This window comes from Eretmochelys imbricata, chromosome 3 (assembly GCF_965152235.1).
Source record: "Eretmochelys imbricata isolate rEreImb1 chromosome 3, rEreImb1.hap1, whole genome shotgun sequence".
NCBI classification, from domain to species: domain Eukaryota; kingdom Metazoa; phylum Chordata; order Testudines; family Cheloniidae; genus Eretmochelys; species Eretmochelys imbricata.
The window spans coordinates 13,743,343-14,254,298 of record NC_135574.1 but is presented as its reverse complement, the minus strand read 5'-3'; the positions used below and the strand labels follow the sequence as shown (position 1 = coordinate 14,254,298).

Below are 510,956 nucleotides of genomic sequence, written 5' to 3'. Positions count from 1 at the left end.
GATAAAACCCAGTTATATAAATGTAACTGTATGTGCAACTCTGTGCAGTCACATTGGATGGAAGCTTGATAATTAAATTTTCCAAGGGGGTCAGGTAGAGTGGCTACTATCACCACTACGCTTCTGTCCCCAGAAGCCTTTATAGCTATTCTGAGGGAAAATGGGCCCTTTTCCCACAGAAATGGTCTATAGGGGACTGCTGCAGGCAGCAGGCAGAGAGAGAATCTGAGCAAAATTATTTGACTATTGGGTAATGTAATCAAAATCACTAAAGGATGGAAGAGGTTTCTTTTGGAACTTAACTTGGCTGCCCCTAGTTGTGTCTAGTTGTACAAGATGGAAGTGTAATCGGGGTACAGTTGTGTAAAAAAGAGTAATCACAGTGCAAGGGATGTTAGGCAAAACAGAATTTTGTGTGTGTGTGCACAGGTAAAAGAAAAGGAAAAGGGGAGGAATGATGGGAACACTGAGCCTTGGGATGGCTCTGGGGGATTAGATTGTTGCTTTGGTGGGTGTGCATGAAAACTCTGTAGGCATGGGGGAGGCAGTTATACCTTGTGTAAAATTAATTTGGCTAATATGATGTTATGGAGGTTAAACTATATGGAAGGAATTTGCATTTTCCCAGGACATGTGCAGTGTATATTGAAAAAGGAGTAAAAGAAATGCAAATAAAACATGGTACTTCATTAAAATCCTAATAGGGCTCCAAAAGGAGCCACAATAGGTTGTGCTTTCTTTTTCAGATCGCTGTGTTTTGGAGCAGGAGATGAAAGTGGAAAGTAATCAGAACTCTGGTGGAAGTAAAATGCTTCCCTTTTAAGACAGTGTCTGAGCTGCTAACAGCTTTGGATCCAGAAGCAAGCTAGTAAGCCTCTGTGTGCAAATGCAAATTACCTAGCTGATGGGCACAAAGGAGCTGCAAATAACTGAATACATCTGGTCAGCAAACAAGCTACTAGAAGACTCAGATTATGGCCCTTCAGGAAAGGGAGGTGAAAAAAAAAAAAAACAAGTCAAGCCTGAAAATAAGGGGGACAGGTTAACCTTAAGGGGTGTGGGTGTGGGTGGGGGTGGGCATGTGGGTGTGTGAGATGGGAACAGGGAATGGGGGTAAGAAAATTGGAATCATGTTTTGCTAAAGGGGGAAATGGGAACAGGGAATGGGAGTAAGGAAGTTGGAATCATGTTTAGCTAAGGGTAGGAATGGGAACAGGGACACAGGTGTAAGGCTCTGTGGTGTCAGAGCTGGGAAGGAGGATACTAAGGAAGGAAACTGGAATCATGCTTGCTGGAAGTTCACCCCAATAAACATCGAATTGTTTGCACCTTTGGACTTCGGGTATTGTTGCTCTCTGTTCATGCGAGAAGGACCAGGGAAGTAAGTGGGTGAAGGAATAAGCCCTCTAACACCTGTGTATTAAGAACTGTAGTGGCTAAGTCATTATGCAAGGTAGCCTATTTCCTCTTGTTTTTTCCTACCCCCCCCCCCCAGATGTTCTGGTTTAACTTGGATTTAAACTTGGAGAGTGGTCAATTTGGATGAGCTATTACCAGCAGGAGAGTGAGTTTGTGTGTGTATGGAGGTGGGTTTTTGGAGGGGGGTGAGGGAGTGAGAGAACCTGGATTTGTGCAGGAAATGGCCCAACTTGATTATTATGCACATTGTGTAAAGAGTTGTCACTTTGGATGGGCTATCACCAGCAGGAGAGTGAATTTGTGTAGGGGGGTGGAGGGTGAGAAAACCTGGATTTGTGCTGGAAATGGCCTAACCTGATGATCACTTTAGATAAGCTATTATCAGCAGGACAGTGGGGTGGGAGGAGGTATTGTTTCATATTCTCTGTGTATATATAAAGTCTGCTGCAGTTTCCACAGTATGCATCCGATGAAGTGAGCCGTAGCTCACGAAAGCTCATGCTCAAATAAATTGGTTAGTCGCTAAGGTGCCACAAGTACTCCTTTTCTTTTTGTAACATCTAGTGGCATGAGAAAACTGCTTGACCCAAATTCTGCCTAGTCTAATAAGGTTTAAGATTTAGACTGTGCGCTTACCTTTTATTTTCTATGATAACTATCTCTGACCTTTTGTGCCTATCACTTAAAATCAAACTTTTTAATCAGTTAATAAATCTGTTTTATATTTTACCTAAAACAGTGTATTTTGGTTGAAGGGCTTGGGAAACCTCAGCTCAGTTTACAAAGGCTAGTGTGTGTCCTCTCCACATTGAGGGGTATGTGTGTGTGGGCTGGGTAATGAATTTACACTGGTTAGGCTTCTGACCAGGGCAAGACGGTATATCCCAAGACCTTGCTCTCCTCTCCCTCCCCGCACACTTCTCTCTGCCCCCTCCTGCATCGCTCGTTCTTACAGCTGGAAAAAGAGATGAGGCCATGGCTTCCCGCCCCTCCCCTGTGTTCCGGCATCCCTGCCATGGGTTTTAAAACACAGTAAGTGGCTGGTAGGACTGTGTGCTCTGCCTTTGTTTCTCCTGCAATGAGTTAGCAAGTGAGGGTCATCACCCAAGTCAGAAGCTGCATTTGCTATCTTTTCTGGTCTTTTCTTTCCCCTTGTGTGTGTTTTTGACTTGGTTTGACGTCTAGGAAATAGGATTGGACTTTAACAATAGCAGCAACAAGAAGAGCTCCAGCCCATCTCAACTAACTTTTTCTCTTTTCCCAAAACTATTATTATCCCTTATTCTGTGATTCCACTGAAATAATTCCTGCATATTTCCATTCAGATCACTTCTTTCTGAAGTAGAAAAATGTATCTTCCAACAGTTACAAACATGCCAAAGCCCATAATAAAACAGAAGCTCCACCATTGTTAGAAACAACAGGTTATTCTGAATCCATGTTGTTGGGCATCAGATCATTTTAATTACATGTGCGTTCACAGCAAGAATCATTCTCAGTGCTTCCAGATTCCTTCCACTCAGAAATTGCTCCTTAAATAAGTGTCTCATGGTCTGTACAGATTTCTTCATTTATACCATCAGACTGATCATGCAGCAAAGAAGCCTCTGGAGTTTCAGGTGCTGCCATGCCTGCATGTTCTTCAGCATCATTTGTTTTTAAAAAAACCATCATCACTCAGTAAGCAGCTAGTGACAGGGAGAATTATTTCATCTGAATGGGAAGGGCAAACACAGACAAGTTCCAGGTGATAGTTTGTGCAAACAAGATGAATGGAGAGTTGCTATAATTGTAAAATCATATGTATTTGTTTTCAGCTATATTTAGGCTCTGATCCAAAAGCCCTCTGAAGTCAATGGAAAGACCCATTAATGACAGTAAATTTGAATCAGTCCCTCTGAGAAGTAAAGTGGATCGCCAAAGCTCACGCAGGAAGTCTATGGCAGAGCCAAGCAGATTAGTTATGGTTGTGGTATAAATGAGTGCACAGATTATATAAGCGCCTTACAGACTAACAGATGTATTGGAACATAAGCTTTCGTGGGTGAATGCATCTGACAAAATGGGTATTTACCCACGAAAGCTTATACTCCAATACGTCTGTTAGTCTATAAGGTGCCACAGGACTCTTTGCTGCTTTTACAGATCCAGACTAACATGGCTACCCCTCCAATACTTGACAGATTATATAAGAACAGAGTTCTCCCAGGGAAAGTAAGAGACAGAAGCCAGTGGGTCTGACTCCCTTATTACTTACACTGTTTTTACCATAATATAACTCAGTTGGGAACTGTGACACTCTCTACACCCTGGAGTCCCCATATTCACCACAGTCTTATAATTATAATATGTTTTGTGTAAAATATACCTTTAAAGTCTTGATCTGTGGAACACTGATATCTATTGGATTGTATGTGCTACCAGTGTATGTACAGTTATGAAGTATTGCTGTATGTGTCATTGATATATGTTGTGAGGTTCAGAACACCCATAACCAGCCTTTCAGTTACAACAGAGAAGTAGCCATCAATAGCCAGACAGCACTCTCCTGCCAACAAAGCTAATGCCGCTCGCGGAGCTGGAAGTATTTTGTCGGCAAAAGTGCTGACAAAATACCAACAGAGAGCGTTTACACACGCTGACTTTTAACGACAAGACTGTGTCGACACAGCCTTGTCGCTAAAAGCTGCGTAGTGGAGACAAGCCCTAAAAGTTTAGGATTTAGAGAGCATGTTTCTATTTTTATTTCTTAAGGTAACTATCTCTGATCTTTAGCCTACCGTTTATAATCACTAAAAAATCTATCTTTCTGTAGTTAGTAAACTTATTTTAACGTTTTATCCTTATCAGAGAGATTTGTCTAAAGTGCTTAGGAAATCTGCTCAGGTTACAAAGGCTGTCCACTTTCCTGTGAAGAAGTGGTGAACTAGGTAACCAGCTTACACTGTCCAAGCTTCTGACCAGTGCAAGATGGTACAGTTCTGGGGTGCAAGACTAGGGAGCTGGGGGAAATTTGCTGGAGCCTCCCTATTAATGGCTCATGAGTGGTGGGGAGACCATTCATGTAACTCTGTTGGTTGCGTCCCTGACTCTGGATGTCTGTGTAAGTGCAGTGCCTGTCAGAGGCTTGTCGCTGGACATCAGCATCACAGCGTGAGAGACAACCCATGCTGGTGGGTTTAGGGGGCTCAGTGGTCCCACAGTCCAGGTTGTACCCGGGAACCCCATTACAGGAGGTAAAGGTTTTTACCATTATTGGTAAAGCAAAAACCCAACCCCAAATCAAACCCATCCCAAATAGCAAACCAAACCAATCCCATCCCAAATAGCAAACCAAACTCAACAGCTTAATTTTATTCCATTCTACTCCACACTAATTCAGCCTCAACTGGAGTATTATGTCCAGTTCTGGGCACCACATTTCAAATGTGGACAAATTGGAGAAAGTCCAGAGAAGAGCAACAAATATGATTAAAAGTCTAGAAAACATGACCTGTGAGGGAAGATTGAAAAAATTGGGTTTGTTTAGTCTGGAGAAGGGAAGGGGACATGATAATAGTTTTAAGTACTTAAACGGTTGTTACAAGGAGGAGGGAGCAAAATTATTCTTCTTAACCTCTGTGGATAGGACAAGAAGCAATGGGCTTAAATTGCAGCAAGGGAGGTTTAGGTTGGACATTAGGAAAAACTTCCTGATTGTCAAGGTGGTTAAGCTCTGGAATAAATTGCCTAGGGAGGCTGTGGAATCTCCATAATCAGAGATTTTTAAGAGTAGGTTAGACAAACACTTGTCAGGGATGGTCTAGATAATACTTAGTCCTGCCATGACTGCAGGGGACTAGACTAGATGACCTCTTGAGGTCCCTTCCAGTCCTGTGATTCTATGATTTTAGTGGAAAACTCAAGTTTAATTTTGGCCACAAAGCCATTTAATTAAATGCTGAAATGAAATCAGAACAGAATTTTTCTTCCCCATTTTGCAACAGAACTGTAACATTGCAACTAGACATAACGTTAATTCAGTGCCCACTTAGGACCTGATCCTGCAGCCCAATCTGTGTGGATTATCCTACGTAGAGTCCTGCTAAAGTCAATGGAAAGATTCCGATTAGCATTAATAGGTGTTGGCCTGGGCTGATAAAAAGAAGCACAGGGATGACCAGCACAGGTTGCTCCCTCTAAGCTGCACAGTTGGCTGCTAGTCAGGTACAGTGATGCTGGGAAGGGAGTCCCGGTGGCTGGTTTTAGTGGGATGCTAGCTTGGCTCTGCCTGTGCAGATTATATTGCAGGCTTGAGGTCTTTATCTTTAAAATGCCTGGCGTACTTTGTATATATTGTTGTACACATACATTTATCCTGCACAATGGATGAAACACACACATTTAAAATGTGAAAGGCTTGTTTTATTGACCATGCCAACCTCATTCCCACTGATCTTCCAACAGCAGCAGTGTGTATCTCTCTGGCCTTTAAATCCTGGCTCCTCCTTCCTGCCAGAATCAGAGTCTTAAAGTACTAGAACGGTTTTCATAACAAGTCGTACATGCCAGGGTGATGGTGGTGATGGAGTTGCCTTTACTATCCTATTACTCAAAAATTGCCCTGTTATAAAAATTATAACTTGCTCTTGAGTAATGAATATCAGACTAACCATGAATGTGCCTACATCATGGGATAGTGGAATTGGAAGAAGTATGAACAGCAGGATTTCTGAAGGACCCTCTTGACTTCTTATAGCTCTACCTTCAAACCAAATAACCTATAATTCATATACGGGAGAAAACGCAATTTTTGGACTCTTCTAGCAACTGAAGTAGGAATAGTCACTGCATATGGTTGTGTGCGTTGGGCGAGTGTGTGGGTGAGCGTTCCCTTGATTTCCCAGGCAGCCATGATGATACAAGCAATGAAGTGTATGAGAGATTTCATTTTTGAAAAATGTGCTTTGACAAAAAACCACCCAACAACCCACAGCTTTACATATGGAAGAGACTATATAAGACCCTATCTGCAAGAAGGGGGGAAAAAATCCCCGAACTCTAATTCACAGTGAAGTGTTGTCTGCTCTCATTAATAGCTCAACATTTATCTTATACATAGGGAAGCTAATACGGTTTGAAAAAACAATACAGAAGGGGCTCTACAGTGTGAGAAATCTAGTTTTTGCCAAAGAAAAGAGGCTATTCAGATTGCAGATTCATGGCATCTCTAGGACAGAAATCATGTCTTCCTATGTGTTTGTACAACACCTAGCACAATGGGCCCAATCCTAACTGGAGCCTCGTTGTTGTTGCAATATAAATATAAAATAACACAGGGGGAATACTGCCCCTCATGCTCTTCAAGCTGCATCACTATGAACAGCAGTGTGCACTGCCATTCCACACACCACAGGTAGATCAAGGACTTCTCTTTAGCAAATGTTGACAGCATAGCTCCAGCCCATCATCTTGAGTCTTCTATAGGAAAGATAATGTACCATTCCCTAGCAAGGCATGGAAATATGGTCTACAGGAAATTACTATAAGGCAGGGTGGACAACTGATTGAAAGGTGGTAATCAGAGGAGTAATTATTAATGGTTGGCTGTGCAACTGAGTAGCCGTATCTAATGGGGTCCCACAGAGGCCAGTCCTGGGTCCAGTACTGTTCAATATTGTAATTAATGATGCAACAGTAGAGTGGAAAGTATGCTTATAAAATCTGACAATGACATCAAACTGGGAGAGGTTGGAGTTTGGAGGACAGGATTAAAATTCAAAACAAACTGGAGAATTAGTCTGACATCAAGAAGATGAAATTCAATAAAGATAAGTAAAGTACTTTGCCCTTTGGAAGGAAAAATCAAATGCATAGCTACAAAGTGGGCAATAACTGGGTAGGTGGTAGTACGACTGAAAAGGATCTGGAGTATATAGTGGCTCTCTAATTGAATATGAGTCCACAATATGCAGTTACAAAAAAGGCTAATATCATTCTGGAGTGTATCAACAGGAGTGTCGTTTGTAAGATATGGGAGGTATTATCCTGTCACTTTATTCGGCACTGGTAAGACCTCAGCTGGAGTACTATGTCCAATTCTGAGCACCGTACTTTAAGAACGATGTGCACAAATTGAAGAAAGAAAAGGAGTACTTGTGGCACCTTATGAAATGAGATGTAGCTCACGAAAGCTTATGCTCAAATAAATTTGTTAGTCTCTAAGGTGCCACAAGTACTCCTTTTCTTTTTGTGGATACAGACTAACACGGCTGCTACTCTGAAACAAATTGAAGAGAGTCCAGAAAAGTGCTGCAAAACATGATAAAAGGTTTCTAAAACCTGTACTACGAGGAAAGGTTAAATAAAACTAGACATGTTTAGTCTTGAAAAAAGAAGATGGGATGGCGGTATGTGGAATCTGATAAGTCTTCAAAATACATTAAGGGCTGTTATAAAGAAGACAGTGATCAGTTGTTCTCCATGTCCACTGCAGGTAGGAGGAGGAGGAATGGCTTAATCTGCAGCAAGGGAGATTTAGGTTAGATATTAGGGAAAACTTTCTACCTACAAGGGTAGTAAAGTACTAAAATAGACTTCCAGGGGAGGCTGTGGAATCCCAGTTTAGGAGGTTTTTAAGAACAGGTTGGACAGACACCTGTGAGGAATGGTCTAGGTATACTTGGTCCTGCCTCAGCACAGGGCACTGGACTTGGTGACTTCATTAGGTCCTTCCAGGCCTACATTTCCATGACCTAAAAGCCTAATCAAATTTTGCAAAAGTCACCAACTTTAGACAACTTGGGCTCCATTTTCAGACAGTGCTGAACTCCCACAGCTCCCATCAACTTCCACTCGAGTTTTGGATGCTCAGTGCTTTCTGAAAAATTAGACCCAAAGCACCTTACGTTGGGCAAAAACTGAGGCACCCGAACTGGTGACTTTTTTTTTTTAAAGAAGATTGGCCTAAAGAACAGAAATTTGAGCCAATGTTAGGTTATGCTGAGTTAGAGAGGTGTTATTTTGATCAGTATGAACAACAAGAGAGAATATGATCTCAGAAGTCCCTAGTGCTAATTCAAACTGTCAGTAACTTGAATAATATAAAAATAATTTGTATGAGCTGTTAATTAAATCATGACTTGCTCTAAAATGGAAAATTGAAGAGAGGGGAGAAAAAGTCTTCCTAAACCTAATATTCAGGAGCACATCACTGGGCTTTTTGCGTGACAAAGACTGAAACCCTTTAAGAAATCCTCTGATAGTAGTAGTCAGCTGGACTTAACACTAAAAACACTGCGCTTGTGGATTAAGCTACTGTTTCACGTTTTAAATCTTGTTGGTATGGTGTTCTCTTTTCACGCTGCCCCTGATCTTTTCTTCTTCTCCCAAACCTCACTAGAGCCCCAGTCCACAGGGAAGCCAAGATGCACACAAGATGCCTTATGACACCAAAACCCACTGATGTGGATTTGTGTTGTTTGCAGGAAGATGCTCAGTGTTATAGCAAGCAGCAGCTATGGATAGCAGCAACAGCTTCTTGTGTCTTCTTTTTTTTCATTACTTACTGACCCAATTTGATCTTCCTGTCATTATATAACAAGTTGGAGCTCAATTTAATGTGACTAAGAAGGAAAGTTGGTCATGTGGTTAAGACACAGAACTGAGAGTTAGGAGATTTGGCTTCTGTTTCTGATTTTTTAGTGAACTTCCTGTCTGAGCATGGGTAAGTCATTTTACTGTTCACAAATCACTATAAGCAGGCCCGCCAATGGGGTGGGGGTAAAGGGGGCAATCACTCAGGGGCCTAGGCGATTTAAAAGGGTCCGGGGGCCCGCGGCTGGCTGCCACCACTGGCAGCGCAGCAGAGTTAAGGCAGGCATCCTGCCTCCCCTCACTCTGCGCCGCTCCCAGAAGCAGCCAGAATAGGCCTATGGCCCCTGTGGGAGCAGGGGCGGTCTCCATGCACTGCCCCCACGCTGAGCGCTGACTCCACAGCTACCATTGGCCAGGACCGGCGGCCAATGGGAGCTGCAGGGGTGGTGCCTGTGGACAGTGGTGCACAGAGACCTCCTGGGCCCCCCTGCCTAGGAGCCGCTGCCAGGAGGGTGTGCCAGTCTCTTTCAGGAACCACCTGAAGTAAGCGCTGACCCTCTGCCCCTCTCCTGCACCCCAACCCCCTGCCTCAGCCTAAAGCCGGCACCCCACACCCAAACTCCCTCTCAGAGCTTGCACCCCACACCTCCTCCCACATCCAAACTCCCTCCCTAAGCCTGCATCCCACATTCCCTCCTGCACCCCACAGCCCTGCTCCAGCCTGGTGAAAGTGAGTGAGGGTGGGGGAGAGCGAACGACTGAGGGAGGGGGGAATGGAGTGAGCGGGGTGGGGCCTCGGAGAAGGGGTGGGACAGGGGCAGGGCCTCAGGGAAGAGGCGGGGCAGGGTCTTTGAATTTGCACAGTTAGACAGTTGGCAACCCTACTGGGCAGGCATGTGGAAGCCCTGGCCCTGCTGGAAGAGCGCTCCCAGCAGCGCAGCTGGCAGCTCGCTGGGCACCAGCCAGCAGCCCTGCTGGAAGAGCGCTCCCAGCAGCGCAGCTGGCAGCTCGCTGGGCACCAGCCAGCACAGGTGCAGCACCGCCCAAATGTCAGGCTGACCACGTCTGCCCCGGTGCAGCTTGTGCATGCGTGGGGGCCCATTGACTGTTCTGCCCTGGGGCCCGGAATTGCTGTTGGCCGGCCTGACTATGAGAGCTTTGCATGGAAGTTGCTATGGAAGGGCAAAGTATTACCATAACAATGAATATTGTGATTATTAATCAGCAACATGGGTTGCTTCAGTTTCATACACAGCAATGAACTTTTTATGCAAAATTCATAGTCAAAATCAGCAGCCTAGGGAACACTTTTACTGACTCCTGAGAAAGTGTGGGAATTATGGGGCCTTTATATGGTAACATGAGCAGGATCCATTCTTCTGAATTTGTACTTAATCTTCGTCTTCCGGCAGTTCTTCTGTGCATATTCTGCATGGTACTGTGTCCTTCTGACATCTACCAGGCAGTCTCTCTCTCTGCTGGCTAGGAGGCCAACTCGAGGAATGTTTAGTTAAACAAGGAATTTCAAGATCTAGGGATTCCCTTTTATAAAAGTACAAACAACTTTGCCTAATTTTACATCACAGGCAGATAAAGGTGAAGAGAAAACAGGGATATAGTAAAACACAGTATTGTAAATTGCCCTTCACAAACACTAATGAAATAAGCCTCATAACACCACTGTTAGCTAGGTAACTAGTATTAATACAGTAATAAAAGGAGAAAAATAGTATATGATCATATTTATCTGTATCATAACATATATGAGAGGGGTAGCCGTGTTAGTCAGTATCCACAAAAACAATGAGGAGTCTGGTGGCACCTTAAAGACTAAACAGATTTTTCTGGGCATAAGCTTTCGTGAGTAAAAACCCCACTTCTTCAGATACATGATGCAGACCCACTTCTTCCATGCATCTGAAGAAGTGGGTTTTTTACCCACGAAAGCTTATGCCCAAATAAATCTGTTAGTCTTGAAGGTGCCACTGGACTCCTCGTTGTTTTTATAACACATATGCACATGGTGGCCAAATTAAGGTTACACGGGCAATCTTAATTTTGGTATTTCCTAACTTTTCAGTGCATAACTTTGCTATCTTTTTGTTCTTTCAGTGTAGTTATTTTTAATGTAATTTCTTAAGTTTTTTTAAACAATTAAAAATTGAAAAAACAAAAATGTAGTCATGTGGGACATCTCCATACCCAAGAGTCATCAACAAGGTTGGTTTTGAGATTCACAACAGTCCTCTACCACCTGCACTAATGGAATAACTGGAATAACTGCTAGCAGTAGAAGGCTATTCTTTTCTGTGCGCACCTGAATAAGGAATGGAGAAAATTTGCCAGTGGGTTTCCCAGCTATTTTACTAAATGGCAAAGAAATGTTGAGACTCAGGAAAAAAAAGAGATCAGTTCCAGGTTCTGTAAGGGAATGTGCTCTTGTGTTTATAGGTCCTCCCTCCAGCCTCTCCCTGTCCTATTTTGCTCCCATCTGCCCTTCAAACCCCTGCCTACTCCCACCCTGTTCCTGCTCCTGTCCCCCACCCCTCCTCAGCTCCTGTCCCATTCCCCTTCCCTCTGGTCCTGCTCCTGTCCCCAGCTTCTGCTAATTTCCTCCACCGCACCACTGCCATCCTCCCCAATCCCTAGTTCCTAGCCCTCCCACATCAGCTGCTCCTGCCTCTACACCCTGCCCCACCTCCCCGCTGGTTTCTGCTCTTCATAGCCTTACCTCCCCCTCTCCTCTGAACTCCCAACCCTCCACCTTGCATCTTTTCCCTCACATCTCTGCATAAGAGTTCGGCTGCTCCCTCCTTCCCCACACGGCTGGCATGTCTGCAGGGGGCATGCCGAGAGCACAGGAGAGAGAGTCTGCTGGCTCTCAGTCACTATGTCCAGCTACTGTCCCCCAGCAACTTGGAGGAGCAATTGCTAGAAAAGTCCTACTCAGGCCCTGCAGTCCCAGGCTGGAGGATGTTGTCTCTCTGAGGGGATGGCCTATGTGCAGTCCAGCGGCAGATAGGAGCTGTGAGGGGGGGGAACATGCTCAGTGAGAGACTTTAGCTGCCAAAGTCCAACAAGTCTAAGCTTCTACTAAGCATGTGCAGATTTGTCAGTGGCTTGTAACTTAGCCAAATGTGGGCAGTTTTACGTGGGAACATCAAAGGCATAGCGCTGGCACCAAGATGGGCCCCCTGGCAAGTTTTAGGTCCCTCTTCTGAAGCATGGAGGTACTAGAGCTTCTCAGCAGAAGAGTTAAAAGGATTTTCTATGCAGGCAAAACACTTTCCTGTAACCTCATTTTTGGAAGGGACTGAGCCATTGTAGCTGAAACTTAAGTTGTTGGTTGTTGTTTTTTCAAAGCCTGAAACAGGTACCCAGCTTGGGAAATTCAGTGGGAACAGCTTAAATCCGGCAGTTATAAGCAACTGAAAACAGGATCTTACAATGGAAAATGTAATAGACACCACAGGTTATTATAGGCAGCGCTACCTGTCTGGGTTTTTTTTAATTTTCAGAACTAACAGTTTAATGGAGAGTCATTAGCAAATCACTTGCACAGGCACGGACTTTTGTTTTTGCTGGTGGGTGGTCCTCCCCCGCCCCGGTGCAAGTGGCAGGCGGAGCCTAGGAGGGAAGAGGCCAAGCATGGGCAGGGCCTCAGGGCAGAGCAGCGGGTAGGGCCTCGGGGCAGAATGGTGGGCAGGGCCATGGTCTGGGCACCCGAAAAGGCCACAAAAGCTTAATCCAGCCCTGTGGGTGCTGACCACCCCCGATTTCTTTCGGTGGCTGCACAAGCCCCGGAGCACCCACGGAGTCGGTGCTTATGATCAGGTGTCACAAACATATTGTAGAAAGAGGTCAGCAGCAGATGTTAGGAAAAACAGCTGCCTGTGGATTGACAAGGTTAATGATTTTAAAAAGTCACCGCTGCCAAATTGTCAGTTGCTGGGCAACCCAAGATTGAAAAGAATGTTTGTTAAAATGTAAATGTCAATTACTCACCTTGTGTGTGAAGCTTACTTCAGGCTAATGAATATGTTAAAGATGCACTTTTTTTTTTTTAAAGCCACCATGGATAGAGAAGATGAAGCAAGGAGCTGTGGGCCAAATTCATCCTTGGTGCTTAACTCTAGTGAGGTACCATCAAGGACAAATTTGACCTTATGTCTTCCACCCCAACTCCCAATTATTTGTGTCTGTTAGAGTCTAAGCTTTAGTCCTGCATCCTGTCAGTCTGCTTTTTTTTTTCAGTAATAGGCATTTTAGAAACATCTCAGCCCTTGACTATAGCTTATTTTTAATAAAATACACACGGAAATTCAGTACCAAAATGGTATATTAAAGCAGTCTTCATACTGAAAGTTTAAAAGCACAAAAGTCAGGTGTCTGCACAGGCATTGCACATACAGTCAACTTCAGTGCTGACAATTCAACTCCATTTAGGGTAAATGAAGCTATGCCAGGCCTGCATCTGGTCACCTGTATATGAGTGCGTGGATGTGTGAAGGATTAAACTCCATTGCTGATGTAATAACCTGGTCTATGGATTTGTGTACAGGCCCAAAGTCCAGAGTTCGGTCAAGAGGTCAGAGGCCTAGCAATAGCTAAGAGAAAGCAGAATAACCAAAGGTAACCTTGCTTTTGCTAAGATATGCCTGGTCAGCACAAGGCCAGATGTTGGGGGCAATAATTGTGTCTTATTCAAAGTTGCAAATAAAACAAAAAAGCCCTGTTTCTGTTGTGTTCGTTTCTTCTGTAGGGAGATGTTCTTCCCACACATCCAACCTTGAGTTTATGAAAGGTTCAAGCATTTCAGTATAAGATATGGCCTCCTCCCACCTCCCTTTCCCAGGGATCAATGCCTGCCTTAAAATACAAATGAACAACTTGAAAGACAATCTCTATTGCCATATACTTTCATTGTTTCTTTGCTTTTACCCCTAGATATGTATCTGTTGGACAATCAAAGGAGCTACTTCATTCCTATGGATCCCAAATCAGAATTCAACATATATATTTTATACTAATACATTTATTAAAGTACTAATTAAATGTTAAATGTTAATTTGTCAACTTGAGACCATGGGTGGAGACATTATGTAACCTTTGACCATTGGCTACTGTGCTATCATGTCTTGCTGCTAGACCTATCTGGGGAAGTGGGACTGCCTACCCCGTCACTTTCCCCTGCCCATGGAAAATCCATACATTCCATTGTAATCAATTGATTGAGTGTGTCTCTGAGCCTAATAAGCAAGGTGACGCTCCGGCAGTGCTGTACGTAATAAACTCCTGTGCTTGACCTCTACACGTTATGGATTTATGTCCTTCAATGTGAAACCTGGGTGACTTATCGACAGCACCTCAAGAGTCTGGAGAGATGCCTCCAATGATGCCGCCCCCGATGATGCCTCCGGAAGATCCTTCGCATCGTGTGGGAAGACCGCCACACTGACGCCAGCATCCTCACTGAAACCAATGTGACCAGCATTGAAGGAATGACCCTCATGCATCCACTCCACTGGGCTGGACATTGTGTGCAGATGCCAGACTCTTGCCTCCCAAAACAAGTCCTCTACTCTCAGATCACCCATGGTCAGAGATCCCGTTGTGGTCAGAGGAAATGCTACAAAGACACACAAAGCATATCTCAAGAAAACTGATGGGGACATTACAAGCTGGGAGGAGCAAGTCACCAACTGACCCCAATAGCAACATATCCTCCGTCAGGCAGTGGCCTGCTTCGAGGAGAAGCGCTTTGCCCTTGAAGCTGAAAAGAGGGAGAGAAGGAAGGAAAAAGAAAGAACTTACTCCCAGCAGGCAGCTGACCCTCCGGGAAATGTCTATACATACTGCGGGCAGATCTGTGGTTCCAGGATTGGACTGCTGAATCATCTCAGGACCCATATGTACATCCATGGTTGAGATCATCCTCGAATCAAGGGATCACTGATGATGATAAGTGCAAGAATGTAACGGCATATACCAGCCCTTTAAATGATCCAACCAGATGCCTGATCTATGTACACTTGTATTTACACTACACAAAATATGAGGGGAATAGAGGTGAGAGGAGGATGGTTGAAACTTACTGGAAGTCCCAGACATAGTATTTTAGAGGGGTAAAGCCAATTCCTAGAGACAGAATTGAGGGTTAACGTCCCATAGGTATGATAGGAGAGAAGGCACAATTTTGGGGGCCAATCCTGCCTCCCTCCTTTGTGGCAAGAAAGCACTATGCAAAGAATGGACATGATTTAGGGAGATATGCCTCTCCTCCACACCACATAGACCAGTACCATGATGGAAGCCTCCCGCCATCCACTAGCCATTCACCCCAGTATAGCAAGCAACACAAATGCTTCTTCAGCTTTGAGATTGGAGTAGCAGCCACAGAGCAGTTATACTGCTGTGGAGATATGTGGGGGAGGAGGAGATTTCTTCTGCCCCAACTCCAGAGGCACTCCTTGGCAGTGTATAGTCTAGCTGCTCAGCGTGTGCACTGAGGCCTTAGGCAGTTCAGACCTCTGTTGTTTTAGGCTGTTTCCAGACTCAGGAAGACAAAACTGACCTTTGGTTCAGAGATGAATGGGCTTCTTCATAAAAAAAAAAGGTTTACTAAAACGGAAAGGTTATATTAAGCAGAAATTGACAGAGAAGCCCCTTACTGAGAGTGAAAAATTTGAGAGACAAGGTGGGTGAGGTAATGTCTTTGATCGGACCGTCAGTTGGTGAGAGAGACAAGCTTTCGAGCTTACACAGAGAAGCTCAAAAGCTTGTCTCTCTCACCAACAGATGTTGGTCCAATAAAAGATATTACCTCACCCACCTTGTCTCTCTAACATCCTGGGACCAACATGGCTGTCAACACTGCATACAACAAACAACAATGGAAAGTTTCATATTCGCACATGGATTTGGCTATCCCCAACATATAGAGAAATAAAACATGTTTACACTGAAGCCCCTTCCACAGCTCTGGTAGTGTAAAGAGGCCTTTTTATGTCCCCTTTAAGGTCCTTTTACACTGTTAAGTGCTGTAAAGCGGCTTAAATGTAAATGAGAAATCAGGCCCAGTCTATGCAAGCCAGTTGAGTCATGATCAGGCCTTTTCAGCAAAATGTTGCATTAAGTAGCTCGTTATGCTGAATGCTTTTAAGCATTACACACAGGCCTGTATGTTTACTGGGCCCAGTAGTCAAGAGAAAGAAGATGGACTGTCAGCTGGGGAAAGCAAAGAAACTTTTTGTTTCCTTGCTTAAAGCTAATTTTAAAAAAATGTCACAGGCTTATTTTCTTCTCAGAAATAAATAAGGCAGAAATTGTTTACTAATTTCTGTAACATGGTTAATGCAGCATAATGATGGACTCCAATTTACACACATTCTGCCTTAATGAGACATGGTGATGTGTAGCCTGGTATTGGACTGCATGGCTAATGCATAAAGCTGCTTATTTCTGTGTAGGGAAACACAAGAAGTGGCTTTTACTCCATTTATTTACAGTAAGCTGACTGTATAAGGCATTTTAGGATTGATATCTGATGAGAGGGAAGTTAATAGGGCTAATAAATAAAGAGCAGCCACATGAAAACCTGCTGTACTGACTCTATATTTAATTTATTTTTATTATAACAAGCATTTCTATATCGCCCTTTGTCGAGCTTGTTAGCTGCACAGCGACCCCTCTCTCATCTCCCTCAGGTGTTGGGCCTTAGGGTTAGGGTTACTTTTCCTGGGATGGAATCATGATTCTCTTTCTCTCAGACTGGGCCTTGGGCTGCAGTACCCTGTCTGTCACAGGTCCAACTAGGTGCGGTACATGCAGTTCTTACCTTCCCTACTGGCCACAGTCTCCTGGATAAGGTGATCGAAGTATTGTTTAACCTTAATAGGCACAAAGCCTAACACCACAGAAAAAGGATTTTAAAACAGTCGACATGGATTTTGTTCCCTATGAGACCCAACTGGATGATATTTGTAAAGCCTTATAAAGACTGAAAAAGTGCTACGTGTTGGCAAATTGGCTCAACAAATGCAGTGTAAATTTGAGTGCCAGCCTTTCTTTGTGATCTGTCTAGCCTGCACACGGCAGATGTGTCTCTGCAGTGACTCCAGGCACATAGACATGAAGCGTTCAACGTGCTCACACAAGATATATAATATAGTCCTTGCCTATGTTCCAAATTGCTGTTCAGCAGCATATACAGACTAGCTTGGGGCTTGTCCTCAAAATATCCTTGATTCATCAATGGCTACCAAGAGAACAGCAATTGACATTTACATAAACTCCACAAACTCAACAGTGAATATAAACAGGATTGATGTCATCCCCCGCTGAAATGCAGCCACCTCTGGGTAAGCAGTACATAGCAACTCCATGCAGCAATTCCAGCAAAAAGAAAATGAAAAGTATGTTATCTAAACAGAGCTACAATGGGAATTTCAGGTAGGTAGAAAGTACATTGAGCAACTGGAATGTATTCCAGGATTAATACCCTACTCTTAGAGTGCTGTGAAATTTTTAATCAGCAGAAGAGATCAGGAAATCAGTTTTGTTACACCAAAGGCAGCACTTAGAATCATAGAATAACAGAGTTGGAAGGGACCTCTGGAGGCCATCTAGTCCAATCCCTTGCCCAGAGCAGGACCAATCCCAACTAAATCATCCCAGCCAGGGCTTTGTCAAGCCTGACCCTAAAAACTTCCAAGGAAGGGGATTCCACTACTTCCCTAGGTAACACATTCCAGTGTTTCCACCACCCTCCTAGTGAAAAAGTTTTTCCTAATATCCAACCTAAATCTCCCCCACTGCAACTTGAGATCATTACTCCTTGTCCTGTCATCTGCTATCACTGAGAATAGTCTAGATCCATCCTCTTTGGATTCACCTTTTAGGTAGTTAAAAGCAGCTATCAAATCCGCCCTCATTCTTCTCTTCCGCAGACTAAACAATCCCAGTTCCCTCAGCCTCTCCTCATAAGTCATGTGTTCCAGACCCCTAATCATTTTTGTTGCCCTTCGCTGGACTCTCTCCAATTTCTCCACATCCTTCTTGTAGTGTGGGGCCCAAAACTGGACACAGTACTCCAGATGAGGCCTCACCAATGTCGAATAGACGGGAACGATCACGTCCCTCGATCTGCTGGCAATGCCCCTACTTATACACCCCAAAATGCCATTGGCCTTCTTGGCAACAAGGGCACACTGTTGACTCATATCCAGCTTCTCGTCCACTGTCAACCCTAGGTCCTTCTCTGCAGAACTGCTGCCTAGCCATTCGGTCCCTAGTCTGTAGCGGTGCATTGGATTCTTCCGTCCTAAGTGCAGGACTCTGCACTTGTCCTTGTTGAACCTCATCAGATTTCTTTTGGCCTAATCCTCCAATTTGTCTAGGTCCCTCTGTATCCTATCCGTACCCTCCAGCGTATCTACCACTCCTCCCAGTTTAGTGTCATCCGCAAACTTGCTGAGGGTGCAATCCACACCATCCTCCAGATCATTAATGAAGATATTGAACAAAACCGGTCCCAGGACCGACCCTTGGGGCACTCCGCTAGATACCGGCTGCCAACTAGACATGGAGCCATTGATCACTACCCGTTGAGCCCGACAATCTAGCCAACTTTCTACCCACCTTGTAGTGCATCCATCCAGCCCATACTTCTTTAACTTGCTGACAAGAATACTGTGGGAGACTGTGTCAAAAGCTTTGCTAAAGTCGAGGAATAACACGTCCACTGCTTTCCCTTCATCCACAGAACCAGTTATCTCATCATAGAAGGCAATTAGATTAGTCAGGCATGTCTTGCCCTTGGTGAATCCATGCTGACTGTTCCTGATCACTTTCCTCTTCTCTAAGTGCTTCAGAATTGATTCCTTGAGGGCCTGCTCCATGATTTTTCCAGGGACTGAGGGGAGGCTGACCGGCCTGTAGTTCCCAGGATCCTCCTTCTTCCCTTTTTTAAAGATTGGCACTACATTAGCCTTTTTCCAGGCTTCCGGGACTTCCCCAGATCACCATGAGTTTTCAAAGATAATGGCCAATGGCTCTGCAATCACATCCGCCAATTCATTTAGCACTCTCGGATGCAACGCATCCGGCCCCATGGACTTGTGCACGTCCAGTTTTTCTAAATAGTCCCGAACCACTTCTTTCTTCACAGAGGGCTGGCCACCTCCTCCCCATGCGGTGCTGCCCAGTGCAGTAGTCTGGGAGCTGACCTTGTTCGTGAAGACAGAGGCAAAAAAAGCATTGAGTACATTAGCTTTTTCCACATCCTCTGTCACTAGGTTGCCTCCCTCATTCAGTAAGGGGCCCACACTTTCCTTGGCATTCTTCTTATTGTCAACACACCTGAAGAAACCCTTCTTGTTACTCTTAACATCCCTCGCTAACTGCAACTCCAGGTGTGATTTAGCCTTCCTGATTTCATTCCTACATGCCCGAGCAATATTTATATACTCATCCCTGGTCATTTGTCCAATCTTCCACTTCTTGTAAGCCTCTTTTTTGTGTTTAAGATTAGCAAGGATTTCACTGTTAAGCCAAGCTGGTCGCCTGCCATATTTACTATTCTTTCTACACATCGGGATGGTTTGTCCTCGTAACCTCAATAAGGATTCTTTAAAACACAGCCAGCTTCCTGAACTTCAGCACCCAACGCCACGCAGGGGCTGTAACGACGGAATCAGAAGTGTCCCAATGGCTGGAGCACTGGACTGGGACTCAGAGTTTATTTCTAGATATGCCATTGGTCTGCTGGGTGACTTTGGGCAAGTCACTTTAACCTCTTGCTGCCTCAGTTTCCCCATCCGCAAAATGGGACAAATTATACTTCTGTCCTTTGTAAAGTGTTTTGAGATATATAGCATTTTTCATCAGTATAAGAGTTATGTATTAGTATGGTCTCACCTGGAATGGCTGAAGGCTACACACTAACTGAAACCAGAGAGAAATCCATCAGTCTGAACCTTGCAGTTTCTAAAATATGTGCTAAAAATGTGTGCAAAACAAGTTACTCTACAGAGTTCCCCTGAGCTCTGTTTACATCTCCTGGAGGAAAAGCAAAAGTGTCTCATCAGAGCGTGAGACAGGCAGTCCTCCTGGGAAGAAACACCAGGTAATGGCTTGAGACAGTTCAGACAAAGGCCACAGAGGCTACGTAAATGTCCTACTAGCTCCTGTCCTTAGCAAGCTCCTTCAGCTCAGCAATATTGAGAAAGACATAAAAAACAAAAAAGCAATGTGTGCTTGCGTGGCTGATTTTCTGCAGAGCCACCATTAGGCTATGCTTTGTTGCTAAGTAGCCTTTGAAAATGTAATTTCTTCTGATCGAACAAGTCACCTCATTAATAGTCCTATATAATATGAAGTCCTTCCTAGTCAGTGAAAGCTTCAATCACTTCTATTGTTCTACCCAGCAGTCATTTTCACAAGGCAAAAATGATGGATGAAAACATGTTTTGCACTTATATTAATGAAATCTGTTTAAAGCATTCTATTTTTTTGTGTGCTTCCTGTTAATCTCAGAAAAAAACCCTGTAATGTCTAATCGAATGTCCCTTGTGTATTTTTCCTGTATTTTTTTTTAAAGTACTAAATTAGGATGGAATCATCTAAATTTGAAGGAAAATGTGTAAACAAACAAGGATCGGGGAGATCTTGGCTTTATTTGGTGTAAATGGTTCCCTGCTTGCAGAGCTTTAGCTTTACCCTTTTCCATTATTTCTACTTTCTTCGGCAGTGATTTTTTTGCAATGATTATGGCGCAGCCGTGGTCAGGCTGTAGTTAAGAGTTGAAGCCTCGCTTCTTCTGATTATGAGCCTGGCTTCAACCTTGTTGCCCTTCCAAGTTTCTGAAAAAGAAACCAGTCCCACTAAAAGAGAGACCAGGGAAATTATGAAGATACAGAATAAATAGATTAATAGAATATCAGGGTTGGAAGGGACCTCAGGAGGTCATCTAGTCCAACCTCCTGCTCAAAGCAGGACCAATCCCCAATTTTTGCCCCAGATCCCTAAATGGCCCCCTCAAGGATTGAGTTTACAACCCTGGGTTTAGTAGGCCAATGCTCAAACCACTGAGCTATCCCTCCCCCCTAAATGCGAATGGGGAGTAGAGGGGAGAGGAGATTGGATAAATAGTCCCAGTATTGGCCTGTTTGTTTCTGTTATCTTTTCCAATAATCCCAGGCCAAATCACTATTTATAGCATCTTCCTTTGGCCACATCACATCTGAATCCTGTTTCACAGAGAGGAAAAGATACACCCAGCCTTAGTATTTCATTTGTTCAGGAAGATAGACTGAAGGTAGGGTGCCTAACAGCCCTGTGTTCCTAGCGACATGGATTCAGGCTGGTAACAAGAGGCTGGTCAATATCCAGCTGCAGGAGAGCTGGGCATTGAAGATCTCAGAACTAATGTCACAATTTACACTTTGAGCTCTACTGAAGTTACTTATTTAGCCCCCATTACCAAAGTATTTAGGTGCCTACAGATGCAAATAGTGACTAGTGGGACTTTAAAAAGTGTCTAAGTAGTTTAGGAGTCTAATTTTCATTGAAATCAATGGGAATTAGGCACCTAACCTGCCCTCACACTTCTGAAAATCCCACTCGAGGCCTATCTGCCTCTTTAGGTGCCTAAATATGTTCTGAAGAACCTGATCCCAAGCAACTTGCCCAGGGTCATCCAGGAAGTCTGTGGCAGAGCAGCAAATTGAACCCTGGTCTCCTGAATCCAAAGATAACCCCTTAATGACAAGAACTCTCTCAAATAATATGGCAATGGGTGTGATGGACATGCATCAGCTCTGAATAATTTATGAATACTGTATGTTGCCCTGGTTATTGGGAATTTTACTGTATGACCATGTTGGTTTAGTTAATGCATGCTGTTGGAAGCCACCCTCGTACTAACACTTAAGAGGGATTTACTTTTGTTCTACTTCCCAGCCCCTGCTGAGCTCAATGGATGAGGGCCTTGTCCACACTACACCATGAATTGGCCTATGTTAGGTGGATGTACAGCCATCGCAGTAATTACTGTGGTTTTTTTCATGTCCACACTCTCTTCCTTCTGTTGGTGGTGCACATCCTCACCAGGAGCGCTTGCACCAATTTAAGTTGGGCAGTGTGCAGAGCTGACAGCTCAGGCTCCTGGCGCTGGACTGACAGCCTGGGCCCCCCATGCAGTGCTGACAGGTGATGTAAATAATGCAGTGTCTACACAGACATTGTGTTGCTCTACCTACATCAACCTAAATGCTACACCTCTCGTCCAGGTTGAGTTATTAGGTCAGAGTAGTGGGGGATTTACACTGGCAGAAGCCACGCTATAGTGTAGACACTTACAGAGTTGATTGATTTAAGCTGCCTGATGATGTCGTAACTCTGTCGTGTAGAGCTGGCTTAGTTTGTCTCCTACTGAACACAGGGGAGCAAAGAGACCCTAGACTAGACACTCCCTTGAGCAGGGAGAGAGAAAGCTAAGGAAAACAGACTGACACCCAGAGGTTAGAGGTGACTGGGAAAAGGAGGCTTGCCTAGGGTCTTTGCCAAAAGATGGCAGGATTCGAGGTAAGACATTCACATAGACTATTTGCAGTGTTTAGCTGTGTTTGTCCTGGGCTATGAGAGAGACAAGGTGGATAAAGTAATATCTTTTATTGGACCCACTTCTGTTGGTGGAAGGGACAAGCTTTCAAGCTACAGAGCTCTTCTTCAGGTCTGGGGAAGGAAGTAGTGTCTGAGCTAAATACAAGTTGGGACAGATTGTTAAGCAAAAAGGGGTAATGCATGTTGGAGGCGGTGACTTGAAATGTAGTGAGCAATTGGGAGTTAGATTGTTCTGCATAAAGAGTTTGAAAGTTGGTAATTAAGGGTAGCAGGCAGTGTGGTGTGTTATAAGTTGGTATAATGAGCCATAAACCCAGTGTTTCTATTAAGTCCATGAGTTTTGGTGTATAGCAGAGTTATGAACTTATGGTGCAAGGCTTGTACAGGTTTCCTTGAAGGACAAATATTGAAAGACCAGTTATTAAGTGGTCACTTTATGAAAGTGACCTGTGTGATATGATTTTTTTAATCTTTTATTTTTCTGTGTAGGTTTGAGTGCAGTGATTATGTGGGTGGAAGTTATGGGCAGTTGATGCACTGGAGGAGGTATACCACATGGTGTGGTAAACACATGTAGGACCTAGGAATCTTGAAAGGTATTGATCACCATAGCAGCAGGACTGCAAGTTTTGCATCTGGTGGGCTGCAGGGTCTGGTACTGCCTTGAGTTGGTGGGTCCTGGTCTGGAGGGCACTTGAAGCAACTCTGAACCAAGTTTAAAGTACAAAGGTCTGATTCCCCACTGCATGGTCAGCTTGTGAGGTCAGTGAATGCAGAATGAAGTGCTTCCATTCTGACCAGATAGCACTTACAGTTCTCAGGTTGGCCACAGTGAGAAAAGAAAAATTTATGCTTGCTAGTTATTCTTCATGCATTATAGTATCTCTTCTATCATCTCCCCCAGATGCTCCTGGGACAATCTGCCAAAGGAGATTGTAAGTGTCTCATTGAAACAGGCAGCTCAAGCCACCATAAAAGGTGATGTAGCTTCAAGGACAGGAGAAGATTCTGGAGGCCAGAAAGAAGAGGATTTAAGGATTACCACCATTTTTGCTGTATTGGGCGTGATTTTGAATAATTTAACCTTTTATTGACAAAAAAATAATTCTTTCTGCCTTTCAGTTGCCCAGATACGGGAAGAGATGCCTGCTATTAACAAAGGAATGTGCTTCTGCACTGCTCATGCAACCCTGCAAAGAACTCTCATACACATAACAAAAAGGTGTGAACTCATTCTTCCCACCCTTTTGCTCAGTGTAACGTGATCCTCAAAGCCCGATTTGAACCATTTAGGGAATGTAACATTGCCACTGGGAGGAGGGATTCCCAGTCTAGGTAGACAGACTTTTGCTAGCTTAGCTGGAGTTAGCATGCTAAGAACAGCAGCACGTGGATGCTGCAGCACTGGCTGGCAGCTCAGACTAGCCACCAGAGTCCAAGCCTGCCTGACCCCCTGAATTTAAGCTTGGCTAGCATGAACCAATTCCAGTGCTGCAATGTCCACACTATCATTCGTAGCGGGCTAGCTCAACCTACTGAGCTCCCGGGGGCCATTAGTAATGTACTAGCACCAGTCTGTTTACTCCTGCACGTAACCACACTGCACTGTAGCTATACTCTTAAATGCTTATTAAATCACAGCATTCTTCTTTAAAATTGTCTATTAGAATTCTTTGAGGGTGTCAGCAAGCATATGGACAAAGGCGAACCAGTGGATGTAGTGAACTTGGATTTTCCGAAAGCCTCTGAAAAGGTCCCTTCCCCAAAGGCTCTGAAGCAAAGCAAGCAATCATGGGATAAGAGGGAAGGTCCTCTAGTGACTCAGGGCTTGTCTACATTTATCTGGGGATCAACGTGAGGCGATGGATGCATCGATGGTCGATTTAGCGGGTCTAGTGAAGACCTGATAAATCAACCACCAATCGCTCTCCCGTCAACTCCTGTACTCCACTGGATCAAGAAGAGTAGGGGGAGTTGATGGGAGAGCGCTTCCTGTTGACATAGCATAATGTGGACCCCGCGGTAAGTAGATCTAAGCTACGTCGATCTGAGTTATGCTATTCACGCAACTCAAATTGCGTAGCTTAGATCGAATTTCTCCTGTAGTGTAGACAAGGCCTCAGTAACTGGTTAAATAATAGGAAACAAAGGGTAGAAACAACTGGTCAGCTTTCCACAGTGCTAACGCAAAATGACAGATGTAATTCAGTGTTGATAAATGCAAAGTAATGCACATTAGAAAAGAAAAACTTAACTACACATACGAAATGCGGTCTAAAATAGTGTTACTACTCAAGAAAGATCTTGGCATAATTGTGGATGGTTCTCTGAAAACATTTGCTCAATGTGTAGTGGCAGTTAAAGGGCTACAGCATGTTAGGAATAATTAGAAAAGGGATAGATAAGAGAAAATATCATAATGCCACTATATAAATCCATGGTACCACCCACACCTTGAGTACTGGGTGCAGTTCTGGTCACCCCATCTCAAAAAAGATGTTAGAATCAGAAAAAATACAGAGAAAGGCATAAAAAAAAATTAGGGATTCATATGAGGAGCGAGTAAAAAGACTGGGACTGTTCATCTTAGGCTAGATGACTTGGACAGGGGAATATGATAGAGGTCTATACAATCATGACGGTGTGGAGAAAGTGCAGAGAGAGTGTTATTTGCCCCTTCACATAACACAAGAAGCAGGTGTCGCCCAATGAAATTAATAGGCAGCAGGTTTAAACACAAACCAAACAAAGTACTTCTTTACACAATGCAGAGAATCTGTAGAACTCGTTGCCAGGAGTTTTGTGAAAGCCAAAGCTATAAACGCGGTTCAAAAAAGAACTAGTTATGTTCATGGAGGATAGATCCATCAGTGGCTATTAGCCACAATGGTCAGGGATGAAACCCTTCAACCTCTGACTGCCAGAAGCTGGGACTGGATGGTAGGGGACGGATCACTTGGTAATTGCTCTGTTCATTCCCTTTGAAGTTTATGGCACCGCCCACTATCAGAAGACAGGATACTGGGCTGGCTGGACCATTGGTCTGACCTAGTATGGTGGTTCCTGTTTTTAAGGAAATTAATTGCTTAACCTGTGAAAATGTAGCATTAAGGTTGCATGGTTAAGGGAGATTAAGTTCTAAACAGCACTGTGAATTCATGGCTGTTGCACATTCTGGACAGTTGAAGCTATTACTTTTAACATAAAGAGGACCGGTTCAGTGGTTATAGCACTAACCTAAGACTTGGGAGAGCTGGATTCAGGTCCCTGTTCTGCCGCATACCATCTATATGACCTAGGGCAAGTCACCTGACATCTGTGCTAAAGCTCCTCATCTGCAAAATGGTGCCCTCCTTCACTGCTGGTGTGAGAATACCCACATTAAAAATTGACTTGGATACTATGGTAATAGGGCTACATAAGATAAGATAGATAAGTATATTCAGCTATACTTTTAAAGAGGAATTCATAAAATCATGAGTCTCTCCACACAAAAAAAGAAAAAAGTCTCATGGCATTAGCTTTAAATCACGAGATTTGAAAATCTGATACATTTGGGGTTCTTTGCCTTCTGGATCTTGATCTTTTAAGGTTCAGACATTCAAGCTTTTCTCCATAATGAGAATTAGAATTTCTCTCTCCACCCCCATCACTCCCCAAAACTCTCCCCCACCCCCCAACACATACATACCAAAGCTGAAATTCTGCTGTAATCACAGAACTCTAGGAACTGGGGCTGTAAGAAACCCCCACAAATATAGTGTGATTTGGCAACACATAGAATAGAAAATACTCCATGGGCCTGATTTTCAGAGTATCCACAGCTCCAGCTGAAGTCAGAGAGACTTATGGGTGCTCAGCCTATCTGAACAGAGCCTCCCCATGTGAAAGGAGGCTAAATTCACATTGTTTTAGCGATCCAGTTTGTATTATGATGGAGCCTGGAGCCCCCCCAACTAAGATCAGGGCCCTGTTGTGCTTGAGAGAATCCCTGCCCCAAAGAATTTACCATCTAAGTAGATAAGGACAGATGTAGGGTGGATGAAAGTTATCATCCCCTCTGAAACATGGGAAATTGCCCAAGGTAACAAAATAAGTCTGTGCCAGAGCAGGAAATTCAGGATTCAGTCTTTTAAGCAAGATATGATCCTTCTCTTTAGGCTAAATTCTGCTGTTACTTCACTGTAATAAGTGGATAATATACAAGCAGTTGTGTGGGACGGGCCTGAGGGGAAGAAGGGGTGGGTGTGGGGTGTTGTTTTTTGAACAATCTCCTGAGGACTAGTCTGAAACATTTAAAACCCTAGGGAAGGTTTAAGTGGTTAGAGGGCATTATTTGACTCTTTTCCTTTATTAAGCTAAAAGCACACCCACTTAGTATGTGATAGCCTAAAGTTGCACTTGGCATTTCTAAAGCCAGATGATTCTTTTCATATTTCTCATTAAGTCCTTTTCTATGGAAAAACAGAGACATAAATCTATACTAGCAAACAATATCTGAGCACTGTCTGAACACAGAAAGGAAGGATTAGAAGCTATTGTGTGCATGGGAAATGTATTAAATATTGAAATTAACCTACCAGTCCCACCAACCAAGAACAAAAGAATGGTGGAACATATTAGTTGGTTGCAAGTTAATTCTGCTGATGACAGAGGGGCTGATCCTCCTGTTCTCACACCTGTGCAAAGTGAGCATAAAATGCTACCATATCTGAAAGCTACAATTTACGTCCATGGTGCACAGGTGGAAATGGTGCTAGCCCAAGGTGCTAGGCAGTTATATTCAGACGGAGCGTATCTTTCAAAATAGAGGTATGGGAATAGATATATAAAGTAACTGAGCACTCACAGCTCCCATTAACTTCAGGAGAACTACTCAAATTGGTAAGGGTGACAAAACTGGTGGTCTAAATAGCTACCCTTTTAAAAGGCTGAGAGCTAGCCTCCCTTTTTCTTGTGTGTCCAATACACTGACAGAGACAGGAGATGCTCGTTCCCTTTGGGATCAGTGTTTCTGCAGAATTTCCTACTCCTGCTGTGCCTGGGGATCAAGAATTGGCTCTCTCTCTTAGGGGACACAGGTACACCTCCAGCTCTGCAGCATTCTTAACCCTTGCTGTGCCTGGCATCCAAACTTGTCTTTTTGGGGCATGCATGTACCTCCATCGTGCTCTTTAATGAAGTTTTCTGTCAGAGGAAACCACTTGCTGCATGAAACATTTCAGCTCTGATGACGATCCGTGTCCCCTGTACCACTCCTGCTTTTCAACGGGCCATACTTTGCGGGAGGGAGATTTTGTTTGCTGGACACATTGCTCAGTAACATGTAGGTCTCTAATACTTACATGGAGCCAGTTTCAGCATAAGTGGGGTAGGAGAAGAATTTTGCCCCATAGTAGGTGATTTGTAACCACTAAGTAGTTCCATGATTTTTGTTTGTGTGTTTACTGGCTTTTAGTTATCTTGTAAAAGAGCTAGCACCTCAGCTATGCCAGGGCATTACTCAGTGCAGCTACAGGTACGAGGGCAATTTTACATCACCTTTAATACCCAATACCTATCCAATACTAGGTTTGACACCAGTTTGACGCAACATAATTTAGAGCTGAGGGGGGACAGGGAGGAAGAAAGACAGGGATAGCTAGAGTGTATCAGCATACCAAAACATACCTCCTCTACAGGTGACTGAGAGGGGGTTGGTCTTTCTAGAGAAATCCCCATGTAGCCAAATAAGCTACTGGATTTAACAAGGGAACAAGATCTGGAACTATATTTCTTGAAACAAATTCAGTCTCAGAATCACAGCAGACTTATTCTTCCCTTCCTAGATGGAACTAAACTAAGGAACTAACTAAGATTTGTAAATAAATGAACAGAACTCACATACTAAAACAATTACATTTGTTCCTTGCTTTATCCCTCCATTTCCTCCCAGGTCAAAAATCGAACCTGGTTATTTTGTCTATTTTACAGCCAACAGGAAATGCTTTGTAATTCCCCTCATTTTCCTGCTTCTCAATCAGGTGGGGAAAAGGCTGCTTGTTATATTTTTGGGCTAATGAAGACAACAAAATGGGCTGAAAGGACAAAGGATCCAGTGGAAAGTTATAGACTAACATTTTCAGGAGCCTGATTCTTCTTGGATCCTTCTCTAATTTGCCCAGATGGAATGTCCCGAGCCTGAGAGGTTATGCCTGAATGGGTGAAAAAAGCAGAACACAAGACGATGAACACATTTTTGTAAACCTGATGGTCACTGGAGGGATGAAGGGTCTCAAAGCAGCGAGTGGGCGATGCTGTTGTTAGAACCTCTAGAGCCCTTCAGGCCCATTTAGCTTTTAACACATTCTCATTGGGAGTGGGAGGAAGGGAAGCGGTTTCCTTGAAACTTAAAACTAAATGGAAATTTAGGGCAAGAATTAAAAATAAGGAGTCATTACACAAACTTTTGGGTGGCAGTTTTGTAGAAAAATACATTTGTTTTTCTGCTAGGTTAGAGGTGTAAGGGCTTTACTTTGTAAAAATAAAAAATGGAAGTGGAACTGTCAATAAAAACAGCTCTAGTATTACAACTATTGGATAGTCACAGACTTATAAAACGGACATCCAAACAAGGCCTAGGAAGAGTTCTATTTCAGGAGTTGGAAGATTATGCCATAGCATATGATTTCAAACATACTACAATCAAGTCCAGGTTGCCCGCAATCTAATGGGCTAGTTGAAAATGGTGTTCAAAGAGTAAAGAAATGAATAGCGATGTATATTTGCCATTAAGTTATAGAACATCACCATTACAACAAGGTTTATCACCTGCAGTTAAGCAGAAAGCTTAGAAACAGATTGCTTATTGGTTTCCTTATCCTTGTTGAAAAGGATAGATATACCTATTAGTCAAATTGACATCAAAAGAATTATGATGGTAGTTTACCTAAACTAACTTATTTGAAACCAAATTATGGCATACATATCTATAACGGTGGGAACTGAGTTCAGAAAGCCACTGTAATAAAAGAGTTAGCATAAGAATGGCCATACTGGGTCAGACCAAAGGTCCATCTAGCCCAATATCCTGTCTTCTGACAGTGGCCAGTGCCAGGTGCCTCAGAGGGAATGAACAGAACAGGTAATTATCAAGTGATCCATCCCCTGTTGCTCATTTCCAGCTTCTGGCAAACAGAGGTTAGGGACACCATTCCTGCCCATCCTGGCTAATAGCCACTGATGCACCTGTCCTCCATGAATTTATCTAGTTCTTTTTTGAACCCTGTTATGGTCTTGGCCTTCACAACATCCTCTGCCAAGGAGTTCCACAGGCTGACTGTGTGTTGTGTGAAGAAATACTTCCTTTTATTTGTTTTAAATCTGCTGCCTATTAATTTCATTTGGTGACCCCTCGTTCTTGTGTTATGAGAAGTAGTAAACAACTTCCTTATCTACTTTTTCTACACCAGTCATGATTTTATAGACCTCTATCATATCCCCCCTCAGTCACCTCTTTTCCAGACTGAAAGGTCCCAGTCTTATTAATCTCTCCTCATACGGAAGCCGTTCCATACCCCTAATCATTTTTTGTTGCCCTTTTCTGAAGCTTTTTCAATATATCTTTTTGAGATGGAGCGACCACATCTGCACACAGTATTCAAGATGTGGGCGTACCATGGATTTATATAGAGGTAACATGATAGATAATAGGACAGAAACTATCCCTTTCTTAATGATTCCCAGCATTCTGTTCACTTTTTTGACTGCTGCTGCACATTGAGTGGATGTTTTTAGAGAACTATCCACAATGACTCAAAAATCTCTTTGAGTGGTAACTATGTACCAGTTCATCCCCCATCTTGTAGTATTAGCATCTGTCTTCATGCCCTTGAAATAAGTAGCTATAATATGCTTTGTACTTGCATAGTGAATTAACCTTTTCATATCGCATTTCCATCTTTTCCACCCTGCTTCATGTGTACTGCTTTGGGTTGTTAACATATTTCAATTAATATTAGTGCCTTTCACATCGTATCTGAAATGTGCAAATCTCATTTGCATGTATTATGTATTGAGGAGGTTATTTTCCATTTAGACTAGACCAAATTTAGACCTGACAGTGGTGTTGCATTGGCTTATACCAGGTTTGAATTTGGCCTGATTGCTCACTGCTTTGCACCTTGTACTGCCATTTACTCCAGTGCAACGGGAGTGTAAAGTGGTTGTAAAAAGTTAGTCACATCATGTCACCACTCATCCTCAATTTTCCCATTTATAAAAGGAGGATTTTGCTCCATTAACATTTTTAAACCCCTTCAAAATTATTGGATAGAAGATCTATAGAACATTACAGTCAATTGTCGTAAGTCTTTACTATTTAACTGATGGTGATGTAGGCGTGGACAATTAATAGAAAGAATAACTAAGTCAAAGTTGCTGTGGAGGAGAGTGAAAGAATAGCCCTGACATCCTCTGACTGTACAGCACATACTTGATCAGCATGGTTGTTAGCAGAACAGGTTCTTAATTTGCATATGGGATTCATGCAGTGAATATGTTTACAGGTACCATAACTTCTGACCTACTGAAAGTGACTTTGGTTGAGCTTTTGAGCAGTATCAGTTCAAATGCATTTGTCTTGGGTCTAATGATGAGAGAGAGGGTCTTGGAATATTCCTTTGATTTAGCTTTCCCTTGATAAATTCTTTACACACACAAATCCAGTCACTATCTTCTCCCACACAGATCAAGCTATTTCTCTTATAGGAGGAGAAGGAAGAAAGGTATTTAAAAATTGACAAAAAAAACCTGACAGGTGCTCAAAATACAGTTATGTGGATCAAAGTTTTCCAGTCTTATATGGAAGGTTATCCTAACTCACACAGAGTTAACCTAAGTGACTTAGGAGCCTGTATTACACAAGAGGTCAGACTAGATGAGCATAGCCTTGGAATCTATTAGAATTTTACCTGTGCTTTGTATAAATTTGTAAATAGATTTCTTCAGATATCAGAGGGATCTTAACAGAAGCTTGGTTACAGATTGGTATCAGAAATAAACCCAAAGCTGTACCTAGCCAAAACAGTTTTAAACTTTGAGATAATCTGTCTCTGGCTCACTGGACTGGCACAAATTGTAAGCAAGACAGTTGAGTACTGAGCAATTAGGAAGCTTATCTTTATGTTGAACTTCATTATTTATTTTTAAGACACAAATTTCTCCTCATTAGTCCTGATTACACCCTTGTGTTACTCTAACCAAATTCCCCTCTTTCTTTGGTGTTTGGACATATAAAGTCAGGGGGATAATAGTGGGGGGAATCTGCTTGATGTCTTAGATATCTTTACACAAATGCAAGGAATATGGGGAACAAAACAAAGGACGGGAAGTATTAGTTCACAAGCTAAGGTTATAACTAATTGGCATCACTGAGACTTGGTGAGAAATCTCATGACTGGAACATTTATAGCTTGTTCAGGAAGGGAAAAGAGAGGAGGTATTGCATTATACAATAAGGCTAAGATTTTGTCACGATTATTTTTAGTAAGTCACGGACAGGTCACAGGCAACAAACAAAAAATTCACAGAGCCTGTGACTTACTAAAACAACCATACAGGCTCTAGCCATAGCGTCAGCTGCTGACAGCTGAAGATGTTATGGAGGTCCAGTAAAGTCACAGAATCCGTGATCTCTGTGACTAAATCTTAGCCTTAATCGTCAAGATTATGTACACTTTCTGAGGGCCAGAAGTAGGAGATAAGTAGACAAGTTGAAAGTCTCTGGCTAAAGGTAGAAGAGGAAAAACAAACTGGTGCAATATCATGGTATGTGACTATTTTAGACCACCAAATGAGGAAGTGGAGTCATTTCTAGACCAGAAATATTAAAAACAACCAAGACCTGGTAGTAAATTCCCAAGTATCTGCTGGAAAAGTAATATTAAACATCTTGTTTTGCTATAAGTTCTCGGAATATGTTGGGAACAGCTTCTTGTTTCAGAAGGTGGAAGTACTAAACCAGGGGGACAGCCATTTTAAACTTGATTTGACAAAGTGGGAGGAATTAGTTGCGAATCTGCAGGTTGAAGATAATTTAGGTGAAAGTGATTGTGAAATCATGGCAGGTTTCAGAGTAGCAGCCGTGTTAGTCTGTATCTGCAAAAAGAACAGGAGTACTTGTGGCACCTTAGAGACTAACACATTTATTAGAGCATAAGCTTTCGTGGGCTACAGCACACTTCATCGGATCATAGAATGGGACACACACGGTAGAAGTTGCCATACAACTGTAAGAAGCTAAATTAGTTAAGATGAGCTATTATCAGCAGGAGGAAAAAAACTTTTGTAGTGATCCTCAAGATGGCCCATTTAGACAGTTGATAAGGTGTGAGGATACTTAATTTAGGGAAATACATTCAATATGTGTAATGACCCAGCCGCTCCCAGTCTCTATTCAAACCCAAGTTAATGGTATCTAGTTTGCATATTAATTGAAGCTCAGCAGTTTCTTGTTGGAGTCCATTTCTGAACCTTTTCTGTTGCAAAATTGCCATCTTTAAGTTTGTTACTGAGTGGCCAGAGAGGTTGAAGTGTTCTCCTACCAGTTTATGAATGTTATGATTCCTGATGTCAGAGTTGTGTCCATTTATTCTTTTGCTTAGAGACTATCCGGTTTGGCCAATGTACATGGCAGAGGGGCATTGCTGGCACATGATGGCATATATCACATTGGTAGATGTGCAGGTGAGTGAGCCCGTGATGGTGATTAGGTCCTATGATGGTGTCACTTGACTAAATGTGGACAGAGTTGGCATCAGGCTTTGTTGCAAGGATAGGTTCCTGGGTTAGTGTTTTTGTTGTGTGGTTGCTGGAGAGTATTTGCTTCAGCTTGGGGGGCTGTCTGTAAGCAAGGACTGGCCTGTCTCCCAAGATCTGTGAGAGTGAGAGATCATTTTTCAGGATAGGTTGTAGATCTTTGATGATGCATTGGAGAGGTTTTAGTTGGGGGCTGAAGGTGATGTCTAGTGGCGTTCTGTTATTTTCTTTGTTGGGCCTGTCCTGTAGTAGGTGACTTCTGGGTACTCTTCTGGCTCTGTCAATCTGTTTTTTCACTTCAGCAGGTGTGTACTGTAGTTTTAAGAATGCCTGAGAGAGCGCTTGTAGGTATTTATCTCGGTCTGAGGGATTGGAGCAAATGTGGTTGTATCTTAGACCTTGGCTGTAGACAATGGATTGTGTGGTGTGTCCTGGATGGAAGCTGGAGGCATGTAGGTAAGTATTGTGGTCAGTAGGTTCCTGGTATAGGGTGCTGTTTATGTGACCATCGCTTATTAGCACAGTAGTGTCCAGGAAATGGACTGCTTGTGTGGCCTAGTCTAGGCTGAGGTTGATGGTGGGATGGAAATTGTTGAAATCATGGTGGAATTCCTCACGGGCTTCTTTTCCATGGGTCCAGATGATGAAGATGTCATCAGTGTAGCGCAAGTAGAGTAGGGGCGTTAGAACAACGCTTCCTTAGCTCTCATCCCCTAAGTCAGCCATAAAAAATGTTGGCATACTGTGGGGCCATGCGGGTACCCATAGCAGTGCTGCTGACTTGAAGGTATATATTGTCCCCAAATATGAAATAGTTGTGGGTGAGGACAAGTGTTGCTTCTGGTATGCGGTCATTTATTTAGCTTCTCATCTGGTAATATAAATTGCCTCTGCTTGTCTTTCTGAGGTGCTGGGGCCATGGGTCTGCTGTGTTTTTTCTTATCAAAAGTTCACATTCTTGAGCCAAATGCCATTAATCCTCTGACAGTAGCTTTTACCTCTCTTCAAACCTGGTATTTTTCAGAAGCGGATGGCATATGTCATGTCTGGGATAACTTTGGCATCTCTGTTCCCAGTACAGGAAAGGATGAGTGCTAACCTGTGGCTTAGGAGACTCAAGTTCAATTCCCCCCTGTGCTACAGGCAGGGCCAGCTCTAGGTTTTTTGCCACCCCAAGCAGAAAACAAAAAACCCCAAAAAACAAAAAACCCTACACCCGGAATGCTGTGCCTAGAATTGTGCCTCCCCAAGCACGTGCTTGGTTTGCTGGTGCCTAGAGCCGGTCCTGGCTTCAGGTCAGGTGGCTCTCCTGGCTGACATTGACCAAATCATTTAACCTGTCTGCTCCCTCAGTAGCACTTCCCTGCCTCACAGCTGTGAGGATAAATACACTATTGCAAGGTGCTCAGATACTTTAGGGGGAGTGCATATAAGTACCTGAGGTAGGTTATTTGTATTACAATAGTATCTAGAGGCATCCTGTTTGCAAGGGCACTGAATACACACATACAAATAGATAGTCCCTCCTGTGAAGAATTTACAGGGTCAACAAACAGGTGAAAGAAAGGATACAAAACACAAGAAGATGGGTAACTGAAGCACAGGTACATTAAGTGACTTGATCAAGGTTGCAGAGGAAGACTGTGGTAGAGCCAGGAATCAAACCCAAATCACCTAAGTTGCAGGTTAGTGCCTTAACTACAAGGCCATCCAGCCTCTCCCATTTCTGACATCTATGCAGGTTGAGCTTAAGTCAAGTCTCTGGTAGAATTATTGCCCTGAGCATATGGTCTGCTGTGTTGAATTTCTGGCGGAAAGTCTCTCTCGGATGATGTTAAATACATTATCACAATAAATAAAATGCCCAGAAGACCAAAGGCAGGGAATGGATAGGTTTACAAACTTCTCATGTTTGTCCTTTGACCTCTAGTGGAGGTCATTGTACTCACAACCTAAAATTAGACAAGATAAAACAGACTGGAAATGACTACAAGGGAAGTGTAATGGAGGAAAGGCTCAGGGTAAAGAAGATGAACACATGCTAGCTTCGATGAGCTTTGTGTGCAGTTTAAAGGCACTTTATATCCATTTCTTAATGGGGAAAGGGGAGGGGTGCTACTAGATATGCTAATCACTATCTTACAGGCTCCACCCATGCTAACTTATAGCACAGTTAGACACCTTATGGTGGTAGCAGCTACTGTGTCAGAGAGAGGATACCAGACTAAATGAACCACTGATCCTCCGATACAGTAGTTTCTAGGGTTTGTCCCCCATCATGGGGTTGCAGAGCTGGACTCCAGCCCAAGCCCCAACATCTACACTGCAATTTTTTGCCCCCTCAGCCTGAGCCCCCATCAGCTAACCCAGGCCAGCCGCAGGCATTTTATTACAGTGTCGACATAGACTAAGTACAGTTGCAAGGAGAAATCTGTTACTGCTAAGATCCTTCCCGTATGCGGTTAACATTTGGAGACAGAAGACCACAAGAAGAACGTGCAAATATTCATTTAGAGCACAAAACAGAGTTTGGTGGTAGCTGCCACCCTTTGAAATTCATTTTCCGCAGATATCAATCTGTGTACTGGAACGTTCAGGGAGAAATGAAAGTCTTCTGACTACTCATGTGACTACGTGTGTGTGCAGGCTATTTTGAAAACAACTTCAATTCTGGTGACTTCTTTAAGCGGTCTTCTGTTTATAAAAGCTTTGGGTCCCTCACTGAAATGCTCCACCATGACTTTGGCAGCCAAATCAATTGAGTGAAGATCAAATTATGAAGATCCAATATTGAAAGGCACCAACACTAAGCATCTTATCCTGCCACCAATCACCAGAGAACTTTCCATGTAAAATAATTTGCAATAGCAAGTTCCCTAGTAAACTTCACACAGTTTCTGGCACTTTTCCCTTTATGGGATCAAAACCATGCTTGGGTAGGGTTTATTTCTGCAGGTTGGAGGGAATAAAAGAGTGTTCAAATGGTGTACATCTCTAACAGGAAGGTTTTGCAATGTTTCCTGAAGATGGGCAGACTCTGGATTTGCCTGTTCTCCTCTGGAAGATTGTTCCTGTCACAGTGCAGCCCCACCTGGAGCACCCTCCAGCATCAGGCCATAGCAGAATGGAAATCTCCCTCAGCTTCCCTTCTTCAGAGGGAGCACCATGCAAGCTTTCTTGACTCACTAATATCCTCCTGGGAGCCAGTTTATTACCATAAATAGTACAAAGAATCCATAACGAAAGTCCCAAACATAGTCCATTTCTCACATCCCATGGATATAATCCTTAAAATCTCACATCCTGTTGTCCATCAACATAGCTCATACCATGCTCCAGCATCTTTCAGCACCACCCAGGCTCTTCTTTGGCCTTCTCCTGTCCTTTTTTTTAGGACCGTCAGCGCTTACAGGTGGAGGGCAACCCCACTCTTCCCAGTTGAAACCCCATAGCCTCTCAGCTGGGGATTCATCCTTACCAGGGGAGCATCCACCATTCCCCCAGGCCCTCAGCCCACTCCAGCCTGGAGGCATCAGTGCCTAAGCCCCTCAGCTGCTCCCTTGCTATCACATTTCAGGGGAACTGCACTTGTATTTCCCCCTTGAGGCCACCCACTCTAGGATCCTGGCTCTCCAGCCATCTACTCTCTTTGGCAGAGACCTGTGTCTCCATCCTGACTGGGGTTTTTCCAGGCTGCACAGTTCCCTGCCTACACTGCGAGTTCCCCAGCAAGTCAGATGGCCCAAGCAGGCCTGCTTTCCCCACTCCTCAGACGCTATAAACAGCATAATTGCCCACAGTTATAAGTGCCCACACTTATTCTTCAGGTAAAAGCATAACAGAAAACATCAGAATAATAAAAGAACCTACATGTTTGCAAAAAGTTTACCTGAGATCACCCTGACCTCAGGCTCTGGCAGATGTCAGTCCTTCCCAACCTTCCCTAAGGATTCCCCCCCACCCATGGGCAGACAGTCCTGCCCATTTGCTGGATCAAAAAGAAAGCCCCTGAGTCAATTTAAACTCAAGCTATTTATTCAGAAGTTCTATCTTTGTCTGTTGGTCTCTGGAAAATTCTATTGGACTCAGCATAGTGAGCCTCTCCCCGTGGTAGTACCTCTCTGGAGAGGTTACACAACTCGGGTGACTTTGCCTAATCACCCCCCACTGTTCATAGTTCCTAGAAGGCTGTGGTCACCCTCCTCCACATAATTACACACAATCCCTGGCCCACAAGGATACATACACTTAATGCAGTAAAGTTTCCCCATGTAGTAAGGAATTGCCACATCTGCTTCAGCCCTCTCTGGCCCACAGCTTCAACTTTCCAGCTTTGAAGTCAGCAGGCAACTCCTGCTGCATTGGGGATATTAGCTAGCAAACCACTCTTGCTGCTCTTCAGCGTTCCCCAGGAACCAACTACAGCTTCCTTCGGGGACTTCCTGGGGACTTCCAGTCTCTGGCAGCTTTCACCTGCCACTTTCTTGTTCTCAGGCAGCTCTCACCTACCCCTTTTCCTAACCGAACCCTGGACTGGCTCAGTCTTTCTCCATTTATATGACCCAGGTGATTGGAGGTCAGCTGATAGTCACAGGTGCACTGAGCTCTTTCTTCTTAAAGGGACAGTGTCACCCTGTGAGAGTTCTGTAGCCAGATCCCCTGGACAGAGAACACTTTGTCCCCAGTTCTCACACGCCTCATCCTGGGCTTGGTGGCCTGCTGTGGGCCAGAGGAGCACAGCTGTCATGGGGGTTCAAGACTGAAATTAAGTCTTTGATGAAGCTGAGGCTTGAGCCGTTAGTTGTTTTGAAAATTAGCACCAAGGCCTTGAACTGATATCAGAAGCTGGCTGTGCTCCTGGCGGGGAGAGCAGGGACCAGATGCTACATTCAGCCGCAAACAGCTACATTCAGTTGCGGCTTGTGCATTGTCTTCACGGTCCGCTTCAGATACGATCAACTACAGGAACCCAGCCTGGGGGTGACAAATGCATGTTGCCAGCTCCTCATCTGGGAGGAAGGGACAAAGTTTCCTAGCAAGCCAGAGATGAAAGAAGGCATTTCTAGAAACTGATGCTACCTGATCAAACGGGCTTAGCAGGGAGTCAAACAGGAACCTGAGGCTTTGCACCACTTTGTTGTGGCAATATACCTTCATGGAAGTTAGAGACAAGCCTTGGTAAGCTCTTCAAAGCGCTTCCCTTTTCCTACCAGCATTACTTCCATCTTGCCTGGGTTTAGCTTGAGCGAGCTGCTCTTCATCTAAGAGCTAATTTCCTGTAGGCATTCTGCTCCCGTTTTCAGGACCCCCCTGCTGGAGCTCCGTGGGTCACTTTGCCTTTCAAGAGAAGGGAGGCACAGTTTCATGAGATTCTGTACAGGAGAGCATCTTTGGTCTGATCCTTGAGTAGCTTTAGGGTTTCTTGATGACAGCTCTGCTTTAAAAGGACAACTTTGTTTAAAAAGGGTGTGAGGCTTGCATCAGTTGAGAATTAAATATATAGGTGAGTGTCACCAGAATACTGTAGGCAGCTGAGAACCCGGCATCTCACTCTCTCTCCAGTGGTGTCATGGGGATATTAAAGAGAAGAGGGGATAGTACAGATCCCTGTGGGACCCTGCAGATATGAGCCTTTGGAGAGGAGGAGCAGATACCTGTCACTCCACCTGCTTGCTCTTCATGCATGGATACCTGGATTCACATCTGGTAGAGTCCCTTGAGGGCAGTGCCAGAGGCTAGGCCAGTGGTCCCCAAACTTTTGAAGGTTGCCCTCCCCTGCCCTGCCCTGGAGGTGTGGCCAGGAGCAGAGATGTAGCTCGGGAGGAATGCGGACAGGGTAAGGGGGCCAAGGCTGGTGTCACAGCTGGGTGTCGGTCTGGGGCCAGGAGCAGGGCTGAGGATGGGGGCTGGTATGGGGCTGCCCTTCCCTGAGTCTCTGCCCCTTCAAGGCCCCCCCCCTCACTCCATCCCCCCTCCCTCCATCGCTCGCTTTCCCCCACCCTCACTCACTTTCACTGAGCTTGGGCAGGGGGTTGGGGTGAGGGAGGGGGGTGAAGGCTCCGGCTGGGGGTGCGGGATCTGGGTGGGGACTGCGGATAAGGGGTTTGGGGTACAGGAGAGGGGTCCAGGCTGGGGCCAAGGGGCTCAGAGTGCAGGAGGGGATGTGGGCTCTGGCTGGGGGTATGGGCTCCGGGGTGGGGCTGGGGATGAGGGGTTTGGGTAGTGTGTGTGTGTGTGTGGGCTCCAGGAGGGAGTTTGGGAGTGGGAGGGGACTCCGGGCTGTGCCGCCGATCAAATTTTTACTGGCCCGGTTGGTGGTGCCAACCAGAGCTGCCAGGGTTCCTTTTTGACTGGGCAGTCTGGTTGAAAACCAGATGCCTGGCAGCCCTACTGGGAGCGGAGCTGTGCCGAGCCTAGGGACAGGACCAGATGCAGGGCTGGCAGCTGGGGATGCAGCTGGGGGTGGGACCAGAGCAGAACTGGGGGTGGGGAAGGGCTGGGTGGTGCTCCCCCCCCCACATTGGGGTTGGCCCAGGCCCTGCTGCGCCCCCCCCGAAGGTTCCGCCATGCCCCCCTAAGGTCATGCCCGACACTTTGGGGACCTCTGAGCTAGGCTAACCTCCCCTGTCCATGGCAGAGGCCAAATCTGCAAGTAGAAGGGATCTTTAGACCACCTTCTAATTATCAAAAGTGCCTCAATTCATTCTCCAATTTTACACCCACAAATACCTGGGCTCTTTTATAGCACTTATTATTTGATGTCCATCTACCTGGCTACCCTCACACATCTGGTAGTCAGACACCTGATAAGTGCTATAAAATGTACCTGCAAGATTGATATTTAAAATGCATGTACAAAATCAGAGGGTTCTTCTGAAAAATCAGGACCTTCATATATAAGTGACTAGGCAGGAATCCACTCTACAAGTTTCGGATCTGGAGCCAAACTTCTGCCATATTTATTCTGGTCTGGGAATCTGGAGTTGAGGTGCGGACTATTATAAAGAGGAGCCAGCTGCAAAATGTGGACGTGATGCTAAACCCCTCGTGATTTGGGGTTTTAGATCTGGGATTTCGGTTTGGGCCCATTCCCAGTAATTACACACCTATCCAGAGTGACTCAGAACAGTTAGTTCTGTCCTGGGTCTTTGCTGCTTCATGCACTGCACAATCCTTGAATTGTGCTCAGACGTTCTATAACCAGCCTCCAGAAGCCCTGCCTGCTGGAGTGGGACTGCGACCCCCATGCACTGCAGCCGTACCCTGCCTCTTGTAACAGGGCAGAGCAAAGAGAAACCTCCTCAGCCCTCTCATCTCCATGCCTCAGACATAAAGCAATAAAAAGCCCCCTGCTCCAGAGCGTCTAGTTCCCTAGAGTTGCTGTTGGATGAGCTGCAATTGCTTTTTGCCCACTGCAGTGCACAGAGAGGGGATTTGCACGGAGAGGTTGCTTGACAAGCCAGAGAGCAGAGCGGGTGTGGGTGGAGGGAGGCTCTGGTAGCCAGTCAGGCTGTGAGTGTGCCGAGCTCTGACACTCCCTAGGGAGGAGAGCTTTCCCCATCTCCACTCTCCTCATCTGCTGCCAGGGAGCACAAGGGAAATGGAGAGATGAGAATGCACAGGGGGGACCCTTCACATTGACTGCACCCCACCTCTCTGCCTGCACCTGTGGACAAATGCCACACACACCATGAGGAAGAGCCTCTTCACCGTCCCTACTAGCATTGCTTTGCCTTTGATTTAAATCTTTACCTACTGTACTTCCACAAGGGGCCATGGAGCAGCAATATCTCTCCAAACTCCACCCCACAGTGGATTACGGAGCAGGAGTGTTTCTTCTGATCATAGGTGAGTTCTCCCTCCTCAGTCACCGATGCTTGTTTAGGGAACAGGAACTGCCAGATTGAATCAGACCCATGGTCCATCTAGTTCAGTGTCCTGTCTCTGACAGTGGCCAGCACCACAAGCTTCAGAGGAAGGTGCAAGAATAGGCAGACGGGATAATCTGCCCTTTATCCCACCCCTGGTCTCATCCTGGTCTCTAATAGTTAGAGATTGGCTTGAGCCCTGATGCGCAATGTTTACTATCCCTTCCAGAATTTGTTGCCCATAATTTTGATAAATTAACTTTTGCCAGCAGAAGGTCTCCTCTGCAGAACCAAGATTGTAAACCACCTGCCTCCATTTCAGCATCCCGGTGCTGGAGTTCTATGGGTCACTTTGATGATCAAAAACAGAGGCAGTTTTGTGGGGGTCTGTACAGAACAGCATCTTTTGTCTGATCCTAGAGTTGCTTAGGGGTATCATTTCTTTTTAAGAACAGCTCTGCTTTAATAGGACAAGCTTGTATAAAAGGGCGAGAGGGTTTTCAAATAGCATGTGAGTTTTATATAGCTGGCTATTTGTGTTTTTGAAGGTAGATTTACAATGAAGTACATGGGTACACCATACATATATACCACACAGAGTGTGGCTTCAGCTCACGATCCTTATTACTTGTGGGTTTCTTGCATGCTTCCGAATAGCATCTTAGTGATCTGTTCATTAAGGCTGGGATTTTCCAAAGAGCCTACGGGTGTTAGGCACCCAACTGTCACTGAATTTCAATAGGATTTGACTGCTTAGCTCCATTAGGCTCGTTGGAAAATCCCAGTCTAAATTCCTAGCCTCAAAATAGGAGAGAGAGGGAAATAGCAAATCAAGGTGTATTTCGGAAATGATAATGTGAAGTGTTACAGAGGAGGGGGAAATATGTTCCCCAGCTGGGGATCTATGGAAAACAAGGAACACTGTGTATTTTTCAGAGGTTGGAAATTTCCCTGACTTCTTCCCCTATAAATACATCACTGCATCTTTTTCATGAACACACTGCTACAGTCTTGCTTTTACAGCTAAAGGGAAGGCATTGTAAATAATGAGAATCTGTTGTTTCCTCTTTTCATTGCTGACTTTAGAGAGCATGTTCACAGTAAAACTTTAGATTAAACTCGTTGCTACAGAACCGTACTTGCTTGAAAAGAAAACAGACCCAATTGTTTGCTCTGGGTATTTTGGGCAGGCTTTAGTGATATTTTGGCAAGAAAAATGACACTAGAGTGTAGCAGTTTGCTAGGTGAAAACATCCTCCAGGAAAGAGGGGACGGCATTGTTACTTTTATCATCCCCTGTGCTCCTCTTAGGCTTTTATAGGAATTTGCAACTTGTAACTATTTTCATCATTAAAATAGCCTGTCCCTTAACAATAGATTCTTAGTTCAGCCTAGGATTTAACTGAGTGAGGTGCTCAGATACTACCCTGATGTGGGTGGAATAAGGACTGATACTGGATTGAATAGAATGTTAGTTAGCTCAGTCTGACACCTTGTGAAACTCCAGTCCAAACAAGGTTAGTTATACTTTTGCACGTGCTAAGCTGGTCCAGTTAAAGCCTGTGCTTCCCTAACAGTTTAGCACATACTAAAAGTACAATTACTTTGCGTGGCTAGAATTTTCAGTGTCATCTAGCTAACTAACACCCCACCCTTAGCTCCTAGTCTAGCCATAGCCATAGTGCAAAGGAACAAACTCTGATGTTAAATCATTATTATGGGCTTGGGAGAAATATGAAGCATGCCATGTGGACATAATGGACACCATGCTACATGGTGTTGAGTAGCATCCAATCTCAAGGGGTGTTGAATGCACTCTGAATAACCCAGGTGGCACTTAGCATAATGACCAATCAGGCCAGCTAGAGTTACCATATTTCAGGTTCCCAAAAAGAGGACACTGCTGGAGTGGGAGGAGCTGGAGGGGGTACCTGCGGTGGGGGTACTCACTGGGGGTGACGGGCAGTGTCACTCCCTTTCATGGTGGCAGGGTGGCTGTTGCAAGCCAAAGATGCTGTCATAAAAATAAAGGGAAGGGTAAACCCCTTTAAATCCCTCCTGGCCAGAGGAAAAACCCTTTCACCTGTAAAGGCTTAAGAAGCTAGGATAACCTCGCTGGCACCTGACCAAAATGACCAATGAGGAGACAAGATACTTTCAAAGCTGGAGGGGGGGAAGAAACAAAGGGTCTCTCTGTCTGTGTGATGCTTTTGCTGGGAACAGAAAAGGAATGGAGTCTTAGAACTTAGTAAGTAATCTAGCTAGATATGCGTTAGATTCTGTTTTGTTTAAATGGCTGATAAAATAAGCTGTGCTGAATGGAATGTAGATTCCTGTTTTTGTGTCTTTTTGTAACTTAAGGTTTTGCTGAGAGGGATTCTCCATGTTTTGAATCTGATTACCCTGTAAGGTATTTACCATCCTGATTTTATAGAGGTGATTCTTTTACTTTTTTTCTTCAATTAAAATTCTTCTTTTAAGAACCTGATTGCTTTTTCATTGTTCTTAAGATCTAAGGGTTTGGGCCTCTGTTCACCTATGCAAATTGGTGAGGATTTTTATCAAGCCTTCCCCAGGAAAGGGGGTGTAGGGTTTGGGGAGGATTTTGGGGGGGAAAGATGTTTCCAAGCGGGCTCTTTCCCAGTTATATATTTGTTAGATGCTTGGTGGTGGCAGCGATAAAGTCCAAGGGCAAAAGATAAAATAGTTTGTACCTTGGGGAAGTTTTAACCTAAGATGGTAAAAGTAAGCTTAGGGGGTTTTCATGCAGGTCCCCACATCTGTACCCTAGAGTTCAGAGTGGGGAAGGAACCTTGACATAGTGGCAGAGTGGTGGGATTGACTTGAAATCATTTTGAGATCAATTTGAGATTTTTTTGAACCAGAAGCACAGATTTTAAAAGTAAATATTTTTTTTCCCTTTGGGCTGCTCGAAAGCAGGTTTTAAGCTGAAAGCAGTTAGTTTTTTTTTTTTCTCTGCTTGGGGGCTAGAGCAGAGACAAAAGGGGATTGTCTTTTGTAAGCTGGAGTTTTCTCTACCTAAAGACAGGGTAGTTAACCTCCTACAGGGAAATTCACAAGTCTTCACAGACCTGAAGTTGTTTTTTACCTAAAAGCAACTAGAGGGGTTTTCTGTCTATTTACCTGGAGACAAAGGTGTTAGGTTTTTTTTTAAGGATTTTTCTGTAGGCTGACAATCACTATCAGAGAATATAGGTATCATATTACAGCACAGCAAAATTTTACAAGCCAAGTTTTTTGTTTGTTTTATTTCTAACTCTCGGGTGTAAAGTTAGTTAAAAACAGAGAGGCAAACATGACAGTGCCAATGGCAGAAACAGCCAAAGAGGCTGCCCACAGGAGAGAAGTGGAGGAAGCGAGAGAGACAGAAAAAAACCAAGAGGCTGCCCAAAGGAGAGCTATGGGGGCAAGGGACAAAGAACTGGAGGTGAAAGAAAAAGAGAAGAAGCATGCACTGGAGATGGAGAAGGCAAAGGCTCAGCAGAATATACCAACAAACCCTAGCAATCCTTCTCCACGTACCACTTCCCATCCCAGAAAGTTCCCCATCTACAAGGCAGGCGATGATACCAAGGCCTTCTTAGAAAATTTTGAAAGAGCCTGCCTTGGGTACAGCATCTCTACAAACCAATACATGGTAGAGCTGAGGCCGCAGCTCAGTGGACCCTTAGGCATTTCAGCCGCCACCTCAGCTAAGGAACACATGAACCAGTACGAACTGTTTAAAACCAAGGCAAGAGTCAGAATGGGGCTAACACCCAAGCATTCCTGTTGGTGGTTCAGAGCCCTAAGGTGGAAACCAGACGTGTCATTTACCCGACATGCCTACCACATTGTGAAACATTGGTATGCCTGGATATCGGGAGCAAGTGTTAAATCTCCAGAAGATTTGCCCTTCCTAATGCAAATGGAGCAGTTCTTAGAGGGTGTTCCTGAGGAAATAGAAAGATACATCCTAGGTGGGAAGCCCAAAACTGTAATTGAGGCAGGAGAGATTGGAGCCAGATTGGTGGAGGTGGCAGAAAAGAAAAAAACTGGTCGCAGTTGGAGCAGATACCAGAAGGGACAACCTCAGACCACACCCTACTACCGGGGGCAGCCCAAGGCCCCAACTACCCCCCAAGGAACCCTCCAGACACCTTATCATCCCGCCACACCGTTCTCCAGCAACCCACCTCGCCCCAGTGACCCCTCAGCTGGACGATGTTTTAAATGTAACGAGCCGGGGCATGTAAAGGCCAACTGCCCAAAGAACCCCAACAGATTACAGTTCATTGCACTGGAATCATACCAGAGGTCCTCAGGCCCAGATACCTCCCAGATACCCTCGGAGTGGAGGGAAACTGTGAGTGTGGGCGGGAAGAAGGTCACCGCGTGGAGGGACACTGGAGCACAAGTGTCTGCTATCCATGTTTCCTTAGTGGACCCCAATTTAATCAACCCAGAGATCCAAGTGACCATTCAACCCTTCAAGTCAATTTGCCTACAGCCAAGTTGCCTGTCCAGTAAAAGGGCTGGTCAGGAACGTGGACTTTTGCAGTCTATGATGATTATCCCATCCCCATGCTGTTGGGGGAAGACTTGGCCAATCATGTGAAGCTAGCCAAGAGGGTGGGAATGGACACCTACAGCCAGGCTAAACAAGCCGTCACGCCTAGCTCTGTTCTGGAAATTTCTACCAGGACCCGGTCAGAGGTGATTGGCCTGGGGTCTGGGTCCATGTCTGCAACAGCAGTAGTGGATCCAGTCCCAGAGACCCAGACAGAGCCAGTCCCAGAACCAGAACTGGCGGAACAACCAGCACCAGACCCATTGCCAGCACTGAATCCAGTACTTGCAACTCCAACACCAGAAGGCCCCAGCAAACCTGAACCGGCAGCAGCCGATAACCCTACACCAGAGGCTCAGCCGGAGCCTGAACCCCAACATAGTGCACCAGCAGAGAGCGGTTCAAAGTCAACGGAAACAGCACCATCCCCTACATCGCTTCCAGAGGGACCAAGCCTAGGTCCACAATCCAATGAGGAACTGATGTCTCCAGCATCAAGGGAACAGTTCCAGACCGAACAGGAAGCAGATGAAAGCCTCCAGAGAGCTTGGACGATGGCCCGGAGCAACCCACTGCCTCTCAGCTCTTCTAATCGATCCAGGTTTGTTGTAGAAAGAGAACTTTTATATAAGGAAACTCTTTCTGGTGGACAGCAGGAAGACTGGCATCCTCAGAGACAGTTGGTGGTTCCAACTAAGTACCGGGTAAAGCTCTTGAGCTTAGCCCACGATCATCCTAGTGGCCATGCTGGGGGTGAACAGGACCAAAGACCGTTTGGGGAGGTCATTCCACTGGGAGGGAATGGGCAAGGATGTCTCTACCTATGTCTGGTCTTGTGAGGTATGCCAAAGAGTGGGAAAACCCCAAGACCAGGTCAAAGCCCCTCTCCAGCCACTCCCCATCCTTGAGGTTCCATTTCAGGGAGTAGCTGTGGATATTCTGGGTCCTTTTCTGAAAAAGACACCCAGAGGGAAGCAGTACATACTGACTTTCATGGATTTTGCCACCCGATGGCCGGAAGCAGTAGCTCTAAGCAACACCAGGGCTAAAAGTGTGTGCCAGGCACTAGCAGACATTTTTGCCAGGGTAGGATGGCCCTCCAACATCCTCACAGATGCAGGAACTAATTTCCTGGCAGGAACTATGGAAAGCCTTTGGGAAACTCATGGGGTAAATCACTTGGTTGCCACTCCTTACCACCATCAAACAAATGGCATGGTGGAGAAGTTTAATGGAACTTTGGGGGCCATGATACATAAATTCGTAAATGAGCACTCCAATGATTGGGACCTAGTGTTGCAGCAGTTGCTCTTTGCCTACAGAGCTGTACCACACCCCAGTTTAGGGTTTTCGCCATTTGAACTTGTATATGGCCGCAAGGTTAAGGGGCCATTACAGTTGGTGAAGCAGCAATGGGAGGGGTTTACACCTTCTCCAGGAACTAACATTCTGGACTTTGTAACCAACCTACAAAATACCCTCCGAACCTCTCTAGCCCTTGCTAAAGAAAACCTACAGGATGCTCAAAAAGAGCAAAAAGCCTGGTATGATAAACATGCCAGAGAGCGTTCCTTTAAAGTAGGGGACCAGGTCATGGTCTTAAAGACGCTCCAGGCCCATAAAATGGAAGTGTCGTGGGAAGGGCCATTCATGGTCCAGGAGCACCTGGGAGCTGTTAATTATCTCATAGCATTCCCCACCTCCAACCGAAAGCCTAAGGTGTACCATATTAATTCTCTAAAGCCCTTTTATTCCAGAGAATTAAAGGTTTGTCAGTTTACAGCCCAGGGAGGAGATGAGGCTGAGGGGCCTGAAGGTGTTTACTATGAAGGGAAAAGTGCTGGTGGCGTGGAAGAGGTGAACCTCTCCATGACCCTTGGGCGTATGCAGCGATAGCAGATCCAGGAGCTGTGCACTAGCTACGCGCTGACGTTCTCAGCCACCCCAGGACTGACTGAATGGGCATACCACTCCATTGACACAGGTAATGCTCACCCAATTAAAGTCCAACCTTACCGGGTGTCTCCTCAAGCTAAAACTGCTATAGAACTGGAGATCCAGGATATGTTACAGATGGGTGTAATCCGCCCCTCTGGCAGTGCATGGGCATCTCCAGGGGTTCTAGTTCCCAAAACAGATGGGGAGATACGTTTTTGCGTGGACTACCGTAAGCTAAATGCTGTAACTCGCCCAGACAACTATCCAATGCCCCGCACAGATGAACTATTAGAGAAACTGGGACGGCCCAGTTCATCTCTACCTTGGACTTAACCAAGGGGTACTGGCAGGTACCGCTAGATGAAACCACCAAGAAAAGGTCAGCCTTCACCACACATGTCAGGCTGTATGAATTTAATGTACTCCCTTTCGGGCTGCGGAAATCACCCGCCACCTTCCAAAGACTTGTAGATGGTCTCCTAGCGGGATTAGGAGAATATGCAGTCGCCTACCTTGACGATGTGGCCACATTTTTGGATTCCTGGACAGAACACCTGGAACATCTACAAAAAGTCTTCGAGCGCATAAGGGAGGCAGGACTAATTGTTAAGGCTTAGAAGTGTCAAATAGGCCTAAACGGGGTGACTTACCTTGGACAACAGGTGGGTCAAGGAACTATCAACCCCCTACAGGCCAAAGTGGATGCTATCCAAAAGTGGTCTGTCCCAAAATCAAAGAAACAGGTCCAATCCTTCTTAGGCTTGGCCGGATATTACAGGTGATTTGTACCACAATACAGCCAAATCGCCGCCCCACTGACAGACCTAACCAAAAAGAAACAGCCAAATGCCGTTTAGCGGACCGAAGAGTGTCAGAAGACCTTTAACCAGCTTAAAGTGACACTCATGTCTGACCCTGTGCTAAGGGCCCCAGACTTTGACAAACCATTCCTAGTAACCACAGATGCGTCCAAGCGTGGTGTGGGAACAGTTTTAATGCAGGAAGGACCTGATCAAGAATTCCACCCTGCAGTGTTTCTCAGCAAGAAGATGTCTGAGAGGGAAAGCAACTGGTCAGTCAGTTTTCAGAGTAACAGCCGTGTTAGTCTGTATTTGCAAAAAGAAAAGGAGTACTTGTGGCACCTTAGAGACTAACCAATTTATTTGAGCATAAGCTGTAGCTCACGAAAGCTTATGCTCAAATAAATTGGTTAGTCTCTAAGGTGCCACAAGTACTCCTTTGGTCAGTCAGTGAAAAAGAATGTTATGCCATTGGCTACGCTCTGGAAAAGCTACACCCATATGTTTGGGGACGGTGTTTCCATCTGCAAACAGACTATGCTGCGCTACAGTGGCTTCATACCGCCACGGGAAATAACAAAAAACTTATTCAGTGGAGTTTAGCTCTCCAAGACTTTGATTTAGACATCCAACACATCTCAAGAGCTTCTAACAAAGTGGCTGATGCACTCTCCCGTGAAAGTTTCCCAGAATCAACTGGTTAAAATCGTCTTTGAGATGTGGAAAATATTGTTAGTCTTTATATACTTGGTAGTATATTCAGAGGTGCATGTGTCTTATTAACTCTGTTTTCCCCTAGAGCTCCAGGAAGAAATCACAGTCAGCGTTTCACCCTATCTGTGATTTGGGAGGCGTGTCATAAAAATAAAGGGAAGGGTAAACCCCTTTAAATCCCTCCTGGCCAGAGGAAAAACCCTTTCACCTGTAAAGGCTTAAGAAGCTAGGATAACCTCGCTGGCACCTGACCAAAATGACCAATGAGGAGACAAGATACTTTCAAAGCTGGGGGAGGGGAGAAACAAAGGGTCTCTCTGTCTGTGTGATGCTTTTGCCGGGAACAGAACAGGAATGGAGTCTTAGAACTTAGTAAGTAATCTAGCTAGATATGCATTAGATTCTGTTTTGTTTAAATGGCTGATAAAATAAGCTGTGCTGAATGGAATGTAGATTCCTGTTTTTGTGTCTTTTTGTAACTTAAGGTTTTGCTGAGAGGGATTCTCCATGTTTTGAATCTGATTACCCTGTAAGGTATTTACCATCCTGATTTTACAGAGGTGATTCTTTTACTTTTTTCCTTCAATTAAAATTCTTCTTTTAAGAACCTGATTGCTTTTTCGTTGTTCTTAAGATCTAAGGGTTTGGGTCTCTGTTCACCTATGCAAATTGGTGAGGATCTTTATCAAGCCTTCCCCAGGAAAGGGGGTGTAGGGTTTGGGGAGGATTTTGGGGGGAAAGACGTTTCCAAGCGGGCTCTTTCCCAGTTATATATTTGTTAGACGCTTGGTGGTAGCAGCGATAAAGTCCAAGGGCAAAAGGTAAAATAGTTTGTACCTTGGGGAAGTTTTAACCAAGCTGGTAAAAGTAAGCTTAGGGGGTTTTCATGCAGGTCCCCACATCTGTACCCTAGAGTTCAGAGTGGGGAAGGAACCTTGACAGATGCAATGACAGACGTTAGTCAGCACCTCCCTGCGGGACCCCCTCCTGAGGGCTGAGAGCTGGGTGGGTGGGATCCAGCAGCTGTGGCTTACAGGAGAAAGGACCAATCAGCTGCAGATGCAGGGGAGGGACCAATTGGGAAGTGGACCAATCAGGGCTCTTTTGGAACGGCAGATTGTCTGCTCTGCAAAAACTGGGGACATTTCCTGTTATTTTAAAAATACCGCTGGACAGAGAAAGGAGGCTCAAAAAAGAGACGTATGGTAACCCTGACTCAGAGCCCAGTCCTGCAACTCTGCATGTAGAGGCCTGGGAATGTTGGGTCCTGAGTTCAGAAAAGAGAACTTTCTGATGATGTCAGCAGAGCTATTAAAGCTTCAGAAAGGAAGTTTATTCAGCGGAGATTTTCACTAAAAGAAGCATTGCAAAAACTGAAGAGTCTTATTAGGTGAAGGGTCAAATTCTGCTCTTTCTTCAGTAAGGTCACAGAATAAAGCAAACGTCTGGCCCCAAAATCACTGTGTTTTGAACATCACAGGCCCGATTCATTGGTATGTCTTGGCAGCTTTGGGTGGCTCCAGCAAGGACCAATGAAGCCAGGTTTGTGGCTGCTTTGCACTGCAAGAGCTGTGCAAATAAGCCAGACCATATCAGGGAATCTGGCCCTGTATATTTTAAGCCAGGTGCATTTCTGTGCACTAGTTGTTTAGTTTTTTAAGATATCACACAAATCATATACAGATGGATCAGCACAGATCCTCTAGGCAAAAACAGTGCTTCTAGGTACCACAGGAAGGTCTGGGTTTGACTCTTAGTTCATTCTCGCTGCTTTTACACCGACTCTAACAGACTGACACCACCCGAGAGAAGAGACGCAGCTGCAGGCAGGTCCCAGTAAGGACTGGGGGCAAAACAAAATGCCAGGTGCCTGGCTGCAGCAAAACAATGAGTGCCATGATCAATTCTGCAGCATCCTTCACTAACAATGTCTGTTCAAGTCAGCTGCAGGGACTGACCCTGGGTCCGCCTGCACAATTATGAGGATAAATGCATTCAAGACTGTGAAGGGCTTTGAGATCTACTGATGAAAAGCTCTACATAAGAGCTAAGTATTATTATTACTACCACATGAACTTGATGACCAGGCCTGGCAGCTTACAGTAGCAGATGCAACCCTCTATGTTGTCTAGCCACTAGAGGGAGCAAAGAGCCACATCGTTAGCCAAACGCCTCCAAGTCTCCCAGCGACCTTAGTTCTGTGTCTGCAGGGACGTCCTTTCAGAAAAGTTCTTGTGGGGAAAGCACAGTCATGTCAGCATCTAGAATATTATATGTGATTATTTTCATATCCTGCAAAGTCTGTGGAGGAGGGAGGGGTGAAAAGCGGAAAGACATAATGGAGAATATAGACCTATGAAAAGTCAATGGAGCAAACCAAGGTTTTGGGGGAGGGCAACTGCCCTCTTACAAATGACTGGCACTAGTTGTGTCTTTCACAGCATCAAGCATATTACTGGCATGTCAACAAATACATCGATAATTATTACTATCTACACTGTTTTATCCCCTCTCAGGGATCCTGACGATTCTGGGGAATTCAGCAGTCCTTGTTACCGCAGTGAAACGCTCTTCCCATCTCAAGTCCCCCGAGCTGCTTATAATAAATTTAGCCGTAACGGATCTTGGAATGGCCATCAGCATGTACCCGCTGGCCATTGCCTCAGCATGGAACCATGCTTGGCTGGGAGGAGATGCGTCCTGTATATATTACGCCCTGATGGGTTTCCTCTTCGGCGTCTCCAGCATGATGACCTTGTGTATGATGGCTGTGATCCGGTTCCTTGTAACCAACTCATCCACATCTAATAGTAAGTAATAAAATACAACACTGAAGAGTGTCAAGGCTGGGTCATAGGCAGCCAGACTAGGGTGACCAGATGTCCCGATTTTATAGGGACAGTCCCAATTATAGGGGCTTTTTCTTATATAGGCACCTATTACCCCCCATCCCCTGTCCCGATTTTTTACACTTGCTATCTGGTCACCCTAAGCCAGACCTAGTGGTCAGAGCTGGAGTCCACAGTCAAGATTTGAGAGTCAGCTGGGTCAGGATACTGGGAGATCAAAGGCAGGAGACAAACTTGGGATCAGAACCATGAGTTGGTAACCAGAGTCAGGCTGGGTCAGGAGACCTGGGGGGCAGAGACAGGAGTCAAACCGGAGATCAGATGTGAGGAGCCAAGCCAGGTTGGGATGCCAGGAAGTCAGGCTGTGGGAGACGCAGGAGGAGGAGGCAGCACAAGGTGCACAGTCCAGGACAGGGTGAAACCGGTTGTTCAGACAGCTTCCTATTCCTGTTGCTGGCTTAAATAGGGTAGGCAGGCCAATTGGCTGCTTTGGGACTCTGCCAATAGGACCTCAGGGTCAGAGCTTCCAACTGTGGCAGGACTTCATAGGTCCTGGGGTCAGCAGTTGTCAGCAAGCTGCCAAGTGGAGGGCTGACGCATGGCTGCTCCTGTGGACCTGGGTCATGACGAGTCATCTGGGGACCACAATAGTAGAACATTGGACTGTTATGTTGAGAGAGCCAGTTTCAGGTCAGAGGTGGCTCCCAGTTCATCTTGCTGGCTTCTGAGGATCCTTTCCTTAGGCGCCTAATGCAGGACTGTGGATTACATTAGGCTGCTTGGTACATAGGAGCTAGGAACTGCATCACCCCAGTACCTTTGTGGATATGGCCCTAAGTCTCTGTTCCTCAGTTCTCCATATGTAAATGCAGGTGGTTCCTTCCTCCCATCCTTTATCTGTCTCGTCCATTTAGGCTGTAATTTCTCTCGCTAAGTACATGTACAGCACCTTGGACAAGGGGGCCTCTAGGTGCTGCTGTAATACACATAATGCCATAGTGATGGATTTCAGACCAGAATTTGGTGCTTATCTGTCCTGAAATTCAGACTCTTTTAAGGTTTGTCTATCCCTGTTCCTTGGTGACCTGTTAGGATCCCCACTCGTTGTGTGGGTGGAAGCTGGGCATTTCATTAAAGTGATATCTTTGAGGTCCCTGAAGGAAGAGTGTAGCAGAAGCCACTCAGAACTATAAGCAATATGATAGCCCCTCTACAGCAGGCTACTGACAGCTGTTTCCAAGTAGGCTGCACTTCATTATCTTAAAAGTTGTGTTGTCAGCTGCTTTTAGGGGGAAATGAGTAAAGAAACCATATGGTAGAGGCGGCGACTTGGCTTCAGAACAGAAGAGACAGACAATAGCCTCTGGGGTGCGGGGAAGCAGAGTGAGTCCACCACGACATGTGCCCTATTAACTAGAATGAGTTGGTTCAACCGAGCATCACTTAACAAGTAACATTAGGAAAGCACCAATGAGAGACAAAGGCCTAGTTCCTGGCATTGCTACGGCTACTTTGCATTGGCCTGGATTTCCTGGCTACAGGGGAACTGGGCTGGTCGGAACCTGCTTCCTGACTCATGCACCCCTTACCTGCAAAGATCTGGCTGGGAGAAAGGGGTAAAACCAGAATGCTGCACTCTGGCGATCCTGGGCTGCTGGAATGGCCCCTTGTAGGCTGGTATGATTCCAGAGCAGCAGCCCTGCAGCTGCTCTTAGTTATTCCAGGGACTAGCCTGGCACTCAGGGTACATCTACACTGTGATAAAAGACCTTAGGCATCACTGCAGCTGGCCCGGGTAAGCTGATTTGGGATCACAGGGCTCTAAAATTGCAGTGTAGATGTTTGGGCTCAGGCTGGAGCCTGGGCTCTGAGACCCTCCCCACTACATTGCAATGTTCAGCTCTGTGGCCTGAGCCCGAGTCAGCTGACCCGGGCTCAGAGACTTGGTGCTGCGGATATTTTATCAGAGCATCGATGTACCCGCAGTGAGCCAACGATCAGGGAGCTTCAGCGATAGCTCAGCCACCTTCGCAGCACCATTCCCCGGCTGCACTGGATGGGAAAAGGCCAGTTTGAGGCTCTGGCACAGAGGGCTGTGAAAGCCAGGACACCTCCATTGACTTCCGCTGTGGTTGGCACGGTGCAGCAACACTGATACATCAGAGGGCAAACAGAGGGCACTGCCCAATGGGTCCCACGGAGCAAATCTTTCATTCCTTTAAACTAGCCCTGAAATCATGGGGTTGACGTGAGATTCAGATGGACTTGCTGTTCCTTTTCTTCCAGGCAATACAATCAACAAGAACGCCGTTTGCATTTTGATTGCGTTCATCTGGCTGGGCTCGCTGCTCTGGGCCATTCTGCCTTTGCTGGGTTGGGGTTATTATGGCCCCGAACCGTTCGGCATCTCCTGCACGATAGCGTGGAGCGAATTCCACAACTCCGCCAACGGCTTCTCTTTCATCCTGAGCATGTTCATTCTGTGCACACTCCTGCCTGCGCTGACCATCCTCAGCTGTTACTTGGGCATAGCGTGGAAGGTTCGCAAAGCATATCAGGAGATACAGAACTCTGACAGGATCCCTAATGCGGCAAAGCTGGAAAGGAGGCTGACACTGGTGAGTTACCTGAAGAGCCAGAACAGGTCAAAGCAAGCAGGGGCCCTGTGTGATGTGACCCTTGCAGGAACCCATCTAGCCCCCTTCACACTCAGCGAGTGGGACTCTCTTGCCCACCTTATTTTGCACCTATCTGAGGATCTGTGGCATTTCTCCAATCTGATCCAGCCAGGCTGTTTTTCATGGGTGGCGCATGAACCCCCCTATTCGGGGAGGCTAGCCCCTGGCCCTGCCCCTTCTGCCTGAGACCCCTTCCATTCCACCCCCTTTTCCTGCCGGAACCCCGAGCTTCCCACAGCGGCCAGAGGAGCTCCGTCCCAGCCGCCCTGAGCCCCAGCCCGCCGGCCGGCCCAAGTCCCAGCCCTCCAACCCCAGCCCCCTCAGCTAGCCCAGTCTAGGCCCTGCTGGCTTTGAGGGAGAGACTGAGGGAGGGTGGGAAGACCAGCAGCATGGGCGGGACCACAGGGGAAGAACGGGCTGCGGAAGGGGGGCCTCAGGGCGGACCCATAACTTGGCTGTTAGGGAAGGCTTAGCCTCCCCTGGCCTACTATACCTGTCACCCACGCTGTTTTTATAAGAGACTCAGAGTATCTGAGAGCTTCTGATGACTCCTTTCTGTGGCCTAAGAAGCCATAAAGAATTGAGTACAACTTTCCAAGCCCCTAAGGACTCCTCCCGCATCAGCTCCAGACAAGCTGACAGGTGCACAGCTCGTACCTTTTAACCAGTGCGAAAGACCCGGAGCGCCGCCGGGTGAGTAAAAGCACCGGAGCGGGTGGCGCCTTTTCTTTGGATCGCTCCCCCTGTTCCTTCAACAGGGGGAAATTTAAAAGGCGCCAAGACATTGACAAGGCGCCACTTGTGCAGCGGCTGCTGCCCTGCTCCCCCGCAGCTATGCTACTGCCAGCTTTAATTCCCACCTCTGTCTGACGCGGAGAAAGGGTTTGTGCTTGCGTCTCCCACATGTCAGGAGAGTGCTGTAGCCACTGGGCTGTGGGTTAATGTACACTGTCAAAAAGCTGCTCTCCTCCAGAGGAAAGGTGGGCAAAGTGATAGTTTTGCCTGCTACACAAGCATACGGTGTGGTTTAACTGTTGTAGCCATGCCATGTCTCCAATGGAAAATAGGGGTTTGATACAGAATTTGGGTGAAGTTCTTTAGCCTGTGCTCTGCAGCAGGTCAGACTAGGTGATCACAGTGGCCCCTTCTGGCCTTGAAATCCATGAATTCATGTTGGAAAGTGCTTTGAAAACCGCGGATGAACCCTAGCATGGAAGGGCTGAATGTTATTTTGTAAGATTAGGGAACAAAACATTAAGTTTTCCAACGTAAAGGACTCTCCAATTCAAAGAACTTTTATTTCCTCAACTTTCACCTGCTGGTGCATAGTGTAATTTGTCATTATTTTATTCACTTGTATGCTACAGTAAACAGAAGTGCCTAGCCCAGTTTCTGAGTACCCTTTGAGAAACTACATATAATAAAATAAGGAGGCTCTAGCAATTACCCCAGGATAACACTACCCCAGAAGCAACAATAGCCAAGATTAATTTAAGGCCCAGATCCTCAAAGGCACCTAATTTCCACTGATTGGGAGTTAGGTGCCTAAATACCTTTGAGGATCTGGGCCTAAGAGAGGTACAAGGTTAGACATGTCAGTGTTGTCAATTCTTGCAATTTTATTGCAAGTCTCACAGTATTTGGTGTTTTTCTTAAAGTTCCAGCTCCTGGAGTTATGGAGTGATTACCTGAGAATCTCAGCTTTTATTTAAAAGAAAAGTTTCTAGCCTCATGGTTGCAGAGAAAAAGCTGGAAAAGGTGACCCATAAAGGCTCAAGAATTAGAAGGCAAATAGAGAACCCTGAATGTGTTGTTTAGTTTTTTTTAAAATTTTCAAGCTTGTAAAGCTGTTCTACTGATTTTAGGGACCTGACTCATGAACTTTTAATACTCGAGGCTGGCAGTTATAGGAGCCTAGAGTTAATGAGCACAGATGAGAGCTCATCACTTTTGAAAAATCAAGCCACTTATTAGGAGCCTTAAAAAACAGCTAATCAGGTTCCTATTTATTTAAAATCTTGGCCAAATTTAATAAACATCACTACCCAAATCACCTCCAGAACTGCCCCCCCTTCTAACCATCCTTCAGCCTCACCCATCTCCTAAGTCCCTAGAGACCAGGGAGACAGCTGGGTCTAGCAGCACACCTGGACCACTAGCGAACCTGACCTGGACATGGAGCAATAGGAAAAGCAAATTCTAAAGGTTCAGGCCCTAATAGGGCATACCCTTCTAGTTGCCCTGACCCTCTGCTACCCTCTGCTGACTGCAGCTGTGGCAGCCTCTCATGAGGAGAGATGTAGTCTTCTAGATAGTAATTGCTGTATTAGAAAGAAGTGATAAAAGCACTGATGCCTAATTACTCTTTGGAGAAAGTCATTACTGTGTGATTCCACCCCATAGTTCTACAAATTTACATAATTTGTTCTCCCCATCCCCAACCTTGGTCAGCAAGGGTTGTTGAGTCTCCAGCTGCATTCATTTCTTGGCCTCAGCTGAGATGGCGACCAAGGCAAATCAATTCGTGCCATTCCAAAGTGCTGGGTTTTGTGATGGGGATGCTTGTCAGCATTCATCAATTCAGAAAGGAGACCTTGTAGTTAGGTCCATAGGGGTTTGATTTATGCTCTGATAAATGATGACACTCTGATCATGCCCTACCACTGGTAAGACCCAGCTGGCCTCCCATCCCAGGGGTAGGTGGTGCATGATAGACACACTCATGCATTGTGCGTGACTCACCGATCAGTGCACGCTCCCACCCGAGCAGGGCAGGCTCTGTTCCTCCGGTGCCTGCTGCTGACAGCCAATCTGGCATTGCGGGAGTTTGTTTCTTCTTGTGGCTTGGCCCTCCAGCCAGGTCAAGTTCAGTCCCCTTCTGGGGGAACAGAGTCCCACAAACAATGGTTGATGATGACCTCAGGCCAGGTTTTCAGCCCCCCATGAGCTCAGTGGACCCTCCATCCCTTATCTCTGGGCTTTTAATAGTTCTTACACTCACTGGGGGCTTTCACAACACTCTCCTTGGTGGCCAGCAGAGGAACCCAGGCCCACCCTGTCCTCTGGGTTCCATGTCGGGGACCCTGTAGCAAGCAGCTAAGGTTTGCTCCCTCAAGCTCCTTGCTGCTTCCCTGTACCCATTCGCTGCCTTGTCCTGTCCCTCAGCCTTTTTCCCCAGCTCTCTTCAGAGTCTGTTCAGACGCTTATATCAAGCAACTCCTCCCAGGCCTTTCTCCCTGCAGGGCCGCTTCCTGTCTTTCTATCAAGGCTCACCACAGGGCCTTGCTCTATCCCTCTCAGTATCTCGCCTGGCCTTTTACCAGAATTCCCCCAAACCTTCTCCCCTCAGGCCTGCTGGCCTCTCTTTTACTCCCCTGAAGTCCTTCCTCTCTATTAGCCACCCCAGCTCCTTCCCAGCTGGGTCAAATCCTAAATTAGGCCTGGCCCACACTCCAGGTGCAACTAACACACTCTTTGCTGGAGTGGTGTACACACCCCATCACAGGAGTGCAATGATTACCAGAAGGTGTCCTGCCTCAGGATCAGAGCCATGATTCATTAATTTGTTCTATTCATGTAACTAACACTGTGGACAGACATCCAGAGAGCACTTGGGTCCACATTGGTTTCAACAGCATGACTACACTGCCATGAATTATATACCTCATGTACTATGCTGCCCGTTAGACCTACATTATACAGCAATGCCCCTGATTTATGCTTGTATAAAAGTCTCTCCAGTCATGCTGAAATGGGTTTAAACCATGTTAAGGTATCATTTTGAGTAGGGTTCTGCCTTGTAGCCCTACAGTATTTTTCATGGACATAGAGACCGGATGGTGCTGAGTAAGGCTGGTCAAAAATTTTCCATCAAAGCTTTTTTATGACAAAATTGAGGTTTTGACTAAACAAAGTTGTTCATTAAAAAGTGTTTTCTCTGTATGGAATACTGAAATATTTTGAGTCAGCAGTTCCTCACGAGAGTTGTAGTTCAGGGCCCTTATACTTCCATTTGCCGCCATGGTCCACACTCTCTGGCCATACTATACCTCCTGTGACGTACCACAGCCAGGGAAGGGGAAAAGCGGTGTTAGCTGAGGACTGAACACACTGTGCCTTTTTCAGATGGCTGTGTTTGTCAGCGTCGGATTCCTCGGTGCCTGGACACCCTACACAGCAGTCAGCTTCTGGTCAATCTTTAACTCCAGCAAATCTCTACATCCTGTCATTACGCTACTGCCGTGTCTGTTTGCCAAGTCTTCAACAGCTTATAACCCTTTCATTTACTACGTCTTCAGCAAAACTTTCCGGCGTGAAATTAAGCAAATGAAGTGTTGCTGTGGCTGGCGAGCTCACTTCTTTAACACAGAGAACTCAATCGAAAACCCCATGTCGATGATGTGGATGGGTAGAGAAAACGCATGTGTTTGTCCAACTGCAAAGGCGAACAACGGGGAGGCCTCAACCCAATGAGCAGCAGAGCTGGCTTTACAAACACAGCAGAAAAGCCTGCTTCATCCTGTATTATAGGGAATCAGTACAGGAGGGCCGTCATGATGTCTGTTATGATAAATTGCTGTCGTAAATTGAGTGACATGTTGTGAAGAACTATGATTTATTTTTAAAGTTAAGCAGCAAGGAAAGAGGTGTTTTGAAGGACTTTCACTTCATGAAAATTAAAATATCAGTGGATTCCTCTCTGCCCTAAACCAAACGAAACCAGCTTTAGCTTAACTACTGTGGAAGAATAAGTACTGTGCTTGAAAGAGGATTTACTGGTTTTTATTTTTTTCCTTATGCTTTTGACTTTATGCTGGAATCTCTGTGCAGCTCATGATGGTGCCTCAAGAGAAAACAACTGATAATACTGGAAGTTGACACCCCGCTGCCCCAAATTAGATGCTTTTAAACAAAGAAGAAGGAGAATATGCCACTTCCCCAGCAATAAGAAAGGACGAACATAGCGGAACCGAGAACACTCATCAGCTGGAAGAGAGAGCTACAGGATGCAGCAACTGCTTGCAAAATGGCCATTTTAGGGCTACAGTGGCTTGCCTCTGCCAAATTTAAAGGGCCAGTCTCCAGAAAGGCACGTCAGGGCAAGGATTCTTTAAGAGGGCGGGTCTAGACTGAGGCAGCTCAGTAGGAATGAGGCAGTCTTAGAGAAAGGGTCTGCTGCTGCAGAACACAAAAAGATGTGAACAGTGAAATCATCTTTTAGGATAAGGAAGCACACAGGATACTATTTGTCAAAGAATGACCATTCCTTTGACACCGGTGCCTGTGGTGTTCCTCCCAGAGTGGAACCGAGTGGTGAGCAGAAGCAACGCAGCTCTGACAGTGAAATGACTCAATTTTGAGTGGAAGTCCTGTGATACCCAGCAGGGGGTGCAAGGTCACTGTCTTGTAAGGGAAGGGAGAGTAGCGATAGCAGGCCGGATTCTCTGCTTATTCTAGTGTAAATAGGGAGGTACTTCATTGAAGTCAATTAGAGGAGAAGTCTCAGGCCCCTGTACATTGACAGGAGAAAGGACAAAGGCGAGGTGTAGTCCTGTGAAGGGGAAACAAATCCCAAGGCTCTTCGGTCTGCAAAGTTGAGGGTTGGCAAAGAATGGGTGTGTCTGAGGAGACATGGGTTTAAACACGCTCCTCCTCATGTTAATGAGTTGCTTAGCTACACTCATTCGCTCTTTGCTTCACTCGTGCTACTAAACAGAAGTTACATGGGCTCAGATGCTTTCTAGGAAATGATCAGTAGAAGTTAGGAGCCTAAATACCTTTAAATACCTAGGTGTGCATGGGTCATATTCAAATTAGTGCAGAACACCACTCCCTGGTGCTCCCTCCTGTCTTGCCCATCACTTTGTCACAGTCTTTTACACACGAAACTCAGTGGAGTTTGTCGTGAATTTACCGAAGAAACACTGTTTGTTGGAAAATGCTGATTTGTCGAAACTGAGCCCATTCGTGGGAAATCTGACAAATTTCCTGGCTCAAAAAAAAATTTAAACCTCCTCCCCCCCAAGTTTTGAAATTGTTGAAACCTCCCACTTCCACGTTTTCTAAATGAAAAGTTCCAATTTTTGGTTTGAAATGACTTTTCATTCCAAAATGTCAGTTAATTTATAGTAAAAAAAAAAAATAGTGAAAAGTGAAACAGAGTTATCAAAATAAAGTGTTTTGATTGAGGGCATCCATTTTTTTAAACGATTTTCAGATCCTAGAGCTTGGGCTCTAGCCCGACAACAGAAGTCTACACAGTAATTTAACAGGGAAAAGAGGGGTCGGGGGGGGGGGGGGGGCAGATGCATGTAGGGGATAGGCTGAGGACTGGGGAGTGAGAGGAGCAGACTTGTTGGGGTAGGGAGGGAGAGAAGGAAGGCAGGATAGTTACTGTGACATCCTGTAATTTCCAATAATATCCTTTAAAGCCTTTATTGTATTAGTTTATATATTATTGCAGGCTGACACTGTAAGTAACCTCCTGAGTGGTGGTGATGTGACAGATGTAAGACTGAGGAGTTCAAAAGACTATATTGAAAATGTGCCTGACCAGTATGGACTTTTGGGTCAAAGGGTATTAAGTAGATTTCCTGGGGAATCCCTAAGGCAAGGTTAATGCTAGTTCCCATCCCTGGTTATGCAAAACCCCAGCCTTTCAAAGCTATGCCCTGAGGAGGAGTTCATTGCCTGCTGATTACCCATAACTGAAGACCAAGCTCAAAGGTCTGAGCTGTATAAGGAAATGGCTGATCTGCCCAGTCAGCGTTCTTGTTCTGGAGCTAATATGGATGATCTCGAAACCATGTGGAAAACCCAGTTGTGGATTTGAAGGACTAAAACCTTCCAGAGCCCTAAGCTGGAATAGGAAAAAGAAAAGTACTTGTGGCACCTTAGAGACTAACAAATTTATTTGAGCATAAGCTTTCATGAGCTACAGCTCACTTCATCGGATGCATGCAGTGGAAAATACAGTGGGGAGATTTATATACACAGAGAACATGAAACAATGGGTGTTACCATACACACTGTAACAAGAGTGATCAGGTAAGGTGAGCTATTACCAGCAGGATAGCCAGGGGGCAAAAGACCTTTCGTAGTGATAATCAAGACAGGCCATTTCCAGCAGCTGACAAGACCATGTGAGGACCAGTGTGTGTGTGTGTGTGGGGGAAATAGTTTTACTTTGTGTAATGACGCATCCACTCCCAGTCTTTATTCAAGCCTAAGTTAATTGAATCCAGTTTGCAAATTAATTCCAATTCAGCAGTCTCTCCGTGGAGTCTGTTTTTGCAGTTTTTTTGTTGAAGAATTGCCACTTTTAGGTCTGTAATCGAGTGACCAAAGAGATTGAAGTGTTCTCCGACTGGTTTTTGAATGTTATAATTCTTGATGTCTGATTTGTGTCCATTTATTCTTTTACGTAGAGACTGTCCAGTTTGACCAATGTACATGGCAGAGGGGCATTGCTGGCACATGATGGCATATATCACACTGGTAGATGTGCAGGTGAATGAGCCTCTGATAGCGTGGCTGATGTGATTAAGCCCTATGATGGTGTCCCCTGAATAGATATGTGGACACAGTTGGCAACGGGCTTTGTTGCAAGGATAGGATCCTGGGTTAGTGTTTTTGTTGGGTGGTGTGTGGTTGCTGGTGAGTATTTGCTTCAGCTTGGGGGGGCTGTCTGTAAGCAAGGACTGGCCTGTCTCCCAAGATCTGTAAGAGTGATGGGTCATCCTTCAGGATAGGTTGTAGATCCCTGATGATGCGTTGGAGAGGTTTTAGTTGGGGGCTGAAGGTAATGGCTAGTGGCATTGTTATTTTCTTTGTTGGGCCTGTCCTGTAGTAGGTAACTTCTGGGAACTCTTCTGGCTCTGTCAATCTGTTTCTTCACTTCAGCAGGTGGGTATTGTAGTTGTAAGAACGCTTGATAGAGATCTTGTAGGCGTTTGTCTCTGTCTGAGGGGTTGGAGCAAATGTGGTTGTATCGTAGAGCTTGGCTTAAGGTCTTCCCTCACCCCCCCTTCACTATCCTGCTGGTAATAGCTCACCTTACCTGATCACTCTTGTCACAGTGTGTATGGTGACACCCATTGTTTCATGTTCTCTGTGTATATAAATCTCCCCGCTGTATTTTCCACAGCATGCATCCGATGAAGTGAGCTGTAACTCATGAAAGCTTATGCTCAAATAAATTTAAGTCTCTAAGGTGCCACAAGTACTCCTTTTCTTTTTGTGGATACAGAGACTAACACGGCTGCTACTCTGAAACCTTTCGTTTATGCAAGGCACTCAATTTAGCCATATGGAGTGGAAATCTATCAACTTCATGAAAAAACTGGTACAGATACAGACAGACATCATCTTCCTTTTCAAATGCAAACAGATGGACATCGTACCAAAAGGACTGAAGGTAAAAAATCCATTACAATCTACATACTACACAGATTATGCTGACAGCTTGTGCCACACACTCTCAAAGAAACTGCGGAACCACCTGATCAACATCCTCTACAGCAAACAGGGAAAGATTAAGAATGAGCTCTCAAGACTGGATACTCTCATGAAAAACCAACCTTCCATACAAACTTTCTCGTGGCTGGACTTTACAAAAACTAGACAAGCCATTTACAACACACACTTTGCTTCTCTACAAAAGAAAAAGGACACTAAACTATCTAAATTACTACATGGTTCCCTTAACGCAGCCAGCAATATTGTTAATCTATCCAACTATACTCTTAGCCCAGCAGAAGAGTCTGTCCTATCTCGGGGCCTCTCCTTCTGCCCCTCCAGGCCCACGAACATTATACAGTTCTGTGGTGACCCAGAATCCTATTTTCGACATCTCCGACTCAAGGAATATTTCCAACACACCTCTGAACAACATACTAACCCACAGAGACCTTCCTACCAAGACTACAAAAAGGAGGATTCTGGGTGGACTCCTCCTGAAGGTTGAACCAACAGACTGGACTTCTACACAGACTGCTTCCGACGTGCACGGGCTGAAATTGTGGAAAAGCAGCATCACTTGCCCCATAACCTCAGCCGTGCAAATACATTTGTTAGTCTCTAAAGTGCCACAAGTACTCCTTTTCTTTCTGCGGATACAGACTAACATGGCTGCTATTTTGAAAGCTGGAATAGGTGAGACTTCTGGTAAGCTTTCTAGCATGCATGTGGGTTCTTTTATTGTTTTAATACGTTTTCTCTGTAATGCTTTTATCTTAAGAATAAATGTGCTTGCTTAGAAAGAGCTATGTGCTAATTTATAACTGCAGGTGATACACTGGTCATAGCCTTCACAGGTGCTGGCCTGTTTAGGCAGTCTGACTTGCTGGGGATATCATAATGTAAAGCAGGGAGTTGTGCAGCCTTAAAATCGCTGTTCAGGAGGGAATGACACTCAGGTCTCCGCCCAACATAGGTGATGGCTGGGAACTAGAAGCCTAAAGTGGGTGCCGTTATTGGACCATGAAGGGGAAATACAGGTGTAGTATTACCCTGAAACTGGCACACATCATTATCTCTGAAGCTGGACCAAGAAAGCAATGAGCTAGGTTTTAGAATGAAATTCACCCCTTCCTGCTCAAAGCCCACGTAAGCAGGCATGGAGCAGGGAACTGAAGAGTAGTGTGTATGGTGGAAGCAGCAGCCAGTTACAAAGTAGACACTTGAGAACCATAACTGCTGTTTTCTGCCAGATTTAAAGGGCCAGCCCCCAGAAATGAACGCTGGGGGAAAAAATCCCATAAACTGGCTAACATGCAGTGGGGAGCGCAGACAGTCCCCAAATAGTGCTCTGGCTGAGTTGTAGCCCTAGGACTACTCGTGGTGTGTCAAGGTAAGTGCATGCATAAGGATTGAGGCCTAAGTGACTCAGGAGGACTTGGACTCCTAAATCACACAGGTGCTTTTGAAAATCCCATCCTATATTTTTAAGGAGCTAAGGGCATAGGTGCTGACTCCGTGGGTGCTCCGGGGCTGGAGCACCCATGGAGAAAAATTAGCAGGTGCTCAGCCCCCCACCAGCAATCAAGCTCCCCCTACCCCCACCTCGCCTCCTTCTCATCCTCTCCCAAGTGCACTGTGTCCCCGCTTCTCCCCCTCCCTCCCTCCCAGCGCTTCCCACCCCCCTCTGCTGCCTAACAGCTATTTGGCAGTGCTTAGGTCTTTCCCAGAGGGAGTGGGAGGAGCGGGACCACAGCATGCTCAGGAGAGGAGGCGGAGAAGGGGCAGGGACTTGGGGGAAGGGGTTGGAATGGGGGCAGAGCGAGGGTGGTACAGGGTCAGCGACAGGGGCGGGTCGAGCACCCACCGGGCCGAAGGGAAGTCGGTGTCTATGGCTAGGGGAACCCTTTGCCCTAACATGAAAGTGAAGAGCACTCAGCCACAAATATGAGTGAATAAGTCATGGTTACCCTAAATTCTGAATTACTTCAATGGGAGCAGGATACAGCCCAGAGGATGTAAAAGGTTTTGAAGAGAGATTCTATTAAAGGTCAGATGAAACAAGAGATGTGCATTAGTTAGCTGGATAAACTCAGAGAAAAGCCAGCTGGATCATATACATAATTGAGAAGGGGGAGGGAAGTATATGCAGGGAGAAAGAAATAAAAGCAATGCAATAACTGAACACAGACGTCACAAATGCACATGGCTAGGCTTGTGCTCCTGGCCAGGAGGCTACGTCCCATCCTAAGGCAGAAAGTGGTGGTTTTTACTTCGGTCACTCGTTGGGTGTCCAGGAGCAGACACTGCCACAGGTCAATATGCCTTTCTTGAATCAAACTGACAGAGCACATAGTCTAGTTTTTGATTGGGATCAATATTGTTAACTTTATTTAAGAAGATAAAGAAAAGAATGCAGCAGTGTTTCTGAGCAGTGGTGAGATTACATGTGCACACGCCCCATCAGACAGCCTATTTTAATTAAAGATCTCATCAATTTCAATCCTCCTAGCAAGTAGGAGAGGATATTGATGGGACTGGTAAATTCAGCAGGTAGTTCATCCAGCTGCGGGACACTTCACTTTACATAAAGGACGGACTTGTCAAGCCTCCCACAGAATAATAATAATAAAGAGAAGGTACTTGTAATGTCAGGGTAAGATGTGACGCAGTGTGTACAAATGTCAAACAACAGAATGAAATGGGGTGAGGTTGGACATGGGTTGGAACAGCAGGATCTCTGCGACAAATGTGGGAATTGTCTGATTTTTTAGGAAGTCTCTTTAGGATGCTGTACTCATCACCTTGGCCTGGTTACCCTGTGGGTGCAGAAGGGTTAAAATGCCGCTCCTGGGGTAGAGCAGGAGACCAAAGGGTTTGTGTCATGCAACTGTCTGGGATTATATGAATGAGTTCTTAAGGACTGGCTGAAACTAACCCATATCAATGGAGAATCCAGAAGACAAAGGGACCCTCAATGACTGCATAATTAACACAGTGGGACCCTCACAACAAGGGAACTCAGGAGGAGGAGGAAAACGGACCAAAAGGTTACAGAAGGCTGTGAGCCCAGTTCTTATCACTAAGGCCAAGTCTACAGGGGTGGGTGGAAGGGGAAGTAGAAATGCTGGAGGGTAGGGATAGGGTCCAGAGTGACCTAGAGAAATTGGAGTACTGGGCTAAAAGAAATTGGATGAGGTTCAACAAGGACAAAGTGCAGAGTCCTGCATTTAGGATAGAATAATCCCATGCACAGCTACCGACTGGCTAAGCAGCAGTTCTGCAGAAAAGGATGTGAGGATTACAGTGGAAGAGAAGAGGAAGTTACTCACCTTGTGCTGTAATGATGCTTCTTCGAGATGTGTGTCCCCATGGGTGGTGCTCCACTTTAGGTGGCTGTGTGCCCCTGCACCTCTAATTGGAGATTAGAGCACAGGCGAACCCCTTCTCTACCACGGAGCCCTATAGAGAACTCCGAAGTAGAGGGGAGGAAGGCAGGTTGTGGAGTACCCATAGGGACACACATCTTGAAGAACCATCATTATTGCACAAGGTGAGTAACTTCCTCCTCTTCTTCGAAAGTGTCCCTATGGATGCTCCACTTTAGGTGACTCTGGAGCAGCACTCACCCCTGGAGTCTTTTACTACAGAGAGTGCTGTGGAGTCAAAGATGGTGTCAGCAGCCAAATCTTCAGTGATCGCATAATGTTCTGCGGAAGTATGGACAGAGGCCCCAATCATTGCTCTATAGACTGGGGAGATAGGGGTATCCCTATGGAATGTGATTGAGGTAGGAACTGATCTCATGGAGTGCGTATGGACGGAAGCAAGCTGCGCCCTTACTAAGTGATTAATGCAACTAGAGACCCATTTGGATAGTCTTTGAGGAGATATCACAGAGCTTTTGGATCTTTCTGTGGACGAAAGGAAGAGTTTAAGGGATTTCCTGAAGTCCTTAGTCCTGGCCAAGTAGAATGCTAATGACACAGATAAGGAAGAGACAACTGCTCGTTCAGTCAGAGGCTAAAGGTGGTAGAGAAGGAAGTGAGGGGGGTTCGCCTGTGCAGAGCTAAATAGCCTCGAGGCAGACCACGAGGGAGGGAGAGCACATGCACGGGCTCAACGGGACACCCCTACTAAAAATCTCAGATTAGGTATCTGTGTGCCCCTGCACCTCTAACGTGGAGCACCCATAGGGACACTACTTGAAGAAGCAGCTGGATATGAGTCATCGGTGTGCTCTTGTTGCCAAGAAGGCTAATGGCATACTGGACTGCATTAGTAGGAGCATTGCCAGCAGATCGAGGGAAGTGGTTATTCCCCTCTGCTTGGCACTGGTGAGGCCACATCTGGAGTATTGTGTCCAGTTTTGGGCCCCCCACTACAGAAAGGATGTGGACAAATGGGAGAGAATCCAGTGGAGGGCAACGAAAATGATTAGGGGGATGGGGCACATGACTTACCCGAAGAGGCTGAGGGAACTGGGCTTATTTAGTCTGCGGAAAAGAAGAGTTGGGTCGTGGGGGAGATTTGATAGCAGCCTTCAACTACCTGACCGGGGGGGTTCCAAAGAGTATGGAGCTAGGCTGTTCTCAGTGGTGGCAGATGACAAAACAAGGAGGAATGGTCTCTAGTCGCAGTGGGGGGAGGTCTAGGTTGGATATTAAAAAAACTGTTTCATTAGGAGGGTGGTGAAGCACTGGACTGGGTTACCTAGGGAGGTGGTAGAATCTCCATTCTTAGAGGTTTTTAAGGCCTGGCTTGACAAAGCCCTGGCTAGGATGATTTAATTGGGGTTGGTCCTGCTTTGAGCAGGGGATTGGACTAGATGACCTCCTGAGGTCTCTTCCAACTCTAATCTTCTATGATTCTACAGTAGAATCTCAGAGTTATGAACTGACCAGTCAACCACACACCTCATTTGGAACTGGATGTACCCGATCAAGCAGCAGCAGAGACAAAAAAACAAAACAAATATAGTTCAGTACTGTGTTAGATGTAAATGACTAAAAAAATGAAGGGAAAGTGTTTAAAAAAAGATTTGACAAGGTTCGGAAACTGTTTCTGTGCTTGTTTCATTTAAATTCAGATGGTTAAAAGCAGCATTTTTCTTCTGCATAGTGAAGGTTCAATGCTGTATTAAATCAGTGTTCATTTGTAAACTTTTAAAATATCTCAGATTAACTCCTTTCTTGCAGAGGAGACAGAAGTGAGGTTTGAGGAGGGATTTGCCTGAGGAGAACAGGGTGGCTTCACAGGATAGTATGGGGAAGGCAGGGCAACACCAGAAAGAGGTACCCACACATGTATGGGAGAACTGAAAGGACCCGGAGGCTGGCATCGTTTGTGGAGCAGAGGTTGGAACTGGAGGCCGGAGCAGAGACGTGCAACCCCATCTTCGTTCTGGCCTCCCTAAGCACGGTGGGACTACACTGGTTCTCTGCTGCATTTAGGTGTTTCCATGTCCCTAGAGGAGGCAGTGCAGGACCTGCTCCTTATGACATAGCCACACAATACAGTGTCTGTGTTTGTGGTTTATTTTCGTATACTTTTCCAACTAAAGGAAAATCAGACAAAGATTTGCTCCTTAGACTTTACTGCATTAACATCCAAATGCCACTAACTCTACTGGATTTGACCACCTCTATGCTGAACACAGGTGGTTTTACCTGAAGGTCTCTGGGCCTAAAGCATCTGCCAAATATATGACAAAAACAAACAAAAAAATGTACATGTAAAACAGACCAATTAGGGTAGTGGAGTAAAAATCAAACAACCCCGACACAAAATATTAGAATGGATATTTTATTTAGCTAAATTCTTGAAGCAATCTGAATACCTTTACTGAACTCCTTTGTACTTTTAGAGACAATTTTTAAATACAGTCATACGAAATATTCCTCACAGATAGAACATGACTGAGAAATTACAGCTTTCTTAGAAAGCACACAAGGCACCAGGCATTGTAACCAAAGCTACATGGCTAGCTCTTCCTAGCTGATGATTGATCATGTACTGTAAATGGTTATTATAAGGCTGATTTTGTGGCGTGATGTTTCAGTGTTACATTGATTGCTGCCTCTTATCCAGGCACTTCTCAATATCGTCAAGCACCTGTACAGCTGCCTTTGGAATCCGAGTCCCAGGACCAAACACACTGGAGACACCAGAGTCATAGAGGAAATCATAATCCTGTTGAGAAGGAGATTTAAATAGTTAAATACTGGAACATGAACTATATCCTTACAGGTTTCAGAATGCATCCGATGAAGTGAGCTGTAGCTCATGAAAGCTTATGCTCAAATAAATTTGTTAGTCTCTAAGGTGCCACAAGTCCTCCTGTTCTTTATACCCTTACAGCATCTATGAGTAATTCTCCAAAGAGCACTAAGATTGAAGGCTTGCAACTGCTCCCAGAAACAGGCAGCATTCACTGGGAACAGCAGAATAAAAGCTCAAACATACAACATAAATTCTGAACAATTTCACTGTAAGGGTTCTGTCAGTTTAATGTCAGATTCCCTGACGTTTTCAAAGGGACACGGAAAGCGGCTCCAATATTCTCTCACTTCTCCATCTAAACTGATGTGTGGTGTAGCTGTGTAAGGTTAACAGAAGCTATGTTTCACCCAAGAGCTGACTGCATTTAATAATTATCAAAATATGCAAATTATCATTAATCTTCTGTGGTAGCACCCAATCTATGTTACGAGTTTCCCAAATGCTTAAGCACAGTCCTTACTCCAACGAGTTCACAACCTAAGGACAAAGGAGTGAGAGAAATCAGGGGAAAGAGAACAATATGTAATTTATATACTGGTCAACTTGATTCATTTCAGGCAGCATAGAAGAGGTTCCTAAAGGGACTTAAATGTGAACAGGAAAGGGGCTTAGAGGAACTCCGGTGGGTTAAACCAGGCATTAGAGGGCTTCGTGGCAGAAGGCATAGAAGTGATTGTGTGGGAATCTGAAAAATGGTGAACAACCTCGGGAGCACCGGTGGAGTGGAGGGATGGCCAACACCATCCCTGCCAAGGGAGGACAAGTACAGAGAACCAGTAAGACTATGGGCTGTGTATCTGTGTTAGTATAGTGCCTCACGCAGTGGGGTCCTGGTCTCTGACCGGGGTTCCTAGGCGCTACACACAATACAAATAATAAAGTATTCTAAGACAAGATCTGGCCTTTAATTAGCAAAATGCTTTACATTCCTTCGGGAAGAAAGGCACTATAAACAAAATAATATTATTCTGAAGATTCCCCTCTACTCTTGAAGTAACAGGCTGAATAGATCATTCCTGCTTCTACTTGTAGTGCACGCAGTTTTGGAAAGCGACTCTTGCTCCTCCACCATAGCTTCTGGCTTATATATGAGTGAAGTACTGCTGCTTAGGAGGACTACAGAATAGGCCCATCTAGTGGAAACATTTGCACTTGGCAGTACAGCAGCATCTGCCCCTACATGAGTCAGTCACGGAAAAAGGAAACTACTCTACACGGTTCATTTAACACCTGTGTCTGGTACGTGTAACTGTGGTGAACCTTTATTTTTTCTGAGCAGAACAAAATTCCAAATCCTTTGGGGGAGAACTGAGTTGGGAGCATACATCAAATATATAGTAAGCCCAGTTGCCTGATTTACAAAGTGCAACAGCTTTCAGTGCTGAACTGAATAATTCTAATTTTTAAAAATCGGGAAACAGTTGAAAAGTCCATATGAAAACAACCCCATGCGGCTAGTTTTTTTCTGAACAAAAGCAGCTTAATGCTTTATTCTGCCAGAGCGTTACAAGTTAAGCCAGAACAGTTACATGTGACAACCCAGGGCTTAACTTGCATGAAAATTGACATCAGCAACCTTTTTCTGTGACTAGCATGAAACTTGAAACTGACCCTAACTGACTCTTGTGTAGGAAAGCCTTCAGCATTGTAATTCCCCTATGATGTTAAGAGTGCATAGCAAATAGCTAACAAAACAGAGCAGGCTGAAACAGTGTTCTTACGCTGTAAGGTATATTTGTTCCTGAAACAGATGCAGAGCAATACCTGAGGGGGGATGACACCTCCACACATGACAAGAATGTCAGGCCGGCCAAGTGCCCTCAGCTCTTTGATGAGTTCAGGAACAAGAGTTTTATGACCTGCAGCTAATGTGCTCACACCCACACAGTGCACATCAGCATCTACAGCCTGCTGGGCCACTTCACGGGGTGTCTAAAGAGAGAAATTAAACAACAAACAGCAATTCGTGCTAAAGTGACTGCTGAACAAGAACTGCAGGGAAAAAAGCTGCATTCAAAATACACTTTAAGGGACAGATTTGATTAAATAATACCTGAAAGAGTGGGCCTATGTCCACGTCAAAGCCAATGTCTGCAAATCCTGTAGCGATAACCTTAGCTCCTCTATCATGGCCATCTTGACCCATCTTGGCAACAAGAAGACGAGGTCTGCGCCCTTCACGCTCCATGAACTTGTTTACTCTATTTAAAAAATAGATTTTATTCTTCTACATCACTGTCATTCATTAAAAGAGTCTAAAAAAAAAAAGACAGGCTACTCGTGGCAACTCCTGCACCTTACACTACACTAGCAACCAACTTGGTTGGTTCATGCAGCATGCTCACCATTTTAGTATTTCACTTTGAATGGACAATGACAGGTTCCCTTTATAAAAAGGCTTTGAGTAATAAAATGTTGCTTAGTTTGCAGATTTGTTTTTTCATTCCCACCCCTGCTTTGCTGCTCTTAATGAAGCAAAAAATCTTGTACTATTTGGGGCGCTGATGTATAAAGCACGTCCAACTTTAAGCACGAGCAGTTTCATTGACTTCAAAGGTGCCTGAGTACCACACACACAATATAGACCTCTGTCCTAGAGATTACAAGTGAAGTGGCCTATAAATATGACTTTGTCCATCTATTACCACTGCAGTCTCTAAAGCATAAGGATGCTAATCCTTTTACTCTGCTCTGTTAAATAGGAGTCATCATATTAATTCCACTAATAATGAAGTGACAGATTTAGAGCAGCTCTGTAAAAATTTATGAATACTGCTGTTTTTTAAGCTGTTTGCTGCATGAATATATTGGTTTAGTTTAAGTGTGGGCTCCTTGGGAAAAAAACAAGCAGGAAGGGAAAGAATGGTTCAAGATAAGACATCCATCATCAATCACTTGACTGTTGTTAAGAGACAATGACAGAACAGGAAAAGGCCAGGAACACAGGAGAACAAAAATACTCCATCAGGTTTCAAAAGGAACACTCTCTCTCTCTCTCAAGACAAGGGGGTATTTGCTCAAGGGAACAAGGCTGAGAGACAGGCACCTGCTGGGGTTTCTGAAGAAGTTAAGCCCCGCCTCAGTTACCACCATGGGATTCGTAACAGTTTAGGTAAAATAGACATGCATGTAGATTGCTTGTTGTTTTAAAATCCTGCTCTCTCTAATGCTCTGTTCCTCCTGCAGAACAATGACTTTAGTTTTAAGAAGGCTGCTTTGTTCCTGGGCACCAACTATCCAAGGGAAGAACTGCAGGTGCTTGAACTCAGACCTGCAGGATAAGCACAGTGGATACACAGGGTACTGTAGTCCAGGGTTTGCTCTCAGAGTGGGAGAATTGTAAAATTACACCCTGGGACAGGTAAAGGCATGAGATCTGACACCTGAGGAGGAGCACTCAGAGTCCATAAATGGGACAGAGGTGCCTCTATGCCTGTAACTGTGACAGATGTATAATACTCATGATGTTCGTGTACAGAAAAGATGAGCAGTAGGCAAGATACATAAGGAGGTATGGAAAAAGTGTAGCTGCATCCACTGAAAAACACAACACTACACGTAAATTCGTGCTTTTTTTTTTTTTTTTTGGCCTTTAAAAAGAGATGCTTCCATCCAGCAGCAATACCACCTTCAAGTCATGCTGTGGAGATCACCAGCATGACCCAATCAGGAGTTTCCTTTTTAGGAATCTTGCAACTCTTAAGGTAAAGTGCAGGGTCTACAGCAGTTCTGAGTGGAGATCATCAATTCATATTACAGAAACACCTAATAGAGCACCTCAATCACCTCACCTAAGATGCTAGCAACAACGCCAGAAACTGGAAAAAGACACAAATGGTATCTGTTTCTCAAAGACGTGTAAAATTCTGCTCTTGGTGATATGAATGTGCAACTCCCACTGAGTTTAACTAAAGCTGCCTGAAAGTATCCAAAGGCAGAATTTGGTCCTATAACATTATAGACATTATTGAGAGTGAATGTGGGTGCAACAACAACCTGTAAAACCTGTTTTTTATGTTTAGTCATACATATAAATTCCTGCATTGTTCTGCAAATATGCTCAGAGTCCACTATTATGGAGCCTTCACGATATGCTGTCTCATTACATAGACTGCACCATCTAGGGATTCTAGAGGATCACACATGCAACACAAATGTCTAACATTAACTATGAGGTCATTTCCTTCTTCCTGACCCAGCAGCGAACTCTCACCTATTGATAGCATGAAGAATTTCATCGCTCTCCCCAAACTCCTGGCGGTAAGCTCCGCTGACCATTCGGTCACTGGCTCTGTGCTCCCCAAACACCTTCTTCATTGCCTCGGTTATTTCTCCAACGGTACACCTAAAATACACAGAGTTAAAATGTTAGTATCCTTAGGAGACTGAAATCAAAACAATGCAGAAATCCCCAGCAACAGCCTGATGATTAATCAGAAGAGCAAATTCAAACAAACTGCTGGAATAAAAAACCTTCACTGCTGTCAGGGCCGTCCTTAGGATTTATGGGGCCCTACGTAGTATTATTAAAATGGTGCCCCTATGCCGACGGCAGCCTGGGCTCTCAGCCCAGGCGGGAGGAAGGACGAGGCAGCAAAGGATAGCGAGATGCTTGGCCCGCTTCACGGTGGCGGAGAGTCACAGCTCCCCACAGACACTCCCGTACCCTCTCCCTCATGCAGAATGGACATGCAAAAGGTACCTAATTAAAACCACTAAACTTGGGAATAAGAAATGTCAGTCACAGGTTTTTCGATATGCCCTGAAGTTTGTCAGACATTTATTTGCAAAAACTTTGTAGTAAGGGTGAGTCAGCTGTCTTGCTGAATACAACATTAAATATTATGGACTACACGATGCAGCTCTTCTCTGTTTTACATTTTCTTAATCAGTATTTCTAAGCTGATTTTATATTTTAAATGTACTCTTAAGCCTTCATAAAGTAATCATTTCAGATTACTACATATTTAACTCACTGAAATTAATCAGTCACAATCATAACAATGTTCATTGCTTTTAGAGAAAGGGAACACTAATTTACTTTTATATGATCTCCATAGCAATAGACATGTTTATGAAATTTCACCAACTTTAAAAAATAGGTTTCTAAAGATTTTAGGCATAACAAAGGATTTTATATCTTACTAAGGTACCGATTTTGCTGGAGGGTTCTCTTAAAACTAGTTCAGCAGATAGTCAGAAGTAAAGAAAGGGAAACTCTTTGTCCAGCTATCTGGAAGGAAAGGGGTGTTGTCCCTTTAAGGGCTGTCTGGGGGGGGGAGGGGGGAGAGGGAAGGGGGGATGAAGGGAGAAAGGGATGGACAGAAAGGACAGGACGACTTTGGAAGCAAGTTTTTTTCCCCTATAGTAATTAAAATGTGTATTTTAGATAAAGGGGGTCTTTTGAAGGATTTATTTAAAAAACTATGTCTGAAGATCTAAGCATTTAAGCTAAATATGATAGTGCATCTAAAAATCTATGCAAGGATTTTTAGAGATGTGATTTTCACCAACTAATGAAATATTTTTAAAGCAAATTTTAAACTAAGGTCTTGTAGACGAACATGTTCTGAGTAAATATTACAGTAATGCACAACTGCTTTTGTCAGTAAATTCAGAGACTGACAGTATATACCTGGGCATTGGCAAATGCCTGTTAAACGGCTTCATTACTACTTGACTTTAACAGTTTCAGTGTTGTGCTAATAGATCTGGCAGGCTGGAGGCTTTTTCACTTTTAAGTTACTAGATCCCCTCCGGAGTAAGAGTCACCAGGCTGCAGCAGCCAGCTGGGAGCCTGCAGGAAGGGTCAGAACAGGGATAGGAAGAGGCGGTGCCCCAAATTTTCAGGTGCCCTTCGCAGCCACATATTCTGCATATGCCTAAGGACAGCCCTGACTGCAGTCAGTCATTAGTAGCCATCTGAAGAAAGAACATTCTGAGGTCTGAGTAAAATATGTTACACTTAATGTGCTCCGATGTTTTTCCCTGTACTATATCTTACTTGGCTACTAAGACTTTCACAAGCTGTATATATGTAAGCGGGGGAATAGTCCCGCTATTGTGGGAAACTTTCCTGGTGCACTACCCCGGTGAAGTGGGCTAGCGAAAGGATCTGAGTCCTCGCTCCCACTTCCTTTACCGAGTGACCTCCCTGCCCTTGAGGACTCCCCTTCCACTCTCCTGTCTGGCAGAGTCCCCGTAACCCCAACAAGGGTGGGCCCAGGATTCCTGGGGGTCTTGACCCCCAACCCTGTTGTGGTCACCTAGGACAGGGGCTAGGGTGTCCCCACTCCGGGGTACTCTCTCTGCACTGGGCACTTCTCTGACCCACTGACCATTACATACAAGTTAAAGCAAATGCAAGTTATTTAATCAACAATTAATTTTAAAAAGAATAAGGAAAAATGGGAAAGGTTAAAGGAAACACATCAACCCGCTCTTTGGCAGGGAACACCACAAACAGTGTCTCTGGAATATCAGGGCAGTTCACAGTCTGTTCCTTGTAAGTCCCAGGCCTCCTGCTCAGGCCCTGGCTGTGCTGCAGGGATGCTGTGGTTTGGACACTAACTCTGGTGGTGGCCACATGCTCTCAGGCTCTAAGTGGTAGGACTCTTCTACCCAGTGTCACCCCCGCCTATCGGGGTTACGATCCAAGCCTGGCCTGCAGAGCCTCTTGGCTGAGGCATCTCCCTGTGCTGCGCCTGCTGCCCAGGGTCCCCCTCGCTCTCCCCAGATGCTCACCACATCCAGCTCCAGACCCAGCTCCACCACTCTGTCTCTGCATTGTTGCTGCTGCTCTGCCTCCAGCTCCCTGGGCTGCTTCTTTGGCCCCTCTGTCTCTGGTTGCTACAGCTCTGCTCCCAGGACAGGTCTGCTCTGCAGGCTGCTTCTGTGACTCTGCTCCCAGCACTGACCTGCTTCCTGGGCTGCTTTTCTGGCCCCTCTGGCTCTGGTTGCTGCAGCTTTCTTTCCAGGGCAAGTCTGCTCTCTCTGGGCTGTGCCTCTGGCTTTGGGGCTGCAGCTCTGCTCCCAGGACAGGGTCTGCTCTCTCTGGGCTGCTTTTCTGGTCCCTCTGGATCTGGCACAGCTCTGCTCCCCAGCTCAGCTTGGGCCCCTGCTTTCTCCTTAGCTCAGCCCCACTCCGTCTGACCCAGGCAAATCCAGCTCACATGGAGGACAGGACCTCGCTGGCCTCCTGACTCTCTGATTAGCCTGCTCGCCCTGTCATTCAGGCTGACCTGGAGCATTGGCCTCTCCCCATTGTTCCTGGGGACTATCAGTCTCAGGGTCCTGATTTCCCATAGACCTTTCCCTTTTTAGTACTGGGAGTTGGCCAACCAAAACACCCCCACTGAATGTTAGTAAGGGCGCAACAGTCCCCTTACATATATTTTACTGTCCTACACACTTCCTTCTACATATTGCTCAATTAATTGAAATGTAAGCCACAGCTTCCACAGCACTGTTTTTCCTTCAGTCTCCAAGATTGTGCATCTTTTCCATCATACTCAACTTCTTATTTTTCCAAATCTTCTGATTTCTCAATCAACAGCTGCTTTGCTTTGTATGAGGACAACTCAGAAAAACAGTGCTGGTACAGAACAATGCTATTCTTAGTTTTTCTATATTATTAACAGCAACATTTGTATTTGCTGCAGCAGCAAAAAAGCTGGGGCCCACTCTGCCAGGTGCAGTATAAACATAATAAAGGACAGTTCTAGCCCCAGTGGCTTACAGTCTAGTGCAGAGGTGAGCAAACTGTGACCCGTGGGCCGGCCCCTCCTGCCCAGCCCTTGAGCTCCTGCCCGGGGAGGCTACCCCCCATGGCCCCTACCCTCCTGTCCCCCCTCCCCCAACAGCCTCAGCTCACCGTGCTGCCAGTGCTCTGGGCGGTGGGGCTACGAGGTCCTGCTGGGCAGCGCGGCTGTGAGAGCCGCAGGCCTGCCCTGGTGCTCTAGACTGTGCGGCGGCGTGGCTGCCAGTCCTGGTGCTCTGAGCGGCATGGTAAGGGGGCAGGGGAGGTTGGATAAGGGGCAGGGGATCCCAGGGGGGCAGTCAGGGGACAGAGAGCGGTTGGACGGGGCAGAGGTTCTGGGAAGGCAGTCAGGGGATGGGGAACAGGTCGGGCTGGATAGGTGTGGGAGTCCCGGGGGGCCTGTCAGGGGTGTGGATAGGAGTTGGGGCAGTCAGGGGACAGGGAGCAGGGGGGGTTTAATGGGGATGGGGTTTGGGGGGGGGTTGGATAGGGAGTGGGCTGTGGACAGGGGTTGGGGCGTTCTGAGGGGGGCAGGAAGCGGGAAGGGGCAGACAGGGGGCGGGGGCCAGGCTGTTTGAGGAAGCACAGTCTTCCCTACCAGGCCCTCCACACAGTTTCAGAACCCTGATGTGGCCCTCAGGCCAAAATGTTTGCCCACCCCTGATCTAATGAATTCCATCTTTCTGTGAAAAATTAGTTTCCCCCGCCCAAATTTATAGTACATAACCTGTGGTGATGGGACAATACTGTGCCCAAATTACAGTGGCACAGAAACCAATGGCAAGGGATTGACAGAAAAAAGCAAGCTAATTAAGAAGAGAAAGAAGCTCCTCTTCAGAAGTTAAACAGCTCAGCTATAACCACCACCTCAGCAGTGCTCTCTAACCCTGCTAGGAAAAAGGACTGAAACACAGGTTTGCATAATGGTGTGAAGTAGGTGAGTGAGCAAGCTAACAATTATGTATTTCACTAATATATGCCACTGAATATATTTTTATGTATTGAGATGAAAAAAGAGAGAGGGAAATATGACACACACACACAAAGAAATGCATATGACTTGTTGCAAACTTAGTCAAAGTAGAAAACAGACATCAAGCATGTTTCCAAAGCACAGTAATTATAAATGCACAAATAAAGACAATATCCCATTCAATTACACTGTCTTTCTACCATCTGTGCTGTAATCTTTTCTCAATTCATCAATACATATATACCATTTGGCTGTAGTTAATCACATTTAATCCTTTGGAACATGCAATTTTTGTACTATTACATTTAGCTATGAGGAATGCTCTTACTCAAAATTGTTTTTGTGACCTAGTTAAAGAGTAAATACCTCTAAGTCTTAAAACAAAAAAATGTCAGAGGACAATCTGGATATCACTGCTTAATATCAGTTTAGACAAGCTGTAACTTCTCCTCCATATGCTTTTAATAGGAGATAGTCAGAGTTGGTCAGAGATGGCCAAAGTTCTAATGGGTATTATCTGTAATCCCAGCCGTCACCTTCAGCCCCCAACTAAAACCTCTCCAGCGCATCATCAAAGATCTACAACCTATCCTGAAGGACGATCTCTCACTCTCACAGATCTTGGGAGACAGGCCAGTCCTTGCTTACAGACAGCCCCCAACCTGAAGCAAATACTCACCAGCAACCACACACACCACACAACAAAAACACTAACCCAGGAACCTATCCTTGCAACAAAGCCCGTTGCCAACTCTGTCCACTTTTCTATTCACGGGACACCATCATAGGACCTAATCACATCAGCCATATTATCAGAGACTCGTTCACCTGCACATCTATCAATGTGATATATGCCATCATGTGCCAGCAATGCCCCTCTGCCATGTACATTGGCCAAACCGGACAGTCTCTACATAAAAGAATAAATGGACACAAATCAGACGTCAAGAATTACAATATTCAAAAACTAGTCAGAGAACACTTCAATCTCCCTGGTCACTCGATTACAGACCTAAACGTTGCAATACTACAACAAAAAAACTTCAACAACAGACTCCAACGAGAAACTGCTGAATTGGAACTAATTTGCAAACTGGACACCATTAAATTAGGCTTGAATAAAGACTGGGAGTGGATGGGTCATTACACAAAGAAACTATTTCCCCATGCTTATTTTTTCTCCCTACTGTTACTCACACCTTCTTGTCAATTGTTGAAAATGGGCCATCCTGATTATGACTACAAAAGTTTTTTTTCCCTCCTGATGAAAATAGCTTACCTTAACTGATTACTCTTGTTATAGTCGGTATGGCAACGCCCATTTGTTCATGATCTATTTATATCTTCCTACTGTATTTTCCACTACGTGCATCCGATGAAGTGGGTTTTAGTCCACAAAAGTTTATGATCAAATACATTTGTTAGTCTCTAAGGTGTCACAAGTACTCCTCGTTCTTTTTGCTGATACAGACTAACACAGCTACCACTCTGAAACCAACCCTATGCTTGGCATCCAATATGTCCTGAAGATGACTTTCTAATGTATTCACAGGAATCCAAAATTCAATCTCATGTAGATCTCTTGCCTCCAGCAAATCCTCAGCTATCTTTTGCTCTGTCCTTCCCACACACTACTTTTAACACATCTGTTGTATATTTGGCAGACTTAGCTATGTGGTTATAAAAGGTAACTACTGAACACCACAGGCCTAAATTCCACTCTACTGTAAACGGTCACAAGTCCTACTTTGTGGACATAAGTAGGACTTGTGTAGGACCTGAGCTGAATATCACCCTTTATTGGCCTGTCTTCACTAGACAATTACACCAAGTTAGAACAAAACCTTACCTACCATGACACTGGCCACAACTTTGCTATTATTATAAAGTGTGACAAATCATATTCAACACTGTATCAGCTGGTCATGGGTAAAGCCTGGCTAACTAATCCCAGTTAAGCATATATTTTCATGTTAGTCAAGGTGCACATCTTTTATCTTATGGATACTGCAGGTAAACCTTTCAAAAAGGCCTAAGTGACTCAGGACTCTTATGTATTTTGGACAATTTTTACAAGTGCTTAACTGGAACTTCTGAAAGCATGTTTACCCTGAAAATAAGGCTATTCTTATTTTTGTGAATTACGTATTTTATTTATAATTCATCCTAAAACTTTAAAATACACTGCAAGAAAAGCAATAGTCTAAACTGTTTCTCTTTGTGCTGTTGTAAACCAGAGGTCCGCTTAACCAGGAGATCTTCAATGATCTAAAATTCAAAAAAGAATCCTACAAAAAGTGGAAACTAGGTCAAATTACAAAGGATGAATATAAACAAATAACAGAAGTATGTAGGGACAAAATTAGAAATGCCAAGGCACAAAACGGGATCAAACTAGCTAGAGCACGGGTGGGCAAACTATGGCCTCGTTCACCCCATCAGACGTGTTTATCTGGCCCTCGAGCTCCCGCCACGGAGTTGGGTCGGGGGCTTGCCCCACTCTGCTCACCCAGCGCTCCCCAGCCCCCGACTCACAATTCCCTTGATAAGCACCATCTTCCGGCACACATAGCCACACTGCGCAGACACGACTTCATCTTGCTGTTTCCAGGATCAAAACCCCGCCCCTATGTGGCAGTTCCCCGCCACGTGGCAGTGCACCCAATTCCTTCCTGGTCTCCAAGCTGGGTCAGGTTGCAAAAGTGCTTTGGAGGACAGGATTAAAATTCAAAATGATCTGGACAAACTGGAGAAATGGTCTGAATAAACAGGATGAAATTCAATAAGGACAAATGCAAAGTACTCCACTTAGGAAAGAACAAATCAGTTGCACAAATACAAAATGGGGAATGACTGCCTAGGAAGGAGTACTGTGGAAAGGGATCTTGGGGTCATAGTGGACCAAGGTAAATGAGAGCCAAGAGTGTAACACTGTTGCAAAAAAAGTGAACATCATTCTGGGCTGTATTAGCAGGAGTGTTGTAAGCAAGACACAAGTAGTAATTCTTCTGCTCTACTCCATGCTGATTAGGCCCCAACTGGAGTATTGTGTCCAGTTCTGGGTGCCACATTTCAGGAAAGATGTGGACAAACTGGAGAAAGTCCAGAGAAGAACAACAAAATGATTAAAGGGCTAGAAAACATGACCTATGAGGGAAGATTGAAAAAAGTTGGGTTTGTTTAGTCTGGAAAAGAGAAGACAGAGGGGACATGATAACAGTTTTCAAGTACATAAAAGGTGGTTACAAGGAGGAGAGAGAAAAATTGTTCTTAACCTCTGAGGATAGGACAAGAAGCAATGGACTTAAATTGAAGCAAGGGAGGTTTAGGTTGGATATTAAGAAAACTTCCTAACTGTCAGGGTGGTTAAGGACTGGAATAAATTGCCTAGGGAAGTTGTGGAATCTCCATCATTGGAGATTTTTAAGAGCAGGTTAGACAAAACACTTGTCAGGGATGGTCTAGATAACACTTAGTCTTGCCATGAGAGCCGGGGACTGGACTAGATGACCTCTCAAGGTCCCTTCCATTCCTATGCTTCTAAAATCAGAAGAACAAGAAACATAATTCAAGCACACATCTACATGGAAGATGCACCTTGCTTTAAAATGGAGCCAGCAATCTGAAGTTAAATGTTACTAGAGTGATCTTCATCAAACCTCACAGCTTTCTTCAGAAGGAAAGAAAGGTGTTATGCCACTATCAGCCATCGGCCAAGAGAGTGTTTTAAAACAGAAGTGAAAAAATTGATAATTTGTATCCTAAAATCCATTTAGGTCAGGCTGCAATCTACCGAGACAATGTCTGGCGCTATAGATCTGGGTTCTGTTTTTTGGATTGGTTGCTGACTCATCACATGACTTTGGCAAGTCACTTAATTTTTCAAAAATGCAGTTTACCTTTCAGCAACATTACATCTATTTTACAATGTCATCAGAGAAATAAAATTGACAGCTTGATTTTCATAGGGCCTGAGCACCAACAGTTCTTACTGAAGTTAATGAGAGAAGTCAGCATGCGCCTCTTTTATAGATCAGGCTGTTAATGCTTGTATAGCATTTTGCAATCCTAAAAGGTGCTATAAAACTGAAAAATATTATTAAATTAGTGAACAGATCCTTGTGTCTGAACAGGAGCAGTTATTTTCTCTGAGGCATTAGTGGCAACATAAAACACAACGGAACCACCAAGTCAATTTCACATATGTGCTGATGGATACTATAGATTAAGTATTTGTGGCTGTTTGGTAGCCCATTGGCCTCATAAATTTAGGTGTGCATTTCTGATCAAACTCTATGAGGCCAATGGATAGAAACAGATTTTTTAAAAAAAAATCTGAATTTTCAAAATAAGTAAGTGTAGGGGGTAACTTTTAATATGAAATAAAGAGCTACGATGCCAGCTAATCGGGATTTCTTTCTGAATGCACTAACAATTTACCACTAGATTGTCATTCTTAAATAGCTGCATAATTGGCATTAAAGCAGAACTGAGTAACAGATTGAAACCTGGGCTTCATGGTTTCTGAATAAGATGCATGGAAAACTAAAGTAGATTGGTGAAATCACAAAGGAACAAAATTACTGTAAACTAGATTTGTTAAATCTGGAGAATGTATGATTAATGACATGTGACAGACTACATCTAGCAGGTCTGATATGAGTTCATTTAAATAATTGGTCTTGCATATTTAAATTGGTATGTTTTTATATACTGAGTCATGCCACATGTAAAGCATCTTTCTCCCTTTGTGTGATAATGAAGTACTGCACAGGGAGTTTACATCTGCTAGCTCCAGAAAGGAAAATATTAACCCGCAATGCGTAAGAAGTTGGTGTTCTCAAGAGTCTGACTGGAAGAAAGTACAAGCATTGACAATGAACCTTTTCAAAGACGAGAAGGAAGATGGGGAATAATTAATTCCATACTAAAGAGGTACATGAAGAGACCATGGCCTCACATTTGTGCATTTCAGAGTTGGAAGAGAAATGTAATCACTTGACAGCGGTTTTTCAAGTGTTCTCATCAGACCCTCAAATATAAAGCTGGTCTTTGGGAGAATAAAAGTATACTCTCTGTAAACTGAATGAGGATTGACCAACATATTGTTCTGGGACATGTTTCACACCTCTTTAGGATACTGACCTAAGACAACCTTTGAACTTTGGGTCAGACAAATTAAGTTTTTTGCTGAACCATAGATAATATTTTCAATACTCTAACATATGGGTATCACTTCTGAAGCAATATATTTGGCTATAGTTTAAAGCAGCTTTTGTCACTACCTTTGTATTATGCTTTCCTCTGTTACTGCAGTTTACCAGTAACAGCTGATTATACTTAAGAAATCTTTACTTGGCTTTGGACTTCTACTAATTGTGTCATTTACTAATACATACTTCTGAGAGAAGCTATATCTGACCTCAGGAGACAGATGGAAGTAACCAATGTCCTCCCTATAAAGTCTGAGGAGGTTGTGATCAACCTCCAATTGTGAGGGTCCAGTTCGTAACGTGGGGAGAATCAAATGACCTGAACAACACCAGACAGACACTGTTATAATGAACATGGGCTCCAATCCCAGTCAAGTGGGTAGAACCTTGCACTCAGTCTTACACTGTTGAGTTAAAAACTACTGTTAGGTTTTGTTGCTCAAACCATATTCCTAGTTTGAAAATAACTAACTAGACCTACTATTTCACACTAACAGATCTCAGTTTTTACAAAACTTTCCATTACTTTGTAACTAAATCCATTTAGTTTTGATTACTCAGATTCAAATGCAATATTATATATTCATTTTATTTTCTTCTACCTCCACAATTTTAAATTCCGCTAAGAGTCAAATCATCCCACATCCCTGTTAAATTTAATCTGAATGTTGAAAGGTAATTTAGATAAATATGTAGGCTCACCTAAAGCCCATCCAAGAACTGAAATCCCAGAGATAATTTTCCATCAGCTGTCACTGACTATTTAAATCATTTTGTTCATTTCACAGAATCAATGTGTCATGTTCATAAAGGTCAACAAGAAAATGTCAATACTCATTCATCCACATTTATTGCAATGCACCCATATCAAATAACTACTGGAAAATTAGCAAAATGGAGGAAGAGGGAAACAAAGTCATTTCAGACTCTGTTTTAGAAATTCAGGTTTCTTTGACAAGGATTGTGACTCATATTTGCATCGTACTGGCCTATATTTATAAAACCAGTCATTTCAATGGGTTCCAAACTGTTTAGAATCTAATCTGCTGCTTCTGCCAGGGTCAGAGGCTGGCATCTTCTTCCCTCCCCCTCTGCTCATCTCTGCAGGGGTGATCCTTTCCCTGCTGTTCCTGGGAGTGTAGGTAGCTGGGTTCTCTCTTATTCTGCATTCCAACCATCTATTGCTCTGTTAGTTTAAACATTAAACTGGCCCTTATGTCCAGAGGCCTCACTGACTAATAGGAGCAGGATGTGACTCTACTGGACACTGATTGCTGTTTATTGGAAGGGTCTTGCAGTGCACCTACTGCCTATAGATAATCCTTAATTGCTAAAGGGTTTTCTCCATAACCTCTCAAAAGGCAGGGGACCCACACACATGGGGTTTGTTAATCAAAAGTAAGGTTCTATAGTGATGTGTTTACTAGTGGTACATTCATCTATTAGATGAAACATTCCAAAATATTCTTCTGCACAGGCATTAAGTAGTGCCATTGATTATTAATCTCTTATTAGTCTATCTACTTTCCAGTAAACATTTGTCCACATTGCCATACTAGTCAGTGCAGTTCTGTTCAACAGCACAGTGCTTAAGGACAAGTATACTGCAGGACAATAACAGAGCTACAGAGAACTAACTGGGGAATTATGATGATGACATTAACTCCTGTGAGGTCCAATATTACCTTCCAGTGATGTTGTCAACTCCAAGAGTTGTGATGACATGCTTCAGAGGGAGTTGTGACAAGCTCTCCTCTTTTGAAAGGAGATCTGTTTGCACATATGGTTGTTGCGGATGAAGTAGTGGTAGAATCAGAGTGAAGATGGAAGGCTAAAGATCTGCTCTAAGGATGTGGATAGGCAATTAAGTTTGATTTGCTCATTTTTGGCCCATCCACATTATTAAGGGGCACTTTCGGCACTGTGACTGCATTAGAAACCTCCAGGAGCACATGCAGAGGACAAACGGGAGACAGTCCAAAGACCAAAACTCAGCTTGAAATGGCAACTAAGGGTATGTCTATACTGCAATAAAAGACTTGCAGTATGGCCGCAACTGGTCTGGGCTCATGGGACTTGAGCTGCTGGGCTTTAATATTGCAGTGTAGACATTTTGGCTAGGGCTGAAGCCTCGGCTCTGAGACCTCCATGAGGGGGAGTGTTTTAGAGTCTGGGCTCCAGCCCGAATGTATGCACTGCTATTTTCAGCCCCAGAGCCCAAGCCCCAGGTGCCTGAGTCAGCCGACACAAGCTCCGAGACTCAGCGTGGTGGGTTATTTTTAATCTCAGTGTAGACATAGCCTAAACCATTGTTAATGTGGCTGAGATGAGAATGGTGAATGACTACAGAAGATGCTTTACTACTTGAGACAAAGACAGCAAGTGCTTTTGAATAAAGTAGATACGAGTTTTCTATATTAGTCAGAAATGTTTTCACACCAATTTGTGGTGCAAGGAAGGAGGAAAAAACAGAGTGTGATAAGATTTTTTTTCTCCATCCCTTTTCACATCTCAGCCACTTTTCATGCTCTCTGACCCGTAAAACAGCAAAGCAGTACATCAAGGAAACCCGTTCATAGTCTGAAACTGATAAGAGCTTGAGCTGTAAACAGAATTTGTGTCAACAGCAACGTTTTAGGGGAAATTTTATTCCCAATATTGCCCTTGAAAATAAATTAATCATAGTTTTAAGAGACTGAAAAAGTAGTTGTATTTGGCTAACACCACCAAACCACAGCAAAGGGTATGCACATCTGGACCTCTGAAACACACACCTTCACGGTCAAGGATATTATCCTGCATTAAAAAAAATGTATCCCATTTAAAAGCCAAAAGGGTGTATCTATCTGTGATGTATTAAATAAGGCAACTTACATATCCAAGAATTATTGGAAAAGTTGAAAGAAATAAAGGGAGTGGATGTGTCATTACACGAAGTAAAACTATTTCCCCATGTTTATTTTTTCCCCCTCTCCTGTTCCTCGCACGTTCTTGTCAACCGCTGGAAATGCCCATCTTGATTATCACTACAAAAGGTTTTTTTTCCCCTCTCTTGCTGGTAATAGCTCACCTTAACTGATCACTCTCGTTATAGTGTGTATGGTAACGCCCATTGTTTCATGTTCTCTGTGTATATAAAATCGTCCTACTGTATTTTCCACTGCATGCATCCGATGAAGTGGGCTGTAGCCCATGAAAGCTTATGCTCAAATAAATTTGTTAGTCTCTAAGGTGCCACAAGTTCTCCTTTTCTTTTTAAAGGGAAACAGTCAACTTTTAACACTGGTTATGTTTTCCAACTTTTCTTACTCTACCTCATGCGTGCTGCTTCCACTGCCAGTGCCAATAGGTTGCCTTGACCTGTGGCAGCACATTCTGTTAGTGCAGTGAGACACTGCTGGGCTGCTGCTTCATCTCTGCTTGCTTTTACCTTAGATGAAGGAGAGAAAAATACTCAGTTTAAGTACGCAACTATAAGGCAATCAGGAATTCCAATATGAGCCTGGTAAGGTTCCCTGGTCGAAGATGCCTGTATTGGAATCAAATAAGAATACAGCTATCATCAGTATGTTGAAGGTCGCTACTCTATTGTTGAACCTCCTCGGTGCAGATACTACAAATTATACCAAACTGAATTTTTTCTTTTGTCATCTTGACAAATATCCAGCAGAGGTCATGATCAGACCAAACTCATCTCTCTGTGTGTGAGGGAGGATTTGAACCCAAGCGTCCAATGGTAAAAGGCTCGAGAATCCACTACATCATTTCCTTCTTGCTGGAAAGAGCCATGGTTTAATTTAAATTCAGTTTAATTTTTGTTTAATCTAACTAAATAAGGAGAGTAACAATAAGCAAAATGCAAAGAATCTAGATTTCAGGAATCAGCCTCAGAGGAGAAACTGAAGTGCTACAGACAGTGTCCGTCTCTAAATTGCTGAGTTTAAGAACAGTTTGGCGCTCTTAAAAATGTTTTTTTTTTTTTTTTGGCAAATAGAAAATTCACTGAAGAAAATTTCACACAGAGCTACTTAAAATACAACAAGAATTTGCTTTTTCAAAAAAGTACCACCTACCTTTTCAAGCTTCTCAATCTGCTTGGTTCGGACTGAACTGTTATCAATAGCCAAAACTTCAACTGTCTCTTCTTTTTCTAACTGGTACTTGTTTACTCCAACAATTACTTCAGAACCTGTTGATTTCCCACACAAAGATCAAGAATTTAGGCTATATTCAAAACTGCTGAGCTTTTTGGAAAGGTTACAATATTTTATATAGCTAGGTAAGTGATTGTTTGATGTTTTAAATGAAATACTATGTATTTTAGGCAGTCCTACCTTCCAAAGCATTTAAAACTTCTCTCAAGAAAGGATTTAAGTTTACACTTGTCACATTTTATTATGAAGATGATCAAATGTAAGAATATTTGACTTTGTGTTTTTTATGCTGAAAAGTGACATGTAAAAATGGTATGTTCTTTCTCCTTAAATCTACCTGCAGTCAGAATCACATCTACTTACTTTACTAAATATTTTTAATGACAGGAGCATCGTATGTAAGACATGGGAGATAACTGTTCCACTCTACTTAGCACTGGTGAGGTCCTAGCTGGAGTACAAGGTCTACTTTTGGGCACCACACTTTAAAAAATGTGTGAACAAATTGGAGAGAGAGTCCAACAACAAAATGGAGAGCAAAAAATGAGGAGGAAAGGTTGAAAGAACTGGGCATGTTTAGTCTAAAAAAAGAGAAGATGGAAGGGGGACCTAGTCACAGTCTTAATAGGTAAATAGATACACAGACTATGCTCAGAGATTGTGCCACACTCAGAGAAACTGTGAAACCACCTGATCAACATCCTCTACAGCAAACAGGGAAAGATTAAGAATGAGCTCTCAAAACTGGATACTCTCATAAAAAAAAACCAACCTTCCACACAAACTTCCTCATGGATAGATTTTACAAAAACTAGACAAGTCATTTCCAACACAAACTTTGCTTCTCTACAAAGGAAAAAGACACTAAGCTATCTAAACAGCTACATGCCACAAGGAGCCACAACAGTAGTTCCCTTAACCCACCCAGCAATATCGTTAATCTTTCCAGCTATACTCTTAGCCCAGCAGAAGAGTCTGTCCTATCTCGGGGCCTCTCCTTTTGTCCCTCCACCCCCACGAACATGATACAGTTCTGTGGTGACCTAGAATCCTACTTTCGACATCTCCGACTCAAAGAATATTTCCAGCACACCTCTGAACAACATACTAACCCACAGAATCCTTCCTACCAACGCTACAAAAAGAAGGATTCTGTGTGGACTCCTCCAGAAGGTTGAAACAACAGACTGGACTTCTACATAGATTGCTTCCGTCGATGTGTATGGGCTGAAATTGTGGAAAAGCAGCATCACTTGCCCCATAACCTCAGCCGTGCTGAACACGCTGCCATCAACAGCCTCAGGAACAACTCTGACATCATAATCAAAAAGGCTGACAAAGGAGGTGCTGTCATCATCATGAATAAGCTGGAATATGAACGAGAGACTACTAGGCAGCTCTCTAACTCCACATTCTACAGGCTATTATCCTCTGATCCCACTGAGGATTACCAAAAGAAACTACACCATCTGCTCAAGAAACTCCCTGAAAAAGCACAGGAACAGATCTGTGCAGACACATGCCTAGAACCCTGACCGGCGTATTCTATTTGCTACCCAAGATCCATAAACCTGGAAATCCTGGACACCCCATCATCTCAGACATTGGCACCCTAACTGCAGGATTGTCTGGCTATATGGACTCTCTGCTCAGGCCCTATGCTACCAGCACTCCCAGCTATCTTTGAGACACCACCGACTTCCTGAGGAAACTGCAATCCATCGGTGATCTTCCAAAAAACACCATCGTGGTCACTATGGGTGTAGGTAGGTGGAATATGGAAGGGGGAGCAGAGGAGAGGGGCTCTGTGAGCTGCACTTTAATGGTAAAAGTTGGCTACCCCTGTTCTATACACATCTTAAATTACTACTGAGCAGAAGTTCTCAGACTGTGGCCTACAGTGCATGTGAACACTTTCTGGGGGTCCATAAGATTCCCCTGTTTTGCCTGCAAAAGTTGTGCACTTATGAAGACTTTGACCAATTTTAGTATAGATACACACATGATTTTTTAAAAATTGGAAAAAGGATGGGGGGGAGGGAAGGGACTGGACTGCTAAGTATGATGGATGTGGAAACTTTCATCTCTAAATCAAAGTCCTAGTCTTTGACAAATAATGTGAAGATGCTTTAAATCTCAGTTTCCTCAGAAACTACAGTGTATGACCAAACAATTTAACATTCTGTAAGAATGTTTAATTTAACATTCTATTTTTAGCTGACTGGGGTTTTATAACAGGTTGTGTTTCCAAAGTCGACTAACATTAACTGCCTCGTATTAACTAAAAGACTATAACCACCATTTAAAAATAAATTCATCTTGGGAGAAAAAAAAAAAAAAAAAAAAAAAAGACACAGAACCTCTGTTTGTTGTTCCTTACTACTCTGAATTAAAGATCTCCTTTAAATGTATTTTCCAAATAAAAGAGATCATATAATAAAGCTCCTTTATTTAGTGGTTTCTGTACCTTTTCTATTTTTTTTAATATTTGAAATGAGATTAAGAAAATGGAAAGTCAATGGGAGTTCGGCCATTGTTATAAGAGAACAAAAGTTGCTTAGAGCTCAGATAGAAATTTTGCCAGCCACATTCATTAATGACATCTGCTGGCGGTTATATTTTTACTTCAATAGCCATGATTTGAAGATACACTATTACAAAATTCAGGCAAGTTCATTGCTACTCATTGTAGGATATTCCCTCACCATGTGGTCTAAAGCTTTGTCTAACCTAGTTTTAAATGTGTCAAGCAATCTGGCTTTCATCACTTCCTGTGGGAGACTATTTCACAGACTAATAGACCCTTCTCAGGAAGTTTTCACTGATATTCAACCTAAAATTTCTCATTTTATTAATTAAATTCCATTATCCCTAGTCTAAGAAGTGAAAATTAATTAAAACACTGTTTAAAGCTCAGATCTCCAAACAAAAAAAGCATAACATTTTAAAACAGTACCTCCGGAATTAAGTTCTCTCTCTCCCCCACTCTCTGCCCTTACCAGAATCGATCCTGGCTTGTCGTCGGGCAGCACATTCTTCAATCCGGAGTTTGGGAATTCCCTCAGCTACAGCTTTGGCCATTCCACCCATTTCTTCAATCTCATTAATAAGCTAAGAAAGGTAACAAGAATAAATTAAGAGAATGGTTAGTAGCAAGATTCATGAAACCCACTTTTTACAGTCAGTATTATCTAAATCCTTATTAGTACAATTACGTAAAAGTCTCATGCTTTAAATTAATAATCTACTTATATTTGTATAATTTAGCTTTCTTACTTTAAACACAAAAAGAAAAAAAACAGTATATTAATGCATGTTATTTTACAAAGCAAATAAGAAACAGATTTCCTGCTCCTTCACCTCTGCTCTTGAACGGTATCCAATTTGAGTCCCACATCCTGCAACTAACTCTTCTTGGGCAGAACGTCTGCACCCATGCAGAGCCACACTGACTTTAATGGGGCTCTGTACGGAGTCCCATGATCCCCTCATATGGAGACAGTTGCAGAATAAGGTCTAAAGCCTCAAACTTGCAAATGGTTATACTTATAACTTTACTCATGTGAGTAGTCCCATTGACATCAGTAGAACTACTTATGCAAGTAAAGGTTTCAGAGTAAAGACGTGTTAGTCTGTACTCATGTCCACGCTAGAACAACGGTTATTTGTACCACGTTATCTTCAAGTCTTGCTCTGCTATTGCTGCAGGCTGTGCCTTGCTGCTCTTCTCCCCACAGCCTTAGCTCCCACTCCGTAAACCCCCAACCTGTTACACACAGGGTGTTTAAGATGCTCTTCCACAATACACCCCCTGAGGTCTTCTGGCAGGAAGTGTGTGGGGAGGGGAAGATATGCTGTACCAAAAACAGTTCTAATCCTTATATAGTCTCAGGTAGATTGCTGCAATCTATAGACTGCAGCACCTTAGTTGAGATTGTAGACGCTTAGGTGCGCACATGGGTGGAACATCTCACCTTCATTTCCCATTGAGTTTCCCTGGGAGATGCAAGCACCCAATCAGGATCCTATTAGAGGGCACCAAAAATCAGAAGTCTCCAGACTTAACAAGTCTGGCTCATTTGTCCAATGTGGAAATATTTCCCTTTAGAATGTGTTTAATTCCAAATATGTACTGTATTCTCCTAGGCCTTAACCTAGCAAACTCCTGTATTAGCAGGAGTGTTGTAAGCAAGAAACGAAAAGTAATGTTTCTGCTCTACCCTGTGCTGATTAGGCCCCAACTGGGTATTGTGTCCAGTTCTGGGAGCCACGTTTCAGGAAAAATGTGGACAAATTAGAGAAAGTCCAGATAAGAGCAACAAAAATAATTAAAGGTCTAGAAAACATGACCCATGAGGGAAGATTGGAAAAATTGGGTTTGTTTAGTCTGGAAAAGAGAAGACTGAGAGGGGATGTGATAGTGGTTTTCAAGTACATAAAAGGTTGTTACAAGGAGGAGGGAGAAGAATTGTTCTTCTTAACCTCTGAGGATAGGACAAGAAGCAATGGGCTTAAACTGCAGCAAGGGAGGTTTAGGTTGGACACAAGGAAAAAAAAAACTTCCTGTCAGGGTGGTTAAGCACTGGAATAAATTGCCTAGGGAGGTTATGGAATCGCCATGATTGGGGATTTTTAAGAGCAGGTTAGACAAACACCCGTCAGGAATGGTCTAGATAATACTTCGCCCTGCCATGAGTGCAAGGGACTAGACCAGATGACCTCTCAAGGTCCCTTCCAGTCCTATGATTCTATAAAACCACTTAAATACATCTGTAACGCTAGGCAGTGAGTAGTCCTACTCACTTCAGTGGGACTATGCATGTTTAAAGCTATACTCATGCTTAACATGCTTTGCTGGATTTGGACTTTAATGGTAGGGAACTTAAAAATAAATGCAATACACTGTTCCTTTTTAAGAATCTACTCTCACACCAAATAGCTGCTTAAAAGGCATTTCTTAAAACAGTCAGTGCCCTGTAATTAAAAAACTCCGCAGCACAACTGACCTTTAAAGCGGCCTCACAGACATCATTGGTAAGGGATTCCATCAAGTAGGAACCCCCCCATGGATCTGCCACTTTAGGAATGCCAGACTCCTCCTGTATAATAATCTGGGTATTCCGAGCAATGCGAGCACTTTTCACTGTAGGCAAACCCAAGGCTTCATCAAATGAATTTGTATGCAAAGACTGAGTACCTCCAAACACGGCTGCCATTGCTTCAACTGCAGTACGGATAACATTGTTGTAGGGATCCTAAAAGCAAAAGGAAATCTCTGAAGCATGAAGTGGCTGCCATGCAACTGAGATGGTTATTTTATCCTCAAACAAATGGATTGAAAAAAGTGTTAGGTTTTTGGTATAACTGGATTATAAAAATGTATATTATACAAAAACCAGCCAAATTAGAAAAAGAAAAGAGCAGTCATACGAATGTCACCAAATTGATACATATAAGGAACCTTCTATTGAAAGGTGAAGATCCACAAACAAACATCCAAATTATAAAGGTATTGGCCAAGTAAATAAAACAATACCCTTCTAATCCCTCGTGGCATCTCATAGGTTTATCATACAAATGATCAGACAGTTTTTGATTTCACATTTCTAGGTGGATTCACTGCTTGTACTTATTCAGCACCTTTTATCAGAGGGCCTAAAAAAGCCACTGCTTTAAGTCAGTTAATAAAGCCGCTCTTTTATTATACTTATTTTACAGAAAAATAAATGATTTGTGAAAGGTCATACACCAAGAGCTGGAAAAAGAATCTAAGCAATTCCAACTCTCCCTCCAAGTTCTTTGCTCTACACGCTATCCCTTACTGGTTTTTTTTTTTTTGACTTCTTTAGAACCTGTTGAAAGTTTTTAATCTAAATATCACTTTTTCATTTTGTTTAGAGTAATAATTTAGACGGAGAATACATTTATGCATATCACAAAAAAAGGCTATGTTACTTTTTCATTTGGAAAAGTGACAGCAACAGGATTTTGAAAAGATTGTGTTGAATTAGCTGCCACAGAATGCTCATATTAGTACGATGAATGCAAGGAACTCATTAACTTGTGCAAATAAAATTATACAAATACTACAGAATTAATAAAAACGACATTTCTCAGTTCAGTTTATCAAGCTCCACATACATAACTCATTTAAAAACCAGGCACAGCTCTACTTCTCCACAGATAATACACATACTGAGGTGATCTGAGGGGACAGTAGAATGATTAGATTTAGACAAAACTACAAAAAATGAATTCCGATTTTGTACAGAAGGATTTTCCTCTCTTTAGCACATGGGACTGGAAAGACTAAAGAAACAATTAAGAGAGGATGCCAAGATGGAAAGCAAACAGGAAAGCCCAGAAAAAAAAAGTACACTTTAGGCATGAAATTAGGATTAATTTATTTGCTCATTAGGGCACTTCTTTTCACACAATATCTGCCCCAGGAGGAAGTCTGTACATTTCTTGTACATAACAAATGTGAAACATACATGGACATATTCAGGGCAGCTGAACCTCTCTTCAGGCTCATTCACACAATAAAGTTTAAGTAGTTTTAAAAAAAATGATATAGTTAAACCAGTGCAAAAAGGTTGTGTATGAATGACTTATTTTGGTTTACCTCAAATCAACTGGGAACAGGTGTATCTAATATATGCTGGATCATGTCTTGTTTAGACAAAGCCCTTACATTCTGCCCATTCACAAACATGGACATTACTGAGCAGAACAGGCTGTGGGAAGGGTTTGTAAATCTGCACTCTAATAACACTTGGCCAATATTCAAACAATAGTTTCTATTCTATCTAACCAGTAGGATACATCAGTCACCATAGTATGCAGTTGTCACTAGTTTAACCTGTGACTGGAGTTGATTTAAGTTCTGAATTCATTTGTGGTGTCTCATTTTTTTGCGGGGCTGCATCATATTAGCTGAGTCAGCATATTTTGTTGATGCTGCCCCTTAAATTTCTGATTTGGATATGGACATGATGTCAGATACAAAACATTTCCAGATGAAAGAAATATAGATTTTTAAATGAGAAATGTTTTAGTCTGATCTCTTTTAACTTAGTCACAAAGTCATCCTGGGCAGCATGTAAATGAGGACATCACAGAGCCCCAAAGCTATTAGATCTGCTACACTGCTTGTCTCAATAAAGCATCAGACGGGCAGGCATACAGCAAAAGCTGTGTTATCCAGACCTGTACCAACCGGAAAGCTCTATAAACTGACATTTCTAATCTTCATAGAAAGTTCAGTTTATAGTCCAGTTGGTTCGGGGCCGGCAGGCACCCTACCTGGCTCCGCGTGGCTCCCCAGAAGCATCATGTCCCTGCTTCTCCTAGACGGAGGGATGGCCACGAGGGGTTTGGAGTGCGGGCGTGGGGAGGGGCATGGACTCTGGAAGGGAGCTTGGGTGTGGGAGGAGGTTCAGGGGAAGGGGTTGGGCGCAGGAGAGGGTGCGGGATGCCGGACCCAAGGGGTGCTCACCTCAGCTGGCTCCACCAAGTGACGGCCTGTTTCTGCTGTTCCTAGGCAGAGGCATGGGTAGGCAGCCCCAAGCACCGGCTCTGCAGCTCCCATTGCCCGAGAACTGCAGCCAATGGAAGCTGTGGGAGCGGCACCTGTGGGTGAAGGCAGTGTGCACAGCTGCCTGCCGCGCCTCTGACTAGGAACGCCATTTCTGGGGTCGCTATTTCTGGGGAGCCGCCCGAGGTGAGCTTCCCCCAGATCCGGCATCCCACACCTCCTCCTGCACCCAAACTCCCTCCCTCTTAGTTAACTGACATTTTTCACTTACTGGCACCCTCTATTTCCCCAACATGCTAAATAAAAGAAGCTTTTACTGTATTAGTATGTATGAATCAGTAGAACAGATTTACTCCTAAGAAGATCACATTTGTAGAAAAGCATTTAAAATTCAAAATCCAACCTGCTCGGTAAGGGACCATCCTGAGGTCTGACAATGAGCTCTTAGAAGAAGAGATTTGGGTTCCTTGGGCTGAAACATTTTCTCTATTAATTGAGCCCAAAGCCGTCGCCCAGCTCTTAGCTTAGCTATTTCCATGTAGAAGTTCATGCCAATTCCCCAGAAGAAAGACAGTCTGCAATAAGAGCACATGTCCAGGACTTTAATTGTATAGGATAATGAGCAATATATTTCCCAGAATTCTCCATTTTTATCGAGGAAGAACAGCAGTCTCTAGGATCACCATCTGGCCCTAAAAAGAAAAGGAGTACTTGTGGCACCTTAGAGACTAACCAATTTATTTGAGCATAAGCTTTCGTGAGCTACAGCTCACTTCATCGGATGCATACTGTGGAAAGTGTAGAAGATCTTTTTATATACACACAAAGCATGAAAAAATACCTCCTCCCACCCCACTCTCCTGCTGGTAATAGCTTACCTAAAGTGGTCACTCTCCTTAGTTTTCTTTTTGAGAATACAGACTAACACGGCTGCTACTCTGAAGCCTGTCAAAATAAATAGTAATTACCTACTTCATAGGGTGGCACAGAGACTTAATGCTTGTAAGGATTGGCTGGGATGATTTAATTGGGGATTGGTCCTGCTTTGAGCAGGGGGTTGGACTAGATGACCTCCTGAGGTCCCTTCCAACCCTGATATTCTATGATTTTGAGAGAAAAGAAATACAATGCATTGTCATGAAAGTTTCAGAAGTGTCAAGGATGCAACTGGCACACAGAGTTACCCTCTCGACCCTAAAAGTGCTCTCTTCGAATCAGGTTTCAGGCATTCTGACAGGGCAATGAAGGGAAGTTTACACAGTTGCTGTGTCTGTCAGTGGATGAAGGTCTTAATTTTCAAGAGAGACTAATATGGCAACTGAAACACAATTAAATAAAACCTGTCTAAATATACAAATGTGGGGACTGGAGAACTTACTTCACACAAAAGAAACAACATTACAGCTCACTGTAAGTCCTGATCTTTGAGTTCATTCAGCATGCAGAGTCTACTATCCAAAGGTTTAAGAATCTATTTCCCAATTCAGTGAGAGTCTAACTCCAGTTAGAATTAATGGAAGTCACAAACACACATTGAATATGCTTCTTCTGGGCCTTCTGATTAACCTCAAGTGTTACATTAATTTAATATTGGATACCTGTCAGGACATAGACTGGTTCGTCTACATAGCGCCATCTCTATTTGTAACTTTTCATAATCTGCAGTTATGATCAGGACTTGTGATTCTGGTGTCAGTCTGACAGCATCTAGAGTTGAACAAAATCCTTGGAGCCAATTCAAATTATTACTACTAAAGAAAATTGATACCTAGGCATGCCTTCAGTTATGTGAATTCTCTTGTGATATTAACAGAATTTTAAAGAACATTTCAAACAGTGTTTTGTTGGTTGAATATAAAGAGGCATAAATAAAACTACAATATGAAAAAAGACACCAGAGGGCTGCAATACCTGTTGATTAAACCTCACTGTCTGGAGTACCAGATCTCACTCCTTGCCACTGCAATCTTATGCTAGTTAAAAAGTCAGCCTGTGACATGGAAATTATCTTTGTTACTAGCACAGTTTGGAATGTCAGAGTCCAAACATGAAATTAAAACCTAGAGTTTCTATTCATTTTCCAAAAATCAGCTAAGTACTTGTGAATTTGTTTTACCTACCTTGGTGCAAATTCATCAATGGTAAGACCAGCTTGGAGTCCAGTTCTGCAGTACTCCAATCCATCAGCTATAGTATAAGCTAATTCCAATATGGCATCAGCTCCTGCCTCCTGCATATGGTACCCACTGATTGAAATGGAATTAAATTTTGGCATGTTCTGCGGCAACAAAAAAGCAATATTGCAGGGAGGGCAGAATCAGATAATTGTCCTATTAGGGCTAGATTCGCAAAGAAACTTAGGCACGATGATGGACAGTGCTCTAACCACCAGGCTACAGAGTCATTCCCATCCTTGCTCTCTCTTTGGTGCAACCATTCTTGCACAGTGGAACAGCTTCAACATTTGGCTACGCACTTACCAGAAAGGTGGTAGATCCTGTTCAAATTCCTTTTCCCACTCAGGTGGACCGGGGACTTGAACCAGGGGTCTGCCACATCCCAAGTGAGTACCCTAATGACGGAGCTAAAAATTATGAGGGAGGTCCTACTCCTCCTCACCCGTCACCATTTTATGTAAATTTGTCTGTAGGGCCCTGACCCGGTAAGTGAGTTCTGAGCATGCTTACTGGATCAGGCCCAAAGGCAAAATAGGTTGAGGAATACCTTTGATCTGCTACTTCATTGCTGTGGGGATTACAAATTCAGCTGACTGGCATGGAACAGCACTGGCAAAAGCAGAAACAGGCACCTAGGGAACATTTACTGCAAAACTAAGGTGCTGCACAAGTTTAAGGGCCTACAGGGCTCAGGGATAGCTGAGCAGGGCCTTTGTGAATCCCGGTGGGGACTGATTCTGGGATTTAGGTGGCTGAAGTGGCAAGTTGGTGCCTAAGTTCTTTTATAAATCTAGCCCATAATGCTTAAAGACAACCTCATTCATTGTAAATTGCAAATCAAAAGTAAACTTGTTTCTGGCCAAAGTCTTCTACTTAGACATTTATACTCTACTCATCACCTTGATATTCTGCTTTTCCTCCTTAATATAGCCAGTTTGTTTCTACTTTTCTGCCCCAACAGCTAATTAGTTGTTTGAGCTTTAATTATCTCCCACCACGATTACTAAAACCTCATCCTCTGGTCTCCTTGATGGTTACACTGTCCCCCTCAAACCTATCTAAAATGGTACAGCCAAAATAGTCTTCCGCAGCCAACATTAAAACCACTCTTTTTTAATCCCTCCACTGGCTCCCCCTTGTCCTGCATTTCAAAAATATCGAACTTCTGCTTGTATTCAAGACTCTGCAGCACTCTGGCCCAGCCTTCCCTTGTCTCCTACCTTTGTCTTCTTCCATGCTGACCTCTACGCACAAAACAACCTGCCAATCCCCATTTGTCAAGCTTTCTCCAGTGCACTATGCACATCCTTCCTAAATCTCATTTCTTCCTTGCTGTCTACCGATAGTGATTAATATCTAATTTTCCCCAAATGATCAAGATGTACCTACCCCACTGCCATATGATCTTATTATTATAAACCTTGTACTTCCCATCCTGCATTGTTTGTTAATAGCTACCATGGTATCTTTCTCTTTGTTCTGTAAAGTGTCTTGTGCACATTTGGGCACTGCATAAATAATATAACAGAAGCGAATTAAAATAAAGAATACCTTTGATGTGTACTGGAAGATGTCAGCAATGATCCTCATCGATGGTTCTGGAGGGAAAATGTATGTATTTCGAACCATGAACTCCTTGAGTATATCATTCTGGATTGTCCCAGTAAGCTTGTCTTGAGGCACCCCTTGTTCTTCCCCAGTTACGATGAACGTGGCCAAGACAGGAATTACTGCACCATTCATTGTCATGGAAACTGACATTTTCTCTAAAGGAATTCCATCAAAAAGGATCTTGGTGTCTTCCACCGTATCAATGGCAACTCCAGCCATTCCAACATCACCACGGACTCGTGGATTGTCGGAATCATAGCCACGATGGGTTGCCAGATCAAAGGCAACTGACAATCCTTGCTGTCCAGCTAGGTTCATGAAAACAAACAGTAAAACAGGTTTGCTTTAGGAATTGTAATTAACTTTATTTTATGTAGTCAAGGTCTCAACTGATCCAATTTGTGGTGTCACAGGCTATCTTCAAACTTCTCTGGAGGTCTATTAGTTTCTGTGGAATTTAAACTTTCATTCAAAAAAAGTTTCTAACTCTTACTGTGGTAAAGATAATCCTGTTTTCAATGTGCATCAATGCAGCTCTGAATCTGTGGTCAGAGAATGAAAAAATAGCTTTTAGGGCCAATTGCTGGCACCAAGTAGGGAATAAAAGGCCCAAAACATAGTGGAGCTGCCACTGGGCAGCAGAAACAAGCTCTGTAGTGGGGCGCCATGTCATGTGTGTTATGTAGGAGGTCAGACTAGATCAGAGGGGGGCAAACTATGGCCCGCGGGCCACATCTGGCCTGTGGGACCCTCCTGCCCAGTCCCTGAGCTCCTGGCCCAGAAGGCTAGCCCCCAGCCCCTCCGCCACAGCCTCAGCTCACTGCGCTGCTGGCGCAATGCTCTGGGCAGCCTGGAAGCGCAGTTGCAGAGCCACGGCCTGACCCGGTGCTCTGGGCGGTGCACCTGTAGCATTGCCAGCCACTGATGCTCCAGGCAGCATGGTAAGGGGGCAGGGGGTATTGGCTAGAGGGCAGGGGAGTTCAGGGTGGTGGGCAGGGTGCGGGTGTGTGGATAGGGGTCGGGACAGTCAGAGGGCAGGGATCAGAGGGGTTGGATGGGAGAGTGGTCCCGGGTGGGCAGTCAGGAACGGAGGGGGGGGCTTGGATGGGGCATCAGGGGGCAGTCAGGGGTGGGTGGTCCGGGGCTGGTCAGGGGACAGAGAGCAGGGGGCAGTGAATGGGGCAGGAGTCCCGGGGGGGGGGGGAGGGCATCAGGGGACAGGGAGGTTAGATGGGGCAGGAGTCCCGGGGGAGCTGTCAGGGGGCAAGAAGCGGGGGGGGGGAGGGGGGTCTGATAGGAGGCAGGGGCCGGGCCACACCTGGCTGTTTAGGGAGACACAGCCTCCCCTATCCAGCCCTCCATACAATTCTGGAAACCCAATGTGGCCCTCAGGCCAAAAAGTTTGCCAACCCCTGGACTAGATGATGGCAGTGGTCTCTTCTGGCCACAGAATTTATGAATGGGGAATTTAATGGTGTTACAGAGGCAGTATCATGGAGCGGCCAGTATATAAACTGCTATTTGTATCCAAAATCTTACACTCTCCACTTACCAGCTGCTGCTAAAACCCATGAACTGTACTAGCGGCAGTGACGTGGGTATATAACCTCTCCATGTCAAAGCACTAAGTTTAGAGGAGGATTCCTTTTCCTCCTGTACTTGCACTTTGTGTAGGAGATTCAACATTAAGTTTTCATAGAGATATGAACTGCCCCCAATTCATCTAAGGGGGATGTTATCTCTGAAGCCTAATGATAGAAATGTGACACACTGTTGATCATGTTTGCAGAAACATCCAGCAATTCTGGGATTGTGGATAGATAGAAAGTATCATCACTCCACCTCCATGCAGTGCAATTATACAGAACTTTTCACTGAGTATTTCCAAATAATTACGCAAGATTAAACATTCCTGTTAGATGGTTAAGTATTAATATACCCACTTACTGAAGAAAATGTGTGACACGACAACGGCAGAAACAGGAATACCAAAAACCCTGACTACAAATTCATTTGCCAACCACTAGGTCAGACTCCCACTTAAACACTTGTATAAAAATATATTTGTAACATTCTTGCTCCGTGATAAAACTATGGTTTGAGGACAACATTTACACAAAAAAGCCTTTCTGAAGAGCAAGTTGTGAAACAAATACTCTGTATTTGGAACTTTTTAGTTAATGGGACTTTCACTATTGTTTTGACTGCTAAAATTATACTGCCCCTCTCCTCAAAAAAATTTTGGGCTGTATTGCGGGCAAGAAAACAGATGTAGTAGAATGAGCACAGGTGGCTCATTTCAACAGTGGCTGAATTACTTCTGACATCCAGACTGTTATAACAGAATATTATTTCATTGTATAGAAGAGATTGGTTAGGAAATTTAACACTTTGAAGAAATATTGGGAAATCTGCTCTCAAAAACCTGAAAATGTCATCTCTGGGAAACTGGGTTGCCTACTATGCTCTGAGCTAAGCCGCCGGATATTCCTAAAGTGTAAGTTAGGGATGTAAAATATTAACCGATAAGCATTAGTCTTACCGGTTAACCGCCTTAACCGTTAGCCCCAGCCATATCGGCTAACCGTTTAAACAAAAAATTTTTAATTGTTTAAATGGTTAACTTTTAAAACAGTATTTAAATCCCTTATGTAAATATATTTAAAATGCACTGTATAATAGTTAAATCTAGAGTGCCAGGATGAATATTAAAGTTTAACTAAAACTGACAAAAAAAATTAGCAGGTTTTCCACAGCAAATTTGTCCCCTATAGGGCTATGACACAAGACTAAGTTGTTCCAGGATCTCTGCACTATCCTTGCTAGGCTTAACCTGGAACGCAGCCCAGCTGCCGCCTTTATGCAGGCAGAGATAGAAAGGTTAATATTAGCTTTACCCTTGATGTTGTCCTTGTAGAACTTGTTGCTCTCCTCCACTGTGCTGAAACCAGCATATTGGCGGATAGTCCATGGCCTGTAAGTATACATAGTGGGATAAGGTCCCCGAGTGAAAGGCTTCACTCCTGGCAGCTCCTCAGGAACGTTTTCTGTGTCCCTTCTGGAGTATAAAGGCTTGATGGCAATTCCTTCTGGGGTGTGCCATATCAATTCCTCTGGATTTTTGCCCTTCAGCTGCTTTTTAGCCATAGCAGCCCACTCTGGATGCAGAGGTTGCCGGTGTAGGGAGCGCCACATGATCCTGGAGTGGTGTGGCCAGAGGCGCAGAAGCCCATCCTTGGCCCTCAACATGTCTCGCTGTGTGGGCCACCAACGTGAGAAAAGCTGAGGAAACTGAAAGTATATAAATAAATACTGTGCATTGCCATATTGTCTTTCATGGGAAGAGCTCAGGTGGGGGGAAGCTGAGTCACACAGCGGTTCAGTGGCTTGCCTAAATTCCCACAGCGAGTCACGGCCAGAAACAAAGGATGGAAACCCCTCCCCGGCTTTAACCACTGGCAAAGGAACACTCGACCTCAGAACAACTATACAGGGAGTAAAACGAACGCCCCCCAGCCCCGAAACCAGCTGGAGGGAATTCAGTAGAGACAAGCGCAGAGCCCGGCCCTTGGGAAGGAAAATCCGGCGCGCAGCTGCAGGTCCCGCAGCAGCCGGCAGCAGTGCGGAAAAGGCGCGGGGGGTGTGTGACAGGCCTGACGGCGGATCCCAAAGCGAACAGGAGCCGGCCGGGCGCGGCCGTGGCAGACAGGGCTGGGGTGCGTTAGCGGGCCTGGGGCAGGCGCAGCTGGGGAGGGGACTCCCGGAATTAAAGCGAAGGGCCTCGCGAGCAGCCCGGGGGGGCTGACAACAGCCGTGGGGAGGTCGCGGGGTGTTATGCAGCGGCCGGGGGCCCACAAGAGGCTGCCAAGCCGCCGGGGCGGAAGGAAAGGGGGGTGGGGGAGGGGATTTAACGGCCGGGGCCCGCTCCCCGGTGGCGTCACGGTCGGGACATGCCCTTACCCCCAACCCCCGGCCTGCTCCTGCTGCCCGTCAGCCCCAAACCACCCCGAGTGCGCAGGCTTGGCCTCGGTGTGCGCATGCGCGCTACAGCGCGGGAACGCTGTCTCTAACGGCTCGGCGGCGTTCCGACGGGCACCTGGTCTGGCTCTGGGGTCGTTGAGGAGGAGTGGTGAGTCTCGGAGGGGCCGTGACGGGCCGCGCGATGGGACTTTTTTTTCGGGGGGGCAGTTGGTCAACGCGACAGCATCAGGTAGCCGTGAGGTGAGAAGGGGCGTTAAGGTGGCCGAGACTACATCTCCCGGCATGCAGTGTGCCCACTGGAGTAAACGTTCTATGGCCAGGGGTGGCGGTGCATGCTGGGGGATGTAGTCTTTTATAGCGTCAGGGATCCCCCTTCCAGTCATAAACCGTATGTTTATGGCCATATCTCAGCCCACCCAAAGGGGGCCCCAATTACTCAGATTAGTCCTACCTACTGTCACGACAGTCCCTTATGTCATGACAGTCACTGCCAGGAGACCCAGCCCGGTGCCTTCTCCCAGGCCATGACTGTCACCGCTGCAAGAACATAATCTCTATGTCATGACAGTAGCTGCTGCGAAAAAGGGCAGTGACATGGTCTCTGTGAAGTCATGAGAGTCCCCCCTGCAAGGATCTCATTGTCCATCATGTCACGACAGTCACTGCCACAAGACTCAGCATCATGACATTGACTCCCGTGTCACGACGGTTGCGGCCAGAAGCCGTGGCAAAGTGGCATCAGCCCCGGGTCACAGTAGGAGCCGCCTAGGAGAAGCGGTAGGAGGAGGATGTAATGTAAATAGTCTTTGTAACATGCATGACATTAGTGTTTATGATCACATAACAAACAAATGTTGGCTAATGGGTCTGGGGAGTTATGGGGGCAAGGGTGGCTGTGGGCACATGTAGAATATCCAATGGCTTCTACATTAGGCAGCAACTGGAGACATTTACCAAGGGAGCGATGCACTCAAATACACAAAAGGTTATGCTGTATTCAACATAGACTTCCTGTTCAATAGATGTGTGTTTTGCACTTCTTTATAGATTATAAATCTCTGTCTCTGTTGACCTCTACTTCTCTCCCCACTGCTTTAAAGGTCATGAAACATCACTGTGCTCATCCCCCTAAGGCAGGGAAGTCTGTCAGAGAAGGAGCGGCACAAAAGAGGAGCAAGTCACAGCAGCACCCAGAACCTTCCAGCAAAAAAGCAGATGGAGGAAAAAAACGGGGACAAGAGAAAGAGGTCATTACATTTCAGACTAATCAGCCCAAAGAAATTAAATTATTCAAGTGGGAAGAGAGACTATGCCATCCGTCTACTAATGTGTGTGTGTGTGTGGAGGAGAGCTTTTCTTTGAATATTTGCTTAACTTGAGCAAATATCCACTCTGTTCAAGATAAGCATGCACCTCTTCTCTCTGCAACACACAGACTGACTGGAAAAGACATGAAAAAATCCTCAGGGCCTGGAGGAAGTAGCTATCTGAATTTTATGTGATTGGCCAGGAGGGGGCAGTGTAGTCCCATAGCTTAACAAAACAGAACTGGCCATTCATCTATTAAAGGGATGTATTCTAGAACTCATTAGTGACTACATCGGGGTGGCCAACCTGTGGCTCCAAAGCCGCCTGCAGCTCTTCAGAGGTTAATATGCGACTCCTTACCTAGGCACTGATTCCGGAGCTGGAACTAGAGATGCTAACTTTCCAATGTGTTGGGGGGCGCTCACTGCTCAACCTTCTGCTCTACCCCAAGCCCTGCCCCCACTCCACCCCTTCCCCCAAGGCTCCTGCCCCGTACCCTGAGCCTGCCATGCCTTCACTCCTCCCCCCCCCCCCCCCGTTAGCCTCCTGTGCACGTGAAACAGCTGATTGCGGTGGGCGAGTAGGTGCTGATTGTTGGGGGCTGCCAGCAGGCACTGAGGAGTAGATGGGGGGCTGCTGATGTATTATTGTGGCTCTTTGGCAATGTACATTGGTAAATTCTGGCTCCTTCTCAGGCTCAGGTTGGCCATCCCTGGAGTAGGTGATTAGAGCAATAAAATCTTAGCTCAGTAATTTCTTGGAGAAAGTGGATCACTTCTGGCTCATGGTCTTCAGGGCACAAGATTGACACAGACAGCTTTCTATCTGAAAGATGTTCCTTGTCACAATCAGCCTTATGAGCATCACGGTCCCAAAAAGCTGTTGAAAAGAGATTAGGAGAAATAAGTCCCTACATTTTCTCATCTGCAGACTTGCTTCTGTAATGTGAGAGTTAAAGAGGTCTGGTTATAAGTTGCTTCCTCCTGTTTAAGACTGAAAGAAGCCTGCAGAACTTGTGAGAGATGTGCTCTTATTTGAGAATGTGTGCTCTATGACTATGGCTGCACAAACCAGAAAACAAGCCTTTACTACAGGAGAGGCGACCAATGGCAAAAGGCCATTGTCATGTAAGCAAATGCCTCCATAGCTCTTACTACCAAGTGGGTCCTTGGTAGCAAGTGGATGGTCCCATACACCAGAAAACATTTACAGGCAGTCCTCGGACTTACGACACAATTGGTTCCTGAAAATTGTGTCGTCAGTCGAAGCGTCATAACTCGGAACTGCAATCCACTCCATTGCGGAACCGAGCATCGAAAAGTCAAAACCACTTGTCATAAGTCAATCAGGGTGTCACTTCAGAAGCATCGTAAGTGCCGTTAATCGTAAGTCAAACGTCGTAAAGTCAAAGATGGCCTTGACACATTTCTTTCTCTGGTGTAAATTTTCCTTTTTACCAGGTCACACAGCCAGCCAAGAAGAGAGAGAAGCGACAGAGGGAGCAGTCCCCAGAAGGTACAAATTTCCTTATTTTCTGTACATGTCTGTATCCCATCAATATTTTAGTGCTTTGCCCATAAATCCATACTCTGAAGCAACACTGAGAACAGGAAATAACTCATAAGTTTTATCAAAATAGGATTACAAATAGGCCTCCTTTTTTTTTTCTGTGCCTGACAAAAAATAAATTAGCCTCTGTATAATCTTAGCCAAGATGCATTTCTATTTCTTATTAAAATATATTATTTTACTTCCAAATAGTATGTTTCTTTTCTGTTGCGTGCTTGTGGTGGGGCCTGTGTGTGTCTATCAGGACCACAAGGGTCCTCATTTTAACTTGCTCCTGATCCCTTGATGGCTACTGGATTATTGTGTACATGGTACTTAATATACAAAGAAGTAGACAAGGTCCCTGCCCTCATGAGTAGGGCTCCATGTCTGTCACACAGGTTGTGGAAGTCACGGATTCTGTGACTTTCTGCAACCTCTATCACTTCTGCAGTTGCCAGTGTGACTGGCCCCAGGGCTACCTGCTCAGGTGGCCCTGGGACAGCCACACCACCCACTGCTTGAGCGGCCCCGGGGACAGCTACATCAGCCACTGCTCCAGCGGCCGTGGCCCCCGGGCAGGTGGCCAGCTGGAGCAACTGCAGTCTGCAGCCCTAGGCAGCGGTCCCTGGCCACCGGAGCATCCACGTTCCGTGGCCCCTGGCACTTGGAGCCACTGGCCCCAGGTACCCCCTTCCCCCCCAAGTAGCACTCTTCCCCTGCTCTCCCCTCCCCCCAATATCTAGTCACTGGTATTTTTAGTATATGTCATGGACAAGTCACGGGCAGTGAATTTTTGTTTATTGCCCGTGACTTGTCCATTACTTTTACTAAAAATACCTGTGAATAAATTGTAGCCTTACTCATGAGTTTACCATCTAAATCTATTCCTTTTAGAACCTTTAAAACTGCTCCTTAATCAGTCTGGAGAAGTCACTGCTAAGTGACAGAAAACATTCCCTTCTCCTTCTCAAATAGAACATGCCATCTCTGCAGCACTTCCAACCTCTGCTGCATCCATCAGTTTAGAAATCAGGGCTGGAAATGAAACCTGAGTCAGTCATATATTAGTGCCTAATGTCACTAGCTCAAGTGTCACTGGGGAGGAGGATGTGTTACGGACCAGTAGCTAAAATAGCTTCTTAGGGGCTTACTTCTCAATCCTTTCACCAGTTTTATCAATTATGTTGGGAGGAAATCATAATAGAATGAAAGCTTCTTAGGGCAGGGACCACATATCTTCTGTGTGTTTTACATCACCAAACATACTGTCAGTGCTTTAGAAATAACTACTACTGACAGTGTGGACAGGGGTCTGAGATGCTGTTTCTTTGGGGCAGAAAATCTGCTCTTGAGTTGATAGCTCAGTCATTTGGGGGTCAGAGAAGTAACTGATTTACCATAAAGTTTTCTATCCAAGTCCGATAGGTCACATCTTGACTGTTTCTCCTTCTCTCTGTCTTTCTGATACCAACAGAAACAGGTTCTCGGGGCACAAAAAAGGTGAAGTTGGCCCCTGGCAAAATAGCAGCATGGCAGCCACTCCCAGCCAGTAGCATCGACCACCTGGGAGGCATGATGGATTCAGTAATATTGCAAGTATCAAGCACCACCGCATCTCATCCCTCAGCCAAGGCTTCAACCACATAAGACCAGGAATCTCATTGTTTCCTCAAGTAATTAGGAGGTTTAATGTAATAGCTAGTAAAAAAATCATTCTGAAAGTGTCCGAGCAACTAATCAGTTCTTGAGAATTCAAAACACTGTAGCACATGACACCAGGTCCATCTGGTACTGGAACTCTTCATTTAGAAAGCATGAGATGAGATTTGGAAGGTGTTCTCAGCCTGGGGTAGAAAGAGGCTTTGAGACATTTAATAGATAGTGGGGAAAAATAGACATACCCAGGTAAACTGACAACATAACTGGCTATATTTGCAGTTCAGCAATATTATTTCATGGAAGCTCTGCTAGATAGTCATGTCTTGTGTGACATTGCTGATCATATAATCCCATTCCAGGAAGTTCCATATATATATATAGGTTCTGTGGGAGAAATTAACGTTTTGCTTTTTCCTTCTAGATCCATTCTAAGTAAATCAATACAAGAAAAAGATGACATTCAAAAGCACCTCAACCTCCTGAAGGAAAGGTAATGAGTGGTATGGAAGAGACCTAAGGGCTCTCAGTGACTTTGTAATGTATACCTAGAAATGTTCCTTCACTCCCGGGAGCTGTCACCTTCAGGAAATCTATCAGAGGGAAGCTGCTGTATGATCAAGAAAGGGAAATCTCAAGAGCATATTTGCTGAAGTGGATGAACAAGATTTGTTCAAAGTGGCAGAGCCTCCCTTTAACCACCTTATATAGGCAACAGGCACTCAGACAGCATTCCTGAGAGCTGCTGGAATGAACTATATGCTCTAGAACTGTATTAGAAAGTGAGATATTGAATTTGGCAATTCAGAGCCACGATCATTTTGTGACATCAGCGGTTTAAAAAAAAACAAACCCCTCGCTCAGGTTATTAAGAGCTGTGACCACTAATAGCATGCGTGGAGAAGGGTAATCTCGTGTTGGGCATAAAGTGAAGCCTTCTTGTACTTCATTGCTCAGATAGCCAGTTATACTGTGAAAGATTTGTCTTCCTTTGAAGTGGCGATTACTGGCTACTGCCAGAGGCCAATACCAGACTTGATGGACCAACTTGAGACACCATCACCTGATTTCTGGAGATGCTGAGTGTTCGCAGCTCTGATTAACTTCAGGGAGAGTTGTGGGAGCTCAGCATCAGACCAAGCTATTTCACACTGGGCATCCAAAAATCAAGGCACCTCCAAAATTAATGGCCACTTCTGAAAACAGGTATAAAGCTCTTGCTCTGACATGTCTATGTAGTATCTTTAACAAAGGCACAGAACACTGTATAAAGTTACTCAAATGAATGGGTCCAAATTGGGAAACAGGAAGTGCTGCACATAAGCATTTAGTTAGTTTTATTTTAAATGGTGAAACCATCAGAACAGCACAGATAGTACTTAGAAGTAAGTTTCATATCCAGGAGCATAGCCACAACATAACCCTAGCTCCTAGTACCTTTATATTATATCAAGAACAATTAAATAGGATATTGATTCTGACCTCCAGTAACTGAAAGGGGTTATAATGTTTGTCTTAAATCCAAGGCTATTTAGTTCTTTGCGTCTCAGTAAATACAACATTAACTTGCAATGTACATATTTTATGATGGGAATAATTTATTGACATAGGTCAGTGCTTGTAAGCATATGGGCTGTAGCACTGGGTATGAGTTCCATCCTGAACTTTTATAATTAGACATTACTGCAGTAAAGACTTACGATAATCCAGCCTTAAAAAGATAAGGACATTTATGAGCAATTCCAGCTCCTTCTCCTCTCTCTTTCCCCTTCTCCCCCCTCAAAAAAAGAGTCTTGGCTTTAGTAGATGGTAAAAAGATGACTGAGCAAAGGTACAAAGAATTAGCAAAACTAAAGGATGAACCATTACGAATACTTGTTTTAAGCATCAGAATCCTCAGTGAAAAATCAATTCACATGTCAAAACTGATCTTCATTGGTTTAAATAATTAGAGCCCTTCACAGATGCAAAAATTTCCATCCACACCCGATCAGCATCCGCAATAATTAGCTTGTATCCTATCCGCACTCCACCTTTTATATGTATCCGCATCAGCGCCCTATCTCACTGAGAGCCCTGCAGCGGATACAAACATTTGGATCCGCATCCAGTCTGCAAAGATGGTAAACACCACAACTGCATCCATGGATATAAAGCAGATATCCACAAATTTGCAGGGTTCTATAAATAATAACACTAAGCACTTCCACAGCACTTCACAAAAATTTAATTAATCTTAAAGACCTGAGAATAGTACTAACCTACTTAACCTTACGGATGCCAAACTGAGCCAGAGGGATTAAGTGAGACCACAGCAGACAACACCGTCATAGCCAAGATAAGACTTCTAGAGTTGCTGGCTCCTAGTTCTGTGCTCAGGCATCTAAACCCACACCACTCTTGAAAGAGAATTTCAGCCCACTCTCCCTTTTTTCTTTCTTAAACACTTTGGGCCCTTTACTTGAGTGAGAGAAGCTCTGGGATTGGTATGTGATGAACATGTCGTCTCCCTATACAGGTCTTTAGTGGGTTACCTTATTTTTAAGGAACAAACACATGATGCTTTTTTATATATATATATAATCAAGGCTTCTGAGACGTTACAGGACCCTGAAGGTGCCTGTTGGGAAGCTAAGCAACCTGAAAAATGTGCCGAGTCTTAAGGTGGCAGAGAAAGAGAATCTCTCATTCAATGAAGAGGCTGCGGCACTACTGCAGGTAAGGGAGACATGGGGGCAAAGGGGGTATGGGATAGGAATAAAAAAAGTATAAATCCTTGTTCTGCTCCCCAATAGATTCTAGCCTTTCAATGGAAGGACCATTTACTCTAGGGGTGGGAGGGGAACTTCAGGTGTGCATGTTCTCTCATTCCTGAGCTTCACTTCACACTGCTGCATTGAAGGATCCCAACTGTGCACTGGAGAGATTACAGTCTCCTGGGATGAGGAGGAAATTCAGTCCAGGTTCACTCAATCCTGGTCTTATTCACCTCTTTTATCAGGCACTTTGTTTAAAAAAAAATTTCTGATGTGCATCACAGTACAAAGGGGAACAAAGACGACACAGGGAATTCTAGACCAGTCAGCCTAACTTCCATACCTGGAAAGATACGGAAACAAATTATTAAACAGTCAGTTTGTAAGCATCTATATGATACTATGGTTATAAAGAATAGCCAGCATGGATTTGTAAAGAACAAATCATGCTAAATCAACCTAATTTCCTTTTTTGAGAGGGTTACTAGTAGATGGGACCTGGAGTAGTGGGTAGGGTTAGGTCCCCCCATCAGCCACTCGGGAAGTGGCCTTAGCCCCCAAGAAGGGGATAAGACTCAGAACTAAAAGTCTTCACCTCATCTCTGGGCCTGTTGAAATTATAGCTTGGAGGACATGGCTTTCAGTGCTCCTTTTCCTGTGGTGGGGTATGGTTAGGATCCTAAGGCTTCCAGCAGGGAGCCTCAAAGGGCCTGATATACCCTATCACAGAATGTTGTTTGTAAGACATGGGAGGTAGTTGTCCTGCTCTACTCGGCACTAGTGAGGGCTCAGTTGGAGTACTGTGTCCAGTTGTGGGTGCCACACTTCAGGAAAGATGTGGACAAACTGGGGACAGTTCAGAGCAAAAATGATAAAAGGTTTAGAAAACCTGACCTATCAGGAAAGGTTAAAATAACTGGATGTGATTAGTTTTGAGAAAAGAAGGCTGACAGGAGGACATAAGTCTTCAAATATGTTAATGGCTGTTTTGAAGAGGATAGTGATCAGTTGTTCTCCATGTCCACTGAAGATAGAACAAGAACTAATTGGTTTAATCTGCAGCAAGGGAGATTTAAGTTAGCTATTAAGAAAGACTTTCTAACTAAGTGTAGTTAAGCACTAGAATAGACTTCCAACAGAAGGTCTGGAATCCCCATCATTGGAGGTTTTTAAGAACAAGTTGGACACACACCTGTCAGGGATGGTCTAGGCATAGTTGGTCTTGCCTCAGCACAGGGGATGGACTGAATGACCTCCTTTCCAGCCCTACATTTCTGTGGTTAGGTAGTAATATTTGAGCAGATCTCTGATGTACAGTTCCCCTTGTTATGGTAGTCTGGGATAACGCAAACTTACAAGTAACCACATTGCCTGTTTCTTGCTGGGGTGGGGGTGTAAATTTGGCACATAATTGGATTCTGTAGTGGTGATCACTAATCTAACTGATTAGTAACCCAGATCCCTCATCCTTTCAAGGTCTTCACACAAGCATTCTATTAGACAGTGAGATTTCGTGCTGTGGTTACTCTGGAGGCTGAGATGCAGTGGACGGTGTAATGAGGAGGCGACAGAATTTATAGTGTGTTGTATAGTGTCGCCCCTCTCCCCGTGAAACTCCATAGTGGTGGTGAGTAAGATAGCACAAATGACCACTATGACTCAAACTGGTGACCTTAAAATCTGTTCCTGCTTCCTCTTTGTTTCTTAGACTAAGTCGAAAAATGGCTGTGGATTATCATTCCATATTCTAATGCTACAGGGAACAATCTATATCCAATTTGACACTTCCACAGACAAGCAAATCACTGTCTTTAGCTCATCTGCCACAGAGCAGGAAGGAGGCAGGGCTCTGTGCTTGATGGAAAGTTAATCAGGAAGTGCCACCTACCATGAAGAATCATTGTGTTCAGTTTTAAAACAAAATCCCACCAAACTTGCTGGCAGACGAGGAAGTACTGAAGATGCTGAAACAATATTTTGTTATCCACGTCTTGTTTCTATTGGATTTCTGCCTCCGCTGTTCTTGCCTGTGGGTAGCAGGGAACAAGAGGCATCCTTTCTTATGTTATGGAAGAAATCCAATATGGCATGTTCTGGGAAGGACAAGAAAAATTACAGCAAAAAGAAAAGGAGTACTTGTGGCACCTTAGAGACTAACCAATTTATTTGAGCATGAGCTTTCGTGAGCTACAGCTCACTTCATCGGATGCATACTGTGGAAACTGCAGAAGACATTATATACACACAGACCATGAAACAATACCTCCTCCCACCCCACTCTCCTGCTGGTAATAGCTTATCTAAAGTGATCACTCTCCTTACAATGTGTATGATAATCAAGTTGGGCCATTTCCAGCACAAATCCAGGTTTTCTCACCCTCCGCCGTCCCCCACAAACTCACTCCTGCTGGTGAGTGAGTTTATGTGTGTGTGTTTTTTGGAAAAAGGGGGGGGGGGTGAGAAAATCAAGGTGGGCCATTTCCAGCACAAATCCAGGTTTTCTCACCCTCCGCCCCCCCACACACAAACTCACTCTCCTGCTGGTAATAGCCCATCCAAAGTGACCACTCTCTTTACAATGTGTATGATAATCAAGGTGGGCCATTTCCAGCACAAATCCAGGTTATCATACACATTGTAAAGAGAGTGGTCACTTTGGATGGGCTATTACCAGCAGGAGAGTGAGTTTGTGTGGGGGGGGGCGGAGGGTGAGAACCTGGATTTGTGCTGGAAATGGCCCAACTTGATTATCATACACGTTGTAAGGAGAGTGATCACTTTAGATAAGCTATTACCAGCAGGAGAGTGGGGTGGGAGGAGGTATTGTTTCATGGTCTGTGTGTATATAATGTCTTCTGCAGTTTCCACAGTATGCATCCGATGAAGTGAGCTGTAGCTCACGAAAGCTTATGCTCAAATAAATTGGTTAGTCTCTAAGGTGCCATAAGTACTCCTTTTCTTTTTGCGAATACAGACTAACACGGCTGTTACTCTGAAACCTACCAAAAACTACAGCGTAAGCAGGTGACAGTCCATGCCTGTGCCTCTCACACTTCATCTGCTTCAAACTTCCCCTTTCCAGTGTTTTGTTCTTATGGTTTACTTAAGTGGCAACATCAAACATAACCCTGAGCTGGCTGTTCAGAGGGATTTTCCTCTTTGAGTGTCTTTTGGAGGCAGAAATAACCTTCTGAATTGGAGAGAATAGGAGCCACCTGGTCTGTCATTGAGTCAGTAAAAGAACTCAACATCTCTGCATAGAACCTGACATTCTATTACATAAATATTGTTTACAATATCATTTTCAACTTCTCAGAGCATTTGTCTTCCTCTCTGATTCCCCTGCAAGAGTTCATGTAGATGCATAAGGTGGCTGTCATCATGGTATTTTAACAGGAGCTTATCTGGCTTATTTGGCTCATCTAGTCAAACTGTGTCTAACAGAAGCGCAGCTGTGGGGTTGGGAGAAGGTGGGACTGGATTCTTAATTCCATGCTGGAACTGAATCCAAGCTTCTTGTTCACAGACAAAGATCAACGACCAAGTCGTAATAGAGCTCTTTCGTTGCTTCATACAAATGCTGTCAGGTGATAGAAAAGACTTCAATCCTTTAATTCTGTTGATTTCGTGTTCTTTCTTGAGCATCCGTGTTTGTCAGGGAAGTTAAAGATAGGACCGTTTGGGTGGGACTCTAGCACAATGTTTTGCATATAAACCGTTTTTAAATGTATTTGTTCTATTCTTTCCATTTTAACCCAGGAAGAAATAACAACAGCTGTGCAGACTGCTGAGAACACAGATGAGAATATTCAGAGCCTGCAGGACAAAATCCAGAGTCTCAGGAACCAGTTGGAGGAAGCTGAGGACAAGGCTAAGAAGGTATCTTATAACAAGATTTGCTGCATTGATCCCAGGAGGGCATATTTCTGGAACCAACCAGTATATGATCCGTCAGCAGAGGGCCTTGTGTAGGAGAGACACACCTGGGATTAGGAGTGTGCATTTTCAAGGATTTCTAAACATCAGGGATTTCTGTCTTTCAGGATTAAGAAAGTAGGAGGATGGTGGCACATAAAGAATCTGTTTGCATCTGTGATCACATTTTTCTTGCTTCTCTAGGTGTTCCAGAAAAATGGTACAGGAGTCCTCAGCCTTCCAGAACTCCCAAAGCACAGTCTGACAGCACCCACTCTGCAGGTGAGCAGGGACAGGGCACCACGTTTTCAGAGACCTCCCAGCCAATGAGGAGGAGACAACAGAAGCCATACTGCCCTTTCTAGCGGGAATTGTTAGCATTTCCCCTCTCCTGGGCAGAGCAATGTGTTTGCGTTTGAATAGTCTGTAAAATACTCTGAATAAGAACTGTCTGCCTATCCCTGATCCCAGAGAGAAGTTTATTAAATGGTCCCTTGTGAGATATTTCCATCCAAGTGTTAAGGATCACTACCCTCATGTCACCTTGTAGACAGTTGGGACTGCACTGGAAATAAAGTCTTATTGGATGGAATTTCTCCTGGACTCTTAATGGCTTGTCTACACATAGCAGCAATGCGCAACGGGTGGGAAGAGAGGGAGGTGTGTGATTTCTAAAACACACTCTCATAGTGCGCAGTGTTGCTCCCTGTAGACGTGCCCTAAGTGAAATGGTTAGGTCTTGTATTTCTCTCACGCATTCTCCATTTTCCTTCCTTTCTTCCTTCTCAGGAGGAGATTCTGAAAATCCAAGACCAGAAAGGTATTCTGAAGGACCTAAGCACCATCCAGCACTCAGCTGAGATGAAGAACATGTTGACCCTCCTTGAACAGGCCTATGAGAAGGTGGACTCCCTTTGAGGAATGCATACACAAAGTTATGCTGAGGCAGGCTTTATTTCATGGTCCAGCAGGTGTTGATCCTGTGACAATTTTTTTGCTTCTAAAGACTTGCCTTCTGCAATCACCAAGTGTCTATTAGTCAATCTTTTATCAGCTAGGTGTTGGCACAATATACTGATTGTTGCCTAGTGGGACATTAGTGACATGCTGCTTTTTCACTTGCGTAAAGAGCAGACATGTAGAACCTAGCTCATCCACAGAAGGACCACTTTTAAATAGTGTATATATTGTCTATTAATAAACTGGGTTATGGCTGATATTTTCCATTTTCAAACATTTTTTTTTGTGGTTCAGAGAACTGACTGACTAGAGGGAGATTCCACTAGCTTTAATATTGCATTGAAAGGGCTGGGTTTCTTTTCTTGTCTTTTGGAAGACTAGGATTGTTTCATTATTAGGTCTGTCATATCAGAGATATGAATTTAGTCCTTCTATGGACTCAACATTCACTCTAAAGAGAAAATAAAATCCTATTTGAAGTTGAATGATGTAATAGATATTTTATTTAAAGAATAGTTACTAAGCCACAATAAATACTCCTTTTTTCAAGCAAAATTAGGTCTGTCTTTAAATGTAAATCAAAACACCTATGTGGGAACCTGAAGTTAAAGAATCAACATTTCATTTGATCAGCTGGACAGTATTCCTTACACTCTTAGTCCACTGCATAACAAAGGCACTTGCATCTGGTTAGGTAGGGCCTAGGTTTATCCTGGGAAATGGGCAGGGATAAGAAAAGTTTATGGTGCAAGTCTCAGAGTTCTGTACTCACCTCTTATTTCATTAATTCCCAGGAAACCTTTAGTTTTGGAAAAGGAAAACAAACTAACAAATGCATACAAGAGAGGTCAGAACCTGGAAGGAAATGCACATTTTAATGTCTTAACTTTTCCTGTGCTACTTACATATCTGGGGTTCCAAATGAGGAGTTTCTAGGTATGATGCTGATGATTTCCCATACGTGGCTTAAAACTTGTTGCTGCCTTCCCCTCTCTCTAGCCCGAGGGGTAAAGAATTCCACCCCCAGCAGTTTTTCCAATTTGAAAGGGTACAGCCTCCCTATTGGTTCCCCTGGTCAGGTGCCAACTCAGGTTAAGCTTCTCTTAACCCTTTACAGTTAAGGCAATTAGGGTACATCTGCTAAGGAGGATTCTATAGCTACTAACTGGCTAGGTGTCCATAAAAGGGAGCTACCCCCCTCATTTATCACAATGACAAAGTGCCTCTCCTTTTCTCTTCAGCTGGCTTAAAGATGTCCTCTCCACCCTGAAAGAAACTGGAACAAAGGACAGTAACTACAGGGGTGTAAGTGATTGCTGGACCCAGACTAGGAAGGAGCCCACTCTGTGAAAGAAGCTTATGGAACATCTCTGTAATCAGTTTCTTAAATGTATTCGGCTTAGATTAGCATGTTTTGCTGTGGTTACTTGCTTTGTTCTGTCTGTCATTACTTGGAACCACTTAAATCCTAGTTGTTATACTTTTGTTTGTTAATCCAGAGTAAGTAATACCTGGGGAGCAAACAGCTGTGCATATCTCTCTGTGATATAGAAGGTAGACAATTTGAGTTTACCCTCTATAAGCTTTATAGAGTAAAATGGATTTATTTGTGGTTTGGATCCCATTGGGACCTGGATGTCTGGGTTCTAGAGACAGGAGCAAGTCTTGAGCTGTTTTCAGTTAAGTCTACAGGTTTGGGGCACATGGTTCAGACCTTGGGCCTGTGTTGGAGCAGACTGGCTGTCTGGCTCAAGGCGGGGTTCTGGAGGCCCAAACTGGCAGAAAAAACTGGCTCAGAGGTAGTCTCAGTACATCAGGTGACCATCCCTGTGACCCAACCTGTCAGTGGTGTAGTCAAGCAGGATCTGTGCACAGCTGATTGCTTTGAGACATTGGTAGTGATTTTAAGTGAGGTGGCTAGAGAACAGACCAAGTGGTTACTAGTTTTTCTGTTTTGATTCGGGTAAAGGACATTAGCACAAGAAAGCAGGAAAATGACTACCAGTGAGGCAGCTACAAAACAAGAGCTGGCCAGACTGACAGCAGAAGGCAAAGGACTGTGAGTTTCAAATGAAGCTCAAAGAAGCAGAGGCAGCCAGGGAGAAAGCTGCTCACAATAGAGCCGTGGAAACCCAGAGGTTAGCCCTGGAGTTCAGACACTGGGCTTCAGTCTCAGAGGCTAGCACAGCAAGATGCTCAGCAGGAGAAAGAAAGAGGCAGCTAGCTCTGGAGTTAAGAGAGAAATTGAGGCCCAGAAGCATGAACTGACTGTTATGGAGTGGAAGAGACCAAGCTCTTCAGTAGCTGGCTCCACTTCACAAAAATCCATGAATGGGAATGATGTCCACAGTATTATGAATCCAGGGATATTGCCAAATATTTCATCACCTTTGAGACTGTGTACCCTCCATGCAATTCCTGAAGGTCAAAAAATGACTATATTGGTAGCAAAATTGACTAGGAGAGCTCTAGACATAATCAATAAGATGCCAGTTGATGATACTTCAAACTATGGTAAATTTAAAGAACTGGTTTTAAAACCATATCAGATTACACCTCAAACCTAAAGGCTTAAATTCAGGAGTCTTAAGCCACATTACTCAATCCAGATCCCCTCTTATGTAAATAAAATGAGAGATTTGTTAGATTAGTGTGTGTGAGGGGGGGAAGGCATTACAAACTTTGAAGGAATGTGTGATTTGGTTACTCAGGAACAATTCCTGAATATGTGCAGTGATGTAAACAGTATTTGTGGGACAACAAGGTGATGGCAGTGGGTGGATTGGCTGAGTTTGTAGACTCTTACGAGCAGTCACAAGCTGCAATTAAACATAAACCATTGGCAGAGGGGGGTACAGGGTTGGTGGAAAGCAGAATCACCATTTTTACCCAGGGGGGAAAGGAGGCTGGGCATTCACCTCCCCATTCCCCTGTTACTCATCCCAGATCTCCTGTACAAGCAGAGGAGCCCGAAAGGTGCTATCATTGTACGTCCACTGAGCAATAAATGTCCTTGGCTGAGTGGAAACAAGCAACAGGTAACACGTGAAGCTGCTGCTTTTCAGAGCACAGGGGTATCCCATGCTACTTCCTCTTTCCACACAGGATTTGTAAAGCTTGCTTTTACACAACCAAGCAGTGAACATATGTATGCTGTTAAACTTAATGGCGAAGTGCTCCAAGGATGGAGAGATACAGGTGCAGAAATTCCTGTGGTCAGGAGGGACCTGATCCATGAGAAGGGTTTGTTACCAGAGAAAATGGCAGAATTAGAATAGGTGGGAGGTTACCAAGTCCTTGCACCTTTAGCTAAGGTACACATGGAAACTGGTGATTTGCAGGCTGAACTGACTGTTGCAGCAGTAGCACACAATTTTGCACCATTTCTACTGGGGAATGATTTTTTTTTTTGATGTGGCAGAATCTCTCAGGGTTTGTTAGCAGCAAGAAGGAATCTCGTGCTGAAAGCCCTAGAGAGGAGGGTAAAAGTGTCTCTTTAATTGCTCAGTGGTAGCAGCAGGGATGGTTGTAACCAGTTCCTGTAAGCCCAGTCCTTACAAGGCAAGTCCCTGCGGGAGCGGCTGGATAGAGCTAGCTCCTGTCCCATGATCATCTCCCTGGGGGAGGAGAACTTTTCACCTTGTAACAGGGAGGCCTTCCCAGCTGCTGACTGCCAGGAAGTTGCAGGTCAGCAGGGGACAGGTCCTGCCCCAGCGTGCACAGACATGCACCCCAGAGATGGAAGTTGGGGTCCTGGTGACTGCTGTAGTGGGAACAGATCCCAAGGACTCTGTAGCTGGAAGCAAGCCCAACCCAAGTGAAAGGGGTTGTGGATTTTGCTGGACCGTGAAGGGTCTGTCATAACTCATAGCCTACAGCTGGATCAGGGTCACCTTCCCTCTCTGGGCTCCCCTCTGAGGCAGCCACTGTGTCCCCCAGAAGGGAAGTCCAGACAGAAGGTGTGTGTGTGTGTGGGGGGGGGTCAGGAGGGCCTGCCCACCTTTTGTAGGGAGGCTTTCCACCAGGAGGAGTGTGCAGAATCTGCATCTGAAATGCCAGACCTCTCACCTGTGGATCCAGTTTTAAGGAAAGACTGGGGGTCAGATCTCCTGGAGGAGAGTGTCCACCCAGCTGACCTGTTGGGATCAGAGTGGGGTAACCAGGGGGATTTTACCAAACCGAAGCACTCCATTAAAGAATGTTATTCCTACTACCCTTGTAAAAGATAACACTGTCTCTTCAAGGCTGGGGGAAGAAAAACTTTGCATTTGGGAAGCTTCACAAAGGCATGGAGTCCAACCAAAAGAAATTTACAGAGGGAGGGGCTGAGGGCAGGCATGGCTGCAGTGCACCCTTTCTTTGCCAAAGCCTCAAAGACGTGCCTGAATTGAGAGCCTCCTCCAAAAAGACACTGTCTAAACCCCTACCATGGTACACAAAGGAATTGGGGCAATGCAATAGACACTGAACAAGCTAAATTGTGTGAACAGCGCCTGTCCACCGTAGATTTGCTGTTAAATCTTGTCTTTTGCTACTTCATCTATGGGTCAAGACAAAGGTTAATACTAACGGTAAACCCTTTAAAGATGTATAACATACCTGATTTGTGGGGAAAACTTTTGTACATGCTAGGGATGGTGACAGAACAGTCCCACAAGCGTGTTGCTTTTCAGCTTATACCTGTAAACAGGCTGGAACCTTGTACAGCAGCAAAAGCATAACAGGCCTGCGCTGCTGTGTGGAAGGAGAAACTAAAGCACACTGCCTCATATCATTGGTGGCTAAATGCCAAAACATCTACACTTTAACAAATATTGCTAGCTGCATACTGTTAGCAAACGGGCAAAGAAAATGGGCTCAGAGGTAGTCTCAGCACATCAGGTGACAGTCCCAAGGGGGTCTCTGTTACCCAACCAGTCAGTGTCACATTAGCTAGCCTGCAGGCATCTGGTAAAGAAGCTGATTTAAATGATACATACCACAGTTAGTAGTTCTGCAGTTTTGGATTTGAGTTCCTTCAGAACTCTTGGGTGAATACTGTCTGTTGCTGGGGACTTATTACTGTTTAATTTACCAATTTGTTCCAAAACCTTCTCTAATGACACCTCAATCTGGGACAGTTCATTAGCTTCTGCTGCACCGTTCCTTGTGCAATGCAAGACAGTATAATTGTGGGTTTACACTCCAGAGGGGTGCATGCCTGAGTAGCTGGGAAGTATCCTGACTGGAGCCTTCCTATGCAGTAGCTGGTTAAGAGTGTCTGCATGTGTCCCTACCTGTATGTGTGCTGGTGAAAGTGCAGGCTGGAGCCTGGAGAGAGCCTGGCAGCCTGGAGAGGGCTTGGCAGCCTGTCACGGCAGTACAGTGTAAAGGGAGCCCAGGCTGGTGGGTCAGGGGGACTCAGCAGTACCCCAGTTCCAGGTGTCACCCTGAGAGGAACCATCACAGCCATGGTCACACTTTTTTGGTCATCTTACTATGCTTTTAATTTGGAGTATATATTTAATTTGAGTCTTTATTATGGTGCTTTTAAAGTTTCCATGCAGCTTGCAGGCATTTCACTTTTGTGACTGTACCTTTTAATTTCCATTTAACTAGTTTCCTCATTTTTGTGTAGTTCCCTTTCTGAAGTTAAATGCTACTGGGGTGGGCTTTTCGTTGTTTTTTTCCCCCCTCACAAGGAGAGTAATATAATTAAATATATGGCAACAATTACCCACTTAGAGGCAATTCTTGATTTAGTCCTCCCTTTGTGGGTTCCAGGACTAGTTGCTCCAAAAAAGTCATATGGTGTCTAGAAACACTATGGCTGTATCCTGTCCTGAGGTGACATGTACTCAGTCAATATGAGGATAGCTGAAATCCCCTTTTTATTAAGTGTTTTTTTGTTTTTTTTTTAATAGCCTCTCATCTCCCAGAGCATTTTACCATCACCATCCTGGTCAGGTGGTTGGCAGTACATTCCTACTGCTATGCTCTGATTATTCAAGCATGGAATTTCGACCATTGAGATTTTTGTGGTACAGTTTGTTTCGTTTTAAGATTTTTACCATATTTGACTCTCTATGCTTTCTTTCACGTATAGTGCCACTCCCCCCACCAGCATGACCATAGGGCTGACTCCAGGGGTGCTCCAGGGCTGGACCACCCATGGGGGAGGGGAGCGGGGGAAGGTGGGTGCTGAGCACCCACTGGCAACCCTGCTATCAGCTTCCTTTTCCCCCAGCACCTCCCACCTGTTGCAATCAGCTGTCCTGCAGCATGCAGGAGGCACTGGGAGGAGGAGTAGGTGCGTGGCGTGCTCAGGCAGTGGCAATGTGGCCCATGCCCAGGGACCCCAGCCAACTGGTAAATCCAGTACCCCAGCATTTTTTTAACAATATTTGGAAATACTTAGTTTTCCCTCATTAAGTGGTCCGTCAAGACCCTCTGTGATTTTTTCAAGTGGTCTGTGGGGAAAAATAAGTTGGACTACATGAACAATCAAGGTACCTCACTTTCTTTTTTTTCTTCATCCTCCAAGTAATAGCAAGTAAATGAAAATAATGTTCTTGGCTGGGTCACAAGGAGGGCCCCCGAAAATGAAGCTGAGCACAGGGCTGGGGGGGGGCCCCCACCAACTCTAAATCCACCCCTGGCTGTCACGTCACCTGGGCTGGGGATACTGTGTCAGCTGATCCACACAGTCGCCAACCTACCTGGGCAGTACAGCAGACATGGCCCTGCCCACTGCTTCCTCTCCCTAACCCACCCACCACTTGCACTCTCTCTCTCTCTTTCTCTTCTCTTCTCTTCTCTTCCCTCCCTGCCCCCCCATTTAGGCTTAGCCCTCTCACTTTTAAAAATAATTGCTTGCCGCTCCCCGTCTCAGGCCTTTCTGGCAGCCCTGTAGAACTCCAGTAGAAAACGGAACCCGAGTGTCCAGTTAGCAGTGCAGACCGGAAACTAAAAGTCCAGTTATAGGAATAACCGCATTAGCCTCCGCTCCTCCCACTCCCAACACCCACCCCAGAGGGCTGGAAGAGAGGAGGGGCAGCTCAGTGCAGAGAGAGACAAGAGAATGGGCTAGAACCAGGTAGGTACCCGCTCTATGTGGGCGTGGGGGGGTGGAGATCCTGTTTCTCCCTTCCCCCCAGCCCTGCTGTGCTTGCAGTTTGCCCCTCCCTTGACCCAGGGACTAACCCTAGCTCCTGCCCCACTGTGCTTTTGCCTCCACCCCCTTTTTACAATCCTTCCCTGGGGGGGCCACAAATATGTTTGGCGCCAGGCCCACAAGAAGTTAATCCAGCCCTGCCAATGGAGGGGGGGGAACCTTGGAACAAATTTGCTGCCTAAAGCCCTGGCTGGCAGGTGGGGTAGGGGAAGCCCCTGCAACCTGACCCCAGTAGCAACACCAGGCAGGGAGGGGGGAACTGCCGCCAGGTACTGATGCCAGATTCTCTTTGAGCATGTAAAAGCCACGCTTCATCAATGGTGACTTATGGAGCGGATTAGGGGGCTGGGCTCCCTTACTACTTCTATGGGCTCCCCCTTCTGACTTATTCAAAGGCACTGCATTCTTACGGGGGATGCAGTGAGGGGACTGTCTGGACTCCACGGAGAGGGGTGGGCTGCTGGAGCAGTCAAGGGCCCTGGGGCCAACCCTCCAAGGGGAGGGAACTGACCACAGCTGGTCCTGCTGCCAGGGCTTGCGCTTCAGTGGTGGATTCCAGGTTCCTGTGCCCCACTCCGGAGAAGCACCTTGGTCCTGGCAGGAAGTGAGAGATGCTGCCTGGTGTCCTGGCCAGCAGCAGGCAGGGGGGGTGGTGGGGGGGAATGAGGAGAAGCAAGGTCGGGGACTGGACCACAACAGGATGTCAGGCCCCTGGGGAGCTATGGGAGGGAAGATGGCGGAGGATGGGAACTGTCATCACAGGGGATGTTATGAGGGGGGCAAAGACACAGCTCTGCCAGTCTAGAAGCTCCACATTCAGGAGAGGGGTCTGGGTGGGTGGGGGGGTGAGAGTGGAATGGGGACAGGCAGCAGCAGGGCTGGAGGCAGTGAAGGGGATATTGGAAGAGAAGTGGAGTAAGGGAGTTAAGAGGTGATGGGGGCAGGACTAGGGGAGCTAGGAGTCATGGGGGTGGGAGCTGGGCTAGGGGAGGCAGGAGGGGAGCTAGGGGGTGTCAGGGGAGGCAGGTTTGAGGTGGAGACAGAAGTCTGATTGGGTGTAAGGGGAGTGGCGGGAAGAAAGAATGTGCACACTCCAGGAGAGGGCCCTGAAGGAGAAATTATGAGTCAGGGAGGCAGCAGAAGGCATGTTTTGGGAGGGTAACTGGGGATATAGGGATAGGGCAGGAGGGGCGATTACATGTCCAGGAGGCAAGGGCAAAAGGAGGGAATTAACAGGCAAGGGAGATGTTGGGGGGGGGGGGGGAAGGGAGGGGAGGGCAAAGGGTAAGTGCAGGGGGAAGAAGACCGTCCTTCTGCAGCTCAGCTCAGCAGCATAGAGGATGCCAGCTTAGGAGCTGGCCAATGGATACTCTGGCACTTTGCTCAACATTGCCTCCAGGAGCCAGGACTGTCCCCATTTGTGAAGGGCCCCCCTGCTTTTGCCCCCATAATTCAAGCACTGCATCTCATATGAGAATGTGTAGAGGAATCACTCCCTGCTCTGCAGTAATCAAGAAGTTGATGTCTAAGACAGAAATACCATATCCATGATTGAAGACTGTCCAAAAATCTTTTAGATGTTTTTCATTAGGATTAGGCTTTATGGCAGTTGAACCATAAAAGATGTGAGGAAGTTCTGTGACCACCACAACCATCTAAATCAAATTGTGATCTAGCTAGCAGTGAGCAGATATTCAATGAGCTATAACTTAGTTTTCCCAGTTATCAAGAAAAACATTTTTCTTCTTTAAACCTGTGGTTCCCAAACTTTTTAGTAATGTGGCTCTTACAGATATTTTCAAATTTAATGGCTCCCCACAACTGACCGTTTTGTTTTTTTAACCAACTGAGGACAGAAGATTCTAGAGTTCAGGACACTAGATTCAAGAGGGACACTATAGCTTGGATTTTTGCAACCTTATTCAATTCCAGTTTAATTATATAATGTGATCTGATCTGGGTTTTTAAAACTCATTTGAAATTATGAATTTTTTAGCATGTCCGGACACAGTCTAAGATTTTAGTGAGAAAAATGGGCTTGTCTCAAATTGCATAGTTGCACGATGTTTGGCTAAATTTCTGATAGCTGCAGATGTAAGTCATTTTCCAAGTTTAAACATTTCTGTACTTAATTTTCCCAGAAATCATTGCTGAAAACCCAAACGTAGATATAACTTGAAGTGAATGGAAGCAGCGCTTTCATAGCTTCATCACTGAGTTCTCCATACTCTTCTTTAACAGAAATCTAGAATTCCTGGTATCTTAGATACGAAACTTGGTCTTTAGCATAGTGATCACTTGACAATTCTATGAGATTTTGTTGAGCTATACTTAACACCATTCCAGCCTTAACTGTTATCAAGAATCCAACAGGTATCAGGAGATCACGTTAAACACCAGGAAAATAGCCATAATGGGAATACAATCCAGACAAATGAGTAATTATTTGGTCTTGAGCATTTTGATCCCTTTCACTCTGTTCTTTTAAAAAGTCTAACAGCAGAAACATCTCAGCAACTCCCTTTTCAGTGGGATATGTCCAAAGACAAAGTTTCTTTATGACTTCCTGGATTTTCTTTCATATCTAGTATTTGTTTTCCTATCTTGAGGGGTTTGAGTTTAGTGCATTCAATTTGCCATAGATACCCACCAGACCCTTGAAAACAAATGACCCATTGATCTCCCATCCCCCACCTCCGAGCCTCAGCAGAAGCCTCAGGGCTGAAGTCTCAAGCCTGGGCATTCCCCTCATATAAGGATACATATGGATAAGACCTATATATGTCTAGCTGTTCCCACTCAGGCCATTGCTACATGCTTTGGGAAGATGCTGGTGCTGAACTGTTCCATGAAACTGCAGATGCTGGAGAAAATGTTAATGCAGAACTTCCCCAAATCACACAAAGTAATAGATCTGATCTTCTCTTTTCTGAGCTATCTCCTTTGGGGAATCAGAATGTTGGGCAAGATGGAAGCAGAGCCGGGGGGGGGGGGGCGGGAGGAAGAGAAGTTTCTTTGCTACTACAACTGACTATCAAGGAAGCCTGTACCTGAGAGCAGTGGATTCACCAATGTGACGGTGTAACCCACTGCTCAGTGTGTGTCTAATGGACTTCCCTCTGTGTCTGATCAACAGAGGACACAGATCTGTTGGAGAGCCTGATTCTTTAGCTCTAGCTCTTGGAATTTGTGCTTTTAGCTCTGGGAGTCCTTGGTTCAGTCTCATGTGTGTCAACCAAGATGGCAGGCCTCAAAATGGTCTCTCTGGTTCTTAATGTTAACCCTGCAACGTTAACTATGATGAGGATGGTATAGGCCAGCTATACCTTGCAGCTAAGTAGCAGGATCTTAGATACTGGATAAGGGTCCATCACCCAGGGCTTAGAAGGGAAAGATAGTATACCTCCCTATCCCATAATGCAAATGGATAAAGAAGAGAAAAGAATAAAGTAAACAGATGACAGCTTTTATTTAAAACAGAAACAGTGAGATGTGGTTTGATAGTTTGGGTTTAAAACCCAGGCCCAACCAAATAGATACCCTGGCAATAAACAAATAAACCTAAAACAAAATCCCAGATACTGCACCATTTCTAGGTGGTGGTAGGCAGTAGATGCTAAGACGCCATTGTCATGGCCAACTGATGGACCCTGAATCTCAACTGCTTCTTAGTAGGAGATCAACAGGATCTGTTGATGCTAAAGAAATGCCTGGCTCTGCAATCATCGCAGGATGAGCGATCAACAGGACCTCTGTACCTTTCTCTGAAAAGAATGTGGGGTTCAGAGATTGGTAGCACAGTCTCAGTTCTTAATGCTGTTGTCTTCAGATGCTGCTCTTCTGATCTTCTAGTCCACGTAGTTGTGCAAATACAATGGTACTGTGGCTGCCTCTAGGATGGACAGCAACGAGGCAGCGGGTGCTCAGAGTTCATATAGGCACAAGTGCACCAAAGTTCTGAGGTAAAACTGGCAGCTCCCCTGGTGGAACCTGTTTGAACCAATTCTGACTGTTAGCTGCCTTTCCCACCATAGTTCCAAAGGGCCTGAAAACTTTAGCAAGAAGCTAAACAAAGGGCTGTTTGTCAGGCATGCCGTTTTGAATTTCAGACTCCATATCCAATACGTGGTCAAATACCTTAACCAAATGAAAAGGCATAAAGTACAACTTATTCTAAAGCACAAAACAATTTATAATCTCTACTTCATGTTCCATTATCTGGCAGGTTTATGGAGCAGTGCTGAATATCAACAAAGGAAATCCCTTCGGGAAGGAAGTGGTGGTGGATTCATGGCCAGATTTCAAAGTTGTCATCACCAGGCAGCAGATAGAGGTAGATCAAAACATTTTTTTAATCTGAGCTCCAGAAGAGCAAATGCACTGTGGAGCCTGTTGTGATTGAATCCTTTCCTTTAGCTTCTTAGGTGGTGTCAACTTGGAGAGGGAAGGGAGTAGCAAGGCTTGCACTCTCCAACACCCTGCAGAGTAGGTGACTTGGCTGATTCCTGGGAATATAGTAGATTAGATTCTTCACCACTTGAAATCCTTAAATCAAGACTGGATGTCTTTTTGAAAGACGTGCTCTCTCTAACAGAAGTTACAGGCTTGATGTAGAAATTACTTGGTGAGGTTCTCAGGCCTGCATTGTGCAGGAGGTCAGAGTAGATCATAATGGCTCCTTCTGGCTTTAACATCTATGAAATTGTGGAGAATGTATTGAATGGGGAAGAAAAAAGTGCAGTAACACAGAGGGTTTTGAAGATTTCAGATGTGCAAACAGCTTCATAGTGAATCCAAGCTTTGTTTTTTGATTTTTTTATTTCCATGTGCATTGTTTTTTTAAATGAGTCACTATTTATCTTTGCCTACACAGGGCTCCAGGGTGGATTATATGAAGCATCCAACACTGACTTGTTTAGACCTACCAACAATGTGAAACTATCCTCTTTCCAGATGTTTATCCTCCCAGACCCTGACATGCTGCCAGACGTCAGAACTCAGTATGTCCAATCACATCCTTCCTATTTTCAATAAATATGATAATACTTAGCTCATATCTAGCACTTTTCATTAGATGTTAAAACAGGGGTCTCAAACTCAATTTACCGTAGGGCTAGTACCAGTCCTCAAATCCTCCCAGCAGGCCAATAATGTCACTGAAGATGGTGTTCAGAAAAGAAAACGTTTATATTATATTTTTATTTTGAATTTATTAGCAATAAAACGGTCATACAACTTTATACAATTCTTCGCCTGCCAGAGGTTTTAGTGTTTGCTAGACACCTGGCAACGCTTCAGTTCTGTCAGTTTGACGTTTGGCCTCAGTGACTGAGCAGTTGAAACCTTCAGGATTGCAGCAAGGTGGGCATCAGATAGTTGTGTGTTCGATTTTTTTGACTTGTTTATATTCATGGCGGGGGATGGAGGGGGCGCGCGGGAGGAGAAGTGGTGCTGACTCTGCCCGGTGCCTAGTGATGTCCCTCTCCCCCAGCCAGTGGGAGCTGCGGGGGCAGTACCTGTAGCAGACATTGCCAGCAATGTGCCGGCGTGCATCTCCTCCGCAGGCCACAGTGGGGAGGTTCTCTGACTGCAGATGACTTTGAGACCCCATCTTAAAGAGCTTTACAGATGTGGAAATTGAGGCACAGAGAAGTGGAGTGACTTGACCACGGTTCCCCAGCAGGCCAATGACAGAGCTGGGAATAGAACCCAGGTCTCCTCAGTCCTAATCAAATTCTCTATCTACTAGGCCACAATAGGCAGAATGGTAGGTCATTGGGACACAAACTGGCTGAATGAGGAAGAGCCTGGGAGTGAGGAGGCAACTCCAGGAAGTGAGAGGCACTGTGTGTGTGTGTGTGTGTGTATTAAGGGCCTTAATTTTTAAGGAAAGGCAGACCTTGAGGTGTGTTGGTAACCATGATTGATTTTTTTTTTTTCACTCTCCAAATCAGGTCCTCAACTCCCTCTAAAGGATCATGGGTGGTGCAGTCCAACAAGCATTTCTTGTACTAAGAACTGCTAGAGTTAAAACCGTTTAAAACATCATGTGCACATATTACAGGGGTGAGCAAACTATTTTGGCCTGAGGGTCACAGCAGGGCTCTGTAACTGTGTGGAGGGCCAGGTAGGGAAGGCTGTGCCTCCCCGAACAGCCTGGCCCCACCGCCTATCCAACCCCTCCCACTTCCTGCTCCCTGACTGTCCCCAGTCAGAACCCCTGACCCATCCAACCCCCTCTTCTCCTTGTTCCCTGATCACATGCTGGTCCTCACCCCCATCCAAACCCCCCTGTCCCCTGACTGCCCTCCAGGACCCTTTGCCCCTTTTCCAACTCCCCCACCCCCTTGGAGCACCAGGACTGCCAGCCGCTGTGCCACTGCGGCCAGACCGAGCCACTGGAGCACTGGCAGCATGGCGAGCTGAGGCTGTGGGGGAGGGGGGACAGCAGGGGAGCGGCCAGGGGCTCAAGGGCCAGGCAGGACGGTCCTGTGGGCCGGATATGGCCCGCAGGCCGCAGTTTGCCCACCTCTGTATTACAAGCTTAGTCCCAGGACTCAGACATAACACCTCCCTGGGCACCTGGCAGATAAGGACTGGACCTCTCATCTAGACTTCTCATACAGCAATGGCACTAATCCTCCAATCTCTAGCCTGGCCTACCGCTCTTTAGTTTCCTTTTCTGAAGTAGAACAGGAAAGCCATTGAACTGGGAAAGATGGCTCTAATTCTGCTTCAGTGGCTTAAGGATGAAGTATTCTGCCTAATGCATTTCCTATTCCTTCTCCCAGGATGGACCCTGCACCAAGACTGGCTTACCTTGATGTCTCTCATACCAGCCTGCTGAATGAAACCTGGTCACGGGGAGGCAGCGAGCAATGCCAGGGTACATTGCCAACCTCATTCACTGCTTCCCCAGCATCTGCGTGCTAGATGACAATAGACACCCTGTCTCCTGGAGTCTGACAGATCAGTTTGCCACCATGATTCACAGTTATACCCTTCCTGAGCACCGCAGGAAAGGTTATAACCGTCTTGTTGCCACCATGTTAGCTAATAAGTTACATAGCCAGGGCTTTCCAGTTCAGGGTAACGTCCTGGAGGAGAACATACCAGCTATATCATTGTCCAAAAGCATGAACTCTCAATGTCTGCCCTGCCAATTTTTCAGACTCATCCACATGCCTTTCTGGTTTTTAGCCAGCCCTGACCTATAGTCTAAGCACCGGTATAAGTTATTGGTTTCCTGAGTATTCATTTACCTCCTCCACTGTACCTAGGTGAAATATTACAGCCTTATATGGGAAATCAGACTAGATCATAACAATCCCTCTTCTAGCTTTAAAAATCTCTCAATCTAATATACGCTAATAACTGTTCACGGCATCTCAGTTCAGCAAATCAAAGAAAGGTAGGAATGGATTTAAGTCTAGCATTTTGTTATTGTAGTTCATCTCCCCTGCATTCCCTCTTATTAAAAAAAAAACAATTCCTTTAGTTAAGCGAACTGTCTTATAAGATCGCCTATCTTGTCCTGGAGTATACATCTTTTATTAGACCAACCCACAGTTACTGGACAAACCAGACCTCTGACCCCTCCTGGCCTCTTCAAGTGCACCCCATCTAGATCTCAGGCCCTGGGCTGTCACTTGTCTCGGGGGGTGGGGCAAAATAACATGATTCTCCCACTCTCAGACCAGGCCCTGGCTTGCAGTCCCCTGTGTATCAACCTCAGCAGACATGTCCAGACCCTATAGTTCTGTTCCCTCTGGGGGCAATGACAGTGGTGACCAAACAGCCTCCTTCAAGCAAAGTATTATTTAGAACAAAAGCATTTCAGAGAAAAGTGGTCTTTAATAATAAGGCACACTATATGCCTCTCTAGCTCACCAGGTGGTTGTCTTACTACAGACTCTATGTGGAAGATAAACTTCCTATAGACGCTTCTGCAAAACCACTCTGTCTCTCAGCCTCTCTCCTCCCTGTCAGAGCTCCATGATATTCTCTGGACAGCCCTGGAGACTTGCTCCCCTTCCCAGGGCAAGGCACTATGGATATGCCTACACTGCACTTAAGAGGTGTGACTGCAGTTCCCGTAGACATGCCTGAGCTAGCTTCAGTCTAGCTAGATCAAAGGTAGCTTGACTAACAGTAGCAGGATAATCACAGCAGCCAGGAGGTGGGATAGGGGGGTGAGCGTGCCGAGTCCGGGTACATACAGGAACAGCTAGTGTGGCTGTCTGCCCCTGCTGCTATTGTTACTCAAGCTAGCCTTCGTCTAGCAAGATCTAGGAGAGCTCTGGTATGGCTACATGTGCTGCAATCACACCTCCTAACTGTAGTGTAGAGATGCCCTTTAATCTGGTAAATCTATCTCTGGCAGAACAATGTTTACAACTCAGAGGCAGAGGAGCCATGATCCTTGAAGCTTACACTTGAAAGGCAATGGGCCAAGTGTATGTCTAGGTGTTCTTATCTGAGAAGCTCCTGTATTGCTTTGCTTGGCTGTTTGTTCTTCCCACAGCCACTATTGTATAGTAAACATTTCACTACCACAACATAAATTATACAGTCTCTCAATAACTACGTTCTATCACTCCATAGATTAGCACACAGCAGCTCCATGACTGTCATGCTCATCGTTTCACACTAGCAATGATTAAGCAATGAATGGCACTGGTTCCTGCGTTAACAGAGCCCATGGGGATGTTCACAGTACCTAGGAATGTGAACTCCTGCGTTGGGCCTACAACAGTTTAGCAACAATGCAGTGGGAAAATTGAATGGTATATTTAATACAATGCTTATGTTAGCAGCCTCCCTTTGTGTATTTGGGACACATCTGATTTAACTACATCCCCCCAAGAGACATCAAAGATAAAAATATGCTGAATGTTAATCAAAAGAGCAGTTCTCAGGTGCTGCAAAGATCTCTCTCCTGTGATGCAAAAGAAATGGCTTTTGGTTCTTTCAGATGTTACATTCAAATGAATTCTCATCAGCAACAAGCTAATATGGGTCCATCCTTTAAAAGACATTTTATCTGCGAACAATGCCAGCATGAATACAAAGATAATTTTGAGATGTCACTTCCATCTGGTCACCCAGCGTATTACGTGCTGGAAGTCTGTGATGTATTGTCCAATTTAGGGCCAAATCTCACGAGTACTTTCTATTGAAGGTAATGAGTGGTTCTACATGTAGCCATTTTAAAAAAAAAATCTCATTGCATTTTTTGCATGAGAATGGGAAAATACACCAGGACAAATCCTAAATTTCCCCTCTTTCTGCAATGGTGTTGTCTTCTACATATTAGCTACTACCCTGCACCCCAAAGATGTTGTGTTTCAGTTTGTAAAATGCTTTGGGAATGTTGTAATAATTGGGCCTATAGGTTTACCTTACTTGTGAGCCTGACTGTGGGGAAAAGTCAATACAAGTTCATGGTGACACAATAACCCCCAGAGTCCACTCACTGCTGGGATGCTATCTCCTGGCCTCTCTGGAGATTAGCTCTTTCCAGGGCTGATGCTCCCTTCTGCTGCTTGCTTCACATCCTACTACCTCTCTCTCCCCCGTCCATGTGACTGCACATGCTTCTTTGTGACTTGGCCCTCCGCCCTGGTCACTATGCATCTTTCCCTATTCTGGGGTATCAAAACCTTTCCTAACAAATGGCCTCAGGCAGCCTTCTCATTCGCTGCCTAGCTGGTGCCACTTCCCCACCTCAGGCTAGCAGAAGAACCCATGCCCACCTACTACTTCAGATTCCCACTCAGGGACCCTCTAATCAACAGCCAAGGCCTGCACCCTCCTGAACCTTGATGCCTTACCTTACCATCTAGCTCTCCCCACTTCTCGGGGCTCACCAGCCTCACAACTCCCTCCTCCCAGGGAGTATCTGTCACCTATTTTAATTCTATAGCCACCAAACATACCTCCCAGTCCCTACCCCCCAGGGTGTGACTTCAGCCTATTTCCCTGTCACTCCTTCTACGAGGGGCTTCCGACATTTATAAACCCAGCCTAGCTACTCCCTCCTCAGCTGAGCTCCCTCAGTCAGTCAGGGGATTCCTTAAACCACCTGGTTCCCCTCAGGTGTGGCTTGTCTGGTTAATTGGCCCTCTTCTTAGCCTGCATTAATCCCTTCAGGAAAAGTGTGATGAATACCCATTACAACCTATACCAAAAATTGTTGATGGGAAAAGGAGCAATAGGGAGACCGACTGAATTAGTCCAAACAAAGAGGCCTAGGGATCCAAGCATGGGACCACAAATCAATGAACCAAAATTGATGTGCTGGCAATTAGGCCTAACTGGTGGATAATAATGGGGATGGGCTATTCCACACACCACTCACTGCCATTTGGAGTTCTTGAAAAAAAGTAAAGACACTGAGGAAAAAATATGGACAGAGGAGTACGCTACTTGAGTGAAAGACAAGAGAAAAAAAAGGAATGAGCTTCACCATCATAGCTGCCACCTCAACCCTCTCCTGGGACTCTAGTATCTAGCCTGACACCCTTGTGCCTTCTTTGTCCTAATCTGGGGAGCTGTCCTGACCAGACCAAGCCAGAAAGCAGGGTCCAGATACCACCTCTGGCTAAATTCCAAACATCACCTGAGATATGAGACTTTGTTTCCCTGGGGCCACTGTGTCCTACACCTTCCCTATGTATATTTCCTTTCCCTCCTCACACTTTTCCTTCTGTCTAATAACAATCTGACTTAGTCAGCCAAGACTGCATATTTTACAACACTGCTGTAAGCCTATGACCAGAAAGAGACAGCTAAAAGCAATGCCCTAAACAGCCCAATACTTATACAAGTTTGCCAGGTCTCTCACTGGCTGATAAGACCATTTGCTGAGTTTGTATTTCTCCAGCAGCGAGGTTGCAAGTGAGAGTCAACACCAGAGACACAAGCTGCATTTTCTCTCCTTGCTGTTCTTTTCTCCCCCTTTTCATGTGTATGTCTTGTTTTGTCTTCTCAGAAATGGAGTTGGACTTTAATAACAGCAACAACAGCTCCAGCCCATCTCAACTGATTTCTACTCTTTCCTCCCCAAAAAGTAGTTTATTACCATTTAAGAGACTATCAGAGAAGAGGGGTGTGTGTGTGCCACCCTTGACTAATTTTTGTGGCTCCTTTCTGCACCCTCTCCAATTTTACAACATCCTTTTAAAAACATTTTGTTCTCTTTTCTCTGCTGCTCCCAGCCTACCAACTCAGTGACTGTGGGATTTCTCTGGCCACCTCGTAGGGGAGGGATGCACAAAAGGGTGGACAGGATGAAGAGTGTGAGGGGACAGTGCCATTCACCCACACAAGGATGAAACAGGATGATGACTCCATCACTATTAAATCCACACTCACATGTTTTTAAAGTTGAAGTTTCTGACTGCATGCAAATTCTTTTCCAATATGCAAATTAGCCAATTTATTTAAAACATTAATGGGACACAAGTTCCTTAACTTTTTTCCTTAGCTGGTGGCAACTCTAGAGCAAGGATCATTTCTCATCCAAACTGAGAGTATGGTCACAACATCATCCCACATATCTCGCCACTCCCTATAGTCACTATCTTTCATCAAAGGCGATGTGTGGGCGATTACTGTGGCTATGATTGATAGCCAAGTGGCAGCCAGCAGAAAGTGAGCTAATATAGGACCAGGTTTGCATGAGACATGCCATGACAGATGTCCCTTTGTTCTGCTTAAACCCCAATTTCACTAGAACCACGATAATCCCAGTAAACCAGGATGTCCAGCCATTCTGTCCACAGTACTTTTCAAAGGAAGGAGCTGCAGATAACGTTTTCATAATGAATGATTTTTCACCAGCAATAATAGGGTTAAGCTAGGCGTCATAGGATAGGGAGAGACTATGTACAGACTTTTTTAACAAAGCTGATCACTCTGTTTGCGGACACAGCTGGATTAGGTTGCATTCTTCCCATAATTTTTTTTTGGAAAATTCCTGACTAGTACGATATCAATCCCAAAGAAATGACGCTGGCAGATCCAGTTGTCATACTGCTGCTGTTTGTGGTAACTTTTGTTTCTATTCTCACTGTGAAAAGGGGCTGGAATAAGAGAGCCTGCCTGAATTTCCCCCCAGGACCAAGACCTTTACCCGTCCTTGGAAATGTACACCAGCTGAACCTGAAGAGACCTTACCGAACTTTGCTTGAGGTAACACTTTCGAATGGGATGGACTGGGCAGGCTATACTTGATCTCAGAGTTGTAAATGGCAGATGGAAAAATGCAAGCTAAGTAAAATGCAGGAGTCCCCATTTTTAGAAGCGGTGCGCACTGCGAGGGGAAATGCTTAACGCAGACAAAGCAAGGGTAGCATGGCTTAAGAGTTAGCTAGTCAGTGAGGCACTGATCACTGACTTACCATTGACTTCAGCCAATCTGGGATCAGGTCCTTCAGTCTGGCGTTATATGTATGTTTATTTGGCCTATCTAGAACTTTGATCTGTGCTGGGCTTCATGCAACATATCTTAAAGCCTGTCACAGATCAGTGAGAGAATGTGACAGAAAAGTTCATTAATGATAATAATTAACAATACTTGCAGTACAGGCTAACCCCGCGTAAGGGGGGTAAACATGAAGGGACAATGAGGAGGATGAACTTATCCTGCCTGGATGGAGCAGGGTATGGGGGGGGGGGCATGGCTGGGGATAAGCCCCTCTGGGGTCCTCCTGCCTCACACAGAGGTGCTGTGTAAGGGCCCTATGGCCATGTGGGCACTTTCAGCCACTGAACTGAAGCGGTCTCTGAAGAGCCACTCCATGCCCGGGGGCAAAGACTAATCCAGTGTTTGAATTGTATGTATGTTTATCTAGCCTATCTAGAACTTTGATCTGTGCTGGGCTTCACTCAACATATCTTAAAGCAGCGCTGTGCATGCCTGTCACACATCACTGAGAGAATGTGACAGAAAAGTTTGTTAGTGATAATAATTAACAATACTTGCAATACAAGCTAAACCAGAGGGATGGACATGAAGGGACCATGCAGAGGGTGCGCTTATGCAGTCTGCCATGGAGCCCTGCCCATGTAAGCCCCCTGCCTGCAGCAGGAGCAGGTGGGCATGACTGGGGATAAGCCCCTCTGGGGTCTTACACCGCAAACTCTGTGTGAGGCAAGTGCTCTATGGCTGAGCTGAAGTGACAGGTTTCAGAGGGGCAGCCGTGTTAGTCTGTATCAGCAAAATGAAAAAGGAGTCCTTGTGGCACCTTAGAGATTAACAAATGTATTTGGGCATAAGCTTTTGTGCTCTAAATCCCACTTCATCAGATGCATGGAGTGGAAAATACAGTAGAGAGGTATAAATACTGAAAAGATGGGAGTTGCCTTACCAAGTGTGTGGGGGGGTCAGTGCTAAAAAGCCAATTCAATTAAGGTCGAAGTAGGCTATTCTCAACAGTTGACAAGAAGGGGTGAAGATCACTTTTGTAGTGCTAATGAGGCCAATGTAATCAAGGTGGCCCATTTCAAGCAGTTAACAAGAAAGTGTTTCTCAAGCGGCCACCAGGGGGTTTTCCTGTGGCCATGACAGCCTCCTAGGTGGTGATGGGGGAGGGGGAGATGGCAAAGCATTGGCAGAGGCCCTGGAGACGGGGGATGGCAGGTGGGAAGGGGACAACGCTGCAGGAGGAAGGTCAGTTCTCTTCTCTAGCTATGGGAGTTTCAGCCCCGGGGTGGTTGGGAGGCGGCTCCAGAGGCAGGACCTAGGGAGCCTGGCTGCGCAGACCAGGGCACCCGCAATGGTGCTTTGGGTGCCAGCACCCAGCTCCTGCCCCCAGCTCCGGGCTCTGGCCACTGGCACCGACCCCAGCCCCGGGTTCTAACCCCAAACCTTGGTGGCAGCCGCTGGCCCGGGCACCAATCCCCAGACGCACACTCCAACTCCCAGCCCTGGCTGCTGACCCCGGGTGCAGATCCCCAGCCCCAGTTGTGTGGCAGCAGGCGCTGGTTTCGGCATAGTGGCCCTTGCTGCCTCCCCCAGCTCACATCCAACCCCCTCCCCATTGCCCCTGGTCCTTCTGCCTTCCTGGCCCTGCATTCATTCCTCCATCATCCCTGGGCCCCACTACCTCCCGCAGCCCACATCCAACCCACCATGGCTCCTGCTGACAAATGGAAAGTGTGCTGACAAATGGAACCGGGTTCAAGGAAGAGCAACAGAAATGACTGGAGGTCTGGAAAACACATCATAAAAGAAGAGACCAAAGAAGGCTGGTCTGTTTCACCAAGGGAAGGTTAAAAGGCGATTTGATAGCTTATAAGCACCTGCACAAGGAGAAAGTCTCTGACAATAGGGGGTCCGTGAAGTTAGCCGACAAAGGCATAATGAGATCCAGTAGCTGGAAGACCAAAAGCATAACTGGATTCAAAAAAGAATTAGATAAGTTCATGGAGGATAGGGCCATCAATGGCTATTAGCCAAGATAGCCAGGGATACAACCCCGTGGGCTAGGTGTTCCAAAACCTCCAACTGTCAGAATGTGGGACTGGATGACCAGGGTTGGATCACTCAAAATAGCCCAGGAATGTTCATTCTCTCTGAAGCATCTGGTACTGGCCACTGTCAGAAGACAGGACACTGTGCTAGCTGGACCATTGGTCTGACCCAGTATGGTCATTCTTCTGAGACAGCCCGTGTGCTGAAGAGCTTACGTTAGATGGCCTGATACAGTCACATCTCATCACTTGCCTCTTGCTGTATCCCATGCCCCATCCTTCATCTTTTCATTGTCTATCTGGGCCTTGATCCTGCATCAGGATCTGCTAGCACAGACCCCTGTGCCCATGAAGTCATGCTGAACCCAGTGGTACATAGATTTTATGCCCCTTTGAGCAAGGCCCATTGTTATATTCTGTGTTTGTACAACATCTAGCACAATGAAGTTCTGGTCCTGACTGGGGCTCCTAGATGCTACAGTAACACTGATGATTAATAATAATGAGAGTCCATGCAGATAGAAGGGTCTGCACAAGCAGCTTTCAAAGCAAGATTGGAGCCATAGATTGTCAGCTATTCAGGGAAAGCACCTTGTATTCTTATTTGTCTTCAAAGCACGGAGCATATATTTGGTGCCATTTATAATAACAATAACAAGCCCATCTAAAGTAAAACCACTGATACACTGTCAATTTTTTTCAAGGCCAAAGTGAAAGAACTACTCTCAGTAAAGTTGGTTACAAAATAATTCATTTATTGTTAATTGTTTTGTTTTAATCAAAAATTTAATTTTTTTAAATGAAAAATGTCAATAAAAATCATTTTTGTCAAATTTGTATGTGTGAAAAGGAAATAAGTTCCTGTCCAGCTCTAATGGTATACTGTAGCCCATTATACTGTCTGTAACTGCTGTATGCAGGTAAAACCAGATATAGGTAATCCTTTACATAATTCCCTCCTGAGGGCAATTCCCAGGGAGCCAAGCAGTGTGTCATTTGTAGAGCCTGTTTTTTTTTACAGGGTTACAAAGGTAATGAATGTACATGGTAAGTTTGTCATAGACATTAGTGCAAAGCCTGGTCCCATGTTTCAATAAGTAGGACACTAGCCTAGGATTTGGAGACTTGTCTTCAATTCCTGCTCTGCCAAAGACTTCCTGTGTGACCTTGGGCAAGTCGCTCTGTGCCTCAGTTCCCTGCCTGTAAAATGGGCTGATAGCACTTTCCTACCTCATAGGATGTCGTGAGGGTACATTAAAGATTGTTTCAGTGGGCATCGAACACTCTATGTACTAGGCATTCTTAAGCTCTATGCCCATATTATAGCAAAACTTAAAACCTTACAATGCTTTTTCCAAACAAAATAAACAGCAGCAAAAGAGCAGCAGTGTGTATAACGGTCTCCTGTCTGGATGCTGAACCTGGCACTTGTTCATTCAGCTATATTTGTAGGCAGAAGAAAAAAAACCAGCTCTAGCTTGTATGTTTTAAAATCAATTGAAACCCAACAGTTGGTATAACAGTAGCATGGAAACATATAATGCTTCTCCCCCCCCTTCCCCCCATATTTAAGCTGTCTGAGAAATATGGCCCAGTCTTCAGCATTCAGATGGGACCCAAGAAAATGGTGGTGCTGTCGGGATACAAGATGGTGAAGGAGGCTCTTGTGAACCAGGCAGATGCGTTTGTGGAAAGGCCTAGAATCCCAATATTTGAAAAAATTTCAAGAGGACATGGTGAGATTTCTTTTCTCTCTTACCTAATGATAAGACTGTTTTATGCTCTGACCATTGGAAACATTCTTCTTCTGTCAGGGGTGTGTTCTGCAGGGCTGAGAAATCAGAACAGTCTGGAGAGCATACATTCTTACTTGTATACTTCCATTCAGCAGTTCTGTTGCTTCCAAAGATAAGACCAAGACACTGGGGACTTGACACAAAAATGTTACAGGAGATATACAAAGGGGCATTATTAAACAATGGAGTAAGTCCGTCCCTGTCTATCGGTGAAAGATAGAGACCCAGTAAATGTAACGTAAGGTAACAAAACTAAATCTGAGGTGAAAATAAAGGAGCTGGAAGACTTGGAGGCAACCATCTCATTACCCTTTGCAGACGTCAGTGTGGAAACACCACAAAACCCATGCAAGTTACAAAAAGACTCAAAGAAAAGAAATTAGGCTTGCCTACTCCTGGCTGTCTGCACTGCAGAACGTGTACTCTAAACCCACCTATTTTCTTTTCCAATAACCCCAGAGGCAACGGAGTGCCTGGACTTTGCAGAGCTCCATGACTGACAGCTTTGCAGGGACGCAACAGGTTTCTCTGACTAACCGGTGAGGCTGCTGCCTTTAAATCTCATATGATAGCTCTCCATTCAAGGCTTCCTCTTTGAACTCACCTCCCTGGTCCTGGCTTTCCCTGCATCCTCCCAGATCCTGCTTTCTCTTCTTAACAGGCCACCCCCTGCTACAGGCTTCCCTGATAACCCTGCACTGATCACGCCACTGCTAAGCTTTACCCAGTATCTTCCTTAGTGGCTGAGTACCCTCCTCACTCCCAGCTTCTTCCTATCCGGCCCAAGAAACTCCCTGTTTGCAGCTGCCATCCTTGCTTGCTACCATCATAGGCATTGCAAAGCAGAATGCAGTAACACCTAACTTTTAGTCACTTAGAAAATCACAGGGACAGCACTGCGATCCACAAAACCTGAGTCAGGCATGTAGGTTCCCTATACAATGAATGGGAAGAACTAGACACCTAACAATTGATTCACAAAAGCCAGCATGCTAGGCAGGGAACTGCCTAAATTAGCCAGTGGGAGATGTTGATGAGAGGGGTGTTTCCTAAGCCCTGCCCCTTCACTGGGATAGGTTCCTAAGTCTGGGCTGCAGGGAGGCACCTAGCTGTGCTAGCAATCCGCAAGCAGAAACCCCTCTCCTGGAGTCAGACAGCTTAGGTGTGTAACTCAGTGTTAGGTGCCTGCCTTCACAGACCCTAGGCTCCTATGTGTCTGCATCTTTCTAGGCATCTGGACACCTATCTCCTGCCTAAGTCTCAGTACAATCCACACAAAACAGCAGGAGGAGGAGGTGCTGGTGGCACTGCCCACCTTATAACGTTTAGCCCAGTGGTTAGAGCACTCACCTGGATGTGTAAGACCCAGGTTCAATTCCCTCCTAAGGCAGAGGGGGAACAAAAGACTGGGAGAGGCATCTCCCACCTCTCAGGAGAGTGCTCAACCCACTGAGCGATGGGATATTCTGAAGTAGGGCTCTCAATCTCTCCTGCTGAGGCTGTTCCACTTCTGAGAAGAGTCTTTGTGTCAGCGAGTGAGAGAATGAATGTCTCTTAGCCTGGTGGTCAGGGCACTCAACCAGGGGATCCAGGGGCCACTCCCCCTGCTCCAGTGACTCTAATTATTCAAAGTGGAACAGCTTCAACAGGAGAGGTTGAAGGAGACTATCCCATAGCTGGATGGTGAGTGCACTTTCTTGAGAGGTAGCAGACCCCTGTTCAAATCTCTTCTCTGCCTCAGAGGGGAAGTGAAACTGGGTCTCCCACATCCCAGGTGAGTGCTAGAATTATGGGGCTAAAAGTTATAAGGTGGGTACCGTGACCATCACCTCTGCTTCTTTTATTGGGATCAAAATGTGAGATAGGCAAGTGAACACCCCAGTTCATGGATTGCACGGGGGCTTAGGCAGGAGATACGTGTCCAGATGCCTAGAAAGAGACAGAAACATGGGAGCCTAGGGAATGTTTATCCTGCAAATTTTGGCACCAAATGAGTTCAGACACTTACGGGGTTTGGCAGGATCTAAGCGGAGCCTAAAATTGGGAATTAGGCCCCTAAGTACCTTTGTGAATCTCCCCATAAAAGTTTATAGAACCATAGAAATGTAGGGCTGAAAGGAACCTTGAGGTCATCTAGTCCAGCCCCTGCATTGAGGCAGGGTTGAGTACAAGCTTGTCTTACTTAGCCACGTAACTCAATGCATGACCAAGTGAAGTTGAAAGCAAAGCAGCCCTTGCGATCGAGTTACTCTTTATGCATGATTAATAATGACTTGCTGTGGACTGCTCTGAAAATGTAACCTGTGGTGTTTGGGAGGCTGAGCATTATGGACGTTTAAGGTTAGTTGACACTGGCTGCTCATATTCAAATCTAAGGAATGATATTTCAGGTGTTATTTTTGCTCATGGTGAAAACTGGAAAGTGATGAGAAGATTCACTCTCACGACCTTACGGGATTTTGGTATGGGCAGGAGGACCATTGAGAACAAAATCCTGGAAGAATGTGATTATCTGATAAAGGATTTTGAATCTCGCAAAGGTAAGTACGTGTTGAGCTTCGTAGTGTAACACTGGTAATCATTCAAAGTCCTTAACCACATCTGGGCCTGTGAAGCCCCCTTTCTCCCACCCTCATGGAGTCACCTCACTTGGAAATTAACTCAGTCATGACTCTTGCCTTTGATTCCAACTAGTCAGAACTTAGGGGAGGAGCCTGAACCAGTTGGAGCAATTGGTCGCTGTGTAAAGGGTGGGAGGGGAAGGTGCTGGGGGATTAACCTAAAAAATAATGGTCCAGTTCCTCACTGAGGCAAATCTCAGACTGACTCTCAGGGAAGTTTGACCTGAGGATCTGACACATGGGAAAGGTGTAATGAGTCCAGAGACTGCTCCCTTCTATTGCCCCAAGGAATGCAAGTCATCCCAAAAGGGGCAGGGGCGGTCTGTTATTTCAATGGTTTCCAGTATGAAACCTGTTGGTTACCAACAAAATGATGGATATTGCTGTTTAATGTTTTTTAGGAAGTCCTTTTGACACCATGAAGATGATGAATGTTGCCGTTTCCAATGTCATTGTGTCGATAATGCTCGGACACCGGTTTGATTACGAGGACCCAAAGTTTATCAGGCTTATCTATTTAATTAATGAAAGTGTCCGGCTTTGTGGGAGTCCCATGGTTACGGTAATATTAGTCTGGTTTATCCCGTGTCTATTTTTGGGATTTCAAAATGTTTCCAAAGGAGAGAGATCCTAATCCCAGATTATCCAATAGCACAATGATTAGAGCCCTCAACTCGGGTGTGGGAGAATCAGGCAAAGCAGCCATTTGAACCTGGGTCTCTCATATCCTGCACGAGTGCCATAAACACAGGGCTATTGGCTATTCTGCGGAATCGTTTGTGTCCCGCCCCCATCCCCTTGAGGGTTGGCCAAAAATTCATTCTGGAGCTGCAAAACCTTTCCTGTTGAAAATGTCATCGAAACAATAGGCTTCTGTGACACGTTCTAGTTTCAGTGATTTGGGATTTTCTGATTCAACCATTTCATCTAAAAATTGCTGAGCAGCTCTAACATCTCTAACAGGAAGCAGCCCCAGATGCTCCAGGGGAACAAGCAAGAAACCCTTATGTTGGGCAATGGTGGAATAACCTGCCTACAGTGAATAACCTGTCCATGGAAAACCCTGCCCATAATCCTCACCACCATCAGTTAGCTGGCTGGCTTGTGCCCCAAGCGTGAGAGTTTATACCCTTTCTAAAAGTCAATTGACACAGGTGTTAAAAGGCTGGTGACCGCCCTACACAAGCTCCCCAACCTTTGCTATCATCCGCACAACAGCATCAGTGGCAGCGACCGCATAAAGTGCTAGGGCACAAAGGTTATAGACACATCCCAAGAGCCTGGCCGGCTTAACCTCCTGAATGTAAAATTATAGTGGTTGCTTTACATCTACACCAGCCATATGAAGAAGAAGCAGAAGAAGAAGGAGATGAGTTCCAAGAGTTGTTTCATTAATCTCAATGGGAGATCTGCATGTGGAAGGCGTATAGAAACAGGCCCTGTTATTTACAAGACCATGTTTATCAACCCAATACCTATTACTGTAAAGCCACAGGCTGATCATGAATGATTTGTTAACCACTATAATCTGTGTTCCCTTTGGCTAATTGTGCTATTCCCTTCCTTTAGGTGTTCAATATATTTCCCGCCCTTGGGTTCCTACCAGGAAATCACAAGACTGTCTTTAATAACATGGAAGAACTGTACTCCTTTATTCAGCAGACTTTCATCGAATACCTGAAGCAATTAGATCCCAATGACCAGAGAAGTTTCATTGATGCCTTTCTCGTCAGGCAGCAGGAGGTACCAATGGGCTGGGAAAGGTAGAGGGGGTTAATGCAGATTTTCCCTGATTACCAATATTCTTTAAACTTTAACGGAGAGTTTTGTACTTGCAGGAAATATATAATCCCAATTCCCATTTCAAAAATGAGAATTTGCAAAGCCTGGTGAGTAATCTGTTCACGGCTGGGATGGAAACAACTTCTACCACACTCCGCTGGGGCCTTTTGCTTATGATGAAATACCCAGCTATTCAGAGTAAGATTTCTGAGCCCTTCTGACTACTCATCACTTCTCTTACTCTGCTCTATATGTACTGAGTGTGCTTTTGTACAAACTATGTCCATACACATATAGACACAACAGTCCTCACCCATGTTCAAATGCAAGACCTCTGGCATGATGTCATCCCTTGCAGTAGGGAGAAGACAGACTCGGCTGTCATGAAAGTAAAGGGAATTCTTTATTGAGGCTGCTACACTCAGAGAGGGCCCTGGAGTTTTCCCTGGTCATTTAGCTCTCTGACTAAATCACTCTTTGCTGCCTAATGTCCCCACACAGGGTCTCCCTAAATCCTAGACTGCACTAAGGATGGGAGGGACCACAGTGTATTGTAAACCTCAAGAGCCTGATCATAGCAGATGCGGCACACACTCAACTCTCATTAATCAGTGGAACTTGAGGATGTTTAGCACTTCACAGGATCGAGCTCTCAAAGCAAAAGCCCGACCCTTTGCACAGAGACAGTATCTTCTCTGCACTCAGTAGGTTACTACTATGCATTGCTAGAAGAGGCATGCTTACCTCTGCTCCCAAATTACCCATCTGAGCCTTGTACCATTTCAGCCTTGGTAACTAAGGTTGTCAGCAGCAGCATTTTAGAAATAAGATGTTTGTGTCCTAAAGAGTGTCGATTATATTGTTTAGCAGGTGTCAGTTTTATGCTTTCTTCTCTCTGTCTAGTTTCTCATAGGGGTTCCCACCACCATAGTATCTGAGCACCTGCTTTCACTCTCTTTTAATTGTTCAGAAAAAGTCCACGAAGAGATCGAAAGAGTTATAGGATCTGCCCAGCTTCGTTATGAACATCGGACACAAATGCCATATACTGACGCAGTTATCCATGAAATTCAGAGGTTTGCTAATATCCTGCCAATGAGCTTGCCTCATGAGACTACTGAGGATGTCAGACTTAATGGCTATGTTATTCCTAAAGTAAGTTTTTAAGAGGTACTTTAATTACCGGGACTTTTAAACTCACCAATTAAAACAGAATAACAATGCATTATTTAAATTCCTCCAGACAAGAAATCACATGACCTCATGCACATAAACACCATGGTGATCAGTAGGGATTGAACCTGGGGGCTTCAGCATCAAAAATTCTAGCCCATCTAACTGGAGCTAAAGGAGTTACTCTGATAGCTCTTGATAAGATAGTAGGCCCTTCTCCTCACTGGGGTAGCACAACCCCAGAGAGACACACAATCACATAAGCAGATTTGGATGAGAAGGGAGGACATTTTTTGAATATTCCCCTTTCTCTTTAATTTAAGAGAAACTAAAGATGTTCTATCATGAAACTAACAGCAGATTGAATGCTCTGTGAGCACTTTGGCTTCACACGTGGTGATGAGTTCACTGAAGCTGAGTCCTTCCCAAACAACACACCACCACCTCCTACCCAACACAATCAGTTCTGGCTCATAGGACAGGAAGACAGCCACACCACTTCTGGCTGCATTCTTGACTTAATCTGGACAATTCCCATCCACAGACTAATCAAACTTTAAACTTCTTAGCTGCTGGGCTCAGATAAGACAAACCATAAAGTAATACATGCAGTGATGTCTGCAGTGCTCTGGATCAAACCTCCGACATGTTTATGGGAAAGAGGGCAGGGGGGTGCTGTCCTGAGTGTTTGTCAGCTATGAAGACATGAAATATTAAGAAGGCAGGGTGAGAAGTGGAAAGAGCCCTTCTCTGGGCACCCCCGGAATGGATATACCTGCAGGATACTGTTCCTGGATCAGATCCTCAGCTGGTGCAAATGAAGTGAGCACAGCTTTGCCAGTTTACACCATCTGATGATCTGGCTTGTTATCTTTCTGAATGAAGCTCACAGTTTATCGTCAATTTTATATTTTTATTAGAGCTAGTGGAAAAATGCAAATGTTTTTATTATTTATTTTAAGGATTTTATTTTTAATTGAGGGTTGGTTTTTTTTTTCAATTTCACAGAAATTTCCAGGAAAAAAACAAAGAAGCTGTTTCTGGGATTAAAAATAATTTTTTTGTGAAAATTTTATATTTTCGAAAATAGTTCTTAGTAAAAATGTTGGTTATCAGTAAAAAATTTCAGTTTGGGGAAAATTTTGCCGAAAATGGAATTTTTCCACAAATTTTTTTGTTGCCAACAAAATACCTTTTTTTTGGTTGAAATCACAGTTCAATGGAAAAGTTTTGACTGTTCTAATTTTTATTTTGTGATGCTTTTTAGGGTACTTATATCATCCCCTTACTGGCCTCTGTTTTGTGTGACAAGACTCAGTGGGAGAAGCCTGGAGAATTCTATCCTCAGCATTTCCTCAGCACAGATGGAAAGTTCGTGAAGAATGAGGCATTCATGCCTTTTTCAGCAGGTAACTTCCCTTCAAGGACAGCAGTTTGCCTTTGTCTTGTGTCTTCCCCCTTCTAAGGCATCATGTTGGATCTCAGTCTGCCTTTGCATTCAAGGAAGGGCTGGGCGAAACTCTCGCAGTGCTGTTCCGGAGCAATGCTAGATATTCCTTGTCTCTGTGGGTTGAGTTTGTTACTTCCATTGCACTTCCAATCCCTGCTGAGTAAAAGACATGAAAGGACTAAGCATGAAAATCACATTGTTTCCAGAGATGGACCAAAATCCAGAACCAGACACTCTGAAACCTTAGTGGCTGTGGATTCTTGACCCTGAGCCAAAGGAGAGCTGGAGATGGCTCTTGCCAAAACCTGTCATTGCCATTCCTTGAGCAAGCTAAAATGGTCCTTAGAGAGAATTCCAGCCTTTAGGTTGTTCAGGAGGTTCTGTCTGTCCCCTTGCATATGGGCACTAGCTTGCCTGGATGACCTTATGGTCTGGTGGACTGAGCAAGGTACTACGAATGGGGAGCTTTTGATTTCTAGTCCTTCCTTTGCCTGTTACATCCGGTGTGACCTCAAAGAGGTCACTTACCCACTTTATGCCATATTTTCCCATCTGTAAAATGGAGGTGATAACACTTGCTTTCTGAGATGGTGTTGTGAGGATGAATTAGCTCATAATTGCTAAGCGCTTATCTACAGCTCTTTCCTAGAGTTAAAACTCAAATCTGTTGTGTTGCTGTTACTTTTGAAATCCTTCCATCCTTGGTGAATTTCGTTACAGGTCGGAGGATCTGTGCAGGCGAGACTCTTGCCAAAATGGAGCTCTTCCTCTTCTTTACAAGCCTCCTGCAGAGGTTCACTTTCCATCCTCCTCCTGGAGTTACCAGCTCAGACCTGGACCTCACCCCAGCAGTTGGGTTTACCACGCCCCCAATGCCCCATAAGATCTGTGCTGTGCCATGCAGATAAACTACAGCTTCTTGGGAAAGTCACACAACCTCAACCCCACTCTGTCCTACTGCTTATCCCTCCCAGATACATGTGACCTATCAGCATTTTACTCTATGTCTTAGAAACCGGTTAGAGCTTGGGGCCGGCGTTATGCTGCCAGAGCCAGGGATTGGAGCCTGAACTGAAGCCAGGGCCACATGGTCAGAGTTGGGGGTCAGTGCCTGACAGGGTCAGGAGCTGCATGGCCAGGGTTGGGGTCAGTACCAGTGGCCAGAGCCCGGAGCTGGGGGCAGAAGCCAGGTGTTGGCACCTGAAGCCCCATGGCTGGAGCCCTGGTCTGCACAGCCAGGCTCCCTAAATCCTGAAGCCCACCTCCCAAGCACCCCAGGGCTGAAGCCAATGCTTCTTTGTCTCTCCCCCTCTCGCCCCATCACTGCCCAGGAGGCTGTTGTGGCTGCAGGAAAACCCCCTCATGGCCGCATGAGAGACACTGCATTAGTAACCTGCTAATTTCTACCAGAAAACAATAAAAACATATATAACTCTTGCAATGTTGTGAAAGATCCATTTCTTCAAACCAGCAATCATCATTGCCCAGAACTATAGTTATTATTCAGCCATTGTAAAATATTTCACCACAGTCCCAAGTGTAACTGGGTGGCTTGCCCATAGGCTGGAGTGCCTGGGCCCAAGACAATCCTGATTACGAGATGAGCCCCACCAAAGAGGAATTAGGTGATTGTAATATAAAGGCCACAAGAAGCTGTAGTGGGGCCTGTCCTACTTTTTGTTTGGAAGCCAGCTGGGGCTGGTGGAAGGAGCTGCTCTGAGGAGCAAGTTGGACTTCTGCAGAGCCCTAGCCAGATAAAGCCTGTGACTGGCTTTTAAAGAAGGAAAGATGAGCTGAAAAACTGTATTTGTCTGGATGTTTGAGTTGTGGTTTTTTGGCAGACTGAGGAGAACTAGTGAAGAGTCAATTAAAGGCTTGAGTTTAGAGGGTCCCTGGGGACTGTGTGAGGTTTTTAAAGGGGCCAGGATGAAGGGGAAATAGAGACAGGGTAGCCACATAGGCAATCCTAGCCATGAGGGGGCACTTAGGATGCAGTGAACAGCCACGTACTACAGCAAGATCTAATAATCATGTATTACATTTATAGAGTAGTTTTCATCTATTGTATCAATTTAGAGGGAGCATATGGGCCCAAAGAGTCACAGATGTTAACTTGCTCCTATCCCTGGCCAATATTATACGGTGTTGTATAACGTTTGGCATTTGTTATACAGAGGCCTCAGCCTGTTTAGTACCATGGCAAACACACTCTTTTAAACCTTTTATTAAAGGTAAGGAAACACCATGAATACATTACAATTCAAATGCTTTGAGTAAGGTTTATTTTAACAATATCCTTTGATCCTGTTCCTTTAGCTGTAGGGAGTATTTAAGAAGAACTCCCCTCCTGCACACGCACACACACATACCCCTCTTCTCTGATAGTCTCTTAAATAATATTGCAGATGGCAATAACTACTTTTGGGGGGGAAGAGTAGAAATCAGTTGAGACGGGCTGGAGCTGTTGTTGCTGTTAAAGTCCAACTCCATTTCTGAGAAGACAAACAAGCCATACACATGAAAAGGGGGAAGAAAAGAACAGCAAGGAGAGAAAATGCAGCTTCTGTCTCTGGTGTTGACTCTCACTTGCAACCTCGCTGCTGGAGAAACACAAACTCAGCAAATGGTCTTATAAGCCAGGGACATACCCGGCAAACCTGTATCAGTATTGGGCTGTTTAGGGCATTGCTTTTAGCTGCCTCCTTCTGGTCATAGGCTTACAGCAGTGTTGTAAAATATACAGTCTTGGCTGACTAAAACAGATGGTTATTAGACAGAAGGAAAAGGGAGTGGGGGAGAGGAAAAAAATAAAATAGGGAAAGCGTAGGATACAGTAACCCCAGGGAAACAAAGTCTTATATCTCAGGTGACATTTGGAATTTAGCCAGAGGTATCATCTGGATCCTGCTTTCTGGCTTGGTCTGGTCAGGACATCTCTCCGGATTAGGATGAAGAAGGCACAAGGGTGTCAGGCTAGATGCTGGAGTCCCAGGAGAGGGTTGGGGTGACAGCTATGATGGTGAAGCTCATGCCTTCTCTTTCTCTTGTCTTTCAGTCAAGCAGCGTACTCCTCTGTCTGTATTTTCCCCCCACTGTCTTTACTATTTTAAAGAACACCAAAAGGGAGTGGTGTGTGAGATAGCCCATCCCCTCATTATTTTGTCCACCAATTAGGCCTAATTGCCAACACATCACTTTTGGTTCATTGATTTCTGGTCCCATGCTTGTTTATCAGGCATGATCTTAACACCGTCCTTGAGTTATATCACTAGGCCTGTTCATTTGGACTAATTCGGTCTTTCTGTCTCCCTATTGCACCTTTTCCCATCAACATTTATTGTTGTGATGGGTGTTCACCCTACACTTTTCCTGAAGGGGTTAATGCAGGCTAAGAAGAGGGCCAATTAACCAAACAAGCCATCCCCTGACTGAATGAGGGAGCCTAACTGAGGTGGTGGTACCCACTTTATAACTTTTAGCCCAGTAATTTGAGAACTCACCTGGGATGTGGGAGACCCAGTGTCAGTCCCCCCCCTCGAGGCAGAGAAGAGATTTGAACTGGGGTCTGCTGAAGAGAGTGCTCTCATCATCCAGCTATGGGATAGTCTCCTTCAACCTCTCCTGTTGAAGCTGTTCCACTTTGAATAAATAATTAGTCACTGTAGCAGGGGGAGCAGCTCCTGGATCTCCCAGGTGAGTGGTCTGACCAACAGGATAAGAGATTTTCATTCTCTCCTCTGTGGCACAAAGACTCTTCTCCAAAGTGGAACAGCTTCAGCAGGAGAGACTGAGAGAGCCCTACTTCAGAATGGCCCATCACTCAGTGGGTCTCGCACTCGCCTGAGAGGTGGGAGATGCCTTCCCAGTCTTTTGTTCCCCCTCTGCCTGAGGGGGGAGTTGAACCTGTGTCTCCAACATCCAGGTGAGTGTTCTAACCACTGGGCTAAAAGTTATAAGGCGGGCAATGGCATGAGCACCTCCTCCTCCTACTGTTTTGCATGGAGTGAGGCAGGCACCTAACAATGAGTTAAGCACCTAAGCTCCCTGACTCCAGGAGAGGGGTTTCTGCTTGTGAATTGCTAGCAGAGCTAGGTGCCTCCCTGCAGCCCATACTCAGGGACCTATCTACCATTGGCTAATTTAGGCGGCTCCCTGCCTAGCATGCTGGCTTTTGTGAATCGATTGCAAGGTGCCTAGCTCCCCCCATTCATTGTATAGGGAATCTGTGTGCCTAACTCAGACTCTGTAGATCGCAGTGCTGTTCCTGTGATTTTCTAAGTGACTAAAAGTTAGGCATTACTGCATTCTGCTTTGCAACACCTAAGATGGTGGCAAGCGAGGATGGCAGCCTCAAGCAGGTCGTTTCCTGAGCCAGATTGGAAGAAGCTGGGAGTGAGAAGGGTACTCAGCCACCAAGGAAGATATTGGGTGAAGCTTAGCGGTGGTGTGATCAGTGCAGGGTTATCAGGGAAGCCTGTAGCAGGGAGTGGCCTGCTAAGAAGAGTAAGCAGGATCTGCACAGCCGGGGCCGGAGGCTGCAGCCAGAGCTCGGGATCGGTGCCCTGGGCCAGCATCTGCCTGAGCCCAGGGTCAGCGTCTGGTGCCACACAGCCAGGGGCCACTGCTGCATGGCCGAGGCTGGGGATTGGCACCTGGGGTCAGCGGCCAGGGCGTTGGAGTGCGTGTCCAGGGGCTGCTGCCAGGTTTGTCGGTTAGAGCTTGGGGCCGGCGTTATGCTGCCAGAGCCAGGGATTGGAGCCTGAACTGAAGCCAGGGCCACATGGCCAGAGTTGGGGGTCAGTGCCTGACAGGGTCAGGAGCTGCATGGCCAGGGTTGGAGTCAGTACCAGTGGCCAGAGCCCGGAGCTGGGGGCAGAAGCCAGGTGTTGGCACCTGAAGCCCCATGGCTGGAGCCCTGGTCTGCACAGCCAGGCTCTCTAAATCCTGAAGCCCACCTCCCAAGCACCCCAGGGCTGAAGCCAATACTTCTTTGTCTCTCCCCCTCTCGCCCCATCACTGCCCAGGAGGCTGTTGTGGCTGCAGGAAAACCCCCTCATGGCCGCATGAGAGACCCTGCATTAGTCTTTCCCCCCAGGGCATGGAGCTGCTCTTCAGAAACCACTTCAGCTCAGGGGCTGAAAGTGCCCACATGGCCATAGGGCACTTACACAGCACCTCTGTGTGAGGCATGATGCCAGAGGGGCTTATCCCCAGCCATGCCCACCTGCTCCTGCTGCAGGCAGGGGGCTTACAGGGGGCAGGGCTCCATGGCAGGCAGGATAAGTGCATATGTCGTAGGTCACCTCACTTCCTGCTGGCTGCCACTTGACCATCAATCATAGCCACAGTAATTGCCCACACATCACCCTTGATGAAAGATAGTGTCTATAGGGAGTGGCGAGATATGTGGGATGACGTTGTGACCATACTCTCAGTTTGGATGAGAAATGATCCTTGCTCTAGAGTTGCCACCAACTAAGGAAAAGAGTTAAGGAACTTGTGCCCCATTTATGTTTTAAGCAAATTGGCTAATTTGCATATTGGAAAAGAATTTGCATACAGTCAGAAACTTCAGCTTTAAAAACATGTGGTTTTGGATTTAATATTGGTGGAGGCATCAGCCTGTTTCATCCTTGTGGGGGTGAATGGCGCTCTTCCCCCTGCCCCCCCCCCCGTCTGCCCCTTCCTCTTCATCCTGTCCACCCTTTTGTGCATCCCTGCCCTGCAAGGTGGCTGGAGAAATCCCACAGTCACTGAGCTGGTAGGCTGGGAGCAGCAGGGAAAAGAGAACAGAATGTTTTTAAAAGGATGTTGCAAAATTGGAGAGGGTGCAGAAGGGAGCCACAAAAATTAGTCAAGTGCTGGAGAAATGTTAATCTACCCAAGAAAGGCATAACAAGTACCCCTGGCTGGAAGCCAGATCCAGACAAATTCAAATGAGAACTAGTGGTGGTTCAAATAAACTAGAAGCTAAACCAAACCATGTAACTGTAGCTCTTTGATGAGGATCCTATGCGTGACAAATTGGAAACTAACAGTGATTAAATTGTGAGATCCCTGAATGAGGCTAGTGGGCTTGTTTAGTCGAGAATCTGTGGTCCTGTTTTAACTCAAATGTTTTGATTGCCAATTAACTCAAATTAACCAACTCACTTGTAAATGCTAGTCTAGATACTGCACAGATGTTTATTCCACCATACATGTGTTTAAGATTTGGTCAAAGGCCCCATTAAAAAGTGGGAAGCATAGAAAAAGGCAATAAGGTGGGAAGTGGAGAAAGAACCAAATGGGAGGGAGACGCTGGCATTCTTGGCAGATCAGAGACAGGGGATGCAACAACAAACAAGATGCAAACCAGAGTGGAGCCATGCAAGATACTGATGAATAATATCTGGGGTCAAAACCTCTGTTGGTGTATATGGGCACAGCTCTACTGAAATACATAGTTTGCACCAAAAGTGGATGACCAAAAGAATGTGTGTGTTGGAATAAACCTATGTGGATCTGCTGAACACACAACCTTGCACTGGTTTCACTATAGGTGTGATGTTGCACCGATTTAGCTAAACCAGTGCAACTTTATGAATGGGAATTTTTCATCAATTTAAACCAGGTTTACAAATAAATAAATAAATACTGATGGAGAGGGAGAATGGGTCAGTGGCTAGGGTGATAACCGGAGACTTTGGAGACCAGGGTTCAGTTTACTGCTCTACAACAAAACTTCCTGTGTTACCTTGAGCATGTCATATAGCCTTTCTGTGCTTCAATTCTGCATCTATAATGTGGGGATAACAGCACTGTCCTACCTCACAGAGGGGTTGTGAAGATAAATACACTATTGCAAGGTTCTCAGATACCACAGTAATAGCCACATAAGTACCTAAGACAAAGAGAGCGTGCACTTGTTGTTATATTAGATCAGGCTTTTTAATTTTAGAAGATCATCTATAGAAAACCACATAGCAACCTATAAACACTCTATATTCATGATGATCAGCTCTTTCAGAATACATCACATTATTCATATTGACCCAGACTTTAAGTGCAGACAGAATCTTTATTTATAGGACAAGATACTCTACTTTTGAGATGTTATGTGATCAGAATTGATTATTTAAACAATATACATTTATCGCTATATTTGAGTTGATAGAAGACAAAGACATGGAAATGTTAGCTTCATATTGACTATTTTCATAATTAGTACAGGAAACAGAGTTTTAATACATTAAATACACTGGCATCTTTTTAAAAGCCTTTAGTGTATTGGAATGGTTTAGTTATTGCTTAGTCCTGCTTTAAGTGTACATAGTAATAAATAAACCATTCCTGCCAGGTGTTTGTCTAACCCCTTTGACACCCTGAATGGCTTAGTGTCCATACAGAAAGAAGAATGATGGTTGAGGAGTGGGAATGGTGGAAAATGGAGTGGGGGTGAGGGGTGCACACAGCCCCTGGCATGATGGGGGGAATAGAGAACTCTGGTATAGGGGTATGTCCCCAAAACCCCTCAATGCTGACTGGTAAAGGGGTTATAAACAGGTTTGGGCAAGTTTGAAAAACTCAGCCTTACCCTCTGCCTCAGTTTCTCTCTTTCAGGGCTTGTCTGCAGTAGGGAAAAAAGTGTACTTTTAACATACCAATAAATGAGGCAATCCTAGTGCAGAGACAGCTAAGTGTAGTTATAACACTTGTTAGTTGGTCACGGTACAAATGCTAGTGGGACAGCTACACTTGCCTTTTTCCTGCTTGGCCGAGCTTGTGACGGCAGGGCTGGATTAATGCATAGGCAAGTAGGCACAGGTGTAGGGCCCCAATTCATAAGGTGGGGCAATCCTAAACAGTGCGGTGAGCCCACGGGCCAGGTTACGATGCCACTCACTCAAATTTGGCCTTACTGCATCTCCATCACGACAGAAGGGTGGCCAGGTCACACCTGAGTAGTGCTGTGACCCTGTGGTCACGTAGGACCCAGTGATGGGGTCACCCAGAGCTGTGTGAAGGCCTTACACTCGACTTGACATTTCTCTGTGTGTATCACAATAATCAATTCTAAAATTTCAGGGACTATTCTAGGCATCAATGGTCAGAATCCTATTGGTTCTGGGGGAAAATATAAAACCAAAAGGGGAAAATGTGAGACACATGAAGCCCTGACAGCTCTTTAGCACAGCTGCAGTCAAACACCTCTGCAATTATCTAGAGCTCAAACAGCTGGCGGATGGCTGAGTTAATGCTTTCTAGTATAACTATACCCATTTCTCTTGACTCTACCCATCCTCCCCATAGATTTTAACATGGTGACATCTGGAATGAATAAGCCCCCAGACAGAAAGAAGAAGAATGGTTGGGGTGAAGTGGGAATGGCCAGAAATGGGGGTGTGCTCACAGCCTTTGGCATGAGGGGGAGAATAGAGAACTCTGGTATGGGCGTGTAACCCTAAAACCCCTCAATGCCAACTGGCAATGGGGTTACAAGCAGATCCTGATCCTGGTATGTACACTCTGGTTCACCAAAGAGTGTCATGGAAGATCTTAAATGAAAGCAGGGTCAGGCTGGCTGTTAATATTGCTGTGAAATGCATGCCCAGAGACTATGTATCTGAAGTCAGATGAAGGATTGTAAGAACTTCAGAAAGGAACGAACAGCTAGAGAAACTCAGCAGAGGACGAGAACCATTGTCCTAAAATACACTCCCCCTTGCCTTTCTGTGTATTTGGGGAGCAAAGAACACACCTTGTCATCCTGCACCTAGGATGTAAACAGACAGCATGTTTACGTTCTTGAAAACGGGATCACAACCAGCTTGGTTGAAATACTGCAAAGGACATTTGGGGCGAGATAAACTTACTAAGATTGGAGGTTAGCCTGGCAAGTTGAGTTTAGTCTTTAGAAAGCAGGTTATACTTGCTGGCAGAGGTGATGTTTGTGCAAGGGGTATGTGGTGTCACGCCCCACCCAGATTGCTCAGTCACATGGTGTGGCCAGGCCCCCTCCCGACACAGCAGCTGAGCCAGGGAGCTGTGCCGTTGAGCAGCTGCTGCTTTCCCATGGGGGAGGACTGCCTTGGGAGGGTGGGGGGGTAGTCTTGACTTGAGCTGTTCCTGAGTTGTGCACTCCCTCCCCCCGCCACTGCCAGCAGGCACAGGTCATCTATGCTTCCGATGGTATTAAGTGCTGACCATGAGCTGAATCAAACGAGCTGGTGTCATCGCTGGCCCCTTGGGGACAGCAGACCTGGTGTTACTGTGCGTGTTCAGTGGCTAAGGGGCTGGGCACCACAGGGGAACACGGCAAAGGACTGGGGTGCACCTACTGGTAACCTGCAAGGCAATGTGGGGACTGCATAGCCCAGCGGAGAGTGCTTGGGTAGCTAAGAGAAAGCAGAGGTCAGGGAGCTGGCAAGTCTCTCTCTCACTGGAGGCGGGAGGGGGAGGGTAATAAGGTGACTCACATTGCTAGGAACCCCACAAATCATCACAGGGGGCATGGGGTGAATGGGGAACACAGAACCCCTGGCGGGAGGCAGATTAGAAAACTCTGGTATGGAGGGAGGGGGAATGGGGAATATGGGTGGGAAAGGGGAGAATCAGGGCCCACACAGAGCCCTTGCCATGGGGGTGGAGAATGGGGGACCCTGGAATTGGGGAAGGGGGGCACACAAAGCCCCTGGCATGAGGGGAAGGTGGGGATGGGGGGGTTTGGGAATGGGGCACACAGAATCCATGGTATAGAGAAGAATGGGGGACATAGAGGAGAGTGGGGGTGCACACAGAACTTTTGCCATGAGGAAAGAATGGAGGACCCTGGGGAGCACACAGCCTCTAATGGGGAGAGATTAGGGGAAGCTGGTATGGGTAAAGGGGCCACACAGAGCCCTGGCCATGGAGGAGAATGAGGTGAATTAGGACATGGGGTGCACGCAGAGCCACTGTGGCAGGAGGAGAAAATAAGGGCCCCTGGTATAAGAGGAGGGGGAACTGAGATTCACAGAACCTCTAACATGGGGGAGGTTGTGTGGGTTGCAGGGTGTCCCTGACAAAGAACGGGATGGGAGGCTGAACAGAAGGAGCTTTTGTGGGGAATGGAGAGATGCCAGGAGCAGCTAGTGTGTGCAATGAGCTTCTCCTACACAAGGTACAACATGTGTGATCCCCTAGCGTAGACATAATCTCAGAGATCGGGGCAGTCCTGGGAGTGCAGAGGTTCCTTCTTTGTTACTGAATGTCACCACCACACCTCCCTCCGGAACAGACTCCTCACTTCTCCCATGTCCCTCCCACCGAGTTGGAAATCACCAACGTAGGGAGTAATAACAACTGAAGATGCAGAGTCAGCATCTGTGGAGATAGCAACATCCAGGGGATTTCGGTGCAGACGACATTTGACCTTGTGTTTTGCATCAGTCTATGCTGTTTCAGCTCCCTCTCTGGTGGACGTTGCCTCTTGGTTGCACAGCAGTGTTGATATTGCAAATGGCCAAGTTCTAGGCTAGGCATGGAGGCTCCTCTGAGATTGTACAACGTAACAGACAATACAAGACTCTAGTCCCAGTTACACCCGTGCAACCTTGCTAACGTCATTGGAGTCAATGGGGTTGCCCATTGGTATAACTGAGGCTAGGATGTGGTCCTAACAAATCATGGGCCAAACCACAACCAAAGGCCAGTGCACGGCCGTGTACCAGGCAGAGTCTGCAGAGGGAGCGCTGAAGATACACATGAGTAAGGGTTAGTCTACACCACAACGGCTTTGCTGATATAGCTACACTAGTGTAACTATACCAGCAAAACCCTGTAGTGGAGACACAGCATGTGCTGGCAAAATGAGTTATTGTGCCAGGACACTTAAACCACCTCCCTGAACAACATCAAGTAAATCATCAAAAAGACTCTTCTCTTGATATAAGCTGCATCTACATGGGTGGGGAAGCTATTGCTGGCTTAGCTATGTCAGGCATGTGATTTTCTGACCATCATACTTATTTCTGCCAAACTTTGTAGTTAGACCTGGCCTGAGGCAAGGAGCTCTAAGAACGTGGCTCAGCACAGACCTTATGGGGCATTGGGGGCGTGGTAAACCCAACCGCTGGGGTGAGGTCCAGGTCTGAGCTGGTAACTCCAGGAGGAGGGTGGAAAATGAACCTCTGCAGGAGGCTTGTAAAGAAGAGGAAGAGCTCCATCTTGGCAAGATTCTCGCCTGCACAGATCCTCCGACCTGTAATGAAATTCACAACAAAAAACAGGTGCTTGTTTAACTCTGAGAAGGAATAAAAACCACAGCACAACTTCTTAGTAAACTTCTTAGTTCAGAGTAGAACTATGGATTTACTTCAAGAATAAACAAGTGTGACTTAAAACAGGACTTCTTCCTATAAATACACCTACTAGTAAACAAAATGGAAAGTGATTATATTCTAAACCTTTCGAGAGGAACAAATTTGCTCTTTAAAAAATACTATATTAGTGGCTACACCAGTCATATTTTTGAAAATAATTCTCCTGGCAGCTATTCCAGGAGAAATTAAAAACCTCAACCAAGCAAACAAAGACCCCCCAACCTCCCATTTTTTTAAAAAAAATGTTCAGGGTTTTTTTTTGCTTTTGTTTTTCATTTACCATTTTCAGGTTTTTTTTTTTTTCCTCCTTCACTTTCAGTCTTGAGTTTGGATTATTTTTTGTTCGCCATTGCCATTTTTTTAGAATTAATTTTTTAAATCAAATAATTTCGACTTTGTGAAAAATTTCATTTAAGAAAACTCCAACTTTTGAAAATAAAAAAGAATCAGGGCCAAATGTTGTGAAAAACAGTCTGCTTCAAGACCCCACAGCATTTAGTTACTTTCAAAATTTTTGTGACTATTTGTGTAGCCTATAGGGCTAGCCTGCTCGCTTACCTATATATCTTTTCTTATAGATTTCTTATTTTCTTAGGGTTTTGATTGTTTTATTATAATAGGTTTAGAGGTTTATGTTAAAGTAGTTTGGCTGTAAAGCAAGGGACCTACCTACAGGCCACATCCTGTATGTTGAACTAAGATGCATCCGATGAAGTGAGCTGTAGCTCATGAAAGCTTATGCTCAAATAAATTTGTTAGTCTCTAAGGTGCCACAAGTCCTCCTTTTCTTTTTGCAAATACAGACTAACACAGTTGCTACTCTGAAACCATACATATGTCTGGGACTTTCACCTAGATCAGGAGTTCCCAAACTTGGTTTGTAGCTTGTTCAGGGTAATCCCCTGGTGGGCCACGAGACGCTTTGTTTACCTGAGGGTCCACAGGTACGGCCGCTCCCAGCTCCCAGTGGCCACGGTTCACCGTTCCCGGCCAATGGGAGCTGCGGGAAGAGGTAAACAAAGCATCTCGCTGTGGCTTGTTACCCTGAACAAGCCACAAACCAAATTTGGGAACCCCTGACCTAGATAGATAGTGATAAGTTAAGGTACAATGTCCATATATGGCTGTGGCCTTTAACGTAGCTAGATAAAGGATGCTTGAAGCAGGTTGGCACAAGGGGCTTTCCTAGTTCATACTCTCTGTAAACTTTACAAGTACACCACAAGCAAAGAACTGAAATAATCGGGAGGACAAAAATAATAAATATGAGAATGAGCTAATGTTATTAATATGTATGTATATGTCATCAATACATACAACATACCAGCCCATGCAGTAAGTGCACTTTTTTCAGCTTCTGAGTTGATTTATGGTGTAACCTCAAAGGGGTATGTCTACACTGCAATTAGACACCCATGGCTGGCCCAGCCAGTTAACTCAGGCTCGCAGGGCTCGGGCTAAAGAGCAGTTTAATTGCAGTGTAGACTTTTAGCCTCAGGCTCCAGCCCAAGCTGTGGGACCCTCCCACCTTGCAGGTTCTAGAGCTGGGGTCCAGCCCGAGCCAAATGTCTACACCACAATTAAACCGCACATTAGCCAAAGCCCAAGTTAGCTGGCACAGGCCAGCCACGGGTTTTTAATTGCAGTGTAGACATACCTAGATAAGCACTGTCCTTAACTGAAGCCTAACTTTAAGCAAGTGCTTAAGTCCCATTGAAGTCAACTGAAGATCACCTTAATCAGAGCCATAGAATGTATTGGAGTAGCCTAATAGTGACGTGACAAAGGCATGGATGATTGTAGCAAGATCCTCATTAGAAAGGAATGATCGCAACCTCCCAGCCAGATATAGGCGGATAATAACCCATCTGGGTCACAGCTGCTATACAGAATCACAGAAATGTAGGGCTCGAGATGTCATTGTGAAACCCTATACTTCGAAGCAGCACCCTTGGAACCCCCATATTCACCACTGTCTTATAATTAGGATATATTTTGTACACAGTATGCCTTGTGAGGTATAATTTTAAAAGTCTTGAGCTGTTGAACATTAATATCCTGTTGGACTGTATGTGCTGTCACTGTATGTGAAGTTATGAAGTTTTGCTATGTGTGTGTCACTGAAATATGTTGTGAGGTTGGGAACACCCACAACCAGCTTTTCAGGTACAACAATGGAGTAGCCAGACAACGGTGAATGTCAACCCCCATCAAGGAAAGAATCCACTATCCCATGTATACAGTGGAGACTTCTGAGAGAGCACATATGCAATGGAGACTGTTGACCAATGGGGGCTGACTGACCTCCCAAGTCACAGCATAGATCTTTCCAGCAAGCTGGAAGAAACTATAAAAGAGGGGAAGTGACATCATCACTTGGCTGCACTCCCCCCACAATGCAACACCTGGAAACACGTCTGGAGGACAAAGACCGAACTGCGGGAGGGTGATCTCAGGCTGGAAGGCAGTTCCAGCCTGTATACTGAGGATCTGTGCCCTGCTTGTACCATCTGTCAGGGTGAGACACTGCTTGATTCAAATCCTGTTTAGTTTGTAGAACTCAGACAACAAATTTATTTTTGTTTCTTGTAATCAACTTTGATTTCTATGCCTGCTACTTATAATCACTTAAAATTTATCTTTCTGTACTTAATAAATCTGTTTTATATTTTATCTAAAGTTTTGGTTGAAGTGCTTGAGAAATCTCAGCTCAGTTTACAAAGGCTAGCGTGTGTCCTCTCCACATCAAGGGAGGGACAGACTGAATAATTAACTTACAGGGGTCAGGCTTCTGACCAGGGCAAGATGGCACAGTTCTGGGGAGCAAGACTGGGGAGAATTGGCTGGAGCCTCCCTATTATTGGTTCATGAGTGGCTGGGAGAAGCATTCATTTAACTCAGTTGGGTGTGTCCCTGCCTGTGGATGTCTGTGTAGTGCTGTGCCTGCCAGAGATTTGAGGCTTGACAATAGCATCACAAAGTGAGAGGGATACCCCAGGTTGGTGGGACAGAGGGCTCAGTGGTTCAAGAGTCCAGGTTGCACCCAGGGACCCCATCACAGTAATCTAGTCTATCCCCTCCACACTCAGGCAGGACCAAGACAAACCATCCCTGACAGGTATTTGTCTGGCCTGTTCTTAAAAACCTCTACTGGTGAGGATTCCACAACTTTATTAGGTAACATCTGAAGACAGTTATTGGGTTCCCCTTGATATATGATCATTTAAAAGCAGCCGGGACTCTAACAGCACCCTCAAGTTGCAAATTAGAGTACCCAACCGTGCACATGTGCTTTCAGCAGTAGTACAGTCTAAAATGAGAGATTATCCCATGTAAGGGGCAAATAGAGGATGAGATTTAAAGATTCACAAATGTATCTTATAGTCTGTTGAATCTTGGATATCTATCCCCACAGCAGTAAATGAAAATAGAAAGTACCTGCTGAAAAAGGCATGAAAGCCTCTTTCTTTACAAACTTTCCTTGGGAGTCAAGAAAATGCTCAGGATTGAATTTATCTGGTTTCTTCCACTGAGATTCATCCTGCAGTACAGAGGCCAGTAAGGGGATGATGTAAGTTCCCTGTAAATCAAGTCAATGGAGTTATTCTATAGGTCAATATGGTCTCTTGACTAAAGCTCGGTATAAGCATTTCATAGAATATCAGGGTTGGAAGGGACCTCAGGAGATCATCTAGTCCCCCACTCAAAGCAGGACCAATCCCCAATCTTTGCCCCAGATCCCTAAATGGCCCCCTCAAGGACTGAGCTCACAACCTTGGGTTTAGCAGGTCAATGCTCAAACCACTGAGCTATCCCTCCCCCCTCTTACTGTTTAAGCTATAGTAAGTGAATGATGCTATTGCAAATACTGCCATGGGACTTCCAATGAGATTCAACATTAAACAAAGTACCAGGACTTAAAAGGGCCAATCATTTGAACCAGGACTTTAACGATGTCGCAGATCACAAGAAAAGCAATACCACAAACTGTTCACCTTTGGAATAAAGTAGCCTTTAAGAGTAACATCCTCAGTAGTTTCATGAGGCAAGTTCATGGGCAGGATATTAGCGAACCTCTGAATTTCATGGACAACTGCATCCGTATACGGCATTTTAGTTCGATGTTCAATTCGTGGCTGGGCTGATCCTATAACTCTTGCAATCTCTTCTTGGACTTTGCCTGAGAAAATACAATAGAGATCAGAATTCATTTATTATAATAAATGCTGTGCATTGTGGCTTTGAGAGGTGCACAAGCTCATGTTAAAGTGATATTGTAAGCTCTCCAAAATCTGTGTCTCTTTCCAGAAATAACGGGGTGCTGATAATATTAGAGCTTATAAACATTTGCTCGTCAATATCAAAACTAAATAGAGAACTTCCAGAAACACACAGGTAACCTATCCTATTACTTGGCCTGCCAAATAATAATATACAGTCATTTCAACTACAGCTGGTCGTAGAAACTTTGATGGAACATATTTGCTTGAACATGCCCTTCTGTTAAAACTGAAATGCTTCATGAAATCGTGTCAAGTCTGCTGAAATTTTGTTCTGGAGGAAAACTGGGGAAAAGTAAGTTCTGGCAATGTCAAAAATGTCCCATTTTAAACATTTTTGCAATGAAATATTTTGATTCTTTCTCTCTGAAACAACTTTTTGTCTAGACATTTTAATTTTTATTGTATTACATTACGTATTTTATTTGATAATATAATACAAAATTAAAATGTCAACTTTTGACATGAAACATTTTGATTTTGTTGAAACAAAATATTTCAATTGCCCCCAAACTTTTTTTTTTTTTTTTTTTTTAATTTTCCCCTGTGGGGAAATCTCAAAAGCCTTCATGAAATGGAACTTCCATCTTTGCACAGTTCTATTTTTAACCATCAGAGCACTTACAAACATTAACTAGTTAACTTCCCAACAATCCCGAGATGCATGAGTACTATTATCCTCATTTTTACAGAGACTGGCAAGGCCACAATCAGTTCAGCATTCAGGAGTTCCTGGCACCCAGGCTTGCATCAGACCACTAGATCATGCTCTTCTGTACTTAATCAAATAGGCTGTGGGCCACTGTGACCTATGATTAATACAGGATTTTATTTCAAACAGTTTTCAATGTCTTTGCAACTGAGGCTTCCCTGTTGACTCTGTCAATTTCATGCACAAAGGATTTTTCCTGTGGTGCCCTGAAGCAGCCTTCAGGCAAGAAGCCACCAAATAGAAATGAGTTAGGGGAAGCAACTGCAAAAGCATAAAAGTAAAACAAGCAACAACAAAAAACCTTGCTTTATTATTGAACCAGACTCTGGGTCCTTCAGTACATATGTGACCAGAGTTTGACCTCGCCTCATTGTAATCAGGAATAACTCCACTGAGACCAGTTGAGCTGTAGTGATGTAAATGAGAGCTGGTGGTATGTGGTCTATATATGCAAGGCATGCCCGACTTACTGTGTGCTGCCCAGCTGGCAGGATGAATCTGGCTTGTGGGACAATTCTGTCCAGCCTGCATGGAGGATTCTACTTTGTAGAACAAACCTCTGCACAGTGTGACCTCACGTGTGCCTTGTATCAGGTAACGCTGCATGGAGTACACCATTTTGACCAGAAGAGAGGCCTGTGGAAGCTCAAAAGCTTGTCACTCTCACCTACAGAAGTTGGTTCAATGAAAGATATTACCTCACCCACCTTGTCTCTCGAAGGCATACAAGCAAGCTGTTGCATGGCTTACTAAAACTAGCTCAACACATGACAGGTGAGATCAGTTCCTTTGTATCTTGTATTATTTTGTCTGTCTATTGAGACTGGAAGTTCCTTGGGGGCATGGACTCTGTCTTCTGTTTTGTACAGTGATGAACATACCGCTGGGATTTAACAAGTAATTAGAGCTGGATAGAATATGGGGAACCACCAAAGATATGTTCAAAAAAGCTGTGTCTATTTTTTGTGGGGGCGAAGAAGGCAAAATTTTATTTTCCTTAAAATTTTCTCACCATCCCTAATTATAATAATTATCTGTGGAAAGATCTTGGAGGGTCTTCAAGTTTGGAGGAAGACAGAAACTTAGGGTCATATTCTGCTGTTGTATTAAGTTAGATGGAATATGTGAGCCCAAAGAGCTAAGGATGTTAAGGTGACCCTGTCACGGTCCAATATTAAAGAGTGTTAAGCAAGGTTTGGAGTTTGGAATATAGAGACCTTGGCCTGCCTAGTACCATGGCAAGCACATTAGGAAATTCATGTCAATGGTTAAAAGTGTATTGATGGAAATGTACAAAAGGGAAAGAATCAAAACAAGGCAAAAACCACTGCAACTGAAATGGAGTGATTATGCAAAACAAACAATGAAAATCTGTAGTCTTTTTTTTTTTTTTTTTTAATTTTTGAGAGGGTGAATACTGGTTAAAATTTCTTATTCTATCAAACAGTCCTTCTTGGTGGGGACAAATGGATTATTTCTGTTTAATTTTAAGTCAGGAATACATTCGCTTTCCTGCTTTTGACAAAACACATAGAAACAGAAGGGAGAGAAGAGATAAGATAGGTCAGATCGGGGAAATACAGCTTTTGTTGATGTTTTCAGAATACAGGGCAGCGGGTCAGTCACAGACAGATTGGGCCATGACAGTTGCTGCTCTGGACCCCAGCTTTCTTCCCTGGCCAAGAATATCATCCAGTTGGTCGGCTCAGGTCCCTCTGCTTCACTGGTCCTTAGGCCAACCAGAGCTGGATGGGTTGTCTCACCAGGTCATGTTGGTGCAGTACAATGCAATTGATTTCAGGATCAGGTGGAAAGCTGAGACACACACACACATGACAGGAGGAAGATTGTGGGGGATGGAAAGAGATGCACGAGGGAAGGGAAGATCGAACAAGATCTCACATGTATCAGGTTGGGTCCTTACTGGGGCAGTGATGATGGCCAAGCATCCCTACTGGAGAAATAAAGTCTGAGTGTTATGGTAAAAATCCTTCTGCTGCAACCGCGGTGGTTGTAGAAGTTCCTTGTTTAATTTCCCAAGCATCTTTTTAAGGTCCACCCCAAAAGAGTGGTGGGTAGAACGGTCCATCCTCTCATTATTTTGTGCACCAGTTAGGCCTAATTTCCAAAGTAACAATTTTGATCCATTGATTTCTGGTTCCCTTTTCCTCTTGTTTACTAGTCATGCTCATAACAATATCCACTAGAGACCTCCTCCCCCTCCTCCTGTTTAAATTAATTCCATTTGTCTCCTTCTTAAATCTTTTCTTAAAAAATTTCATATAACTTGTCATTGTGACAATTCATGGCCCTTCACCCACTTTCCATGGGTTAGGCTCACAATTCAAGTAGGTCTGCATGGTCTCAATTATTACAACTGTGTTCACAGTTATCACCATTTAAATTCTGCTCTGAATTGTTCTGCTTATCAAGAGCAAAATTCTAGTGTAAGTCTGGAGCAATTCTAATGAGTAGAATGGAATTGCTCCAGGTTTACATAGGCATAACTGAGATCAGAATCTGGCTCTAAGGAAATAAAAGCATAACCCACTGGTAAGTGGGTGTTCCATGTTCCACTCTGTGCCTGATCTACTGAGGATATGGGTCTGTTACAGCTCTCTGCTGTCAAGCAAGACTCTTTCACTCAAAAGCTGTAGCCATTTATGCTGTTAGCTCCCCAGGTTTCCTGTTCAACCCTCCCGTGCCAGCCAAGCTAGCAGCTGTCACAAAATCACTTACTCTGAATTTGGGGGTATTTCATCATTAGCAGAAGTCCCCAGCGCAGCGTGGTGGAAGTGGTCTCCATGCCAGCAGCAAACAAGTTGTTCACAAGGCTTATTAAGTTGTCATTATGGAAATATCCATTGGTATTACTTTTCTCCTGAAAAAACCCCCAAAAAGATTAACACACAAAGAACTCCAGTGGGCAGTTATAACATGGAGAGCTAAAACATATTTATTGAATAATAAAGTATATAGTAAAAAATAAATGTAAAAAAACCAAGAGGGCTTTGATCAGATGCCCTCAGAAACATATAGGTATCTTCTCTACTAAGGATCAGTCCTGAAAAGTGCTGAGCACTCTGGATCCAATTCACCACAGCACCTAAGCATGTGCTTAACTTTAAGCACAAGGGTACAGCCACTGATGCCAGGAATCAGGAATATGCTTAAAGTTAAGCATGTTTTAAGTGTTTCACTGGATCGCAGTTAGAGTGCTCAGCACCTTCCACAATCAAGCTCATAGAGAAGTGTATTTTTCCTATGCAGCCACAACCAGCCTGAGTGCCACAGGCTTAGGAAGCTAACATGCTGAATACAGTTCAATCGATGGTCTTCCAGACCTAACTGAGTCAGCTCAGGACAATTACTCCATATGTGATTGAGTCCAAACTCAGAGACACACATGTGCAGCTTGCCATCTTGCACAATCAACCATCTGTACTCATGCATCTAAACAAACAATGGAGATCAGGACAGGTGATTATTGTAACACTATGATGGTGAAATATTCTGCACTGAATTAGTCCTGGCCAGTAAAGGATACATATGCAAAGCCTACTGGGCACTGATTCTGCTCTTCTTGATGTCAGTTGTATCTGTTCTAGAGGCTTCAGTGGCAATGCGAATGGACTCTTAATAACATTAATACCTATTTCATAAACAATCATTAGTAGATCTCAAAGTGCTTATAATGGAGGCAAATGTCATTATGCCCATTTTATAGATAGGGAGATGGAGGCACAGAGAAGCTAAATGACTTATCCAAGGTCACCCAGGAGATGAGCGGCAGAGCCAGCAATCATCCAAGTCCCACTCCATTGCTTGACCCATTAAGCCATAATCACGCCCTATTCTTTTTGCTCTTTTTATACTTGATCATTATTTGTAGTTCATTCTCTCATTCTTTTGTGATGCACATGAATTGTACACACGTCTGGGCAGCTGGGAAATAATCCAGCAACAAACAAAAAAAATCCACAGGGAATTCGGTTCCTTTTGACCAAGCATACCAACCTTTCTGCAAATATTTGAGATACTGACATTTCCTGGCAAGACTATTCATAGAAAATGCATTTCAATGTGGCCTGCTTGCCCCTCTACCCAAGGAAACACCCCTCTCTGCATCCCTCCACTGGCTTCCCCTTCTGATTGCTTCCAATAGACAATCATAGAAATGCAGAGTCAGAAGGGACCTCAAGAGTCATCTAGTGCATTGCCTCATGGTGAGGCAAGATTAAGTATACCTAGACCATCCATGACAGGTGTTTGTCTAACTGAGTTCTTAAAAACCACCAATGACAGGGATTCCATACATAGGCGCCAACTCTGTGGGGGCTGGAGCACCCATGCGGAAAAGAAGGTGGGTGCTGAGCAGCTCTCCCCCGGGCCAGTGGGCCCTGCCGATCAGTGCCTCCCCATCCTCTTGCTCTCCTCTAGACTGTCTCCATTCTGTTCACATCTGGTGCCCAAAACTGGACACAGTGCTCCTACTGATGCCTCACCAGTGCTGAGCAGAGCTGGACAATTATCACTTGCTTCTTACATTAACTCCTGTTAATACATCCCAGAATGACATCTGCCTTTTTTTCAACTGCATCACAGTGTTGACTTACAGTCAATGTGTGATCCACTATAACCCCCAAATCCTTTTCTGCAGAACTGTTGCCTACTCAGTGATTCTTCATTTTGTGTTTTTGCTTTTGATTTTTTCTTCCTAAATGCAGATTTTGTCCTTATTGAATTTCATCTTATTGATTTTGGACCAGTTTTCAAATTTATCAGGTCTTCACTTTCAAGGCCCTTCACCACCAGTTCCCACCCTGCCTATCATCTCTCATTCACTATTAAGATGTCGAGTCCTGGCTTCAACTGACTAATGACACCAGCCTCCATTGCCCAGGTGTTATAGTTTCAAACACACGCTCTAGTGTTTTCATAGAATCATAGGACTGGAAGGGACCTCGAGAGGTCATCTAGTCCAGTCCCCTGCACTCAAGGCAGGACTAAGTATTATTTTGACTATCCCTGACAGGTGTTTGTCTAACTGGCTCTTAAAAATCTCCAGTGATGGAGATTCCACAACTTCCCTAGGCAATTTATTCCAGTGCTTAACCACCCTGACAGTTAGGAAATTTTTCCTAATGTCCAACCTGTAGCAGAGTGATGACTCACCGGCGTGGCGTCTCCTGCTGGTCGTCTTGGGAATTAGCTCAATGCCAGCTCTGGAGCGGCCTCTGCTGGCCGGTATCTCACCTGCTTGAGGCCCCATGTCCCTCCCGGACCCCAGTGCCCCTTTACCTCGGGGTTCTACGCCAGCAGTACCCCCACTCTGGGTCTCTCAGAAACCCCCAACCCTCTAAACCCACCTTGCCTCAGTGGCTACTGCCAGTCATCATCTAACCCCTACACTCACTGCAGTGTAATGGCCACTCATCATTGGCAAGGGGTTAGGACCAGCTTCCTCTGCCTATCCCCTGGCTACACCTTTGCAGCCCCAGTACCTCTGTAGGTCTTCACCAAGGCCTCAGTCTGGGGGTTTACCAGGCTAGATTGGCACTATATCTGCCCTTTTCCAGTCTTCTGGAATCTCTCCCGTCTTCCATGACTTTTCAAAGATAATCACTAATGGCTCAGATATCTCCTCAGTCAGCTCTTTTTTCCAATGCTGCCCCAAACAATTGGAAGGAGCTCCCCACAAGCATCTCTGAAACTAACACATTGTCCTTCTTTAAATCCCTCCTTAAAACTCTCTTTTGCTGTGATGCCTACAGAAAGCTTGACAGCAGTTAGGCCACTGATCTACCGAGACCATGGCCTATCATGCTGACCAATATTGTCTCACTGTTTCCCTGTGCTTCCCCATGTCCACATTGCCTCACATTTCCATATCCATCTGTTATCTCTTGTCTTATTCTTAGACTGTAAATTCTCTGGTACAGGGACTGTCTATTTACTCTGTCTTTTGTACTCTGCCTAGCGCAATGGAGTCCTGGCCCATAACTAGGGCTCCTAAGTGCTATTGTAATAATAAAATAGTAATAGAAGAAATACTATGTGACTAATCTGGCCAATCACAAGTAACCAAAACAATTAGAAGTTTGAATCTTTCTGGATTCTCCAAGTAAACATTTGGAAAGACATTTGTCAAGCAAATTCAAACCATGAATACATTTGAGGAAATTGCAATTAACTGAGGGATATTCAACTAGCAATGAAAGAGATTTTGATCCCTGGTTGCTGCAAGAATTGCATAGGTACACCTCCTGAACTACTGAAGCCAGTGGGACTCCATGCTGGTCAAGTGTTCCACTCATGCAATTCTTATTGCAAAGTTGGGGCCAAAATTTGTTGTATACATTAGTCATAGCAAGCTCTTTGCTCAACTCTGCTAGTTTGGTAGGTGCATACTTTACCAATGCTAAATTTCCATGCAAATTTGTTTTTAAATATAAAATATGACAAGGAAACATACAAGTCTGCAGCAATCATAATTACCTCTTGCTGTCTTACAAGGAATGCATCAATAAAACTTCTCTGATCATTTTTGTCCAGTTCTTTGAGGCGTTCTATGAAAGTAAGCCGTATAAAAGAATGCAATTCACTTGTGTTGTGCAAAAGAATCTTGTAATTCCTGAGTAGAAATCCAAGGGCTGGGCACATGTTATATAACTGAAAGAATTTAAGACGGCAGAGTAAGCAAAAATAAGTAATGAGAATACTTAACACTTACTATAGCACTTATCTGCCAAAGATCTAAAAAGAATTGATAAAAGCAAGTGACTGTCGTTATGCCCATTTTGCAGATAAGGAAATTGAGGCACAGGAAGATTATATGCTGTGCTTGGGGGTACGAGCAGCTAACAAGCCACATATCCTCAGGGGCCCCGCCTGTCTTGAGGCACAGGATGGGGCAAGAATTCCGAGGCTGCTGTACATCCTGGGTCTTTCACCTTTGGCATTGTGCCACCCAGCAATCATGAATTTTCTATCACTTGAACATGTATCCCAGAAGGTAGATTAAGTAGTGGCATTTTGTATATATTGTAACAATCTGGACAGTGTGTATGTGTAACTACTGCCCTCCACTGGATGGAATCAGAACTGCTCAACTGTATCTCAGAGGCTCTATATTGCTAACTAGAGCTTGTCAAAAAAAACCTTGAAATGTCAAATTTGTACAGAAAAAAACACAAGTAAATGATTTTTTTTTCAAAAGTCTCATTTCATTTTTCAACAGCTCTACTGCTAATACAGATTCTCTTTTAAATTCAGTAGTGACGGAAGGGAGAGCTGAAACGGAATAAATGTTATGAATCCTGTAGGAGAATCCATGAATACTGACTTGTATACTAGTTATTTAGATGGACTGTATAACACACATTAGTGTAGGGGAATGTTTGTTATAAACTATAATGCGTGAATTCAATAGGGGCTATAGGAAGGACAAACAAGGAAGCCACACAATGGCATCTGAGATAAGAACAGTCTAGTACAGACTTAAGGGACAATGGCCCAAACTGCTGGCTTCAAGAATATTGCCTCCTTCCTCAGGCCTTGTTCTGCTGGGATGGGAGCTGGGAGACACTAAACACTTAAAAGGCCTCTAAGAAGCGTGGGATTTCACCTTCCTTGGCAGCCGAGAATCACCTTTTAGGATCAATTGGGCATGTCCTACCTCATCATTTCCACGCCACAGCAGGTGCCTCAGGCATTGGTGTCTCCTGTTCTCTGCCTGTGATACACAACAGTTTAGTCTCCTCGGGACTGAAATGCTTTAGTCCAGTGGTTCTCAACCTATTTACCATTGTGGGTCACAAATGCAGCTCTCTATGTGTTATGTGGGCTGCATCCACACAATAGATATCCTACCTGTACGGTCCTGAGGGTGTCACATAGGCTGCAGCTGCATGCTGATTGGGCCACAAGTGGCCCGTGGGCCGAGAACCACTGCTTTAGTCTAACCCAAGTTATTGGGCTCAACACAGTGGTAACTGGGTGAAATTTAATGTTCTGTGATATGCTGGAGGTCAGACTAGATAGTTTTATGGTCCTTCTGGCTTTAAGCTCTCTGAATCTCTGATGAGGTAGGGGGTGGTCAGTCACCAGGGGCTGTCCAGGGGGTCACTAGTCTAAGGCGGCAGGCTGATACTGACAGGTTCTGTGGAAGAGTCTGAAGGAGTTGGGCCCAGGGCATGGACAGCCTTAGGGAAGAATTAGACATGCATACAGGAGACTTTTCAACATTACTTTATAGTGCAGAATGTTGGGGAATGACAAAGTATGACACATGTCCCAGTTGTCTTCATTCCATCTAACCTGCCTCAGAAAAATCCTCCGTATCTTTCGGCCCCGAACAATCTCAAACCAGGATCTATTCACACAGTGCAGCCAAGAAGATATGAGCAAGAGGCGTTGGAGATGGATTGGCCATGTGCTTTGGATGGAAACTGACTCCATCACCAGAGTAGCAATAAGATGGACACCTGAAGGCAAGCGAAAACGAGGCTGCCCGAAAACAACATGACGAAGAGCTGTGGAAGCCGAGCTGAAAAAAAAAGCCGAGCTGGGGCACAGCTGGGGAACCACTGAAAGACTTGCCAGAAAGAGACAGGAATGGAGGAGCTTCGTCACTGTCCTAAACATTTGTTTTTAAGATTGTTTTTTTCTCTGAATTGCTTTTTGTTCTAAATAAATAATACTTTCTCCTAAGGAGGCTTTTTGGTTTCTAATTACTACTGTCATTGTCCCGGAGGGAACAGAACAGCAGGGTACAGACATAGGCCAGGAGGGACACCAGATCATCTAGTCTGATCTTCTAAACATGGGAGGCCACTATAAACCCCAGCCAGTTACCCCTTATTGAGCCCAATAACCTGGATGAGACTAAATTATTGTGTGCCACAAGCAGAGATGTTTTGACAATTTTTAGAAAGGGTGAATGGGGTGACTCGGATAATTGACATTGATCTCAGGTAAGATAGTGGACCAGCTGATGTGGGACTTGATTAATAAAGAATTAAAGGAGGGTAGTGTAATTAATGGAAATCAGCATGCACTTATGGAAAACAGATTCTGTGAAATGAACTTGATTTTTTTTAATGAGATTACAAATTTGGTTGATAAAGATAATAGTAATAAACTTAGACTTCTATAAGGCCTTTGATTTGGTACAGCGCAACATTGTAATAAAAAATCTAGAAAGATATAGAATTATCATGGCACACATTAGACGGATTAAAACTGCCTAATGGAGTGGTCCCCAAATGTATTTGTAAATTGGGAATTGTCATCAAGCAGGTGTGCTTCCAGTGGCGTTCTGCAGGGATCGGTTCTTGGCCCTACACTATTTAACATTGTTATCAGTGGCCTGGAAGAAAACATAAAATCACCACAGATAAAATTTGCAGATGACACAAAAACTGGGGGAATGGTAAATAATGAAGAGGTCAGAGTGATTTGTATTGCTTGGTAAACTGGGCGCAAGCAAGTGCTTTGCGTTTTAGCAGAGTTGTCCCTAGGGGATTTGGGGAGCCCTGCGGGTTCGCGCAATTGGCCAGTGCCACATGGGCAGTGTGTGGACCGCTGGCTGGGGGAGCCTACCCCCAGCCCCGCCCCTTCCACCTGAGGAAGAGCTTTTGCTTCTGTTCCAGGCCTCAAACCGCCCTAGGTACAGCCCTGCATTTTAGTATGGCTAAATGTAAATGTATACCTCTAGGAACAAAGAATGTAGGTCATACTTACATGATAAGGGACTCTCTCCTGGGAAGCAGTGACTCTAACAAAGATTTGGGGGTGGGGGTGGAGAATCAGCTGAACATTAGCTCCCATTGTGATGCTGTGGCCAAAAGAGCTAATATAATCCTGGGAATCCTGGGCATAAACAGGGGAATATCAAGTAGGAGTAGAGAGATTATTTACCTTTATAATTGGCATTGGTATGACCACTACTGGAATACTGGGTCCAGTTCTGGTTTCACAATTCAAGAAGGATGTTGAAAAATTGGAGAGATTTCAGGGAAGATCCACAAGAACAATTAAAGGATTAGAAAACCCTGCCTTATGGTGATAGACTCAAGGAGCTCAATTTATTTAGCTTAATAAAGAGAAAGTTAAGGGGTGACTTGATCACACAGTCTATAAGTAGCTACATGGGGAACAAATATTTGATAATTGGGACTTCAGTCTAGCAGAGAAGGTATAATATGATGCAAAGGCGGGAAACTGAAACTAGACAAATCCAGACTGGAAATAATGTGTACATTTTTAACAGTGAGAGTAATTAACCACAAACAATTTACTGAGGGTTGTGGTGGATTCTCCATCACTGACAATTTTTAAATCAAGCTTGGATGATTTTTCTAAAAGATCAGCTCTAGAAATTATTTGGGGGGAGTTCGACAGCCTGGGCGATACAGGAGGTCGGATTAGATGATTGCAATGGACCCTTTCACTTTGGAATCTGTGATCAATGAATCAAGATGCACCAATACCCAAGGCCTCTGCATAGGTCAGACCTGCTGCTGGAGTGATCGTGGTTGTTAAGCAGGGGACTGCAACCTAGGACCTAGTCTGAGAGTGGGTGAATTCCAGGATTCCATCTTGAGAGGCAGGTGATGGTCTAGGGCATTAGACCTAGAGGGGCTGTGCTCAGAGAGACTAGAGGGGATTAGAGGTGCTGGTACTCTGGGAACTGAAACACTCAGTTTTTCTGGAGCAGAAGGATATTACCTGTATTTCCACTACCACCATGCTGGGAAATATATGAACTACTAAGGAATTCATTTCAGAGCTAGTTTGGTTCATGTCCTCCAGACTTGATACACAACTGCCACAGTACTTCAAATGAATTATTCTCAGACAGGTTTAATGGGTTTGTTATTAAGGAACTACCTGTGGATCCAGGAGAGGTAGGTTCAATTCTCAGCTCTGTCACTGACTTCCTACATAACCTAGGGCAAGTCACTTAATCTCTCTGTGCCTCATTTCACCATCAGTCAAATGAGGAAAATAATATTTCACATGGATGTTGTGAGGATAAATCCATAGATATCTGGCAGACACCCACTTAATATGATGGTAAGCGTAGGGGCGTAGAGCTAGATAGACATATGTATTGTCCTCTAATTTGTTGGACTATTCTGATTGGTAGAAATGATTTGATGTCATATACCGTATACAGCACACAGTTACGGTGTGAGTATTGCATGCACTTGAATAGTGACTTTAAAATCACCAGAATTACCGTAACTGATGGACTTCCAGCCAGCCTGATGTTTTCACTCATCAAACTTAGCAGTCTTAAGAAGGTGGGGTTTTTGTAGTCAAACCGTTCTCCAAGTAATATTGACACAATGATATTGGCCACTGCAGCATTTATAATTGTAGTGATCTCAAAGGGCTTTCCTAAAAACAGTGTTCAAATGCAAGAAGAGATTGTGCAAAGAGCATGGTTAATAGTGAGTTATTACAATGTACTTCTATTACAGTAGTACCTAGAGGCCGGCAAATCAATATCATGGCACCGTTGTGATAGACATTGTAAATACACATAGCGAGAAACAGTCCCTGCTTCAAAGTGCTCACAACCTAAATAGACAGGAAAAAGGGTGGAGACAAGAATTATTATTAATTCCCATTTTACAGATAGAGAACTGAGGCAAGCAAAGATTAAGTGGTTTTCTTGAAGACTGGCAGACTCAGGCATTGACCCCAGCTCTACCTGAGTTCCAGCCTAGGGCCTTAACCACTATCATAGGCCAAAAGTCCTTTTTCGCGACACTCACCAAGCTGCTGGGTTTGGGCCCATCTGCTGGCTCTGTGATCTTTTAAGCTCTGAGAGTCTTCTGGCACTGTCTCTTTCTTCAGCCTCTAAGCTCGCTCCCTGGGCATAGATTGTCCAGTACCCATTCTCTGGAAGTGTGATTCTGTTAAGGTTACCATTCATCCAGGTTTTCGCAGACATTTCCTCTTTTTTGATCCTCTGTCCTTCGTAGGGCTGCCAACTTTTGAATGGCACTGAAAACCGAACATCTACACCTTGCCCCCTGTCACGCCCCTTCTTCCAGGCCCTGCCCCCACTTGCTGCATCCCCCCCTCCCTCCATCGCTCGCTCTCCCCCACCCTCACTCACTTTCACCGGGATGGGGCAGGGAGTTGGGGTTGGGGTGTGGGAGGGCGGTGAGGGCTCCGGTTGAGGGTAGAGGCTCCAGGTGGAATCAGAAATGAGGGGTTCAGGGTGTGGGAGAGCGCTCCAGGCTGGGCCAGAGGGTTGGAGTGCGGAAGTGGGGAGGGTGAGGACTCCATCTGGCGGTGCAGGCTCTGGGGTGGGGCCGGGGATGAGGGGTTTGGGGTGCAGAAGTGGGCTCAGGGCTGGGGCAGGGGGTTGGGGTGCAGGAGAGGGTTTGGGTTCCTGGCGGCACTTACTGCAGCTCACAGAAAGCAGCCACCAGGTCCCTGCAGCCCCTAGGTGCATAGGCAGCTAGAAAGGCTCCACCCGCTCCCCTCATGCCTGCAGGCGCCGTCCCTGCAGCTCCCATTGGTTGCAGTTCCCAGCCAATGGGAGCTGTGGGGCAGGCACTCAGGGTGGGAGCAGCACGCGGAGCCTCCCTGGCCACCCATGCACCTACAGGTTGCAAGGACCTGGTGGCCGCTTCCGGGAGCCGCGCAGAGCTAGGGCAGGCGGTGAGCCTGCCTTAGCCCTGGGTCCCTCCCTGTGCCGCTGACTGGAGCCACCAGGGTCTCTTTTCAACCAGGCGTTCCGGTCGAAAACTGGATGCCTGGCAACCCTCTGAGTGGGTGGATTTTTCAAATCAGAGGAAATGTCTGGGATTTTTGCGGAGCAGACATTGCAGCTCAGAAAGAGCAGGTCTCTGGGCCCCAACTGGTCCCTCCCCTGCAGGCACAGCTGATTGGTCCATTCCCCGCAGCTGCAGGTTCCCGCCAACCCCAGCTCTGGCTCCCAACTCTGGGGTAAGGGAGAATCCTGTAGGGAGGTGCTGACTGATGGCTGGCACTGTGTCCTGGGTCTGAGCCAGCCGCCTTGCCACCATGACAGGGAGCGACTTTCCCTCCCACCTCAGGCATGAGACTGCAGGTCTCCCTTCAGCAACCCCCAGATAGCCCCTCCAGTATTCCCCAATACCTCCTCCCAGTGCACACATACCCCTCCAGCACCCGCAAACTGTACCCTCCCTCAACCTCCCCTCCCTGTATGCCTCAGTTTCCTCACCACTCTTGAGCATTCTTTGGGATCTGTTCAATGTCTTAGGGTCCCAGGAAGGGTTGCCAGATGCCTGGTTTTCAACCAGAAAGTCTGGTGGAAAAGGGGACCTGGCAGTGTCTGGTCAGATGCACTGACCAGACACCAAAAGTCTGGTTACCGCCGGGGCTTGGGGGTGGGATGCAGGTGCTGGGTCATCAACCTGTGCCAGCCCCTGGTCAGCCAGTTCCACCCCCTATCTGCAGGCAGGCAGGCTCTGAGCCAGGCTACAACTCCTGTCCCAGCCCCAGAGCAGAGTGAGCCCAGCTGGGGGTTGGGGGAGGGAGGTAGAGACAACCCAGTGATGAGGAAGGGGGAGGGAGGGGAGGAAAGGAGTGAGCGGGGGCTTGGCCTTGGAGAAGAGGTGGAGCAGAAGCAGGGGGAAGAGGGGAAGGGGGGTGAGGATGGGACCTCGGGGGTCTGGTTTTCAGCAGTTAGAAAGCTGGCAACCCTAACAGGTCCCCTCTAATAGACCTCACTCCTCCGGGTCAGTTTTCTCTTCCAGTTCTGGTTGGTGTGACAAAGCTGCTCAGAAGAGACCTGCTCCTTTTGTAACTTCTAATCCCTTCTGTCATGTGAATCTCCTGGTCAGCCTCAAAACCTCCCTCAGGTAACCAAGGACTTCTCTCTGGTGGTTACCATTCAACAGAGTCCACACTTGAAAAACTGGTTTTACTTAGGTTGCAACCATCCCATTGTTCTGCTAGGGCAAGGCTCATTCAACTGATGATCGTCAAAGACTTCCATTCAGAGGCAGACATTCAGACATCAGCCTCCCTCTCCTTAGCACAAGAAGTATGATTCAAGAATACAGCAGAGGACAGCCATAAGGGCATAAATATGCAGAGAGCTGATAAAATCAAACATCATTCACAAACTGTATATAGATAAGTTTCAGAGTAACAGCCGTGTTAGTCTGTGTTCGCAAAAAGAAAAGGAGTCCTTGTGGCACCTTAGAGACTAACCAATTTATTTGAGCATAAGCTTTCGTGAGCTGCAGCTCACTTCATCGGATGCATTCAGTGGAAAATACAGTGGAGAGATTTATATACTCAGAGAACATGAAACAATGGGTGTTACATACACACTGTAACGAGAGTGATCAGGTAAGGTGAGCCATTACCAGCAGGAGAGTGGGGGGCGGGGGGACAGACCTTTTGTAGTGATAATCAAGGTGGGCCATTTCCAGCAGCTGACAAGAACGTCTGAGGAACAGCGGGGGGAATAAACATGGGGAAATAGCTGCACCCCGTGCAATGACCCATCCGCTCCCAGTCTCCACTCAAGCCCGAGTTAAAAACTTCAAAAACAGACTCCAACGAGAGACTGCTGAATTGGAATTAATTTGCAAACTGGATACAATTAACTCAGGCTTGAATAGAGACCGGGAGTGGACGGGTCACCACACAAAGCAAAACCATTTCCCCATGTTTATTTCCCCCCCCCTTTGTTACAGTGTGTATGGTAACTCCCATTGTTTCATGTTCTCTGTGCATACAAATCTCCCCACTGTATTTTCCACTGAATGCATCCGATGAAGTGAGCTGCAGCCCACGAAAGCCCATGCTCAAAAAAATCTGCTAGTCTCCAAGGTGCCACAAGTACTCCCCTTCCCTTTATAAAATACACCACTGTCTAATATATATCAGCTATTCACCCTTTGCTCTGGAGATAGCTAGTCTTACCTATTTTTCTCATTAGCCTACCCCACATACTAAGACATTACTGTACTTGTGTATTAATACTATTTTAAAAACCCCTTCAGGCCTCCTTGACTTCTCAATTTATTTGAGCATGAGCTTTCGTGAGCTACAGCTCACTTCATCAGATACTCACGAAAGCTCACGAAAGCTCATGCTCAAATAAATTGGTTAGTCTCTAAGGTGCCACAAGTACTCCTTTTCTTTTTGCGAATACAGACTAACACGGCTGTTACTCTGAAACTTGACTTCTCACAAAGAGACAACTAAAGGCATAAACCTATTTTGTCCCCATAGATAAGTGCCACATGTCATTACAAACACCCAACTCTAATAATCTAACAGCTGTCTTCTGCAATTCACAGTAAAAAGCCAAGTAAGAATAATACTGGGTCATAATACTGGATGATACTGAATAAAAAGAAAACTAACTGTACATTAGTGCTCAGATCCTCAAAGGTATAATGATTTCAGATGGAATTAGACACCTAAATATCTTTGAGGATCTAGGACTATGTCCCCTATTCTAGGGCATCTTACAACAAAGGGCATTTAGGGCTCTATGTTAAACTAGGGAAACAAATGTGTTTGTTTTATAGATATTCTGTTCTTGCAGGTCCCTTTCATTTCAATTGCTGGTGCCTCTGAACTAATCAAAGATTGTCACTAATGGAGGAACTGCACACGGAGAGACACATTTTGTCCACGGAACATCTGCCCCAGTAGTTTAATAGAGCTGCTCACATGGCTCACAGTGCATGAGGCCTTCCATTTCCAGGTCCCACCGACTGGGGACGAACAAGGGGAGGGGCTATGGTTTCACTCCTTCTAGATCGAAAGGCTGGCTTGAGCAGGCCATGCGTGCCCAGCAGAAAGAGAGCAATGGAGTGGTGTAAAAATCTCACGGCTTCACAAAATGCTTTGCAGTGCAACCAGTTGCTGAAAAAAAGACGTCAAAATCAACACAACCTGGATGGTGACATTTCCTAAAAAGGTGGACGTTGGATGAGATGATGACAAATTTTGTCTTGGTGCCTCTTCAGAGGCACATGCAACAAATGTTAGAAGTGTCTGTGAAGTGAAACACACACCCACCTTTACAAGATTCAATATCCTTCGTCAGAAATCCATTCTCTTCAACAATCCGGTCCTCTATGGCCCTCTTGCCCATTCCAAAGTCTCGCAAGGTCGTGAGAGTAAATCTTCGCATCACTTTCCAGTTATTGCCATGAGAAAAAATAATACCTGAAGTGGAGGGAGAGCTTCAAGTCAGCAGAATAATTAAAATAAATGCTTCTTAGAGATATAACCTTACACCCAGAACATTCGTTTTGATGCGCTAGAGCTGGTCAAAAATGGGGGAGGGAATTTTTCATGAAATTGTTCTTAAGTTTTTGGGGGGATTCTGGGGTCAAAATTCAGACAAAAATTTTCATTGAAAATCTGAATGTTGAAAATGTTTGCCCAGTTGCACATCTGATAGAACAGATTTTTTTCGTGAAAATGTAATCAACATTTTTTTCTGTTTTTTTCCATCCCAGTATCATGGACATTTTGAAACGAGGAACACTTCCACCAGCCTTAAGACACACCATAATAAGTTAACAAATTATTTATAAACTACAGTAATCAGAATGGTTTTTGCATGATATTGATTTTATATGGTTTTGCAGTGTGGTAAATTAGATGAAAGAATTTATCTGAGTTCTTTAAATTGTAATTTATAAGACATATTTGTTGAGCTTTATAATCACTCAGTCTAACAAAAAACATTCAGAAAAATCATTATCTCAAGCATGGGCCAAATTCAGAGGTCATACCCAAGGTACATTCCCTTCCTCTCAGTCATACTCCTTTGTACTCAGTGAAGCCCTGATTCAGGAAGACATCTCTGTTTAGTAAAGTATTAAGTGCATGCTCAACTTTAAGCATCGTTTAAGTCCCATTGATGTCAATAGGAGTTAAATACATGCTTAAAGTAAAGAACTTGCTTATGTACTTTCCTGAATAGGCAAGATTATCTGCCCTAGACCTATTTACAACCTTCCCACCAATGGTTAAGAGAGGCTAATTACTCCAGTTCTGGTATTAGCTCTGAATTGGCACAGAATTCCATTGCATGGAGCTCTTTGGAGGACTGGGGCCTATGATGGTGGCTGAGGACCCAGAAGGGGAGGCAGGGGAAGGTGTAAGTGAAACTAGAGAGGTAACTATTTCCATATTGTCAACCCCAAGCATTAAAAGTCACCAGTCAGGTCCCAAAAAATAATAAGATTTTAAAAAGTAACGAATATTAAAAAAACAACAAATTGTATATTCTGTACTTGCCTTCTGGATTTTCAATCTTTCAGATTCATATTTCAAGCTTTTACCTCAACCAGAGCTAGTGTAATAGGGGCTTTCACAGCTGATACAAAGGGGATTAAATCAAGCACCTCCAGTGCTAAAAGCACTAGCCGCTACTGTTTGAGCCAAACAGCCAAGCTATTGTAATTTGGGGTTGTAACGACTCACATCCTCTGTGGAGCAGCACAGTGTGGAACCTGAAACACACTCACCAGCATTAGAAACTAATTTGTTTGTTAAATACGAGTAGATGTTTCACATGATTCCAGGAGCTGGGGCTTTATAAAAACACCCAATATCATGAGACTCACAACAATATCATGAAAGTCGGCAATGCTGCCATGTCAGTGTCCATCTCCTTATGCTTTTACAGCATGTGACCTCAACTTAGTCTCCCTTAGACATGGGTACAGGGGGTATAAGTAGTTCTAAGGAACTCATGGCTCATTAAGGCTGTTTCTGCTCTCACTCACACCTCTTTTAGCCTCAAGTCCACGGACTTCTCTGAAGTTACTCCTAATTTATGCTGATTGACATACATACTGATCCAAATTGGCATGCCAGCCCCTAAGCCATTTGCTCCCTCCACAGAGAAACCATTCCACTTGCTTGAGTAAGTTAGGCTTATGAGTAACAAGAAAACTGTCACCATATCCTTTTGAAGTATCTGCAAATACTGGGATTTTAGGTCTCTCTGCAAATGCATCTGCCTGGTTCACAAGAGCCTCCTTCACCATCTCGTATCCCGACAGCACCACCATTTTCTGGCATCCCATCTGAATGCTGAAGACTGGGCCATATTTTTTGGACAGCTTAAATGGGGAAGAAAATACAATGACTTAAAGAAAGAAGTGAAATTCACAGCTGGTTCAACACTATTTTGCCATCAGGACTGTATGTATTCCAATGTCAAATTCTTTCCTAAGTGCAGAGAAAAAGAACCAGTGGTTAGTAATATGGCTATCATTAGATGTTTTAATTATTAATTATGATAGGCCCAGATCCTCAAAGGTATTTAAGTGTCTAACTCCCACTGGGTCATAATGCCCTAAGTTGACCAGATGTCCTGATATTAAGGGCTTTGTCTTATATACACAAATAGATTCCCCCTCCAAAAACGTGTCCTGATTTTTCACACTTGCTACCTGGTCACCCTATAGTTCCCAAAGTGTTCAATCAGTACTAGAACCTTATTGTGCTAGGTGCTGCATAAACACAGTCATGGTGACAAAGCTCTTACAGTCTAAATCAATCTGTTCAGCTGACGAGCGTGAAAATATAGGGACAGTTTCTTGTCTGTACCCAACGTCCACAGGGTGCAGCTCAGCAGGGAATAGAGAATGAAAAGGAGCTGGTTGCACCTCCCTGATCTGAGGTCCGGTTCTATTGCAGGCCAGAGACAGAGTTTACAGCAGTCATGGGGTGAAGCTCCATGACTCTATGGTGAAGGAGCTGCCCAACCCGTTAATCAGGTTAGCCTCATTTTGAGCTTAAAATCCTAACTCTGCTTCTCATGTTACCATTTTCCTTTTGTTTCATGCTTTTCAGATCAAATCTCCTCCTCTGCTGGCTCAAAGAGGCAAGGAGAGTTTGGTTTCAGAGTCTTTAGTCAGCATTGAAAATATTTTCATTGTTTATATGTGCACACACCCCCATAAGACTATTTGCAAGCAGTATTTCACAGATTTGTTTTGTCCAAACTTGAAGCTGATTTATTTACATTGCAGATATATTTTCAGATGCCTGGACTTCCAAGTCCTTGGGCCAGGCCTGGTCATTTCATTGTCTGCATGCATCTCATGAAGCAATTGAATTAAAAAAAAATGCAATTATTCAACAACCACAGAAGATATGAATCTAGCTAATTATAAGCAGTACCATAGAGCAAGCTACACTTGTATAAAACCAGTGTAACTCCATTGATGGTGATGCAGTAGGGTTGCCAACTTTCTAATCGCACAAAACGGAACGCCCTTTCCCCGCCCTTTCCCCGGGGCCTCACCCCCCACTTGCTCCATCCCGCCTCCCTCTGTCACTCGCTCTCCCCCACCTTCAGTCACTTTCACTGGGCTGGGGCAGGGGGTTGCGGTGTGGGAGAGGGGTGAGGGCTCTGGCTGGGGGTGAGGGCTCTGGGGAGGGGCTGGGGATGAGGGGTTTAGGGTGCAGGAGAGGGCTCCAGGCTGGGGCAGGGGGTTTCAATGCAGGGAGGTGAGGACTCTGGCTGGGGGTGCGGGCTCTGGGGCAGGGCCGGGGATGAGGGGTTTGGGGTGCGGGAGAGGGCTCCGGGGTGCGGGAGAGGGCTCCAGGTTGGGGTGCAGGGAGGTGAGGGCTCTGACTGGGGGTGCAGGCTCTGGGATGGGGCTGGGGATGAGGAGTTTGGGGTGCAGGAAGGGGCTCTGGGCTGGGGCAGGGGGATGGGGAGCCAGCACTTGGTGTGAGGGCAGTGCATGAAGCCTCCCTCATCACCCATGCACCTAGGGGCTGTAGGAACCTGGCGGCTGCTTCCCGAAGCTGCGTGGAGCCAGGGCAGGCAGGGAGCCTGTCTTAGTCCCAGGGCCCCGCTGCGTTGCCAACCAGACTTTTAACATCGAAAACCGGATGCCTGGCAGTTACTCCAATGTTAGGCTGTTGCAGCTGAGAGCAGAATTTGGTAAAAATATTTTCTCAAGTCAGGGTTCTCTTTAATTTTAAACGTTTCAATTCAGTGTGAGTATAAGGTTTCAGACTTTTTATCTATGTATCTAGTAGAGGCTTGAATACTAAATGCTAAACATAGTGGGCCAACCTCATCCATTGAAGTCAGTGGTGTTGCACCAGGGATCTATTTGGTCCAGTTTGCTTGTAAAATTTGTTGAGGCAAAAAAAGGGTAATTTAGACAAATATTCAAAGAAATGGTCATACAACACAACTCTGTCTCCTCTGAGTCTGATCTTTAGGGAAGGCATTCATGTTTGTGGATACAAATTTGCACCTTCTGTTAGAGTACTGAAACATCTAACTTGTACACATAAACTGCATAGTAAAATGTCTAACTTCTATTTGTGCCCAGAATTCATAGTGAGTAGACTTATATGTTGACGCAAACTTGTGCCCCCAAAGTGGAATCTATTCAGATCCAGCTGAAAATCAGACCTTTGTGTCAGTTTCTAGCATGCATTAGAATTACTAAGAAGCTCTGTCAAATTTATGCTAGATGTGGCAAGTATAAGCATGTGAACATTTATATACAATGCTGGGCTCATGGACATGAGGAGGGCAACAAAAATTATTAGGGGGCTGGAGCACATGACTTATGAGGAGAGGCTGAGGGAACTGGGATTGTTTAGTCTACGGAAGAGAAGAATGAGGGGAGATTTGATAGCTGCTTTCAACTACCTGAAAGGGGGTTCCAAAGAGGATGGATCTAGACTGTTCTCAGTGATACCAGATGATAGAGCAAGGAGTAATGGTTTCAAGTTGCAGTTGTGGGGGTTTAGGTTGGATATTAGGAAAAAACTTTTTCACTAGGAGGGTAGTGAAGCACTGGAATGGGTTACCTAGGGAGGTGGTGGAATCTCCTTCCTTAGAAGTTTTTAAGGTCAGGCTTGACAAAGCCCTGGCTGGGATGATTTAGTTGGGGATTGGTCCTGCTTTGAGCAAGGGGTTGGACTAGATGACCTCCTGAGGTCCCTTCCAACCCTGATATTCTATGATTCTATGACATGACTGATGTTAGGGATCCATAACATTCCAAAGTAAATGGACACCATAGGTAAGATCCTGGTCATATTGAAACCAATAGAAGTTTTGCTACTGCCTTCAATTAGGCCAGGTTTTCACTGCAGGTTTCTATCTGTAAGCTCTGTCTCTCTTGCTCAACCCACACTGGATAATTTTTCCACAGGGTCAGGCAAAATGATCCTATATTTAACATTGCATCACACATCAGGATAGTGACAGGTAGAAGGGATGGAGGATACCCTCTGACCTTTGGGATAATGTGGTTTGGTGAACAATGTGACAATACAAACACCAAAAAGATTTACCTCCAGCATAGTCCGGTAGGGCCTCTTCAGGTTCATTATATGCAGATTTCCAATGATGGGTAAAGGCTTTGGTCCTGGGGGAAAATCCTCTCTGAAGCTGCTATTCCAGAATTTTTCAGTTTTCATAATAAACAGAACAGTCAGGACAAAAAGTAAAAATATGGAAATGGGATCTGTCCACTCCATTGCCTTTCAATAAGTAATTTGCTGCACAGGGTGAAATGCAAGGGTGTAATAAAAATATGATCAGTGTTTGTCAGCAGAAATTAGCAGCATGAAGCACTAATGCCCATCAGATTAGCTACTGCATAGACCTTACCTATATTATAGTATTTAAACTATCAGGTGACTGCAAAATAATTTTATTCTCCTCCCCAGTCATTTGCTAATCCCCATTCAGTGAATAAGTGACGATTGCAACACACAGTGAAAGCAGCAGTGCCTGGCTTGTCAAACCAAGCTTATGTAACAGGTTGACAGAGAAGTCTATGGATCTCATGCTGTCTGAAAGCCCAGCAGTCCAGTTTAGCAAGAAAGTCAGTCCAGTTAATGATTTACGTAAAGAGTGAAATTCCAAACTCTGCAAAGGTTATTGAGCATTAAGCAGCTTTCTTGTATAAGACTGACCCCTGAAGCCAGGGAGCTGGTCAAATGCAAGTGCCAAAGCTGGATGAACAGAGCTCTGAAGGTGGGATTTTTCCAAAGTGTTCAGCACTGGTTTAACTCTACTTCCTTTGAAATCAATGAGATATTTACCACTGGCTTCAACAGGAACAGAATTAGGCCAACACTAAACTTTTCTGAAAATTCCATTCTACTTCATTCAGTCAAATTCAGCTGCTACTCTGGTTGAGACCTCATGGGCTCTTCACATAGTGGGCCTGCTCTAATATAACCTGGGATTTTGAAAAGACCCTACAGGAGTCAGGAACCCAACTCTTACTGACTTACAATGGAAATTAAGTGCCCAATCCCCTTAGACTCCTTTGAAAATGACTGCTACAAGGGCCAAATTCTGGTTGCCATATTCATATGGGTAGCAGTAGCACGTCACAGGATCATGCCCCTTGCATTTGGAAACTCAAGATGTATGGGGAGATTTTGGTGGACCAGCAAAATGCCTGGACCACTACTGATAATTAGAATATCCGTGATCATGCTTATTGCCCAAAGCAGCTAAATCACTAGGTCTCAGATATGCTAAGCCTGTTGCAGAGGCCTGCTAAGCAAGAAGCTAGGAGGAGAAGAGGGTTGAGGGGGACACCCTGTGTCCTTGCTGATAAGATCTCTGTTGACATTGCTGAGGTATGTATTTTAGAAAAACAGGAAGCTTATCTATACCTGCCCTTTGGAATGTGTTTGTCAGGGTCCTCAAAACATGTGGGCAGAGCCGGCCCTAGACCCGTGCCCCAGGTGATGAGCATCTTTGGTGCCCCCCCCATTGGTTAAACTTTTGAATACCTTATTTTTTATTGCATTTGTAGCCCATTTCACGACTTTGATGCATGATTTGCATGTATGATTTATCCGTCATATAAGATGATAAATTTGCATGCTAGGTCTGTATGTACATCTGTATTTATTCATGCCATATATAAGCAAATAAAGAAATATTTCTTCTAAGCTTATAGAAACATTTAATTTTAAGCATAACTGAAGTGTACTAACTCAGATTACTCAGAGCCACCTTAAGGCTCAGTGTTTCTAATGTTGCTTCCTTATTTTTGTGCACCTCACCTCTGCTGTTGCTCCAGAGGGGTAGTGTCTTTTTTTTTAAACTTCTTATACTACAGCTCTTATCTGCTATTTTGTTACCAAAAAAAAGGATCCAGAATTTCTCCCCATTCTCCTGGGTTTGACTGTCCTGTTGCAGCGAGGACTTGGGTCTTTTAAAAAAAATATTGAACTGTTTGCTGTTTGTTATTTGCTATTGAAAGCATTGAGGTACCTTAAGGGTTAAATGCTAAATACCACAGCCAAACAACAGGAGTCACCTTTGTCTGGCAAAAGAGTGTTTCTCAGTTTTGCAACTTTGAATGAAAGATTCAGATGGCTTTTTAGTGGTGTTATTTAAAACCAAACCAAACCACAATTTATCTGAAACTCTTTACACTGCTTTAATTTTTTACACAGCTGTACATAGATTACATTGGTATATATTTGGGGTCAGGTAAGTTCCAATAGAAACCCTTTTATGTCCTTTTGGCAAATTTGACTAAATTGTTCAGTCAAATGATTCAAAGCAGACTGTCTTTTTGCCTGTCTTATTTACAAACATTCCTTTGGAAAAAGGCCCATTTTTCCTTCAGAATGGCTGCAAAGAAACCAAGAATTCTTTTTCTATAACACTTTTTCTGTTAACATTTGTACAAGGTTCAACTGCTTAATTCCCTCCAGCCTCCGCAGAGGGAATTTCTCACTCTCTTTATCTGTTGCCTGCCTGCTTGTCTGGGCCTGATCCTGCTTTCCTCCCTGAACTGCCCCTTCCCATGGGCACAGGCTTTGTCTCACTAACAATTTAGCAAAGAGGGTGGGTTCCTCAATTAGCCTCCACCCTTCCTGGTCCTTTTTCTTTGTTCCCTTTCTCTCTTCTTGCTCTGGGGTGGTCATTCTGCCAGATAGGTAGCTACCCTTTCTGACAGAAGGCTCAGGTACTTTGCTATTGTTTACTGTGTTAGACTCTATCAGTTCAGTCCGAAAGCCTTTAGGCTGCCTGCAGTGTCTCCACTGAATTCTCTGTTACTCACACATTCAAGGGCACCCACCTTTCCCCCAGTTCCTAGGGCTCCAGGCAAAAAGCACCTAACTTTACCCCTCTGTGGGCTCTGGGCTCTACTCCTCCATGGGCTCTGGGCAAGTACCCATTTCCTGTGGACTCAGGGCAAACTCCCTTTCCCTGGGGACTCAGGGCTTAAACTTTTGTGGATTTACGGGGTCTTTTACCAGTGAAAGAGCCTTACATAGTAATATACTACATAACCTCTATTTCTTAACAATCACCAAAACAGAATGCACACACATACAGTGCTCACCACTCCCAATACGACAGATGGACTTTTCCTGATGGCTAGTCAGAATCAGGTCCACCTGAGGGACTCCAGTTTCTCCACGGTGTCACTGGCAGAGTGTTAAAGACTGGCAGCTCTGATCTTTGGGGCTGTGTCCTGGAGTTGGTTCCCTGTCTCTGGACATAATTTCTCCACTTGAGCAGGCAATCAGCCTGAGTTCTGAGTCCCAGTAATGGAATATATCCGTAAATTGTCATATCATAGTCGGCCTTCTGGGCCTCCCCGCACAAAAATGGGGCAAGTATGCCTGACCACTGGTCTCGGGGCCAGGCCTCCCGCAGGCCTGTCCTCTCGAAGGCCAGGAGGTACGCCTCCACGTCATCCTCTCTGGTCATTTTCTGCAGACAGTAGCTGGCCCATATGGTCTACGTCCCATCATACCCATGCCTCCTCTCTGAAAGGGCCTTCAACTGGTTCACTACTTCCTGCAGCATGGGTGTCCGATCTTGGGTGGCCAGGGTCATCAGCAGGCAATTGGTCTTTTGCTGCAACCGCATGGCCTCCTGCTGGGCAGCTGCCTGGACCCGGGTAGCCTCCTGCTGGGTGGCAGTGACTTGCACCAGTGCTTTGACCACGTCCTCCATCTTGAGGCAGGCTGGTTGTGACCCCCCTGGACTATGTTCACGGCACAGAAATCCCACTCTGACACCACGTGTAGCAAGATGGCTGATTTTAGTCTGGTGGGTCCTGCGCTTTTCTTGGCGGGGAGCTAAGATGCCACCCTTTGCCCCTACTCTTAGGTGCTGAGGGCCCCGCTATTAGTCCGAGAAAGTGGTAGAGGAGGGAAGTGAGGGAGGGGTCTGAGTTTGCTCCTTGCTCTGAGTCCCAGCCCCTCTCAACCCCTGTGGGTTTCTTACCCTTGTCCCCCTTAGGTGGAGTTACCCTTGGTCCTTAGATGCTGGGGGGAAGGGAGTCCCCCTGTCCTGCTGGGCAGGGTCTCCCTTACTTCAATTCTCAGGTCTTCCAAATCTCTCAACTCACCTCCAAGGTCCAGTCCTCTCTCCTTCCTCCTCCTCTGTCTGCCTGATGCAGGGGGTTTTATTAGGTTCCTAACAGGGCCTTAATTGACTGCAGGTCGTTCCAATTAACCTGCAGCCACCTCCCCTAGTCTATAGGGAACCACACCTTAATTAGCCTTGACCTTATATATTTCCCCTCTAGCACTCTCCCATGGCTCCCTGGCCCTCCTGTATCACATTACTTACCATCACAGTGAAATGTGAGTTCCTTATTTCTAGCTTGAACATCACCGCCCAGTCAGATCTTGTTATGCCTTTGTTTGCTACACATTGAGCTCGTTAAGATCAGATAACTTCTCCCTATGCTGGCATGTTCAGACTGATCAAACTACTCCTTAACCTTCTCTTTAATAAGTTGTATGGATTGATTTTGATTTTCAGTATAAGACACGTTGTCCAGACCTTCAATCATTCCTGAAGCGTTTTTCTTTTTAAAGTGCAGACAGCGGGATTGGACCCATCGCCCAATCAGTGGTCTTACCAATGCCTTGCATACACTCAGGTACTTCCTCCCGGCTCTTAGAATACCATGGGTCTGAATCCAAGTCAACAAAACCAGAGGTGGAGATTAAAATATTTTGTTTATTAATTTTAGTTCCTTTAAATTCATGGAGCTGTGCTTTCTTGCAGTTACTGTAGGTTTGATTCTGCAAGACTTACTCACGAGTAGCACTTGCAAGTAGTTCAACTGAAATCAGTACTCACAATGGCTGAAATTCACCCCTGGTTTGATGGTGAATTTAAGGCTCTGTCTACACTACATACCTTTTAGAGACACAGCTGTAGCCACTCTTTGTCGGCAGGAGACAGCTCTCCCACCAGCAAAAAAATTCCACCCCCAATGAGTGGCGGTAGCTTTGTTGGCGGGAGAGCTCTCCTGACGACAAAGTACTGTTCATACCAGCACTTTTCCTCGGTAAAACTTTTGTCGTTCGGGTGTGTTTTTTTCACAGTCCTGAATGACAAAAGTTTTACCGATGAAAGTCCAGTGTTGGCAAAGCCCTGAGTCCTACTTAAGTCCTCAAAATAGGGTCTAAATGTATCTTAAGTGGCAGCCTTGCGCCGTCTCTCTGCACAGAGATTACTGTAATCCGTTGCGTATATGGTTTGCAGAACTGGAACTATATTTGGGATTTTTATCAATAAAGGTTTGGCTTTACTGTCATGCCTTTTTTTTTGGTAATGGCAACTCTTTGTTTCTAAAGTATGCGCAGAATATTGAGAAGATCTCTACATGTTCATCGGAGTATTTCATCCAGTCAACAAAGGAATAAAATGTGGCACTGGGAACATCTGCAAAAGGGAACGTTTCTCTGTTTCTGAAAATAGCATAAAATGTGTTACAACAAACGGACATTTCATTCAGAGATCAAAGCTTATTTGTAAAACGGTACACACAGAATCTGCCATATTGGTCTGCCTAGCCCAGTCTCCGATTTTATGTTGTTCAATGCTGGATACTTCCGAAGAACATGTAAAACCTCCAATGGGATATTTACTTCATGCAATTCTACATTGTAGAGGGAATTTTCTCCCCAAGCCTCAGAGGCAAGCCCTAAAACAAGGTGACAAATGGCCATTTTAATTTCATGCTTTAACCTTTTCAAAATCTTTCTGGTACTGCTATTTGTCAGACCTGTAGCTTGAAGGAATGAGTCCCAGAGGTTAATCTGAGACAATTCCTCTTATTTTTAAATTAGTTTCTTTTCTGGTTCATCACGCACCCTCTTGTCACTGGTCTGTGACACATGGTGAACAGGAGCTGATCTTCTCTGTACGATTATTTTATGCACCTCTTTTCATAGGGAATTTTGTGGATGCTTTTGATTTTAATTTTTGGTGATATTCTTGGCACTTTTCCTTCTCTGTGTCTGTCGAGATGTGGTGTCCCCAGAGGAGGAGGCATAACACACTGACATTCTAATATTCTGCCTCTGATTCTGCTGTGATTTGAACAGATGTCCTTACTGACATCTCCTTAATGGTACAGATCTTTTTATTGAGACTGCACTTAGCTCAGAACCAGTCAATGTACTTGAATAGGCTTCAGTTTTTCCTTCCAGTGTATGGTATCTTCCTCTTGTATATACTGGTTACTAATTTTGGTAGGTCCTTCTGGACTGGCTCATCAAATCCTGCCCTGACTAGATTAACCTAACTAATTTGGTGCTAATAAAAATATTGTCAGCTTACTATTCAATTCTTTCTCCAGGTCATTAATGAATGATATATTGAAAAAAAACCCTACATCACGCTGTTTGGCTTTCCCAGTCAACTTAGTTAAGAAGATAGGCATCTCTTTATTCATAGATTCATGGATACTAAGGTCAGAAGGGACCATTATGATCATCCAGTCTGACCTCCTGCACAATGCAGGCCACAGAATCTCACCCACCCACTTCTGCGAAAAACCTCTCACCTATGTCTGAGCTACTGAAGTCCTCAAATCGTGGTTTAAAGACTTCAAGGAGCAGAGAATCCTCCAGCAAGTGACCCGTGGCCCATGCTTCAGGGGAAGGCGAAAAACCTCCAGGGCCTCTTCCAATCTGCCCTGGAGGAAAATTCCTTCCCGACCCCAAATATGGCGATCAACTGAACCCTGAGCATATGGGCAAGATTCACCAGCCAGATACCCAGGAAAGAATTTTCTGTAGTAACTCAGATCCCACCCCCTCAAACATCCCATCACAGGCCATTGGGCCTATTTACCATGAATATTTAAAGATCAATTAATTATCTTGTGGATCCCACACAGTCTCTCAAAGATTGAGTTACTCCTCAATGCAGTCAGTCTCTTGATAAATTGGGCAGGCTTTCTCCCACTCCTTTCTGGTGAAAGGGGATGTGCTCATGGTCTGAGGCTGCTCCTGGTGCTGCTCCAGGACATTGAGCTGCAACATGTGAGCTTACCTCTGTTTCTGTGGTGCTCTTTCCTCAGCTTCTAGTTGTTCAATGTGTCTTCCGTGAGCTTTCTCCTCAATTTCAGTGGTGGCTTCATGTCTTTGGTAGGCTTTCTTCTCAACCTCCTAGGTTTCTTTCTTCTTGATCTGGAGTTCCACCATCAGTATCTGGTGCTCATGTTCTTTCTGGGCTTCCAGGAGCTTTAGCTGAACCAGTTCCATTGCGGCAATCTCTGCGGCAGCTGAGGTAGGGGGTGTTCAAACTTTGCTGCTTGGCCAAAGTCTATGTGCAAAGCTCTCAGTTCCTCATCTAAGGCTCTCTTTTTATGGGATATTCCCCTATTTTTACATAATTTTTTCAAGGTCTTTTGTGTCAAGGCCCTCATACAACATGATTCACTCATCGTGACTAATCTTTAACCCTTAAAACTCTCCACCAAATTAAACTTTTAACAGGTCAACTCAGTTTATACGTGACAAGCGAATCCTGCCAAGACTATGCCAATTGTCACGCTGTCTGGAGTTCTCCTGAGTGGCTACCTCAGGCAGACTGTCAGGAAACAGGGAAGACATCCCAAACTGGTGGTGTGTTCTATAAATTAGATTTCACCACACCAGGGACAAATGTGACACTCCTGGATCACTATACTAGTCTTATCATGAAGTCACAGACAGTCCTCTTAGACTCTCCAGTCTGTCTTGTGACCCAGACAAACTAGACTTTGTGATAAAAAGATTACTTACACCAAAACTCACCACATTTAGATTGCTTCCAGTCCCAAGAAAAGAAAAGAGCCGGTAGGAAGCAAGCAGCTCCCAACCAAGATACAGACATTTGCAATAACTGCCAAAGATCATGCAAATCTTGGATTGGACTATTCAGTCACATGAGGCATTGCAAACCATCTACATCATAGGACGCAATTCCCACCGTCTCTTGCAGATGAAAGGATGCCAACAAAAAGTCCCAAGAGACCAGTCACTTGCCCCAGATCAATTGGTACTCTAGATCTTACACCAAAGACAATGCCTGTAGCCAATCCTGTAATAAACGATCTAAAGTTTTATTAACTAGGAAAAAGAAATAAGAGCATTATTTACAGGTTAAAGCCAGCAAACACATACAAGCAAATGAGTTACCATCTAGATCCTAAGAGTGACAGAGTTGCAGTGATCTGTCAATTCAAAGTGTCTTTCAGGGTGGATCCAGGAGTATCCACAGTATGCATCTGATGAAGTGAGCTGTAGCTCACGAAAGCTTATGCTCAAATAAATTGGTTAGTCTCTAAGGTGCCACAAGTACTCCTTTTATTTTTGTGAATACCGACTAACACGGCTGTTACTCTGAAACCTGAGATAAGCCCTGGGAATCTCCAGCTTCAGTTTGGTTTCTCTGGCCTGTGAGATTTCAAACGGCAAAACAGAGGAAAAATCTTCATGTCCAGTACTTTTATTTCCCTCTTCCAGCATTCAAAGGGATGGGATGAGTCCTTCTGCATGTACTTCTCCATGGGTGGATGGGGCATTTAACAAAGCTATTACCTTATAATGTCCCATTTAAATTTTGATAGCTCTCCTGGATGGGCTGGGGGAGGAGGAGAAATTCCCTTGCATGGGCTGACAAATTCAGAGCAAACATTTTCAAAGATACAAAACAAAACTTGCATATTTTCTTATAGCATGGAACATAGACATTACAAGTGAGATTAAGGCATGCAGCAACTTAAAAGCATTTCATAGAGTCTAAACACTAAAAATATTCTTATATGACTACTACCTATTTTGAACAAAACTAACATACAGGTGAAATGATCTGGTCTCCAGCTATGAGTTTGTCCGTTCTTAGCTAATGCCTGAAGTCTTGGAAAGAGCTGGCACCTGCTCTGCCAGCATCACAACCTGATTATTGTACTGCTGCCTGGGATATCTCACTGTTACCCATTTTTCATACTTAGAATTAGCTATAAATACCCAATACTTTGATTCCTGTCACTTATCCAGTTTTTAATCCATGACAGGATTCATCTCTTGACCCAGAGTGAGGTAAGGAAGGTTTCATAGAATCATAGGACTGGTAGGAACCTCAAGAGGTCATCTAGTCCAGTCCCCTGCATCCATGGCAGGACTAAGTATTATCTAGACCATCCCCAATGGGTGTTTGTCTAACCTGCTCTTAAAAATCTCCAGTGATGGAGATTCCACAACCTCCCCAGGCAATTTATTCCAGGGCTTAACCACCCTGACAGATAGGAAGCTTTTCCTAATGTCCAACCTAAACCTCCTTGCTGCAATTTAAGGACATTGTAGTGAAAAACCTTTTGGAAATCTAAATAACCTACAGGAACTGATTCCCCTTCAGCCTCTAATTGATTATACCTAGTAGGTTAAAGGGTATGTTTTAAAGTCTTTTATGACTCAGCATGTTCAATGTGTAAAAGGAAACATTCCTAAATCTTGCAGTCAAATATGGTACCAGGGTGAATGGCACATAGAAACACATAGATAGGAAATCTGTATGTTAAAACAACCTCAGTGATGATGGATGGTTAAAATACAAAGAATACTGCACATCAGTTAGCATCTTTCAGTTTAGATAAACAAATGTATGTCAAGGATCCTCAAATGCGTTTGCATTGTGTGTATCACATTTGTCAGTGATGACATATTCTAAATAAAGTTTGTTTGGGTTTTAAAAGGAATACAGCTATCTACACCTGCCTTTACATATTGAAAACAATGAGTGGTATGGATGATATTTAGATGTTGTCTCTTTGAATGAGAAACTGGAAACAGCACTGCTAGGACAGGAATTAATGATGGAGAATTCATCCTACATATTGATGTTGACTGTTCTGTGATCCCCATAGTCACCGAACTGGCCAGCAGGTCGTGTCTCTTCTGCTGGAACCTAGCATGAAAACCAGACAAGAGGTTAATGCCACATCATGACATTTGGCGATTCTTTCTTCTTATATCAATTGTCAAACATGCACAGTCTACTAAGGACTGCTGTGCTACCCAGAGTGATCACAGTTTGCGACGTTGCATCAGGCATCATGTACTGAAGTTCCCAGATCTGGCTCGTGCATTTCATTATTAACAAGATGACCTAGCCTGCCATGTATGCCTGTACTAAAATCAGCAATTCTGAGTTAATGTCTTTTTAAACTGGAACTGACTCAAAGCCATGCCAAACCAAGTATTTTATAACATGTGCTATAACCATCTATATAGCGTAAAGACTCCATCTGTGATTTTCAAAAAAGCCTAATGGAGATTGGTGCCTAATTCCCATTGAACTTCAACAGGAGTTGGGTGCCAAACTCCTTTAAGATCCTATAAAAATACCAGGCTCTATTAGCATCATAGGCTAATTAGTGTCATGGTCTTACACAAGTAGATCCATTGACTCTAATGGGACTCTGGGGTGGTGAGGTGAGCAGGCCCGTATTTATTGTTAAAATACCGCTGAGTTTCTTTGTGAATCTTTCATCAACACTTCAAAACTTTTCCACTCCCTTTAACTGTTGGTGTTGTTAAATATTTATATTATGGACACACGTTTCTGGAACTTCTGCAATCTAAGTTGCATGACTTCCCCAAGATCAGACAGAATCAGTTGCAGAGCTTTCAACAGGAGTGTCTGGACACTCACTCCAGATGCTATCCTTTTTGATCACAGCTGCCCCTTAGGCAGTAAGCTTCCCTGGGCCATTGGATGAACCAAGTTGCATTTCTAACACGGGAATGCTTTATATTTCCCAGCGCATTACTACATTCTCCTCCTCTCACCAAGTAAAGAGCCATGATTCACATACAGTACAAACAGTTTAGGCCTGGTCTTAAAAGACAGACTGAGTTAGCTACATCACTCAGGGGTGTAAAAAATTCACCCCCTGCATGTTGTAGTTAAGCCAGTGTAGCCCACGATATAGACATGGGTAGATTGATGGAAAAATTCTTCTGTCAACCTAGCTACTGCCACTCGGGGAGGTGGAGATGGGAAAACCCTGCCCGCTGATCTAAGAAATATCTACTTTGAGGCGCTACAGTGGCAGAGCTGCAGCAGGGGAGCTGTGCTGCTCTAGCGCCCATCATGTAGACGTGCCTTTACTTCCCACAGAACTTACCTCACTTCCTTCCTCTGACATTGCACTTTATGGGCTCACACTAGCACACAACATTCAGGTATTTCTCTCTTCTTCCAGGACATTTTTCATCTGCGTTTGCTGGTGCTCCCCTCTCCCCACAATATAACTTACTGGAGACTTTAGCTCTGACAAACGCTCATGACCAGAGCACGACAGGCTGAGGACAATGCCAGCTTCTAAGGGGCCAGAAGCTTCCTGATGCCTAAACCCTTCTCTCTGAAAGCCAACTGTAGTCTTTGGTGTACTCTTGACTTTGGAGAGCATGGTGGCTTTTGTTGTTTGTGAGATTACAGTGCCAAGAGGCCTTAACTGAGATCAAGGCTCCATCGTGCAAGGCGTTGTACAAACCCATAGTAAGAGTCTGTCCTTGCCCTGAAGCGCCTACCATCGAAATAGATCAGACAGAAAAAGTAAGTGACTTTCACATTATCCTCATTTTACAGAGGGGGAACTGGGGTCTATAGGCAGTTAATGACTTCCCCAGCATTACAAAGGTAGAGCCAGGAAGTGAACTGAGATCCGATGAGTCCTAGCAGAGTGCCTTTACTATGAGGCCTTCCTTGCACCTACACTGCAAAGCATGAGATTTTCATTCTGGCTCCCCTCTCCCCCGCAGCCCTGTCACCAAGGTTTCTCTTTATCATGTGAAAAAAAAATGAGTTTGTTTTTTAAAACCATGAGCAATAACCATCTCCTGATGTGCAATGACAGTGGATTTCAAGAGCTGTTTTCTCTGCAGCCTGCTTATAGAGGGCCCATCTCTCTATTCCTCCTCCCAGCTGCAGCACCAAAAGTCTTGCGATTTTGGAGGCAGGCCTGAGAAATCCTAAACCTGAGATTAGGCAGGATTTTTGAAGCCTGGCTCCCATGCGTAAGTGACTCCCCAGTTTAACAATGATTCAACGAGTCCTCCCTCTCCTACTAGGAAAACAGAATTGCCTTGTATTGTAATCTTCTAATAAAAGGCAACGAAAGCTGCATTTCCTGATGGTCTGATTACTCCGCGGTTATATCCTACCTCCCAGTAAACTGAGTCATTGTAGCAGTTCTCATCAGGTGGTTGTCCCAAGAAAGGCAAATTTAGAACTAAACCTGCAGGAGAGAAAATACGGTGAACCACAATAGGCAAACCTGCCATAACAGATGCATAAGAGCTAGCCTTGGAGGGGGAATCATGGCCTTTGTCCTATGGCCCTATGTACCTCTCTGATTTTGTACTTCCTGAGAGGTACTGACTTCCCTTCAGAAGCGCCCAGCACCAAGGATCAGCCCATACAATATCAAGCCACTCAATAGTCTAGGCAGTGCAGGTTAACACTTTCCATTATAAAACCCTATTTTCAGTTGCTTATAGCTTTTCCAAACATCAACTGTTGGGACTGAACTTTTCCACACTGAGGGTCTTCCTCCGGCTGAATCTTTTTTGGAAAGTATCAAGCTAAAAGGGCTCAGCCATTTCCGAGAATAAGGTTAGGGAAAAATAAATTTATTCCCTCCCCTGCACGTTAAAAAATTCTTACAGCTGTTTCATTGAGAAGTTCTCGCCCTCCATGTTTCAGGGCTTGACATTTGGCTTGCGGTTGCCCTGGTGTTAGGGATGTGCCTTTGGCTGTGCTTGTGAAAAATCGGCTGAAATTTGGTCAAATTCTAAGCCTTTGGGGAAAAAAATCAGTTTGCACATGTTCAGCAGAGGCTGGCAGTTAACTTCTCTGAAGAATTCATATTTACTGAGCACGGTCCATCCCCATACAGTCCCTACCTGAGACTCAGGAATTCTAGGTTCAATTCCAGCTTCTGGGGAGAAGTGTTCACTAGTAACTACAGATCCTTCCGCCCCAGCCCTCCACCAGCCTGTCCTTGTCCATCTCTGCTTCTATTCCCCCTTATCACCCACCCCAGCTCCTGTCCTGACCCTCCCACTACTTCTCATACTTCCCACCCCATTGCAGGTGGAATGGGAAGTGTACTTCATTGATTAAGTCTATAAGTATAATTAATTAATTCTGCCATTTCCTAACTTCTGAGTGCTTCACTTTGTAACCTTAACCTTTTTTTTTTACAGCACAGGGTTTTGTTTTTGTTTTTAAAATAATATATACATAATAATATATACTGCCTGATTCTTGGATTCCCATGCAGGATTTCTTAAAAGTGTTGATGGTTTGGAGGGGATATGTTAAGTGTCTCCTATTGAGCACCCACAAATATACTGGAAAACAAACCAGAAGCTTTTATTACCATTCTACAATCAGATCCTTATGCCAACACAGATTCTCTGAGTGTCCAGCTACATGGTCAGACATTCCAAGGCTAAAACTATTTACCTAACCTATCTGATTTACACCCACTGGCATATGGATAGATAGCTATTAAATTATTCACTGTTCCAAACTTTTATTTTACGGAAGTTTCCTTAATTATGGATAAAAAAATAACCCAACTGCTAAGTGACATATATCAAGGACAACAGCTTCAATAAAACAAGAAGATTCCCAATGTAATCCTTGTTTCAAAATTCTTTATTCAAGGTTTAACAGTGGGCGAGGCTGTGCAGGAAGTCAGACTAGATAATCATAGTGGTCCGTTCTGGCCTTTAAATCTATCAATCTGTTTTTTGGTTGATATTGTTTGCACCACAAAGTGCTACCCAAGGATGTCTCTATAGTTTGCATCTTACTGACCTGCATTTGGGTGCTGTTTGCATCTTACTAACCTGCAAATGCTCCTCCTACCAGAGCTATCCCAATGGTACAACCCAGGGCAGCAGCCTGCATGGGAGCAGAAGGAGAAGTCTCCCTGAAAATGAGAAAAAGGCAAATGACAAAAGATTAAACTACCACCGAGTTTCCAGAGCTGGTATTCTGCTAGCTTATATGCATGTTTAATATCATCCCCTACTGGATGAGTGGAATTTTTAGGGAAGGTCATCTGCAGGAGATCTGTGCTTTCGTCACAAAAACTGAACCCATGTAAAATTTACTTCACTTCGGGTTTTGTTTCAAACTCAGAGCACGGCACAGACTAGTTGAGAGGTTTACTGAAGTTCCTCCATGCAAAAAGAGCAACCCTGTATTTTCATGTAAAGTTTCCATGAGAGAAAAAGGGAGCACAGTGTACAGTGCTGTCAAGTATTGTGATTTTATTGCAGTAGTAGGTTTTTTCAATTCAGGCCGCAGATCCTAGATTCAGGTGAATTCGTGAGAACCTCTTCTGTCATTAGAAAACAAAGCTAAGGGCTTGTCTACACTTACGGGGGATCGACATGTGGTGATCGATGCACTGACAGTCGATTTAGCGGGTCTAATGAAGACCCACTAAATCGACAGCAGATTGCACTCCCGCCGACTCCTGTACTTCATCTGAATGAGAAGCACAAGGGGAATTGACAGGAGAGCATCTCCCATTGACATAGTGTAGTGTGGACCCCGCGGTAAGTAGATCTAAGTATGTCGACTTCAGCTACGTTGTTCATGAAGTTGTGTAACTTCGATTGATCTCCCCCCATAGTGTAAACAAGGCCTAAGGTTCTAGCTCTTGTGGGTGCAAAGAAAAGAATGAAAATGTGACCTAAGTGCACCCTAAAGGTTCAGAAACCAGAAGACAAATAAAAAGAAGGCCTCTTCCACAGTTTTTTAAAAATCTCACTATTTTAAAGCCAATCTCATGATTTGTGAGCATTCAGGATAAAACACAAAATAGCTGCCAGTGACTGCAGAGAGGAAAGCTTCTAGAGGTTTAAAGGTGTAGTATACAGAAAATCATATCAGTTACATAGCTCAACACACCACGCATTCAAGCAAGCCTAGGGCCCTTTTATGGTTCTGACATGTACCAGGGGGTTGACAGATTTACTTTGAATTGTTAGGTATGTTTGGCTTTGCAGGTGTGATTCCATTGAAAATGCCTAAGATATGACTGCAGTGGAAGAAGTGGCTTGTAGGACCCATGGGATTTTGCACAGCTCTGTGGTGTGCTAGTGAGGCTGTTCTTTTAGGTCACTGGCAGTGGCCTTTAGTTCTAGTGTCAAAGACCATGAATCTTATACCAGGTGTGTCATGTATGTGATTAGCTGTGATGTCTTTATGTAGAGAAGCTGCTAATTTGAGAAAGAACTCAAATGTGAAATTGTGGAACTATTAACTATGGTTTGTAACCTGTCCTTTAAATCAGCTTCTGTACCCAATGACTGGGAGATAGCTAATGTAACGCCAATATTTAAAAGGGCTCTAGAGGTGATCCCAGCAATTACAGACCAGTAAGTCTAACGTCAGTACCGGGCAAATTAGTTGAAACAATAGTAAAGAATAAAATTTTCAGACACATAGAAGAACATAAATTGTTGGGCAAAAGTCAACATGGTTTCTGTAAAGGGAAATCATGTCTCACTAATAGATTAGAGTTCTTTGAAGGGGTCAACAAACATGTGGACAAGGGGATCCAGTGGACATAGTGTACTTAGATTTCAAGAAAGCCTTTGACAAGGTCCCTCACCAAAGGCTATTACATAAATTAAGTTGTCATGGGATAAGAGGGAAGATTCTCTCATGGATTGAGAACTGGTTAAAAGACAGGGAACAAAGGGTAGGAATAAATAGTAAATTTTCAGAATGGAGAGGGGTAACTAGTGGTGTTCCCCAAGGGTCAGTCCTAGGACCAATCCTATTCAACCTATTCATAAATGATCTGGAGAAAGGGGTAAACAGTGAGGTGGCAAAGTTGGCAGATGATACTAAACTGTTCAAAATAGTTAAGACCAAAGCAGACTGTGAAGAACTTCAAAAAGATCTTACAAAACTAAGTGACTGGGCAAGAAAATGGCAAATGAAATTTAATGTGGATAAATGTAAAGTAATGCACATTGGAAAAAATAACGCCAACGATACATACAATGTGATGGGGGCTAATTTAGCTACAACTAATCAGGAAAGAGATCTTGCAGTCATCATGGATAGTTCTCTGAAGACGTCCACACAGTGTGCAGCGGCAGTCAAAAAAGCAAATGGGATGTTAGGAATCATTAAAAAAGGGATAGAGAGTAAGACGGAGAATATCTTATTGCCCTTATGTAAATCCATGGTATGCCCACGTCTTCAATACTGCATACAGATGTGGTCTCCTCATCTCAAAAAAGATATACTGGCATTAGAAAAGGTTCAGAGAAGGGCAACTAAAATGATTAGGGGTTTGGAATGGGTGCCCTATGAGGAGAGATTAAAGAGGCTAGGACTTTTCAGCTTGGAAAAGAGGAGACTAAGGGGGGATATGATAGAGGTCTATAAAATCATGAGTGGTGTGGAGAAAGTGAATAAGGAAAAGTTATTTACTTGTTCCCATAATAGAAGAACTAGGGGCCACCAAATGAAATTAATGGGCAGCAGGTTTAAAACAAATAAAAGGAAGTTCTTCTTCACACAGTGCACAGTCAACCTGTGGAACTCCTTGCCTGAGGAGGCTAGGACTATAACGGAGTTTAAAAGAGAACTGGATAAATTCATGGAGGTTAAGTCCATTAATAGTTATTAGCCAGGATGGGTAAGGAATGGTGTCCCTAGCCTCTGTTTGTCAGAGGGTGGAGATGGATGGCAGGAGAGAGATCACTTGATCATTACCTGTTAGGTTCACTTCCTCTGGGGCACCTGGCATTGGCCACTGTCGGGAGACAGGATACTAGGCTGGATGGACCTTTGGTCTGACCCAGTATGGCCATTCTTATGTTCTTAATTTTGGACAAATTTGGGTATGGAAAAAATGTATTTACATTTGGGCACCCCCATAAGAATCACGTTTTAACCGCAAAATAGAGGCAGTATTTAAAAAAGTATGAAATCAAACCAGAGGGGCATCTTCTGAAAAGAAATAGTGTTTAGGGTGACCAGATGTCCTGATTTTATAGGGACAGTCCTGACATTTGGGGCTTTTTCTTATATAGGCACCTATTACCCCCACCCCGTTCCGATTTATCACACTTGCTATCTGGTCACCCTATCAGTGTTCATGCTCCTTTCGTGTTCTCCTGTGCAAATTCTCTAACAAATGGGTTTTCTGGCAGGAATGTTCCTTGAAACAGAATTTTTTAAGTGATTGTTCAAAATAGTGACCAAAAATGTGCTTCATATTTTCAATCCAAAGGATTTGCACTAGAAACCTGATTCAAAGAGGCAAATAGATAACCCAGGATCACTGTCAATGAATGGACATGCACCTAAGAGGCAGAGGGAAGGCTGTGAATGCACATTTCGTGACTTTTTAGTACTTAACTTACGACCTTAAGTTTACAACAGGACAGTGCCTGATTCTCCTCTCATTTACACCAGGGTAAATCAGCAGTAACTGCATGGAAGTCTATGGAGTTAACTGGATGTAAAAAAGGTGTAAGTGAAGGGAATACCAGGCCCACAGGTTTTATATTTAAAATAAATGGTATGAAATTTATTATATACAATTCTTATGCAGGGCTACATGAGAGGATTCAGTTTAGTCAGTCTGATCTCCACAGTAAAGTGGTGAAGGGGAATAAAGGCATTCTTGGGAATTGCCTTGGTTCATAGTTGAGTAATTCTAGATCCAATACTGCAACAAGGGATGCCATATAAAACATGTAAAGAAAACAAAGTAGAACGCAACTTCACTGAAGAAGCCTCACTTCCACCTTTTCTTTCTTTCTTTCTTTCTTTCTTTCTTTCTTTCTTTCTTTCTTTCTTTCTTTCTTTCTTTCACTCACCCCAATTTGACGTGTGCCATAGCTGCAATGATGCTTGCAAGACCTCCCAGTAATCCAGGTAAACCATGTAAATTATGGACTCCACACGTGTCATGAATTTTCAGTTTAGAAAAAAAGAATGGCTAAAAGGAGAGAGAAATATACTTTCATGTCAGGGTATAGTCTACAGGTTTCACTGACCAGTTTTGCTAGGCAAATTAACTGGGGGAGAACACAAAGTACTAAAATATGTTTCCAGGACTGTCCCTAGGGGGGTTTGAGGACCAGGACGGAAGTGATGATACTTCTGGGCCAGACGTGAAATCACTTCTGGGACCAACCTTGCTGGGGGCAGATAGGGGAGGCGGCACCGCTGGGCTCCATGGGGTTGGGACCACACCATCTGCGCTCTCCCTCAGGTGGAAGGGGCGGGGATACGGTAGCCTCCCCCAACCAGCCGTTCGCCCACTGCCCATGCAGCACCAGCCTATTGCATTGGCCTGCACGGCCCCCCAAAGTGCAGGACCCCAAGCGGTCTCCCCAGTTCGCCATCCCCTAGGGATGGCTCTGTATGTTTCATATGTCTAGTAAATCAGGAGTACCTCCAGTGAAATCAATGAAATTACAGTGCCGTGAAGCCAGCGTAAGAGAGATCAGAATCAGGTCCTGCATATTCTACGTTATTTTATACTTACAGTCAAGAACTTGAACCCGATGACAGAGATGAGACCAGCAATACTACCAATTAACATAGCACCAAGTGGGTAGATGCTCATGTCGGCACAGGAACCCACTGCTACTCCTCCTGCTAGGGTGGCATTTTGAATGTGAACCTGTGCAGGACATAAAACCCTGAAGAGTAAGATGACAGCTGGGAATGGAGGCCAGGTTTGTATGTGAATGACTAACAGCACAAGCCTCCTCTGTCTTCACACACGATATTTACATTGTAAAGTATTTATCAGTGAAACTTAAAAGTGCATCTCCAATACAGTGATGTTAGACTGAGGCAGTCAAGGAATGAATTAAGACCAGCAGAGGCCTGGTTTTGATTCTACAGCACAATCACTGCCCTGTAGGGTCCCCCTCTGTATACATATGTAGATTCATGGATGCACACTAAATCCATCTACTGGCATTAAGGGTAGGCTACATGGATAGTTAATTCGGCTGCTTAATTTTCAAAGGCATTTCCTGTGCAGATTCCCAACCCAGCCAGCAGGCAGGACAGCTTTGAGGCAGGCCGTACTCTGATACCCTTTAAAGACATCCTCCCACTACAGGGAGCAGCAATAGTAGTTGGGAGACTAGCCAGGATCTGACTGTCCCGTTCCCAACTGTTAGGACATTGTAGGGGAGAAGAACATCCATTCCTCCAAGGTCAGCCCCACCAAAGCTACAAGGACAGCAGCAGGGACCACAACTCCTCGTTCCAGTGTGGATCGAACCTGGCCACTCCCTCACCCCAGTGGTCAGCTTCAGGGAGGTGGGAGGAGGAGCCTTGCCCCCTTGAGCACCCTTTCCTCCCTCAGTAGCACTGGCCGAGGGCACTAGAGTGCCTAACATCAGCCAACTGAGGGGTTTTTTTGCTCTGGAAAGAGGCCAATTCAAACTATCACTTGAGGGAACACTTGAATAGAGTGGTGCAGAGCGGGCCTACGCCACAAATGGCCTCCCTGCCTCCGGGGCTGCTGTTGCTGGTGGTGGTATGTACCCCTAGAGGGCATGAGGAGGGACTGTCTTTGTTACTGACCCCAGTGTGGTCCTTGCTTTTCCCTCCCAGATGGCCCACCCCTGTAGCCAACCCCAGTTGGACCAACAGTTGGGTTTTAACCCTGGGTCTTCAGTACTACAGCTTGAGTCAATGGACTAACTCCTCTAGCAGGGAGCTGTAGCAGACACATAAATATCTATGGATCACAGCCACTAGAGCGGGAGGGGAAACATGCACAGAGCAGTGTGGGTTACACACAGTGATGAGCTCCCAAAATCTTAGTAACCGGTTCCCTCCTCACCCCACGAGGGGGTCATTGCCCACCCCTGCCCTCCGGGACTCCTGCCTCATCCAACCCACTCCCCTGTCTGCCCCAGAACCGGGCAGGAGGGTCTCGTGGGCCACCATAGTGGGTGCCCACCCCACCCCTAAGAGCCAGAGGGACCTGCAGGGGGGCAAGGTGGGGAGTCCCGGCAGTGCTTACCTGGAGCAGCTCCCAGGAAGCATCCGGCAGGTCCCTCTGGCTCCTAGGGGCAGGGGAGCGTAGCTAGGGGGGAAGCAGGAGGAGCAGCCGCTCCCCCCACTGATCACATCAAAAGGCACCGACTCCGTGGGTGCTCCGGGGCTGGAGCACCCACTGGGAAAATTTGGTGGAATCAGCTGTTTGGCAGGAAGCCTGGGAGGGCTGAGAAGCAGACGGTGGCTTCCCGCTCAGGCCGAGGGTGGCGGAGGTGAGCTGGGACGGGGAGCAGTTCCCCTGCGCGACCCCCCCCGGATTACCTGCTGCAGCATGGGTGGCCCTCCTCACGCCCCCCCACGCCTCCCGCCCCAGCTCACCTCCGCCTCCCTGGGCCTGAGCGGGAAGCCGCAGCCTGCTTCTCAGCCTGCCCCGGCTTCCTGCATGGGCGGGAGGCAGAGAAGCAGAGCGGGGCGGCGCGTTCAGGGGAGGAGGTGGAGCGGAGTTGAGCTGGGGCTGTGGGTGGCGTGGGGAGCTGCTAGTGGGTGCTCTGCACCCACCAAATTTTCGCCTTGGGTGCTCCAGGGCTGCAGTCGGCACCTAAGGCGCCACTTTTGGTCCGTTAAATTTAGAAGCCCGTTTAGAACCGGTTGTCCCTCGCAGAACAACCGGTTCTAAAAGGGCTTCTAAATTTAACAACCGGTTCTAGCGAACCGGTGTGAACTGGCTCCAGCTCACCACTGGTTACACACACACACCTACACACACTCTACAATACAACCCTAAATTTTTTTGAACCATAAACCAGGGTCCTAATTTAGTCTGAGTTTGGAGCAAAGGCTCCAGCTAGCTCTTATATTTTCTGAACCAGCCCATTCATTGACAGCCCTCTGTCATTGTCACTCTGCGCTAGCTTTAATGACAGACATGGGATTTTGACGTAACTCTTACCATATCCAACTTGCCTCTGTGTTCGACCAGGCTTGAGAGGGCAAAGGCTGTGAGTGTGCATGCAGCCATGGAAAAGTAAGTGTTAATGATCGTTCTCTGCTGGAGATCAGCGTGCGCCATGGCAGAGTTAAAACTGGGCCAAAACAGCCAGAGGAAAAGGGTACCTGCACGAATGCAAAAAAACATTAAATCTCAGGAGGGTTTTCAATGTTAGATTCTACATTTAGCAGAACGAGCTCGCCAAGAGCAGGAGAGTTGGGAAGAGCAATAAGAAAGGATTAGATGATTGGAAAAATGATGGACTATTACCCAGAAGCTTTTGACACCAGAGATGAAAGAGAAGACAAAAGAAACCCCCAGCCCATGTGAGCTCCATTACTTTCCTGTGAAGTGGTCAGGAATTCAGGATGCTCAGGTGCTAGTTCTTCCAAAGACTTACTGTGATTCTGCAATGCTCAGTCACCCTGAACAGGATGTTACTCCCAAAGTAACTTCTAGGGAAACCCGCAGAGCAAGACTCCTCAACATGAATAAAGGTGGCAGAATCTGGCCTGTAACCTCTTTCTGTCTCAGTTTCTCTAGCTGTAAAATGAGCATAATACTAGTACTTACCTACTTAGCAGGATGTTAACTCATTAATTAGAGCTGGTTGATAGTTTTCCATTGAAACCCTTTTTTTTTTTTTTTTGGACAGAAAATGACTTTTTCCCCCTAAAGTAAATTTTTTGCAAAAAATGAACCATCACTGAAATTTTCTGGGTTTTTTTTTCCAATGAAAAACCAAAACATTTTAGGTTGCATTGAAAACACATTTGCAGCAGAAGAAAAGAAGCATGCTGCAAGGAGGAAACAACAAATCTCTAATATAGCAACATTAGTATTTACAATGGATCAGATGCAGGAAGGAACAGCTGACCCATGCTCTCCATTCTTTTGACAGTACACCTCTCTGACTCACCAATCATGGCAAACATGTCCGAGTGGTAGACTGACTCTTCATTTTTATGTCCCTCTTTCAGACCAGGACGATACAAGACTCGCGCTGCAGACAATCCAAAATAGGCTCCAAAAGCATGGATAGTCATCGATGCTCCAGTATCAGTGGCCTGCAACAGGGAAAAAAATTGAATCCTAAAACTGGCACCATCCGTACTGGGAACAGGGAGGGAGTAGGATTCTAATAAAGGAGGAATTTGGATGGGTCTGGTTGTGCACCTTCCATGGTGGAGACCAGAGTTAGAAGTTCAGGCTACTACAGAATGACCCAAATAAAGATTAAAATGGGATCAGTAACTCTTACCCACCACTTAAACAAGGCACCTTTCTAGTGACCATCTTTAACAATGCTTCACGGTTCAGTTGTTTAACAGAGACTGACCCAAACCTAAACTCTGGCTCCCAGTATCCCTAAAGCTTGGGAGGGGTAACACAATCCCAGACCCAAATTTCAAGTGGCTCCTCATTTACTAGTGAGTGAATCAAAACTCCAGATCAGAACACTCTCAGATTTTTCCGGGTTAGAAATCTGGGTTTGGATTGGAGTTCTGTGGCTCGAATGCATCCCTAGTTTATTCTAAATTACCTTATATATTATAAACTGTGAGAATTATCTGCCAACTGTTAGCCAGGCAGTACAATGTTCTAGAGGAGATGCAGGGCAGATATATACAGACATGGGAGATACAAGAGGAAAAACAGTTTAGCGTCAGGGATGGATGACTCAAAGATTTGTCGTCTTGGGAGCAAAGTAAGGTCTGAACTAAAGACAATGAAAAGAAGTCAGGACATCTCTGGAGATCCAGATGAGCAAGTTTTATACTGGGCATGAGACTCTCTCTCAAAAAGTCGATGGTGCCATTATTTTCAAAACAGTTCTCTGGGCTCTCTGATGCAGAAAACCAGAATCATGCCTTTAGACCTAGAAGTCAGCTGCTCTTCATTGTTCTTTGAAAGCCATTTGTCAATCATATACAAGATACTACTATCACCTTTTACCCAAAGGAGGGATGTCAGGAGAGGACTTTGAAGCATTCAGCAGTCACAAGTTATGCTGTAGCCAGGAGTCAGCAAAGAGAAAGATAGAGGAATTGGCAAGAGAGTTGAGGAACACAAAGTTGTGTCACACACACTGAAGCAGTATCTGAGTTTGAAGCTAAGCAATGAGATATCCGGAGAGGAGACGACAGGTGGAGACGTGAAGAAGAAGAAGGAGGGAGATTTGATTCACCCTATCACAGAGCAAATGAAAGGGAAATAGAATTCTCCACACACACAGATTTGCTATAACTAATGGAGATATTAGGAGCTTTTCCTTCTCAGTAAATGTATGTTTCCTACCCCTAGTACTTTCACAACAAGATGTTCGTTGCATGAAAAGATTGTGATCTCCAGAATGGTCATGATCAGCATCTGGACTGGACTTGTTTTCCCCAGGACAGCTCCAAACGAAATCAAGACGGTTGCTGTACTGAAGTCTGCATTTATCATACTGTATTTAAGAACATAAATAGAAACAAAAACCAGTTTAATATGACGAGAAATTAAATGGATCCCAGACTCATATCAACACAATCCATAGAACACTCGAAGAGTGAGATATCAGTTCTGCTTATTGTACATAAAAAACTCTTAGGACTGTTTCAAAGTATGGGGCCCTGTGCTGTGGGACAAATAGTGGGTCCCAAGGAAGGTTACATACATGCACAGACTGCATTCTTGCCAAGCAGGATGACATCAAAGAAAAAGTCAGATGAAACAAGGCAATTGAGGACACACAAGAAAATTGTTATTATCTGATTTTATTAGTATTGCTGATGCTTCAAAAGGCAACTGTAAGATGAGTAACTCCCTTGTTCTGGGTAAGATTCTCCTCTTGGTTACATGGTGTAGCTCAGCTCTGAAATTCTACTCCCCCATATGTGCCTTCCTCCCATTATCATCAGAGATAGGTTTGCCTGGGTAGGTGTTGGAAGGGGGTTAGTGTTAACTGGTTACTGGAATGGAATAAAGGTATGTTGACTAGAGCTGGGTGAACAACTGATTTTGGATTTGGCCAGGACAAAACTCAGAAAGCACATTTGGCTCCAAAAATATTTGGAATTTGTCAGCAAATCGGAAAAGGCAAATTTCAGAAAAGTGTCTTCCTTGTAACCATTGGTCTGATGGTTGGGGCACTTGTCTGGGATCTGGAAGACAGAGGTTTGAATCCCAGCTCTGGATCAGGGACTTGAACACAAATCTCCTCCCTTCCTCAGTGAGTATCCTATCACCAGGCTTTGGGCTATTCTGGGGTGGGTAGCATTCAGTGTCTCTTCTTAAGACTGCTCCATACACACACACACACACACACACACACACACACACACAAGCCATTGCAGTCAGGGGATGTTTGGTGATAAATTAACTGGGAACACCATTGGGCCTGAGAGAGAGTTACACTTACCTTTTGATGCCAATATTAATTTTTTGTGCCTCCATGTGCCAAAATCCTTGCATCAGGGTACCCCATTGAAGACCAAGCGCAGCAATGAGCATGTTGATTCCAACACTGCTGAATCCATATTTCTTCAAGAAGGTCATCAAGAAACCAAACCCAACAAATATCATCACGTGGACATCCTGAAAGACTGAAAGACCATGGGCCCATAAAGAGGAGGTATTTGGGGGAAAGGATAGGCAATTCTTTTACTACCTAGCTGTTTGGCAGACAACTACACCACAATCAGTGCTGACAGCCAAGATATAAATAGCAAGAATGTTTGGGTGGCTTCTGTCTGAAAGATGGGGAGATCTTTGTACTACAGTTAATGAAAATGTTATTTTAAAAATGTTATTAAAAATTGCAACCTAAATTCATTATATTAATGTGGACATTTACCAATTAACAAACAAATCCCCCCCCCCCCCAAAAAAAAACAAAACAAAAAAACCCTTCACTTTTCTACAGTGCCTTACATACCTCTCAAGGAGAACTCTGTGCCCAAAAGATCTGGATCCATTTATGAATATGAACAACTTATTTTTCAATCTGAGTTGGACTTCCTAGTCAGAAAATTGCTAGGGAATAACTTATTCATTCAGTCTCCCCAACACTCGTCACATACAGGTGTCCAGCAAAAACAGGGACAGTGGACATTGTAAACGGAATACTTGGCTTGAAGATCCATTCTCCACGAGTATTATTTGCATACTTTCTATTAGAACTATCATCAAGACTGTATTACCACCTTGTGCCACAAGAGAGTGCAAAGTACATTCACTGAAATCTAAAGTCAAAGCCATTATATGGTGAAAAGCCTGCTTAGTGCCTGCAGATAAATGCGTCAACTTTACATTGCAAAAAGAAAAGGAGTACTTGTGGCACCTTAGAGACTAACCAATTTATTTGAGCATGAGCTTTCGTGAGCTACAGCTCACTTCATCAGATACATACCGTGGAAACTGCAGCAGACTTTATATATACACAGAGAATATGAAACAATACCTCCTCCCACCCCACTGTCCTGCTGGTAATAGCTTATCTATTATATATAATATAGGTGCCACAACTACTCCTTTTCTTTTTGCGAATACAGACTAACACGGCTGTTACTCTGAAACTTTACATTGGCGAACAATGAAAATCAAACAATATTTATAAAAAACTTAGATGAGGTCCCTAATCAAAGTGTTCTATGAGGACTAGTGAGAAGTTGTTATTCTCTAAGCTGGCTGGCAGATTTAACTATGTGACTCCTATATATTTCAGTGGAAGTTGTGAGGTTAAATCCCCTAGAACTCAGCTTTGAAAATCTCAACCACAGGATCCAAATGCTTTACTTCATATGGAATAAGCACTTTTCTGTGGCCTCGGTGTGAATGAGCTGGTCATCAAGCCTATTTCTCCGGCTCATAATCCTTTTGAAGTCCCTCTCCCTTCAGGAGCACACTCTTAACCGCCTACAGGCAAAACATTAAGCTCATAAATTCATAGATTTTAAGGCCAGAATGGACCTTTATTATGATTACTGGTCTGACCTCCGCCCAACACAGGCCATAGAATTTCACCGAGTGCTTTTGCCAAACTATTCCAGTTGATTTCCATCTCCAGAACGTCCCATTACAAAGACAGAGCAGGCATCCTCCCTACTCTTTGCATATAGTTGGCTCTGCTTCTGCAACTACAATTTCAGGCCCATTCTCCAGTGGAAACTTCCATAGCTGAATAACAAGCCTAGAGGAACATTCCCCACTTGTTTATAGGAAATCTAGCAGCGGCCTCCAGATAGCCAGTATTAGTGTAAGCAGAGTCAGGATGAGCTCCACCCTGACATCTGGTGGTGAGGTGTGGCAAGTTGTGGAAAAGAACTTCAGGGGCTGATCTCATTTGCATAGGCACACCCACCCCACCTAGCATGAGCCCATAGCTGCCCAAATGGTCACTTTGGCTGCTGTGGGATCCCCAGTGTCTCTGTTATTGGGGCAGGAAGAATAAATTGTTATTACCCTGATTATGGGAACTGTGCTCGGAACTGTACTGGGCCTTTTGTTATGATGGAGGGACTTGCCATCAACTAAGCAGCACTCGCTAGGCAAGGAACGTAGGTTCCAAAACTCTGTGAATTGAGAGAGGCTGGGGACAGGTATTTATATTTGCTGGCATGGGCCCCCTGGTGAGAGCCTTACATGCTAATTGCACTTCCTCCTCTCTCCACTGTGGAATATAAGAGCTAATGTTGATTCTGTTAGGAGTCTAGTTACAGGCTGCTGAGCTGAATTCACTTTGGGCTAATGGTGCACCAGCACTGAGGCTCCCCTACTACAAGCTGAAATCACAAAAGAGCTAAAAACTGACTAAGAGCTGAAATCACTGAGTGTTGTGTTAAGTAGTGGGGGAGCCTGAAGATATATGGTGGAGCAGTTCATGGGACAGCGGGAGCTGCTTGTGGGACGCCGAGCCGAGCGGAGCAGTTTGTGGACCGGCTGGTGGAGCGGAGCGGAGCCCTATGGACTGTGGGGCAGTCAGCTTCAGATCATGTAAGGTGCCCCTTACCTCTTCCCCTTCCCCTCCCATTTCCACCCAGGTTGGGAGGTAAAACTCTGCAGATAAACTTTCAAACTCTGGGGCTGCCCTGACCAGGGACAGAGACTTTTGGGCCATTGGACTTTTGGCACTTTGGGTGATTTCGGGTTGCTGGACTCAAGAACCCAAGGGAAAGGACATGCCCCAATTTGCTTGGGGTGGGTTTTTGCTCATGGGTTGTGTTATGAATCCTGTTGGTGGTGTTTCCCCAACATAATGCCACATTGTTTCTCTCTGTTATTAAAAGGCGTTTTTGCTACACTCAGACTCCGTGCTTGTGAGAGGAGAAGTCGTGCCTCTTGGAGGCACCCTGCGGGGGTGGTATATATTTGTCCCAGGTCACTGGGTGGGGGCTTGAGCCGGTTTTGCATTGTGTTATTGGAATGGAACCCCTAGATACTGAACCCGGCCCTTGTTGCTGCCAACTCTGATGGGCAGAAGGGTTACATTAGTAGTAAATTAAACACCTCACACAGCACCAGAGACATGCCTGATCTGATCTTAATCCCTAAGTTAAAATGACATTACTAGGATCTTTCAGAGCAAACTACCACGAGTAATAATTCTCCCCAGATTCAGGGGGTACAACAGCCCAGAAGGCCTCAGTCACAGATAGTCACTGACCTTTTCTTTTGAATGAAAGAGACAAAAGTAAGTTTATAGGTTCTGGATTCATGTCAGAATGATATGCCCAGATAATCAAATGAAGTGACAGTTCCTGTTTCCCCCTCATTTGGAGAAACAAGGGTCAAAATCAATAGGAAAAAAAGTTTATAGCTGCTCTACAGATATTACTAATTATTATTATTATATTTTATTATTGTCGATTCTCCACCCCTGCAACCAATAGCTTGTGGGATCAGGGCCTGAAATTGTAAGCATAAAACAATGCACAAAGTTTATTAAGTGTTATGACCCTTGCAAAGTCATTCCATGAAATCTGTACAGAGGATAAATCTGTAAAAGCTCTACAAAAACATCCATTGTGGCTTTTATAGAGAAACAGCTTATTTGCTCTGCTTCCCCAGAAATGAATGTGAAGCTTCTCTATAAGTATTCAAACATTTTGCGATGCAGGTCTCCATTTCTTTTGGTCAAACTCACCGAGGGCGTAACAAGATAGAGTAGACTTAACCCTTGGTGGAACTCCCTTGACTTCAGTAGAGTTACATCCCACATGAATTTGACACACTGAAGTAGAAAGTTGCATCACAGCATGACTGAATGCTTATTTTTTCTACTCGCAGTCAACTTAGCCATGTACATCCCTTGAGAAACAGCAAGGGCAGTAATCATGTCCCTCACAGAAACAGCCCTGAACAACATTTTTTCCCCTCCTGGCGGAGGTTATGGTTTGTTCTATCAGACTGTTACTTGCTACTATTTGTAGTTAGTTGCTTAATTCAGCACAGAAACAAAACAAAGAAGTCTGTTTAATCTAAACAATCAATTATATTGCCTATAGCATCCCAGTACACCATGTCTTGAGAAAAGGATACTGGGGGAGGGGGGGGAGGGGACGGAGCAGATAACAGTTTTCAAATATGTTAAGGGCTGTTATAAAGAGGATGGTGAACAATTGTTTTCCATGTCTACTGAAGGTAGGAGAAGAAGTAATGGGCTTAACCTGCAGAAAAGGAGATTTAGATTAGATATTAGGAAAAACCTTCCAACAATAAATTCTGGAATAGACTTCCAAGGGAGGTTGTGAAACTCCTATCATTGGAGGTTTTTAAGAACAGGTTGGACAAACCTCTGTCAGGGATGATCTAAGTTTACTTGGTCCTGCCTCAGCACAAGGGGCTGGACTTGATGACCTTGCAAGGTCCTTTCAGCCCTACATTTCTGTCTATGCTAGAAAAAGCACTGCATTTTCTTGAGTGTTAATGAAAATGATGCTAAGCATGATCTAGGGCAGCGTTTCCCAAACTGTGTTCCGCGGAACACTGGTGTTCCGCACGATGTGAATAGGTGCTCTGTGAAAGAATTGTAATGAAAAAAAAAGGGTCTTTAAATTGTTTTTTAATTTTAAATTTGGCATATTTGAAGCGTAGTTTACAACTCTTTTGAATTACTGTAATTTAACATAAAATTCTTTTTCCGGCATTATTCCTAATATTAAGCGAATTTGTGATAGAAAAATGCAGAAACACCAATCCCATTTAATCCAAATTTGTATTTCTGTTTATAAAAATAGATTTTCCAAGTAAAAATCTAATTTGTTTGGTGTTTGTGTATATGTAAAAACAGGTTTTTTTCAAGTAGAACACTGTTTTTAATTTTGACTCTTGCCCTTGATTTTTGTACTACTTTATACACGCTTTCCAGTTAGAAATTGTTAGTTCAAGTTATTTTAAATTTGTATTTTTGCTTTGTTTTATAAAATAAAATATATTTGAGCATAAATAAAAAATAATATCATAAGTGTTCCGTAATAGGCTAAAAAGTGTTCCGTGGCCAAAAAAGTTTGGGAAACGCTGATCTAGGGTAACATTTTCATAAGAGCCCAAGTACCATTTTCAAAACTGTCTTAGGCTCCCTGGTGCCTAAAGTCACATTGCCTTTTGTTGAGGCTCCTAAGTCTCTTTTGAAAATGGGATGTAGCTGTTTTTGAAAAAATTCTCCTGAGCCCTTAGTGTGGACAGGCACAATTGTGTTTAAAAACACGTTAACTAGTTGGTGCTTATCCTAGGCCCTCCTAAAGGTTGACCATGACTAGCTGACATGTTTTAAGCATGTCTGGCCTTTTTTACACAAAATTCAAAGCCGTATTTAAAATTTTGTCAATTCATAGATTTTAAGGCCAAAAGGAGCCAATATCATTGTCTAATCTGACCTCCTGCGTAGCATAGGCCAGAGAATCTCACCCAGAATCTGTCTCCAGCCCACAGCATCTTTCTGAGATACCTTGGAGAAAGACATCCTGTCTTGATTTGAAGATTCCAAGTGACGGTGATCCTACCACATCCTCGGGTAATTATTTCAGTGGTTAATTGCCCCCACTGTTAAAATTTATTCATTAAAACGTGTTAATGTTAAATAAGCACATTGACTACTAATTACATTAATCATTCAAAATTGTTAATTAAAATGTGTTTGAAACACTACCCATTTTCCTAGTGCAGACACGGCCATTGCAATGATTCGCAAGGTCTGTGAGATTCCGGGGCAGTCCCCACCTCAACACTGCCCTCCCTTGGTTCCTCCCCTTGGAGAGGTGTAAGAAACCCAGGGTCTGCATAATTTAAAACCAGATCGGGCTGGACCGCTGTTTCATCAAGTCTCTGATAGGGGCCAACGCCTCCCAAAAGTCAGTGGTGCTAAGCTGACCCACACCAGTCCATACTTCTGGACCATTTCTTTCATGTAGAACTTCATCTGGGGTATGTACAGGGCTCTGTACTGTTTTGGAGGGATACTAAAGGGCTTGTGAAATACAGAGCTTGTGAGCAGTATCTTGAGAAAGGCATGAGACAGGCAGGTGCTGTTCAAAGCCACCACACGCAACTCTGCCAGTGCAACCCAATGCTGATTTAGCAGTTCCACTGTTGGGTTGCTCTGCATGATTGTTGATCTCCGTGCAGGAAATGTGTCAGTCCCATAGGGATTCTCTGGGGTGTAAAATAAATAATAGTGACTTCAACTGAGACCAATGAGAGAACAGTGTTGCATAAATACTGGCATCAACACAGCCAAACAAATTTACACCTGCTGAGGATCTTCCCTAGAGCCTTTAAAGTAGAGTTAGGACCCTATACCAGTGGTTCTCAAACTAGGGATGCCGCTTGTTCAGGGAAAGCCCCTGGCAGGCTGGGCCGGTTTGTTTACCTGCCGCATCCGCAGGTTCGGCCAATCACGGCTCCCACTGGCCGTGGTTCACCGCTCCAGGCCAATGTGCTGGCCGCCCTTCCCGCAGCCCCCATTGGTCGGGCAGTGGAGCTGCGATTAACCGAACCTGTGGACGCGGCAGGTAAACAAACCGGCCCGGCCCTGAACAAGTGGCGCCCCTAGTTTGAGAACCACTGCCCTATACTCTGCTCAACAGCATATAGAGGCCATGAAGGTGCTGCAAATAACTGGGGGAAAATTCCCCTATGCGGGGAAGCTGTATGTAGTTCTGTGCTTCCCCAATTCCAGCCCCCAACCAAAGGGGTTCTGCTAGGAGCTGTAGGAAGAGTTTCTATAGCACTTAGCACTATGGGGACTTACACTTCTTATCCTTGCTTTCAACACCCTACGTCATGGGGCCTCTGCCAATGTCACGGGCCTGCTCTGCTTTCATGTCCTTCCTCTGCTTCTACATCCTCTCCATGTCATCTAGGATGCCAGACTTGATAGCCCCTTTGTCCCCTCCTCCTTCTCTGCAAGCTCTTACGCTTGGAACACCATCCCAAAATCAATTAGACAAGTCTCCATCATCACCTCATTCCAATCACTTCTGAAATTCCACTTCTGCAGCATCACTTGCAGAAACGAGCATGTCTGTACTTTAATGTATAAAACCAAAAGCAACAGGAAAAAGGAATGTTTGAGCCAACCCAACCATACATGCTCCCTCAGTTTAGGTAATAAAGATGCATAATAACTTATTCTACCTCACATCCTCAGGCAGATCCAACGGGATTCCAGACAGGTGCAGCAGTTCACACTAGCAGATCTGATTAATATCTATATTAAACTAATCTAGAAGCCCTGAAGCATATCAAGGCCCCTTTGTGTTAGGTGCTGTACATATGTAGTGAGATTCTGTCCCTGCTCTGAAGAGTTTACAGTCTAAGTTTAAGGCCAGGTTCAACAAATACATTTAGCCAAAAAAATATTGGTGGGGGAGGGAGAAGGGGCTAACTAATACTAACACAGCTCGTGTGTGAGCTCTGAGGCAGAAAATTATCTGCTTTGTGTTTTCTAGGTGCTACAAAAGTTGATGACACTAATGATTAATGAGGACAATAATGATACTCCCTACGGTTCTAGCTGAAGGTAGGTTATTACATTTTTCCAACTTGACACACTCCCTCTGAGTTTGCAGAGGTGCTCTTCTACTGCATTTTTCTCCTTCATAAGTAACAAGCTTCCTACGACCCAGGGCTTACAGGCTTTTCACACAATGCTCACTTGAAGTTCTGACCAATATAGTGTGCAAATCAGAAGCTACATTCCCTGGCCATTAGGCATATTGGAGAGGAAGCATGGAGTCAGGAGATCGGGGTTTTCACCCCAGCTCTGCAATTGCCTCGCTGTGTGACTTTGTATGAGTCACTTGCCCTCTCTCTGCTTCCACTTTTCTTTGTAAGGTGCTTTAGAGAGCCACAGAAGAAAGGAGCTAGGATAATGCCGAGTAGTCTTATAACTTGTAAGGAAAATCCATACAAGAGTTTTTACATAATATATTAAATCTGTGTGTACTATTACAATCCAATTATATAGTACAGTATATGAGCACACGTGTTACATGGTAGTATGTCTGATTCACCATGGCCTTGTACCTGTCATTTATACCTGTGCAAGGTAAGAGCTGAACAATATCAAATCAGAATGGTAACATTTAACCCGTGCTTTGCACGGGTATAAATGGCTACACAAAGAGCTGGGCAGTGGAGAATCAGGCCTAGGTCTGATCCTTGGCCCAAAGATCACTCTGGCAGTACAAAGGGACCATAAAGCTGCCTAGAATGGGTAGCTGGGGATTCCTGGCTCTACACTATCTCCTTCAGGCCTCCCTCTGTATGGCGCACGCCAGGGGCCTGCCAAGGAGAGGAAGTACGGCTGGCGCACTACTGAACTCTGGCAACCCCTGGTGGACATAACAGCATTTTTTGGATGAATTACCAGCCTATATAAATAAAGTAGAGCAGCCTCAGAGCTGCCATAATTGACGGTAGGGTCCAAGCAAGGCTCTGGCAGCCCAGAGAATTGGGAGAGGACCCAGGTGGTATAACACCACCTTTTTCCACCCCTGGGTCCGGTACAGTTCAGGATTAGGTGCTTAGCTGCAGGCACTGAGATTTCAGGGGCCCCTTGAAGTCTATGGAAAGACTCTCAGACTTCAGTGCTCTTTGGATCAGGTCCCTGGTGCTTAGATATCAGTGATGGGTTCATTAAAAAACACTTGATATACATTTAGATAGGAGATGGGAGACTGAACTAGACGGGCCATTGCTCTGCTCTAGGATGGAAACTCCTGTATTTCTGTTTCAAGGAGAATACTCAGGGCAAAATTCTTCTCTCAATGTCTCTCCTGCATTGACTTCATTAGGGTTGCCCCAATGCAGCTGACTTTGACTCTCCAGGTTGGTCAATTCACATCTGAATAATGTACTGTTTTCCCGGCTCCCCCACAGGGAGAATGTACTATGTGAGCGTCATATTAGCGGCACATGACTAAGACAGAGGAATCCATGAAAAGAGCCCATAGTTCTGCCCTGCCTGTAACAGTCACTGAAAGAGCAGTTGAAACAATGCACCAAGAATGATGCCTTCTAACATTTACCACACTAAGGCCCTTTTAGTCGAAAATAAACAAAATGTTGAGATGGCAGTTTCAGAAAATAATATCTCAATTGATCTCAGCAAATCTCACTATCCCCATTTGTAAAATGTCCTTGTGATTACTTCATTCCCATGGATGGATCAGCTCTTTGTGAGAGGAGAAACAGAAGGCAACCAGCAATATTATTGTCCAGGCAAAAGAACCTCCCAAAACAGCTTCAAACTTTTACAGCGTAACAAACAAAAATGCATAAGGATCGTATGTTATAACGTTCCCAAATACCATGATTCAGCAAGTGGAACTCTTTGAACTAGGGCTAGAATTCTGGTTAGTGGTAACTGCATACCCTGCCCAATCCCTGGTGCCGTTAGTTATAGAATAAACAGAACAGAAGGGTTGATAAGCAGCAATACAATTAATTTTAACATATGAGCCTGAATTCCTGCACAATGCTAGTGATCCCTCAAAGGTCTATTGCAACCTAAGCTTCTGCAAATCTTACCCTGCGATATAAACAATAATACTTACATGGATATAGAAATATATCCTTTGTGGTGGGCTGGGTGTTTTCATATCTTACAAATATCCCAAATAAAATGATAATTAACACCTCCAGAAAAATTGCCAGGATAGAGAATTTGAACCTCATGTTGGTAGCAAAGGCTGAAGGCATAGTGAGAGTGCTCAAGGCTGCAGGGGTTTGATAAAGAGAGAAGTTTGCTGTTTGCCTTCAATGGGGCTGGATGATACTGCCAAGAAGAGAGACTGGCCCAAGTGTCACACCCAGCAGGGGAGGGGACTAATAGGGTTCAGTTAGTCGATTCCTATTCCACAGACTGCTTCTGGGTATGAAATGTTATTTAATGCTAAAACAAGCCGGGTAACTTACATGTTTCATATAATTTATAGTGCAAAGTTTCTCTGCTAGTCCTTTTCTAGTAATAGATAATGTTGTCACTATGGTACTTTAAAAAAAAAAAAAAAGGGAAAACAGCAGTTTGGAAATCTGGTGCACATAGCTATCAACTCCAAAATGCAGTAGTACTTAGTCATTTCACCAAGATATAAATTGCTCTCATTAAAAAAGGTGGAAAAAAACCCCTTTATCTGGTATGAAGTATGAGAAACCACTTAACCCTTAGCACTAGGACTAGCTTGGTACAGAGAATTGGTTTTACTAAGTCTAAGAAGCACCCCTTGGTTCTGTTTTACAATCTCTAAAACATACAAGAATTAAGTAGAAAATCTTTTGAATGAATAATTGTTTAAAGGGGAAGAGGTTAAATACCATATTTTTTTAAAAATCACCAATGTCTTTATTAGTTACAAATAAGGCTTAGATTACTAACACCAAAAGATTTACATTTTACTATTTAAGTTAATTATGCTCTGGTTCAAGCAGGAATTATTTCGGGGATGTTCTGTGGTCTATGTTATTCAGGAGGTCAGACTAGATGATCACAAAGATCCCTTCTGGCTTTGTAATGTAGGAATCTATAGTTATTTGTTCTTTGGGTTTCTCTTTGCTCAGACAGAGAAAACAGATCAGTCAGTAAAGCTGTTGGAACAGCAAAAATATAGATAAAAGAACAAAGTTTGAGGTTCAGAAAGATTTGAGGGGGTAATATACCAGTTCAAGAGTATTCAGACAGCCACTGGAGTATTTGTGAAACTGTTTGCCAGTCCTGAAAGTTTTATGGATTTTAGTGCAAACTTTTATTTGGATGAAAATTCAACCCAGGAAGTTCCCTACTTGTGAGTTGCTAGTCACTCTGCTCCTGTTTTCAGTCCACCAATAAGGGTGCAACAATAACAACATGTGACAGTTGTTGACTAACCTATAGGCTGAAAATGACAAACCACACATTTAAAGAAAGTCTGGATCAACTCACCAATGTTGCTAACATCAGCCCTGACTATACAATTAGATCTGTATGGATGCACCACTGCTCCTGCATGAAGCCCTATTGCAGGATTTGAAACAAGTGGTTTGAATATCTCTGTTACTTCAGTTTATATTTTGATACCAGTCCATTATATTTCCAGGATCTCCTGCTTTATAACAATTCTGCAATGTCTGGCTTGCAATCACATCAAAGGAATGGGGTTTTCCTGTTGCCATATGTAATGTTTTAAACACACACGCACAAAAATTTTTGTTGGTCTTTGATTTGGAAAAAAAACCTTCTTGTTGTTTTTCTTTTATTCAAAATGTGCATTTTGGACCAAATTAACACGCCTGAGTGCCCCTTTAAACTATCTGTTTGGGGGAAAGTGGAGTTAGGCTTAGTACTTTATTTGAACCACAGAAATTGTAACACTGATGAAAGATCAGTACTATCACATGGCACTTGAATGAGCCGTCAGCATTTGGCTGACCAAGAGCAGAATATGTCTTAACCAAATAATGCCCACTTAAAAAAACTAGATGATTCCTCTTACTCTGCACAGCGTAGCAGCTGTTCAAGTTGAGCTCCTCAGACGTAAAGGCCTTGATCCAGCAAAACACTTAACTCCGTGCTGAGCTTTAACCTTTAACTCTTAACCCCGTGTTGGATATGGGCCTAAAACTGAGCATGCTTTTAAGCCCTTTACAGAATAAAGACCAAAGCAGCAGAATCAGCAAGAAAATAGAAAAGCTCTTATTGCTCTGCAGAGTGCTTTTTCACTAATATAATACACCTCTACCTCGATAGAATGCAACCTGATATAACACGAATTTGGATATAATGCGGTAAAGCAGCGCTCTGGGGGGCGGGGCTGCACGCTCTGGCGGATCCGCCCATCAGGCTCCGACACGCGGCTCTGAGTGGCATGTTAAGGGTGTCGGGCCGGGGCTGAGGGGTTGGATAAGGGGCAGAGGGTCTCGGGGGGTGGTCAGGGGACGGGAGGGTTGGATGGTTCTGAGGTTCTGGGGGCGGTGCGATCAGGGGATGGGGGCATTGGATAGGCGGTGGGAGTCCCAGGGGGCCTGTCATGGGGCGGGGGTGTGGATAGGGGTCAGGGCAGTCAGGGGACGGGGGCATTGGATAGGGCATGGGAGTTCTGAGGGGTCAGTCAGGGGGTGGGAAGTGACTATTAATAACGGAAATGCTCAAGGCCAAAGCAAGTTTGATATAACGCCGTTTCACCTATAACGCGGTAAGATTTTTTGGCTCTCAAGGACCGCGTTATATCGGGGTCGAGGTGTATATAATATTACATAGAAAGGTATTTCCATTAATATCCATTGCTTCTCTGCAAACTCTTTAAAGCTTTGAGGAAATCAAGCTTAAAAGCTGACCACTTTTAAAGTGCTGCTGATCAAGTCTGCAGAAATGATCGTAGTAAATAATGAATGTGGCATGTCACATCAAAGCAATAAAATCTTCAGGCTCTTCAGTTTTCAGATATCAGGAGGTCTGTCAGATTGTGCTTGTGGGAGGGGAAAAGTTGCTGTCTGGACACAACATCTCTGAGTGATGGAATTTTCTCAGAGGAATATCACCATCTGATTACAAGTCCATGGCTGTAACTATGCTGTAGGGTAGGCCTAATTTAGAGTAATCTTAGCCACCAACTGGGGACATGGAAAATTGACCCGTGGCCCTGGAACTGAAAACAAGTGGCGTAAAGAAAAGGGCATGTGGCTATAACAGAGTTAAACTTTAGTGTGGCATAGCTAGGTTGAACAAATTCATTCTTTTGTGGTCTGAATGACCGTCTGTTTCATTTTAATGGTGCAAAGAAGAGAAGTTGAACATTGTTGATTACCCACTGGTCATCATGGTGGGGAGAGGGGGAAAGTCAGGAACTACAGTGTTGCTGAAGGAAGCTGGGACCCCACTTTCCTAGTGAGAGAGAGGATTAAGAGTCATTCAGAGGCATGTTTAATTGCTCCAGTAAGGAAAGAATCAAAGAAAACCAGCATTATGAAATTGAGAGCAAAGTTCACTTTTTATTAAGCATATATTGTATGCGAATCTCTCACTTATTCTGAAATGAAGGCCATTTCTCCTTCTAATTCATACACTAAATACATCCAGTTACTATCTAAGTGTTTCCTCTAGCTAACGTCTCATTTTCAATATTTACAATCTTTGTGATTGCTAAATTCTTTCAAAGGGAAAAAAGCTATTGGTTATGATTTATTTATTAAAAGTGCCATTTATTGAATTTATTTGAAAAATATTGATCAGATTTGGTTAATTTAACCAGGGTTGAAATTTAAGGATTTTCCAATATTCTGCTGGTACATATTATTGTGAACCTACATATTAAATCACACACACACACACACAAATATGTGAAAAGAACATTATTTAGGTTGCAAAGTCAAGCACTTGCAAGTTAGTAAATGCCAGATTTACGATTGCTTATGCAAACCTTAATTCTGGCCCCTTCTGTGTCCAACCTGTGCATTGAATGAGAAACGTGCTTTAAAACAGGCGTTGTAACATTGAAACAAGAATTGTATCATAATGCATATGCACAAGGGCAAGCATAAATCTGGCATATCTTGACTTCCAACTGTTGGGCTTTGCAACCTTAATAAAGTTCTTGTAATGAAGGGGATTTTGCATATCATTTCCTAGATTTCTTTTGAAAAACAAACAAATATATATTTACGCTTACGCATAAAACCCCTCCCATTCATAAAGTCATCCCTAGGGTTAAAACCCTGAACTTTCAGCATGCACAGCTACTACTTGAGCTACAGCACTAACAAGGCTAGCTACCAGCAGGAGAAGGTTGTTTTCCTTGAGTGCAGCCTGTGTTGCTGGGGGCTGTCCGGGGGCAGCCCAGCCTGGTGCTCTCTCTTTTGTCCCACTCCTGGTGCTGGAAGAGCTCCTGGCCCACGTATTGCTCTCAGAGTGGGGATTAGCCACTGGCACCACTTGCTCTGCCTGTGGAGTGGTTGTGGAGAAACATGGCCTGTTTCTCTTTATCTCACCACCTGCCCCTCTGAAAGGAGGAGGGCAGATAGGCCATGGGACTTACAGGTAGCGGGAGCTTAGCCCAGCCAGTTTCCCGCTCCTGCTCTGGCAGCAGCATCCGCTGTTGAGTTGGGGATGGCCTTGAACTGGTTAGTGATAGTGGAAATTTCCTGTGGCAGGAGCACAAATGAGAGAAGGGAAATGGCAATTTGTAACGCTTTATGCAGCGGTCACTAGGCCAGCTCCCCCTATAGTCAGGGGAACATTTCTTTTGTGATCTCTTTCTGTACACACCAGTGTGTGATGTCTGGAAGGAGAGTGACACATCACTCATGTCACCTCTGTATTTAACTGATACACGATGGTTGAATAAGTGAGGTTCTACTGCACATTAAGGGCGTGATTCTGGAAGGACAGCACTTCAGCACGTGCTTGAAATCAATGAGGTTCAAGCATGTGCTTAACTTTAAGCACATGCTGAAGTCCTCTCCTGAATTCTGGCCTAACTCAGTATTGGATCTGCTTAAAGAGCTCTCCATATACACTGTGAGGGCAGCAGAGATAGGAACACGGATACATGAGCATGAAGTGAACTGCATGTTTCTGGGGGCAGGGGGGAGGGAAGTCACTTCTAATGTGATGTGAAATAAGGGCCTGATCCAGTGCCCACTAAATGGAAAGACTCCCACTGACTCTAGTGGGCTCTGGAGGCACCCTTTGTGAACAGTACAATATGCCAAACATTTTAAAGCCATGAACACAATCACTTTATCCTCCAATTGTTCTTCTGCAGCAGAGTGGAAGCTAGCTGCTTGGGAGAAAGTCAGCCTCTGTAGAAGATTTAATAAATGAGAGGCTGGATTGTTTGGAATGGAGACAGGAGATAGGATGGATGCCAGGAGTTCATTATGGAGCTTTCATGCAACATAGATTTATAAATTTTAAGGCCAAAAGGGAACAGTATGATCATCTAGTCTGATTTCCTGAATAACCCAGTCTAGGGGATTTCACCTGGTGATTTTTGTATCAAGCCCATAATGTCTGTTTGACAGAAGACATCTTTAAATGGAGACTGGATCTGGCAGTCAAGTGATAGAGAAGCCACCACATCCTTAGGTAAATTGTTCCAGAGGTTAATTAGCCTTGGTTAAAAAAGCAGCTCCTTATTTCCAGTCTGAATATGTCTTGTTTTGATTTACAACCATTGGATCTCATTTTGCCCTTTTCAGCTAGATTTAAGAGCCCTCTGCTCCAGAAATCTCTGTCAGAAATATCTTCTCCATGCAAGCTCTTGAAGACTGTGGTGATCAAATCGCATCTTAATCATCTCTTAGATAAACTAAATAGACTGAGCGCCTTAAGCCTCTCACTATAAGGCTTGTTTTCCAGCCTGGTGCTCCTTTCTGAACACTTGCCCATTTTTCAACGTTCTTTTTGATGTGTGGACACCAACAGGCACAGTATTCTAGTAATGGTCTCACCAGAGCTTTACAGACATTGCTCTTCATGGGAAGAGATGAGTTATGGAACTAAGGACAGAGCGGTGGAGGTTCTCCGATAGGGAAGTTAGTTTGAGATTTAATGATCAAGTTCCATTGAGCTTGGACAATGACCAAACCAACCACAAGGATACCAAGAAGGTGTGAGAAAAAATATCCAAACATATTAAAGAAAGTCTACAACCAGTCTGTGGCTAAACAGAAGGAGAGAATAGATGTACAGGAAGCAGCAAGGAAGGAGGAGGAAACGTTTAAGCGATGGCAGAAAGTGAGAACAGCGGAAAGTTATGAGGAATACAAGCTGGTAAAGAAAACTGTGAAAAGAGTAAGGGTGGAAGCTAAAGGTCAGGTATCTTATATGCAGGACTATTCATGAGGAAAGGAGGAAAAGGAATATATAGATTAGCCAAAATTAGGGAAAGAAGCACAGAGGACTAGGGAACTATGAAGTGTGTCAAAGATGAAAACAGAGGAGTGCTGGTGAAAGACAGTGAAATCATTAGGAGGTGGCTGTTGTTTTATGTCAATGGAGAGAACGTGAAAAAAAACCATTGAGGGAAGTATGTACAACATCACACAACTTATCACCACAGCAGGTGGAGGCTCTGACAGCACTAAAGGTGATGGAACATGGGAAGGCAGTTTACCAGTCAACGCCTTTAAAGCGTTAGGTGATGAAGGAGTGGTGAAGATGTCAAACCTTTTCAGCTTATGTCTCCAGACTGTAAAAATGCCTGATGAGTAGACAAAGGCAGCACATTGGTCCTGACCTTCAAGTGTAAAGAAGATGTGAACGAATGTAATAATTACTGACCTATCGAGCTAATGGATCACACAATGAAGTGGCTGGAGAGAATCATCAAGAAAAAAACGTAGAGAGGAGCTGGAGCATCAAGCAAGCAACAGCCAATTCAGGTTTGTGCCATTGGTGCTCCACTAGACACCCAGGGACTAGGACCAAGTTCCCAGCGGTCAAACGAATGACATCCATTGACTTCATGAACATTGCATCAGACCCAAAATGAGGACTGTCCCTGTTTCAAAGAGTGTACGATTTAAAAGATAGTCACAAGGACAGAGGATGCACTAGGATGCCTAGAAGAGGGAACAATATAAAACACGATCATTGCTGGCTCACTTCTCTGCTAATCCTAGAAAAAGTGAGGGCCTGATTTTCTTTTCACTTTCACTGGTGCTAATCAGGAGTAACTCCACTGCAGTCTTCCACACACGTCTTCCATTGAGAAAACCATCCTGTTGTTGTGAGTTGGCACAATTTAAAATGACAGGCAGACAGTAGCCTTGGCATCTCGCATAAACGGAGGGTTGGGAGAACAAAGCAGAAACAATGTGTCTGGAGAACCTATGCAAATTGTCAAGCATGAGGTCTCCATCTGGGAATCTTGTGAAGGAATACATGCACCATTTTATCGTTCTGTTGGCCAGTAATATATGCCCCGCTCATCCACTCTTAGTCACGTTCTGTAATGCCGTGCTCCAGAAATAATCTAACACTGCTGTTCTTTTGGGAGTCTTGAAACAAAATGATGGCAATTTTACATAGGCTTTCTGACTGGGACCTGTCGTACCTGGGGAGTAGGTGGGGAAGAGGCACTGAGAGATGGGGCTTTAAAGAGGAAAAGTTAAGTTCAAAGTGAATCATCCAAGTGCTTAACCCTGTGAGCCAGTTCAACTGTGGGGGCTGTCAAGCTGAGACTTTGGCTGTATCTTTCCTTTCCATAAAATGTAAAGCAGGAGAGAATGTTTTTTTTCACATGGCATGCTGTGTAACTGCCTTTGAAAATATCCGTTATGTAAACACTGGCACTAAAGCTGGAATATTTAAAAGTATGTGATGGCTGGCTCCTCCAGACCCCCAAACAGGCCAGAATAAGAGAAATAGGAAATAGTGGGAATTGTGTACAATTTTAATGCCCTCTGCAAAACAATACCTATCTGTATGAAACGCTCAGGGCTCTATAAGCCATCTATATGATATAATAAATAGTCGCATATACAGACAGGAGTCATGTTAGGGTTACCCCTTCTTAACAAGACTGTTCCTATTTAAGAAACACTAGCCATGAGGTGAGGGAAATTAAGGCAGGTCTAAAAGTTAAGATGTTGACTGAAAAGTTAAACTTTGCATGAACAACATTACTGAATACTAAAACAAGATGGAAACTACATTTACAGAAGGAAAACACAGGCCCTGGTCTAAGAGTGGAAGAATACCAGTGGTGCTGGAACCATTTGTATAGTGAGGGTGCTGAGAGACATTGAACCAAACTGTAAAGCCTGTATATGATGGAAACCACTTCAAGCCAGGAGGTGCTGCAGCACCCCCCGCACCCCGAGTTCCAGCACCTCTGAAGAATCCCCGAGACGGGGAATGGCAAGAGGCCTAACACCTGAGCAGGTGCTCTGAAAGAGAGCAGAGAAGGGATTGAGGTGCAAATAGCCCTGCAATTGTGACACATATGTTCTTTGGATCACCCTGACCCTATCCTCTGAGAGCTCGTTCGTTATTTGAGGAAACCTCCACACTTATCACATTCAGTAGTAGTGTAAAGTAATAGCTTGAGTAGTAAAAAAACAAAGTGCCAAAAGTCACTTCTGGTAATTGAGCGATAGTACCAGAAGTACCAGAACACCATTCTGGCTCCTGTAAAAAGTGCCAGAACAGCTTTTTGGAGCGTTTCGGCATGACTCAAGCCCTGATCCCTTTTCCCTCTTGTGTGACATAAGAATTTAGACATTTTATCAGAGAAATAACTATTTCCAATTTTTGTTAACCCTACCATCATCCAGTGAGTCCGCAAACACCTGCTCAGTCTAAGATACAAGGCTCAAGAGATCATAGGCAATTCTTTCACTCATTCACTTCAGCAGCTTCCCTGAACTCAATTGGCCTGGAAAGGAAAGGTGTATTGAATCTGGATTCCTGTTTCCTCAGACTGATGAGTACCAAACTATCCTCCATTATATTTCCTTTTATATTTTTAACAGGGAAGATATCACCAAAGTCAGATTCCTCCACACAAATGGAGAGAAATGCTATTGTTTGATGGATAAATACAAACCATGGCCTCCCTGAAAACACACTGCTATTTCATAGAATATCAGGATTGGAAGGGACCTCATCTAGTCCAACTCCGCTGCTCAAAGCAAGATCAATCCCCAATTTTTGCCCCAGATCCCTTCATGGCCCCCTCAAGGATTGAGCTCACAACCCTGGGTTTAGCAGGCCAATGCTCAAACCGCTGAGCTATTCTTCCACCCCACCTTCCTTTAATCTAAGTAATATAGAGCCACTATCATGAAAGTATCTGAGTGCTTCCTCTTTAAAAAACAGAAATAATCTCTCTCTCCATTCTGAGCCTGTAGAAGTAATTTCTTGATTAGAGAAAAAGCACTTCCCCCAGCAATCTGAAGGAGATTGATAGATTTCAGTCTCAAAGAGACCATTAGATAATCTAGTCTGACTTCCTACGTAACACAGGCCATGTAATTTCATCCAGTTATTCTGCATTGAGTCCAGTAACATGGGTTTGGCTAAATCATCTTTCCCTGAAAGGTATCCAGTCTTGATTTGAAAACATTGTGAACTGGAGAATCCACCACTTCCCTTGGGAGCTTGTTCCAATACTGTCACCCTCACTGTGAAAAATTTGTGCCTTATTTCTAATTTGAATTTGTCTGGCTTTAACTTCCAGCCACTGGTGCTTGTTATGTCTGTGTTTGTTAGACTACAGTGCCCTTTAGCATCTTTAGATGCTATTCAAGAGGGTTCTTCCACCTGCTTCTCTCTTCGTACCAGCATCATCTCCCACTTGCCAGGGCTCATTTTTAGTCAGCTGCTCTTCACCCAGGTGCTAACCTCAGTTAGGCATTCAGGGAGGGGGTACAGAGCTGGGTGTCAGCCAGCTCTCAAGAGGCTTCCTGTAGATGCTGAATAAGAACAGGGACAGGACCGAGCTTTGTGGGACTCCACAGGTGAGTGCTCTGGAAGAACAGCTGACCTTAATTAGTCTCTGGGCTGGGTTTGAGAGGAAGGACTTCAATCACTTCAGGTTATTTCCAGCCTTTGGAAGCTGGGACCTGTAGCTGTCAGCGGTGCCTTGTCATAGGACACATCATGCATTTGAGACCTACATTTAGCATTGCAGCATATCAACATGAGACAATATGACCTAGTGGATAGAGCGCTGGGGGTCTGGGGAGATCTGGATCCTATTCCTGGCTCTGGTACTGGTCTGCTGGGTGACCTTGGGCACATTGAGGCACAAGCTGGTAACAGTTTCCCAATAATCAAACTGACCTCCTCTGTAAAGTTCTTTGGAATCTACTGCTGAACATTTTTATGTAACAGCTGGGTAGTATTATCTTGCTTCCACCAAAGTCATTGACAGTTGCCACTGACTTCAATGACAGCAGGAACCTTCTGTTTTATTCCTGAGAAATATTGACAGCGGATATGACATCCAGACACTGCAGCTCCAGAAAATGTTTATTCACATTAAAGAAAAGCAGCTCCTGGCGTTTCAAGCCTCCTCCTCCGTTACTGTTTGTTGGATACCTGATCCTAGAGCTTTGTCAAATATTAAAAGAGGTTGCGGCCCTGTATTTTGCTCTTGCTGGGTTAGAACTGTGCAGACAGAACAAAAGCATAGGCAGAGGAGTATCACAAAGCCGCTGGGAAAGATATAGCAAGCTGTTCACCAGAGATAACACCTCCGATTCTCATTTACATAAGGGCCACTTTGCAACATTCTAGTCATAGAAAGGGGCCTAAAAGTGGGTGAAAATACAACTGACTCTCACATTAAGGCCCCTTCACATTGCCAGAGCAGTGTAAAGTAGGTTAAGTGTAAACGAGAATCAGGTCTAAAGTCTAGCATATACTTTGCCATAAGTGCTCATGCAAAATTACAGGCTTATGTTTCCTTTGTTACAACGTCTGTACCAGTTAGTTCCCCACCAAGCCTCCGTGCTGAGTCTTATCTGAACTCTTCAGTTGGGTGTGACAGGGAAACTCCTTATGTCATCAGTGGAAAGCATCTGAGTCAAGTCCTGTTCTGAAACAGGCAGTGAAAATCACGGCCAAGAAGCAGCAGCCGGGTCTGTAAGAAGCTGTGGATGGAGGAGTGCTTTTAAGTATTGTGAAATATGACAGACAATGAATCATACAAATTAAGGGTGGAATAAACCTATCAGGTCTTCCAGCCCACCTCCCTCCTGATGCAAGACTGTCTCTTTTACTACATAATTAAGTTTGGGGATGGAGAGCTGTTGGTCTTGGAGGATTAGAGGCAAAGGAAAATACTTGCGAGAAGCAATGCGACTTAGTGGACTCGGCCCAGGAACGTCTGACTTCTAGCTTCAGTTCTGCCACTGATTAGCAGCATGGCACTGGGCAAGTCACTTAATTTCTCTAGGCTTCAAGCTACCTTTCTGTAAAATGGGAAGCTAGTTTGCATGTGTCGCTTGGCTGTCACTTAAATCCCTCCCTTGGCCACAGAGGCAGCCTTATTCTGGTTTATTCCTCCCCTCTTTTCACAGGTGCTTTCTGGGGACCCCACAGCCAAGCCTCTCTTAATCAGTACCACTCTGCAGCACTCCTTTCCTGCACAGGTGCACGTTCGCTCCATTAGCTCTAGCAAATGGCTAGGAGGCTGGAGTCATGGTTATAGCAGTATTACTTCTTTTCGCTTCTCAGTGATAGAGCATGTTCTTATGACAGCCACTTCATTTCACCTCCCACGTGAAAGTCTTTAGCATCTCTCTAAACTCCTTTCCTGGGTGTTTCACAGTGTGCTAAGAATGCTGAAGGTCTAGTTGAGCTAAGTAATCCTAATTCTGAAGCTATCATGGCAATGCATGCATGAGGAGTCAAGCCGGGTGTTTAGGGGGATATTTCCATCACAAATACATGCTGCTTTCAGCTTGTCTGGCTTCATATGGCTCCCTGTGGCTGATATTATCTTTGGAGAATAATCCATCCCTAGAAACTACTTCCTAAAATGCTTTCTTCATGCTGTGACCATTACGCGTGGGTCCAAGGAGTGGATCCCAGAAGACCCCCTCCTAAGAGAGTGTTATTATAACGGTTTACATTGCTATCATCCACTTGGAATCAAAATGTTTAATGGAACAACAGCTAGATAGTAAAACTGAAAGCATGGCAGCTAAATGCTGCCACGTTAAAATACTGATAAACCCTATGAGAGTTCACTGGAAGCAGAATATTAGAGAGAGACTGATGTTTGCATTCATGGATTATATAGCCAGGAGAGACCACTGTGATAATCTAAACTGACCTCCTGTATCACAGGTCATAGGACCTCCCTGAATTATGTTCTCATTCAAACCAGAATTATCTTTTAGAAAGAACGTCCAATCTTGATCTAAACATTTTCAGTGATGGACAGTCCACCACAATGCTTGGTAAATTGTTCCAGTGATTAATTACTCTGTTAAAAACATGTGCCTAATTTCTACTCTGAATTTGTCTAATTTCAACATCCAGCCAATGGACTTCAATATACTTTTATCTGCTAGACTGGAGAGCCCTCTATTATTAAATTTCTGTTCCCCATGTACCTACTTATAGAGTGTGCTCAAGTCACTCCTTAACCTTCTGTTTGTTAAAATGAACAGATCAAGCTCCTTGAGTCTAGCATTATAAAACATGTTTTCCAATCCTTTAATCATTCTTGTGGGTCTTCTCTGAACCCTTTCCAATGTATCAACATCCTTCATGAATTGACTTTACTACTACTCAAGATTCCCCTGTTTATTCATCCCAGGATTACATTAGCCGTTTTGGTCACAATATGGCACTTAGTGCTCATGATCAACTGATAATCCACCAGGACCCGCCCAGAACCTCAAGTTCTTTTCAAAGTCACTGCTTCCCAGGATAGCGCCCCCTATCTTGTAAGTAGAGCCTACAGTCGTTATTGCTAGCAGTATTTACATTTAACCATATTAAAATGCATATTGGTTGCGTGGTCCAGCCTATCAAAAAATTCAGATCACTCCGTATCTGTGACCTGTCCTCTTCATTATTTACCACTCTGTCATTTTTTGTGTCTTCTGCAACATTTATCAGGAAAGATTTTGTTTTTTCCATGTCACTGATAAAATGGTAAATAGTGTAGGGCCAAGAACAAACCCTGTGCACCCCACTTGAAACACAACTACTTGATGATTCCCCAATTATAATTACCTTGTGAGACCTGTCTGCCAGTTTTTAATCCACTAAATGTGTGCCATGTTGAGTTTTTTATAGTTTTATTTTTTAAATCATGTGTGGTGCCAAATCAAATGCCTTACAGACATATAAGTTTATTGCATCAGCGCTATCCCCTTAATCTTCCAAATTCGTAGTCTCAGGTCATTGGGTAGTATGGGCTGTAGGCCACATCCATGAGGTTCAGGTGATTGGAATAAAGTACAATTATTTATTTTATACAGACTTCACTGTTAACCCAGAATGACTATCAAGACTGAGAAAGTTTGACTTGTGTCCAAAGTGTACATGGTTAATATAGTGGATTCAGCTACTGTATTTTACTCTGACTCAATGTTAGGCATGCAGAGCATTGTTTGTAGCTGGGTGCAGACAAAACGGAAGTCAGACCTAGCTGCAAAATATATTTAGAACACTTTTCTTAGTTACCAGGAAGTACATATTAAATCATGGAATATCCAGTAGTGGCCTAGTTCTTTTGAACTGACTACATGAATTTATTACTTCCTTGCACCACAGTAATCCAATATAATAGCTAAAATACAGGACCGCTTCCTGCTCAAACTGAGACTGAAGGTACTTGGACAAAGGGGTCAATTGCCCCGACATGCAACCAGTGATTAATCACAAGCTGTTAGTGTTTTTGAGGATGCTTGATACACAAGAACACATACATAGAAATTTTAAAGTTCATGTTGGTGATTTGTCTCAGGATCAGTTTTTAACATTCTGAAATTTCTTTGAATGATGCCAGAATTGGCTTATTATATTTAAATATTTATTAATAATACCTCTACTGCATAGAATATTTTTGTTAGAATCCTTGAAGGTTATAGAAAACAGAGGGTGATCCCCACGGTTTGACCCACCTCAGCAAAAGACTGGCATGGAACCTTTTAGTTTATATCAGATCTCCAGGAAACGATACAGAAATGGGGAGAGGATTGTCAACCTAACCATAACCTGAAAACTTTTCTATTCATCTTTAACCTCACTGCTTTCAAAACATGCTTAAAACCAGCAACACGGCCATTTATAATCTTCCTACACTGACATTTGTAGAACAGATAAAAGAAACATCTTGGAATGTTCAGATAAGCAAGCAGCAGAATGCATATACTGTATTTCCTTGAGTATGGGTATGTGCGTACAGTCATATGCTATTTTCAACATTACTGTATTTCAATGAACAATTTGTTTTGTGAACAGGTTGCACCAGTCTGTGAAAGATACAAAGTTTCCATCCCACATCCCTTCAGATATGGTCTATCCCACCCACATCCACTACAGACATCTTCCAGATGCCTCAAGAATAAATGTTCACTAACATTAAATAGCTTATAAAAAGCTCTACCAAAACCTCTCATATGGGATCCTTAACTAGATATATTTAGCCAGATCTCCAGTGAGTATAAGTATGTCCTCTAGTATGTCTCCATCAAAGTATCCGAAGTGCCATAGATTTAAGCATATGGCCCATAATGTAAAACTAATGTTATTTACCATGTCAAAATTCAGAGCTGATAGTGTTTTGTTTTACTATTTTATTTAAAAAAAAGGCATTTCCTGGGATTTACTGATTATAAAAAGGTTAAATCAGCTATCATGTAATTAGCCAAAACTGACTGATGCAGCTAGTCTATGTGAGACTAGTGTCTTTTTCTTCCCATATAAATGTATTGAAAAGTGACGATACTCAGCAGAATGGCATAAAAAGAAAAAATGAATTATGATAATGAACTCCATCCCCCTCCACATGAGATTATGGTGCAGTCACCTAACATGGCATATATCTGTGGATGCCAAAGCCAGAGAGAACCTTTGAGATCTGCTCTGACCTCGTGTATAACACAGACCATGGAAACTCCCCGCAAAATAATTCTTAGAGAAAAATCTTTAAATCAAGATTGGATGTTTTTCTAAAAGTTGCCAGTGATGGAAAATCCACCAGAACCATTGGTAAATTGTCCCAAAAGGTTAATTACTCACTGTGAAAAATTTACACCTTATTTCCAGTCTGAATTCATCTAGTTTCAACTGCTAGCCTTTAGATCCTGTTATACCTTCTCTGCTAGACTGAAGTCCCCATTATCAAATATTGGTTCCGCATGTAGCTACTTATAAACTGTGATCAAGTCACCCCTTAACCTTCTCTTTGTTACACTAAATAGATTGAGCTCCTTGCGGCTGTCATTGTAAAGCATGTTTTTTAATCCTTTAAAAAGGATTCTTGTGACTCTTCTCCAAAATCTCTCCAATTTTTCAACATCCTTTTTGAATTGTGGATAGCAGAACTGGACCCAGTTTTCCAGCAGTGATTGCAACAGTGCCACATATAGAGGTAAAATAACCTCTCTACTCCTACCTGAGACTTCCCCTGTTTATGCATCCAAGAATTGCACCATTTTGGCCACAGCATTGCACTGGGACCTCATGTTCAGCTGATTATCCATCCCCCAAATCTTTTTCAGAGTCACTCCTTTTCAAGGTAGAGTCCCCCATTATGTAGGTAAGGCCTACATTCTTTGTTCCTAGATGTAGACCTTTACATTTAGCTGTATTAAAATGCAGATTACTTGGTAAACTGGGCACAAGCAAACAATCCAGATTGCTCTGTTTCAGTCACCTGTCCTCTTCATTATTTACCACTCTCCCAGTTTGTGTGTCATCTGCAAACTTTATCATTGATGATTTTATGTTTTCTTCCAGCTCATTGATGTGTTAAATGTTAAAGAGCACATAGAGCCAAGAACTGATCCCAGGAACATACCTGCTTGATGATTCTCCATTTATAAGTTACATTTTGAGGCCTACCAGTTAGCCAGCTTTTTTCAATTCATCACACAATGTGCAAAATAGAAGCTGAACAATAAACATTAACATAGTAAAATGATAAGAGGTGATGGTGAGGCACGGTGGGGAGAGAGGTAAAAGGAGAGAGATTAGGAGCCATGTTACTATTCAGGATTCCTTGCATTTCCTCCAGTCAGCACATTTAAAAACGGGATAGAAGACTCTGGGCACCAGAGTATAAAATTGCTGTGAGAATAAGAAATGCCAGTTGAAAATGTATGTACCAAATACTGCACTTCTCACTCAGACAAACGTCCCATTGCCATCCGTAAAGTCAGAGGGAGTTTTGCTTGAGAAGCAGTGACTTCACTTTAACCCCCAAAGGAATAATGCAGAGGAAACTCACGATGATTCCTCCCCCGAGACCTGCGCCCCATGAGTTTTTCTGGGGAAGGAGGCAGCTCTGTCTGGCCACAACATTTTTTTCATGGAAAATAATTTGAATTTAGGCAGTTACCTATTTTTATGCTGATTTCTTGCCTGTTAATCCAGCCTAGCAAACAAAAACACAAGGGCAAATTAATGGCTCTCTGTATTCCCAGAGACATCAGCAAGAGTCAGGAGAGGAGGATGGTTATTCAGGGTGCAAACCTCATGACCCCAAATCCTAATCAAAACCTGTTTTATCTCTAGTTAGCAGCGGTATGCATTGTTTCCTTCGCCCCAGATGTATCTGTTTCTCTCCTGAGATGATGACTCTGATCACTGACTTTGCTCTGCATTGCAAATTGCCTTGTGTGTGGTTTTATTGAAACAAACAAAATAGATGACTAAAGCTTATTTGAATGACCTCCGTCTCCAGTTCAGGCTGTGACCTCTTGCTTGTTTGGAACTGCTTCTATCTCAGAAAAGCTTCTTGATAACCAGCCAGCTGTCTCTCAGAAAATGAAGTTGCAACCCTGATATTAGTTTACAGCTCGGCATTAGGAAAGTTCACACAAAGGGGAAGCATATCATGGTACATGGTATAGGAACTAAGGCAGATTTAATGACATAGGGCTAAATCCATTCTTCCTCATGTAAAACACCCAATGATTTCACTTTGCTGGCTGGTGTAACCCCCAGCTCACTGTGGGTTACACATCCCCACTGTGCCTGATACACACAGGACAAAGAATCTGCTACAGCTACCAGATAGACATAGTCCTTAAGGCCCAGACTCTTATCTCTGGAGGTCTCGGGTCCAATCCCAAGTGATGACCCAACGACTAATTGTATTGCCAATATGGGGAAACAGGACCCAGACTGTGCGCGTCCTCCCCATTCCATGTGATCTTGGGGGACAACTGCAAAGCGGGAGCCCGCCAGAGAGTAGCAGCAGAAGCAGTCAAAGCAAGGATTGAAGCACTTGCAGGAGAGGGTAAAACGGAGCTTAGCTGGGTCACCCTCCCCACAGAATCTCCATCCTTAAAGGTTTTTAAGGCCTTGCCTGACAACGCCCTGTCTAGGATGTTTTAGTTGGGGGTTGGTCCTGCTTTGACCAGGGGGTTGGACTAGATGACCTCCTGAGGTCTCTTCCAACCCTCATCTTCTATGATTCTAAGAACCCAGAGCTGTGCAGGTGAGATCTCATACTCTGGTTGCAGTAGGGCCCAGGTGGTGTCTTGCCTTCCCCTGCCCCCACTCCCATGAGGCCTTGGGGAAAAACAGCAGGGAGGAGACAGCCAAAGGCCAGCTGGCAGGAGCAGAAGCTGGCAAAGGAGGGACCCTCTGGACATTCACAGAACTTTGTCCAGTTTTGCTCTAACTCCTTCCCTCCATCAAAATCTTTTCACCTAAGCTTCACTCTTCTCCCCTGGCCTATGTCCCCTCTCTCACTTCACTTTTCTTTCCTAAGTGATCCCCCTTCCTCCAAAAAAACCTAAACCCACACCAAAACAGAACATAACAATGTCGAACTAACATGATGTGTACCCCCATGACATTTTTCAGGCTGCTTGTGTGTTCCACCTCTCCCCCCTACCACCCTAGCCCTGTATCTGTTTTGTCAGTTTAAATTGTAAACTCTTTAGGGCATCGACTGTGTGTTACTCTGTGTCTGTGCAGTGCCTTGCACAGTGGGGTCCCATTCTTGGTTGGCCGTTAGACACTATTGTAATAAACATGAACAATCATCATCAGACGGATATGGGAGAATGATGCCAGAGACAAGGAACTGGCCTCTATCCTACAGCAATTCTCTTCATTATATAAACTACAAGTTTAAGCCTCAACTGTACTTTAGAGCAACATTTCTCAAATTGTGGGGTGGGACCCCAAAGTAGGTCAGGACCCCATTTTAATGGGGTTACCAGGGCTGGTGTTAGACTTGCTGGGGCTGAAGACAAAGTCCGAGCCCCAGTGCCCAGGGCTGAAGCCCTCAAGCTTTGGCACCCCCCAGGGAGGCAGGGCTTGGGCTTTGGCCCCTGGTCCCCCTTCCCAGGGTCATGTAGTAATTTTTGTTAGAAGGGGATCACGGTGCAATGAAGTTTGAGAAATTCTGATTCAGAGATACTGCCCTGCCCCAAGAGTGGTGGCGAGTAAGAGCCCTGGGAAGAGCTGTGCCTCAAGGCATGTGTTGGAGCGCTCTGTTCCTCAAGAGGAGCTTGCTTGCTGCACTCGCCTTAGGGTACCGCACATGCTTCTTTCCACGGCAGACTCCACACCCAGCCCTCTTGGAGAGGCTTGCACCCCAGAGAGTCAGGAGGGGGCAGAGATTACAATTTGGGCCAGCCGTTTGGTGTGGGAAAAGGTGAGCTCCTTGTACTCCCTCCGATCTCATGTAGTGTCCCCATCTAGCTCTTCATGCTGACATTGGTCTGACGGTAAAGCTCTCATTAGCTGTGCTGCAAAACTCAGATGGGCGCAGGAGCAGGCCGGCAAATCTTGTAATTGTAAAACTCTACCAACTCAGCCAACACTGGTACATGTATTTTCCTGCACATTATCAGTAGACATATCCTGTGTGTCAGTGGAAGCCTACTGGGAGGTCACCTTTCCATTGAGGCAGAGAGGGTAGGTGACTTTCTCCAGACCACATGAGTTAGTGTTGGGTTAAAAGTTAGGCGCTCCTGGCTCCCAGTCATGTGCTAGACCATGCCTCTTTTGGACAACGAGGGAGAATTTAGTTTGTATTAATAGTTTCAGAGCAGCATAGGTTCTGATCGGAAGTTGCTCATAACTGCTTACCCGAGGGCTACGTCTGCACTACACACCACTGGCAGCAGTGCATAGGGTATGCGTAGCCACACGCTGCAGTGAAAAGTGCACTGCATAGCAACATGGTATAGGAACTGACTTGGGGGGGAGACACCTGGGAAAGGCCGAGCCTTTCCCTATTGCCTCCCCCCTGCTAGAGCCTTTTACCTCTGCTGGAGGGTGACAGGATGCTCCACTCACCGCTAGGATGGCGCTCCCTCCTCGCTGTGCTAGAGATTAGCTTCACGAGGTTGATGCCCCTTCCCGCAGTTGAACACCGTCTCTCCACTTTTCTCTCTGGGTCTGCAATTCCTGTCTCGCTCCATGAACTGCTGCTGCCTCTTCATGACTCAGCCCTCTGGCTAGCTCACTAGACTCATTTTCCCCTTCCAGGGTACCAGTCTTCTTTCGGCCATCCCAGGCAGTCCTCCCATTCACTGCCACATACTACCACTCCCTCAGTGGCTGGCAGGGGAGCCTAGGCACACCCTCTACTCCAGGTTCCAGCTCACAAGCCCTCTAGTCAGCAGTCAAGGTCCATTCCCTTACTGCTTTTCCCTGAGCCTTTTCCTTACCACCAGGCACTCCCTGGTTTGCCAACTTCACCACTCCCTCCTTCCAGGGAGAAGCTACATGTCTGTATAGCCTCCCAACACTTCTCCCAGGGAGCAACTAGGACCTATTTCCCTGCAGCCCCCTCTCCCCTCAGTTTCCTGTCTTTATAAATCCCAGCCCAGCTCATTTCCCCTCAGCTGGGCTCCCTGACTCAGTCAGGGGATTACTTAGCCACCTGATTCCCCTCAGCTGTGGCTTGTTGGGTTAATTAGCCCCCTTCTCAATCCACATGAACCCTTTCTGGGCAAGCGTGGGGTAAATAGTCCACCACACAGAGCCTTTCCCAGTGACTGGAGTCTTTGCCTGTGGTGGGGAAAGGCACAAGCATCAGGAAGGCAGTGGGACACTACACTGCTAGAAATAGCTGTGTAGCTGGGGAGTCAGCTTGGGTGAGTAGAAAACCATGTGGGGTATGTACACAAGTACATACCCACACCCTTCAGGCCTGTCTTTACTCTGCTTGCTTCAGCTGTGTCTCATTGCCAACACTGCTATTATTGCCCGTGCTAGGGGGACTACATAGGCATATACCCTACATGCCACTGAAAGAAGGGTGCAATTCAGAAACACCCTGTATAGTGACTATTGTACCATACAACACTTTGGGATGAGACAGATACCTATTTGTCCTATATACATCCTTTATTTTTTATTCTAAAGATATTATAAATAACTAACTGAAAGATTGCTGGTCCAAATAATGAGACGGAGACCAAATTGGCTGTGAATCTATGTGTACTATGGATGGTCAAAGAACAGTCAGAAGGAAATAATCAAAAGAGATTGAACAGCTGTGGTTTTTCTTCAGTAATTTCTGTTTTTATAAAAGCAAAATATACATACAGGAAAGGCAAAACCTTCACTAGATAAAAGGAATTGAGTACAAAGTACAGTGGGCACCATCAACAAGTACAATAATGCCATCCTGTATATAGACTTGATTCTGGTATTTCTTCGATTGGGCGTGCATACAGGTCTTTGATAGGGCTATCATGCTGTGATAAACCTTTTCCTTAGTGTTCCTGATGGTAGTACTATACCAACAACATCACATAGTATTCAAAGCAAAGAGTTAGCCAGGAGGCTCCTAACTCCTAATTCTACGTGGCTGCTATCATTATAGATAGATATTAAGAAAAACGTTCTAACTAACTCTGAGGGTAGTTAAGCTCTGGCACAGGGTTCCAAGGGAGGCTGTAGAATCCCCAACACCGGAGTTTTTTAAAAGCAGTTTGCACAAACACCTGTCAGGGATGGTCTAGGTGTACTTAGTCCTGCCTGGACTTGATGACTCTCAAGGCCCTTTCCTGACATACATTCCTATGATTCTGTAGTATCTGAATATCTCACGGGCATTAATGAATCTAGCCCCACAACACCCCCGTGAGGGTGGGAAGCATCATTATTTCTATTTCACAGCAGGGGAACTGAAGCACAAACAGATACTAACTTCACTTGTCTGTGGATCAGGCCCTGGGTGACATGCTCAAGGTCACATGAGCCAATAGGGACCAGAACCTTAATTTCCTGTATCCCAGTTCAGTGCCTTAACCAAAAGGCCATCCTTCCCCTGCAGAGGTAAATGGGCTTGAAAGGGCCATTCTACATTTTGACAGGTCTCCAGCTGCAAGAAATACTGTCATGCCAATATCAGACTCCAGCTACTCCTAAGTTCTTGAAGTCATGGCTCCATTCAGATTTAAAACAGAATCATGGGAAAATTTCATTGTGAATAGAAGGCAGAAATGTTTCTATTCCTGGTTATACACAATAGAAAACATACAGGAGGGGTATAATGGCATAGGGTGTTCTTTAGGATTTGGCAGATTGCAGCTGTATTTCTTTTAAAAGAATAATTGCCTAGGGAGCCAAGAGCCCAGCCCTTCATACAGGAGTCTTTAATGATGCAAGCAGCCCTACAGCTTTAAAGCAAAGAGCCTAGGTAAGGAGCAAGGACTTGTGTAACTTAAAAAAAATTCCAAACAAATGATGTTGCTGAAGAGTGAAACTTAGAGCACAAAATTAGAAGACAAGACACACAGCTTTTTAGACTAAACATGACCCTCAATAGCTTCACATATGGTCTTATTGGGGGAGATCCAATCATTCCACTGACTTCAGTAGTGTCCCTTGAAAGTCCAAAAAGGCTGTATCTTGGATGGTCTGACTGCTAGGTACAGAGATCAGCTGAGATTATAGGACACTACTTACTGTTGCTCGTTACTGTGAGCAATCCACTTAGTTTGGGACGCTGGGGGATAGAAAAGGTCAGGAGTTCAAAGTTCCTCTGAGTATGCTAAGCAGTAAATAAAACTTGGCACAGTGCAGTAACAATAGATCTTTTATGATAATAATCACAGAGTAAAAAGTTGGAAAAATCTGGCAGATTACCAACTCTGGGACACAATCCTGCACACAGTGAGGAAAACAGCTATGAAGATCTACACCATCACCACTTCCAGCTAACCCCTGCACTAATGAGTCCTCCTCCTACTGGAGACCTATATGGCCAAATCCTGATATCTGTAACACCCACGCAATTCTCTTAAATCCATGGGGTTGCACCATTGTGACAGAAGAATTTGACCGTGTTTTGAAACCTTCATCCCTTCAGATATCTCTCCTCCTCTAACTAGGATAGTCATGTTGCTTTGATCTTTGGAAACAGAAACTTAGCTCTCTGCAGCAAATGGGGACCCCCATGACCCCTTAAATGATACTATAAAGCATATCCATAATTTAAGAGTCATTAAACTGCCTTGTGTAATAAATTACTAAGGATAATGTTCAGGCCATTTAAGTAGGCACAATAAAGTCAGCCTTTCTATTTATATTTTCCCCTTTAAATCAAGCACAGATTTGAATGAGCATTACCTTTGTTATAGTGGAAAGAACCACTATAGCCCTTACACTAACATGGGAGGCAACATTTTGAGGTGGTAAGACCTCTTTTGTAATGAAATACAGTGAAACTTGTCCAAGGGCAAACAGTTACCTTAGCAGCTGTTCACAAAAAGTCCCCAAGCTTAGGATCCAGTCTTGCAGCTACCAAAGTCAATGGCAGCGTTCCCATTAAGTAGGCTGGGAATAGGACTGACTCCGCACTGAGTACTCTTTCTTTACTAGAAGAGCATCAACCAATAGTTGCTGGATCCTTGAGTGGCAGTTTGAGACAGGTTCCGCTGTATTACTTTACTTTTTACTATGTATTTGTACAGTGCCTAGTTTAAAGAGGCCTCAGTCTCTGATGGGGACTCCTCGTTATGCTGGTAGGACCTAATTCAGTTTCTACTTAAATCAATGGGAATAGGTTAGGGCAATGGTTCCCAAACTGGGGTTCGTGTACCCTTGGGGGTTCACAAAATGTATCGGGGGTTCTCAGAAAAAGATACTGTAATGGCGGACAGAGCCATCCCTAGGGACCCCAACCCCCAAAGGGGCTGGCAGCCTGAGCCCCATGACCATGACTTCCTGGCAGAACAAGTTTAAACTTTGTTGTAGCCGTGCATTGTTTGCCTGGACTGCTCAAGACCCGAATGCTTGTGGGAGGAACTCTTTATTTGAGTTGGCTTCTTAAATACCTTCTTGCTGTTTCATGTCTGGTACTCCTTGATGAAACATGTAGGAGGCTTAATCTAAGTGATATGAGCTACAGAAGTGAAATCTTGGAAGAGTGTTGCCGTTTTCATAATGTACTACAATTAATAATGTAATGATTGATAAATAGTGTGTAATAAGCGTGTCATAAAAAACAAATTATTTCTAAGATCACTGCTTCTATAATTTATGCTCAGGTAAGGGAGAAAATCCCTGGAAATATTCATTTTTAGGAAGGGGTTTGCGAGATTTGATATTTTCATGAAAGGGGTTTGTGGGCTGTTGAAGTTTGGGAACCACTGGGTGAGGGCATCGTTATCCTTTCCCAGTGTAATAGCCTCTGGATACCTTTAATGAATCTAGTGTACTTCATGTATATTGAACTGTGTACTTTTTTCATTAGGGATAAATATCATACTTAGAATTGAGTTATATGATGTCCCATGTTTCTGCAAAGTGATGACCTGATGATCAAAATGAGTTCAGTCAGGGAGAGTTGAAGCCCTTGTGAGTTTTGCCTGTAGAGGCACTGCAGAAATGAAACCACGGGGGAGTAAAGGAGTATCTCTAAATGTTGTGATCTCCAAAGCTAGGAAGTTGCAACACAAAATCAATCATCTTACAGGGCGAGGCAGGAAAAACAAAACCAAGAGAATAGTTTTATTCTTATGTTTTGTTTTAACCAAAAGGCAGAAGGAAACCTAACAATCTTTGTTATTCTAACACTAATTAGCTGTTTTTAATTTATACAATAAAACACACAGTAATGAGCATATGATTTTTTTTTTTTTGCAACTTCGGTATCCAGTTTGTCCTGTAGAAAAGAGCACAAAATCAAGGCAAGTACATTTATATACGCCAAAATTTCCAGACCCTGTGGTTATAACACATGATCTACTTTACGATTGAAACTTACAAGAATGATTCAAAAGGTCTAAGAACCGCATTTGATTATATAAACTTTTCACCTTTTACCAATTGCTTAATTTAAAAAAAAATAATTTTCTAATGCAGTACAGCTCACAATAAGCAAACTATTGTTAAGTGAAACTGCAGGTTAACCAGAGTTCATATGTCTTCCAGGGTGGTATGGAATAGGAATACTAGCCAGTTTTGCAGGTAAGCTGGGTAAAGGCAGCACACTCATAATCCCAGCTAGTGCATGTTTTTAGACCTGATCATAAAGCCAAAAGGTATTTTGTCCACTGCGCCTTTGGGTTGGAGGCCAGAGCACAGTTCACCAGCTTCCCCTATTTATGTCAAAGCTTTAGAAGTCAGCACAGGCTTTAGAATAACTGTGATTGTACAGTAGACATTTTAAAGAAAGATTCACCCCATGGTTCAGTTTTCAGGACTATGGATAGGATATAAAATTGCCTTGACTGCATCAATTGATAATGTTTTTCAGGATAATGCGACAAGAGTACCTGACATTGTAAAACCTGTACCAAGCAATAGCAAATCCTGCTCCAAACAAACAGCTTGCATTTTAAAGACAAATGCAGGTACAATAAAGAATAAACAGAGTAATAATAATAATAAACCTCTTATATAGCCATTTTATCTGCAGACTTCAAGATCTTTTACAATGGAGATCAGTATCATTATTTGTACTGGGGTACTGAGGTACAGAGACTTATTCAGGGTCATGCAGTAGGCCAGTGGCAAGAACAGAATCCAAGTGCAGGTATCTGTACCTAGCTAGATACAACACAACCTCCATCTTTAGAGTAACCATTGTGTAACTTTAAGCAGTCCTTTTCAAACCATCACTTGAGTCCAGTAACAAAGTCCTCCAAACTTTTAGGCAGTCTCCTTTTTCTCATAGTTCTAACACCATAAGAGGCAGGAATGAGAGTAAGCTGTGGAGCAATTCCCACTACTATAGATTGGCCATCATCTATTGGAGTCATGGATGTTCTCCTGTTCAACATGGAAATCAGCATTCTCTTGTTCAGCTGCTTGTTGATGAGTTGTGGACAATCTTGAAGTGTTCCATTTCTTTCCATCTATTAACACAGCAGAATCTCCTCAGATTTCCCTTATCTGTAAAGGACATGAATATCTTAAATGTCCCTTTTTGACTCTGTACGGTAGCCTCACATGAACAAAACCTCTAATTTGAAACTTGTGAGGTTTAGAACTTTTCTTGAGATCCATCTGTATTGCTCTTGTTTGTTCTTAACATGTTCATTAATACTTTCATCTGAAGGTTGATGGGATGGGAAAAAGGGAAACTTGACCATTCGTAAGTCGGGTATTGGCTTTGCACCATCTTAACAGTTTAAAGGGGATACTCCTGTTGTTGAGTGTGGGGTGGTCCTGTAAGCAAACAGTGGTTCATGTAAAGCTTCTTTCCATGGTGTCACTTGAAAACATCTTTCAGCAGTCTGTTCATTCTTTCAACTAGACCATTAGCTCTTGGATGGTATAAATAAACCATTTTGTGTTTGATACCATTGCTACTGATATATTTCAGCAGAGGACAATTGCATTCCACTGTCAGTTACCAGTTCCTTGGGGAATCCTTCTCCAGTGAAGATTGATAACATGAATCTATTTCAGTGGTAATCTTTCCAGCGAATGTAACTTCTGGCCATTTTGCCATTACTATGGCAAATCTTTGCATAATAGAATGATCTTCACAAGGTCCCATTGTGTCAAAAGGCAGTTTCTCCCATAGACAGTTGGGATAGTCAACTGGTATGAGAGGGAGGCTGAAGGTTTTCTATGACTTATCACTATTAGCCCAAGCCATTCAATTTGTGATTACTTCCTCAACTTGCTCATTCATCCGTGGCCACCAGAAGTCTTGTCACAATCACCTTTTCATTAAAGACATCCCTAGTTGTCCTTCATGTGCCAGGTGAATCAATCTTTCTCTTAGAAGTGTAGGCACAAAATGATCAATTCTCAAAACCCATTCATTTACAACTCATGTGATAGGTGTCTGTACGGATGCAAGTGTTCTGGTGTCATCGTCTTGTAATGCCAGCTGTTGACTGTGTGACTCTTTAGGTCCTGAAATACCTTGACTTCTCTCACGGCTATTGCCAATTCTGTGATCGCTCCTTGAGTCATAAAAATGATTTGTGCAATGGCAATATCTTCAACTCTCTAGTATACTCTCATCATAAGGTGTGTGAAAAACAGACAATTTGCAGTGGTGTTCTTGGCACCTGGAAGACACACTGACTAGAAATCAAAGTTTGGTGGCCCATCTGGCAACCCTTGATGTTGCTCAGCCAGAACCCTGCATGGTGGATAGAGCCAAAAGAGGTTTGTGGTCAGCTCTTTAGATAAATCTCCTACCACATAGGTAGGTTTTGAAGTGTCTACTGCCCAGAAATGCACCAGAGCGTCTTTCTCAGTTATGAAATAAGATTCTTCCAGATCATTCATGGCTCTGGAGGCAAGTGAAATACTGACTGCATGTCCATTTTTTAGCTGAGTCAAGACAGCACCAAGACCTCACAAGCATCTGTTTTAACAAAATAAATTTGTTAGTCTCTAAGGTGCCACAAGTACTCCTCAGTTTTTTTGTACTGATCACAGTAAAACAATCACTCAAAGAGGAGATTCTGAAACAATGAAAAGAAGATATAATTGAACTAGTTGATTCAACAAAATGGGTTTCTCCTGTCGTTCTCTCCAGGAAGCCTAATGCTGCCATCTGCATGTGTGTGGACTTGAGAAGCAAGAGTCTTTACGACCCTTGATTTATCCTCTGTGTACCAGTTCCCCTTAAAGGAAGGATCCCACAAGCACTCAGCTTTCAGCATCTGAAGGTTTGTTCCAATTCAAATGGATTCTGTATGGGCTAACCTCTGCAGTGTCTGTATTCCACAGAATGATGTATATGATCTTTGGAGAGACAAGGCTGTTACTTACATTGAAGACAACATTCTAGCATATGGCAAAGATGATTCCAAACATATCATCATGACAAAGGTTCTAGAAAAACTTCAACAACATGGACGTACCATCAGCAAAAATAAATGTCAACTCTGTCCAACTCAGTGATATATCTAGGAAATAGTATCTTTTGGAATGGCATACAACCAAAACCAGACCCAGGAAAAGCCATTTGGGAAGCACCAGAGATGGATAACATGGACAAACTTCAATCCTTATTGGGATTATGCAAATACTATTCAATCTTTATACAGCAATTTGCTTTGCATCATCTCCTTAAAAAAGGATGTGGGGTTGGAATGGCATGAAGCATGCAAGAACAGCTTTAACGAGATAAAATATGCAATTTCCACCAGCCTGTTTATGTGGCCATCGCTTATTAGCACTGTAGTGTCCAGGAAGTGGATCTCTTGTGTGGACTGGTCCAGGCTGAGGTTGATGGTGGGATGGATATTATTGAAATAATGGTGGAATTCCTCAAGGGCTTCTTTTCTATGGGTCCAGATGATGAAGATGTCATCAGTGTTCCATAAACACATAAACGCCACCCTATACCGGAAACCTACTGACCGCTATACTTACCTACATGCCTCCAGCTTTCATCCAGACCACATCACATGATCCATTGTCTATAGCCAAGCTCTAAGATACAACTGCATTTGCTGCAATCCCTCAGACAGAGAAAAACATCTGCAAGATCTCTATCAAGCGTTCTTACAACTACAATACCCACCTGCTGAAGTGAAGAAACAGATTGACAGAGCCAGAAGAATACCCAGAAGTCACCTACTACAGGACAGGCCCAGCTAAGAAAGTAACAGAACGCCACTAGCCGTCACCTTCAGCCCCCAACTCAAACCTCTCCAGCGCATCATCAAGGATCTACAACCTATCCTGAAGGACGATTCCTCACTCACAGATCTTGGGAGACAGGCCAGTCCTTGCTTACAGACAGCCCCCCAACCTGAAGCAAATACTCACCAGTAACCACACAACTAAAATACTAACCCAGGAACCTATCCTTGCAACAAAGCCCATTGCCAACTCTGTCCACATATCTATTCAAGGGACACCATCATAAGACCTAATCACATCAGCCACACCATAAGAGGCTCATTCACCTGCACATCTACCAATGTGATACATGCCATCATGTGCACCTCTGCCCTGTACATTGGCCAAACCGGTCAATCTCCATGCAAAAGAATAAATGGACACAAATCAGACATCAAGAATTATAACATTCAAAAACCAGTCAGAGAACACTTTAATCTCCCTGGTCACTCAATTTCAGACCTAAAAGTCGCAATTCTCCAACAAAAAACCTTCGAAAACAGACTCCAATGAGAAACTGCTGAATTGGAATTAATTTGCAAACTGGACACCATTAAATTAGGCTAGAATAAAGACTGGGAGTGGATGGGTCATTACACAAAGTAAAAACTATTTCCCCATGCTAATTCACTCCCCCCCCATTACTCACACCTTCTTGTCAACTGTTTGAAATGAGCTATCCTGATTATCACTATAAAAGGTTTTTTTTTTCTCCTTCTGATAATAGCCCATCTTAATTAATAGGTCTCATTACAGTTGGTATGGCAACACCCATTTTTTCATGTTCTCTGTGTATATATATCTTCCTACTGTATTTTCCACTGCATGCATCTGATGAAGTGGGTTTTAGCCCACGAAAGCTTATGCCCAAATAAATTTGTTAGTCTCTAAGGTGCCACAAGTACTCCTCGTTTTTTTTTTTTCTGATTCAGACTAACACGGCTACCACTCTGAGACCTGTGATTGGTATGTTTCACACTTTATGCTGTACAAGCCCCACTTTTTTTTTCAAGCTGGATCTTGTATATGAACTTTTTTGCAATGTCTGTGGCATTGGTGAAAACTTCCAGAAACTCCGTGATGATTCCTAGCTGTAGCCTATCCTATATTTGCAGGACACGTTCAGTACTGTTTGGGTCTAATATCATCTAAAGATCCCTTTCATGATTCCATTCTCATCGCCAATTCATTTTGTACCTGAAACTGTGTGAGGAACACTTGGGAAGCTAGATAACAGCAACGGTAAAGTTAATTCCCCTCAGTCCTTCACAAAGCTCTCAATCTAAATTCTCCTCTTCTTCTCTCCCCTCCTCACGTTTGCCCTCCCACTTTCCAAGGTGCATCCTGGGAGCTGTAGTTCCTGGACCCAAAGCTACAGGAACCTCGAAGGAACAAACTGACCAATGCAAACTGGTATAGATGCAGCTAGATAGATATAACACCAAGTTTTCTGAATACCAACCCCATTTAGGCTGCTCTGCCTCCCCTAATGATGGTCTTCAGAGTAGGAATGTTTGTGGGATAGGTGTTCAGAACTGTCTTTAAGGAAGAAAAGAAGAGAATGGTTTACTTTAAGGGATAATGATATACTACCTAATGGAAATGTTCACTTATGCCCTTTCCATCCTATTAGAAAAGGAGTGGAAGGGGGCGGGAATGAAAGGGAGAGAAATAAAACCCAAACCCAAAGGTGAAGCAAAAAATTTCCATTTGAACTGAAATTAAAATTTTGGTTGGCTTAATTGAAAAAAAAAATTAAAATTTCTCATTAAAAACATTGATTTTTTTTTCCCAAATAAACTCTGTTCAGTACTATGAATATGTGAATTTGGCAATTCCACCCATGTGCATTAGAATGTTTCCGTCCCGATTTCTTAACTCTACTATTCTAAAAAACATGTCTTGACGACAAGGTTTGCTATTGATGTCTTAGTTAAGGAGGCCTTTGCTAGCTCTGAACACCAGCTAGGTCTCTTGAGCTCCACAGGACAGTGGCTCCACCTGTGCAGCTCTATAGCTAAGCCAGTCTTCAGCCCATCTGCTGTTCAGTGAACTTTCAAATACCATTGTGTAATGTGGATGGAGTGTGGCATTTCCTTGCTTCTGTCTTCTCGTATGCAGAGTCTTCTCTACTTGCGGTTGCACAGAATTATAATTGTACCGGAGGCGTGGTTATAAAATATGACTGTGGCCCTGCAGCCCATATTCTTCATAGTGATATTATTATGATTATAGCATACCGGTAATTATGATTTACTTAATGCAAGATGAGTCACGTAAGGTGTCATTGGAAAAGTTATGATTTGTAGAATATAATCCTATTTGTATGCATGTATCATTTTTGTATCTGAGGTTATAAATACTGACGATGTATCTGTACTTCAAATGTAGTTCCACCTGGGTAACACTCACTAGACAAGATTCAGGGCAATAAGCCATTAGGGAAAACAATAGGCCTTAGAGGCTTATCTCCCACCTGGTGAGCCTTCCTGAGAACACTCCAGACAGCCTGAAAGTAATGGCTGCTATGACTCTACAAGGACATGTGACCAGGCCACATGGTTCTGGACTCCATTTTGGGATGTCACTATTTGTCCACAAACCGGTCTGGGAACCAAGTTTTGAAACAAAGGGTTCCTGGCATATGCTAAATCTATATAAGGCAGGGACTGCAATCATCTGTTGTCCTTCACTGCCCACACAAGAGGATTCCTGGAAACATCTGAGGAACAAAGACTGAACTGGGGGAAGTGCTAGACACAGCATGTGAAGAATTTTGGGAGGACTAATTTTGTCAATGCTGTATCTGGGGGAAATCTGCCCCCACAAGGTGGGGTGTCCAGAGGCTCTGACTCCTGAGAGGGACAGCATTCTTGAATGCTGGGTAACCATGGCCACAGATAGATGGAATGTTGTAGGAGATGTCATCATTTAGTCTACATTCAGCCTTTGGCGCAGAAGTCCTTTCTCCTGAACACCATATAAAACTCCTGAGGTTCTTGAAGTTCAGCTGTGGACTATTATTGGTTTATTTTGATATTTTTGTTAGTTTCCTGTCAATAAATGATTGATTTTACCATATCCTGGATTTTAAATGTACTTAAGCAGATGAAAGCCTCATTGACAAACTCATAGGGATATTATAACTACTGCTCAAGGGTGTGTGGAGGATAATCAGTTCATGTTTATAAAACACATGAAAGATGCTATAATTACTTTTTAAAAAAGATGTAGTGAACCCATCCTATAAAATTCTTTTTACGGAGCAGCTTCATTATATCTAGAAAAATAGTTTGCATGTGGCAGGGATCAGAACAATTCTAGACTTTTATGGTACTCTGAGTTATACAAGGCTAAAGTTCACTATAAAATAAAAGGATCCACTAAAGTTAGATATAATAAAATATGCAGGAGTTGTTTAAGACCACTAGTACAATAGTGGAGAATATATTCAGCTAAGGTGGTTTTGTTCTAAGGTTTTGTACATTCAACCTTATTGCATGCTTTATGTGGAATCTTTACCCTGGAGGATAAATTACTCTGTGTGTGTGTGTGTGTGTGTGTGTATATATATATTACACACACACACACACACACACACACACACACACACACACACACTCACCTCTCCCACTCTTGAAATGCAGCCATTTGTGTTACTGATATATTCTGCTGCTATTACTTGACTGGAGTTTGTTCCCTGATTGCACAGCTCTAGTAGACAGGTACCAGAGGATGAGAGTTCTGTTTTGCAAAGGATTTCAAGATTTTAAAGTCTGGCTTACTTCGAAAGCAGAGCTAAAACTGAAAATGTCAAAATTTTCCATGAAGGAAAATCCTTCCACTCCTCCTGCCAATTTGTCTTGAGTCATGTTTTTTTGACCAAAAAATCAAAATGTTTCGTTTTGATTTTGACTTTTTAATTTATTATTATATTGTAATTAAAAAATAAAATTCAAAACAAAAAGTAGCTTCCAAATGAACATTTAAAAGATGGCATTACAAAAAAGATGAACCGGGACATTTTGACATTGTCGACATCCCTCTGCAGGTCCTGCCCCCTCACTCCCTCTTTTTAAAACAAAATTTTGGCAAATTGACTTGATATTATAAAGCATTTTGACTTCAACAGACCTGCATATTCCAATGGAATATGGTATCACTGATGTTTCTTCAGCTCTGCTATCTACCATGATATGCTCAAATGTATCCAAAGTGGATATTTATGATCCCAAGCCTGGGATCAAGGAACTTGTACTGGAAAATATGTGGGGGGGGGGGGAGGGGGAACCAACAGTTTTCTTTCTCAGATCGTTGGTTTTTCTGTTTGTTTGATTTTTGGGTGCGGAGATGGTACAGTCCTAGGTGTATTTTAAAAATTCAAAATGCTCTTAATTGAACATAAGCCATCAGACTTGTAGGTTACTTTAAGGCATATGTTCAAAACTTGACATGTAAAATTCTTATCATTTAAGTGAGTTACTTATTTAGTTTAAGAGCCCACAAAACTTAAGAGCTCTTCCATAAGCTTCCACAGATAAGACTTAGTTTTCTTCCATACTTGCTCTTATCTCTCAGCACATGTGCCTGGTGTAAATGTATCTATAGCCAAAACAGAACTATACAGGAAAGTCTCAGTGCTATTAATTTCTTTGTTGAATCAGGGCCTCATAGGAAGCAGAATTATGTAGTTATAATTTTGACATCTACCAATACATACATCACAGATCCACATGAAAAATGACATGCATGCAGTTATTTAGAAAGCAAATACATAAAAATATAGTAGTAAACAATGAACAGAGGAAAAAAATCCCTGAAATCTAGTGTTTCAAAGAATGTTGGTTTTTTTTTACCTTACCTGCCTATGGGTAACTCATATTCAAAAGTATCTAAAGCCTTTTCTGGTGTACAAACGACTCCTGTTAAATGGGCATGTTTAACTTTGCAGCAGATTCATAGCAAGTTTTTTAACAGAGCTACTGGTTTTTAAAAGATGTATTAAGGTCATTCGGTGTAAAGGTGTTTAAAATCCCATCCACAGTCCATTTTGTTTAAAAAAAATTCAAAACAAAGATGTGACTGATTGTTGGTTTAGGAGATACTATGGAGTCATTTGTAGAAGGAACCTCTATGTAACTCCCAACTTTAAAGTAACTTCCTGGGATGTCTTTGGGTGCTTGAGATTGTCATGGTGGGAGGAACGTTTTAAAATGAAACCTATGTTTGTCATGGTCCCTGGGTAGTCTTCCCCTTCTGAGACCCTTTTCCAGTCACCTAAGTGCATCCCTTTCCAGTGGCAGGCCTGTGCCTCCATTTCTCTTTGGTGTGGGTGGGGAGGAGCCTGGAGTGCAAACCAATCACTCCCCAACTGGGTCTCTGTGTTACACCTACCTGGTTGACAACTGTGTTACCTAGCAGGTCCAACTGGGCCTGAACCCTGTGGTCAGTAATAGCAAGCAGTGACACACAAGCAGTTTCTCCAAAATAAAGTATGATTTATCTTGCCCAAATGGTACACAGAGCTCAGAAAAGCAGATTTAAAATAACAAGCATACCTATAGACATATTTTCTAACTGATGCTTGTCAGTCCTCTCCAGCCCCTACTTAGACATGACTTAGTCTTGAAGTTACAGCTTTCGTCCAAACCTGATTCTCAACCAGCCAGTCTACCTGTCATCCCCACTGCATGCTGACTCTGTCTCTCTGTCAGTTTTCTGCTGAGCTGACCATCTCCCCCATCCCTTCCTGCCAGGGGCACCTTTTCCACCACTCATGGTCTTTTCTCTCAGCCTCAGTCTTGGAAGATAAAAACATCCTAATTTGGATGGAGCCAGGTAGATTCTTCCCCAATGGCCCAGCCATGGTGATCTTAATTCCTTTGAAACAGGGTCATCATTTACCCTTCCTGGGTTTCTTAACCCTTTACAGCTTTCTTTGATTTGACTATGCATTCATACAGATAATACCAAACTGAACAGGGTTATACATAATATTAATAAAGAAACAATACAGATGCTTTCCCAGTTTGTCAGAATGTTCACATCCAAATTTCACAGTTGTGCCCCTATCTCCATAACAGACCAAAACATAAACCTGAATCTGAAGAACTCTGAATGCAGGGGATTTTCTGATTTTCACAGCTTCAGCCCATCCATACTACCAAAGTCACAATCCAAATGAGAATAAAGGTAAATAAAGCAGAGCTCCACACGGACCACTTTTTGTCATTGGGTCATGGAGGAGACACAAATGAAATACTAGATTATAGAGTCCAGACAAAAGATCAAAAAACCAAGGAGCTTGGAGAGAAAAAGTCACAAATTTTAGAAGCCAGTAAGGGACATGAGCCCGTTAAAGTGACAGATGAGGTAATAAAAAAAAAATTAAAACATTCAAAACAAAAAGTGGCTTGCAAATGAAGACGCTAAATATTTTATGCCAAAAATGAGTAAATGGGACATTTTGGCATTGGCGTCTCTCAGTTTGTTAGGCTTTTTGTTTGCTTGTAGATAACAGAGTCCAGAGAAAATATCAAAAAAACAAGGAGCTTGAAGGGAAAAAGTCAGACATTTTAGAAGCTGTTAAGTGATATGAGCCAGCTAAAATAATAGATGAGTTGGGTTTGGCCTGAATTGTTTTCTGGCTCAGTTGCTAAAGGATTCATTTTCCTGGGGAGGATGTAAAATGTCCAGAGCCATTATAACAGAGAAGATAATAGCATTTAGTACTATTAAAAGTTATCAGGCATCAGACCAACTGGAATACAGTCTGTCAGTTCTGAAGGGACTTTGCAAAGGAAAACAAGATTCTCTTTTGGCAGAAGTTTTTCATAGTTTGTCGAGGACACTAGCCTCCAATATACCCCTCCCTTTAAAAATGAGCACAAGGCAGAAATATCTATGAGACAGTATAGAAGAACTTACCACACAGAATACCATGATCCAGGTGCAGAAGTCCCAGTTAGGAGGCAAAAATCTCCTAGGACATGAGAGTACTATAGTTACCTACTCCAGGCTGGCCTGCTGCACATAGTAAAATCAGAACTATAATGTGAATATCTTCACACTGCCACGGGCACTCCCAAATAGGCCCTCCTACATACAAGTAAAGATAGAAACTAGATTCTTGCACAGGAGTCCCAAGGTTCAAACTGGGTTTCAGATGGGTAGGAAAATCATTGCTAAGTGTAAGCAGCATTATCTAGTGAATAGAGTCTTTTCTGGATAGAGTAAATGACCTTCAAGAAGATACATTAGCTTCAAAATAGCTGAATTTGATCAACTAGAGGGAATGAAAATAATGAACTGAAAAAAAAGTATTCCCCACTGATTGGATTATGCTGTACTTATGTAGCTTTAATTAAGCAATTCAATGCAACAAAATATTATAATCAGGTAGCAATAAACCCAGAACTTCAATTCCAAATAATAGGAAGGGCCTTCTTTAAGATACCAAAGTCAGGGAATTCCAACAAGGTTCACTCTCTGTGCATAACCTGACCCCAGGTGCTTGTAGTAGGAACTGCAGCATACCAGCATAGAGAGATGCTGTAGAGATGAAACCTGGATCCCACATGCTTAGATGTTTTTGTATTTGTTTCATCATGACTGGGTTGGGGAAATGTGTTTTTTGTGGGACAGACTTTATGGCATTTTTTCACACTTTCTGGTTTGCAAAGCATGCCTCTTATGTTACTATTCATTGTCATTCATAGTATCAATTCATAGTCATTCAAAATGACAATGAATAGTCATTGGGCCAGAGCACACAAGTGAGAACTACTTTAGCTTGGTGGTTGTGGCGCACTCTGGCAATGTGGGAGACCTCATGTCAAGTCCCTGCTCTAACGACTATTTAATGAGTTATGGAGTGCAACTGCTCCAACAGGCGAGATTAAGAGAATCTCCCCAGAAAATCCCATAACTCAGTGACGAGGACGCTCACCTATCGTGTGGGAGACCCAAGTTAAAATCCCTTTGTGTTGGGGAGACTCTGACAGTCCCCACATCCCCTGGGAGTGCCCTAACCATGGCCAAAAGTTCTGAGGATGAATCCTCCTCCCCCTCATTTTGTGAATGGCAACTAAGTCCCAAACAAATTTTGGGGACAAAGTATTTTGCAAATTCACATTTTTTTTCTGTGGGTCAATGGCCCGTGACAGAAAAAAGGTTCCCCACTCCAGATTCTGCACCCCCAGCTGGAGTCCTCACTCACCCCCTGGTGCCCCAACCTCCTGCCCCAGCCCTGATCCCCCTCCTGCCCTCCGAACCCCTTAGTCCCAGCCCGGAGCACCCTCCTGCACCCCAAACCCCTCATCCCCAACCCCACCCCAGAGTCTGCACCCACCCCCAGAGCCCTCACCCCCTCCTGCATGCCAACCACCTGCCTCAGCCCAGAGCCCCCTCCTGCACTCCGAACTCCTCAGTCCCCAACACCCTGCCCCAGCCTGGAGCCCCCTCCTGCACACTGAATGCCTCATTTCTGGCCCCACCCCTGAACCCACACTCCCAGCCCAGAGCCTGTACCTCCTCCCACACCCCAACTCCTGCCTCAGCCTGGAGCTCCCCACCATACTCCAAACCCTTCGGCTCCACCCCTGAGCCCAGAGCCCCCCTCCTACACCCCAAACCTCTCATCCCTGACCCCACCCCAGAGCCCACACCCCCAGCTGGAGCCCTCACCCCCTCTTGGATCCCAACTCACTGCCTCAGCCTGGAGCCTGCACCCACTCCCACACACCAAGTCCCTGAGCCAAAATGAGCGAGTGAGTGAGGGTGGGGAGAGTGAGCGACAGAGGAACGGGGGATGGAGTGAATGAAAGTTAAGATTCCCACCTAATCACATGGCTCCAGATGCTAGGACTTCAAAGAAAACACCAAACTTTCCTAGTCTCCCTATAAAATCACCACTGTAAATCTAGAATAATCCAATCCACTTCAGTGGTGCTATTCTGGATTTACAGTGGCATAAATGAAGGCAGAATTTGGGCCTATAACTTTATAGAGTAAAAAGAAAAGGAGTACTTGTGGCACCTTAGAGACTAACCAATTTATTTGAGCATAAGCTTTCGTGAGCTACAGCTCACTTCATCGGATGCATACTGTGGAAACTGCAGAAGACATTATATACACAGAGACCATGAAACAATACCTCCTCCCACCCCACTCTCCTGCTGGTAATAGCTTATCTAAAGTGATCACTCTCCTTACAATGTGTATGATAATCAAGTTGGGCCATTTCCAGCACAAATCCAGGTTTTCTCACCCTCCGCCCCCCCCCCACAAACTCACTCTCCTGTGTGGAGGGGCGGAGGGTGAGAAAACCTGGATTTGTGCTGGAAATGGCCCAACTTGATTATCATACACATTGTAAGGAGAGTGATCACTTTAGATAAGCTATTACCAGCAGGAGAGTGGAGTGGGAGGAGGTATTGTTTCATGGTCTCTGTGTATATAATGTCTTCTGCAGTTTCCACAGTATGCATCCGATGAAGTGAGCTGTAGCTCACGAAAGCTCATGCTCAAATAAATTGGTTAGTCTCTAAGGTGCCACAAATACTCCTTTTCTTTTTGTGAATACAGACTAACACGGCTGTTACTCTGAAACCTGTTTTTATAGAGTAAGTTTTCTAGAATTAACGATATGTGATTTTACAGGGCTCTCTCACTTTTGCTGATGGGGACAAGCACTGCACAGGAATGATCATACTGTGGTTTATCATCTCATTTGTTTGTTTTGTATGATTTTATTTTTTAAATTTCTCCAGGCTCTGATTTTATGCCATCTCCTTGTCTAACAAAAAATTGATTTTGTATTAGCATATGAAACAATGATCTCCTCTGTTTATGATACATTTCCAATCATCTCTAGTTATTCCCATTTTCTGTTGGATGGGCAGAGGTACTAACATTTCCTAGCATTGCAGATCACACACAAAAAGGGAGCAGTTTACAGTGGCTAGAAAGGCTATAGGAATTTTTCCGTCATCTCATTAAACTATATCCTTCCAGCACCTTGAATAGCACCATTAGCTCAAGATAAACACCCCAGGGATAATAAAGGATTTGCAATGAGTGTGGTTCACCAGCCTTTGGCTACTAGAGAGCCAGGGTACAACCGCTGGGACACGTGATTAGAACTGTGCAGAGTGGGGCTTTAGGTGGTACTATCATGTTGCAGCCAGGGCCCAGGAGCAGACAAGGTGTTCCATGTAGATTAATTCTCCCTTCAGACTCTTGGGAGGGGCATAGAGAGCGCCAACTCTCATGCTTTTATCACATTTACTGCAGGTGGCAGAGAGGCTGCCTCCAGTAAAGATGGCCACTGTCTCCCTCTTCCTCCCTACACCTATCTTGTTCTCCTTAAAACTGAAGCCAAGAATGCCCGGGAGGGGGGGCTCTAAAGTTAGGAACCTGTAAAGAGTGAGGAGACAGTGGAGTGTAAGGTGCAGGAGGTAGGAGTGGAGAGCAAGAGGGAGAACTTGGTGTGACATAGGAAGATACTGAGTTGAGATGGACATGTGGGGTGCTATAAGAAACTGGGGACAAGAGAGTGTGAGGAGGACACTGAGGGGGCAGCAGAAGGAGATTGGAAAGAAGCAGCTGATGGGATAAACAAGATGGGTTGCAGGACGTGGCAAAGGGAGTGTGGAGTAGAGAAGGAGACCGATGAACACATCTCTTAAGGCTGAAGATATAGAAATCTGGAGATTTTATGCATACAATCCAATACCCTAATTTGCATAATTAATTACTAATCTGGTTTCATTAAGTAAGGATCCTATCAGTGAATTTTGCACGGAGGGGACATTATCAGGGATTGGACATATGGGGAGCAGCTGGAGACGAGGTGGGGGTTGGCTTCACGTCACTGATATACTCCAGCCCATCACACCAGTCAGAAATCTATACACTATTGCTTTGGGGGAAAAAGGACTAATCCTGTTCTCTGACAGGCCCCAACATTCTGTGTGTATGTAACCCTTCTGCCAGGCCGAGTTGATGGTGGATCACAGGTATCTCCTGAGCACTCTGCGAGCATTTGGCTTCGGACCCCAGTTTGTGGGTTTTCTCCAGTACTGTACGCCTCCGCAGAGTGTCTGGTCAGGCTCAACTGGACCCTGACTGAACCGGTCAGCTTCGGGCGAGGAGTACGGCAGGGGTGCCCCCTCTCGGGCCAGCTGTACGCTCTGGTGATCGAGCCCTTCCTCTGTCTCCTCTGTAGGAGGTTGACGGGGTTGGCACTACGGGAGCCGGAGCTGCGGCTGGTCCTGTCGGCATACGCCGACAATGTGCTCCTCGTGGTCCAGGACCCGGGCTACTTGGCGCGGGTGGAGGCTTGCCAGGCTGTCTACTCGGCAGCCTCCTCTGCCCTGGTCAACTGGATCAAGAGCTCTGGCTTGGTGGTAAGGGACTGGCGGCAGGCGAGCTCCCTCCCACCCGCGCTTCAGGCCATCCGGTGGAGCGCGGGTCTGCTGCTCTATCTCGGCATTTACCTTTCTGCCACGCATCCGTCTCCGCCAGAGAACTGGCACGGTTTAGAGGGCAGGGTGGTAGAGCGGCTCCAGAGATGGACAGGACTACTCCGGTGTCTCTCCCTTCGAGGGAGAGCACTGTTGCTTAATCAACTAGTCCTGTCCATGCTCTGGTACCGGCTCAACACCCTGGTCCCGGCCCCGGATTTCCTGGCCAACCTCCGGACGTTGATTCTGGAGTTCTTCTGGTCAGGACTGCACTGGGTCTCTGCAGGGGTTCTCCATCTACCCCTGGAGGAGGGAGGGCAGGGCCTGAAGTGTCTCCACACTCAGGTCCATGTCTTCCACCTCCAGGCCCTGCAGAGGCTCCTTTATGGTGCAGGTAGTCTGGCGTGGAGCATACTGGCACATGCCTTCCTATGCCACTTCCGAGTGCTCCGATATGACCGGCAGCTCCTTTACCTCCATCCGAGGGGTCTTCTGTGAGACCTCTCCGGGCTGCCAGTCTTCTACCAGGACCTCCTCCAGACCTGGAAACTGTTCACAGCGACCAGGTCCATGGTAGCCTCTGTGGGGGAAGATCTCCTCGCGGAGCCCCTGCTACACAACCCCCAGCTCTGTGTGCAGGTGGTGGAGTCCCCCTCGGTGCGCCAGAGGTTGGTCCTGGCAGAAGTTACCAGAGCTGGAGACCTCCTGGACTACGACCAGGGAGACTGGCTGGATCCCCTGACGCTCACTCAGCGCATGGGGGCTCTCCAGATCTCGTACTCCCCTGCGCGTACTTCAGGAGGTGAGAGCCGCTTTGCCGTCCGCTGCTCGGTTTTACCTCGACCGGGTCCTACGAGAGGGTGCTCCCTGTCCACCCTCCACCCCAGGCCCTCCGGACCTTTTCATCGGGCTCCTGCCCCGTGGACCCGACCGACCCCCCTGCCCCTTCACCGTGAGCCGACTACGCGAGTTGCAGCCGGTCCGGTTCCAGACCGCACCAAAGAAACATCTTTACACGCTCGTGCTCCACACCCTTCACGTCCTCACCCTCGCGTCCTGACCTGACACAAAGTGGCGGGACCTCCTGCCACCTCTAGAGGGTGAGGAGCCCCGGTGGGCCAGCCTATATTCCACCTGAGTCCAAAGGCCCACCAAGGATATCAGTTGGCGGCTCCTTCACAGGGCCGTGAGCACAGGTGTGTACTTGGTGCGGTTCACCCCAATCCCGGACACCTGCCCCTTTTGCGGCATGAGGGAAACCCTAGTGCACGTCTACCTGGAGTGCGCCAGGCTGCAGTCCCTATTCCGGCTCCTCACGAATATTTTGTTAAGATTTTGATTGCTCTTTTCCCCTCACCTCCTTATCTATGCACTCCCTGTCCATGGCCCCACTAAGTCACGAGACCTCCTGGTCAACCTCCTCCTGGCCCTGGCTAAAGTGGCCATCTATAAAACCAGGGTGAGGAGGTTGGCCGATGGAGTCTCCTGCGACTGTGGGGCCTATTTCCAATCCTCTGTCCATTCACGCTTCCGGGCAGAGTTCCTCTGGGCCGCGTCCACTGACTCCCTTGATGCCTTTGAGGAGCAGTGGGCGCTGTCCAGGGTCCTCTGCTCGGTGTCCCCATCCGGTTCCCTTCGTTTGACCCTTTGACCACACTTCTGTCCCTGTTGTTCATTAGTTGTCCCCCGTAATTATTTGGTTTTCCAGGTCCTGTGGACCCCCCTCTTAGGCTGGGGGGAGGATCCTTTAGCAGTGGGCGGGCAAAGCCCGCCCACTTCCTGGATCCCAATAAGGCCAGGCCGAGTTGATAGCAGCATGGGCTGGGTTCAGTACACAGGGGTTCCCTCTCATCAAAGCAAATGCAAAACTGGCTTGAGCCCCCACCCAGTGACCTGGGAAAATCTTACACACACCCCTGGGTGCTTCAAAGAGGCAATACTTCCCCCCTCGCAAGCACAGAGTCTCGGTGTAGCAGAGAATCTTTAATAACATGAGGTAAATGACATCAGCATTAAATTGGGAAAACACCACAACAAGGGTTCATCAACCAAACCATGCACAAAGACCCACCCCAGCAAATTGGGCCATGTGCTTTCCCTCAGGTTCTTGAGTCCCACAACCCAAACGTCTCTTGAGTCCAGCAATCCAAAAATCACCCAAAGTCCAAAAAAAGTCCAACAACCCAAAAGTCCAGCCCCAGAGTTCAAAAGTTCATCTGCAGAGTGTTACTCCCCAGTCTGGGTGAAAATATGCGTTGGGGGGGAGGGGAGGTAAGCGGCACCTTACGTGATCTGAAGCCAACTGCCCCGCAGCTCCATAGGGCTTCACTCCGATCCGCTCCACAAGCCGCTCTGTTCCGCTCTACCCCACCAGCCGGTCCACGAACAGCTCTGCGGTGCTCCGCGTCCCACAAGCAGCTCCCGCTGCCCCATGAACTGCTCCAATCCGCTCTAGATCTTCAGGCTCCCCACTGCTTAACACAGTGCTCAGTGATTTCAGCTTGTAGTAGTGGGTGCCTTAGTGCTGGTGCACCATAAGGCCAAAGTGAATTCATCTCAGCACCTGTAGCTAGACTCTTAATAGACCCAAAATTAGCTCTGATAGTCTACAGTGGAGAGAGACAGAGGTGCAATTGATGTTTCAGACCTTCACAAAGGGGCCCACATCACCAGGTATTAATACCTATCTCCAACCTCTCTCAATTCACAGAGTTTTGGAGCCCATGTCCCTTGCCTAGCGAGTGTTACTTAGTTGATGGCGCGTCCCTCCATCATAACAAAAGGCCAAGTACAGTTCCACTGTCCTTGATTCCCATAATCAGGGTAATAACAATTTATTCTTCCTGCCCCAATAACAGGCACTGGGGATCCCACAGCAGCCATTTGGGCAGCTATAGCCTCATTCTCGGCGGGGTGGGTGTGCCTATGCAAATGAGATCAGCCCCTGAAGTTCTTTTCCACAACTTGCCACACCTCACCACCAGATGTCAGGGTGGAGCTCATCCTGACTCTGCTTACATGTACGTGCACATATTTTGGGTTGAACTGACTATGGAATATCAGGAATATGAGTTGGAATATCCTTTGTCATTCCTAATTCTCCAGTTCTTCAGAAGTCTACGCTAGGGTCTCAGTTTCCTACCATGTGAGCTGTTGTCTTAGTCTGATGTGCTTTGTAGCTGTGATTAACCCATCTTCTGCCTACGTAGCCATGTTTAAGGGAGTTATTTTATGAGGAAGGCTGTTGCTGTAGTTTAGAATCCAATTCCTGATTTGATCAGCTAAGTCCTTAGAAGTGGCTCTCTCAGCAATAGGACATATGAAGAGAGTTGGGAGGCATGTGTATTTCCTACTCATCATCCATATCCTTTATTACTGCACTTTATAATGTGATATGCACAACAGTATTTTGGGGAGAGCAGAGAATTGCTTTACAACTATTTTTCCACATTCTGCTGTGTGTGAGTGTTTTGGGGCAAACTTCTTTGGGGGTTGGCGTATTCTGTTTCAATCTGAAACCCTAACATCAGCATCTAAGAATCCTAGCAGTAGATTTTGCAAAAAGGTGACTTCAGGGACTGGACATCACAGGTGCCGACTTTCCAAAGTGCCAGGGGGTGCTCGACCCCAGGCTCTGCCCAAGCCCCGAAGCACCCACAGAGTCAGAGCCTATGCTGGACATAGGGGAGGGGCTGCACAGTAGGTGGTGTTGGCTGCACATCATTGTTATACTTCTAGCACGTCCCTGGGGGGGCATGGATCAGCATTCACATCGCACTCCCTGTCAGTACCTGGCCCAAATCGGGGAAGCTAATGATCCAACCAGCGGTCCAAATTCAGTGATGAATCCTAGTCACGTGCCACCTATGGCACGTTGCGCATATGCTAAGAAGAATCACATCACCCCACCAAGAAATCTATGCAATACTCTTTTTTTGGGAAAGAGGACTAATCAAGTTCTCTAATAAGGCCCAAGCAGTTTACTTGCTGTGTGTATTCTGGGTTGAGCTGATTGTATGGTTTCAATATCATCTGTCATTCCTAAACCCCCAGTGTTTCAAAAGTTTATGCTTCAATCTCAGGATTCTGTGGTGTGAGCTATTGTTTTAGTTTCAGGTGCCTCAGAGTTGGGAACATCCCATCTCCTGCCCAATTATCCCATGCTTAGGTGTTATTTTATGAGTTTTGGAATCTGGAGCTCAGCTAAGGATCAGAGCAGTTGAGTTAGCATGGAGGTGTCATGCTCAGCAGTACATTTAGAGAGTTGGGATTTACGTGGTGTTTCCTACATATCACCTATTTATCGTCAGCGCTGCACTCAACCAGGGGATTTACTCAATGACACATAGGATAAAATGGAGAACTAATGTTTTAGAACTGGGTGGTCACATTCTGCTGGATGAGAATTTGTTGGGCCCTAACTTGTTTGGTGGTTGGACTATTCTGTTCCATTCCTAATTATCCCATTTTCCCACCAGCCTAAGACTAGGCCCCAACATTCTGCTCTACGTTTTTCATTTGTTTTGATTTACCTAGAGCCAGGAGCAAATATTCAGTCTCATTCCTAATTACTCGTTTTCACATGTCTGCTAATGGACCCTCATATTCTTCTGTGTATTTGTCTTTTTAAATTTGAACCAATTTTTGCTGGGGATGTCTTGTTTCCTTTGTAATTATTCTAATTTTCCAGAAATGAATTTTTATTATATTTTGCCGGGAAAGGCGGCCCCTCCACTTTTGGAATCTTAAACACTTTGCATTGGGGTGACACTACCAAGCATTGGATGTAGCAGGAGCATGTCTGACATGGTATGCTGTCTTCCAGGTGCTAAGATACGGGATGTAGACCTGAGGTTGAAAAGGATCCTAAAGGGAGCAGGAAAGAATCCCCTAATTATCCTTCATGTGGGAACAAATGATACGGCTAGATTCTCGCTGGAAAGTATTAAGGGAGACTATGCTAGGCTGGGGAAGACACTTACGGAAATCGAGGCTCAGGTGGTCTTTAGTGGGACTCTGCCTGTTCCTAGAGAACGGCAGCAAAGGTGTGACGAGATTATGACTATCAACAGATGGCTTAGGCAGTGGTGCTATAAGGAGGGCTTTGGGACGTATGGCCACTGGGAGGCATTCATGGACAGAGGACCGTTCTCTCGGGATGGACTTCATCTGAGTAGGGAAGGAAATAGACTTCTAGGATGGAGGCTGGCACAACTGATTAAGAGAGATTTAAACTAGGAATTTGGGGGAGATGGTTGGGAGATGTCCAGATAATCTCCACGCTGGATTTTAGCATGGAGAGGGAAGAAAACGAAGTAAGAAAGGATACAGCCGTGGGTAGAAGAATGTATATAAGGAGGAAGGGCAGTGTGGATAGCAGTCTAATAGGTCATACTGGCTGTAGAATGACCGTGCCTAATAGAGTACAGAATGTGAGTGAGGCCAAACAGCAAAAATTAAGATGTGAGAAGCCTAGGTAACAAAATGGAGGAACTAGAGCTACTGGTGCAGGAAGTGAAACCAGATATTATAGGGATAACAGAAACATGGTGGAATAGTAGTCATGACTGGACTTCAGGTATTGAAGGGTATGTGCTGTTTAGGAAAGACCGAAATAAAGGTAAAGGTGGTGGAGTAGCATTGTATATCAATGATGAGGTAGAATGTAAAGAAATAAGAAGTGATGGAATGGATAAGACAGAGTCCGTCTGGGCAAAAATTACATTGGGGAAGAAAACTATTAGAGCCTCCCCTGGGATAGTGCTTGGGGTGTGCTATAGACCGCCGAGATCTAATTTGGATATGGATAGAGTCCTTTTTAATGTTTTTAATGAAGTAAATGCTAATGGAAACTGTGTGATCATGGGAGACTTTAACTTCCCAGATATAGACTGGAGGATGAGTGCTAGTAATAATAATAGGGCTCAGATTTTCCTAGATGCGATAGCTGATGGATTCCTTCAGCAAGTAGTTGCTGAACCGACTAGAGGGGATGCCATTTTAGATTTGGTTTTGGTGAGTAGTGAGGACCTCATAGAAGAAATGGTTATAGGGGACAATCTTGGTTCAAGTGATCATGAGCTAATTCAGTTCAAACTGAACGGAAGGATTAACAAAAATAAATCTGGTTTCAGAGTAACAGCCGTGTTAGTCTGTATTCGCAAAAAGAAAAGGAGTACTTGTGGCACCTTAGAGACTAACCAATTTATTTGAGCATGAGCTTTCGTGAGCTACAGCTCACTTCATCAGATGCATACCGTGGAAACTGCAGCAGACTTTATATATACACAGAAAATATGAAACAATACCTCCTCCCACCCCACTGTCCTGCTGGTAATAGCTTATCTAAAGTAATCATCAGGTTAGGCCATTTCCAGCACAATGGCCTAACCTGATGATTACTTTAGATAAGCTATTACCAGCAGGACAGTGGGGTGGGAGGAGGTATTGTTTCATATTCTCTGTGTATATATAAAGTCTGCTGCAGTTTCCACGGTATGCATCTGATGAAGTGAGCTGTAGCTCACGAAAGCTCATGCTCAAATAAATTGGTTAGTCTCTAAGGTGCCACAAGTACTCCTTTTCTTTTTGTCTTATGAAAGGAAACTCAAGGAGCTTGGCTTGTTTAGCCTAACTAAAAGAAGGTTGAGGGGGAGATATGATTGCTCTCTTTAAATATATCAGAGGGATAAATACCGTAGAGGGAGAGGAATTATTTAAGCTCAGTACCAATGTGGACACAAGAACAAATGGATATAAACTGGCCACTAGGAAGTTTAGACTTGAAATTAGATGAAGGTTTCTAACCATCAGTGGAATGAAGTTTTGGAATAGCCTTCCAAGGGAAGCAGTGGGGGCAAAAGATCTATTTGGCTTTAAGATTAAACTCGATAGGTTTATGGAGGAGATGGTATGATGGGATAACATGATTTTGGTAATTAAATATTCATGGTAAATAGGCCTAATGGCCTGTGATGGGATGTTAGCTGGGGTGGGATCTGAGTTACCCAGGCAAGAATTGTCTGTAATGGTGAATCATGCCCATATGCTCAGGGTTTAGCTGATCGTCATATTTGGGGTCGGGAAGGAATTTTCCTCCAGGGCAGATTGGAAGAGGCCCTGGAGGTTTTTCGCCTTCCTCTGTAGCATGGGGCTGGAGGATTCTCTGCTCCTTGAAGTCTTTAAACCATGATTTGAGGACTTCAATAGCTCAGACATAGGTAAGGTTTTTCGCAGGAGTGGATGGGTGAAATTTTGTGGCCTGTGTTGTGCAGGAGGTCAGACTAGATGATCATAATGGTTCCTTCTGACCTTAGTATCTATGAGCTGGGAAACATGTGGTACATCCTACACATAACCCTTATCCTACCCAGCTCCCTACCAGGGATCCTACTGGTAAATGTACAGTCTCAGAGGTAGTACATATGAATAGAGGTGGGGAAAGAGAGAACGCTTCCTACTCACCAGCCATATTTTGTATTCCACCCTATTTCAAATCAAGACAAGGTGCCTTTCTGGGTGATATGCTTTAGTCAGTCACAGGTTATTGAGTTCCGTACAGGAATAACAAAATTCTGTGGTGAGTGTGTAGCAGAGATGCCATCCTAATGTGCCCCTTCCTGGAGTGCTGATACAGAAGATCTGCCTCAGTTTCCCTACATAGTCTTCAGCCCACTTGCACTGGAGATGTGGCTTAGCCCTCCAGCCAAGTTGCTGCAGAGAATTCAACCCCTTCCAGATTAACTGAGTCCCTCAGTCAAAAACCAACCGAGACACCAGACAAACATAATCTTGACCCCAGCCCAGCTCAGCTCTTAATCCCCTTCCTGGCAGGCAGGCCCCCAGCTGCAACAGCCTGTCCTAACACTTAATAGGCTCCTGGATCTTAACAGGCCAATGAATCTAGGTCAGGCCCACCCTTCTACACAGGAGCTCTGGCAGGCTGCAATCTTCAGAGAGCTCCTAGACCCAGCCATGTTTCTTGGCCCACACAGGAGCAGCCTGTCTGCTCTCCTTCCCCATCAGGCCCCAACTAGTGGCCTTCCCTCCTTTTAAGTCCATCTCCCAGGCCTTATGCCCAGCACAGGTGGAGCAGAGCAGAGCTAATCGAGTCTATGTCTGGTGTTTAAGCCTTTCCTGCCTGTTTCAGGGTTTGTCAGAGTGTGGTACAGGAGGTCAGGCTTGATGAACTAATAATGGTCCTTTCTGGCCTTAAAATCGATGAATATCTTCGGTATTGTACCCTATCAAAAGCTCTACTCAGTAGCATGTGGTAAGCTGAGCAGGGGAGTAACTGAGTAAAGATGATTAGATTGGGACCAATGTAATTTCTCTCTGTTTTGGGTTGAACAGACTGTGTGGGGTGAATATCCCTTTCTTGTTCCCACTATCCAGCTTTCTGCAAGTCTGTGATTAAGTCTCAATACATTTCCATGTGTGCTTTTGTTTTAATGATCAAGTCTCTTCTTCTGTCTTTGACATAAAAAGTGGATGGTGTTAAGTGTCGTGTCTTACTCCTCACCCCTTGGGGATGATTTCTGATCACGTTGGGATGAGATTTTTCATATGACTGGACCCGACGTTCCTCTTATCCCTTAAAACGAGCAGGATGGAAAAATCTGCTATCAGATTTAAGCTATTAGTCTTAGATTCTGGCCAGCATTTTCAAAAGTGACTAGCAATTTTGGGTGTATCAGTCGTTGGGTGTCCAATTTGAGTCACGTTGAAGGGGTCTGATTTTTCAGAGGATAGGTGTTCAGTTTTTCTGATAATTAAAACCTGTTGAGGGAACAGAAGGGGGGTGCCAAACACTGAGGCACTCCAAATCACTATTTGCTTTTGAAAGTCTTGGCCTCTTATCAGAGAAGGTGGCTCTCACTTACATTGGTTTTAGTTCAGTTGAGGTCAGTGGAGTTGCTCCTGACCCACAGTGATGTAAGTCAAACCTAAGGGTCGAGTTCCTTCAAACAGACAAAAATCCTTTCACCATCTATTGGTTTGATTTTTGTCTTGGGTTTCAATGTGGTGCTTATCTCCTTTCTGTAGTAGAAAATGTTACTTAGCATGGGGATTATATTTCTCTGGCATCCATTTTATTGTCAGAGCAACATTTTACAAGAAGGGCTTACTTCTTGTTTGTCTGTATGTGGCTCAGCCATTGTATGGAAAAATGGTCTTGAGATTAAGGCATTGGTCTGTGGCTTGGGAGACCACTGTTCAATTCCCAACCTCATCTCAGCCTTACTGTGTGGCCTTGGTTTAGTGTCTTAAACTTGAGCCTCTCCCACTGAAGCCAATAGAAGGGGTCTCATTGAATTCAATGGCCATAGAATTGGGCTACAAGTTTGTCTAGCCTTCAGTTCCCCATTGTTAAAAAGGGGACAGTGATATTTCTTGACCTCAAGGGAATGTGAGGTTCTTGGGTATTATGGTGATGGGGACTAAGATCTCAGCTAGATTTTGTAAAGGAGCACAAACATTGTCCCATTCTAGGGAGCTTGTAGGTGCTAGTTTCCTAGATGAGGGTAAGGTGGATATGGGGCCAAGGCCCTCTCCATACCAGCTTGGACAGCTTATAAGGCACATCAGCGGCCCAGGGCCTGAGCTTAAACTTGATCTAACAATGGGCAAAGTCAATGCACATCCCTGATCTTGGCTGTACAGATGTACTCTGGAAAAGGAGGGTGGAATAACTTAATTATATCTCCTCTGTGCCCCCTTTTCAGAACTCATGCAGCTCCCATAGCGCTCGAAGAATGTGAGACATGGCGGAAATTTCCAATTGGAAGGAGCTAATCACAGCAGAATCTAAATAACCGCCCCTCATCTTACTATACACTGCTCTCTCATCAAAATACAAATCACTGCACTGCAACACACCCTGCGTATCAGGCATCAGACCCTCAGTGGTAATGGATATTAAAATTTTGGAATACTTCATACTTTAATACAACGTGTTTAATACCCATATGTAGGTCTGTAACCATTGCTCAGGTGTAACACTAGCGCCATCTAATGATCAACTACAATATAGTTAGGAGGTGCAGGAAGAACATGAAACATGGATGTCTGATTATTATTATTATTATAATTAAATGTATATGAGTAATACATGTATTTGTCCTGTTTGCTATTTTTTCAATAATTTTTTCACATAATCTTTTCGGTGAATCAGTTGCTCTTATGAAGGAGAGGTAATTTGCATAAGTAAAGTTTAGCTGAAAGCATTCTTTGGCTTAAATTCTTTGTGAAATATTACATTCACTGTGGCAAAGAATTACAGGCAAGAATTACTTTGCAATGATGGAGTTAAACAATGCTTTTATTTAGCAGGATTACATTCATTTTATAATCAAAGGTCAGTGGCAAATCAACTGAAATTTAATGTGCAATACAAAAAAATAGTCAAGTAGATTATGACTCTATTTCCTGTTTAAGAATAAAATTCAGCAGGAGTTCCATGCTCTGAAGTAGACTCATTTAGACTTTAAGACCAGAAGGGACCCATCATGATCATCATGCACATTGCAGGCCACAGAACCTCACCCACCCGTTCCTGCAATAGACCTATGCCCATTAATAGCTAAAATAAGATTTTTGAATAATCTAAAGTAATTATGGAAATAGTTTCAATTACTGAACAATATTCAGGACATATAACACATAATGCAGAGCGGAACTTCATCGTTTTACCCAGAATTCAAGCGGTTATGAAAATATTGAGAATTGTTTTGTTTTGTTTTATCCTTGGTTCTTTTCTCTTTCAAATAAAACAATCTCAAGGAAGAGAAAGTGATGGATAGCAGGATATTATTTTATTTCAGTGGTGCATTTGCAGGAAGCATGACAACTTTCCTTCACCACAGAATGATTACAGCCAAAGAGGTCTTTTAAGGTGGCACAGTTTGTGTATTTATCCATATACTTGCAAGGGTTGGCTGAAATAAACCAAATGGTAAACAGAGTTAGATGATAAAAGGATAAGTCAGTCCTAAATCAGTTAATTGTTTTCCTTTCAAAATGTATTTTTCAATCCATTGTCTTCATAAACCTATGTAGTCTTGTTTGCCTCTCTGTTTTTAACCTGCTGGGCCTCATTCTGAGCTCAGTTAAACTACCTTCAATGGATTTACACTGATGTAAGTGAAAGTAGAATCAAAGTTGTGCTCAGGCCACGGTAGAATTTAGTCACTGGCATTCACTGAATATCACTTTGAAACAGAAGATCAGCCATATCATACAGTGTAACAAGCCAAAATCAACCATTGTACAAATCAACTGAAGTTAGTAGAGATACAAAAGGACTGAACTGTAAGGTTGTACCAAGAATAGGACATTTTATTTTCATTTTTGTTAGGAATTTATTGTTCTGAACACAAATCATTGTTGGTATAATAATAAGCACCTTTCCTCTGAAGATCTCAAAGTGTTCTTTAAGCTTTAATAAATTAAGACCCACAACAAAGTACAGTGAAGTAGAGAATTATTCTTTCTCTCAGTTTCAGAGACTAGGGTGGGAGGGGGGTGAATGCAAACCGGAAGGTGAAACTATTTGCACACTTAACCATATACACACTTTTGCTCACACTTAACTGAGGCCTGCAAAGCTCCAATGCATATGCAGAGCTCTGTGCATATGTGTAACCCACCAGCTTGTGTGTGTATTGGATGTCTGTGTCCCCAAGTGTATGGGGCTGAAAAACTTTAGATTGAATACTTAGTACGGAGGTCTCCAACAGAGGGCACTTCTAGCACTACCTAGATTACACAGATCACTGATGCATGTCTAACGCTATGACAGCGCTGATGGGATTTACTTTACCCCTGACTGTTTTAATGTGACTCTGATTTATTAAATATTGCCCAAAATAGCACTTATATCGTTTGAGAGATACCAGAGGATTTTATCGTACAGTTTGAGGAAAAGCAGGGGAAAGTTGTATAAGTGTCTGTTTTAAGTTTCTAAGGGATTATTGTGAAAGAGTTGAGTAAACAACAGATTTCAAAGGGATGAGGACTCTCTTGACAGAACTCTCATCACAATGTAATTCTTAAGGCTATGATTCAGTCAGGAAGGTCACATCAGTCACGGATTCCGTGACTTTACCGGACCTCCCTGTCTTCTTCGGCTTCAGCTGTCAGCGGCTGAAGCTGGGCCTGGAGGAAGGACTGTGCACCCCTGCCCTGCAACTGGGGTCGGAACCAGGACCCTGCAGCTTGCAGTGGGGGCTGCAGCCAGGGTCAGCCCCACCCCCCCTCCTCCCCCCGTGGCTTCCCAGGGCCGTGTGACTCTCCCCATCCCCCCATGGCTGCAGCTGGGGCTGTGAGCCTGAGTGGCTATGGCTGGGGTTGAACCTGGGATTATGTGCCCCTGCCCCACAGCTGCCGCCAGCTCAGGAGCTGGGGGCTGTGCGACCCCCCCCCCCCCCCCCCATGGCTGTGGCCGCTGGAGCTGGGGCTGTGCCCGCCCCAGTGGCTGGGGGGCTCGGCCTGTCAGTCTTCTCCATGGGACTCCAGCTGTCATTCCTCCCCCCCACCTAGCTCTGCCCCCTGGTTATTTTTAGTAAAGTCACAAAGAGGTCAGGGGCTCCTGTGATTTTTGTTTGTTGCCTGTCACCTGCCTGTGACGTTTATTAAAAATAACTGTGAGAAAATCTTAACCTTAGTTACTATCCAAGGTAATCTAGCATTATTTATTTCTTCAGGAAAGATTTGGAAAGAACAAAAGACCATTAACTTACTGCAGAGTCCTCGGTCACAGGCATCAGGGCAATCGCCACACGTTGGTCCCTGTTTGTATGGTTTAGATAAGTTTGCTACATTGTTTCCTCTGAAATTAAAAAGCAACCCAAACATAATATATCCCTTTAAAATAAAGTTAACATACTGTATAACGTAGAACTCATTCCATAGATTGTATGGGAAACCTGCTTCTAAACAATCCTGTTTTAGTTCAAATTATGCTTTGGATAGAGGATGTTCTATTTGAAAGGAAAGAAAGACATACATTTCCGTGATTATAATTTTTTTAAATTCAATATAATAATTCGGTCCTTGTATAGAATATACAGTAACACAATTAATCCTCTGCACCTTCCATCCAAAGACTTCCAGATATGTTTTGGGCAGTAATGAAATAACCCTTATAGCACCCCTTTGAGGTAGGTCAGTATTAGAGGTATACAAATATTAAAATACCCTCTCTCCCTCTGAATATTCATTTGCAACTAAATCAAAACTTGCTTTTGAAAATATTTGTGGCCCTCTCCTGTTTGCTTTGCATGAATGTCTGAGCGCTTGAGCTCCGATTCAACTGCCCAAACCCGTTCTGCAAGGCACGTAAACGTAGGCTTTCATCTCAACATTCGATAAAATAAATATTAACAATGTGACCCAACATCAGTGCATGACTGGTTTAGTTTCACTCCCTTTGTATCGAAAAGTGTTGACAACATCGATGCTTGCAAATTTTTACCCAATTGAAACAGGATATTTCTAGGATATTTCAATTCTAGGAGCCACTAGCTGAGCATGCACCTGCTCCCTTGTTTCCCAGTTTTTAGTCATGTAGATACCTTAGAAGTAGGGCTGTCAAGCAGTTAAAAAAATTAATCATGATTAATCGTGCTGTTAAACAATAATAGAATACCATTTATTTAAATATTTTTGGGTGTTTTCTACATTTTCAAATATTTTGATTTCAATGACAGCACAGAATACAAAGTGTACAGTGCTCACTTTATATTTATTTTTGATTGCAAACATTTGCACTGTAAAAAAGAAACTTCAGTTCACCTCATTGACGTACGGTAGTGCAATCTCTTTATCATGAATGTTGAACTCACAAATGTAGAATTATGTAAAAAAGAACAACTGCACGTAACCATAAAACAATATAAAACTTTGGCGCCTACAAGTCCGCTCAGTCCTACTTCTAGTTCAGCCAGTCGCTCAGACAAACAAGCATTCAGTGTTAGGGGAGGACAGCAGAGGGGGGAAGTAAGCAACGACTTGTGCAGGAAGAGGGTCTGGTAGGACAGGGGCTGACAACGGGGAGGAGCAAGCAATCACTTGGGCAGGAGGAGAGGGAGGGAGGTGTCTTGCTGCTACTTCTGGAAGGGTGGTTTCTGGTACTGAGCTCTCCTCCTTTTACTGAGCTAGCTGAGCTCCCTTCAGCTGAGTGGGCCCTTGCTTGCAAGGGAGGGTGGCTTTTACCTCAGGGGCTCACCATACTCAGGAGAGGAGAGGCTGGTGCAAGAAGGCTGAGCTCGCCAGGCCCACGTTCTCTATGGGGTACCCCCAGAGCGAGCGACTGGCTAGGGGCAATGAGGCACGACGCAGGGGGGTTGGTCCCGGGAGTGAGGGGCCAGCCGGGAACAATAGGGCCTGGGCTGGCTAGGGTGACGATACGTCCCTTTTTCAGCTCTGTCCCGGCTGTCCCTACTTCTTCGCCAAAACGGGTCATTTGTCCCGGAGGCAAGGCAGAGTGGAGAGAGGCGGATGCTGCCTGCAGGTCAGCTGAAGGCAGCCCTGCCCGCCCACAGGAAAGCAGAGAAATTTGCTGCTGGAGAGCAGTGCTGGCTTCAGAACTGACCCCTGGGTGGCACAGAGATGGGGCAGGGGGGAAATAAGCCTCATCCGGGGGAGGTGCGATGCTTGGGGGTGGGGATCAGGCTCAGCCGGGGGCAGCGCAGAGCAGGGGGTGGGGATCAGGCTCAGTCAGGGCGGCGTAGCACTATGGGGTGATTGAGCCCCAGCCATGGGCAGTGAGAAGCTGTGGGGAGGGTTCAGCCTAAGCTATGGGCGACACAGGGCTCTGGGGTGGGGGTCAACCCCTGAGCTCGGGATGGAGGTCAGTCCCAGCCCTGGGTGGCACGTGGGGGAGGGGTCAGCCCCAGCTGCAGGCGGCACAGGGCTGGGAGGGGGAGACCCCACCATGGGCAGTGTGGAGTTCTGGGGGAGTGGGGGCTGCCTCAGATGTTGGCAGCACAGGGTGGGGAGGAGATAGCCCCAGCCCCGGGAGGCATGGGGAGGGTGGCTCGGGTGAACCCTGCAAGGGGTGGGGGGTGGCTCTGGCATAGGGTGACCAGATGTCCCGATTTTATAGGGACAGTCCCGATATTTGGGTCTTTTTTCTTATATAGGCTCCTATTACTCCCTCCCGCCCCACCCCCATCTTGATTTTTCACATTTACTGTCTGGTCACCCTATGAGTCTGGCGAGCGCCTGGCCGTCCTGCTTCTACTTAAAAAATGCGGGGATGAGACCTACATTATTTTCTGTAGCCTCTTCTCTTCCCACCCTCTAGTAGCGGCTTGCATTACTGCGCCTGACCAGACAGGTTCTTCGGAGCAGCTCATGAGGGTTTGCCATTAATGCGCGTTAAAAAAATCAGTGCGTTAATTGTGCGGTGCGTTAATCGCATGCGTTAACGGCAGGTAATTGATAGCCCTACCTGGAAGGTTTCAAAACATCTTACAGAGTGTTTCAACTTAAAGGAAATATATATTGGTACATACGCGGGACAGTACTGGCAAACATAAAAGAACTGGAACCTATTCTGAGGACAGTAGGCAACTCCACATCCAATCTGGTAAGAACGATACCAAACCACCTGCAGGCATGAAAATAAGTACACTCAATCAGCAAGGTTTCATTTCATTCATGGATTGTCTGAGATCCCCTTCATAGTCTCACAGAGCAGCAGCCCTTCAGTTCATAAACCCATAACATCCCTCTGGGAACTGTAGCAACTGCTTACACGGAAAAGTAATATCAAGGAAATATTTCTGTATATTTAGCTTTTAAAAAATGCAATTTAGCAGTTGGGAGAAGGAAGAGCCTGAACCATGTGCCCAACCACCTTTTGTAGAGCACCTGTACGATTTTTCAGACAAGAAAAGAAATGTTTTGTTTCTAATCAATGCTTTGAAATATGTTGCTCTGACATTTCCAAATCAACATTTTCAGAAATGGTCATTCCACAATTTAGTATATTATTAGTAATTTAAGATACGTTGACATTTGGTCCCATTTTGGGAAGAAGAAAAATATCATAATTTTCCGTTGGAATATATCTTATTAAATATCTGATCCAGTGCCCTTTGAAGTAAATGGAAAGACTCTGAATTAGTTCAGTGGACTTTGGATCAGGCAGTGAATGACAGATAACAGTAATAAGTTTCTAGAGGTGTAGTCTCCTAACTTTCCTTAATTACACAGACACATTTCCATTGACTTTGATGGAGACACATGGGTGTTCAGATAAATATATTTTATTTCCAGACTGGTATCACTTTTCTTCCTAAAACAATATTTCATTTGTTGGAAATTTGTCATTAATCCCCATACCTGAGTGTAGCCACCAATAGGGGCATTGTCATTGATTGCTCCAGTACCATATTTGAAATTAGCCACTTGCTTATACCAGGATTGGATTGCATCAGACCAAGGGAGCGGATAAGTTGCCTGTAATATATTTTCACCACAGAGGACATCTGAAAATAGAAATGAGGCAGTTTCAAGACAGCATGAGGACAACTAGAGAGACTGTAGGAATAGCGGAGGAGATGTGAGTTACACCCTACAGTTAAGTTAACCACCAGATTTCCACCCTGTGCATTGTCTCTATTCAGAGAGTCATCAATTCCAAGGCCAGAAGGGACCATTGTGATCAGCCAGTCTGACCTCCTGTATAGCACAGGCCAGAGAACTTCCCCACAGTAATTCCTGTTTGAATTAGAACAGATCATTTAGAAAAAAACATTTCATCTTGATTAAAAATGTCCAGAAATGGGAAATCCACCACAATTTTTGGTACATTGTACCAATGGTTAATTAACCTCACTTGAAAATTTACACCTTATTTCCAGTCTGAACAAAGCAGTACCTATAAGCCTGTACCTCTAAGAAGGGAATTATTGACCTGATCCAACCCCAATGAAGACAATAGAAAGTGTCCCATTAACTTCCATAGGCTTTGGAGCAGGCCCTGTATGCCCAGAGATGTTCATTTGCAGACTTTTTAAACTAGAAGCATCTCATTAAAATACTAGATGAAAAGGGCAGATTAAAAATAATAACACTGATTTCTACTTAAAAGATACCATCTGTTCTTGGATTAACAGGCTACCATTAAATATTAGATGAAAATAGTCTCCCCAATAGCTGATTACGGTGTACATACCACCTGTGCAAACTTCTTTGTAAAATTCATTCCTGTGCAGGAGACTCACTCAAAGCTTGTGCCTCACTCTAAGACCCACTTTACTAATTATTTGTATTACAATAGCATTTAAAGGCCCTAACAGAGATTAGGGTTTAGTTGTGCTAGGCACTCTAATGACATAGTAAGAGACAGTCACTTCCCCAAAGAGATTAGGGTTCATGTCTCAACAGTCAAGACATGGCACACAGAATTAATAGATTCCTCCCCCTGGTCCATAGAAGATGTCCGGGTTTTTTCCCCCATGGATTTTGGTGGGGGCAAATGGGAAGGAAAAAAAAGTTTGAACCAATTTTTTCCATGGTGAAGAAAACATTCACTCTCTGGAAGAGATTGTGTGTGTCAAGTTTCAACTCAGGTGGATTTTTTCCTTTATTGCATTGTTGGCCCCTAACTATATGGATTTGAAAGTGAAATCTCAACCTGTCCCATATCAGTGCTCCTGCTCTGCTAAAATAACACTTTTGCAGTAATATGGTTGTACCTGTAAGTCTCCAGATAGTTATTTCAATCACTCATAATTTATAGTTACTCTTCACTTACCATTGATGACTCTCTCATTTCTAGGACTGATGGACATTTTACACTGATCTGCCCATCTCTGAGCATTGTCCGCAGCTTCGGGACTCCAAAACTCAAGGAAACAAGGAGAGATATCATATTTACCTTTTGGTAAAACCAATCCACAATAGTGAATGTAGAACTAAATACAGATCTGGAGATTATGGCCTGGCTATTCAAGGGGTGTCAGTCAGAATAGGCCCATGGAAGTCACTGTAGCTAGGCTGGTTTATACTAGCTGGGGATCCTGAATGTTATAATGTCCTGAAGATTTCTTCTACCTATTTTAAGTGGATTGTTCCCTTAAATGAAAAATGCTCAGCCCCAGAGCCTAAGAGGTGACCCTCTTGTCACCATGAATGAATAAACCAAAATCTCTATAGTTTAGAGCCTAGCCCTGAAAAGTGCCATGGTTTGTGATGGTAGCAATGTTTGGACCAATGGAAAGGTCAGTAAACCAGTTTCCAATCTGCTTTAATAATGGTTTGGCAGTCATAAAGGACAGGAAACCTGTATTGTACATTAGAAATATGTTGAGGCAAACCTTTTTTGCACAGTTCCAGCACACAAAGATCCAGGAGCTGGAAATCCCTGAAAAGGGGGCCTGGAGGGACAGCATCTGCTATTCCAGGCACCACTCAGGCCTTATTTTGAGGGCTTAAATGGGACATAAATGGTCCAGAGCCCACGTACTAGACTCCTGCACAAGAATGGGAATTTCTCTCCTAGGGCTCCTTCCATTCAAAGATCTCAAAGCAATTTAGAAATGCTATTGATGTAAGATTCCCGGTGATCCTTGGAGGTAGGTGAATATTATTAATTCAGTTCAGTAGATGGGAAAACTGAGGCACAGAGGTTAAGGGTAGGATTTTCAATAGCATTTGGGCTTCTAAGTCACTTCAGTGGTTTTGAAAAAATTCCTCTGTAATTGACTTGCAGCAGAGCAGGAGCAGATCCTGGCCTACCAGTGCCTAGGCCAATGGCCAACCACAAGGACATGCTTCTCTCCCACTCTACTTACATTCCCACAGCTTAGCAGGAAAGTTGCACCTTATCATAGAAAGGATTCTGACGGCCAAGTTTGCCACTCTGTGACAATAGGAAACATTTCAGATCTGTAGGAACAGCCACGTAGCTTACCATCTTCAGCATGTTTCTGGCAGTGGGATTCACCCCTCGCCGAAGGTCATTGTGCTTGTCAACGATCATCTTTTGGTTATTCTCATTTAAATTGGACAACTCATAAAAACCCAGACCTGGATTCTAAAATGAAAATCACAGGGAAAGTTTCGTCTCATTTTTGTTTGCCAAATCCCACCACACTCAATGCATTAACCTATGATCCCAGTTGACTATTTTAACAACCACTGTTTGATGATTCATAGAATATCAGGGTTGGAAGGGATCTCAGGAGGTCATCTAGTCCAACCCCCTGCTCAAAGCAGGACCAATCCCCAACTAAATCATCCCAGCCAGGGCTTTGTCAAGCCTGACCTTAAAAACTTCTAAGGAAGGAGATTCCTCCCTAGGTAATGCATTCCAGTGCTTCACCGCCCTCCTAGTGAAAAAGTTTTTCCTAATATCCAACCTAAACCTCCCCCACTGCAACTTGAGACCTTTACTCCTTGTTCTGTCATCTACTACCACTGAGAACAGTCACAACCCTTCTGAGCAAAAGGCAATTAGTGGCCCTGCATACTTGGATGACAACAGCCTCACAGTGGATTTACCAACTCCAAATTGATTCCCCACTGACCGGTAGCAGTCTGGCATTGCAAGTTTCCACACAGTGATCATCACTCGCTTCTCCACTGTCAGAGCAGATTTAACTTCAGTGTCACTGCACTACAGGGCTGAGGAGAGCTCTGCACACAGTTCCTGGAAAGTAGCCTTGTGCATATGGAACTTCTGCTGCCATTGCTGCTCATCCCATAACTGCATAATCCCACCAATCAGTGGGTGTTTCTCGGGACCAGAAACGGCGCTCACCTGTGTTCAGCTGCCACACAGCTACCAGCAGCACCCGGGAATTGTTTTGTTCTACGGCTTCCTGCAGGGCTGCTTGAAAGACACTGCAATGTTCCGCCCCGCGGCTTTGGAAATATTGCAGGATAAGGAGCGTGGTGTTTGTAATGCTTGCAACAACGGTGCACAACTGAGTGGGGTCCATGCTTCTTGGGATATGGCCTATGCATGGCTATGCCAGTCTTTTGGAAAAAAGGCATGAAATATTATGGGTTCCAGCTGAAATCAGGGGAAGGAGGAAGAAAGTGTTGAAGCCATGTTCCCAGTCCCCCCTGAGAGAGAGAATGTTTTGGTGCCATGGAGGCATTGCAGGCCCTTCCCAAAAACCCCTGTGGTGTGTTGCACTGTGGGATAGCTACCCCCAGTGCACTGCTCTCTGCATCGATGCCAGCACTGCTAGTGAGGACATGCTCCACTGACATAAGCCATGTGGTGTGGACATGCACTACTGACCTAATTACTGTGGCAGCTGGATGTCAACTTAACTGAAGTAGACTTAAGTTTGTAGTGTAGACATGCCCTCTGGCTTCTCCAACCACCCCGAGCGGGTGCTGGGGGTGCCTACCTAATGTGGCTTCCCAAAGAAGGTATGGGAAGCTGAGCCACTGGAGCCATCTCCAGGGAATAGACTTAGAGTGGAAGGAACCCAATCTGTCTCTCTGCCTCCTCTCTCACCACAGCTGTTTGAACAGCAGGCAAAAGGATTGCTCTCCTGGTATATACCCTACTTCTCTTCCTACTGGTTGGGCTCCTCCCAAAGGGGAAAGAGTTGCAAGAGCCAGCTCCTTTGTTAAAGTGCCAGTCCCAACCCCCATCTATAAAATGGGGATAATGAAACTTTCCTGAAATTCCTCCCTTTACAAGGTGCTTTGTGACCTATGAAGTAAAAACCCCATAATAGAGCCAAACATTTATAGTTTAGTCACCTTAATACTCACTAATAAATTTACACCCAAGTGAGAAAGTTCCTGTGGCTTACTATGGTATATGCAGCCATGATTATACTGTACTCATCATGTTCTTAGGATTTGTTTAACTGGCTCTCACTGGTGTTGGAAGCATCCCCTTGGGTTATGGAGCACTGTCAGTAAATGGCTCTCCTTTTTAGTGAGTAGCAGAAAACCCATCTCGCAGCATTCAGCCCCCCACTCCTCCATTTAATGCCTTCCCTTCTGCTTCCCCAGTCAGAAGGTACCCAAACTCCCTATCTGTCTCTTGGTACCCCAGTCAATCTCTTCTGACTCTGCCCCCTCCCACTGTCCATCCTAATATGCATATATTTGGCTTCTTCTACCTCCCGCTTTCCTGGCTTTTCTGGCTTTCCCTTCCATTCAACCAGTTCATCAACTCCCTGCTCCTCTTTGCTCATTGCAATTTCCCTGGCTGCTTTACACTGCTCCTTTCCACTGATACCTTCTATACCATCCATCTAGTCACCTCTGTCTGCCACTCCCACTGGTTAGCATCATCCCTCCCATTCCCTTAGCATGTTATTTTCAGTGGTCCCCACCTTGCTGATCCCTCCCCTTCTACTTCACCAGTCAGTGGTGACCCATTTTGTTTTTATCTGCTGGTGAATTCCCTCTTATTCCTACAGCCACTGAAGTCCTGCCCCTCTCCCGTTCCTCCTCAATTGACCCTCTCAATCTGAGAGCTGGCTTTGGGAATGCAGAGATGGGCCTGAACAACATCCCCAGATCCAAACATCCCTGAATGTTTGGAAAGCACGGATGTGGATCCAATATTAAACTTTGCAACTAGCCTCTGTCTCTAGAATGGGCTGAACAAGATACTGGGGCCCAAACACTTCCCTACTTTGGAAAAGCTCATGTCTGGATCAGCACTCAGTGGATTCCTGGCAGTTAAGTTAAATGGCTTTAGAGTGAAGCCAACTTATGCCCTGCCAGGGAAAGGTTTGTTGTCAGTACCTCAGTGAAGAGAAGAGTATGGCTCACAACTAATAGGGAGAAGTATCAGAAATTTAATTTTAAAAGATGTTGGAAAACTGGAACTTTACACGTTTTTGAATTGAAATATCCCAAAATGGGACCCTTAATTCTCATAATCTCTACTGTACAGTATTTAGTATATAGCACTGAGATCAGAGCAATCAGAGATTTGTTCTGTAGCTGCTGATGTCAATGGAGATCCTGTGTGCATCTGTCTACATCAGTTTCAAAGAAAGAAAAACGTTTTAAAGGGAAAAAAAGTATTCTATTCCTGAAGGGACAGTGCAGGTAACAAAAGAGCAATGAATGAACCCAGTTTGCTATGGATCTCATTGTGGCCTGCATTTTTTTGTTTAATCTGTGATTAGAAAACAGTTTTATTGAACAAAATAGAATTGGAGTTGAATATCAGGAGGATGCTGAATGCATGCAAATGATGTTTCAGATCACTGTGGGAATTTCCAATGTAATTAATAGGTGTCAGAGGACATGTCAGGGGACATGGACAACAGGGAGTTTTGGATAGCGGAGATTCAGATAAATGAAGGTGCTCTGTATGTGAATAGCTATGAAGTGTCTGTCCTCTGTGAACAAGCAGTGCCTTTAGAAACAGCCAGCACTAAACCACCTGCTTTTCCACTTGTTTCCATTAGGATGGCAAAGTGCCAGGAAGGAGTTCCAGAAAATAATGGAATCACCACAGCACCAGCATTTCCATACCAACAAAGTTTGATTCTCCTCTTGCTTGCACCAGTTTAAATTAGATATAATTCCATTGAACTCAGTGGAATTACACCAGTATAAGACTAGTGTGAGAGGAGAAGCAGACCTTACCAGTGGTGAATATTTACATAAACAAGGGTGGATTCTTTGAAGGGGAAAATGTGGAAATGCTTAGAACACATGCTGAGGTAATGGGTACTGGTGGCCAAATACCATCTGTACTTATGGAACTCCAGGCAACTAACTATTTTGGAGGTGGCTTAGTACAAAACTCAGCCCATTCCTATTCCTCTGCATAGAAATAAAGGTACATACCTGTCCAACAGCTTGGTGCAGTGCAGCAAGGCACACTATCACAGTTAGCAGACCCATCTCTGTGAAAAAATAAACACCGTGTCATTTAGTCTCTTTTCTGTCAAAGCTTTTGGTGCACTTGCAGAAGCAGCATTTTTGTTTGTGGAATATATTTCTGGAGCAAGATGGGGTGATTTGGGATGAAGGCAACTTGGGTTCTAACATTTTAATGGGAAAAAATCTTCTTTTGTCTCCATTTCTCTTATTTGAAATAACTTGAACATGCAGCAGTTTTCTGCCTGTCTTCTCCCCACTTTATTAAAGGAGCCTGCTTTGTTCATTGATGCAGTAGATCAGGATCTCACCACTGCCCTTCTCAAAGAACATAGCATTGAACAACTGTGTGCAGGAGAGAGGGGCTGTTTTAACAGATCCTGCACTGAGATTGATATGCTAGTCCTCAGTTCCTTGCCCTTCCTCGCCCATATCAACCCCACACTCATTCCTCCCACAGGTGATCCAGTCCTCTACCAATTTACACATAGACTCTATTCCTTGTTAATGTTTTTCCACTCCCTTCTCCTGCCCTGCTAGTTGCCTTTTTTCTGTATTGCTTCCTCACTGCTGATTGCTCAAACTCCCCACTGTTTCCCAACTTGGCCCTAAACCATTATGTTTGACTTGCCTCCCCTAACTCTCAAGTCAGAGATAAGAAGCAGGGAGGGGGGTGAGGTGTAGAGCTGGTCAAAAATAAATCAGAATTTCTGCCCTATGGGAAGTTCTGATATTTTGAATTCCGCCCCCCCAAATTGGGTAGAAAAGTTAGAATATCAACATTTCTTATTGAACAGAAAGCTACAAAAAATTCATAAATGTTGAAACATTTCATTTTAGTTTATTTCAACACTGAACTGAGTCCACCTGAGCTTTTGCAGTGCCTCATGGAAGTTTTAGTTCCAGGGTGTCTCATCCAGATTCTCCTCTCTGGACTGGGCTTCCTGGCTGGACTACACCTCCTATGATGCACCATGGCAGTTCAGAGGGGAGACTGGGATACATGATGAGAGATATAGTCCAGCCAGGGAGCCCAACCAACAGAAGAGAATGGGTGTGTGCAGCACCCAAACTACAACTCCCTTGAGGCAGTGCAGCATCTTAAGTGGACATAGATGAATGTTGCATTGACCTGAAATGAAACTATTTGATTCGATTTGACAAAGCAAAATATTTTGATTGGGGTCAACCTGACTCAAAAACAAAATGCTTCTTTGATTTTCCTGACTGAAAAAAAAATTAAGGCACAATTGATATTTTCCTGCAGAAAATGTTGATTTTGTGGAAACTGCATTTTCTGTCAATGTTTTTTTCACAAAAAATTCTCACACAGCTCTAGTTATGTGTTGGGGGGGGGAAGGGGAGGAGGGTGTCATATCAGAAAGCAGGCAAGAAGATCAGGTCTCTACCCTCCTTGTCTCCCCATTACTAGATATTTTCCCTGATTGCTTAATTAGCTTGCACTGATAGGGAGACTGGTGAGATGATGCCTGCTGAATCTTTTCCATGTTTAGATTCTATGGGCCTGATTCTGCTCTCACTCTAATACGACTGAAGTCAGTGAAATTATACAAGGGTAAAATTTGTGTGAGGAAAACCAAGCTCTTAATATCCCACCATCTCCTGGATTTGATCAGCCCTGCTACATTCACACATTAAAATATATATTCCTAGTACTGAGTAGGGATACCCTGAATACAGGTGCCATGAGTAGCACAGGTTACCAAGTTAGGAAACATAGCCTCATTTTTCACACCAGCTGACTCCTTGGCTATGCCAGGTTTCTCCATGGTTCCTGCCATGGCAGGCCTGCAGAGCAGCCATTCAGACTTTTCCGGGAAGTTGGGTTTGGGGTTGATAACTTCTGCATTATGGTGCTGAAAGCAAGGATGTATGTGTCTGTGTGCTTGTTAGTTTTTTGTTTTCTGTTGTGACCAGAATTGGAGTGAATATTCACAGAAGTGGTTTTTGCAGGATTTAACAAAGCTCTATTCACCTTCATATGGATGGATTATTCCCTCTGTGCATTTGTATAATACATCCATCCATACATAAGGTGAGATTATTTTTGCACTATTGCTTTTTTAGTTGGTCAATGTATTTGTTGGAACTCTTGATTGAAACTGGGTCATAAGGCCAGGTTACTTCAAACAGATAACACAGTACAAGGTCACTGTGATACCAGAACATATTCATGGGGTAAAATTGCTCCAGATGTTGAGAGTTAAATAGCAGATGCCGCTTGCCCTCACAGTGCCCAGATTATGAAAACAGACTATTGTTCCTTGGGCTGATAAAGTGACTTCCATAGGACAATAGCCAATTGAGAGAAAATTTCAGCTCATAGAGCAATATTATATATAACAATAAATATTAGCTTCAGCCTGTTGTATAAACACAGAAACTAGGTAAAAAGAAAAGGAGTACTTGTGGCACCTTAGAGACTAACAAATTTATTTGAGCAAAAGCTTTCATGAGCTACAGCTCACTTCATCAGATTCATGTAGTGGAAAATACAGTGGGGAGAGTTTATATACACAGAGAACATGAAACAATGGGTGTTACCGTACACACTGTAACAAGAGTGATCAGGTAAGGTGAGCTATTACCAGCAGGAGAGCCGGGGGGGAGGGGGGGTGTGGGAGGCGGGGATGGGGACGACCTTTTGTAGTGATAATCAAGGTGGGCCATTTCCAGCAGTTGATAAGAATGTGTGAGGAACAGTGTGGGGGTGGGGGAATAAACATGGGGAAATAGTTTTACTTTGTGAAATGACACATCCACTCTCAGTCTTTATTCAAGCCTAAGTTAATTGTATACAGTTTGCAAATTAATTCCAATTCAGCAGTCTCTCGTTGGAGTCTGTTTTTGAAGTTTTTTTGTTGAAGAATTGCCGCTTTTAGGTCTGTAATCGAGTGACCAAAGAGATTGACGTGTTCTCCAACTGGATTTTGAATGTTATAATTCTTGATGTCTGATTTGTGTCCATTTATTCTTTTATGTAGAGACTGTCCAGTTTGGCCAATGTACATTGGCAGAGGGGCATTGCTGGCACATGATGGCATATATCACATTGGTAGATGTGCAGGTGAACAAGCCTCTGATAGTGTGGCTGATGTGATTAGGCCCTATGATGGTGTCCCCTGAATAGATATGTGGACACAGTTGGCAACGGGCTTTGTTGCAAGGATAGGTTCCTGGGTTAGTGTTTTTGTTGTGTGGCGTGTGGTTGCTGGTGAGTATTTGCTTCAGGTTGGGGGATTGTCTGTGAGCAAGGAGTGGCCTGTCTCCCAAGATCTGTGAGAGCGATGGGTCGTCCTTCAGGATAGGTTGTAAATCCTTGATGAATACAGACTAACAGATGAACGCATCATCAAGGATCTACAACCTATCCTGAAGGACGACCCATCACTCTCACAGATCTTGGGAGACAGGCCAATCCTTGCTTACAGACAGCCCCCCAACCTGAAGCAAATACTCACCAGCAACCACACGCCACACAACAGAACCACTAACCCAGGAACCTATCCTTGCAACAAAGCCCGTTGCAAGGATACCATCATAGGACACCATAGTTTCATGATGTGACTAACAGTAAAATCAGTATGATGGTTACAGTTCCCTGCACTGCAGACATGAGTGATACCATTGACTGTAGCATGGGAAATGCCAGACCAAGTGGGAGGCAAAGGTTTTAAATTATTTTAGTTTAAAGTGCATTTCTAATATTAAAGTCAGCTCATAGGACAAGCTCTGCTTGCTGCATTTGCAGAAGTAGCTACTCTGAAGTCAAAATTTCAGTTTGTATGAGTGAGGCAAGCAGGATATGGCCATGTGTTGTAGCAATGAGAAGATGTTCCATCATCACGGAGTAGCCAGGGTCTAGGCACTGGGGAAACATTGTCCCCTCCCCTACCAGCCCATGGTACATTTATGGAGCCACTCATGCAGGCTACTTTACCACAAGCACCTCTAGTTTAGCCTGGCTGTGCTGAGGGGAGACCAGAGGATCCACACTGTCAGAACCTCTGCCTGGGCATGCTCTATCCTTCCAAACTCCATGTATCTTGCTACATAGAGCCCACACAGCACCAAACAGGGCATAGCTCATGTGCCCCCCCCCCACCAGCTCAGACAGCCTCTTCCCCATTGTTACATAAGAAAACCACACCAGGGGTTTGAGACTGTGCCCAATAAAGCTAGTGGCAAAGCTGTCATATAATGCAGGCTGAGTCTGAGTTCTGCAGAGGGAGGGAAATCTTTGGGTGCAGAGGTATTGTCTGGATTTCCCTCTGAGAACATACATTATCTTCACTTTTAAAAAGAAGACCAAGGGAGGCTGAATTTTTATGACGATTCAAGGCTTGATACAAAGTTAATTCTAAGATATTAATGTATAGTGCTTGAAATTCCCCAGATAAATGTATGTTAAGGGATACAAAACATTTCTAGCATTAGTAATAAATTAAATGTTTGTTTCACAAACTTAAAATATTAATACACATTTGCACTCAATAAGATCTGACAATCAAGCCCACCCATATTAATAAATTGGTCCGTATCAGACTATATTATCCAAGATTTTGAAACCTGGGCACTGAAGGTAGATTCTTAAATAGATATTTGTGCTCCCAAATACAATCTTATACCAAGTAAATGGGATTGATTTCAATAGAGTTGGGTGCCTAAACACCTTGAGGGATCTGAGCCTTAAGTGCTCTTGAAAATTCCAGTGCTAGAACTCTAACATCAGGTACCCAGGTTTGAAAATTGTAGCCATTTTATGCAAATTGTAATCATACATTAAAAATTTCTAATGGTAAAAAATCTATTAAACTACAAAGTTAGAAACAAATGCATACATTTGCCTTTTTACAACCCAACACAATTTTTTTCCTAGCTGAGAAATTTTTCTGACCTGTTTTTAATGCTGGGAATTTTCTGATAATTTTGCGACTACCAGTCATTGGTAGGGTTTGTTTATTCAGTTTACATTGTAATAAATTATTTTCTATCTTTTATGTGTTTTACATTTATGTCTTTTAGTTTTTTTTCCCATTCACTAAGAATATACAATTAACCGGTTTTTCACTGAAATATTTAATATACAGTCTAATATACTGTACACAGGAGCAAGTTGTTTAGTCTCTCTAGAGGAGAAAAACCTGTGCTCAGATACCCTGGTTTACATCAGGGGTAATTCCACTGAAATTACATCAGCATAAAATCAATGTAAGAGAGAGAAGAATCAGTCTTTCAGTGACTGAGCTTAACCACTTGCAAAGCAGGATAATAGATACCCACTGTGCAAAGTGATTTAAGATCCTTGCATGGAAAATGCCTTGAGATGATGGGCCAGATTTGGATCTGGATTACAATGGTGGGAATCAGATTAACTCCACTGATTTTTAGGGGAGTCATTTCTCATTTACACCAGCACAACTTAGATCAGAACGTAGCCTGGTAAACAGAAAATATTATTTATTAGTGTAGTTTCCCTGTGGGATTAGTGCATTAAAAGTGTAAAATTAAAAGTAAAGACATTTTGGTACTATTTACATTCTGAATAAAATACCATTGTGAGACAGTGCTGAATAAGTGTTTTCTCCAATATAATTTCTGTTAAAAAAAAATTAGTTACCTTTCTCCAGTCTGAGTCTGTCTATCTTTGGAAGGGCTGTAAGTGTTTGAAGTTATCTCCACTCTAGAGGTGTATATATAGCACACCTACTTCCTGTTTTATAAACACGTGGTTTAAAAAAAATTACAATATCAGCACAGTGCAGCATTCTTTAAAAAGAACTAACTTTAATCAGGGAACAGCTGACTGAAATTCAGCTAGTCCACCTGTGGTGTTCTTGCCTTTAAAAAACAAACAACAACAACAACATCAAAAACAGAAAAAAACAGAAATTGGCTCTCCTAACACATGCCAGGCCTGGGAAGGTCAGTCCTTTCACAGAGCAGGTGAAAATTCTTTGCCAATGTTCCACAAAGCTGACCTGTAGACACTTCTGCTAAAGGGGGAGGTGATGTAGCATTGATCCTCACAAAAAAGAAAGAAGGGTTATAGTGGCAATGACTGCTTTGTAAGTCTCATTTCCAACCCTAGTAAAATAATGGAATAAATATTAAGGGGGGGAAATTACTGGGCCAGCTCACCCCTCTCTAACACAATAGCCTCCTTGCTAAGGAAAACTCTGCGCTAAGCCCACTTAGCGTTTTCCTGGAACTGTTTCCTATGTTAAAATATCTTTATTATGCTAGCTTCCAGAGGTGAGACTGGGGCCCCATTGTGCTAGATGCTGTACAAACAGAGAGTAAGAAAAACACGGATTGTGTTTGGAAAATGTCCAGTACATAGGTGCATGTGTGTTTGGTTTGCACCTTTCCCCATGGAGCAGGACTCTAAATTCCCTTCCACAGCATGAAAAACTTTTCTACTTTATCACTGATTATTGCAGAACACCTTAGGGCATCTCACACCTCTGAGGCATTAAGGGTTCATAAGAAACAGCAACAAGACCTGGAGTAGCATTTAGAATTCTGATGAATGGAGCAAGGGGCTGAGCCAGTCACACTCTCCCCAGAAAGTGCCCAGGCTGCCAGCCCTCTTCCCTACAAGCAAATGGAAGAAGTAAATGGAAGGGGTCTAAGTATCTTCTACAGGGTTAGGACAGGACATGGGTCAGATAAATCCTAGAGTATTATGAGGAATAGGTCATTGGGCCTTTCCTCCTTCTTCCCATCAGAGCAGTGGTTCCCAAACTGGGGTTTGTGAACCCCTAGGGGTTTGCGAAATGTTACAGGGGGTTCTCGGGAAAAAATTCCCTAATGGCGGACAGAGCTGTCCCTAGGGACCCCGGGCAGCACAGGGCCAGCAGCCCGGAGCCTCTGGACTTCCAAGAGCTAAGCAGATCAAAGCAAGCGTATCTATCACACTGAGGAGATTTAAACTTCAAGACTCCTTATAAGAAATGGAAAGGGAGGTGGATATTTTTTGCTGTTTTTAAAATTAAATAGGCAGCTAGTATTGTTTTTAAAATTATTATGAAGAACAGGTTTAAGCTTTGTTGTCATGTGCGTTGTTTGCCTGGACTGCTCAAGACCTGAAAGCTTGTGTAGGAGTTGGCTTCTTAAATATCTTCATGCTGTTTCACATCTGATACTCCTTGATAAAACATAGGAGCCTTGTCTTATAACAGCTTATTCAAAGTGATACAAGCTACGAAAGTGAGATCTTGGAAGAGTGTTGCCATTTTCATAATGTAATAAAAATACTGTAATCATAAATAATAATAATGTGTAATAAGCATGCCGTACAAACAAATTTTATGTTTCCAAGATCACTGCTTTTATAATTTATATGCAGGTAAAGGAGAAAATCCCCGGAAATATTCATTTTTAGGAGGGGGTTCGCGAGACTTGACATTTTATTGAAAGGAGTTCACAGGTTGTTAAAGTTAGGGAACCACTGCATCAGAGGACAATGCAAGGCAAGAAGTGAGCCTGTACTATGTAGGTGAGGGAGGCTTTGTGAGAAGACCTCGATCTATGGGGTTATGTCAAAAATTCTGCCACTCAAACCCTCTCTAAGAGTTCTGAATAGTTCAGATGAGCTTTGCGTGAGCAATGTGCATATTTATTTTTGGATGCTTATCTGAACCTTTTGAAGTTCGTTCATCTAAGAGGCCTCACATTTCCTTTCATGCTCTGAAGTAGGAGCACAGAGGCTCCTGATTTCTGAGTCACTTGAGCTGCGCTAGCTCTCTGAAGAGACCGGCAATTTTCCTTCAGGCACAGCACATTCTCCCAGGATACCAGGTGGGGAGCAGGAATGATCTAATATTAGCTCAGACCTACACCCAGGTAGCACACAATCCTTTCTGTGTGGGGAGGAACACTTTCACACGTCTAACGAGGCCCCTATAGAATATGAAAATACACAAGCCACAGTATGATAGATGTGAACCCGACATTCAGATAATCTGCAATGCCAACAGCAGTGCATTTATGTAAAACTATATTTCCATAAGCCAGAAAGCAAGGGCCTGTATAAAGAACAATATGCTCACAAACATTCCTTTACAAAATCCGTACTTGTATATACAGGCACATCCCTTTGGTGTACAGAACATTTTTTCCCCACAGCACTTTATAATTCATTACCCGGGGATGAAAGAAGGAGGAAGAACCCAAAGACCAATACACATGATGTCTGGGACTGAGGTACAGAAAACAATTTGGCATGGTAATTAGCTTATCTTGAATAGGGATAAGGGAAGGGGCGAGGCATTGGATACCAAACACTGTCATCTATTCCTACTGATCATTGCTAAATGTGGGTTGTAAATTGAGCTTTATGTATTTTGGACTGGGTCTATAATGAAGTGCTTCCTTCCCCATCCTACCCATAAATCATAATCACCAGAATCTGATTAGAATCGAAGTACTAGGGGTGTAATCTTCGTGCCATTAAAGTTAATGGGAGTTTTGCTACATTTTCTCTTAGGGTATGTCTACCATGCAGTTAAACACCCATGGCTGGCCTATGTCAGCTGACTCGGCTCATAGGGCTGTTTCATTGCAGTGTAGACAATTCAGGCTTGGAGTAGCGCATGGGGTCTGGCACCCTTCCCCCTGGGGGTCTGTGAGCCTGAACATCTACACTGCAATTAAACATCCTGTGAGTGTTTAATTGCAGTGTAGACATACCCAGAGCCTGCCTGGTCCACCTCCCATTGAAGTCAATGGAAGAGTTCTAACTTCAGTGGACATTGGATTAGATCCCAGGATCCCCGTCGGTTGAAGGGAAATAATGATGTTGTGAGGATTAATACATTGACCCTTGTGAGCTGCTCAGATGCTCTGGCAATAGGGGACATACAAGCACTCAGATCTTGCTAGGGAGCATAGACCCTGCTCCCTTCTGGTGCCTCAGAAGATGCTAGTTGCCAGAAAGGGGACAGGGTGGGTATAAGGCCATTCCAAACTAGCTTGTAAGGCACAGAGGAGAAGTAAGCTGCACTCTTGTATAGTGACTATGCAGGAAATATAGAACTTATTAACAGTAGTAATGCTAGAGACACCCATCCACCCAGATTAATATCTTGGCATAATTTAACCCTAAACCGTTAAAAAAACAGGAGATGCTCTTTCTGTGTTTAACTCAGCTTGAGTAACCACAACAGCTAACTGCCTAGGTAACCACAATCTCTTGCTAAATTGTGAAGTAACTTCCTCTTTTATCTTTTTCTTCTATTTTATATGCTTTAAACTTTGTAATAGAGATATAAGATCTCAAACTATGCTAGTTGATGCAGTTTCATAAGGCATAATATAGATAGATACATTTAAAATGTGTTAATTACAATATCATAAAATTAAAGCTATCTAAAGTGATATATAAGAGCTAGGTATTTTATTTTATTTTTAAAGGCATTCTCTAGCAGACCCCTTCAGTTTGAAGAAGCTTCATCGCCTAGGCAACTTGATTAAAATGTATTGCAAATAGTTCAGACCGTGTTGTCTATTTTAAAATAGAAATTGATTAGTAAGATATATAACTAATCTTTAACATAAGTATATCTAGCAAGGTGTTTCTTTTGTATCAAAGAAGCTGATAAATTCAAATGGTATGCTGAGAAACCAATGTGAAGTTAAATCTTTAAGGTGAGTCAAAATGTTTTAAGGCCTAAATGATTGTAAGACCTGATTGACTGCATGATTGGCAGTTGCACAGAGAGAAAGTTCCATATATGCAGCAATCCTACAGACTATCACTGAAGTATAGGGAATAATCAAATACTGGTGCAGAAGTTTGCATTGCTCTTTTTGTATGATTTCATTAATTGTTATGTTTCAGAGTAGCAGCCGTGTTAGTCTGTATTCGCAAAAAGAAAAGGAGGCCTTGTGGCACCTTAGAGACTATCCAATTTATTTGAGCATAAGCTTTCGTGTGGTGTGGTCTGGGTGAAAGCTGGAGGCATGTAGGTAGGAATAGCGGTCAGTAGGTTTCCGGTATAGGGTGGTGTTTATGTGACCATCGCTTATTAGCACCCAGACCACACCACACGATCCACTGTCTACAGCCAAGCTCTATGATACAACCGCATTTGCTCCAACCCCTCAGACAGAGACAAACGCCTACAAGATCTCTATGAAGCGTTCTTACAACTACAATATCCACCTGCTGAAGTGAAGAAATAGATTGATAGAGCCAGAAGAGTACCCAGAAGTCACCTACTATAGGACAGGCCCAACAAAGAAAATAACAGAACGCCAGTAGCCATCACCTTCAGCCCCCAACTAAAACCTCTCCAACGCATCATCAAGGATCTACAACCTATCCTGAAGGACGACCCATTGCTCTCACAAATCTTGGGAGACAGGCCAATCCTTGCCTACCGACAGCCCCCCAACCTGAAGCAAATACTCACCAGCAACCACATACCACACAACAGAACCACTAACCCAGGAACCTATCCTTGCAACAAAGCCTGTTGCCAGCTGTCTCCACATATCTATTCAGGGGACACCATCATAGGACCTAATCACATCAGCCACACTATCAGAGGCTCGTTCACCTGCACATCTACCAATGTGATATATGCCATCATGTGCCAGCAATGCTTCTCTGCCATGTACATTGGCCAAACTGGACAGTCTCTACGTAAAAGAATAAATGGACACAAATCAGACATCAAGAATTATAACATTCATAAACCAGTCGGAGAACACTTCAATCTCTCTGGTCACTCAATTTCTGACCTAAAAGTGGCTATTCTTCAACAAAAAGCCTTCAGAAACAGACTCCAGGAGAGACTGCTGAATTGGAATTAATTTGCAAACTGGATACAATTAACCTAGGCTTGAATAGAGACTGGGAGTGGTTGAGTTATTACACAAAGTAAAACAATTTCCCCTTGTTTATTCCACCCCCCCGCCATTGTTCCTCAGACGTTCTTGTTAACTGCTGGAAATGGCCCAGCTTGATTATCACTACAAAGGGTTTTCTCCCCCACCCCCACGCTCCTGCTGGTACTAGCTCATCTTAAGTGATCACTCTCCTTACAGTGTGCATGATAAACACCCATTTTTTCATGTTATGTGTGTATATAAATCTCCTCACTGTATTTTCCACTGAATGCATCCGATGAAGTGAGCTGTAGCTCACGAAAGCTTATGCTCAAATAAATTGGTTAGTCTCTAAGGTGCCACAAGTACTCCTTTTCTTTTTATTAATTGATATGTTATTGGAGACTGACCAAGTGAATGATTCAAATGACATGATAGTGCTGCATGATAAATTACTAAACAAAGACAGAACCATCCAGGAGGGTGAAGACACTTTACAAAAAACCTCTAACTTCAAAATTGATGTTCCTACAGAAAGCTTACATTGCTTATGGAAAGAACATGGAATTGTGCAAGGTTGGCCAAGGGAACACACCACATAGCAGCCCACACAAAGTAATTTGTGGAAGTAGGTTACTAATGAGGGCTAGGGCAAAAGAAGTTCAACATATGGCCCAACGTGTCTTATAAAAATTGGCATGGCACAAAAAGTTTGCACAAAGATATGGGAATCTTCCAAACAAAGTTGCAAGAAGCCATAATGAGACACTCTGTTTTTTCACTGAGTCATGAGAAGGGACACAACTTGCATTCTGGTTGGACATTTCACATTTTTACCAGAAGCACTGGTCACTTTCCAATAGGCAGACATCAGCTTTGCCAAGGAAAAGAACGAGGCAATGCAGCCCTGTAGAAAATGTCTAAAATGTCCTGTGTTCTGCATATTGCTTGTTGAAGATGAAACGTGTGGATGAGTGAGCTCACCTCCTCCTTGGAAACAACTAAAGTCTTGTCACTGACAAGCACTCAGTTAATTCTGTCTTTTAAAGTCCTGTGTTGGGAGACTGCTGCAAAACATTGAAAGAGAGGAGGAATTCAGCTATCATAATACCTTGAGCTAATCACCTGAATTAATTCTTTATCTATCTCGAGAAACTAGTAATTACAGTTTTGCAACTGAACTGGAGAACCAATCTTCCTGCCAGCTCCAGTTTATAAGTAGCAAAAGGACTTGTATTGTTTACTCATGTGTCAACTTGGTTATGTTAAGTTAAATGCTTCTCAGAAAGTACTTACGTGAGTTAAAAGCCTCTGAATAACTATAATGCACCATATGTACTTGTATTTCATCAATAAGTTTAGTCTCAGTTGTCTAGAAGTTATGCTAAATCAATAAGAATTGAGAACATTAAGGCTGGAGAAACTCCTTGCACTAACCAAGCCTAATATTGTTTGTAATAGGACATTGTGCTACACTACAGCACAAGTTAGCTGTGAGAAATCCTGAGTTTTCTAATAATTCAGTTTAAAAAAATTTAAAAATCACAGATTGTGTGGTCAAGAGAATTGACAGCTTCTTAGACAAAAAGAGGAAGAAGTTTTGAATTGACTAGTAAGCTACAGATTTTACCACTATTTGAACCTTTGCTTAGAGTGGCATAAGAGTTTATGGTTTCAGAGTAACAGCCGTGTTAGTCTGTATTCGCAAAAAGAAAAGGAGTCCTTGTGGCACCTTAGAGACTAACCAATTTATTTGAGCATGAGCTTTCGTGAGCTACAGCTCACTTCTGATGAAGTGAGCTGTAGCTCACGAAAGCTCATGCTCAAATAAATTGGTTAGTCTCTAAGGTGCCACAAGGACTCCTTTTCTATAAGAGTTTATAGCACTGGTGAAATAGATTGATAATTAAGGAACTTGTCCCAAATATCTAAATCCTAATTTGGAATTGTTCTGGTTGAAGTGACATGGGCAGTGACATCACTCCATTGGCAGATAAGCTTGATTGGAAGTAAACAAGTATCTATGTTTAGGATCAATACTTCTGTGTTGATGCTGAAATCGTCTGCCTAGGCTAGGGTAGGATAAAAGTTGGCCTTTGGGAAAAGACTGTAATGAAACCTACAATTAATTGAACTGATTTCTTGTCTCTTGAAAATTGTAACATCCTGTGTTGAATTCAATTTGGACATTGCGAACACTATCATCTAACCAGCTTAATTTTTTTCCCGTAATTTCTCATTTGCTTTCAAAGCTATTTTGGCTACTTAAGATTCATACATTCATAATTCTCCAGTCTGTACTTTAACAAAAGAACACAGACCCAAAGAACTGCAAGAAATCTAGATGAGGTAACAGGTTATACTACACACAGTGGGATATAATTTAGTTAACCAATCTTTCTCAACCATTCCAGGGGGTCGGTTAACTGCCCTCCCAATAGGAAATCTGGCTGAGTCAGACAGACTTCCTCTCAGAGATTCCAGGTGCAGCATGTCCCATATGCATCTCTGAGGGCACAATCTAGCCCGTAATATAGAGAAAGACTAACATACCAGATGTCACTGGACCAATGATTTCTGGGAAGGTATTTCTTTGATATATTGGGCTGCCCTTTAGGCCAGCTAAAGAACATGACCCAGATTATGCCAGCATGTGTAGGGCTATTTGAAAAGGATTAATACTATGAAGACTTTCTCCTTTGTTCCAGACCCTAGGTAATACCAATAACCATTCTAGTGGGGTGAGGAAGGGAAGCCTAAGGACATTTTTTTTCCAGTAATGGATTTGCCATTACAATAAAGCTAAGCAGTTTAGATATTTATAATGATTTCCTAAATCTTTGTTCAAGAAATTTAGCATGTTGTCTTCTGTGAAGAGGTGACTGCTGAAGAAGAAGACAACCAACGAACTGTGAGGGCCTCCAGCTGAGTTAAGCAAACTGGGTCAGTGCTAGACTTATTTTCGTTCTACCAAGTAAAGTTTAGTATTTGTGTGTTTCTTTAAAAAGTTTTCTTTGAGTGATTTATTAGGATTTTTTCCTCCCTAATAATTGCATACTTTGAGAGACTCTATCTCTCCTTGTGGGAGGAAACCCGCTCAAAATAGAAGCTGAATGAATGCAAAGGAGAAGTATGAAATGTTCCAGGGTCAAGATGACATTATTGATTTCTTTAATTATTGCCTAAGGTCACTTCATTCTGGTCTGACAGCCTGATACTGGCTTGGTCCATTATCTTCTGTGGGAACTTTGCTACACAATCATGGATAAATCTCCTGGAAACATGCTTTTTATGTCCCACTGCTTACACAAAGATCCCAGAACCAGTTTCTCATCTGGCTTAAATAACAATGGACTGAGAACTGGTTTACTGAAAACACAATTGTTAATAGGGATCCTCAAGAAGAGGTGGTATTTCTAGTGGGATTCCACAGGGATTGTTTCTCAGCCCAAATCTAGTCAATATTTTTATCAATGATTTTTAAGAAAATATAAAATAATGGCTGATAAATCTGCAGATGATATAGATCAGAGGAGTGGTGAATATTGATGATGGCAGACCACTGACACAGAGCAGTTTGGGAAAATGGGCACTGCGAAAAAACGTGCATTTTTATGCAACCTAATGCAAGGTTTTTATTTATTTTATAGGAAAAAAAAATGTACTTACAGAATGGGGGATTGTATCTGGAAAGGCAGTGACTCTGAAAAGGACTTAGAAGTCATTGTAGATAACTAAATGTTCATGAGCTCCCAGTGTGAGGCTGTGGCTCAAAGAGCTAATGTGATCTTTGGTTGAATAAGCAAGGAAATATTGAGTGGGGGTGGGATAATGGTATTGGCTCAGTATATGGCATCAGAAAGACCAATACTGAAATACTGTGTCCCATTCTTGGTGTCTACACTTTAGAAGGATCTAGAAAAATGGGAAAGGATTCCCAGAAAAGACAAAGCTGTGCTTTGAGGTCTGGAAAACTGTACAGTGAGAAAGACTGAAGGGATTCAATATCTTAACTTGTAGAAGTTACTTGATCAGTCTTTGAGTACAATATGTGGAGAAGTGATCTTTAGTGTAATAGACAAAGGCATAACAAGATCCAGTTGTTGGAAACTGAAGCTACTAACATTCAAACTGAAAATAATGCACACGTTTTGAAGTGAGGGTAATTAGTCATTGGAATAGTTTATCAAGGGATGTGGTAGATTCTTCATCACTTGGAGATGCTAAATTTGGAACTCCTTTCTAAAAGTTATGCTCTAGTGTTTTAATCACAAGTGACAGAGCTCAGTTCAGGAATCACTGGGTGAAGTTCTTGGACCTGTGTTATTCAGTGTTGTGTTGTAGTAGTTGTTGGTCCCAGGATATTAGAGACACAAGGCAGGTGAGGTAATATATTTTTATTGGACCAACTTCTGTGGATGAGAGAGAGACAAGCTTTAGAGTACACAGAGGTCTACCTCAGGTCTGGGAAAGGTTCTCATAGGGTATGTCTACCAGGGCCGGCCCACAACATTTTGACACCTGCGGCAGGGAGCTCAAATGACACCCCCATGCCCTCTCGCTTGGGCCAAAACTTTGAAAGTTCTCAGTTCTGCCTTCTTCCTGTTCTACTCCTCTCATGATACTGCTCTGCTACCTACCTCAATAAAGGAGAACTAACAACTTAAAAAGAAAAGGAGTTCTTGTGGCACCTTAGAGACTAACAAATTTATTTGAGCGGATGAAGTGAGCTGTAGCTCACGAAAGTTTATGCTCAAATAAATTTGTTAGTCTCTAAGGTGCCACAAGTACTCCTTTTCTTTTTGTGAATACAGACTAACACGGCTGCTACTCTGAAACCTAACAACTTAAAATGCCTTGTTCAAAAATTTTAAGTAACACTCAAGTTTCAAACGCCTGAACAGCAAATGTAACTTTTCTTGTCTGCATAGTAAACACTGGCATTTTTATCCATTTGAATAATCAAAGCGGTGCTTTCCGTGCTTTCTTGGCTACAAAGATTTGAACTGCTTCCTTCTGAAGGTCCACAGTCTGGGCCAGCTCATGCTCTATTGAGATGGTTGCAAGGCCGACCAGCCTCTCCTGTGTCATTGTGGAGCGTAGATGTGTTTTTATTAACTTCAGCTTGGAGAAGCTGCATTCTCCACTGGCAACTGTTACAGGAAGTGTTAGAAGCATGCGCAGAGCAACAAAAGCATTTGGAAAGAGGGTGGTCATCTTATTTGTGCACATATATTCCAGAACAGCCTTTGGAGTTGATCCTGCTGAAATGTATCTTGAAAGGGCTTTCAGTTCATCACCTAAATCACTCACATCAATATCACGCATGTCATCATGTGTTAACACTGTCTCTAGTGCCCTGCATTGCTGGTGTAGGTCTTCTTCAGGTATAGTGAGGAGTTTTGGAATATCATACAACATCCCAAATATACTACTGTGTTCCATGAGCTTCATGAAACATTCTTCAACTGACTGTATTGCACAATCTAGCACCTGGTTAAAGAATTCAACTTTGAATTGTTGTTTGGGGTTTCTTATGGGATTATCCCGTGCCTCGTAATCAAAATATTGTCTTCTTCGGTGACTCTTGTATTCTTGAATGGGTGGAAAAATAGCTTCAGTGTGAAGTTCCTCTGCCAACTTCTGTGCACTCTTCAGAACATTTTGAAATCCCTCATCTGACCGGTAAGACTGTAGGTATGGCTTTGCTTTGTCCAGTTATTCCATTGCTCCAGATATATCAAGGTCAACACCTTGGAGTCTCTTGCTTACAACATTTATTTCAAACAGTATGTCATGCCACAACACTAAGCCACACAGAAATTTGAAGTTATGTATGTTTCTGGTGATTCCATTTCCCGCTGCCACTGTTCTCCCATGAACAGTTCCTGTCATAGCATTATCCTCCATAATGGCAACTATGGCATCATCTGTCTTCCCAATTTGGTGTTTGATAGGCTTTATCGCTTCCACTTGACTTTCCCATCGTGTGGCACTCAGTGGTTTCAGTGTCAGAGAAGATGTTCTCAGATGTTGCTTCGCAATTCCCGTATCTTCCAGCTTTTTAAGAAGCACATTTGTCATATCCGCTCCTGTAGTACCATCAATGTCAATACATTCTAGAAAATGCTCTCTGACAGTCAGCATTGCAGGGACATTTTCACTAGGTTCTGTTGTTGTTACAAAACGCACCATTAAAGTCATTTGTTCCATATGGCTGATGTCAGGTGTGCAGTCCAGAATAACAGAGGAATATCTTGCTGACTTCAGATCTGCCACAATCTTCTGTTTGACTTTTGTTGCCAGTAACTGTATAATCTTATTTTGAATTGTTTTTCCAAGGTAGTGGTGTGTGTACATTTCTTGGGTGGTGACTCTTTTTTTTTATATATGCTCCTGGAGTACAACATCAAACTCAGCCATCAGCTCCACAATTTTAGGGAAGTTTGGCACATACAGCTGTCTGAAGTGCCACGCAGTGCTAGGTTGTGCGTAGCAAGCATTCTCACAATGGCAATGAGCCTTTTCAGAACATTTTGCCAGTAAAGAGACTCTGATGCAATCTTCTCTTGATGCTGATCATCTATGGTGGCCTTTAACCTTAGTCTCCTCTCAAGCTCTTTCCACCTATGGAATGCTCTCTGGTGATTTGCTGCTTTCTCATGGCATGCCAGATTTCTAGCCAGATTTTTCCAGTCCTTTGTTCCTGTAGAACCCAAGGTGGCTGGAACATTGGACTGGAAGAGTTTGCAACAAAAACAGTATGCAGCATTCTGGGTTTTTGAGTACATAAGCCATGGCCTCTCCACTTTGTCACCATTGGGGATCTCACCCCAGTAATGTGTTGGATGGAAACTTCTATTTTCATTGTCTTTGGGGAACATGAAGTTTTTCACTTGTTGTGGCCCATGCAGTACAAGGAAGTCCCTCAGGCTACTGCTCAAGTGGGTCCACAGTCCTGGATCATCTAGACTTAAGGAACTAAACTCAGCAGCACCTGTTTCTTGCACCCCCACCACACTCTTCTCTGAACTACACTTTTCTTGAGGAATGTGCATGGTTACATCCATTTGAGATGGAGATACGGATGCTGCAGTAGCTGCCAGGTCACCTGCACTCTGGCTAACTGGAAGATCAGGCATCTCCTCGCCACTCACATCCTCACTGGGGCCAGAAGGCTCACCGTGAACATTTGTGTCTATGTATCTCAGGAGAGCTCCTTCCTGCTTAGATAGAAAAACTTTCTTTGCTTTCTCTCTTTTTCTGAATGCTGCCTCTTCTTTCACTCATGACTGCTGTTCTGTGCCAGCTATAGTGGCTCTCAACACTCAGTTGAAGGGGACAAATAAGCAGGCTGGTAGCAGGGCCTAAGTGAGGGAAGACATCAGCGTCTTAAGGGCCTAACTGGCTCCTACTACTTCAGTTGACTGCCTGTTCTCCTCAAGTAGGTTCAGGGAAGCAGCAGGAAACAAGGAGGTCCCTGAGAAGCTGGTGTCAACCAGTCCAGGCTCCTGGGGGTGCTAGAGAGGTACATAAGAGGCTTCTCCTCCTCTCTCTCTCTCTGCAGCTCTTGCTGCTTTCTGTTGTTCCCTCTCACCTTTTCTCCTGCCTGCCTGTTAGGTCTCTTGTACCCTCCTTCCTCCAGCACAGCACTTCACCATCTCTGTGCATTGAGAGCAGAGAGAATACAGATGCACCAGCAGCAGACACAATTTTCTACACTCTGGGTCCTAGTGGCGCCCCCGCACAGTCTGATACCTGAGGTGGCCGCCTCAGTTCGCCTCATGGTAAGGCCAGCCCTGATGTCTACACAGCAACTAGACACCTATGGCTGGCCTGTGCCAGCTGACTTGGACTCCTGGGGCTCAGACTGTGGGGCTGTTTCACTGCTATATAGATGTCTGGCCTTGGGCTGGAGCTCAGGCTCTGCGACCCTGTGAGTGGGAGGGTCCTAGAGCCTGGGCTCCAGAGACGGGGGAGAGGCAGAGATGTAGGAAAGGCTCAGGGGAAAAGCAGCAAGGCCTGGACCTTGGCTGCTGATTAGAGGGTCCCTGAGCTAGACCCCCAAGCAGAGGGAAGGCCCTGGTTCTATTACAAGGTATTGGGGAAGTGGTAAGCCCAGGCAATGGAAAATGGAGTGCCTGGAACCGTTTGCCCTGAAAGACCTTGACACCCCAGAAGAGGGCAGCATGTGTAATGATCTGGCCGGAGGGCCAAGTTGCAAAGACTTGGAGTTGCAGAGATGGGTGAAAAGCCTGTGAGATGAGGGTGCAACACCTGAAGGAGCTAATGCCCAGTGGCCAGGAGGAGGTATCCCAGCGGTGAGTAGAGTGCCCCGGGACAGAAGCACTTCAGTATGTGCTTGAGACACACATTTTGGTGAAACTGAAGCAAAAGCTTAAAGCTAAGCATGTGCTTACCTGGCTTCCTGGGAATAGAGATGGGCTAACATATATGCCTAAATGTTTTCCTTACTCAGGGTCTAAGGGCTTCCTTAGAAGTGTGTGAGTAGGGTCTTAAGGTAGCCCCTGTGTCTTCCTACATGTCTGGTTCTAGATGAATAGTCATGCCTTTACTCTGTTTCCTTACAATCATTTTTTCCTTGAAAATAAATTTTCCTTTACCTCTGATTTTGTTTTCCTCTCCACATCTTAAGTCTCTTCAACAGGGTCTCTATTAGAACAGTGTCTCAATGATCACTGATTAGTTTCTTCTTAATAGCTCTTTATTGCACATGTTGTTTTTTCAGAAATCTCCTTCTTTCTTCCCTATATAATTGGGCAACAGCAGGACTTCAACAACTTCCCTGTTCACTTAGCCATTGAAAAATATGCTTTCCTCTTACTCTGACTGCCTCAAGTGCAGTTGTACATACCCACACTGGTCCAATATATCATGTAAATTGCCAGATTGCAGCCAACTGGAAATCTCCTATTTCCTTTCCAGATTAATTACAAGTTTCAGAAAGCTTTGTCTAACCCAGTCTTTGGAAAATGAATCAGAAAAGAGAAAGATATTTACACAGCACTATGCTGTTTGTGACCATTTCAACAAAAAACACCCTTTCCCTCTCTAAATACTTTTAAGCATCCATAGATTTCCCACAACTAACTTTTCATGTTCTGCTCCTCATTCATTTCTCACTCTAGGTTTACAAAATGCTTTCCATATACTCTTCCCCCTGTTCAAGCTCACTGGTGGCAATCTAGTGATAGGTGACCTTTTTATTAAAGCCCCAGCTCCTGGACTCATGCTTATGAGAATTTCAGCTTTCATTTAAAAAAAAAAAGGAGGAAAAAGGAAGTTTCTAGCCCTCATGACTGCAGAGAAAAAGCATAGAAACAAGAACTTTAAAGGATTGAAAACTAGAAGACAAATAACCAGACAATCTGCTCATATATTTATATATTTTTCAAGTCACTTGATTTTGGGGAGCTCTGACTCGTGATTTTGAACAATTAAGTTTGGCAGTGCTCACGGGGCTCATCTCACTTGGAATTTGTAATGCCGATACCCCTGGCTGAGTTGTCAGCAGTGGCTTGCATGTTAATTTGCTAGCCACCATCTCAGTCTGGTTAGATGATTTCTCCCCTTTTAGAAAAGTGCATTGTGGAGTTTAATGGTTCATAATTTGTTTGTGTGTATGATTCACATGCTGTGTCATTTCCTGTCTTTCTATCATTTATGCACGTTGGTATGTCTATACTTACAGTTAGAGCAAATCAAAAACTTTTAATTGAAAGCAGTTTTCCATTGGAAAATACCATTTTGCCCAAACCAAAATTTTTCGTGAGGTAATACCAATTTATCCAAAACTTCTTTTCCAAAAAAGATTGGTAAAACATTTTGAGAATGTCACAGCAGCTCAATCTGACACTTTCAGAATGGAAAGTTTTGATTTTTTCATTTTGCAACTACTTTATTTTGTATAAAAAAGATCAAAATTGAAAAGATTGACCCAAACAATAATATTGTGTGTGTGTGTGGGGATTCAACTTAAAAACAATTTTAAAATGTTGACTTTTTTCCCAATTAAGGATGGTGGAAAAAATGAAACCTCAAAATATTTTGCAGGATAGAAAATTCCTTTTCCAGCCACCTATAGTCATCCTTCTGCTACAGTTCTAACCAAACATTATTCTCATACACCGTAGCAGTGTATGTTTGTGTGCACGTGTGCTCCAGGGGGAGCTTGGGAAGGGCTTGCCTCTTGCAGCTCTAAGGAGGATGATGGCAATTGTTGGGATTGTACAGGACATTCAACTTGCTTCTGGCCATGACCTCATCTTCTTCCCTATCCCTCCCTGCCTGGCCTTGCTGCTCTGCATCCATCGAGTCCATCTCTAGTGAGAATCTATTTGACCTAGGCAGTAGCAGGAACACACACAAACAATTCTTGAAATTAAGTCATAAATGTTTGCCCAGGGAGAGACACTTGTCTTCAAATATAAATACTTGGATTCTTACCTCTGCCCATCAGAAACATGGGCTGGGATAGGACTAGGAGACCTGATTCTGTCTCATCTTGCAAATATCAATTCTAATATTATTGAGTCCATATTCTCCAGAGGAGAGGGGCAGAGAAAAACAACCATGGAAACAGGGCAAGTGATGAGAGGCAATGAGCTCTGACAATATTATTACCTATTGATATCTTATATGATTCTAGCTCTGGACATTGCTGGGCTAAGTTAATGTCTTCTCCTATTGCAGTTTCTATTGCCCATCTTCTTTTGCTAAGTCTCTTTTGTTACACCTACCGTTGCATGGTAAAAGTATCAGGGGGTAGCCATGTTAGTCTGTATCCACAAAAACAACAAGGAGTCTGGTGGCACCTTAAAGACTAACAGATTTATTTGAGCATAAGCTTTCGTGGGTAAAAACCCCACTTCTTCAGATGCATGCATGCATGTGGGGTTTTTACCCATGAAAGCTTATGCTCAAATAAATCTGTTAGTCTTTAAGGTGCCACCGGACACCTACCATTGCGTGTGTCTTGGTTTAAACAGACTTAGAACAAGGCCTGTCTTTCTATTGTTTGTCCAGTGCCTCATGCAACAGAGGACTTGATAGAATATTAATACAAATAATAAATTAAAGAAAGAAACTGAGTGGGCAGAGGAAGACAGAGGGAGAGAGCTGTTCTAATGAAAACACAGATACAGCCTGTAAACAAAGGACCCATTGTTACCTAGCAAAAACAACGAGGAGTCCCTGTGGCACCTTAGAGGCTAATAAATGTATTTGGGCATAAGCTTTCGTGGGCTAAAACCCACTTCATCAGATGCATAGAGTAAAAAATACAGTAAGCAGTATATATATTACAGCACATGAAAAGATAGGAGTTGCCTTACCAAGTGGGGGGTCAGTGCTAACGAGGCCAATTCAATTAAGGTGGAAGTGGCCTACTCTCAACAGCTGATTACTTTTGTAGTGCTAATTATTACCTAGAAATATGATTTTTTAAAAAATCGAAACACTCTTAGAAAAACCCGTGGATTTAAATTATTAAACCTGACCAAGCATTCTCTCTGGGTGGGATACTTTTTACACTGTCTAAGCAACGTAGGTTTTCTAACAGTAGTTGCACAAGAGGAGAAAAACTGGCTGTACCTGGAGGAGGAGGAGGAGGATATGCTCAGGACAATAACTGTGCTGATGCTGTGGGAGGCAGAAAATGTTCTGATATTGTTCAGTTCTTGCCCAATCATCATCATGTTTTGAGGAGGCAGCTTGATACCAACTCGCTCCTAGTGGCATAGATAAAACAGAGAGCAGGATTCTCCTCTGACACAGCTGTACCGCAGAAGTAACTCCAATAAAATCAATGGAGCTGCAATGTGTAGTAAGAAGAGAGTTAGGCCCAGAATCTTTTACTGCCTTCACTCCCGTAGTAGATTTGTTAGAATCCCTTTGTCTCTTTAGCACATGTGTGTGTGGTCAGCGGATTTGGGCTCACTGTGCCCTACCACGAGTATCCGGGGGAAATTCTGCCTCCCATTGCAGCTGCAGAGGCCTGAAATCCAGCAGGGCTGCTGTGACACACTGTAGAGAGAGTGTGTCACAGTGTGACACACTGCAGAGGCCTGAAAACCACAGGGCTGCTGTGACACACTGTAGAGGGCTGCTGTGACACACTGTAGCTCTTGCATGGAGCTTCCTGTGCAAAAAGGAAGTGAACTCTGCAGGAGCAGTTCCCAACCAGGGGTCTGGAGCCCCTGGGATCTGTGAGCAGGTTTCAGGGGGTCCACCAAAATAAACCAGAGAACAGCACCAGCATTAGACTCACTGGGGCCCAGGGCAGAAAGCCGAATGCCAAGCCCTGCTGCTCGGGGTTGAAGCTGCAGCCCGAGCCGCTCCTCCCTGGGCTGAAGCCCAAGCAATTTAGCTTTGCTGGGCCCCTTATCGCATGAGGCCCTGGGCAATGGCTTTGTTTGCTACCCCCTAACGGTGGCCCTGGCTTTTAATAGACTGAAAACCAGTTGTTGGGGTATGTGTGGGCTGTGGCATTTTTATGGGGGGTTGGGGAGGGGACTGGGGTCTTTCTGTGCTGGTTGCTGCAGGTTAAAGCTGAGGACAGACAGCTTCAGTGTCTGCCTTATCCAGCCCAGACTGTGCATCAAGTGTGTTTCCCGAAGTATCAGTAAGACTAGGACCTTGAGAAGCAAGCCAGCTGAGACTCAACATTGAACTGAATTGAGATCATGAGGGATCCATAAGAAGAGCTACATTGGGTCAGACCAATGGTCTATCTAGCCCAGGATCCTGTCTCTGACAGTGGCCAGTGCCAGAAGTTTCAGAGGAATGAACAGAACAGAGCAATTTTGAGTGATCCGTCTCTAGTCATCCAGTCCCAGCTTCTGGCGGTTGGAGGTTTAGAGACACCCAGAGCATGAGGTTGCATACCTGACTGTCTTGGCTAATACCCATTGATGGACCTATCCTCCATGAATTTATCTAATTATTTTTTAACCCAATTATACTTTTGGCCTTCACAACATCCCCGGCAATGAGTTCCACAGGTTGACTGTGTGTTGTGTGAAGAAATACTTCCTTTTGTTTGTTTTAAACTCGCTACCTATTCATTTCTTTGGTTGACCCCTAGTTCCTGTGTTATGTGACGGAATAAATAACTCTTCCTTATTCACCCTTTCTACACCATTCATAATTTTAGATACCTCTAGCACAGGGGTCCCCAATGCGCGGGGCATTTTTGTGCGCCCGCAGGACACCCCGCCACCAATATGCCGCCGAGAAGTGTTGCCGTTTCTCGGCGGCATTTCGGCGGCGACGCTTATTGCCGCTGCTGCTTGTCGGCGGTGGCATTTTGGCGGCGGAGTGTCTGTCGCCCGCCACAGTCTTCTGGGAATAGCAATGTGCTCTAGCAGGTCTGAGGTAGCAGATCCCTTCTATGACCCTCATTGTATGGGAGGTAGTAGAATCTTGTGTCTGGTCAGCAAATTACCATAAGAGGAGATACCTCACTCCAGTGAACACTTGTGTGTCCAAAGAAATGCAGTCATACCACAAGGAGGAAGGAGTGTGTATAGATTTGGAGCATTTGCATGCAAACAGGACAGGATTATTTAGTTTGACTGACAACATATCTTACAGACCAGTGTTTCCCGGGAGGCACCTTACTCCTGACTATGACTCCTGAGGCTTCAGTGATTCCAGAGAACCTGAAAAGAGGAATATTGATTTTGTCTTGCTTGCTTAGGGCCAGACTGATCACCCGCTGTGCAGGTGTGCAAGGTATCTTGCCTGCTTTGTGCAGCCTTTGATAGTTCCTACAATGACGTGCAGGGACTGCCTCTCTAATGGGTCCCTGGGGATATGCAGGACCTCAAAGGGGACAGGAATGAGGCAGCAGTATGTTTCCCCTCTGCACTAGCCCAGAGTCCTCCTCTCCCCCAGTGCCCTGGGTTAATGGGGCCTACTCAGAGCAGTGGCTAAACTCTCCATCCTGTAAAGTGATGAGCAGCTGGATCCCAATCCAGCAAAGCCCTTAACCAGTTGCTCATTGAATTCAAAGGGTTTATTTCTGTGCTTAAAGTTAAGCACATGCCTATATGTTTTGCTGATTCAAGGCTAGTGTTCAGCACCTTCCAGGATCGAGCCCTTCATGTCAAGATTGACCCTTAATTTTCATTTAAGACTTAGCAGAGTCTGAATTGTCTCTTGTAAAGAGACTGTTTAATAGCTGTATCTTTAGTATTATTTTTTAAATTCTGTCTGGAAACAAGAACAAGCAGATTGTCCTCCACTCATGTTTAATAAACACACTTGGAATTTCTTCTTTTTCAGTATTGTTTTTCCTACCCTTCTTTTTTTATTAGGTTTCCTTATGAGTAGCTTTCAGAGCCTCTATTCATTTAGATTTAGGAGAGGAACTGATGTAAGTGGCAACATTTGTATTTATCTTTGAGAAGATATGAAAGGTTTATAAACTTAATATTCACATTAATTGACACTGTCAGGTTAAACATGCATGAGCCAGAACCTCACCTTTTGTAAATTCCTTGAAATCAATGGGCCTATGTCAATTTATACCAGCTAGTATAACCTTTAAAAAATAGTTTCCTTAATTACATTACAAATAGCACCTTTAAACAGTGAAAACAGAATTCTTAACGTCTAATTTAATTATACTATTCTATTTGGTTATCCTGTGCCTTTATTTCTTCTTGGATACTAGAAACAAACCAATTGCTAGACAATTACATTTCCAGCTTCTTGTACTGTTGTACAATACTGAAATGTTTGGATTGAAAGCACTGAAGTCTAGCATTTGTTGATAAACCATTTCCATTTAAAGTATATACACATGCACACACCTTGAGGGCATTTTTATTAAGCTCAGGCTTTGTAATTATCTTGCTGCGTTGCTGGAGAACATTTAAAATATGTCTTGTTAGCATGCAATAAAAGTGTCATGATTCTTAGTCATCATGCTTGCTGAGCTGATAATCATTTCATAAACTGATTTAAAATCCTGGGGAAGAAACTCTCACCGAGTTGGAGAATTTCAAGATTACCAGAGATTTCAGAAGCTGCATCTACAGAAGCCCTCGGGTGCAGCCTCTTCTCTCCCTCTGGGGCTGAATGCAATTAACGTTCTAACACTGCATTTCAAGGCTTAACTCTGACTAGCTTGTATTTACTCACACAAGTAACTTCCATTGTCTTCAGTAGGATTAATTGTGTGCATTCTCGCCAGCAAGAGTAAGGAATGCTCAGTTGTGACCCTAGTGAGTATACAACTGTGCATGGAAGATGAGAGACAAGGCAGGTGAGGTAATATCTTTTGTTGGACAAACAGCTGTTGGTGACAGGGAGAAGCTTTTGAGCTTACTTAGAGCTCTTCTTCAGCTGGAAAGCTTGTCTCTGTCACCAACAGAAGTTTGTCCAACAAAAGACATTACCTCACCCACCTTTTCTCTCTAATATCCTGGGACCAACCAGGCTACAGCAACACTGCGTAATGGAAGATGAGGCAGAAAAAGTTTTGCCCCGAGAAAAAGTTTAAACAATCAAGGTTGGCGAGATTTCTTCTTCTGTGCTGTTTCCAGCTCGGGATTCCATTATCCGTGTTCACTGTTATTTCTCTTTTAATATTTGTTTTGTTACTCCATTAGGAATAAATGGTTGATTCTTCTGCAGCATGGGCCGTGGATCACCTTATGGGATCGTCTGGGCATATCCGTCAGGTGTGAGGCCCTCAGCTGTGCCTGCTCAGTACTTCTGATGCCCTAACAAGCCTAACATCCACAGCCATGGACACTGTCTCCCTGTGCTCATCTCTCCAAGCTTTACTTCTCCACGGCTCCAGCCCAGATCCTGCCCTGCACCCAACCTTGTTCCCATTCTTGCAGGGGCATTGGGTATTGGTGGTGCCTTGGTTTCTCCTGTGGCACACAAGAATTTAGGGTGTGCCTATACTGCAATTACAGGGTGTGGTAGCGGCTACGTACCCAACCTAGCTTTAGCGGCTATGTACCCAACCTAGCTCTAATTAGCTCAGGTACTGAAGCTGCAGCATCACGTGCTTCAGCATAGGCTAGCTCTGCATTCCGGGCGGGCTTGTTGAACCCCCACTGAAGACCAAACTGCTTGCGGCTTTTCTACTCTGATCTCTGAGCTAGCTAGATTAAAGCTACCTCCAATATGTCTACACGAGCTACAGTCACACCCTCTTGTTGCAGTGTAGACATACCCTTTGTCTCCTGAAGACTGAACTTTGCTCTAACAAGAGTCATTGGGCCTAATATAGGGGAAACTGGCTTGTGTTACTCAGGAGATCAGACTAGATGATTTAATAATCCCTTCTGGCCTTAAATGCTATGAAAAGTATGGGTTAATTACCAAGATCACTCTTCTTTCTTTCTTTGAAAATTGATACTGCTTTTACTTATTTCCAATCTTTGGCATAGCCCAATTAGTACATAATTTTAAAAAATGTGTTATTAGTATGCCCTAAGTTGCATATGTTCAGATTTTGTATGTATCCCTTAACCTGCTCTTAAATTATTACTTTTACAAGATCTTTTCCTTACTTGTTGTTCAGTTTTAGCTTTTATGTTTTTCTTGTTAGAGACTTGTTGGGAGAAGTTCAGTCTCAATCGTCTCTGGTGGGGATCAATGAGATCTTTGCTACAATTAATGGGCCAGTTTTCCTCTAGTACAACTCTGAATGCTTGGAAGAAGGATATTGGGCAGCATGGCCAAGCTCAAGATTTATCTTCAGGGGAGGATCTTTAGTGGTATGAACATTAACATGAAAACAAAGGTCAGAAATAATGAGTGATGCATTTTTGGTTGCAACATACAGGGTACTGTTATACATTAGGCAAGAATAGTATTTGCATCAATATTACCTTCAGTTTACAATGAACACACAAGTTAGAATCCACCTGTGTGTTATAAAATTAAGCTGGAGATTCTGTGGAACTGAACTATCCGGTGTGAATATCTGTACTAACATTTACAGAAGCCAGTGGCAGTAGTAAAGAATGTGCAATTATTTTATAATTCTTTGGAAAAATCTGCTCTTAAATATGCCCAATTCCAGCTGTCAGATAGAACATTGCAGAGTTTAATTGTTCATAATTTATTTGTGTGTATGATTCACATGCTATATCATTTCCTGTCTTTCTACCATTTATGCACATTGGTATGTCTATGCCTACAGGTAGCTGAAAACTTTTAATTGAAAACATTAAATTTTACCGTGCTGACCAGAAGGCCCACTCACCCACAAGCTTCCTTTTTACTTAGAGATGGATTGCCAGATCTTTATCTGGAGTAAGCTGGCATAGCATAACTGACTTCAAAGGAGCCATGCTGCCTTAAATCAGCTGAAGAGTTGGCTTGGAAGGCTTTAGTGAGTGGGCGGATGCTGAAGCACACTCAGAAGATAGCCAGGTTTTGGTCTGGTCTTACCTCCTTCATTAGCTCACTCCAGTGTTCTTCATTGTTCTGCTGATGAAACTTCCATGCTGTTGAAATTTGGACCTCAGACATATATAGTGGGGTAGTCAGGGCACAAGCGCATATGGAACAATCACATCTTTAGCTCCAATGGACAAACAAGACGTTATTTGCCATTTCATTGAATGGGAACTCCCATGCCAAATCAGAATGGGCATGGAGCAGAGTTTACAATGCAAGCACAAGGGACTAAGACAGAAGAGAGTTAAAAAGAATTTTCTTATCAGGACTTGTGGGTTTTAAACAATTTATATCAACTGAGTGCCAAGTTAGTGACACACCTACCATCTCAGATAGTATTTGCAAAATGACACTGTTTACACAAGGACTTTTAAAGAAGCCATATGTATTTAAATAGCCTTATTACAAAGGCGAGAGTTTTTTTTATGAGCTGAAAGAACAATTGCCATATTTCACTGGAAAACATTAGGTTCCTGTCAGCTGATTAGTAGTTTGATCAACTGAATGTTACATATATTTACCTTAAAGGGGCACCCTCAATGTGACGTATAGTCTGTTTAAAAAGGAAGAGATAGCACTAGTTTCAGGTAATACACATGCCCCTAAGTCCTCCTCCAAAATTCCCCCCCCCCGCCCCTGCTGTTGTGAGAATGACCCAAGCAAACAGGCCAAACATAGCCCAGCCCGGTGGTCCTTCTAGCCCAGTGCCCTGTTTCTGACAGTGATCAGTACCTGCTGCTTCAAAGGAAGGTACAGGGAACCCCTTTGTGGACAGTTCTGATTTAGTATGAAACTTTCCCTCTGAGAAGGTTAGTGGCTGGTTTTTACCCTGAAACATCCGCTTTAATTTTCATTTAATCCCATGTATTGTAACAGTGGATGCTCTCATTATCCCTATATTGTCTGATCCCTTTTTCTGAATTGTAGTAAATGCTTTGCTTCAGTTATATCTAGTGGCAATGAGTTCCACGGGTTAATTATGCATTGTATCAGAAAATGATTTCTTGTGATGCTCACCGTAAATAAGCTTAAGGCTTGATCCCAAGCCCCTACGGCAGTCAGTGGGAGTCTCTGTGGACTGGAACAGTCATAAAGCAGTTTAGAGCACAGCAGGCAGGTTGTGTTTGATCTCTGCATAGCCCTTTCCTGGAGACCCAGCAGGATCAAGTGGGGAGCTGAAGAGATCTGTCTCTGTTCACTCTTCTCCTAAATTCTGTTCTGCTGCGTCGCGTCGTTTGCATCCTCTCTTGCTTAGCCCAGAGGAAAGGGGAACAACAACAGGCTCTGAGAGCAAAGGTCTCTCCACTCACAATGAGCATTCTCTCGTGGTAACACAAACCTTCACTGACAGGCATGAGACACACCAGAAGGGAGGGGCTACACTTAAACCATTAACTCTTATGAATTTGACCTTCTACGTGGCACATCAGCCCCTTTATTCTATGTACTTTGAAACACTTGCTAATATTTGCATGACCTTAGTGAGTATACAACTGTGCATGGAAGATGGGAGACAAGGCAGGTGAGGTAATATGTTTTGTTGGACAAACAGCTGTTGGTAACAGAGACAAGCTTTTGAGCTTACTTAGAGCTCTTCTTCAGCTGGGAAGCTTGTCTCTGTCACCAACAGAAGTTTGTCCAACAAAAGACATTTCCTCACCCACCTTTTCTCTCTAATATCCTGGGATATTAGTATGCCCTAAGTTGCATGTGTTCAGATTTTGTATGTATCCCTTAACCTGCTCTTAAATTATTACTTTTACAAGATCTTTTCCTTGTTGTTCAGTTTTAGTTTTTATGTTTTTCTTGTTAGAGACTTGTTGGGAGAAGTTCAGTCTCAATCGTCTCTGGTGGGGATCAATGAAATCTTTGCTACAATTAATGGGCCAGTTTTGCCTCTAGTACAACTCTGATTGCTTGAAGTAGGATGTTGCTCAGCATGGCCAAGCTCTAAGTTTATCTTCAGGGGAGGACCTTTAGTGATATGAACATTAACATGAAAACAAAGGTCAGAAATAATGAGTGATGCATTTTTGGTTGCAACATACAGGGTACTGTTATACATTAGGCAAGAATAGTACTTGCATCAATATTACCTTCAGTTTACAATGAACACACAAGTTAGAATCCACCTGTGTGTTATAAAATTAAGCTGAAAGAAAAGGAGTACTTGTGGCACCTTAGAGACTAACTAATTTATTTGAGCATGAGCTTTCGTGAGCTACAGCTCACTTCATCAGATGCATACCGTGGAAACTGCAGCAGACTTTATATATACACAGAGAATATGAAACAATACCTCCTCCCACCCCACTGTCCTGCTGGTAATAGCTTATCTAAAGTAATCTTCAGGTTAGGCCATTTCCAGCACAAATCCAGGTTTTCTCACCCTCCACCCCCCCACACAAATTCACTCTCCTGCTGGTGATAGCCCATCCAAAGTGACAACTCTTTACACAATGTGCATGATAATCAAGTTAGGCCATTTCCTGCACAAATCCAGGTTCTCTCACTCCCTCACCCCCCTCCAAAAACCCACCCCCATACACACACAAACTCACTCTCCTGCTGGTAATAGCTCATCCAAACTGACCACTCTCCAAGTTTAAATCCAAGTTAAACCAGAACATCTGGGGGGGGTGGTAGGAAAAAACAAGAGGAAATAGGCTACCTTGCATAATGACTTAGCCACTCCCAGTCTCTATTTAAGCCTAAATTAATAGTATCCAATTTGCAAAATGAATTCCAATTCAGCAGTTTCTCGCTGGAGTCTGGATTTGAAGTTTTTTTGTTTTAAGATAGCGACCTTCATGTCTGTGATTGCGTGACCAGAGAGATTGAAGTGTTCTCCGACTGGTTTATGAATGTTATAATTCTTGATATCTGATTTGTGTCCATTTATTCTTTTACGTAGAGACTGTCCAGTTTGACCAATGTACATGGCAGAGGGGCATTGCTGGCACATGATGGCATAAATCACATTGGTGGATGTGCAGGTGAACGAGCCTCTGATAGTGTGGCTGATGTTATTAGGTCCTGTGATGGTGTCCCTTGAATAGATATGTGGGCACAATTGGCAACGGGCTTTGTTGCAAGGATAAGTTCCTGGGTTAGTGGTTCTGTTGTGTGGTATGTGGTTGTTGGTGAGTATTTGCTTCAGGTTGCGGGGCTGTCTGTAGGCAAGGACTGGCCTGTCTCCCAAGATTTGTGAGAGTGTTGGGTCATCCTTTAGGATAGGTTGTAGATCCTTAATAATGCGTTGGAGGGGGTTTTAGTTGGGGGCTGAAGGTGACGGCTAGTGGCGTTCTGTTATTTTCTTTGTTAGGCCTGTCCTGTAGTAGGTAACTTCTGGGAACTCTTCTGGCTCTATCAATCTGTTTCTTTACTTCCGCAGGTGGGTATTGTAGTTGTAAGAAAGCTTGACAGAGATCTTGTAGGTGTTTGTCTCTGTCTGAGGGGTTGGAGCAAATGCGGTTGTATCGCAGAGCTTGGCTGTAGACGATGGATCGTGTGGTGTGGTCAGGGTGAAAGCTGGAGGCATGTAGGTAGGAATAGCGGTCAGTAGGTTTCCGGTATAGGGTGGTGTTTATGTGACCATTGTTTATTAGCACTGTAGGTTAGCCGTGACATTATCGGGGATAGTGTTCCTGACGGCTTGTAGTCCATCTTTGTGTGGAATGTTGGTGTAGAGGGCTTCTACATCCATAGTGGCCAGGATGGTGTTATCAGGAAGATCACCGATGGATTGAAGTTTCCTCAGGAAGTCAGTGGTGTCTCGAAGGTAGCTGGGAGTGCTGGTAGCGTAGGGCCTGAGGAGGGAGTCTACATAGCCAGACAATCCTGCTGTCAGGGTGCCAATGCCTGAAATGATGGGGCGCCCAGGAGTTCCAGGTTTATGGATCTTGGGTAGTAGATAGAATATCCCAGGTCGGGGTTCCAGGGGTGTGTCTGTGCGGATTTGATCTTGTGCTTTTTCAGTAACCTGAAGATTACTTTAGATAAGCTATTACCAGCAGGACAGTGGGGTGGGAGGAGGTATTGTTTCATATTCTCTGTGTATATATAAAGTCTGCTGCAGTTTCCACGGTGTGCATCTGATGAAGTGAGCTGTAGCTCACGAAAGCTCATGCTCAAATAAATTGGTTAGTCTCTAAGGTGCCACAAGTACTCCTTTTCTTTTTGCGAATACAGACTAACACGGCTGTTACTCTGAAACCTGTCAAAATTAAGCTGGAGATTCTGTGGAACTGAACTATCCAGTGTGAATATCAGGGTATATCTACACTACGAAATTAGGTCGAATTTATAGAAGTCGGTTTTGTAGGAAGCGTTTTTATACAGTTGATTGTGTGTCCCCACACAAATGCTCTAAGTGCATGTTGTCGGCGGAGTGTGTCCACAGTACCGAGGCAACCGTTGACTTCCGGAGCGTTGCACTGTGGGTGGCTATCCCACAGTCTCCGCCGCCCATTTGAATTCTGGGTAGAAATCCCAGTGCCTGATGGGGCTAAAACATTGTCGCGGGTGGTTCTGGGTACATATCGTCAGGCCCCCATTCCCTCCCTCCCACCATGAAAGCAAGGGCAGACAATCGTTTTGCGCCTTTTTTCTTGAGTTACCTGAGCAGACGCTATACCACGGCAAGCATGGAGCCCGCTCAGCAAACCATCACCATATGTCTCCTGGGTATTGGCAGACGTGGTACTGCATTGCTACACAGCAGCAGTTTATTGCCTTTTGGCAGCAGACAGTGCAGTATGACTGGTAGCCGTCATCGACGTAGTCCTGGGTGCTCTTTTAACCGGGCGCCTGGGCAAACATGGGAGTGACTCAGCCAGGTCATTTCTCTTATTTCGTCTTGTGGCGATTCAGTCCCGCACTGTCTTTTAATCTGCAGCTAGCAGAAGATGATGGCCAGTAGTCATACTGCACCGTCTTCTCCCGAGCACCCAGGAGATGACGATGGCTAGCAGTCTTACTGCACAGTCTGCTGCCAGCAAGATGTATAAAGATAGATGAAGTGGCTCGAAACAAGAAATAGACCAGATTTGTTTTGTATTCATTTTCTCCTCCCTCCCTCCCCCTGTGAAATCAACGGCCTGCTAAATCCAGTTTTGAGTTCTATCCTTGAGGTTTTGAGTCCTATCCTTGAGGGGGCCATTCAGTTTCTCACAAAGCCACCCCCTTTGTTGATTTTAATTCCCTGTAAGCCAACCCTGTAAGCAATGTCGTCAGTCGCCCCTCCCTCCGTCAGGGCAATGGCAGACAATCGTTCCGCGCCTTTTTTCTGAGCAGACGCCATACTGCAGCAAGCATGGAGCCCGCTCAGATCACTTTGGCAATTAGGAGCACATTAAACACCACACGCATTATCCAGCAGTATATGCAGCACCGGAACCTGGCAAAGCGAAACCGGGTGAGTAGGCGATGTCAGCGCAGCGACATGAGTGATGAGGACAAGGACACAGACTTCTCTCAAAGCACGGGCCCTGCCAATGTGGGCATCATGGTGCTAATGGGGCAGGTTCATGCAGTGGAACGCCGATTCTGGGCTCGGGAAAAAGCACCGACTGGTAGGACCGCATAGTGTTGCAGGTCTGGGACGATTCCCAGTGGTTGCGAAATTTTTGCATGCGTAAGGGCATTTTCATGGAACTTTGTGACTTGCTTTCCCCTGTCCTGAAGCGCAAGAATACCAATATGAGAGCAGCCCTCATAGTTGAGAAGCGAGTGGCAATAGCCCTGTGGAAGCTTGCAATGCCAGACAGCTACCCGTCAGTTGGGAATCAATTTGGAGTGGGCAAATCTACTGTGGGGGCTGCTGTGATGCAAGTAGCCAACACAATCAAAGATCTGCTGATATCAAGGGTAGTGACCCTGGGAAATGTGCAGGTCATAGTGGATGGCTTTGCTGCAATGGGATTCCCTAACTGTGGTGGGGCCATATACGGAACCCGTATCCCTATCTTGGCACCGGAGCACCAAGCTGGCGAGTACATAAACCGCAAGGGGTACTTGTCAATAATGCTGCAAGCATTGGTGGATCACAAGGGACGTTTCACCAACATCAACGTGGGATGGCCAGGAAAGGTACATGACGCTCGCATCTTCAGGAACTCTGGTCTGTTTCAAAAGCTGCAGGAAGAGACTTTATTCCCAAACCAGAAAATAACCTTTGGGGATGTTGATATGCCTATATGTATTCTTGGGGACCCAACCTACCCCTTAATGCCATGGCTCATGAAGCCATACACAGGCAGCCTGGACAGTAGTCAGGAGCTGTTCAACTACAGGCTGAGCAAGTGCAAAATGGTGGTAGAATGTGCATTTGGACTTTTAAAAGCGCGCTGGTGCAGTTTACTGACTCGGTTAGACCTCAGCAAAACCAATATTCCCACTGTTATTACTGCTTGCTGTGCACTCCACAATATCTGTGAGAGTAAGGGGGAGGTGTTTATGGCTGGGTGGGAGGTTGAGGCAAATCGCCTGGATGCTGGTTACACACAGACAGACACCAGGGCGGTTAGAAGAGCACAGGAGGGCGCGGTGTGCATCAGAGAAGCTTTGAAAACCAGTTTCATGACTGGCCAGGCTATGGTGTGAAAATTCTGTTTGTTTCTCCTTGATGAAACCTCCCACCCCTTGGTTCACTCTACTTCCCTGTGAGCTAACCACCCTCCCCTCCTCCCTTCGATCATCACTTGCAGAGGCAATAAAGTAATTGTTGCTTCACATTCATGCATTCTTTATTCATTCATCACACAAATAGGGGATAACTTCCAGTGTAGCCTGGGAGGGGTGGTGGAGGAGAGAAGCACCAGGAGGGGTGGTGGAGGAGGGAAGGACAAGGCCACACAGCACTTTAAAAGTTTAAAACTTTAAAACTTATAGAATGCCAGCCTTCTGTTGCTTGGGCAATCCTCTGGGGTGGAGTGGCTGGGTGGCCGGAGGCCCCCCCCACTGCGTTCTTGGGCGTGTGGGTGAGGAGGCTATGGAACTTGGGGAGGAGGGCGGTTGGTTACACAGGGGCTGTAGCGGCAGTCTGTGCTCCAGCTGCCTTTCCTGCAGCTCAACCATACACTGGAGCATATTGGTTTGATCCTCCAGCAGCCTCAGCATTGAATCCTGCCTCCTCTCATCACGCTGCCGCCACCTTTCAGCTTCAGCCCTCTCTTCAGCTGGCCTCTTACTCTCTTCAGCCCACCACCTCTCCTCCCGGTCATTTTGTGCTTTCCTGCACTCTGACATTGTCTGCCTCCACGCATTCGTCTGTGCTCTGTCAGTGTGGGAGGACAGCATGAGCTCAGAGAACATTTCATCACGAGTGCGTTTTTTTGCCTTCTAATCTTTGCTAGCCTCTGGGAAGGAGAAGATCCTGTGATCCTTGAAACACATGCAGCTGGTGGAGAGAAAAAAAGGGACAGTGGTATTTAAAAAGACACATTTTCTAGAACAACGGGTACACTCTTTCATGGTAAATCTTGCTGTTAACATTACATACATAGCACATGTGTTTTCGTTACAAGGTTGCATTTTGCCTCCCCCCAGCGCGTGGCTAGCCCCTCCACCCATCCCCCTCCCCGTGGCTAACAGCGGGGAATATTTCTGTTCAGCCACAGGCAAACAGCCCAGCAGGAATGGGCACCTCTGAGTGTCCCCTTAAGAAAGCACCCTATTTCAACCAGGTGACCATGAATGATATCACGTTCCTGAGGATAACACAGAGAGATAAAGAAAGGATGTTGTTTGAATACCAGCAAACATACACTGCAATGCTTTGTTCTACAGTGATTCCCGAGTACGTGCTACTGGCCTGGAGTGATAAAGTGTCCTACCATGGTGGATGGAATAAGGCTGCCCTCCCCAGAAACCTTTTGCAAAGGCTTTGGGAGTATATCCAGGAGAGCCACGAATGCCAGGGCAAATTAATCATTAAACATGCTTGCTTTTAAACCATGTGTAGTATTTTAAAAGGTATACTCATCAGAGGTCCCTTCTCTGCCTGGTGGGTCTGGGAGGCAGCCTTGGGTGGGTTTGGGGGGTACTGGCTCCAGGTCCAGGGTGAGAAACAGTTCCTGGCTGTCGGGGAAAATGGTTTCTCCGCTTGCTTGCTGTGAGCTATCTACAACCTCATCATCATCATCTTCCTCGTCCCCAAAACCTGCTTCCGTGTTGCCTCCATCTCCATTGAAGGAGTCAAACAACATGGCTGGGGTAGTGGTGGCTGAACCTCCTAAAATGGCATGCAGCTCATCATAGAAGCGGCATGTTTGGGGCTTGGACCCGGAGCGGCCGTTTGCCTCTCTGGTTTTCTGGTAGGCTTGCCTCAGGTCCTTAAGTTTCACGCGGCACTGCTTCGGGTCCCTGTTATGGCCTCTATCCTTCATGCCCTGGGAGATTTTGACAAATGTTTTGGCATTTTGAAAACTGGAACGGAGTTCTGATAGCACGGATTCCTCTCCCTATACAGTGATCAGATCCCGTACCTCCCGTTGGGTCCATGCTGGAGCTCTTTTGCGATTCTTGGACTCCATCATGGTCACCTCTGCTGATGAGCTCTGCATGGTCACCTGCAGCTTGCCACGCTGGCCAAACAGGAAATTGAAATTCAAAAGTTTGCGGGCCTTTTCCTGTCTACCTGGCCAGTGCATCTGAGTTGAGAGTCCTGTCCAGAGCGGTCACAATGGAGCACTGTGGGATAGCTCTCGGAGGCCAATACTGTCTAATTGCTTGCCCAGTACCCCAAGTTAGACCCAGCAAGGCCGATTTCAGCGCTAATTCCCTTGTCGGGGGTGGAGTAAGGAAATCGATTTTAAGAGCCCTTTAAGTCGAAAAAAAGGGCTTTGTCATGTGGACGGGTGCAGGGTTAAATCGATTTTAACGCTGCTAAATTCGACCTCAACTCCTAGTGTAGACCAGGGCTCAGTGTACTAACATTTACAGAAGCCAGTGGCAGTAGTAAAGAATGTGCAATTATTTTATAATTCTTTGGAAAAATCTACTCTTAAATATGCCCAATTCCAGCTGTCAGATAGAACATTGCAGAGTTTAATTGTTCATAATTTATTTGTGTGTATGATTCACATGCTGTATCATTTCTTGTCTTTCTACCATTTATGCACATTGGTATGTCTATGCCTGCAGTTAGAGCTAGCTGAAAACTTTTAATTGAAAACATTAAATTTTACCGTGCTGACCAGAAGGCCCACTCACCCACAAGCTTCCTTTTTACTTAGAGATGGATTGCCAGATCTTTATCTGGAGTAAGCTGGCATAGCATTACTGACTTCAAAGGAGCCATGCTGCCTTAAATCAGCTGAAGAGTTGGCTTGGAAGGCTTTAGTGAGTGGGCGGATGCTGAAGCACACTCAGAAGATAGCCAGGTTTTGGTCTGGTCTTACCTCCTTCATTAGCTCACTCCAGTGTTCTTCATTGTTCTGCTGATGAAACTTCCATGCTGTTGAAATTTGGACCTCAGACATATATAGTGGGGTAGTCAGGGCACAAGCGCATATGGAACAATCACATCTTTAGCTCCAATGGACAAACAAGACGTTATTTGCCATTTCATTGAATGGGAACTCCCATGCCAAATCAGAATGGGCATGGAGCAGAGTTTACAATGCAAGCACAAGGGACTAAGACAGAAGAGAGTTAAAAAGAATTTTCTTATCAGGACTTGTGGGTTTTAAACAATTTGTATCAACTGAGTGCCAAGTTAGTGACACACCTACCATCTCAGATAGTATTTGCAAAATGACACTGTTTACACAAGGACTTTTAAAGAAGCCATATGTATTTAAATAGCCTTATTAGAAAGGCGAGGGTTTTTTTTATGAGCTGAAAGAACAATTGCCATATTTCACTGGAAAACATTAGGTTCCTGTCAGCTGATTAGTAGTTTGATCAACTGAATGTTACATATATTTACCTTAAAGGGGCACCCTCAATGTGAAGTATAGTCTGTTTAAAAAGGAAAAGATAGCACTAGTTTCAGGTAATACACATGCCCCTAAGTCCTCCTCCAAAATTCCCCGCCCCCCCCCCCGCCCCTGCTGTTGTGAGAGTGACCCAAGCAAACAGGCCAAACATAGCCCAGCCCGGTGGTCCTTCTAGCCCAGTGCCCTGTTTCTGACAGTGATCAGTACCTGCTGCTTCAAAGGAAGGTACAGGGAACCCCTTTGTGGACAGTTCTGATTTAGTATGAAACTTTCCCTCTGAGAAGGTTAGTGGCTGGTTTTTACCCTGAAACATCCGCTTTAATTTTCATTTAATCCCATGTATTGTAACAGTGGATGCTCTCATTATCCCTATATTGTCTGATCCCTTTTTCTGAATTGTAGTAAATGCTTTGCTTCAGTTATATCTAGTGGCAATGAGTTCCATGGGTTAATTATGCATTGTATCAGAAAATGATTTCTTGTGATGCTCACTGTAAATAAGCTTAAGGCTTGATTCCCAAGCCCCTACGGCAGTCAGTGGGAGTCTCTGTGGACTGGAACAGTCATAAAGCAGTTTAGAGCACAGCAGGCAGGTTGTGTTTGATCTCTGCACAGCCCTTTCCTGGATACCCAGCAGGATCAAGTGGGGAGCTGAAGAGATCTGTCTCTGTTCACTCTTCTCCTAAATTCTGTTCTGCTGCGTCGCGTCGTTTGCATCCTCTCTTGCTTAGCCCAGAGGAAAGGGGAACAACAACAGGCTCTGAGAGCAAAGGTCTCCATTCACAATGAGCATTCTCTCGTGGTAACACAAACCTTCACTGACAGGCATGAGACACACCAGAAGGGAGGGGCTACACTTAAACCATTAACTCTTATGAATTTGACCTTCTACGTGGCACATCAGCCCCTTTATTCTATGTACTTTGAAACACTTGCCAATATTTGTGTGTAAATTTCCCATAAATAGTGAACTGGGAGGAGTGGTAGATACGCTGGAGGGGAGGGATAGGATACAGAAGGACCTAGACAAATTGGAGGATTGGGCCAAAAGAAATCTGATGAGGTTCAATAAGGATAAGTGCAGGGTCCTGCACTTAGGACAGAAGAATCCAATGCACCGCTACAGACTAGGGGCCGAATGGCTTGGCAGCAGTTCTGTGGAAAAGGACCTAGGGGTGACAGTGGACGAGAAGCTGGATATGAGTCAGCAGTGTGCCCTTGTTGCCAAGGTGGCCAATGGCATTTTGGGATGTATAAGCAGGGGCATAGCGAGCAGATCGAGGGACGTGATCGTTCCCCTCTATTCGACATTGGTGAGGCCTCATCTGGAGTACTGTGTCCAGTTTTGGGCCCCACACTACAAGAAGGATGTGGATAAATTGGAGAGAGTCCAGCGAAGGGCAACAAAAATGATTAGGGGTCTGGAACACATGACTTACGAGGAGAGGCTGAGGGAGCTGGGATTGTTTAGTCTGCGGAAGAGAAGAATGAGGGCGGATTTGATAGCTGCTTTCAACTACCTGAAAGGGGGTTCCAAAGAGGATGGCTCTAGACTGTTCTCAATGGTAGCAGATGACAGAACGAGGAGTAATGGTCTCAAGTTGCAGTGGGGGAGGTTTAGATTGGATATTAGGAAAAACTTTTTCACTATGAGGGTGGTGAAACACTGGAATGAGTTACCTAGGGAGGTGGTAGAATCTCCTTCCGTAGAGGTTTTTAAGGTCAGGCTTGACGAAGCCCTGGCTGGGATGATTTAACTGGGAATTGGTCCTGCTTCGAGCAGGGGGTTGGACTAGATGACCTTCTGGGGTCCCTTCCAACCCTGATATTCTATGATTCTATGCCACATATTTTACATGATCAAGGCAACATTTTCATAGGCCCCTCTCTGACATCTGAATTTGTTGGTTCAGTGTGACCATGAGAACAAGAGCATAAGAATTAGAGACAAACGACAAACTATTTAGAGAGAGATCTAACAGATTTGTATGTACAGATACATGTGCACAATTTCCTTTGAGTTTTGTGTGTGTGTGTGCAGGTGCAAGAGATTATAGGTGCAGACATTAAGCTAGGTCTAGCTATTAGCATTTGTAATGTTCAGAAGTCAACAAAAATGTTATTGACTATTCCCACTAGGAATACAGTTATAGGAACAGAGTATTCTTACAGGCCGATGCTGCAATGGTAACTAATTGTCATGCCATGCTGCCCTCTACTGCATAAACATTGTATATTCTGTGGTAGCAGCACACTGTTATAAATAGAGCCCTGTGAAATTCTTTTTACTTGCTGTTTCTTGGGAATTTGGAGCTAGTTTGTTTTATCCTCCCCTGAGGTGGGGAGTTGGGTCCTGCCCCCGAAGGGAGTGTTGCTGGGAGGGTGCACTGCCAGTCCATCCTGGGCCTGACTCCCTGCTCAGGACATTGTGATCTATTGCATAGAATTGCAGTGCTACTCCCGTTTCACCTGGCCACCCCATCGTCATGACGATGGAGGGGCAGCCGGTCTGTATCTGAGTGAACGGCATAGCGACCCCATACGCCAAGTCACAACATCACTCACTCAGATTAGGCCTGGCTGTCCCACTCCCCTCCTGACTGGGGCAGCTGGGCCAGACCTGAGGAGCGCTGTAATCCTGTGTGCCTGGTCACAACGCCAGGAATGTGAAGCTGGGCTCAGTCCTGCGGGACAGGAGCCATGGAAGCTGCCGCTGTGGGGCAGTTTTTCATTTTATGTCGCTTTTGTATGTTCGTCTTCGTTTTATTTCGTGTTGTTTCACATTTACAAAAAACATGGGGCTCTAGTTATCCACTACTGTGCTGGACAAGCTGCCCTCTGCTGGCTGAGAGCTATGCTCTCAGGGATGGGATGGCTATGGTAGCAGGGAGAGCTGGTCAAACTACCTTTGTATCAATAAGTTTAGGTCTGCAGTACGTCAACCCCAAACGTTCAAAAATCATGAGTCAGGCTCACCAAAACCCAGGAGATTGGCTTTAAAATCACGAGATTATATAAAAATAATAGATTTGAGGTTCTTTTTATTTGCCTTCTGCTTTCCAAGCCTTTAGGGTGAATTGGGGTCACATTTTGAAGCTGTCTCCACAGCCCCAAGGGCTAGAAACTTCCTTTTTTCTTTAAGAATGAGGGCTGGAATCATCACACATCCACTCAACTCCAGGAGCTGGGGCTTTAAGAAAAACAATAATTATCATGAGACTCATAACAAAATCATGAGACTTGGCCACTTTGTGGGGATTTTCAGAGGAGCTGCTAGCTTTGTTTGCCCACAGTTTTATATTGGTTGAGCTATTTTGGTCAGGGCTCTGATATTTTTTTCTACCTGTGCAAGCCCTATTGTGGATGCTGTTGCATTGGTTACAAAAGGTGCTTTATACCAGTAGAGCTTATTCCCCTTCTCTATGGAAGTAGCTATACCACTACGAAACCAATATAATTGCTTCCACACTACGGGGCTGTTCTGTTTTAACTACACTAGTATAGATAAAGTGGCATAATTTTGTGTATAGACTAGGCTTCTGGCAGTCGTCTTGGTTTCTGTCCTCTGTTTCTGAGTTATTCTACCTAGTGTTCCTGTAATTGATGAGTCCTGTCACTATTTCTTCTCAGTCATATCATGGAGAAAGTAGGGGGTGGATACAAGACCTGATAGTTCACCCACTTGCACTGGTGAGATTCAGGCATCGCTCCATGTCAGAGGGAGAATCAGACCATTAGCCTTCAGTGCTTGCCATACCTTGCTGGACTCAGAGCACGGTTCCAGCTCTACCGCACAGACTCCGCCAAAGACATTGCTTCTGACCACGGTCATTTAACTTAACATATTGCAAATTAGCACAACTCAATTGAGTCCAAAGATCAAAATATTATATTAAAAATACTAAAATTCTTATTTGTGTAGCACCAATGGTTGCCAATTTTGGTTAGATGTATTCCTGGCGGTTTCATCACGACAGTCTTTAATTAAAGATTAATCTTTAATTCTTGGAGAAGCCAGGACAATCCTGGAGGGTTGGCAACCCTAATTGCAGCCAGTACCCTGCCCAAAAGTGTGCTCTCCAGGACTGTATGCTTAGAGCTTGTTCAGGGCATGTGTGCTGCTTCCTTCAGTCTTTTTCCTGTGCTGTTTCTCTCTTGCACATGCCCTTCTCTCACCCACATAGTTCAGATTCCTGAATGGGCTGCACCTGTACCTTTATTTTTGGCAGTGATAAGTTCCTGTCCTTGGGGTGAAGTCTGCTATTGTTTCCTAAAGCAACTTAACTGTTTCTTACAGCTAACTTAAATGAAGGGTGAAACTTGGGAAGCTACACCCTGTCTCTTCAAAGACGTTTCGCCCAACCTCCAATAATATGCTCACTTAAGACTGTTTTGCCAAATCAGGAGTCTGGCTGGAAAGAGGAAGAACTAAGAGCTAGGATCTTTCATAAATATTTTCCTACATGTTACCTAGTCATTTATTATTAGTCATTCTGCTAAACAAAAAGAGCTATTTAGAAATCTCTTCTGAAGCTTAAGTTTTGAACAGTGGACTAGTCACACACTCCATTGTTCAAATCGTTCTGGTTTCTTCTTTAAAACCCCCATTAAATCCTTCCGTCTATGTTTGGGGAGGGGAATCAAGTCTGAATATAATGATTGTGAATTCATTATTCTCTTTGACGTCAGTGCAGCCAAGCGTTCACCCGTAGGGGCCTTTGTAATAACGGAGGGCTATGCTGAGCCTTCCACAGTTACGATTATAACAGGAAGCAAGCTGCAAATTTTATTTTCAGACCTTCCCCCAAACCAAAGTTTTCTGCAATGGTACAGACAGCCTCTCATCTCAGCAGATGTGGGATTACTGTCTGCAATGCTAAACCTCCCCATTTAACTGGAACCTCACCCCCTCCTCTCCCCAATCTGTTTGCCTAGTCACATAAGAGCAGGCTAGACAAACACTGTCAGGAATGGTCTAGATAATACTTAGTAGTATCATGAGTGCAGGGGACTGGACTAGATAACCTCTGAAGGTCCCTTTCTGTCCTATGATTCTAACTTATAACTGAGGCCTTCATCCTACACGTGCTTGTGCATAAACAGTCCCCTGCAACTCTGTGGAATCGCCTTGAAATACAAGGGGATCCACCAGCACAGAGGAAGTTGCAAGGTCAAGGAACTTGATTTTTGTAAGCTTTTTGGGGTAGGGATTTTTTTATTGTATTTATATAACACTGGACCTGGATTCCTGAGTGGAACATCTAGTACTGCTCAAATACAAATTAGAGCAGCCTGAAAAACTTCCGACTTGAATCTCTTTTACAAATCTATGTTATAGTCAGTGGTGCAAGTAGAAATCATTTCTTGTTGGTACTACACACATGGGAGGGACACAAGGGGAGGGGCACGTGACCGCCTCACGTGGCCCTCCATGTGACTCCTCTCCACCCCACCCTGAGCCCAGGGCCCCCACGCTCTTCCCATCTCCTTCGACACCAATATGCTTAACTACTAACTTCCCCCAAAATATGTTGTCTGTTTATATGCAATATGGGAGTTGGGTGAGGAGCCACTCCAGCATATGTATGACTCTATTTGTGATTTCAAAGTCCAGAGACTTTGAAATCACAAATAGATTTACGGATGAAAATTAGCCACCAGAGGGTGCTCCCACATTTTAAATAAAGGAAATGTCACTCAAATGTTAAGCCAGAGTTCTGGGTGTGCTAATTCTAGCCAAGGTCTGAAATGCAAAGATTTACCAGATCAGATTTACTTTTAGTATGATTCTGCATCAGGAAAAAATATCCCACTCAATGTAGGTATCTATCTGGGCTGCCCCTACTGTAGTATCAGATTTCTCTACTTTATGCAGGTATATTTCCTTATTGCTAACAATGCCTGTTTGAAGTTCCCCTCCCCCACTGAATCAAATGTTTATATCACCACGGATGTCACCATGTTTTAAAATTAATGCATTTTGGGTTGAGGTAGCAATTGTGGTCCTATTATGAAGTTACTGTTGTATTTTTTTGGTAAGTACAATATATTCAATCGGAAATTAGAGGTGGATGAGACCATTAGGTCACCCAGACCCCTTCTCACCAGCAAAGATCGTTCCCTCCAGTTATATATAAATAAAGAGGAAGGATGATCTTGTGGTTAAAATACAGGAGTGGTACCCACTTGGCTCTTCTTCATTCCACCCTCTGGGCTCAATTCCCAGGCTTTTCAGGACTACCTTTCAGTCTTCCCTACTCTGAAACAGGGCTTTGACTCCCAGGCTGCTTCCCTGGAGTACCCTGTTTCTTCCAGACCGAGCTTCCACAGGAGCCCCAATGTGGTCCCAGTGATTTCTCCACCAAACTGAGTTCTCAACCCTGTTATGAGGCCAGCTACCCTGTGACAACAAGTCATTAAGGCAAACTAGAGGTTCCCAAGTCTCAAGGTAGGAGTTTTGGGTGTGAGCCTGGGTAGACACTTAAGTAGCCCTCAAAGTGCAAACAAAGCAAAGATAGGGGAACAGAACTCATACAGGATGAACCGGAGGTTGGAGTGTGGTCTAGAGGAGTGAGCTGGGACCTGATGATGGGGCTTCACTAGCGTTTTAGCTATATTGATGCCACTCACTCTTTTCATAGCCTAGGGCTTGCCTACAAGGGGAAATTGACTGGAGTAGCTATTGTGGAATAGCTCCCCCCTGTGAACACTGTTCTGTAGTAAGTCACTTTATTTGAGAATAATTACTCTACCCTGGAAATGCACAAATGTTCCATTGCCTGTTCTGTCATCTCTAGTGTGCTATTTGATAAGAATGCTGCCCTATCCCACTCATGCTCAGCAGTGAAATAGTTAACACTTACATTGTCAGCTTTCGGTTTCAGAATGTACACACTACTGGGGCAAATGGGGCAGTTCACCCACCTCAGAGCAATTGTTTTGGGATATCTGAAGACTTTGGAAGATGTCACTGCATCATTTCAGTTGCCATTTCCGAGGTTATCTTCACAAACATGAGCACTGGTATCACTTAGCTTCAAATGTGGAGCACAGTTCTGTAGGAAGGGTGGACAAGGCATGGATTCTGCTGGGAATACTTCAGGCGCAGCATATTGCCTGTATACAACTTTGCATTCCTCACAGTCACAATTCCTCCTGAACACCAGCGTGGCACAAAATGGGGAGTATGCTTTGTTGGCCCATCGTCAGATGCAGTCAGTGTACTCATCTCTATACCCACACCTCTGTGCTGGCTGAGGCATGGGAGATGGAAACATGGCTCCACCTACTTCCTGTCATTCATCCCAGCCTCTCCTCCCTCACTGGTTTATGAGGGCAGGGGGAGGAACAGCAACACGGTGCCTATTGTTCCCCCTGCTCCCAGGCTCCCAATGCAGGCAAGATCTATATTGCTGTATAGGATAGTGGAGCAGTGGTCTGCCCCTGTATGGCCAGGTATGGCAGTGTCACAAATGAGCCCACCATGATTATATTTGCCATCAGTCTCAGGTTGATCTCCAAAGGGTGGTGAAACTACAATGTCCTATTTCATAGAGTTTTATTATGATTGACTAAAAGCCAAATTCTGGCAGATTTTCAATTTCATCAAATCCAAGCAGATTTTTAGCAAGCATGAAATTAAACCCTCCTGCCTGGTTTGGATGCAGAGATCAAAAAGATAAACACGACCAACTCTGGTCCAATTCTCCTCTCACACTGCTTTTGTTGCATTTAAGTCAACAAAGTTAGAGAGGAGAGATTCCCTGTGGTTCTCCCCCAGCCTCTTTAATAAAACAGCTATGGATTACGTAGGAGCATTTATACAGCCTGTAAGAAGATTGTCTAGTTCTAAGGCAAGTCTTACAGAAATCATAAACCTCAGCTATATACATGCCTGTGTGCATATGTATAGGGGTATGAAAAATGTATATAGAGAGAATAACATATTGTCTATGCAGGGAGTGTGTAATATCATTTGAGGAATTGTCTTGGCTGTTCATAATCAATTATTGGGTGGCAAACAGATGAACTTCGAAGGGTCATTAAGGATGTTTGAGGTGCCTAGATATTAGGACAGGGAGAATGTATTGGACCATTAACATTGTGAACATTAGTGCAAATGGGGAGGATCTGACGCTAAAATAGGAAAAGAATAAGTTAAGAATTACTTGGATAACTTAGATATCTTCAAGTTGGGACAGCCTCATGAAATATGTCCTAGTATGCTTAAGGAACTAGCTGAAGAGATCTCTGAGCCATTAGCGATTATCTTTGAGAAATTGTAGAGGATAGGAGAGATCCCCGAGGCCTGTAAAAGGGCAAATATAGTACCTATCTATAAAAAGGGGAACAATGACAACCCAGGAAATTTTAGACCACTCAGTTTAACTTCAGTACCCCCCCGAAATAATGGAGCAAATAATCAATCAATTTGTAAGCACCTAGAAGAAAATAAGTAACAGTCAACATGGATTTGTCAAGAACAAATCATATCAAACCAACTTAATATCCTTCTTTGACAGGGTAACAAGCCTTCTGCATAAGGGAGTAGCGGTAGATTTGATCTATCTCGACTTTAGTAAGGCTTTTGATACTGTCTCACATGACCTACTCATAAATAAAATTGAGAAACACAGCCTAGACAAACCTACTATAAGGAGGGTGCACAATTGGTTGGAAAAACGTACTCAAAGTAGTTATCAGTGGTTCACAATCAAGCGGGAAGTGCATATCACCTGGGGTCCCACAGGGATCTGTCCTGGGTTTGGTTCTATTCAATATCTTCATAAATGATTTGGATAATGGCACAAACTTACAAAGTTTGTGGACGATACCAAGTTGGGAGGGGTTCCAAGTGCTTTGGAGGACAGGATTAGAATACAAAATGATCTGCACAAACTGGAGAAATGGTCTGAAATATAAAGGATAAAATTCAATGAGGATGAATGCAAAGTGCTGGACTTAGGAAGGAATAATCAATTGCACAAATAGAAAATGGGAAATGACTGCCTATGAAGGAGTGCTGCAAAAAAGTATCTGGATTCTGAAAAAAAAATCTGTGGAATGTTTATGGATGATTTACCAACACAATATGAAAAAACCTAACACTTGAACATTCTGTGATAAACTGTCATAAGAACGGCCATACTGGCTCAGACCAAAGGTTCATCTAGCCCAGTATCCTGTCTTCCGACAGTGGCCAATGCCAGGTGCCCCAGAGGAAATGAATAGAAGGGGTAATCATCAAGTGATCCATCCCACATCGCCCATTCCCAGCTCCTGCTAATAGCCATTGATGGACTTATCCTCCATGAGTTTATCTAGTTCTTTCTTGAACCCTGTTATAGTCTTGGCCTTCACAACATTCTCTGGCAAATAGTTACACAGGTTGACAGTGTGCTGTGTGAAGAAATACTTCCTTTTGTTCGTTTTAAACCTGCTATCTATTAATTTCATTTGGTGATCCCTAATTCTTGTGTTATGAGAAGAAGTAAAGAACACTTTCTTATTTACTTTCTCCATACCAGTCATGATTTTATAGATCTTTATCATATCCCCCACTTAGTTGTCTCTTTTCCAAGCTGAAAAGTCCCAGTCTTATTAATCTCTCCTCATATGGAAGCTGTTCTATAATTTTTTGTTGCCTTTTTCTGAACCTTTTCCAATTTCAGTATATCTTTTTTGAGATGGGGAGACCGCATTTGCATGCAGTATTCAAGATGTGGGCATACCATGAATTTATACAGAGGCAATATGATATTTTTCATCTTATTTTCTATCCCTTTCTAAATGATTCCCAACATTCTCTTAGCTTTTTTGACTGCCGCTGCACATTGAGTGGATGTTTTCAGAAAACTATCCACAATGACGCGAAGATCTTTCTTGAGTGGTAACAGCTAATTTAGACCCCATCATCTTATATGTATAGTTGGAATTATGTTTTCCAAGGTGCATTACTTTGCATTTATCAACATTGAATTTCATTTGCCATTTTGTTGCCCAGTCACCCAAATCCCTTTGTAGTTCTTCGCAGTCTGCTTTGTACTGAACTATCTTGAGTAGTTTTGTATCATCTGCAAATTTTGCCACCTCATTGTTTACCCCTTTTTCCAGATCATTTTTGAATATGTTGAAAAGTACTAATCCCTGAGGGACATCACTATTTACCTCTCTGCATTCTGAAAACTGACAATTTATTTCTACCCTTTGTTTCCTATCTTTTAACTAGTTATGTGTCCAAGAGAGGACCTTATCTCTTAGCCCATGACAGCTTACTTTGCTTAAGAGCCTTTGGTGAGGGACCTTGTAAAAGGCTTTCTGAAAATCTAAGTATAATATATCCACTGGATCCCCCTTGTCCACATGCTTGTTGACCGTCTTAAAGAATTCTAGTAGATTGGTGAGGCACGATTTCCCTTTACAAAAACCAAGTTAACTCTTCCCCAACAAATTATGTTTATCTATGTGTCTGACAATTCTGTTCTTTACTATAGTTTCAACCAATTTGCCCGGTACTGAAGTCAGGCTTACTGGGATGTTATTGGTGGGATCACCTCTGGAGCCTTTTTTAAAAATTGGCATCACATTAGGTATCCTCCAGTCATTTGGTACAGAAGCTGATTTAAATGATAGGTTACAAACCACAGTTAGTAGTTCTGCAATCTCACATTTGAGTTCCTTCAGAACTCTTGGGTAAATACCATTTGGTCCTGGTGACTTATAACTGTTTAATTTTTATGGCTCTGGTTTGGGAATTTCCCTCACATCCTCAGCCATGAAGACCGATGAAAAGAGTTTATTTAGTTTCTCCGCAATGGCCTTATCATCTTTGAGTGCTCCTTTAGCATCTCGATTGACCAGTGGCCCCACTGGTTGTTTAGCAGTCTTCCTGTTTCTGATGTATTTTAAAAAATATTTGCTATTACTTTTTGAGTCTTTGGCTAACTGTTCTTCAAATTCTTTTTTGGCCTTCCTAATTATATTTTTACACTTCACTTGCCAGAGTTTATGCTCCTTTCTATTTGCCTCACTAGGATTTAACTTCCACTTTTTAAAAGATGCCTTTTTGCCTCTCACTGCTTCTTTTACTTTGTTGTTTAGCCACGGTGGCACTGTTTTGGTTCTCTATGTTTTTTAATTTGGGGAAAACATTTAAGCTGAGCCTTTATTATGGTGTCTTTAAAAAATTTCCATGCAGCTTACAGGGATTTTACTTTTGGTACTGTACCTTTTAATTTCTGTTTAACTAACTTCCTCATTTTTGTGTAGTTCCCCTTTCTGAAATTAAAAGCTACCTGGCTTGGCTGCTTTGGTATTTTCCCCTACACAGGGATGTTAAATTTAATTCTATTATTGTCACTATGACCAAGAGGTCCACCTATATTCACCTCTTAGACCAGATCCTTTGCTCCACCTTAGGACTAAATCAAGAATTGCCTCTCCTCTTGTCGGTTCCAGGTCTAGTTGCTCCAAGAATCAGTCATTTAAGGTGTGAAGAAACTTTATCTCTGTATCCCATCCTGAGATGACATGTACCCAGTCCATATGGGGATAGTTGAAATCCCACATTGTTATTGAGTTTTTTATTTTTATAGCCTCTCTAATCTCCCTGAGCATTTTGCAGTCACTATACCATCCTGGTCAGGTGGCGGTAGTATATCACTACTTCTATATTCTTATTATATGAACATGGAATTACTATCCATAGTGATTCTATGGTACAGTTTGGTTCATTTAAGATCTTTACTTCATTTGATTCTACGCTTTCTTTCATATATAGTGCCACTCCCCCACCAGCATGACCAGTTCTGTCCTTCCGATATATTTTGTACCCTGGTATTACTGTATCCCATTGATTATCCTCATTCCACCAAGCTTCTGTGATGCCTATTATATCAATATCCTCATTTAATACAAGGTACTCCAGTTCACCCATCTTATTATTTAGACTTCTAGCATTTGTATATAAGCACTTAAAAGCTTGTCACTTTTTAGCTGTGTGTGCCATTACATGATGTAATTGAATGGGACTCTTTTTCATTTGACAGCTTCTCATCAGATCCTACCTGTATTTTATCATCTTCTATCCTCTCCTCCTTACTAGGACACAGAGAATCTCCATTAATAGATCCTTCCCTAAGGGATGTCTCTGTCCGAACCATGTGCTCCTCCGCACCTGTCGGCTTTCCCCCAGCCCTTAGTTTAAAAACTACTTTACAACCAGCAATCTGGTTCCATTTTGGTTTTGGTGGAGCCCATCCTTCCTGTATAGGTTCCCCCTTTCCCAAAAGTTTCCCCAGTTCCTAATATCTAACCCCCTCCTCCCTACACCATTGTCTCATCCACGCATTGAGACCCCGCAGTTCTGCCTGTCTAACTGGCCCTGCGCAGGGAACTGGAAGCATTTCAGAGAATTCTATCATGGAGGTCATGGACATCAATCTTTTACCTAGTAGCCTAAATTTGGCCTCCAGGACCTCTCTCCTATCTTTCCCTATGTCATTGGTACCTACATGTACCACTACCACAGGATCCTCCCCAGTACTACACATAAGTCTATCTATATGTCTTGAGAGATCCGTAACCTTCACACCAGGCAGGCAAGTCACCATACAGTTCTCCCGGTCATTGCAAACCCAGCTATCTATGTTTCTAATGATCAAATTCCCCATTACTATTATTTGTCTCTTCCTAATAACTGGATTTTCCTCCCCTGGAGAGGCATCCTCGGTGTGAGAGGGTTCCATGACATCATCTGGAAGGAAGGTCCCAACTATGGGATCGTTTCGCTCAGCTCCAGTTGGATGTTCTCCTTCCCTGAGACTTTCATCCTCCTCAACAGCACAGAGTCTGTCAGACCAGGGGTGGGACTGTTCTGCTGAATCTACCTCTCTGTCTCCCTCAGCTCCTCCAGTTCAGCCACTCTGATCTCCAAAGCCCGTACACGGTTTCTGAGGGCCAGGAGCTCCTTGCACCGAATGCACAATATGCCACCTGCACATAGGGCAAGTATTCATACATGCTGCACTGCGTGCAATAAACTGGATAGCTCCCACTCTGTTGCTGGACTTCTGCCTGCATTCTATATTTACTGCTGCAGCGTGTTCCTTTGTTGATGTTTTGTTTTTATCAGGGGGAGTTTTTGGCCTTAAGTTTAAAGAAGTTTAAAGAACATTAAGTGTATCTAGCCCCCACCCACTCTCTCACTCCCCCTCTAAACTCCCTCACAAAACTCCCCATTCAATATATTTCTTAAAAGCATATTAAAGCCAACATTTTCTTTCTGAGTGCATCAGTCCATGAGAAAATTATTTCATCCGGACCGCCAAACTAGCAAGCACCTGTTGTCTACCATAGGCAGCCAAAAGTAATTAATTCAATTTTAGTATGCTTTTGAGCTGTGCACCCTGAAAATATACATATATTTAATTTCTTAGCAATTATACCATTAGCTGAAGTTAGGTGCCATTTCAGGTCACTGAAGATTTTAAGTTTGTCTAATAATATTCTTCAAATAAAGGATGCAGATTATATTTGAGTTGCTTTGGAGATGATTAGAATCAACTACTCTACAAGTCTTTGTTGTACCATGTGCTGGATGATTTATTAAGAAAATTCACTTTGACACTTGATATTCTAGTTACTTTGTTACTTTTCTGCATGGGGTTTCCTAAAAACCATTAAGGTGAATGCCCTGGTCCTATTAATTCTCTGGGAATACTCTCCTGGGCCATTGCTATATCGTGGGGGTTCAGGATAGTTATTTTCAGATAGTCCCTAAACATGTATTCACAAGCCAAATTCTGCCAAATAGAGTTGGATACTTTACTTCAGTCACATACAAGGGTAACATTAGTGATTGTCCATCTAGCTGAACTTTCACTTTTGGGGCTAGTTTTTCTCTGGTATAAGTCTTCAAAACGATGGAGGTTTCTTCCGGAGTAACTTCTGACAAAGTCTGGTGACAGGTAGATGCAGAAATCAATGGAACTGCATCTCCAGTATCAAGTGCTGATCTTGGAAGTCCTTTGATCAAAGGTATGATTTAGATGCCATCTCTTACTCCAACTTATGAAAATATGCAGTGCTAGATCTTTATCAGTGTCCCTACCACTCTTGTCTCTATCCACATTATGAATTCCTGACTTCCAACCTTCCTTACGTTCGTTTTTCACAGGTGTGTTCTTGGATGGCTGGTTACTCTGTGTTGCTGGTCATTGAATTGTGTGGCAGATCACAAAATGTCCTTTCTTGTGGCACTTTCTGCAAATAACCTGGCATACCAAGCAGTCCTTCTCAGCATGTGCAGTTTGTGCACAACAGCCATATGGAAATTCCTCACATTCCCATGATCCTCTGGCTTGCAGATTCAGGAGGTGAACTTCTTGGCTCATGCTAAAGTTCAGAGAATGATTTTCTCTTGTTTTTATGGCAACAGATACTTCAACAGCCTTCTGGAATGTAAGCACTGATACTGTCAGTAACTTTTTCCGGATCTCATCATTGCATAATCAAGAGACAAATTGGTCATGCCTGGGCATCACTTAATGTTTGTCCGAACTGAAAATACTCTGACAACTTCCTTAGAGTAGCAATGAACTGTGCTACTGACTTATCACTTTCCTGATGTCGCTGATGGAATTGATATTCTTCTGCTATCATTGATGCAGTAGGAGAAAAAGTTCCTGAATTGCTGCAATAATTGTGGTATACAATTGCTCAAAATGTTCAAAGTTAATCATAGAATCATAGAATATCAGGGTTGGAAGGGACCTCAGGAGATCATCTAGTCCAACCCCCTGCTCAAAGCATGCTCACCCATGATTTGCAATTTTTGTTGAACTCACCAACGTTGCCCACAAAAGTTGCCATTTTCCTGCTCTCCTGTTGGACTTCATGCCTTTCCGGATGTCTTCTCTGCCACAGGAAAAACAGTTTTTATCTTACATTTAAAAAGCCCCATGCATTATCTGCACTAGATTTCCATCTGCTTGCTGTGTGTCACACTGCAGAATGCAGAAATCTTCCTTGGCTGCACTTGGGCTCCCTCTGCTGACTGTAGACCCTCCATGCTGGTTGCATCTGTTAATCTCTGCCTGCTTGCAAGTGACAGGTTTCAGAGTAGCAGCTGTGTTAGTCTATATTCGCAAAAAGAAAAGGAGTACTTGTGGCACCTTAGAGACTAACCAATTTATCTGAGCATCCGATGAAGTGAGCTGTAGCTCATGAAAGCTTATGCTCAAATAAATTGGTTAGTCTCTATGGTGCCACAAGTACTCCTTTTCTTTTAGCTTGCAAGTGGTCAGCCAAGATGCTACTTGCTTCCCCCTCACTGCTCTGTTTGAACAGCTCTGGCTGATCAGCAGCAACAGCAGAAATCTATTCTTTTGTTTTACTTCTAATTGACTATTTCCCCCTCTCTAGCTGGCTGATTCCAGCAGTACATGAAGCAAAATGTAGCAGCAGGCTGCCATCTTCTGTTTCTTAGTGAACGTTTTCCTTTTTAAAAAAAATTATCTGCTTGCTTTGTCTTCTTTTTGTTCAGGCAATGTGAGCAATGGAGAATTGTGTGATAAACAATCCGTGTCATCAAGATACTATATTTGGACCTCGCAGAGAAGGGGATATGTCTACACAAAGGGAGCTGACAGAAACACAGCTGTCTGCTGTGCTGACTTTGTTGTTCTGCAAGCAACACTGCAGCTAATATGAAAGTGAGGATTTGCATTGGGTGAGAGGCGTACAGAATGTCCAAACATTTAAAGGGATAGGACATCATATTATCTTGGTAGGCTGCAGTTGGTGTATAGCCAGGTCAAGCTCTTGATCAGTAAAAGGAGCCATCAGGTTCATGTCTACACTTAGAGCCCGCCCTCTCTCAGCAACCACCATTTTAACTGTACAGTTGAAAGCTTTGTCTTAATTAGGAGCTCTGCCATTGGCCACCAGCTGAGATGCAATGGAGTATTCTGTGACTGGGTATTTCTTCTTGGCCAGACTAGAATCTCTGCTCAGTGTCTTAATAGTCTGTTGGGCTTTGCAACAGGAATGCATGAAGTTTAATTTAGAAATAACTATTTCTTTCCATCACTGTTGTCTGATTTGATCTAGAAGGTGAAATATGTCTCTACTTTTGTCAAAAACCTCCTGTTTGTTCTTGGTGGATTTAAATAGCTGATACAGTCTGGTTGCATCAGATGACCATCCAGGAATGAATTGTTGACAAAAGCCCTGAGGTATGGATTTCTTTGCAGTGGCTAGAACTTTATCACAGGAAGCTTGGTAGATGAACATCAGAATGGCCATACTGGGTCACACCAATGATCCATCAAGCCCAGTATCCATCAAGCCCTAGAGCATCTGGTTCAGTGGTGGCCTTCACACTTATCACTTAATACATACATTCCCCATTCACGCACAAACAGAACTGATTTACACAGAACATTTTGAACAGGAACATCAAATTGCAATGCAAAGGAAAAACAATCATTGCATTCTTTTACTTATTTTAAAATGCTAAACCTACAACAAATTGGTTACCTTTAAAAGGTTTGTTACTGCCTTGAAATCAGTCCAGACACAGATTCCGACTGATGCATCTTTACCAAATGGCCCATTAGGCCATTCCTCTCTGCTATTCAAAAAGGGTGGCTGGCAGGATATGATCAAATCATACACCAATACATTTAATACATGCTAAATTATTATTCTTATTTTTTTTATCCTTCATTCTAAATTATACAAAATACCAACATAAAATCCTACTACTACACCTGGTCCCTGATTGGGGCTCCCAGGTGCTACAGAAATGCAAATAAATAGTAATAATAAATTGTCCATGGAACTGAGCACTCAGGGGTAATGGATTCTGTTAAGACAACCTGTTGCATAACTTGCAAGTGTGTCACTCCCCTTCAGTGCCTGGCCCAGGCCAGGGAAGCTAATGATCCAACCAGCAGACCAACTTTGGTGATGAATCCTGGTCACGTGCCACCTGAGGCACGTTGCACATATGCTAAGAAGAAGTATGTGTACCAGGAAAACGCTGGCATCTTTCATATCAGCACAGACTGCAAAGTGTGGTAGAGGGTTGAGAGTGATGTATTATACACTAGCTGTCAACATGAAGGCAAAAGTATCTGCAGATCCTTGTTTGGCCCTCTGATTAGAGGTTTGGTGGAGGATGCATAGGGAGCAAGGGCCGTTGTGTGAGTGATTTGCATTTTCTAAACAAAGGCTGCAAGATCTTAATTGTCACCAAAAAGCACCTGACCCAAATAAAAGAGGAGGGGCATTATGTTGCCCTTTTGCCCCCCAGATCTTAGGACTTGTCTGCCCTGAGTTGCTTCCTCAGCACAGGTTAATGCAGTCAGGCACCAACTGCTAACTGCCCCATGGGAATGGTACATTAACTGGGGATAACTAGACCAATGCTGCCCCACCACCTTTACAGGGGGTAACACAGGAGTTGCTAAAGTGTCTCTGTGGTGCCAGTAGGTTCCTACATGTGGGAGAGAACCTCCAGGGACTCAACGCTCTGGGTTTCAGTTCATGTTGAGCTGGTGGACGGGGTCACAGCAGATGGTGCCTGGCCAGGATGTGAAGCCAGTGGGATTCATTTAGTTTCTAGGCAATAATTAGAGTGCTAGATGTTGTCAGTGTTGTCTCAGTCCAACATAAACTCGAAAGACTGCTTGCAGAATTGGAAAGTCACATGGTATACAGTTGGGAAAAGGGGTGTCTTCAAAGCCTAGAGAGGCTTCAGTGGGGCTTCTTCTGCCGATATTTTAGATACACCAGACCCAATTCTTTCCTAGCATTCCCTCTCTCCACATTGACTTCAATTATTTGGGGAGGGTAATTTTGTTTCTTCATTACTTCATTACTATAAAGAAAGTGGCTTTCTGTGTCTTTGTATCATTAGGCTTTAATCTGTGAGAGGCAGCTTGTTTGTGCACAATATAATTCAGTGTTGTTATGATTCTTCTACAGCACTTCCTAGGCACTAGCGTCAAGAATTCCAAGGAAGCCTAATTGTGATTAAACTCGACATGTATTTAGCAAGCTAACGACTGACTTAGTAAAGTAGTTATGACACAGTTGTTCATTTCGCAACACCACATTTATTTAGGAGGAGGATTGCATTATGTGGAGAAAAGAACAATCATAAGAGCCAAAGCTAGACACCTAAAGCATGATGAGTTGCACAGAAAAGCGAAAAATACTAAAAATTAGATGGCAGCACTTTATTTAAAAAGAAAATTCTCCACAGCATTAGGGCTAGATTGTGGTTATTCAGTGGTTTAGGAAAGTGGTAATTAAGATTTCCTCATGGCATTGTGAGTATCCAGATCTTTGGTTTTGATCTTCATTGCAGGAGAGCATTGACATTGCTGCTCCCGACCCAGCAAACAAGTCGGCAAAGAGGATTGGATAGAGAATAGATGGAACCATGGTTCTGCTCTCTTCATACCGGAGCTGGCGGGAGGTGATGTGGTGAGAGGAATGGAACAGGGGATCTTCAGAGGCTGTGTGCACCATAGGAGTGTCTTCAAAGCACAACGTCTCCTGCGGGTACTCGTAGGGTGGTATAGCAGAGCTTATGCACTACTTCTTACGAAGGGCTGTGCCTCTGGGCACAGTCTGGCCCTTAACTTCCAACTAAAGCAGACTTTGAAAAGCAAGAAGCTGATACAGAAATAGAATCTCAGGCATTGTGTATTATTCAGGTTTATTAATCTCAGACGTGTAATCAAAATTGTTATTAAGAATTTGATATAGTATTGATTTTCTAATGAATCTGTACATATTTGAAGGCAACAGAGATATTATGGCAGAGAAAGCGATGAGCAAGAAGGGATTGCTCTTTTCCTTTGTGCAATAGCAAGAAGCTGGTCATTTTTCACTGTGAATTTTGGTTCCAAAAGTAAACCAAAGTACCACAGACTCGGTATGAATCCTCAAACCTGCCTGGGGAAGATGATAGGAATTAGGACTGAGGTAAGACATTATGGACTAGATTGACGTTTGCATGCCATGTTGGGTGAATGATGGTGTGTAGTTACTCTGCCCACAGAGAGCCCCAAGGAAGGAACTGTGTCCCAGAGAGAGAGTCTCTGGACAGGCCCTAACCGCTAGCCCATCCTTCTAATTCTAGGGGCTCAATATTATTTGACTTGTATGGGTGTGCAGGGAAGGGGGACATGGTCAAGGAGACAGTGCAAACTTGACATTCTATGTGATTTTCCTTGATAGTCCTATTGCTGGCACAAAGGGAGGGATAGGATACGGATTGAGTCAGGGACACAGGGGAGAATACACGACTGCTGATGGAAGGTTAGCCAAGTGAGTGAGTCAGCCAAAATTCTCTGTGAGCTTCCCACTGCAACATGGCTCCTCTGCATTAACCCCTCCTGAACAGGCTATGCCCAACCATAGCCATACCCCAGTCCTCTCACTTCACAAACCCAACTCATGCTCTCTAAGCAGAATATTTTTTCCAGGTTTATCCTTCCTCCCCCCGCTAAAACGGCTAAAGGCAAAGTATTTCAAAACATCTTAGTGCCTTAGGCCCAGATACTCAAAGGAATATAGGTACCTAACTCCCAATGAAATTAATGGGAGTTTGTGATGTAAAATACTTTTGAGGATCTGGGACATGGACTTTTAAGGCCTACTGATTTCCAGTGGGACAGAGGTGCTAAGTCATTGAGGCACTTCTGAAAATGTTATCCAACACATCTAAACTCTGTATGCCTAATATTAGGCACCAAATCTATATTTAGGCATTGGGTATCTCAGATGTCCTGAGCCTCTCTGCAGCTCCTATGAATCCTTTAGGAATTGTGCATGCTCAGCCCCTCTGAAAATTAGAAAGCATTTATTGAAGTGCCTAACTTTGATCTCCCCAACCATAACATTGTTTTTATTGTCCCAACTGTTGCAGAGGCTGGAGAGATGCAGACACCAGCACACTCTCCTCCTCCTCTGCCGCACCTTTTATCTATGTAACAAATTCCAGCATGTGAGCAGTCACTGGTGTTAACATTGGCTGAAAGGGTGTGAAGAAGCAGAAAACCTGCTTGATGTTCAGGTACCAGGCCTCCTGAGACCATTCACAGTCTCAACACTGTCATTCTGTTGGAGACGATGAGCCGGATTCTCCCCTCAGCTACACCCATATGATTTTATTGATCTCACTAAGCACTGAGCATAAGGACAGAATTTGGCTCTATATGCAACCCTGTCCCTTTACTATTACAAAGCACATCCTTGCTTCTAGACAGGGTGGATTGTAACTGGCCAGAACTAAGAGGATCAATGAGATGTCTTGTCTATTTGTTTATTTCAATTCATTTAGTGTGTATACAGGGCCATAAGTATAGTATGTAAGAATGAATATACAAAATGCACAAGATGACTAAGATCTGGCCAGTTCCGTAGGGTGACAGAGAGGACAACAGAAAGTGTTGGGGAATGGGTAGAGGTAGATTACAGGCATATAGGAGGCAGAGCCATGGTGCGATTCCTGCCTAGACTGAGTGCCACTTATCCCTGGCCTTCCCCTCGCTATGAATTCCCCCTTCATACTCATGCTGCTTTCTCATTTTTCTATGCCTCATCCTTCTTCCAATGTTTAACATCCTCCTTAGTTGGAAAAGATCAGGACCAAGCCCTCTCATTGCTTATTTGTCCAGAGAACCTGAGATGAGTTACAGTATTTGGACTTAGGACAAGCTGTGTAGCCAGGTGGAGGGAACAGGGGGAGCGATCCAAAAAAAAAGACACTACCCACTGCGGTGCTTTTACTCACCCAGCGGCGCTCTGGCGGCCGGCCCTCACTCGCTCTGGGTGTCCTCAGCAGCACTGAAGGTCCCGCCACCAAGGTGCCGCCGAAGACCCAGAGCGAGTGAAGGTCCCACCGCCGAGGTGCCGCCAGGTGAGTAAAAGCGCCTCAGCGGGTGACACCTTTTCTTGTCAATCGCTCCCCCTGTTCCCTCAACAGGGGAAAACGTAAAAGGTGCCAACACATTGACAAGGCGCCACTTGTGCTCAGTGGGGGAGCGGCTGCCGCCCCGCTCCCCCGCTAGCTACGCCACTGCAGGACATCCTCCTTTATATTCACTTTTACAGGGGACTGCCTGAGACACAGGGAGCTCAGTGACTGTCTTGTGGCTGCATAGGTTGAGACAGTGACATAACCTAGATCCTCTTGACCATGTGAGCTCTTTCAGTGCAGTCTATTATTCCACTAAACCACATGGCCACTTTCAATATCCACTGTAGTGCATTTTAAGATGCATTTTAGCTGGCTTTTTTGGTTTGTGAGATCATTAATCAGAAAGCCAGCACTCCAGCACGCTTATAGTTGATAAAGGGGAACATAAGAAAAATGTCCTGATTCTCAGATTTGTGTTCCCCTTTCTACTGCGGGTGATTAGAGGTACTTTAGAATATAGACAGCTAAATAGATAGATGGATAGGTAAGATTTTCTTAAATAAGAAAACATATCTATCATTGGAGCTGGTTGAAATTGTCTAATTTTTTATTTTTATACAATTATTTTTACAAATTTGGAATTATGACCAAGAGGAAAAACACTTCGCAATCCCCTTTCTTAATATGTTTTATGCTATCACAGGTATTTTTACAGTCCCCATTAAGATAGCATCTAAACATCTCACGATCTTTAATATATTTATCCCCTCTCCCCGCAAGTTAGGGAAGTGGAAAGGATTCATTTTATGTCGACACTTGCCCATAAAGAATTGGGTTAAAATCGCTAACATTTCTGGAGCTGTGAAAAGTTTATGTGAACCTCTTAACAGTTTTGATCTGCATAGTTTCACAAACCCCAAACTTTGCTGTTTCGGTTTCAGTTAAGAGCACCGCTTTGCAGATTTCAAAGAAGCTGCCGAACAGTCAGACAATGGCACCTTTTAGTGATTAAAAATACAATATAGAGAGACCGTATCTACTTCTGTAATTCCATTCCCAGAAGTACTGACATATAGCAACATTAGAGCATAATGAGACCACTTTGCAATGCACTTTAATGTTGGCACTGAGCCAAATAGTCACTCTACTGGCAAAACAAAGCCTCTTCCTGTTCAGAGGTCCCTTGAATCTGCCCTGACATTTTTCCTTATATAATTTGTGAGCTGTCTTCACCCCTGCCTCCACTCTCCTGTTATTTGAGCTACAAAGCGTGGTGAGAATCTGTTCATGACAGCCTCAGTTCATGGTGGCCTGTCACTGAATTCAATTCTTGGTTCAGCCGCAATTCTGTGTGAACCTGGGCCAGTCATTATTTCTCTACATCTGCCATCCGGGCACGAGGAGAGAGACTTTCCCCATTTGTATCATGCCAATATTATTATTATTATTGCTTCCCTGTTGCACAGGGAGGCTGCGAGGATACATTTGTTAATGTTTGTGAGTCCCTCAGTACCACTCAGGCTGTATGGGCCCCTAGATAGCTAAAGTCCTTAGAAGGCAAAGGATGAATATTGATGTCCTGAGAGGCAGAAGCTGATGGGGCAACTCTCTCTCTTTCTCCCTCCTTTTCCTCCTTCCCTCCCACGGCATGTTTCCTGTTCACTCCCAGAACCAAAACGTGACTTCTCCCATCTCTTTAGCCCTCTAGCAACATTGCTTTTCCTAGTCAGTGCTGAAAGCCCTGTGTTCTTCCCCACAAACCTCATCCCTCACTAAAGGCAAAGAGAAAAGGAGTACTTGTGGCACCTTAGAGACTAACCAATTTATTTGAGCATAAGCTTTCGTGAGCTACAGCTCACTTCATCGGATGCATACTGTGGAAAATACAGAAGATGTTTGTTTTTATACACACAAATCATGAAAAAATGGGTGTTTATCACTACAAAAGGTTTCAGAGTAACAGCTGTGTTAGTCTGTATTTGCAAAAAGAAAAGGAGTACTTGTGGCACCTTAGAGACTAACCAATTTATTTGAGCGTAAGCTTTCGTGAGCTACAGCTCACTTCATCAGAAGTGAGCTGTAGCTCACGAAAGCTCATGCTCAAATAAATTGGTTAGTCTCTAAGGAGCCACAAATACTCCTTTTCTCACTACAAAAGGTTTTCTCTCCCCCCACCCCACTCTCCTGCTGGTAATAGCTTATGTAAAGTGATCACTCTCCATAAGCTATTACCAGCAGGAGAGTGGGGTGGGGGGAGAGAAAACCTTTTGTAGTGGTAAACTCCCATTTTTTCATGATGTGTGTGTATAAAAACAAACATCTTCTGTATTTTCCACGGTATGCATCCGATGAGGTGAGCTGTAGCTCACGAAAGCTTATGCTCAAATAAATTGGTTAATCTCTAAGGTGCCACAAGTACTCCTTTTTCTTTTTGCGAATACAGACTAACACGGCTGTTACTCTAAAGGCAAAGAGACAGCTTTAGCTTCAATTTCCTGATCACTATCACTGCTCCTGGCTCTGAGCTGGCTCCTCTCCTTCCTAAAGCTGCCCTCATGACGTGTGACTTCTCCAAGCCTGAGATACAAGCTAGGAAACCAAAACAGGATGAGACCTAGAACGGCAGGAGAGCAGCATGTGTGTGAAAGGTGACTTCTCAGCAAGAGGAAGGCCGGGGCAGGTGGGACTTAATCTAGGCATGGCCAGCCATCATCCAGGCATGAGGTGAAAGACTTCTATTTTAGCAGTAGGCCAACAACAAAATGTGCAAGGACTGGGCACTGTCCTCAGGTATGGACAGAAGAAACAACACAACAGAACATTGTGTAAATTCCTATGATAGGGCCCCAATTCTGCAACCTAGGCACATGCTTAACAGTAAGCACCTGAGACTTTTCTTGTATGCAGATGTCAGAGCTCACAGAACCTGGACATTAACTAGAGGATGTCCTCTATATCAAGAGAGGCTAGGCATTGTAGCCTGCCCTCCAGATATTGGGTTGGGCACTCTTCCACTGCATGACTCTTCCACTCAGGGACAACATAGGGAGCATACCAGGCCACGTCAGTGCATGGTTATGACAACTCTGGTCAAGCCAGAGGGCCGTCTATTTAGCGTGGTCCAGGCTTGGGAACAGCTATGACCTTTGCTCTGTGCCAGACTTTTCAAATACTGCAATAGTGAGTACAATAATTGAGAAATTGAAGCAGACAGTTCTGGGTGACCAATCCAAAGTGAGAGATGAACTCATGGTGGATGTTATCTGTTATACTTGAACCCAGTGGAAAAGGAGCTGGACAGACACAGAGGGAGCTGGTGGAAACACAGATGTCTGCTGTGCTGGCTTTATTGTTCTGGCAGCAAAACTGATATTAACACGAAAGTGAGGCTTTGCACTGAGGAGAGGGAAGCACAGAATGCCCAAATATTTAAAGGGACAGGACATCACATTTCCCCACCCTACTTTTAAAGCTTCCCAAATACGTACAGGAGATTTCGACAGACCAGTAAAAGGCCAGGGACGACTACTGATAGGGTAATATTGATTATCATACTTGTTGCTAACAGCAGCCAAAACTAATAGGCCTTTTTGCAGGCCTGGATAGCCTTACCAGGACTAAACAGGGACGACTAAGCCTCTTGCTCAACCTTTGCCTGACTCTGCACCCCTCCTTGACGAAATCTCTGTTGGACATGGTGGGGGTCTGTGCTTTAGGAGAATAGCAAGAAGCTTATCTATATTTGCCTTCTGGGATGTGTCTCTTAGGGCCTCGGAGACATGCATACCCTCAGGAACACATCTGGCTAATTAGTAATCTGAGGAAACCTCTTGCTTAGCTTTTGCTTACCTAACAAGTTTTTTTGATTGACATGTCATTGTCTACTAACAAGGATAAATAAGAAAGGAGAAGTTTGGACTCTTTGGGGTCTCTTTATGGACACAGTTTGAGTTCCCCAATGGCAGCTGAAAGATGGGCCAATCAGAAGGCTGCCGCTGTACCACTTGAGAGCCACACCAAACTTCGGTAATTATTGAGGGTTGTGGGTGTTTTACTAACCTTTTGTGGACGTGTGTAAGTGCTTGAGACGAAGTAAAGTATAGCGTTAAGTGAGAGCACTCTTGTGTTGTACTGTTTGTGCCAGCCATCTATTAGTCGGATGGCTGCGTCTCCACTGATTTATTTCTTGGCACCATCTCGTACAGAGTAAAGTTACCAAGAGCTTTGAAAGAACCTCAGGTAACAAACAGATTGTACTTTACTCTTTAGATGACTAATATAAAACACTATAGAACCTAATTAAAAGTTGTGGCTGGACTACATAGCCTCTTAATTAGCAAGAGATTATTCTGCCCTGGAACAGCAACTCACTAACTAAACAATTTATAAACTGAGGTTCACCACTTGTTTTCACACTCTCTTGGGATAATGAAAAGGAGGACTTGTGGCACCTTAGAGACTAACAAATTTATTTGAGCATAAGCTTTTGTGAGCTACAGCTCACTTCATTGGATACATTCAGGTGCCACAAGTCCTACTTTTCTTTTTGCTAATACAGACTAACACGGCTGCTACTCTGAAACCTGTCATTATGCAAGGCACTGAATTTAGCCTCTTGGGATAATGTGGTCAGAGGATAAAGTAAGTCGGTCTGGTCCAGTGTACCAGCAAGATCCGTTACACAGCTGACCATACTGGCAGGGGGCACCTTCCCCAGGCTGGCAATTTAAAAGGGCCCTGGGCTCAAGGCAGCGGCCGGAGCCCCTGGCCACTTAAATTGCTGCCAGAGCCCTGGGGCTCCTGGCTGCCACTACAGCTACCATGGGGCTCCGGCAGTGATTTAAAGGGCCTGGGGCTCCCGGCCGTCGCGACTGCAGCTGGAGCCCTGGGTCCTTTAAATCGCTGCCAGAGCCCCACTGCCAGAGCCCTGGGGTAGCAGCGATGATGGTGATTTAAAGGGCCCAGGGGTCCCGGCCGCCGCTACCACAGCTGGAGCCCTGGGCCCTTTAAATCGCTGCTGGAGCCCCAGGGTAGTGGCGGCGATTTAAAGGGCTCAGGGATTTAAAGGCCCTGCCCCTTCTGCTTGAGGTCCCACCCCCTCTGCCCGAGGGACCCTCTCCCCCACCCCCCGCAGCCCTCTCAGGACCTCGGTCTTGCATACCGGTAAGTCCCTTAAGTTACTTTCACCCCTGAACGTGGTGATGGTGGTGTGGCAGTGTCCTGGACAACAGGAACCGCCGGTGGGCAAGGAATCCACTTAATTTGGTATGGCATTGCCTGGATCTGGTACCAAATGTTTCTTCCATCAAGTAATCAAAGTTAGGAGTTGTTACAGAAAGTTAGATTGGAGGAACAGAAAGTCCTACTTGAACATCCCCAGACTATGGTACTTGTCGAGGCTGCAACTGGTGTCTATGTCATTTCAATAAAGTACCTTCAGATAATGTTACCCACAAAACAAAACAGGTCCCAAGTATTTTACCCATTTCACCCCACATCCATTTGCAAGTCCACACTAAGTCTTCTGCTTGAAAAGAACAATGATGAGTCTCATGTCGTTGATCCATTTGAATAGCTTGGGATTTGGCTACACATGATGCAACGTCAGGATGTAGCAGGTCCTCACAGGTACACAAAGATCACTTCAAGAAAACAGCTACAAGTGACTCCCAGATAGTAGCATGTAGTATACTCCTAAAGACAAGCAAGAAATTGTCCGATTTCTGCTGATGACTCAAAATAGACTGGTTAGCAGTTAAGGCATGCTTAAGTGTCTGTTTCTCTAGTAAAAAGAAAAGGAGGACTTGTGGCACCTTAGAGACTAACCAGTTTATTTGAGCATAAGCTTTCGTGAGCTACAGCTCACTTCATCGGATGCATCCTGTAGCTCACGAAAGCTTATGCTCAAATAAATTGGTTAGTCTCTAAGGTGCCACAAGTACTCCTTTTCTCTTTGCGAATACAGACTAACACGGCTGCTACTCTGAAACCTGTTTCTCTAGTGTGTTTGTATCAGGATGGTATGTAACCAAAAATATGTGCTCAATTCCATCTGAAATTAGGAACCTCTGAAATTCTTCAGAACAGAATAGTCACTCACCAACTGTAATGGTAAACCAAATTGGCTAAACAAGGTACGAAGGTGTCCAGTGGCCTTGGTAGTTGTAGTAGATGTCATTCTGAAAACTTCTGGCCATTTCTAACGGGTATCAGTTATGATAAAAAACCTGTAACCTTTTAAAGGTCCAGCGAAGTCCATATGACTACATGTCCAAGGCTCTGAGGCCATATCCAAGGGTGTGGATGAGCTGGGCCAGAGTCATGCTGACATATAGTACAGTACTTCTCTTTCCTCTCCATGTCTTTGTCAATCCCTGGTCACCAGACATGACTCCAGGCTATGGTCTTCACACATACAATGCTGAAATGACCTTCGTGAAGAGCTTCCAAAACTGAAGGGATTTGGGAATGATCACTTGCATTCCCCATAAGATGCAACCATTTTACAGATGATTCACATGGATGTGACATGAATTGTGTAACTGGGGATTCTTATTATACAACACTGCACCCTGTAATACCCTTCCTTTCACAAGAGACAGCACATCATCCATAGTGGTTTCTTTGTTGATGTCTGTGCTGGTGATGGTTAATGTATCTATCAGACTGAACACTTTATCTCACCAACAACCACACTCACAATACTCACCAACAACCACATACCACACAACAGAACCACTAACCCAGGAACTTATCCTTGCAACAAAGCCCGTTGCCAATTGTGCCCACATATCTATTCAGGGGACACCATCACAGGGCCTAATAACATCAGCCACACTATCAGAGGCTCGTTCACCTGCACATCCACCAATGTGATTTATGCCATCATGTGCCAGCAATGCCCCTCTGCCATGTACATTGGTCAAACTGGACAGTCTCTACGTAAAAGAATAAATGGACACAAATCAGATGTCAAGAATTATAACATTCATAAACCAGTCGGAGAACACTTCAATCTCTCTGGTCACGCAATCACAGACATGAAGGTCGCTATCTTAAAACAAAAAAACTTCAAATCCAGACTCCAGCGAGAAACTGCTGAATTGGAATTCATTTGCAAATTGGATACTATTAATTTAGGCTTAAATAGAGACTGGGAGTGGCTAAGTCATTATGCAAGGTAGCCTATTTCCTCTTGTTTTTTCCTACCCCCCCCCCCCCCCAGATGTTCTGGTTTAACTTGGATTTAAACTTGGAGAGTGGTCAGTTTGGATGAGCTATTACCAGCAGGAGAGTGAGTTTGTGTGTGTATGGGGGTGGGTTTTTGGAGGGGGGTGAGGGAGTGAGAGAACCTGGATTTGTGCAGGAAATGGCCCAACTTGATTATCATGCACATTGTGTAAAGAGTTGTCACTTTGGATGGGCTATCACCAGCAGGAGAGTGAATTTGTGTGGGGGGGTGGAGGGTGAGAAAACCTGGATTTGTGCTGGAAATGGCCTAACCTGATGATCACTTTAGATAAGCTATTACCAGCAGGACAGTGGGGTGGGAGGAGGTATTGTTTCATATTCTCTGTGTATATATAAAGTCTGCTGCAGTTTCCACGGTATGCATCCGATGAAGTGAGCTGTAGCTCACGAAAGCTCATGCGCAAATAAATTGGTTAGTCTCTAAGGTGCCACAAGTACTCCTTTTCTTTTTGCGAATACAGACTAACACGGCTGTTACTCTGAAACCTGTCACTTTATCTGAAGTTCCTTTGGGTTGATGAGAATTTAGGCATAGCAGCATGACAGCCTATCAACTTCATTGTATCGAGCCGCTTTATGGAATTGAATAGTATGGGATTGAGCTGAAAGTAGCAATGCGCTTCATTGCATAAGAGCAGCAGCTAATGATGGAATTTCATATTTTGATCCAAACATTGAAAGTAATGGGCAATGATCTCTTAACAAGGCAAAATGTCTACCGTGCAGATAGGCATGGAACTCCTGAATCCAAAGATATTGTTGAGAGTTTCTCACTCTATTTGCACATAGTTCTTCTCAGGGAAGGTGAGTGTTCATGAAGCAAAGGCAATTGGTTTCTCGAAGCCATCAGGAAAAATGTGGTAAAGAATTGCACTTACTCCACACGGTGAACCGTCACATGCCAATCACAATGGCAGCAAGGCATCAAAGTGTGTAAGAGCTTTGGCTGATGTCAGCAATTTCTTTGCTACCTTACCTGCTCACTCTCATTCTTTAGTCCAGTTCCTTTTATTTTATTTTATTATTATTTTTTTTTTTGCTTGAAACTTGTAAAGGTGCCATTTGTAGTGTTGCCAGATTAGGCAGAATTTTATTGGAGTAGTTAAGCAGTCCTCAGAATGAATGTAACTATGGCATGCTCTCTGGCAGGGATGCTTAAAGATCTGCCTTCTCTTTCTCTGTCAATTTCCTTAGGCACATGGCATCAATTACATGTCCAAGGTATTCAAATGAAGGTTTGAAAAATCACATTTGTTTTGATGTACTTTCAGTCCATTGTCTTCCATATGTTGAAAGACAGCATCGATATTTCAAAGATGATCCTCTTGATCCTTTCCTGTAACAAGGATGTCACCCAAATAGCATTGAACTCCATTCAGTCCCTTTAAAATCTCATCCATGGCTTTCTGGAACAGGGCAGGTGCCAATGTGATATCAAAAGGCAACAAAATAAGCGTGTTGTAACAAAATAAGCCTTTTTGTGTGTAGACTGTGAGATATTTATGAGATGCTGGATCAATAACCATTTGTTAGTATGCACTGAGTAAATACAATCTGCTGAAACACTGTCCTCCACTGAGAGCAGCAAACAGATCTTCAACACGCGGTAGTGGATACTGGTCTGCACCTAAAACTGGATTCAGTGTCACTTTGAAATCTCCACAAATTCAGATGAAGCCATCCTTGTTGATCACTGATATGGTGGGGGCATCAGAGCATGCGGCACAACCCTGGGTTTGCAATATTTTGACTGGCTGGCGGATTTAATAGTAAGCTTCACTGATACTTAGCTCATCTGTCCAAGTTTCAAAAACTTTGGAGTGTCTGTCCAGTATTTCTTGAAAATTTCAAGATGTTTTTGTGATCATCTTGATCTCAGTGCAATTCCCCTTGAGCTTCGCAAGCCAAGTTCCGTCAAATAATAGTGGATACTTTTGTGCAATCACGTACAAGGGTAAAACGACTGATTGTCCATCTAGTGGAACTTTCACCTCGAGTATCCCTTTTGGGACTAATTTTTCTCCGGTATACATCTTCAAAACCATGGAGGTTTCTTCCAGAGAAACTTCTGACAAACTCTGGTGATAGGCAGATGCAGAAAATCAATGAAATGGCAGCTCCACTATCAAGCTCTATTCTTGTAGGAACTTCTTTGATCAAGGATGTGATCCAGATGCCATCTCTTACTCCAGCTTCTGATAATATGTTGCCCTAGTTCTTTATCAGTGTCACTAGAGCTCTTGTCTTTTTCCATATTTTGAATTCCCAACTTTCTCCTTTCTTAGGTTCAGATACTCTGTGTTGCTGGTTGTTGAACTGTGTGACAGGTCACAGCAATGTGGCCTTTCTTCTGGCACTTTCTGAAAATTACCTGGTATGACAAGTAGTTGTTTTCAACACACACAGTTTGTGCACAACAGTCATATGGAAATTCTTTATGTTCCCATGGTCCTCTGGCTCACAGATTCAGGAGGTGAATGTCTTGGCTCTTGCTAAATGCTGAAGAATTTTTTTCTGTGATTTCCATGGTAATAGATATCTCAACAACCTTCTTGAATGCAAGTGCTGATACAGTGAGCAACTTTTTCTGGATCTGTTCATTCCATAATCCAGAGACAAATTGGTCATGCAGGGCATCACTTAATGTTTGTCAAAACTGAAAATGCTCTGACAACTTCCTTAGAGTAGCAATGAACTGTGCTACTGACTTTTCACTTCCCTGACATCACTGATGGAACCAATATTGTTCTGCTATCATTGATGGGGTAGGAGAAAAAGGTTCTTGAATTGCTGCAGCAGTTGTGGTGTACTTGACAGTTCTGGGCACAGTTGGAGACAATAGGTCATTCAGGAGTCTATATGCCTTAGGGCCCATCACTGTCGGCAAGGCTGAAACTTTTTGTCTGTCTGGAACGAAGTGGCAAGTTACCAATTGCTCAAAATGTTTAAGGTTCAGGTACACCACCCATGATTTGCAATGTTTGTTGCTCTCGCTGCACTTCTTCACCAGCCGCCCTGCTGGCTGTTCATCCCGCCTCTCTGCTGCACCAGCCACTCATTCACCAGCTGACTGTCTGTTGTCTTCTGCTGCCACCTGCCTCTCTGCTGTGACCTCTGCACATCAGTCTCTTAGTAATGTTCAGCTCTTTGCAGGCTGGGCAGAAACACTGCCCCATCTCAAGTGAGTTCAGCTCTCAGTGATTTTTAGTTCTTAGCAGGCAGGGCAGAAACACAGTCCTACCACAACTAATTTCAGCTCTGATTGGGCATTTAACAAAACAAAGAGGCTTCTAATGAAGCCTATTGAGCTCTATTCTTTGAACAGTGGGGAGAACAGGGTAAACCAGTCTAGGGAGGACCCTCTATGAGGGTGTGCAGCCTCCTGTCTAGGATACTTGTCCTATCCCTCTTACTTTCACAGTGCTCTGACAGTGGAGGCTTAATGAGGTTCTTTCAACTGAGGGTGCCCGCCATCATTTGGGACAGGTTAAGCACAGTCCTGCTTTCTTGTATTCCTACAATAATTACAACATTGCTAACCATATTTCACTACTCCTGCATTCAGTACTAAGGTCATTTGTGCCCAACACCAGCCAAAGTTGATCCTGTGATACACCTGTATCTGATTAATATGTAAACGGAGCAGGAGCAAACTGTATTTACATGTATGCATCCGATGAAGTGGGTTCTAGCCCACGAAAGCTTATGCCCAAATAAATCTGTTAGTCTTTAAGGTGCTTGTTGTTTTTGTGGATACAGACTAACATGTCTACCCCCTGATACTTGTATTTACATAAACACACCCATAGTCTCTTCTCCTCCCAGCAAGCTGTCAGGGAAGCATTCATTCAGACTCTGCTTAATGGAGTGTTCTATGACTGGGTTTTCCCTGTTGGCCAGGCTAGAATCTTTGCTCAGTCTCTTAATACTTTGTCAGGCTGTCATAAATATAAAGAGAAGGGTAAACACCTTTAAAATCCCTCCTGACTAGAGGAAAAACCCTTTCACCTGTAAAGGGTTAAGAAGCTAGCATAATCTCGCTGGCACCTGACCAAAATGACCAATGAGGAGACAAGATACTTTCAAAGCTGGAGGGAGGGAGAAACAAAAGGGTCTGTGTCTGTCTGGGTGATGCTTTTGACGGGGACAGAACAGGAATGGAGTCTTAGAATTTAGTAAGTAATCTAGCTAGATATGCGTTAGATTATGATTTATTTAAAGGGCTGAGGAATTAAGCTGTGCTGAAAGGAATGGATATTCCTTTCTTTGTGTCTTTTTGTAACTTAAGGTTTTGCCTGGAGGGATTCTCTATGTTTTGAATCTAATTACCCTGTAAGGTATTTACCATCCTGATTTTACAGAGGTGATTCTTTTTACTTCTATTAAAATTCTTCTTTTCAGAAACTGAATCCTTTTTCATTGTTCTTAAGATCCAAAGGTTTGGATCTGTGGTCACCTATGCAAATTGGTGAGGATTTTTACCAAACCTTCCCCAGGAAGTGGGGTGCAAAGTTTTGGTGAGGATTTTGGGGGGAAAGACATTTCCAAATGACGCTTTCCCAATAATAAACCCGGTTAAACGTTTGGTGGTGGCAGCGAAAGTCCAAGGGCAAAGGGTAAAATAGTTTGTACCTTGGGGAAGTTTTAACCTAAGCTGATAAAAATAAGCTTAGGAGGTTTTCATGCAGGTCCCCATATCGGTACCCTAGAGTTCAGAGTGGGGAAGGAAGCTTGACACAGGCTTTGCAACAGGCATGCATGAAGTTCAGTTTAGAAATGATTTCTTTCCATCACTCTTGCCTCATTTGATCTAGAAGGTGAAAAATTTCTACTTTTTTCAAAACCTCCTGTTTGTTCTTAAATACCTCACATAGTCTGGTTGTATCAGATGACCATCCAGGAATGAATTCTTGACAAAATCCCTGAGGTATAGGTTTCTTTACCAAGATTTCTGTGATAAAGTTCTGGCCAGTGCAGATAAACATAAGAATGTCCGTACTGGGTCAGACCAATGGTCCAGCTAGCCCAGTATCTTGTCTTTTGACAGTTACCAATACCAGATGCTTCAAAGGGAATTAACAGAACAGAGAAATTATCAGGTGATTCATCCCCTGTCATCCAGTCCAAGCATCTGGCAGCCAGAGGCTTAGAGACACCAGAAGCATGGGATTGCATCACTGACCATCTTTGGTGAATAGCCATTGATGGACCTATCCTCCATGAATTTATTGAATTCTTTTTTGAATCCAGTTATAGTTTTTACCTTTACAAAATCCCCTGGCAATGAGTTACTGAGGTTGACTGTGCATTGTGTGAAGATATACTTCCTTTTGTTTGTTTTAAGCCTGCTGCCTATTCATTTCATTGTGTGACCTCTGGTTCTTGTGTTATGAGAAGGAGTAAATAACACGTCCTTATTTACTTTCTCGACACCAGTCATGATTTTATAGGCCTCTATCATTATCTCCCCTCAGTCGTCTCTTTTCCAAGCTGAACAGTTCCAGACTTTTTAATCTCTCCTCATATGAAAGCTGTCTCATATCCTTAATCATTTCTGATGCCCTTCTCTGTACCTTTTCCATTTCTAATATATCTTTTTTTGAGATGGGGTGACTAGAATTGCACATCGTATTCAAGGAATGGGCATACTATGGATTTATTTAATGGTATTATTATATTTACTGTCTTATTATCTCTCCCTTTTCTACATTTAGATGTCACTAAATGTGGCTGCAAGTATCTGATTCTGAGTCTTTACCCCCAGCAGACTCCAACTCAGATGGAAGCAGATCCCACCTTGCTTTTTTGGTTTTGTTTCCTGGGTTAGTGTTTTTGTTGCGTGGTATGTAGTTGCTGGTGAGTATTTGCTTCAACCCTGCAACAAACCCTGGTGTAAGCTCTGTCCGCATATCTATTCAAGGGACACCATCATAGGATGAATAAAGACTGGGAGTAGATGGGTCACTGCAAAAACTAATTTCCCCTTGCCGATACTCATACCTTCTTGTCAACTGTTTGAAATGGGCCACTTTGTTTACATTGGCCTCATTAGCACTACAAAAGTGATTTCCACCCCTTCTTGACAACTGTTGAGAATAACCCACTTCCATCTTAATTGAATTGGCTCATTAGCAGTGACCTCCCACTTGGTAAGGCAACTCCCATCTTTTCCTATGCTGTGTATTTATACCTCCCGACTGTATGTTCCACTCCATGCATCTGATGAAGTGGGTTTTAGCCCACGAAAGCTTATGCTCAAATAAATTTGTTAGTCTTTAAGGTACCACAAGGACTCCTTGTTGTTTGGGCCTATGCGGTAGCCCACCACATATATATGGGAAAGTAAAACCCAAGTGAAGAGAAAAACACTCTGGAGTCAGATTGGTTTACTCCAGGCTCACTACCACTCCAGGGAGAAACACTGAGGCCAGCAAGGCAAAGGAGATGCCCAGCCACAACTGTTATAAGACATCTGATTTTGTACCACAACATTTTGCTTAAGAAACTAGAATGGTACAAAAAAAATCAACACAGCACAAATTAAATGGATGAAAACCTGTCTGAGAGGCCCTAAAGTGTAACTGTAAACAGGGAATCCTTCGGCAAGCAGGCGTGTTTCTAGTGGGGTCCTTCAGAGATCAGCTCTTGGCTCTGTGCTATTTAACAGATTTATCAGTGATAGAGAAGAAAACATAAAAGGATTACTGATAGAGTTCACAGACGACAAAAATATAGGAAGAGTCTTAATTAATGAAGAAGGCAGGTCGCTGATACAGAGCGATCTGGATTTCTTGATAAACTGGGAGCAAACAAACAATATGCGCATTAGTATGGCCAATTATAAAGTCATACATCCAAGAACAAGGAATGTAGGCCAAGTTATGACTTGATCACAGTCTGGAAGTACTTACAAGGGAAAGAGAAATATGATTAGAGAGCTCTTCAATTTAGCAGACAAAAGTATAACAAGATCTAATGGCTGGAAGCTGAAGCTAGACAAATTCAGATTAGAAACAAGAGTTTGGCAATGAGGGTAATTAATCATTGCATCAGTTTACTGAGCATCGTGGTGGATTCTACATCACTTGACATTTTAAAATCAAGTTTGGATGATTCTCTAAAAGAAATGCACTAGTTTGAACAGGAATTATTTTGCAGGGTCCACTTTAGCTAAAGACAAACGAGGCAGCTGCCCAGGGGTGACAGATTTCTGGGAGAAAGGATTTTCTTTCTGATGGCCAAAATTGAGATGAGACTGAAATGATAGTTGATAATGGATGCTGGAAAATGTAGTCTCTGAGAGGTCAGTGCATGCAAAGTTATGACTGTTTCCACTGCTATGGACTGGGATGTAGGCAGCCTGGCCTAGTAGTCAGAGCAAGAGTCAGTGGGCAGAACAGGCATCCAGGTTGGGGAATGAAACTGAGGGTCAGCACCAGAGTTGAATGCTATTTACCAGAGCCAGGGGACAAGCCGGAGCCAGAGTCAGGAATCAAAGCGGAGGATTGGAGCCACGATCGGATACCAATTGCCAGAGCCAAGGGTCAAGCCAGAGTCAGAAATCAGAAGCTAGGGTCAGTATTGTCCTGATTAAATATGTATGGCAACATTTTATGTGAAGTTTTAAATTTCTCTGAATCAAGTTAACAACACATGTTCCAAACCACAGCAGAAGTTGGCAAACAGGTCTGTCTCAAAGAAAGGAATATGTGCTCTGCTTAATCTGCTTTTAAGCAGTAAACTGAGTCATCAAGAAGGAAGGGTAGACAAAGCCCAAACATGTGAGGAAAAGCAGTAGTGAAAATACTTCTCCGTAGGTTTTTTTCTCCTGAATCTCAGCTGGAAATGTGTTTCAGGCGTGGGACAGACATCCCAAGGCACATTCCTTCTCCCTGCTCATTGAATTAATGACACCAGAAGGGACAAAGGAAACGTTTGTTGGATAATGAGAGAAGGGGTCTTGACCTAAGAAGTTTGGTCAGTAAGACTGCTGAAAGCATGTGGTGAGAAACTTTGCTTGAACCCGATATGGTTTGTTAAGTTAGTCACCAGTAGACTTTTAACTTTATTTTCTTGTAACCATTTCCTACTTTTAAGCCTCATTACTGTACTCCCTTAAAATCTATCTCTTTGTAGCTAATAAAATTGTTTTATTGTTTTATCTAATCCAGTGTGTTTGAATTGAAGTGTTTGGGAAACTCCATTTGGGGTGGCAAGTTATGTGCATATTATTTCTGTTAAAGAAATGACAGACTTTATTTAATTTGTATTGTCCAAGGAAGGGCTAGGCAGTACAGGACATATATTTCTGAGGGAAAATCTAATTATGGTGTGTTGGGGTCAACCTGCAGTATAACCAAGGCTGGAAAGAGCCAAGATGTGGCTGGTTGGCTGCAGCACACACAGACAGAGCTGGGAATGACTTGCATGCTGGATGCTGTTTGTGGCAGTCCAGGCTGAAGGCTACAGCAGCAAAGTAGTGCAAAGGACACCCTAGGTTAGATGGCATGGGTGATACAGCCATTCATGAGTCTGGATTGTACCCTGGTGTGTCACAATGAGTCTGTTTATCTCTTATGTAAATTGTGTTTCTGTTGTCTTTAAATGTTCCCTGGAAATGCCTTCTAGGTGGCAGAAACACATTCCTTTGTCTAGAGTGGGGTAACTTCAGTCATACCCGGCAGATACAATTTAAGAACATAATTCCCAATATGTTTCTAATTTTGAACTTGTCCTTCACATATACCCCACACAATAATATTAATGATCTGGGGTTATTAGCTTTCTATTAGCTATTAGCCAGGATGGGCCGCAACGGTGTCCCTAGCCTCTGTTTGCCAGAAGCTGGGAATCAGCAACAGGGGATGGATCACTTGATGATTACCTGTTCTGTTCATTCCCTCTGGGGCATCTGGAATTGGCCACTGTCGGAAGATAGGATACTGGGCTAGATGGACCTTTGGTCTGACCTGGTAGGGCCATTCTTATGTTCTATAGATATCTTGCATGACACCTTTTAGATAGAGGTTATGATGTTAGTGAGATGGGGTACACCGAACTGGTCAGGCCAGCTGACCCTCGCTACCAGTTACCACTAAGGCCTTTGCCCTCTTGCATTGGGATACCGCTAGGGTCATAACCTTGCATTGTAATGAATCATTGTGATGTCATGCTTAGGGCCGTACCAAATTCAGGGTCCATTTTGGTCAATTTCATGGTCATAGGATTTTAAAAATAATAAATGTCACAATTTCAGATATGGAATCTGAAGTTTCATGGTGTTGTAATTCTAGGAGTCCTGACCCAAAAGGAAGTTGTGTGGGGGGGTGCCAGGTTATTGTAGGGTGAGTCCTGATATTGTCCCCTTACTTCTTTGCCGCTGCTGGTGGCGGTACTGCTTTCAGAGCAGCAGCACAGAAGTAAGGATGGCCTGGTATGGTATTGGTACCCTTACTTCTGCGCTGCTGCCTTCAGCGCTGGGCTCTCGGCCAGGAGCCGCCACTCTCCCGCCACCCAGCTCTGAAGGCAGCAGCAGAGAAGTAAGGGTGGTATGGTAGGGCAACTAGGCTGGTACGGATTAAGTGGGTTTGTGTCTAGATAAAGCCTCTTGGAGCCACATTGAGTTTCCATCTTCTTAACTTAACTTCTGAATTATTCTGCCTAAGATTCCCTTAATTGATGATTTCTTTTGTTACTACTTCCTGTCTTAAATCTAAGTTATAGATTACAAAATTTAAGGGTTTTTTTGAAGTATAGCATGGAGGACTGGTTAAAGATTTTCAAATTTCACAGGTTTGACAATTAGCCTAAATGCTGAATTTCAGTGGGGAAGAAATGAATTAATGTTATGTGACATTTTTCCTTTTTGGACCTACGTATGGGGATGGTCAACACTTTCAAAAGTGCCAAAAGATGGTATTTACATTAAAAGAAAAAAGACAGCAAAAATACTTTCACAAGATACTGGAATCAATTGTCAAAGAGCTATAGAAGTGTTTTTTTTTAAAAACACATCCTAGAAGACAGGGGTGGCCAACTTGTGGCTCCGGAGCCATGTGTGGCTCTTAAGAAGTTAATATGCGGCTCCTTGTACAGGCACTGAATTCTGGGGCTGGAGCTACAGGTGCCAACTTTCCAATGTGCTGGGGTGGGGTGGGGGGGCTCACTGCTCAACTCCTGGCTCTGCCACAGGCCCTGCCCCCACTCCACCCCTTCCCGCCATCTACCCTGAGCATGCTGTGCCCTCACTCCATCCCCCCCAGTGCCCCATTGTTCCCCAGCACTGTTTTTTATCTGTTATAAACAGCTAACCAAGAGGGGAATCTATGGAACCTATCGCACATTTTGAAAACTCCTCTTATCTAGTATCAACAAGGCCTAAACCAGTCTTTGGCTTCATGCCTAAAAAAACACAAGCTGTGCATCAGTCTGATGTAATCTGCATCCCTCAGTCAGGTTTCACACCTGCTTAGTTATGAAACTGCCTTCTTTGGAAGGGTTAAATTCATATACGTATTAAAAAAAAAAATTAACCTGTTGACTTGTTCATCTCCTTGGCAATAACATGCTGCCTCCATGTTAGCTTGTGATAAATGAAAAGGGGGTAGCTCCCTTTTATGGACACCCAGCCAGCCAATTAGCTGTAAAATCCCTTTGGTAGCTGTTCTCTGCTTGCTTTACCTGTGAAGGGTTAAAAAGCCTCCTTGCATAAGTACCAAAAAAAAAAAAAAAAAAAAGGGGGGGGGGAGTGGGCAGCTGACCAAAAGAGCCAATGGAAAGGCTAGAACTTTTTAAAATTGGAAAAAAACTTCCCTTTGTTGTATGTTGTTCTCTCTGGGCTGCAGGGACATGGAGCAGCAATGCTATGAACAGGAATGCTGTGTAAGGTTTCAACCAGGTATGAAAAATTATCTTCCATACCTAGAAGGAATCATTGGGACATCATATGTTTAGATAGATGCAATCAGGATTATTTATTTATTTTGGCTTGTGGATCTCCTCTGTGCTAACCTCAGATGCTTTTGTTTGCTTGTAACCTCTAAACTGAACCCCCAAGAAAGCTATTTTGGGTGCTTAATTTTTGGAATTGCTCCTTTAAAATCAAGCAAAAACCTAAGTTCCAGATGTATTTTCTTCCTTTTTTGTTTCTAATAAAATTTACCTTTTTTAAGAAAAGGATTGGATTTTTGGTGTCCTAAGAGGTTTGTGCATAGGTTGTTGTTTAATTAGCTGGTGGCAACAGCTAATTTCCTTTGTTTTCTTTCTCAGCTCTTCCCTGCAGGGGGGTGAAAGGGCTTGAGGGTACCCCACAGGGAAGAATTCCCAAGTGCTTCTTCCTGGGTTCAAGGGGGTTTTTGCATTTTGGTGGTGGCAGTGTTTACCAGGCCAAGGTCAGAGAAAAGCTGTAACCTTGGGAGTGTAATACAAGCCTGGAGTGTCAAGTATTAATTTTTAAAATCCTTGCGGTCCCCCACCTTCTGCACTCCAAGTGCCAGACTGGGGATTCAGCCTTGACATAACTCATGGGGAAAATAAGTTGATAAATTTAAAAAAGGGGGAATGCGTAAGTCTTGTTGTTCAGAAAGAAAACAAAAAGTTTATTAGAGTACCAGGACAGTGCCTGTCATTCCAAAGTCACCAGCCATATTCTAAGAATAAATTTTCCGCTGTGTCTGCCACAGTCAAGCACAGAACAGGTACCTTGCGCTAGACTCACTCTCACTGAGGATGCAATTTGCAGGAATGCACCCTGTGCAATTGCCTGATTAGCTGTGCAAGAGGGGGTTCCCCCCTCAGGGGAGGGGAGGTCAGGGCAGGTAATTATTCCTCTCCTCTCCTGTGAGTTCTGCCGGACTTAGCACTTTGGGGCTGGACAGAAGCACAGCTGCTGTCCTTGGAGTCTGCCTAGGAGCTCTACTGAAATGATAAATTTCACAGTCAGTGTGGGTCTTCCTTGTGTGGGCACTACTAGCTGCCATGAACTACGCCTCAGAAAGGGGGTGACAAGCAGCTGCTGCTCCTGCACTCCTGGTGAACCATTTGGGGGGTTCTTCCATCAGGAGGAGGGAGTGAGTAAGTCTGGCCTCTCGTATTCCCTCTCATAGAAACTGCTTAGATTAACATCCTAAAACATAAGTGCTCTGAAACACAAATGAGGTTAAATGAAAACCATGTGATATCGGAAATATTGCCTACCTCAGGGCACAGTCATTGAGGGGATGGCTCAAGGCAGCAGAAAGAGGTGTCTGCCAACGTCACATGGTATTGTCACAGGAGCCATGAATGATGCAACTGTTTAAAGTTAATCCACAAAATCATATTTACAATACAGGAACAAAAAGTGTAGTCCATGAACCAGAGTCCCTGCCCTGCTTGCATCGTAGCACAAACAAAAGCAGAATTAACAAAATAAGGAAGCTGGGAAAGGGAATGGCTATTGGTTTGGTTTTTTTTCCTGTACACAAAGAACACAGAATTACATATTCCATAACCACTGCCCAGACACTGCCAAGAAAGGTTCCTCATGAAAACAGTCAGGTCCATAGTTATAAGTAATTAACTCACATTGAATAGTACCTTTCACCATGAATGGCCCCATTAAAACCAATGGGACTTCTTGCAAGGTACCCTTCAATGTGAATGAAGGTCTCAGAATCTGGCTCAGTAACAATACTTCTCAACCAGGTCTCAGTGTATTGACTTAGGGCCTGACTTTTTAAAGGATCTTGATTTGGCTTCCATTTTTGCAGCTGCAGTCGCTAGCCCCCTACCCACAATAAATACAGCGGTGATGGACAGAGACAATTATTCTGTAATGCAAGAAAAGAGATACCAGTAGCTGGGTAGACTCTGTGTGATGGACACGAACACAGACACTGTTATCTAGGATGCGACATATACCTGGTTACCTGGTTACACTAGTTCAGTTCACTGCTGTGGGTTATTGCAAAACTATTTCTTGTAGGTTGGGATGAGACAAATGGGAATGGATTTATTATCTCTTGTTGTGCAATGTCAGTTGAATACTGTGGGTGTATTGCGAAAAATCCAACTATTTCCTTAATGAATCTATATCTGGGTCAATTGTTGTACTCAAGTTACTTCACCTCAGAAATGGAACAGATTTTGCGTTGGGTAGATTCCTCCTTTGGGCAGATTTAGGATAATAGGGCTCCAAAAATAGGGTGCATTCACTTAAATTCTAGAAATAATTAGAGTAACAGGAAATGTAATTAATAGATTCTAAGGTGAAAAGAGACTGTTGTGATAATTTAGTTGGCTTCCTGAATGACAAAAGTCAGAGAACTTCCCCAAAATAATCACTATTTGGACTAGAGCATATCTTTAACATAAGCTACCGACCTTAATTTAAAAATTTCCAGTGATGGACAATCCCCCACAATCCTCAGTAATTTGTTCCAATATTTAATTTCCTTCACTGTTAAAAAATGTATGCCTTATTTGCAGTCTGAATTTGTTTAGTTTGAACTTACAATTACTGGACCTTGCTGGACCAAATCTGGGCCTTAGCCTCTTTTGCCCAAAAAAGTATAATAAAGTCTAAATACTTCTGTGGATTTGTGCATTTGTGCCTCAGTTCCCCACCTGTAATATGGGGGTAATGGCTTTTCACTATTTCACAGGTATATTATGATGCTAAATGCATTGTAGATTGTGAGGTGTTCAGATATATGCTCCCCCTATTACCACACTGTGTATCTGGGTTTGGAAGGAAGATTCAGTGCTGGGGATTCACAGACAAGAAGGAAGTTACTCGATAACTAAACTGCATTTTTATACATATTCCTAAAAAGAAAAGGAGTACTTGTGGCACCTTAGAGACTAACCAATTTATTTGCGCATGAGCTTTCGTGAGCTACAGCTCACTTCATCGGATGCATACCGTGGAAACTGCAGCAGACTTTATATACACACAGAGATCATAAAACAATACCTCCTCCCACCCCACTGTCCTGCTGGTAATAGCTTATCTAAAGTGATCATCAAGTTGGGCCATTTCCAGCACAAATCCAGGTTTTCTCACCCTCCCCCCCCCACACACAAACTCACTCTCCTGCTGGTAATAGCCCATCCAAAGTGACAACTCTCTAACCTGGATTTGTGCTGGAAATGGCCCAACTTGATGATCACTTTAGATAAGCTATTACCAGCAGGACAGTGGGGTGGGAGGAGGTATTGTTTTATGATCTCTGTGTGTATATAAAGTCTGCTGCAGTTTCCACAGTATGCATCCGATGAAGTGAGCTGTAGCTCACGAAAGCTCATGCTCAAATAAATTGGTTAGTCTCTAAGGTGCCACAAGTACTCCTTTTCTTTTTGCAAATACAGACTAACACGGCTGTTACTCTGAAACCTGTCATTATACATATTCCTGTTTCTTAGCTCCTTATTTTGGTTTATTTTCCCCCATAAACCCCTAGTTTTCTCTCAGGGGGCCCTTTATGGATGATAAATGTAGATTTCTAACACCTGACCCTCAGCAAAACTGCTCAGACCAGATTCATACATGAATCTTGACAGACTCCTCAAATTTAGTGGAGCTCTGTCCAGGTGTAGCAGTCAATTTGTACAGATCATAATACAGCATCAGGCCTGAGGAAGTATCCAGCAGATATCTGAGGGGAGCAGATGGGTTTTGTATCTTAATTACTCTCTTCTACTGAAGATGTAGTTTTTAATATGGGAAAAATCATTCAAATAACACTTTTGCCTCTGCAGTATTTTGGAAGAAATTCTGAGATTCCAGATGGAACTGAGACAAAATCCTCCAGTAACTGAATGACAAAAGCAATACATCCAAGAGGATCTTAACACCAATTTCCCAGAGCTCAGGAAAACCACATCCCTCAAAACTGTGTCAGCAACATATACTAAACATAGTTAACAAAATGTAAACCAGATGAGTCCTATCGACAGTAGGAAAAATGGTGTGTTTTTAAAATGTGATAGCTAGTACAGGATATCGAACATGTTTTAAAATCCTATAGACAGGTCTAGGCTCACTTGAAGCAGCTAACACATGTTAAAACTACATCTGGCCCTGTCTAACTAGTATTGTAAGTCACAGCTACCACATTTTAATAACACACCATTTTCCCACCTGTAGACATGCCCATGGAGTCTGGGGGGGAAAAAAGTCTTGATTCTTCACTGCTGTCCATCTAGTGCAGTCATTTACACCAGTGCAAAATAGGTGTGAACACACTACCAAATGAGAAGCATGGTGTTTTATCCCCACTTTTCACTAGTGTAAATGACTGCACAAGGTGTATGTCAACAGAGAATCACGCCCTGGGAACAGAACAGAACAAAACTGTATTTCGGCTATTTATGCTTCTACTTTTAGCACAGTCTGTTGACCTACATTTGTATATATTCTACATGGTATGTAATGTTATTAGTAGATTTAAATTGATTCACATTATCTGCATTGAAGTTTACTTTGACATTCATAGATTTATGGGTAGAATGAGTCACCTGTGTCATTCAAAGGAAAATTCAATATGTCTAACTAGAAAAGACTCACAAGTAGTGGACTCACGTATATATACATTGGCAAGTATCATGTATAAAACTAAAAATTAACTTCCCAATGAAATAGCTTTTGAGGCTCGTTACTGAAAATGTCAAAAAGTGGCTGTGGTCTGGAATCCAAACACTAGCTATCCACAGGCAATTTAACCCTGCCTGCACCTGAATCTGCACCAGCCCCCCCTCTAACAAACAATCCCCAACTGATGTGAATGAGCCATTGATACAGGAAAGAGAGCAAGGAGGGAGATGCAGACAGGTTTGTTAACCCTTTGCAGACCGCTTGCCCAGGCAAAGAATTCGAAATTATTTTGTAGTGAAGTGTGGGGAAAATATGGTTGAACACTTAGTTCCAGGAAGAGTTTTATATTATAAAATGCCTGAACGGATGTTGCCCCTCTCTTCCCCCAGTCCCCCGCAAACTTGCAAAACAGAAATTCACTGGTAAGTTAATTCCATTGCCTTCAGAGGGCTTTGAATGACGCCCTGTGACCAAGCAGAGGAGGTAGTATTTTGAGAGTTGCCAACAAGCCAACATAAAGTTTTAGGGAGGAAGTCACATTCCATATATAGTGTCACTTGTGCAATGGGTTGATGTCTGTTATTCACAGGTAATCTAGGAAGTGCCAAACTGGATCAGACCAGGGGTCCATCTAATACAGTATTCTGTCTCTGACAGTGTCCAGTACCAGCTACTTCAGAAGAAGGTGTAAGAACCCTGCAGTAGGCAGAGGTGGGATAATTCTTCACCCCCTTGCCCCACATTGGATCTTTTCCTCATCTCAAATAGTTGAAATTTAGCTTAGCCCTGAAGCACAAGGTTTAATATCCCTTCCAAAATGTATTAATTATAACTAGGGCCCTACCAATTTCATGGCTATGAAAAACTCATCACAGACTATGAAATAAGGCCCTCCCCATGAAATCCAATTTCTCCCTGCTGCTAGGAGTGCCCAGCCAGGGGGTGCCTAGATCCAGCTGGGCTGGGGAGGGACAGAACTTGTTCATCCCCTGCACAGCTGCTCTGGGGGAGATCATCAGACCCACCTCCACCTCTGGGAACCTCCTGCAGCCAAATTCATTCTTAGTGAAATTCCACCTCCTTACATGAAAAGTCTTTACTCATTCCACTTGGCCCTTTATTTGCGAGCCTCAGAACTTTTTTGTTGTTACCTTAACTAAAATTACTTCTCTCATCTCTACATTCTTTGTCTATTTCTACTAGAAAAATGTCACCCCTTCAAAATATAGGTGAGTGTTATAGATCTTCTGCAGTGTTTCCGGGCATATTACTCAAACATTGCTTGCAGCATCAAAGCTATACGGACAAAGAACTGTGATAAAGACTTACATCCATGGAAGTTGGCTAAACAGTATTTTACAGGAAACAAAAGTAATAAAAGCCAAAACAAGTTGTGCAGTATTGAATGAGTAATTTAATGAGTAACACAGAAATGACAAATGATTTGAAAGTAATTCAGGTGACAGCTCTCTATTTGTTATTAGGAGAACATTTCCCTCTCTCATAATCCTTCCTTGTGTGATAATGACTTATTTACTGATCCCATTGATTGTGCAGTAAGGTGACTCTCAACATGAGTGATGACGGAGAAGTCTGGCCCATTGTATCAATGGGATTATTTTCAGAATAAGGACATCACAAGTATATCTTGACAGGAAGTGACCTTTAGATGGTATTTTGTGAAGGATGAAGTTGATATTGATGGAGATGAAATCTCGGTCAATCAATGTTGTACAAGTCTAGCATGTACAATGCTGAATTTCAGGCAAGGAAGAAAAATCTACTACATTTTAAAACAAAGAATTAAAGCCAGAAAAAACATGAGATGAAAGGTCAGATCCTACAGCCATTACGCAGGTGAGTAACCCCATTGAAGTCAGTAGGATTTCATATATAAGGGCTGCAAGATGGCACCCTGATTTTCTAAATGGTGCTGTCATTAAAAAGAAGAATTTCCATGAAGGGAGGAATCTGAGGCTGTTATTTTATTTCAGTGGTGCAACGGCAGGAGGCAGGACATCTTGCCTTGATCGTGGGGTTTGTACATCCAGGGAACACTTTTAAATCAGGGCAGTTTGCGTAAATGTCCACATACTTACAAGGATTGGCTGAAAATGAAACAGAGCATGAGATTAGGTATTAACAAGAGGAGGGGAAAAAAAGCCCTGAACTGTTTCCTTTCAAGGATATTTTGACCCAGTAAGCATTTTTCACTATATTTTTTTTTCTGTTCCGTTTTATTTGTTCCCCGATAAAATTGTAGAAGTCTAACAGAAAAATTGTTCACTTAGTTTAAGGCAATTTATCAGGTGGAGCAATACTTTGTTTTAATACAGCTTTTTACAGTTCAATTACAAGACAGACAAGTCAGGTTTGGAGGTCAGTCAAATTTTAATAAGACTAGATCAGTTCTCTCTCCTATTTCCCATAAGAGTTTTGTCCCAAGAATGAGCTATCCAGATTTGCAAACCTAGTGTATTCTGCGAAATGTATCATTATATCTGCCTGGTAGTCCAGGAGGAACAAGTCATACAGAACTGCTCTACTTCTCCTGTAGCTTTGCTCAGGGGCTTGGCACAATCTCACTTGGAGAGCAGCCATACTGTTCCTTTACTCCCAGAAGCATTGTGTCTGCCCAGGGGCAGTACCTCCAGGAGTTCTACCATCTGTCCATATGTGGCTCTCGGAAGTTACAACAGCAAAATCCTTTGCAGGTTTTTCTATATACTCCGCAGTTCTTAGTGTACAAATACAAATGACTTTGGTCGTTAGTAAAAGGCCCTGACAGTCTACCATTGTAGGTGTTAAATATTTTTAAAAAGAAAAGGTTGCTCAAATAAATTGGTTAGTCTCTAAGGTGCCACAAGTACTCCTTTTCTTTTTGCGAATACAGACTAACACGGCTGTTACTCTGAAATATTTTTAACATTGTCATAAGTTTCTTTTTCTTTTTTGGGGGGCCAAGGTAGGGAACTTGATGATCTCCTGGCTCATATTAAGCAGCATATGAATAGCTATATTTCTCTATATGTAATCTCTACATATAAACTTACTCCACAAGCTCTCTCATTGATTTCAATAGAATTCATTATATACTTATGTGGTGCCTAGCACAACTGGGTCCTGGCCCATGATAGCGGCTTGTAAGCACTATCACAAAGCAAATAATAAATACGAATAATTGCAAAGTCCTATTCAGTACAGAATCATAGAAATGTAGGGCTGGAAGGGACCTTGAGAGGTCATCTGCCCCCATGCTGAGGCAGCATTAAGTATTCCTAGACCATTCCTGACATACTTACCTAGCCTGTTCTTAAAAAAATAAACTTCTAATGACGGGGATTCCACATCTTCCCTAGTAACATGTTCCCGTGCTTAACTATCTTTATAGTTAGAAAGATTTTCCTAATATCTAACATAAATCTCCCTGACTATAAACTGAATCTATTACTTCTTGTCCTACCCAGGGGGGAAGTGCAGAACAACTGATCACCATCTCCTTTATAATGAAATTTGACAGTTCGGAAGAAGGTTATCATGTCCTCCTCAGTCTTCTCTTCTGATGGGGACATGATAACATTATGACAGTCCCCTGACAGGATAACAATCCCCTCTCAGAAGCCCTTACATGAGCCCCTACGCATGCTCATTTTTAAATATAACATGGTTAGCAATGAGTGTGTGTAAGGGCCTCGCAGTCACGTTCTGTAGGCAAGAACAATTTTTGAGTTGATAATTTCCCAAAGCCTTCCCGCCAAGGGAATTAAACATTGTTTTAGTAAGTGAAAACTTTGACACTGCAATACTTCAAACTGCTAAAACTTACTGCATAGTCCATTGTCACAAGCATTAGGGCAATCTCCACACACTGGCCCTGATTTGTAAGGTGTGCTTATTACGTTTCTGTAATTTCCCCTGAAATGATAAAATTAAACAGAATAAAATGTAAAGCCAGTCTACAACACACATCTTCATTTACACTCGGGGGACATTTACACAGCAGTCGGGGTGTGTGTGTGTGTGTGTGATTTGCTGGTTGTGTAGTCATTTCTGCACTAGTTCTAATCTAACTGCAATCCTTAAAGAACAAAGATGCCATGGGGCAGGCTTCAGCACAGACTAGACTAGTGGTTCTCAAACTTTTGTACTGGTGACCCCTTTCACAGAGCAAGCCTCTGAGTGTGACCCCCCCATATAAATTAAAAACACCTTTTAATATATTCAACATCATTATAAATGCTGGAGGCAAAGCGGGGATTGGGATGGAGGCTGACAGCTCGCAACCGTCCATGTAATAACCCCGTGACCCCCTGAGGGGTCCCGACCGCTAGTTTGAGAACCCCTGGACTAGACTGAGAATGTGCCCAGCGGGGTCAGGCAGGCTTATACAGCATGGGCTGATGTCTGCTCTACCACGCACTCACTGCTATATTTTGCAAGCTAGTGAGAACAAAACAAGCACAGACGCATCTACATGAGCTGCAATCACATCCCGGGCTGCAGTGTAGATACACCCTTAGTCTGGTATGTGTCAAACAATAATTTCAAATGTCAAAATGTAAATATTAAAATGAATCAAAAGCGTATGGCCAAATCCCTTGCACTGCATTGAAAATCTTACCCCATTGTCTTTATTAAGGCTACGTTGAGTCACAGGTATTTTTAGTAAAAGTCATGGACTGGTCATGGGCAGTCAACAAAAATTCACGGCCCGTGACCTGTCCACGACTTTTACTAAAAATACCAGTGACTAAAACTTGGGTGGGGGGCCATGGGTGCTCTTGGGTGGGGGGCGAATGGTCTGGGGGCACCGTGGGTGCTGAGGGAGGCAGTCCAGGACCCTGCTGGTGGTGGGTACCATAGGCCAGGACCCCTGATGATGGTGGGCAGGGGAGGGTTGACGGAGTTGGCAAGGGGCGGAGCTCCCTACCCGCTCCATGTCCCTGCAGTGCCTAGACGGCGGAGGGGCCAGGGGGCTCAGCGTGCTGCTCCCACCACAAGCACCAGCTGCCGCAGTGCCCATTGGCTGGGAACCACAGCCAATTGGAGCTGCCGGGGCAGGGCCTGCGGGGGCGGGCAGTGTGCAGCACGGAGCCTGCCCCTGGCCCCTTTGCCACCTAGGAGCTGCAGGGCCATGCCCATGCCAGTGGGAGCTGGGGAGCCCCTCACCCTGAGGTAAGTGCCCCCCCACACCTACCAACCCCCTGCCTCTGGCCCTGAGCCCCCTCCCACAAACCCAAACTGCTGCTGCTGGCCCAGGGGCTGCCCCGCTTGGGCAGCCCCTGAACCAGCACCAGTTGCTGCAGAAGTCACGGAGGTCACGGAAAGTCATGGAATCCGTGACTTCTGTGACAGTCTCACACCCATATTCATGATAGATTGCTTACGATACTTGCAAGTGCTTATGTGGCATCCTGAGTAGAGGGCTCGCAATGACCAGCGCAGCTACTTCAAAGGAAGGTGCAATAAACCCTGCAGGAGGCAGTTAGTAGATAACATGTCCTAGGGAAAGTTTCTTGCAGACCCCTATTAGTTAGAAATACAAGCATCTTCTTTTTCACTTACCCGGCTGTTAAGAAAAAATGCTTAGATTTTTAAGCAGAGCAGACCTCACAGGGCAATTATTGGGGGTGGGGGGTGGGGGTTATGGGTTGTTTTATTTCAGAATGTAATTTGCATGTATGCTTCTGCATACCATTATTACTGAATTGCCCTTCCTACCATAAGCCCACTTTGAAAAATATGCTGCATTCTGCAATGTAGCCGACAGCTCCTTGGATCATTTTGATGAATTAAAGCACGAAGGAAATCCAATAATCAATGAAATCCATGGTTAATACATACGCAGGGCAGTAATGGCAAACGTAATAGTATTTGTAAAACCTCTGAGGACAAAAGGCAATTGCACATCCAATCTGGTAAGACTTGTACCAAACCACCTGGAGAGAGAAGAGTAAATAAATGAGTGAATATGAAGGGCTTTATATTTTTAATACAATAAAATATAAATTTAAAAACATTTTCCTATGAAGTTGAGATTTGGGCATATTATCTTATTACACAGTGTGGCAGAATGTTACATCTTGTAGGAAAGGAAACAGAAACACTATGTAGTTTTCATATTGTCTTATTCACACTTCATAGAAAACCATCTAGGATGTAATGGGGATGAAACCCAAGCAACATGGTAGATTCTCAGTCACCTGGAGTTTTTAAATCAGGACATATACATACAAACATATACACTAGTTCAACCACAAATTGTTGGGCAAGAGGCAGGAATCAGAAGATACAATTATCTGTTCTGTGTTACACGCAACTGGTGAGACTAGATAGTTATAATGGCGGCTTCTGGTAATTAAATCTAAGACAATACAATTGTATAGAGCATTTGTAAATCAACCTACAGATGTTTATCTCTCTAAATATCTCTCCCCCATTCCAGTAATAACCAAATGCCTCCAAAATATTTAAAAATACAAATTAAGTCTCTGTTAGACTTTCTTCTTTCCTAGCCTGTAGGGGAATTAGCTTGATTAGTTTATAACTAGTGCATGTGAATGAGTGTGTGTGTATGTGTCTGAAGAACATAGTGAAGGAAGGCTAAGGGAAGATGATGATAGTTTAGGGCCTGAACAACAAGAGCAAGAACAACATTACTCCGACAAGAAAAAAAATCTAGTAAGTTATCTAGTCTCTCTGTCTGTCAATGTGGTATGGCTCCCTACAACTTAGGGAGCTTGGTCTAGCCTAGTTTTAAATTATGCAAAGCCATATGGTTTCCACCACATCCCGTGGTCTAACAGACCTCACTGTAAAAAGAATGAGGAGTACTTGTGGCACCTTAGAGACTAACAAATTTATTTGAGCATAAGCTTTCATGGACTAAAACCCACTTCATTAGATGCATGCAGTGGAAAATACAGTAGGAAGATATATATATATATACACAGAGAACATTAAAAAATGGATGTTGCCATACACACTATAATGAGAGTGATCAATTAAGGTGAGCTATTATCAGCAGGAGAAAAAAACCTTTTGTAGTGATAATCAAGATGCCCATTTCCAACAGCTGACAAGAAGGTAAGAGTAATGGGGGCGGGGGAGAGAGGAAATAAGCATGGGGAAATAGTTTTATTTTGTGTAATGACCCATCCACTCCCAGTCTTTATTCAAGCCTAATTTAATGATGTCCAGTTTGCAAATTAATTCCAATTCAGCAGTCTCTCGTTGGAGTCTGGTTTTGAAGTTTTTTTGTTGTAATATTGTGACTTTTAGGTCTGTAATCGAGTGACCAGGGAGATTGAAGTGTTCTCCAACTGGTTTTTGAATGTTATAATTCCTGACGTCTGATTTGTGTCCATTTATTCTTTTACATAGCGACTGTCCGGTTTGGCCAATGTACATGGCAGAGGGGCATTGCTGGCACATGATGGCATATATCACATTGGTAGATGTGCAGGTGAACGAGCCTCTGATAGCGTGGCTGATGTGATTAGGTCCTATGATGGTATCCCCTGAATAGATATGTGGACAAAATTGGCAACGGGCTTTGTTGCAAGGATAGGTTCCTGGGTTAGTGGTTTTAACATTTTAACATTTTTTAACGTTCTCTGTATACATATATCTCTTCCTACTGTATTTTCCACTACATGCATCCAATGAAGTGGGTTTTAGCCCTCGAAAGCTTATGCTCAAATAAATTTGTTAGTCTCTAAGATGCCACAGGTACTCCTCATTCTTTTTGCTGATACAGACTAACACGGCTACCACTCTGAGACCTCACTGTGAGGAAGTTGGTCATAATATTTAGTCTACAGTTTCCATTGTTTATTTTGTTTTTTGTCCCATTACTTTTGCTCTGTTGGAATAATTCTTATCCTTCGTGGTGTTTATTCCCTTTAAATATATTGAGGCTGTTATTTCTCCTTCCCCTGTTAATCATTTAGCCAAGCATGTATCATTTAAAACATGAATATGACAAGTGGTGCTATGGTCCCTACCTGAGTATAATGGCCAATGACTGCACCTGGTGTGGTTGGCCCAATGCCATACATGAAATTTTTCACCTCACTGTACCAGGCTTGAATTGCATCTGACCAGGAATTGGGTGCAGTTGACATGTAGAGATTTTCGCCACAGCCCACTGCTGAAAATGGAAAGGAAACTGTTCACAAAAGCTGATGAAAGGGGCTTAAGAAGATACAAGAGCTTCAGCATGTGGGGAGAACCAATAGAAGATTCAGGAATTTCTAGGAGAGCCTGGTGGGAAGAATCTATTTAATTTCCTGAATACCCACACTTTACAGCCCTACCCTCTGTCACTCTTCAGGTCATGAGTGAATACTATTGCATAAATTCCAATGGTTCAGAGGTTACCTTTGGTTCTCATAAGTGTTCAAAGATTCAGATGTTTATCTGAACTTTCATGGCAGTGATAAGTCTGCAGAGCCCAGATCTACCAAAATGCCAATGTATCCCTAAAACTCAGATTCACCCACTCTGGACAGACATTGCTGCCAGCACAAATAAACTTATTGACATTGCCCCCTGGTTCCTTGTCTAATGCATCCTGAATAGTCACATATTGGCCCAGCCTTCTGGTTTGCTCCATAAACTATGTCCCAATTTTAAGGACCTACTATTAATCCATCCTGGTGTTTGGTATGAAAATATTGGGAGACTAGGTTTTCTTGCAAAGATTCTTAAATCAAGAGTAACTCCATAGATGTCAGTGGAATTACACCAGCGTAAAACTAGTGCAACATAGATCAGAATCAAAGCCTAAATTTGGATCTGGATTCTAACTTTCTCATGTGTCAGGAGTGTTCATGTCCAGGGTGTTGCTTTGGATTCAGTCTTGAATCAATCATAAACTCAAATTAACAATACCCTTGTTCATCACTCTGTGAACAAATGCAAGTGACCTCAATTAAAAGGGATTTACCTTCACACCAAGAACTTTTTATATTATTAGAGCTGTTTGGGGATAAAGAATGGGAGGAGGGGGATTGGAAGGAGATAAATCTTAAAAAAAAAAAATTGATTTTTTTTCCCAATTTTTCTTCAAAAGTTAAAAATCGTGAAATTTCTTGGAAATTTTTCATTATTTCTTTAATGTTGAAATATAGTCAATATTCAAAAAACTTTTGCTTATGTCTAAATATCATGTAGTCCTATTGCAGAATACATGAATCCATACAGTCCAGTGTTATAAATATTATTCATTCAGCAAAATATTAATACCACTTAAATATGAATGTGGTTACATTATCTGCAAATTGTTTGTATAATGGGTTGAATGAAGCATTGTTCATTTAAAAGTGACACTTTACTTACTAGTTGTCCTTCTGTTTTGCGGACTGTGGGATAAAGTACATTCATTTGCCCAACTTTTGGCATTCTCTGCAGCTGCAGGACTCCATTCCTTAATGAAATGAGAAACATTAGGTGTTCAGATGTGTACCGCTTAGTACTTCGTAATGCAGAACATAGAAGAGAACGTACACTTGGAAATTGCATTTTCAGTGTTTAAAATTTTCTTGACAATTCCTTCTTTTTCATTTGGGCAGTAAAATGAGGAGCAGCTCAATAGCTGCACACCTTAGGAGGAGGCTAGGTATCACGGTGATTAGCTAGATGGAGAATACATGACAGGGCAACCTGGGAGACCAGACCTAGTGGTTTTTCCCTTCATTTCAAAAAGGAGACATTATTGTTCATGAGCAGCAAGATTTGTCATATCCAATCTGCTCCCTTCCCCTGATAACTCCTATGTTCCCTAACATTTTATAGGGGAAAGAATTCAAATGGCATGTTTTCTGCCAGGTGAAATGCTGTGCCCTTCCAAATTCTCTAGTAACATTGATAGGGTCTGTATGCATTATAGATTGCTTTGCAGAATGCATCTTACCATCCTCAGCATGTTGCTAGCGGTTGGCATCACCCCTCTCCTTAAGGCATTGTGCTTGTCAGCAATCTCCTTTTGTTGACTTGCGTTGTCAGTTGATAAAGAAGCTAAATCTGGAGTCTAAATTAGAGGAATGTACAATAGTTTTTCTTGTATTTGGTTGTGTGAGTCTAAAATATTTTATATGTAAACCTAGGAATCAATTCCAATTAATGTGTCTTTCAAATATTTCATGAACTAACCCTAATCCTAACCCCTTAGTTATGCTACTCTGAAACCTGTAATTATGTTTATAAACTTAATTTCACCAGAATGAATCTGTCAATCAATCATTGATTAATTAATTATAGGTCAGATTCTAATATTTTTATTCTATGCTATGTAGCACCTTACTTCACGTGTGGGCCCAGTGAACACAATTTAGCAATCAGAAACTGATAGTGTTATCTAATCTTAGAATTTTTAGACTGCCAAATTCTTTGAAATATATTGGGCCAAATACAGTACTGTTAAAGGCAGGAACAACTCCACTGAATGTATTATTATTTATTTATTTACTAGGGCTGTCAATTAATCACAGTTAACTCACGTGATTAACTAAGAAAAATTAATCGCAATTAAAAAAATTAATCGTGAATAATCACAGTTTTCATCACACTGTTAATAGAATACCAATTGAAATTTATTAAATATTTTAAATGTTTTTCTACATTTTCATATATATTGATTTCAATTACAACACAGAATACAAAGTGTGTATTATTTTTTATTACAAATATTTGCACTGAAAAAGGATAAATGAAAGAAATAGTATTTTTCAATTCACCTCATACAAGTACTATAGTGTAATCTCTTTGCCATGAAAGTGCAATTTACAAATGTAGATTTTTTTTGTTACATAATTGCACTCAAAAACAAAACAATGTAAAACTTTAGCGCTTACAAGTCCACTCAGTCCTACTTCTTGTTCAGCCAATCGCGCAGACAAACAAGTTTGTTTACATTTACAGAAGATAATGATGCCCTCTTCTTAGTTACAATATCACCAGAAAGTGAGAACAGGTGTTTGCATGGCACTTTTGTAGTCGGCATTGCAAGATATTTAGGTGCCAGATATGCTAAACATTTGTATGCCTCTTCATGCTTCAGCCACCGTTCCAGAAGACATGCTTCCTTGCTGATGACACTCATTAAAAAAATAATGCATTAATTAAATTTGTGACTGAACTCCTTGGGGGAGAATTGTATGCCCTGCTCTGTTTTACCCTCATTCTGCCATATATTGCATGTTAAAGCAGTCTCGGATGATGACCCAGCACATGTTGTTCATTTTAAGAACACTTTCACTGCAGATTTGACAAAATGCAAAGAAGGTACCAATCTGAGATTTCTAAAGATAGCTACAGCACTCGCCAAGGTTTAAGAATCTGAAGTGCCAAAATGTGAGAGGGACAAAGTTTGGAGCATGCTTTCAGAAGTCTTAAAAGAGCAGCACTCCAGTGTGAAACTACAGAACCTGAACCACCAAAAAAGAAAATCAACCTTCTGCTGGTGGCATGTGACTCAGATAATGAACATGAACACGCGTCGGTCCGCACTGCTTTGGATTGTTATCAAGCAGAACCCATCATCAGCATGGACGCATGTCCTCTGGAATGGTGATTGAAGCATAAAGGGACATTTGAATCTTTAGTGCATCTGGCATAAAATATCTTGCAACGCTGGCTACAACACTGCCATTAGAATGCCTGTTCTCATTTTCAGGTGACATTGTAAACAAGAAGCAGGCAGCATTATCTCCTTCAAATGTAAACAAACTTGTTTGTCTGAGCGATTGGCTGAACAAGAAGTAGGACTGAGTGGATTTGTGGGCTCTAAAATTTTACATTATTTTATTTTTAACTACAGGGTTTTTTGGTACATAATTCTACATTTGTAAGTTCAACTTCCATGATAAAGAGATTGCACTACAGTACTTGTATTAGATGAATTGAAAAATACTATTTCTTTTGTTTTTTTACAATGCATATACTTGTAATCAAAAATAAATATAAAGTAAGCACTGTACACTTTGTATTCTGTGCTGTAATTGAAATCAAAATATTTGAAAATGTAGAAAACATCCAAAGACATTTAAATAAATAGTATTCTATTATTGTTTGACAGCATGATTAATCGTGATTAATTTTTTTAATCGCTTGACAACTCCACTGTTTACATCATGGTGCTCCTAGGTCGACGATCCCATTGTGCTCAGCACTGCACAGATATATCGCAAAGAGATTGTTGTATGAAGCTATGTGACTGTTAAGCATCTCTTTGAAAATTTTTGCTGAAACTTTTGGCATTTTGAAATTCTTACTCCTTTCACATCCATGAAATGTTTGAATTCTTCAGTATACTATAGAATTTCTTCATGATCATGACTGTTATACCTAAGGTTACAAAACAGTTTTCATTGTAACCCTCTGTTTTCCCAGTTATGACTATCTAAGCTCAGTCAGTATTACTGCGTGTGTGTCATTTCACTTTTCATTTATAAACCTTACTCAGCCTCAGGGTCTTAGGCCCTGATTCTATGATTGCTTCTTCATGTGTCTGACTTTACTGACACGAGTAATCCTATTGCTATTGAGAGGACTACTCATGTGAGTAAAGTTAATTGGGAAAGTATTTTCAGGATCTGTCCTTTAGTTCAGTGGTTCTCAACCAGGGGTATGTGTACCCCTGAGAGCATGCAGATGTTTTCTGGGGGGGTACATCAGCTCATCTAGATATTTTCCTAGTTTTACAACAGGCTACATAAAAAGCACTTGCAAAGTCAGTACAAACTAAAATTTCATACAATGACTTGTTTATACTGCTCTATATCCCGTGCACTGAAATGTAAGTACAATATTTATATTCCAAATGATTTATTTTATCATTATATGGTAAAAAAAGAGAATATAAGCAATTTGTCAGTAACAGTGTGCTGTGACACTTTTGTATTTTTATGTCTGGTTTTGTAAGCAAGTAGATTTTAAGCAAGGTGAAACTTGGGGGTACTCAACACAAATCAGACTCCTGAAAGTGGTACAGTAGTTTGGAAAGGTTGAGAGCCACTGCTTTAGTTTGCCTTGAACACTTATGTCATTTTAAGGACTTAAGCTGATTTAAGTGCTTGTGTTGCTTTAGGGACTTAACAGGTTTAAAATTTCACCCTCCAATTCTCCCAAAAAGGGTCAAAATCAGTCATTTCAAAGCATTTCATGTTGAAGTGGAACATTTCAAATGACATACAAATGGTTTTTTTTCTTCGTCAGTTTGCAAAAATATTTGACATTTTTACTTTCCATGGTGATTCAGAAATCTCAGAATATTCATGGGAATGGAAAAATGTTTCCCACCCAGCTCTCGTCCTACCTGTCCGCTGGACGGCTGCAGCACAGCAGCCAGGCCGAGGAATGCAGCCAGCAGAATCATCGCTGAAAAGGGAAGAACAACCTGCTTAGTTCTCTTTCCTGTCTATAGCTTCTGTTTATTTAAATACATTATAGAAGTGAGCTGTCGTGTGCTGTATACGTCTAGCGTTTTTCTCAATCAAGAAGTTGGTGGCTTTGTCACCAGGTCTTTATACTAGAGAGAAAAATCCTCCTTTCTTTCTCTCTCTTTTACTTCTAACAGCACTATGAGCCAACCAGCAACCCATGGTTTTCTCACAGTACATGCTCCTCCACTAGAGGGTTTTCCTTTCTACTAAGTTAAGGATGTCCTCAATTTCCCTGCAGGGAAGAAGGGGAGATATTACTACTGCAGCCACCCTGTCTTGGGGCTTTCATTAGGTGGGGACAGGTTTAGTTTCTAGCCAGAGCTCCATAGGAATCTTCCCTGTGGGGACTACAGAGGGGATGCACTGAATTAGTATGTGCACCATACAGCTTTGCAATACTCCCTTCCTGGCCACTTATTGGATTGCACTTGCCCATACTGTCCATCCCATTGTGGAGGGGATGCTGAAGACATGGTACCACAGACTTTCTACTGCTGGGGATATGCACCTGAGGTTACAGCGGAAGAAGTCAGTGCAAACCTAATTTGAATTTAGCCCTTAAGTTTTGTTCAAACCAATGCCCCTTGTTTACAATTGAAACAGGGAGGTGGCCATCTGTATGGAAGGAAGGTAAGATTTAGGGCTAGATGGCAATTTTAGAAACAACCCTGAGCAATGAGTGATGCATGAGCTCCCAGAAGTATCCTTAGGAGACATCCTTCTCTGCCTCAATTCTTCCCTTGCTTTCTCCTTACTCCTCAGGATAGTAATTTATTGCTGGTCTATAGCACCAATGTCAACTTCTACCTCCAGCTCGCACTGCTTTCCTCATGACTCTGGCCGGTGAGTAAGGGCAGGAGCTAAGTCTCTGTTCATTCCCCTTCCACCTGTTCTGGGGAGGAAGTAAGTGGGTAAGTAACTCCCCCTACACCTACCCAACCTTTGAGTAGCCCCTGTGAGAATGCTACGGGGGGATTCCTTCTCTCCAGGGCAAATGCATGGTCCTAGTTACAATCTATCTGAATAACTGAGAGGGCTGAATAACTGAGAGATGTGTCCACTGTGTTCATGTTCAAAGGGTAGGTGGTTAAGGACCAGCACTGGAATATTGCTATGGATCAAGAGCTGGGCCAGAGATTGTGTCCCAGGAAAGATGAGTTGTTTCAGGACTTTTGTTATAGAAGGTTTGCCCATATCATAATTGTGTGAATGGAACACAGCAATGATTTTCACCCATTGATGACCTGTTGGGATGCAGGGCTGCCCTTGAAGTCCACCTAGGAGCCGTGTCCAGTGCAGAATGCAGCTGCCCACTACTTGCACTGGACAGGACTCTTAGCATGTGAGAGGTGTGCTTGAATCCTTACTTTGCATTTCTGTCTGATTCTGGGTGCAGTTCAAGAAGTGTTCAGGAGTATTTTCAAATCCCTGTAAGGCCCAGGACCCAGTTATCTCTGGGGATCTTTGCTCCCTCTCATTGTTGTTAGGATCAGCTTGGAGGCTTTGGCTCAAAGTACCTATGGTTTAACTGGCTTGGGCTAGTGGCTGGGCTGGAATTCACTTTCATTGGTCCTGTGCCCAAGCCGCAGTCTAAGTAGGCTTAAGTGTATGATGCTAGGTTGATTTATTATTCGTTTAATTTTATATTTGGTTTAGAGGGAGGTTGATGGTTGTGGTTTAATGTATTCTTGGTAAAATGACAATGGGGTTAGCAGACCTTTCCATATGCATAAGAACATAAGAATGGCCATACTGGGTCAGACCAAAGGTCCATCCAACCCAGTATCCTGCCGACAGTAGCCAATGCCATGTGCCCCAGAGGGAGTGAACCTAACAAGTAATAATTAAGAGATCTCTCTCCTGCCATCCATCTCCACTCTTTGACAAACGGAGGCTAGGGACACCATTCCTTACCCATCCTGGCTAATAACCATTAATGGACTTAACCTGCATGAATTTATCTAGTTCTCTTTTATAGTCCTAGCCTTCACAACCTCCTCAGGCAAGGAGTTCGACAGGTTGACTGTGTGCTGTGTGAAGAAGAACTTCCTTTTATTTGTTTTAAATCTGCTGCCCATTAATTTCATTTGGTGGCTCCTAGTTCTTATATTATGGGAACAAATAAATAACTTTTCCTTATTCACTTTCTCCACACCACTCATGATTTTATAGACCTCTAACATATCCCCCCCTTAGTCTCCTCTTTTCCAAGCTGAAAAGTCCTAGTCTCTTTCAGACTAGAAGAAGTGGGTCTCTAGAGCTACTTGCAAAGAGAGCATGTTGACAGGGAGCATGGGGGAAAAGCAGGTTGCACTTTTCCTACCGGTATAGCCAGCTCCACTGCTCACCAGACTGCTTGTATGACGCTGGAAGCAATAGATCATATCCTCACTTGTAGCTCTATCAACTTCAGTCTCTAAAACTCTGCTTGCATCAATGAAACTAAACCCATTTACATCGGGTAAGGAACTGGTCCATTATGTCTTCCATAATTTTAATGTCTGCCTGCACTCCTCTTGGCTTAGACAAGGTACTGTCTATCTGTAGACTTTTCTGGTGCGAGGTATTGGCAATCAAGTAGTATAATTGTCTTGTGACATTGTCCACTAGTAGCTGACTCATATGGAGGATAAGGAACCTCCTGCTGCTAACAATAAAAGAGTTTCTGCTTTAGCTGAATCGGTCTAGTCCTGTGTTTTGTGCAATTTTAGAACCAAGGTTGTAATCTTAGCTCCCCAGATACAGATATGAACATACAAAGTATCTAATAATTGTATATGTCTGTGGCATATGGATTCATTATGGGCCAATTCCTCAGCTGGCAATGCAACGATGTTCATTTTCACTAGCTAAGGATCTGGCTCTAACTTCTAAAATATATGAACACTAAACAGTTTAATGCTGATCCTTAGGGTTAATATATGTAATTTTTCTTTCCTGGTAATACATTTTCTGGTGTTGTGTTTGTTTGACTTTAAGGTATATTTAGTACACATTTGTTATCTTATAACTTTACCTTACTATTTCCAAATGTAATATTATACATGACTGCCCCAGTACTTGAGATTAAAGAAATATTCTTAATAACATGATTTTTTTCCTGCATTTCATTCTGCACTAGACAATAGGAGGATTTTTTGGTAAATTTGTAGCTGTACACAAGTATTTCAAGCTAAAATGTATCTGTTTTCAAGTGAAACCGGGCTACTCTTAGAGCAAACTGCACTCTTATCCAAGTGGAAAGAAATTCATTTTTCACATACAAGTGACTTTGGCATTGAAAACTTGGGGAAATATATGCTGTAGCATGTTCTGAGGTGAAAATAACCAACTCATAGAAATTGCGAATATCGTTAAATTTGCAAATAGGACTGAGAAATGCCCCCACTGAAATGGCAAAAATGTGCACGCTAAAATTTTGTCAGAAAAACACAATATAATTATGAGTTTTTTACTTGATTCCTAGAGAGTTACAAAAATGCCTGCAGGATCCTATTGGGACTCCTACTTACTTAGACGTTTTGAAAACCCCATCCTTTTCACCCAAATGCTTATGCTTTAGAATAGAGGTTCCCAAACTTTTCTCACTGTATCAGCTGCCACTGTACTCCTATCCTTCTCATAACTGATACTTTGTGTGTTCTTCTTAACACTACCTGTCTTTAGCCAGCCGTCCACCTTTTGTTGTTACGTACAGATATAGTTATAGTGCAATGCATACAACTGTAAAAAACCCTGATTAAGTCCTGAGCTCAGTTATACTGGACAGTTCCTGGGCAACGGAACCCACGCTGTACGGTGATTGGAGGGGAAGGTGCCGTATGTCCGCGTCTTTGTGTATCTGTGTTCTCACTGGTACATCTTGAAGTAAATTAACAGTATTTTTATTTAACCGTATTGTACATAACAAACTCCCAATGAGTTTTAAAGCTTCATTTGAGTGGCCTATTATGAAAATGCAATAAATAAAATAATGAATAAATAAAATCCACCATTACACTATTTCTCCCACATCCCCCCTCCCTCACTGAGATGTCTCGCATACCCCCAGGGACTTACATTACACAGTTTGGGAACCACTGCGTTAGAAGACGTAAACCTACTTGCTCTGAGAGTTAAACTTTAGAGCCTGATCCTGCAACCAGCTCTGTGCTCTGTGCATGTGCAAAGTCCCATTGACATCATGGGGCCAATCCACACACACCATTGCAGGATCAGTGCCTTAATACCTCCAGCCTGTATTATTTCAACATTACAGGCAGAAATCTTCTTGTGTGTGCTTCTGTTCCCCTCCCAAAGGCTGAGTCTTGGAAAGACTCAGTCTAGCCTAAACTATTCATACAAAGCGGGCTGTCTTCCTCTCTTTCTTACAAAAGTGCAACCCCACATTCATTATTTATTATCTAGTGAAACTGTTTTATAATTATACACACTACAGTTTTTCTTTAGGTAGCTTTCTGTATGTGCAAGGTAGTTTACGGCTATGTAAAGAGACAGGATCGCTATCCTGAAGAGAATTTTATCTAAGCCAACAGCCCACACAAAGAACCGGAATTTAAACGTATATATTATTTAATACCCCTGCTTAACTGGTGTTTTATTGCCTAGTCACATGGTGTAAAGGACACTTTTTATTGTTTCTTGATTCTTTCCATATTTTCTCTTCTTACTTTTGCTAACCCTTTGCCTATATTTTACCCTTCCTCATTTCATTGAAAAAAATCAAGGCATTATATTGCTCTAAGTGCCCGAATGTTTCAAACAGCCTTCTTTGTAGCAAATTATGTTTTAAAACCTGAGAATAAGGTCTCCACATGTTAAATAAAGGAATGCAAGTCTTACCTTTCCTTTCTGGGAAGATGGGAAATGTCTTCTGCACCTTTCAAGAGTTGGTGGAAGTGAATGGATTTCTTCACTGGAGCATAATATATAGCTCACCTGTTTACTGCTTTGGCAAGGTGACTCAGCGTCACTGCAGATTTAATAAAACCCAAATTGGAACTGGGAAGAGCCCTGGGTTTGTCATACACTCTTCCCAAAAGATGTTATTTGCATTTGATTTTTACTTCCTAATATTGTGTATTTGGAAAGCGCCAAGAAATCTCTGCTTCCAGTTAAGCAGCTGACCTATGTTTCTTGTACATTGCTAATTATAAGTAAATTTCACAATTAGAGCAAACTGAATAATCTCATGTCACAAAGGGTCTTTACAGAGAGTTGACACATCTAGTTATCTCTAAGGCTTAGTGGGTCTAATATTCATCAACACCAGTGGCTTTCAAATTTGGGTACATGAGCTCTTGTCAGGGGGTACATGAAAAATCCTTTAATGGTGGACAACACATTTTATTTAGTATAGAGGTTTTTTAAAATGGGGGGTGGCTCAGGCTGATGATGCCAGGTGGCTAGGACCAGCCCTGTGGGGCAGGGCTCAGGGAGGGAGTACCTGTCTGCGTGGAGGGGGAGGGGTGCAAGCAAAATTTTTAAATCTCGCAGGGGAGGCTCAGCTCATTTGAGTTACAATTTTTGGTTCCGTCCCACCAATGCAGACAGATTGGGTGACCTGCTGAGCTGAGTTAGGGGATGGAGGTGATGTTCCCTCCCTGAGCCCTGCCACACAGGGCCGGCCCAAGCCACTTGCATTGTTGCTTGCCCCCCTGAATGTTCCTCTGTGCCCCCCGCCCTCCTCAGGGAACGTGCCCCACAGTTTGAAAAGCTCTAAAAGATGTTGCAAAAGGGAAGGCAGTAATTTGGGGGGCAGGCACATGACCCCACATGTTCTCCCCACGCATCTCCTCTGCCTGTTTCAGATGTGGGCACGTGGTAGGCTACATTATTTGGAAAGGGGTACACAGCCTAAAATGTTTGAAAACCACTGATCTATACTTGTATCAATTAATTTAGTTAATTAATGGAGTAACTGGGCATAACTGAGTTGGTTTAAATGAGAGAGAATCTGGGCCACTGTCTTTGTATTGGAAAGATAATAGGCCAGACTCTTGTTTACCCCAGGGCCTCTCCACATCACTGTGGAAGTATTAAATTCAGAGTGGAGTAAAAGGACCTTAGTGTAAATGAGAATCTGTCCCAGTATGGAGCAGGGTCAGTAACAGTTTCCCCATCCTGTGAACATTTATGAGATATGAAGAATGTTCCATTCCTCATTGGGATACAACTTAGACCGTACAAAAATTTTCATGAAAAACCAGTGGGGGAGAGGGGAAGAGACTCACCATTATTTCCCAGGGAGTCAGGATACTGGTGCTATTGGGTAGAGCGGTAAGCTGGTATGACTAGTTTTGCTGCTATATTGCTTATACTTGCATAGAAGTATAATGGAAACTTGTTCTGCTTGGTAACAGACATGCCATTTTTACTAGTTGAGCTGGGAAACTCTTCCCTTGGTTATGCTGACACGTAAGATAGCCCAAGAAAGATTTTAAGGCTTGCCTGGCAGCATGATTCCCATGAGGCCTTGCCGTTAAGATTAAGCTAACTTTAGAGAGTGGAATTTTGCCAAGTACTAATCTTTTTCATGTTTTGAAAACTGTTTTAGGAGCTATTTTAGCAAGGTACAAACTGCAAAATATGAAACAAATAAGTATGTCTTTAAAAAGAGCAAAATAATTACTACCCAACAGATGCTGAGACAGTGGGAAATTTGCAGTGGAACAGGGCACCTTGCAAATAGCCTATGATAAGAAGTGTATACCAAAAAGAGGAAATAAGTCAGGACCAGAATGACAAACTTAAAGGCTACCAAGGGTATAATTGCACTTAAACCTTAGAGGAAGTAAGACCATTTGCAGTCTGGATGCAGGCTGCCAGAGAATAACAGGGGAAGATCTTCAGCAGGTGTTGGTAACTGTATGCCTCTGTTTATGCTTCTCTACTAACTGTTAATCAATAAACCCAGTCAAAGCTGATTTATCCGAGTTTCGTTATGCTTGAACTAAATCAGAACATGAGAGAATTTTCTTGCTAAACATATACACAGTTTATTTTTTATCAATTATTGGTTATCAGTTAATTGAGTTGATTATTAATTATCAATAGTTATATGGGAAACCAAGGGTAACCAACATAATCTAGTTCCCCATTGTGAACAATGAGGACTGAATTTAGGTCTTCAATGATTTTAAGGCCAGAAGTAACCTTTGTGATCATCTAGCCTGACCTCCAACGTAACACAAGCCATAGGACATTCTTGAGTCAAAGCAAGTACTGGTTGAACAAGATCATATTTATAGAGCCATACAGTAGAGTAACAGAGCTTAAGGCCAGAAGAGACCACCACATCATCCAGTCTGACCCTCCGTATATCACAGGCCACCAGCACCGCCCAACCCAACTAAACCCAAGAATCAAAATGAGACCACAGTATTACAGAGACTAAACCGTTGTGTGCCAAAGGCAGAGAGTAGGAGGGACTGAGTTGAACCGATATCCAAAGACCCTGTAATAACAGGGAACTGATTAAGTGAGATATTCTCAGATGATCCTGGCAAGTCACCCAGGCCTCATGCTGCAGAGGAAGGCAGAAAAACCCAAAGGTCCCTTCCAATCGATGGGGGGTTTCCTACTCGAACCCACATATGATCATCAATTAGACACTGAACACGTGAGCAAGAACCAGCCAGACAAACACCTGAGAGAGAGAGAATGCTCAGTGCCACCTCAAAACACTGGCCCATCCCTTCCAGTGTCCCATCTCCAGCCATGACCATCTCTGATGCATCCCTGAGCCAGGTGAGGCCCTGAAGCATGACATTTTGGGAACCCAAAATGAGAACTGGAAAGGGACCCCCAGCGTTGCTAATCCCTACCTCCACAAGCAGCCCCATCATGCAATCCCACTCAGAAATATGCCCGTCTCTATTAAAACTTACTGAGTTGTTTGCTCCCACAACTCCTATTACAGGCTGTTCTTTAACTACACTCTGATATTTAGAAACTTTAATCAAATTCCCAGCCTAAATTTATCCATGGCCAGTTTAGACCCATTTGTTCTTGTGACAACAAAGTCCTTTAGCTTAAATAGCTTTCACCCTCCCTGGTGTGTGTCCCTCTGATGTATTTATTCAGAGCAATCATTTCCTCTCTGAATCTTTGTTCTGATGGGCTAAACAAGCCACGCTCTTTTAGTCTCCTCTCCTAAAATAGAAAAAACATCCAATCTTGATCTCCCTTGATGGAGTAACCACCACTGTCCTTTGTAAATTATTCCAATGGTTAATTACTGTCACTGTTAAACATATGCACCTTCATTTCCAGTCTGAATTATTCCAGCTTAAACTTCCATTATCGGATCTTGTTATAACTTTGTCTGCTAAATGAAAGAATATTTTGGCATCAAATTTCTGTTCCCCATGTAGGCACTTAGAGACCATGGTCAAGTCACTCTTTAGCCTTCTCACTGATAAACTAAACAGATTGTGCTCCTTGAATCTTTCACTGTCATGCATGTTTTCAAATCCTTTAGTCACTTTCATGGATCTTCTTTGAATTCTCTCCAGTTCAGCTCAGCTGCACCCTGATGAGTAAATTTATTGTCTGTTGTGGTTTTAGGGCTTGAGTCTGATCTCAGCTATACTGGTGTAAATCTGAAATAACACCAGTCTCCTCAGGCTATTCCAGATTTACACCTGTACACGTGAGATCAAGCCCCATGGATGAGTCAGAAGTTGTGTGACTTTCCACCTTTTCTACTCTTGATTTAATTAAATCAGGAAAAGTCATACTAACAAGATGAGGATAATGTCCAGAACTCTGTCTTTTCTTCAAAGACCTTGACAGTCCCAACTGAGGGAGAAGTCAGTCTGCAGGCACTCCACGTGGCTCCTCTGCCTGAACCCCTCCTGAACAGGCTATTCTCAATTGTAGCCATACCCAGTCCTCTCACTTCAGAAACCCAGCTCATGGTCTCTACACAGAATATTTTCCCATGTTTCCCATGACACCTCAGAAGTATTTTTAACCCCACTCTCTCTTTCTGGAGGTTAAGGGCCACATGCCATGTTCTGTTACCAGGGCATAACTCTGAGTCATTTCCGAAGAAATAGTATTTCCGTGCCCACTGTTAGAGAGCTTATTCCTTCACTCTCCCACTTCCCTGGTCCTTCTCGCATGAACAGAGAGCAACAATACCCGAAGTCCGAAGGTGCAAACAATTCAATGTTTATTGGGGTGAACTTCCAGCAAGCTTAAATACAAGTTCCTTTCTCCTTATTTTCGAATCCCAACTTACTTCCTGTTTGCCCCTAATTTATATAGTAATATTCTTAGCTATACCTTAACCAATCATTCTACTGAAATTTAACTAACCAATCCTAACATATTGTAACATGATTAGCTAACCAATTATATCCCACCACAATAATTAGATTACACCCAGCAAAATTAATTATACAGCAGACAGAAACAATCACAGAACCAGACAGAGATTATACAGACAAACAATAGCAAAATGGGAACTATAATGACAAGACAATACAGAAGTGAGGATTTCATATCCCAGCTATTGATAAGTGAGTTCTTGCCAGACAGGATGCTATCAAACTAAGTTTCCTTTTACATTTTCTAGGCACTTCCCTTTCTCTGGAGGTGATAGGAATACAATCCTGTCCTGATAGTGCCTGACAGCCGAATAGCACCTTATTTCAATGTGACTAGTTTGGAATGTGAGGATGTGACCGTTCGCTTCCCAGCTTATGGCTGCCTCTGCTGCTTAGCCAAAGGCCTTAGCCTAAGAACAGGGCCTCAGACTGTCACAGTAAGAAAAGGACCTTACACCGGCAGACAGTGATTTTGATTCTTTCTTTTATACCTCTAACTAGCCAAGTGATAAGAATACACCTAAATTCTTAAAGTACAGGCCTTTACAGACAGGCCTGAATATCTATATCCTAACACCCATGTTAAGTCCCATGCTCAGGTAATAAAAGCTGGGCTTTCCTCCCGGTGTCCAATGGCAACAGAAGTGCAGACCATGGAAAGCTTCACATATCAACCTCCCTATCTAATGAGTTGCCATGCCAGAACCTAGTCAAGTGTGGTGATAGTCAGAGAAGGGGAATATACGCAGGACCACAGATTCTTCTTTTTTTTATAGCTGCTTCTTCTGTGGTAAATATTCAACATGCTTCATGCCATTACATCTGTGCTTTGGCGTTCTACTTCGCCAGCTACCTGCATCTATGGCTGGTGCAACACTGCTTATCTTGACAGTCACATCCCCAGAGTTCACAGCCCAAACACAAAGGTGAGTGCGTCATTTTTTTTTCTAAAATGGCTAAAGATAAAGTATTTAGAAACACCTTAGTGCCTTAGGCCCAGATCCTCAAAGGCATTTAGGTGCCTAACTCCCAGTGAAATTAATGGGAGTTTGTGACCTAAATACTTTTGAGGATCTGGGATATGGACTTTAAAGGCCTATTGATTTTCAGTGGGTCAGAGGTGCTAAGTCACGTAGGCATTTCTGAAAATATTACCCAACACACTGGAACACTGTATGCCTAACGTTGGACACATAAATCCATATTTAAGCACTGGCTATTTCAGATGTACTGAGCCCCTGCAGCTCCTCTGAATCCATTAGGAATTGTGCATGCTCAGCCCTTCTGAAAATTAGGCAGCTTTTTTTGAAGTGGCAAACTTTACTCTCCCGAATGTATAAATTGTTTTTATTGTCCCAACTGTTGCAGAGGCTGAAGAGATGCAGACACCAGCACACTCTCCTCCTCCTCTGCCGCACCTTTTATCCATGTAACAAAATCCAGCATGTGAGCTGTCATTGGTGTTAACATTGGCTGAAGGGGTGTGAGGAAGCTGGAAACCTGCTTGATGTTCAGGTACCAGGCTTCCTGAGACCATTCACAGTCTCAACACTGTCATTCTGTTGGAGACGATGAGCCAGATCCTCCCCTCAGCTACACCCATTTGATTTCATTGATCTCACTAAGCACTGGGCATAAGGACAGAATTTGGTTCTCTATGCAACCCTGTCCCTTTACCATTGCTAAGCACATCCTTGCTTCTAGACAGGGTGGATTGTAACTGGCCAGAACTAAGAGAATCAACTAGATGTCTTTTCTATTGGTTTATTTCAATTCATTTAGTGTGTATAGAGGGCCATATGTATGTATGTAAGAATGAATATACAAAATGCACAAGATGACTAAGATCTGGCCAGCTCTGTAGGGTGACCAGGAGGACAACATAAAGTGTTGAGGAATGGCTGGGGATAGACCCTAGGCATATCAGAGACAGGGCCAAGGCAGGACTTCTGCCTAAAGTGAGTCCCACCTTTCCCTTCCCTTCCCCTTGCTGTGTATTCCCTCTTCACTCCCATGCTGCTCTCCCTTCTTTCTCTGCCTCATCCTTCTTCCCATGTTCAGCATCCTCCTTAATTGGAATAGATCAGGATCAGGCTCTCTCATTGCTTATTTGTTCAGGGAAGATTAGATCGGATACAGCATCTGGACGTCATGACATTCTGGTTTATATTCACATTTACAGCGGACTGTCTAAGACACAGGGAACTCAGTGACTGCCTTGTGACTGCATCGGTTGAGACGGTGACAAAACCAAGATCCTCTTGATCTTGTGATCTCTTTCAATATAGTCTTAGTCCACTAAATCACATGGCCAGTTTCAATATCTAACGTAATTCACTTGAAAATGCATTTCAAGCATTTCAACTGCTTTTTTTTTTTCTTTTCTTTTCTTTTCTTTTTTTTTTTTTTGGTGTGAGATCACTAATCAGAAAGCCAGCACTCCAGCATACTTATCATTGGCAAAGGGGGACAGAAGAAAAATGATCTAATTCTCAAATATGTGTTCCCCTTTCTACCATAGGTGAACTAGATGGTGACAGGTGAAACCATGATTAGAGGTACTGCAGATGACAGAGAGCTAAATAGATAGATTGATAGGTCAGATTTTCTTAAATAAGAAAATGTATCTATCATTGGATCTGTTTGAAATGTACTATTTTTTATCTGTATACAATTATTTTAGACATTTTGAATTATGACTAAGAGGAAATATATATTGCAATCCCCTTTCTCCATAATTTTTCAGGTACCGTGGTTACTTGCACAGTCCCCAATAATATAGCATCTAAGCACCTCATGATCTTTAATGAGTTTTTCCTCCCCCTACAGTAAAGTAGGGAAGTGCTATTGTCCCTACTAGGGAACTGAGACACAGAGAGATTAATTGACATGACCAAGAGCACTCAAGAAGTCTGTGGCAGAGCATGGAATTGAACCTTGGTCCTAGGATAGAACTCTAATAATTTTCTTCACATTACATTCACTTCCTCCCTTCACCTTTTGACTTCAAACATTTCATTCTCACAGCCTGACCTTGTTTTATAGTTGGGAGGGGAAAACCCCCAACAACAATAACAGATGATGGAATACATTCCATTCCAGTTGAAGTACATTTTAAACAGCAGATTCTAAACCTAGAGATTTTTAAATCATGAGGCCTGGGTAACTTTCATCCAAGAGATTTGAAAGAGCAGGCCAAGGAGCTTGCTAAGCCTTGGAACTCTGTGGACATTTAAGAGGACTGAAAGAAAACCAATGCTGTGCAATTATTTTAAAAAGGTAAATAGGATGACCCAGATAAATTCTGGCAATCTGACATCAATCCTGTGCAAACTAATGAAACAGCTGATATGATTCAATTAATGAAAATATTAAAGGATAGGGGTATAATTAATGCCCATCAACATGGGTTTATGGAATATAGATCTTGTGAAACTACTTGTTAGGGCTCCCCTACCCCCCCTTGGTTCTTGTCACGCAGACAGAAAGCAGAAGGTCAGAATCCAAAATGCAGGCAACGTGATGTTCATTGGTGTTAACAAGCAAGCATAACCACAGCTCTGTACACCAGCAGAGCTTCCTTCCCCCCTCCTTCTAAGTAGGATTAATTATACCGATAGCAGGTGGCCCTGGCTCCCACCCCTGACCATTTATGTTCATGCTCCATTTTGGAGCATCTTGAGTCTGGGGGCTTTGGTACCACCTCTTTTGTACCTCATGGGAGGGGTAGGGGAGTGAGGTTTTGTACCAGCCAGGGTCACTTTTTCTTTGGCTTTGGTGTTTCTTATACCTCCCCCCTTTCCCTTCTGGCAAACAGAGGCGAGGGACACCATCCCTGCCCATCCTGGCTAATAACCATTGATGGACCTCTCCTCCATGAACTTATTCCCTATCCCAGTTTTCAAAACACTCAGCCTACTATCAATAATCATACAGGTGATAACTGTAATTGCCCTAATAGGAGTGTGTTGCTATCTGCGGCACCAAAATAAAAGGACCAGACTACAACACCAGATTGAAAAAAAAATTGCTATGCTTGGATATAAGGTGGTGTCATATATACACATACACACTACACATATATACCCATGTACACTAAAAATATATACATCATATCCATATTATTCATATGTATTAATTATCTGGTAGCGCTCCCAAGGCTCAGTCATAAAATTACATTACTCAATCAAAGTCCTGGGCCTAACGTTCCCAAGCCCACCATAAGGGACTACACATGATTGGAAAATAAAATCTGTCCTTCAGTCGTACAAGGGAATGTGCAGACCAAGGGACAGATGGGGCATAAATGTATAGATGGCAAAGTGAGGTGGCCAAATAACAGTGTTTAGCCCGCTGGGTCATCTTCAGTTCATGCATTATGCTTTTCTGGGATGATGAGTAAACATCCTCCCCATAAAAAAACAAAAATCAGGGGAATGTAGAAGATACGTGATATAAATGTATCATTCTTGTATCTGAAACTAGAAATATGAAATAGAACTCTGAAGTCCTACTGTAATTATGCAAAGTGTGGGCCATTAATGGTGGTTTGAAATCTTGATGGCTCCCATTAACCAGGACAATTGGTTGTAAATGTCTTTGTTTACTTGTAAGTCTTCCTATATATCTGTGTGCTGGCAAGTGGGTAATGAAGTCTTACAGTGACATGTGACCATGTCACCTGAACTGGAATCCATCTTTAACCTGGTGCTTTTCCATTTAGAAGGAGGGGTGAGGACCCAGAGAGGGACAAAGGATTCCTGCCTTGTGCAAAAGATATATAAGGGGGTGGAACAGAACAAAGGGGGCTGCAGTCATGAGAAATCCCCTAGCTACCACCTGAGCTGGAACAAGGACTGTACCAGGGGAAAGAATTGTGCCCAGAATAGGAAGGCGTTCAGTTTGTGAAAGAAGCTTATTGAAACATCTCTGAGAGTGAGATTTTATCTGTATTCAGTTTTCTTACTGTATTAGGCTTAGACTTGCATGTTTTGTTTTATTTTGCTTGGTAATTCACTTTGTTCTGTCTGTTATTACTTGGAACCACTTAAATCCTACTTTTTGTATTTAATAAAATAACTTTTTACTTATTATCTAACCCCGAGTATGTATTAATACCTGGGGGAGCAAACAGCTGTGCATATCTCTCTATCAGTGTTACAGAGGGTGAACAATTTATGAGTTTACCCTGTATAAAGCTTTATACAGGGTAAAATGGATTTATTTGGGGTTTGGACCCCATTGGGAGCTGGGTATCTGAGTGCTGGAGGCAGGAGCACTTCTTAAACTGTTTTCAGTTAAGCCTGCAGCTTGTAAGGGGACATGGTTCAGACTTGGATCTGTGTTTGCAGCAGGCTAGCATGTCTGGCTCAAACAAGGCAAGGTACTGAAGTCCAAAGCTGGCAGGAAAAACGGGCTCAGAGGTAGTCCCAGCACATCAGGTGGCAGTCCCGAAGGGGTTTCTGTGACCCAACCCATCACAAGAGTAATCAAGCAGGAGGGGTTGACAAAGATAGCACAAACAGGTGAGGAAAAGCAGCAGGGAACATCCTTCTCCATAGGCTTTTTGTCTCCTGAATCTCAGCTGGAAATAATTTCAAGAGGGGGACAGACATTATAAAAAGGAGGCACAAAGACCCCAAGACAAACCCCCAAGACAAACCATCTCTCTCTCTCTCTCTCTTTCTCCTTCTGCCCACTGTATTCATTAGCACCAGAAGGGACAAAGGAAGCGTTAATTGTATACTGAGAAAAGGGGTCTTGATCTAAGAAGTTTGTTCAGTAAGACTGCTAAAATCATATGGTGAGAAACTTTGTGTGAACCTGATATAGTTCGTTAAGTTAGGCACAAGTAGAGTTTTAACATTATTTTCTCCTATTTTTAGGCCTCATTACTTGTACTCCCTGAAAATCTACCTCTTTGTAGTTAATAAACTTGGTTTTTTTTGTTTTATCTAATCCAGCATGCTTGAATTGAAGTGTTTGGGAAACTCCATTTGATGTGGCAAGTTATGTGTATATTGTTTCTATTAAAGAAACGACAGACTTTGCATCATTTTCATTGTACAGGCGAGGGTTGGGTAGTAGAGGACATACATATCTGGGGGAAATCTAAGACTAGGAGTATGTTGGCGTCAAACTGCAGCGTAACCAAGGCTGGTAAGAGCCAAGATGTGGCTGGCTGGCTGCAGCAGAGACGTAACTAAGCATTTTAGCGCCCAGGGTGAGCAAGCATATTTCTGCCCCCTCGAGGCAACACGTGAGGGGCATGTGGGGTCACGTGCCCTCCCCAGGTGTCTGGCTTCCATTTAGCACAGAGGTTTTCAAACTTTGGGGTGTGCCTCCCTAGAGGGATGTGCCCCACAGTTGGAAAACTGTCGCCTCCTGCCAGGAACTAGAGTATAATGTCGAAAACTGCTACTGACATAATGTGCCAACAGTAACAGTTACACTTGTCACAATTTGCTACTTCGCACCTTTCTCGTCATCTGGTCCAAGGGCAGCAAATTATGACGGGGCTTCAACGGTCCATGACAATTTGCTATCCAAAAACCAGAGGATGACAAAGGTGAGAGGTGTGGTTAGATGTTCAGCTGTGTGTGTGTGTTCTCCCTGTGTGCTGCCCCAGCTCTGTGCAGACGGAGCACAGCAGACCTCGACCGAACCACCAAATGACCACGAGATCTGTTAAGGTAAAAAAAGGCACTGGGTCAGGTTTATTGTCGACAAAGCACGGTAATAGCACCTGGCAGACTCTAAGGATACTAAGACATGTATGCCTGTGACAATGGACACAGCTCAGTGAATGGCGGGACTTTCCATTCCTCCTGGACCAAGATACTCCCTTTGAGATACATCTTTATAACCTGAACAAACAAGTTAGTACTGCCTCTGACATAGTTAGTTACTGCCCCTTGATGTGGCTAGTTATTATCCATCATCACCCTGTACATGTTGGTTTGATCAAAACCTCTTTATTATGTACTGTCACCCTAACCTTATCTTTTAGGGATGGCCAGTGTGTTCCTATTAATCTTGGGGAATGTTTATGTACTATCCTTGATATTGGGATGTTCTGGTACCATTTGATATTGGGATGTTCTGGTTATCACTTGATATCGGGATGTGTTTGCATGAGTACTCTGTGCCTAGTACTTCTTAGGAATGTGTATTTCTGAAATATCTTCCCTGTTCTTGCCATATTCTGTGAGCAGGTCCTGCTTCATACCAGGCCTCTGATACAAGTGCTTATGTGTCAGGCTCTCTTCTTACTACATTCACCTGCTTTTTGTTTTCTTATGGGGAGGATGTTTACTCATCATCCCAGAAAAGCATAATGTGTGGACTGAAGATGACCCAGCGGGCTAAACACTGTTATTTGGCCACCTCACTTTCCCATCTATACATTTATGCCCCATCTGTCCCTTGGTCTGCACATTCCCTTGTACGACTGAAGGACAGATTTTATTTTCCAATCATGTGTAGTCCCTTATGGTGGGCCTGGGAATGTTAAGCCCAGGACTTTGATTGAGTAATGTAATTTTATGATTGAGCCTTGGGAGCGCTACCAGATAATTAATACATATGAATAATATGGATATGATGTATATATTTTTAGTGTACATGGGTATATATGTGTAGTGTGTATGTGTGTATATGACACCACCTTATATCCAAGCATAGCAATTTTTTTTTTAATCTGGTGTTGTAGTCTGGTCCTTTTATTTTGGTGCCGCAGATAGCAACACACTCCTATTAGGGCAATTACAGTTATCACCTGTATGATTATTGGTAGTAGGCTGAATGTTTTGAATACTGGGATAGGGAATAAATTCATGGAGGAGAGGTCCATCAATGGTTATTAGCCAGGATGGGCAGGGATGGTGTCCCTCGCCTCTGTTTGCCAGAAGCTGGGAATGGGCGACAGGGGATGACTCACTTGATGATTACCTGTTCTGTTCATTCCCTCTGGGGCACCTGGCATTGGCCACTGTCGGAAGACAGGATACTGGGCTAGATGGACCTATGGTCTGATCCAGTATGGCCGTTCTTATGTTCTTATGCATTGTTATAGTCTGTCCCACAGTGCCACATATATGAGAAGTAAAACAGAAATTTGGAGTAGTGACATTACAAATGAGGCCTTTATATATAAATTTTCTTGTGTTAAGTTAGTGCACAGTACTATTCATCCATGTTATAGGTTACCCTTACTGCTGGTTGTTACCCTCGGGTAAGCTGTGCTAGGCAGGAAACAGGAACTGATAGCTTCTCTGTTTTATTGGTTGCATTGCTCTGTAATACACCAGTTGCTGATGTAGATCCAGTTGTTTCTTATGGATGCTGTCTTCCAGATAACTTACTGAATGGACAGTAACAAAGTTATCAAATATTGCTGTGTCAGCATTTAGTACTGGTACGCAGACACTGAACAAGGTTGTTTTGAATGACATGTGCCTTACTGAGGATGCAGTGTCCCTGATCCCAAAGTGTGACTTGTCGTACCAGGAAGTTTGTTTACCCAATTTGTAGTTACTGCGTAACTTAATTTTTTTACCCATTTGTTTTTTCTTGTCTTCGTGTTGTTTGCTGCTATTTGCTTGTTGATTTTCACCTGTGTGTTGATTAAACAGTTTAGCAATGCTATGCACATTGTTAATGGCCTAGAGCAATAATTCAACAATACAGCAGTCATACAGTTGCTTTTACACAGTAGCCAAATTCAAATTAAATGACAGTTTAACCTGGTCCAGCTAGTGGTTATTAACTGATTGCCAAATTAATCGTCCATATATGGTAGACTGAGATGTAGTTGACCAGTCTCTTATTTATAAAGCACTTCACTTTTCTTTTCTTGGTGCTTGGGGGTTCCTTCACTGTATACCGATATCTTCTAGTGCAGGGATGGCCAACCTGAGCCCGAGAAGGAGCCAGAATTTACCAGTGTACATTGCCAAAGAGCCACAGTAATACGTCAGCAGCCCCATCAGGTCCACTCCCCCCGCCACTCCCAGCACCTCCCACCCACCGGGAGCCCTGCCGATCTGCACTTTCCCCTCCCTCCCCGCACCTCCTGATCAGCTGTTTCATGGCGTGGGGAGGGGGAGGAGCGAGGGCACGGCAGGCTCAGGGGAGGGGGCGGGAAGGAGCGGGGGCAGGGCCTGGGGCAGAGCCAGGGGTGGAGCCATGAGCACCCCCCGGCCCATTGGAAAGTTGGCACCTGTAGCTCCAGCCCTGGAGTCGGTTCCCACACAAGGAGCCGCGTCTTAACTTCTGAAGAGCCGCACGTGGCTCCGGAGCCACAGGTTGGCCACCCCGGTTTTAGTGTTTCTGTGGTGTGATATCTTCTGGTGTCTTTGGTCTGTGGGATGCAACCTTAAACAGCTAATCAGTTAATGTCACAAAGTTTTTTGGTTATTTTACATTTCTTCTTGTTTTCAAAAAGAGAAGGAGGACTTGTGGCACCTTAGAGACTAACCAATTTATTTGAGCAAAAGCTTTCAAATAAATTGAACTGTAGCTCACGAAAGCTCATGCTCAAATAAATTGGTTAGTCTCTAAGGTGCCACAAGTACTCCTTTCCTTTTTGCGAATACAGACTAACACGGCTGTTACTCTGAAACCTGTTCTTGTTTTCAGTAACCCAAATTTAATACACAGATTAACTTTGTTTGTTTACAATGTAATGTGGACCAAGTCTTTTATAACACAAGCTATACTTTTGCAACTGTTGTACGGACATTAATTTTTACTAATATTTTATACTAAATGTAATGCTTAAGTGCTTAAATAGATGCTCACAATCTTCTATGAGAAGGTGTATTGCTTTCTCCTGTTGAGCACTCTGTTTTAGCAAAAGAGTTAGTAACATAATTTTTACCAAGCTTTTTAGAGTTAATTTCCTTGTGATGCCAGTTCCACTTTTAACTATTTAGAAGCACAAACTTTAACAACCATTACTTCCCTTTCACACAACATAAGATAAAAGCATAGAACAATTATACCAAAATAAATTTTAAGTGCAAGTTCATGCAAACACCTTGAGGGATCACTTTAGATAAGCTATTACCAGCAGGACAGTGGGGTGGGAGGAGGTATTGTTTCATGATCTCTGTGGGTATATAATGTCTGCTGCAGTTTCCGCGGTATGCATCCGATGAAGTGAGCTGTAGCTCACGAAAGCTCATGCTCAAATAAATTGGTTAGTCTCTAAGGTGCCACAAGTACTCCTTTTCTTTTTGCGAATACAGACTAACACGGCTGTTACTCTGAAACCTTGAGGGTATGAAATTCTTGTGGCACTTTGTTGTGTTTGGGAGCCAAAGGTGGAAACCTGTTCAAATTGTTTGGTTAGCTTTATGCGTATATTGTTATTTTAAAACATTTTTGCTATAACGTTTTTATAACTGTATTTAAAAGTGCAAACAAGTTCATAAAAACCCAAACAAGAAAGTGACATTTTGTTAATATTACCTTTACTTTGACATTGAGGTTTTCCCTTACATTTTTCCTTTGAATAAAAAATAAAAATAAAAAACTGTGATTAATAAAAGAGAATTGTTTTTGTTTTCAATTGCATTATTTGTTGAGGCAGAAATATATGTACATATTTTTATAACTGAGACCTTTTTGAACTTAAAAATTGTATTAATAATATTATGATGGTTATACATATTATACATATTATAATATTAAAGTAGTGTGAGACCACTTTTTATTTTTAAGTATAAAATTGACTTTTGTTGCAACAAAATAAAAACAATAAAAAGCAGTCACATGACACACACATACAACACAGGACAACATACATAACAAACTTACAATTAAAAACAATTGGCGCCAGAATTCTATTTATAACTGCAAAATAAGGCAAACAAAAAGAAAAAATAAATACAAACAAAAGGGTTAAACATTTAAATAAGCAAGTTATTACCTTTTTATTTAAAACTTTTATTAAAATTGATAAAAAAGTATATTATTATTTGCCAAATTTGTTTTATTAATTTAATAATTTAAGGCATTTTCCATTACTTTATAATAACTTTATTTTAAAACTTTGCTATATGGTAATAAGGAAAGCCCATATTTTAAATATTAGTTAGTGGTTAGGATTAGAAGCAGAGTCTGCATTTTATCTTCAAGAAAGTTAGGAGTAATTCCAGCTGCTGCATTCCTGAAGGGTTCAAATTATTAATTCACTGGATTTATTTAAAGTAAAATTTTTACCTTGTTTTTTTCTTTGTTTGATTGTTGTTTTGTTCTGTTTTTAATTCCTTTATTTTCTGGAGGTTTTTGTAAAAACTATAACTTTTAACTTTTAAATCAGAGAGAGAGAGAGAGAGAGAGAGAGAGAAAGTGAGGAGAGGCAGAGGCCGGGCGGGAAAGAGGGAGAGCAACATAGGAAGGTAGTTTCAGAGTAACAGCCGCGTTAGTCTGTATTCGCAAAAAGAAAAGGAGTACTTGTGGCACCTTTGAGACTAACCTGCTTTTGCAAAACCTGAATTTGTTCTGCCAGCGTATGTTGCTTTTGTCTGCATACTAAATGGATTGTGGGAGTGCCCTTACATGCTTCAGTACCTGTTTTTGGGCAACTCCATCTGTTAATGTATTAATTCTAGATGTTCACCCGCTCGATTTTGTTTTTTTTTCACTTTTAAGTTCTTTTTTATTCACTCCCCTGCGATTGAGTAGCATCTCCTGTCTCCTAATGGGCTCTCTGAATTGTTCTGTTTCCCCCCTCATCTGATTTAACATGAAAGTATATTGTGAAAATATTGTTTGCTACTTTTTCTGTGCACTTACTTGTCCCATTGTGACAGGCACAGTCTAGGTCTCAGTTTAGGTTCTACTGGAACCTGGCTTTTATCATATGGTGGTGGTTGCAATGCAGTGGACCCGGTTTCATCTTTTAATTTTGCTAGGGCCACCTTTTTTCCATTTCTGTCCCCATTCTTCAGGCACAGGGTAGCTACCTGAAGCCTTCTGTTGATCACAAATATTTATAAAAGGGGAAGGCACATCTCTTTTTTGCAGGTATTTTTCCACTTGTTTCCAATGTTTTATTCTGTTCCTGTGCTTGCTGTCTCTGGACGGCTTGCTGCCCTGTTAGGAGAGTGGGAGCATTCCAGGGATCTCTGGAGTCTCCTGCTTCTTTTAACTCTTTCTTTGTTTCTGTTACTTGCCCTGCCAATTTTATGGCATGTTGTTTTAACCATTTAACAGCCAGGGCTATAGTTTGCAATATTCTACATTTTAAGGCTATAGTTTTATTCCATGTTCCTTCCCCACTATATTTTTTAAATTCATATGGACCTCTTTTGCTAGCAGCCCAGCACGTCCATACATTATGACACTCTGTGGGGATTTGCAGGGAGGGGTTAAGGGAGTTCCCTAGCTTGTGGTTTTCTGTCATGTTAGATCCCGATTCCTACGGAGGACAGCTTGCTTACTTATCAGATCAGTAGTCGGGGTCACCAGTGTGGCTAGATGTTCGGCTGTGTGTGCGTGTTCTCCTGTGTGCTGCCCCAGCTCTGGGCAGACAGCCGGCACTGTAGACCTCGACCAAACCGCCCAATGATCACAAAATGCATTAAGGCATGAAGGCACCAGGCCAGGTTTATTGTCGACAAGGCACAGTAATAGCACCTGGCAGACTCTGAGGATAGTAAGATATGTATGTCCGTGACAATGGACACAGCTCAATAAAGGGCAGGACTTTCCATTTGCCCCTCAGCTGGACCAAGATACCCCCTCTGAGATACATCTTTTTACCCTGCTACAAACAAGGTAGTACTGCCTCTGACATAGTTAATAACTAGCCACATCTGAGGGCAGTCACCACCCATCACCTTGTACATGTTGGTTTGATCAAAACATCTTTATTACATACTGTCGTCCTGTCCTTTTAGGAGGGGTCAGTATACTCCTGTTATCCTGGGGGAATGTTCTTGTACCATCCTTGATATCGGGATGTTCAGTTGATATCTGGATGTGTTTGCGTGAGTACTCTGTGCTTAGCACATTTTAGGAATGTGTATTTCTGCAATATCAGCACTGTTCTTGCCACCTTGTGTGAGCAGGTCCTGCCTCATACCAGGCCTCTGATACAAGGTATCTCAGGTGCTCTTCTTCCTACAAAGGTAGCAAATTGTGATGCTTTGTTGCTACATACCCATTGTACACCACACTCTGAATCAGTACAAGTGCGCCTGTTACACCACTGACACTGGGGGGGAGGGTTAGCTCAGTGGTTTGAGCATTGGCCTGCTAAACCCAGGGCTGTGAGTTCAATCCTTGAGGGGGCCATTTAGGGATCTGGGGCAAAAACTGGGGGTTGGTCCTGCTTTGACTAGATGACCTGCTGAGGCCCCTTCCAAGCCTGATATTCTATGATTCTATGACACAAGGAGCAAAGTAGGCAGGTGCACAAGTGCCATACTAACCGCAGTCACTGCATGCTGATGTAACTTGAGTTAGCATACGTTGGTAGTGGCGATATGGCCTTGGGTATATGAATTGTTTGGGAGAGGTAACAGAAGAAAGCGTGAGGCTAGGCATAACGCAATTCAAAAACTATGACTGGATCAAAAAAAAAAAAAGAATTAAATAAATTCCTAGAGGATAGGTCCTATTAGCCAAGATGGTCAGGGATGAAACCCTATGCTTTGGATGTCCATAACCCTATCCTCTGACTACCAGAAGCTGGGAGTGACGACAGGATCACTCAGCGATGACTCAGTCTGTTCATTCCCTCAGCAGCACCTGGTACTGGCCACGGTCGGAAGATAGGACACTGGGCTTGATGGACCATTGATCTGACCCAGCATGGGCGTTCAGTAAAAGTTACAGTAGCTTTATTGCCTTTGAGACTGATACTTTTGAGAAGGATTTAATATGAGATAGTGTATTGCCCTTAGTGAATATTTGGGAACCAAGTTCTACACACAAGCAATGACGTGAAAAAGCGCTAAGGGCTGGATTGAGAGGCAACATAACAGTTGACAAGGGCAATCCCCACTGGTGGATCAAGTGAAAATGAAGAAGTTTTAACGTCAGGCGAGGAGATCAGTCAGACTGGAAGTCACATGATCCAACGCAATAAACTTGTGCTAGAAAAATGCAAGTTTTGAATTAAAAATTCCAAATGAAAAATCGCAGTAAAAACATTGGAAACGCGATACTAGAAACGCAAATACCAGCAATGATTTGCTTATAAATATTTCCAGTGATTAATTGCCATTACACTATACACTAAATAGCACAACACCATCCACCTGCCCCAATGTTGACAAAAGGTAAATGATCGAAGTGCTAAGAGTAATCAAAATAAATCACATTTTAAGAAGTCAACAATTAGAGGGAGTCCAATTCAGGGAATCACAGCAGCAGATAAGGCACATTTGTGACCTGCTAGGAGACTTTACGCAGGTATATAAACTGATAAGGGATTTTTAGAAATACTCAAAATGTGTGTCATGCAGTTTTTGAGGGTGTGTGTAAAATATTTCACTGACTCGGTCTCCTGCAGCACCTCAGTAGGTTACATCAACAGAGAGGAGCTGCGGTGTCTGGGCATTGGGTTGCCTGTGCTTTGAAGAACAGAGCCCTGGGAAGTTGGTGCTGTGACATGTCCTGTGAAAGGGGAAATAAAAAGCCCCTCTTTCCCCTCCCACCTTATTTTTTAAATGTGCAGGTGACTCACCCATTGGGGTAACTGTTACCCCCTCTGCACTTCCCTGTGCCAGGGTTTTGCCCTCTGCCACCCTGTCGCAGTGCCTAACCCCGGCTCCCTGATTTTGCCTCTCCTTCCCCAGCTGCTTGACTCCTCCCAACCCCCCACAGTCCGTTTCTGCCCCCTGCTCAGACCTGCCCATACCCCCACTCCGATTTGCCCCCTTTAACCTTTTTAATCCCCAGCAAGGGCAGCAGCATCAGCAGATATTATTGAGCATGCTCAGTTCATGGGAGCATGCTCAGAGCATGAGCCAAACAGTACTCCGTGCCCTGATCGCCTGCCGCCCCCACCGCAGGCCTGGCGCCGGGGAGAGCATGCTCTGGCTGGCGTTACTGGGCCCACAATTGTGCAGGACGGGGGGGCCTGAGCACCCTGGGCTCCAGCTGACACTGCTAGGCCTGATCTGGGGCAGGGGGCGGGTGATGGTGGTGATGCAGGTCCCGATCCTGCGTGCAGCCCCATTTTTGCACCCCCACCAGCTCTGAGCCCTGGGTGGCTGCCTCTCTTGTCCCACCCTAGTTACCGCCCTGGGCTGCAGCACACACACAGACATACCTGGGAGTGACTTGCATGTTGGAGGCTGTTTGTGAGCAGTCCAGACTAGAGGCTACAGCAGCAAAGGCTTGTAAAGGGCACCCCAAGTTAGATGGCATGGGTGACACAGCTTCTCATGAGTCTGGATTGTAGCCTGGTGTGTCGCAATGGGTCTGTTTATCTCTCATATAAATTGCATTTCCATTATCTCTTAATGTTTCCTGCAAATACCTTCAAGATGGCAGAACAACATTCCTTTATCTAGGGCAGGGTAATTTCAGTCCTACCTGGCAGACACACTTTAAGAACATAATTTCTAGTATATGTGTGATTTTGAACTTGACCTTCACACATACCCCACACAATAATATTAATGATCTGAGGTTATTGGTTTTCTACTGGTATCTTACATGACGCCTTTTAGATACAGGTTATGACATGAGTGAGCTGGGGCACACTGAACTGGCCAGACCAGCTGACCCTCTCCACCAGAGATCAATAAGACACTTGCCCTCTTGCACTGGGATGCTGCTAGGGTCACAAGCTTGCATGGTAATTAATCATTGTGATGTCATGCTGCTGTATATTCCGTCTCAGCAGGACACGGACGGTTAAGCTGTTATTTTGCTGAGCAGTCAGTCCTCCGAGAGAGAGGACCTGCACCTTCTGTAGCAGCACAGTAGCCCTTCACACCATCTTTCTATGAATCAGGTTAAGCCTGGGAGTTTCAGAGGCACCTCTATCCTACTGGTTCAACTATTTTGGTCAGGCATGTGATTTTTCTACCTGTACAACCCTGAGTGTAGATACAGTTATATTGCTATAAAGGTACATTATACCCGTACAGCTTAGTCCTGTTTGTTGTGGCAGCTACACTGCTACAATTAAAGTGGTTTTGTGTCTACATAAAGCCTCTGGGAGTCATCATAGTTTCTACCCTCTTAGGTTCTGAATTATTCTGCCTAATTTTCCTTTAATTGATCATTTCTTTTTTGTCACGGCTTCTTGTCCTGTACAAATATGTTATAGATTGAAAAGTTTAGGTTTTTTTTTTTTTTAGTATAGCATGGAGGACTGGTTAAAGATTTTCAAATTTCGTAGTTTTGACCATTTTCTGAAATTCTGAATTTCAACGGGGAAAAAAACCAATTAATTCTATGTGACATTTTTCCTTTTCTGAGCTACGTATGAGGGTGGCCGATACTTTCAAAAGTGGAAAAAAAGATGGGATTGGCATTTAAAAAAACAGCAAATTTTCAAAGAGCTATAAAAGTGATTTTTTTTTTTTTAAAAAAACATCCTATAGGATAATAACATGACCACCTGCCTTTTAAATCTAGTGCATTTTTGGCACTTCGTTAACCAATTTCTAACAAACGTAGATTTGCCCCACCATGCTCAGTGCCGAGTCTGTATAATAGTAAAAGTAGCAATTATAGGTCCCAATCCTGCATATTGATGTATGTGGAAGTAGTGTTGTGTCCATGAGGTTGTGACAGGGCACTATTAGTAACTGACTGATCATTTTCACAGTAACAGCCGTGTTAGTCTGTATTCGCAAAAAGAAAAGGCGTACTTGTGGGACCTTAGAGACTAACCAATTTATTTGAGCATAAGCTTTCGTGAGCTACAGCTCACTTCATCGGATGCATGAAGTGGAAAGTATAGAAGATCATTGTAGTTGCTGCAGCACTGAGAGGAGTGCAGGCTTCGTTGAAGGCAATTAAGCAGTTTCTGTTGGGAATTACTGACACTTGTTTGGCAATTGGTGGGCTAATGAGACAATTAGCTCAGTAATTTAGAGGACTCTGAAACCTGTCATTAGAGGACATAAGTGGGAGGAACAGGATACAGAGAATTAGAGGGGTAGCCCTGTTAGGGTATGTCTACACTACGGAATAAGGTCGAATTTATAGAAGTCGGTTTTTTAGAAATCGGTTTTATATATTCGAGTGTGTGTGTCCCCACAGAAAATGCTCTAAGTGCATTAAGTGCATTAACTCGGCGGAGCGCTTCCACAGTACCGAGTCAAGCGTCGACTTCCGGAGCGTTGCACTGTGGGTAGCTATCCCACAGTTCCCGCAGTCTCCGCTGCCCATTGGAATTCTGGGTTGAGATTCCAATGCCTGATGGGGCTAAAACATTGTCGTGGGTGGTTCTGGGTACATATCGTCAGGCCCCCGTTCCCTCCCTCTCTCTGTGAAAGCAAGGGCAGACAATCGTTTTGCGCCTTTTTTCCTGAGTTACCTGTGCAGACGCCATACCACGGCAAGCATGGAGCCCGCTCAGGTAACCGTCACCCTATGTCTCCTGGGTGCTGGCAGACGCAGTACGGCTTTGCTACACAGTAGCAGCAACCCCTTGCCTTGTGGCAGCAGACGGTGCAATACGACTGGTAGCCGTCATCGTCATGTCCGAGGTGCTCCTGGCCACGTCGGCTGGGAGTGCCTGGACAGACATGGGCACAGGGAATTAATTTAGAGTGACTTGACCAGGTCATTCTCTTTAGTCCTGCAGTCAGTCCTATTGAACCGTCTTATGGTGAGCAGGCAGGCGATAAGGATTGCTAGCAGTCGTACTGTACCATCTTCTGCCGGGCAAGCAAGAGATGAGGATGGCTAGCAGTCGTACTGTACCATCTTCTGCCGAGCAGCCATGAGATGTGGATGGCATGCAGTCCTTCTGCACCGTCTGCTGCCAGCCAAAGATGTAAAAGATAGATGGAGTGGATCGAAACAAGAAATAGACCAGATTTGTTCTGTATTTATTTGCTTCCCCCCCTCCCCTGTCTAGGGGACTCATTCTTCTAGGTCACACTGCAGTCACTCACAGAGAAGGTGCAGCGAGGTAAATCTAGCCATGTATCAATCAGAGGCCAGGCTAACCTCCTTGTTCCAATAAGAACAATAACTTAGGTGCACCATTTCTTATTGGAACCCTCCGTGAAGTCCTGCCTGAAATACTCCTTGATGTAAAGACACCCCCTTTGTTGATTTTAGCTCCCTGAAGCCAACCCTGTAAGCCGTGTCGTCAGTCGCCCCTCCCTCCGTCAGAGCAACGGCAGACAATCGTTCCGCACCTTTGTTCTGTGCGGACGCCATACCAAGGCAAGCATGGAGGCCGCTCAGCTCACTTTGGCAATTAGGAGCGCATTAAACACCACACGCATTATCCAGCAGTATATGCAGCACCGGAACCTGGCAAAGCGATACCGGGCGAGGAGGCGACGTCAGCGCGGTCACGTGAGTGATCAGGACATGGACACAGATTTCTCTGAAAGCATGGGCCCTGCCAATGCATGCATCATGGTGCTAATGGGGCAGGTTCATGCTGTGGAACGCCGATTCTGGGCTCGGGAAACAAGCACAGACTGGTGGGACCGCATAGTGTTGCAGGTCTGGGACGATTCCCAGTGGCTGTGAAACTTTCGCATGCGTAAGGGCACTTTCATGGAACTTTGTGACTTGCTTTCCCCTGCCCTGAGGCGCATGAGTACCAAGATGAGAGCAGCCCTCACAGTTGAGAAGCGAGTGGCGATAGCCCTGTGGAAGCTTGCAACGCCAGACAGCTACCGGTCAGTTGGGAATCAATTTGGAGTGGGCAAATCTACTGCTGGGGCTGCTGTGATGCAAGTAGCCCACACAATCAAAGATCTGCTGATATCAAGGGTAGTGACCCTGGGAAATGTGCAGGTCATAGTGGATGGGTTTGCTGCAATGGGATTCCCTAACTGTGGTGGGGCCATAGACGGAACCCATATCCCTATCTTGGCACCGGAGCACCAAGCCGCCGAGTACATAAACCGCAAGGGGTACTTTTCGATAGTGCTGCAAGCTCTGGTGGATCACAAGGGACGTTTCACCAATATCAACATGGGATGGCCGGGAAAGGTACATGACGCTTGCATCTTCAGGAACTCTGGTCTGTTTCAAAAGCTGCAGGAAGGGACTTTATTCCCAGACCAGAAAATAACTGTTGGGGATGTTGAAATGCCTATATGTATCCTTGGGGACCCAGCCTACCCCTTAATGCCATGGCTCATGAAGCCATACACAGGCAGCCTGGACAGTAGTCAGAAGCTGTTCAACTACAGGCTGAACAAGTGCTGAATGGTGGTAGAATGTGCATTTGGACGTTTAAAGGCGCGCTGGCGCAGTTTACTGACTCGCTTAGACCTCAGCGAAACCAATATTCCCACTGTTATTACTGCTTGCTGTGCACTCCACAATATCTGTGAGAGTAAGGGGGAGACGTTTATGGCGGGGTGGGAAGTTGAGGCAAATCGCCTGGCTGCTGGTTACGCGCAGCCAGACACCAGGGCGGTTAGAAGAGCACAGGAGGGCGCGGTACGCATCAGAGAAGCTTTGAAAACCAGTTTCATGACTGGCCAGGCTACGGTGTGAAAGTTCTGTTTGTTTCTGCTTGATGAAACCCCCCGCCCCTTGGTTCACTCTACTTCCCTGTAAGCTAACCACCCGCCCCTCCTCCCTTCAATCACCGCTTGCAGAGGCAATAAAGTCATTGTTGCTTCACATTCATGCATTCTTTATTCATTCATCACACAAATAGGGGGATGACTACCAAGGTAGCCCAGGAGGGGTGGTGGAGGAGGGAAGGAAAATGCCACACAGCACTTTAAGCACAGCACTTTAAAAGTTTACAACTTTAAAATTTATTGAATGACAGCCTTCTTTTTTTTGGGCAATCCTCTGTGGTGGAGTGGCTGTTTGGCCGGAGGCCCCCCCCACCGCGTTCTTGGGCGTCTGGGTGTGGAGGCTATGGAACTTGGGGAGGAGGGCGGTTGGTTACAGAGGGGCTGCAGTGGCAGTCTGTGCTCCAGCTGCCTTTGCTGCAGCTCAACCATACACTGGAGCATACTGGTTTGGTCCTCCAGCAGCCTCAGCATTGAATCCTGCCTCCTCTCATCACGCTGCTGCCACATTTGAGCTTCAGCCCTCTCTTCAGCCCACCACTTACTCTCTTCAGCCCGCCACCTCTCCTCCCAGTCATTTTGTGCTTTCCTGCACTCTGACATTGTCTGCCTCCACGCATTCGTCTGTGCTCTGTCAGTGTGGGAGGACAGCATGAGCTCGGAGAACATTTCATCGCGAGTGCGTTTTTTTTTCTTTCTAAGCTTCACTAGCCTCTGGGAAGGAGAAGATCTTCTGATCATTGAAACACATGCAGCTGGTGGAGAAAAAAAAAAGGGACAGCGGTATTTAAAAAGACACATTTTATAAAACAGTGGCTACACTCTTTCAGGGTAATCCTTGCTGTTAACATTACATACATAGCACATGTGCTTTCGTTACAAGGTCGCATTTTGCCTCCCCCCACCGCGTGGCTACCCCCTATACCTTCCCCCCTCCCTGTGGCTAACAGCAGGGAACATTTCTGTTTAGCCACAGGCAAACAGCCCAGCAGGAATGGGCACCTCTGAGTGTCCCCTGAAGAAAAGCACTCTATTTCAACCAGGTGACCATGAATGATATCTCACTCTCCTGAGGATAACACAGAGAAATAAAGAACGGATGTTGTTTGAATGCCAACAAACATACACTGCAATGCTTTGTTCTACAATGATTCCCGAGTACGTGTTACTGGCCTGGAGTGGTAAAGTGTCCTACCATGAAGGACGCAATAAGGCTGCCCTCCCCAGAAACCTTTTGCAAAGGCTTTAGGAGTACATCTAGGAGAACCGCGAATGCCAGGGCAAAGTAATCCTTTCACATGCTTGCTTTTAAACCATGTATAGTATTTTAAAAGGTACACTCACCAGAGGTCCCTTCTCCGCCTACTGGGTCCAGGAGGCAGCCTTGGGTGGGTTCAGGGGGTACTGGCTCCAGGTCCAGGGTGAGAAACAGTTCCTGGCTGTCGGGAAAACCGGTTTCTCTGCTTGCTTGCTGTGAGCTATCTACAACCTCATCAACATCATCATCTTCTTCGTCCACAAAACCTGCTTCCGTATTGCCTCCATCTCCATCGAAGGAGTCAAACAACACGGCTGGGGTAGTGGTGGCTGAACCCCCTAAAATGGCATGCAGCTCATCATAGAAGCGGCATGTTTGGGGCTCTGACCCGGAGCGGCTGTTCGCCTCTCTGGTTTTCTGGTAGGCTTGCCTCAGCTCCTTCAGTTTCACGCGGCACTGCTTCGGGTCCCTGTTATGGCCTCTGTCCTTCATGCTCTGGGAGATTTTGACAAAGGTTTTGGCATTTCGAAAACTGGAACGGAGTTCTGATAGCACGGATTCCTCTCCCCAAACAGCGATCAGATCCCGTACCTCCCGTTCGGTCCATGCTGGAGCTCTTTTGCGATTCTGGGACTCCATCATGGTCACCTGTGCTGATGAGCTCTGCATGGTCACCTGCAGCTTGCCACGCTGGCCAAACAGGAAATGAGATTTAAAAGTTCGCGGTTCTTTTCCTGTCTACCTGGCCAGTGCATCTGAGTTGAGAGCGCTGTCCAGAGCGGTCACAATGGAGCACTCTGGGATAGCTCCCGGAGGCCAATACCATCGAATTGTGTCCACAGTACCCCAAATTCGAGCCGGCAAGGTCGATTTAAGCGCTAATCCACTTGTCGGGGTGGAGTAAGGAAATCGATTTTAAGAGCCCTTTAAGTCGAAATAAAGGGCTTCATTGTGTGGATGGGTGCAGGTTTACATCGATTTAACGTTGCTAAATTCGACCTAAAGTCCTAGTGTAGACCAGGGCTTAGTCTGTATCCACAAAAACAACGAGGGTCCGGTGTCACCTTAAAGACTAACAGATGTATTTGGGCATAAGCTCTCGTGGGTAAAAAAAACACTTCTTCAGATGCATCTTCAGATGCACTTCTTCAGTGAGTTTTTTATCCACAAACACTTATGCCCAAATAAATATGTTAGTCTTTAAGGTGACACCAGACTCCTCATTGTTTTTGAGAATACGGAGAAAATCTCAGAGGGTGAGTCTAGGCTGAGCAGAGAAGGCTGTGGGTGGTAATCTCTTCCTGCTGTAAACTTGCAATACTTGGTTATACTTTGTAAGTGAAATATAACTACATATTATAGTGGTGAAAGGGAAACAACCTGGTGTGTGTTTGTGTTTAAGAGACCAAGAAACAGGTCAGGCAGTGCTGTACACTGGGTGGCGATGGAGGTGCCTGTGACGGATGTCAATGGATCTGTTCACAGCTGAAGCAGTCAGCCTGTATGGATCACAGTGCAAAATTAGCACCAATGTAATATGGGCAATGTGAAAGTTGGTCACACTTAAATACAATTCTATTTATGATCATTTATAAAGTAGTTAAATGAACAGAGCTAGTCCAGTTAAATGTTTTTCATCAGAAAATGTCAATATGTTGAAACTGGTTACAGGAAAGATTTTTGAAATTTTTTTTGACAGTTTTGAAGTTGTTGGAATGTCTCATTTTGATATTTTCCAAATGTTTTCTTTTTCTGGTTTCAAATGGCTTTCTCTTAGAAAACTTTATTTTAACTTTAAGTATAAATTACTAAAGGTCAGAATTATAACAACGTTTCAATTGACCCAATCAAGCTTTTTCAGAATACTGGTCTGTGAAAATTTTGGATGTTGACTTTTGGTCCCAATTCAGGATGGGGGAAAAAATTCTGAAGTCCAGACTCCTGCAGAATGGGAAGATGGCTTCCCGCTGAGCTCCATAATTAATAATTGTTTTAATAGAGGGTGCGTCTATTTGTTGTGGCGTCCAACAGTTTGATTATCACCCTCCATGACACATACAAATCATGCATATAACACCTATTAATAATGGTTAAACTCTTTACAAGTTATTCATAAATGAATCCTTAATATACAAATGAGATGAGAGTAGCCAGGACATTTTTTTCCCCCAACAAATGCTGATTTGTTTGAACTATTCACAAAACAAGATCAGGTTTGAATGGCCAGGCTTGAAAAGTGTTGAGAGAACAGCTTTGAAACTGTAGCAGCATCCCATTTCAAAAAGGTGGGTTTTTTTAAAATGACTTTTCATGGCAAAGTTAAACTTAATTTACATTAAAGTGTTTTAAAAGGTGAAAACCTGAAAGAAACATTCAGCCCCAGTCCCTTGACCATGACTTCCTGGCAGAACATAAACTTCGGTCGGATCAGTGCACTAAAACCAATATAACTGCACACCTAAAAGTGCACAATGCTCAGGCCGTACTTTCCAGGTAAGTCAGGCGATAGTGACTGGATTCGGAACCCCTTTGATGATACCACTTTCTCAACTCAGATATTGAGCACTGAGGAAAAGGAAACATTGACTAAGATCTCCTGTGATGATGAACTGAAAAGGAGTTTCAGAAGTCTGTCATTGATCAACTTTTGGCTGAGTTTAAGAAACGAGTACCCCCTGCTGGTAGAAAAAGCTACTATAGTTTTGTTACCATTTTCAACAACATACTTATGCGAGAAAGCGTTTTTCTCGTGTGCACATCTGAAAACCAAATACAGAAGCAGACTCAGACCTGAGACTTTATCTTTCTCCAGTGGTTCCAGACTTCCAAGAGCTATGCAGATCAAAGCATGTGCATCTATCACACTGAGGAGATTTAAACTTCAAGACTCCTTATGAGAACTGGAAAGGGAGGTGGATATTTTTTGCTGTTTCTAAAATTAAAATAGGCTGCTAGTATTGTTTTAAAAATTATTATGAAGAGCAAGTTTAAGCTTTTAGTCATGCGTTGTTTGCCTGGACTGCTCAAGACCTGGATGCTTGAGGGAGGAACTCTTTATTTGAGTTCCCTATTTATTTATTCCCTTTATTTATTTCCCTATACCGGAAACCTACTGACCGCTATTCCTACCTACATGCCTCCAGCTTTCACCCAGACCACACCACACGATCCATTGTCTACAGCCAAGCTCTACGATACAACCGCATTTGCGCCAACCCCACAGACAGAGACAAATGGCTACAAGATCTCTATCAAGCATTCTTACAACTACAATACACACCTGCTGAAGTGAAGAAACAGATTGACAGAGCCAGAAGAGTACCCAGAAGTCACCTACTACAGGACAGGCCCAACAAAGAAAATAACAGAACGCCACTAGCCGTCACCTTCAGCCCCCAACTAAAACCTCTCCAACGCATCATCAAGGATCTACAACCTATCCTGAAGGACGACCCATCACTCTCACAAATCTTGGGAGACAGGCCAGTCCTTGTCTACAGACAGCCCCCCAACCTGAAGCAAATACTCACCAGCAACCACACACCACACAACAGAACCACTAACCCAGGAACCTATCCTTGCAACAAAGCCCGTTGCCAACTGTGTCCACATATCTATTCAGGGGACACCATCATAGGGCCTAATCACATCAGCCACACTATCAGAGGCTCGTTCACCTGCACATCCACCAATGTGATATATGCCATCATGTGCCAGCAATGCCCCTCTGCCATGTATATTGGTCAAACTGGACAGTCTCTACATAAAAGAATAAATGGACACAAATCAGATGTCAAGAATTATAACATTCATAAACCAGTCGGAGAACACTTCAATCTCTCTGGTCACTCGATTTCTGACCTAAAAGTGGCAATTCTTCAACAAAAAGACTTAAAAAACAGACTCCAATGAGAGACTGCTGAATTGGAATTAATTTGCAAATTGGATACAATTAACTTAGGCTTGAATAGAGACTGGGAGTGGTTGAGTCATTACACAAAGTAAAACTATTTCCCCTTGTTTATTCGCCTCCTCCCACTGTTCTTCAGTCGTTCTTGTTAACTGCTGGAAATGGCCCACCTTGATTATCACTACAAAAGGTTTCCGGCCCCCGCCCCCCGCTCTCCTGCTGGTAATAGCTCACCTTAAGTGATCACTCTCGTTACAGTGTGTATGGTAACACCCATTGTTTCATGTTCTCTATGTATATAAATCTCCCCACTGTATTTTCCACTGAATGCATCCGATGAAGTGAGCTGTAGCTCACGAAAGCTTATGCTCAAATAAATTGGTTAGTCTCTAAGGTGCTACAAATACTCCTTTTCTTTTTGCGAATACAGACTAACACGGCTGCTACTCTGAAACCTTATTTGAGTTGGCTTCTTAAATACCTTCATACTGTTGCACATCTGGTACTCCTTGATGAAACATGTAGGAGGTTTAGTCAAAGTGATCTGAGCTACAAAAGTGAAATCTTGGAAGAGTGTTGCCATTTTCGTAATGTAATAAAATTAATAATGTAATGATAAATAATAATGTAATAATAAATAGTGTATAATAAGCATGTTATAAAAAACCCAAATTATTTCCAAGATCACTGCTTCTATAATTTATGGTCAGGTAAGGGAGAAAATCCCTGGAAATATTCATTTTTAGGAGGGGTTTCACGAGATTTGATATTTTCATGAAAGGGGTTTGTGGGTTGTTAAAGTTTAGGAATCACTGCCCTACTGTGATCTTCTGGTCCGGGAAGAAAGTCCCTGCTTGCAGCTCCCTGAACAGACCAGCGTTCCGAAAGATGCGGGCCAGCCTGCGTTAATGTCTGTGAAACGCCCACGGTGATCCACAGGTGCCTGGAGAACCACTGAGAAATACCCCTTGCGATTAATGAACTCGGTGGCTAGGTGATCTGGTGCCAGAAGTGGAATGTGCATGCCATCTATTGCCCCTCTGCAGTTAGGGAAGCCCACTTGTGCAAAGCTATCTAAAATGTCACACACATTGCCCAGAGTCACTGTCTTTCGGAGCAGGATGAGATTAATGGCCCTGCACACTCCCGTCAACACAAGTCCAACAGTAGAGTTTCCCACTCCAAAGTGATTAGCAACCGATCTGTAGCAGTCTGAAGTAGCTAGCTTCCACAGTGCAATCATCACGCGCTTCTCCAGCAGCAGGGCAGCTCTCATTCTTGTGTCCTTGCGTCGCAGGGCTGGGGCGAGCTCATCACACAGTCCCGTGAATGTGGCTTTCCTTATGCAAAAGTTCTGCAGTTACTGCTTGTCATCCCAGACAAGCATCATGATGTGATCCCACCACTCAGTGCTTGTTTTCCGAGCTCAAAAGCGGCGTTCCACTGTGGTCAGCACCTCCGTGAATGTCAGAGGCATTCTCGTGTCATAGCTATTATTTGTGGCGAGATCAGTGTCACACTCCTCTTGCCTTTGTAGTTTAAGGAATAACTCCACTGACACTTGTGACGTGTTGGTCAGAGCGAGCAGCATACTGGTCACCAGTTCAGGATCCATTCCTGCAGCTCAAAGAGGCAGGGCGCGCAGTACACAAATGGTTGAAAGATGGCTGCAAATGTGGACAGAAGCACAGGGGTTGCTGGGATGCGAAGCAATGCATCACAGGGCATTGGGTCAGGACCCAGGATGCCCCACGACCCCCTCCGCCTTCCCACAAGCCTTAGCGGCAGAAGAGAAAGAGGTGCTCTGTGGGATAGCTGCCCAGAGTGCACTGCTCCGAATGCCGCTGCAAGTGTGAACACGCTATTGTGCAGGCAGCCGACAGTGTGAACGCACAACTGCGGTTTCCCTTCAGCGCTCTCTGAGGCACTGTAACTGCTGGCGCTGTAACTCAGCCAGTGTAGACGTGCCCTAAGAGCAGGAACCCCACTGACTGCCAAAGGATGAATCAGGTTTGCAGGATATGGGATTAAGATGGGAGTAAAGAAAGGAGTTTCCTTATTCTAAATCTTGATGCAGTATAGAAATGTACACAACCCTGTGCCCAACATCTTAGACAAGGCCCTGCCCCAAGGAATCTCATTATACTGTTAAGTACAACTTGTAGTGGAAACAGAAACAGTTAAAAAAAGAGAGCATGAGGGTGTGGGTAAGCAATCAGGGACTGCATGAAAGGTAAATGGGTTTCAAGGAAGTCACAGCAGGCAGGCAGACACCACCCACTGTGACTCCCATTCCTGCTCAGATGGGGAGGGAGGGGGAAGGAGGCACATGGGGGAGCTGATCTCAGTCACACTCCTTTATCTCCTATGCACCCGCCTGCCTGACTCTGGGGAGACAGCAGCCCCCCCCCGGGACCAAGTGAGTGAAGCTTCTGAGCCAGGGGAGCAGGGAGGACAGGATCTTCAGCTGCTGATGGGGGGCACAATTTAAAGGTTCACCCCCCCAACAGCTCGAGTGTCATACCCCCCCCCAAGGCAGCCCAGCTCTCCCCCTTGCCCTCAGTTCCCCTATGGGGAAGCAGCTGTTCCTTCCTTCCTCCCCTACCTAACCTCTCCCTGCAGAGCTGAAGCATCAGCCCTTCCTCCCGAGTGCTCCCAGGCTCCCAGCTATTTGGTTCACCTGCTGTTTGTTTAACTCTCCCGTCCTGGTCCCAGGCTGCTTCCAGCAAGCAGGGGAGGGAGCGGGAGAGCTCAGCAGGCAAACCCTAGCAGAAAACTGGAGAGGAGGGGTAACGTGACCCAGTTCATGCCCCCCTGTGGGTCACAGAGAAGGGATGGGATTGGAGCAGGCAGGCTGCAGCAGCGCCCCTGGTTAGCATGATGCTCACTGTGTGGAGCTAAATGTGCACTCCAGTCCTACCGGCAGTGCCAGAGGAATGAGTAAGCCCTTTCCTGGGCAAGTGGGGCTCTTCGTGGGGAAGGGGAAGAGAAGATGACACTAAACTGGGAGAAGAGGTAGATACTCTGGAGGGTAGGGATAGGATACAGAGGGCCCTAGACAAATTAGAGGATTGGGCCAAAAGAAATCTGATGAGGTTCAACAAGGACAAGTGCAGAGTCCTGCACTTAGGACGGAAGAATCCCATGCACCGCTACAGACTAGGGACCGAATGGCTTGGCAGCAGTTCTGCAGAAAAGGACCTAGGGGTTACAGTGGACGAGAAGCTGGATATGAGTCAATGGTGTGCCTTTGTTGCCAAGAAGGCCAATGGCATTTTGGGATGTATATGTAGGGGCATTGCCAGCAGATCGAGGGACGTGATCGTTCCCCTCTATTCGACAGTGGTGAGGCCTCATCTGGAGTACTGTGTCCAGTTTTGGGCCCCACACTACAAGAAGGATGTGGAAAAATTGGAAAGAGTCCAGCGGAGGGCAACAAAAATGATTAGGGGACTGGAACACATGACTTATGAGGAGAAGCTGAACTGGGATTGTTTAGTCTGCGGAAGAGAAGAATGAAGGGGGATTTGATAGGTGCTTTCAACTACCTGAAAGGGGGTTCCAAAGAGGATGGCTCTAGACTGTTCTCAGTGGTAGCAGATGACAGAACAAGGAGTAATGGTCTCAAGTTGCAGTGGGGGAGGTTTAGGTTGGATATTAGGAAAAACTTTTTCACTAGGAGGGTGGTGAAACACTGGAATGCGTTACCTAGGCAGGTGGTGGAATCTCCTTCCTTAGAAGTTTTTAAGGTCAGGCTTGACAAAGCCCTGGCTGGGATGATTTAGTTGGGGATTGGTCCTGCTTTGAGCAGGGGGTTGGACTAGATGACCTCCTGAGGTCCCTTCCAACCCTGATATTCTATGATTCTATGATTCTAAGTGGGGATGGACCCAAACCTGCGCTACAATATCACACAACCAGATCACAGGGCTGCTCCAAGCCCCCAGTCAACCGGAGCACACAGAGACAAGCTGCACACACACTCCTCTTTCAACCCCCGCCCTCCCCCCCACCCTGCACCAACCTCAGCCGCCCATCCCAGACATCAGGTCGGGACTGAGCCCAGCCTGCCCCCCCCCCACTCCCCATGGTTTCTACAGGGGGCCCTCTGTCCTGGGAGAGTGGGGAGCATCCCCCCGGGCACCCGTCCCTGCTGCTGCTCCCACCAGAGGAGTTACCTGAGAGTGAGTACCTCAAGCTACAGCTTGGATGTGTGATTTTTTTTCTCTCCCACCCTGACCCTGGCTAGGCTGGCAGGAGCACTTCCCGTCCTTAAGCCCAGCTGGCTGGCTGCAGGTAAGATCATGTGGGATGTATCAAATGTGCCCCCATCAGCACATCACCCTGGGCAACTGCCCTTATCACCTGGTTAAAGGCCGGCCCTGGTAGCCGCCTCAGCCTGCCCTGGGCACTGCTCCCTTGTAGTTGGCAGCGGCTGGTGAGGGAGCACAGTGCGGAGCTGCAGGGGCAGCCATCCCAGGGCCGGCAGGGACGCTTGGGGGAGGCGCATGGGGGGGCGGCAGGTGGGTCCGGGGGAGAGACCCCGAACATTGGTGGAGCTGTGCCCCTGGGGCCCTGAATTTGCTGGAGCCCGGGCACAATAGACCCATAAAACTCACTGCCCCTGTGTATGAGAAGCCCAGTGTGAGGCCTAAGGCCCGAACTAAAGTAGTGGTCAAGCTTTGCTGATATAAAGTGAAGTTAGCAAAAGTCAGGCTGTAAGCAGAAGGCAGGCCCTGCCATAAAACATGCCGGCTTGCAAGCTCACAGAGCCTGGCAAGAACAGGGCTGGTATTGCAAAAACACACACAGTACTAGGCATAGGACACTTATGCAAACACATTCCAGAAGAGTGGTACCAGAACACCCTGATATCCAAGTATGGTGCAGACACATTCCCCAAAGATAACAGGAACATGCTGACCTAAAGATAAGGTTAGGAGGACGGTGTGATGGATAGAGATGTTTTGCTTGAACCCACATGTACATAGTAGAGGGTGGTAACTACCCATGTAAGAGGGGCAATACATAACTTGTTTGTATTGGTGTATAAAATGGAGTCTCGGGAAGTGTCTTTGGCCAGGCTAGGAGGCAGTGGAAAGTCCCACCACTGACTGAGCTGGTCCATTGTGACAGGCATACATATGTTAGTGGTCCTGTAGAGACTAAGGGATACTAGGTCCTTGCTTCGTTAACAATAAACCTGGCTGGTTGCCTTCGCTACTAAATCGGGTCTGTGGTTTTATTGGGCGTGTAAGGATAAGGCCTTTGTCTGCGGCCATATTGTAAGGCCTAAGGCCTTCATCTGCAGCCAGATTAAAAGAGCAGCCAAGCAGCAGCCAGTAGCTAGGAAGCAGGAAGTCATATCCTCACATTCCATCTAAATTACAGTAAAATAATATAATATCAGGCTGTTAAGAAGGAGACCTCATCCTAATGGCACCCACTATCACCAGATGAAGAAATAGATCTTAAGATGTTTAAAGAAAACTTAGTTTGATAGCATGCTGTCTGTCAAGAAATCATGTATCAATAGTTGTGGTTGTGAAATCCTCGTTTCTTTATTGTTTTGTCATTATGGTCCCCACTTCCCTATTGTTTACCTGTATAGTCTCTGTCTGGTTCTTTAATTGTGTCTGTCTGCTGTATAATTAATTTTGCTAGGTGTAAGTTAATTAGAGTAGTGGGATATAATCGGTTAAAGAATTTTGTTACACTATGTTAGGATTGGTTAGATAGGTTTCAGTATAATGATTGGTTAAGGTATAGCAAAGCAGAACTCAAATTTCACTATATAAACTGGGGTTCAAAAGGAAGTTCTTTGGTAACCAGCTCCAGTACACAGCCCCAAAGATCAGAGCTGCCAGACCACAACACTCTGCCAATGACACCGTGCAGAAACTGGAGTCCCCCAGATGGACCTGATCCTGACTGGCCATCAAGAAAAGTTCATCTGTCTTATTGGGAGTGGAGAGCACTGAATGTGTAGAGTGTGCATTCTGTTTTTGGTGATTGTTAATAAATAGAGGTTATGTAGTATATTACTGTGTAAGGCTCTTTCACTGGTAAAAGACCCCGTAAACCTGCAAAAGATTAAGTCCTGAGTCCACAGGGAAAGGGTATTTGCTCTGAGTCCACAGGGAAAGGGTGTTTGCCCGGAGGCCACAGAGGAGTAGAGCCCAGAGCCCATGGAGGGGTAAAGTTAGGTGCTTTTTGCCCGGAGCCCTATGAACTGGGAAAGGGTGATGGTGCCTAAATTAAGAGGGTTACGCCTTGAGCCCTAGGAACTGGGTAAAGGTGGGTGCCCTTGAATGTGTGAATTACAAGAGAATTTTGTGCGGGTAACAGGCGGATCGATCAAGGTCTGCTGTGCCAACTATCTGTGCAGAACCAGGACAGCACGCAGAGAAAACACACGCACATGCTGCCAACATCTGACGACAACTGTATTTTGAGACAGGAGCCAACAAGCCAGCATAAGGTTTTAGAGAGGAAGTCACATTCCATATATGGTATCACTTGTGCAATGGGTAGCCTAGGGAGTGCCAAACTGGACCAGACCAGGGGTCCATCTAATTCAGTATCCTGTCTCCGAGAGTGCCCAGTACCAGCTAATCCAGAGGAAGGTGTAAGAACCCTGCAATCCCCTTTTTCCCACATTAGCTCTCATTCTTGTCTCTCATAGTTGGAATTTAGCTTATCCCTGAAGCACAAGGTTTAATATCCCTTCTAAACTGTATTAATTGTAACTTTGGATGTTCTTCATATCCGTATGTAATACTTTTTTGGCAGGTGTAAAATGAATGAATGGTTTATTCACTACTCATGCTTTTGGCCCTGATTCAGCAAAACACTTAATCATGTGCTCAACTGCAAGCATTTGCTTACATAAGCTTGCACTTAAAGTTCAACGTCTGCCTAAGTACTCTGGTGAATCAGGGCCTTTAAAGCTATAGAGGTGCCCTGCATGGCAGAGTGCCTAAAGGAGAAGTCGTGTTATGGAGAACTAAAGGGATGCTATGGGAACTGTGGGTTCATTGTTATCCACTCTCTGCTGAATGCCCAATGCAACAGCTCTTTCCCAAAGCTCAGAGACAGTTGTTGTGTATTATCTATAACACTCCCTCTCTGTGATAGTGAGGTGGGAGGAAACCGGATGCCAGACTGAATGTAAGAAGGAGAGAGAAGGGCAAATTCATTCTTAGTGAAATTCCACCTCCTTACATGAATAATCTTTACTCATTCGACTTGGCCCTTTGTGAGCCGCAGAACTTTTTGTCTATTTGTTGTTACTTGGACTAGAATTGCTTCTCTGATGTCTACGTTCTTTGACTTTTTCTACCCGAGAAACTTCACCTCTTCAAAATATAACTGTGTGTTACAGATCTTCTGCAGTGTTTCTAGGAATATCAGTCAAACACTGATTGCAGCACCAAGGCTATACGGACAAAGAATTGTGATAAAGACTTACACTCCAGGGAACCTGGTGAAACAGTATTTTACATGAAGCAAAAGTAATAAAAGCCAAAACAAATTGTGCAATATTGAACGAGTAATGTAATGAGTAATACAGAAATGACAATTTAAAAGTAACTCAGGTGACAGCTCTCTATTTGTTATTAGAAGAACATTTCCCTATCTCATAATCCTTCCTTCCTTGTGTGGTAATTACTTTCAAGAATAGACTTATTGATGCCATTGTTCCAACAGCCCTTTTTCACTGAGGGTCAGATTTTGGCACTCTTATTCATGCTGGGTAGTATCTTATACTAGGAGTAGTCCAATTAATCTAAGTGAACCAAATTCTGATGTCCTCCTTGCAATGCAGTCCACAGGTTTATTTGCAGAGTAAGGTACTACTCCATGTGATCAAGTGTGGCAGAATCCAGCCCTCGGTACTTTTAGTGGGAACAGTTCTGCTACCCTTACTCCCATTGATTAAGACCTTACAACCCTTGTATTCCTGTTGCAACTAGCGGGAATGCTTGTGCAGTAAGGTGACTCTCCACATGAATGAAGATGGAGATGTATTCTCAGTGGTGGAAGAGGACAGGACAAGGAGTAATGGTCTCAAGTTGCAGTGGGGGAGGTTTAGGTTGGATATTAGGAAAAACTTTTTCACTAGGAGGGTGGTGAAACACTGGAATGCGTTGCCTAGGGAGGTGGTGGAATCTCCTTCCTTGGAAGTTTTTAAGGTCAGGCTTGACAAAGCCCTGGCTGGGATGATTTAAGTGGGGATGGGTCCTGCTTTTGAGCAGGGGGTTGGACTAGATGACCTCCTGAGGTCCCTTCCAACCCTGATATTCTATGATTCTATGATTCTATGTCTGGCCCATTGTATCAATGGGATTACTTACAGAATAAGGACTATACATGTATATCTTGGCAGGAACTGATCTTTAGATAGATAGTACTTTAAATAGTATTTTGTAGAGAGTGTAGTTGCTATTGATGGAGAAGAAATCTCAGTCATTGAATATGATATAAGTCTAGCATGTCAGATGCTGAATTTCAAGCAAAGAAGAAAAATCTACAACATTTTAAAACAAAGAATTAAAGTAGGATAAGAACCTAAATTGAATGGCAAGATCCTACACTCAGATGAGTAGCCCTATTGAAGTCACTAGGACTACACACATGAGGGCTGCAAGATGGGACCCTGATTTTCTAAAAGGTGCTTTCATTAAAAAGAAGAATTTCCATGAAGGGCGGAATCCGAGGCTGTTATTTTATTTCAGTGGCGCAATGGCAGGAGGCAAGACAGTATTTCTTGATCATGGAGTGTTCACATCCATAGTTCTTTGCTAAATCAGGACAGTTTGAGTATGTGTCCTCATACGTACAAGGATTGGCTGAAAATGAAACACATCATGAGATTAGATATTAAAGGAAACAGTGTAGGCTGTTTTTCCTCTTGTTAAAGCATATTTTGACAAAATAAACATTTTTCACTGTATTTTTTTCAGCACAGTTTTACTTATTCCCCAGTAAGGTTCTAAAAGTCTAACTGGCCACAGAAATATTGTTTACTTAATTCAAGGCATTTTATTAGGTGGAACAATGTTTTTTGCTTTAATACAGCTTATTACAATACCATTACAATAAGGAGAAGTCAGGTTTGGAGGCTGGTTTCATTTTAAAAAGACAGGATCTGTTCTCTGTCCTTTATTTCCCAGTAGCATTTTTGTCCCAGGAATGAGTTATCCAGATTTGCAAACCTAGTGTATTCTGTGGACTGTATCAATATATCGGCCCAGTCATCCAGGAGGAAGATGTCATAAGGAACTGTCCTACTTCCCTTGCACGTTTGCCCCGGGGCTTGGCACAATCTCACTTTGAGCTCAGGGTGAAATCCATCCCTGTGTTGACGGTCAGTGCAAGTGCAGTGCCACATTACAGTCCAACTTAGCCCATGAAAATAGCAACTCGTGGGTCCTTAATGGGGCATCGGGTTTGTGATGACCCTCTGCACATGGGTAAGTTCCATCTTTCGGGAATTCAGTGACTCAGTGTGATGGTGCTAGTCACCCCAAAATGAGTAGAGGAGCTGAATGGAGGGCAGAGCAATGGCCCCATTCTCCTCTGTGCACATTCAGTGGGGTGTGCTGTCTGCATCATTTCACAGGGGGACAGCAGCCATACTGTCCCTTTACTCCCAGGACTATTGAGCCTGCCTCAGGTGCAGCACCTCCAGGAGTTCCACCATCTGTCCATATGTGTGTCTTGGAAGTTACAACTGCAAAATCCACTGCAGGTTTTTCTATACACTCAGCAGTACAAATCCAAGTGGCTTTGGTTGTTAGCAAAAGGCCCTGACAGTCTACCATATGAGAGAGGGGGATGAGAGCCGCCTCTCTCTGCCTGGGGAGGCATATGAGGAGACATAACAGACTAGAGACTCGGTCATTCAGCCAGCTTGTTCTCGCACACCACGAGGCAGCTTTGCTGTCGTTAGAGAGGCACCACGGCAAGCTTAGAAGGAACTTGTTGCTCACGGGCAAAGGGTCTAGTATATAAAACACCCAGGGCTAGAATGTGCAATGCTCACTCAGGTGGAGGAGCACTTACTCAGTCCCACTGAAGCCAACGGAGCTACTTGCATGAGTAAAAGCTCACCATGGTGAGTAAAAGTTCCACACTGGGGCTCAAAGGTTATTACCCAGAATGAGAAGTAGGAAATTGCCATTACTCCACTTGGACTGGACAACTAATTTGATCTAAAACCCTGGTGGGAACTTGCTCTTGCCATTGTAGGTGTTAAATATTTTAAATGTTTTCAAAAGCTCCTTTTTCTTTCTTTCTTTTTTTGGGGGTGGGTGGGGGGTGGGGAAGAGGCAGAGTTAATGGTGATCTCCTGGCTCATATTAAGCAGCAGCGTACTCCACAAGTTGTCTCACTGATTTCAGTTGGAATAGTCATTATCTATTTATGTAGTGCCTATCACAATGGAGTCCTGGTCCATGACAGTGGCTCTTAAGTGCTATCGCAATACAAATAATAAATCAGGCTAATGGTATGAAGTCCTATTCAGTACAGAATCACAGAAATGCAGGGCCGGAATGGACCTTGAGAGGTCATCTGCTCCAATGCTGAGGCAGAAATAAATATTCCTAGGCCATCCCTGACAAGTTAATCTAGCCTAGTCTTAAAAACAAACAAACTTCCAATGATGGGAATTCCAACCTGTTCCTGTGCTTAACTATCCTTATAGTTAGAAAGCTTTTCCTGATATCTAAATCTCCCTTACTGTAAACTAAGCCAATTAGTTCTTGTCCTACCCTGGAGGGATGTGCAAAACAATTGATCGCCATCTCCTTTATAACAAAATTGCACATCTTTGCAGACTATGTCCCCCTCAGTCTTCTCTCTTGAGGGGGACATGATGACACGATGACATTCCCCAGACATACCAGTCCCCCATCAGAAGCCCTTACACAAGCCCCGACACATGCTCATTTTCAAACATGGCATGCTTAGCAATGAGCTGTTTCAGAGTAGCAGCCGTTTTAGTCTGTATTCGCAAAAAGAAAAGGTTAGTCTCTAAGGTGCCACAAGTACTCCTTTTCTTTTAGCAATAAGCGTGTGTAAGGGCATTGCAGTCTGGCTCTGGAGCCATGGTTTTTGAATTGATAATTTCCCAAAGTCTTCCCGCCAAGGGAATTAAACATTGTTTTGCAGTGGCAAAGTTGTCACTTATTAATACTTCAAATTGCTAAAACTTACTGCATAGTCCATTGTTACAAGCATTGGGGCAATCTCCACACGCGGCTCCTGATTCGTAAGGTGTTTTTAAGGAATTGATATTCCCCCTGAAAAGGTAAAATTAAACAGCATAAAATGTAAAGCCAGTCTACAACACACATCTTCATTTACACCCAGGGGACATTTACATTGCAGGAATGGGTGTGATTAGCAGGTTGTGCAGACATCCCCTCACAAGCTCTAATCCTGCTACCAGGCTGCAAATCAGTGAAGACGTCACGGGGCAGGCTTGGGCACAGGCTGCTCAAGTGAGCCTGTGCCTAGAGGGGTCAGGCAGGCTTATCCAGCCTGGGCTGATGTCTGTTTTGATGCACGCTTACTATTACTTTTGCAAGCGAGCTAGAATAAAACTAGCACAGGTGCCATTGCAGGGTAGACACACCCTTAGTCTGGTGTGTATCAAATCACAATTTCAAATGTCAAAGTGTAACTCTTAATATGAATCAAAGATGTATAGCCAAACCCCCTGCATTTCTTTGAAACTCTCACCCCTTGGCTTTATCGTTAACGATCGATTGCTTACAATACTTGCAAGTGTTCATGTGCCATCCTGATCAGAGGGCTCGCAGCGACCAGCGCTGCTACTTCAGAGGCAGGTACAATGAATGCTGCGGGCAGTGGCGGATTTAGAGTTAGTGGGGCCCTGGGCGCACTTCATTTTGGGGTGGGGGGGCTCCCCTCGAGACTCAGCCAAGAAAAATAACATTCTCTCTTAGCTCCCCCCCCACACTTTTCATTCTTTTTTTTCATCCTCCTCCTGTAGTATAAGTAATGGGAAGTAAATGAAAATAAAGTGAGGTACCTTGAGTGGGGCAGAGGGTTGGGGTACAGGAGGGGGTGCAGGGGTACGGCTCTGGGAGGAAGTTTGGGTGCTGGATGTGGGCTCTGGGCTGGGGCAGGGGGTTGGAGTGTGAGAAGGGGTAAGGGGTGCGCAGTGCAGGCTCTGGGCTGGGGGTTGGGATGCAGGAGGGGGTGTGGGGTGCAGACTCTGGGAGAGAGTTTGGGTGTGGGAGGTGAGGGGTTGGGCTCTGGGGTGGGGCAGGGGATTGGGGTATGGGAGGAGAGGAGGAGTGTGGGGTCTGGGAGGAAGTTTGGGTGAAGGCTCTGGGCTGGGGCAGGGTGTTGGGGTGTGGGAGGGGCAGGGGGGCAGTGCTTCTCTTGGGTGGTGTGGCTCCCAAAGTGACCGGCACCCCTGCCCCCCCCGGCAGCAGCTCCTAGCGATTCCCTGCCAATGGGAACTGCGGAGTCAGCGCTCAGGGTGGGGGCAGCGCGTGGAGACACCTCCCACCCCCTCCAGGGGCTGCAGGGACATGCTGGCTGCTTCCAGGAGTGAAGCAGTGTGGAGGGAACGAGGCAGAGCAGGCAGGGAGCCGCCTTAGCCATACTGCGTTGCTGCTGGCAGGTCTCTGCACACCCCTTGGGTGGGGTGGGGGACAGCGGGTCTCCGTGCGCTGCCTGGGGTGGGGGCTGTGCGCGGAGCCACCTCCCCCCCGTCAGGGGCGTGCAGAGATGTTCCAGCAGCTGGCCGTTTCCGGGAGCGGCGTGGGGCCGCGGGCCATGGCATGCTGGCAGCCTGCCTGCCTGAGCCCTGCTGCACCACCAGGCGGGACTCGGGGGCAGATTGTAAGATATTTGTCCTGCATTTGGGGGACCCCCTGCCACCGCACAGTTTGTTTCATGGTAAATCCGCTCCTGTGCAGGAGGCAGTTATTGGATAACATGCCCCAGGAAAAGCTTCTTGCAGTTATTGGATAAAAAGAAGATGCTCGTATTTCTCACTTACTAAGCAGTTAGAAAAGAATGCTTAGATTTTTTAAGCAGAGCAGACCTCACTGAGAAATTATTAAGGGTTTTATGAGTTGTTTTATTTTAGAATGTAATTTGCACGTATGCTTCTGCACACCATTATGACTGAATTGCCACTCCGACCATAAACCCACTAAAAATTATGATGCAATCTGCAATGTAGCTTCAAGTTTCCTGGGTCATTTTAATTAATTAAAACACGAAGGAATTCCAATAATCAATTAAATCTATAGTTAATACATACGCAGGGCAGTAATGGCAAACATAAAAGTATTTGTATTCGCTCTCAGGACAAAAGGCAACTGCACAGCCAATCTGGTAAGACTTGTACCAAACTACCTGGAGACAGAAGAGTAACTACGTGAGTGAATGTGAAAGACTATATTTTTAATATCAAATATACATTTTAAAAGGTTTTGAATGAAGCTGGATTTGGGCACATTATTTTATTACACAGTGTGGCAGAATATAAGTCACATCTTGTAGGAGAGAAACCAGAAACAAGCAAGTAGTTTTCGTATGGTCTTATTCACCCTTTATAGGATGTAATGGGAATGAAACACAAGCAACATGGTAGATTCTCAGTCACCTGGAATATTTAAATCAAGACATATACATACAAACAACACATACTCTGGTTCAGCCACAGACTGTTGGGCAAGATTCAGGATTCACTAGATAAAAATATCTGGTCAGTGTTACCCACAGCTGGTGAGACTAGATGGTCATAATGGCCCCTTCAGGGCAGGCAATCTAAGACAATCCGATTCTACAGGGTTTGTAAACCTATCTAGAGATGGGTTTCAGAATAGCAGCCATGTTAGTCTGTATTCGCAAAAAGAAAAGGAGTACTTGTGGCACCTTAGAGACTAACAAATTTATTTGAGCATAAGCTTTCGTGAGCTACAGCTCACTTCATCGGGTGCATTCAGTGGAAAATACAGTGGGGAGATTTATATACATAGAGAACATGAAACAACGGGTGCTACCATACACACTGTAAGGAGAGTGATCACTTAAGATGAGCTATCTACAGCAGGAGAGTGGGGGGGAGGAAGAGGGGGGAAAGAACCCCCCGATCTCCTACTGGTAATAGCTCATCTTAAGTGATCACTCTCCTTACAGTGTGTATGGTAGCACCCATTGTTTCATGTTCTCTATGTATATAAATCTCCCCACTGTATTTTCCACTGAATGCACCCGATGAAGTGAGCTGTAGCTCACGAAAGCTTATGCTCAAATAAATTTGTTAGTCTCTAAGGTGCCACAAGTACTCCTTTTCTTTTTGCGAATACAGACTAACATGGCTGCTATTCTGAAACCTGTCATTATGCAAGGCACTGAATTTATCCGTATGGAGTGGAAATCTATCAACTTCATGAAAAAACTCATACAGATACAGACAGACATCATCTTCCTTTCCAAATGCAAACAGATGGACATCATACCAAAAGGACTGAAGGTAAAAAATCCATTACAATCTACATACCACATAGACTATGCTGACAGGTTGTGCCGCACGCTCTCAAAGAAACTGCAGAACCACCTGATCAACATCCTCTAGAGCAAACAGGGAAAGATTAAAAATGAGCTCTCAAAACTGGATGCTCTCATAAAAAACCAACCTTCCACACAAACTTCCTCATGGCTGGATTTTACAAAAACTAGACAAGCCATTTACAACACACACTTTGCTTCTCTACAAAAGAAAAAGGACATTAAACTATCTAAACTACTACATGCCACAAAGGGCCACAACAATAGTTCCCTTAACCCACCCAGCAATATTGTTAATCTATCCAACTATACTCTTAGCCCAGCAGAAGAATCTCTCCTATCTCGGGGCCTCTCCTTCTGCCCCTCCAGGTCCACGAACATGATACAGTTCTGTGGTGACCTAGAATCCTATTTTCGACGTCTCCAACTCAAGGAATATTTCTAACACACCTCTGAACAACATAGTAACCCACAGAGACCTTCCTACCAAGACTACAAAAAGAAAGATTCTGGGTGGACTCCTCCTGAAGGTCGAAACAACAGACTTGACTTCTACATAGAGTGCTTCCGCTGATGTGCATGGGCTGAAATTGTGGAAAAGCAGCATCACTTGCCCCATAACCTCAGCCGTGCAGAACACAATGCCATCCACAGCCTCAGAAACAACTCTGACATCATAATCAAAAAGGTTGACAAAGGAAGTGCTGTCGTCATCATGAATAGGTCTGAATATGAACAAGAGGCTGCTAGGCAGCTCTCCAACACCACTTTCTACAAGCCATTACCCTCTGATCCCACTGAGGGCTACCAAAAGAAACTACAGCATTTGCTCAAGAAACTTCCTGAAAAAGCACAAGAACAAATCCACACAGACACACCCTTGGAACCCCGACCTGGGGTATTCTGTCTGCTACCCAAAATCCATAAACCTGGAAATCCTGGACGCCCCATCATCTCAGGCATTGGCACCCTGACAGCAGGATTGTCTGGCTATGTAGACTTCTTCCTCAGGCTCTACGCTGCCAGCGCTCCCAGCTATCTTCGAGACACCAATGACTTCCTGAGGAAACTGCAATCCATCGGTGATCTTCCTGAAAGCACCATCCTGGCCACTATGGATGTAGAAGCCCTCTGCACCAACATTCCACACAAAGATGGACTACGAGCCATCAGGAACAGTATCCCCGATAATGTCACGGCAAACCTGGTGGCTGAACTTTGTGACTTTGTCCTCACCCATAACTATTTCACATTTGGGGACAATGTATACCTTCAAATCAGCGGCACTGCTATGGGTACCCGCATGGCCCCACAGTATGCCAACATTTTTATGGCAGACTTAGAAAAATACTTCCTCAGCTCTCATGCCCAATGCCCCTACTCTACTTGCGCTACATTGATGACACCTTCATCATCTGGACCCATGGAAAAGAAGCCCTTGAGGAATTCCACCATGATTTCAACAATTTCCATCCCACCATCAACCTCAGCCTGGACCAGTACACACAAGAGATCCACTTCCTGGACACTACAGTGCTAATAAGCGATGGTCACATAAACACCATCCTATACTGGAAACCTACTGACCGCTATTCCTACCTACATGCCTCCAGCTTTCATCCAGACCACACCATACGATCCATTGTCTACAGCCAAGCTCTACGATACAACCGCATTTTCTCCAACCCCTGAGACAGAGACAAACACCAGCAAGATCTCTATCAAACGTTCTTACAACTACAGTACCCACCTGCTGAAGTGAAGAAACAGATTGACAGAGCCAGAAGAGTACCCAGAAGTCACCTACTACAGGACAGGCCCAACAAAGAAAATAACAGAACGCCACTAGCCGTCACCTTCAGAGCCCAACTAAAACCTCTCCAACGCATCATCAAGGATCTACAACCTATCCTGAAGGACGACCCATCACTCTCACAGATCTTGGGAGACAGGCCAGTCCTTGCCTACAGACAGCCCCCCAACCTGAAGCAAATACCAGCAACCACACACCACACAACAGAACCACTAACCCAGGAACCTATCCTTGCAACAAAGCCCGTTGCCAACTGTGTCCACATATCTATTCAGGGGACACCATCATAGGGCCTAATCACATCAGCCACACTATCAGAGGCTCGTTCACCTGCACATCTACCAATGTGATATATGCCATCATGTGCCAGCAATGCCCCTCTGCCATGTACATTGGTCAAACTGGACAGTCTCTACGTAAAAGAATAAATGGACACAAATCAGACGTCAAGAATTATAACATTCATAAACCAGTCGGAGAACACTTCAATCTCTCTGGTCACTCGATTTCTGACCTAAAAGTGGCAATTCTTCAACAAAAAGACTTAAAAAACAGACTCCAATGAGAGACTGCTGAATTGGAATTAATTTCAAATTGGATACAATTAACTTAGGCTTGAATAGAGACTGGGAGTGGTTGAGTCATTACACAAAGTAAAACTATTTCCCCTTGTTTATTTGCCTCCTCCCACTGTTCTTCAGTCGTTCTTGTTAACTGCTGGAAATGGCCCACCTTGATTATCACTACAAAAGGTTTCCGCCCCCCCGCTCTCCTGCTGGTAATAGCTCACCTTAAGTGATCACTCTCGTTACAGTGTGTATGGTAACACCCATTGTTTCATGTTCTCTATGTATATACATCTTTCCACTGTATTTTCCACTGAATGCATCCGTTGAAGTGAGCTATAGCTTACGAAAGCTTATGCTCAAATAAATTGGTTAGTCTCTAAGGTGCCACAAGTACTCCTTTTCTTTTTATCTAGAGATGTTTATCTCTCTAGGTTCGCCCCCATTCCAGTAATAACTTAGGGCCTCCAAAATATTCAAAAAATACAAATAAATTCTCTCACACATTCTTCCTTCCTAACCTGTAGGAGAATTAGCTTGATTAGTTTATAATTTGTGAATGTGTATGTGTCTGAAGAAGTTATTGAAGGAACGCTAAGGGAAGATAATAACTTATAACCTAATTTGCCATCAGTACAGCAAGAACAACATTACACCCACAAGAAAAAAATCTAGTAGGTTATCGAGTCTATACCTCTGCCAATGTGGTATTGTTCCCTACAACTTAAGGAGCTTGGTCTAGCCTAGTTTTAAAATATCCAAACCATAGGGTTTCCACCATATCCCTTGGTCTAATAGACCTCACTGTGAGGAAGTTGGTCATAATATTTAGTCTACAATTTCCATATTCTTATTTTTTTTTAATTTTTCTCTGTTGGAATAATTCTTATCCTTCATGGTGTTTATTTTCTTTAAATATATTGAAGCTGTTATTTCTCCTACCCGTGATAATCATTTAGTCAAACATGTATCAGTTAAAACATGAATGTAACAAGTGATGCTATGGTCCCTACCTGAGTATAATGGCCAATCACTGCACCTGGTTTGGTTGGTCCAATGCCGTACATGAAATTTTCCACCTCATTGTACCAGGCTTGAATTGCATCTGACCAGGAATTGGGTGCAGTTGACATGTAGAGATTTTCGCCACAGCCCACTGCTGAAAATGAAAAGGAAACTGTTCACAAAAGCTGATGAAAGAGGCTTAAGAAGATACAAGTGCTTCATCATGTGGGTAGAACCAGTAGAAGATTCAGAAATTTCTAGGAAAGTCTGGTGGGAAGAATTTGTTTCATTTCCTAAACATCCACACACTACAGTCACTCTCCAGGTCATGAGTGAATGGTGTTGGGTAAATCCCAATGGTTCAAAGGTTAACTTTGATTCTCATAAGCATTCAAAGATTCAGATCCCGAATAGTCTCATACTGGACCAGCCTTCTGGTTTCCTCCATAAACTATGTCTATATTTCAAGGAGCTACAGTTAAGAATCTACAAGCTGAATGGAAACTTTTTAAAGACACCACAATAGAGGCTCAACTTAAATGTATACCCCAAATTAAAAACCATAGTAAGCGAACCAAAAAAGTGACACAATGGCTAAACAACCCAGCAAAAGAAGCAGTGAGAGACAAAAAGGCATCCTTTAAAAAGTGGAAGTTTAAATCCTTGTGAGGAAAATAGAAAGGCGCATAAACTCTGGCAAATGAAGTGTAAAAATATAATTAGGAAGGCCAAAAAAGAATTTGAAGAACAACTAGTCAAAGTCTCAAAAATTTATAGCAAAATTTTTTCCCTGCTAAACAACTGGTGGAGCCACTGGACAATCGAGATGCTAAAGGAGCACTCAAGGACGATAAGGCTACTGTGGAGAAACTAAATGAATTCTTTGCATCAGGCTTCATGGCTGAGGATGTGAGGGAGATTCCCAAACCTGAGCCATTCTCTTTAGGTGACAAATCTGAGGAACTGTTCCAAATTGAGGTGTCATTGGAGGAGATTTTGGAACAAATTGATAAACTAAACAGTAATAAGTCACCAGGACCAGATTGTATTCACCCAAGAGTTATGAAGAAACTCAAATGTGAGATTGCAGAACTACTAACTGTCATCTATAACCTATCATTTAAATCAGCTTCTGTACTGAATGACTGGAGCATAGCTAATTGTAATGCTAATTTTTAAAAAGGGCTCCAGAGGTGATCCTGGGAATTACAGGGCAGTAAGCCTCACTTCAGTACCAGGCATACTGGTTGAAACTATAGTAAAGAACAAAATTGTCAGACACATAGATGAACATAATTTGTTGGGGAAGAGTCAACATGGTTTTTATAAAGGGAAATCATGCCTCACCAATCTACTAGAATTCTTTGAGGGGGTCAACAAGCATGTGGACAAGGGGGATCCAGTGGATATAGTGTTCTTAGTTTTTCAGAAAGACTTTGACAAGGTCCCTCACCAAAGGCTCTTAAGCAAAGTAAGCTGTCATGGGATAAGAGGGAAGATGTTCTCATGAATTGGTAACTGGTTAAAAGATAGGCAACAAAGGGTAGGAATAAATTATCAGATTTCAAAATGGAGAGAGGTAAATAGTTGTGTTCCCCAGGGGTCTGCACTGGGACCAATCCTATTCAATATATTTATAAATGATCTGGAAAAAGGGGTAAACAGGGAGGTGCCAAAATTTGCAGATGATAAAAAACTACTCAAGATAATTAAGTCCCAGGCAGACTGCGAAGAGCTAGAAAAGGATCTCACAAAACTGGGTGACAGGGCAACAAAATGACAGATGAAATTCACTGTTGATAAATGCAAAGTAATGCACAATGGAAAACAAAATTCCAACAATACAGATAAAGTGATGGGGTCTAAATGAGCTGTTTCCACTTAAGAAAGAGATCTTGGAGTCGTGGATAGTTCTCTAAAAACATCCACTCAATGTGAAGCGGCAATCAAAAAAGCTAACAGAATGTTGGGAACCATTAAGAAAGGGATAGAGAATAAGACAGAAAATATCATATTGCCTCTATATAAATCCATGGTATGCCCATATATTGAATACTGCGTACAGATGTGGTCGCCCCATCTCAAAAAAGATATATTGGAAATGGAAAAGATTCAGAAAAGGGCAACAAAAATGATTAGGGATATGGAACAGCTTCTGTATGAGAGGAGAGATAAATAAGACAGGGGCTATTCAGCTTGTGAAAGAGACGGAGGGGGTTATGATTGAGGTCTATAAAATCATGACTTGTGTGCAGAAAATAAATAAGGAAGTGTTATTTACTCCTCCTCATCACACAAGAACTATGGGTCACCAAACGAAATTAATAGGCAGCAGGATTAAAACAAACAAAAGGAAGTATTTCTTCATACAATCCACAGACAACCTGTGGAATTCTTTGCCAGAGGATGTTGTAAAGGCCAATATTACAACAGGGTTCAAAAAAGAACTAGATAAATTCATGGAGGATAGGTCCATCAGTGGCTATTACCCAGCATGGGCAGGGATGGTGTCCCTAGCCTCTGTTTGCCAGAAGCTGGGAGTGGGCAGCAGGGAATGGATCACTGGATGATTGCCTGTTCTGTTCATTCCCTCTGGGGCACCTGGCATTGGCCATGCTGTTGGACTTTTGGTCTGAACCAATATGGCTGTGCTTATGTTCTTAATCCACCCTGGTGTTTGTTATGAAAATATTGAGAAAATAGGTTTTCTTGCAATGATTCTTAAATTAGGAGTAACTCCATGGAAGTCAGTGGCATTACACCAGTGTAAAACTGGTGCAACATAGATCAGAATCAAAGCTTAAATTTGGATCTGGATTCAAACTTTCTCATGTGTCAGGAGTGTTCATGTCCATTGTTTTGTTTTGGGTCGAGTCTTGAATAAGCTCAAAGTAACAACTGCATTGTTCATCACTCTGTGACCTCAATTAAAAGTGTTTTACCTTCATACAAAATACTCTTCAAATTGTTAGAGCTGTTTAGGGATAAGGAGTCAGAGGAGGGGGATTGGAAGGAAATAAATCTCAACAAAAACGTTTGAAAATTTTTCCCTTTTTTCCCAAAAATTAAAAATTGTGAAATTTCTTGGAAATTTTTCATTATTTCTTTAATGTTGAAATTTAGTCTATATTAAAAAAATATTGCTTAACTCTAAATATCACACAGCAGAATAGATGAATCCATACACTCCGCTGTTATAAATGTTATTCATTCAGCAAAATATTAATACCACTTAAATATGAATGGGGTTATATTATCTGAAAATTGCTTGAATTATGCATTATTCATTTCAAACTGACACTTTACTTACTAGTTGTCCTTCTGTTTTCAGGACTGTGGGATAAAGTACATTCATTTGCCCAACTTTTGGCATTCTCTGCAGCTGCAGGACTCCATTCCTTAATGAAACGAGAAACATTACGTGTTCAGATGTGCACCTCTTAGTAATGCAGAATGTAGAAGAGAACATACACTTGGATATTGCATTTTCAAAGTGTTTAAAATCTTGACAACTCCTTCTCTTTCATTTGGGCAGTAAAAGGAGAAGGGGCTCTGTAGCTACACACCTTAGGTGGCTAGATATCGTGGTGACTAGCTAGAGAGAACATACCAGAAGACACGTGGGAGACCAGAGCTAATGGGTTTTCCATTCACTTGAAAAGGAGATGTTGTTCATGAGCAGCAAGATTTGTCACCCGCAAGGTGCTCCCTTCCCTTGATAACTCATGTTCTCTAATATCTTATTGGGGAAAAGATTCAAATGGCATGTTTTCTGCCGGCTGAAATGCTCTGCCCTTGCAAATTCTCTAGTAACTTCATGCATCCGACGAAGTGAGCTGTAGCTCACAAAAGCTTATGCTCAAAGAAATTTGTTAGTCTCTAAGGTGCCACAAGTACTCCTTTTCTTTTTGCGGATACAGACTAACACGGCTGCTACTCTGAAACCTAGTAACATTAGTATACATTACAGATTAGTTTGCAAAATGCATCTTACCATCCTCAGCATATTGCGAGCAGTTGGCATCACCCCTCTCCTTAGGGCATTGTGCTTGTCAACAATCTCCTTTTGTTGATCTGCTTTGTCAGTTGACAGAGAAGCAAAACCTGATGTCTAAATAAAAAAAAAAGTACAATGGTTTTTTGGTATATAGGTTGTGTGAGTGAAAAAATATTTTATAAGTGAAGCTAGGAATCAATTCTAAGTAATGTGTCTTTATAAACATCATCAGTTCATGAAATATTTTAAAAATAATTTAATCAGAATGAATCAATAATTAATTAATAAATTATGGGTCAGATTCTGATATCTGTATTTTATGTTACCTAGCACCCTACTTCATATGTGCTCCTGGTGAGCACAATTTAGAACTGAGAAACTAATATTAGTATCTAATCTTAGGATTTTTTTAGATTGACAGATTCTTCTAAATACTGTATATTTGGCCATATTCAGTGCTGGTAAAGACAGGAACAACTACATAGAATTATTTATTTATTTACATTGTGGTTGCTCCTAGGAACCCTAGTCATTGATGAGGATCCCATTGTGCTAAGAACTGCACGGACATATAGCAAAGAGATTCTTATATGGAGCTATGTGACTATTAAGCATCTGTTTGGAAATTTTTGCCGAAGCTTTTGACATTTTGAAATTCTTCTTTCACATCTGTGGAAATACTGTGAACAATTTGAGTTCTTTAGTGTATCCAATGAAGTGAGCTGTAGCTCACGAAAGTTTATGCTCAAATAAATTTGTTAGTCTGTAAGGTGCCACAAGTCCTCCTTTTCTTTTAGTGTACTATAGTATTTCTTCATGATTGTGAATGTCATACCTAAGGTTACAAAACAGTTTTCATTATAACCCTCAGTTTTCCCAATTATGAACATCTAAGCTCAGTCAGTATTACTGCACGTATGTGTCATTTCACTTTTCATTCAGCCTCACTCAGCCAAAGGTCTTAGGTCCTAATCCTAGGATTGTTTCTTAATGTGCCTGACCTGAGTAATCCTATTGCCATTGGGAGGACTACTTATATGAGTAAAGTTAATCATGAAAGTATTTGGAGGATCTGGCCTTTAGTTTGCCTTGAACACTTGAGCCATTTTAAGGACTTAAATCACGTTAAATGCTTGTGTTGCTTTAGGGACTTAACAGGGTTTAAAATTTCACCCCCACCCCCAAAAATAGGCAAAATCAACGTGAAGTGCTTTGAAATGACTGAAGTGGAATGTTTCGAATGACTTGAACCAAATGTGTTTTTCTCTTTCAGTTTGCAAAAATAGTTGAAATTTTTACTTTTCGTCCTGTTTCAGGACAAGAAATTTCAGAAATCACAGAATATTCATGGGGTTGGAAAAACGTTTCCCACCCAGCTCTCGTCCTACCTGTCCGCTGGACGGCTGCAGCACAGCAGCCAGGCCCAGGAATGCAGCCAGCAGAATCATCGCTGAAAAGGGAAGAACAACCTGCTCAGTTCTCTTTCCTGTCTATAGCTTCTGTTTATTTAAATACATTATAGAAGTGAGCTGTCGTGTGCTGTATACGTCTAGCGTTTTTCTCAATCAAGAAGTTGGTGGCTTTGTCACCAGGTCTTTATACTAGAGAGAAAAATCCTCCTTTCTTTCTCTCTCTTTTACTTCTAACAGCACTATGAGCCAACCAGCAACCCATGGTTTTCTCACAGTACATGCTCCTCCACTAGAGGGTTTTCCTTTCTACTAAGTTAAGGATGTCCTCAATTTCCCTGCAGGGAAGAAGGGGAGATATTACTACTGCAGCCACCCTGTCTTGGGGCTTTCATTAGGTGGGGACAGGTTTAGTTTCTAGCCAGAGCTCCATAGGAACCTTCCCAGTGGAGACTGCTGAGGGGATGCACTGAATTAGCATGCGCACTACCCACCTTTGCAATACTCCTAGCTACTTACTGGATTGCACTTGCCCATACTGTCCATCCCATTGTGGAGGGGGTGCTGAAGATGTGGTATCATAGAGGTCTCCCCAACAGACTTTCTATTCCACGCACCTGAGGTTACAGCAGCACAAGCCAGTGCAAACCCAGTTTGAATTCAGCCCCTTAGGTTTAGTTCACACCAGTGCCCCTAGTTTATAATTAAAAGCAGGGAGGTAGCCATCTGCATGGAAGAAAGTTAAGATTTAGGGCTAGATGGTGACATTAGATACAACCCTGAGCAAGGGATGGTGCATGAGCTCCCAGAAGTATCCTAAGGAGACATCCTTCTCTGCCTCAATTCCTCCCTTGCTGTCTCCTTGCTCCTCAGAATAGTAATTTGCTGCTGGTCTATAGCACCAATGTCAACTTCTACTTCCAGCTCTCACTGCTTTCCTCATGACTCTGGCCAGTGGGTAAGGGCAGGAGCTAAGTCTCTGTCCATTCCCCTTCCACCTGCTCCGGGGAAGGAGTAAGTGGGTAAGTAACTCTGCCTACACCTACCCAACCTTTGAGTAGCTCACATGAGAATGCTGAGGGAGGATTCCTTCTCCTCAGTGTGAATGCATAGTGTTAGTCATAATCTAGCTGAATAACTGAGAGGAATAAGCACTCAGATGTCTGCTGAATTCATGTTCAATGAGTAGGTGGTTAATGATCAGCCCTAGAATAGTGATGAGCTGGTGAGATGCAGGCCTGCCTTAGTGGTCCACCCGATAGCCCTATCCAGTGCAGAATGCAGCTGCCCATTTCTTGCACTGGACAGAACTCTTAGCATGTGAGAGGTGTGCTTGAATCCTTACACTGCATTTCTGTTTCATTCTGGGTGCAATTTAAAAAGCACTCGGGAGTATTTTCAAATCCCTGTAAGGCCCAGGACCCATTTATCTCTGGTGATCTTTGTTCCCTATCATTGTCATTAGGATCAGCTTGGAGGCTTTGGCTCAAAGTACCTGTGGTTTAACTGGCTTGGGCTAGTGGCTGGGCTGCAATTCACTTCCATTGGCCCATTGCCCAAGCCCCAGCCTTAGTACATTTAAGGGCATGATGCCAGGTAGATTTGTTATTAGCTTAATTTTGTGCTTGGTTTAGCAGGAGGTTGTTGGTTTTAGTTTAATGTATTCTTGGTAAAATGACCATGGGGTTAGCTGACATTTCCATGTGCCGCAGAAGTGGGTCTGTAAAGCTACTTGCAAAGAGAGCATGTTGACTGAGAGCGTGGGGGAAAAGCAGGTTGCATTTTTCTCCCTGTATAGCCAGCTCCACTGCTCATCATATTGCTTGTATGACACAGTAAGCAATGGGTCCTATCCTCAGGTGGTGCAAATGGGTGTACCTCTATCAGCTTCAGTGAAGCTACACCCATTTGTATCAGCTAGGGAACTGGTCCATTTTGTCTTACACAGTCTTAATGTCTGCCTGCACTCCTCTTGGTTTAGGTATCTAGTGAGAGGTATTGGCAATCGAGTAGTATAATTGCCTTGTGACATTGTCCTGTAGCAGCTCACGCACACAGAGGATAAGGGCCCTCCTACTGCTACCATTAAAAGAGTTTCTGCTTTAGCTGAACTGGTCTAGTCCTGTGCTTTTTGCAACTAAGGTTCTAATCTCAGCTCCCCAGATACTGATATGTACATGCAAAATATCTCATAATTGTATCTGTCTGTGGCATCTGCATTCATTATGCATTGACAGTTCCTCAGCGGGCAATGCAACTATGTTCATTTTCACTAGCTAAGGATCTGCTCCTAATCTCTAAAATATATTAACACTAAACAGATTAATGCTGATCTTTAGGGGTAATAAACATGCATTTTCTTTCCTGCTAATACATGTTTATGGTGCTGTGTTTGTTTGACTCTAAAGTATCGTTATCACTCATTTGTTATCTTATAACTTTACCTTACTATTTCCAAATGTAATATTATGCATGACTGCCCCAGTATTTGAGATTAAAGAAATATTCTTAATAACATTAATTTTTCCTGCGTTTCATTATGAACTAAACAATGGGAGGATTTTTTGGTAAATTTGTGGCTGTGAACAAGTTTTTCAAGCAAAAATGCATCTGTTTTCAAATGAAACCGGACCAGTTTTATTATTTAATACCTCTGCTTAGCTGCTGCTTTGTTGCCTAGTCACATAGTGTAAAGGGTACTTCTCATTTTTTCTTGATTCTTTCCATATTTTCTCTTCTTATTTTTGCTAAACCTTTGACTATTTTTTAGTCTTCCCCATTTCATTGAAAAAAATCAAGGCATTATATTGCTCTGAGTGCCCGAATGTTTCCAACAGCCTTCTTTGTAGCAAATTATGTTTTAAAACCTGAGAATAAATTCCCTGTATGTTAAATAAAGGAATGTAAATCTTACCTTTCCTTTCTGGGAAGACAGGAAATGTCTTCTGCACCTTTCAAGAGTTGGTGGAAGTGAATGGATTTCTTCACTGGAGCATGATATATAGCTCACCTGTTTCTTGCTGTGGTAAGGTGAGTCAACATCACAGAGGGCATTATAAAAACCTAATTGAACTGGATAGAACACTGGGTTTCTCATACATTCTTGCAAAAAGACGTTGTTTGTATTTGATTTTTACTTCCTCCTATTGCGTACTTAAAGTGCCTGGAAATCTTTGCTTTACAGTTGTACATTGTGAAATTTACTTACAAATCAGAGTGAACGGTATAAACTCATGCCACAAAGGCTCTTAACTAGATGTGTCAACTCTCTGTAATCTCTAAGGTTAGTGGATCTGATATTCATCTACACCTGTACCAATTAATTTAGCTAGTCAATGGAGTAACTGGGCATAATTGAGCTGGTTTAACTGAAGGAGAGAGCATGGGCCATTGTCTTGGTATTGGAAAGATAATGGGGCAGAATCCTCTTTACACCAGGACCTCTCCTCATCAATGTGGAAGTATAAAATTCAGACTGGAGTAAAAGGGCCTTAGTGTAAATGAGAATCTGTCCCACTATAGAGCAGGGTGGGTAACGGTTTTCCCATCTTGTGAATATTTATGAGTTTTGAAGAATGTTCCATTCCTCACTGGGATAAAACTGAGACGGTTTAAAAATTTTCATGAAAAACCAGAGGGCGAGAGGGAAAGTGACTCATCCTTGAATAGCCAAAAGCTCACTTGGTCAGAACAAGTAACAGGGATGTGGGAGATCTGGGTTCAAGTCCCTGGCCGGAAGCAGGCATAGCGTTGACTTGAACTTGCATCTTCTATATCCCAGATGATTATCCTAACCAAGTGGGCTATTTTGTAGTGGGTTGCTCTCAAAATTGCCAGTAGGAGCTGTTCCACTTTGTATAAATAATAATATTCAGGGGATCAAAGAGAGACTAATGCCATAGGCTGGTGGTTTGGACATTAGACTCCCTGGTTTGAATCAGGCAAAGCAGGGACTTGAATTTGGGTCTCCCACATGCCAAGTGAGTGCCTTAATCACCAGGCTATACATGCAGCTGAAAACTCCCTGGCATAAATTTTGTCAGAACAGACCATTTCACATTAAAAGCTTTGGTTATAACAAATTGTCATTTTCCCATGACAAAAACATTTTGTTTTAAAATTCCCCACCAGCTGTAGACCAGTATGTGATAAAGATTCAGAATAATTAAAAAAGGGGGGGATATGCCTTTGAAATAGAAAAAAGATATAGTCTGCCAAAGAAACAATAATCAGTGTTTTAATAGTGATGCAGGTGACTGATCTCCAAACAGTTTAAAATGGCATTGTTTATATGTATTGTATAACAATGTAATACCTAAGGGAAAGGAGAGGCTCATAGTTGTTAACTACCAGATAATTGAACTACAAGACAGCAAGAAGCATTCTAAAGCTGACAGTCTTGCATAAGTGCAGTAGACTTGACGTCCAATCGCTACTAGCCAAAGTACGTTGCCTTGCACCTTGTGTAGTGAATTAGACCCTAATAAAGTGACAGTGAAATACTACCAGATCAGAATTAGTAATGGTTTACTCTCACTTTGCACAGGTGCTGACTGGTGAACACATTCATATCCAAGTCAGTGGTGATCATAGTTGTTCTTTTCCATAGCTTGTCTCTGCTGATACAATCTACAGCCTTCCATTATTTCCTAGAGAGCCAGGACACTGGTGCTATTGGGTAGAGTGGTAAGATGGCATGACTAGTTTAGCTGGTGTATTACTTGCATAGAAGCATAAGGGAAACTTGTGCTTAGTAACAGATATGCTACTTTTACTAGATGAGCTGAGAAACTCTTCCTTTTTTTTTATAGGAGCAAGACTCCCATGATGCTTTGTAGTTAAGATGAAGGTAACTTTAGAAAGTAGAATTTTACCAAGCACTAATCTTTACCACATTTTGAAAACTGTTCTAGGAGGTATCTTAGCAAGGTACTAACCGCAAGATATGAAACAAATAACTATGTCTTAAAAAACATAAATAATGACTAGCCAACAGATGTTGAGCCAGTTGGAAATTTGCAATGGAACAGGGCACCTTGGGAATAGCCTAAAATAAGAAGTGTGAGCCCAAAAGAGGCAATAAATAAGGACCATAATGACACACTAAAAGGCTAACAAGGGTATAATTGCCCCTAAATCATAGACGAAGTAAGACCATCAGCAGTCTGGATGCAGGGTGTCAGAGAATGACAGGGTAAAATCTTCAACAGCTGTTGGTAACTGTATGCCTCTGTGTATGTGTTTCTCTATGATCTGCTAATCAACAAACCCAGTCAAAGCAGATTTATCTGATTTTTTTATTATTGAACTAAATCAGGACATGAGAGAACCTTCTCACTAAACATATAATCACAGTTTAATTTCTCATTTATTGGTTATCAGTTAATTGGTTATTATTGACAAGTTATTGATTAACAAAGATTAATTATCAATAGTTATATGGGAAATCAAGTGTAACCAACACAAGCTAGTTTCTTGTTATGAACAATAAGGGCTGACTTCAGGTTTTCAGAGATTCATAGATTTTTAAGGCCAGAAGTGACCATTGTGATCATCTAGCCTGACCTCCTGAGTAACACAGGCTATAGGACATTCCTGAGTCAAAGCAAATAGTACTTGTTGAACAAGACCATATTTTTAGAGCCATACAGTAGAGTAATAAAGTTGAAGGCCAGAAGAGACCACCAGATCATCCAGTCTGACCCCCTGTATATCACACCCCACCAGCACCAACCAGCATCCCACACTAAACCCAACAATCAAAATGAGACCAAACTATTACAGCTCTCTAGAGGCTAAATTATTGAGTGCCATAGGCAGAGAATAGGAGGGACCAAGTTGCACTGATGCCATAAAGTCCCTGTAATGGCAGGGAGCTGATTAAATGAGATATACTCAGATGACTCCAGCAAGTCACCCAGGTCTCATGATGTAGAGGAAGGCAGAAAAACCCCAAGGCACCTGCACAAATGGGGTGGGTGGCAATTCCTAGTCAAACGCACATCTGATCATCAATTAGACACTGAACTTGTGAGCAAGAACCAGCCAGCCAAGCACCTGAGAGAGAGAATGCTCAGTGCAACCTCAAAGCACCAGCCTACCCCATCCAGTGTCCCATCTCCAGCCATGGCCATCTCTGATGCTTCAGATGAAGGAGACAAAACCAAACCAAACCTCCCCCACAGAATACATTGGAGAGGGGAGGGGAAGAATCCTTTCCTGACCCCAGGTGAGGCCCTGAAGCATGACATTTTGGGAACCCAAAACAAGAACTGGAAGGAACCCCCGGGGTTGCTAATCCCTACCTCCACAAGCAGCCCCATCATGCAATCCCACTCAGAAATTTGTCCACCTATCTCTTAAAATGTACTGAGTTGTTTGCCCCCACAACTCCTATTACAGGCTCTTCTTTAACTACACTTTGATGTTTAAAAACTTGAATCTAATTCCCAGCCTAAATTTATCCATGGCCAGTTTAGACCCATTTGTTCATGTAACAACACAGTCCTTTAGCTTAAATAGCTTTTTACCCTCCCTGGTGTGTCCTCCTCTGATGTATTTATACAGAACAATCATTTCTCTCTGCATCTTTGTTCTGATGGGCTAAACAAGCCACACCCTGTTAGTCTCCTCTCTTAAAATAGAAAAAAAAATCCAATCTTGATCTCCCTTGGTGGAGTAACCACCACAGTCCTTTGTAAATTATTCCAATGGTTAATTACTGTCACTGTTAAAAATATGCACCTTCATTTCCAGTCTGAATTTGTCCGGCTTAAACTTCCATTATCAGATCTTGTTATAACTTTGTCAAATGAAAGAGCCCTTTGCCATCAAATTTCTGTTCACTATGTAGGCACATAGAGACCAGGGTCAAGTCACTCTTTAGCCTTCTCATTGATAAACTAAACAGATTGTGCCCCTGGATTCTTTCCCTATCATGCATGTCTTCCAATCCAGTCGTCATTTTCATGGCTCTTCTCTGAATCCTTTCCAATTCAGCTCAGCTACACTATTATGAAACTGTAGTAAATTCATTGTCCATTGTGGTTTTAGGGCTAGAGTCTGATACCAGCCATATTGATATAAATCTGGAATAACACCAATTTCCTCAAGTTGAGGAAATTGGTGTTATTCCAGATTTACACCTGTACATGTGAGATCAAGACCCATGCATGAGTCAAAAGTTGTGTGCTTTTCCACCTTTTCTACTCTTGGTTTAATTAAGTCAGGAAAAGATGTACTAACAAGATGAGGATAATATCCAGAACTCTGTCTTTGCTCCAAAGACCTTGGTAGTCCCAACTGAAGGAACAGTCAATCTACAAACGTTGGAGGATCTTGAGATACAGTATGACAGTTTCTTTACATAGGGATCCATTATTTATGAGGGGATTCAGGCTAACTTCCAGAATGGCTTAATTGACTGCATGTTCTTGTCTGATTTCTTCCTATGCACCACCAATTTCTTCATTACCAATATAAATTTATTTTTTACCCTTCTGAATCTCAGCGATCCTCATGATGTCATATTGATAACATCTTGTCTCAGGTTGTGGGTGAGTGGCTTTTTTGTTTTTGGAGAGGAGTCATAGTCTATTGGTCTTTTATTACAGCATGAAAGAATTTTTAGGTTTTCTTGCATCCTCTTGAATTTTAATATTTCCTCCTGTTGCATCAGATTTACTAGAATTCTTAGTTCTATAGCATTTGCTTTCCTGAATCCATTTCCCCCTCTACTGCTCTGTTCTGTGAACCCAGTTCTGTACTATGCTAAGATCAAATAATTTGCTATCTCTGCTTTCTGAATTCTGTATTAGGCTCACGTTTTCAATCAATTCCTTCCTAATGATTTCAAGTCAACTTATAAGAAACAGATAATTAGTGTTTATAATAGAACCATAACTATAGTGTTGCTAGCATGAACGTAACTCTTGGTCTTCCTCTATAAATCTCCACTGGCTCCCCTCCGCTGCAGCAAACGTAAGTTGCTTGTCTTCACTTTCAAGACCTTTCATAGCCTAATCCTCACCCTCCCTATCCTCTCTCATACACTCCTGAGATGATGACTGCCATCTCCAATCAGCCAATGATGTCAGCTTTCATTGCTCACTCATTAAATTTTCAAACAAGCATTTTTGTGCTATCTTCCACGCTGTCTTTTTGGATGAGCTACCTGTGAATATCTGGAAAGCTTCCTCACTGTCCTCCTTTGAATCCCTCCTTACAGCTCTTTTCAGTGATTCCTATAAAAAGGTGGCAACAATTAGGCAGCTGGTGTGCTGAGACTACAGCCCATCATGGTGACCAAAGCTGTCTCTTTGTTTCCTTGTGTTCTCCCATTTGTCTGTCTGTGCCCACCTGTTGCCTCTTGTTTTAGAGTGTAAGCTCTTTGGGGTAGGGACTTTTGATCTGTGTTTGTCCAGTGCCTGCACAGTGGGGTCCTGATTGGGGCTCCCAGGTACAAATAAACAGAATAATAAATTGTGTAATGAACTGAGTGCTCAGTGATAATGGATTCTGTTGAGAATGTCTGTCCTATAACTTGAATGCGTGTCAGGCAAACACTGGTATCTTTTGTATCAGTACAGAGTGTCATGTGTGGCAGAGGGTTGAGAGCAATGTATTATACACTAGCGCTCAACATTAAGAACCTAGGAAGGTTTCAGTGGAGCTTCTTCCTCTGATATTTTAGATACAATGGACCCAATTCTTTCCAGCATTCCTTCTCCCCACATTGACTTTATTTATTTGGGGAGTGTAATTTTTGTTTCTTTATTACTTTAAACAAAGTAGCTCTTCCTGTCAATGTACCATCTGGATTAAATCTACAAGAGATAGTTTGTTTATTCAAAATATAATTCAATGTTGTTATGATTCTTCTACAGCACTTCTTAGGCACTAGGGTCAAGAATTCCAAACAAGACTAATTGTGTTAGCATCTGGTTAAACAAGGCATGTATTTAGCAAGTTGATGATTGACTTATTAATAATGTATTTATGAAGCAATAGACATTTCACAGCACCACAATTGGTTAGAAATATGATTGCATTATGTGGAGAAGTATGAACAATCATAACAGCTAAAGCTAGTTACTTAGAACTAGATAAGTTGCCCAGAAAAGTGAAATATGCTAAAAATTAGGTGACAGCGCTCTAGTTTATATAAAAAATAATCTCCACAGTTTTAGGTCTAGATTGTGCTTATACAGTTTTATAGGAAAGTGGTAACAAGTATTCCCTCATGGCATTATGGCTATGCAGATCTTTGGTTTTGATCTTCAGTGAAGCAGATTAGATACAGAAATAGAATCTCAGGCATTGCATATCATTCAGGATTATTAATAGACTGTGGAATCTCAGATGAGGAATCAAAATCTTTATTAAGAATTTGATCTAGTGTTGACTTTCTCATGAGTCTGTATGTACCTGAAGGCAGCAGAGAGATACTGAAGCAGAGAGAACGATGAGAAAGAAGGGATTACTTTATTCCTTCATGCAACAGCAGAAAGCAGGCCATTTTTCACTGCCAGTTTTGGTTCCAAAAGTAGACATCTTTTTCAAACTACCATCGACCCGGTATGAACCCTCAAACCTGCCAGGGGAAGATGATAGGAATTAGGACTGAGGTAAGACATTATGGACTAGCTCAAGTTTTGGCATGCCACCCTGGGTGAGTGTAGCTATGTTGCCCACAGAGAACGCCAAGGAAGGAACTGTGGCCCCGAGGGAGGGTTTTGGGACAGGCCCTAACTACTAGCCCATCCTTCTAGCTCTAGGGGCTCAATTTTATTTGACCTTGTATTTGTATGGGTGTGCAGGGAAGGGGGACAGGGTGTTGACCTTCTATGTGATTCTCCCTGATAGTGCTATTGCTGGCACAAAGGGAGGGATGGGGTTGGGGCAGAAGGGAACACACTGATGCAATGTTCGCAGAACTGCTCACGCAGCTTGTGCTCCTTGCGGACTCCAGCAAGAATTCAGCCAAAATTCTCTGTGAGCTGCCCACTGCAACATGGCTCCCCTGCCTTAACCCTTATGCACAGGCTATGCCCAACCGTAGCAATACCCCCGTCCTCTCACTTCACAAACCCAACTCATGGTATCTACACAGAATATTTTCCCATGACACCTCAGAAGGATTTTTAACCCCACTCTCTCCTTCTAGAGGTTAAGGGCCACATTCCATGTTCAGTTACCAGGGTATAACTCCGAGTGATTTCCGAAGAAATAGTATTTCCGTGCCCACATTAAGTCCCGTGCTCTGGTAATAAAAGCTGGGCTTTTCTCCCGGTGTCCAGTGGCAACAGAAGTGCAGACCATGGAAAGCTTCGCATATCAGCCTCCCTATCTAATGAGTTGCCATGCCAGAACCTAGTCAAGTGTGGTGATAGTCAGAGAAGGGGAATATACGCAGGACCACGGATTCTTTTTTTTTTTTTTAATACCTGCTTCTTCTGTGGTAAATATTCAGTAGGCTTCATATCATTACATCTGTGCTTTGGCGTTCTACTTCGCCAGCTACCTGCATCTATGGCTGGTGCAACACTGCTTATCTTGACAGTCACATCCCCAGAGTTCACAGCCAAAACACAAAAGTGAGTGCATCATTTTTTTTTTCTAAAATGGCTAAAGATAAAGTATTTAGAAACACCTTAGTGCCTTAGGCCCAGATCCTCAAAGGCATTTAGGTGCCTAACTCCCAATGAAATTAATGGGAGTTTGTGACCTAAATACTTTTGAGGATCTGGGACATGGACTTTAAAGGCCTATTGATTTTAAGTGGGACAGAGATGCTAAGTCATATAGGCACTTCTGAACATTTTACCAAACATGTCTGAACTGCATATACCTAAATATGGGCTCCTAAATCCATATTTAGACACTGGCTGTTTCAGATGTACTGAGCCCCTGCAGCTCTGAATCCATTAGGAATTGTGCATGCTCAGCCCTTCTGAAAATTAGGCAGCTTTTTTTGAAGTGGCAAACTTTACTCTCCCGAATGTATAAATTGTTTTTATTGTCCCAACTGTTGCAGAGGCTGGAGAGATGCAGACACCAGCACACTCTCCTCCTCCTCTGCCGCACCTTTTATCCATGTAACAAAATCCAGCATGTGAGCTGTCATTGGTGTTAACATTGGCTGAAGGGGTGTGAGGAAGCTGGAAACCTGCTTGATGTTCAGGTACCAGGCTTCCTGAGACCATTCACAGTCTCAACACTGTCATTCTGTTGGAGACTCTGAGTCAAATTCTCCTCTCAGTTAAACCCAGATGATTTCATTGATCTCCTTAAGCACTGGACATAAGTACAGAATTTGGCCCTATATCCAGTCCTGTCCCTTTTCTGTTACAAAGCCACCTCCTTCCTATTAGACAGGATGGATTGTAACTGGACAGAACTAGGAGGATCAGCAATATATATTTTCTATTTCTTTATTTAAATTCAATTGGTATATATACAGGGCCATATATATAGTATGTAAGACTGAATATACAAAATGCACAAGATGACTAAGGTCTGGCCAGTTCTATTGGGTGGCCAGGAGGACAAGAGAAAGTGCTGAGGAAAGGGTAGGGGTAGATTACAGGCATATTGGAGGCAGGGTCATGGCAAGATTCCTGCCTAGAATGAGTCCCACCTGCCCTGCCTTCCCCTTGCTCTGAATTCCCCCTTCACACCCATGCTGCTCTCCTGCCATTCTATGTCTCATCCTGTTTTGGATTCCTAGCCTGTATCTCAGGATTGGAGAAGTCACACATCATGCAGGCAGCTTTGGGAAGGACGGGAGCTGGCTTACAGCCAGGAGCAGCGACAGTGATCAGGAAATTGAAGGTAAAGCTGTCTCTTTGCCTTTAATGAAGGATGGGGTTTGTGGGGGAGGACAAGGGCTTTCAGCACCCGATCAGGAAAAACAATATTACCAGAGGACTCTTCATAGTGTGTTGATTCCTTCCTCTCTCTTCCAGGTGGAATTTTTTTTTAAAGGATGCAAAGGAACTCAGCATCCACACACCCCAAGAAAGATACCTTTCCCAGTGGAGATAATACTGTGGCTTGGGAAACAAGGATGCCCTCACTGTCACTGACCCAAAAGAGTCTGTGCTAAGGGAGGAAGCATTGTCTAGTGGTCAAAGCAGAGGACAGGCAATCCGAAAACCTATGTTCTGTTCCTGAGATTGCTGATGACTAAGTGATCTTGGGCAAAGTTGTTGTAGCTGTGTCAGTCCCAGGATATTAGAAAGACAAGGAGGGTGAGGTAATATCTTCTATTGGGCCAACTTCTGTTGGTGAGAGAGACAAGCATCTGACCCGACGAAGAGCTCTTCTTCAGGTTGAAAGCTCGTCTCTTTCTCCCACAGATGTTGGTCCAATAAGAGATATTGCCTCCCCCACCTTGTCTGTCTGATCTTGGGCAGGTCATTTCACTGTTCTGTGCCTCAGCTTCCGTTCTGAAAACTGGGATAGCAGTATTGTCACTACTTTTCGGCCTGAGTAAATAGCCTAAGCTGGGGGCTCTGCAGCTTTTTTCCACTAGGAGAAGAAATTGATGATGGAGTCAGGTATTTCCTTTGATGCAATCTTGTTTATTTACACAGATTATACATTAAATCCTGCTTCCCTAAACACAGTGGGAATCAGACAGTCAGAGACAATTCCTTTGCTCACACACAGTTCCTAACCTGCTTTTCCAGCCAGCGCTCTCTCTCTCTCTCTCTCTCTCTCTCCTCTCTCTCAGAGCATCCTCTCACATCACACAACCAGCACTTATTTTACTGTCTGCTGGGCTTTCTAGCCACTTCTGTATCTTTCTGGCCCTTCTTTCTCTTATACTCTGTCAAAACAGTTTCACCGGTCAAAGACCTAGCCCTTCTATTTGCTCTCAATACCACAAGGAACCCATTGGGCCAGATGGTTCAGCTTCTACCCCAGCTTTTCCATGTGCATGTGTTTTTGAATGCTGTTGCTGTTGTTTCAGACACCGGGGCACAATTTATGTTTCTCTTGAATGAAAGAGGTGGTTCTGTCTAAATCATAACAACAAGGTTTATTTTTTGCCCGTCATCTCTATGGAGCCTAAAATTGTGACCCTTAACAACCTACCTGAGACAGAAAGGAAATAATTTAACAAGCCTGCAAAATGATGCAAGCTTAACTATCTGCATATTTACATAGTGTATTCCTCTCAGGATACTTCATGTCACACACCAAATAGATTTTACCTCCACCATAATCTCTCTAGAGCTTTTTGCTCCCTTCTTGATTTCCTTTCAGGCAAGCTGGAGTGGCTGTCTACAATGTGCTCCTGAACATGCATAAGCAACGTCAGAGGATTTGAGTCTAACTTTTTTACCCACAAGGTCTTAGCTCATGACCACCTCCAGCGGTCCCGGTTGACTAGCCATCATATTGTTCATGTGATCCAGTAATTCCGGTATATATGAGTAATAGTCTCATCATAGGGTGTAACAGCATTTCTTAGCTCCAAAAGTGATTTGGAAAGGGCTGTCTTCGCTGATACCGTTCCAGCTATGCAGGTATTGAATTTCCACTAACCCCACCTCCCAGATCCCTGGAAGAGTGAAGAGTTTAACTAGCTGTATTGTAAAGTTCAAACTGGTGTTTCGGGGAAAAAAGTCCAGAGTTGGCATTGCTGGGCAAAGTGATGTAAAAGCCGCTGTCACTCATTTTTTCCCTCTTGGCAGGAGTAATTGTTTTCTGTCATGTCTAAATGTCACAGAGTTGAGAAGCTTCCACCCAGCTGTTAAACTTATTGGGCCATCCCAACCCATGTATCGGGCCATCCCAGCCATTCCGATAGCTGCTTTTTTTCTCCCCTTTCTTTTCTCAGCTAGAACATTTTCAGTTCTCTCAATACTGTCCTGTTTGGGGTTAACTTTTTGTAATTCTTCAGAATAAAAAGATCCAGTAACTGTCTTACTCCTGTAATCTTTTAATTGGTATACAAGTCTCTGTCCCTTGGTTAAGGCTTCTTCCCAGGAATATCTCATTGACTGAAGTTTGTTCAGAACCTTTTGCAAAAGCTCCTTTGTTTTCGATAGTCTCACATGGTCGCTTTTTCTAAAAGGGGCAACAACTGGTTTTATTTCAGAACTGTCTCCATACACTATTTTCCATACCGCCAGAGAATTTGAGAGGTTAACATTAATGGGTCTGATACATATAGTTCTGTGAAATCTTTGGTTGTAACTCTTTAGAAACTCAGGTAACATGTCAATGTAGTGAAAGGTGTTGTGAGATGTAAAACATCTCCACATCTTAGATTTTAAAGCTTTATTAAACTGCTCCACAACCCCAGCATTGACTTCATTATTAGTAACAAAACGGTGAACATATTGTTTTAACAATTTGTTTAAATGTTTGTTTAAAAATACTTTTCACTGATCGGTTTGTAATTTTTGAGGCACATGACCATCACTGAAAATAGTTTTAAAGGCCTTGGATATTTCACCACCCATCTTGTCTTGTAGGCCTAAGTCCTAGGTGCATTTAGATAGACATACTAGCACTATTAAGATGTACTTAAAACCACCATTGTGTTTGGAAAACTGCTGCATATCCACTAAATCTGCCTGCCATTGTGCATCCACATCTGAAACAATGGTCTTGTTTCTTTTAAAACGTCTTTGAGTCACTTTGTGTTAAGTGTAAGCATCCTGGTCAAGCTGTTACCTATCATCTTTTCAAAGTTTTACTATGCTTTTTGGCACCTTGAAAAAGAGGGTTCACCTTGGGGGTGTAATATATTTTCTTTAAAAGAGCCATCTGTGTAGACATGACTGTTAGCTGTACTGTCTTTTTACTAACACAAGTAAGGAGAGGACATATTCACAATGACAAATTTAAACAAGTTTTAATGATCACCTGGTTCAACACACCACTTTACAGCTGTCTGTGGAAAACTGAGGCCAGGCCCCTTGCCTTTACAGGGGGTCTGAGCTGGTTCATTCTTCCATTTTGTTCTTATCTGGAGTCTCCTTTTTGAGAGCTGTATCTCAGGAATGAGCAAAAACAGCTGATGCATGACAGATTTACCTCCACAGGGCTACCAATGTGTAGGCTCTCAAAGATCTCCAGAAAAGTGTCAAGCTGTCAAGAGATTGTCAGAAAAAAACAGCTGTAAGTCCATTGTTTTTAGATGTATACAGCCCCGGGTCAGTTCCTAGCCCATTACACCCCATGCTCAACAGACACTTTTTATAATGTGTTTACCTGACCAATATCTTCTCCATTCAGCTTGTCCGACACCAGCAAGCTGTGGTCATCTTCCTCCACAGGGGCAGAGGCCGGGCAGCCATCACATTTGTCAGTCTGCCTCACGATCTTTGGGGTCTGAGGGACAGGTTCCAGTGTATCCGTCAATGGCCGGGCCAAAGGGCTCCCTTTGGTGGCTCTCACCGCCTCTTCCTCCTCAGAACTGTTGCTGATGTAGCACTTTCTCTGTAGGTGACTGAGCTCCCTTGGAGCTAAAACCAGTTCTGTAGCTCTCACAGAGCTGATGAAGGAAGCCATGTTTCCCCTCAGCATTTCCACGATTCCTGAGAAACATGTTCTTGAAATGGGATGGCCTCTTCCATGCAGCAATGGGGCTTTCGGGGGCAGTGCTGGTGACTGGCCAATTCTTGATCTCCAGAGATCGAAGGTTCTGACCTAGATCCTCTGCTATACCTTTTCTGATTGTCACATGTTTCCCTTTTGTCTGGGTCTATGAAGGTGAGACCTGCCCTGTCATAAATATAAAGGGAAAGGTAAACACCTTTAAATCCCTCCTGGCCAGAGGAAAAACCCTTTCACCTGTAAAGGGTAAAGAAGCTAGGATAACCTTGCTGGCACCTGACCAAAATGACCAATGAGGAGACAAGATACTTTCAAAGCTGGAGGGGGGAGAAACAAAGGTTCTCTCAGTCTGTGTGTTGCTTTTGCCGGGACCAGAGCAGGAATGCAGGTCAGAACTCCTGTAAAGGGCTAATAAGCAATCTAGTTAGATATGCGTTAGATTCTGTTTTGTTTAAATGGCTGATAAAATAAGTTGTGCTGAATGGAATGTATATTCCTGTTTTTGTGTCTTTTTGTAACTTAAGGTTTTGCCTCGAGGGATTCTCTATGTTTTGAATCTGATTACCCTGTAAGGTATTTACCATCCTGATTTTACAGAGGTGATTCTTTTACTTTTTTGTCAATTAAAATTCTTCTTTTAAGAACCTGATTGCTTTTTCATTGTTCTTAAGATCCAAGGGTTTGGGTCTGTGTTCACCTATGCAAATTGGTGAGGATTTTTATCAAGCCTTCCCAGGAAAGGGGGTGTAGGGTTTGGGAGGATTTTTTGGGGAAAGACGTTTCCAAGCGGGCTCTTTCCTGGTTATATATTTGTTAGACGCTTGGTGGTGGCAGCAATAAAGTCCAGGGGCAAAAGGTAAAATAGTTTGTACCTTGGGGAAGTTTTAACCTAAGCTGGTAAAAATAAGCTTAGGAGGTTTTTCATGCAGGTCCCCACATCTGAAGATTCTGAAGATTCAGAGCAGGCTGCGCAGCGGGGACAGGAGGACAGTGAAGAAATTTGGCAACATGTGACCTCCAGAAGAAGAAGGGTGAACGTCCATGTACCAGCAACACAGATACAGGTAAGTAACCGTTTTCATGTTCTCTCCACAGGTACCATTGCGGGGAGTGGCCCAGATGATACGTCTTGGGGAAGGGAGCAGGAGACTCTGCCAGTTGAAAGGCATGAGATACACTGACCTAAGGTTGGGGGTTCCACGACCAGTGATCCCAAGAGAAGGAGGCGGGTGGTGGTGGTTGGGGACTCTCCTCAGAGGGACTGAGTCATCTATCTGCCGCCCCGACCGGGAAAACTGAGAAGTCTGCTGCTTGCCAGGAGCTAGGATTTGCAATGTGACGGAGAGACTGCCGAGACTCATCAAGCCCTTGGACTGCTACCCCTTCCTGCTTTTCCACGTGGGCACCAATGATACTGCCAAGAATGACCTTGAGTGGATCACTGCAGACTATGTGGCTCTGGGAAGGAGGATAAAGGAGTATGAGGCGCAAGTAGTGTTCTCGTCCATCCTCCCTGGGGAGGAAAAGGCCGGGGTAGGGATCGTCGAATCGTGGAAGTCAATGAATGGCTATGCAGGTGGTGTCGGAGAGAAGGCTTTGGATTCTTTGACCATGGGATGGTGTTCCAAGAAGGAGGAGTGATAGGCAGAGACGGGTTCCACCTAACAAAGAGAGGGAAGAGCATCTTCGTGAGCAGGCTGGCTAATCTAGTGAGGAGGGCTTTAAACTAGGTTCACTGGGGGAAGGAGTGTGGACGTGTTATTCCTTGACTTTAGCAAAGCTTTTGACACGGTCTCCCACAGTATTCTTGTCAGCAAGTTAAAGAAGTATGGTCTGGATGGATGCACTACAAGGTGGGTAGAAAGTTGGCTAGATTGTTGGGCTCAACATGTAGTGATCAATGGCTCCATGTCTAGTTGGCAGCCGGTATCTAGTGGAGTGCCCCAAGGGTCAGTCCTGGGGCCGGTTTTGTTCAATATCTTCATTAATGGTCTGGAGGATGGTGTGGATTGCACCCTCAGCAAGTTTGCGGATGACACTAAACTGGGAGGAGTGGTAGATACGCTGGAGGGTACGGATAGGATACAGAGGGACCTAGACAAATTGGAGGATTGGGCCAAAAGAAATCTGATGAGGTTCAACAAGGACAAGTGCAGAGTCCTACACTTAGGACTGAGGAATCCAATGCACCGCTACAGACTAGGGACCGAATGTCTAGGCAGCAGTTCTGCAAAGGAGGACCTAGGGGTGACAGTGGACGAGAAGCTGGATATGAGTCAACAGTGTGCCCTTGTTGCCAAAAAGGCCAATGGCATTTGGGGGTGTATAAGTAGGGGCATTGCCAGCAGATTGAGGGACGTGATCATTCCCCTGTATTCGACATTGGTGAGGCCTCATCTGGAGTACTGTGTCCAGTTTTGGGCCCCACACTACAAGAAGGATGTGAAAAAATTGGAGAGAGTCCAGCGAAGGGCAACAAAAATGATTAGGGGTCTGGAACACATGACTTATAAGGAGGGGCTGAGGGAACTGGGATTGTTTAGTCTATGGAAGAGAAGAACGAGGGGGGATTTGATAGCTGCTTTTAACTACCTGAAAGGTGGATCCAAAGAGGATGGATCTAGACTATTCTCAGTGATAGCAGATGACAGGACAAGGAGTAATGGTCTCAAGTTGAAGTGGGGGAGATTTAGGTTGGATATTAGGAAAAACTTTTTCACTAGGAGGGTGGTGAAACACTGGAATGCGTTACCTAGGGAGGTGGTGGAATCTCCTTCCTTAGAAGTTTTTAATGTCAGGCTTGACAAAGCCCTGGCTGGGATGATTTAGTTGGGATTGGTCCTGCTCTGGGCAGGGGGTTGGACTAGATGACCTCCAGAGGTCCCTTCCAACTCTGATATTCTATGATTCTATGATCTGTACCCTAGAGTTCAGAGTGGGGAAGGAACCTTGACGTGCCCCAATTAGTAGAGGATGCTGGGAGATGTTCTTAGAGGGGTCACATTACCCACATGCAGATAGGTCACCTCACCGCAGAACCTGACCTGATTGTTCAAACCTGTTCTAGGGGAGTTTCTATGGTGCTGAAACCCACTCCAATTGGTGGAGAGTGCTGGCAGGAGTTCTTAGAAGGGTCACATGCCACCTTTTGCTTCCACTTATGTGTCAATCTTGACCCCAGAAGTAATATCCCATGGTGAGGGGCTTATGGTGATAGGCTGGCAGGGCCTTAAGGGTTAAGGGGCGGGGTCAACATTTGATTGACAGTAGACCCATAAACTGATATATACTGCATTTAAGAAAGCTATTTTACAAAGATTTCAAATTACTCCTGAACTGTATAGGCTAACATTTAGAAATCTCAGGAAAGGTGCTGGCATAAGTAATACTGAGTATGCCTATAAGATGTATGACCTGATGAGAAAATGGGTAAAGGGGAAAGAAGCTGAGGATTATGACCAATTGTTTAATCTCTTTCCTCAAGAACAATTCTTAAGTATAAGCACTGAAGAGGTAAGAAATAGCTGGTGGGATAAGTCTATTAAATCTGTGTTAGCAATGGCCACTCTGGTTGATGCCCTTGTGCAAGCCCAAAAGGAGGGACAAAAACCCGGTGTAAAGGGGGGATCCTGTTTTACCCCGGGACAGGAGGATGGGGGTGTCTGGGAGCCCAGGCACTCACTTCCTCAGAAATGGAAGTCCTCATCACAAGCCTCCTGAGAAAGAGGAGAGTCCAAGAAACTGTTTCCAATGTAACTCCACTGAGCACCTGAGAGATAAGTACCCTGAGCTAAAAGAAACTGAGCCCCATCCAACCCACATTAATGCAGCTGTCCTTAACACAGAAGCCCCAGAGGAACCTACAGTTCACCTGGTGAGTTTTGTGAGGACTGACTCAGAGGGGGTGAATATGGAATTTATTAAGGTTGCCAGAGTAAATAACAAGGAGTACATACAGTGGAGAGACACTGGAGCACAGATCTTTCTGGTCAAGGGAAACATGGGCCAAGAGATTGGCATGTTACCTGACCGAAAAGTGACGCTTCTGGCAGTGGAAGGATTCCTATACCTTCAGCCAAAGTGAATGTGGAATGGCAAGGTTTAAAAGGAGTCTTGACAGTAGGGGTGCTGTATAGTATCCCTGTTGAAATTCTTGTAGGGAATGATATTTTGCATATGGTTAAGGCTATTAATGTAGTAACCTGTAGCAAAAGGGAATATTGTGCTGGAATCCCAAGGGGAATGATAAAGTACCAGAAACTGCTGATGGAGGGCACAGGGAAGGTCTTTCTAACTCTCCTGCAGCAGAAGGAAACAGGTTTCAGAGTAACAGCCGTGTTAGTCTGTATTTGCAAAAAGAAAAGGAGTACTTGTGGCACCTTAGAGACTAACCAATTTATTTGAGCATGAGCTTTCGTGAGCTACAGCTCACTTCATCAGATGCATACCGTGGAAACTGCAGCAGACTTTATATATACACAGAGAATATGAAACAATACCTCCTCCCACCCCACTGTCCTGCTGGTAATAGCTTATCTAAAGTAATCATCAGGTTAGGCCATTTCCAGCACAAATCCAGGTTTTCTCACCCTCCACCCCCCCACACAAATTCACTCTCCTGCTGGTGATAGCCCATCCAAAGTGACAACTCTTTACACAATGTGCATGATAATCAAGTTAGGCCATTTCCTGCACAAATCCAGGTTCTCTATCCAGGTGTGGGAGCGGTTGGGGGTGGGAAATAACCCCTGTGACTGAATAAGCTGTTCCAGATATCAGCTGCCAGCATTTTGCAGTTAACAAAGGATAGATGCCACTCTATAGAGAATAAGAGTGTGTGTCCTAAAGGAGGGGCCCAGGAAAAGAAAATGGGGAGATAGACTGTATGGGGAAAAAACAAAAGCCTGGGGTAGCCCTATAAAAAGTTAATTATGCCCACCCAACACTATGGAGTATTAATGTTATTAGCACGCCTGTCCTTTTGCTGGTCACTTGGGGGCACAGAGAACTATGCCAGATTAAAGAAAAAATTCTACTACCCAGGAATACAGGAAGCTGTGAGGAACTATTGCTGAAGATCTTCAGGACCTCAGAAAGTTCCCCTATGCTCATAGCCTGTAATACAAAAGGCATTTCTGAGGGTCGCAATGGACAGTGTGGGCCCTATGCCATGTTCTACCTGTAGGACGAAGAAACATATCTTGGTGGTGATTGATTTTTTCATTAGATATCCTGAAGTAGTAGCTCTAACATTGAGGCAGAATCTGTAGCGAGAGACCCTTTCACTGTCTTTTAGCAGAGCGGGTTTCCCTGAAGAGATTTTATCTGACTGTGGGTCAAATTTCATGTCTCAGCTATTCAATGAGCTATGGAAGTCATGTGGGCTGAAAGAACTAAAAGGTACCTCAGTTCATCCAGAAATAAATGGTTTGGTGGAAAGATTCAATGGGACCCTAAAATCCATGCTGGGTATGTTGCAATTAAGAGGGTTCAAGATTGGGATGAATTATTACCATATTTGCTGTTTGATTATAGGGAGGGTACCCCAAGAATCAACCGGGTTTTCCCCATTTGATCTCCTATATGGAAAGAAAGTGAGGGGTCCCCTAGATCAGAGACTCCTGTGAAGGGCACACTGAGGCAAAGGAAGAGCCACTAACTGACCATGTACAAAGGTTTAGGAAGGAGTTAAAAGACATGGTGAGTATTTTTCGAACTAACCTCAAAGATAGTCAATCCAAACAATATACGTAGCATTATTAAATATTTATAAACACTCTTGAAATAGGAGACTTGGTGGTGGCATTATGCCCTGTAAAACAAAAAAGTACAAAATGCAAAATTCTTGGGAAGGACCTTTTGAGGTAACAGAAGTGGTAAATTAAGATACATATTATGTTAAAAAGCCTCATGGTAATGCTGTTCCACAGCTAGAACACAGATCCATAGAATCGTAGAACTGGGAGGGACCTCGAGTGGTCATCTACTCCAGTCCCCTGCACTCAAGGCAGGACTAAGTATTATCTAGACTATCCCTGGCAGGTGTTTGCCCAACCTGATTTTATAGACTAAACAAACCCAATGTTTTCAATCTTCCCTCATAGGCCATATTTTCTAGACCTTTAATCATTTTTGTTGCTCTTCTGTGGAGTTTCTCCAATTTGTCCACAACTTTCCTGAAATGTGGGGTCCAGAACTGCACACAATACTCCAGTTGAAGCCTAATCAGCATGGAGTAGAGTGGAAGAATTACTTCTCTTGTCTTGCTTACAATACTCCTGCTAATACATCCCAGAATTATGTTTGCTTTTTTTGCAACAGGGTTACACTGTTGACTCATATTTAGCTTGTGATCCACTTTGATCCCCAGATCCCTTTCCGTAGTACTCCTTCCTAGGCAGTCATTTCCCATTTTGTATGTGTGCAACTGATTGTTCCTTCCTAAGTGGACTACTTTGCATTTGTCCTTATTGAATTTCATCCTATTTACTTCAAACCATTTCTCCAGTTTGTCCAGATCATTTTTCATTTGAAACCTATCCTCCAAAGCACTTGCAACCCCTCCTAGCTTGGTATCATCCACAAATTTTGAAAGTGTACTCTCTATGCCATTTTCTAAATCATTGATGAAGATATTGAATACAACTGGACCCAGAACCGATCCCTGCGAGACCCCACTTGTTATGTCCTTCCAGCCTGACTGTGATCCACTGATAAGTACTCTCTGGGAACAATTTTCCAACCAGTTATGCACCCACCTTATAGTAGCTCCATCTCGGTTGTATTTCCCTTGTTCGTTTATGATCATGCAAGACAGTATCAAAAGCCTTATTAAAGTCAAGATATACCACATCTACTGCTTCCCCCCTATCCACAAGGCTTGTTACCCTGTCAAAGAAAACTATTAGGTTGGTTTAACATGATTTTTTCTTGACAAATCCATGCTGACTGTTACTTATCACCTTATTATCCTCTAGATGTTTTCAAATTGATTGCTTAATTATTTGCTCCATAATCTTTTCCAGGTACTGAAGTTAAGCTGACTGGTCTGTAATTTCCCCATTGTCCTTATTTCTCTTTTTATAGATTGGCACTGTATTTACCCTTTTCCAATCCTCTGGAATCTCTCCCGTCTTCCATGACGTATTGAAAATAATTGCTAATGGTTCAGCTGTCTCCTCAGTCCGCTCCTTGTGTATTCTAGGATGTATTTCATCAGGCCCTAGTGATTTGAAGACATCTAACTTGTTTAAGCAATTTTTAACTTGTTATTTACCTATTTTAGCTTCTGATCCTACTTCATTTTCACTGGCATTCACTATGTTAGATGTCCAATAGCTGCTAACCTTTTGGTGTAAACCGAAACAAAAAAGTCATTAAGCACTTCTGCCATTTCCACATTTTCTGTTATTGTTTTTTCCCCCTCATTAAGTAATGGGCCGACCCTATCCTTGGTCTTCCTCTTGCATATAATGGATTTGTAGGATGTTTTCTTGTTACCCTTTATGTCTCTAGCTAGTTTAATTTTGTTTTGTGCCTTGGCCTTTCTAATTTTATCTTGACATACTTGTGTTATTTATTTATATTGATCCTTTGTCATTTGATTTAGTTTCCACTTTTTGTAGAACTCTTTTTTGAGTTTCAGATCAGTGAAGCTCTCCTGGTTAAGCCAGGGTGCGCTCTTGCCATACTTCCTATGTTTCCTACGCAGTGGGATAGTTTGTTCTTGTGCCCTTAATAATGTCTCTTTGAAAAACGGTCAACTCTCTTGAACTTGCTTCCCCTTAGACTTGCTTACAATGGGAACTTACCTACCAACTCCCTCAGTTTGCTAAAGTTTGCCTGATTGAAATCCATTGTCTTTGTTGTGCTGTTCTCCCTCCTACCATTCCTAGAATCATGAACCCTACCATTTCATGATCACTCTCACCTCAGCTGCCTTCCACTTTCAAATTCTCAACCAGTTAATCCCTATTTGTCAAAATCAAATTTAGATCAGCCTCCCCCCTAGTAGCATTCTCCACCTTCTGAAATAAAAAAATGGCTCCAATACCTTCCAAGAACTTACTGGATAATCTGTATTTTCCCAACAGATGTCTGGGTAGTTGAAGTCCCCCATCACCACCAAGTCCTGTAATTTGGATGATTTTGTTAGTTGTTTAAAAAAAGCCCTATTCACCTCTTCTTCCTGCTCGGTGGTCTGCAGTAGACCCCCTACCATGACATCACCCTTGTTTTTTACCCCTTTTATCCTTACCCAGAGATTTCCAATAAGTCTGTCTCCTATTTCCATCTCAACCTCAAAGTGTATGTATTTTTATATATAAGGCAACACCTCCTCCCTTTTTCCCTGTGCCCGTCCTTCCTGAGCAAGCTGTAGTCTTCTATACCAATATTCCAGTCATGACTATTATTCCACCAAGTGTGATGCCAACTGTGTCATAGTTGTGTTTATTAACTAGCATTTCAAGTTCTGCCAGCTTACTCCCCAAACTTCTCACATTAGTATATAGACGTCTAAGATACTGTTTGATTCCTCCCGCACCATGTTCTCTCTTGTCTCTCCCTTATCCCAGCTACAAGGGCCCATACTCCCCACAGATTCTGATCCTTCTCCCAGGTCTCCATGTTTTTGACTTACCTGTGGGCTTTTGTCACTTGAACCTAGTTTAAAGCCCTCTTCACTAGGTTAGTCAGCCTGTATCCAAATATGCTCTTCCCCTTCCTCAATAGGTGGACCCCATCTCTGCTTAGAAGACCTTCTTCCCGGAATAGCATCCCATGGTCAAGGAAGCCAAAGCCCACCTGGGAACATCATCCTTGCAACTAGGCATTCATCTCCAGGATGGATCTGTCTCTGTCTGGGCCCCTACCCTTGACTGGAAGGATTGAAGAGAACACCACCTGCACTCCCAACTCGTTCACCCTTACTCCCTGAGCCCTGTAGTCACTTCTGAGCTTCTCAGGGTCATACCTCGCAGTATCATTCATGACCACCTGGATGAGTAGCATGGGGTAGTAGTCAGAGAGCCAGATGATCCTCCATATCATCTCGGACACGGGCTCCTGGCAGGCAGCATACCTCTCAGGATGCCATGTCAGGGCAACAGATGAATGCTTCCATCCCATTTCAAGCAAAGCTAGCTATCTCAGCAATTTTGATTTAACTTGATGGTGTTGGCAGATTCCTTTAGATAAGGATGCACAGCAAAAAAATTTGCTTTCGTCACTGATATGGGAGTCTGAGTTCACAATGCTGCCATATGGATTAATTAAGACCGGAGCCGCCTTCCAGAAACTAATCAACCAAGTGTTAAATGATTTACAGAGCATTGCAAGGGCGTGTGTGGATGACATTGCAGTATTTAGCAACACTTGGGCCGATCACAACAAACACTTGGAAATTGTGCTGTCAAAGCTCAAAAAGGCACGCCTCACCATAAAAGCCTCTAAGTGTCAAAGGGGAGCAGCTGGAGTTCTTTTGTTGGCATACTGGGTTCAGTGACACTGGATCTGCAGTCACAGAGCTGTGTAAAAAGAGTAAACCTAACAAAGTTGTATGGATGAAGGCATGTCAAGAGGGTTTGATAAGGTAAAGCAACTCTTGTTTTAAAAGCCTGTACTAGCTAGTCCAGATTTTGATAAACAGTTTGAACTGTGTAGGGGTGCATCAGACATTATTCTAGGTGCTGATGAAAACAGGGGAAAACAATACCCAAGGGAAACACCTAATTGCTTTCTTAAACAAACAACTGACACCAGAATTATTCTGTCATAGAAAAGGAATCCTATGCTATAGTATGGACAGTCAAGCAATTAAGATCCTTCCTTTTAACAGGTTTCAGAGTAGCAGCCGTGTTAGTCTGTATCCGCAAAAAGAAAAGGAGGACTTGTGGCACCTTAGAGACTAACCAATTTATTTGATCATAAGCTTTCATGAGCTACAGCTCACTTCATCGAGCTTATGCTCAAATAAATTTGTTAGTCTCTAAGGATCCACAAGTCCTCCTTTTCTTTTTCCTTTTAACAGAAAGTTCAGGGTCTTAATGGATCAGTCACACTGATGTGGCTAAACAAAACTTAAGTTCAAATTCCAAGCTTCTACATTGGCATCTTATATGTCAGTAATTTGATATGGAGATTAAAGAAAACATGGTGGCAGATACCCTGTGCAGAAAAGAGAGCTCTGACATGCTGCCTCCAGTCAGCCAGTGGCTAACCTTTCTGCAGCTTTGTAAGGGACAGAATATACTCCCATGTCCACTATTGTGGTAAACTTTGTACAAGGTATGCCTTGTGAGGTATCATTTGAAAGCTCATAATTTGCTAGTCAGTATTGTCCTAGTAAAATATGTTTGGCAACATTGTATGTAAAGTTATAAGATTCCACTCTATGATGTTACTAACACATGTCCCAAGTCTGGGGAGTGGCCAAACCACTCCCTCAGAGACAAAGGGCAAGCTGAGGCTTCAGCCAGGTGTAAACAAGGTCAATGGGCCTCTTAGAGGGCTTTCCCTTCACCCTCTCCCCTGGTTCTTGTCATGCAGATGGAAAGCAGGCCAGAAGTCTGAAGTGCAAGCAATGCAATGTTTATTGGGGTTAATTTCCAGCAGGCATATGTATACCCTAACTTCGATGCCGCAGATCCATGTTTTCCAGTGTTCCCACTCCCCTCTCCTCAGCAGGCATAATTATACTGGAAATGCACGCCCACAGTCCCATCCCTAACAACTTATGGTCATGTTCCGTTTTGGGGGGGTCATCGGGCTGGAGTCTTCATTCCCACCCCTTTTGTGGGAGGGGTAAGGAGTGATGTTGTACTTCAGTCAGGGGCAAGCATTCCTCTGGTCTTTTAGTGTTTTACCTTCCCTGTCCAATCCCCCCTTGCCCCTCCCGACTGGTTGCTTGACCTTGCTTTAAGATAAGAAGTTGAGGCAGTCTTCATGTGTGCGCTCACATATTACATTTCCACCATGCCCAGTAACACTTTACCTGCTATTATCTATTTCCATTAAACTAACAAACCCATCTGGCTTAGGCAAAAGCAACATATACAGTGTCTGTCTTTGTTCTTAGTAAGAATCCCTCTAGTCACACATATTAGTAAAAATGTATATATATCCAAAACCAAACAGGCAAGCAGAACTCAAAGTACTATCTCCGGCGAAACGACAGGCCTCGATGCTACATTGGCACTAATACACCATTACCTGCTAAGTGGCTATACTTTGGCAGGATGGAGGCAGGGGTGAAAAATCTACCTTTTAGCAAAGAAAGAGCATGGAGTTTCTGTCCACATAGACTGCCTGTTGCCATGCTCCCAGCTGGAAATGATTCTCAAAGAGGGGACAAGACTATAAAAAGAAGGGACAGACACCCGAATGGACCCCTCTCCTCTCTCTCCATCTATTCTCTGCACCAGAAAGAACAAAGGAAGCAGCATGGAACTGGGGAAGTGGTTGCGGCCTAAGGAGTTTGGTCAGTAAGATTACTGAAAGCCTATGGTGAGAGAAACTTTGCTTTGAATTTAACATAGCTTGTTATGTTAGACACCAGTTGCATTTTATCTTTTTTCTTTTATGCCTCGTTACTTGTACTCACTTAAAATCTCTCTTTGTTGTTAATAAATTTGTTCTATTATTTTATCAAATGCAGTGTGTTTGAATTGAAGTGCCTGGGAAACATCATTTGGAGTGACAAAGTATGTGCATATCGTTTCTATTAATAAAATGATGGACTTTATATAAGCTTGCACTGTGCCAGGAGAGGGCTGAACAGTACAGGACATCCATTTCTGGGGGGAAATCTAAGACTGGGAGTGTGGTGGGGTCACACTGCTCTATAAACAAGGCTGGTAAGAGCCAACGTGTGGCTGGCTGCCTGTAACACACACACACACACGTAACTAGGAGTGACTTGCATGCTGGAGGCTGTTTGTGAGCAGTCCAGACTAGAGGCTACATCAGCAAAGCCTTGTAAAGAGCATCCCAGGTTAAAGGGCAGGGGTGACACACCTACTTATTCATCTGGATTGTACCCGAGGTATGTCATAATGCTCCTGAAGTGTCTATTGTTTCTGTGGAATCTCCTGGCTGAATCAGACTTCTTCTGTTCTGTTCTGAAGAGGAATTCATTTTTGTCACCACCCTTCCGGCTTCCGCACCTACAGTTACATTGCCAGTTTTTGGGGGCACCTAAGCTGAAATTCTATCCCACTGATACCTTCTGAGATGGTCTTTATGGATACATTTCGGGTTTAGCCCTGGGACCCAACTGTATCTTAGACACCACTTCATTTATTTGGGTCACTGCAGAAGAGGGTCCTTCCCAAGGTTTATTTAGCTTAGGACTCCTACTCTTCCTTCTCCTAGGAATGTAGAACCATACCCTCTTCTCCCCCTCCCCTCCCCTCCGAATGACCTTATGTCATAAAGCCTTTTCATTTTATTGGAGGCAATCCTCAAAGATGTAAGGGTTTTTTTTTTTTTTTCAATTTTGGATTATAGGGTTTTCAATATAGTCCACATGGTCCAAATTCTTTTGTTCCTCTTCAGGAACTCAATGCAAGAGATTTGCTGGGGTCCTTAGCTCATGCCCAAATGTGAGGAGTGCTGGGGTACCCTTTGTGCCCTCATTGATTGCTGCTCTGTAAACCATCAAAAGAAATGGGATTTGCTCCTCCTAATCCCTTTTGTCAGTGGAAGTTCCCTCCTCATTGATTGTGTGCCCAAGGTAAGCTATCTCTTTGTGAAACAATTCATAGTTCTTTGGGTTCAGTCTCAGATTGGAAGCCTTCAGTTTACCACAGAGAATCTGTAAATGCATCAGCTCTTGTTCAAAGGCATTAGCATGCACCAGGATATCATTTAGGTAAAACAAACAGGATGTGGAAGACACGCCAAACATTACCCTCTCCATTAGCCTTTCAAACGTGGATGTTGTGTTGTACAAGCCAAAAGCATCATTTTTAATTACCACAGGGTGTTGTCCTCTTGTGCAAGCAGTTTTCCTCTGTCCTTTGGATCCATTTCCACTTGCCAGTATCCACTTTTTAGATCCAGTGTGGAAAGCAAGATGAACCTGCTATAGCATCCAGGGTATCAGCTATTCATGGCAATTGATAACAATCCTTTAAAGTAACTTTAGTACTTTTCTATGGTCCACAGAGAATCAGCTGCTGCTGCTATTTATTTTTTCTTAACCAGAGCTATGAAGGCTCAGTTATGCCTTTCTGATCCATTTCCTCGAGGGCCTGTAAATGCCTCTCCCCTTTTTCTACTGGTAAATGGTGAGCTGGCTATTCGCTATTTAATGGGCTGATTTCCACCAGTATCAGTCTTGTGCACAGCCTATATGTTTGTGCGGTTGGGAGAACAACCTAACCAGAAAGTGTCTTCGACTATTCTGCTGTTCCCTCTGTTAGTGTAGAGCACTGCTCTTGAACAGGTCCAATAGAAACTCTGGGAGCTCACCTTACCCTCTTCTTCTTTGCAATTGTCCTCAATCTTTGTATTCCCTAGAGACACTGGTTCACATTTGGCAACTTGGTTCCCTTTTTTTCCTAATTGGTGGTTGTCAGAAACATGCAGCAGCTGAACGGGGATCCATTTCTCATTAAGATGTACAACCCTATGAGCATCTTCAAGGCTGCAGGGAAATTCTTCACACCTCAAGACTGCATCAGAGGGTCAAGGAATCCATTCAAGGGGCCAAACTGTACAGAGTGGAAAACCTTGCTGTCATAAATATAAAGGGAAGGGTAAACCTCTTTGAAATCCCTCCTGGCCAGGGGAAAGCTCCTCTCACCTGTAAAGGGTTAAGAAGCTAAAGGTAACCTCGCTGGCACCCGACCAAAATGACCAATGAGGAGACAAGATACTTTCAAAAGCTGGGAGGAGGGAGAGAAACAAAGGGTCTGTGTCTGTCTGTATGCTGTGTTTGGCCAGGGATAGACCAGGAATGGAGTCTTAGAACTTTTAGTAAGTAATCTAGCTAGGTACGTGTTAGATTATGATTTCTTTAAATGGCTGAGAAAAGAACTGTGCTGAATAGAATAACTATTTCTGTCTGTGTATCTTTTTTGTAACTTAAGGTTTTGCCTAGAGGGGTTCTCTATGTTTTGAATCTAATTACCCTGTAAAGTATCTACCATCCTGATTTTACAGGGGGGATTTCTTTATTTCTATTTACTTCTATTTTTATTAAAAGTCTTCTTGTAAGAAAACTGAATGCTTTTTCATTGTTCTCAGATCCAAGGGTTTGGGTCTGTGGTCACCTATGCAAATTGGTGAGGCTTTTTATCCAACATTTCCCAGGAAAGAGGGGGTGCAAGTGTTGGGAGGATTGTTCATTGTTCTTAAGATCCAAGGGTCTGGGTCTGTAGTCACCTAGGCAAATTGGTGAGGCTTTTTACCAAACCTTGTCCAGGAAGTGGGGTGCAAGGTTTTGGGAAGTATTTTGGGGGGGAAGACGTTTCCAAACAGCTCTTCCCCAGTAACCAGTATTAGTTTGGTGGTGGTAGTGGCCAATCCAAGGACAAAGGGTGGAATATTTTGTACCTTGGGGAAGTTTTGACCTAAGCTGGTAAAGATAAGCTTAGGAGGTTTTTCATGCAGGTCCCCACATCTGTACCCTAGAGTTCAGAGTGGGGAAGGAACCTTGACACTTGCCTCCCCAGACTGCCTGATACATCTGAAAAAAGAATAGGAGTACTAGTGGCACCTCAGAGACTAACTAATTTATTTTTTTTGCAAATACAGACTAACACGGCTGCTACTCTGAAACCTCATACATCTGAGACACCTCAAGCTTAGGCTCATGGCATTTCCCTTGTGCATTGGGCTTTCCTACTGGTTTTTCCCCAACCAGATCAACACATCCCACTTCTTCATTCTTTGACCTCACCAGCTACAAGCTCTGTTTGGCCTCAGTTCAGCCAGGCAATTAAGCACATGCCTAACTTTAAGTACATGAGCAGACACACTAAAGTCAATGAGACAACACAGATGCTTTAAATTAGTATATCCTGTTGCATCCACGGTATGCATCCGATGAAGTGAGCTGTAGCTCACGAAAGCTCATGCTCAAAAAACTGGTTAGTCTCTAAGGTGCCACAAGTACTCCTTTTCTTTTTGCGAATACAGACTAACACAGCTGTTACTCTGAAACCTGTTGCATCAGTGTGTTTGTGGAATTAATAGGAATTATTTGCTTTCAGTGAAATCTCTGCCTGTTTTTTCTCTGGGTCATTTGCTTTTGTCAACAATAGCATTTCACATGTGAAATGCAACAAATTGCTTTGTGAGCCTGCTATGTTTCCAGGTATTTATAACTATTTGCATTGCCAGGTAGAGTGGAAAGTAGGGATTATGCCCCAATGAAGATAATCAAACAGATAATCGAGGTATTTATTTTGCAGGAATATAACAAAGAGAGAGGTCACCAAAACAAAATTAAGTTATTAAGTGAGTGAAATTAATATACTTAAGTGTCAGGTTTCTTTCTTCTATGGGCTTCAGGCCAATGATTGTTTTTCTTGCATACAATCTAAAAAGTACTTTTTCAAATAAGCTTTGCCCATTTTAAAAGAAAGTTCCTTCAATCAGCTCCTTCAGTAATTAAAATGGGGTCTTGTGTAAAACAAAGCTGACAAAGAAGTGGGATCTTTCTGGGCCAGATTCTGATCTCATTTATACTGGAATAAATCTGGAATAACTCTACTGAATCCAAAAGAGTTATTCTGGATTTTACTCCTGTTTAAATGAGATCAGAACCTACTGCACTGAATCCTATCAGGACTTAGCATGTGCAGAATTTAAAACAAAAATAAAAATCATCGCTGTTTTAATGAGTATTAAATGAAAACACATGGGCTAATTTTGTCACAGGTTTTTAATATGTTCCAAATATAACAATTGTCTCAAGGCAAAGAACAACACGGTTAAGGGGGTACAGTTTTATTTCATTGACATCAAATGAGTTCTACAAGCAGATTGAGGAGAGCAGATGCCCTAGTTAATAGCGAAGTGAGACTTAATGGAATGTGCAACTTACACAGGAGGAGGATCACAGCATACAATGCAGAATACATTGTTAGAATCTTTATCTGGAATTACATCTAGTTTGGAAATATTTGATTTTATTTATCTTCATTTTACTGCAGAGGCTAACTTTAAGTTATTACTGTATTTCAGTGGTGCACTGACAGGAACCGACACAATATTTTAGGACAAACGGGTGTTTACAGGTATATTGCGTTTTTAATTGACGACAGTTGGAGAATATATATTCATGCTTGCAGGGATTGGCTGAAAGAAAAGGGAGCACATGGTTAATGCGGGTTTGAATAAGCCAAGCACCAGTGTGGACAGCGGTATGGACACGGTATGGACAGTGGACAGCAGTATGTCGGTGGGACAGATTCTCCTGCTGACACAGCTACCACCACTCATGGGGTTTGGAGTAATTAAGTCACAGGGAAACTTAGTTAAGTCAGCTTAGAGCTTCTGCACTGGCAGGTCTACAGCAGCCCAGCTCTGTAATATAGCCATCGTCTTAGAATCATAGAATATCAGGGTTGAAAGGGACCTCAGGAGGTCATCTAGTCCACCCCCTGCTCAAAGCAGGACCAAACCCCAATTTTTGCCCCAGATCCCTAAATAGCCCCCTCAAGAATTGAACTCACAACCCTTGGTTTAGCAGGCCAATGATCAAACCACTGAGCTATCCCTCCCTCCCTTAGTATTTAATTCAGCGCCCGATCCTGAAACCGGATCCACATAGGTGCCAGATTGAAGTCAGAGGCTGCCTGCAGGCCGAGCACTGGGGCCTCAGTAAAATTACACTAGGCTCATCAGTTTTATTTGTAGTCATTTTTTAATTCATTTTCAGAGGCTAATGCTGTAATTAATGCTGCAGTATTTCTGTTCACCCTTTTTCTAATACAAATAAATATTCCCATGCAAACTATTTTCTTCGCATTTCGTCCTAGAAATCTTTCAGTTGATCTTATATTTTTGTTTTTACAAAAGCTTATATTTACAAAACCTTAAATTGTGGGCCAGTTTTTTTCTGAAACAGAACCTTACAAATCACACTTGTAAAATCTGCATGAATTGGGACCATTTCAGACACTGACACACAGAATATGTTATGAACAAGTACGTGGCACGTTATTTCATTTTAGGATCCAGTTCCAGTATATGCTACTTTGTCTACTGACTTGCCAGAAGTGCAAATAGAGATCACTGACAAGCACAATATGCTCAGGAGACTGGTACGTCCAACAGCTAGCAACATGCTGAAGATGGTAAGATTTTATAAAGAACCTCTTAGTGTTACGATTGAGCAGTGGGGGTGCGGCTCGGACTCAGCGCATGGAGATGCTGGCCGCATTGCTGTCCCCGGGGCCCAGAGGACGGTGATTTTCAAGTATCTCTGTCATAACCATAAGTCTCTGAGCGTGACATAGATACATGCCATAGGTACACTTCAACTTAAAATGACTGAGAACTAAGTTTCCCTGTGACTTAATTACTCCAAACCCCATGAGTGGTGGTAGCTGTGTCAGCAGGAGAATCTGTCCCACCGACATACTGCTGTCCACTGTCCATACCGTGTCCATACCGCTGTCCACACTGGTGCTTGGCTTATTCAAACCCCTGAGCGATATAACTTATATTGACCTAAACTGTAGTCTGTCAGTAGCCTAAGTAAAACAAATAGCACTCAGGGACAGGAGTTAAATTTTACACAAAAATCTTTCAGGTTTAACAATTGAAGAATTCTATATTAATGCCACATGCAGGGAAACTTGTTATCTAAGACATCTAGGGTTTTTGACCTGACAATTTGTAATGCAATATTGTTACTGAAATTCAGTAGGATTTGGGGACATAACTCCTTTAAAACTCCCAGCCATAAGATTTAGGGCTTGTCTACAATGGCCTGCTAAATCGGCGTCACTGTGATCAATGCAGCAACATTGATTTCGCGGGTCTGGTGAAGACGTGATAAGTCGATGGCAGAGCACTCTCCTGTCGACTTCAGTACTCCACCACCCTGAGAGGCAGAAGCTAAGTTGGCAGGAGAGTGTCTCCCATCAACATAGTGTGGTGTAGACACCTCAGTAGGTCGATGTAAGCTACGTCGCTCAGGGGGGTGAGTGAAAAACTTACATTGACTTAAGCAGCAGTGTAGACCAGACCTTGGTGCATGGAAATGTAGAGCTGGAAGGGACCTTCAAGTCACCTAGTCTAGCCCTTGTACTGAGGTGGGAACAAGTGACAGGTGTTTGTCCAACTTGCTCTTAAAAATTTCCAATGATGGGGATTACACAATTTCCCTTGGATGGCTATTCTACTACTTAACTATTCTTAGTTAGAAATTTTTCCAAATAGCTAACCTATATCTCCCTTAATTGCTGCAGATTAAGCCAATTACTTCTTGTCCTGCATTCAGGGGACATGGTGAACTATTGCTCACAATTTTCTTTATAATAACCCTTAACATATCTGAAGACTGATATCAGGTCCCCCGCCCTCAGTCTTCTCTCAAGCCTAAATATGCCTCATAGGTTAGGTATTCAATGTCTTTTATCATTTTCGTTGCTCTCCTCTGGACTCAATTAAAACACTCATTCTATATGATTGATTTTTTGCAAAATCATGAGCACAATTTAGTAATCCTAAACCTATTTTTGCTATTGTGCCTCAAGAAGTATGGGCTGATCTGTTTGGTTAAATACAATGTAGGTTTCCCAGAAGATACAAAGGAATAATGTAGCTGTCATTTTGGCTTTGAAATACCTTTGACATTCAGGCAAACATTTAGATTTAAGAAAGTCCTGAAAACAAAACAAAAAAAAGTAATAATAGAAACATTTTCATGATTACAAATACATAAATACACAAATACATAAACTATTAAATGGCAACAATTTATGGTTTGGTTTTTAAACATTCCCTTTACAATGGACCCATGATTTGCAGAAAATACAGTTACTTACAGTTTTGTTTTGGACGCTTTTTTTAAATCTATTTTTTTTTGCTTAAACTTCACCCCCACCCCATGATAAAAGCTAAAAATAGGAGGGCAGGATCTATGCTTGAGTTATATCCATAATAGAGAGGATAATTGTGCCTTAGGAGCAGTGAATGCCATGAAATGGTTATTTCGTTGGGTCTGTTGCAAAGTCCAATTAAGTAAGTGGAGACCCCCTTTGACTTCACTGAGCTTTAGATGACGCCCTATATATTTATGTATCAAAAATATTTCTCCTTCACTCTTATCACCACTAAATGCATTATTTAGGGGACAATGAACATTGCAATTATCGTACACCTTTATGGTGCATTGGTGTCCTATGGAGAGTAAAGACAGGCAAATGGTAAGGGTGCTGCCATTGAATTTAAGAGCTGTGGATTCAATTCCTTAGTATACCACAGACTTTCTGTGTGATCTTGGGTAAGTCACATAGCCTCTCTGTTCTCCATCAACCAAATGGTGATAATAACACTTTCCTACGTCAGTGGTGTGCTGGGAATTACTATGTTAAGGATTGTGAAGTGCTCAGATAGTATGGTGATAGTAGAATATAAGTTCCTTGTGGTCAAATGGATGCTTAGGAAGAAGTATTTTAGGACAAAGGTAGAAATTCCTGAAACCAGCTGCTGCTAAGAATGAGAACAGCAAGAAATTTGTGCTTAGTACAAACTTAGAACAGAGATTCTTCCAATATCAGCAGGAAAGAACAGAGGGGTTATAATTAATGGTGCTGGTGGGCAAGTATCAGTTTTATCCATGGGCTTCTAAGCAAAAACCAAAGCATTTGGAGAGATATAAAGTTTAAGGCTCATACCTGTCCAACAGACTGCTGTAGCCCAGTGGCCAGACACACAAGTGCAGTTAGCAGAATCATCTCTGAAAAAGTAAAGAACAATTGATAATCTCCTTGGCTATTATTAAGTTTTATTGTCATGGGGATCCCACCCCAAAGACCTCTCACAAGATACAAATAGTTTATGGGGCACAGGTCACATCTTTATGAAACAAGGATGAAGGAGGGGAATGAACATAATAACCATTTTGATGTTGGGGTCTGAGTAGCAGACCTCTACCCAGCCAAAGATACTGTCTGGCCTTCTCAAGCCTCTCCACACATGGCTCAAAACACTCAACCATCCTGTTCTGAGACTTAAATCACCATTTTAGATGGAATTGTTATTTGATAAATACTTTCATAGTTTATTGTTTCTAAAGTTTGATTAGACTCTGGGGACCAAATTCTGTGCTAATGTAGATGGTGGCTGCTCTACGGACTGCCCATTCACTGTAGCACAGAATTTGACCCTGTGTCTTGTGACAAAGTTCCTCCTCTGCCTTGGTGGGTCTTGCTCTTATTGGTGGATTTGCTCGCCTTGGAGCTTCACGGCAGCCCTCAGTTTGGCCATTTTCGTGAACCCACAGTCTAGGTCAACTCCTCCTGTGTCTGACCAGGAGTTGGGAGGTTTGGGGGGAACCCGGGCCCACCCTCTACTCTGGGTTCCAGCCCAGGGCCCTGTGGAATGCAGCTGTCTAGAGTGCCTCCTGGAACAGCTGTGCGACAGCTACAACTCCCTGGGCTACTTCCCCATGGCCTCCTCCCAACACCTTCTTTATCCTCACCATAGGACCTTCCTCCTGGTGTCTGAGAATGCTTGTACTCCTCAGTCCTCCAACAGTATGCATTCTCACTCTCAGCTCCTAGCGTCTCTTGCTCCCAGCTCCTCACACGTGCGCCACAAACTGAAGTGAGCTCCTTTTTAAACCCAGGTGCCCTGATTAGCCTGCCTTAGTTGATTCTAGCAGCTTCTTGATTGGTTGCAGGTGTTCTAATCAACCTGTCTGTCTTAATTGCTTCCAGAAGGTTCCTGATTGTTCTGGAACCTTCCCTGTTACCTTACCCAGGGAAAAGGGACCTACTTAGCCTGGGGCTAATATATCTGCCTTTTATTACTTTCCCGTAGCCATCCGGCCCGACCCTGTCACAATCTGTACATCAATAAATGTGTACTGTTAGCATCTATATAATTATGGGAATCACTGGGAGAGTCCATTACATGAAGAGTTGTAAGTTTGTTGATGATAATTCAATGATAGCCATCTTGTATCCTTTTAGATCCATTACTTAAAAACACAAAAATTCCTTAATGTTCATGAACATGAATTCTGCAATCACATGATATATGCCCATTTCAAATTTGTCAGTCCACATATTTTCTGGCCTGGTATTTACAAAGAGTGCATTCTTGGGTTTCTCACTCAACCAAAGCTGTGTACCAGACACTCCCCGACTTACGCAATTGTTCTGTTCTGGAACACCTTGCATAACTCAAATTTTGCGTAAGTCGGAAATGTATACCCGACCATTACGCCAAAAAAACCCCCAACCCCCCGCCCCCAAAACCTCCTATTTCTAGCTTACGGAACTTTTTCCATAAGTGCGGATTTGCATAAATCGGGTCTTGCGTAAGCCGAGGAGCATCTGTATATACAAAACTGCATTCAGATTCGTGAGATTTATAATTACAGCTGGTTGAAAAAGAGAAATTCCCAACATTTCAGTGAAAGTACTTTGATTCCACATTTTTTGTAATTGTATAAAAAAGTTCTGTTTTCTAACCCCACCCACTCCCCCCTTTTTTTAAGGAAGAAAAATTCATTTTTGAAATTTGGACATTTTCAAACATGAAATTGTGGGATTTTGAAAAACAGTCTACCATGTGACTAAATGTCATCAATCAAAGCTGAAAATTTATAAAGTATTCTAAAATGAAAACTGAGTCCCAAATAAACCTTCCACCTTTTGCAAAATCTTGTGTGGGTGGGTGAGGGGGAAACATCTTACATAGCAGCTAGCAGGCTGCATTCCATTGTTCAAAGTCGCTAATGAAAATATTCAAAAAATGGAAAATAAAATAAGTGTTTTGGGAAAGATTTCCATTATTGAAAAATGGGGCATTTTTCAAGATTTTTGTTAAAAATTCCGATCAACCCTATTTCTAATATTCAATCACTAAATGGAGTGACTAAAATCAGTATTATTTTGGTGAAAAACAATTCAAGCAATGACATTTCAGTGATAGCTTAGGTATATAATGAAACAGTCAGTGTAACTTTCTGTAATACACAGCCAAAACATTTTGCCATCATGTTTGTTTTTACATTAAAATCATTGCTTTGTACCTTATTGACTTGCAGGAAGATAGGATGGGCTGTCTCTTCTGATTCCTTAGGAAGAAATTAGCAATATACTTACATGAAGTGATATTGTATATATAGCCCACCTGTTTCCGGATTTGGTGTTGTCTGCTTGTGCAAGGTGCTATATAAACCAAGCCAGTGACTCTAGAATTGCATTTGTCATACATTCTCCTAAAAGGTTTTAACAACTTTCAGTGATAGGGGTTGCTTTTTTTTTTTTTGCATAACACTTATTGCATATTTCACAAAATCTCTGCCATATCCAGAGAACACTGCCAATTATGTTTTTAAATTACAATCAAGTTTCATATCAAGCCTGCCTGGATCAACTCAGAAAGCCTCCCATACACTCCCAAGGGAGGGACACATCTAAATATCCATCATCCGTAGAATCTTTTTTAATAGACAAATATAAAGGATTAAGAATGGATTTGCCTGTATTTCTTTCAGAAGGAGGGAAAAAATAGACGCTTATGCTCTTATTTGCAATCAAATTCCATTATGTGCAGCTGACAAGGGGTCTACAAAGAAGACCGACAGAATCCCCGGTCCTGGGGCCAGTTCTGTGCTGGCCCTGTGCTGGCCTTGGGGTGATTTGAAGTACACAAGCTTGCTATGGGCCCCAGGAGCTGGGGTTCATAAGGGTTAAGCAGCATGCAGTTCCCGTTGATTTCAGTGGGAGCTGAGATAGTTCAGGATCTTTCAGAAAACACTCAGCTCACTCTAGGATGAGAGTCTAAAGGACTGCGTGTCAAAGTCTGTTCTCAGAACACACACCAGGACAGTTTCTGTACTCTCCCTCCAAGAGGTCCAGCCAAGTAAAAGTCATTTTCTCCTGCACCTTATGAGCTGTTACAGCCACCTATATGCTGTCTGAATGGTGAATAGGGGCTGGAGTCTGAGGACAAATTCAGTCCCCCAACGTGACAGCAAAAGGGTTTTAAAACCTTTTTCTATAAGACTTCAATATATTTTTTACAGGTACTAGGCAGGAGTCTTTGGTGCAATTTGCACCAGTCAGGTAGTGCAAAGTGTTTTGCTCTTTTCTTATCCCCTTTTAACTCCCGCGCCTATGGGACCCTTCAGTTAAGGTGAGAGACGAGATCATACAAATCTTGGAGGCTACGTCTTCACTGCAAAAAGATGTGTTTTTTACATCAAGATAGTCAGCTAGAGGAGATGAGACACAGGGCAGTTTTTATCTCAATGTAACTCGTTGAGGTAAAGTCTAAGTAGTGGGTATAGGGTTGACCTCAACTCGCTATGGTGAGGTAAAAATGACCTGGGCCTTGTCCCACTAGGATTTTACATAGAGAGCTATTTTGATGTAAAAACACAATTTCTTTCTTTTTTTTTTTTTTTGGAGTGAAGAAAAACCTAAGTCTCCCAATAGCTTTTCCAGCAAAACACCGAAGATCCGACTTTCACATTCCTGATATTTCCAAAAGTAGAAAAACAAACAAACAAACAAAAAACCAGAAATCCCTTTCCCTTTCTTTTTAGGTTGGTTGGAAAAAACAAACCCCAAATAAACCCACACCTTCCATGCCATCTTCAGATTCTTTGCAAGTCACCTTTAAAAATGGATGTCAGAGTCTATCAGTGGTGGGGACCTCACTAACCAGAATAGAAATCAGGGGACAGAAATCTTTGGACAGGAGAAAGCAGGGTTTATACCAGCCAGGAAAGAAGTACAGGAGCATAGCTCAGGCTACAGATAAATTAGACCCCCACAATATTTCACATACAATGTTGTGTAAAGTAACCAGGATCGGTGAAGATGTATAAATGTCAATTAAAAGCAACCACAATGTGAAATTAGAGAGGCATTCTCAGGGATACAGGCCAGTGCCATCTTACTTGCAATCCAAGGATAAGTTTCCTTTCCACATACAAATATTTTTGGACAGAATGGTACAAAATTTAGCTGATATTCTAGTGACTATCACTGCCTTCAGCTCCAAATTTGAACAGATAATCTCAACCTGGAATTGCAAAAAGATGCCATGAATCACCAATCCCACCTCTCTTACAACAAATTGGTTTCTAGAAACTGCCAAATGACAAACTGTAACGGAACTCCTTCAGAAAAAAATATATCCTTCAGATATTCTTTAGAAACCAGGGCGAGCTCAGCATGTATAGGGAAGGCTTTTCAATTCTGACAGATGTGAAGAAGAGCTCTGTGTGGCTCAGAAGCTTGTCTCTTTCACCAAAAGAAGTTGGTCCAATAAAAGTTATTACCTTATCCACCTTGTCTTTCAAGAAGAAATAAAATAAACACCACATTTTTGATTGGATTATCTGATCACTGCAATAGTGTCTTGTCAGTTCTTACAAGTGATGGAGACTGCTAGTGGTTAGAGCAGGACACTGATAGGAATCCTTTGCCCTATTCCAAGGGCTTTACCTCTGATTCACTCTAGCTCAAGACAATTTGGTCAAAGATTGGTGGTTAAAGATAGGCATATTTAGGTACCTAAATTCATAGGCAGATTGTCATTGGTGCAATTTAGGTAAGTCCTCAATGTGAATGCAGGTGCCTAGCTTTACACATCCAAATTTGAAAATTTTGCCTTAATCTCACTGTTTCTTATCCTACAAATGTGTCACATGGGCAAATAATACTTATCCTGAGAAACTTCAATAATTAACGTCTGTAGACTGATTAAAGATACTCAGATGAAAACCTCTAGAAAAGCAGTGAAAGCCACAAAGCAATCCCTAGACATTACATAGAGGGGAAATTTCAATATGACTCCAGTAATGCAAGTCAGACGGGGATATTTTAACCTAATACAAATGCAGGGCAAAAAGAAAAGGAGTACTTGTGGCACCTTAGAGACTAACCAATTTATTTGAGCATAAGCTTTCGTGAGCTACAGCTCAATGCATCCGATGAAATGAGCTGTAGCTAATGAAAGCTTATGCTCAAATAAATTGGTTAATCTCTAAGGTGCCACAAGTACTCCTTTTCTTTTTGTGAATACAGACTAACACGGCTGTTACTCTGAAATGCAGGGCAGAAACTTTAGCTCCCTAGCCAGCCAAAACATGCATAACCAGTATTGGGAAGACATACTGTACCTTATGGGGAGACAATGTCAACAGAAAAGACTTCTGGGGGCAGATTGAAAAGGCAAGGCAAATATGATCCCAGCTGTCATAAATATAAAGGGAGGGGTAACTACCTTTCTGTATACAGTGCTATAAAATCCCTCCTGGCCAGAGGTAAAACCCTTTCACCTGTAAAGGGTTAAGAAGCTAAGATAACCTTGCTGGCACCTGACCAAAATGACCAATGAGGAGACAAGATACTTTCAAATTTGGAGGGTGGGGAAACAAAGGGTTCATCTGTCTGTGTGATGCTTTTGCCGGGAACAGATCAGGAATGCAGCCTTACAACTGTTAGTTAGTAAGTAATCTAGCTAAGAAATGCGTTAGATTTCCTTTTGTTTAATGGCTGGTAAAATAAGCTGTGCTGGATGGAATGTATATTCCTGTTTTTGTGTCTTTTTGTAACTTAAGGTTTTGCCTAAAGGGATTCTCTATGTTTTAACCTGATTTCCCTGTAAGGTATTTACCATCCTGATTTTACAGAGGTGATTCTTTTACCTTTTCTTTAATTAAAATTCATATTTTAAGAACCTGATTGATTTTTCATTGTTCTTAAGATCCAAGTGTTTGGGTCTGTGTTCACCTGTACCAATTGGTGAGGATTTTTATCAAGCCCTCCCCAGGAAAGGGGGTGTAGGGCTTGGGGGGATATTTTTGGGGAAGACGTCTCCAAATGGGCTCTTTCCCTGTTCTTTGTTTAACACGCTTGGTGGTGGCAGCATACGGTCCAAAGACAAGGCAAAATTTGTACCTTGGGGAAGTTTTTAACCTAAGCTGGTAAGAAAAAGCTTAGGGGGTCTTTCATGCAGTTCCCCACATCTGTACCCTAGAGTTCAGAGTGGGCAAGGAACCTTGACACCAGCAATGAAAAGTCCAGTGATGTGAAGGGTCAAACGACTGAACTGAAAAGCATTTTATACTTGAGTGTACGCTATTTAATACAACGAGGTCATTGTTCATTTTCTTGTATAGCTGGCATTGGCTTAGGTTTGTGTATTTTGTGCTTACCGGTACTATGACTGCTGATTAAGATAAACAAAAAGAGGAGCAATGCGTAGAACATCCTGACAAACCTGACAGCTGGCAAGTCAGAGCTATGGATCGATAGTGTTTGGAAATACCCAGAGACACCATCAAGAGCCAGTCCCAGAGAGAGCTCAATATTTCACTCTGTATTTGCCTCTCATAAAATTTACTTCTCTCTTTGGTCTATCAGAGCCCCAATTTGTTGACCTTGATGCCAGGGCAAATTACAAGGCTGTCATTTCTGCAGAGTGGGATGAGGTATTGTTTGAGGCCAGTTGTTGATATGAGTTTTTACTTATATCACTTGTCCTATATCTGTATCAGGCAAGTGAATATACTGTTGTGGGGGTTTGGGCAGCAACAACAATTAGTAACAGCAAGTTTTTAGGGCTGTTACTTTAATTTTTTTACAGCTGCTCAGGATAAAAATGGACTATCTTATAAATTAAAATAACAGGTAAAAACAGAGACTCTTATAAGCATCTTTCAATGTTCAGAAAATACTGAAGTGAAAATATTACACGTATAGCATTTTGCAGTTCTCTGTACTACCATGTGAACACTCCACAGAGTGATTTACATGAGATGTACTGTAAACATTACATCACGTCTATAGATTCCAAGGCCAGAAGGGACCATTGTCCTCCTCTAGTCTGACTTCCTGTACACAGGTCATAGAACTTCCCCAAAATAATTCCTAGACCATATCTGTTAGAAGAACATCCAAGCCTGATTTAAAAATGGTCAGTGATAGAGAAACCACCATGTCCCATGTTTCAGTGGTTTATTATTCTCACCCTTAAACATTTATGCCTTATTTCTACAACACTAAAAGTATGCCAGCAGGAACTCAGTATGTCCCTACCCTGCACCCCATGTCCTTATTTACAGCTGGGCAAATTGAGTGCAATTTGTTACCATTTTGATGTGGTATTGCAGTGATCCTTCCCTTCTTCTCCACCCAGTTTCTGTCAGTTGGAGGTTTAGGGTTGCCCTGATCATGGGGTTGTGTCCTTGGCCATCTTGGCAGATAGCCATTGATGGACCTATCCTCCATGAACTTATCTAGTTCTTTTTTGAACCCTGTTATATTTTTGGCCACCAGAACATCCCATGGCAATGAGTTCCACAGATTGACTGTGATGTGTGAAAAAGTACTTCCTCTTGTTTGTATTAAACCTGCTGTTTATTAACTTCTTTAGGTGATTCCTGTTTTCTGTATTGTGGGAAAGGATAAATAGCACTTCTCTATTCACTTTTTCCACACCATTCATGATAGTATAGACTTCTATTATATCTCCCCTTAGTCATCTCTTTTCTCAGATGAACAGCCTTAACCTTTTTAGTTTCTTCTTGTATGGAGCCATTCCATGTCCTTGATCATCTTTGTTGCTCTTCTTTGCTCCTTTTCCAATTCCACTATATCTTTTTTTGAGATCCATCTATCAGAACAGGACAATTGAAGGTGTGGGCACACCGTGGATTTATATAGTGGCAATATGATATTTTCTGTTTTATTTTCTACCCCTTTCCTAATAGTTCCTAATATTCTGTTAGCTTTTTTGACTTTTGCTGCACATTGAGCTGAAGTTTTCAGAAAACTAGCCATGTTAACTGCAAAAGCTCTATCTTCAGTAGTAACAGCTAATTTAGAACCTATATATGTGTAACTGGGATTCTTTTTTTGCCAGTATGCATTATGTTGCACTTATCAATACTGAAGTTCATCTGCCACTTTATTGTCTAGTCACCCAGTCTTCTGAGATCCTTTTGTAACTTTTCGCAGGGAGCTTTGGACTTGATTATCCTGAATGATTTTGTATCATCTGCAAACTTTGCCACTTCATTGGTACTCCCTATTTCTTGATCGTTAATATGTTGACCAGCACAGACCCCAGGACAGTTCCTTGGGGGAACCTGCTGTTTACCTCTCTTCATTGTGGAAACCTACTCTTTGTTTCTATCTTTTAATTAGTTGCTGATAGATGAGAGAATCTTCCCTGTGATCCCATGAATACTTAATTTCCTTAAGAGACTTTGGTGAGGGACCTTGTCAAAGGCTTTCTGAAAATCCAAATACATTATATCAACTTTTTGACACCCTCAAAGAATTCTAATAGCTAGGTGAGTCATGATTTCCATTTACAAAATCCGCATTAACTCTTCTCCCAACAAATTGTGTTTATCTACGTGCCTGAAAATTTACTATAATTACTTTACTATAGCTTTTACCAATTTGCCCAGTACTGAAATTAGGGTCACCATCCTGTAATTGCCTGAATCACTTCTAGAGCCCTTTTTAAAAATTGGCATTACATTAGCTACCTTCCAGTCATTCGATACAGAAGCTTGTTTCAGAGATAGATTACATAGTACAGTTAACAGTTCTGCAATTTCATATTTGAGTTCCTTCAGAACTCTTGGGTGAACACCATCTGGTCCCGATGACTTATTTCTGTTTAATTTATCAATTTGTTCTAAAACCTCTTCTATTGACACCACCAGTTTGGGACGGTCCTTTGGATTTGTCACCGAAAGAGGATAGCTCTGATATAGGTATCTCCCGCACATCCTCTGCAGTAAAGACCAAAGCAAAGAATTCATTTAGCTTCTCTGAAATGGCCTTGTCTTCTCTGAGTGCTCCTTTAACACCTTGGTCATCTAATGGCCCCACTGCCTGTTTTGGCCGGCTTCCTGCTTCCAATGTAATTTAAAAAAATTACTGTTAGTTTTTGTTAGGATTATATATTTTGAGAAATAACATAATGGATTATAAATAGCTACAAAGAGAGATTTCTGATTCTTGAAGGCTCTTTTAATCTGGGCCTAATAAGTTCCAGTGGCTGTATGCTGAAGCTCAACAAATTTGAACCGAAAACAAGGTGAAATTTTTTAACAGAGGGGGTAATAAACCTCTGAAACAGATGACCAAGGGATGGGGTGGTTGTCTCTCACTTGAAGTTTTTGAGCCTTATTCTCATTTACATTAAGACTTTACACTGCTCTGGCAGTTTAAAAGGGCCTCACAGTGTGTTAATGTAAATTACAATGTAAAGGGATCTTAATGCAAATGATAAATCAAATCCTTTCAATCAAGGTTGGATGTCTTCCTCAGACATTTCGTTTAACTTTAGGCTATTCCACTTGAAACAGAAAACATTAGGCAACATTCTCTGGCCTTTGTTATGCAGGAGATCAGACTAGATGATCATAATGGTCCCTTCTGGCCATAAAAATCTATGAGTCACATAAGTAAAATTATAGCAAAATACACAGGCAAAAAGGCAACTGAGTTGAGGTTGCACATGCCACCATGTGATTTCCTGTCTTTTGAACATTTGACTTTGCAATTTTCCCACTAACAAAGAGGATTTGGGGATGGAATTAAATAAAAATACCGTAATCTGTCTCTTTTCTCCATAAGTCTTTACAGAAATAAACATTTTAGAAACTGAATACAGCCTTTCAAAATTAATCCGGGGTAAGATCCTCCCATTCAAGTGTTGTCCTTGAAGTCATGTCACAGCTTCTTGGCTTCACTTCTCGGTGTAGTCAATTAGGAAATCCTCCACTCAGTGGGATTCCCCCATAGTTCACCCGTTTCCATTCTTATTCATGCCTCCAGCAGGGCTTCCATTTTGAATGCCTCTCCACCTGCCACTGGGCTCTGGATCTTGTGGATCAGGCTGGGGGAAGCAATTGCAGATTTTCACACCCCAAATTACCTGGGGCCACATTTTGACAGATTGCAGATCATCTTACTCCCTGAGTCATCTCAAAGGGGTGACTTCCCAAAAGAGGTGAATTCAATGGGAATGAGGGTGGCAGAACTGGGTTACGGTAAGAATCCATCCAGTGCTGAGTTCCATGCCTGTAGCTACCGTGAAATGTGTGTGTGGATTAAAGTAAATTGTTCCCAATCTGTCTAACTCAGAATGGAGTGCTTATATTGCTGCTCACCTGAATATACATAGGGTATCCTCTTGGAACAAATATACTCTCAACCACTGGTATGTGTGCGGTGATATGGCACCCAGGTCATCCGTGAAAAGTTGGAATCCTGAAATATGTTAGCTTTTTTCACCCAGGGAGCCCTGGGAAGTCTGTATCTGCCTGTGACGTTCATGATGTGATGTGTCACCGTTTTTTTGGAAGTTCGCAGGGGACATAAGTAATGCCATTTTTTAATTCCTGCACACACACAAAAATTACAGCTTAAATATTTACAATTAGAGCTCAAAACTAGAGATTGAGCACACTGTTAAACAGCTCTTTTATAGAGAACATGCAGAAATCAAACAATAAGGAATCTGAAACAGGGAGGACTCAGATTCTGCCATGTTTTGGAGAAAGAATAGATTAAATCACACATGGCAGGGTTGTGGTCCATTCTTTAGCTGGCCTTCACCTATTGACTCAGTCACCTTCAGGACAGTGTATGTCTCAGCCTCAACAATTAGATGGGCTAGACCTATTAGGACATCTAGTCAATCCAGCTTCCATCTACAAAATAATACAGTAGCTGTAACGTATTTGGATTTGAATAAAGCATCTAATAAGGCAGCTCATGAAATAAAAATGGAAAGCATAATTCAAATAGCTCTAGATAGGAGCACTAGACCTCTTCTGTGACTTACACCACTCTGCCACCAGTACAACTTCACTGGTGTTGTACCTGATTTACACCAGCCAGGTGATAGGAGAATCAGGCCCACTGATGTGTATACTGAAAACTGGTTAAAAGTCCATAAGCAAAGAGAATGATAAATGGTTGTATATCGGGGCGGGGGGTGGGTGGGGGAAGTACCTACAGGGAGAGCGAGGAGACTAGCATCAGGACCAGGCCCTGGAAGCGGCAGGAAATAGCAATCTCAAAAAGTACTGATGATATTAAATTGAGAAGAGCTGGGAAGACCCGTGAGGACAGAGAAGTAACACAAAGGGCCCTAGAGAGTTTAGAAACATGGATAAAAAAATATGGGCCTGGTTCTGTGACATGCTGACCAAGATTTTCAGTCCTGGGTGCCTCCAATTAGGCTCCCTGGCATTCAAGAATCTTGGCAGCTGGGTGTATCCTGGAAGGTGCTGACAATGCGGTCAATGGGAGCTCAGGCCTTTCAACACATCTGAGGAGATGTTCAGCACTTCAAAATATCAGGCCCCAACTGGGACTCATTGTGGAAAATGCAAGCTGATATCTTTGGATGTGGGGGGGGAGGGAAATAATGCAAATCAAATATACTAAAAGGGAGGAAGAACCCTACAAACCAGTAATGCTGAGAGTGTCCAAGAGGTGACAGTGTATGGCAAAGTAGACATGACTTTGTGATGAGCTAGCCCTGCAGTGTAGAAATACAGAGTCAGCGATCATTCATCTTTACCCCCTTCTAGAAATGCTACTCCATACCAGCCATAACAACACTGTCACATGAGGGGCGTGTGGTGGTGACTCAGTGGCCAGATGAGATCCCAGCACCGATCGTACCTCCACTTTCCGATCATTCACCACTAAGAAACTTGATTTTGTTACACTATGTGGGATGTTTAGGTTTTTCCCCTTCTCTTTGCCTCACGGTGTCCTTCCTGTATAGTTTCTATAGATAGATGTTACAGTATCCCCATTTTTTTTTCATTCCTCTACGGTTCAAAAATGCTGGTTATGTCAAGTGGATCTTTGTTACACTAGTTAGCAAATTATGATCTGGAAACGGACTCCAATCTCTAAAATGATAATATGCACCCTTCCTTTGATTGTCAGACATTGGGTCAGCTGTTTACTTGAGATGCAGACATGGAGAGGCACCGGGGAACAATTCTAGATCTAATCGCTTTGGTGCTGGGAGACCAGCACTCTGACCCTGGATGTTAGAGAGTCAAGGTGGGGTGAGGCAATATCTTTGATTGGACCCACTTCTGCTTGTCTCTCTCACCAACTGTTGGGTCAATAAAAGATATTACCTCACCCACCTTGTCTCTCAGAACACGACGTGGCAGTCTTGTTTTGGTGGTGATATTATTTTTTCCCAGCCTGCGTTTTTGCCAAGATCATTCCAAATATCAAACATGATGATGAGTCCAGTTTTTGCTCTGCTGAACTTTGAATTGCAGTGTCTGAGACAAACAGGTTTTGCACACACAGTAAATCAATCATGAAGGACCTGATAAAATGTCCTTTAAGCTCAATGAGTCTTTCTATTAACTGCTGTGACTCTGGATTGGACCCTACATTCTTAAACTTAAAAAAAAAAAAGTTAGGGCTACAGAAAAATTGTAAAAGTAAGTTTAAAGATATTTTTTACTTTTGGTGCATGCTGTTCATTTCCTATTTGCTAGGAGTCCACTTCCCAAACCTTGGCATCTCAGTTAGCAGCTGATTTAAGATAGAAAATGCAAAAGTGTAATGCGGTAGAACCTTGTGAACTGTCACTAGTGACTAGGAGGCCAGTTACAAATTATTGGTTGTGATGTATACCAGTTGTGATGTATACAAGCAGTCTGCCTGTGCAATCAGGAGCCCTAGTCCATGGCAGTAACCTAAGAGACGTTCTGAGGTTTCTGGGTACTAAAGATGCAAGTGTGCCCCCAACCAAAGATTCCCAGAATTGTTTTGGATAATGAGCTGGTCAAAAAAAAATATAATCAAATTCTTTTTGGAACAAAAGATGGCTTTTGTCAAAGAATTCTGAATGAAAATGGAAGGTTTTCATCAACATTTTTGGAGCTTAAATTGAAATATCAAAAGCTGATTTATTTTCGGTGGGGGTGGATGGGTGACAGAGGAAGTGTATTGGCAACCAAACAGAAAATTTTCAGTTTTAATCTGAAGTATTTCAGTTTTCTGTTTGGCAAAAATGGTGGTGGTTGGGGAACGGGGGGAGGAACGATAGAAAATTTTAATAGAAAAATTTCAATGAAAACAAAAACATTGTTTTTTCCCCCCTGCAAAAGAAAAAAAAAATCCTGACCAGCTCTATAAATAAGCAGTATCCAACCATACAGAAATGTATCAAAAATTATCCAAACCTCTTTGATCTCAATTTTGCATTGGACATCGCATAAAAGGTTTTCTCAAAGTTTTCTGGTCCAGATCTTTGTTCACATTGTGAGATTTGAGCTGGGGCCAGGGGAGAGACAGAGAGAGTGTATGTAGGTATTAAGACCTAGAAATGTGGCTGGGGCTACTTTCTGCTAAACACAGATCTAACTGACATGTTTTCATCTCAGTGGAGGCAACTCCTTAATGATGAAGCATTGTAAGCACCAGTGAAGGCAAAGAACTAACACAGAGGGATGTAGGGAGGTTAGAAATGTGGTTAGAAAGTTCAAAAAATATAGTGATAGCCTTAGCCTGAAAAAATAACAGTGCAAATAATCTGACACGTTGGTATTCAGTTAGACAACTAGAAAGATCTGACACTGAAAGAGCCCTAAATATAGCACTTTACACATTGATATGAGCTTGTAAGGGGAAGCGAATTAAGCACACACCTGAATCCATATTTCAGTACTTAAGGCAATGGGGCCTAACCTTCTGAGAAGCTGAGCACCTTCAGCTCCCCTTGAAGCACTTTGAATGTCAGACCATACTTACATGGGTGATTGAGTAGAGTTTAGGTACCTACTTCAGCCAACAAAATGTGAATTTGGCCTTAGAGCGTATGTTATCTTTTAGATGGGGCCAATAGGGTACTAAAAATGTCATGGATTTAGAGTCCAGTGATGATCATCTAGTTTGATCTCCTGCCTTACATAGGCCATAGAATTCCATCTAATAATTCCTGTACTGAGCCCAAAAACTTGTTATGGATAAAAGAAGTGGTAGTTATCAGAGGATGCTTTTGATCCATAACCCATTGGGTTAAGGGCCTGGTACATTCCCCTTGTGCCACACTGCTATCACAACAGAGGCACTTTTCTGGTCCATCAGTGCTGCTTCCCAAGACCTCACACCCAACCTCCTAGTAATAAAAGTGGTTTCATATCTGCATCCCTACAGACAGCAACCTCCACAAAATCTGACCCTGGCACTGTCATGACAGCTTTATCTTGTTGATAACAGTCATTTCCTTTACGATTTGTCCCACTGTTTCAGAGGGCAATACTTTGGTCTTTTTTTTAATTTTTACTGAGTCCATTCTCAGGCAGAACTCCTACTGGTTTCAATGGGAGTTTTGTCTGTGTATGGACTGAGTGAAAAAATGGGCAAAACTGTGCCCCAAAATACACAAATCTGTCAGCGTTTGTTTCAGTTGTTTCCAGATCCGCTCTCACATTGATATCACATTATCCCATAATCCACTTGCACAATTTTTCCCTCCTGTTCACATTCCTCTTCTTTCAGAGGTACTTGAGAAGGTGTTACCAGCTAATCATAAGGATATAAGAACATAAGAACGGCCATACTGGGTCAGACCAAAGGTCCATTTAGCCCAGTATCCTGTCTTCTGACAGTGGCCAATGCCAGGTGCTTCAGAGGGAATGAACAGAACAGGTAATCCTCAAGTGATCCATCCCTTGTAATCCCCTGAATCAGCTGAAATTTTTCAGACTGCTCCTAGTAGTGAAAAAAGCCGCATGATGATTCATCATGGATTTACTGTAGCTGGCACTGACTCATAATTATACAATATGACTTCTTTCCACTGCTCCACCAATGTTCTTAAATCCTGTTCTGGTAAAATGACCAAAATATTTGAGATTACACTGACAGGGAGGCAATCTTTGGTCTCTCTGCCAACACTGATGGCAAAAATTGTGAAATATGGGGATCTCCCAACAAGAAGATGGAGAGTTCAACTCAGTTCATGTAAGACAGGAACAGCTATTAGATAATAAATTTGTTTTCCTGCCCAAGTTGGCCTGCATTAGATTATCTGATTTAAAGGTACAAAGTTCCAAGTCACAGTACACTAATTTCTATAGCTATAAAACCCTATTTTCAACTTGAATTCCAAAAGTTAGGCATTTCAACGCTTGATTTAGACAACACAGGGCTGATTTAGGGGATGAAATGACACAAAAAACTGATACATAGTAATTTTAGCTAATCAGTGGCTGGGTGCCTACAACAGGTATTCGGATGCCCAACTATGGACACCCATGTTTGAAAATTGGGCATCCCAAGTTAAATTTAGGCACCTTATAGACTCTATATTTTTAACATAAACTGAACAGAGATTTTCTATTCCTTCACTCCGTGTGTGTAAGAAAGACACTGAAGTAGTACAATATATTCTTATCTCAGTGCATAGGGTCTGTGTGTCAGTAATTCTAATTCCCTCATGAATAGGTGGACAAATAGATTACGAGCAGGTGATACATAACAAGTTCAGAAGTTTGGTTTTAATTTAATCATAACTATTGGGCTCCACCTGTTAGGCTGGAAATCATCGAAAACCAGGCTTTTCTATGAGATTTCCAGTGCTCCCTGGTTTTGGTTGGCCCAGAGATGCTGTGAGAACAGCATTTCTGGTGATATTTTGGTAATGCCTGTGTCAGAATGAAAGCACTTTCTGCAGCCCATTAAAATATGTTAAAAACTTAATCAAAACTTCCCAGAGTCCAAAACAGGCCTTGTACCTTGAAAGCTGACTTAACGAGCTCTATAAGGATTACTAAAGGACATTTCCAAGAGTAAGGGGACATATCTATATCTCTATTGAACCCTAGCCACTAGTGTGGTCCCATAGGGTCATGGGTACCTCACCATAAATGTGGGAACATGCTAGAGGTTGCTCTCTTACACTGTGTAGCAGACTGGCCCCTGGCCAGTACCAAGATTGAATTTTAAGCCACACTTTCCTTCTTCCTCCTAAACTGTGCCAGAAACATACTGGCCCCAGCTCTGAATTGAGCCTTGTGTGTTCTCAAAGGCTGACGTTTCCCCCATTCTGCCTTGTCTATGTCATAGGAATCATTCAGTCTCGAGAGACCATGGGTATGAGCCCCTGAGAGGTAAAGAATTTACTCAATTGGTTTTATGGCAGCTGCAGCACTAGCTCAAGAGACCAAATCTCTTGTCTACGAGGATTACGAATAGACCTAGGGCCTGAACCTACACCCTTTGAAGACATTTGGAATTTTATTATTCCTTTCACTAACACAGGACTGGGCTCATAATCCCTCTGTATCTATCTATGGGACTTATATGGCCCTCATTACCATTCCATTAGAACACCCCACAGTCTTTTATCCTTACAACAGCTGCATGAGGTGGGGAATATCTATTATTCCCATTTTAGAGATGGGGAATGGAGGCCCAGAGAGGCTAAGGGACAGATTTTTAAAGGTCGTTAGGTGTTGCTGCACTCAATATTGCAACTCTGAACCGATTTATGAGAATAAGTCTAATTTTCAGAAGTGATTTAGGCACTTAGAAGTCTAAAGCCCATTGACTTTCAATGGGATTTTGGCTCCTAAGTGTTTAGATCCTTTTTGAAAGTGAAATTTAGCCTCCTAGATCAGTTAGGTGTTGCAATGCGGACAGCAGAAATGGCTAAATACCTTTAAAATCTGGAACCAGTATCTGCTAAGGCTTAGGCTAATGCCCTCAGCACTGGACCATCTTTCCTCTCTAAGAGGGATGGGAACTGTGCTTGTTGAACTATGGTGAATCGTGCTGAATCTTAAAAAAATATAGATTTAAAATAGCTCAGCCTGACCTAAGTCCAGATGCTGATACCCTTACTCACACTGAGCAGCACCTTACTGCACAAGCAGCCCCCCCCCCCCCCCCACGAAGTAAAATGCTACTCTAGGTGAGCAAGGGTATCCACTTCTGGCCCTTAGTTTAAGCCTGGCTTTTTCACACTGATCAGGCAAATCAACTGTTGTTTTAAAACCTGATAGTTTTTTCAAACTAGGTCAGCAAACATGATTTGATCTTCACTGATGACATGGCCCATTGTTGTGTAATTATTGTGGGGCAGCTGCATATTGTGTGTTCTTTAAACAAATTATCTGAGTCCATTAGTCTTGCTTCCATCATACAAAATGCCTTTTATACTCCCGTCTTTAGCAGCAGAACTGGGCATATGGCTTTAATCCTGGCAGACCATGTGCCAACTTATTCCAAGGCCCTGGGTCTCACTGAACACTGAAAAATTCATAGCTGGAAACCAGTCTGGCTTACCTGTATGTTAGTATAGCTAACATAGATATTACAGTTATAAGAATGAGTTAGACTTTATGGAATGCTTGTAGGATGCTGCATGCCTTAGTCCTACTTATAATATCTGTGTCCTCAGGCACTGACTTTTGGTTTTGCCGGTGGGTGCCCCACACTGGCCCAGCTCCTTCCCAAGGCCCCTCCCCCACTCCACCTCTCCCTGCTCTGCCCCTTCCCCCAAGATGTCCTCCCCTGAGTGCCACCCCACCCGCCGCTTGATCCTTTCTGCCCCCTCCTGCTTTAAGGGCAGTGAGGGGGCGAGGGGCAGAGAGAAGCAAGTAGCAGGGCAGCCCTGCTCAACAGCTGATGGGTGGGGCAGCCCCGCTGAACAGCTGATTGGCAGTGCAGCCCCAGGGCCTCCAGAGCAGCAGCCCTGGCCAGCCCAATGGGTGCTGAGCATCTCCAATTTTTTCTTCATGTGTGCTTTAGCCCCTGAGCACCCACGGAGTTGGCACCTATGTCCTAAACATAAGCAAGAGATCCCTGGGGCTAACTGAGGCCTAATGGACATTTTTGAGCAGGCATATTTCAACTTCTTTATCACTGTCTGAAACCTAAGACTGCAACTCATTTGTGTGTGTAGGTTTATCTGTTTTAACTTTGTAAATAACTCTTATATTTCTTTTTCCTCGTTAATAAACTTTTACTTAGTTTATTACAGGATTGGTTACAAGTGTTGTCTTTGGTGTGAGCTCTAATGTTTAAATTGACCTGGGATAAATGACTGGTCCTCTAGGACTGGGAGTAACCTGAATATTTTGTCATCTTTGGTGGGAAATGACCATCTGTCACAGAGTCAAGCTTGCCTGAGTGGCAAGATAGATTGGAATGCCCAAGGGGACTGTCTGTGACTCCATGTTAAGGCTGCACGGTGCCTGAGGAGTTTACACTTGTCACTTCGTTGATGAAATCTAACTATAGAATTCACAACCAGCTTGGGGTTTGTGCCCTGCTTCTTAACAGTCTGCCCTGAGGCTGGAATTCTCACTCATGAGCCATCCCAGACAGCATGACAATGCATTTTAACCTCATTTTAATTTGGAAATAAAATGGATTTAGCCAGCATTGCTACAAAAATCTAGCTGTGATACAGAGAAAATACAATTGAAAAAGAGTCTTAATCAGACACAGCATATAAGAAATGCTCTGATGTTACAGTCTACTTGCATTACAAAAATATATTATTTTAAAAGGGTGTGGGCACGTTTGCTATAGGATTACTGTAAAAATAATTTAGGATTAGTATCTATAGAGCTATTTCCTGAATAACTGGTTTCTTTAGCTATTTGTACATGTGTTAAACTCAGAGCTGTGTAAAACACCTGGGTTTTCCTTTTTGGAAATCTTGCCCTGAAAACTGAAACATCTGGCAAGAAATCTTTTTGTTTTAAAGGAAGAAATAATTGGAAATGTGACTGAAACATAATATTCATCAAACAAAACCACAAGAAGCTAATACAGCTACTTAAGAAACCACACAAAGATGACTAGGATGACACGGATTCCAGTAGCTGATGTTACAGATAAAAACCTTCTGTAAAGTGCAAAGTATTAGTCTTGAGAATTGAGAGTGAGCTGCAGAGTTGGCTTCTGAAGTTGAACTCTCCCCAACACTGGGGCTGTTCAGATGTGGGGTTTTGGTTTGTGCTCATTGTCAGATATCAGGCTTCCCTTGCTGGCAGCCCTCCACGTTGTTGTGAGGGGATGCAACCACTGGGTCCTCAGGCATTTTAAACCTCTGGAGTCCAAACTGAGCCCAGGCACTGTCCCTGTTTAGGCACACTCTCAGAGTGCAGACCTTCTATCTAGCACCTCCTCCAGAGAGCTACGGCCTAGTCCCTGGAACCACCCTTTCCCAGAACTCCACCAAAGATGTGAGCCTCCTGATTTATCACTTTGTGGGACCACTTGGGAGTTGCAGCATATAACACACAGGCACTTTGCACAGGATTCTAACACATCTTCTCTTTATATAAAGATAAAGCACAGAGAGTACAGATCATTTAGAAAACAACATACATTCTGAGCCCAATGCCCCTCACTTTAGCTCACCCTTCCCTTGAGAGTCCCTGGGGAAACAGCTGCCTTCTGGTAGGCAGGATTCCCCCCACCTCATCTGGCTGCTGCAGCAGCTTCCCTCAATTTCAACTGGTGAGGAATTTCCAAAAAATAACATGACTCCCCACCTTCCAATAAAGCCATTCCTGTCCTTTATAACCTTAGAGTCTCTTCTGGTCAGCTCAACAAGTGACCACAGAATCCTACCAGGTGATTCCACTTCCAGACAACCTCTCCCCTGACAAATCAGTTCTCCAGAGTAGAAGAAGCCACTCTTTCATCTAGGATAGGACAATAGGGATCATTCAGCTTTAATGACCTGCTATTATAAGTCCTATACCATTGCTCTGTTGGAATGTCCATCCAACCTGGAAGTAAAGGGGAGGGACAGCTCAGTGGTTTGAGCATTGGCCTGCTAAACTCAGGATTGTGAGTTCAATCCTTGAGGAGGCCATTTAGAGATCTGGGGCAAAAATTGGCGATTGATCCTGCTTTGAGCAGGGGGTTGGACTAGATGACCTCCTGAGGTCCCTTCCAACCCTGATATTCTATGATAAAGAGGGAACAGAGAAGGTAAAGAGTCCCGTATCCAAAAGGCAGTCTGCAGTCTGACACAGATACATATACAGAGACCCCAATAGCAAACGGAATTCTTAAATTGTACAGAGAGATTCGCAAATTATCACACCCATCCTTCCAGTTATTCTGCAGACACTGGGCTTTTTGTTTGTTTGTTTAGACCTTAAAGCTAGATATAATCAGCCAACAGTTTAAGCAGTTGAACAGCTTTTCATTATTAGAGGCTCTTCACTCATCTTTTAATCTACTTTATATTCAAAAGTAGTAAACTTCCACTGGAAGAATCCTGGTTACAGTCTTGACTGGGATAAAGTTAGTCTCCAGTCCATCTTATTTACTTATTCTGTAATTTATTAAATAATAATGAGGCACAAGTTTGCCAGGGCTACTTTCAAATCCAGGCAGCACATTGTAATTTGAACACTAGTTGCACAAGAAGTATTGGAGTTGTGGCAGAATAGCTCTCTCTGTTTACTAATACAAGAAAGAACAAATGAAAAATCCGAGCAACAAATCCAGAGACAATATAAGCAATGATTGAAAAGCCAATAATTTCCACGTCATTGCACAAGATGTACACGCACACAGGTTCTCAGGGCTCTTGTGTGTTAGTTAAAAGGTCATCTGCAATTAATGGCTCAACTGAATTTCCACTTATAGCTTCTGCTCTTAAACTCTTCCTGCTTTGACTGAAGAAGCTCCTCATGAGAAATTAAACGAACAAACTAAAAGGTCTACAAGTGACCTCATCTAGGATGCCCTTTTGCCTCATAGGATATCTCTACACTGGAGATGGAAGGTGTACACTCCAGCTTCAGGAGACATACCAGTGCTAGCTTTGATTGAGCTAGTGAACCAAAAACAGAAATGTAGACACAGTGGCGTGAGTGGTGGGAGGGGTGGGAGGGGCTAGCTATCTCAAATATGTACCTATGGTCTCGGATGGGATCTTACTCAGGGTGGCTAACCCCTTCCACCATTCACGCCACCATGGCTACACTTCTATTTTTAGCATGCTAGCTTGATCACAGCGAGCATGGGTACGTCACCTCAAGCAGGAATTTACACCTTCCAAACTGATTCAAAAAGTTGTTCATTAAAGAAAAATGAAGGATGTTGCACTACCCTGAGTGCACGGCTTCCTCTGCACACCCACGTGTCAACCTTCCCCCAGTTCATTTTCTGACTATTGTAGCAAATTCTAACGAATGTGAGGTTCAAAAACCAGAAATCACGTATAGTTTCAGTGCCCTGAAAAATGCCTTTTCCAACAAGTTTACTATTTGCTGCAGGGTTTGTGTGTGTGTGCACACAGTGGGAATTGCCCAGATTTAGGTGCAATACCTATAAGACACTCAACAATGGCTAGGCAGATAGTAGTGTGTTTGTTGCATCCCCATGTTGTCTGTCACTGTACACTTGGGGTGGGCACCGTATTTTTACTACATGTGTACACAGCACCAACCACAATGGGATCATGATCCCAGCCTGGGGCATTTGGGTGCTACTGTCATTCAAACAATAATAATATGCACCAAAAAATCATGAATGGCTGTGATGATTCAAGTGAATGGAACTCATATACATAACATCTCCTTAAAGTAAAAAGCAAAGACAATTAAATCCCCCCCATACTTGTCTAATGAGAAAGGTGTATGAGAAATTGATTTTTCATCCTTTATAAACCACATGATTTTTGGTGCAGGAAGACATTACAGATGCAGGGTCTGATGTGCCATCACTGACACCTTACAAGTGTGCAAAGGGAGTGCAAAATGCTACCACCAGCATCAGTGAGTGGAGAATTCTGATCTGATATCTTTTGCACCTATTGTACACTCAGCAAGGTGAAAAGGGACTAGACAAGGTGAAGGAGAATAGAGAGTTGGGCCCAAACTCTTAACTTTTTTCATAATTAAAGGATTTGTAACCTATGAATTTATGTCACCCTTTCTGCTCAGTTGGCAAAACAGCTGGGAAAAGTTCCATTCAAATACCAACAGAGTGACCTGCCCTAAATCACGTCCCCCCGTTTTGGTTCTAACAGGATTACTGGGGGAAGGTAAACAAACGTCAGAGAATTAGCTTCTTTTTCTAGAATTGACATTTCCACTTGAACTTCACCCTGTGTTTACTTGGAGATAAAGTCGATATTTTTTCACGGCTGGTGTTTTTGAACAGGGGATTTATTGACTTAAAAAAATTCTCATATTAAACAAACTGTCATTATTGATTTTAGTAAAAATGACATTTTGATTTAAAAAATGGAAACATGAATTTTCAAAGTTTTTTCTGAATATTTTTCTCTTTTCTGACCACCTCTGGCTGATCACAACCCTGCTTGTCTTAAAAATCCAAAACTCCCTTGTGTTTCTGGGCAGTGTGTGAGTGCCTTATTCACTTTAGCAAGCTGTTATTGACCAAGTAGTCTAGCTCACTTCGAGGAAACCACCCATGTGAGCAGCTACTTAAACAAGGGTCAGGGTATCTATAGTCTGGCTCTTAATGAGAAAGTGGGGGAAGTAGCTGAGAGACTTACCAATTAGGGCACATTTGTCACACATCTCTTAGTTTCAATGGTGATAGGCATTTTTTTTAGAAAACATGGGGTGACTGATGGATTAGAAAGGATGGAACATAAGTCCCATTTTCTGTTGCTTCATCAGTTCATGAGAGACAAAAGATTTCATTCTTCTCAGCTGAGACTCTGAGCTCTCATGCTTTCCTATGTGTCTGCAAAGTAATTAGCATACGTGTGCCTCAATCCTGAAAGGTCTTTGGATGCCACTGCAATACCAATAATAAAGAATGGCCTTGAAGACCCATTTGTCTGTTTCTCACACAAGCATCTCTGTGCTTCCTATCTTCCTGTCCCAGCTCCTGCCCGTCTGTCATGTTTCATGCATTCAAAGTTTCCAGCCTTCAGAATCCTGGGATCCTGTCGCTGGAATACAGGGGAAAATGGAGGGACACTTATGGAGTGAGTGGCTTTGCAGTAGGCAACGTGCCTTACAAATCATCTTATTAAAGATACGGTTCATAGATGACTTGATCACAGTCTTGAAGTCTAAAACAGGAGAATAATTCATAGAATCATAGGACTGGAAGGGGCCTCAAGAGGTCATCTAGTCCAGTCCCCTGCACTCATGGCAGGATTAAGTATTATCTAGACCATCTCTGACAGGTATTTATCTATTCAGACAAATTCAGATAGCAGATGACTCTGTAATCTACCAGACAAAGACATGACAAGGTCCCGTGTCTGGAAGAAAAAGCTAGACAAAATCAGACTAGAAATAAGGTGTCAGTTTTTTAATAGTGAGGGTAATTAACCATTTGAATCACTTCCCAAGGAATGTGTCTTTAAAGCAGAATTGGGTTTCTCTTCCTAAAGGATGTGCTATAGCTCAACCAGAAGTTATGGGCTTGCTGCAAGAATTACAGGGTGCCATTCTCTGACCTGTGCTATGCAGAAGGTCAGATTTGCTAATATAATGGTCCCTTCTGGCATTAAATTAAAATCTCTGAACTTGCCCCAGATGTATAGCGCTCCCAATATATGCCAAAAAGGAATGAGATGATGTGGTAAATGAGTGGCCTTAAACACAGGTAAAGCAAGTGGCTGCTCAGGGTCCTGCTCTTTTCAAGCCTTCACAACTCATCATCTAGTCCTATTTCCTTCTGCACTAATGGAATAAAAAGGACAAAAAGGAATGTATTACCTGGTCTCCTCGTCCCCTCTGGAACAATGTGGAAGGCACCTCATCACTTCATTTCTACACTTCCAGTAGCATAGGGCCCTGCAAATCACAGGGCTGGTCCTAGGATAGTTGTTTGTTGCCAACTGCAGAATGCAACTTCCACAGTACAATTTTTATGTATCTTTACTGTAGGTAAGAAAGCAGCGGAAAGAGAGGGGTGTCAGAGTGTTACCCACATTTTTCCCCCTGGGAATAGTTGTTATTCAGAGACTGACTTGTCCAGGAAAGGGCAATCCAAAGATGTCCCGGGATAACTTGGGCTATGATACCGCAGTGCTTCTTATTCAGCATCTAGAAGAGATAACGAATGAAGTTTTCAAGTGTAAAACCAGTTATCAATACTCAGGCAACAAATGCCAATGCTGAGCAATCCAATACTGTTCACAGAATTGCACAGGGGTACACCATGAAAACATTTCCAGGGGCACATGTAAAGTTAAATGATTATTTTTTTTAAAAAAGTCATAAGTACCATGGTCTTAATTTAGAAAGTCACCCCCCTTCAGCAAAGCGCTTCAGCATGCTTAAGCATTTTGCTGAATCAGGAACTTCCTGTTTAAACATGATTTCATTGTATAACTTATTCCCGTAATGATGTTCTCCTCTTATATAAGAGGCAGCATTTTATAATCCAAGGACTGGAACAGTAGTTCTTATTCCCCAGGGCAGACCTGTAGTTCAAGTCACACGCTAGCCCCCAGACATTTTGTAAACAGCATTTAGTGCTGCTCCTTATTGGGCAGTTCTGCACATACATGGCCTCACTAACCATGAATACAAACTATATTTGAGTGGTTATACCTGATACTGAAGAGGAATAAGTTAAACATATAACTGCCATGGTCACTATTAAAAACCTTACAATTTTACTTTTGCAAGTAGAAATCATCATAATATTCAGAGTTTCCTTATATTTCAAAATACCTAGCAGATACCACAGTAATATTAATTATTTCCATAAGTGATTGTAAAAATCTTTAATGGGGACTATTCCACCTCAGAAGAGAGGTTGAGGACTCTGAGACCTGGTCTACATATAGATTTTATACTGGTATAACTGTTGGTTAAGGGGGTGATTTTTTTTACCAAAATATTTATCCCACTACAACCCCTAGCATGGGCACATTTATAGTTAAGCTTGGAAGGTTTTTTATCTGTAAGTGTCTATTTCACCACACACAAACAAACTGACAAAAACATATTTCCTTTGCTAATAACTGAGATTTACAGATAGGCAAAGTAATAAAAGTGCTGCTTGAGAACTTGTTAGAATTTGATTTCAAGATATTTACTTTGTATAATTTGACATGAAAAGCTGAAAATTTGTGTTTTGATGGTTATAAAACTTTAACATTTTGAATCTCAACGTCTGTCATGAAATAATTATTGTCTGACCCCCACACAACCCTTAATTTCCTACGACTGTGAAAATTTAAATAGATACAAATTGGGGGAAAAAATGCTTAAAATAAACATCTGTTGAAATTATACAAAAAATACAGAATTCTGCTAGGACTATGTATACCGGTATAAAAGTGCTTATACCAGTATAGATTATTCCCCTTCTCCTATGGGAATAAACTGTACCTTTATAAACACATTTATCTACATCAGGGGGTTGCATGTTGCACAAGGCATGACTGTCGTTAAAATTGAAGAGGCCGATATTTCAATTCCAAACTGTGCTTGAAAGGGGGAACTTAAACCACAGCAATCTCAAGACTGCTCCCCCATGCACCTCTATTCAACACTGGTGAGGCCTCATCTGGAGTACTGTGTCCAGTTTTGAGCCCCACACTACAAGAAGGATGTGAAAAAATTGGAAAACGTCCAGCGGAGGGCAACAAAAATTATTAGGGGACTGGAACACATGACTTATGAGGAGAGGCTGAGGGAACTGGGATTATTTAGTCTGTGGAAGAGATGAATGAGGGGGGATTTGAGAGCTACTTTCAACTACCTGAAAGGGGGTTTCAAAGAGGATGGATCTAGACTGTTCTAAGTGGTAGCAGATGACAGAATGAGGAGTATTGGTCTCAAGTTGCAGTGTGGGAGGTTTAGGTTGGACATTAGGAAAAACTTTTTCACTAGGAGGGTGGTGAAGCACTGGAATGCGTTACCTAGGGAGGTGGTAGAATCCCCTTCCTTAGTTTTTAAGTTTTTAAGGTCAGGCTTGACAAAGCCCTGGCTGGGATGATTTAGTTGGGGATTGGTCCTGCTTTGAGCAGGGGGTTGGACTAGATGACCCCTGAGGTCTCTCCCAACCCTGATATTCTATAATTCTATGCAATACCCACTTACTCTTCCTTTTAGCTGAGTATCTTTTTATAGTCCAGTAGCCAAATGCAAGTTTTTGGCAGTACCTTGTTTTAGTGTCCATACAATGTTGTTGGTTTTTTTTGGTTGTTGTTGTTGTTGTTATGGTTGTTGTTTTTGTGGATTCTGAATTTCAAGACCCTAAATTCAAAGAAAACTGTGACACCTCTTCACTGATGAGCATTTTGAAATATGAGCACTTATTACTACCCATCTCCTAATTCATAAGCCAGGTCACAGTGAAACAATTTTAATTGGATTTTAATTATTTTTAAATGAAAACCTCACAATAATCTTATGGTATGGAACATAATTATCTAGAAAGTACATATGTTATGTCTGTATTAGCTGTATATCTTGCTAGTACACCCGTACATCCTCCACGCGAACCAAGACACAAAGTATATTCTTCTTGTACACTCATTGCATGCTTATTTAACAAACTTACATATTCACTCAGGAGAATTAATTTTTAGACAGTTATAGACATTAACAAATTATAAACCAAACAGATGGTCAGCTGTTTTCTTCATTCACCTTTTGTTTTCTTTCCTGCTTCTCAATGTTGGTTTTCTATTACTACCTGGTTGCAATTCATAGGTCTTTTACTCTTCACTTAATCTTAGCCTCCACACATGCAGCTGGCTGGTGAAAGACATTGCAAACATAGAGGACAGCAATGAGACACAAATACAAAAGATCCACAAAGAAGAAACGAAGTCAAGGATTGCTGCAGATGCAAAGGACAGAGCAACCATTAGTAAGAAGCTACTAAGCACCCAAAGGCAACTGTAAATATCATCAGTGGTAGAGTGGCACCACCATCAATCAACATAAAGGAAGCACTTACAATTGGAATTCGCCAAATGCAAGAATTGGAACAGAACAAGACACATGGTTTTATGACACAATATAAAGAATAGCAGAGACACTGGCAGGGACAAAAAAGTCTGCACAGATTGTTCTAACAAAGGTATTTGCCACTAACCTTATACATTCAAGAGTGACAGGACTACAAGCAAGTTCACAAGAGGTTGACATCAAGACCATTTTGTCACGAGCTGGCTTCTGTAGCAATATCAATGTTTACTGGCAACATCCTTATAGAACAAGGTTTTGGTTGCAAAGGAGAAACTGGTCGGGCATATCAGTAATTTCAGATCACACTGATATATTTGTTTTATTTTTGCACTTCTACCTTGAACAGGACCTAACATCTTTAGTGATTACAGAACCCTTCATCCAAGAGAGCTGTAATAGACAGACGTGCTACCGTAGAGCCACACTGGAACATTGTACCAGGGCTGTTAGCTGCCCATATACTGTCAAAGGTACCATATCAACACTAAAGCTCAGCTCCTTACCTTGAACAACTGAAGTGTTTATAGAAAATGCAAACCAAGCACATCTTTGGCATGTGTGTAGAAAAGTGCTTTGGATCCAGACGCACCACCACTTGATCCACAGTAGTATGGGATGGATACACAATGATGGTTCTAACTCTGTTTCCAAAAACTATACTGGACAATGTTGTGCTTGCTCTTTCAGATATTTTGAAATTAATCAAGTGCTTTTGTGAGGCGGATGCACCTTGCAAATCTATGAAATGTGTATGTAACAGTGCCAGACTGTCATGTACCATACACTGTGCCCACCAAGGAAGTGTGGTGTGTTGCAGTGACCTGACAAAATCAGCTTTAGCATGTGCAGATGAAAACGGTGATGACAAGCAGTGACCTTTATTACTCATATTAGGACACTCAACTGTAGTTTAAATGAGAAAGAACAGTAGAAATCATTTATAATGATTCCAAAATGAAGTATTTGGTTAAAATTTTATTATAATTTTGCTGAATATATGTATCTATAATTTGTTGAACATTGTTGACAAGAAAAAGAGTAGTCACTATACCAAATGAAAATTGAGATCCATGCTATGCTCAACTTCCCTCCTCTTATGCCGCCATTATTTAAAAAGGTATGGTTATTGATTGATATTGCACAGCTTACGTACATTCATTTCATGTATTAGAACTCTTTTGACTTTATTTTCTATGCCCCCAAATCAGGCAAACTCTTACTTATAATGGAGGTTGGGGAGGTGCAGGGGTGGCAAGGGTGGGATGAAATGTTGATATTTCAAAACACTCATCAGTGACAGTGTGTCATCAGGCAGATTCTTAAAATATATGGTCTTGAGATACACAATCCACAAAAAATCTTGTATGGACCCTAATGCAAGGTTAACCAGAGTGACCACTGGACTATATATTCCATCTAAATCTATGTCTCTTTCACTCTATATCATGTACTTTCCTATATCCACTAAAAATGATGAGGACACTTTATTCTGATGAAGAGCCAAAGACTATTCCTTCTACGACGGACATGGGTCATTACAATGTTATTTGTGGAACAAAAGGAAATGTGATTTGATATTAGGACATTTTATCTTGCAATGTGATCAAATCACTTCTTCAGACTAATAAATGCCAACAAGTAAATTGTTTTTTTCTTTCCTTGCTCTCCAAACAGAGAAAAAACAGCAAGAAAATCTGATCATCATCTACGTATTTCACACCTGTCCAACCACCACTGCTTTAGGAGTGGACACCAAATTAATAAAAGGAATGACAATATTTGAAAGCAAACACCATGATTCTTTTCAATAAAGAAAGTATCATAGTATAGCAGGAAATACTATGAACATAGATATGAAATTGGGGTCCATGACTTTGATGTTACAGCAGCTTTTGATGAGGAGATATCATTTGCTCTGAAATAACATCAGAGCTTCATCAAGTAACCTGTGACTCTTGTTACTTTCTGTGTGATTCTAGCCCCCCCAAAAATCAAAATGAGACATCTCACTAATATTGGAACAAACTACTCTGACATTTCCAAATTGTTGTCTTTTTTATTCCCCACATTTCAGCCAAAACAAATGCAAGGAATTTGCAAAATGTTTTGGTCCATCTGAATCTGCATTTTTCACTGCAAAAAGTCTTGACCAAAAAGTGTTGCCCAGCTCTATACATACGTATCCATGTCTCTTCCCCTCTCTTGGCCAAACATCCTGTTTGGCTCCGTGAGTCTTCCCTTGACCCACCAAGTCTCTGCTATTTTTCAAGGCTACCAGCAACATCTTGGTTCTTTGTCCTGATGTTGGCAACTTTCACTCTCCAAATGCCAGCTCCCTGCAGACAAGTAGGACAAAACTGGCTTCAGTTAACCTAGCTTCAGCTAGCTCATTGACCAGGCAGCTGTTGAGTTCCTCCACACTCTCATTGTACCTGAGCTGGGAGGGACATGACACAGGTCTTGTCAACCCAGGGTGGAATCTACATTTATGTAGAAGCATTCAGTGATACTATGAATGAAGTGTTAACATCCATAGCTGATGTAACAACCTGGTATACAGATTTGTGTACAGGCCCAAAGTCCAGAGTTTGGTCAAGAGGTCAGAGGCCTAACAAATAATGAATAGCTAAGAGAAACAGAATAACCAAAAGGTAACCTTGCTTTTGCTAAGATATGTCTTGTCAGCAAAACGCCAGATGTTAGGGGCAATAATTGTGTCTTATTCAAAGTTGCAAATAGAACAAAGAAGCCCTGTTTCTGTTGTGTTAGTTTCTTCTGTAGGGAGATGTTCTTCTCACACACCAACCTTGAGTTTATGAAAGGTTGAAGCATGTCAGTATAAGACCTGGCCTCCTCCCACCTCCCTTTCCCAGGGATCAATGCCTGCCTTAAAATACAAATGAACAACTTGAAAGACAATCTTTATTGCCATATACTTTCACTGTTTCTTTGCTTTTACCCCTAGATATGTATCTGTTGGCCAATCAAAGGAGCTACTTCATTCCTATGGACCCCAAATCAGAATTCAACATATATATATTATACTAATACATTTATTAAAGTACTAATTAAATGTTAAATGTTAATTTGTTAACTTAAGACCATGGGCGGAGACATTATGTAAACTTTGACCATTGGCTACTGTGCTATTATGTCTTGCTGCTAGACCTATCCGGGTGTGTGGGACTGCCTACCCCGTCACTTTCCCCTGCCCATGGAAAATCCATATATTCCATTGTAATCAATTGATTGACAATGTCTCTGAGCCTAATAAGCAAGGTGACACTCTGCCAGTGCTGTACGTAATAAACTCCTGTGCTTGACCTCTACACGGTGTGGATTTATGTCCTTCAATGAAAATTACTGTAACTTCATAATATTAACCAGCATTCATCTTTTATAAAGAGATTCCCCCAACTGTCTTACACACTTAGTTGGTGACCAGAATGACTTTATATCACACCCCAAAGATCAGCGGCCTCAACCTATTTTGGTTGAACTTCAGAGAGCCCTCCACTGAAGATGAACCACCATCCTGACCCCAAGGACGTTTACATGTAAGGGCTAATTTGGACAAGCACATCAACTGATCTCATCTGTCATTCAAGTGTACGCAGAAAGAGGAGATTTCTCAGCTAGATAGGGCCCAAGCAATCTAGGCCTTTGAAATTAGTGGGTTCTGTGGAGCACCTGTATAATATTCTCTAAGGCCAGTCACACTAAGTAAATGGGGTGCTACATTCTGCACCAATTGCAACTTCTGAGTAGTCTTCAAGGGTGTTTCTCACCTGCATATTTACGACGCTTGAAGGCTGTGAATTTAGTGCTGGTGTAGGACACCAGACCGAAAGCTTTGAGGCTTGAAGCTCCCATTAAGTACCACACAGTTACAACACTATCAGTGGCAGTGTGCAGCTCCCCACAGTGCACCAGTAATTGGTGCTCCACATTCCCCTGGACAGACTATCTGTAGGGGCAGACAGTAGTAGCTGGCTTGCAGAGCCCCACAGTGCATAACTTTGGGGATACATGGATTTAGACTCACTGGTGGAGCTCCTGGGAGCTGTAGTCTATCAGCACCTAAAAGCGGTCTTCCCCAGCAAAACACCTTGGTGAAAGCAGCAGTGCAAACCCAGGGGTAAATCCTGCCTGAGTCAGTCACTCTAAAGTATGTGCCATGTGCCATCTGCACCACAGCAGGTGACCTGAGAGCAATGTCCCTGCTTCAAAGATCTTACAGATCTAGGTTAAGACATGGCATGGAGAGATGTTAACACTGGGGAGAGGAAAGGATTGCAAGGGTTTAAATCCTTTAGGGGTTTTTTGGTTGTTTTGGTTAGTAATGCACTTATTTGAAGGAGTTTTGTGGAGCTTTTCATTATATAATTGTTTATGATTGAATTGAGGATGTTGCCTCTGTACTGGGATAATGGTATTTGCTTAACCTTTACTCAGGCCTATGAGTTTTAGTTTTATTTAACTGAGAGCTCCACCCAAACTTTCAGCTTGGCTTGACATCAGCAATGTACAACGTGGATAATAAAGTAGCAGCTGAATGAATGACATAACTTGCCACCAGCCATGTACCAATCTGGATGTTTTTCCTTGGGTCATGTTGATTTGGAAGAGTTACGTGCATAGTGAAAACAACTCTTCCATAAGAGAGACTCAGTGACATCCATTTAAAATGAGCCAAACATGACAATTCAATTAAGAATTAGCACTATAGTGTCCAGGAACTGGACCAGTCCACACAGGAGATCCACTTCCTGGACACTACAGTGCTAATAAGCGATGGTCACATAAACACCACCCTATACCGGAAACCTACTGACTGCTATGCCTACCTACACGCCTCCAGCTTTCATCCAGACCACACCACACGATCCATTGTCTACAGCCAAGCTCTGTGATACAACTGCATTTGCTCCAACCCCTCAGACAGAGACAAACACCTACAAGGTCTCTATCAAGCATTCTTACAACTACAATACCCACCTGCTGAAGTGAAGAAACAGATTGACAGAGCCAGAAGAGTACCCAGAAGTTACCTACTACAGGACAGGCCCAACAAAGAAAATAACAGAACGCCACTAGCCATCTCCTTCAGCCCCCAACTAAAACCTCTCCAATGCATCATAAAGGGTCTACAACCTATCTTGAAGGACAACCCGTCACTCTCACAGATCTTGGGAGACAGGCCAGTTCTTGCTTACAGCTAGCCCCCCAACCTGAAGCAAATACTCACCAGCAACCACACACCACACAACAAAAACACTAACCCAGGAACCTATCCTTGCAACAAAGCCCGTTGCCAAATGTGTCCACATATCTATTCAGGGGACACCATCATAGGGCCTAATCACATCAGCCACGCTATCAGAGGCTCATTCACCTGCACATCTACCAATGTGATACATGCCGTCATGTGCCAGCAATGCCCCTCTGCCATGTACATTGGCCAAACCGGACAGTCTCTATGTAAAAGAATAAATGGACACAAATCAGACATCAAGAATTATAACATTCAAAAACTAGTCGGAGAACACTTCAGTCTCTCTGGTCACTCAATTACAGACCTAAAAGTGGCAAATTCTTCAACAAAAAAACTTCAGAAACAGACTCCAACGAGAGACTGCTGAATTGGAATTAATTTGCAAACTGGACACCATTACATTAGGCTTGAATAAAGACTGGGAGTGGATGGGTCATTACACAAAGTAAAACTATTTCCCCATGTTTATTTCCCCCATCCCCTTAGCCCCCCGCTACTGTTCCTCACATGTTCTTGTCAACTGCTGGAAATGGCCCACCTTGATTATCACTACAAACAGTTTTTTTTCTCTCCTGCTGGTAATAGCTCACCTTACCTGATCACTCTCGTTACAGTGTGTACGGTAACACCCATTGTTTCATGTTCTCTGTGTATATAAAATTTCCCCACTGTATTTTCCACTGCATGCATCCGATGAAGTGAGCTGTAGCTCACGAAAGCTTATGCTCAAATAAATGTGTTAGTCTCTACGGTGCCACAAGTACTCCTTTTCTTTTTGCGGATTCAGATTAACACGGCTGCTACTCTAAATCCTCAGGATAAGACAACCTAGTAATAGATATTTTAAGCTATGTTCTCTGGCCTTTGTGACTTACATTTGAATTACATTTACCAGCTATAACCCTTCAAAGTCTTGTGCAATTTCTGCTGAATTGGGGTGTTGAAAACTTGAGGCCAGTACAGAGTGGATTCAGGTGCCATTACAAACAGCAAACATTTTTGTGGTGCAGTATAAATACCTCATGGAAGTATCGCTTCCAAATACAGGAAACACCACTATAAATTTGAGAGAGATGAAAGCTTTTTTCCCCAGTGCCACATAATAATATACCATCAGAGTACCTCATATTCATACAAAAAACCCCTGTGAAGTGGGCATGTATTTTATCGCAATAGGAAACTGAGGCAGAGAGATTGTAGTGGCTTGCCTGAGGTTGCACGGGAGGTCAGACCTAGGGACCCTGATCTCCTGAGTCTCAGCCCTGCCTCTTACCAGCAACTAGTCTCAGTGTTGACCAAAGTAGCCATGTAATGAATAAAAGGAGATGGATGAATGTCCTTAGAAATAGTAGATTTTCTTACTAAATTGCAATCAATCAGTTTCCCTATGGCCATGTACCTACAGACCACACCCAGCAATATTGTCAAACATCCTGGCTGTCCTAACAAACAGGAAAACATTAACCATCCTTAATGACAATCTCAGGTTCATCTATTTACCACCCAGTAAGTGATTAAATAAACACCCTTCAGACAATTCTTCAAATGACATTATACAAACTCTACACGGACAATATTTTGTGCTCTCTACACAAATGATATTTCATACACGCTATGCACAAGAACACTGCCATTCAGTTGAGATTTATCATTTCTGTAAGATTTGCCTTACTACTTGACACACTCCCCGCAGTCTGTATAATTTTCTCCTATGTAGTCTATAGCTGCAAGGTCTTTATTTAAACAAAACAAACAAACAAAAAAGCCTCAGGGGCGAGTTGCCTCTCATTTGCTCCCTTCTAACTCCACTGACTTAAATTGAACTACGGCCATGTAAGTGAGAGGAGAATTGGACCCAGAGTTATGACATGGGGCGTGTTTATCTGGTTGATCTCTACATTCAAACCAGCGAGGAGGCTTTAATCTTTTGCTTGTTGAAAAATCTGCTTGTACTTGACTAATTTGAACATTTGCCAGAATTTGGCTTTTATTCAATGAGGTTTGACCAATTTCACAATCATAACAAAACTCTATAAATTAGGAGACTGCACAAATCATCACCCTTTGGAAATCAACCTGAGACTGATGGCAAATATAGTCATACTGGGTTCATATGGGACAGAGCCACAGCTGGCCATGCAGGGGAGTAAGGCTAACCCACCACTCTCCTACATGTAGGCTTGGCAGGATTAGATTTTTATCGGTAAATGTCAATTTCTCCGTTCACTCACCATCAGATGAAAAAAATATTTCCATCGATAGTAATAAACATTCATAGATAGGCAAAGTTAAAAAAATGCTGCTTGAGAACTTATTAGCGTTGGATTTAAGGATAGTCACTTTGTCTATTTTGACAGTTTGTGTTTTAATGGTTATAAAGCTTTAACTTTTTGAATCTCAATGTCATTATGTAATCGTCTGACCACTCCCCCTTATTTGATGCCCCTTCCTGCATTTGTGAAGATTTAAATTGATAAAAATAGAGAAGTGCATCAATATTATCCAACACATTATTTAAAAAATATAAATTATAATTCTAAAAAAAAAAAATCAAAGTTCTGCCGAGCCTACCTAGATGGCAATACAGATCTTGCTTACATTGGGGTTCTGGGTAAAGGGGGAAGAAGAGGCCCTGGGGAGCTGTTAAATGCCCCACACCTCACATACCAGTGGGTAGGGAGAGGCTGGAAGGAGGAAAGACAGAAAATAGGTACAGCCATAGGTCTATCTCTCATGCATTAGCCAGCACAGCTGCGTTGGCATAGGGATGGAGTACACTGAGCGCATCTGGCCACGGTTCTGATGAAGCATACACTCTGCCTTGTGCTATAGTGGTGTAGGAACTGTGACTCTCAGGAGTGCAAAGTTATATACAGGCAGAATACATACCTGGTCCACCCTTTCTACATAAGAACATAAGAATGGCCATACTGGGTCAGATCAAAGGTCCATCCAGCCCATTATGCCGTCTGCCGACAGTGGCCAATGCCAGGTACCCCAGAGGGAGTGAACCTATCAGGTAATGATCAAGTGATCTCTCTCCTGCCATCCATTTCCTTTGACAAATAGAGGCTAGGGATACCATGCCTTACCCTACAGAACTGTGTTCCACATGTGAAGGTCCACATCTGAAGCTAAATGTGCCCAGTCCTCATGTGTGTGAAGATAATGTCAAAAATGGAAACAGAGTATGAACCAATGCCGTGACATCTGCCCAAGTTTCAGGCTCTCTGAAGACAATTCCTCAGATGGATGAACTGCCCCATTCACCTCAATAGCATGTCAACTCTAAAACCTGAAGTTGACAACAGAAAATAGCACCATTGTTAACTATTTCAATGTTGATCACTTTAAGTCATTCATGCGGCTAATGTGTTCCTCTCAAAGTCTCTGCTGCACCTCCCCACGTACCAAAGCCCCAGCTATCCCCTGTGCAGTTCCTGGCCAATGGGAGCTGTGGAGCCAGCGCTCATGGTGGGGGCAGCACACAGAACCCCCCGGCCATCCCTGAGCCTAGGACCCAGATAGAGATGTCGCCACTTCCGGGGAGCTGTGAGGAACCGGCCAGGTAGGGAGCCTGCCAACCCCATGCCAACCAGAGGCCTGGCAACCCTACAATATTGTACATCGGTCGGGATGCAGGACAGAGAGTTCAATATCAGGACAGTCCCAATTTTATCGGGACATTTGGTCACTCTACATTATTGCCTTGCAGTCCTGTGTCTGTCTCCATCCATCTGTTGGCTTTTGTTTTTTACTTACATTGCAAACTTTTTCGGGCAGGGGCTGTATTTTGGTGCTCTATTTCTACAGCACCTAGCACAATGGGGTCCTAGTCCATGAGTAAGGCTCCCAGATCCTATGGCAACACCATCCTTCCACAGAATACACACTGCCTTACAATATGCACACCCTGGAGAAAGAACAGCACATTTATATGGAGCCTTGTATCTTAAGTCTCTCAACAGATTCTCAGTTTTTGGACTAGCACACATAGTGTATGAAAAGGCAAGGGAATAAGGTAATTATTTTATCAAATATTGGATTAGAGATTACAAACCAGGCAATGGAATACCTTACCTGCACCAAGGCACTTAACCCTAGGTTTGGATAATCTTATGAGGAAAATAAATTGGCATTACTCAAATATTAGCAAGACAAAAACTTGACTTGCCAACTGAATGGCTTGTTTGGCCAGGACCTGTTCTGTGTTCATCACCACAAAATGCAGATTATATTCCTTTCTTGCTGGCAATCCAATAACTAGGCCTGATCACTCTTGACACTGCCAGAATTTTGTTATACTCCCTAATATGCCTTACAGCTACTTGTTGATATCAAGAATTGAAACAAAGCTTATGCTTTCAGCTGCCAAGTTATTGCAGCCTGCTGGAAATATCTGTCTGCTCCTGGTTCATATCTGGAGCCAGCAAATACTATAGTTGCAGCTGAAATTTGAAAGTGCCACATCAGTGCCCTTGTTTTGCCTTAGCATGGATTTTGGAAGTCAAACTTCACATTAAAGGGGTCAATCTTGCTCTCATGAAAGAGATGACTTGATTACAGTGTGTGTGTCTAGGTACCTACAGGTGGAGAAAATACTAGATACTAAAGGACTCTTTAATTTAGCAGTGAAAGGCATAACAAGCACCGATGGCTGGAAGTTAAAGCCAGACATTCAAATTAGTAACAAGACATGCGTTTTTTAACAGCTCAGGTCATTAACCATTGGAACAAACTACCAAAGGAAGGAGGTTTTTAGCTATCTAAAAAGCAAAAGGGAGACATACAGGAAATGAAAGGAGGGGCATGTCACCAAATAAATATATATGGGAATAGTGCAAGTGTGTAGAGACAAAATCAGGAAAGCCAGGGCAAAGAATCAGTTACAGCTGGCTAGGAATGTTAGAGAAAGCAAGAAGAGGTTTTTCAAATATATTAGACCAAAAAAAAAAAGATCAGGGATGGTGTGTGTCCACTGCTCAGTAGAGAAGGAGAGCTGGTAACAGAAGATGATAGGAAGGCAGAGCTCCTCAATGCCTACTTTACTTCACTCTTCTCACAAAAAAATAACGTGAACAGATGACTATCAAAGTTACCATAGTCAATAAAAGGGAAGGGATGCAGATTGGGATAAATAAAGAACACATCAGAGATCTTCTGACCAGTTTGAATGAATTCAAGTCAGTGGGGCCTGATGCTATTCACTCAAGGTACTGAAGGAATTAGCTGAAGAAATCTCAGAGCCACTGACAATAATATTTGCAAACTCATCAATGACAGGAGAGGTTCCAGAAAACTGGGGAGTAGGGCTAACGTAGTGCTCATCTTTAAAAATGAGAAGAATGAAATTTCTTGTCTCTCATGAACTGATGGAGCAACAGAAAATGGGACTTATGTTCCATCCTTTCTACTATATCAGTCACCCCATGTTTTCTAAAAAGCCTACTGCCATCAAATCTAAGAAAGGTGTGATGAATGTGCCCTAATTGGTAAAGTCTCTCAGCTACTTCCCCCACTTTCTCATTAAGAGCCAGACTATAGAAACCCTGACCCTTGTTTAAGTAGCTGCTCACGTGGGTGGTTCCCTTGAGCTAGACTACTTGGTCAGTAACAGCTTGCCAAAGTGAATAAGGCACTCACACTCTGCCCAGAAATACAAGGGAGTTTTGCATTTTTAAGACAAGCAGGGTTGTGATCAGCCAGAGGTGGTCAGAAAAGAGAAAACTATTGACAAAAATTTTTGAAAATTCATGTTTTCATTTTTTTAAATCAAAGTTTCATTTTCACTAAAATCAATAATGACAGTTTGTTTAATCTGAGATTTTCTTTAAATAAACAAATCCGCTGTTTAAAAACAGTAGCAGTGAAAAAATATCGTCTTTATCTCCAAGTAAATACAGGGTGAGGTTCAAGTGGAAATGTCAATTCTAGAAAAAGAAGCTAATTCTCTGATGTTTGTTTACCTTCCCCCAGTAATCCTGTTACAACCAAAGGGGGTGGTGGGGGGGAACGTGATTTAGGCCAGTATTTGAATAGAACTTTTCCCAGCTGTTTTGCCAACTAAGCAGAAAGGGTGACATAAATCCATAGGTTACAAATCCTTTAATTATGAAAGAAGTTGAGAGTTTGGGCCCAACTCTCTACTCTCCTTCACCCTGTCTAGTCCTTTTACACCTTGCTAAGTGAGTGTACAATAGGTGCAAAAGATATCTGATCAGTCTGTCCAGGGGGGTGTGGAGCACCAATTACTGGTGCATTGTGGGGAGCTGCACACTGCCACTGATAGTGTTGTAACTGTGTGGTACTTAATGGGAGCTTCAAGCCTCAAAATTTTCAGTCTGGTGCCATACACCAGCACTAAATTCACAGCCTTCAAGCGCCATAAATATTCAGGTGAGAAACACCCTTGAAGACTACTCAGAAGTTGCAATTGGTACAGAATGTAGCATCCCATTTACTTAGTGTGACTGGCCTTAGAGAATATTATACTGGTGCTCCACAGAACCCACTAATTTCAAAGGCCTAGATTGCTTGGGCCCTATCTAGCTGAGAAATCTCCTCTTTCTGCGTACACTTGAATGACAGATGAGATCAGTTGATGTGCTTGTCCAAATTAGCCCTTACATGTAAACGTCCTTGGGGTCAGGATGGTAGTTCATCTTCAGTGGAGGACTGTCTGAAGTTCACCCAAAATTGGCTGAAGCCTGTTGATCTTTGGGGTGTGGTATAAAGACATTCTGGTCACCAACTAAGTCCAGCCCCTGGCTCCATTCCGCCCCCCACCCCGCCCCAGCAAGCTGCGGGGATGCACGGCCCGGCTCCAGCCCCAGCCGCAAGTTGGGGGCGCATGGCCCCAGCTCCAGCCCCCTTCGCAAGCTGCGGGTCAGGGGCACATGGCCACGGCTCCAGCCCAGCCACAATTTGACAGGAGAGGTTCCAGAAAACAGGAGAAGGGCTAACATAGTGTCCATCTTTAAAAAGCAGGGGAAAGGAGGAGCCGAGGAACTATTGACCATTGAGCCTGTCTTCAATACCTGGGACGCTACAAGAGCAATGTATAAAACATTCAATTTGCGAATATCTGGGGATGAAGGGGTGAGCGCTGGCAGCCACCATGGATTTGCTAAGAACCAATTATGCAAAACCAGCTTGATTTCCATCTTTGACAGGGTAACTGGTTTTACGGATGGGGGAATGGACATCATATACCTGGACTTCAGCATGGCTTTTGACACAGTCCCACATGACATTCTCATAAGTAAGCTGCTGAAATGTGGGCTTAGTGGACCTACCATTAAATGAATACATAATTGGTTAAACAACTGCAAACAAAGAATAGCTATTAATGGAATGATGTCAGATTGGAAGGAGGTCTCAAGTGGGGTGCGCCAGGGATCTGTTCTGGCTCCGGTGTTGTTTAAGATGTTTATGAATGACTGGATGTGGGCACAGAGAGCAGACTGATCAAATTTGCAGAAGACACAAAGCTAGCGGGGAGGGTTGCCAGTACTTTAAGGACACAGCTAAAATTCAGAGGGATCTTGATAAACTGGAGAATTGGGCTATAGACAACAAAACGACATTCAACAAAGACCAATGTCAGGTGCTTCACTTAGGGAAGAAGAACCAACTGCACAAATACAGAATGAGGGATAACTGGCTTGGCAGACGCACAGATGAGGAGGATCTGGGAGTAGTGGTGGATCACAACCTCAGCAAAAAAAGAGAAGGAAATTTTCGGTTGCATTAACAAAGGCATAGAATGCAAGTCACAGAAGGCGATAATACTGCTTTATCTGGCGCTGGTTAGACCTCAGCTGGAGCACTGTGTTCAACTGTGGTCACTAATGTATAGAAAGGATGAAGAGAAACTGGAAAGGATCCAGAGGTGAAGATGATCAAATGGATGGAATGCAACCCATATGAGCAAAGGCTGAAGGAACTGGGTATGTTTAGTTTGGAAAAGAGGAGATTAAGGGGGGACAAGATAGCAGTCTTCAAATACTTGAAAGGCTGCCATAAAAAAGATGCAGAAAAGTCGTTCTCTTGCCACAGAGGGCAGGACAAGAGGCAATGGATTCAAACTACAGCATAGCAGATCTAGATAAATACTGCTTACTGTATTTTTCACTCCATGCATCTGATGAAGTAGGTTTTAGCCCACGAAAACTTATGCCCAAATAAATGTGCTGGTCTCTAAGGTGCCACAAGGACTCCTCATTGTTTTTGCTGATACAGACTTGCATGGCTACCACTCTGAAACAGATCTAGATTAAATCTCAGGAAAAGCTTTCTTTTACCGTAAGAACAGTAGGACAATGAAACACAATGCCTAGGGAGGTTATGGAAGCTCCTTCATTGGAGGTTTTCAAAAGGATGCTGGATAGCTGTTAGGATATAGATATTCAGGTGTGTCTGTAAAGGCCTGTACTCTAAGAATTTAGGTGTATTCTTATCACTTGGCTAGGTATAGAGATATAAAAGAAAGAATCAAAATCACTGTCTGCCAGTGTAAGGGCCTTCTCTTACTGTGACAGTCTGAGGCCCTGTTCTTAGGCTAAGGCCTCTGGCTAAGCAGCAGAGGCAGCCATAAACTGGGAAGCGACCGGTCACATCCTCACATAGCAAACTAGTCACATTGAAGGAAGGTGCTATTGGGCTGTTAGGAATACAATCCTGTCATGATAATGCCTATCACCTCTAGAGAAAGGGAAGTGCCTAGAAAATGTAAAAGGAAACTTAGTTTTATAGCATCCTATCTGGCAAGAACTCACTTATCAATAGCTGGGATGTGAAATCCTCACTTCTGTATTGTTTTGTCATTATAGTTCCTACTTTGCTATTGTTTGTCTGTATAATCTCCGTCTGGTTCTGTGATTGTTCCTGTCTGCTGTATAATTAATTTTGCTGGGTGTAAACTAATTAAGGTGGTGGGGTATAATTGGTTACATAATCATGTTACAATATGTTAGGATTGGTTAGTTAAATTTCAGTAAAATGGCTGGTTAAGGTATAGCTAAGCTGAACTCAAGTTTTACTATATAGTCTGCAGTCAATCAGGAAGGGGGTGGGTGTCTATGGGGAAAATGGGAACAGGGAATGGGGGTGGGGAAATTGGAATCATGTTTTGCTAAGGGCAGGAATGGGAACAGAGACACAGGTGTAAGGCTCTGTGGTGTCAGAGCTGGGAAGGGGGACACTAAGGAAGGATGGTTTAGAATCTGTCTTGGATGGTTTAGAATCATAGAATCATAGACTTTAAGGTCAGAAGGGACCATTACAATCGTCTAGTCTGACCTCCTGCACAACTCAGGCCACAGAATCTCACCCACCCACTCCTGTAACAAACCCCTAACTTATGTCTCATCTACTGAAGTCCTCAAATCATGGTTTAAAGACTTCAAGGAGCAGAGAATCCTCCAGCAAGTGACCTATGCCCCACACTGCAGATGAAGGCGAAAAACCGCCAGGGCCTCTGCCAATCTGCCCTGGGGGAAAATTCCTTCCCGACCCCAAATATGGCGACCAGCTGAACCCTGAGCATGTGGGCAAGACTCACCAGCCAGACACCCAGGAAAGAATTCTCTGTAGTTACTCAGATCCCACCCCATCTAACATCCCATTACAGGTCATTGGGCATATCTATCGCTAGTAGTCGAAGATCAATTAATTGCCAAAAATAATATAATCATATCATCTCCTCCATAAACTTATCAAGCTTTGTCTTGAAGCCAGATATGTCTTTTGCCCCCACTGCTTCCCTTGGAAGGCTGTTCCAGAACTTCACTCCTCTGATGGTTAGAATCCGTTGTCTAATTTCAAGTCTAAACTTCCTGTTGGCCAGTTTAGACACAACATATCCTCCATCTTGGCAGGGAGTTAAACTAGATGACCCTTGTGGTCCTTTCTAACCCTACAATTCTATAAGTGGTGGGATTCTCCATCTCTTGATGTCTTCAGATCAAGGCTGGATGTCTTTCTCAGGATATGCTTTTAGTAAACTAGAAGTGATTGGGCTCAATACAGGGGTAACTGGATGAAATTCTATGGTCTGTGTTATACAGGAGGTCAGACTAGATGATGTAATGTTCCCTTTTGGGCTTAAAACCCATGAATCTATTAAACTAATCACAAAATTATTATTGACTTCAATGGGAGCAATGGCAGGTCCTAGATGATTTCTCTAATTTTTACTATCTCTACAGGAGCAACATTTCTGCTTTGTAATTTGATGAGAGAGATATTAAAAGG

The 510,956-nt window shown here is 43.5% G+C and overlaps 9 protein-coding genes and 1 long non-coding RNA gene across 20 annotated transcripts; 4 read left to right on the top strand and 6 right to left on the bottom strand.

The window, feature by feature from the left end:
* The first annotated feature begins 41,189 nt into the window (after positions 1-41,189).
* On the top strand, positions 41,190-59,304 carry LOC144261886 (opsin-5-like). Its single transcript, XM_077811458.1, has 4 exons — positions 41,190-41,262; positions 51,821-52,114; positions 54,440-54,771; positions 58,957-59,304. Exons 1-4 carry the CDS (start codon positions 41,190-41,192, stop codon positions 59,302-59,304), a joined length of 1,047 nt encoding a protein of 348 aa, XP_077667584.1.
* Positions 59,305-69,077: 9,773 nt separating this feature from the next.
* Positions 69,078-103,061, bottom strand: MMUT (methylmalonyl-CoA mutase). Of its 3 annotated transcripts, XM_077812393.1 has the most exons (13): positions 102,955-103,061; positions 101,892-102,285; positions 98,935-99,302; positions 97,327-97,484; positions 95,610-95,781; positions 92,676-92,924; positions 90,669-90,780; positions 87,589-87,704; positions 86,830-86,945; positions 73,784-73,915; positions 71,624-71,771; positions 71,335-71,502; positions 69,078-69,480 (listed from the first exon to the last, which is right to left on the bottom strand). In XM_077812393.1, the coding sequence occupies exons 2-13, from the start codon at positions 102,241-102,243 to the stop codon at positions 69,352-69,354; spliced, it is 2,220 nt and encodes a 739-aa protein (XP_077668519.1). In that variant the 5' UTR covers positions 102,244-102,285; positions 102,955-103,061; the 3' UTR covers positions 69,078-69,351. The 3 variants fall into 3 exon arrangements, with proteins under 3 accessions (XP_077668519.1, XP_077668518.1, XP_077668520.1); XM_077812392.1 differs by lacking the exon at positions 102,955-103,061 and having other exon boundaries at positions 101,892-102,876; XM_077812394.1 differs by lacking the exons at positions 92,676-92,924; positions 102,955-103,061 and having other exon boundaries at positions 101,892-102,878.
* Positions 102,644-116,547, top strand: CENPQ (centromere protein Q). 6 transcript variants are annotated; one of them, XR_013345540.1, is made up of 10 exons: positions 103,007-103,123; positions 104,076-104,222; positions 105,744-105,798; positions 107,309-107,426; positions 107,915-107,983; positions 110,079-110,208; positions 114,006-114,125; positions 114,366-114,443; positions 114,951-115,132; positions 116,363-116,547. XR_013345540.1 is itself a non-coding variant. In XM_077812399.1 (10 exons), the coding sequence occupies exons 2-10, from the start codon at positions 104,079-104,081 to the stop codon at positions 116,369-116,371; spliced, it is 837 nt and encodes a 278-aa protein (XP_077668525.1). In that variant the 5' UTR covers positions 103,007-103,123; positions 104,076-104,078; the 3' UTR covers positions 116,372-116,547. The 6 variants fall into 6 exon arrangements, 5 of the variants coding, with proteins under 5 accessions (XP_077668522.1, XP_077668525.1, XP_077668524.1 ...); XM_077812399.1 differs by having other exon boundaries at positions 114,951-115,064; XM_077812398.1 differs by having other exon boundaries at positions 114,951-115,106.
* A 12,525-nt stretch (positions 116,548-129,072) lies between these two features.
* On the top strand, positions 129,073-146,540 carry LOC144262520 (cytochrome P450 2K1-like). The gene is made up of 10 exons (XM_077812387.1): positions 129,073-129,160; positions 134,358-134,469; positions 138,326-138,488; positions 140,939-141,088; positions 141,571-141,731; positions 142,739-142,912; positions 143,008-143,149; positions 143,922-144,106; positions 145,392-145,533; positions 146,295-146,540. The coding sequence occupies exons 1-10, from the start codon at positions 129,153-129,155 to the stop codon at positions 146,480-146,482; spliced, it is 1,425 nt and encodes a 474-aa protein (XP_077668513.1). The 5' UTR covers positions 129,073-129,152; the 3' UTR covers positions 146,483-146,540.
* Positions 145,529-191,125, bottom strand: LOC144262519 (cytochrome P450 2K4-like). 4 transcript variants are annotated; one of them, XM_077812384.1, is made up of 9 exons: positions 183,242-191,125; positions 179,865-180,027; positions 177,965-178,114; positions 173,154-173,314; positions 168,407-168,580; positions 164,648-164,789; positions 160,912-161,096; positions 160,355-160,496; positions 145,529-145,730 (listed from the first exon to the last, which is right to left on the bottom strand). In XM_077812384.1, exons 1-9 carry the CDS (start codon positions 183,425-183,427, stop codon positions 145,606-145,608), a joined length of 1,428 nt encoding a protein of 475 aa, XP_077668510.1. In that variant the 5' UTR covers positions 183,428-191,125; the 3' UTR covers positions 145,529-145,605. The 4 variants fall into 4 exon arrangements, with proteins under 4 accessions (XP_077668510.1, XP_077668509.1, XP_077668512.1 ...); XM_077812383.1 differs by lacking the exon at positions 145,529-145,730 and adding an exon at positions 152,615-156,795; XM_077812386.1 differs by lacking the exon at positions 145,529-145,730 and adding an exon at positions 152,615-156,795 and having other exon boundaries at positions 190,239-191,125.
* A 146-nt stretch (positions 191,126-191,271) lies between these two features.
* Positions 191,272-217,478, bottom strand: RHAG (Rh associated glycoprotein). The gene is made up of 10 exons (XM_077812388.1): positions 217,281-217,478; positions 207,644-207,827; positions 206,539-206,689; positions 205,160-205,307; positions 204,202-204,365; positions 201,775-201,912; positions 201,101-201,222; positions 197,093-197,175; positions 195,398-195,471; positions 191,272-193,136 (listed from the first exon to the last, which is right to left on the bottom strand). The coding sequence occupies exons 1-10, from the start codon at positions 217,423-217,425 to the stop codon at positions 193,059-193,061; spliced, it is 1,287 nt and encodes a 428-aa protein (XP_077668514.1). The 5' UTR covers positions 217,426-217,478; the 3' UTR covers positions 191,272-193,058.
* LOC144262524 (uncharacterized) lies at positions 209,903-266,880 on the top strand. The gene is made up of 4 exons (XR_013345539.1): positions 209,903-210,216; positions 213,147-213,235; positions 215,172-215,242; positions 266,604-266,880. It is a non-coding gene; the product is annotated as an uncharacterized LOC144262524 (long non-coding RNA).
* Positions 266,881-267,202: 322 nt separating this feature from the next.
* Positions 267,203-285,374, bottom strand: LOC144262522 (serotriflin-like). The gene is made up of 8 exons (XM_077812390.1): positions 285,350-285,374; positions 279,676-279,734; positions 275,804-275,926; positions 274,646-274,736; positions 273,229-273,374; positions 272,397-272,491; positions 269,619-269,707; positions 267,203-267,815 (listed from the first exon to the last, which is right to left on the bottom strand). The coding sequence occupies exons 2-8, from the start codon at positions 279,730-279,732 to the stop codon at positions 267,688-267,690; spliced, it is 729 nt and encodes a 242-aa protein (XP_077668516.1). The 5' UTR covers positions 279,733-279,734; positions 285,350-285,374; the 3' UTR covers positions 267,203-267,687.
* A 78,326-nt stretch (positions 285,375-363,700) lies between these two features.
* LOC144262523 (serotriflin-like) lies at positions 363,701-375,098 on the bottom strand. Its single transcript, XM_077812391.1, has 7 exons — positions 375,039-375,098; positions 371,637-371,753; positions 371,063-371,150; positions 369,727-369,872; positions 367,565-367,659; positions 365,547-365,635; positions 363,701-363,828 (listed from the first exon to the last, which is right to left on the bottom strand). The coding sequence occupies exons 1-7, from the start codon at positions 375,096-375,098 to the stop codon at positions 363,701-363,703; spliced, it is 723 nt and encodes a 240-aa protein (XP_077668517.1).
* Positions 375,099-418,092: 42,994 nt separating this feature from the next.
* Positions 418,093-432,762, bottom strand: LOC144261946 (cysteine-rich venom protein-like). Its single transcript, XM_077811521.1, has 7 exons — positions 432,703-432,762; positions 431,312-431,428; positions 430,628-430,715; positions 427,326-427,471; positions 422,681-422,775; positions 420,592-420,677; positions 418,093-418,220 (listed from the first exon to the last, which is right to left on the bottom strand). The coding sequence occupies exons 1-7, from the start codon at positions 432,760-432,762 to the stop codon at positions 418,093-418,095; spliced, it is 720 nt and encodes a 239-aa protein (XP_077667647.1).
* Between the last annotated feature and the right edge of the window lie 78,194 nt (positions 432,763-510,956).

What these genes read in the sequence shown, in the direction of transcription:
- CENPQ (XM_077812398.1), top strand. Translation starts at nt 104,079, where the DNA reads ATGAAACATCACTGTGCTCATCCCCCTAAGGCAGGGAAGTCTGTCAGA. An exon ending in AACGGGGACAAGAGAAAGAG is followed by an intron (nt 104,223 to 105,743) that starts GTCATTACATTT and finishes CCTTTTTACCAG; the next exon opens with GTCACACAGCCAGCCAAGAA. An exon ending in GAGGGAGCAGTCCCCAGAAG is followed by an intron (nt 105,799 to 107,308) that starts GTACAAATTTCC and finishes TGATACCAACAG; the next exon opens with AAACAGGTTCTCGGGGCACA.
- RHAG (XM_077812388.1), bottom strand. Translation starts at nt 217,425, where the DNA reads ATGCCTTCAGCCTTTGCTACCAACATGAGGTTCAAATTCTCTATCCTG. An exon ending in TTGTTGTGAAAGTACTAGGG is followed by an intron (nt 205,308 to 206,538) that starts GTAGGAAACATA and finishes TCCCTGTTGCAG; the next exon opens with GCCACTGATACTGGAGCATC. An exon ending in GGACATGTTTGCCATGATTG is followed by an intron (nt 204,366 to 205,159) that starts GTGAGTCAGAGA and finishes GCATTCGTGCAG; the next exon opens with GTACCCTTTTCCTCTGGCTG.
- LOC144262520 (XM_077812387.1), top strand. An exon ending in AAAAATTTCAAGAGGACATG is followed by an intron (nt 138,489 to 140,938) that starts GTGAGATTTCTT and finishes ATGATATTTCAG; the next exon opens with GTGTTATTTTTGCTCATGGT. An exon ending in GTGGGAGTCCCATGGTTACG is followed by an intron (nt 141,732 to 142,738) that starts GTAATATTAGTC and finishes CCCTTCCTTTAG; the next exon opens with GTGTTCAATATATTTCCCGC.
- LOC144262519 (XM_077812383.1), bottom strand. Translation starts at nt 183,427, where the DNA reads ATGGAGTGGACAGATCCCATTTCCATATTTTTACTTTTTGTCCTGACT. An exon ending in CCTACCGGACTATGCTGGAG is followed by an intron (nt 180,028 to 183,241) that starts GTAAATCTTTTT and finishes TCCCCATTTAAG; the next exon opens with CTGTCCAAAAAATATGGCCC. An exon ending in CTGGAAGTCCATCAGTTACG is followed by an intron (nt 168,581 to 173,153) that starts GTAATTCTGGTG and finishes AAATTCTTTCAG; the next exon opens with TTATATAACATGTGCCCAGC.
- LOC144261946 (XM_077811521.1), bottom strand. Translation starts at nt 432,762, where the DNA reads ATGATTCTGCTGGCTGCATTCCTGGGCCTGGCTGCTGTGCTGCAGCCG. An exon ending in TGCAGCCGTCCAGCGGACAG is followed by an intron (nt 431,429 to 432,702) that starts GTAGGACGAGAG and finishes TTTTTTATTTAG; the next exon opens with ACATCAGGTTTTGCTTCTCT. An exon ending in TGATTGGCCATTATACTCAG is followed by an intron (nt 422,776 to 427,325) that starts GTAGGGACCATA and finishes TTCTGTCTCCAG; the next exon opens with GTAGTTTGGTACAAGTCTTA.
- LOC144262522 (XM_077812390.1), bottom strand. Translation starts at nt 279,732, where the DNA reads ATGGGTCTGCTAACTGTGATAGTGTGCCTTGCTGCACTGCACCAAGCT. An exon ending in CCAGAAACATGCTGAAGATG is followed by an intron (nt 274,737 to 275,803) that starts GTAAGCTACGTG and finishes TGTTTCCTTGAG; the next exon opens with TTTTGGAGTCCCGAAGCTGC. An exon ending in CTATTGGTGGCTACACTCAG is followed by an intron (nt 272,492 to 273,228) that starts GTATGGGGATTA and finishes TCATGCCTGCAG; the next exon opens with GTGGTTTGGTATCGTTCTTA.
- LOC144261886 (XM_077811458.1), top strand. Translation starts at nt 41,190, where the DNA reads ATGGAGCAGCAATATCTCTCCAAACTCCACCCCACAGTGGATTACGGA. An exon ending in AGTGTTTCTTCTGATCATAG is followed by an intron (nt 41,263 to 51,820) that starts GTGAGTTCTCCC and finishes ATCCCCTCTCAG; the next exon opens with GGATCCTGACGATTCTGGGG. An exon ending in TGGAAAGGAGGCTGACACTG is followed by an intron (nt 54,772 to 58,956) that starts GTGAGTTACCTG and finishes TGCCTTTTTCAG; the next exon opens with ATGGCTGTGTTTGTCAGCGT.
- LOC144262523 (XM_077812391.1), bottom strand. Translation starts at nt 375,098, where the DNA reads ATGATTCTGCTGGCTGCATTCCTCGGCCTGGCTGCTGTGCTGCAGCCG. An exon ending in TGCAGCCGTCCAGCGGACAG is followed by an intron (nt 371,754 to 375,038) that starts GTAGGACGAGAG and finishes CCTCTAATTTAG; the next exon opens with ACTCCAGATTTAGCTTCTTT. An exon ending in TCATTGGCCATTATACTCAG is followed by an intron (nt 367,660 to 369,726) that starts GTAGGGACCATA and finishes TTCTCTCTCCAG; the next exon opens with GTGGTTTGGTACAAGTCTTA.
- MMUT (XM_077812393.1), bottom strand. Translation starts at nt 102,243, where the DNA reads ATGTTGAGGGCCAAGGATGGGCTTCTGCGCCTCTGGCCACACCACTCC. An exon ending in TCTGTGAGGCCGCTTTAAAG is followed by an intron (nt 90,781 to 92,675) that starts GTCAGTTGTGCT and finishes TACCTTTCTTAG; the next exon opens with CTTATTAATGAGATTGAAGA. An exon ending in ACAAGCCAGGATCGATTCTG is followed by an intron (nt 87,705 to 90,668) that starts GTAAGGGCAGAG and finishes GGAAATCAACAG; the next exon opens with GTTCTGAAGTAATTGTTGGA.